Genomic DNA, 576,716 nt, shown 5'->3' with positions numbered 1-576,716 from the left:
AAAAACCTAACCTAGACACCTCCTTTCTTCCGTTTCTGAGGTAGAGCTTGCTGCAAGAAAAAAAAAATTAAAATGTTGAAGTAAATGTTAAATTGATTTCTTTTCACTTTATTTAGTTGAAAATAATCTGTTCAGAAAACAATCTGATCTGCTAGTCAAGCGATGGATGTATTGACTGGTGTAAGCAAAATTTCCCATCAATCTGAGGAACACAAGAGCAATGAGTCTCCCCTTGTCCCACTTTTTGCTGCCATTTGCCATTGCATGTTCAACCTGCCATCGTCTGAAGGCAGAAACAAACACACTAAGCTTGCCTGGACTGCAGAAAGGTGCCAACTCAGAACTCCCTTATCTACCAGCAAAGATGCATGTCTGTCACTATGACAGACACATCTTTAAGTCAGGTCTGGGTAAGTCAGTCACTTTTCAGGGACAAGACGTGTCTTTGTTAATGGCTTTCTACTGATAACCTCACTGGTGTATGTTTTCCTAAAGCAGATAAAGAAAAAACACACAACGTTTCCAACTGAGAATAACCTCATCCTTTCCTGTTAAAATAGCTGCAAAAGGGACCCAACAAGGTCACATAGTCCAACCCCACAACCCCCAGCCCAGGCAGGAACAACTAAATTTAAACCATCTATCACAGGAACTGCTTACTATACTTTTCTTGTCTGGTCACACATTCTTCTCAACAAACCTTAACCTTTCTCTTTCAGTTAAAAGAGGATGGATGATATTGTTCTTGCTCAGTAGACTTCCTGCTGTTTCTCTCAATGTGTTGTTTTTGCTGGATATTTTTCAAAGTCAAATGCCCTTCCCAGGAATCTGGGCACCTTGTTGGATCTTAAACTACTTTTGTAGTTCACTATTGACTAATGTGTGTAGACTAGGATTAATGCTATTTTTGTAAGAAAAGCAAATGTTTGCAGGAAAAGAATGAGAATGAATATATATTATTGTGGACATTGAGATAGACATTGTGGAGACTGTATGTTTTCTGTTTCTTATCTGATAATTTCCTTGATTTCCTGGGACAGATTCTCAGCTTAAATAAACAATTTCCAGTGGACTGACCCATGTGCATTTGTGCTAAGCAATAAAATGTGTCTCAGCCTCAACAACACACAGTGTACTTGGGCAGCCTGAAATGAGAATTCACAGTATTTTTCTGTGGCTCCAGCTGCACTGTACTTTAAGGTGCCTACCAAGAAAAATATAAACCTCTGGGAAAACACAGATTTGCTTGCAATACAAACTACTGAGAAAACAGAAAAAAAAATGGCTTTTTTGATTTTTGGAGGGTTTTTTGTGGTTTTGTTGGGGGTTTTTTTTGTTGTCTTTTTTTTTTAATAGAGATTTTTCTTGTAAGGTGCTGTGCTTCAGAGATATATTTTGTCCACAATGCTACGCTCTGATGGAACACAGGAAAGCACAGACCACAAAAAATCGGCTTTGATAAATGCATGTAGCATTAACACAGTTATCCCATAATTATGTCACTGCCATTCTATGCTGCAAAGGTTGCAGGGTTGTGGAAAGTCCTGGAACAGTAAGAGAATAAATATAAAATCACCATTTTCTCATATTTCAAGTGATGCAGAAGGAGGTAACAGTCTATCCATTTTCACTGTACATTTTTTTAGTTTACATGAGCTCAGGAAAAAGAAGGAAGTCTCCTGCCTGTTTTCTCCTCACATGTATTAAACTAATTATTCTGCTTTAACAAGGGGAACTTTGTTCTCATAATTTCCAAGTTTCATTCCAACCCCTGCAGCTAATCATGACCATGGGCGCTGATAATGAGTAGTAAATTGTTATAGTCCTTAGAGCCTGATAGGTACATTCCAGTCTGCATCATGTAGCCCTGCTGCTCTATACATTATTGTTCACAGATGGTAGCTGTCAAACTCTGTCAACTTCATATACACATTCAGAGAGTTACATCCGCATTCCTGAAATTTATGACTGCACAGCCCTCACCTTCTAAGGCCTTTAATTCAATAACATGTCACGTCCCTTCAGTCTCACCCTGCTTTAAAATACTTTCACCCACTTACAGGCCTTCAATTTAGGAAAAAAAAAAAAACCCAAAACACGAACCCTACTGAGTTATTACAATGTAAATATTTTAATAGAATGAGGTGGTAGTTGGGAGGAGGACAGGGAGAAGCCTATCTGAGTTTAAACAGCTCCATTATTACATGAAGATTGATGATCAGGAGCTAATGGAGCATTTTCTTTAAAAGTTTATTTAACTACAGGGAAGTGGATATAGATATGTGTATCTATTGACTGCCACATCACTGAGTCTTTGGATAACAGTACATAATATAAAGAGCTATTTGCCAGGGTTTCATTGTCTGAATGATATTGTTTAGATTAACTTTACCTAAATTTAAACCCCAAAAAGCAAAATAAAACCAGGTATGAATAATTTCCATTTCATTTTAAAAGCACTTCTTTTTACTTTAATGAATGTTGCATTTTGAAGATGGATGTCTGAGGATTCTGTCACTAACAATAATACAGAAAAATGAGAAATTCCTTCATTTGCCCAGACAGAGATAATGAAGTGCAAATTAGTAAACAGGGCAACTAAAATAAATAAATGGAAAGATTTTATTTATTTTTTTTTCTGACTAGCAATTCAATATAACTAGCAACTCAGAGACACTTGTTGAATGTACCCCACCTTCTTCATCAAGCTCCTCTAGCCAAGCTCCTGTCAGCTTAGGGAAGAAAATATATGAAAACAACTTTCCAGAGCTTTTGCACTTTGCAACTGGCCTTGTCTCAAATTCATCTAGACCATCTTCCAGAAAGGACTCAAGGAAAGGAAGTTGCAGCAGTGGTCTGTGAACTGACAGCATCTCAGGGCTAGGCACAGATCAGCCAGAGCTCTGAGCTGGATCTGCCCTTGCATTTCCCATCTCTGAGCTACTCAAAAAGGCAGCAAGTCTTTAAAACTGAGGGAAGTCGGATTTTATTAGGATGTTAACATGGCAAATATCAGAAACTAAAATGTAACTAATACGTAGCTCACTCTGTTGCACTATGTCGTGAAGTAAAGGCTTAGGGTTTTTTTTAATTTCACCTTTTCCACAAATGAAGGACATGAGCATCACCCTGCTGACACTCATGTGAGTGTTTCACATGTGGCAGGAGTGCATCATGCCCTGTGAACAGCACACAGGTTCACCATTAGCTCAACAGCCACTTTGGCTGTGTAAGAATTTAGGGTAATCTCATGCTGTGAACAAACCAAACTGAGTTTTCCTCCTACCTGTCTTTCAGGCTAAAGGAAGTGATTTTTTTTTTTTCCCATGAATAATGCAGTAGGATGTATGTGGTCTTGTAGAAACTCTTCAAATACACCCCCACACTCTCAGTAAGAGAACTATGAGTAATCTGATAGGAGTTATTCTGAAATTCAGTTGCAATGCTTGTGTCTCCCTTCCCTCAACCTCTTTTAAAAGAACCCTCAGAGTCTCGCCAGCCTCCCTGGTGGGAACTGGTGCCACCATAAATGGCATGTAGCACACATGCTATGTCACATTTATGGTCATCCCCTCAAGTGCTGATTTCACTCTGAGCCCATTGTTGCAGCAGTGATGTATATGCCACATGAAAGGTCTGTAAGGCTATAATTTATCCAGAGCTGCATATTCTGAGATCACAGCCATGGTGACCTTGAGACCATGTCACAGTGGGACTCCTTTATAGGTTCCCCCACCCAAAAGGGCATCCTGCCAAGGTGGAGACACAGCCTGGGTCAGAGGATGGCTCTTGCAAAATCTTGTAAATAGCATTCTGAAAACTATAAGCTCACCTTGGGTGAAAGGGTAATAATTAAATAATTGCAAAACACATCAAATGATACTTCTGGACTAACAACAAAGCTAAAAATGGAGGGAGATTTAACTCAGGCTGTGATTTTAAATCTTAAAGATCAGGGTATCTAGGAATATAAGCAAAACAAAACATGTCCCCCACCTACCCCCCTCTCTCCCCCCCCCTCCAAGAAAAAAGGCAAAAATGCATCCATACCATTAGTAAAACATTACAAGGTGAGGCATGTTTGGGTGATCTTTGATTTCTGAGGTTCTAGTCTGATTGCCTTGCTGCCATAACTGGGTAACTTTATCACAGATAAATAGACCCAAAATTCCAAAACTACTCAAATATCTCAGTAAAAGTGGCTCCAAAAGGGACTGCATTATCACAGGTCTGGACTTGAGTCAGAGAAACCTCTGTAGTCAGAAAAGCTCTTCAAGTTGCTGAGAGATGTGATCTATTCACAGCAACACTGTCCCAGTGGTCTGTTGTTTGGAGAGCTGAAGCAGAAGGATATTTGAAAGCTTTTCAGTAAGAGCTTATCTGGTTTTCAGATATCAGAAAGGGAAAAAAGCAATTTATATAGGCTGTGATTTTATAAAGGCTCTTATGCATAGGTTTTTGCCATGACAATATATCTCACTCTGTTCTGCATATTTTCTAGCACTGCAGGGCGTAGAAGAAATGGGCATTATAGGCACAAAACCTGCTAACAGAGCCACACCATGCAAAAGCTGTAGAATCGGTCACCCAGTCTCATTCTAGTCCTCAGTCTCTTCTGATTTCTTGGTAATTCATCTAGAAGTACATGGGATATTGGGGGAAAATAACCTCAAGGATTAATCTGGTCTTCCTTGTAATATCTATCTTGATCAGCCAATTGTATAAATGAAGGGAGCCATGGGTACCAATTACCCTTTTAGGTGCTAGTCTATCACCTGTAACTTTTGATGAAGATCCAGGATATAACAGGGAGTGTGAAGAGCAGCAGGCCATAAAATAGTGATTCAGACCCTCTGAATCCTATTGCCAAACTATTGGTCTGTATGATTCTACAGTGACCTGTATTTGGGTAGGAAAATATTTTTCTCCTCCTATTAGTATGTTTTATTTCAATAGCTTACCGAAATGCAGACTGCCTGAGCATGACAACTGTGTGCAGCATTCAGCAAAATGAGGTTTGGATCCTAATTGATCATTTAAGTATTAATGTATGACAAATAATTTCAACCCATACTCAGAAGAAAGTGCTAGAAAAAAACACATGACTTTTGGAAGAATGGTTGTAATTGTTATTTACATTTAATAAAGGGGAAAGTATTCATTTGGTCATATCTATGAGAAGAAAGGCACGTGTTATAGAGAAAAAATCTAGTAATTCTAGGATTGCTTGGGCTTAGATTTGCAAACCTTTTCCATTGTTACAGGATCTGAACCAAATCCAAGTGTTCGAAAGCCACTGAAATTTGCTCTTTTCAAAATACAAATTTAATCCTCTCTAACTCTATGCACTGCTTGTTGCAAACAAAAAGTCAGCTTTTTTTCCTGTTTATATATCAGTTACAGCTTAACTGAGGATACAGTGGAACCACTGTACTGGCGACTTGCTGCTGATCTACAGCACATTCCTTCAGGTGCCAATTGGAGCAGCCTTATCAGGAAGATTTGTGCAGGTGCAGCAGGGAGTGTGCTGGTCTGGCAGCAGGCTAGAAAGCATTTTTCTGCTGAAACATCAGGGCCTAATTACACAGCATTGTTCATTGGAGAACACATACAACACAGAGGATTTCTGATATAAGTCCACAAATAATAGCAAAAATCACTCTCTAGTATTAAAGAATCTAGAAGTGATTTTGCAATACATGATTTTGCTTCACCTTGACAATAGATTTAAACAGAAACATTTTTTTTTAGTATTAAACAGAAACATTTATTTGTTGAATGAATCTATGTGAAAAATACACAATTAAATCAGTAAATAATAAAATCATTTACAACTGGCTTGTAAATAGCACACTAGGTACATGGGGTTTTTTTAATTTATATGGGTCCATATTACTCTGCTTATTTTCCAAGTGTTTTGTACCTTGAGCAGCTGGATTGTGATTTCCCAGGCTCACCTGGCAGAAAGGAGAGATGATGGTGGGTAGCAAGATGAAGACATGTCAGAGGCACAAAACTAACCTTTTGCAGGGAAAATAATTTAATCCAACCTGCTGTTCACCTTGCCTTCTCTGCTGCAGGCTTGCTGGAGAAAATATAGATGGAGGTGAAGTATCGTGTTAAAAGACCAGGGCTGGGGGAGAAAACCCAGAGACAACTCTGAGCAAGGAGATGTGGGGGCAATAGGAGGGTGCTTGCCAGCTAAGGAGAAGCTATACACAGAATTTGTTTCATGTGAGGAGGTGCAGGAAACTTGTTTCCTTTACATGAACAATGTTTTAGGTCTGAACTAGAGCAATTACATCAGCAGCAGTTGCCAAAACCACTCCCTCTTCTAGGTAAGTGTCCTGGTTTCAGCTGAGATATAGTTCATTTTCTTCTCAGTAGCTGGTACAAGGCTGTGTTTTGAATTCAGTACGAGAATAATCTTGATGACATGCTGATATTTTGTTGCTTAGTAGTGTATATTCCAGTTCAAGGACTTTCCATTTTCCCATGCTTTGCCGACAAGCCGGTGGACAAGAAGCTGTGATGGAGCTGACCCAAACTGGCCAAAGGGATGTTCTACACCATAAAATGTTGTGCTCAGTATGTAAACTGGTATGTGAGAAGCAATATGCCTTGTTTAATCGTGCTGTAGGAAAGCATCACAGGTGGAAGAAAACTGTATGAAATCCATTACGTCAAGACGTGGAAACTGTTGAAGGACAAGGTAAGTTAGTTTGCAGTCAGACCCTTCCAGCTGGGTTCAGACATTGCTGAACAAGAAAAATGGCCAATACTTCACCTCTATACTGATTCATGGATGGTGGCAGATGCCCTGTGAGGGTGGTTGCAGCAATGGAAGCAGAATAATTGGCAGTGCAGAGGTAAAGCCACCTGGGCTACTGTATTGTGGCCCAGATGGACAACTTGGTTGTGAAGGAACAGCACGTAGATAGATGTGCCTGTACCCAAGGGTCACTGATGAGCAGCAGAATAACCAACAGGTGGATCGGGTTGCTAGGACTGAATTGGCTCAGGTGGATTTGCAATGGCAACATAAGAGTGAATGGTTTCTAGCTCAGTGGGACCGTGACATCATGGGCCATCAAGAGACGCAACATATAGATGGTTTCATGACCAATGGGTGCACTTGACCAAGAACACAATCACACAGATTATCTATGGACATGAAACATGCACTCCAATTAAGAAAACCAAGTTATTAAAGTTTCTCTGGTAAGGAGGATGATGGCTGAAATATAAATATGGGGAGGCCTGGCAGATTGACTAAATCACACTCCCACAAACCTACCAAGGCAAGCACCATGTGCTTGCAATGGTGGAAAAAGCCACTGGATGGCTGGAACTATATCCCATGTCCCATGCTACTGCTTGGAATACTCTCCTGGGTCTTGAAAGGCAAGTCTTAAGGAGACATGATATCAAAGAGAGAATTGTCAGGCACTGGAACTCAACATTACAGACACTTGGGCCACAGAGTGCAGCATTGAGTGGGTATATCACATTCCCTGCCACGAACCGGCCTCTAGGAAGACTGAAGAATACAATGGACTGTTAAACACTGCACTGAGAGCTGTGGGTGGTGGGACCTTCAGACACTGGGATACACATTTAGCAAAGGCCACCTCCTTAGTCAACACTAGGGCATCTGCCAGTCAGGCCAGCCCTGCTTAAACAAGGCTATTATGTACTGTAGAAGGGGGTAGAATTCCTGCAGTGTACATTAAAAATATGCTGGGGAAAACAGTCTGGCTTATTTCTTCCTTAGGCAAAGGCAAACCTGTCCATGAGATTATTTCTGTTCAAGGACCCATGTGCACTTGGTGGGTAATGCAAGAGGATGGAACAGTCCAGTACGTGCCTCAAGGAGGATTTGATTCTGGGCAATAATGATCAGTGAATTAAAATGTATGATATTTGCTGCGTAGTGTGGCATATTATAATCTCCATAGTGGATTTATGCCCATCACTTCATTCGGTGTCTGTATCCATCACTCCAGATTTGAGGGTAAGAACCTGACTTCCTTTTGATCATCATGTTAATAAAGACTGAACTTTAGTAAAACTGAGTAAGTGCAGCAGTGACAGAATCAGAACTGGCTTTAACATGCAAGAGTCCAAAACGACACATCACAGACTCCTGTGACGGAAGGAGCTTCAGGTCACAAACTAAATGGACTCAACAGAGTTTTAAAGACATTGTCAACAAACTAAGGGAGTGATAGTTGCACATGCATCTATCAAAAGACAGGATAGTTAGTGGTGCATTGGAAAGCGTGGGACCTAGCATGATGTATATTATATGGAATAAGGGGTGGACACCATCCTGGTTTCGTCTGGGATCGAGTTCATTTTCTTCTTAGCAACAGGTACAGGGCGGTGTTTTGGATTCAGTATGAGAGTCATGTTAATAACACACTGATATTTTGGTTGCTACTGAACAGTGCTTACTCTAAGTCAAGAACTTCCCAGTTTCCCATTTCTGCCAGTGAGCAGGTGCACAAGAAGCCAGAGGAAGCATGCCCAGGACATCTGACCTGAACTAGCCAAAGTGATATTCCATAGCACAGAATGTTCAGTATGCAAACTGCCTGGAGCTGGCTGGGGAGAAACTGGCTGGGAGCTGCTGGTCACTGCTCAGGGATAGGCCGGGCATCTCAAGGGGTGAGAAATTGTACTGTGCATCAGTTGTTTCATCTGGGGTTTATTCCTTTCTCCCTCTCTCTCTGATTTTTGTATTATTAGAATTTTTTGTTTCAATTATTTAAATGTTCTTAACCGACAAAGTTTACTGGAGATGGGGGGAGGTGAATTAGGGTCTGTGTGGTATTTAGTTGCCAGCTGAGGTTAAGCGATGACAGTAAAACAAAGAAACATTGATAACAGATTTATGGAATTTGATTAACAGCAAGTACTTCAGAACATTTTTGACCACTCTGATCTTGATGACACTATTTATATGAAGGTAATTCTATAAGAAATTAATTACTCTTTAACAGTTGAGTAAGGTGGTCCAGATGTACTGTGGGATATATTACACTGAAGCTTTGCTCTGTGATAGAAGGGATTTAGTCATTCAGCACTGTAAAAAAAAAAAAAAAAAAAAAAAAAAAAATTAGATGAAAAATGTGAAAGATGGGACTATTTCCTTCCTCTTCATCCCAGTCATCCTGTGTCACCAGATGAGAAAGCTTACATTGTACTAGTTCTAGGAACAAAAGGAAAGGTTCTTTTCCCTAGTGCTGACAGTCTGATTCCATTCACAAGCACTGCCAATTTAAATTAGGAACATAGAAAAAGTACAAGAATTTCAGGCAGTCAGACTGAATTGGCAGGATTCTTGAAAAAGGGCCTCTGGTACCCTGAATTTGTATGCAGCTGTAGGAGCTGCTAAACCAGAGCAGTTGATCAGCAGCAACAAAAAATATGGGCCAGCCATATTTCACTCAGTTAAGGAGTTCATTAAGATTTTTGTCCTCCATCTAGGTGTTCTAGTAGTAAATGCACCCAGGTGTTCTTTTCTAAATAGAATCATAATTTGAATATTGCCAAGCCAACAGGATAGTTACCAGAAAGGTCACAAGCATTCTTAAAAATAGCACAATTTTACCTATTTTCTAGCAGCAAAATGCCTTGAAGGTATGATTTTATGACACTTTACATGCAGTTATTTTTGTATCTTGGTGTTTCAATATCAGCTGAAAATTATCTTAAGTGTTACAGTATGGTGGTGGTGAGTTCCCTCCCCTTGTGCTGGAACAGAAGCAGAGTTGTGTTTACTCACTAAATGTTGTATATGTAGAAAAGAGTAAGTTACATGGTAGGCTAGTGTGATGGATTATACTTGAATAATTTTGAAACCTCTTCAAAATTTATTCTGAGAACAAAATGTACCTGCATGCTTGTTCCCAGTATACTGAGAGATTAGATGAGTACAAAACTGTGCACCAGCTGCCTGTCTCAACAAGAATAGAGTCACCAGGTTCTGGCAAAAACCTGTAGTTATTCTATAGTGAGATTACTAATACTAGCAACTATTTAGGAAATATCTCAGCTGCCAGGGTTCTTTGAGTTACAAAATAAAGGCAAAGAGGAAAAAGTTGGTATTTTTTTCTCCAATCCAATCTTGTAGAAGTAGAAAGTCTGAAAAACACGCTGAATCATAGGCCACCTACCATTTCTGCTTTAGTGTGCAATATACCACCGAGAAGGAAATAAAATTACCTCACTTGCTACCATGTTAAATAAATTAGAGATCTGCATGACCTATTGTCTCCAAACCTAGGCAGTGCTAAAAGCAGGAACTTCCAGCATTTTTTCCTACCCTGGTTTTATGCACAGTGCTCTTTCTAGACCTCTGCCTATTTCCAGTTACTCCTGCTCATACATTTAATAAAGTATATTTGTTGAAATACATTTATTAGAATGTGTGGTCAATTAAATAATTCCATGTCTTACAATAAACATACAGTACAATCTGAAGTTGGCAAGTAATTGTTGACAGCTTCTATACTTTTCTAAACTGAAAAAAGTATGAGTATTTTCAGTTTTAGAGCATTCATTATTTACGCATTGAGTCAAGGCTGTAGAATTTTAGTATCAATGCATAGGAGGAAATCTCTGAGTTTTACATCAAAGTTCACTGAACAGAAAAAGTCCTCTCTGAAGCAACAAATGTCAGGCCACCTTTACTGAGATAAGCAAAAGTATTGATGTGTGGAATAATCCAATGAGACTTGCATCTGAAACCAAAAGTAGAAGGTTTTAAGAAAATGTAGTTTATACGAATCTGAGATGTAACAACCATAAACAGGATTTTTCCATGTCATAAATTCTAATGCAGTAAGAAATGCCTGCCTGCATTTGTCTGGACCAGAATACACAGGATGCATACGCGTTTTCTTCAATTCAAGTGCATTCAGCCAACATTCTCATCCTCTTTGCATAATCTGAAGGATTTTGGATACAACTGTAACATTATGAGAAAGCATGAAGAAAAGTAAGGAAGATGCAGTCAACTAACCCTCAACTCAGAAGAATAGCTAGGACAACAAGTAGCCAGGGCTGTCCAGGGCTTAGCACATTATTCCATAAGTATGTTCTTCAGGGGTTTTTGGGTTTTTTTTCATTCCTTTGATTGTGTCTCAGCAATTGTAACTACTTAGTAAAAGGAAGTGAAATAGGAAATACGCTTTTCAATTGTCTGAGAGAACAGGAATAAATACATAGATATGTAAATATTCCCCTTTCTGTTTGACAGTCTTCAATCTTGATGAACAGATTAACCTTCTTGCAGATTTAGTCAAAGAAAACCTAAAGCAGCATTCGTACATTTGCTCAGTAGCCAGAATTAAGACAAATGTACAGATTAAAAACTACATTGTATCTTTCCCTCTTCTTTATTTTCCCCAAATCTCTCATAAAATCCCTGTTGTACAAAGCATACAAATAAAAGCTTATAAAGCAACAGAGTATGGTTTCATGTCATTTAGCCTATAACTAGGCTGTAAACCAACTCAGTAGCCCTTGACTATTCTCAGGCAAATGTGGCTATTTTTCTTCCATTAGTCTTCACTTTTCCAATGAGTAACAAAACAGAGTTGTCACTCCATTTAGAACATAGCATTTATCTAATAGACCAGGTTTCTTGGTGAACTGCACAGCCTCAAGCACACAGTCACCCAGGGTAGTGGTCAGGGTGAATGGGCTCATTTAGACCCACATCATATACACAGACTATTACTAATCTCTTTTGTTTTGCTTCACTACTTCAATGTGATATATCACAAATGTAGTTAGGTGAGTGATGCCTAAACTGACATTTATATTCCAAAAAGCCTGTAGATTGAATAGGAGCAAGCCAAAGTTAATTGAGATTTCTTATACTTATGAGAAGTTAAGAACAAAGTACTCTCAAGTGACTTACCATTCCAACCAGGGTTTCTTCAAAACAAGCTTTTAGCATAAAGCAACGGCCACAACTTAATTATAACAAATAGCTAAATGTAAAAATTATAGTGCTTATAAATATGTGACATTTGATATTCCTTTAGTTGAAAATACAAACTCTGCTTTGATTTTGCATTGAACCAGATCAGTTTTTAAAGAATGCCTTGTGTTTGCCTAGTTATCTGAAGAACGAGATTGATGAAACTCCAACCCTAATTCTAAGATAGCATCTGATTCCTTCAGAAGTTCTGGAAGTGTAGACAGCTCACTGAAAACATCATGCTAAACTATCAAATGTAAACGAGCTTACTGGTTAAGGAAAACAGGAGTAAACACTCAGAAATCAGTCTACACTGAATACCATCAATTAACATTGAACCTGAAAGAGGCAAATTAGAAATCTTGCACAGGGCAAACATAAAATCACAACCCCATAACACAAGACTGTATAGACTAAAACCTAATCCTTAAGAATGGCTACAGAGGACAAAGGCCTATAGAAGTGACAGGACTTACAAGACACGACTTATTGTTTCTCACAAGAAATGGACACTTGTCAAGTTTAATATCATGAGGAGAAAGTACTTCTGTATAGCCTTCAAATTTAGCTTTGTCTTTTAATAAAAGAAACATTTCCTGGCTAGATGTGGGTTAAATATGACCATATGTGTATAAATACATACATGTTTGTTCCAAAATCCACACCAACTCACTTCCCCATCTAGGCAGTGGCAAGCACCTGACTGCCACTTGTGACTACTTTATATCCTTGCTTGTGCATTCTAGGAAAGCACTGGCAATAACAGGATGCACGATTACTTCACCTTAAGACCCTACCATTAAGAAAAATGCTTTTAATATTAAGACATAAGCTACCAAAAAGCATATACAAGCTTTCAATTGTTAAACAATAATGATCTTACTCTTCAAGGACCTTCCTACTGATAGTGCTTCACATGGAAAATTGCAACACTTTCCTTGTTAATTAAAAATAGGCAAGGAATGGGAGTCTAACTTGCTCTTCTGCAGTTTGAGACAATCCTTTTCTAGAGAACATGCAAACACAATCTAATAAATCAGGAGTTAGCTGGTTGATCTTTTTTTGCATAACAAAATATTTCAGAATACTCAGATACCAAGAATAAAAGACTAAGGGAGGCTTTTTAAATGGATTTGTAAGCTTAACTTACCAAGCCTGGACATGGCAAGAGAATGTTTCTGTGTGACAGTACAAAAATGTTTACATTCATGAAACAAAGTCTTCATACAGAAAGCACCTTAACAAGAAACCTTCAGAACACAAACTTTTGGTAGAATATTAATATTTTATTTAAATTAATACTCATAATTTATTTCAATTAATCAATAAATATCGTAAAATTACAGCAGTGGTTGTTAGGAAACATGTTTCAACAAATGGTGAGATGCCTGTTTCAGCATGACCATCCAAGACATAATTTTAGCCATTGCTTGTCTTAATTCTACTTCCAAGACAGTCTTAGAGGTGACAAGTGGAATCATCTTGTACCAAGTCAGAAATCATCCACTCAGGAAATCACAGACTGATGTTTAATGGCAGTTCCTGATGTTGTTTTCATCCCTGTAAAAGAAGTTCTATTTTACTTGCAGTTATCATCATGCACATGCAGAACAGGCAACTGCTCTAAGGTTGAGTTGAGCTACATGAATCTTCTACATGACACTAACCCTTAGACCAGAGCCAAATTACTTACTTTGTGCAGGATGGTATTTTCTTTTCCCCATACCATTAGTATGGATTCCATTCCAGAGGACCAGCCATTTAGAAAAAGCAGATCCAGTAACTATCATTGGCTTTTCTCTAATTTTTTTTTTATTTTTTTTTTATTTTTGGCTAAATATATATAAAGTTTTAACAGTTACCACACAAGTTTTTCACCAAAGCTATTTTGCTTTGTTTTCCAGCAAGGAGAAAATTAAACTCCTTCAGGAATAGAAGGCTGCATCCACTATCACCTGATAATCCTTCTCACAATTACATACCTGGAGACCAAACAATGTACAAGAAACTCTTCACTCCAAACATCACATAGGTTCACAAAGCAGAAAGATTTGAGAAACTATTCAGGTATCATAAAATGACAGTTCAAAATCTTCCTACAAGCCATTAATAAAGTTGATTCAGCAGCTTCCAGAAGTTCAGCAGGTATATGAATGTGTTCCTCCTAAGCATGATCCAAAGAAGAGTTTCAACCTCACCTCTGGGTTTGCAAGAGAACTTTTATACCCCTCTGTATTGGCCACTTAAGACACTGCCAGACTTAAGAGGGCAAAGCATAAAAGGGGACTAGATTTTAGTATATTATATTGTTTTCTTATCAACTAAGATGATCTGTACTTACTATTTGCTCAAAAGATACTACAATTTGCTTGAAATTTGTAAATTATTAAATAGCAATATTTAAAACCATCAGCAGTTGTCATTAGATGAAAGCACTTACCTTCCAGTAGAAGGCATTATTTATTCCAAAGAAGTCCTGAGCATTGCTTCACATTTAGGTGTGAACACCCATGTCTAAAATATTTCAAGCATGAGGTTCCTATGTGAGGCCTCTAAACAACACACAAAAAATTGTAAAATTATAATTAGGAATGTTTAACTGGAAACCTTCTCAAAGCCATATTCTACAGCGTTGCTACTAGGTTGTTAAACATATTTAAAGTAATTTCCCATGAAGTTGCAGAAGTAATTTACAAGTTTATTATCAAATCAAAACCTAGAGCCAAAGCTAATTAGTGGATTAATCTGTTGAAAAGGCACATTTATTAGCCCATCTTAAACTATGTTTTAAAATATACTTTTAATCATGAATTATGAAAAGCTTATTAAGCTTAAATTCTTTTGAATTATGACACTACCGAGCTAAGCTATAAACTTGTAGATTTGACTGAATCTTTGCCGAGCAATTCATTGCTACTTTGTGTCTACTTACAGATAGACATAGAGATAGCTATATAGATAGATACACACACCTTGTTACAAATTATACAGAATCAACCAAGAGACATCAAAAGACACTGTTACAGGTGGACTAGAAGACTGCAGGGAAAACCCAAGACATGAGTTTTTTCTTTTATTTTAGCCCAAGTCCCAACTGCCTACAGCCTAAACTTCACCAGTATAACTGCAATCTTCTTGATGTGGCCTATAAAAAAACTAGATTAATGCAGTAATTCAGATTTAAAGTCTGTGCAGCTTTATAGCTGCTATTTAAAGAACAGAAGAGTGTAAATGTAGACAGTCACTCTGGCTCTGATACACAGGGCAGGACCCCCATATATCTGTCTTTAAAAAGTCTCAGGATTCAAAGCCCTCCACTTCTGAAGCCCGAAGGGTCTTCTTACCAGCCCCAGGCTGTAAGAGGAGTGCTGAGCTCGGTGCGCCCCTCAGCCACAGGCGTCCAAAGGCCTGAGCACAGACGGCCGGCGCTGCCCCGGCCCGGGCCTGCCGCGCCCGGCCTCCGCCCCATCGGGAGCGTTTGGAGGACTCGCGGATCCCTCGGGAAACACTGCGGAGGGAGAGAGGCATTAGCAAGGCAGCCAGGGGACCGTGCGGGGGGCAAGGTAAATGGAGGAACAGGCCGTTTGTGCCTCACGACAGGATGCAGGGCGGAGGGGAGGGCTCCGCACTGGGTTTTAGTGAGGGAGAGCTGCTCTATCCCCCTGTGTTGACTCCCCGAAGCACCGTCAAGCTCCGAGAGGGCAAGATGTGAAGGGAAAGCGACATAGGTTCCACCCCCCAACACCAGGCCCACAGGCCGTCCGCGCGGAGAGCGGCCTGGGAGCGGCCGCAGCCACCTTACCGCGCCCACAGCCGGAGGACAGAGAGGCAGGGCGGCCCCTCGCTGGGCATTAAATAGCGCCCCGCGCTCCCGCGAGACCCACGCGGCCCCAGCCGCCGCTGCCCATTGGCGAGACCAGCGCGCGTGACCCGGCGCGCGGCGGGGCGGGGCGGGGCGGGCTGGGCTGAGGGCCCTGGGGCTGCTCCAGAGCCCGGCCACGGCCGGCTCCCAGGGGCCCGCCCGCTTGCTCAGCTCTGCTTCCTGCCGTGACCCTCTTGGGTCAGATCAAGGCTTTCGTGGGGATGTGCTCGTCCATTCCTGCCCAGGCCGAGTTCTGGGAGGTGTTTAACACCGGGAAACAAAAGTGTCTTCTGTGCGAAGTAGCAGCTGTGTAGCGGTTTTGAGGCACTAAATACCGCTGATCTCTGTCTTAACTCCTGTCTAAGCCCTGCTTAGGAGGCTTAGGAGCTGTCTGTGGGGATGGTGAGGTAAATGCCTCGCTAATGCCGTGACGGCAGCACATGCAGCTCTGCGGGGCCGCGTGCTGGGGCGGCACCAGGCCCGTCCTGCCAGCCGGGCTCGGCGCGGGGGCACAGCACTGCTGCACAGCACTGCTGCTGCTCTGCCCCGGATAAAATGGGCTGCCTCTCTGAGAGGTTTTGGAGCGAGTATGAGTCGCATAAACAGGGAATTAGTAGTTTGTAACACAGATTTTGTATGTTTCCCAGCAAAGCTGGGCAGTAGGAATCACAACGTATCACAGAATACACTGAGTTGGAAGGGACCCGTCAGGATCTTCGAGTCCAACCCTTGGCCCTGCACAGGACACCCCAAGAACCACACCCTGTGCCTGAGAGCATTGTTCAAACTGAGCTGAAGTCCATGCTTCTCAAATAGGTGTGTGTATTGCTGGTAATTCATACCTTCCTGTCTCAGAGAGAAACAATATGTCTTGGTTTATGGTTATCACCAGCACAGTGCTTGTAAAGTGTGTGGAAAGAAAATATCGAGTTGGTCCTCTATCCCTAGTCTGAACCCTGCATTCAAATTACTCTCAACGGAGCTGAACCAATCTAATGCAGCCTGAAACAAATAGTTACATAGTTGCAATCAAGGGATGACTCTAGAAATTGTTTCCTACCACATCTAGTTACTTCTTGTGTCTAATTCTTGACACTCAAAACATTGTTGCAGATTAACCCTCTGCCCTACTGTCCGTACATCAAGATTCAAAACCTCTCTTACGATTTTAAGTAAATCAATCTCTGGAGATAAATGTGTGAGACATGTAGTTTTAAGTCAGATACATTTGTGAGACATGTAGTTGAAAGTTATTTCAAGTGGGCTCCTTTGCAATGACTATTTTCTACAGACACCTAAGTCAGATCAGTCCTTTTCTGTAATGTAGTCAAAAAGATGAAGTGGCATTCAATTTTTAAATTTTTAGCACTTGTGTCAATGGGATTTATGTCAAGTTTGGTTTCTTCTTTTCCAGTGCAGAATTGAATAAATTGGCACTTCTGTTACACAAAAAACCAGCCCACCACAGCAAACAAGCGATCAGTATCCATCCCAGGTGAGCATTTTAATCATTCACATAATCCTACACCTTTTTCTTGCCCCTCACAAGCTTTCTTCTGTTTTCCCCATACAAAGTTTGCATTGTTTGCCTTCTCTCTGGCTCCATGAAATTAACTTATGTGTCTGATAGTGGCACAACTTCAAGAGAAGGAATGCAGAGTCTACCTGACCTGTCTGTCCTTTTCCAAACCCTCCCTATAGAATAAAATAACTATCCTTTAATAAGTTACTGAAAGGGTCAGATGTGGATATTAGCCTCTACTTGAAGGTTAGTTCTCCCATTTCCTGGAAAAAAGCTGTAACCACTAACTTGCTACCTCCAAGGCTGCAGGCAGATCTGCTGTTTCCATGTGTGTGGGATGTAACTTTTATCTGAATGAACTTCTCAGCTGAGCACTGAGTCTGCCCACAGCCTGGGTACTTTGGGGACTTGAGGGAAAGATCATAATATTGGTGGACCTGTGTACAGATAAAATTTGAGATTATCCAGGATCACTAACTGGGAGAAACACAGGCCTGGTCACGAGCAGAATTTATAGGAAGTCCATTAATTGTGAAGGTCTTGGTTATTTTGTAAATAGTGTTGAGCTTTTTAAGGAGTTGGATGAGCTGAACAAACTTGCTCAAATCTTGAAGAGTGGTGCTCTAATTAGCCAAGTCTCTCTTTGTCAGATGCAAGAATTAAGTCTCAAAGTCACTGCTTTGATTCTTCTCACAGAATAAAGACTCTTGAAAACAACTTATTTTACAACATCATGAGTTTACGATAATGTGCAATTGTCATAAACATTTCACTTCAATTTTACTGTCTTTTTCCACACTGATATGAAGGAAAATCAATCAAGTAAAACCTCATTGTAACCATCAGTGTTTGTGGGTGGATTACAGTACTCAGTGGCATTAAATAATTGTCAGGTTTGGAATCTTAGAATGTAACAGCCTTTTATTAGTGTGTGTGTGTGTGTGTGTTTGTGTATGTGTAATTTGGTTAAAACTTTGAGATGGTAATATAATAAAAGTGTAATTTAATTAATTTATGCACAATTTAATAAAATGTAAAGGTTATTTTAAATACATGCTGAAAATAGACTAAATGCCACTTACAGCTTCTCTGTCTTGGGTTTTCTATCCTCAGGATGTTTGTGAGTTAAAATTGGAGCCTGTAAAATAGAATAAAAACAATAAACAAAATGTTTGGAGAAGAGGAAGGCAAGCCAGAATCTTTATTTCCTTTCTAGAGGCACAAATAGCAATATATTTCTGTTAGAAACTTCAGTTTTCTGTTATTTCCCCTCAGCGAGTCTCCTTTTGTTTGATAAATTACTTCCATGGTTAAAATTTTGGTTATCTCTTTCCAGCCAATATGTATGATTAGAATTTAAATAGTATTTTTCCACCTGAAAGCACATTTTGTATGGGTAAGAAAAATGCCAGTAAAGAAGTGAGTGATCTCACTTGCTGAATAATATACCTGATGAAGAGGCCAATCTTCCAGATTCTTCCTTCTGGAAAGGTGGGAATATTTCTACTTGAGTAGTGAGTGTTGGGAAGGTTAGTATTATTTACACTGATGAAGCAATACACTAAAGTTCTTTAATTGTCACTGTTCCAAGCTCTTAATACAGTGTGTTTGAAACTCAAGCAGAAGGAAAAGGACAGGAGTAAGGTATTATGAGATAATCACAGCTCTAGACCATTATCAACGTTGGACTGACCACAGAGGCTTTAACAGCCTCTTCACAGAATAGAATTCAATGGCTTTCACTAGAGAACTGTAAGACCCCTTGTATCTATTTAGTCAGCTTTTGGTACATCGACATCAATGTATTTGCATCTTATTCTGCTGTCTTTGAGCTTTCAAATCTGATGTCTGGCCAAAAAATGGTGATGCCAGATGCTGTAAATGTGTTTTGGTTTTTTTTGTAAAGTAGCAACTTCTGAGAAAAATGAAGAGATGGTATTCTTGCCAGCTAGTAAAATGCTTAAACTAGCAAAAATTAGGCAAGATTTGGGGCCTCATTTAATGCAGTTTCATTTTTCATGCTTTATCTTTAGAATCCTGACAAGTCATACTGTCACCAAAATATCAAGTTTTACGGTATTTTGAATCAAGAGAAATAATTTTCAGATAGTTTGAAAATGTTGGTTAGGGGTTGCTTTGAAGATAACAGTTTTAAAGAAGAACAGTAATTCCAAAGTTGGGTTGATTTTTTGATTTTAGACTCTCCACACTTTCTATGGATTTCCATTAATTTTTCGTGGACTACAACTCGCTCTTACCATTAGAATTTCAGGTACAGATGGAGTGGTTTCCACAGACCTGCTATGAGCCATGTCCCATAGATTCAATCCGTAGGCTGCAAGCTGGCATTTGGCATTGTACTAAAGCCACCAGTCTGTTCTGAAATGAGGCCAAGCTTCATGGAAAATCCTGATTTCTCATTCTTGCATCTACACATTTGTCATTTTGTTTAAGGTATTTTGCTATTTTTTGGTAGAACGTTGTCTTGGTTTGGATAGACAGGTATTTGCCAAGGAAGATTGGAATCTCTTTTGGAATGTAAGCCTTTTCCTCTCCCTTTTTAAATTACTATAAATTTGCAATTAAAAGGCTGTCAGGCAAAGATTTTGGGAATAGGTATAGCAGTTCTTTACTAAGGATATTAAAAAAACAAATGTTGTAGTACAAAAGAATAAGCAAACAAACAAACAAGGAATCCCAGAAAACTCTGACAGAGTTAAAAATACAACCTGATGCCCTGTTGGTCAGGGCATTGGAAACAGTCCAAAGTCAGCCCTCCTGGAGTGGCAGATGTGTCCTGTTGGAAGCAGAGATGATCCTGTGGAGCCAAAGGGTCCAGAGATGGGTCTGGTCTTCCTTTGGGAGTCCTGTGGGAACACTGGAGTGCCTGGTGACACTTGTGGATCCTTTTTATCTATTGGAAATGGTTTGGCTCCTTCTCCCTGGGTGGAGCATCTCACAATAGGATGATGAAATGTGTCATGCCATTGGTGAGCTTTGAGGGTCCATTAACAGAAGTTATACTCATGGGGGTAGTGGAAGAGTGAACAGAGATAAAAAACAATACCCCACCTGGTTTTTAACAGCTGGCTTGTTATCAGAGAAGGAAGTTACCCCTCTCTTGTGGAGTTACAACAGGTAAAGAAAAAACCTCCCCAGCTGAGCTTTGGCCATCTCTTTGTTTTGGTCAAGTACTCTTTAAGTATCCAACACTCAGTCTCCTTGGTAATTTATGGGGAAAAAAATCTTTAAAGTAAAAAAGGAGCAAACCTAACTCCCAACAAACATAATTTAATAGTAGATACAAAACATATTTTAAAAATTGTAAAATTCTAAACCTACATTGTCAGCACTGCAAGTATTTCAAATATCTGAATTCTCTTACAATTCTTATATATTTTCCATGCTGCCAGAAAACTTTAATATTGTTTAATTCCCTTTTCCATTAAAATAGCCTTTTAATTGGTTGGAAATAGATCCTAAATTTGATATATTCCAAACATTTGTTCAGCAAAATGATGATTACCCACTTCTGGACCCAAGTTTATTACAAGAAAAACATGAATGAACACTATGTGGAATTTTCCAGGATTTCTGGAGAGGAAATGCAATATCCTCTTTGTAGCACAGAATGAGCAGATATTCTAGTCTCAGATTTGCTACCAACTTTCCTTTGTAACTTTGGACAAGTCACTAAATTCCTGATGGCAATTTTCTTGCTTTGTAAAAGAAGCTAATATTAACTTGCCACCCAATAATTTGACAACTCTAGTAAATGCTTACAAAATAATCTGAAAAAGTCAGATGGAAAATGTTATGGAAGACCATGCCTCTGTTAGCCAAGAAGGATATTTACAATAGGTCCATATTTTATGTAGTGAAATAGAAATGTTGAAGTATAAACCCAGATGAGACCAAGAAGGATCTAAAATTAAATGCAGGAGGTATTTTTTGACCTTTCAACTGAAATTATATAAGCACTCTTAGGTTATAAATAGTCCTTTGTTTTCCTTCTCTTTGTCTAACACTCAGAAGAAACACAGGGTTGGTTGTTTGTTGTAAGGAGATACGGCAATGCTTTAGAGTGGAAACAATTCTGCACTGTTCTTTATTTATACAATTCCTATAAAGTTTTTAACTAGTATTTGTTGCATTGCTTAGCACTTTTTTATGTTCAAACAGTTACAGAAATAAAGTTTCTATTCCTGAAAATGTCAACACCAGAAGAAAACAAAAACAGACACCAGTCCATTTCCAGCATGAAAATTTCTTTCTTCTTTCCTGTTTTGATATGTCTGAAGAGCAGAAAAGACAGTGCTAGACTATTGTCAAACTGACACATAAACACTTGTATATTATTCCCTATTTTTATTATTAATCTTCGGAAACAAGACATGAAGCCTTTCAATGAAAGTATTTATATTAGCATTAAGGAATATGATACTGAATTCCTCACAGAATGATATACGTGCATGTTTACAAATATTCCCTTGAACAGCCAATAAGTGTTTAATCAGTAGCTATTTAATTTTGTGTCAAAAAAAAAAAAATGTTTAATGAACAGAAACAACTGAATCTTACCCTGAAGTCAAGTATTTGGCATTTGAGAAAAACAGAATTATGAAAATACAACTTTTGTTTGTTTGTTTTGTTTTTTTTTTTCATACTTTCTATGATATCTCTGAGGTTTGTATTATGGAAATAATATTATTGACATTAAAATATATGTGAGGCAAATGGCTTTATTACATACTGCATTTTGTTTCATTCAAACTTTTAATCACCTTTCAAACCTTTTTTTTTTTTTTTGCGCCATAGCTTTTCACTGATAGCAAGTATAAGTCTCCACAGTAAATTGCAATAAGCAGGCTGCAGCAAAGAATACATGATTAGGCTTGTGTAATAACAGGCATCAGAGTTTAAAAACCAGGTACAGTGCAGTACTGTCCAGTCTCTGCAGGCTACTTAGAAATGCACTAGAAACTAATAAAACCTTGATTGCTTCAGTCCTGACACACTGGTTTAAATCCCATTTTCCCTGGTTATGTTGAGAAAACCTGCCATATTATGTGTAATCCAGTCCTTTGAGTTTAAGCAAATTAAACACTTGGGATCAAATTCACACATAATGTAAGACCATGAACTTAATAGAATTATATCAAAGATTTTTTTTTTCTCAGTGATGTTATTTGATGGCTCTTTTGCATAGTGATTTATGGATTTATGAAGCAGTTTAGTGGCCCTGAGAGCTTCACTCCATTATGTCCAAAAATCTTTCTCCATCCTGTATTTTGAATGTCTGCAATGATTTAATATAACTAATCCGACTTATGGAGGAAAGTTCTGTCTCTGTGACAACTCGATTTTGAGCTCCTTTGCTGAAGCTGTCAACAAGATACTAACAAATGCCAAATTTGATACCATTTTGTAAAGTGGGCACTTGTCCACAGTAGGCTGGATTAAGGCCACTTACCTAACCCTAAGTATTCTCAGGGCAGGAATTTATCTTTAGATGTTACTGCTGATACCAGATTTTTACTAGTAATCATAGATCTTCTTTTGAAATGATAATTACAAAAAATAACAGAAAGTTTCCTGTAAATAAAGCCTGTGGATGCTCTATAGGCATCAATTATTTTATTCTAGCATCATGAAATGAAAGGCGTAGCCAAGCATGAGCATGTCACACTTCAGGTGCTGTTAGGAGCAGAGGTGTCTGTAGAAATGTTAATAGTTCTCCATTTGAATAATTTCCTCAGCATAGCACAGGGACAATAAAGAGGCCTTAAGCTCCTCCTGAGAAAAAGCAACACCCTCTAAGGAAAGGGGAATTCCAAGCTGAGGATTGCCCTAGCTGAACTCTGTTCTTGCTTCTTTCAGAGATTTGCTACTGTGACCTCAAGTTAGCTCTTTAACAGCCTTATGCCTATTGCCACGTGAATAAATTTAATATACTCACACTGCTCTACCTTGAAGAAAGGCATGGAGCTCAACTTGCTTGTGTTTTAAGAGAAACCGAGATTATTACAATAACCGTGTTGTATAAATGCCACGTCTTGTGAATTTGTGAGTGAGCACTTGCACACGTGGTGTGGACACAGTCCCAAAACAGCATTTGTGAAGATAAATGTTATCTGCATGAATGCCAATACAAAGCACCAACTGTGGGCGGTAAATCACATTCCAGCCCACTGTTCTGGATTTCACAAGTGCCTGGGCTCCTGTGTACCTCCATTTAGGTGGGGCGAGCATGTCCCAAAGCACAGTGCCGCTGTCACTGCCACAGATCTCCACGTCCTCCTGCCCGCACTCTGCCTTCCTGTCCGTCACCCCGCTGCCTGCCGGTATGGCTGTGTGCGCCCTGAGGCCGGGTTTCTCAGCCCCGTGGCCATTCCAGGCTCGGCGACTAAAGCACCATGGACCCTCTGGGAGGTCCCGTCCCGAGGGGCAGCGGGCGCGGCCCCCCCGCGCCCCCTCGGCCCCGCAGCGCATTGGCTGCAGCGGCGGCCGCCCCGCCGGGCCCGCTGGGGTGCCCCGCGCCGGGCACTGCCCCTGACCTTCCCTTCCCTTCCCTTCCCCGGCGCTGTCAGAGCGGATCAGCGGGCGCGGCTCTGCGATGGAGCGGCGAGCGGCAACGGCAGCCGCCGGGAGAGGAGGAAGAGGAGGAGGAGGCAGGGAGAGATTAGCGCGGTGCCGGCTGGCGCAGAGGCGCGGCTGAGCGCTCCAGCGGGAGCCGGAGCCCTGCGGACCGTGCCAGAGGCACAGGCGGAAGGAGCGGAGATGCGGCCGCTCTCCCCGCGCTGCTGAAGCTCCCGGCCGCTCGCTCGGAGGAGGGAGGCCGGGAAGGTCCGTCCTTCTCGCTGCTCCGCGGGCGCAAAGGGTGCCTGTGTAGTCCCCTCCTCTTGCTTTTATCCCAGCCCCGGAGCAGGAGCCGCCGCCGCCCCCTATCCCTTCCTGCGCTCTTCCCACCATGAGCGGGGCTGTTTTCACCTTATAAAGATGGCGGTGTGGGATCGCTGCAACCTTTAGACTAATGACTGTCAGAAACATCGCCTCCATCTGTAATATGGTGAGTGCCGGCGGGGGGCGGGCGGCAGAGCAGCCCCTGCGGGGGCCGGCTGGGGGGGCTGCCCCGAGGGCGCCACTGCGTCCCTTGCCCGGCGGCGGGGGAGCCGGGCAGACCGCGCCGGGTGCTGCCTGGGATGGAGTTGGCCGACCGAGAGTGACGATGTCCCGAGGAGTTTTCCTGGAGCAGCCGGGGCGTGGGCCGGGGAGGGACGGAGATGCAGAACCGGTGCGAGGCCCCCCGGAGCGGGTCTGACCTCGGCCGAGGCGCGTTGCGGACGGAGCCGTGGTCCGCCCTTCCTCCGCCTGCCCTTCCTCCTGCCCTAATAATACTGCGAAAGGACCAAAGTTGGGTTCTGAATCCACATGAAATCAGTGATCCTATTTAACCCTCTCAGGCAGGCACCCTGTGGTCTCCTAGGGCCAGAGGCTCCCCAGATTATACAGAAAAGGAGGATGTTTCGATGCCTAATAACAGTCTATTGGATCCCGATGCTAGTTGCCTGTTCTAGGAAGTCTTGGCTTTGGAGCTAACAGGTTTAACTTGCACTGCATGCTGCTCGAAGAGGACTGGTGTTTGTAAAGTACTCTTGAATCACTTAGATTTCTCTAAACCAGACTAGACAATTAGGAAGGAATAAAGAAACATCTATATTTTTGTTTGTTATGTTCAATTTGCTACTTTTCACCCCATGGAACAGTTGAAACAATGCTTTCTGCATTGTGTTTGGGTTTAATTTTAATTCTAACAAACTTCAAGCACCTAATTTGGTTTAGGTTTTTGAAACTTCTTGGCAGAAGGAGGAAACACTCAAAGTTTTTTAAAGACTTTTTGATATAGTTAGACAGTAGCAAACTTGCCAAAGAAATGGTTGCATGCTAAGCATCCCAATGCAAACAGAAGAGAATCCTATTTTTTTTTTTCCTTCTGTATTTTTCACCCTTATTTCCAGGTTCTTCAAGAGCAGCTACACACAGTTGCCAGCTTCCCTCCATGTGGTACCCCAGCATGCCTTGTGCTGCTGATGCCACGCATAACATTCATCTGCCTTGGAGAATGGAGCCTGTCTCTAGGGTAAGGCAATGGGCTCAGCCCCAGAGGCCTGGCTCCTGCAGGGTCTGAGTGAGGGCGTGCAGGTTGCAAGCCTGCTCCCCTTCCACATGTCCACACTTCCACTTAAGTGGGATTGCTCTTTTGTTGCAAAGGAGGTGCCTGGGAAATCCTGTGCATAGTTTTGATATGAACCTCAGTCCTCCTTTTGAAATGCCTGCTCTGAACTGCAGAGAGGGTGAATTGGTTCTGGGGTTAAAAGAATTAATACAAAATCCAGATTTGAGGTATAATAACCTGGATGCTTAACTTTTCTTCACCAACAGTAACTAGTTTTCTGAAATTTTCATTATTCTTAATGATCTCCCGGCCAGCGAGCCAAAAATGCTGCAAAGAGAGGCTCAGGAAGTGGTACAGGACTGAGGAGAAAACCTAGGTGCACTTACCTTCTCTCTGAGGCAGGCTCCAATTCTTACTGCTGATTAATGGTGCATGTGATACCTTGCAAACTGTATAAAAGAGCACCACATGAAGGGAAGCTGGAGACTCATAAGTGGATGTAAGACCTTGGTATAACATACTAGGAACTCTGATTTTTTCATGTGCTTCAGACAGATGCACTTGTATGCAGCCCACTTCTTCCAAAGACTGAACAGATTCACAGCAGAACTGATGAGGTTGTAATGGTGTGCTGCTCAGCTGTCGTTGCCAGTATATCCTGCAAAAGTAGCATCTGAGAGATGGAGAGACTGGAGGGAAGAAGAGCCCCAAGCAGAAAAGGCATACAAGCATTCATACTTCAAGGCAATTCTAGCTCATGGTACTGTGACAGAAGGTGCAGTTGATTTAATGTTATTGATGTTTCAAGGCTACATATTGCATGGAGTCTGTGTACTTAGCTTTTAGAGATGCTATGTTGTGTTGGTCACATTTAGTTTTCTCTGGATAACCCTCATGAACTGGAAGTTCTTTTAGGCAAAAACAACGGAGTTTTCAGACAGCTACAAGAATTTGAGGCTGTAAGAGAAATACAAATTCTTGCAAGTATTGGCAACATTGCATTATGGCTCCTCCAAAAATGTGTCCACTCTGATGAGGTGATGGACTTGAACTCAGTGGTCTGTAGAAGGAGCTATGACAGCCTTCCAGAAGGCTAGAGGTATAAAATGAAGCCTTTTGCCTTTATAAAACCTAAATATTTGCAGTGCTAGTTTGATTTAGGACATCTGTAGAACTCTATCTAGAAAGATGCTAAGATGCTGATCTCCAGACCTTGTTCTTGAAGTGCTTGAAAACTGAACTACTGACAATTTGTGAACTAAGAAAAAACTGTGCAGTTCTTAGGTAATATAATGTTTTTCTATATAATGCTGCATAACAGTAGGTTTATAAGATTTTTAACCTGGTTTAACTCAGTAATTAAAAACAAAAAAGGTGTTCTGGTCTTTATTTTTTCCTATTCCACTTGAGATTGTTCACAGAGGGTTTTTGGTTTTTGAACCACCCTCCCCACTCCCCCAAAAAATCCAAACAATGATGTCTGGTTGATTTTCAGGGGTGGCAGGGGGAGTAGGGGAAGAGAGACAGAGGGAGCAATTGGTCCTGAAATACTTGTCCCTCCCTGAATGCAACTTAGATTATGTTTTCAATGGTAGTCCTTTCTTGACAAAGTTTTTTGTGTGTGTTTTTCCAATGTTTGCTTCTCATGTCCTGGAGGGAAAAAAAAAAAAAAAAAGACTGAAATTTAGCTGAATTAATTTAAAAACCTGGCTAGCCATCATTTTTGGCTGTATGTTTGCTATTAAGTTGACTGCCTGATATTTGGTATCTTGGATTGTAATTTTGATCTCCTAAAGATGGTAGAGATTGTTAGTCTTTTCAAGAAGGATCAAAACAAGTGTAGTGAAGCAAGAAAGACAGGGACAGTATTTAACTCACTTGCAAATGATACTTAGTGCTATATATTCACTGGATAAGCTCTCACATGCTGAGACAGACACAGTAGGAGCTAGCCAGTAAGAGAAAAATATTTGGCGGGGGAAGTTTCCACCTGGCACATTTACTACAAGTAAATATTTAAATGCACAACTTTCTAGAATTAAACAAAATTCCTCTATTGTCTTTTACCAATTTTGTCTCCTAAGTTATAATAATAGCAATAGTTCTAGTTATTATTCACTGATTTGCTTATTTAGAACTTAGAGCTAAAACTTGTTCTGAATGGTGGAGGGGATGAAGGCAATTGTGCCTGAAGGAATCGGTGAGATTCTTATGTGGGCATGATGGCCATGTTCACTGAGAAGGGAGGTCTAGTCCCTAGGATGTTCAACTTACCTGCCCTTCAGCCCCTGTAAAAGCTCATTCACTCTGTCTGCACATCATGTTCACCACTGAGGGATGTATACAATAGCCAGTTTTCATCTTTTATGTAGGGCAGGTACAGTAGACGTGAAGAAGCATAGATTGAAGAAGAAGCATAGATTGAAGAAGAAGCATTGAAAAAACTCTATTTGAGGGAATACCAACAGCCAGTGCCTCATAACACTTGTAGACTGCAGGTACCAACTAGGGATGTGATGTAGCCCCTACAATGGTGTAATTCTCTCTAGTTATTGTTTCTGTGAAATAACCCAATGACTCAAGTACCAAATGCTGGTTCAAAGGTAGACAGGCATGCTGGCATTTCATGCTTACGGAAATCCTCTGCAGTATGTTTCTCTGTTGGTGAGCCTTGGGTTCTGAGTTAAGCTCATGCTGCAGCTGTGGCCTAGGGATATTACAATTATGTGCAGTGAAGGACATCTAACCATTTCAGAATGTATTGACATACATTTATACTGATCTGGCTAACAAGCTCTATGGACCATATTTCTCTCTTTTTATAATTATTTTGAGAACAGGAATTAATTCCCCCCCTTTCATAATTTTGTAATAATATTTCAAATATTCCAATTAGAACTTCATAGTGTTCTGACAATTAATAAACAGAATAATCTAAACACATTCAGATTTCTGATACAAGGTATCATCTTAGATATCTCACAGTTACTCTTGGTAGTTGTTGTATAGATATCCTTTGGAAAAAAAGTTGCAGTTCCTTGGATTAATTTTGGAGTTTCATAATACTCTTTTGTCTCATAGTTATGAGTTTCAGAAAAATAACTGGTTTTCTGCATGAAAATGTTCACACAATTCATCAGGAATTATGTGAACACCTGTGAATTTCATTTAAAAATAAACTAACAAGCAAACGAAGAGTTTCTAACCATCCTACAAACTGCTTGTACAGAAAAAACATACAAGTCTTTGAGTCTCTACATTCAGGAAACAGATAAGAATAAATGTTGAAATTTGTTTGTTTATTTAATGGCATGATTTTAGAGACTCATTGCAGGATTTGTTTGTATATAGGACATTGGCAGAATGAAGACTTAAACTACAAACAGATTTGGAAAATACAAAAAAAAACCCTACAATTTTAATGCTGTGAAAATACTAAAATCCTGTTTCATACAGGAATAATAAGAATATTATTCGGTTACAGAACCAGTCACTATGATTTTCAACTGGATTTATTAAATTGGACAACCTGTAGTGTATATATCTTCATATCTTATATAGATATATTCCCATAAATACATATAAAGACAAAGTTATACATACCAGACAATAAAAACAGTTATCTGAAGGCATATTTAGATTGATAAAGGAAAATAATTTTTTACATCTGATAAGATTAGAGAGTTCAAGCAATGCAGTTTTAGAAGCATAGTTTCAAGAATGTAAACTTCCAATAACATATAAAATATAGAAACAAAAATATGGAAAGTCTGGAGAATATGAAGTCCAATCATTGAAATAACTTTCTGAAGTAATGAGAAACTTGAGACTATGGCTGGCAAGTGAGTACTGGACTAACAGACAGAAAGATGGTTTTTTATTGGATAGAGGAGCATATGCAGAATGAGAAACATCCTAATATATCATTCCCAAAGTATAACCTTGAGTAATGGCTGAGGCTTGTCTTGCATCAATACTTTTTAATGGCTCAGGTGGTTTTTATGTACTTACTAACTGTTTAGAAAGCAAGCACAAAAGGACAATTCATGAATACAATGTGTAGTGTGCAGTGTGTTTCTTTTAGATGTAGTCTTTGCCTTCATGTTGCTGAATTAAGAGTAAACCAGGAGTTATGCCAAACACCCCAATAAAGGAACTCTTAGGTATAGCTCAGCTAAGTGAATCTGAACTGTGGAAGAGATGACATTAAAAGCAGACTCTGGACCCCAATAAACTGTGTGTGGTGGGCAAGCGCCACACAGGAGGTGAGGTTCTGATGGATTTGAAGAGCCAAAGTCTGTGGAGTCTAAGTCCTGGCCAGTCAGAGAAGCAGTCAGCCAGTTCTCTTCTGTTGACCTTTCTTTAGCCTCAGAAACTGTTCTTGGTTGGCTGTTTTGTAGATACACTTACATACATTTACATACATTATGTACTTAACGCTTCAGGATATCAGTGCTTCTGGGGAAGAAGCATCTCCACTGTCAGGAATCCACTGTAAGCATGTTCTTGGGTATGCTCAGCCCTTGCAGAAAAAACTGTTGTGCTGAGGGTTTCAAACCAGCCGTTACTGGATATTGCGTGTTTCAGTTATTTAATTTGATTTTTTGATTTCAAAATTAATGGCCTTGTAACAGCTGCGTATAAAATATCCTAGGACAATAAAGTCTCCAGCTGTCCACTGGAGTGGAGACTGTATTTATGGGAACATATATATATATAAGATATGAAGAAATATACACTACAGGTTGTCCAAATTAATAAATCCAGTTGAAAATTATAAACCTGTGTTATTTCTGATGTAGATCAGCCAAAGTTGGAGATTTCCAATGATAGGAACTACATCATATTTCCTAATGTCTTACTGGAATCTAAGTTACAGTAATTTGGATTTGGTACTTCTCATCCTGTCCATTGCTGAGACCAAGAACAAACTAGTTCCTTTCTGTAAGAAACTGTAGAGTTGAAAATATTGTCATGCTCTTTCCTGCATTATGCCGCCTTTTCTGTCTTATGCAGCACGACCCCATTCAACCCTTTTTTATAGGCCTGTTTTCTCTAGAGTTGAGTCTTCCATTTTGACTGGCTTCTTTTGGATTCTTTCCAGTTACCTTTATCTTCCTTGAGACCAGGCACCCAAACCTGCATGTAAGATGTGTTACCACTGACAAATTAAACAGGAAAGTTACTTTAAGATCTTTGGAGACTACCACCAGCAAGAGTTCATTATGTTGTCAACATTTGTTGTTGTGGCTTTGGGTATTTTTTTTAAAATAACACTGCAAATTTATGGCTTATTGATCGTACACTACACTGAGATTTCCTTTTTTTTTTTTTTTTTCTGAAACACAAGTACTTTAGTCAGCAGTTTCCCATTTTGTACAGGGTGATTCTTCTCTTCAAGTGCAGAATCTTGCACTTGCCTCAGCTTCTTAGAGGATTTTTCTAGAAGAAAAATACTGCCAAAAAATAATTTTTAAGTCTAAACTTGTCCTGCAACATAGCTGCAGCCCTCACTACTCACCTTGTATGGTGATTTAAGGAACATATTCCTACTTCTAGCTCCAGGTTATCAGAGTATTCCAGTTGGTGCAGCTGTGATGAAGTTTAGAAGGTGCCTTGCTTTTAAAATGCTCTGAGGCACCACACATACAGTCTAGGTGGTCTAGACAAAAATGTTACTGAAGAAGTTAATAGTTTGTAAGCAAATCTTAGTTATGTTTTGACTCATGAGACCATTTTGATGCTATGTGTTCTGAAGAAGGAAACTGGCCAAAACCAATGGTTTTGCTCCTTCTTCCAGCAAAAACCTGGGTGCCACTAATCCAAGAACAATTATGCTGGGGATACAGACAGACTCACAAGAGAATATAGAGAATATAAAGAATATAGAGAACATAGAGAATGTTGAGTTGCAGTTCAGTAAAAGCTGTCTTATCCTGAAAAGTTTAAAGGTCAATTTTTAAAAGAAATATTTATGAATATAAACACTGGACTGGCAGCACTTCACTAGAACCTCACTTGCAGTACTTGGTTGCTTTGTGCTTTGAGAAAACCAAGTTTATCAGCTATGTAAGACTGAGTACCTTAAAAACTTTGTCCAAGGTTTTAAGTGGTTCAGGATTTCAGGTCTTGCAATTTTTATCCGTTTCTTGGAATCCACACAGTAAAGGGCTGAAGTTATTTGTGGTATATGCTATACTTAGATCTGTAAATAGAGATAGTTTAGTGTACCCAGCAAGAAAAAAGGTTAGGCCTCTCTTTTCAAGCTCTTATAATTTGCCTTAATGATCAGAAGACTCTTTGGAAGAAACACACAAAATTAATTTATTTAGATACATTTTGATAAATCATCTTTCCTAAAAAAAATTGAATACACAGTGGTTTTTCAGTCAAGGTTCTTTTGCTGTTTACTATCATCCCCTGTGTGTTTTCATAGAATCGTTTCTTTCCTCTTCTTCCTGTGGCAAAAAAAAAAAAAAAAAAAAAAAAAAAAAAAAAAAAAAAAAAAAAAAAAAAAAAAAAAAAAAGCAGCTTTGCTGGAGGAACAAAAAGCATTTCTTCACAGAATGAAGAGAGAGCTAATGTGGTAAAATCTTCTGGAACTTACCATTTAAAAAATTACAGAAATGTTCCGGGTTTGGCATTTAATATCTATGAGTTTTTAAGAAGGCTGCTTTGGCTATTTCAGTTACTCACCATATCTCTCTGAAAGTTGAGATTGTTCCTGAGGATAGCCAAAGTCCAACACTGGGGACAGGTGATGCATCTTTTGAAAGCAGCTGCATGTATGCTGCATGCTGGGGTATTGCTAGCAATCCTTTTACTCTTGATTCTTTGTGTTGCTTCTGGGAGCTAATTTTGGGTTTCATTTACAGTTGCCTCCTCTCTTTTGAGTTATCCATCACTGCCATTTGTTGGCCAGGAGGCCTCCCCCATCTTTCTTTGTCTTCTTTTTTCCTTCTCTTCCATGCGCGGTGCCTTCCAAAATCCTTAAACTCAGGCTGCCTAACCCTGAAGCCATTTCTATTTTTACTCTAATTTCTCCTCTACCAGCCCAAACATCACCGTTAGTTTGTCTTAAGTCTTCAGTTTCTCCCTTCAGGAAACTATTGTGTTGCTCTCACTTCCCCTGAACACTAAGAAAAAAGAAATCTAGTCTATAAATGTATATGATCCAAAACCCTTTGTCATGGACTGGCCATCTTCCTTCATTGATTTTTTGCTTTTTGTGTATTTGTTAAGTTTCTGTTTTAATTGTTCAGTTTTTATGTGTTTTTCCCTTATATTTTTTAGATTTTCTTGTGAACAAGATATTTCTTCTTATTTCTTTTTTTGTCTTTGTACAAATGTATTTTTCTTATGAAAGAAAGTTTAATTAATTGTATGTTTTTCATACTGTGTTTCTGTTTATTTAATGATACCCACTTGATAGGTGGCTTATGAAAAGTCCTAATTTCTTTACCGTATTCATTTACTCTAAATTAAACACATGCATATTTCTAGAAAGTTAGTGCCATTTTTATAGCTCTGTCATGGTACAAAGTAAGTCTGATTTGCTGTCTTCTGTTGACACTATCCTTCATATTAGCTCTTGTCCATTTCTCATTCTCCATAGAATAATTATATTTACATTACTTTGCTACATGTGATTTAATGAACTAGTCTGATGTCTTCTTTTTTCTATTGAAGTTGGTTTGGTTTTTTTAAGTATATGCTAAAGTATAAAGGAAAAGCAGGGTTTTTTTTACCTAATCTATTTCATGTAATGCAAAGCAAAAATGAAACTTAGCAACATTATCAGAAATTTCAACTGAAAGGAAAAACAGCAGTCTTATTCTTTGGATGGTCTAGGGCAAAATAACAAGAGGAAAAAATATAGGTCATATGGACCAACTGTTTTTGAAGCCATGCTGTGGCGAAGCTTTTGGCCTGAATTGACCTGTGCTTGGCTATGTCTCCAGCTGTATGTCTTTGCCATTTTACAAGGGCTGAATACTAATTGTTGAATTAAGTGGTAAAACTGAGAAACCAAAGTTCCAACACCACAGAATACATAGCAGGAGTTTCCACATTGACCTAGTTCTCACTCTCATAAGGTCCGGATCTCCCAGTCACTCCACTGCATTTCCCTCACTTGTGTATTCTTTTAAGAAGGAGCCAGTCTCCTTTACTGTGGTATGACACTATTTAATACTCCCAAATCCCACTTCTTTGGCTTATGCAGCCACTTTTCATTTCAAGCTCTGTAGCTACACTGCTACTCCTGCATATTTTTATGGAACTACAGTAGATTCAGCTGTGGTAGGATATTTCTCCTAGCTGAAGCATTTATAAAACCATGGAGAGTGGTTGCATTAAAATGTCTGAGCAGGTTTTCACTGTAGAAGTAATCAAAATGACTTGCTGGGAGTGAGAACAAACACAAACATGCTGAAAACAATGTCAAATAGTCATGGATGACGTTTGCTGTAGATTAACATCAGTAGACTAGCTAATATGTTTTCCATTTGATACGGTTGATTTAAACTGTATTCTGAACCATCTTTAACACATCTCTAATAATATATCTTTTCCAGTTTAAACATGGATTGGGTGTACAGTTTCTGGTATACTTACTTGGAAAATTTTCCTTCTTCCGTCCTCATGTCAACTGCTTATTGAGGAGACTTCTTACGCAAAACAAGTAATTTATATGCAATGTGATATGGTTTGAGTTTTACTAAGTAGCCTGTCTACATTTTTTCTCCATATAAGGAATATATTCTTCTTTGAACCATTAGGTCTGTGTGCTTCTTACCCATGTTCCTAGCCTTCTTTTTCAATGGATTTGACAGTATCTTTTTGGAGACCTCAAAATAAATCAGACTGAAATTGCCTTTGATACAAGAAGGCCCTACTCCTAATGAAGTCCAAGCAGGTTATGTCAGTTTACTCAAAGATTGAATTTAGCCTCACTGTTTTGTTGTGTCACTGGCACACTGTACTTTATATTATATTGCAACAGCCAAAGCCTGGATTTGGAGAGGTAAAATGCTCCATGATGAGATGTTACTAAGCACGTGTTTTTTTCAACAGTTGATACTCTGGAAATTTACATGTAATGTAGAGTTTTTATATGAAGATTGGTTAGTATACATCATGAATTTGTATGGTTTTCTGTGATAATTTTGTTTGGTAAATCCTGATTTTTGCTCTTTCTCACAAAATTTACAAGAAAATTTAAATACAAGAAAGGGTTCGTCCAACCATCTGGCATCCTCTGAAGTAAGAAACCCTGGCCCTGAAGGAAAGGCAAATGAGTAATGTAGGAGCAACTGGGTAGCAGAGCACTTGCATCATAGTTGTCTAACAGAATACACTAACCTGTAGTTGATAAAAGAGTAGGAGGTTACTTTTTAGAGGTAGTATTTTCCATGAACCATAAGGGGAGAATTTATTTCAGTGTGGATTTCAGTGTTTCCTACAAAACTGGAAACACACCTATTTCATTTTTATTATAAGGAACTTGATTTAATGTTAAAAGTGTATTCAAAGAAAGCATTTGCTTTGCTCTGAATGCTGTATAATGAGTATTAATATGAAGATGTTTTTCCTCGGAAGTTGTATTAATTTTCTGTAGTCATGTTTCCCTTGTATCAGACAAGGTTTTGAGAGTAGCAGTGGCTGTTTGCTTCACTGCTAATATCAGATAGGCAAATATTTATCAGTTTCTTCCCTTTTGGAATGCTTTGATGAATATGTGCATCTTTGGCAAGGCTGACTTTCCAAGCAATGAAACTAATCTTCATATGAGACTTACATAATTATCACACTGTCATCTCTGTTGAATGGTAGCCAATAATTGCTTTGTATCAATCAATTTTTTTTCCAAGTTTCTCACCAAGGCTTAGCAGAGTCTGGTGAGAACGTGTATCCGATATGAAGCTTTTCATGAAAACTTGTGCTTTTAAAGTCCTTCAGTCACAAAGGGATTTTCAGGGAAGAAACATACACTTGGTCTGAGCAATGAACCTTTGTGTATGTGAGAGAAAGGGAGAAAATGGAAAAAGATCTGAGAAGGGGATGTGAAATATGAAATCTTTGGAGCTTTTCTAGAACCTGCCAACTTAAAGCAGGTGTTTTACTTTCAAGGCTTGCAAATTCTCAAAGAGCACCTGTGCTGAGTTTCACACTGCAAATTCTGTTGACTAAATCTTCTTTTAATGAATTGACATGAAATAATAATCCAGTTTGGCAAGCAGTGGTGATAGTAGGTGCAGTGAGGAAACCAAAATCAGGCCTTGGGGAGAAGATGGGGAAGGGACATGAGAATTCTAAATCTGATTACCAGTTACTTTGAAAATTTTAGTTGATGAAGTCTGAGAAAATGTCTACCTTGACTTCACCAAGGCTTATCACTGTCTCTCACAATGTCCTCATAGGCAAATTCAGGAAATGTGGACTGGATGAGTGGACAGTGAGGTGGATTGAGAACTGGCTGATCCCAGAGAGTTGCTATCAGTGACATGGGATCTATTTGGAGGCCCGACACTAGTGGCGTACCCCACAATTCAATATTGGGAATTGTTTAACTTATTAATTAATGACTTGGATGAAGGGGCAGAGACATCCACAGCAAGTTTGCTGATGACACAAAGCAGGAGGAGCAGCCAATAGCCCAGAGTGCTGTGCAGCCCTTCAGAAGGGCATTGACAGGCTGGAGAGATGGGCAAAAAAGAAATTCAATGAAGGCAAGTGCAGGGTCCTGCACCTGGAGAGGAGTAACCTCATGCACCAGCACAGGCTGGGGACTGACCTGCTGGAAAGCACCTCTGTGGAAAAGGACCTCGGGGTTCTGGTTAACAAACTGCCCATGTGGGTGAGAAGGCCAGTGGTGCCCTGAGGTGCATCAGGAAGGGCATTGCCAGCAGGTTGAGGGGGGTGATCCTGCCCCTCTGCTCAGCCCTGGTGAGGCCGCATCAGGAGTGCTGTGTCCAGCTCTGGGCTCCACAGGATGAGAGAGACATGGAGCTCCTGGAGCAGGTCCAGTGGAGAGCAACAAAGACGAGTAAGGGATTGGGGCATCTCTCTTGTGAGGAAAGGCTGAGGGAGCTGGGCCTGTTCAGCCTGGAGAAGAGGCAGTTGAGAGGGAACTCATCAACATCTATAAGTATCTGAAGTGAGGGTGTCAGAGGGTGGAGCCAAGCTTATAATGTGTATAGGAGAGATGACATTTGCTTTGGCAGCAATCTACCTTACTTGCTTAGTAATTTGAACTTGTTCAAAAATGGGTATTTTATTATAGCAAAACAACAGGCAACATACCAAATAAATGGTTGTACTTACAGACCATCAATTACCTAAACAACTTTGGTGTTGAAGATACAGCTGAACATAACCTGCCATGCTAGGGAGGTGACTAAGAGATCTGATGCTTGGATTTATGTGCTCTTTAATGTTATATAGGACAGAACAACAGCTATATTACACTTAGTTTTAGCGTCTGTGATCTTATTAGAACTGTGTGCCAATCTGAAGCCCAAGTATTGTTAACAGGCTGATGATTGAGAGGGATTCAGAGGAATTTCAGTAATGCTTAGAAAACCTGCCTTCCATCTAGGAACAGGTTTTTAGGATTGTACTTAAGGTCAACTACTGTCTTTATGAGCCAAGAGGGTAATGAGATCCAGATGACCATGTACAGAGTAAAAATAGGGGGGAGGTGAGTGTGGGAAAGACCACTGTTGTGACCTGTTCACTTCTAGTCATTTATTACTAGAGGGTCCATGCCAGGCCAGCTCCACTATCCAGATTTGCAAATATTTTTAGTGGCTCATGAGACTGTTGTGCTTGCCTATCAGTAAGACAGCTTGGCTAATCATAGCTAAAAGGAAAGAATTATTTTTTATCTTGATACTGTCCATAATTTTACTTTAGAATCTTAATATTCTAAAGAATTTCTTTCTTTTTAATTGTTTTTGTTTTGTTTGGGTTTTGACTTTTTGTTTGCTTGTTTGTTTTTGTATAGGGCACCAATGCCTCTGCTCTGGAAAAAGACATTGGCCCAGAGCAGTTTCCAATCAATGAACACTACTTTGGATTGGTCAATGTAAGTACTATTTTGATGTTACTTGAAATTTGCTCTGTTCCTTGGTTTTATTTTGTTTTCTCTTTTCCCTACTCTTACCAATCTTCAATCTTATTCTAATGCAGGATTGTCTTTTTTTTTTAAGTGCTGCTCATGTTGCAATTTTAGGCAAAGTGAGTTGCAAAACTGTATCAGATGTTTGAAGATGGCTTCATACGCCCCCAGAGAGAACAGTTCTGTGAATATTTCCAGGGGTTAGAACATACACTTAAATAAAATTAAAAGTCTATTTTAACTGTGAAATAGGAGGGAGGAAGTGATGAAAGTATGTACAAGTTTAGGTACAGCATTCTGCATTGGCGACTCTTAGGAGGAGCTTTTTTTATTTGACCAAGGAGAAAATGAGCAAGAAGAGTGTTTAATCAGTTGCTTGTTCCCATAGAAATGATATAGATATAGCAATTTTTTCCATTGAAAACATTAGTCATTCTGCTACTGAGCAGTAAGAGAGAGTCCAGATATAGAAATAAATTTAATGAAATCCACTACAATAAATATTTTCCTTATAAGTGGAAACCTCTCCTTTACACCCTAGTTAATTTAGAACACCACAGTTTTTTCCATGAAGTGCCATGATGAGTGTGGAAATATATTTCTACTGCAACTGCATGGCAAAATGGCTGGTTTGTGACGGGAGTCAGAATTTGAATGAACAGCTAGTTTTGTTGTGATGCACAGGGATTAAGCTTGTTTTTAATTTTGCATGGCAGTTTGGGAACACCTGCTACTGTAACTCCGTGCTGCAGGCATTGTATTTTTGCCGGCCGTTTCGGGAAAATGTATTATCATACAAGGCCCAACAGAAAAAGAAGGAAAACCTCTTGACTTGCCTGGCAGATCTTTTCCACAGTATTGCTACTCAGAAGAAAAAAGTTGGAGTTATTCCACCAAAGAAGTTCATATCACGGTTACGAAAAGAGAATGGTAAGTGTAAAACTGAAGTCCTCTAAGGTATTCATGCATTGATCAAAAAAGTATAAATAAATATTGAGCAAGGTGATCATATTAATCAGAAATACAGGTTAGATTTTAAATTGTTTTTAATATTTTGTGGGGTCTATTATTATTTTAGTATCTGTGTATACAATATTATGTTTGAAATAACCATACCAGATTTCATAGGCTCCCAGAGGTGTGTGAATTAGTGATGTTTTTACACCATGGTGGGGCAGACCTTACCACAGAGTGAGCTAGGGCCGGGAACAGGGTGACATTGCTGTAATTTTCCAATTGTTTTCTTGTGGAGTATGGCAGAATGAAACATTGAGGGGAGCTGGCAGTATAGAAACTGTGTGACATAGGAAAGCTGCAAGGCACCACCACCTCCAGAACACCTTGGAGGATAAGCGACTGGGTACGTGTGGGGCAGTCAATTGACTACATGTCAGCTGCTGCTGTGGTTCTTGGAGTGGTGGACACAGTCTTAACTTTGTAAAGCATCAGGCCCTTTTTGGCCATTAAGTTGCCAACAGGATATACCTGATCTTGAGTAGTTCTGTCTAAGGGATATGAAGAACATCTTGAGATAGAGAAGCGTGTCACAGCTCCATTTTGGCCTGGATTCATATTGCTGTGGATGGTATGTTTAGAAACAAAGAGGGCTTTGAATGAAGAGACAAAGTATGAGTCAAACACCTGGAAGAAATTGCTTCCTGGTGACAGGATATAAATGGGCAGACTTTTCATTTCAGAGCACACATTTGAAATCATGAAAAAGTTAACTCTTCTAGTCATCTAGTGATAAATGCCCCCACACTGCTGGGGATCACTTGTAAAAACTGGATCTTATGTTTTCAGCTTTTTTAAATTAGGGCCAGAGTCAGTGTGTATTACCCTGCTTATATGTCCAGAGACGCTACAAAGCCAAGGATTCTGTACAATATTTTATGAGGAAATCCATATGAACTTTTTCAGGAGCTGGTAACACACATTCTTTTTTCTTTGACATGGTGGCCAAATTAAGCCTTTACTGGTGAAGTCTGTACTAAATCTTCACTGGGATATTTTCCCCTCTTCTTGCAAGCATGTTGTATTGAACAGGACAAGTCTTTTCTCATCAGACTTGTGTGTGAAAAATGAGATTTGTTAGGTGATTTGTTATTACTACATGAAGTGAGTTAACCTTGACTGGCTGCCAGGTGCCCACCAAACCTGTCTCTCACTCCTCGTCTCAGCAGGACAGGGGGGAAAAGATAGGAGGAAAAAAACTCATGAGTTGAGATCAAAATTGTGGGGAAAAAAAAATACATGCAGAAACAAAGGAAAACCAAAGGAGATTTATTCTCTACTTCCCATCAACAGATGACTTTCAGTTACTACCTAGGACATAGGGCCTTGGCATGTGTAGAAGTTTGTTTGGAAGAGATGTATCTTAATAATGAAAACCCACCCATCTTTCTCTTAGATTTTAGTGATGAAGCATAAAATATGACTTGGCCAGTTTGGGTCAGCTGCCTCACCTCACCTTCCCAACCTTTTTCACACCCAGCCTACCAGCCTTTGGGCAGGATGAGGGTTGGAGGCACAGCCTTGATGCTGTGTGAGTGCTGCTCAGCTACAGCTGAAACACTGCTACATCATCACCACCATTTTAGCCACAGCTACAAAGCACAGCCCCCTGTGGGCTACTGTGAGGAAAGGTAACGCTACCCCGGACGCAGTACACAAGTATGTGTCAGCATCCAGTGGCTTCAGTTTTTCCAGCCATGTGACTGACTGTCAAAACTCTGTGATGTTCCTAAGTGTCTGAGGGGCTTGGAATATGTGGATGGAAGTCAGTGCTGACTAAAGTTAGGCAGTGTCTACTGTAAGGAAATAATTTAGGATGAGTCACACTCTTGCTTTCTTCATTGACTGTAATGAGAGCCTACACAACCAACTCCAATGAGTGTAACTTTCTAGACAGCTAAAGTTAGGTGAGGTGAAACTTTCCCCCAAAGTGGCTTTACTGAAGCCAGGGTGACTGGCTGCAGAACTGTTCTTTGGGATGATTCCAAATACTTTACTGATCAAGGGCCAGTAGAAGTATTTGGAAAAAAAAAATTCTTTCTTGGAGGGAAGGATATTCCGCTGTATAAATCTTGACTCTTTTCTTCACAGATCTCTTTGACAACTACATGCAGCAGGATGCACATGAGTTTTTAAATTACCTGCTGAACACCATTGCAGACATTTTGCAGGAGGAGAAGAAACAGGAAAAGCAAAATGGGAAACTGAAAAATGGCAACATGAATGAAGCTGAAGAGAACAATAAACAAGAACTCACCTGGGTGCATGAGATTTTTCAGGGAACACTGACTAACGAAACTAGATGTTTGAACTGTGAAACCGTAAGCATTGGAGTAGATTTTTTTTGGTTGTTGCCAATTAATAGATAGATACATTTTGTATATATAAATATATGAATCTTTTCAGACATCTGAGAATTGTGGATATTCCTGTAGAATTTACTTCTTGAAGTGAGTATATTCTTTTCTAAAAATATATTTTTCTAAGCATTACTTGGCCAATCTCTGCCAGGTTTTGCTATCCTAATACATATCTCTACAGTTAAAATCCTTGCTAGTGAATACCTTTCCCTTATCATCGATATTGTGAGAGAAGGTATTCACATCATATTCCTATAATAAATGAAATGTTAAGATGAATTTATGTAAATTCTATCTTAAGAGTCTGACAGATAGACAGAGGGTTCATTATTAACAAAATGTTTTCTTTTATCTCCCTAATATTTTCTAGAGGATGATGTCAGTTTGAAATCTCTTATGTTTGAGCTATAACTAAAAATTAATTTTAGTTGGGAAACCTGATTGCAAGTCTCCTATTGATTACTGTCCTTTTCAAAGACATGCTCCCATTGAAAGAGAGAAGAAATAATTTTTTTAAATTGTCCCTGTGAGGTTACATGAAAGAGTAACACAAACAGGAAAAAAATCTCCTTTGTGGAGAACAGTGACACTGATCTTCCACAAAGGTTGGAATTAATATCACCTAATCTTTGCTTGGTAAAGCAAAGTTGATAGACATTGAGGATGAACTAGTTTTCTTAGCTGCAGGTGATGGAGATTGTGCAGGAAACTCTCTCCATCTGCCTCTAGGCTGTTTCATGAAACAAAGTTTTTAGCAGTATCTGATGTTTTGTTCCATACAGCTTGTCCTGTCTCCATGGTGTTACTAAGCTGTTGCAATTGTTGGTGCAGCAATGCTGAGAACTGGGCCAACAAACTGATCTGGCCTAAGAATGATGTACTTTTATTCAGATCAGTGCTGCTACTATGGGCTTCCACAAAGAAAACACAACTTTAGCTTAGCTGCATTAGGATGAGAGAAGGTGCCCAGAAGAGATATCTTCAGATAGCAAACTGAGCTTTAGACAACTGAAGTTTGGTGAGATTTGGTGAGATAAACTCTACCCAGGTCCTACCAAATGTGTAAAAGACATTGTCTGATATTTCTAATCATAAAGAATAGCTCCCTATTCCAAGAGAATATACATGGCTTTTCCAGGGACTTGGTCAGAGGAGGATGGTGAGGAGAAGAGACACAGTGATAGTCAACATGAAAAAAGATGTTGGAGCGGAGCAAGTTTGGAACAAGCTTGTATAAGTGAACACATGAGAGAGATACTGAAAAATAATAATTTAATCTATTTCAGTTATAAAATCTCGGGTAATAGCAAGTTAAAATAAGTGAAAGGTTAGAAATGTCTTTTAGCTGACAATCCTCTCTAAATAGTTGTGGCTTAATTCTAAATCAATATCTAGTGTTTACTCAGAGAAACTATGGTGAAGTGAGGATGTGTCCTTGGGTACCAGCATAATTGCAAAATTCCCTACTTGTAATTCAAAGTAATGAAGCTTTATGGAAAATGTATCTTGTCTGTAGCTTCCTCTGAATACAGAAATACTGTATCTTACTCAGGATATATTTCCAGTTTATTTTCCTTGGATTAATGTAACTTGAAATCTTAGGAAAATAGTAAAACAGATTAAAAGTCATTTCTTTGCTAAAATATTCATAAGTAGTACATGAAGAATCATTCAGATTTCAGCAGTTCTTATTCTCACAAAGACTGCAGTTTGAATCTGGTTTTCCAGCTCCTTTTAGTTGTTCTTGCTCTAAGTAGCTCATCTTCCCTTACAGTAAATATTTGGTGTGCAGAAATCAATAACAGAATTCCTAGCTTCTTTGAGGCATTCAGATGAAGCACGATACTCACCAAGGACTTTTTCAAGTGTTTAAGTTCTCATGATACTCACTGTGTCTTAGAACTCTAGTTCCAGCTGTAAAGACACAATGTTCTCTGAAGCTTTGTTGCTTTATCTTTCAAATTTTAGCTGTATATTTATACTGCAGTCTATTGCTGACAGTTTTGTGGTTTCCCATCCTCTCTGGGTCAAATCATGTCTCAGGGAGGATTTTTGTTTGAAGAACTGCTGTTCATTTCAGTTGAGTGTGCATTATGCCTCTGAACATCTTTGATAATATCAGAATTAATCCAGCCAAAGGTGTTTTCTGCATTCAGGTCTGATATGGCCTACATTCACCAAGCTTATAGGATCCCTGACATAGCACAAATATGAGCTCAAGGTGGTACATAACTATCACATCCACAGAATTGCAAAAATCTGAGCATGAGGGCCTTCTACCAGAACCATGAATTCATCTCCTCACAGAAGTTCTCATTTTGGACCACACTATTCTCCCATTTGATTTAGTTATTCTAAGGAAATGCAATCATAGGAGGCAAAATATGGGGTGTTTATGCAAGATTTTATTTAAAAATTGTTATGAATATGACTGAATTCATATGCAGTAAGTAATTCTGCAGTCTTTTGATTCAGCTGAAGTATTACAAGAATTAGCCATTTGGATGATTTTTTTGTTAATATTAGTTCACCTCTGAGATTAAACACTCTTAGTGAAAAATAATTTTCAATGCAAAAATCAGGATCTGTCATTCTGAAAATACTTGGACTTAAATTTTTAAAATAAAAACTCTTCATTATAATTTTTCTCTTCTTGTTCTGTCTAAAAAAAAAGATTGGCAATACCAAAATGATTTTGCAAAATATTATCACTGAGGCATTTTTACCTTTAATCTTTTAAATGTTTTAATCAAAATATTGACCAGGAACAATATCCAATGGGGAAATGTAGCTGTGTCAAGCAGAAGTATAAACCCACCCTTTTCAATACTCACTAGAGAGAAAGGATAACATGGTTAAGCATGACTTTTGTGACAAAAAACATATTTGGAAATTATCTTCATTGCATCCTTAATAATGGAAATAATTATGTAAGAATAAAATGGGAATGTATATTGTAATATATTATACAGAGGATGAACAAATTTCTGATTGAAAAAAAAGGTGGACTGTTACATAACAAGGAAACATACATATTGCACCAATCCCAGATAATATAGGGGAGGATGGTTCACAGTAAGTTGTCATTAATTGCCCATGGTTGGTGGGACTGGATAAGTAGAATAGGCAGAAGTTAACTTACATTAAATTTGTAGAATTAATAATAAATATCACATTGAACATTAGTCACACTGAACTAAAAAAAATTTAAAAGCATTGAAATTAATAACTTTTATGTAAGAGCAATTTCTACAGTAATAAATGTCTAGCATTTGCTAAAAATATAAGCAGCATTTAGATTTTTGGCATCTCTGTTTTACATATATGTTTTGTGCAACAGGTTAGTAGCAAAGATGAAGATTTTCTTGACCTTTCTGTTGATGTGGAGCAGAACACGTCGATTACACACTGTCTAAGGTAAATGAATGCATCTTTTTGCCAGACAGTTCTAAATGCTAGATTTTTCAGGTCCTGTCGGTATAGAAAAGTAGAAAAACATTTAAATTTGAATTTACCCTAAGCGTGAGAAAAAGACTTCAAACTGGATATTTCCTCCAATGACAAAATATACATTATTATCCTTTGTTTTACTCACTTTCTCATTCAATGTATGTATTTGAAAGAGAAAAGAAATCAACTTTCAGGGAAAATAATTGATTGCATCATTGTCTGGAAGAATTGCTGCAGAATAATAATTGGCTTAAAAGAGATTTAAATGTGCTTATCTTTAAGCTTCTACACAAGTGCTTTGTTGATTAGGATTTATATGCATATTAAAAGTTAAGTGTGTGTTTTGCAGAATGAATCCTAGAATCCATGGAGGGCAAAATACTTCAAAAGTCTATTTTTATTATCAGAAATTTCTTACTCATCTCACTCTAAAATGAGGTGAAGTCTTTTATTCTAAATTTCTGTTCTGCTCCTAGTATATTCTTACCTTAAAAACTGTAGACATCAAAAAAAGTTTCAGTCTTACATGGGTGATTATTCCGAGAGATTTAAACTGTCCAGAGTTTTGACATTAATACAATAAACCACTACCTATATTTAAGACCAATTTGTTGCTGCTCTAAGGTAATGATTATCAATTGGTCAAACTCCAAAATTGCCATCAAGATTGAAATTGCATTTATTAGTTATTCTGGAATGCCTAAGAGGGATTTCCCGTTGTGTCATCCCAAGGTGAGAGTTACAGAAAAAGAAAGAATATGACGTACTATTTCCTGAATCAGAGAGCGGTGACTTCTCTGTGAATACAACAATTGTACTAAGTAACTTCTGTTATTATTTAAAGGGTCTTTTTCCTTCTCAGCTTCTGTTCAGTCTCCTGCAGGATACTGTAGCAGTCCTTAGCTCAAGTAGTCCACACTGCATTAATTAGCCTCCCTGTAATAAGTGAACAAACGGAATAGAAGCTTTGGAAAGCAGTGCATTCTCTTTTTCTCCTGTAGTCTCTTTGCCTCTTCATAGTAACCAGTAATTGAATTGTAACTACAGGCTTTTGTTTGCACATTTTTGAGTTCTTCACTGTAGCCACTACCCTGAACTTGCCAGTATTACTTACCTTTCGCTATGGTGTTCAAAGTCAATTTGAAATCCCACTGAGCTGCAAGGATGCTGCAGTGCCTTTTGAGGTCCTTGCTAATCTGAGTTATTTGGTTCTGTGGTACTGGAGACTGATCTCTGACATTTTCTTACAGCTGAGTGTGGTGAATGTATTAGAAACCGCTGCTGTATAGAAGTTACCATCTGCCCTTCATCTTTCTCCAGTTCTTTATTTACATTCTTGATCTTTTATCTTCTTGGAAATGTTCTGTTGAGAATAGCCATTTTATGGAAAGGCAGAGAAAGTACTTCAGTAAAAATACCAATAGCATTCCTTCTACTAAGCAGACAATGGCTTTGGCTTCTGCATCTACAATTCTGTAGATACAGAAGAACTGTATTTGCACAACTGCAACCAACAGTGGATGGTGGAGTTGAAAATGGCTCCAAAGAGGTCAGCCCCTACCTTCATGTCAGGGACGATGCTTATCCAATCTGTTCCAGATGATGTTTTTAGCAGTATTATCTTGATTGTCCATCCCAATCCTTCCTGTTCTTTACTACTACTAAGTTTTTCCTGCTGTGTATAGGAATCTTTAATGTTTCAGTTCAAGCCTTTTTCTACTTGCCCTGTGTACTCTAGGGTACCAAGGGTTGCCCCCATTCCCCTTAACAGTAACCTTTTACATACAAAAAGAATGTAATCACTTTTTATTCAATTTAAACAGCCTAAGGTCATTCAACTTCTCCTTCTCAGGCTATCTTCTCTGGATCTCTACACATGTTCATTACTCTTCAGCCTTCTCTCTAATTAGACCTCTCTCTTTAACTCTATCTTTCTTGAAGTGCTGCTGTCTAGACCTGGGCATAATATTCCAACAGAGATCTATACAATCCTGAGAAGAATGGATGCCCTAAGTCTCTTTATGCATTCCAGTGTAGTGCCTTTACTCCAACAACATGACATGCATTTTGAAGTTTACCCATTGCTCCTTTTGGAGGAATGGAAAGCAAAATCACAATTTTTCTTTTCTTGGGGTGAGAGGTACAGGCCACTATATACAGACTGAACAGGAGGCAAGTTATCACCTTCCACCTATTCTGATTGTGTTTTATGTTAGCAGCATTTCTACCTCTGTTTAGAAAACATATATTCAGTTAGAATATAGATTTCCTTTCATTGCTGTGTAGTATTATGTATTATTACACAAAAGGTAAGCACTTTTGTGGTTTATTTCGATAGGAACATCCAGGTTATTACTGTTTTTGGAATCTTTACTGTTTCCTTTCTTTTAACAACTGCCTTGCTGTCTCTTAATAGCTTTAGAGGCTGCTGCATTTAAAAAGTAAAATACAGAAAAGCTGTGCAAGACAACATTAAAGTATAATGAATCTCTTTACCACTACAGATGGTCCTTGTGTGCACAAGATGTCCAAAGAACAGAAAGAATATAAGCCTCTGGCACAGTCTAAACCCACAGGATAGACAGTTGAGCCTGAAGCAATGAAAGTCCAACAAATATAGTATATATCCATTGTTTTTATTTCCACTTGGAGTTGCAAAGTTTACCAGTCAGTTCAATCCTGACTTGTGCAATAACTTATATTACATTAATAATTCTCTCATTTCTTAAAACTCAAAATTAATATTATTTATGCATACAAACAATAGAAAGCATCTTTCACACTGTAGCAGAGAGGCTGTAGTAGCACAAGGTCAATGATAAATTAGTACATCTTGAACAGGTGTATTTAAAAATTTCTTTTTCTTGCTAAAATAACATATAAGCAGAATGCAGATTTGACTATTAATGGAATAGGAGTGAGTTAGACATATCTTGAAACTAGTTCTGCAGGTCTAGGGAAGAGTTCTGCAAGGCTGTGGCTCTTGCACATGCAGACTTGGTGAACTCCAGTCAGTGATCTGTTGTTTTTAACTGTTCAGCATCTGTTAGAAGTGTTGTGCTGAAAATTCTTGATTGCTGAAAGAGTTACTGAAGTTGCAATTATTTCAATGCCTAACCATTTTTTCAGTGAAAGATTTTTTCCTAATACTACTAATAATAAATACCATAATGCTACTGATAAATAAATAAATAGTACTACTATTAATAAATAATACTAATAATACTCAGAATACTAGTACATTTCAAAAGGAATTCAGAAACTCTTTGAGTTTAATTAACTTTCATGGGAGACTTGGCATAGAATAAACCAATATCTATCGAATTTCTACCACCTGCACATGTTTTTTCATGTTAGAAAAACATTATTTCCTTGCTTCACTTTGAGATGGGAAGAAAACTAATAAAATCCCCAAATTTGTTTGCTTTTTCTTAAAGTTGAGACTGTAGGCTTTGAAAATAAACATCAGACTCTTTCACTAACAGCCAACCTAAAACTTTCACAGACGCATTCTACTGTGTCCTATGTTCCCTGCACATATAACTCATCTTTAATATTTTCTAAAGTTTTAGCTCTTCACTTACAATGCCCTGAAAGGTTACTGTGTTTTTCAGAGGAATTGGCTGAATTCACTTAATTTTGAGTTTAAATTCAAATGTGAAATCAGATATTGAGATCAGTGTTTACCACTGAAGCAAATCCTTCCCAGTGATAATGCTTTTTTTTCTCTTAGATAAAAAATAATACTTATGATCAAAGTTTAACTGTAACTTATCTTTCAGAAGACACATTTTTCCCTAAATTTCAGCACTTTCTCTCAGTGTTAAGACCTTATAAAGAAAATAAATCAGTAAAAGTATTCTTGGTTATTAAAAATTTTACACAGTCTTATGAAGTACTTCTTTGTCATGCTCTGTCAACCTTAAACTTTTATGAAGTTATGTAATTAACTTCTAATATCTATGTCCTAGCAAACTATATAGTCTTTATCTCTCCCATCTACCCCTGTAGTGATAATGTCAGGAAGAAATAATTATCCAGAATCCTCCCTTTGCCTTCTAAGACAATTCTGGTGCTGCCTTCTGTGAGAGCAGGGTGAAGTTGCAGACAGTGTGGATTCAGCCTTCATGAATGTGAGTTGCAGTGGTAGAGGGGAATTTATTTGCGTCTGAATGGGTCTGAATTTGCCTGGAGTTCAGAAGCCTGTCAGGTACAAGGTAGGGGCACTCAATAAGACAGTTCTGGAATTCTGATATATCTATTTATGGCCCAAATTCACATTTTAAACTCATGTGTTTAAAATGGAAGATAGATGCTTATATCTCCATTCACAGTTCTCAAAACACCTGCTCAGCTGCAATGTAACACAAGAGGTGTCAAAAATAATTATTGTTATTTTTTTTACAGTTAAGTGGTGTTAGGTACCTAAAATTCTGCTCCAAGGTGTATCAGCACAGTGACTTCCAGCAGAACTTTTCTGTGAACTGAGAGATGCTATCAAATCAGCCTTCCACTGCCTTTGTCACTTCAAAAGCTCCAGCTCCAGAAATATCTCCCAGGTGTATTTACTTGATCAGGATTCACAAAATTTTCTATACCAGCTGCCTCTTTCCTTTTTTAGAAAATGAAAAAGTATTATCTAAAAACTTCTGGATGACTGTTCAAATGGTTAGAGGATGCAGGAAACTAAGTTCAATTTATTTCTTCTTTGCAAGAGGATTCAAACCTCTCTTCTGGAGGAACACCATAAAATGTGAGATATTTGGGGATGGCAGAAGTGCACCTAAAGTTGCTTCATTCTACAAACAATTTAAAAAGAAACAGAATGGATTGAGTGATTATACCCAAATTTGGGCAGCCCCTTTATGTGAGAGACCAGATATAGGTCCCATTTTGAGACACCTGACCTTTCATTTGTATCATATAGAGGGCCTCAGCTCCTGATATAACTTGTCATAGCAGCCAGATACCCTAATTCCATTTGCAAACCCCAATACAGCCACTTCAGATGCTTTAGAAAAACTGGAATAGGTGAAGATTTCACCCTATGTGTCTTTTGGGTTCCAGTCCATCAGCCCAAGTGGGGCAAATGTATTCAAATCCTTAAAGAATTGATGATTGTATTTATTTACAGAGACTTCAGTAACACAGAGACACTATGCAGTGAACAGAAATACTACTGTGAAACTTGCTGCAGCAAACAAGAGGCACAGAAGAGGTAAGCTAAGAGTAGGCTGTTTAGTCTGGCAGACTTACTCCTTGATATTTATTTTGTTTAAATACTTAGAAACCTTACATCCTGAATGCATTCTCTGTGTGGACTAGAGAACCTGCAGGCAGATTTAAAGGTTTGTGTCTTAGTCTAGAAACTACTTCTAGTTGACTATTGTTACTTAGGAAGTGCTTTTACAATGTAGACGTTTGCTTATTAAGGGAAGAGAGAATAGTTTTGAACTGGTCAGGTGTTTATCATATGCCTTGTTAATGGTTTCACAGGATGAGAGTAAAAAAACTGCCAATGATTCTTGCCTTACACCTCAAGAGATTCAAGTACATGGAGCAATTGCACAGGTACACAAAGCTGTCTTACCGGGTGGTGTTTCCTCTGGAGTTACGTCTCTTCAATACATCTGGCGATGCCGTCAACTTGGATCGGATGTACGACTTGGTAGCTGTTGTTGTTCACTGTGGAAGGTAATGTACTTTCATGTGTATCACAAGCTATTGCCAGCTGTTTGCCAAGGGCAGAGTTATCCCTGACGATGTGGGGAGAAAGGGAGGCAGGGCTTAAAGCCTGCTGCTGCACAGGCTTTCACGAGTCTTGGGCTAACTATTTCGCCAACCTCACTCATAGTAAATCAGTATGTGTTTAAGAAATAATGTCTCAGGGTCTCCAAAAGTCATAAGTTTGGTTTAAATTGATGAAACGACCTCCTTCCTCATAAGACCCCTTAAAAAAGTTGGGAGCCAGGACTCTGTGAGGGCCAAAGGCTGTCATCATGTAGGCCCCACAACAGATCGTGTTGGTCAATTCCCTCTCACTCCCCCCCCCCCCCCCCTTAGTTCTGAAAGTTTTAAAAGTATTTGATGCCTACCATGAGCAACTTGTTAAGTGTTCTGTAGGATAATTCGCTAAATGGTCCTGGTGCAGATGAAAACAACACCCTTGGCTTTCAGTTGATTAGCTTTGCAACAAGTTAAAATAAAAAGGTGAAAGGGCTAAATGTCTAGTGTACCACCACAGGTGGAATTACATGACATTTAGTTTTTCATAACATTTAGTTTTAATTCTGCATTCCTAAAAAAAATGTGAACTTATCAAAATGTACTCAGTAGTACATTCTAATACTTTGAGGTTTTCTTTTTCTTCTAGTGGACCGAATCGGGGGCATTACATTACTATTGTGAAAAGCCATGGATTTTGGCTCTTGTTCGATGATGACATTGTAGAGGTCAGTATGCTAGAGGTCATGGGCACAACTTTTGTATTGATTTTTGCTTCCCTACTTGAGATTAAAATTCTGATCCAGAACTGGGTAGAGATTACCAGTCTGCAAAGCCACAGTTTGGTTGTAATGTTTATTCCAGCTATGTTAGGAAGAAAGGTTGTAAACAAAGTTATGAATCCTGTAGTTTGTGCTCTGTCAGTATTAGAGGGATATTTATTTCATAGCAACATCAAATGTTCTTAATACCAGACTTTAAGAGTTTAATTTTGAATGTTTTCTATATCTAATAAAATCAATTTAATTCACTGAAACCTTATCACTTGGTAAAATTGAACTAGGTAAAGCTGGCATGGCTTTAGAATTTTCAGTTTTGAATTGGGAATTTACAAGAAAGTCTGAATTATGTTGTTGATCTGGGATTGCTTGAATGTAGATTAGAGTAGATTCTGTCCCACAGCTGTTGCAGATTCTGTCTAAGCATTCTGAAATTCATTCTTATGCAAACCCTTTATGTCATTGTGGCACACTGGCAAAACTGAGGTTTCGAGTCTGATTTCCCAAGAGGTGAGGAAAGTAAGCATTGGGATGCTGGATGGGGCAAGTCTTGAGGAAGGTTTCTGAAAACTTGAGAAAGATGGGATCACATGCTCACATTTCTGTGTTTTAACAGTGTTCCTTACTGCATTCCAGGGAGTCTCTCTGTTATTGGAAAAAGCCTAATTCAGTTAGGTTCAGTGACAGAAACACACCTATGAGTGAGATCAGCAAGACTCAGCCCCTAATCTTTTACCCTTTCTCTGCATACATTGCAGACAGAATTTGCTAATTGCTACCTCTAAACAAATTACTGAATGTCCTTTCTGTTCATGCAGTAATTTAATCTGTTTTTGGTATTTATCTAACAGCATATTGAAAAAATATTTATTTTGCAGAAAATAGATGCTCAAGCTATTGAAGAATTCTATGGGCTGACCTCTGATATATCAAAAAATTCAGAGTCTGGCTATATTTTATTCTATCAGTCAAGAGAGTGACTTGGCAAACTGTGATAATTGCGACAAGGATGCTGCATGCAAAAGAAGGTGATGGCTCCCCTGAACTGGCTTTTACACAGACCACATCTCGGATGGTTGAACAACAATAGACTGTCTCCTATTCAATGGTCTGTGTGATGTTGATCTAGCCGTCCGTTTTTCACATTCAGAACTTTGGTTTGGGGGGCGGGGGCTGGTTTGTAGTTTTTAAGTCTGATTGAAGAGCTAATTGAAGTCAGATTTTAGTGAAATTTATATGTTCTAACATTTACAGATAATAGGATCTGGATGTCAATTGTTAAACCCTATCCAGCTAGAGTAGTATTTTATATGAAAGTGCTCATTACATTTAGGGCAAAAATATTTAAAACTTTCTAGATGGTTTTGGAGTGTGTTGATTTACAAAGCATTCCTTTAAATACATCCTGACATATACTTACCCCTTTTAAATCTAAGGAAAAAAACCAATTTCATGATGGTTTGAATTGTGGTTGTTTAGGGGATTTTTTTACATGTTACTCTGATGCAGAAAAGATATTTTTCCAAAATCATTTCAATTTTGGTTGTTCAAAACTTTCAGTGTGTAACCACAGACCTAAAATTCACATAAGGAGATTTAAATTACACTGGAACTAAGTAATTCTGTATGTTCAGTCACTTTGTCATGAGATAGTACAGATGAGGTGAGATTTCAGAACTTACAGAGCACTGGAATAAAGAGAGTAAGATCACACATATGATGCAGAGATAAATTGCTTTTATAAAGATTGATTTTTTTGTTAAAATGATATCATATATTGTTTACTTTGATTGAGTTTGCAGAGATTGCAACACTGCTCACATGTAACATATCCATCAGGACTGAAATTATCCAGTCCATTTAAATAAGCATTGCTTGTACATAAAACACAGCTTGATCCTGAAATTTTCTGAATATCTGTAGGTCCCATTTTTGTTTCCCAAGATGGAGTCTATTTCTGAGAAACATAATACATAGCAACCACTAGTGTACATACTGTCATGTATATATCATCCTTAACAGTTTGGTCATATTTGACAGAGTTGTGTCACCACAGGAACAGATAGAGATCTGGAGTGCTTAATTTCAAAATTAGTGCAAAAGGCTCCGTTTGTGATTTTCCTGCGTGAATTTGGCTGGCACTTGTCATGCACTGGCTAATAAAATCTCTTGAGTTCACCTGAATACCTGAATTTGGCAAAGAATAAATGTAGAAGAAAGTATCAATAGGGTTTGAGAAGGGATTGATAGTGGCTTGAGTTAGGGGTAATGCTGGGTAAATACCTTGTTCAGTTTGACGCTCTCACTCCATTATACAATTCTTGAACTTCTGTATCCAAAGTCCTATTCCAATGACATCAACAGCCAAAACACTCTTTTTGTCTTCATGGGGACTGATGGTTGGTTCTAGTATTTATTAGGAAATATTCTCATCTCACAAAATATATTTCTACCTGTTACATTTTAGTCACTCATTATGTATTTATCAGACAATGTTGGTTTTTGTCCTTTTGTTTAAAAAGCCTGCCTGACACTTTATGGCCAACCCTCCATTTCAAAAAATGGCTTTTGAAGTGCAGCTACATCTCATATTTTATTCTTCTATAGAAAAGATAATAATGTTTTTCATTGTACTCTACTGTGAACATGAATATCTTTTGTGAAATATTGGTGAAAATGAAGTAGCTTTTACTGTAACATCATCCAAAGTTCAACTGGATCTATCAATGGCCATTTTGTAAACTAAGGCAATGTAGCACTTTACACTGAATGAGAAACAGAAGCAGACTTTTCAGCTAAGCTTATTTGTGATTTATCATGATATTATACTGATGCAAGAAAACAGACATAGAATGTAACCTTAGAGGACTTGAGTGAATGATAGTAATGTCTACAGAGATCACTCACATGAGTGAAGGCTTGCAAGACAAGCATAATTAGGATGCAGCTCTTATTCTTTTATTGATGTTAGAATGAAATGTTCTGTCTCTAATACAGAAGATAGACATCTTACGGCTGACTTCAACTCCCAGTGAGACTCAGGAGCTTTTCCACTGGAAAGCTAAACCTGCAAATGCCTCTTTAATTGATTTATTTATAAACATTCAGAATTCCTGTATAAAAATATAAAAATTACTAGCCTTTTAAAATGGATAAGGTTTCTCCACTGTGAATGAAATCACTTTCTAGATCAGCATTAATCAGTGCTGGTCCAAAAATCTGTATTTTGCAGTTTACTACTGAACATCCTTACAGCATTCTTTAGTTTTAAAAGATTCAGCAAAACAGATATTCTTAAGGTATCATTTGAATCTTCAGGGCTCATGTTTATATGAAAAGTAATTTTTCATAAAATAATTTTTAAATCAGTTCTATTTTAGGAAACCTTTTCCTTATTTCAATAGACTTATGTGAAAATTGCTTTTTAAAATGTTAATAGTTTGAATTAATATTTAAATGCTAAACTAAAGGATAATACTCTCTGGTTTTCTCCCTGCAAGACAGCTTTAGATTGTAAAACATACAGATCGTTGCAGTAAATTATTGAGAGTAAAATTACTAGAATAAACTGTTTCATAAAGTATGAAAAAGCATTTTTTATTCATGCTAGCCCATGAAAAATCACAGCACTAGTATCACACCAGTCCAGCATCAGGAGTCTGACATCAGCTCTGAAACACTGTAGAATACACACTTCATATTAACACTAGATAAACTAGGGAGCATTATCTTTTGATTAACAAAGTTGCAGTCACAATTCTGTAGTTTGGATCCAGTCTCGAGTGTGCTGAATGACTTCAGTCCAAAAGCTGCCTGTCACAGCAGTGTCAATGGTGCCAGTCTAGGCAGAGGAGCTCTTCTTTGTCAAATAAGGCACATTCACTCAACTTTTGCAGGATTGAGATCCCCACAGGAACAATCATATAGTGAAAAGTATTTTAGTTGATTAAATAATGTATAATCCCTTTTCTCTTATGCTTATGCATAGACTTCCAGTCCCTTGTGAAAGAATGGAAAAATGCCTAAGACCATAAAAGCTTTTCAACTAGCAGCTAGAAAACAAAATGCTGGCGCAGGTCTCTAATACTACTCTGTGCTTCCCTAAAATGACTATATTATATGGTGTAAGTTCTAGGTATAATAGGTCTAACAACATCTGAAGTTTTCCAATTGTTTCCCATGCTGTTGCTGAGATGCATTGTTCATTTATAAGTACTATTACTATGTTCTTTACTTAGAAAGAAAAAAAAAAAAAAGTCTTGTGCTGTGTTTTCACACCACTACAGTGCTGATGAATCAATTACCTTGGAGGATGAGCTCAGAACTCAGATTTTATATTTCCAAGAACAGGCTGTCGGGATTTTCTGGAATTTCTAATCTGGGGACATAGCAGCGGAAGGCAGAAGAGTGGAGTGATGGAAAAGCCATACCAATGAAATAGAACACCTTTTGGAAATTAGGTCCCAAAATTACTCCTGTTCAATTCTATTTTAACAATTTAGTTGCCCCAGAGTACTAGATTATGTATGAAAAGTCTGGCTCCTGTAGCAGCTGGAGTAAAGAAAACAAATCAGTAGGAGTTTCCTTCATATCAAGTTTAATAAAAATATTAAAGACCTAGCAAAATTAAACTGAAATTCACCTTACACCATGGGTCCTAAAGTGCTACCACAACCTGTCTTTTATCTTCAGATGTTACATTTCAGTCACTCATCTGTTCAACATTGTGCAGTTGGCACCTGCACTGACAGCTTGTAGCTGCCAGTGATTTGATGCCTCTCAACAGCAGACCTTTCTTGTTTTACGTCTTTTTTTGCTGCACAAGGCTGATAGTTGTGAGCAGTGTCTTACAGCTAAATGAATACTAGAAATTTTAATAAGTTTTAGCTGTGTATCTGTTCTTTGCTAGTATCTTTTAGAAAGGTTTGTTTTAATTTATTTTTTTTTGTTGGTCTGTTACTCTATTTGTATAGTAACTAATGTGGTTAATACTATTTGTTTTGCTTTAATTTTTATGTATTTTGTTGGTGGTTTTTTATGTAATCAACCCAAGCACTTTAGCAACAATGTCAATTTTGTGAAATTTCAATCAGCTTAATATTTTTTTCTTTGTCTTACTGCTTTTGCAGTTGTTTGTTTGTGATCCAACATCTTTAGTTACAACTCACTTTCCATTTTTAGGCTTGTAGTTCTAGCTAGGATGTAAAATTGGAAGGCCTGAGCATTTTGGTACAGATTTATTCATGTATAAAAAGGATAGAGCACTTACTATGTGTCTGCCACACACATCAGTGTGTACCTGACAAGCTGCACTCTCTGGACATTTCACAACCTCTTATGTTCTCTGCCAGCTAACCCATCTGAGGGTGACTGTAATACTTCCATCTGTGACACAAGTATGACTACAATTCAGAAAAGTTCCAGTTCTTACAGGAGAATTCTCTTTTACCGGACACAGAATCAGCTGTCAAGCAGCTGATTATACAGGTATTGCTCTCTCTGCCATTTTATCAGAGCTCTGTTCAGTCTCAACTGTGAATAATCTGATGAGCCACAATCACTCTTGGCTACTGTGTGTGTGCTGGCAAGGAGAGAAAACTTATGCATCTTTCTTTTCTTCACTTGGGCCAATATAAAGCAAAAAGATAATGAAGTAAGATAAGTGCTTGTGTAAAATGATTTTTTTTAAAGGACAGCATCTGTGGTGTCTGTCCCTTTCAGAAAGTCCCTGACTTTCTGTGTTGTTAATGCAAGGGTTATTCCTAGTGCTTTAGATATTGTATTTTCTTTGATCAAGAAAAGACCAGAACATTTTCCTGTTGCATCTGTTCTGATACTTAGGTGTTTCTTCTCCATTTGACATGGCCCTTACTATGTAAATAGCCCTTGGCAAGCCTTGATAGACACCCATTTTATTTCTTTCCAATTAATATGCATTACTTCAAAGAGATTGCTTGAACCTGTCTACAAGATTTATTCAGATAACACAGTTCTATTTCATACAGGGTCAAATAACACCTATCAGGAGGTATGTGCCCACCTGATGGGACCATCTGGCTAAACCTACACCATTTTACATACTAATGATTCTTAACCCTCTAGGAGGTTTGTTTGCTGTCTTTGCCTGACTGATTTAATATGAAACTGCAAATAACTCCCTTTATTCATGGTCTCAGAGTTGCTATAACTCTTTAATAATTTCTGTTTCATTTGGTTATCAAGACTGGGACTATTGTACTATATAAAATAAATTAACTTGTGTGTGCCATTCACAGCGGTCAATTTAACAGCCTAATGCTTCTGATGAAGGCTGTTGCAGTGGCAACTTCACTGTATGTAAGACTATGAAAGAGTAAGTAACTTTTCTGTGATAGCTCAGTAAGTCGATAGTAGAGGCTGGACTGACATGCAGCTTCCTAACCTCCATCTTTTAGGTAATCCTGACCCTTCTCATAGAGTTCCAAAGTGGCAGGACTAAGTCCTTTGTGAAGACATCTTGCAGTTTGCATTGCTTGCTGCAGTAGGTAATTAATGAGTATTTGCAACCCTGCTGTCCCCACTCCCCAAAATCTCATTAATAGGTATACATTCCTTGAAGAGGCTGAGCTTATACCTCAGCTTTGTATTTGAAATGGTGTTCATGTTTGAAATGTCCCACACCAGACTCTGGCTATACACTAAATTGTTTCCTAGTCCTCTCTCAACTCTCATTCTAACAGCAAGAGCAACATCAGGGCAGCCATATTACAGGTGCCGTGCTTTTCATGGAGACAATTTTCTAGTCTCAGTGGCTTTCATTGAAAAAGACCTAATACAAGCTCCATAACTTACCATGATGATTTAGGAGTAAAGCCACCACATCCTGTATGAATATGAATGTAGGGTAGGAGGAAGAAGAAAGAGAAAAGGATGAAATATGAAAAGGGTTGGTTTTTCTCAGAGGCTTTGAATAAATGTATCTGTAAATATATAGTCTCTCTCTCTACCTTGTCAATGCAATCATAATAAAACTACTTAAATTTTGTGCTAGTTTTTTAAATGGAATAAGAGGTAGCAAAATTATGAGGCACACAATTGGGGACACATACAAATACTGGATTTCTAGTATAGCGTACAATACTCAGTGTATGTGTACAGATGAATATCTGCTCTTTTTAATCATCCTGTACATGTAATTGAACCCTGCACCACCTGCAGAACTGTAAGATAAAAATCATGTTGGTTATTAAGGTTGTAACATAAGAAAACAGTATTTTCTCCTGTTAACATGTTTATATTTTACATAAAATAAACTCCCTAGCTGATCTTGCTTCCATTCAATTTGCTTTGGCTTCAGCTGGAGCCATACTAAGACTGGATATTGATGTTGGTTGTTACACAACATCTGAATGTCAGATGCCTATGTTCTTACAGATGAGAAGGCTACTGGTGTTTGGTTTTTATTTAATTTAATGTGATCATCACATTTTAAGTGACTTCAGAGAATATTTCACCATGCGGGCTGACTACCTCTGAAGTGTTTTAAGAGAACAAATTTTGCAAGTAGTTTGAGTTGTCTTGGTAGAATATACATACAATTGCATGACTGAGCTGTAGCCAGTTAAAGCACACCACTGACCTTGTCAATGTTCCTGAGCTTCAATGTTTCAGCTAAAACTGAAGAGAATAAAAATAAACCAAAATTGAACTACCTTTTACATCAGGGAACAATGAGCCCTTTTAGCTTGGGATTTTACCTGTGACTAATGGAGTGGGAAAGGATTTTGCTAATGAGGTCTAAAATTTTGCCAAGAGTTGAAAGATTCCTGTTCTCTGCTGGTTTTCCTTTAGTTGTTCATTAACAAACACAATTTACATTCTCAAAAGTGAGGTAAATACAAGGCTGGAGTTTCTTGCTCCTGTCTAAATGGATTATCTTTATTCCTTCAGAATCATTTAGAGAACTGAAATCAAACATTGCTGTCAAACTGCATTTTATATTTATAGCTATTACACTGTAAGATTTATGGCACATCAGACTACCAAAAGACTGGGTTGAGAAACACTTCATATCTTACTGTACATATTTCTTCTCAAATGAAAAATATTTGAACTACCTTCAAATTTATCCCTGGGTTATTAGGACATAAGCATTTGACTGCAGGATGGAGACAGAAATTTAAAACACAGGAGATGACTGAAATAAATAATCACAAATCCATTCTTTTAAAACATTTTGAAGAAATAGAATTTATGGTGTACAAATAAAGAAACTTAGAAAAAGTTGCCAGTGGCAGATTCATAAGCACTGTACATGGGCTCCACTAGAATTTCTCTCACTTCAGAAATGCACTCTCCTAGAAGCTGTATAATGTTTACCTGTATCTCTGTTCTTTTTTCTTTTGTATGAATTAGGTTAATCATTTTACATTAGACTGGGTTAAGTTCTGTGCACCAGAGAACCAGAGAAATGCTAAAAATATAATTTAATCTGAATTGAAAAGTAAGATATGGTAGGAGAAAATTGTAAGGTTACCTATTTAAATGTACTCACCAGACTTCAAACAATACTTATTAGACATGACTAAATACATGACATGGAAAACCACATTCCACATTTCTGAAGATATCAATTTCCTTGAACACTTGTGTGCAACTTAAAAACCTAGTAAAATTCTAGTAAAGCAGAAAAATAGGGCAACCATTTTCAATACATGTACATACACACACACACACATATATATGGCAACAGAACATTTTAATTATCTGTTCTGAAAAAAACTTCCTCTTACTAATTTTTTCACAAATACTTTGAGATCGCTCCATCACCTTGTTGAATTTCACTCATCTTCACTGCACAATGCAGAGTTTAACCAGTCACAAACACTGCACCTGGTGCTAATAGTCCATTTCATCTCACCATGAATACAGCAGAGGAGTCAGCACCCTGAAGTTTGCAGATTGTCCCAGGATGCATGGAGAGACCCAACAGGATCAAATAAAAGTCAAGAGGTGGATGCTGATAAAGGCTTTTTTCCAAATCACTGCAAGGATAAAATAAAGAGATCAATGCTGAATGAAATTTGAAATAAGACAGAGTGAAACATCCTTTGAATTTCATCTGACACATATATGAGAAAAAATATTCAAGTCATGTACAGAGCAGAACCAAATGTGTCGAAACAGAAGATACAGATGTCACCCGATGTTGCAAACCAGACATCACAAATGCTTAGAGAGCGAATTTTACCGTCAATCACTTCACTATAGCTGTAAAGAAGCTCCAGGTAGGTTTACAGCTTTACAGTGGGATTAGTAATAAGAAAATCTGAAATAAAGTTTCTTAGAGCATCCTCATAAAAATTCTGGTGTGCAGAGCTGTGTTTTCTGTGCAGCTGTAAGACCTGGTAATGTGTGGAACACAGTGAACACTGAAGAACTACTACTACTACTACTGCTGAAGGTGTGATTATCTCTGCTCTTTGAAAGCAAGTTTCAGGAGCACAAATAAAATCTTAGATTTTATTCATTCACTAATCATGTAGTTCTCACTGTCATTTATGAAGCATTTTTCATCCTCAAGTTTGTTCAGCTGATAATTAAATAACTTTCCAACTCTTAATTTGGTGAAAATGGTGAAAAGAAATTGGGTAATATGTGCCAAAATCCATATATATTTTAGATAACTTCAACTTGAGCTGAATCTGGCCACCACTCAGCTAAAACAGTTGAACTGTAAGAACATTTTCACCAGCTCCTCAGTAGCTACCTTGATGACCTCTTCACTCCTGGTGATGCCTGGATAGGCTACGTAGAACTAGAGCTTAGACAAATTTAAAGGATAAGGTAGGTATTTACTAAAAGGCCTTCACAAGGTATACCTTGGCAGTGCAGGGGTCTCACAGAGACTAACCCAAGATGGACAACAATCATGAGTTTTTCAGACAGATGCAAGTTTGGTCTATTTGAATATCAGACATTAATTATCCAATTACAGCTTCAGGTAATGTAATCACATTCTCCCAGCTTGCTCCCCCCAATTCACTTTTTGTTTACATTTTTCAGGGCCTGAGCCAGTAAGGTGTCCTTGAGTTTAAGGCCTATTGTTTTGTCTGAATAAAACGGGAGAACAGTAGTTGACAGGCTATGGAGTTTTAGAGTTATCCACCAAAGCAGTACTGATCTGAAGAACATAAAAGCTAAAACTTAAGGCATCACTGGATGCTGTTCAAAGTGCAGACCTTGTAGCAAGCCCACTGTTTCAGTATAACTTGATGCTTTGCTGTCTCTGATCCAGTTCATCTTGCCTAGAATGGACAGGGACAGCCAAGGTTACGCAGGAAGTTTGTCATTACAGCACTTTACTTTCCAAGGAATGGATTGGTTTTCTTTTGCTCCTTAGTAATTGTTAATTGTTACACACTGGCAGAAAATACTAGGTAAAGTAAGGATAATGTCATTTATTTATGGTTTATTTATCTTTCTTCATTCTGGATACACATTTTCAGGTGAGTGAACAAAAGTATTCTGAGGTGAAGCCACACACTGTTTTAATTCTGCAAGATGGGTAGTTCAGAAAGAGACCAGTGATGAAAATTAGCAAACATGAAACCACTACACTAAGACAGCAGCATGACACTCTCTTGCCCATCAGAATATGGCCTTGAGGACAAGGCCAAAAGGTAAACAGAATTCTTCCTCCTAACCTTTAAAACTATGATATTTTTAAATACTCAAGCACAGGTTACTAATTCTACTGTTGACATTTATAGGATATTTCTGGGCATACTGCATCACTATCCTGTCATGTTGTTTCAACCGACATTGAATCGACCAAACTTTTGTATTAGCATGCTTCAGTTCAATATTTATATTAAATTTTATTTTTACCATGACTTAAAGAACATGGTTCGTGTTAACAAAAAGCCTTGTTTTATGGCAATGTTATACATTCATACTTATTTATTCCCAAATGCAAAGGATGAGGAAAGACAATCAGTTGATCCTAAAATTAGTGGTACTGAAGAGCACAGACTGTGCCCAGCCAGTGTTTGGTGTGGTAACGGCTGTGCATAAAGGCTCACTGTTTAGTGTCTCTGTTTAGTTGTCATGACACTTGGAAAAGTAATGTACCTGGAGAATGTTTCCTTAATATAAAATCTCTTGCTCTCACTCTTGTGCATCAAATCCCCACCTCCAGATACTGAGCTGAAAACAAACCTCTGCATTCACCATGCTCTAAATACAGTTGAACTTTATTTATTCAAAGGTATTTTACTCAAAATCCCTGTAATATGATAATTAGTCATATCTCTCAGGTGAATTTTCTTTTCATGAAACTGTGCTAAATTTTAATTCATTATACCATTTCTTAATGAAAAAAACCCAAGGTGCAGATCCTCCTCCAGTGGCAGTCCTCTTGTGACATTTTGTATCCTTAACATTGGAGTGTTGCTATTGGGTTCTTTCCTATTGGCCATTATGTATGGGCTTTTTCATTTTTCTTATTACTCCTGTGAATTTGGACAGTACCATCCAGTATTCCAGCTCTCTTTGAATGGAGGAGTATTTATCTTCTCCTTCTCCAAGGGATTGCGATGTCAGTCCACTAACTTCAGTGAATTTTGCAACCATTTACTAGCCCATATTACTGGGTACATTCATGGGACTCATCCTTCAGGAGAGTATGTTCAGGAAAGCAGCAAGGGCTGTAGATTGGATAAGCAAGTCTGAGCTTTCCATTCTTATCCCTGTCAAGAACTCATTGTATTACATGGGACAAAGAATGCAACCTCTCTTGTCCTCTATTTCTCAATTAGAAAATTAGTAAGCCAATATTTATATATATATCAGTGAACCACGGTGCTTAGATTAGAAAAGCAGAAGCTGCAACCTAAATTACTGTTATATGCACAATAATTAAGTTATCACTTTTTTTTGCCTTTTCAGGTGGTCATCAGTTAATAATTGCAGCACTCCTTTCAAGGAGGGAGATTTGTAGACATTAAGAGTAGTGAACTGCTATTTGACAGAAGATCTTTGCAAAAACAACATACAAATGCCCAGAGGTGGCAGGAATTATTTCAGTGATACAAATGAGCTCCAGGTTTGTCTTAAAAGGTCAGAACTATTGGATTTTATTTCCTAGCAACGTACCACCTCACAAGCCCAACCAAAGTCAGTGCAAAAAAATCAGATCCGGCTCACTGTCTCTCCTCATGACTATATCTAGTGATTTCAAAGGAAGGGGAGAAAACTCTACTGCAGACAGCTTATGAAATAAATGGCTCATTAAAGATCGCTTCCTTAGAAAGTAATGAAAGTTTACAAGGGAAAGAAACTTTCTATCCAAGCTTACTCAGTTTATGGTTGCTTTTTTTACAGATAAGAATTAAGCTAATGGGTTATGCACTGTGTATTGCCTCATTCTTCATGTATTTGCTTAGCTAATTTCCCCCTAAAATATTTTGTTATCCATAATAATTTTCCATGTATGCCTTAGATAATAAGATGCTATCATGTTATTTACAGCATTGCTTATTATATCTTGGGCCCTAGGAATGATTACATGGATACATGAATATTGACAAAACTGACCTAACAAGCATAAGATAATACAAAAAAAACCCTAGCCAACCAAAAAAGCCAACAAACAAAAACAAAAAAAGAGAAGCAGCCCTTTAATGGCTTTATAAAATTAAATAGCAAAAAGGATTTTTATGGAAATTTTTTTTCAGAACTTTGTCTTGAATTATTTTACTCTTGGATTTTGTACTCTTCATTTTAATCTTATTTTTCATATCTGCAAAGCAGAGAACTCAGCTAAGTTATGGCAACGTTCTGGGAAGGAAGTTGTTAATGTCCATGAAGAGGAGTAAGAAATGCTGTGTTCCATTTATAAAGGGCAATTCCCCTCCCACATGGACATTTGGAGCTCATATGGATCAAGTTTCCAAATAACCCACGTTTTGAGTCTGGAACAAACAATATGCAATATACAGAAGTGAACTATCCTCAGCTGTCACTGTGATAGGCTAGTGGTTTAAAAAACTGCTGCGCATTTCCAATGTCCATTTTTATAACTAGTTATCAAACAAAGAAAAGGCAAAAGCTTATAAGATCTCTTTTAGAGGAATATTTTCATTTACCTGAATGTTAATTTTAAAATGCTCTCCAGCTATTGCAGAATAATTTGCTTTTGCTTCCTCCCCACACCCAGCACACAACCAGGAAGGGGCTCTACAAAACTTTCTCAGCTTCTTTGAGCAAGTGAGCCAAACTGTGTCTCTGGGTGGCTTTTCTGCTTAACTGAAAGAGACTTCACACAACAAATAAGTGAAGTCAAGGACTTTACACCACAAGGTCACAGTCCCTTGGTTTCAGCCACATCAGCTATGTGAAACAAAAACATTTTGTTCTACTTAGTCCTATCATTTGGGGACATTTACCAAGTGTTGCCTTTACTTTTCAGTTTCTCCTTAACCTTCTACTAATCACCTCAGCATTCCCAAATTTTGGGAAATCCAAAGATCTGTCCAATCCAGACCTGAAACCAGTTCCAAGTTTTATTTCATGTGAAAACGTAAGTAATACTTGTTTCTAGAAACGGCACACCCAACTCACCTCACTGTTAGGACTCTTCTGGGTTTTACAAGCCGCGTGGTTCAAAACCATTTACATAGGTGAAGGGTGGATAGCTTGTGCTCACTTTCCTGCTGGGTGATACAACAGATTAGATAACTAACATAAGTGTGTCACATCGGGATTTTTTCTAAACAGTTAAAACATCACCTCCTTTTACTTGCTTCTTGGTCAAAGGCAATTTCACACACAAAGAGCATTGTGTGCTCAGGTTGGAAATCTGTTAGAGACAGTGATGGGAGAGGAGATGGATGATTGCCCCAGGCATGAGCTTCAGGGCATGGGCATCCTTATCCTCCGTGGTGTCCTGCAATGCTAATGAGAACACCAAATATCATCCCACTGTTACTTTGTAAAAAATATTATCCTTAACACCGTGTGTTCCCACCCAATTGTTTTGCAACAGAAACTTCTCTTCCCGTTGCTGTTTCCTCTGGACCGTAGGACAGATATTAATTCAAATACAGAAGTTGCAGTAGTAGAAAACTGTGATTTTATTTCTCAAATAATATTTATTTCCTTAGCAGAAGGTGCATTCTGACACTGAAATCATTCACACCGGAACTGTAGTTTCCTCCTGTGAAAAAACACTGCTTTCCTTTTTCCCAAATCCTACCTGCCATCCTTCCATAATTGGAATTTAATAAAAAGCCTAACAAAGCAAAACCTCTGTATCTCAAGAAAAACCCCAACTGCCAGTAGACAAAGTGGCCCCAGGCACTGATGAACGTGGTTTGATGAAAGATGAGTTCAAAACAAAGGTCTTTATCCAAATAAACCCCAACTAGCATGAATTATCATCATTACATATGTGCAATATTTGATACACATGAACAGATGGAAAAGAAATCCTGCCTTTTGCATGCTTCAACTCAGTGTGCTTTGGGGCATTCACTAAAGTCAATTGGAGCAGTTTTTATTGTGTTGTGTTGGAAAGCTGTCTAGGACAGCCAGTAACCAGGTTAATTAACTGAATCTGTTAATTGAAAGTGCATAATGATTCTCTCAACTAAGTGCATGTTACTTTGCTTGCAAATATAGTGTGAAGATCTTGGACCTCGGCAGCCCATGATGAATTTCCTGCTGTTTTAAGCTCTCTGACAGTTTTGCCTGTGCTTTCTAGGACAATTTCCAAAAAAACTGAGTCAGAAAAAACAAAAAAGAGCTGGGTTTCTGGACAAGTCATCAGCTCTAGGAGAGTGGTTCATCATGGAACAGCAGGGTTTGGAGGCCAGTATTTTTTTTCTCTCTTTTAGTACCTGGCTGTAAACTGACAACTTGTACAAGAACAACTTGTAAACAAGGAGCTTGAATAAAAATATCTTCTAGGCTGTTTGATCAGGAGCCTGTGTGACAGAGGGTTCTCTCTGGTGTTAGGAGCAAAGAGAATTCAAAAAAGGCATGTGCTAAACCTTAAAAAAAATTCAAAAATATTCTCATGCTACATTCATTTCTTTTGATTCTTTGCTGCCTGAATCATTGATTGGTATGTATTTTGACTCTGTGGAAGTAAATTTCCAGTCTCTGATATCAGAGAAAACAAGTTAAATTGAAAACTACATCTACTCTTAAATTATTTTATGATTCTTTTCACATAAATCACTTGCATTTAGGCTGCCTAAAATCTCTCCTACAAAGACCTTTTTTTATGATTTTCTATAGCAACACATCAAGAAGCAAAAGTTTTAGTTTACCATGTACCTAAGTTATAAACCCACATTTTACAGGTTCTGACATAATATGTAGTCACTATTTACTCTAATTAACTCTTTTTTTTCCCCCTTCAAAAAGGCTGCTGTACCTTTTGGAACAGGAGAGGGAGCAAGTCTGTAAAGCCCTTTACATGTGTTCACCCAGGTAAAGTCCTTGAGTGGACTAGGACAACACGCCAGTTACGTGTGGGCAATAAAGCCCAGAGCTCCTAATTCCTACATTTTCCTAGGCTCCTCAGGGTGCCCTTGGCACCTATCCACATCCCAGATAATTTGACCTTTATCCCATGCCCACTGGCCTGTACAACCCTGAGATATTTACCTAGGTTGATTGTTTCACCAGTAAATTATCTGCTTTTATTCCAGTAAAGAGCAGGTAGTCAGCTGGTTCTGAAAAGGGCTGGAGTTCCACCAATTAACACCACTAACAGCACCAAAGTGACTAATGGGAAGCACATCAGTGGGAAGACAAATATGATAATAAGTATAAATGATTTTACAAGCCAAAATGAGAATATCCCTTCACTAATTCTTTCAACTTTCAGCTATTTTGGTATTAACATAGAATAATGTAGCATACTTCAACTATTTTGTGGATATTCAAAATATTCTGTTCCAATTTTTGGCTTGAAAATAGGCAGAGGATATAATTGCCACTTATATGGCTTGCTTCTGCTCCTTCTGAAATCCAAAGGGACATCTTTCCTTTGAGTGCAATATATTTTTGAATTAAGGCTGCATTAATAAAGCTGAGGATCTAGACCTGGTTAGTGCTGGAGATGGGAAAACAAGAAATGCTCATTTGGTCTTACACATCCATTTATTTCAATGCAAATGATGCTAAATTTAAGGTACTAGCCAAAAGTAGCTCTACTCAAACACGATGTTTCAATATAGCTGTTTATCTAAATCTGAGAATGTTATGACTGATTAATAAGTATTTAGTTTAAAAAAAATCAAGATGTTCAGATTCTAGATTTCTTTACTAACCATAGATCTAATGAAGATTTTAGCAGCAGTTTAAAGTTAAGAAAAATATTTATTGCTCCTCATGGCCCTTCTGTAAGTTCAAATTCAGTCTTTGCTCACTGCTGATCTTCATGAATTAAATTGCTCATAATTCCCCATTCATTCAAGTGGAACCTTATAATCTAATGGAAGCCATTAAATTAAACAGTCCAGTCCCATTGTACTTAAACTGGCAGACTCATGATAAAGGAAATACGTCAAACCAAATAATGAGATGAAACAATCAGACAGCTATAAGATTGTATGTAGATTGCACTGTTTGAAGCCTATTTAAAAAGGCAGGACAATTTATGTCCCTCATATTCCATTATAAACCTCTAAATTCAGAAGTGTCTGACCCTGAATACCTATTTGAAAATAGGCATTTCATCAGTGCTATCTAGTTATTAGAGTAAAGAAGAAGGCACTTAAAAACCTGAGATTTTCCCCCAGTATTAACATGTGTTGAGTCCAGATTTTTTAGTCTTGTGTCTTCTGCTCTAGGGCTTCCCAGCAGCTTGCTGACTCTGGCATGCATCCCCAAGAGCAGTCATCTTTGACAAAAAGCATGTAGGAATCTAAGGAGACAAGTTCTCTGCAGTGTAGGTCTACTGAGAGCTGTGAAAACTTACTGATTCTCACTACATGGAAATCACTCTCCATCCTTAATTGTTGCTGTCTTTCCTCAACCAAATGGTTCTGATTTCATATATGTAGCCTTGGAGCCATGGGGGAGCTGCTGTATGAAACTCTTAGCCCTAAAATTTTTGATACATAATACCATGGCAAATTCATCAATCCCCTTCCTATATAGTTTGCTATAAAAGTGGATTATATAATTGCCAGGAAGAGAGAGACTACCCAAGGATCTAAACTACACTTTTGCAACCAAGCCTGTAGCTGCAGCTCCTGTAGTTTCCTCACAGGAACTCATACAAAATGAAACAACATTCTGTCTTTCTTCATGATTAGATAAAGCAAAGAGTATCTGTGCTGTGTATCTAGTGCTGGTAGTTGTTTTTTCTATTTGTAACAGAGCATGAGATTGTGTTCCAAAATGCTGCTTGGGGCAGAGTCACAGCTTCTCTTCATTAAAGCATGCCTGAAACTCCCACATCAGCAGGTTTCTGCATAGACACTTCTGATTCATATGGCACTACAGTCTAGTTGTAATTGGCATATGCACCTATAAAGGGAAAACTATGACCACATCCATCTAGAAATAAGCCCTGACTTTTTAAAATATTACACTGAATCATTAGGAGACGCTATGCTATCTTTCTCAGTCTTCACATGCCAGGGGAAAAAACCACCTGAATGGCTCATCTCTCAGAATAATATGATCCATAAGGACATGGCCTTTGGTTTGCAAATGCAGACAAAATGCTGACACAAGTGTAAAGGAAACAATTTCCCCAGTGGGAAGCATGTCGGTGCCATCCAGAGTGCTTCTGTGATCCGCATAGTGGCTGCAGCCTGCATCAGACCAAGCAACTATTCTTCTCCACTTGAAAACAGGACAAAAGTTAGATGGCAAAAAAAGTCATACAGCTCCCCACTCCAAGAAAATTCAGTCATATGTGTTTATTCAGGCCTACATGTTTAGCAGTAAGAAAATCAGGGCTGCAAAAAAATAAATTGCCTTTAAAAGAAGTTAAAGATGTAGTACTAATATAACTAAAGCTATCAGCTGTAATGAATCATTGGACCTCTTAGTTATTTGACTGACTTCATCCATTTTATCTTGAAATGTTTTTATAAAATGCATACTGATCAATTTAATCAGGACACGACATTAACAGATAGAATAAATTTGTGCCAGTGTGTGAGTGACAGTAATATATTTCTGTCAATAATAGTGAAGAATAATATTAAAGGATGCAGAAGAACAAAGTGCACCTTTCTTAAGACATAATCCAAGATGTAAGCATTGAGAAATGGTTTGATGTCATATTGGGAGGTAAACACTGCACTGACAATATCAGCATCAAGAAAGTGCACAATGAAATACAGAGATGAGAGTAATTTTGAGACTAAGAAGGAATATGTCTCTGATAATCTTTCTTTGTCTCTTCCTTTTGTCCTCCATGTTACTCAGAAACAGTTTTTGTTATTCAAGATCAGAGTCAGGCTCCTGCTACAAAAACAGTACTTGTTTCTTTCAAATCTCAAACATTAGAAATATTTTTCTGATTTAGGGTGCTTTATACCTTCTGGATAATCACTGATGATGATTTCAGTCTTGATTATTTTCTCCCTCAAGTGGCAAAGAGTAAAAGTAGACATGGAGATGCCATATCAGGGTGACCCACACTTGCTCCTGGACACCAGCCTCCTCCATGGAGTAATCAAGCAGCACCAGCTGGCGTTACTGGTATAGACAAAGGGGCTTGTGGGATACTGGATTTTTAAAAATATTATCTTTTATTAACTGAATCATCTGCAAAGGTTTGTGGATATTTATACACCCAGAGAGATGGGACAGGAGACTGGAACCATCTAACTACCAGTAAATTCAACTTCACATTCAAACCATGCCTGTCAGCAAGAAACTCTTGTTTAGAAGCACATTTACACAGACTACTACTATTGGATATTGTTCTTACAGGATTAGTCATTAATTCAGCAGTAGTAATGGGCAACACTGTCTTTTTCTACACCTCTGCAGAAGATGTGAGTGGATAGAGCCAACGAGAACTATGTGAAATTGAAAAATACCTGGAGAAACAAGGTGACTCATGGGCAACATAGGTGAAAAGCTTTTAAGATATGTGAAAAAGAAGGTCAGTTGTGTATAATGCCAACAAACTGAGTCATATACAGCATTTTATAAACCAACACTTCACACATATAAACCTCTGCATAAATGGTAACTGGCTCATCTTCATAACTCTCTAGCAAGTTTCTATCTTCCTTTGTAAGATAGAAACTTGAAACAAGTAGATGAATTGTCCAGTATGATAGATCAGTGGTATAACCAGGACCAGAATGCAACAATTCCTACTTCCCTCTTTAAAACAAAACAGAGCACACAATTGGCTGGGCTTTCCATCTTTGCCAAATTTCAGAAAAGTCCATCTGAACCCTATCCATGAGGACCACATTGCACTCAGTGGAATTTGTTTTGCCCACAAAAATGATCACCTCTGGATATCAGTATGTATTTGTCTTATATAGGACCATAAAATATTTTTTGATTATTTGTTTCATTTATTTTTGAACTTCTGTTTTGTTTAAAGATCTTTACCGATCTACCACAGTGACATTGTTGGTCTGCTTTCCCTTCTTGCAAATGACCAGTTCTCTCATGTACAGATATTTTGCAAGTACAACTCTTTAGCTGTTTCTAGGAGGTATTCACTGCAGTATCTCTTAAAAATAGGTTTGTTTTATTAGGAACTCAAAGTGTCACATTTCCATACCACTGCAATTACCAGGTAACAGTGTTTTTACTTTTAAAATACCATTTCCAAGTATATCATCTCACTCCGTGACTTGTAATTCTTCTGGATAAACATGTTTGAGATCTGTGATGGTCTCCCTGGTGATGGTTGCCATAGTGCTTCACAGTATTTTATTTCTGCTCATTCCTCAAAAGCAGGACTGTGGTTCTCTGTGGGAGGCCCAGAGTTATGCTAGTCTTGGATTTTAATGTCTTCACTATTCTGCCCCCACTAGGGAATAAACTATTCACACGTACCACTGTCATCTTTACCCTAAACCACCAATTCTGTTCAAAATGCATGTCACAAATCATTCTCCTCCTTTTGTTTGCATCTAATTACACTTTATTTCCTTGCTTGCTACTTAGCTTTCATCTCAAGCAGAGATTATTCTCTATTTAAAATTTTGGACTACATTTTATAATATCATAAACAATACACCAAGTTTTAAGAATTTCAGTTATGTTTAAATATACTTTAAAATAATTTAAAATAGTAAATAGTGGAACTAGTGTGATGCTAATGACTTCAAATGCTCTGCTGCCCACAGGAGCAAATACACCTGCCTTGGGCCAGTTCAGCCTTACTCATATTGATAAATACTTTACCCAAAACCTTTTTTTTTTTTTTTTTTTTTTTTTTTTGGGGGGGGGGGGGAGGGAGAAGGGAAAGCTGGTGCATTTGCAGAAGTAGATAATTTCCTCTGCCTTTGCTTTATGTTAAAAGGCACTTTCAGCAGTTTCTTGTCTAATCAAGTCAAAGCTGAAGGATCATCTCATAAAATAGGCACAGAATTTGGTTCACTGCAGTTTTGAAGTCAGATGTTCAGACTGGGATTTCTAAAGGGCATATATATATAACTTTTACCACAATAAAGCCTCTCCTCATGGTAGATAGAGCAGTCTTACATTAGTAAGCAAGCAACACATATTATTATATGAAGTAGTAGCTATTGTCTCTTTTCTGCATGATTTGCATCTTCTTAGTGATTAAAAGAACAGAGAAGAATAGATGAACTCTCTTAAAGCCCAATTTAATTTTTGAGATTTGACCTGAGGACATTTTGGCACAAAATATGCAAGAAAAGTGCCAGATGCAATTGAAGGTTATCAAAAAGGAAAAAGCTCTCAGAGACGCATGGGCACAAGGCAGTGGCCTTCTAAACTGCCACCCAACTGTTCAGCCAACTGGCATTATAACACCACTAAGCAACTACTTGTGGCCCTAGACACAGTCCCAAGAAAAACAGGTTTCATGAGTAACAATGCTTGACCACACAGGATCTTGCATTATAGATTCATCCTTCTCCAGGACCTGCAGCATGGTGTGGCAGGATGGAGATGATGGAAAGGCCACAGTGACATCCACCTAATTAGAACTGCCTGCAAAATGGCTTTCTCCAGCCTATGAAAATTTTAATTCGAGGCATTGTCTTGTTGCTCAACAAACAACCTTTGAAGATTTTCTAGCTTGTGATGCAGTCAGAAAAGCACAAAATGTGTTTTTGGGAAGACTAAGAACCTATCTTACCTCTAGTGTCCATACTAACGTACTGCTCACCTCCCTGGACTTGCTCAACCACAGCAGTGGACAAAGAGTCCAATCTTTGCCCATTCCTGTTTCTTGGTGATAGATGGGCCTGTCTACCTGAATGGAAACTGACTGCACAAACTGCAGCAATTTTAAATTCGGGTCTTCTTTATCCAGTGCAATACTTCTCCTTTCTGAACATCAACAAAGCCGTGTGTGCTGAATAATAAAAGGAGAAAAACGTCACCTGTATGGAGTGGATGTAAGGGATGGCATGTCCTGTTAGGCTGTTAGAGTTGACCAGAGGTAGTTATTGATAAAAAGCTGCTCCAGGTCCTGTTCTGCTTCATGGCCAGAATCACAGACTCGCAAGTTCCAACTGTGAACACCTGATTGTCACTTATAATTGGATAAAAATTGTACCAGTCACCAAGCATATCGTGTTAGTCAATGCAAACCTGTCTACATGGCACATAGCTGTGCCTAAGATACAAAGCAGTTGAATTGAAAGTTCCATCAGGGTACTGTTCAGCCTGGAATAATACACCTTGTTCAGTAACAGGACAAACTGGGACAGCTGTACATAGCCCTGGTGTGCAACAGAAACATTCCCTAGTGCTTCACCAGGGCAGAATTTAAACTAAAGGGAAAACACAGTACAGGTAAGTCAATAATAAAACAATGTCATCTTTCCATAAGCTTGTCAGTCAATGTTCATCTATTCCAGGTAAAAATAGAAACCCTCCCATAATGGCCTAGATTTTCTGGTTCACATTTCTAGCTCAGTCTAAAATTGCATCATTCAATACTAATCTTTCCAGAGACTCTAAAGCCTGCCTTATAAACACATCATAGCAAATTTACTGTTGGATCAACTGTATTATGTGTGTCTCTTAGAAACACCCAATAAAAATTATAAATACTTCAAAGAGGTTTTAAGTAGTGATGAAATTAATGGACCTGGGACATTGGAAAGAGCTAGATATGGTACAGGCAGGGAACAGCCAAGTTTCCTCACTTATTTATGTCTCTAAGGCCTGACCTGCAGCAGCCATTTTTTCTCAAGGGCTGCTTCCTTTCCTTTCACTATGGCAGATGTCTGCATGTGCCAGCAACTGTCCCCAAAATGTCATTCCCAAAACACCTGCCATCACAAAGGATGAGGGAGGTGGCAAGGCCTGGATAAATGAAATATATACTTACGTGCATATACATACCTACCTATGCACACATACTGGGGTAGCCTCAGAGTTTTAATAGCTGAGAGAGAAAGAAGCTTGATGAAACAGGCACAGACAGTGGAAAGACCAAGTGGCAAAATGAAGTGTGTGGTATGAAGCCAGGGCAAATGGCAGCTAGGAGCAAAAAGAAATGGGACATCTGTGGCCTCTCAAGAGGACAGACACAGTCAGATGCTTGATGGAATAAATGAAATGGTCAGTGGTAGCAGATGGCAATACCAACTGCAAGGCATAACAGCACTTAACCTGTGGTGCCAACTGGGAATTGCTGAAGAAAAGAACATACAAGTGGCACATTGCTCAGGTGGAGCTGCTCTCCAAGGGATCAGCAGGGGAGTGAAAACAAGGTTGGTTAGCCTTGCCTCAAAATCAGAGAAACAGCAAACAAACAGGCTAAAAATTTTAGCTGTTACAGGCAAGCAAGGGAGAATGAAGAGTTCTTCGCAAAAAATCTCCTCTTCTTGGTATCCCATTCCTCTTGCTCATGTTAATGCAGTTGAACATTCTTTGAATTCAAAATAATTTCCTTCATCCAGCTTTCCTCTCTCCCTGACCTTGTTCTTAGCCTGGTTGAAATAAGGATTTAAATTTATTAAAAACGCACTTGTCTGAGTCAAAGCACTTTTATACACTGCATTAAGAAGAAATACAACACATTGTACTAGTATCAAGTTTAAGAGATTTTGCCTTTACAACTATGCAGATTTTCCCTGTTGAGAAGACCAATTTTCTGTGATTACAGGGATATCTTCAGTGCAGAATTGTCTTCACATTTCTTTCATTCCTCCTTTAGGAAAAGACCTTGATCTTCCTGACTGTCCTTTTATTTCAGTGAATAATTTTTTAATGCAAACAACACTTGATTGATTTTCAAACTATTTACATTCTTCCCTTTCAAACCTTTTGTCCCTGTTCAATAAGATTTCTACATACTCACAATTCCTGGGATATTTCCTCTGTATCTGCCTGTTCCAGACTGAATTTGATTTGGGAGGTTTTATGAACTTCTACACATATTCCTAGCAATACTGGCTTCACTGTCTCTGCTTACTGATCTTATCACAAGCCATTTACCGTTTCCATTTTATCCTTCAATTAGAGCCTTCTTCAAACCCATTCTTTCACATTCCTTCTCTAGGTTGTATAAAAGAGAGGTCTTTAATCTCCCCTTTCCTCTAATTGAAGCTGTCCTTCCCAGCATGTTTTTCACTGCAATGCTCTGGTTTTCATTAAGCAATGACAGCAATACTCCAGTTGCTGTCGCTTTCTCTTTAATGTGGTTTTGCAAGAAAAATAACAACTTCTTGTCTTTTTACAGAACATGGAAAGAAAATTTTAATTTAAAAGCCTCATAAAATAAAGCATTGCAGTAGTGATGCCACTTGAGAGCTAGGATAAGGAAAAATAATCTTCTAAGTCCCAAACAGGCAATGTATTAGCATGACTTGCTGCTTGATTAGGCACTGAAACATCAATACCTTCCACTGTAAATGGAATAACAACAGGTCAACCCTGCTAGGCAAAAAGCATGAAAAGGAGTTGGGCATAAAATGAAGAAAGGTTCCTTGAGGCATATAATTGTTGTGTCCAGGGGCACAGTGCATTTAGTCACAAAATCCTGGTCTGGATCTGCATAGATGGAGGAGCTGAGGCAGTCAAGTCCTACCAATAACCCAGTGTAAACTGAGGGGACATGTTAATCATTTAGACTTTCTTCTCCACTGGAAATCCACTGACTAGCAGCCACAGACATCTGATCAGATTAAAATAAGACAAGTAGTGACTGTTTCCATAAGCAGGAGATCTTAGCCTACAGCAATCAACAGAGCTCTGCTATTATCCACCAGCCACAAAGCTAACAGTTTCTCACACAGCTCTCATAAGCAGTGAGCAAGAAAATAGAGCAAGTTCCCAGCTTGACTTGTCCCAAATGTGCAAGATTGCCAGTGCTTTTGTGCTGTGCCCTGCCTTAGGATCACACTTGCAGACTGCTAGGTTTGCTCTGAGGCAAGTGATGAAAATGAAAAGGCATACTTGATATATGCTGTAAATCACATACAGCTGTTGGAGTAGGATAATACCTGCTTTTCTCATAGCTTGTTTTTAGTTAAAAAGGAAAAAAAAGCAATTATTGTTTCTGAGTGGGAAGGAAGAAGAAAGCAAACTGAGGAATGAAAAGCAATTAAAAGCTTCTCAAGAAATTTTCTGCTGTTTTTTCTTGCCTTCTTCCAGGATGAGATTTCAAAGCCAGAGCTTAAAGATCAGTTTGAATTGGAAGCAGAGTGTGTGTCTATGTTCAGTTTAATCAAGCTCAGGGTTACAGTCAGATGTGATATAAAACCAGCTGTCTCTTACTGGTATAAATCAAAGCAACTACAAAAGCTTCAGGGTATCTGTGAGGTGTTTCCCAGCCCAACACAGGTGAGAACAGGGTATTACTGACTACTGATGCACATAATGGAAACCAGATTACAGGTCCTTCAGATAACAAGGGCTTTCAGGCATGTAAGGGATTAACCATCTTACCAGGTATTATTTCTATTACAAATTTTCTTTGCAGGTTTATAAATACATAGACTTTTTCAGTTTTTAAAATGTGATGTATGGAGTAACTTCCATACCTGACAACCAAAAAGCAGTCTGCCAGCTCCAATGGCCAGTGAGAACCCAATTCTCCACAAAGGCGCTTCTCAGTGTATGGGCTCAAACAATCTGGGATAACTCCACCTGGGAGTGGGAACCCAGACTGGCTCCCAAATACCACACATCATGGATTCAGGTTGTCTCTACTTTGGGTGTGTCAGTGGCTCTGACCAAAATAAGGCCAGTGTTGTACTGTGTTCAGACATCTATAGTGGCTGCTAAAATCCAGATGAGCCAGAGGCCCTACATCTCAGCATTATTCATTACCAAAATTACCAGGTCTGGACCTACTTCTGTCATGGCCAGTTCAGGAGCCTGCTGACCATGGCATCCTTCCTTGTGACCTTCTCCTCTTCAGTTCCTCCTAATGTGCACTGCAGTGAATAACAGTACATCTAATGAGACATCAGCCCAGGATTTTAGAAGGAATAAAGCTGATTGAAAATCAGAATTTCTTTATTATAAGTGTTGGAGAGTATGAAAGTTTAACAGGAAAGTTTTACAGAAATGAATGCTTAGCAGAAGGCTCTTAAGAAATGAAAGCTAGTTTTGATATAGAAGAATAAAAGAAGCTTCAAGCTAGAAACTGCTGAAGTAACAGTTACTGGATAACCTAAGAAAGCAAAAGTTAAGTTGAACTGAAAGGAGGTTTTCCAGCTAGAGCAAAGGTATGTTTGACCACAAACAAAGAAAAGATGTTTTTATCAAGTAAAGATGCTTCCCAAGAAAAGCAGGGGATGCAATAGGTAAACAGACATGCTGATATAGCACGTAGAGAAAAGATTTAGGAATTTTCCACTGGAAGAAAACAAAAGAACAACTTTAAGCTTAAACTGTAACATACTAACTTTTGGGTAGTACTAACTGATTGGGTAGTTAGTAGTACTAACTATTGTATGGTAATGATAATAGCTAGGATAGGTTAGAAGGTATGGTAAAGGTATTGTGTATGATGTTGATGGGTTATGTATTAAGAGGCTCTGTAAAGAAAAATATATAATACATTGTAACCAAAACTAAAGTGGCTTCAGGTGTTGTCCATAAGCTGATGCTGACAGCGATAGGCTTGGCTCTGTTACCCACAACCCATGATCACTGTGACTTCAATTGATGAAACAAACAGCACCTTTAAAGAGCCGCCTGCAGTCCCGTGTGTCTCGTTCAGGCTCTTACAATAAGGAGGTTCTGATATTGCATGTTAATTCTTGCTGTCAGTCGAAGTTTGAAACAAAGCATGTTTGTCGTATATGGAAACTGTTTTGAGGATTTTCTTTTGGAATGTGTATATTTTTTAATATTGTTTATATTTATCTCATTATTTCTCTGAATGATATCCTTCTACCTCGACTTTAAAAGATTAAAACTTTTAAAGATTTAGAAAATAAAACTATTAGAAGTGTAATTTCTAAATGGTAAACACAAAAGTTACATTTGGGAAATTGAGAAAAGTCCACCAATATTGGAATATCTCACTGACTTATTTTGAAGTGAAATTTCATATAATGGGCATTAAAAAAACAAACAAAAAAACAAAACCCCAAACCTACCAGAAACCCTAATTATGAAGCAGATTTTTCTGACTGCTAAATGCAGTGGCAGAAATTTTTTGTTCCACTTCAGAAAGGGCGCTGATGATTTGTTTCTGTGCAAAGATCCCCTTGAAACGTGTTTTGGAGCCAGGGACATTAACAGAAAAGGCTTTTACAGAAAGAGTGCTGATCTGAGCAGGATTTCAAGATCCTGAGCTTGCTGCTCCAGTTCTTGATTCAGCTTTTTCTGAAGGATACTTTTTTTCACATTTGGCAAGCAGCTCATTCCTGGGTTTTTTCATGGTCATGTCCATTGACCTCTCTGAAAGAAAACTATGTACAGCAAGGCCCTCGGTTCCTTTCTTTAAAAGAAATGACCACTAGAGGAAGTCTCAAATGCAGTATTGATTTCTAAATTTTTGTAAATAAAGCTCTTCACTGTTCACTGTGCATTGTCAAATAACAGGTTTAAGTCATGCTGGATGGTAAGTGCTGCACAAGGATTAATTCAGTTACAAAACCAGATCATTCTGGTTTGTGTCTGGAAACTTCTCAAAGAAAAGACAGATCATTTTGCCTCTTGTTCCCAGTCACTGCTACTTTATCACTATGTATCCAGATCACTATTTTAGACACTAAAGAATTTTGTGGACTTTAAAAGTAGCTTTGTAATTCACTGCAATTAAAAAAAAAAAAGTGGTAAAAAATCTAGTTTCTTGTAAGTTTTTGCTATGATTTAATCTAAATATATTCATAAGCATTTTTCTTGATTGTTATAATTTAAGAGTATTATAAACTGTGGAATGATGAAATTTAAATAAATCAGCCTGCATTAGTCTTTTTCTAGCCTTTAAGAACAGATCAGATTTCAAATACCTAAATAATTAAGCCAATGGCAGTTTTACTAAGGAACTTCAGCTTTGACTGTTTCATTCTTAAGCCTTAAATTTTGCTCAAGCCTAAGTAGCAATTCCATGTTCATGAAAAAGTGCCACAATATGCTCTCTCCTGCTTAGTGAAACCTGTATAAACTGCTGCACTTTCTAATCATAGCAAAGAATTCCTGAGACTGAGATGTGACTCTCTTCCATTCTCTGCCCATAAGCAATGCACTGCATTAGAAACCTTTTCCTGAGACAGTCTGTTGTTTTCTGCCATCACTGGTAGCTGGCTGTGCAGTCTTCATGTAGGTATTGGCTTTACCTTCCATTTTCTACTGGAGTCATTTTACTTCCCAGCCTGGGCTACACTAGACAGATGGTAGCCAGGGAAAAAAAGCCTCTTACTAGGTTTCTGCAAATATGAAAATTAAATAAGAACATAATGAATAATGAAAATTTTAGCTGGAGTCAATGAGCAAACGAGGCAGTTCAGGAAGCAGGCAGAGAGCAATGGGGGCTGTTAACAGCTTAGCAGTGGTTGTTTCCTCTGCATTGACCAAGAAAATGTCCTTTCCAGGAAGCAACTGAAACAGCAATGCAGCTCGGGTGGGAGGTGTTCACTGAGAAGAGTCCAAACCAGACTCTGTGATTTCACTTGAGCTTCTGTACCAAAGGGCAATCAAGTGATAGTTAATTGGAAGTGTAGATTGGTGCATGCCACATACGGCACGTTACAGGACCCTGGCATAATTTCAGTGCTAAGCCACAGTTCACGTGCTGTGACATTTTTATTTTCAGATGCCTAAATTTGGACTTCAATCACGCCTTAGTTTTTCAGCTGTCATCAACAGTTTGTTGCATTACAAAGTGCCTGTGACTGATGGCAGGATAAGGCCAGAGTGTATCAAGTTTCTTTTATTTGCAGGGATGCACTTTCTGATGCAAGTGGCCTCAAGCACCACTTTTAGTCTTATCATGAACTATCCTTTTATTCAGTGTTGCATAGCATGCTTTTGTTTTCTTGAGACAGTGGTTAGAGATGATTTACAGCATTCAGTGTCATCATGATTTTCCATTTTGTCCCAGTGCTTTGATGTTAGAGTCCTAAACTTTGTTCATGAGGGAAAAAAAAACAAACAAAAGACCCAACAAAAACACAAGAGTATAAAAGTATACAAGTATAAAAGAGTATAATTGTATCCAGCTCATATGGTTGGATCCTACTCCTTGTGATGGTTGCTTGACTGCACAAAAATATACTCCAGGCTTTGGTGAACAAACATACCACACCTAACATAGCTTTAATAAGAACTCCTTCTTCCTTTCACTTTGTTTTCCTTGCAGAACACTGAAACCATCTTCCTTTGTAGTTCAGAAACTGCAGTCCACAGCTGAGCTCTCATGAAAAGCTTCAGATGCCTGGTCAGGGCTATGTGAAGAGTTTCATAATCAGGAAACCCAAATGGTAGGGTCATGAGGTGCACTGCACAAAGCTGTTGTATATAATACACACTATATATTCCTGCTTCATTACTTCTCTTACAGCCAAAGATGTCAAATACTAGGCCTGTTTTTAAACATTCATCTGTCTCCATATGAAAAATGCATCTTCCACATCACATTACAAATTCCCAAATAACTTTATATACATCTTTGTTCTTACTGTATCATGTGTTTGATTTTGAACTGAGACACCCACCCTGTCAAGCTATTTTTTGGGCTATATGTGCTGACATGTGCTGAAGTGAGAAGCATCCTCTGTTTATTCAGTCTTACCCAGATCATTACACCTCACTTGTAGCAAGTCATAACACACAAGCTGAAACATGAAAATGTTGCAACAGGGGTGCCATGGTTTGGTATCACCTTCAAATCCACTTTTAGCTATTTCTCATCTTCTCTTTGCTACTCAGAGTAACAATTTCAGGGCTATGCTTGATTCTTGACAATTTCGTCCGAGTTTTGGTTTCTCCCAGTTTCATGAATTTATCATATCTCCTGTGCTTACCATTGCTTTTCCACACAAGAACCTTAACATCATTTCTACATTTTTACTGAAATTTTCTCTTTTGAGAACTCTTGAACTGGTTCAACTTTGAGAGTTGAACTCTTTCTCTGAAATGAGATCACAAAAGTAACACCTGATTTTCAAAAACAGCTGGATACAAGAAACACTCAAATTAAAAAGAAATACTTAAATTAAAAAGAAAAATCTATCTAGCAAAATAAAACATTACCGTCACAAAATGGAATGGAGGAAGTAATCACAGTGTCTATATAATGGATAGTAATACACAAGAAACAGACACCACTTTACTATTAAAGTAGTCTGATGTTATTTTCAGAGTTCTAGAACAAATTTTCATTATTTAGGTGGAGAAGTGTGGGGATTTACGAGAGTGAGACAGACTTAAGCAGCATATCTAGTCTAGTGACTAGGATGGCTTGGCGAGGACAAACAGAACTTTGAGTTTATGAGAAGATGGGATTAGAAATTTGCTTATAGAAGAATTAATCAACCTTCTATGATGAAGATGTTGAAAAATGTATGAGCTGTTTGTATGATCTTTTAATTTTATTATTGTAGTAGAAATTATTAACTTTACTAAAATGGTATATAAATTTTTGGAAAACTTGAGTAAAATCGAATTTTGATCATAGTTAGTTTTTTTGTCTCTCCTTCAATCGCTGATAGAGAAGGATGGTTAACATGTAGGATACGTTTTTCTTCAGGAAACATGTACTACCTGAAAATAGAAACACAAGATCCAAGATGATTTTCCCTCTAATTTTATCATACTCATATCAAAATCAAGAATAACCCAGGTAACACAACATCCACACATAGAAAGGCTGGATTTTAGCTAATTGTGTTTATACTACTACTAATTGACAGGATGATAGTGAACTGGGGAATCTGGCATAAACTGTTTTAATATCCCATTTATACTCTTTTCTCTGACAATGAACAAGAAAAAAGAAATACAGAAGCATACACCATAAAAACACGCTAAGAAAATTTGTTCAGGAAGGTTGGTTTATTTGTGATAGGATAATTTTATTAAGGACAATTAAATTTTAATGCCTGTTTAAGTCAAATAATATGGTTAACCAACTCTCATCAGAATGAGTGATAGCCAATGCCAAAGTATCATTTATCACCACATTTTCACTTGCAAGGAGCCAGAGAAACTGGGTATCTAATCCTTAAATTAAATAGCTCTTTAGAAGGTAATCTCTGATTAGGTAAACTCTGCATGTGTTTATTTTTGCTCTCAAAGTGAGTCTGCTGGTTTTAACAGGACTGTTCACATACATCAAGTTGGTCTCGCTTTGCAAGAACGAGTGCTATCCCCACTTCTCTGCATCAGATCAAAGACAGACTTCTGCAGCAGACAAATGTGACAAACCAGCCACAAATGTGGCAAACCAGCCATTATGCCTTCTTACCATCACGGCACAAATTTAGTTGTACTTCCTCAAGCATGATTGTCCAGTGCCAACCTTTCCTTGATATATCCCCTGGAAAGAAGAAGGAAGAGGAAGAACGGAGACACAGCCAGGATACAAAGAGCTTGAGAGACATGATTTGGCCATTTGTGCTGTGGGTGGGGTTTTGCTGGGTAGGAGAACCCCTTCTCCTAGTGGGCAATAGGACTTTCCTACTCCACTACTGCTGCACATATCTTGGCCCATCTTCCAAGGCAGTCTGGGTTCAGTCCCATGGGGCTGAGGTGGTTTTGCTGCAGCTCCCACCCTTCTGATGCCAAAGACAGCTGGCTACCTGCACCTCCAGTGTCTCCATATCAAAGTGGGTCTCATTGACCTAAAACCTGCAGTACAGGGCAACCAGGTCTTTTGGCCAGCAGAAGACAAAGTTCCAGATGTGTCAGTGTTGTTATGCATGTCCATATTATCAATCTGTGCATCCCTGTCAATTTGGACATGTGCTGGACCTGGATTAACTGTTTCTGTGTGGCACAGCAGCAGCTTTGCTGTGTCCTAGTTCTGGAGCAGCTGTGCATGCATGGTCTGGTTACCAGACATATTAATCATATCTGGAGGCAGCCATAGTATTTGCTTTTTAAATAAGACAGCTGATCACAGATGGATTATCTTTATCCTTGCACATAATAGCATGACCTTTCTGGACTGCTATCTAAATATTTAGTCCTTTTTTTTTTTTGGCACACAGTCATTTCCTGTGCTTCAAACAAAGAGATCATTAAACACAAACACATTTGAGATGAATGCTCAAGTAAGAGTAAACCCATCATTCTCTTCAGTGAACAAACACAGTGGAAACCTGACAAGAGCAAAAACTGTTGTAGCCTGAAATACATTCATTACTGACTGAACATATGCTGCAATTGTTACTACAATTGATCACTGCCTGGTGGCAAAGCAAGATCCATGACTAAGCAGTGTTAGTAATCTCATAAGGCCCATCTCTTTTCACAGTCACAGTCTTCTTACAGCTGTCAAAATTTCAAGCTCTCACACCATATAGGTTTGAAAACTTCCAGTGTGCTAGGGAAGTTAAAATGCTGGAGATATTTGCAGGCCTTCTCAGGTCATACAAGCCCATTCTGACCAGTGGGTGTTTCTTCCACAGTCCTGTTTGATAACAGCATTATTAAATGTAGAATAGCAAATGCACAGCAGTAATGAACAATCCATTCTGGCATTGATGAAAAGCACCATTTCAAGAATATTCTTGCAAAGGTACCTTAGGTCCAGATCTCTTTGGACCGAACAGATGTTAAAAGATTTTGTTGGTTCTGCAGCTGTGAACCCCTTGCAAATGCATAGTTTAATAAGAAACTTTTCCATTTCAATCTCAGACAGATGGTATGCTGAAAGGGACTGGGTCTGTCTAGCCTAATGACACAAACAAAATGCTAATTATTTTCTTCTGTGCTTTTCCACTGTTTCAGTGCATTTGAAGCTGATACTGTATTTGCTGGTTCTCTTTAGTGTATATGAAATCCCTCAGAAGTGCAGGGTAATTCAGGGTACATCTGGCAGTGTCAAAAAACTAAGACACATTGAGAAACTCGAAATAAAAGAAGTGTTATAGTGGTGTGTTTTGAGGTTTGGCCAGTTTTTTGTATGTATTTGTTTGTTTTATGTTTTTAATAATGGTTTTCCCCATACATGCCATAATGGTTTACCCCAGTTTTCATTATTAATCCATCATCATTTATGTGACACCTGGATCCTGTCTATCACTTCAAGGCCTCACCTTTTGTCTAGAAAGTTCTTGTGAAGGCTTCAGGTAGTTGGTAAGGTCTAGGTTCCCCATCCCCCTTTATTCCCTACTTGTTCTATGGTTTGTCACTTAGGTTCAGGGTCACTCCCTTCCCATTCTGGATTAGTTCCAAGCTGTAACCTCCCCATTCCCCTACCCCCAGACTGAAGGGGAGAACCAGCAGGTTTGGCAGGCTTTTGGTAGCTGGTTCCTGGGTGGAAGGAAGTGGTGTGAATCTAATAAAACGCAGTTGAAGCTTCCCACTGGAGTTGCATTCCTTTATTTCTCACACTGCTCACACTGCTGCTGAGGCAAGGATCCACAGGACCAGAACTGTACTCTGGAATACAGAACCGCACCTTCTTGCAGCGCCGGTGCTTGGGCTAGCCAGGGAGTGCAGGCAAAGGCCCTGAGAGAAGCACTGCACCCCTCAAAGTGTTCCATTCCTTTTGATGAAAGTTTAGCAGGTGAAAAAACCCAGACATTTTCAGAGAAAAAGGGATACTGCTTTTCAATCTGTTCTTTAACAAGCAAAGACTGAAAAATTGTTTGCTTTCACAAAGGTCGTTGTTCAGATCATGAAGCAGGGCACTAGTAGAATAACTTCAAGAGTAAAGAGAAGCTAAAGTCAGATTTCTCAGAGAAGGAAAAGCAAAGAAAAACCTGGAGTCTGGAAAACTTTAGGCAAAACCAGATACAAAAACAAAAACAACAACAGAAAAATCTTATGATGTAGAGCAATGCAACGAAGATAGAAATACTTCTGTTAATAATGGCTTATAACTAAGTGAAGACAGGATGATACAATAAACATTGTACAGTTCACTCTTAGAGTGGTAATAGTGTGATCAGTTATCTTGAAATTTCTTCCATTTCATGAAACTTTGAATTGCGTCTGAAGATTTAATAAGACTTGTATGTTAACAAGAAAGCAACATTCCAGTTCCAGTATCAAGAGAAGGAGATTTGTTTCCTAGAGGTGTACTGGACAAGTCAAGAACATGTAAAAGATAACAAGTGAGGAGGAGACTGTGTCTCCACAGCAGTTAGAGAGTGAGGACAGGAGCAGCCTTGTGCTGACTCCTTAGGCATGTGGCAAACACAGAGCCAGACTGAAGATGAGAGTGCATTTGGGGAAGGGGGGAGGTTTGCAGACATGTGAGTGTAGCTGTGGATATGGGGGAAAGGTGAGAAAGCTGCAAAGATCAAGATGAAGAGGGCAGAAATGAAATTCTAAATAAGAAAGGAACGTGGTTCACCTTGAGGTGAATATACTGACAAAAGATATTTCTTTGCCCCTACGTGACCTTTGTAACTTATCCCTAACCTGTGTCTAGAATCTTGTCATACCTTTGAAAATGTCAATTCAGGAGGTCTTAAGTGTGGCCCTTTTTAAAAGTATCTGTTTCCAGTGGTAGATTTTGTATAATTGAAGGGTTTTTTTCCCTTGAATAAATGCATTGGTGCTATATATCTTTCTGTTTATCATCCACAGGTTTACATATGTGAGAAACCACAGACATCTTCCTTTGGGAGGGAAAATCAGTCAAGTTTCTATTAGCTGGAGTTAAAAAAAGAAAAAAAGAAGCAGTTCACCAATGATTAGGCAGAAACCTGATTTGATTTCAACTTAAAGCACACACAGGCAGATGACTCTTCAAACTGAATTGTACAGAAGGGCTCCTGCTCTCACAGAAATCACTCTGTAGAGCAGGGAGAACAGCTTGTGAAGGCTCATGGGCCATTACTGTCCCATGGTTGTGCCATGGACCTGTGGTGTCTTGTAAAGCAGCCCCAAGAACTGGTAATTCATCACACTGAATTCCAGGTTGCTTGCAGGATCTGGCAGCCACTACCCCTGCTGTGTCCTCTTTTTCTTCTAAGGCTACTCAGCCACACACATTCAGTGTCAAAGCTCTGTGAGGATGGATGCTACAGCCCTTTAAAGAAAAACGCAAGACAAGTTGGCAAGGTGCATCTCACCACAGGTAAGGGCAGTATGCTAAGCAGTGGATACATTCTGCTTCCTCACGGATATGCTGGAACAGTCACAGAGCTCTCTCCAAAGTGATTCCTACTGTCAGACCATGTAGATCAAAAAGTAGGTAACTTTTAATGACCAAATATTATACCCTCTGCCATCACCTTCATACCCTTCTGTCACCTTTCTTCTCCTACACTGGCTCTTAAAATTGCATTGCCAGGTGAAGTTACCTTTAGGTTAGAAGTGACAATGAAGTTAGAACCATGAGTGTCATTCATATGTGAGTAATACTGCCCACCTATTTGAAATAAATCATAAAACTACATTTATTCAGACAAATGTTTCTTTTAAAAATGCAACATACCAACTTTTCTCACATTAGAAAAGCTCTCATCTCATTGTTTCTGTTTCTTGTATAATTTGTCATCCTTTTTTGCTTTCAGCATATAACAGCACACTTCCTGGTACAGCATCATTTTGCATACAAATGTTCTATGTCAACATCCCCTGAAAGCAGGATTTTTTAATTTCAGCATGAATGTTACTTCAATGTTATCACAATGTCACTTCAACTGACTGCTGAAGATACAGCAAAAAATTATAATACCATGCAATTTAGCACTGTTTTCTTATTTAAACTACCATCCTATTGCAATCACAAAATGAAAATGGCCTAAATAATAACAGAATAAAGAAAAATGAACAATTTCTGAAGTAGAATAGTTTATCGGGACATTAATTTAGAGCAGATGTTAAATGTGAAAATAATATGTAGAAAAACTATGAAAGTTGGGTTTTTTCAGAGCCTTGCAAAACCTTAGGAGGGAGGGAACAGCTTTCAAACACAGACAGTGGGATGTGTAGTAATGCACCCCACACACTCAGCAGGTGTTTCCATATCAGGCAAGTTTAAGGCTCAGCCCTTAAGGTAAAGAACCCAGAAAGTTCCATGCCCTTCTGACAAGGACTGGCTCAGTGCCAAGAGAGAAGCATCTATTGGTTCTTCAAACCCTGTATTCCTCCCTATTGGCTGCTACCCAGGTTATCCCTCCTAAAACATTCAGTATTTAAGAAAGAGGAAAAAAGAAAGTAAAGGCTTTTCGAGGTGTCTTAGCAGGGTGTCCGAGGTTTTCTCAGACACCTGTGCACGGCTTTATTATTTGTTTTCAGCAATATTTTGGTTACTTTGTTATTTTTTCATTATTAAACCTTTTGATTTACAAGGCATCTTCGAGGAGCAGTCTCACTAATTATTATAGCCATTTTTCTGAAAGGCTGGACCCTCAGAGTGTGGTGGAGTTAAACCCACGGGGATGTGCAAAAAGGAATAGTTTTTCTTGAATTAATATTTATTGATAAATATTTCTATAAGATTATGAAATCAGACAAAACACAATGCAGAGAGTTTTCATCAGTATTAGAGTGGTGCAAATCTTTCTAGGAAAGTAGAATGCCATTTGAATATGGTATCATTACTTTATATGTGGAGTATGGGCTTAATATTAACTAATTTATCGAAACTAATTTAACTGGAGCCAAACTAGAGCAACACTCATACCGCAGCATTTTCCAAAGGTAGAAGACAACATTACCGATTTAAAGACAGCGCTGACAGTCACAAAACCTGGCTGCAGCCCTCAGCTTTGCCATTGAAATCAGTCATGGCCACAAGAAAGTTATTTAACTCCTTTATGCTGGAATTCATTCCACTAGCTGGCAGGGCACTGTTGGCCTCCCTTCCAGAGTTCTTGGTGACTTGGTACTAGACAAAAGAGGTCTTGCATTAAAGTATTTTGCTTGATGCACTCAGATTCTACTGAAAATTGTTATAATTTTTTTGTTTGCTTCATCCAGGTTTGTTCATAACTCTCTGTATCATAAATTATTAATTCTCTTCTCCTTTCTTCTCTTTAAGCTAGTACGAAACTAATTTTAATGACATTGCCTTCAGTGGAAATAGGGTTAGAAACTTACGTGAAAATTGTTAGTAGTATTGTGGAAATGTTGGAAACTGCCATGAAAGGACAAAAGAAGCAGAAAATGTTACTCATTTTAAGAGTCATACAATTTGTAAGCTGTGTAGTTAGTTCCAATAGCAAGGAGATTCTTTAACAGACCTAATGGAAGCTGTCAAATTCTATGTTAAAATATTTAATGTAATTTAACTGCCTAAGAGTATCCCATATCAGGTTGTCTGGATTTCAAGGCATATGAAATCTGATCAGACATGGACTGCATATAACAGCAGGCACCTAATAGAGCAGTCAATATGTGACACAGATGTCAGCCTTCTCTCGAGGGATCTCTCTTCAGGAATAATTAGCTGGTGATGTTACTGGTCAGAAAGAAGAGAAACTTTAAGTGATTTCAGGCTTTCTGATAAATGAAGAGCTTGAATTTAACAGGGACTATTCATGTTGTGTTGTAACCATTACTTTGGGCTCAACCTTTAAATAGCAAGTTACTTGAGCTGAGAAGTCTGGGGGGTTGCTTTACAACACAGGGAACAAATCTTCAAGTGATATAAACTGCTGCTACTGTAGGAAGATGGTAATTTATGGTATCTGAAGGTTTGTAGAACAGTTAAGATAATTTCAGATAATATTCTATAATTTTCAGGGACTCCAAAGGCTGGAAATTTTGACAATACCATTTTAAATGAGTGTGTGGGTTTACAAGCCTTTTTTTGCCCTGTCTCTTGCTCTCAAGAGTGTTTAACAAGTTTAATATCATGATGTACCACTTGAAAAATAAATATAAAACTAATCACACCTGCCTGCAGCACTAGGCAGCCACATCTCTCCTATTTCACCATTTCCCCCCTGAAATTTACACAGAAACATAGAAAGACTAATTTATTATTTTTTATTAGGAAGACCTAGTGTAATTATTGAAGCAATAAATTCTCCCCTTGCAAAAATCACCAGAATTTTAGACTTGGATGCATTAAGCAGTAAAAGAAAACTCATCTTGCATCATGCTGAAACTCTAATAGAAATCAAACTATCACTGACTTCAGCTTCATTGATTTTTGCTTTGTTATCAAAGGAGTCAATATTGATAGCACATTTATGATTAATAGAGAAATGGTTTGGTGGAGAATATTGGTAGGGATAGAGTTGTCACAAAGAGGAACTTTCCTAAAGGCAGACAATAAAAAACCTATAGCCATTACAGTTCCATTTATTCCTTTTTCTTTAAAGGGTTTATTGTGTTTATCTGCAATGTTGTGTCTGATTCCTCAGGTATAAAAGTTGCTGACAGTAATGTGTACAAATCTTAAAAAATACACATACATTAAAGGCACTGAGCTTCAGTTATTGCTTTTTGAAAGCTTCCTCTGCACTTGTGCACTAATCTAGTTGTAGAAAGAAGTCTTCTCATAAATGAGAACAACTTCATTGCTTTTACAAACTAGATCAGCATTTCAAAAACAATCAGTGCTCTAGATCGCAAAGAAAGTAACAATGTACTGCTCTAGAGGAGTGATAGTAGCATCACTGAGAAGAGACATGTAAAATTCTCTGCTGGGCTGAATCAATGAACCCAGGCTTCTTTATGAAATGTAAACTTATTTTCTATTTATCACAGTACTGCCTCTTCTGCACTGGCAAAATGAAAAACAAGGTAAGTGGCCAAATTAAAGTGCAGGTAGCCTTGGACTCCACAAGTCCATTTCTTCCCCTTCTGTACCATCATATTATCTGTACCATAATACTTTTGCTTATTTATTTTGCAAACACTTTTAAGAGGAACATGCCTGGCAGTGGTCCACACCTGTTGTACAAGCTTCTGGATGTATCTGATTACGGGCTCATTTCTTGCATATGGCAGGTTAAACCAAGCATCTACACAGCCCAAAACACAGCCCTAAGCACATCTGCATAGGGGTGAGTGCACTCACAAACCCACTGATGGTGGTTTTAGTATATCAGGCTAGTGGCTTTTCTTGAATTTCTTTGTAATCCTTTTCTTGTAATTCTTTGTAATGTTTGAGAATCATTACAAAGGCTTCTTGGCAAATGCAAAAATTTTGGAAGTCTGATCCAGACTCTGATCTGCCCTCTCACCCCATCACAATTATAAGTAAAACAGAAACAAACAGTGACAGTATTTCATAGAGTAAAACTTAAAATAGCTCTGGAAGACAGTGAAATGGATAAAAATGCAATTTAATATTTTGGCTTGCTACTTTCATCTTATTGCTGTTTACTTTCAGCATTCAACACAAAGCACAACACTGTGATGCTATCCAGTAAAAATAATTCAAGAACCATCTGGACACAATCCTGTGCAATGTGTTCTAGGAGGACCCTCCTTGAGCAGGGAGGTGATCCAATGTAATCCTTTTCAACCTTGCCCATCCTGTGATTCTCTGAAAGGAGAGAAAAAGCTTGCAGACACCTGTGTATGAAGCTGTTAGAACCAAAACAGAAAGATCATTTACCATGTAGTTTTAGATAGGATAAGAAAACAGTGGTGTATCATTATAGGAAGATCTGCTGACTGTAATTGGACAGCAAGTAACTTCCAAGGAATATATACTTCAAGGACTTTGAGGGCATGTACAATGCTATGTGAAGATCTAAAAGCCCTTTTTTCCTGTGTTTTAATTAGGACAGTTGCTTTGCACTTTACAGTTAATTGCAAATCACCATCGTGTGTCAGTTTTCTCTACTGCATAAGTGCAATATGCTAGGCAAAGGTTTTCCACATTAGAGACAGGAGTGCAAAACAGTTCATGTGTTGCTGGCTATGTGGTTATAACCATAACCCACTTTGCTGCCTGAGTAGTTATTTGTGTGTGGCACATTTTGATACTTGGGTAGAAATTGTATTAGAACTACAGCCAAGAAAATTAAGTTAAAATAGCTGCAGGATGCTTATGAACATAACACTTTTCAGGTAAGCTTTTGTGAGGAAAAGACCACACACACAGAGGAGCCCTTTGAAGTATAACAGGTTTCCATTTTTCTCCTGATATAAAAGAAAAAAAGGCTGCTCTTTAAGTCCTCAGACACTTCTCAGCTAAGCCAGTTATTATTAGTACAAGCTCTCATTTGGGTCACTGCAGCCACTGCAGCCACTGATACTTAGTAGACTGTTGTCTTGATGATTTTTGTGCTTTGCTCATAAGTGTAACTCCTAGAGCTGCTACATGTTGATCTGACTCAAATCTATCCCAAACTGAGGCCATTTCCCCTGATGCATAGGCTGATAAAGGCAAACATGCGATGCTTCTAAGGGAGACAAAATCTAGTCAGGTGGTTTGTGGTTTTTTTGTTTGTTTGTTTGTTTTGTTTTGTTTTGTTTTGTTTTGTTTTGTTTTGTTTTGTTTTCCCCTCAACAGCTCCCTACAGTAATTTTGCTAAAATTCCTACGTTGACCTAGGTGCAAAAAGAGTGGTGGACTTGATCTAAAGGCAGAACATACCACCTGGGAAACCTGAGCTAAGATGTGGGTATTTTACACAGAGCCTGTGGCCAAGGCCAGGGAGCTTCAGAAAACTAGAAACAGCTTGAAATCATTATCATCATTGCTTCCTTCTACCGGGAAGGGAAGGGAAGGGAAGGGAAGGGAAGGGAAGGGAAGGGAAGGGAAGGGAAGGGAAGGGAAAAGAAATCATGGCAAAAATATCTGATTTGGCTGTTTGACAGCTAAAATCTACAAGGCTGGATGGAAAATTGCACGCAGTAACAGCAGCACATTCTCTGCAGCAAGTTGCAAGGCTCCTGTGTCAGAGCTGAAGTCTCTGCTTACAAAACACCATCATGATCAGCTGAAGCACATCAGCTAAAATCCAACATCTCATGTAAAAGTAAGGTTATGTTTTCTCTGGAGGAACCTGAGTTAATGTGCTTCAAAGAAGATACAGCTTTGGAACAGCAGTATTGTATTCCTACCTTCCCTAAACATAAACTTCCTTCCAGCGAGAAGCTGGAACTGCAGTAATAAAGGTTGGTTCTGCTTCCTCTCGTGCTCTCAGAACACAGGCACACATTTTCCTGAACCACCATCCTTGTGCATTTGCACATAATTATACACTGTTGTACTCAGCCTTTTTGAAAAGTGCAGATTTCCATGCAGACTTGAGGAAAGACAGCCAAAATTCAAATATGGAAGTGGAAGTTGAGGAGAAATAACCACAAATATTTCTCAGTTCAAGCACTGTTGTCTTCCTAGCATTATTTCAGTTTTTCAAAGTAGTTGCCTTTGAACAAAAGCATCCATATCCCATCTGGCCAGTATCTGCAGTTACTGTGCATTATTAAACATTTATGGAGGAGCAGCTTCCAAGAAGACTGAGTTGAACACAGGAGGAGCATTTTCATCTAAGGTTACCTCAGAGTGCAGATGTCATTCAGCTTGATCCTTGTCTTGGAAGCTAATGTAAAAACTGGGAACAGATCTTTCTGTATGTATTTATCTGTGGCTGCAGCATTTATAATTCACAGAAAAACATCATAACTTAGTCTTGACTGACTTTTTAAAAGTATACAAGGATTTTAAGTGCATGCTGCCACCTTACACAAGTTAATGAAAGCCAAAGCTTCAAAAAGTCCAAACCCATCTCATTCTTCAGTTGAGAGGCCAAGACTAGGTTGTTTAATACTCACCCCAATTCATTTTTCATGGGTGTCTTGCTCCCCTCTTCATCTAAAGCCCAGAGACTTACCTCTGGATAGGGTCTGAATCCCCTGTGGGTGGAGCGGTGGGGGTTATAAACACTATCTTTAGCATGGTAAGCCTGGTCTTCACAGCACTTCTCATAGCCAGAGTCAGATGGGCACCTCTGCAGGGCCATCCAGTACAGATACCTTTGGATTCTCCTGGCTGCCTTCTGGTGGAGCTTGTTTCCATCCCTTTGCTGAAGAGGGAGCTTAGAAAGATGCACTTCCTTAAGCTGCCATTTCCCCACGATGGAAGGTTTTAGCACTCCCAGAGAACAATTCAGAAACAGAGAACAATTTGAGGTTTTAGGGAATTACCATTCTTTTCTAAATTGTTTGTACTTGCTGTTTCCAAGCTCAGTGGAAGCAGCAGATCCTCTCAGAGAAAGACTGTTAGTTTTGGTCACCTGAAAGTGAGAGAAGGACAATTTTAGCCCCAAGTACAACTTTCACCAGTATGCTGCTCCTAATTCAGAAAACAAACACTAGACTTAAATGGAAGAACAGCTTTGAACATATATCTCTGCTGGCTGAACCCAGCAGGCATAACAAGTACTGGCTCCCCTTCCTTGCTTCACAAGGCAGTAGAGCCTTTCAAGAAGCTTCCACGCTGTAGCTAGTTAGTAGTAACTGAAATAGTTGCTTGAAGTCAGGAGGCTGTGATATTCAAGCTAAAAATCTCTATTGCAAAAATCTCCCCCAGATCCTTGTGCCTTACTTCATACTCATTGCTGTATCACACCATTCCTTTATGCTGTTTGCTGCAGGTGACGTGGTATTTTTTTAAAGGCAGGCCAAAGTAAGAGCTATCAGTGCAATCCGCATAACAGTTGTTCCCCGTACCCCGCACTGCTATGCAAATACTCCCAGTTTTGAACTGCTGTGTGTTCCTGAGAGGCTGCCAACAAAGTTTAGCTGTCTCTTATAAGCTCCTGAATTCTATAATAAAACAGCAAGAGCAAAATGTACTCTGGAAGATGGCCTAATGCAAAACTGTGGCACTGTATTTAAATCATAATGTTACTGCCTTTTGGAACCTTTTCCACACTTTAATGTGCATGTCAGCTGGGATAAAAATATTGAGCAACAAGCTTTGAACTATTTTGGTGCTTTGTTAGTGTTTGAACAATCCTGCCACACCAATTTATCTCCATTTTATAATAATCGGTGATTTGGAACAAATTATAGCATAAACACAGCATAAACAGAGCATGTCAGAACCAAACAAGTTCTTTTCAAGATACTCTAAATGAAAACATATTTAAGACTATTGTAGTTTCTTTTAGAACAATCACCATGGAAACTACATAAAACTCACTTAAAATATCCATGCTTTCTTAAATGCTTTGTGTTGCCTAAATGATACATGAATTGAGCATAATTGGTTTGGTATTTCAATGGTCATTCACAGAACAACATGTCCTTTGGAACATGCTATAACTGAGTTAATTGCTGCATTTAGCAAATGTGAGATGTAAGATTATACCAGCTTTGTTTCAAAAAGAGAATGGAGCAAAACTTTTAACACACTAAATAATGGTCTGGATTACATATATCTTAATTCACTGCAAAGTTTTAAAATTCCAGCCGAGAAAAACTTAGTCAGATTCACTCCAACAGAAAACTCAGCTAAAATAAATGCAGTTACAATCAAAAATAATTGTTACACTAGCTTCAGGGCTATGACATATATTTAAGGACATTGTTAGAGGTGTAGCCACATTCATAGATCTCAGCATATATGATGACCCCTTCCCAGGTTCCTGAGCACAGCATTGAAGTGCTTACTGGAACCTGACACATGAACTCTTTTCCAATATACTCTATGGGAGATGAGTGGCAAGGGACAGACTCTATGCATACACAATTCAGTCAGCTTGTTCTTAAACCTGACAGATTCCAGGCACAAGTGCTGTATATTTTTGTACACACACTCGTTCACACACAGAGGAGCCATTAATGATCCCTTAACCATGGATTACTGGTTATACTCAGTAGCCTTATTATTGCTCAGGTTCAATGAGCCTTCTGGTCATTCTAACTAAGCTGGAGGTTGGTTTGAACAAGGGCTGCTAAGGGGGTCCTCAGGCCTGATGCCAAGCTCCATGTTTTCCTCATCTATGTCCCCGACAGCTGTGACTTTGCATTTCACAGGCTCCTCACATCATCTAACAGTGGCCACAGGAGACGACCTAAGAATCCTCATTTTCTCTGCCTGCATCAGTCTGTGGTCAGACCCATGCCACAGGCTTCCAGAGCCCCCTTCAGAGCTCATGCCCTCCAGCAGGTCCTGCAGGTGCCAATTCTTGCTCCTGGCTGCCAGCTGTGCCTTCATCTCTCAGTTCAGTGAGAAAGAGTGAGGCTGCAGCAAAGCAGAGAAATCCCAGGCATAAACAAGTGAGGTATGACCTGAGGCCTGGCTGTGACCGCTGAAAGACATCTAAAGCTGCATGTGGATGCCACCACAGGCAGACTGCAGCAGTAAGTGAAGAATCCTAATGTGAGCCTCATGACAAAGTTATGCATCCATAAAAAGAAGTGGCATCACATGTAAGTGAGAGGTTCATTTCCTCTATTTCTTTAACCATTACATGCCTGGTTTGCTTATCATTAAGTCATGGGACAGCAGTGACTTTCATAGTGCAGTTTGGGAGTCACACCAACAGAAGCAAAGGCAGATTTTTTTAAAAACTGTCTTTGAAGTAAAAATTGTACCATCAGCCCAAAGGGAATGCATAGTGATAGAACACAGAGACTTGAAAACAAAAATAAAAAATACATATAAATGCATTTTGGCTGACTAAATTTATTAAAATGCTTGAAATTTAAATTTGAATGCATAACCATCTGCCTCAAGATAAGCTTGATATAAGCTCTTATTCCAATTTACATATATCTTACTTTGCAAAATGCCACCTGAAACTCATGCTAAGTAGTGCACAGAGGAAGTAATGCATTTATCTTCCTAGCATTTGATTTTCATTTTGATAAAAGACCTAAAGAAAGTACTTCAGGCAATCCTAGTCAACATACCACATATTTCTAAGTTAATTGCCTTGGATCAGTTTTTCCCTAGGAGTAGAAAAGGTCAAATTATGTAGTAGAATTACACTCTCTAGTGGTGAAATCCTGGCCCTCATTTCACTTTTTTTCTGTAGCTCCATCTCATCCTCTTTGTGCTTCTTGCTCTTTCAGAAGATTAACAAATAATTCACCTCATACATCTTATAAAAATTACCAAGAGTTATTTTTATTGGCAAGGGCACAGTTACCAGCTCTTCTCAGTCTAAAAATTAAAGGGAAAAAATTGGGATTTCAGCAAAGAAAGGTTCAGAAGATATTGCTTCACTATATGCAATAGCTGGAGTAGCTGAAGGAGATGAATAAACACCATCTTTGTGCATAGACACATACATTTTATAAATAAACATTTATTTTCTGTATGTATGGCCAGGCGAACTTTAATGTAATGAAGTACAGTGGGCCGGGAGGTCAGAGTGGGGATTTTGCAGTTTAGACTTTTGAGATTGTCTGTATGTGATCAAATGACCACTCTCTTATCTTGTGAGGTATTGCAAACCAGCATACAGAAAGATCTGTTCCCAGTTTTTATGTGTAATTGAAAAGCTGACCCCAGAATGTAAGGCCAGAGTATCACAACTTCATCTTGTTTCAATATGTCCCAGTTCTGTAGTACATTTGGGTCAAGATCCAAATTTTGATGCCAGATTCCATTTCTGTTACAGGATAAATCAAAATCCAGGCTAAAGTAAACAACTCTGGGGGAGAGGGAAGGGAAATTATGAATTAATATCTTAATTTTGTAACTAAGATTAAAGCCAAATCTTTATTGTCTGAGACTGTGAAGTGCAGAGTAATAAATCCTTGCTGTGAAACCCATCATTTTGTTGTCATGAAATCGATACATTGGCTCTCATTTTACTTCTGACCCTGCCACTTAACCTCTCCTTGTGTCTTTCCTGGTGTTTTATTTTATGTCATGAGATACCATCCTTCTCATTTTAAATCTGGTCCAACATTTTAGATGCCTCAAGGGGAAAACATTCATGTCTCCTCCTGAAAGAGCATGGGTATAATTGTTGTTTTTGATGGATTACAGCAGGATCAAGAAATTTCCACATTTTGCTTTTGCTTCTTGAGGAAAATAAATGAGGTCAAAACATGTCCTTGCTGGTGTTGCATTTGAAAACAAGAGGAAGATTTGTCATGTCAAGTGCAGCTTGAATACAGAACAGAGCCTTTGAACCAACTTGTTCTAAGCCACCTACTACATAATCACTACAAAGTGGTCATTTACAGCACTGTTTGTGCAGAAGGGTGTACTCAGGATGGAATGACTGGATAACTAGGAGACCATATGCTGCTCTGACTATGTCAATAGTGCTTTTCTTACCAATTTTTGAAACCTGCCGTCAGCACTATCTTTCACTGTCCTAAAATATTGGAAATGTTACAGATGTTCCCATGTCCACTTCATCACTGGTAGGAATCAAAAAGAGCATACCATTGGGTGGTCAATCTCTCTTGTTCAAAATGCAGCCATTCTTTTTACCCCTACTATTTGCATGATGAAACAGAGTAGGCTACAATAAGATCAGGAAGAACATCTTTATTGTGAGGGTGGTGAGAGGTTGCACAGAGAAGTTGTGGATGCCCCATCCTTTGAAGCATTCAAGGGGTTTTGAGTAATCTGGTCTCATGAAAGGTGTCCCTGCCTGTGGCAGGGGGGGTTGGAACTAGGTGATCTTCCAATCCAACCATTCTATGATTCTATAACCCAGATGCTGTGCAGATTTCTTCTCTGAGAGCTGGTGTGCAAACCTTGAGGTCAGTGTCAGCCCTCACAGCACTCCCCCAGCTGTGCCACCTCCCTCCCACCACTGCTCCACCAGCTCCCCAGAGGCAGATGGCAGCAGGGCAGTGGATGCAGGTTTTGCTCAGAAATTTGAATTACAGCACTCAGGTCACTGTTTCAGGCACTGAACATTGCCCTAGTTCTAAGAGCAGCCTCCTGCAGTGGCTTTGAGCTGAGGGCAGTCAGTCAGTCAGCCTGTGCATTCTGCCCTTGCAGACTGCAGGGTGCCAGCACACTGGTGTGATGGATGGAAGGGCTGCAAGAGTGAGAGGGAAAACTGCAAGAAAGGAGGTGGGATGTATCTCCCAAAATATCAGAATAAGATACTCTCAGCTTGAGACTACTCAAGAACATGGTAAATAAACATGAATAACAAACCTCTTTGCATTCCTACTGGAAAACAAGTTTTGAACCTGTCTCTCTAAAGGGGAAAAGCTAACGAGCTCCCATGCTTCCTGTGCTTTCCTGGTTGGAATTATGACAATATTTATACCTGCTGTTAAGTGTGCAACAATTATTTCCAGATGTACATAAATGTGGGTTATTCTTTGCACATTAATCTTTCACACAGCCTACATGATAGTAGTGCTCAGATGTTTACTCAGCATTCAAATAAAACATAAAGGGGTTAAAAAAACCTATGTGGTTTGTTAAGCTTTCTCAAAAGCAGCTGATGGCATCTGCCTAAGACTGTCACTTCATTTTTATTAGTGAAATTCTGAGGATTTATCTAACCATCCTGCTTTTTTCCAAGGTCTATGTTTTTGTCCAGCTAACTCAGTTCCTGATGCCCCTATAAAATTATGTGAAAATGAGAAGTAAATTTTGATGCTCATGGTTCTACTGGAGTGTTTTATTATACTGTAGACAATATAAAGGGCTCTGGGAGAATCTCCACATTTTCTTCCTGAAGTGAGCCTGAAGATTATGAATAGATGAGTCTCTTCTCACTCAATGGTGGTGTTAAATCGCAGTAAATATAAAAATCTTGGTTCACTTTTGCAAAATATGAGAAGAGTGCAAAGGACATCAGTGCATCAACCCTGATGACTGAGTTGCAAAAGGCAGAGGCTGAGTTGTACATCACCCAGCCAACAAAAGCTGCCCCTGAAACACACACTGCCCTCGTGTTTTGAGGGGAGTTGGAAGTTCCTCATTTACTAGGTCAATTGTCCCTCCTCATCCACTTGCAAAAAGATGCTGCCTCTCATGCCTCCATGCACACATTTTCTTGTCATGGGAGATTTCATCAAGAGCAGCTATACCACTGGGAATGTTCTGATCACTGCTTTGCAAATGTATGGAAATGTGAGTCATTTAGCAAGAGGACAGAAAAAAAACCCCAAAAACATCAGAGATGGAGTAATCTCCAGCCATGCATGTGTCTGCAGAATGTGTTTAGTCTTTTGGCATCTGGATTTAGGAGGAAGGTGATTAATGGGGTTGTAAGGTGCTCCCCTGCAGGTATAACCCTGGCTTTGCACTGGTCTTCAACACCTGGCAATAAATGATGGCTTTTAAACACTAGATGTGCTAGTTGTTTGCTCAGCAATTCATGATCTGCTGTCATTTAAGTTATACTTGGTGTTTATTTTTCAGATGAACCTGACCTTTACAACCAGAGCTGGATTTTAATTTCCTCTTCATCTCTGGGGAAGTCTGATAGATTAAGATTTTAGTCCCAGCTGTAACCAAGGTGTCATGGCCAAGTATGATATTTACATGAAGGCCTGTGTTCAAACAGTAAAATATTCTTCTCAAGAGTCTTCAGATTTAGTGTGGCTCAGTCTATGTCCGTAACACACAGTAGATCAAGAGCATACATTATCTGATTCAAGGTTCCTTACAAAATACAGATTGATTCTGGGTGAATTTGGCTCATGTGACTAATCAGGCAGGTGTCCATGAGTTTATTCATATACAGATCATCCCTGTTCATTAACGTCAGCAAACTCTAACTAATGCTTAGCTGAGTTTATCTTTAAGGATCCAGCTCCAACAAAGAAATGTCAGCACTAACCTATCACTCAACAAATTGCTTTATCATATTTGAATAGCACAGTTGGCATAAATAATGAAGAGGGAAAGGACACTTGATTTTTTGCATCTTTCATTAAATTATATATCAAGCATTTTATTGAACAGTCTAATATTTATTAATCAAACAACAGCTTTGTTTACCAGAGAATGTTTTGGCACATGCTTTTTTTATAGAACAGTCACTAGATACCACTACTTTTTGTTCCTTCCCACTCCCTACAGTGTAAAGTTTGGCAGCCAAAAGTTCAGGCAGTTCCTCAATGAACTGTAAGAAAGAATACATAGATTATGCAACCTTTGTTATTCGAATATTCCTAAGCTGGGGAAGAGTTACCTTTCTATTTCTCTTATGAGTACACTCCATTTCCCTAAGCATTTCTCTGGGATAAAATAAAAAAAAAACAAAACAAAACAAAACAAAACAAAACAAAAAAAAAAAAAAAAAAAAAAAAAAAAAAAAAAAAAAAAACAACAACAACAACAACAACAACAAAAAAAAAACCCAACCAAAACAAAAAGCCAAAAACGCACAAAAACAAGTGCTGCTTTTTTCTTTCATGAACAACATCCTTCAGGGCCACTGGGAGGGGTCTGAGATGCAAAAGCTGCTCAAGTCTCTCCAGGTTGCCCTGTGAAACTCTCCAGTGTCATTTTCCCAGCTGCAGCACTATCACCTCTAGCAAGATGAACCCCTTGGAATTACATAGTCACAGATAAGCTATTTTTCCCTTCCTTCTTTCACCAGTTTTGTTAATCAAGATCAACACTTCAAAGCAATTAATTTTAACTTGTTTCTTGTTTGATTCATACTTCACTTTTTCTATTAGTACAGTTTTAGCTCTTGTGAGTTTTCCTCAGCTACTAAATACGCAAAATGGAAATCCATGGTAAGATTTTCCTCTATCTGCAAAATCTTCAGCATGTCTTCGAAAATCTCCTATACTCTTTTGCTGTATTATAATTGGCCCAGTTCCATAAATATGTTTGGTGTTCTTATAAACACTGGAAAACTGAGTTTAATGGGATGTCTCAGAACTTTCTAGGCAGCAAAGATTTCAAAGATAATGCAACCATTATTATTATCTCATACTGAATAATCAGAGAGGTAAAAAGTCAAACTGTCATGTAGGTAAAATGTGGCACAGAGTCTCAATCTGTCACAGACTCCACAAAAACTGTAGATCAATCCATATTGTTTTTCTTTTCTTTCCAGACCACCCACTTGCTTTTTGTACTGGATTTTGGTTATTTTTGTTATCAACACTAAAATATTATAGACTACCTAAAGAAAGAAAATACTACCTTTAAAAAAAAAGTCAACATTTATAAAGGGTCATATTTTTCTCCTTATGAAGAGAAAGATTTCTTCCCATGTTTGTACAATTATATTTCTCTGCAGCACATAAAGTGACTTTAGGGACTGACTAAAGAAATTTGGGACTGGATAAAAATAAACTTTGATGGGTTTTGCTGCAACCAGCTACTAAGTGGTTTGGGTTCTGTGGGGTGTTTTTTCTTCCTCCTGTCAGCTTCTAATCTACATCATGAATGTGAAACATATGAGTAAATACTCCAAAACTTCCACTGTGCTCTTTGATATTTGCAGCTCAGGAGACTGTTCAACTCAGCATCTTGGAGGTGGTCTCTTATCCAAGGTGAGGGTAAGAAACACCCTCCACTTAGAAGGAAAAATGATGGATTAACATTATGGGGGAAGGCTCCCATCTTCCTTGTATTCCTTTTAAACTCAATTTATATAGCATTTGGTTCAAGGCAGTACATCTCTGATCACAGCATTCCTGCTATGCAGCTGAGGATTATATGGGGCAAGGCAGAGAAGATAAAGTCTTCTTGGGAATTATTCTTCACATTATTATCTCATCACCAAGTTAAGGTATGATTTTTTTTTTCTCAGTAGGAGGCTGTGGTACAGCTGTAAGAAAATACTCAGAGAACTGAATTTGCACTTGCTCTTATTTATGACTGACCTCCATTCCCTGAACTTTGTCTTCAAATAATTAAATCAAACATCATTGCCAGGAGGCCAAAGCCAGTATTTTTTTTGCATGCTAATCTTCATTGAGGACCACAACAGGCTTATGGGCTTAATTTGTCCAGATTAATGGGGAAGACTTCCAGTTGACTGAAGCTCCCCTTAAGTCATTAGAGCAATGTCAATTTATCCTGGAGAAGGATTTGTCCTTAAATGTATGATGGATGGGTCTCTTACTACAATTGTGTTGTCTTTCCATTCTTAATTAGAAGCAAGTAATTAAAGAGAAGTGATCCGAATCACTTGGTTAGGAGACGTGAAAGCAAAAAGAATTGGAAAGTAAAATATTCTGCCATGAAGGGTACAGCAACACTATAATAATTTAAGGCTTTTCCCAGGATTATGGTCAGCTGCTTTCCCAAATGCCTCCCTTGTCCACTCCAGGTGAGCTGTGCAGGGGTTCAGTTGATATGATATGGGTATCTGCCTACTAAGAATCAAGGTAAAACCACAAGTTCCTTTTTCACTGGCTAATTGGTTTTAAAGATAGAGCCCTAATCGAATCGTAATGATATTTAGTTATAAGCCATTTGGGACGATATTTGAACCAGCAATCTCATGGTACAAATAACATTCAACATCCCGTGTTCTCCCATAATTGGCCAGGAAGACTGAAGGAACCTGCTTCCCACAGACATGTAATCATATCCAGGAAACACACAGCCCAGAGCAAACAGCTCTATGTTTTGCCACACTTGTCATCTGACACACAGTTTCCGCTAGCCAAGATGAGCTGGTCAAGCCAGAATGCCAAAGGGAGCTCTTTGCATTTGCTCACACTGCTAAATGTGCTGTCTGCTGCATTTCTCTGGTTAATCCTTTTTGTTCCAGCTGGGGAAGCAGCATAGTTGTTCTGGTTTCTAAGTTCCATATGATCCCACTACCAGTTAGGTAAGTAAACGTCTCCAGGATGCCACTGCTGGCATTATGAAAAGCCCCATGAGTGAGGAAGCAGCTCTTAGAGCTCTTTAGAGCTATTAAGGCATGAAACTTCAAAGCGGGCATAGCAAACACAGGATTTTCCACAGACCTCATAGGAGCTTTAGGAAACCAAGTTGCCTGTGCAGTCTATAGGCACAGAGTTATCACTAAATTCCTTGTGCTGCCTTAGCCTTCACAGGCGGCAATTCAGTGGCTTATTGCTATGAAACTACTGAGTGACTGCAAGGAATGCAGCAACAAAATGTAGCAGAAGATTGGGCAAACAACCACTTAGTAAAGGTGCTGATAAATGCTTTCTGCAGAGTCTGAAATCTTTGTTAACTATTCTTTGCAAGACTGACTTAACCTGCCAATTTATTTTAATAGCATTGTGTAAACAAAGGCAAAAATCCCTCTCAGTCCTATATTTCAGTTTCTAACTTCCACTCTCTTTTCCCTATCACAGTCTTCTGTAACTTTACAGTAGCTCCTCAGTGTCTTGATGGTTGGAGTGGTTTACCCCTGCACATGGGATGGGCAGGCTGTTTTTCTGCCAGGTTACACAATTCTCCAAGTTCCACTAGCAGCTGTGAACCAGGTTCTCAGGTCTCACTGACCAGTGGAGCTCCACTTAGGCAACTGAGCTCCTCCTTGGTACCCCACAGCAAGAACTGTGATGGTGCTGCACAGGTGGTCAGACTAATCTCTCCCCTTCTCTGTGGAGGCACCACAGGGCAGCTGTGCCCATGATGTCCCCCAACAGTTCCCCCAACACCACCCTCCCTGGCCTGGGAAGCTGCTGTGCCCCATGGTGAGAGCCTGTCTCTGAGGGAGCTGCACTGATCACTCCTGCAGCCCCCCTGACAACAAATGCATGTTCTTAAGGCCCTGAAATATGAGCAGAAAGGAGGAGTCTCTGTCACTTACAAATTGTGAAGAGTGACTCAGAAAAGAGAGAAATATATCAATTTTTACCAATAGCTCTTTTGGCTGAGCTTCTCCAGCTCTGAGATGAAGAGAAATGGGATCTAGCCTACCACAATATTTTGCTGTGCTTGATTAAATGCCACCACAGAAATAGGTATAAGAAAGAAACAAAAAGCATTCTAGAGAATTGCTTAATGCGTAAACTGTTGATATATAGATTTGGGGTCTCATCAATCAAATTACCTTCCATTTGATTCTTTGATACCATTTTCCTTCACTTACATAGTTTCTATGCAAATTCTGTCTGAGATAAAAATAGATGGTAATTGAATTAGAAAAACGAAGACATATCATCATTGGTTTTATATCTTCTGGGCTAAAATCTTTAGATCTACTTAGGATAAAGCTTCTTTTAGTTTCAAAGGTCATCTTCAAAAAGACACACAATAATATATTACGGGCAAAATCCTAAGAATAGGAGTCCACAGCCTCCCTGGAATTTTAATTGTTAATTGAGTAATGGTTCAGACTGCAAGTCTCCAGGAGACAATGTTATATAAGTGGAATTTGGCTCACTGATCTGTATTGAAACCTTCTGTATACTTTATTGAAGTATATGAACATTTATAGCCAAAGAATTCCAACATTAGCCCAGTTACCTCCAAGCTGATACTTTCTTAGGTAACAGGAATAAAAGTAGAAATCTGATAGAAGAAACAAATTACAATAAAAATAATTAAACAGCAGACTGCAGAGGCAGAGTTTTCTGAACTGCAAGGTAAGTGGGTCACCATCCAACCTGAACCTGGGAGTCAGGGACACGAGTGATGGCCAGTCTTGTGGTAACAGCCACAACTCACACATTGTTGAAAATAACTGCAAATACTACCACTAAAGACTGACATAAGCCTTCAGCAAATACAAAGAGAAATAATGAAGAGAGGTAGCAAAGGGAACATGGCCCCGTGCACAGCCTAAAATTGAAAGAATTGCTAAATTCATTCTTTTGGTGAGCTTATACATTGAGGAGGATGTGGGAATACAAGAGGGAGCACAGAAAATGTTTTTAACTTATCCAGCTTTTCAAAGACACATGACACACCATAAAAAAGATTTATGGTCATCTAGGGAGAAACAGAGTACAGGTTTATTCATGCTGGAAAAAAATAAAGTTTGAGAATTAAGGTTAGATATATATGACTATTTATACTTGGAAACAGCCTGTAAGGGGAAGAAGGAGCTTATTACCAAACGCACAAATCAGATTCCCAAACACAGGTAGCAAGTAGTATCTTGAGATGCCCCAGGGCATTCAGCCAGGTCTCCAGATGGCATGGAGGACTCTGATGTCCTGCAGCCACAGCAATCAGAGATCAGCCAGGACTCTGCCTGTCCCAGATTTCCAAGGACACATCCTATGGGACCTTACCTTAACAAGGTTCAATGTGAGATCAGACACTGCTCTGGAGGAGTAGGACAATCTGCTCTGGGGAGAAAACCCCAGTGGACAGAAGTGAACACTGGATGGTCAGTGCACTCACCCAGCCTCTCTCCTATGTGGCCAGGACTCTCTCTGTTATAGATCCCCTCTCTGTACCCAGCTTGGGCATACCCACAATATTCCTCTCATACCCAGTGCCATACTCTAACAGCAGTCAAAATCAGACCTCAAAGTTTAGGGCCTCACTAATCTCCTGGGGGCTCAGGAAGGTGATTTTGTGGTGCACAATGACAGATCCACTTGATAAAGAGACCCAGATGTGGACCAGGATCCCACCACAACAGACATGGTACAGCACAGGCTGAAATGCTGTGAACACAGCTCAGTGTGTCTGACTTTCTCCCCTCACTCCAAGGGCTGTGAGTAAGCACCACTGGCTGGTAAAACCTGCTGTATGTCCTAGTTATCTGTTCAGAGTGCAGTCCTGTTAGATTTGGGATCAAAAATGAATTTTCTTCAGCTTATACTAGAAGGATCAGAGATCTCATCTGCTTTCACCTTCAGGCATATGATTTCATCTATAATGTCTTAAAAGTTTCAGTCTAAAGTCTTCAGACTAAAATGAAAACAAATAGGTGAAATTTTTAAAGTTCCTTATATAAAGGGACTATAAATAAACTGTTAAACTACTCTTCCTTTTTCACTTCTATGGAATCAGTAAATTCATGGAGCATACATTGAGATCTTCAATCTTCAATTGAGATTGAAGAAAGGCAGGAGAGGCAAAATGCAATTCAAAGTCTAAAACTGCAAAGAGAGTAATGTCAGCCATGTGTGCACCCAGGATTCAAAGCAAATTAATAAATACTTCTGAATTTTCAGCAGAGAGGATACTGGGTGTGAAAAGGACAGATTAACAACTGTTAATTTGAGGCACTACTTACCTTAGTAAGTAGTATAGATATTTTCACATAGTCCAGTGGAATTTATCTCTACACTCAAAAAGGAATTCACTTGGTGCACAAGGACTACCTGCAGATGGGAAATCAAGATTTCATCAGCCCAAGTACCAAGTTTTGAAGTTCATATCTGAAAGGAGAACTTTCTTTCACGCATTCAGATATGCATAAACATGGAGAAAACATCTTGCATCATGACCATCTGGGATTTTAAAATAATTATTTCCATCTCTCTGTGGTTTTCTATGTCAACCACCAACCACCAACTGCTTAATTCAATACCACTGATATCAGTAGAAATCTAGACCACAAAGAGTAGGCATACTCTGGATTCCTCTTTTTTCCTTGTTTTCGTTTGGCCCCATAGCACTCTTGGCACAAAAGGAAAGATCTGTTAATCTTATTGCAGTATTGCTAAAGAAGCCCAGTCATGAATTAGGATCTCATTGCACCAAGCTCTATATAAACACAGAATGAAATGTTGATACCTAAATTAGGCTTTTGGTTGGAAGCTATTTACAATCTTGACTGTAAAAGGATTAGCTTCACTCAAATGGCATGGAACAGTGAGAGGTATATCTGTGCAATTGTCTCATTGTTACAGCATCAAGCACATTTGATTTGAAAAGGCCTGTGAATGCATGCCACAATCTGGGCATTACACAGGCTTATAATGCATACAGGCCATGGGACAAATCCCTCAGCATGCCTGAGGCATGTGATTTTCTTATGGCCAAATCCTGTTTGCATAATTTCCTTCTTTTATTGTTGGATTAGAATTTCTGCTCTTCAGAAAAATAGATTTTTATGCCTCCTTTTTGAATTCTTTTGCGTACGAATTACCTGGTATGTTCCCCACAGCTCACTGCTGCACTGGAATGCCACGTAGGAGCCAAACAGCTTTGTTTAAATGTTTTGTGAATTGCCCCAGTGTTTTATTTCCCCAAAACACAGTCTTGCATCCCAAAGAGCACACTGATCCTCAGCTCTGAGGACTTTTTGGTAGAATGAAGAAGAATGCAATACATATTCCCAGAAGTAGGGAAGAAAGAGAAAATTCAATATCTAATACCTAATCTTTAGAATTTTCAAAATATTTATAAAAAATGCAATGGGAACATGCAATGGGAATTGCCTATGTTTTAATGCATGAAAAGTATGTTGTCCTAGTACCTTTCTCTTTCTAGTTTCTGGCTTCTTTGAGATGCTAACAGAACAACAGACAGATGGCAAACCTTGCAATCCCATTTTGTGTCAGTGGAATTTAGGGCACACTGCAGTAATTAAACAATCCAGTTGAGGGGATATCCAAAAACCACAGCCTCAATGCTGAACTTTGCGCTGTTGACTGTAAAACAGACAAAGCCTTGCTTGTAACCTCAGCTCTGAGCCCCTTGATTCAAATCTGCTCATCTAAGAGGAGAGGAAAGGAAAGAGGGAAAGAGAACTCATTATAGGAGGCTCTAGTACTATAATAACTATAATAAATACAAGAATTTCTGAGTGTCATGAAACTCCATTTCAAATCCATGCAGCTGAAACAATAGGAGTTTGCCAAAACCAGGCATGTATCATCATTCCCCAAAGAGCACAGAGCAGGCATGGGTCTCCCAAGGAAAACTTATGGTCCTACTTCTAAACAGTTTCAGGTGTGCATGATAAGAGTCAGAAATACCAGAGAAAGAAGGCAGGAAAGACACACCAGATACAAACAGATGCAATGTGTTATCTAGTATAAATGCTGACAGAAGTCTTTAGGATTAAGAGCTAGCTGTGATTGATTTGTGAATGTCAGTGTATTTCTACAGTCAGGTTTTTTAGATGCTGCTCGTGAAATAGCTTCAGGCTGTTCTGTAGCACCAAAGAAATGTGATGAAAAATTACACAACCCAGTACTGAATCAGTACTGTAGACACACAGGAACTCTGACAATTTCCTGTTCCCATAGAAGAAATAAAGAGGGAAGACAGAAAAAATTGTGCCCTGGTAAGATGGTGACTGCCAGATCACCCAGACAAAGCCTTTGCTGAAGTTGATTTCCATGGCTAAGGGGAACAGTTTTAATCTCATGTTTTTAGAAAAATGGGGCTGGACCTGCAGGTAAACATTTTGTCTAGATCTTTAATGTCCTCAGGCTGTTAAAATAAAAACCTGAATTAGAAACATTTGTGTTGCAAAGGCAATAAATCATGAACAAGTGCGTAGACAGAAGTGGGCACGCAGGAATGACCTGGGAGAATGTTGGAAAGGTACAAGAGGCCCATATTAGTGTCTGCTGGGACAAAGAAAAGTAGCATAGAAAAGGATAGATCCACAGTTCACTCCCAAGACACGGCTGACCAGATGAGTTTCTATCACTCTTTGAACTCTTTGACCAGGAACTTTTTTCCTTAAAGAAATATTTCCCTATTTGATCTGTCCCATACTCAGTTCATAAATTCTGCATCAATGAAAGTGTCTAGATCCCACATTGTCTCCTTCCTGCCAAGACTTATGGGACTTGTGTTATTGGTTAGGTACTTGGGTCAAAAAAGAATTTTATAATACTGAGGTTCTGGGAATGCTTTTCAAACACTGTATACCTACCCCATGTGCCAGACTGTCATACTAATTGCCCATCCTGTGCCATTTACATATGTGTGCTTAGGCTTCAAATCCCCTTTACCTGCTAAAATAAATAAATACATTAAATAATTTCCTCTGTAAAGTTTTCTTCAAGCATTTTCTTTGCTTTTTAACAAAATCAGGCTGAAATGTATCATAAAGGTATTAAGCCAGATGCAAAATGCATTGAACTTGAAATAAGAGTTTGTGATGACACCTGCATCTGTAAAACATTTAGTAGAATTGAGTTTTTTTCCAAATGAATTCTCCAGGCCATTTCTATTGAGGTTAATTTCCAATGTACCCAAGAGCACTGTAACTAGACATCATTAACAAAATAAATCTAGGAGAGGCCATTCATTTGTCTTAACTAAATAGTTATAAGAAGAATGTGTATCTCTAACAAATGTTTGGAAATGTCTCCTCTCATGGTGGTAACAGATTGCAGAAAAACACAACACTTGGGCAGTTTTATTGTAGAAATCAACTTAACCTGCTAGGAGACATTATAGCTTTGGGAAAAAACCCACTGATTGGGCTGGTGAGATTAGGAAATTGGAAGAGACTTCTAGCCTTGCTTAGAATGGGGGATTAGCAGTGAATTACAATCTGATTTACAGAGTTGTTTGTTCATACTTACAAGATTCACTGAGCATTTCTGAAAGCAGCCCTGCACAGAGCAGCAGGAGCAAAGAAGAAGAGGTTTACTAAGTAAATGTCAGTTGTAGAAAATGTCAAATTGAAAGAAAGTTTAAAAATGTTCCCCCAAATTATTTGATCAAGCCCACATAGTGTGTGAGTGAGCAAAGGATCAAAACTAAAACTCATGGCCACAACTCCCCAATGCCATCATGTCCAGTGGACTCAGCCTGAAACTTCTGGAAGAAACTTAGCTTAGCTCAAGAATTTGGCTATTGAAATGCTCCTCGTTCCTGAAGCAGGAAGGAGGCGAGTCCAATCCTGAATTCACTTTGGAGTGAGGTCCTTTGCAGGAAATCAATCACTGGGAAATTCCAGGTGGGGAGAAGGATTTTTCGTGCTGAGGAGTGTAAGTCTATGTGGATGCCTGGGTGATGTGTTCTGGAAATTTGCCATGCAGCAGACTCCCGCCCTAGGTAAGAAGACAAATTTCAGCAAGTAATCCATAATACATGCCATGAACAATGAGAGATAGAAACATTTTGTAAGCAATTAATTTTATGGGATGATGATACAGTGTTATGCCTAAAGGCAAAGGTACCCAGCACTTCTTCCAGCTCACTAAGAAGCTGAATGTAGGAGCTTTCACTATGCAGCTACTACTCCAGGGAGGAAACAGGATGAAAACAATCAAGGAAAATACCAACCCAGAAATATGTCACTTTGGAAAATATATTCTGTGGTATTTTTCATGGATTTCTACAAAATATTAGAGTAGGTCAAATTCCATGAAACTTCACTGAAGGCCAGATTTCTGATCTGTAGCAGGATGGGGACAAAGAATGAAATTTTGATCTTTAGGCAATGTGTATGTGTTTTGTTCACCAGATATTTAATTTAACCCACAAACTTTTTTTCCAAATTTATGAGGAGCATTCACTTTCCACTGTCAAAAATAAGGGAATAGAAATTTCAGTATTACCTGTTTTACGTTAGAAACTTTAACTGTTAGAACTATTCTCATTTAAAAGTACATTTAATTTCAACTGTATATTTTAGATCCTAAAAGTCTTCAGAAAATCACAACCAAATTGAATAATGTAAAGTGGAATGTGCTTCCATGATGTGGAGTTTTGGTCAACAAACACTATATTGGGGTTTCTTCTTAGATGATGGAGTGCTTCCAAAATCCACTTGAAAAGTTCTCAGTTGACAGCATCGTTGAACTAAAAAAATCAGCATATAGGGCATTTCTTAGTAAAAATTTGTGAAGAAGAGCCCCTAGAGAGAATAACAGGCTGCTCTGCATATCAGAGCACTGTTTGTCACACAGAGTTTCATTATTTTTGCCTCCTGAAGATGTATTTGTCTGTGATTTTTGTATGGTGTTCATTACTGTAAAATATAAGCAACGACAGCACGTTTATGGAAAGATTGCCATTACTTTGACTTCAACATGGAGACTGCCCTGAATTTTAGGCTCAAATCTTGCTCCTTTTGAATTGAAAAAAAAAATAGAATTCATTTAGGCTAAACCAACCCTCTTTTATATTGCTCTCGATTATAAAAGCACTGAATATAATTAATTTTTTCAGGCAATTTAATTTAACATTGGAATATGGAATTAATATGGAAAATGGTCCAAATGGAAGATGTTTAAGCAAAACAAAAATAGAAGTGTTGAGAGTACATTACATAGAAACATAAGAATAGGTTAACTGCATGAATCTGGAGGTCTGTCTCATTTGCTGTATAATATGAAGATGTGGCCTGCCATGCTGAGTTCTCTCATCACTTTGCCAGCCAGTGACAGCAAGGAAGAAATGCCAGGGTTTGGCCCTGTGCTTGGCAGAGGTGCACACTTCTTGACAGCAGATGTAAAAAGTAAAACAGGTACTATAGCACACTTGTGATTACTCAGTAGGAACAATGTTACATAGATTAATGAGAATCTGAACTAGTATGAACTTCTTGAAGTTTCAGTGAAACTAAACCAGACAGCTTCACACTGACACATGCTTACATGGCAGTGCTCTGTCTCAGTTTACAACACTGAAAAGAAATTAAAACCACAACAACATCTAAATGCTATCCTGTTCTGAAACATATTTTTATCAAAATACAAGGTGCCTCCAGATTGTTCTTTATATTCTGTCTCCTATTTCCCAGCATGCATGGTTCCCAAATCCATCCAAACCACTTGCCATGTTTTTTAACATCTCTGTCCCTACACCGGAGAAACAGATTTTTGAAGGCTGTGAGCTCAACTGCTCTTTTCACTGAGTAGGAGGAAAAGTCCACCATTATTCTGTTGATGTAAGGAGTTTATCTAACATGCAGATTGTGCTGAATTTTGCAAATGTTTGTTCATCATGAAAATAAATCATTTGTTCAGAGAAGCTTAATGATGCGAAGGGCTTTAGGCCACTCACTTCTCAGTTAATGACACCATTACTGAAGACAACATACGAGCTGGAGATGGTTCTGTGCAGGGCTGGGAGTTGGGCTTGGTGATCTTTGAGGATCCCTCCAACTCTGCTTTATTCTGTGATTCTGCAAAGCTGGATATCCTTGCTGTTGTGCTAGGGGCAGGCAAGCAGAGGAACCACTTGCTCATTTGTACCTGCCTAAAGTCATATACACTATGTTTACATGTTACCTACATGGGGATTTACAGGTAGGGATGAAGACCAACTGTGGCAGCAGTTTCAGTTCCTGCATTTGCAGGCAGCTATTCCCACCTCCAGGGAACCTGGCTGCCACGTTTGTTCCTGCTGTCACCTGAGAAGACACCTGCAGCTGGGTTTCAACTCTGTACCAAAACCGTCTGGTTTGGGTACATATTTGCAGAAGAGTGATGGGAAAATTGCATTACTGCAGAGTTTTTTACCTAAACGCTATCTAAGAAAGCAAAAAAAAGTGCATTTCTATGAGCATGCAGTGGAAAAAATAGCATTTGTTAAAAATCACATAGTAGCAACAACTCTTTTGCTTTGTCCTTCATTTTCCAAAATACACCTCTCTTTAGAGATTTGCAGAGTATGGGGGAAAGAAATGCAGCCCAGCAGCTCTCATCATTATATAAGAAATTATTTATTCGTAGTTAAAGTAAGTGCTACATTTTGCTGCGTGGTGAAAGCTAAGCATAGCTAATTTCAGATTTTTATCGCTTTCCAACACGAGCATGATAAAATGCCATATGGCGCTCTTGTAACTGGGCAAAGTCTCCAAAATCAGCACCATTCCCTTTGTAACCCACTTGGTGTGTGCAGGGCCACATCCCGGCTCTGTGGAGCAGTATCGCCCAGCCCCGAGCGAGGGCTCGGCCCAGGAGCCGCAGGCAGCCTTTGCAGGCACCCTGTTCGGAGAGCAAATGTCAGAGAATGGAATTCGACCCAGTTTATGAAACGATCTTCTCTGCCCGTTGCTGCCCTCTGCTGTCGCACGCCGAGGTGGCTCGGGGAGCGCTGCGGGGCCGCAGCAGGGCTGGTCACTGCCGGCACCAAGGTCTGCCCGGGGGAAAACCCACAGCCGGAGGGCAAACCAACCGCAGGGCTTGCAACCCGGATCCCTGTGAAACAACTCTGAGCTTTCCCCTGTGTGGGGATCTGTCGCTCTGAATTTTCTTGCCTGTGAAATTTTGTGCCTTTGCAGCAGCTTTCTCACGTTGCTTCACGGAAACAGTATTGTTTTCTTACAATTTATCTATGTGTTTACATATTTCTTCTCCTAGAAGGAGGAATGTGATTGATGGTCAAGTCCACCAATGATGTTCGTAAGGTGGTGACCCTTTTGGCCAATCTTTGGCCTTCTGTACAAAATGTATATAAGAATGAAGTCAGACATTAAATTAGAATCTTTGCTGCTTGACCTGCTGCTGCCTGTGTGTCTTTTGCGTGTCCAACATAGCAACAGGTATCTACTCATGCTTTGTTGGTGTGGGACAGCAGGGTGATGTTGGTCCTGTGCAGGGATCTGGAAAGGGAGGACACACAGCAGCCAAGGGACCTGTAGGGTCTTGGCTTTTCATATAAAAACCTATGTCACAATTGCAATGGTTTCAAGTGTTTTTAGTGTAGCATATAAGTGAATCCAAGAAGTTCAGTCCACAACACTTTTATCTTTAGCAATAGTAGTGTGTGTGTGTCTTGGGTCAGCCACCTCTTTCTAAAAATGTACTCCTGCAGTAACAAACCTCTAGCCAGAGCAGAGCGGAGACTTCAGTGATACTTCTCAAACACTTTTCCAAATGTCTGAATGTACTGAGAGACTATCAGTCTGAACACCTGTGGACCCAACGTGAGCTCTCTTTCTCCTCTGGCCAGTCCATGACGTTGCTTTAGAGTCGCATCACCAAGGTGCACCCAGTGGACACTGAGATGCAGAAGAGAACCACTTCAGGGCAACCATAACCCCAGAATACTGCTGGTTCATTCCCTCACATTTGCTTCAGGTGCCACTTGTTCTTCACACTTCTTTAACAAGGACTTGCGTGAAGATCTGGGTGACTCCACAACAAGATTTGTGTTTCTTTAAATGCTCATTTTGATACCTGATACATGGATTACAAAGCACTGTTGAGCCAGCCTGTCCTGCAGAAGATACAGGTAGCACTGAAAATCTTGGTGAAATTGCAGCTCTAAATGTAACATTATTTTCATCTGTAACTTGATTGTGTGAAGGTTTTTCTAGATAAAAAAACACGTTAGTGGTGGATTGCAACTAGAGCTACAGCATGATCAGGTGGACAGATTCCCTGGCAGACTTCCCACTGCTGTTACTCTATTATATATGCTACCTCATTGATATTTCTAACTGTGAAAATGGCATTGGCAAATAAGTATTTTACAGCACCACCTGCAGATCACCACACACTGAAACACTCTCAAACACAGATGATGAGTCTCTAACTCTTATGCAATAATCTAGAAAACTGTCTCTTTTTTCTTCTTTTTCTTTTTTTTTCTTTTTTTTTTTTTTTTTCAAAACTCACTAGGCCTGATATAATTCTGTAAAGTGGTTTAGGGCACGGAAATACTTATTTTATAACACTGAAGAGTGTTGACAGCTTGTTCTTTGTCAGTTTGTTCTCAGGCATTCCTCAGAAAAGGTGGGAGTTTTACAAGGAGGAAAGAATACCTGCAAGAAGGCCACTCCTTTCCTGGAGTGTTAGTTGAATGCCAATAAACTACTCTTTCAGCCCCAACCCTTGGTTTTAAAGGCACGACAGAAAATTTGGTGCAGCCTTCAAGGCACTGGAGCACTCCTGTCAAAATTCCACTCACGTTTTTTTCCTGCAGATGTCACAGCCATGGCAATGGGAGAGAGAGAGATTGGGTGGTGAGGGGTGTGATTTGTCACCTGGACTGTAAGCTTAGAGAAGAAAACTTGAAAATCAAAGGTGCTTGTACCATCATGAAATGCCTGATGAAGGAAGATGGGGGAAACAAAGAGAGAAAGGTGGGTTTAAACTGAAATTCAAGAAGACTGGTGAAGAAGCTTCATGGAAGAGAAAGAAGCATGTTCTCTGAGGGCATACTTGCCTTCAGATCCTGGGAAGCTACCTCAGTTTCTCCAATATCTCTATTTCTGTGATGAAAGTAGCTACTATTTACATATCTGGCAAGAGCAATGTTCCAGCCCACATATCATTTTTTGCTTGTAATGTAAAAAGGGATTTTCTGAAAGAAAAACAAAACAAAAACAAAAACACTTTAAAATGTTCAAGAAACACCTCAGAAACTGAGAAAAGCATCCAGTTTTCACCCAAGACATTGACTAGCATGCAATGAAGGGGGCATATGACATACACTCAGGCCACCTTAATCAAAGGAAATATTGAGCCATGTCTTATTGGTTCATTTGCCAGCAGTGAATGAGGCAAGGTTGTTAGGGGAAAGGAAAAATTACACCTTATATCATAATATTTATAATACCTAAGATAATTTAATTGCTATTACATATTTAATCTGGCATTTCCTCACTTTTGAAGGTAGAATTTTGCAGCCTGAGTTATGCTCCTTTCATGTATCTCATTTAGTAAGTAATAAATATACAGGAGAAGATTTTAATTTGAGCCCTTGGCATTTCAGGTCTGAAAGGAAGGGAAGTGGATGAGATTTCCTCTAAAGCTTTGATATTCTGAAGTCAAATGAGCAAAATAAAGCCAGTAAATGTAAATGTAGATGTAGATACAGACAGGCCCTCCTTTGGAGCTTAGGCACTTTTAAAAGCCTGAACAATGGTTAGCACAAAGTAGCCCTGGCCTTTAAGCGATGCTACAATACAAATACATCATAAATTTTTGAATTAAAAATACTACCTTGACATGTTACTTTCCATTAGAGTTTGTTTTATGTGCAGTCTCATTCCTCAGTCTGGGTTTCCTATTGCTTCTGGAGTGTGTTGTTGTGCTTGTCTATCCCAGGCAAGAGGGACTCTGTATGAAAATATGCAACAAAAAATATCGAAAAGAGAGCACTGGGCACAGTGCGACTGACACTTGCACTTGAATCATTGAGAACACTAGCCAGCCAGTTCTTCCCATCAGTGAGGGTAAGTTGCCTTGCAGAATTTACTGTCAGCCAGGTCTTCTTGGCATGTGCATCTCTATGAAACAAGAATGAGGTCAGCCAAGGTATCTATTTACAGCATTACTAGAAAGGTAATAAAACAGAATAAGGATGACATAGGGAGTAATTTATTTTAACAAGTAAATTTTTTAAACACACATGGAAGGGCATTTCAGCTTGAATTTCTAATATCATGTTATTTTGGACTGTTTTATGACCACCATATTCATTCTATTGCTTAAAGGGTTTTGGCTCAGAAAGCAATTTGGTTTTAGTATTGCTATTTATACATATAAACCTGCAATGCATAATTCATGCTAAAAGCAAAAAAGACTGCTTTCACACAGATTCAAGACTAATGTATTTCATATCATGTTGCTAAATTAAAAGGTAAGAAGAGATTTTGCGGTGGAAAGAAATGAGGAGGGACATGGGTTCCTCTTTTTCTCATGTTATGAAACAGATAAAATTCACACCATTTAAGAAGTAAGAAATCATCAAGGCAAACATGAAACTGTCTTGCAACATGCTGGGACTTGTCTGGAAGAGTTACTAGATTACAAATACTAAAGGCTTCACTGATTCCATTGTTTGCTTGTTTTTATTGAAATGACACAAAATTGAAAAGCTGATGCATAAATACATAATCGTATTATGCCACTGTAATGATGAAAATCTAGTGAGAAAATGGGGGAGATTTTTTTTATTTTTTTTTTCTATAAGGAACATAGAAAGGTATTTTTATTTTTTCCCAAGCCCCCCCAGCTGAAGTAGATCAATTTATTTTCAGACTGTGGACAAATAAATATACTTTTCTTAGCCCACTACTCAGTTAAGAAAATTTGTCCATGTGACTTATGCTCTTCTCTTCAAGTTTTGGTAAACTGGCAATAAAGCTTGAAATGCCTGTTGTAGAAAGTGATGATCACTGGTAGCATCAGTGTTGCCACATGCAGTGCCTGAGCATGATCTTGGACAGCAAGGAGGGAGTCAAACTCTTGGCCAGAAATCTACAGCTTGAGTGGTGAATGCAGGCCAAGGCTGTAAAACGCATTTTTTTCATGGTGCTGTATCATGCTTCAGACGTGCCTCCCCAGGATGCTTCCAGCAGCCAGCACATGCCTGGGAATCACAACTGGGTTGGTATAGCTCCAAATGTGCCAAGCCCACGCCTGTGAGAACTTTGGGCTTGGTGCAAACACGGAGGACATGAGGCAGGCACTGTGCTGCCTGGTTACTTCACTTTAAATGCTACTGCATACTGAAAAAACACCTCTTAAGGCAGTATGTCTTTCAACATAGGATGCAAAAGTTCTGTTTATGGGCAGATTTCCATTATCACTCTCCTTTTTATTTAAATGCCCCATGTCCCAAATTCTCCTTTGGGGTATGATCTTCTATATGTTTGGTCCCAGTTCAGGGATGAACTGTGCACGGTATGTGGAAATTGTTGGAAAACTCCCTTCAGCTATTTTTGAGGTATAGCAGTGTAAAACAGTGCCCTCCACACCTCCCATGCTCATATACACTTTTTTCAATTTAATTCCATTTCTCTCTCCTCAGTTGCTGAGCGTCTATGACAAAAAAAAGAAAAAACAAAACATCAGAAAAATAGTTTCTCACCAACTCCCCTGAGGGCTTCTCATAGCAAAGCCAAGCTAAGATAATGGGGAATGCAATGGAACAGATCTTACATCAGTTGTCTTTAATAAAATCTGAAGATTACACACGATGGAAAAAAAAAAGTGAACATAACACAGTTCTTTAATTTTTATTGTTAAACTTGTGTGAATGTTTTTCTGTTTAAGAAACAGCATTTTTAATTGTACTCTGCCAGCTTATTTTGATTTTGCTATGATTGATAAAAAGGAAGAATTCCAGAAATGTTTTTTTTCCTTAACTAGTATTTAACTGAGACAGAAAGCAAGCCTTTGTTCCACATCTTTTTCTTTGTTTCTCTGTTTACCAGTAAAGCTTATCTTTAATCTTCAACAGCTTTGGAATGATGGGGAGAAGTTACTTTGATGGCATCTTAAAATAAAGCACACCTGTGAAAGCAGATCACTGGTCCAAAATAAGCTTGTTGATCTCACATACATTAGTGCAGAATTGTAATTCCTCTAGACTCACACCAGTGTTTCAGAGATCAGCACCTGGCCTAAAAGACTTAAGCACTACATTTTTGGAGCTTGATGTTGATGCTGGCTACAGTTTGGTTTAATTTAATGAAAAAAAGATACTGTTTTGACAGCTGGAGAATCAACTCCAGACAAAGCATACATGACATTGTGATTGCACTACATTATATAGTGGAAATCAGTTGCAATGCTGTTCTGGAGGTGAAAATCCACTTCATACAGTTTTGGCTCCAAGACACAGCCTTCCACTTTATCTCAAAATTGCACAGAGCCTACAAAAATGCCAACATCCTTCAATGTCACCCAGATGAGCAATTTAAGAGGAAAGCTAATCCTAAAACCACAGCAGAGCAATCCAAGATGGAGAAAGCCAGACAAGGCTCAAGGATGACTGGAAAGCACTTGCCCTATGGGTGTTATTTGGAAACATGGTTCCCCGAGTATTGACTGCCTAATTCCACCACGGGGATCAGATAGGATGAAACAGTTTTATCAACTGAAAAATTAACTGCTGTCTAATAAGGAAGAACAGGGTCAATAGCCATTCATCTTCATTCCCCTTCTGTACCATTCACACTCATTAGTTAGCTTCTAAATCTTCCTCCCCTTTCAAATTTGTTTACAGCAGCAGAGATCCAGTAAAACACCAGAGCAGGCATACTAAAAACAGGCTTGCCAAAAGCACTCTCATGCTAATAACACACATACTTTCAGTCACGTATTTTTATTCTCAAGGGCTTAATTCTTGGTTGTTGTTGGGGTTTTTTTGGGGTTTTTTTTTTGTTTTTTGTTTTTTTTTTTTTTGGTTGGTTGTTTTGTTGTTGCTGTTGTTGTTTTTTGTTTTGGGAGGTGTTTTGGTAGGTTTTTTGGGGGGTTGGGGTGGGGGGGCATTTGTCTAAAAAAACAGTGAAAATGTTGAAGGTGTATTGGGTCTCACATATGGTGAAAGACCTGGATTCTGTAATGTCATTTATCAAAGCTGAAACCTCACAGATGGTATACTTTCTTCTCCTGTATCCATTTGTTTTCAGTGTTTCATTGCTCAAAATAAAAGTGGAAGAAATCCTTACTTTGCACTAGATATGGCAGAACATATTATGGTTCTGTGCCTGGATACCCCTCCTATTTTCCACAAAGAGATTTCTCAAGGGTAATTTTGTGGTCTTTTCTAAATGGCCATGGACAGCTGGAAAATATAGCCAAAACCTTAAACCACCTTCACTGATCTTCAACCACAGATACTGTTGCCATCTATCCATCAAATCCACACATGCCCATAAATTGTTCGGATCTAACTCAGAACCAAACCAGCGGTTTTTTCTGCACACTGTTCAGATGCAGTCTGAAACTGATGGTAGAAAAGAGCTACAGGAATTGATGATGTGGTTTAAATCCTGCCATGAGGACTGTTCTGTGCCTTCAGATTGACAGGGAAGAGCTGGTTTGAGATACTCTGAGCTGCCTGTTCCTGCCAGCAATGTGTGTGCCTGCCTGGTGGGACATCTCACACTGCAGCTGGAGGAGCATTACAGAGTAGCACACAAACTCACAGAAGCCAGTGGGGTTGCTCAGAGGCAGCCATGGGGATACTGAGAGTGTGGGAGATGAGGAGGCAAGGCCAGAACAGAAGTGAAGGATGGTGTTGCCAAAGAAGCAGTGTAAGAGGCAGTAACTGGACCTGGAAGGCAACAAAATAGGAAGTAAGGAAGTAAGAGGGAAGGCAAGACAAGGCAGCAGCAGGAAAGTCAGTCTGCAAAAGCTGTCAGCAGCTGCCTTATTTGTTTGATTTTCTGGCCAAAGTCTCTGCCTATACCAGTCATTCCTATACCAGTCATTCCTATACCAGGCCCTACCCATGGCTGCTAATGCGCAATGATTGAAAATACATTAATTCTTGATGTCTAAGACACCAGTAATAGGGATTCAGCATGTGAGAGAGTTGCTATTAAAAACATGCACCATTTTCCCAGCATAATCCTCTCTAGGATTGGATTCCAGAGCTGAAATCTCATTCTGCTGTTGTATAACTTGTCATCTATTCCCAGAAAAAAATTATTTCCTTACATAAGTATTTTGAGACCAAGATAGAAATCTGTTAACTTTTTCTTCAACCCCTCAGTATAAGGAAAATTTTACAAACTGAATCATTCTTGTATTTTACTTCCAAGAAACTTCCAATTTGACAATGTTCATTTTGAAAAGTGTAGACTCCAGAAGAAATTGAATTTTCTAAACCAGAAAAATCATAAAACAAGCTGTGCCCTAAAACACCCTGAGTTTGGCCCAATACCCAGCAGACTGTACTTGACAGTCTTTAAAGCTCAGCAGACAAACCAGTGGCTGACCAGCTTTCACTTCAGCAACATACCTGATGTGGATTTGAGGTCGAACCAGAAAACTCCAGAAGAAGTTCTAAACAGCAATTCTATGATTCCATAATTAACTGGATAAACTTCAGGAGTCACCTAGAAAAAGTAGTACTGATGAGAAATAATATATTACACCAAGATACTATTTTCTCAGACAACTCATAGTTAGGCAAATAAAGACAAGTGACATTTAAATTTGCAATGAATGAAAAAGAAGTATGGCAATACTTAAAAGCATGAAGTGCATGTCTTCAAACTTCTAAGTCAGAACAGTTTTGAGAAAAAGCATCAAGTTTATAACTAGATGAAGCACAGAGACCGTAACCAGAAGAAGATGAAAGAACTTTTGTTCTCTCTGGTACAGCCCTAAGGGCTGTGCTTTCGATGTTTCTCAATGATGCTGAGAAAGTCTGATTTCCCATCAACAGTTTCATAAACCCTTGGGGTAAAACCTCTCAAAATCAGGGTGCATGTAACCTATATAATGGTCAGTTGTAAGAAGCAGTTAAGTTCATTTTGGGAGCAGATAGATGGAAGTACCACAGATTTCCTTCCAACCACCAGAACACGTCCTTGTCCAAAAAAAGAGCACCTGCAAGACACATGGGTGGAAGAGTTTTACTGGACATTGTTTTGTGATCAGTTGGGTGTCTCTGAGAGAGAGACAAAAAAGATCAAAGGGAGAGACAGATGGTGGCAAGGAAAAAGCTGACAACACAGACATAACAAGGGCCAGGAATATGCCTCTGAGAAAAGCTAAGACAAAAAGGAAAAAAGAGCTTTTAGAGTATTTAATGGAAAATAGACTTGAGCTGTAAACACAGGCCATGCCTTTTCTGCAATTCTTGCTGTGTTAAGAAAAAAGAAGGCTTTGTACTTTCTTTGCAATTAAATGGGATTGCATCAGAGAAACTTCATTTCAGAAAACATAAATTTCTCCTGGCTGGAACCTCCTATGACCCAGGGGTTGTATTTAAATTTTTTACCCAGCTCCCATAAGTTTACACACAGTCACCTTGGAAAGCAATGTTATTACTCTCTTTACCCCTAGAACAGCATACCCAGCTCAGCAGTCAGTCAATGATGTTTCTAACATGCCCACTGCTGTTACACGGAAAGAGCTGCAATTCGAGGGGGTTTCAGACAAGCTCAGGAAATGGTCACATAATGGGACCGGAGTCAATAGTGCAGAGTGGAGTGCTGGTGGGCTTGTTTTTCAGGGGCTTCTTTCTCATCTTATACTTGCCTTGTTTTTGTCAAAATGGGTCCTGAGAAAACGCTGGCACTGTTAGACCTGGAAAAGGACTGAGATCGCTTGCCCTGATACTGACAGTCCGATTTTTCAAAATGCAAGTGAGAAATGTCTTCCCATTCAGGAAATTGACTAAACAGAGGACATTGTCTATTTCTTCATTTATATTCCCTTCTAATCTACTAAATGTTCATGGAATACATTTAGTAAGAAGAGAATTTTGAGTAATTTGTAGATGGTGACACATACTATCATAGAATAACTGAATAGTTAGGATTGGAAAAGACATTTAAGATCATTAATTCCAACCATCAACCCAGCACCATAATGTTTTAATGTGTTTGATGTGTTTACCATTAAACCACGTCCTCAAGTGCTATATCTACACATCATTTAAATACCTCCAGGGGTGATGACTCCACCACTTCCCTGGACAACGGCAAGCCTCTTCCAATGCTTGACAACCCTTTCAGTGGAGGAATTTTTCCTGATATCCAACAAAAATCTGGCACAAGGTTTCCTCTCATCCTGTCACTTGTTAACCAGGAGAAAAGACCAAGTCCCACCCAGCTGGAACCTCCTTTCAGGCAGTTGTAGGAAGTGGTAAGGTCTTCCCTGAGTCTTCTTTTCTCCAGGCAAAACAACCCCTCACATCTTCATTGCCCTTCTGTGGACTCACTGCAGCACCTCAATGTCTTTCCTTCTGTGAGGGACCCAGAACTGGACACAGCACTCCAGACGTGGCCTCACCAGTGCTGAGCACAGGGGTACAATCACTGCCCTGGTCCTGCTGGCCACACCATTGCTGATACAGGCCAGGATGCCATTGGCCTTCTTGGCCACCTGGGCACAGCTGGCTCATGTTTAGCCACTGTCACCAACATCCTCAGGTTCTTTTCTGCTGGGCAACTTTCCAGACACTCCCTCAAGATTGTAGTGCAGCAGGAGTTGTTATGACCAATGTGCAGGACTCAGTAAATCCTATACACAAACATGTCTTTGGTGTACCTACACTGTGCAGAAAAGATGGCATGCTAGTGAGAAGAGCAGGTTGTTTTCCTCTTGCAGCTCAACATAACTCGCGCTTGCCTTGTTTCCTGCATAATGCTCAAAACCTGCTTTGAAAACAGTATCCCTCATTGCCGTAGCAGAGCTTCACAGTGAACTTCCTGCACAGTATCACTTCAAAGTGAGAGGGCTTGGCCATACCCTTTCCTATTGAAAACTAGTGAGTCCCAGGAAGAGTAAGGCCAAATGTTACCATGTTGGACAAGATTTTAAATTCCCAAAGACAGATTTTTTTTGTGTACTACTTTGTGTTTGGAGCATGACTTCCCTGACTTCAGCTGCAGCTGAGAAAGTTCAGCACGCCTACAACTCCTGCACTAAGAATAAAAGCAATGTGAAGTTATTGACAGCTTCTGAAAAGATTGGCTCGAGTGACTCAGATATCACCACATGGGAGCTGTTTGACAGAAAAAGGGAGAGTATCCAATTCTCCAGGGTAGAACATCACCCCCTTGCCATATGTTCTCTTGCTAAATTCTGTCTCATCCTCTATACTTTTTCCCATTTCTGGGACCAATAAAATGGGAACAGGTCTTATGGTGTCTTTAACCATGTTCAGTTCCTGGAACTCTCTGTCCTGATTATAGAATCAACCTTGTCATGAAAGACAACTTGGATAAACAAAAGCACCAAAGTTTTCATCCTCGATAATACTTAAATCAATTGGCATGTATTTTGTTTGTTTCTCAAAAACTGGAACAAATCCCCATATTTGACATTGTAGAAACCATGCCCAGGTGCAATAGTGGGTTTTGTAGGTGTGTGCAATCTCACATTGTTAGGTTCTCACTACCTCCCTCAGAAAACACCTGGAGCTCAAAAAGTATGTTGTTTATACTTTTTAGTGTACAAGGCTTTTGTTTAAATTACACTGAAGGTTTTAAACAAAGCCCTTAATTCCCACATGTATGTGTAAGCTCCTCAAATTGCAGAACATGCCAAATAAATCTAGAAATTCCTGACAATACAGTGACTGGGGCAGCAACCACAAAAACCCAGCACCTCTGAACATTGAGCATATCTGATACAGCAAAGGCATTTAGACCTGTATCTGCAATCTGCAATGGAAAAGAGGTAGAATCAATACAAACTGAGGAACCATTCCACTAAATAAGTGTTGATTTTCTTTTTTGTTGACATGGACATCTTCTGCTTTAACTCTGAAGATGCTAAATGCTCATGCAAACCTATATCTGCAACTCTGTTTGTTATTTGGGCCCTTGGGTCTCAAAATGTTTTACCTGAGGCCCAAAGTCAGGCAAGTTTTATCCTCATTTTATTCAGCCACATATTCTGAGTCACTGTTTTTACCTTCTTTCTATCAAATCAAATAAGTATGAGATATCACTGATTCCAAGTGATATGGAACCAAACCAAATTATTTTGGGGCCCATGGCATTAATCAAAGCTGTGCTTGTGGCTGGAGACAACAGCAGAGCTGGACACATGCCATTTGGGCCAGGAAGTCTTGTTGGCATCAATGGTCATTCCACTTCCCTGCAACAACATGGATCTCACAGTCTTTCTCCAGCTGAGGACTTAGCTCTGAGTCACTCTTCTCTCTTAACAAAGCAGTTTCAGGGCTGTAAATAACCCCTGCCCTTCCTGCTCTGGTCTGCCTTGTTGCACCCCTGTCCTTCCTTTGTGCATTTGCAAACAAGCAGCAGACACAGATTACAATTGCCCTATAGTATTTCTGTACCTTCAGAGTTATTTATTTGACACAGGCCTGAAACAAAGCATATTAACCAGATCATGGGGCACAGCAGTGATTTAGGTCAATCTCTCTACTCCAAAACACCACACAGAGCAAAATGTGTATTTTTACGTTTCAGAAGTGCTGGAGCTATGGAGCTCTTCCCCAGACACATCAGGTATGCCAGTGTGCTTCTAGCCTTACCCTCTGAGTTATTCCTGCTGCTCTCAGGACCTTCAGGACACTTGAAGCTCTGCACTGGGAGGGAGGCTGCTTGAATTGTTCTCTCTGCATTTAATTTTTACAAGAAATTTAGGGTTGGGGCCAGTAATATCATTGGAACCAGCTGAAGATTTCACGTAAAAATGAAATTAGACTATTATTAGAGTACCACACACTTGCCCAGTGGTGCTTTTCCATTTTCCTTGAAACAAAAGAAGAAAACACTGCACTCACATCAGATAGAAAGCTAAACAAGTCTAGCAGTGCAGCAGAATGCTGCTTCAAACAAACTGCATGGGGTATTTTATGTCATTATGTAGTGCCCTGACTGCCTAATCAGTTACACTTGCACCCTTTGCAGTGTTCCCTAAAGAGGTCATTGTGCTGTCCTCTGCCTTGTCAATAGGAAATCTTTCCTGAGAGAGCATCACTGTGAGAGACTGAGGGGCTCTCCTCTCATCACAGCCAGAGCTAGAGAGGTAAGAGCCCAGGGCTACATTGAAAGGCTGGTGTGTGTCATATCTGCTGGCTGGGCTATGCTCACTTCAAATAGCCTAGATTTTGTTTTAATTTAGGTCCACTGGTCTGACTTTGAGGAAAAAAGTTAAATAGTGTCATTCTAGGAATACCACAAATATCTAAAGAAATAAGTTGGGAAGGAGGATTCTGATTTGTCAAGAACTTGCTTTTTAGGGTAAATAAAATTTGCAGAATTCTCATTGTGTCACCATATGCTTATTTCTCCAAAGTCATCACTTGGGGCATTTGTTTTAGGAAGGGTTTGCTTTCAGATGACACATGACAGGGTCAGGTTTTGAGGAAGAGCTATAAAAATCAAAGGGTTTTGCAGGTGTTTGGTTCTGCTTTCCAGCTAGCTCTTTCACCAAACTCACATTTAAGGTACAGTTTGGTACCTTTCCGATCTTGTGGGTCTTGGCCTCGGGCAGAACCATGGTGATGGTGAGGAAGAAAGGAGGACTTCGCGTGGGTTTAAACTGGGTTTTATTTTACCCAGAGGGTGGTCCACATAGAAGTGAGTTTTTTCCCTCTGGGTCTCATCTTAAGTACAGGGGGTGTGGAAAGGGGCAAGGCACAATCTAGAACCAATCCCAGAGGGAGGGGGAGTGACCCACAACAAGAGGACGAACCCATACATGAAAAGGGAGGGGAAGGCATGGACTCTGCCAATCACCCTGGGCCCCCACTAGAACTTTCTAGCCATCTGGGCAGGGTTGCAGAGTGATGACAGGACCCATAACCAAGTTTTCAACTATTTCCTCAAATAAAAAAATACACCAGATATGGCCTTATTTTCCTCAGGAAGGCTATAGGTTTATAAGCCTAAAGAGAAAATGCAGATACATGAGGAAAGGACTGAAATTAACTTCAAAGATTCCCATCTGTGTCTCACAAATGCAAAAATGAAATGGAAATGGAAAGATATTTGTCAAATTCAATACGCTTCAAATACCTGTATATTTTTTCTACATAGGAATGCAAATTTGTATAATCAAAGTTCTTCCATAATTTCAGGACAGAATTTCTGCAGAACTTGAGAGACAACTTGAGGACAGAAAAGTATATAGCAAGAAAATATAGATATATAGCCAAACAAAATGACTGATACTGTTTCACCTCAACAAAGACTCTTTAGTCAATGATTAAGGGACACTACAAATAATGTGCCAAGGAGAATTGAGGAAGGGTAGGTACATGGGTATACTTAAGTGTGATTTGGGCACAAAAAATTAGACTGATCTGAACCCCAGTTCAAAGTGAACAAGAAACAGTTAAAAATAATTTGCCAAATTGTTCTTCAAAGAAAATCCAAATAATACATTAACATTGATAGAATAAAATGTCTAATGATGACAGAGACTTTATGATGACAGGCATCCTGATAAATGGTATGAGGAGGAAGAACAGAGGAATATTTTTTAAATCTACCATCAGTGAAAGTAGGGAGGATTTATTTCCCTCATAAAGACGTGACAAATATACAAATATGCCTGTAGATTTATGTTCCCTAATCTCCTAATCAAGAAAAGACTGAGAGCACAATATTCAAGAATATAAAAGCACAGTTTCAGCTGCACACATAGGTGCTGAAAATACAGGCATCATCCCACAGAGCAGCTGTTAGATCAGCAATGCTCACAGAAGTGAGTTCAGGACACACAGGAGTTGAGCCACAAAGCAAAACTCACTGTAATATAAGTGCTTTCAAAATGTTAATCAAACTGATTACAGTTATCTTAGACCATATAAAAGGAAAGCTAAAAATGAGGAAACTAAAGGAGGTCAGAACCAAGAAAAGTTTGAACTGTCTGGGAAGCATCAGCAGTAGACATTATGCTCACATTCAAGAAGTAAGGGCAGAAATAAAAACACATGCACAATTAATCTCAGTCCTAATGAAATTATTTGCAGTTTTTATAATCACCACAGTAAGCAAGTATACAATACACAGTTACACCTCAGATTTGAAATAATTTTTCTCTTTCCAAAATCCATATACATTTATGGGTTATTACACTGCTCAGTGTACAGAGCAGGGTGGCTAATTACTATCAGAAAATGATGAGCCACAACCTGCCACAGGACTGTACTCCTGGTGCTCTTGTTCCCACTGTCCCAGTGCTGCAGATTCCCACAGACAGGGATAGGGAAGAGCCTTGCATGCCTCAGGAACGATTTCAGTGACATGGTCTTTGAAGAGTGACAAATCAACTGCATCTTTGAAGAACAGCAACAAGCTCTTCCAGAGGATCTGGGCAGTATCTCAGGAGAATGGGTTTCTTCAGGGGAACAAAGGGTGGTTTGATCATGTTAGAAAATAGGACATCCTTGAGGACAGTGCTTGCCATCTGCTGACAGAAGGAATAAAAGTTCTGGATCAAAGACTAAAAGCTACCAGTCTCCAAAAATATAAAGCAGAGCCAGCTCAAGCCTCAGAATCAAATAGCAGATAACAAGGTTGTGGGGTCTTCAAAATTGGTTCAAACAGCACAATTTATGGAGATTGACTCACTTTAGAGGTTTCAAGTTCTGTGTGCATGTCTGATCACCACACAAAACCTTATTTTGTTCTGTTTTGATTGACACATCAAATGATAGAAAACAAAGAAAGAAAATATGGAAAACAAGATGTAAACATCATAGATCTGTTTTCTGAAAATGTATCACTCGTCCTTGCTGATTTTGGAAAGCTATGAGTATGATCATCTGCTATTACCTTCACTAATTTGTACTGCATCAGCTCTCCTAATGCTTGTATTTCAAACTGGTCAGCCAACACGCATGTTCTTTCACAATGTATTGAAAAAAAATAGGCAAAAACCTCCCTTCTGTTTTTCGGTTTGGTTTTTGTTTTTGTTTTTTAATTAAGTGTGCCCTGCCCTTTTCATCAGTGTTGTCTTTCAAATGTGCATGTCAAACGAGCTTCAAAGTCAGCACAGGCCAAGTGTAAAAAGTGTGACTAGAATTGTTCCCAGAGAGGAGCTGCAGACCAGATGTGCATCACACCCCCCATCCAAAACCCACCCTACAGCAGAGGCACTGACTGTTGCTTCACACCATTGCACTTCCCAGCTTGTTGCTCCAAAACAGCAATGCCACTCTAACTCTTGTAAAATAAAGCATCAGTTACATTAACGCTTTAAAGGAAAGACAAAACAGATTTGTTGCAGCCTTTGGCGAGGAGTCCAATGTAACAAGTGATGTTTCACTGCTGACAAAGCTAGTGCCAACTGTTTGGGATGTATTTAAGGAATAATAAAAATTTGAGACTTTCGTCCTCAGCTCAAGCTCTTTTTTAAATAAGGTGTCACACCCCTTCCCTTCTCACACAGATTTTTCTCATTAAAAATCCTTGCTTTTCACTGATTGGAAAAAAAACACAAATCTGCTCCTGTAGGGGACGACTGCTGGATTTCAGTAGCAGAAGAGTAGGGGATGGCAAAAAAAGTAGTAGTGACTGCCATTGTGCATATCACACATGTTGATAAGGCTGTGGGGCCCACCATGAAAATAAAGCAGGGCCTGAAGGAAGTTTTACAGTCAGTGGTTTGGCAATTGTAGTGGAGAAACAATGAATAAATCCATGGGAGGGGAGAAGTCTGTGGTAGTTCTCAATCTGTTTATAATATGGGTCTTATTTATAGCATGCACCAAGAGGTCCCTCTGCCTTGCATAATTACGCTGGCAAAAATTTCCAGTGTAGATGCTGTTTTATCACAGCACTAGTGCTCAGATGCGCATGGCATCCCACCAGAAACTGTGAGAAGGCATAAGAGCTGTTATAGCTGCATCCATATAAACTGCTTTATCTGCATGCCACTGAAACAATTCCATGTAAAGGGTTCTGAAAGCCTTGTTTTACTCAGGGTCAAGGGAAATGTAAGATGGAGGTACAGGAAGACAAATGGGGTGGAGTCTCATGTGCAGGTGGGAGACATACTGAAGTACTCGTGTGAACATTTTGGCACTGCCTCCATCTGGAATTACACAGGTGATTGTGGTTCTTGCTTCACCCAAGACCAAGGGGCTATAAAATGTGGTTGCTCTCAGCAGCTGGATGGTCACTGACCTGGATGCTCACTGGGTGGATCTCCTCTGTGCTCTCACACCACTCATTCTCTGTCCCAAAAAAGGAGGCTAGAAGATTTGCCAAGCTCTGTTCTCAATTGCTATTGAGGCCAGGAAAGCAGACAAGCTCTAAAGAGGAGCCGGGCAGAAAGAGGTCACACAGACAAGGAAACCAAAGCCTTTTTGTTTCCATTGCTTTGTATGGTGGGTGAGATGCATACAGTCCTCACCTCACTAGCAGCTCTAGGAGCTATGCATTGTCACAAAAATTTTTGGGAATGAAAGGGTGAAAAATTCACGTTTCAGATGAATCATCCATAAGGAAAAAAAAGAGGTAAAAACCCTCAAAACAAAAGAAACCTCTCAACAGAGTAAAGCGAGTGACTTGAACCAGAACAGACTTCCCATTGTCTTTTCTAAAGAAATTTCCTCTCTTTATCTAACACATACTAGCTTTGGATATCTGAACTAATTCTAGTCAAGGGCAGAATACAGCCAAATGCCATATCTTGGCAGCAGCTCCTTCTGGACAATAGTGAGACATTTTATTGCATTCAAATATTGTTGTACATATCAGCACCTGCTGCATGTGCATATTTTAAGGTTTATGGTTTTATTGCTTTATTGTGGATTTCCTGCTCTTTCTTTATTGAAAGCAGATAGCTGTGATTTTTCACACCTGTTTTAAAAATATGTGCAATGGTTGTCACATTTTAGCACTTCAGATGCAAGAATTTCAACTTCCTGTCTGAAAATCATCCTGCAGATTTTATCACCCTGCAATCCCATTTATAAGTTTAAAACACAAGTATTCATCAGCCCAGAGTGGCTGGCAGTTTTTCCTTACAGAGGTTTGAAAAGCCATTCTTTGGAGATTTTTGTTTTGAGAAACTATGGTGCATTTAACCTGTTATTTTTCTTTACATATCTCAGTGCTTTCAACAAGAGACTTAAGGAACCCAGGTTTGATACCACTGAGGAGAAACATTACTCTAGAATTAATCAGGATCTGCCATTTTGTCAAAAAGATATGTTGTGATGTATTCCTATTTTAAGTTAAACTGACATTGGATTAGCAAAATCTAATATTTTAAAATACTAAACTGCTAGCTATTTCCTCCACAGCTTTGGCTTCTGTTTAATACAAGGAGTTAAGGAGATCCATATTCTTGCTAAAATAAGTGCCAAAAATCTGTTTTTCTGAAGTGGATCATTGGGCTGTTGACATGTTGCCTGTACCCATGGCAAAAACTACTATCCAGCTTTAGATATGTTAAAGATAATACATGAACCTTTGGCATTAAAAGTAAAATGACCTCATGCGATTTAATACCAAAGTGCTAATATCAAAATACCAAGCAAATCTTTACTAATACTGCAAAATTATCTTCAGATAAAACAAACCCACATTCTGTTGATTTCAAAGAAACGTTTTAAAGAAAACGAAGCTCTGTAGCGGAAGGCTAAGAAAAATCCTATCCTACTTTGTCATAGCTTCTTTTTAAATCAAAATCAGCCATAGCATAATAAAATCCAATAAATTTTAATGACACCTTTATAGACACTCCTCACCACTTGTTTCTATCAATGAACACAGCCCTTTGAACAAAACCTCTAACTTCAAGCATAAGGTATTATGCCAATGGTATGAACCAGCATTTATGGGCTCTCTTGTTTGAGTGTGCAGATATCTAGGTTATAGTTTCTGTCACAGACTGAAAATATCATCCCAGTGTAGTTCTGAACTGAGTTAGAGCTGCTCTCAGTCTTCCCACCAGCAGCAACCTGATAGAAAAATAGTAGATGGAAAAGCCCATGATTAAAAAAAGTAAGCACAGCTTTGCTGTTGCTTGTCGAGCTGAGAAGGCCTTGGAGAGATTGGGATAGAAATTCAAACACACTAACTTATGAATGTTTTCTGATTCCATTCAGGGTTGCACAGAAAAGAGGAAAAGCAGTGAGAAGTGAGGAAGCCAAGCATAGCTGTCCTATATTTCCTGATGGCCCAAAGCAGTTGCTGCTATACTGACTGACTGACCGTGAAAGCACAGCCACGTCCCACCCTCATTCTCCAGCACCAGAGAGTGCAGGAGAAAAGAAAGGATCGAATCATGCTGTCACAAAGCCTTCTCACAAGCACTCTGACTGTTGTTGGTCTGACCTGCTTTGCCAAAGTGGAAATTTAGGTTATTACAAGTTCCATGCAACCTGCAGGCAGGAAGAGTGCACACTCATAAAGTGACCTCCTGTCCATTGGGGTGCTCTCTGAGATAGGACTGCAATCCAAGGAACACTTCTCTTTTTCTCTTTCCTTTTTTTTTCATGACTCTAATTAGGGACTCAGGTCTATACTGTGAGTGCAAACATTAAAGACCACAAGAAACTGAACAGCTAAAAGTCCTACACTTAAAAAGGAACAGTACTGGCTGGCCCAAGCAGTCACTTAAAAATACAAGACAGGAAAGACATAGCATTTGAGTAGACTGCCATGAATGGCTCTATTTAATGCAGGGAAAAAATGAAAAATAAAGGTTTTTAAAATAGCCAGGTCAGATATTCCATGACAGAAAGGATCCCACAGCATCCTGCCAAGATGTCCTATGCCAAGTGCCAGAGCAGGGCTGGTGCTGCCCCTCCATCCTCTACTGCTGAAGCTCAGCACCATGTCTGGGAAAGTACAATGTGTGCTATGGGACTAAAGGACTCTACTGCCAGGCAGAGTGCAAGAGGAACCCATAGTGCTCCTAAGGAAAAGAGTAAGTTTCTGTCTATAGACCCAGAAACTGGATCAGTCTACCCAAATCCAGTGCCTATTCTCAGGAAAAAACAGCTCCATTTCCGCTGATTTTACAACCTGCCCATTCTTCCACATGCACTCAAAAAAGAGAAAACTTGTGGGTGAATGGATGTGGTTTTGTTTCCTAAGCTGGCCTTTGTCTCTTTAATTCCCTTATTTCCTTTTCAGAAAGAACATTTTCCCTGCGTTACTTAAGACTGGAAAGCATAGAAGAATCTTCATTTCAAACAATACTTTTGGCTACAATACATGTATTTTGTAATTACATTTGTTTTAAATACTGCCCAGCTAATCTGGTTATATCCTGGGGCCATTTTCCTTGGTTATAGCTCTGAAACAAATTATGATTTATTTTCTGGTTGTTACTTAAGTGCCTATAGATGTGATCGTGGAAGGAGCCTCATTTGTCTTTATTCAGGTCATTCAGTAATCAGGCAAAAGAAACTAATCAAAGTGACTAAATGATGTCAGCTAACTACAATATTATTTTCCAAAAACTTTTAAGCAGTGCTCTGCAGCTGTATGTAAGTAACCGTTCTACTGGGAATTGATGTCTTCTAGGGTTTTGTGTTTTGGAGGAACATGTGTTCAGGGACCTCACCAGCTGCCTATGGAAACGACTTTGCTCTTAAAGCAAAAACATATGTCAGGCCAAGGTAAGGGAAGCATTTGAAAAAAAGAAAAATGTCTTTAAAAGTGATGCTGAAAACTGTCAGCCAGCCAGCCATGCACCACAGGAAGTGGTAGCGGATTAGAGTCCCCCCAGAGCTACAGGAAGGCAGGGCTCTCTGCAAAGGGATTAACTTCCATTCCTAACCTGTGAAGGCAGGAGACAAGAAAATAGAGCTACAATTAGCAGTTTGGCAGAGGCTCTGTTTTGACTGAACATGGCCCCACAGAGTTGTAAGCAACGTGCCAGTTCAGTTTTCCCACAGCCAGCTTCCATCGGTGCCATTGATGTCAGCACTTCCCGCCTGGGTCTGCTCCTGCTCTCCAGCAGCCAGCCACTGCTTCTCCCACAGGGCCCCACCAGCCCCGAGGGAAGCCTTGCCAAACCAGCAGAGCATTGCCCAGAGCTGGCAGTGTGGGCTTCTAGTAGCCAAGGGAAAGCTGACAGACAGACATTAAGAGCTATAAGACGATGGCAAAGCAGAACAGAAAAGCCTGGAGGTGTATTTCCAAAGACCAAGGTCTAGGGATTGCTAGAACAGCCCCATGAAACACAACACTGAGCAACAAGTTGGAACTTTTAGCACCTACACAAAATAAACACAGCAGTGTGCAGGTGTCCTGATTAAATGCGGGGGTGGGTGAAGAGGTGTCTTGTCTCTGCCTCAGCCAGCCCTGACACCTCGACAGTAAAGGGCATGGCTCGGTAGCAGGATGAACCTCACCCATCCCTGTGAGTTCTTGTTTGCCCGAAGGAGTGAAGCAACGACAGTAGGAAAAAAGAGGAGGCTGTTCAGGGTTAACTGCTGGCTTTATTCATCAGGGTATCTGCCCCAGCAGACACTCCTCAGCAGAAGCAGCAGGGAAGAAAGGCGAGGGAAAAAAGCGGGAAACCCCCCAATGTAACACCTTTTATTGGGGGGAGGAACTCAGGGATGGGTTTCACTGGGGACAAATCAGGGACCAAGGGGGTATGACTCTCCAGGTAAATGACACACATTGTAACAAACCAATAGCTTGGGTGGGGAGACAGCTGAAGTCTTGTCCAATCACTTGGGGTCCTTACTGGAACTTTCCAGACTTTTGGGAGAGACCCCAAAGTGACAGACAAGGCCTGGGGGCTGGATAACTTATGACTGACACATAACTGGGGTTGGGGTAAAACCAAAAAGGGTGGAACATGGGTGACATGGGGCAAACCATTACAACTTATAAAAAAGAATATAAAACAAGGAACAAATACATACATAAAACTGATAAAACCAAAACCACACCACAACAGGTGGGAGGAGAATCCATGTTGCTATAAATTCACAAAAGTATTTGCAAAGCATGTGCATTGTCTTGCCCATTCTCCCTCTTGCAATGTGTGGCTGTGTAAACAATACACATATAGATCCCATACACCCTACTTGTTAATCTTGGTCTTTGGTGATGCTGGATATTGTCAGAGGTTAATTATAAGCCAAGTTAGTAATGCATGAATGTAATCTCACACTTCCAAAAGGGGCCAAAAAAAGAAAGATAGTTATGTTTGTGTTGTGGTTTGAAAGCAAAATGAGTGAGAGGCTCCAAGACAGAAATACAATTTAATAAGAAGAAAGGTAAAAAGGTAAAAAAAAAAAATAAATAAATGCAATAACACAAAGGAACACTGACAGAGTCAGAACACAACCTGAGCAGGGTGGTGGGAGCAGTCCAGATGAGGTGCTCTTCCTGAAGCAGTGATCCTGTAGAAAGGTCTGGTAGCCCTGGTCCTCTGGGAATCCAGTAGGTAAGGGCTGCTTGTCCTGTCCCAAATCCCAGCTTATATCCAGGTGAGAATGCTTGGCTCCTCCCCCTGGGCAGAGCATCTCACAATGGGATGATGGGTGTGAAGTGGGTCCTTGATGGCCCATTAAACAGAGATAACTCCTGGAGGGAGTTACCTGTGAGTCATGGGCAAGGTGTTGATGGACCATTAGCAGAAGACAGTCCAAAGGAAGGAGACTTGGGAACACTAGAACACTGCCCCACCTGGTTTAACAGTTCATGAAGATGATGATAGAATAAATACTTCGTGTACATCCTACACTGCAACCCAGGACAGTTTGACATATAAGTGACATATGTGTCAATGATAGAAACAGTAATAAAAAAACTTGGCTACTGTATCTTCAGGAATACTGATGGACTACCAGTAGTAGGAAAATAAAAATAATAAATAACAAAAACAACAGTACAGTATCCTCAAGATAATGCTTTTCAAGCTGACATCAAACAGGAACATGAACTTTTGGAAAGAATATAAATTAGTACAGTTTGCTCTCCTGAAAAAATGTATCTCCACAGTAGTACAAGTAGACATCTCCCACAGACACACACCCTTGCACCTGACTTGAAGATCCAGTACCTCAGCACCCTCCCTTCTCCAACATTTCCTCCTAATCCCCATGTCCAGCTAGACCCTTTCTCACCCTACATCCGAGCAAGTCAGCCTCCCCATCTGATTTCAGTCCTTCTGTCTATATCATAGTTCTTCTTCAAGCCTGCCTGGGGGCAAAGGACAGAGAACTCACAAGAAAGACAGGTAGAGACCACGCTGACCATGTAGAGACCAAGAAGTGAGAAATGGGCATCACAAAATCCTTCTGGCAGCATGCCTGAAGCCTGAGCCTGAAGCATGCAATGCCAGGTCTGTCCAGCACAGGAAGATGCAGATGTTCCAACACACCACAAAGATTTTCATTGCTAAATTCTTCTGAGTATGAATAAATCGCAATTTGTCAACTGTTTATGACTTGGCAAAGCATGACTGGGTTTTCCCTAAAGGATTGAAAAACACATCTCTGACAGAAAGGCAGCTCTAGTGCCAAACCAAGAGCCTCTACTGCAGAGCTCCAAGGCACTTGAACTTCCTAAGAAAAAGGTTACTTAACCTTTTTTAGCTTTTGAAACCAGTGCATTGTTTACCCTTTGCCTTTGTTCTTATAAACAGCAGGACTGCTTTGACTGATGTTTTCAGAAACAAAAACCTGCCCAAGGCATGGAAAAATCTCTTACATGTTGTGGTACACAAAAGCCAGAGCTTTACTGTGGGAAATAACATGCAGCTTGGGTAACAGGGCTGCCATCCCACCTAAAATGACAATTAAATAGCCGGTGTTACAGTGGCAGGGCAGCTGTACCTCTCCCTGCCATGGGCTGCTGCTCCTCTTGCACCCAGGCCCACAGGCTTCCCTGCCCATCTGAGCTGTGACCTGTGCATGCAGGGTTGTTTGTCCAGGCCCCCATCAGCACAGTGACTGGGACATGTGCATTTAGCAGGCATTGGTTTGGGAGGCCACTGTCACCCACTGCAGAGCAGCAGATGCTGGTGACGTCAGGACTTGTCCAACAGCTTTCCAGCAATCTAGTATTTCAAGCCAGCAGCATGAAGCCAGGAAGGAGCTCATGTATCACCAAGGTCCTTGCACTTCCCCTCAGAAGACACTGAACACCACAAGCAATGCTTCCCAACACCACTCATAGAATAAATAGCTACACTTCTTTCTTCCCCCAGACCTCTACAGACTCTCAGGGCCATAATATACCTCATAATGTATTCCCACAAAGCCTGCAATAATTCAGTTGTCATAATACACCCAGGATGCAGGCCAAAAAAAGCAGATTTGTGTTTCATCTTACATTCTGATCTCTTAAGTTATGATAAAAGAAAACAAATTGAAATGCAAGGCACTTTTTCTTGGACCCCGTTTGCGGTTTATTATTACAATGAGCTAAACAGGCCTAGCAGAAACATTTGATCTATATAGATCAATCTTTCATGTGAGCCAAAAGACCACTTCCACCACTTAAAAGGATGAACAAAGATCAGGAGAGTTCCAAGGGGTGGCAGAGGGAAGGTACAGACCTCAAATGATTTGCAAAACCCTTTACAGGAGCAATTGAAAAATCCAAGAACAGTGTCCTCTCTGTTTCCACAAAGGACACAGTTCAGTAAATTAATTTTCCTTTTCCAAGAAGTAATCAGATCTTAGGTTAAAGTTACATGAATTAGTATAAAAAACAGATCACCCTATGGAAAAGGTTGTCTTCCATACCAAACAGAAATGCACTTGTGAAAACATATGGCGGGAACAAGTTGGCATATTGGTTTATGTTTACTTATCCTGGCAAAGAAGGGAAGAAGCAAATTATTTATAGTACTTTGTTCTTCATTATAGTGTTTTGCTTTGCATCCCAGATAATCATTATGTATTTTACTTGCTAGCAATTTGCTGAATTCCAACATGTAGCCACCTTTCTTTGTACCAGCCTTTCCATTATTGTTGCTTTCCTGGATTCAGGTACATTCTTTACCCACACCTTCTGGTTTTCCCTTCTGTTTTCTTTCTTTTTTTAAGTAGGTCTCCTGCACCTATTTTTTCGTGCTTGTAGTAAGTAGCAAATGAGTGTTATTGAATAACATACCAGCAAGTGCTGACAAGATGTTCTAGCCTGTTATCAAGGAGTGTCTTCTGAACTTGCTGAAGGAGTTGCATTTACATTTCTGTTCACACAGGTAGTTCCATTCCTAATCTCAATGCATGGAACAGCCAAATGAACTAAGCCTGAATGCACTGGCAACCAATGGAGGCAGCTGCAAAGAGAAACATATGTCAAGGCTGACAAAAAGCCATGCACAGCATTTGTAAAAGTATGACAGGAAGGCAACAAACCTTATCCACCTCAGCTGGAAGGAAATTTTTCATTCATTCTCCTGGCAGGCTAGAAAAGTTGACTAAGAGAGCTGCTTCCAGCCACAGCATCTGAGAGCACCCATGAAGTCACAATCACATAGAGGTATCCAAGAAAATGTCAGGGCAGCCACTTCAGGGAATCTGATAAACATGGTCACTTCTTTGGTTTGTTCCTGTTCCCCAGCCTACATGTTTGTCTTCTCTCTTTCATCTTCAGCCACAGTGTTTTTTTCTTTTTTCCTCGTCAAAAGAGTGAAGGATTTGTTGTCTAGATAGGGATTCAGGTTACAGCTGGGATAGTTACACCAAGTCCTCTTAGCATGTGCAGGATGCATGAGTTCATTAGATGTCTTCACTTCTCCTAGGTTTCCATCATTCACAAAAATCCTGCAGCTATAGAATTGTAAGGTCTGAGGAAATAGTATTTTGAACATTGTAAGAAATTATTGACTCAATTTCATGCCAACATGCAAAGACCTTGCAGGGGAAAACTTTGCAATTTCATCACCACTGGTCTCCTTGAAATAGCTGACATAATTAAATCCTATAGCTACACGGTTCAATGAATGTTCTGCATAATGGAATTTATAACAAGTATAACTATTACAAGATCTAATTAAATTTCATATGTTGAACAAAGCTTGTGAATAAATTTTATGTATCTGCCAAAATACATTTATCTGAGATGCTCTTCTATACACAGAAACATAAAGGTGAAATTTAGAATTTTGACTTGGGTACAAAATAAGCATAGAAAGAAAGTGGCATTCACTTGGTTACTCTTCTTTTACTCAGTTACTCAGTTACTCTTCTTTTTGCAGTCATAGCAGATTTTGTTTTTCTCTACAATCTCCAGGGACTGTCTAGAATTCTAGCACAGGAACAGCTACTGGCAGCATTATTTTCCTGGACTCATTTTGTATGCTTTTGTAATTCTGCCATCCCTTTAATTAGCATCTTCAGAGGAAATTAGGGCATGGATCTCACAATTTTGCACTAGTTTTCCATTTTTCATAATTAATTTACAAGACTAACAGTACTAAGGAATCTGTATTCAATCACTGGCTATTGTGCATCACAACATCAGAAGATACAGAAGAGTAAGTTTAGTGCTAAACAAGACATGCATGATCTCTGGGCAGCACATCATGTTATATTCTATTTATTATGAGTATAGCTAAGAAGCTATTTATTGCCCCAGAGGAAAATTTTAGGGTAGAATCCACTAGAAGCCAGCTCCCATAAAAGAATTCAGGGGTAGCCTTGCAACTACCAAACCTCAGACTCTTCCTATACATGATGGAGGAGATTAACAACCATTTCTGGCTTTAGATTTAGGCATGTTTGTTTTTCCCAAAACCTCCTCCTGAAAATCGTTACAGAATGTTGTGATTAACTTCCACCTATGTGAGTTTGGCTTCTTTGAGTTGGTTTAGAAAAAGATGCACAATATGTGCCTCTCGTCTTGAAAGAGATCACCTTTTTACTGACATCTTTTAACAAGAGGTGCTTACTCAATGCATTCACATTCTATTCAGGTGACTTAAAGATTCAAACTACACTTTTCTTCCTCCCTTCTGCTCTTAGACAAAAATTCATGACAAGAATCCAATTTCTAACTCAGGAACTGGAGTACATTCCTTCTAGATATCCTCAACAGACCTTCTTAATGCATAAAATTATCACACAAAAGCTTCCTCTGTGTTTCCTCTTTTTTTCCCATGGATTTTAATACAAGGGAACAGTTCATTTCTACTTTAGTCAGGTCACTTTTGCACAGTTAAGAGCTAACTAGGAGAAACAACAGGTTTTATGTACAAATAAAAAGTATGCACGTGGATGCGTGTGTCTATATACAAGTATGTGTCCACTCATAATCCAGAAATGCAACACTTAACTTCTACAAGATGGTTTTCAAATCGAGACCTCGCATAACCATTTGCCAATTGAATCTAGATACTAATAATAGTCCATACAAATTAAAAACTCCTAAGAAGAAACATCTGTTTTAGTGCAAAGGAACTCCAAATGCAACAGTTTATTTCCTACCCAGAACACTGCTGCTGGTTAGGATTTAATGGGTATAGTGGCACAAAAGAAGAAAATCTTTGTTTCCCACAGCATCATGGAATATTAAAAATCTTCAGATGAAAATCGGAGCTCTTAGGAATAGAAGCAATTCCACTCTGTCACAGAAGCTACAGCTACACAGGTTTTGAAGCTTTCTCATTTAGACCACCTAGAACATCTCCCTGTGTATTCACCATATAATTCATTTGTGGTTCTCAAAGGAAGGTTTTCGTGTTGCAGGTTTTGGGCAAAACTCAAAATGTAGAAGGTCTGAATGTGCAAATGGTGAGATGTATTTCTGAGCACTCCAATTAGATGCTTAGATGCTAAAATTTGATTGTATATCCTATCCCCAAATTCCTCTGTGTAAAACTGCATTTCTAAATATATTGTTGCAAAGCTAGTGCAGGTTTCTCCTTAAGAAAGTCTATTCAACAGTGGGAAAGAACCTTCTAGCAAATGTTACAACAGAGGAGCCACAATGACAGTTTTATTAAAATTATATTAAGAAAATAATATTGTAGGCAAGACATAACAGAAGAGAAATTTACGAGTCAAGCAGTCACTGTAAATCATCAGTGAGGTTTTTTTTTTTTCCATACAGCAACATCAGGCAGAAAAACTGAGCCTGTCTGGAGATCACAAGAGTCAGAAGACTGCAGTTTCTATATTAAAATATTATCACATACAATTACTAATCACGGTATATATTCTAGACTGAAAACTCACTGCACCCAAAATTTACTTACAATCTGAGAGCTTTCTATAACAGCCCTAGGCTTAGCAATGTACCATCTATACCTCAACCAATTCCTTTTCTTCAGCCAACAGTGGCATGCACAACAGGTGACTCCAGTCTCACTTGGGTGTGATGCCCAAGCTGATAACGTCTTTCCCTGCTGTGCAATAAATGAGGTAATTGTCTGGCTGCTGCTTCTAGTGATACAGAAGCTGCGCACTGCAAACACAGGTGGAATAGGAAATGCAAATACATGTGGAATAGGAAAACGATTCCCTGCTCTTTCTGGGCAAGAGACAAAGGGTAGCAGAGAACATGAGGGGGGAAAAAAAACCCCAAAACAAAAAACAACCCTCAAAGGGAGGGGCCGAAACTTAAAAACAATTCTTCTACCCTAAAATGCAACTACAAATGTCAGTGTATGAGATAATACCTGAGTGTAAATACCACACAGTGCCTCATACACAGAGTTTTCAGGGAGGAATAAATGTCAGACTGTCCTAAGGTTGGCTGAGCCTTGACCTCAGCTTTGCACTGATGAAAAGAAAGCCCAAGAAAAAGCCTCCTGGGGAATTAACTCCAATAGGTTTCAATGCAGTTCATATTTTGTGTGTGGCTACCTGAGTTTCAGACCCAGTGAGAATCCTTAGGTTATATTTTTGAGGTGCTATTTGTTCTTCTGTGCTAAACTACATCCAGTCAATTGCTGTTTTCAGGGTCCTAGGGAAAAGAAGGGTCCCTGAAGAGGTGTCTGAGATGCTCCTGCTGGTTGGCAGCTGCAGTGAGGAAGGTGCAAGACAGCATCCTCTGCCTTCACACTTCTCCTCAGCACTGGTTACTCTATTTTTTCATTTAGATAGAAGATCAACACTGAGTAAACTGGATGTCTCAGACTCTTTCTATTTGGCCTAATATCCTTCTAGTTTTCCTGGCAATGTTCCCTCAAAGGTTATAGTCTTTTCCTTAAACACTGAACACTGTGTCTGTCTAGTAAACATCAAGAGCTCAGAAATATGGAAATGCCTCACAAATCTTAATGTTTGACAAGCTGTATTGGTTTTTCACTTGGAACATGCTTTTTCTCCCCAAGAGAATTACACACATTAGAATATAAAATCAATACACCGAGTGTGAGCTTCTGTGCTGTTTTCAAAGTGGATTTTAGCCATTAAAGTGTTTAGATACATATGCATTTATGTGCAAAACAATGACTTGTCTATTCACATTACAGACAACTCACAAATTGAATTTTGACCACTCATTTATGTATTGAATTGCAGCTGGATGTACAAATCAAACTTTGCAGCTGCATCAGTAAAGCAGCAGAACAGTAGCCATAAAGGGCAAACTGTCCACTTAAGGCTGAACTCTGTTGGGGAGCTAGGCACACAGTCTAAGGTGAATTTGCATATACTTCATCACAGTTCTGTAGGAGGCTTCAGGCATTATTCTTCAAAATAAATACTTTCAATTTGCATTGATTTTATCTAGGGAACTAAGAATTAAGTATATTCCTATATAGAGAAACATCACATTTGATGCTTACTGAACATGCACAACAGCTTTTATTTCTGCTGAATCAGGACCAACCCACTCACCTTCCACCACATCTCTGCTAGAGTTGCCTAAAACTCAGAGACCAGCTTTATACAAATAATAGAAAACCGCAGCACTCTAGATGAAAATGTTTTGCTGACGAGACTAAAAGCAGTTCTATTTTCCAGGGTGGTATAACTCTTGACAAAAAGTTTATTTCCAGTTTTCTCTGGGGGAAATGAGAGGAGAATGTGACCCAACAGCATATTTACTATTTCATGCAAACAAAAATAAATTCAAATGTCTAATTGTTTTCCTTGGGACCCTTCCAAAGTGTTATGCAAGTGCTTAAACAGCCAAGAAAACCCCTCAGTTAGATCTTCTACTCCAGCTGAACCATGTAGTTTTTCTGACATCTAGTGGCAAGTAACTGTGGAGTTTTTTCTTCTCAATGGAAAGTTTATAATGAATTTACTTCCTCCTGGGAATTTTTGGCAGAACAAAGCCTTCAAAAAGAAAATTGTATAGGAAAACCCTAGTCAGACACCACGTCCTCCCTTGGAGAACACATTTGCTACAATGTGTACTGAAGACCCATGAGGCAAAGCATCAAATCCAGAAGATACTAGAATTCATTCTGCAAGCCTTATGAATGCTTTCTTTCCAGAGCTAAGCTCTAACATGGCTTGTGGGCTTCTCCCCCCATCTTTAAGAAATGCTGAAGCTAGTCTCTGCAAACATCTCACTTAAAAAGCTGTGCTATTGGTTTGGAGAACTTTTCCTCAGCTGTTGTTGGATGCTTAGAGAAAGACATAAATCTTTCACAGAACTGGCTGCACGTGAATTCTAAGTCTTTCAAATAATGTGCAATTGTTGCAAAGAAGCTGAGTGGATTTTCCTTTCTTCTGGAAGCACATCTTAAGGCCGTAACCAATCACCTTAAAATAGTATAGTAATTACTCCTTGGGTTCCTAAAGCTCAGCAACTGTCCAGACATTTTAAAAAATGAACTATTGAAATGTAACCCTCTAGAAGTTCTTGGATTAATTCCCTGTATCAACAAAAGTTGCATGGGGAATGTGAAAATGACCACAAAGATGTTCTTCATCTTTAAGATTTAGCATCCTCTATTCCACACATTTCTCATGGTTTGAACTCAGTGACTTCACTGGGACTTTGTATATATGAGTAAGTAAAGCTGCACTACAGAAACAGACCTGCAAAGCAAAATGGTTTGTCCCAAGGACATGACATTCATACAATCCCCAGTTCATCAGGGACCACCTCACAGAAGGTCTAGCAGTCCAGCTGCACGGACAGGAAAGCCACCAGTGGCTGCAGCACAAGAAGTGTTCCCCTCATGCACACTTTTCCAATCCTTCTCCCCAAAGGGATGCAGTTTGCATACTCTGAGGCTAAAATGGTAATGTAGACGTATTTTACTCTAGCTTCTTCATGCATGAGCACTTTTCTTCCCTGAACATCACTCATCTCCTTATAACATGCCAGAAGGGTGAACCACCTGTGTTCCTCCTGTGCATTTCCTGTCTCTGGTCACACATAGCACTAGCAGCTGCTTGATCTTCTGCCTCTGTATTGACCTGCTCTGTAAAATGCCTTAAATTCTGTGTATTAAAAAAAAATTAGACTGAAGACATAGCTCTTCAACAGAAACAACAGGAAAAGTTATTTCTTCCATCAGAAAAAACACCCCAAAACCACTGTGGATAAAGAAAGACTGAAAGGCAAGTGACTGTGAGACTGAACATTCCCAGAAAGATGGCCCTCATTATGCACATGACTGCCAAGCAGTAAGATAAATGGTGACTTTGAATTCCCTGAGCAAAACTATAGGCTAGTTTTACACATACTTGAGCCTTACTGTGCCTCTGTCCTATACCCTTCAATGACACTGGCAGGCACGTACCTCTGCCTTTCTAGTTGCCATTCCTCTCTCCCTGACCTTTTCTACCAGCTTCACTGTGAGCTTCCTTTAAAAAACAAAACAGAGAAGCAATCTGCTTCTCTATTACTCAGCAGTAATTAGTCAAAACTAAGTGGTTTTAGGCAGAATTAAAATAGATTCTGGGTCTCTTAAGCAGTCCCCCTGTAGTCAACTGAATTGTTAATGCCAAATATTTACAATATGTAAAAATAAAGTTTTATCTTTTAAATAAACTCCCTAATTTCTTCCATTTTTGATGCTGGCTGCTAATTTTGCACATAATCAACATAGTTTAATTTTTTTCTTTGTCTCAACACACAAATACATGACAAATGAATATCAGAGTTCTTTTTCCTCTAAAAAATATTCTGTTTGCATCATAATTCTTTTATCATCTGGAAGAACCTTCCATTCATATGCAACTATGGAATGCCTGACAGACCAACTACAGTATTAGAAATATTTTTCAGAGGAGGAATGCTGATGTGAGGCTTGCAACAGGACAGAGCACCAAGAATCACCTTCTTTCTAAAGAGGTGATGATTTAAAGGTACCATTTTGGCAGATGCAAAGCACAGGAGAGTTTTCACCAGCATCCCATCCTCCAACAGAACGTACAGATGGTGCATAGGGAATTAAAAGCTTAAGAATTCAGACAGTGTTGTGCACATTAAATACAAAACATACAGTACTTCATAGTGAGAAGGAGAAGAAATATCCCTTCCAAAAGAGACCTGTCATCTTGACAAAGATGTATTGCCTGTATTGCATGAACGTCTGCAACACCACTTAAATACAGAATGTGTAATGAGTCCTGCAGTTATACTGAAGGGTTTTTTTGCTGAAGTTATCCTGGGTTTTTTTTCATACAAGGCCCAATTCTGCTTGTAACAGCACAAGGCAGGTGTGCCTCAACTGAAGTCCTTGGCAGTAAAGTGACATTTCCAAAATCAAAGCTGCAATACTTTTCTTGAAAATAATAAAAAAGTGTTAACTGCCAAACCTGCAGGTCCTCCAGTTCAACTTCCTTTCAGTGAGAATCACAGTTATCAGTTGGGCTTGAACATCTTCATGGACCCTTCTCCAGTCAGTGTCGCTGTCCCTGATCTTAGCTACAGTAAACTAATTTATGCCCCAAGCTGTGACTGAAGTACCTTACATACAAACAGGAAAATGGGAGCTACCTTCTCCCCATTTTCAAGACCATATTGGCTATTGCTGTGGTCTTCCATGTCTGTACTAGTATTATATCCAACCCAGTCATTTGTAAATGGAATAACAAATGAACAGCACAGCCTGGAAGTGGTAACATGAGAGAAACATTAAGCATTTTTATCCATACAAAGAGAACAGGGATGAAAAAGGACACTGTTTCGTACTAAACTATGTATCCAAGGGTACAGGGCAATATTCTTTCAAGTGTTGGGTACGCTTAGCTTATTTGGCTGAACAGGATCTAAATGTGTTCGGGTTTCACACATGGCCCTTCCCTAAAGTATCAGCTCACTCTCTGCAAGAGAAAGCACGTTTAAAGCCCACCTTACTACTAAAAGCACAGTGCCAAGAAATATGCCTTCCATTAACTTTGGGTCTGTGAAATGACACCTATTTGAAATGGACAGGAAATTTAAACACTTTTTCCAATAATTTTTTTTTTCTTTAGTATCCTTCTGAGAACAATTTAACCTCAGATGCTGGAAAATCCATGCTTTATTACAAACTGGGAATTTTCTTTTCATTATAAGTTGGTTTTGCACACACTAACTGAGATTTCATGATTCCCAGCATAGCAATTGGGTTAAGAAAGCACCTGCACTGCAAGATCTCCAAATCTGACCAGAGCAAGGTTCGCTTAATTTTTAGGTATTGACAATGATTTGAAGCACAAACTGTGCAATAATCAATTCCATTTAGTTCTGATCTTACTTTTAAGGAACAAGATATTATTTAAAAGTTCATATTTACACCATCTCTGAATGGTGTAAATGCCATCTGGGAGTTAGGAGTCAAAAGTATTATATGGACAGATATAAACTCAACCACTCATGCCTTTTAAGAAACTCCTGTAAACACTGGCCAAAAAAACAAACTGACCTCAGTGGCAATATAAGATAATTTAAATAATGTTATAAACTTATTTATAAATTTATAATTTTTGCCAATATCTTGCAATATGACACCACTTGCAGTGTGTCTGGGACAGTATATCCAATTTTAATATAAATAAGATAAACTCCTTTAACCTCATTTACAGGTTGTTGTCTGCTTACACTGGGACTAAATTTCCCCTGTGAATTCCTGTTTATTTCTAGGAAATGTGTGTACATGCCATGTCTGTTCAAAATAAGTGGTTTGCTGGAGCATTTTACATCTACCTGAGCAGCTTATTTCCCATCTCCATTAGAGTAGGGAAGCAGATTCACACACAAGGACATATAATTTGCATTTGCTCCTCTTTGCTCATCTGTAGCAAGAACAAAACCTGCTACCACCTAAGTTTAAGAAATAGTTATGCTGAAAAGAGGTCTATGGGCCATTCCCGGGAAACTGTTGACTGTTACAGTGACCATACACCCAGTGTGACTCACAATAAAGGGCAAGACACATTTTCCAGCAGAAAAGTGCTACTAAGACCCACATTGTTGCGCAACACTTTTAACCTTGAAGGCATCTTAGACAATAGCACAAAGATTGTTTTCTATTCTCAGTCTTGTTTTCAGTCAGTCATATCCCCTGGTAAATAATCACTGGTTTTACCTTCCAAAATTACAGAGATGAATGTTAGCATGGGCTCTGGATAACATATTACCAAATGCTGTTCAAGACTAGGAGAATTACCTGTTGGAAATTATCTGGAAGGGTCTTAATGAATACCACAAGGTTTCTGCTAAACAGACATTCTTAGCCAGTCTAGAGAGATTCTACCTCGGATCACAATTAATTGCTTGGATTTCATAAGGTGCACCAGATGTCAGGGTCAGCAAGTCCTCTTGCTGTTTCAGGAACGCTGCCAAAAATATTGGCTGGCTCTGTTCCAGGAGACTGACTTCATGCAGCAGCAGGATAGCAGTCACTGGTCGTCCTATAAAGGTTTCATTTCAATCCTGATTTCTAAATGGCAAGACCTTTAGATAAACAGGAAACTCAAAAATTTTTTATGCCTAGAGGAACACACACCTACCCAAATTATTTCAAGCATGGCAAAGAATATTTAAGATCCATCATCTAAGGGTTGGCATAAACACTGACCATGAAGAAAAGCAGACAGGAAAGCAAGGAAGATGTTTTATTTATTCATACTCAGACATGCATTAGTGCTGTTGACTGTCTTTTGTCTGCCTGGAGAGTTGATTTTGGCAATTCGAATATAAAATATTGCAGCCTTTTAACTGTAAGCTCTCCTGCTGCCAGAGGTCAACTCTCATCAAGCTGGTAAGTCTCTGGGAGAGTCAGAGAAAGCTGCCCACCATTTCCATCTCAGCGAATGCTGGGGGTGGCCCAAAGCAGAGAAAGGCAGGAGGCCAGGTGATTTGTTATGACAACAGAAACCTGTGTTTCCTTTGCCTTTCTCACACAAGAATAAGGATTTTTTTTTTTTTTTTTTTTTAATATAGTTCAAAATTTAATGGTTTACATCCAAAACTGTTCCTTTTGTTAGTGAAGTGCAGGGGCGTGGTGCTTCTCTCGGGGTGTTGCCCGCACTCCCTGGCGAGCTCTGGCACCGGCGCTGCAAGCAGGTACAGTTCTGTATCCTGGAGTACAGTTCCCATCCTGTGAGTCCTTGTCTCAGCAGCAGCATGAACAATGCGAGAAATAAAGGGATCGAACTCCGGTAGGAAATTTCAACTGGGTTTTTATTAAATCCACACAACTTCCTTTCACCCAGGAGTCAGCCTGCCAAAGCCTGCAGAACTCGTGGGGTTTCACCTTAAATATCAGGGTGGGGGAGCAGGGAGGATACAACTTGGGATCAATCCAGAATGGGAAGGGAGTGACCCAGAACCTAAATGACAACCCGTAGAACAAATCAAGGAACAAAGGGGGAAGGGGAACCTAGACCTTGCCAATCACTCGAAGCCTTCACCAGAACTTTCTAGACAAGGGGGTTGAGGCCTCGGAGTGACAGACAGGATCCAGGTGTCACATAAGTGATGATTGATTAATAATGATAACCAGGGTAAACCATAATGGGGTAAAACATTGTGAAACAATATAAAACAAACAGATGCATACAAAAAACTGGCAAAACCCCAAAACACACCACTACAGTGAAGTTTCTGGAGACAGATACGGATGCTGTGGATCAGTCTTTCCTTGTACCAAATTAAAGCTGTTTGTAACAATGAGAATCAACTTGGTGTTGGATTTTTGAGGGCAAAAAGGGGTTAAAGAGGGTAAAAAAGACTGCATGATTAGGTTAGAGAAAAATGTAGTACCCACAAGCAGCAGCCAGGACAGGTGTAGGGAACTAAAACAGTTGAACAATTGTAACTATTGCATAGTGACAGCCTCTTACAGCATATGAAAGCCTATGAGGGAGAAATTCTGGAAGGGAAGGTTGCAGATGGCTGCTGATATGCCTGCTAAGTCTTTTTCTGGCAGTGGTCTAAAGCCAAGGAAACAGGTAACAAGAGACCATGTCCATTGTTACCATGTGCACAGAAAGCCGAGCTGTAGCTAGACAGCTCTGGTCAGCTGAGACAAACTGTTCCTCATAGACCTTCTGGTATTTTTTAGCCATCTATTCTCAGAGAGCTTGTCTTTAGTGCTTCAGCCTGAAGTTTCCCCTGGAGAGTTTCAACCATCTGTAAGTAAGTTTGTCATTGAGAATTTGCTGTAGGTAAAATAAAGGAGAGAAATGCTTGGAGAAAAGTAGAAATGCCCTCACTGGACAGCTTACTTTCACTGGAAAAGTCATCCATTGCCTCTAATGCTCATGAGTCATTTACTGAACTATATTATTTTTAGTTTGGGTGGTGGTTAAAGATAGGATTATAAATAAATGTGTGCCTAAGTGCTATTCCAACCACTTTTCCTTGACACTGTGAATTGATATTGCAGGCATCATTACATGGTTTGTACTCTAAGGGGTGGAGGGCTCTGTTAATAAAAGTATGCTTTATACACAGCCTTTATGTTAGTCTTCTTAGACTCAGTTATGATTGACCTTAAGCTAGGCAAATCTCTGGAAAGCATTCAAAAATATCTACTGCCTTTTCAGCTGAAACAGGAATCTTCTGTAATTTAGGTCTCAAGAAGGAAGAGACATGGGGAATTGAGTATGTCATTCTATAGTTACCCAGGCATATCAAGCCTGTCTCAGTAAATTACAGCAGGCATCAGCTGATAGTTTAGTATGACGGGGGCATAAAAAAATTAAAGCCAGTAATCTACCCCTTTAGAAAGGAAAGGTAAGCAGCACTTAACAGTGTTAAGGATTGTACTACAATTTATGATTCAGGATCTTTACTCATTTCATAATGGTCTTACTGAAGGTTTTCAATGTGTTATTTTAGATTGGTGCTCAGAAAAATGAGAGCATGCATGCTCTACTGAGAGCAAAAATAATAGCAATGATGTTTCATCATCAGGTTAGTACAAATATTTGTAAATATTTTATGTTTAATTTCTAGCATCTTGGCTTTCCACTAATTCTTGTTGTTAGTGTTTTAGTTCATACTTGTTTGCTAATGAATGCTGTCATAGTGGCAAATAAAATAAAGATTAAAGAAGATTGTTGAGGTCATCTAAAGCATGGATATTTTTTTAAGGGAATTGACTGACATTTAGGATTGGGGAGAGCATGATCAATCAAATAGTTGACTGATTTAATCAAATTGATTGACAGACATTATTGTTTAACATTTGTCAGGAAAGATCATTGCATAGTTTGGACTAATGAGCTATTATACAGTCATGTTTTCATTCCTGTAAATAAGATTACAAATATAATTAATGCAAATATTTTTAGAGTTCTCTCAAATCTGCATCTCTGTAATGGTTGATTTTGACCGAAGCATTCAATTCATGGCAATGCTTTCATGCACCACCTTTGATACTTCATTCATACCACAAGCCCATGAATGACAGACCATAATTCTAGTCTAATTCATGCTCCTACATCAAGACAAAACCAACAGCATCTACACTCTTTCCCAACTTGGTGCAGATATCCTGTTTCTAAACTGATGATTTCAAGTAACACCAGTGTGTGTGTGTATAAATACTCTTGCTAAACCGTTCAGGAGGATGAAATCTCTCCTATAGGGCAAGATCAGCACTTGCATCTACAGCTTATCTGGCTATCTCCTGCTAGATTTCCCAATAACTTCAAACAGCATCCAGAGGCACTATTTTTTCTTCCTGTGGCAATCATCTTCAAGACAGCCTGCTGTCAAGACAGATACCAATAGCATTGGTAGAGCTGTAAGTATTTGAACAGTTATTACTTATGTTGATCATATTGAGTCTCTGGATAAAATAGCAACACAAAAAAATGCATATCTAATGAAATAATCTAGGTTATACATCTCAGGTTTAGAAATGCAACATTAACATTCTAAACTTGAGAAACACTTTACATGGGACACATTCAGATAACCATGGAGTCCTAGCCTTTAGAACTCAACTTTTTATAGGGCAGAAAAAGGTTTTTTTCCCAGACCTGCAGATCTTAAAGGCAGTAAGTTTTGTTCAAGCTTAAAATATTCTTAGGTTGGTAATTCTTTTAAAATAAACCAAGGTGTGATAGAAGGGGACTGCAGCGGAAATTTTAATGGACTCTTAACTAAGATGTCTGCTACAAAATGATTGACAGCATAGGGAGGAATACGAGGCAGCAGAATAGCCTCTCAGTGGCAACTAAGACTGAAGTCATAGATTTAAAATCTGATGGAACACTGTCATCTAGTGGCAGCTTGAAATGAGTACAGACTGAGCTTGTTTTTGTTGCACAGCCTTCATTTGAAGAGGCTTATTTTAATAATCAATTAATTTACTTCAAATTACTTAGAACTAAGCCCAAGGTATGGATTTTTCACATCAATAAAAAGGAAGATTGCCACCACACATCCCACTAGTTAATCCAGAAATGTTACCACAATTTACATTGGAAACAATGCCTTAATATTTTGGTTCTGCGGATTGTCACAGGCTCCTGCAGCTACCCAGACAAAAGCTCCTACTGTGCACAGGTAAGAAGTTATTAGAAATTTAACAAAATGACAAAATCCCATGCTATGCAAAGGTTGTGTCTTACTTAGCAAACTGCTGAGCAGACATTTCTCTTATCAATTCAACCAGTAATCATGACTAGTAGAACTCATATAAATGCTTTTAATCACTAAAAACCAGCTCAGACATTCAGATTTTCTAGCAATAGGGAAAAACTATTGTTGGAAGTATTTCTGGTTTCTAATTTCACATAACTCTTTAATTTTCAGAGAATTCTTTGTCAGAAGAAAATCAGTAAGTCTCAGTTAAGATCTCAGCAGAGAAGTTTGTGACCAAATATATACCTGAATATCTGTTGCTGAGAGAAACCTTAGGGCTGTACAATGATCCACACCACAGTCTGAAATAACTATGTGTGAGCCTGAAAAAATCAGGTTTAGGTCCATAAGGGGGACAGAAGTTTATATGGGTTCTTACATATATGGTCTCATCTACCAGGAGTAAGTTCAGATCCAGAAAAGGCTCAGCTTATCTTAAATCCTTCTCTCAGGCTGTCTCTGTCCCTGGTGCACACCAGTCAAGGACCAACCAGCAGGCCATTTTGGAAACAAAGAGTTTACTCCCCCAGGGCCACTCTAAAGCAACCCTAGCAAGCTGAGGGACTGATTGATGCCTTTTATTACATTTACTGAAGAAACTTGGTACCTGATAACAACTAATAAGACAGGGCAAGAGTCAGCAGCTGCCACTGAAATATTCAGGGTGATGCGAGTGCTTCGAACACATCACAAGAGCAAAGCACACTGGCAGCTCTGACACAATACAAATGCAGGTAAATTCAACAGAAAAGAAAAGAAAAGAAAAGAAAAGAAAAGAAAAGAAAAGAAAAGAAAAGAAAAGAAAAGAAGGAAGGAAAAAAGAAAAAAGAAAAAAAAAGAAGAAAAGAAGAAAAAAAAAAAAAAAAAAAAAAAAAAAAAAAAAAAAAAAAAACCACAACTGAAGAGCTCCGTTGCATTCTCAGAACAGCATGGAAACAGGGAGAAGCAGAATAAACAGGGCCAGACTCTCAGTTGTGCTGAGCAGAGAGATGGAAGACCATGAAGATGGATAACTTCAAGCCAACTTATTCTGTAATGTAAAACCACTTGAAAACTTAAAGGATTAATACATTATTCCTGACATACTATTACCTGCAGATTTATGGTAACAGGCTTCAGTTCTAAACATTTGCAGTTCTCCCTGTAGTTTCAGTTCTAAAATTTATAGTTGCCACAAAAGAACAGATAGGAAAAACAATTTGATAGACTAGAAGAAGCATCAGTGTTAGATATTTATTGTGGTAGGAAGAAAGCCCATGCTCTTACTTACTTTCTATTCAGGCAAACTTTTTCTGCCTGGTGTTAGAGGGTTTGTGGGACAGACAGAAAGAAAATGAGATAAATTAGATTTACATTTGTTTTTCAGGTTTTTTGCCTTGATCAGGATTGTTTGCTGACAACTAAATCCCCTTTGGTAGAATTAGGTGGCTATCATTAATGGTCTAGACATGGCAGAGAGATGGGAGGAGGGAGACTTACGTAGTTTATCATTTGATGTAGCTGTCTGGCAGGATGACCTCATTTTTCACTGCCAAGAATAGCTTGAAGAATTTGTATTTAACTTTCTCTGCTAATGATGAAGCTGGTAAAGTTTCAAATTAAGGATAATTATACAGGCTACAGCTTAGTTCTTATACACAACATTTGATCAGGACTTTAAGACTGAGGGCAATTGGTTAATATTTACTATTTCCTCTTTGTTTTAGCACAGGATTAATTCTTCATCTTTGCAGTGAAGCTCTTGAAGCTGCCCATAAATTAAAATCATCAATCTAAAAGAAGCAGTAGCAACTGAACAACTACATCAAACTCAAATATAACTGACAAAATTAAATGCTAGGTGAATTGCTGCTGAACATAACAGTAGTACCCACCAATTTAAGCTTATGGGGAAGGATTCGGGACATTTAAATAACAATTATGATAGGATAGATTTTAGTTACTTCTGTCAACATCCTAATTTGAGAGACAATCTGATCTCTCTAAAAGTCCCTGAATGATTTGAGAGGTGACTAAATCCATTAGCTGTCTTACTTGGAGACATTTGCCTCTAGCCTGAAACTACTTGCAAACCTCCAAGGCAGACAGACCCCTGAGCAACACTTCACTGTGTCCTGGTGATCAGGGCAGCTAGGATGGGAGACAGACAATTCACTTTGGGGTTAGCTGAAGGGAGCAACCTGTGATGTGACCAGTAGAACAACATACTAGAGACAAAAAACAGCCTCACCACCACATGGACTGGCTCTCATCAGGACAGACATGTGCCATATTTCACAGTTCCCTACTGTAAACTGGGAGCTAGATCTCTTCCTCAGAAGAGCCAAGGCTCCTGTGGGAGGAGTCTCAAGTTCAAGTGTTCCAGGGGAGCAGAAGGCAGACATCTCTGCAGATCCACACAGGGAGGATCTGTGCAGACAGTGACGTGTCTGTGCAATGGCTTCCCCACAGCTAAGAGGAGGGGGCTGTCTGGTGTGTGTGCCCTCTTCAGTCCTAACTAAAGTTAATGAAGAAGTGCAAATGTCAAGGACTGAAGCCAGGCAGATCAGATTCCCTCCATTTCCTCTTTTATTTTTCTAAGCAGGCTATGAAATAAACAGTACCCTTTTTATTGTTATTTCAGCCCCACTGGCACTGGGTAGTCTGCAGGCAGTGAGGAGGAAGAGCAGAGGGAGGGGTGAAAGAAATCCCATAGGTAGAAAAAACTGGTCCTTTCCTTCAACGTTCTCATATCAGTCATCTCTGCTTATTGGCCTGACGCTTTTCTACATGTCTGACCAGCTAGAGAGCCAGGACTACATGTGAACATTTGAATGAAGGCCTTGAGAAAGTAGATAGAGAGGAAGGAACATGATCTGAATGTTTCATATTGCCTTACTTTTAACCCTTGAATCTTGAGCACGATGGCAGAAGAGAACAGCTCCCTGCAGGTAAGTGAAGTTAGAAAGTCAGAATAGCGGAAAAGAAATAAATCAAAGATGCAGAAAGTGGAGCAGAAAATTCAGATTCCTGTCCCCAGACAGATGAAGAGGGAAAAAAAGTATTCAACAGCTATATGTCTTTCCCATAGTGATGAGGACATTACTAAGTCACAACAGCATCAGGTGAAAAGAACACTGCCATGGACAATGGTAAGCACTAAAGCTGTCTAAAAGCATGGCATGGAAACACTCAGGAGTGTTTCAACAGTGATCTCAGCCCACTGACAGCATCAGGAACTGTCAACAAGGACAGGTTGTCAGATCCTGTTACTTGTCCAAAATGTGTAAGGTCACTACACATACAATTGCTATTTCTGAAGACAAATCAGTTAATGGTAGAGCAGCATTTGATAGAGAATATGCAGGAGATTAATAATAATTAGGAGAACCTATCCTGCCTAGACAAGAGCAATGGGCTATTAAAACTCAAGAATTTGTTCACAGACATATCCCAAAGAGTGATAAAGCATCAGGTAACTTAAGGAAGGCATTTAAAATAGTTAAACTGGCTGGAGCTTGGGAGCATGTGTGTGTGCATGCACTTTGTTATCTTTTTTAATTAACTCTTCAAATGAAGGAAAAACAAGTTACAAAGACAAACTTGGGATACACAGAAGAAAACCACATGAAGGAGACTTCATATGTAGAGACACAGGGGACTGTTCTGCAAGCAATTTTTTCTTACCTATGGCAAGCAAATGTAGTGAATGAGAATGAGATTTTGCATGTCCATAGTATTAATATTGGTACAATCAAGAAAAAAAAATAGTTTATAAAACTTGGGAAAGCATCCATTGTACATCTGGTGACAGCCTAAAGGACAGTGTGAATGGTAAGGAAGTGACACAGCCCTCATAGATGTGTTAGGCTACCAAGACTATTTTTGTAGAAATTACAAGCACGAAGAAAAATATAGAGTCTAAAAGTCAAGTCAGCATGGACAGTGCAGAAGTTCATGGTTTAGGTTAGTGACATTGAACTGCGGTCAAAACAAGCGTCACAAGACATGAAAAAAATAGTCACACTCTCAAAAGCTGCTTAAGGTTTTCTATCCTATGTTACTTCCTAAGTTAATGAAGGCAGGTTAATTCAGAAGTTAAGTGAGTTGCCACTATGACATCAGGTGCTTTTATATGTCTTGTTTCCCAGCATTTTGCTACATGACCATCTGGGCAGAGAGATTTCATGCAGCCTCCAAGCATCTTTATCAGACTAGTAATATGCCTAGATTCAGAAACATCAACACTTTATGATGGTTTTGGCTTTAATTTTGAATAGGGTATGATGCATGTATGGAGTCCACAATACCAAATTAAATATTATAAAATACTATTAATTAAATGTTAACACTATATTAAATATTAATGCTATATTAAATATTAAATACTATTTACTAGTACAATACTAGTTGGACTCATGCATGAAGGCATCAGTATCTGTTGGGACTGTAAACAAACACTGCAACCCAAACAAGTCATCTCAATTCTTGCCCCTTTCCCTTTTTTCAGGAAACCTTGCAATGAGGTAGCTGAGTAAGAGTGGTATGTCAGATACCAAAGCCAAGGTAAGCTGTATTAATAAAGCTGACACTACATTGAGGTTATCTTCCTTCTTGACTGTATTATAACTCATGACAAACAACATGATTACTGTCATTGCAGTACTGCATTACTTTAACAGCAGCTTCTGCCTTTCAGAAAACTGAAGCTTTTTCTTCTCTAAGTCAAGGTCTTATTTGATTTTTCTTGCACATTTAAACCATTTAAGACATATGAATTTCTTTGATCAAATAGAGCTCTTCACATCAAAGGGAAAAAACACAATCCCTTCTGCCAAGACTATACTCTAGTTGCTCCCACTCATTGTAGTTATTTGTCTCCAGTTGAAGGGGATTATATAGAGAGAGATAGTCTGTAAGAATATTCTCATGGCTCTTTAACTTTACCAGCACTGATTTCCTGATTTAGGAGCACTGATTAGGGACTAGGTAGCTGGGCTTTCAACTTGTCACCTCAGACAGCACTGCCATCATCCCAAGAAAAATACCACACCTGAAGGACTTAAATCCATCATGCAAAGATCTGGCGACATATCCAGATGCCATTGACTTGGAGGTCATAAATATAAAACACAAGCTGACCATATGACCATGGCGTAACTCAAGTTGGAAGGACCCACAGGAGGTCTCTAGCCCAGCCTCCTGCTCAAGCAGAGCCAGCTGTGGGTTTAGAGCAGACAGCTCAGATCTTGATCCTGTTGCGCTTTCAGAAATCCTGTGATGGAGTCTACCCACTCCAACCCTTTACTGTTTCCATGGGATGTCTTGAATCCATTCAGCTAATCTACCCACAGGCATTGTGGGTGTGCAAATGGCTCCCTCTGAAACTCCCTCTCCTCAAGGCTGAACAGGCTCGTCTGCCAGCCTCTTTTCACAGAGCAAGTGCCCCCGTATGACCAGTTTGGTCGCTCTCCCTTTGACTTGTTCCAGCTTACAATGATTTTTTCTATATTGGCTGAGGGGCTGAAAGGAGAAACAAACCTAGATGTAGTACCCAGATTTGGTCAATCAAGTGCTGAACAGGGGGAATGATCACCTTCCTGGATTAGGCTACACTCCTGTTGATGCAGCCCAGGATGCTGATGCCCCTCTCTGCTGTGGGAACACACTCCCAGCTTGCTCCTCAGCCAGTCAATACCCAGCTTTCAAAAGTTTAGTCTTTTGACTAAAGGTCAAGGTTTTGGGGTTGGCGTTTTTTTGCCATTAAATTTATTATGGCTCAGCCTTTGCTTGACTTGACTATCTGAACATCTTAAAACACAAAAAACAAATCAAGAACTAAATCCAAACAAAACAAAACAAAAAACCAAACAGCAAAGCCTAGTAATTATCCTGTTTGGTTAGTCAGTACTGCTGTTTGCATAAGAAAAAGTTTTATATGTAGTCTTTTTTCTGAAAAATAACCATTTATGCAAAAATTCCAATTACTGTAGATTCAAAACAGAGGATGGACTTAAGTGGAAATTCTCCTGCTTCAGGCAGACATCCAGCTGTCCCTAGTATGAAGTGCTTTAGTATGAAGTGCTTCCTCACCTTCATCCTAAGTGGAAACCAAAGCTGATCCAATATTCATTGCCTTGAGAACCAGCAAGGCAAGAGCGCAACATCTCCTTGATTTCATACCCCAAGAGACCACACATTTGGAGTGGCACAGGACTTTTCATTCTGCCTTTTTTCCACATTAAATGTACCCTATTGTACACAGTCATAAGTACTTCTCAACATATTGTCTTAAAGAACTACCAGCTGGTCTGTAGCATTTCAGCTGTGGGGATGGTCCATCCATGACCTCAAGCCGAGGAGGAGCCTTGGTAATCCATCCCTTCCTTACACACTGAGATACCATGCAAAACCCCTTGCTTTTTTGTATAGCCACAAATATGTCACTCTGGAGAAAAATCTTACATAAATTCCCTCTCTACACTTTGTATTAAAAGGGGTACTAAGGTCCTATTTGTGCCACTCTTCCAGTGGGAAGAAGCCTATTACCTGGTTCAGGCACGACACCTCAGTGCTGTTATTGCAAGGCCGTATAACTCACAAGTGAATAGTTTCTCCCCACCCTATCCTTAGTTAGGGGTGACAGGTATGTCATAGAAGACCCTAGATAGCTGAAATAATTTTGTATCTGACAAACTCCTGCTTCTGGAGTGTCTCATAGGGTGCAGGGGTCTGTCATAAAAGTACACCTGAACCAGTGCAGTTTCCAGCAGGATCTGGGCCTCTGCGTCTAAATGGCAGTGGGGACTGTGTTGGAAAACAGTCAGCTCACTCCAGGGAACTCTTCCTCCTACAGAACAAAGTGCATGATCCTTGACTGATGGTGCCATTTCACAGACAAGACTGTTAGTGATTCCTCATGCAGGGCAACCACATGTTAAGACTTTACAAGCTACATCTGAAATCCAGACAGGTTTGCAGGTAGGCTAGATATCATCAATAGAAGCAGGCTTTCAAATAACCTAAATCAATTATTAAATATCATTAAACAAGTAATTCACAAGGCACTGGATAGAAGATGCAGGCAGAAAGGAGTATCCTAATCCTCAGCAGGTCCTTTGTCATTTTTGATCTCTAGATACTGATCCAGCAGCATGAGATTCCGGCTCGCTATATTTAGATAGGGTTGGACTGGTTACATAGGATCACGACTAGGGTTGGAAGCTTCCAGGAATAATTTTCAAGTACAAAGGATATGTGCATTTAATCAATTCTCCACATCTGTTTCATAACATTGCATAATTTTTCTGTGCAGCTCCACAATTTCGTTTCTCCCCTTCATAGCAATTGATCAACCAAGACACTGTCAGTTTAATAACTTTGTTTTCTTCTTATCACACTCCACTTTTAGTGCTTTGTTTTGACTCCTGTGACTAAGCAAATTAATATTATGATTCTGTTTTGCCCCAGGAAAGTAACTGAGACCTGTAATTCCAGCTTTTGATGAGATTTGTACAAGATGTTTGCAGGAGTTTCCTAGAGAACTCTATCAGAATTAACTTTTCTATTAAGTTAGTTATGTTTCAGTTTATCATTCCAAAGACTCAAAATGAAAGTGCCCCTCATTTGTTTACAAAGGCTGCATCCTTTGATGAGAACCAGCAGCTCTTCAGAGATACCAGAGCCATGCTCTAGCCAGAAGCCACAGGGCAGGAGGGAATGGAACGGGGCTAAGCAGAAACCTCCCTTTTCCAAAGGAGGGAAAGCCGGGCAGACAGCTTGAAGAGAACCAGTCCCCAGGGAAGCAGAGCTCACTCACAGATGCTTGCAGCTTAGGAAATATTACCTTGTCTTTTGCAAAGCCAAGAATAATCCCAGAGTCTAACAAAGAAAGATGTAACAAAAGCCACGCTGTCAGAAGATCGACTATTTCATAGAATATAATAACTTCAGTATTATCAAGCAGTAACAAGTAGCTGAGAAGGCTGTTTCAGATTAAATTTGCATGTCATGCTTATTAACTTCATTAGTCACAAAATCTCCCTTGGATCTGCATGCAGTTTGACAGCCCATCTGAATGTCATCAGTTGAAGAGTCAGAGCCAGGCTTTCAAGACCCTGACAGATAATGACCACCCCTTCTTTCTGCCAGTGCCTGCTAACATTAAAGAGACAAAACACAAGATAAATTTTGGCTTGCCAAGTGAAGCCCCATGAGACATTTCCTGTCATCTCAAAGTATGACCTTTAGGAAGCAGAAGCAGCACAGTAGTCACAGACAAGCATTAAAGCAGGTCCAGTACATAGTCCAGCTGGATATCTCCGAAACAATATTTCATCCTAGGTATGCTTCAAATCCTCCTCTTTCTTCTGTCTTTATCACATCCTCTCTCCCCCATATCCCCAAAATGAACAGCTCTAAGCATAACACCTCTGCAGGTTTGCAATCTAAAGTGCAACATACTGCTTGGGATATAGTATCAAAAGTGTTCTTGTACACTTTTACGTTATTTATCTGAGGATTGCTAAAGAACATGTGTGAATAAAATAACCCGATGGCATTTCAGTCAAGTTAAACAATGAAAATTTAAAAAGAAACAAACAAGCCTGGTTCATATATTGTATAATTCAGCTTCAGAACTTGTGGCCAAGCAATTAGCAAGATTCAAGAAGCTGGATATTTACATTAAGAGCTAGAACATCCTTTAGTTACTTATGTATTTAGAGCCATTAAACATTTTACACTATTGCATTCTTCATTTCAAGATTTAAGCTAAATCTAAAAACCAAAATGGGATTAAATAATGCACATCGGCTCTTCAAACAGTTTTCAGTAAATCATTTGTATTGGCTTGATCTAGGGATGAAATATTAAATATTATGGACTTTTGATATCATTAGTTTAGACTTCAGGAATTGCCCTGATTTTCTGTATATCAAAACATATGCACAATGTGAAGGTAGAGATATTAATTTTTATTACAATTTTACGTATATGAAAATAATTTTCTGAAGTGAAAGAACTTTCAGCTTCATGCAAATAAGGAGCAGGACAGAGCATGGAAGACTTTGTTATCAAACCTCTAAACTAACCATTTCTTAAAAGCAATTCAAAACCACAGTGCTGTGAGGCACTTTCATACAGAAAATGGCTGACACAACCAATGGTCTATTCCCAGTGTGGTTTATGCTCTGTGTGTGCTGAAGTCAGACTACTGCAGCTGTCCCTAAACAGGACTGCATTTCAATATGCTTTGCTACCTACAGAATAAACTATCCATCTTATTTCTTAAGCTCTCTCATAATTTTTCTTCCTGTTACCTTCTAATATCAAATTAAAATGCAGCATCATTGCTAACTGTTCCATGTTATGACAACATTTCTGCCTATCTTGTCCTTTCAAAGGGGACAATATTCAGAAAATGCTCTGTGAATGTGTTTCAAGTATCACTCCTCTTAAGGCTTTCCAAGTTACCTGCAAGACATCATGTGAATCTTTCCTACCTGCACATTGGAAGAGCGGCAGCAAAACTTTGTGGCAGCCCGCCAGAGTAGTGTTCAGGCTTTTTCAGCTCAACAAACATAGTTGGCTTGGTCAACCCTGCCCTAAGCAACTCACCCAAAGTATTTGATTCTCGTCTCTCTGATGAGATGAATCTGGATCTCAGTTCAGCAGGTCACTCTACACCAGTACTGGACTAAAGCTGTGGCACAATGTAATGGGCACATCTGCTATTCAGGATCAAATGGTGTTCAGGTGCCGTTAGAGGTGACTGTGGAACAGCCCCTAGCCAAAATAAATCTGCAGAGGTTTATTTCTCTGAGGAGTTATGCAGACTTGATTCACTAGAGTTACAGTTCAAGTTCAAAACCTCAGGTGTGTGAGAAATTCTGAACCCTACTTAAAGAAGAATGCTGAGTGCTACTAGATAAACCATAACGTTTTGCCTAGCAGCAGCTAGAAATATTCCTGCCTCCAGTTGTCTGCAACACTAAGAATGAGAACTAAAGGAGCAGTACATCCTAAAGGACATGATGATCACAACATACTATTGTTATTGACAAGAATAAACACACAGCTCATAAAAAGGAACAAGGAGAGTGGTAGATTTATCAGTGCTTTGAAAACACCTTCAAAAATGGATGACAGCTGGCTAACTGAACATTGGTTTGTGGTTCATTCAGCAATCATAAATCATATCTTTTCTTCACCTTTTACGACTTCTAAAGAGCCACAGCTGGCTTCTGAAGGCTTCAAATTGATCCACTCCCCGAGATTTAAAGGCATTCAAAGTTAAGGTGTATGGACTCAAAGCTTTGATTTCATCTGGCTCAGATCAGGTGTCTTTATACTGGTTTAATTTGTATGTGAGTTCCTAAGGGAAATAAGGCCCTTTATATTTCTTATTTCACTGAAAACTGCATGCCAGATGCTATGGAAATCCAAATTATCTGTGCCAAAAAATAGGAAAGAAAATGGAATAATAATAATAAGTATTATTAATATAACAGGAGTTTCAATAGTATCCTGGACATTTTTTCTCTTTGGTGATTTAAAAAAATTAGGTATGTACACTCAGTTTCATAATAACTAATCACTTTTCACTGATTTAAAACTTTCTTCAAGAGCTAAAGTTTGGCAAGGGCCCAAGCCAGATTGATACACACCATACATAAGTTTCCAGGACACCGTCAGGAGGATCAAAGAACCTGTGTCAGATTTTGTCAGCTGGTTCCATATTTCCATTTTGACTTGTAACCGACACTGTATTTAGTGCAGCAGTACTCCCAGGTCTCCTGAGCAAGTCGCACCATCCAGTTCATAGTCTAAGGGCTCACAAATCCTAAGCAAACAAGGCACTATCAGGCTGCCTTGCCTTGTCTGAGAATGCAAAGAGGCAGAGAAGTCTCACCTTGTCATGTTGGAGACATGGCAGTGGGACTGAGTGCACCCCCAGCAAGTTTGCTGATGACACCAAGCTATGTGGTGTGGTCATCATGCTGGAGGAAAACAGGTGCCATGCAGAAAACCTTGACAGGCTTAAGAGGTGAGCTGGTGCAAACCTCATGAACATCACCAAGTAAAAAGTCCTACAACTGGGTCAGGGCAAACAAAACACAGACTGTGTGTAGAATGGATTGAGATCACTCCAGAGAAGAAAGACTTGTGGACGTTCATGGATAAGAAGTTTGACATGACCCAGCAATGTGCACTTGAAGCCCACAAAGCCTGTGCTGCACCCAAAGCAGCATGGCCAGCAGGTCTCCCTCTCTGCTATGGTAAAACCCCATCTGGAATAGTGCACCCATCTTTGGGGCCTCCAAAATAAGAAAATAAGAAGGACGTAAATCTGCTGGAGTGTGTCCAGAGAAGGACCACAAAGGTATCAGAGGACTGGAGCACTGCTCCTATGAAGACAGGATGAGAGAGCTGGGGCTGTTCAGCCTGAAGAAGGGACTACAAGGAGGCCCTATACACCTTCCAGTGCCTAAAGGGGACTTATAAGGAAGTCAGAGAGGGACGCTTTACAAGTTGTGCTAATAGGACAACAGGGGATGGCTTTAAACCACAAGCAAATATGTCTAGGTGGGATATTAAGAAGAATTTCTTTACTGTGACGGTGGTGAGGCATGGGCACAGGTTTCCCAGAGAAGCCGGGCATGCCCCATTCCTGGAAATGTTTATGGCCAGGTTGAATGAGGCTCTGAGTAACCTGGTCTAGTGGAAGATGGCCATGCCCTTGGAAGTGGGGTTGGAACTAGGTGACCTTTAAGGTCCCTTCCAATTTTCCTAATTAACAACTGTGGTGATCATTCATTTTTTTTTACTCTCTAAAGTGCTATTTCACTTGTAGCACAAGAGAAAGCCAGTATCAATTCTTTCATATCACTGATCTGAGCAGGACAGAATGACCGTACCTCTTTGCCTTTTGATTCTACCACGTCTGTACGCACTGGAGATATGAACAGAGCTTCACAGCATGTCACCCCTAACACTTCTTAATACTCTACTCACCAGCAACACCCTTAGTAATTAATCTCTTTAGCTTTTCTCCAAGCACTTCCTACAGCACAGGATATTAATAGCTGAACTGTCATAACTCCTCAGATACTTAAATCCATGACCAAAACTGGGAGTGTCCTTCTGTCCCACAACAGGAAGCCACCAAGTCCTCACCTTTTAGGCCACTCAACTGCTCTCCACCTCAGGCTAATCACTCTTTTTCTCTCTTAGAAATTGGTTTAAGCACCATACTTACTCATAATAAAGCAAGCCTCTTCTCACATTATTGATGCTCACTTGCATACCTAATCCCATTCCAGAACACTCTTTTCCTCTAGGAGATGGAAGCCTTACTCAAACACACAGAACTTTATCCTACAGTGTCCTTTCCCGTGTACCCTTGCTATTAGCTGCTTTCTATAGCTCCATTTTACTTTAATAAGATCATTCTGGTGCATGTCTGTGGTGGATTAAGGGAGTACCCAACATGCTCAGCTGCTTGGTGAGTCAAAATCCTCATCCTTGCAATGCTGCTAACTGCTAGAAAAAGTCAAGTGAAGGAGGCTAGCTGATAACAGACATTTGGATGTGGGATGTCTCCTTCGTTCATCTGTTCGCTCAACCTGAAAACCAGGTGTAGGGACTTTGTCCCAGAACTACCACAGCTGTCTCTCATCATTACATTTTTTTACCATAATTTCAGAAAAAAAAAGCTTTCAAAAATTGTCAATGCAAGGGTGACTATGCCTGTGTATGAACAGTAGTTCACTAGTTTACCTCAGCAGTGACAAGTAAATGATGGACAACTGTGATGCTCATGCTGAAGGTAAAGGACTGCCATAGTAACTGTGGCACACTAAGTAAAACCATCTGTGTCTGGAACACCAAATAGGAAAAAATCTCAGTTCTGTGGTGCCATTACCTTTAAAAGACAAAACAAGAGCTTGTTTTGTACCTTATGAGCAGTCTTGTAGCAAAAGGAATGAGATTTCTGGTTTGTTGGAAATTAAAAATATCTTTTAAATTTTCCTCCCTGGAAGACCTTGAATTTGTTAATTCTTGCATAAAGGAGAGGTTTCAGAAAGTACAAAAGTGTTCTTGCTGACCTTTTTGAAATCACAGTGATCCAGGATTCACCTTGAGTCCCTGAGACTTTTCTCAGCCCCCTGGGAGATCCTCCCCAGGAATCCTCTCCTGGAGTGGTGAGCTCAAAAACCCATTTTTGTTCTGGAAATTTCAGCCTCTTTTTGGAGAGCTGAGGTCACCTCTTCAGAGCCATGCTCTCCTGCAGGCTCCTTCTACAAGTCACATTAATTGCTCAAAAAATCAACATCCTCCTACACATTTATTTGAGTTCTAGCACTGTAGTTAAGAAAACCTGTTAAGGAGTTATGAGCTGTAACTATATGTATTCTTCTCTCTCTAGCACGCAACATTATAAATATATAGAAGTTTCATGTCTTACCCAAGTCTTTTAGCTGGCTAAATTCCATGTCCACAGAACATGTTTCTTCTTTAGTCTGTGACTCTTTCAGTGTGTAGCTTTGGCTCTTGTACTCTTTGTTCACATTGGCTGACAAGCTCCAAATTGACCAGAGCCAACGTGATCGTATTTTGCTAAAAAAGCTTCCTGTCCATGGCAGCCAGGATGCTGATCACTTCATCAGTTCATCTGGGTAAGCCAGAGGTGTCACAACTGCACTTCTCATCTAGCCAACTATTCCTACACAAATAAATGGTTTTGTTGTGCCTGGAAGTATTTTATCTGGTCTTTTTGGGAGACCTCCAAAACCCAAAGCTCCTTCAGTCCTGTGAAGGCCCACTCTTCAGTACTAGCCTTAACTACTTTTGCAAAGTTTCAGATCATTCACATGCTATTTCCATCCTTTAGATCTTCACTGGTTGTTGCGAGGAGTCCAATCTTTTGTCCCACCTCATCTGAACAGGAATATCCCAGAAATATCCTAGTTCAGTTTCCTTGTCAAATATCTCCTCTTCCTCCACCAGTTTATTTAATTGCCCCTTTCTCCTCTGCTGGCCAAAAGAAATACAGTACCACCTGTCCCGGGGGTACACCCTTTTAGACAGACCTCTCCCACACTGGTGGGGCCTCCTAGAACCCCTCTGAGTCTGTCAGCCTTCAAGGACATCCATATGAGAAGAGTCTGAGGCAGATAACCCTGAGAAGGACAGCCTGTGTGGTGATCTGGCCTTCAAAGGCAATAAGGATCAAAAGGTGATGGTACAGTGTCCCAGCCCCGAGGTGTTCTGCAGAATTCACAGCATAACAAAATTAGCACCAGTCCCCTGGGGATCACCACACTATTTGTTGAGTCTCTATCATCATAACATGTACATTTGTGGCTGTGATGGTGCACCTCACAAAGGCAAAAGCAAAGAAAAAAAACCTGCCAGGTTCCCCTCTTAGCCTCCACATGCAGCAGCTTCCTCATTACCCAGATCCACCATTGCCAAGGGATTTCCTTGGGAGATAACCCTCCAGGAAAGGCAGACAATATCATAGATATTTCCTCATCCATCTGCTAAAAGTAAATCCATCTTCTGGAACAACTTAGGAGCCAGTGAGCTCGGGCAGCAAGATGCCCAGCTTGCCCATCTGGCTGCTTGGCAAAGACATGGGAATTGTCAGCTCGGTAGCTGGCAATCCCACTGCACTCACAAGCTGCTGAGTGTGCTGACCCCATGCCAGGCACACTGCTCTGCAGACACCCCTGAGGGTGCCCAATCCCATTTTCCTTTGAGGCAGTGGCCATCTTGACTCCCTTCTGCAACAGGAGGGGCATCCTGGGTATTGAGATATTCCATCTGCTCCTCTGCCCACTCCCCAGGCACATGTAGGAGGGAATGGCCAGCTTATTGCTCTCCTCCATGGGGAAGCATTGAAGAATGCCAGCTTTGCTGCCCAACAGAGACCGTCCATTCTGACCTGATAGTATCCAGGTGGGCTTACAGGTAGACACAGGCAGTTTCTGTATGCAGCCTGAGGCCCATGAGCAGACTACAAGTGCTGTGTGTCCAAGCAAAAGGGTTCATCCTGGGAAAGGATGTTAGTACAAGCTTGAGAACAAAAGCTGGTCATAGAACTCTGACTTTGCCTCTATTCTGCTTGGATGGTCAAAGGGCAGGGCTCCAGTGATCCCTCTAAAACATCACCTACAAAATTCTTGCCATGTGTCATGCCTGCCATGCTGGCAAGGGGACATGACAGGGCTGGCCACAGCATCATCCCCATACACAGCAGTGACAGCCTGGGACATGCTCAGGAAGGTAACCTAAACAGCAAACACCAGGCATGGCCTCTAAGATTCCTGCCCTGGTGCTCTCACCAACACTGGGACACTGGTGAAACTGCACCTCATGGAAATACAGGCACAACTCAGGGCTGAGCTAAAATAATACTTGGATGTAGTGCTGGTGCCTGAAATATTTTAGTTTTCTGAAATTCTTTTTCCAAAGAATTTTCTGTAAACAAGAGATATGTTTTTGTAACTGTAAACTCTGTTTACATTCTTTCCCTAGGAGGGACTTCTTAATGTCCCTCTAGTCTGACCAATGTGATTGAAGTGCCTATGTTTCACCAATCAAATTGGTCTGTGTAGAATAGTATATAAAGAAGACACATCACAAAAATAAAAGTAATTTTCAGCCTTCTGAAGTTGAAGTCTTTGTGTCATTGTAGTGTACAACAGGGTCACTAGATTTAAGCCTAAGTTTGTATCAATTAAGTCTCCACACACATTTTTTAAATTATAAAATGTACATTTTTCTGTAAGCTAAAAGCAAGTTTTATTTTATTTTTAGAAAGTGAAAGTGTTGGGATAGTTTTTGCTACATTCATTTTGACCAGAAAATAGGCTGCCATAAGTTACTCAGAAGGAACATGTTTTAGTAAAGGGAACATATGCGCCTAGAAAATAAAAAGGCATAGATAAAAGTTTCATGATCTCATTTCGACCATCTTATGTGAGTTACTGCCCTGGAAAGCAGAAAGTCTTTGCTACTGAATTTAGGTGGAAAACACAATTTGCCAAAAAATCCTATTGAAAGATGAAATAAAATTCCTTAAGCTAAAATAAGTCAGATGTTAGAGAATCTGTATCCATTACTTATTTTGGCAAAAATCATATAGCTGACTAAAGCTTTTAAACAAACACTGAAGAAAACAGAGTATATCTTTATAATACTCCCTTTCATGAAAAAAAAAAAAAAAAAAAAGGAGATTTGTTCCTATCTGGATCCCCAAATAAAGCATTTGCCATTGTTTAGCAAACACTTTTTCAGCTGCATTTGAAGAGTTAGACATATCCAAGGCATTTATCCCAGAATCACACAATCACAGGATGAGCTGAGTTGGAAGGCACCCTCAAGGTTCATCAAGTCCAACTGCTGGCCCTGCACAAGACATCCCCGGGAGTTGGACCATGTGTCTGAGAGCATTGTCCAAACGCTCCTTGAGCTCAGTCAGGCTTGGTGCTGTGACCACTCACCTGGGGATCCTGTTGAGATATACTTGTCCAAATTTGCCTCTGAAATATCTCCCCCCTCCCTAAGTCTCATAATGAGAACTGCAATTTGCCCTACATGTCCTCCACATTTTCTCATGGAACTAGCAGAGGTTAGTTTGGTTGTAAGCTCCCAGAATGTATTCCCTGCACTGAGACACTGGCGGTTGCCCCAGCACACAAAGAGAAAAGCATTGTAGGCTCTAGTTCTTGGGAACAGGAGATTAAGTCCATTGCCAGATCAGCAAATTCAGAGAGTAGAACAGGTCAGAGCAGGCAGGTCCTTGATGGACATCAGAGTATAAGAGGGGCCTGTTTAGATGGTTAAGACCACTCATGAGATGGGACTGATATCCTATTTTTTCCAAAGTGATTTAACCAAAACCAAATAAAATCAGGAATATCTCCTCCTCTCAATCTCAGACATTCTACAGGAGAAAAAAGTTGTCAAACATTAGTTATTTTATTTCAGTCACTTATGACTCTTGATTTACCTCACTGCCTGAATCATTTCTGATGACTATAATGGGCCTTATGATAGAGAAAGAAAAAAAAATAAAATTACAGTTAGGAAAACACTATATTCTCATTTAATTTCAGGTTTTAAGATTGGTGAAGAAATTTTTGTTTCCACACTGTGATGATCATTTAAAATAATCAATCCAACAAACAATGAGAAATCAAAATGCCATTGAGGAAGAATCTCTCCTGCTTCGGGAGCCACTGTGATCTCTCAGTGATATCATTAACTTACCTCATTCTCTATTCTGCATGCAGCATGAGCATGACAAATATCAGCCTCATCAAAATTTTAAACAGCAAAGAACCGTAGCATTGCCTACATCATATTGTACTGCTAAAATTAAACCTAAGCTACAGATTGCTAACTTTTCTGGGTAAAGATTTTCCTATTTAACCTCTTCATTTCATCAAAGAGGTCATTTATGTCTTCCTGGTGTCTCCACTTCAAGACTGGAAAATAATTAACTCTGATTCCCATCACTGCATTTTCTTCACACTCTGTGAATGGAGATTCCTGAGGGCTGCCCACAAGCTGATGTGTCTGTTCACAGTGGAGGCTCTCCTGAAGTTAGCAGGGCATTTCTGGCCATGCTCATCTTCTGCACAGAATACTTCCATAATGATGTCCTGTCTCCCCTCAGTCAGAGTCTCACACCTCATTTTCAGATGTTCACCCTTCCAGCCCAAGACCAAACCCTCTCTGGAGAGACCACACCGACACAGCAGAATTTCCTCCACTTACCATGCCAGGCACAGCTGGTAGACCCAAACTTGTCTACTAACTTCCAGCTGGGGATGTGATTAAAGCCAGATACCCTGCCAAGCACGTTGTTTACCTTGAACTGCACTAACTTGCTTCCTGTCCACTTTCCTCTGTCTTCTTTCCAGAGAGCAGCAGGAGCCTCCCAGGGGCTTTCTCAGGAGGGATTTGCTGGTAAGGCACAGCTCCCACAGATCTCTCAGCTACACAAGGCTGAAAACCCTATTGTTTCCTCCCGTTCTTCATGATGGGGAATAGAGTACAGCCTGGGAGCTGACAAGGTGTTTCTGGGCTTCAGCTTTCCAGCAATTCACTTTTATTCAGGGGTTGTGGTAGTAAAGACTACTGTATTTTGCTTTATTTTCTTGATATTTTTATTGGATTTTGTGCTATCCAAAGAATCAATGATCTGATTCTTGAAAGGCAGTGAACTCCCATGGCACTTGTGCTGCATATACCACAGAAAATGTAGAAAATTAAGTTTGTGGTGAATTTTACTTTCAAACATTTTTCAGTCTAAAACTATAAGTAATAACTACTTCTGGAGTCCTCTAGCATCCATGTGGCCATCCATGAACTGCTACTTGCACCTGGAACATATGAAAATCTGATTTCAAAAGGAGTTACTACTCATGCATGGACTAGGTTGCTGGTAACAGACTGGCCAATGGATTGCTTCCAGTTCACACTTCAGCTAAAAATAAAAAATGTCTGGAAGAAAATTTTCCTCCACTTGCTGTAGATTGCTAAGTAGATGTGCTGAAGAATTATGCCTTTCTCTACAAGACTCACCTGAGACTAGGTGGAACATATTTTAAGACTTGAGAATGACACCAAAGCTCTAAATATCTTATTATTCTTTAGTTTGTTGTAGGATCTTAACTTAAGGCCACTTAACTACATCACTCCCTCCTATTCCAGGACACCTCTCCCCAGGTGAGACAAGGCCACAGCCTTTGAGTGTTAAGTAGAGAGATAATCAATGTAGAATTAGAAGAAGAAACAAGAAACTTCTGAGTGTGAAGTTTACTTATCTTTATAAAAAATGCCTTACATAAACCAGATCTATGCTCAGAGCTGCGTCTCAATTCGTAGTAAGCCCTTAGGAAAGCATATGTGCAGCTAATGGAAAACAAATGTCTATTTTGGCAGGGCCTGCAGCTAATGTCAGTTTTTTTCCCCTTTGCTAAAGAAATAAAAAAATCATCACAATGATACAGGCTGACTGAAATATTTTGGTTTTCTCTTAACCGTTTGAGTGCTTCTCTGATACATAACATATGTGACAGACCTTATCTCTGTGGTTCATGAAGAGGAAAAAAATGCTGAAGAAATCATGTTCATTTTCATTAAAACACATAATGTCCTCAGGAAGGAAGTTCAGAGTTGAAAACATAGATATGCTTCATGGCTTGATAGCTTTCAGTAAGGACTGTTTTAATTACAGTGTAACATCTAGACTTTGTTTTGCTGGAGTCTGGCCAGAAACAGACCAAGAACACCACAATCTTTAAACTGTTTTCTAAAGAAAACCAAAGCCTAGAGAGGGCAGAATTATTATCTGTGGCTAATACCTCAAAGCAAATTAACATAAAGTATAGTTATTGTTCATTTCTGGGGCAAGAGCAATACTGTCAACACAAGCATAGAAACCACCAGAAAACAATTCATCATCAGGATTACGGTCACTAGCTCATAGAAACCATACCAAGCCACAACCCTGAATACAAGTAAAAGTCTGACTTTAACTCAGTAACGACATGAATTGAGGGGCACCAAACAGCCTGTTGGATGTTGGCTCATACCATGGTTGAGAAATCAGTAATATGGAAGTACCAAGGCTGGCAGGAAATTCTGTGAATTTTACCTTTCTTGGGCCTGAAGGATCTGATTTCCCAAAGCTTTGTCTCTTCTGGGACAGCAGATCCCAAATTCTGCAAGGCTGTATGGGAGAAGAATCACTCCTCTGCCATGCTCCCTTAAGCAGCTGCTGGAAACATGGTTACTAGGAGGCCAGACTGGTTTTGGTTTCATCAAGCTATTGCTGTCTTCCCTTCTTCCCCAGGCATGTAGTTGAGGAGGCTCACACGCTGAACCCAGGTGCAGCACCTTGTCCTAAGGTTTCCTAAATCTCATGAGGTTTCCATGCACCCACTTCTTGAGCCTGTCCAAAATAACACAGGCAGAGTCACAGAGCGACACTGGGAGAAAGCCACCAGAGATTTTTCTGGGAGAGATGTTAGAAAATGTGCCTTGTGATTGTACGAAAATAAACAGTCATCTGTTTTTTGACTACTTTCATGTTAAAGCAAATAAGCTTCTTTGGCCCTTTAAAAAGAAAGGGATTTCACCAGAGAAAGCAGTAAGGCAAGTAGGCATTTCTCTCACGTTTGAGGAGAAATTCAAACCACTGGCATGACCTAACTTTTGAAGAACAGACTTTTCAGGAAACAAAAGAGGGTAGGAGCTTTTAAACTGATCTGGAAGTTGCTAACATGAGTGTTGCTGGAGTGGCCTCAGGCAGCCATTTCTCTGCCTACAAGGAGTAATCTTCCACAAAATAATAGCTCACAGCCAGCAATAGCCAAATGAATCTTCTTGTTATCTCTCTGTCCACTCAGACATTATCTCTTTGTTCTGATTTTTCATCTTTGTGCTTCAGCCCAAACGCCTTTGTGCATCAGAGTTTCCTGACTCCAGTGACTAAGGCTTTTGCTTAGCCTTTACTGCAAGGTCTAACACTCTGGTCTTCAGACTCAGTGGGCACCATGTCCCTGCAGTGCCCCTGAGTCTCTGGTGGTCTCCCTGTTTCTCTCTTCACAAATTTAACCTCAGAATGACAGTCTGCTGGGCTTCTCTGTATATATGCCAGCAAAGACCTACCAATAAAATGATGGATGTAATTGGCATTAGATCCACAAAAAACCCAATGTTGAGACTTCAGTCAAAAGTCACCACCTGGGCTGAAAATTGGACCCATACAGAACTTCGCTATGACAGGAATTTCACAACCTTTTTGTAGCCCAAACAGGTTCAGGAAGTAGAGTTCAGATTGCTTCAGTTCAAATAAGGAAAACAATTGCTGTTTAGGAGGACAAGTTGCTAAGAAGCCTATTTCTCTCAGTTATCAAGCCACATAAATCATTGAGAAGACGAACAAAAAGGTGTCTGTATCTTGAAGATGGTAACTCTGAAAAACATAAAACAATTAAGAATATTCTAGGCTAGGAACTCCTTGCATTTATTTAGATTCAGTTTGGTTCAGTATAGTGTGGAGTGGATCTTAAATTAATGCCTTCAACACAGCTTGAAGTTACATTTTGTTTAGGAACTGTCCTTATCTCAGAAATTATCAATCATAGAGCATCAGTCCAAAACAGACTGATGCAGAGAGAAGAGGCTCTAGAAACAACTATCTCATAATTTGATAATTGCAAAGGACAAAGTCATCTTACAAGCCATTAAAGACTGTTGGGAGACTTTGGCCATCATTTAGCAAAAGAAAAAGACATTGGAGACCATCTAGATATGGCCATAGAGGAGTTATCAAGGTCACCATGAAGGAATATCATATTCCACACACACACAGATATTACCCTTGCGTGCTAGAGTGGACTCACTGATTTCTCTGTGCTGGATTTTAAAAACAAGCAACGACAAATGAAACCAGAAGATGGGGGAAAGCCTACAGCACAGAGTCTGAGTCAACAGAAAAGCCTGTGGTTGCAACAGCTTGTAGAACACAGATGATCTTGGAATAGCTGGCAGACCTATCCAATCATCTTGGCTAAATGTAAATTCCAACATGTTGCATGCTAAAAAAAAAAAACCCAAACCAACAGAGAAGCATTATCAGCAAGGATGGAATTTTCATCAACAAAAGCAAAATAAGACTGTGCAAAACCAGCCAAATTTCCAGCTTTATAGATGTACAGAGTTTTGTAGGGTTCTGCATGACAGAAAGTACATTTGAAGGTACTACAGGATCCTGGAAAAACTCCACATACCTAGTGGAAATGGGAGAATATTTCTCTGATCACCTGAATGCAATGAGAATTTTCTGGAATTTTAAGAATCCTTTGTGACCCCTTTTGTCTTGGTTTTCTTGTATCTCGAAATTCCTAATACTGGACAGAGATGCTACTGCACATGGTTTGGGCACGGCATTACGACACAAGTACACAAAAAATATCCCATGAAATAATGCTGGCCTGGTACAATATAACTTAAGACCTCATAGATAAACAATTATATCACCCATGAGAAGTATCTAAATATAAATTATCCTTGGCACAGCTCTGGTGTTTTTTAGCAATCACAGCTACTTCAGAAACAAAGCTTCAAACACACAAATTGGGAAATAGAGACCCTGTCAGCAGCCAAAATTCTCATTAATAGATGCTGTGCCTACCCCAGAGTCTTCCATGCATTCTCTCTTGGACCATACATATGCATTGCATTAAATACAACTGTAGTGATGCAGAAAATCTCACTGTTTCTTTCTCCTCTAATCATTTTTTCCTCAGAAACCTACTAATGTCCCCATAATCCAATGGGAAGTCATTAGAATTCAAATCAGAGTTTTAACTTCCTGTAATATGGTTTCTCAGGGATTTAGCTGTCCAACCAACATCCCTGTACAGCTGGCTTGCAATGGATTTGGAAAGTGGTAAAAGCAGGACCTCTCCTAGCTCAGCAAGGACCAAGATTGGATCACCTGAATGATTTTATTTCCTGGAACCTGATAGAGTATGTTAGGAAACAGCAGTCTTCTTAGGAGCTCATGCTCTCCAGTTACCATCTTCCTGGGCTTCTATGAGTCTTCCTAAAGTACCTGGCAAGTGAGTGCTTCCAGATGTTCTGCAGACTTCAAGGCTGTGAGCAGTGTAACCCCAGCATGAAGCGTGGGAGCACAAGGCAAAGTTGCACCCAGCCATGACTGACAGGACTGCTAAGACACCCCCTGAGTAGCAACTCTGATTACACCAGACCACTTGTTCTGCTGACATCAGCCAAGTTTTTCTGTATCAACCCAGATTTTTTGCAAACACTGCCCTTGGGCTGGTACATCTCCTTCCATGTCCAAGTGCAAGCAGGTAAAGGGGGATCAGAACTTTTGCTCAGAGAAGAGTAATACTGGGAAAGAATAGGTGTTAAATTTTCTGACTAGGCAAGCAAATCTATTTTTCTCAAAGATAAGACATGGGATCTTTTTTTATGCGGGAAAAAAATCTGCATTCCTCTTCATTCTTTTAATCTTGGAAATTTTTATGACACAATCACTTTTTCATGTTGCTAAAACCAAAAGGTCTTTGTTCTTTCATTCCCCTATCAAAGATAGGATAGAATATATAAAAATATCTTTCTATCTTGTCTTCTGTCTGCCACCTCTTTCCCTGCCCCTGTGTCTGTGGCCATGTGGACTCCTACTAATCCAGCCTTTTGCACAGAGGTGAAGAGATCATTCATAACTGTGCATTTAGAGCAGCTCTCTCAGAAATTTTCCAGCAAGCCATTCACTATAGTCCTCTGAAAAAGATGTATGAAATAATCTCTCCATGTTAGTATTACATTATTTATGCTTCATTCCAGCCATCTCCTTATTTCCTGTGGACAACATTTTGATTTATTCATTATGTCAGCCAGCCTCCTCTGACTGTGTTTTCAGTAAAAAATTGAAAGGAAAATTTGGCCACCTACTGCCCAGATGTGCAGTGGCTCCAGCTCTATAACATCTGTGTAAACATCAGCAATAAATTCTAATTTAGAGATTAAATATGGAGACTTTTCCTTTTACCTCACATTCAGGCCCCTTGCATTGAAATCTTTTAAAGGCATCTCTGGCATTTTTTGTTGTGAAAGCATTTTTGATGCTATTCATGAAGGAAGTATGTCCCCAGAAAACTATCCACCATTGGGAGACATCAAGTCATAGGACAACCCTGGTGTCAAGGTTGTGATGTTCTCACCAGAGAATATGCGAAGGAAGAGCAGAGCTCTGAACTGTGCAGGTGGTAGACAGGAATGCCAAGGTTTGGTTGAGCTGTGAAGGGATCACTGCTGTTGTATAAATGAGGGTTTTATAAGAGGAGTTGTCCTAGGATGTTTAAATATTATCAAGTTAAGCACACTATTTAACTAATGGTACTTACTTATGGTAGGAAGAAAAACAAATAGAAAAAAAAAAAAAAATACCAGCAACTTGCTGCTTATCAACACAGTGATTAATTCCCTGAAATCAGTGATCTGTTTGAGTATCTTATAGGAGTCAAAACAAGGCTTGTACTTAGCAAAACACTACTGCAATGGCATAGAGGAAGGACACCAGTGGAGCATAGCTGCCTTGAGAAGTGCATCATCTGGAAAGCTCCTTTTCACATGAGACAGGTTCAGTTCATTACCCTAATGACATTTTTTTGTTCTACTCAGATTGTACAAAACACGCCACTGTACTTGGGTCCACAACTTGCTGGGAGATAAGAAGGGCTGTCAGAACAAAAGGGATCAGCATTTGTATGGGGCAGCCAGCAGGGCTGGATGAGGACAGAACAGCCCGGTTCACAATGACACCAGCATTTTCTTAATTGTAGAGTACTGCAGTGGTGAATTTTGACCTGCAGGACTCTGAAAGGGAAGGGCCCTCTGTTATCTTCCACATTACTCACTTTTGACTAGGTTTACAACTGTTGGCAAAGGGGGCTTTGGGTAGGGGCTGCACTGGTGTTCCTGATGCTTCAGTGCTTGATTTCTCAAACATGAAAATACTTTAAATACATTTTAATATAAGAACTGGAGCAGTTTCTCATTAAAACCCACTTAAATTGGTCTCTTTAATGATGAGTTTAATCCTTGAATTATTAATACCCACCAGTGAAAGACAGGAGACTGATGTTATTTCCCTGAGTTAGTAATGTTGCTGGAAGAAGAAAGCACTACAATAACAGACAACAGAAAGACAAAGGGCTGTAGACTTAGCTTGTGTGGCTGGTTTTTCAGTTCAGCAACAGCTGATTTCAATCACTTCTAAACAAACTTCTGAAGTATTTTGTTCAACCAGCTAATGCTTCTATAAATATCTTCTGTTTAACTATGCACAAATCAACTCCCAGCTTGAAAAGCTAACCAGGATTTGTTGATGGTCTCCTTCATCTGTCTATGACAAATACTTATCAATAAGAGACAAACTGTTGCTTTGGAGTTCACACAGCTGAATCCTGCTATGTGTTCTCTGTAGCTACAGAATAAATAACCACCGTGTCCTATTTATCTTGCAACCCCGGAAAGCTCCTGCAGCCTTGCAATTAAACTTCCTGCCTTGTTAGGGGTTACTTTCTGAGTCTTGGTCAAAACCCAAGAGTGCCCCAAACATCATCTTAATGAGAAGAGTCTTTGGCCTTCCTTCACTCTAGAGTCTAAGATCTCAGGCAATGCATGGTCTCCTTGGGCCAGAGTGTGTCTTTGGCCACCAGACTGTCCTGCAGAAGGAGCTGCTGACCATCTGCATCCTATCAAAATCCATTGGAACTTGCACAAGATAATGTCCTTCTGAGTTAACTTCACCTTTGTGGAGCTGTCCAGAGAGCTTCTGGGCTAAAGCACAGGCAGGCTTTCTGGAAGCATTGGACATTATTTGTCCCTTAGATGTTTTCTGCCTGTCTGTGTGTCCATCCCACATGTCACCCCAGCACCAGGTGAGCTGTGGACAGGAGTTTCCCCTAAAAGCACACAACAGGCAAGCCAAAGAAGACAGGGAGCCAGGACTCAGCTGGCTGATGCAAGGAAGGGCTAAGTGGCAAACAGCAATGATTGAGGGTCTTTCATTTTTCACAGCCTCAAACCTGCTGCTTGTACCATCCTCAGAGGAAGATTCCCACTGGGAAAGGGAAGATGGTATAACACAGGCAATATCGTCCTGCAACCCCTTTACATTTTGCCTTGGCTCCCTCTCCCCTCCTGTGCCAACAGGCATGAGAACATAGGTTAGGTTTTCTGACTCAAACACACATTCCTTGACATGTTTTGTTGTAAGCAGGACCTTTAAAACTGTTTTCATAAAAGCTGATTGGCTGTGAGAGTCATTATATGTTATATTTGAGTGAAAGCCATGTCTTCCTTTGGTAAACAAAAATCTTCTTAAATATCCTGATGGGAACTACTCTAAGGAGGCTGATGCATTGCACATACCAGCCAAGGCAGAGAGAGCCTGAACAAGCCCAGCTCTGAACAAATGACTTCTTTCAAATTTTTCGCTAGGAACTGTGGGTGTGCCATAGAACGTGGCTCCTGACAAAGACATTTATCATTTGAAAAAAACCCCAAAACACTACTGGGGCTTAGGTATGAGACAAAATGAAAGAATTTATATTTCTGTCTTTTATAAATTCAAAATACATGGTGTTTTGAAAGTGCCATATCAAAATTTAAAGGAATTGTTGAAATCTCGATTTATGCTACTCTTAAACCCAGCTCTGGAACATCTGCTTGTCAATGAGTGTATCATTATGAGCAGATGCTGTCTTCAAAGACTCAGACAACACAAGGGGAGGAGACTTTTTTTCTCTCTCTCCTGTGTATATGTATGTACACTCATATACAACAATCCAGAGAAATTGCACTTGAAGAAAAATACGGAGCTATGCCACAGCACCCTGGCATAAAAACCATATATATGTCTACACCCATACATTACACATGAGTACTGTGGCGCAGATCCATAATTTTATCACTATGCAATTCCCCTTGATTATACTGACAGCCTTAATAAGTTCCAAGGAATTTGGCTTCCATTATATCCTGCAGCTGAAAAAGCTTGGCAAGCAATAACTTAGCAGTAAACTTCAATTTTCCCCTAACTTAAAAAAAAAAAAAAAAAAAAAAAGAAAACTTTGGCATAATATCCAGGTGTAAAAATAAGAGCATAGCAGTAGTGAAACCATTTTGTTCTTATCTGGTGGCAATCAGAGAGGTAGCAAAAATACAGTCTGTGTCTACCACTGTTCTCCTCCTTTTAAAGACATGTAAGGCAATCCTCCAAGTAAGATAATAAAAGAAAATACACCTGAACCTCCTCCTTTTTAAGCAGGAACTTGAAAGCTCCTGTGTACATCTATTACTAGAATTTTGCTAATATTATCATTATCACAGTTATCTGGGGAATGCAGTGATTACCAAGCAGCAAGGAACACATCTGGAGTATGTCTACATAAAGGGTCCAAAAAACACATACCTTGATGCTCTGTGCCCAGAAGAAATCCTTCTCTGTTACTGTTCATTAACCAACCTTTTATGAAAGGCACAGTCAGAGGGTTCACATATGAGGTCCTCACCAGGCTGTGATTTGTGGATGACATCTAGCACTCCAGTGGTATTTACATCACCACAAGTAATCAGGGGCTATGGAAAAGACTGCCAGTACCACGTGCAAGAAAACTGGGTTTGGAGTTTGATATTGTGACTCAGATTTGGTACACTGGGAATGTAAAAGACTATTTACACAAGCAGGAAAAAAACTACCCAGACAGGATCTCAAAATCACCTACAAATGAGACAAAGAAATAACTGCTGTTGCTGGCAAGGGGCAAACTGACTCACACTTCATTCATGTGGCTGCACTCTTTTCTGCAGGATCTGGGTTTCCCATGAGAAATAACTGACTAAGGGAACAGCTAAAAACAGCTCAGGAGGTTCTGGTTTTATGAATTTGATCTTGTGAATTACTATGCCTCTGCCCTTCACTAATGAACCTGATCTCTCCAAATGACATAGATCAGCTTTTTTGAATGTTACCTGATTTAATATTATTACTATGGTTTCCACTATGCTGCCACAAAACAAGCCATTCAATTTTAGAAAAAAGCCACTTCTTCAATTGTACACAGAACTTTAATACTCACCATTAATAAAAGTGCACAAGCAAAATTTATTTATCATTGAAAGGCAATCTAAAGATTGACTCAATTATTTTATGTATGAAACTACCTAGAATGCACCATTTTGTTTCCCCTTTACAGAACAAAAGGGCACAAGTCAGTGGGGTCCTCTGTGAAGCCAGGTGCATGCACATGTGGAATATCCTCCTTTGCACTCACTTTTATGGTTAGCCTACCAAACTTCCCTTTTTCAACCTTCCTGGAAAACGGCTATTCTCTTCATATAGGTTTTTTGACTACAGGCTTTTTCCATTCCATGAGTCTGCATGATACAAAATCTGGTGTTCAGATGTAGAAATGTCTTCTGCTCTGTGAACTGCCCTGGCCTCTAGAGCAACAGGAAGACACCATAAGCCAAGCTGAAAATCAGTCCCTGGTGACACTCTTCAAATGTTGACCAACTTTATGCATAATACAGGATTACAGCTTTAATAATCATTTCCTAGGAAAGTGTCTGCATTTGTGTTGGTTTAGCACAGATGGTCTTCCACTTGGCAGACAAAATTTGGTGAACGTGAAACCACCACAGCATTTTATTCCAATCCAGTGCAACAGGCATTATTAAAGCCCTTAAAAGCCTTTGTATTAATAGAGTAACATTATTTCTTCTGTCTGAGTACTTTTTTCTGTCCACAGTGAAAAGTAGTCTTGCTAAAAAGCCAACCAGATGGTTCCAGTGGCTTCACCTTCTACATAAAGAGGTCAAAAACACTCTACCAAATTCTAATGTTTTTCAATCAACTATTAGTATCACTTTGCCTGTTTATAACAGCAACATAGATAAATTCCTGTTTCCAAGAGTCACCATGACACCTATAAAACTGGACAGGCTGAAAGATCAAAACAAAAGCCTAAAAAAAGACACAGTATAAATTGCCTATCCAAAAATACTTTAAAGGTGGTTGCATAAAATGTCAACACATCCACATTTTTAGAAAATGATGAAAAGGTAAGTATCCAAAAGAATTTGATTTATACTGACTGCATGGCTGTTCTTGTGCCAAAACTGGATAGTACTCATAAAAACAAGAATAAAAAGGTCCTCCACACTTTTAAAGCTAAATAATGTTTTATCTATAGTCATCCACCCTTCCAAAAGCAAGTTATACTGCAATTCATTGAGAGACATTAAACCTAGAAAAGCTAATAGCTACAACATATTCTAGAAAATCAGCGATAATGCTCTGCAGAGAGCAGTGAAAAATAATGTCATCAAATCAAATACATGGTCCATGCAGTTAATACATTTGTTTGTGTGCTGGGTTTGTACAAAGTAAAGAGCACAAACAAAAAAGAATAAAGCAAACAACAACAAAACCCACCAAAAATCACAATTAAACAGACCCTGAATCAAAATTGCAGATGTGAATGCTCTGAGTGTCCATGAAAAAAACCAAACTGTCCAATCAATGCAGATGAAATAAAATGTCAGTGTTTACTCAGTGAAAGTCACTAGAAGAAACAACAAACCAAAATGAATTTGGTATCACTTTGACATCCTCCCAAATCACTCTAAGGCTATCAAACATGACCACGTAGGATTTGGTGTAACTCCACGTCTTGGTCTTGTTACAACTTTTTGTGGGAGATGCTTTCCTGGATTGTCTGCCAGACGGACCTCAAATAACACTGAATCCCCACAGCACAAATTGATGTGTTCTGCACAGTGGTAATGGACACAAGTATGTTTATTTGACTAGAAATAAAAAACTATTAGTCTGCTGGAGCTCAGGCTTGTTTTGAAAGAATCATTTCCTTCCAAATGACTGGGTGACAAGAGAGAGGAGATGTCAAAAACCCCATGTCAATAGTCCATTTGGACAGGAACGGTGCTCGAAGGAATCTCAGCCCATGGGCTGAAATCTCTCCTCTAGGCATACTGCAAAAGGTAATTTGGAACTTTTAGACAAAAGCATTTGTCATCACCCTGAAATAACTAAGGCAATACAGCAAGAGCTAAACTGTGGCTTCAGCATAGAATAGCTGGAAAGGAAACCAGGTGGACCATACTATACACACTGTGGCTAATGCTGGCTGTCTGCTACCAGATAAGATTTTCAGTCACGCAATAGTTCAACAGAGAAACTGGAAACACTGAAACCTAAATTAGACAGGAAATCTCATAGTCTAAAGCTTCCTGATGTCTCTCCAGCTTCAGAGAAACTTAAGGTCCCTGTTAGAAGGGGAAGGTTAAACAGACACCTCCTGAATGAGCACAGGATTTTACCATTCCTCCATCTTGGCCCAGTCCTAGATATTTCCTTCTACTTCCTCCTCGTTTTGGGCAGAATGCCTTCTGCTTGTAGTACCTCACCATCTGGTCCAGCCCAAAGGTACATCCCTGCTTTATCAGTTCAGCACCTCTTTTCACAATTTCACTTGAAAATACACATGCCAGATAAGGAGAAATTTCTTCCAGATGTCAGGAATTGAACATGAACTTATACAGAGAAAGGTGATATTATGTGATGAGAACAGTATGGGATAATTAGAAATAGAAAAAAGTCTTCTTTTAGAGATTAGTGTTGAGCTGTCTGTCAAAACATTTTAAGTATTTAATATCTCCACAGAATTCCCCACTCTAACTATGCCATCCAGAATCCCTCTAAACAAAGACTTGGGAACATTTCAAAATATGGTCTATGTATTGAAGAAAAAAATCTAAAAAGATGATAAAGACGAATCTCCCTTAAATCCAGCCTGGTCCGAGGATTTGTCTTACCCACCTCCAAGGGAGTGCCTTCCATGCCCACAGCTCCCCTAAGGGAACTGGGTGCACCCCACCATGAGATATCAACTCCACATTCCCACTTGTGAGGACAGAAGTTAAGAGATACCCTTTGAGTTGTAGCCACATACTCCAAGTTACACAAGTGGGGCATTTTCTAGGTGTAAGACATGTTTTCTCAGCTCCTCACTGTGGAGGCCCCTGCCTCCGAAGAGGACATTGAAAGGGTCATGCACCCTGCACTCCCTTGGAGAGCAGACAGTGCATGAGCACCCCCCAGCTGTGGATTGGCTACCCCAGTTCTGTTCCCTGGTTGGTCAGTTCTGTATCCTTCCCTTGATTGGTCCAAGTTTCGATCCCCTAATTTGTTTATTAATGTTCTCCCTGATTGGTCCCTTTCCTCAGTTTCTAACCTCATTGGTTGCTGGTAAAACCCCACCCCCTTTGGTAGGTGCATAAAACCCTCACAGCCGAGCCTTTCGGGGTCTTTGGTTCGTCGGCGGAGCTAAAATAAAGAAGCCTCCCGGAGACCATCCCTGACTCCTGCGTTTCCTTCTGCGCCACTTGGGATCACCCCCTTGGGAAGAGCAGCCTCCAACAGCTAGAGCCTTGTCCAGACTGATAGTCTTGGACTTCACGAAAGAGCTGAAATCCACCGAGGTGCCCTGCGCCACCTGGACTGAGGCTGCCTTACTCAAGGCAACTCGCTAGGGAAGGTCGCTACCCTCAGAAGAGCCAGCCGGAGGCAGAGGCGGGTGGCGACACCTCACCACTACAACTTTCCTTGTACAATGGAAACAAAACAAATGCAACCCTTGTTCCAAAATCCAAGTGTGGTACACTTGGATTGAATGCTTGCTGCCATAGTAGTGGTTTATGACTTACTACATTTAGCCTGGTTCTTTGTAGCTGCATTAATATATATTACTTTACTTCACATGAGACAAAGTCTGGTTTTGATTAGACTGGTAGAGAGCTGTCAGAAAGTCAGACTCGAGCAAATAAGCCCCTGTAGGTTCTCTTGGAAAAGCCCATAAAATGTCTGCTGTTCATTTAAATTAGGCTCCGAAAGAAACAAAAACCTGAAGGCTGCCAGTGTTTATACACCCATTAAAGATTTTTTTTTTTTTTTCTTGTGAGGCAGAGGAGGATGGGAGAGGAGTTATGCCGGGAATAAGCCTAGTTAGAGACCAGCCATGGGCCCAGACTCACAACCCTCATTCCTGCACACAAAGCAAAGGAAAACAGGCTTATGCAGGCAACCCTGAGCTGTAGTATAAATCCCTCCCATGAATTTACGCTCAGCAGTGGAGGAGCAGTACTACTACTTTGCAGACATTTCTGAAACCACTAGGTTGTGGCAGTGGCTAAAGCGAGCTCTGAGAATATTTTCCTACACATGGCTTGCTTAATCACAGTTTTTCTACACATCTCTGAGCCTCGGTTGAGGAAATCTGCCTGGCCCACAACCCAGATGGCAAGGCAAGATTTCCTATGGCACTTGAGCTCCTCCATGTCTAGCTCAGGCCTTCCCATGGGGCTGCCTTCCCAGAATGTAGTACTTGTCTACACTTAAATGCCCCTATGCATAGCAACATTTTTCCCTGCTTAGAACAGATTGTTGCAATGTGCATTTTGGATTTTCTAAAGTTTTGTATGATTTTTATTATTGAGTTTCTGTAAAAGTTCATCCACCCCCACTTCCCTTCCCCTAATCCCTGTCGTTAACCCCCTCAATAGGCCTCTCCCTCCCCATTGTACCCCCTCAATAGCCCTCCCAGTCTATTGTATCCCCCGTTGTACCTTATCAATGGACACACACTGGTACTTGATGGCTGTGGCAGAGCCAGGTGGTTCAGCCAAGGCTTCAGGTATCCCCCCCACCCCTTTTGCCCCGAAATGGACACGTCAATGCCCCCTGTACCTAAGTCACTCCCCCTCATTTCCATCAGTAACGCCCCTGTTCTTAAGGGCAGGGGAGAGCCAAAATCCTCGCTCACACTCTCAAGCTCTCTGACACCAGGGCCTTTGCCCTAAATAAACACCTTCTTAATTACCACCAAGTGTGAGCCGCTCCATTCTTCCAAGCAAGGTCACATCTCTGTCTGAAATCTGGACCCAAAGGAATAACTCATTTATATGGTATCTGAAGAGCAGAGCTAGCCGGCAGACCAGCTCGGAAGTACCATACAGATATGTCAACCAGCCTCTTTATCTTGTATTGTACTTTTATTTTCCTAAGTGCTCACTGGTTTCTGTTTCCATGCTTTAGCTACCACGGGTGAGGCCAACTGAAATGATGACATTGCTCTGTCATCTTCAACTCTCACTCTGTGCTGTCTGAAATCCTCCTTACAGTTGGGTTGACTTTGGAGGCATCATTTGAGAGCCTGTCTCTGCTGTTTCTGAGCCAAGCAGGCTGGCCACTCCCTGCCCCTCTCCCTTTCATATGTGCACATGTGGATCCTCAGCTCTCCCACAGCCCTGACTCACACATTCTCCATATGAAGATTATAGGCTCAAAACTTCATTTCTTTGCTCTGTCTCATCTGGGTCCCACAGGCACGTCTCTTCCCCATGTGCAGATCAATGGCTGTCCTCCACAGCCTTCCTCCAGGCACTTGCCTGCACATTTTTTTGCCTAGCACCATCCCTCAGGTTTTGGGGTCACATCTCCTATGCTGGGCTGCCATAAATCCAGTATTGCCTCCCAAGACCTCTGGTTGCATTTTTTTTTCTGGGGGATTCCCCTGACCACTGCACACATGTGCACACACTGATTTTGTCTGCTGTTCCTGCTCAGCACTTTCTCAACGTGTTTTTGGCTTCCCAGGCTGGGATAGGGGACAGGAACAACCTCTGAGGTCCCTGAGGGTGCAGAGCCTCCCCCAGGACCTCCACCAGCTGCTAGTCCTGACCTCTTCAGTGGTTAAATGAGCCCTCTGCCTGTATAAGTGTACTGGCCTTGAGGCTACCACCCTAGGGGGCAAAGAGGACAGATTTCCTCAGGATTTTGATAACTGCTAATTATGTAACAGTTTGAGAAATAAGTAGATCTAAGCACAACTTGGAGGCCCTGCACACCTGTCTTTGACCATTCTAGATCAGCATTTTAGTCCCTAGCAGGGAAACTTGTACCTTGGACTACAGCAGAAGAGAAATTCTCTTTCCTTTCTGTTTTTCTGTCTGGTCATCCACTCAAATGCTTACAGAGATGTTGTAGCTGCTGCATCTAAGTGACCAGAACAAGGTCCCTTGCTGCCCACTGCAGGGTCCTGTGGACAGTTTGTGAGTCTCTCAGTACTGAAACTTTCTACTGATTGCTCTTATTGCTGTAAGCAGGAAGCTGGGAAGGCACTGGTTGGCTCAGCAGGGCAAGTGACAGCTGCCACCCTCCATTCAATCCAAACCTCTCCTTCCTACCACATCAGGGTCAGGCTGCATTTGGCTGAACACACACATGCTAATCGTAGAAAGCAGTTAATAGGCACAAAGCGTTATCTTTATTTTTTCTGGTGTCGGCATTTGATTAATCATTCCCAAAGACTGAGGCTCTTCAGACTTTCATTTTAATTAGGAGGAACAGTTGCCAAAAGCAATTTCTCTCAGGCAACTTTCACCATTTGTTGAAGTATTCATTTATCTGATATAATTCCAAGGCTGGGGAAAATAAAAAAATATAAAATAATAATAAAATATAAAATATAAATAAAATATAAAAATATAAATAATAATATTTTTTTAAAAAAATAAGCCAAACCGAAAACAACAGCAACAAAAACCACCCTATAAGTACAGCCAATCTATCCAAATTTTGAGAAGCCTCCTAGACAGCAGCTAGGGTGGGAGAGCTGACCTTGTGAAATATCTCCTCTCCTTGGCCCAGCCAAATCTCCCAAGTAGCTTTGTACCCTGTGCACACTCCATGCTTTAGGGAGATAAGCAGGAAGCTACATTTAAGCCTATTCAAAAATAAGGAAAAAGCATACAATTACCTTCAAGAACATTTAAAGGCCCACATAGGGGTGAAAAAAACACTCTTAATGTAAGAAGTAACCTGTGGTAGTCCATGGACCATCCACATGCAACAATTCCCGTACAGAATGCATAGCCCCTACACTTCCTCAGTGACCTGTGCCTCACCTTTGTGAAGTCCCCCTAAGAGATTTCCTTAGGTCAGGGTGAGCCAAAGTGCTTTGACTCCATATGCAGCCCCTAGGCTGCCTCAGTTTGCAGGTACTCTCCTTTGAGAGTTTTCTTTGCGGCTCAAGGTAAGAAAAAATACTTCAACCCATGAGCATTTGCAGTTCTGTTAATGTTTCATACTCCATTGGTTATTCCCCTTGCTCCTGGTTTTTACCCCTCCTGATTGGTTCTTTTTGGAGCCTTCCTCTGATTGGTCCCTTTCCCAATTCCTTTCCCCGTTGGCCAAGTTGTGAAACCCTGCCCCTAGCTACCCTATATAATCCATCTCCCCCAGAAGCGTTTGTATCTTTCCCCTCTGGACTCAATGGAATAAAGAAGCTCTCTTGGAGATCAGAAAAGACCCTGTCGCCCAGGGTGGCAAACGCGGCTCTGCTGCTCAGGCAGCCACACAAAAAGAGCAAATCACTGCACTTGATAGTGCACCTAAAAGCTGAGCACTTTGCACCTAAAAGTGCACAAAGAGCTACATCACTCTCCACCTGAGAGTGCCTGCGCCCCTGTCAATCTAGGTGTCTTTTTAAAGACTGTTCTAGCAAGGAAGGTCGTGGCACCTTCATCACCCAACCAGATTATGACAGAAATCTGTCTTATGGTCATATTCCCTTGATCCTTACTCTCTGCCTTTATTACCCATAGGAATTTGTGCATGGAAACACTCATCCAGATGCCTGGGTTGTTTTTATTGATATGAGATGATGGAGCTGTTCTAAGCACACAATACTCTGGCACAGAGAGTAATTGATGACAGCAGCAGGAGGGTGGATAGGTCCTGAGCCAACTCATGGGACTAGGGGAGCATGTTGCACCAAGCACTGATAATGGTAAGGCTGCATCTGCTTTGCAGACAGATCATTTGTGAGATCCAGCCCTGTGGCACAGAAGGTAAGAAACTGTTCCTGACCCAGAGAAAAGCTTTTAGTTTGAAAGCTGCACAGTAGATGAACAGTGAAGGAGGAACCATGAAAACAATAACCACATCCTGTGGGTGCACAGAGACTTAGATACATTAACAGGGTATTTCAGTGAAAGAGGCAATCCTGTACATGTTGACTGCTTGCCTGTTACAGGTTGCATGATTCAAACAAAAAGGAATGGCACCAAATAGCCTGAGGAAAGCACCATTCAACCAAGGAATCAGACTTGAAAGCTCTGGATGACCCACAACTTACAGATAAACAGCACAAATCCAGAATCATGGCAGAAAATATTTTTATAAGTGCATTTTATCTGTGATAAGTGTCATACATATATTGTAGAGATGTGTATGAAGGCCCTTGGCAAATTTAAGAGATAGGCAAATACAACTAAGAAAAAAAGCATGCCTCAAGAAATGAGATCCATGTCATCAGTAAATCAAAAGGCTAGATGGCTTACAAAATATTTCACTGTTATTTAAAGCTCTTGCTCCAAACAATCAGGTTCATAACTTCTGGTTTTTTATGAGGAATTTCTAGTATTTCATTCTGTTAATACTGAAAGAGACCTGTTCACTGAATGGTCTCCTATATTTCAACAAGTTTATAGCCATACTCATCACATTTATTTCTTCTCTTGCAAAGTGCACATAAATAGAGTTAAGTAAGATATTTTTCTTTGCATTGTCAAGTTTCCAGATAGCTACTTTGAAACTTTGTGAGGCTGGTCACCAAAATCTGTTCAGGCACTTTAATGTAATAAGTTTTAGCAACAGAGGAACACATGATGATGCACTATGGCATTCACAGACACCATTGTCATGGTCTGTGTGCAAATGGATGTCCAAAGTTCAGCATTTCTAAAACAACCATGTCATTCATATGAAAAGGATTTAGACATCAAGAGTCCATCAAAAAATGTGTGGATGAATTAGGTTCTAGGGGAAAAAAGACTCACCAATTTGAAGCAACTAAGAATAATGAAGCTTATTGACTGATCACAGATATTAAGCCACTTCCCACAGACACACTACAATGGTACAATGAAGCTGATAAGTGTATGATATAAAGATCTTGTCAGGCCTTATCCTGAATATTGGGCACCATTTCTAGCCATTTGTACTCAAGATGGATTGAAACAGAAATATACCCGGAGCCACTCAAAAGGATAATCAAGGCAATGAAAAAATTCTCTTCAGAGGAGATGGAAAGATTTGGTGGTTTTAGTTCAGAGAAACTAAAACTAGGAGAAAAGATGATTGCTATCATCAGCAGGGCAAATACCAGAGGCGGGGAACAAGGACTTCTGAAGATAATCACACTGGCAGAAGAACAAAGAGGTATAGCCTGGAAATGAATAAATTTGGGCTGGATTCAGAAGAAAACTTCCAAGCATTAGAGAAATTACATTCTGGAACAACACTGCAGTTGAAGATAGGGCATGGTGCTAAACAAACTTTCTTTTAAAACAGCAATTAATAATTTGAAGAACATAATTATCCAAATCAGTTGCTGTGACAGCAGTGTTCCCTCCAGCTGTATCCTGAGGATTCAGCAGGTGTAACTGACTCTGTCTTTGGTTAGAAAATGAACAGAGCTGCAGCTAAAAGCAGGGAGTATGTTCCTGATTCAAATACTTCGCAGATTTCGTTTGAAAAACATCTATTTCAGTCATAGACAAAGTGAATAGTGAAGCAGCTTGCCAGTCAGCCATTGCAGCTGACTAACCACACAGAAGATAACAATTTTGCAAGCTGCCATTCTCTTGAACTAGGTAAGAACTAGAAGTAATTTTAAAATTACAAATGCTAAGAGTAGTTAATTTTCAATCTGAATTTCAGTTTGGTATTTGTTTTTATATATGTTCTTTGAGAAGATTGGTCAGAATACAACCAGATAAATACAATTCACTTTGGAAAGACTCATTAATTTAATTTTGAAAAATTGACCTCTCAATAGGAAAAAAACCTAAACAGTTTCTCCAGTAATGTATTGATGGTGATGTTCATCTTACATGTATCAGGGTTTTCATACTCTTGTCAGGAGCAAACTTCAATAGTTCAATCAGCAAGCTAATTCTCCATTTGACATATGTTGATCCTGCTCTGATCTATGACTATTATGCATTAACTGGCAAATCTCACTATGGCAATAGCTTTAACTGCAGTTGAAATGAAAACCTGATCTTTCTGTTCTTGAGGCAATAGTGCCATCTCGTGGGAAATATTCATCTTTGTGTCCTATGCTAGGCAAAGGAGCCCAGAGCCTGTCTTAGACAATTCCTCAGGAAAATGAGATGTAATTTTTTTTTTCCTCAAGTTTGCTCCCTCAGGTTAACGCATAATCTTCCATCTAAAATCCCCACTAGCCCTTTCTAGTCACTATGGTACGGTTTCATAAGGTTTTTGCTCTACTCCAAGGCATTCTACAAAACACAGCCCCTCTTTGGGTACATGCCAAGGGAGCACAAATCCTGCATCCTGCCAGGAGGGTCCCATGGGCAGGAGGGAGTGCACCCAGCCCATCTGCAAGCAGTGCTACTCTGCATTGTCCAGCAAGACCAGCCTCACCAAGTCCATGCTGAGAGTCCTCAGCTCTGCTGCACGTTACACACACATACACATGCAATTGCCAGTCACATCTTAACCCACTTCTCCTGTCAACATTTCAGATCATTTTATCTGATTTTTTGCCTCTTCTCCTTTTAATGGCTTTTTCCATTTTTAATGGCTTTTTTCCATTTTTTCCCTTTGCAGAAACCAGCAGTTTCTGCAGAGTCAAAAAAAAAACAAACAAACAAACAAAAAAAAAAAAAAAAAAAAAACACATTTCACAAGCCAGAGAGCACCAGATACATTTTTACATTTAAAATGCACTCCTCTGTCCTGCAGAGTGAAAACAATGAGGATGCATCTGGTTTTTCCGCAAGCGGTGGGTCTTCGTTAATTCAATTTTTAATAATGGGGATTATGTTTCCTTTTTTCCAGTCAATGTGAACTTCATGGGACTGCCATGATTTCTCAAATATGATGCATAGGGGCTTAGTTACTCATAAGATGTCATGGACTTGTGTACATTCAGGCTCCTTAGATGTTCTCAAACTCATTCTCTTCCTACAGCAGACATTCTTCTTTCTTCAAATCCTTGATTTCACCTTCTTCAATTTTGGCAATATGGCTGGAGCACTTGCTGGTGAAGAAAGGCAAAAAAGTCATTGAATACCTCAATCTTCTCCATTGCCCGAGTAACTGGGTCCCCTGTGTTCCTGACAGGACCCACACTTTTCCCTAGTTTTTATTTTATTGCTGATGTACCTGAAGGGGCTTTTCTTATTAACCATTATGCCCTTGGCCAGATTTACTTCTGCTGGTGCTTCTGCTTTCCTGAACAGATCCTTGGTTTTTGGGACAATTTCTCTGCATTTATCCCAGGCTACTTTTTCTTGTTTCCACCCTCTGTAAGCTACTTGTTTAAGTTTGTCCAGGAGCTCCTTGGTCATCTGTGCAGGTCTCCTGGCATTCTTCCCTGATTTCATCTTTGTAGAAATACATTGCTTTTGACCCTGGAGAAACAACCCTTGGATATCATGCAGCTCTTCTTGGACCCTTCTATCCTCCAGGGCTCGATCCCACAGCACTCTATCAAGGAGATCCTTGAAGAGACCAAAGTCTTTCCTGAAGCAGAGTAACAGGCTTGCTTCACACTCTTCTCATTGATTCAAGGATCTCAGACTACACCATTTCATGGTGAGTGCAGCTCAGGCTGCCCTTGAGCTTCACATTCCCCACCAGCTGCTCCTTGTTGGTGAGAATGAAGTCCAGCATACACCTCCTCTCCTTAGCTCCTCTGTCACTTGAGAAGGAAGTTATCATCAATGCATTTCTGGAACCTCCTGAACTGCCTGTGTCCTGCTGTGTTGTCCCTTCAACAGGTGTAAGGGTGGTTGAAGTCCCTCATGAGGACCAGGGCTTGTGAACATGAGGCTGCTCCTACTTGTCTGTAGTGGGCCTCACAGAGTCGGTCTTTCTGGCCAGGTGGCCTGTAGCAGTTCCTCACTAATAATGACACCTGTTCCTGCCCTCCCTTTAATCCTTACCCATAAGCTCTCAGTCAGCTCCTCATCCATGCACTCCAGCTGGTCAACAGAGAGGGTGACACCATTTGTCTCCCCTGCCTTTCCCTCATGAAGTGTCTTTGCCCTTCCATTCCAGCACTCCAGACAGAGGAGCCATCCCACCACCTCTCAGGATGCCAATAAGGTCTTAGCCTTGCAGGCTTCCACATGTCTCTAGTTTCTCCTGTTTAGTTCCTTCCCATCCTACCTGATATTCTTGGAATAGAGGATTTAAGCTGGGCTCCTGGTGAAGCTGATTTTCTGCCTGGAGTGGCTGGAATTCTTTGGTGCTGTTCCTTCAGGTGTTCTCCACTGACCTGCACACCCTCTCCAGGCTCTGGCTGTCTCTTTCTGGCTTGGAGAGCCAACTGGTATGAGTGGGATGGCACGTCATACCACATCTTATCACTGTTAAATCTCTTCAGGTGTCTCAAATTTTTACACTTAAAGTGCAATAAATGCCCACACTAACTAGACAGGATTTTTTCAACTGTATTTACAACAGTTACTGATCTATCAATATGGTATGAAAGCCTATTAAGTGTGACACCAAAGAGGCCTCAATCAAATCTTTTAAGCCTACAAATACTCACTGGCACACTTTCAAAATACTTCTAATCTCAAACTACAATTTTTTATTACAATAATTTCTAAGTAAGAATGTATTTAAACAGGGACTATTACTGCCTTGCTAAAGGACACGTGTGCATTCATACATAAATGTCAATAAAGCCCAGAGGATTGCTGTAGTATTGGCAGTTTATGACTGTTCTGTGCAACTTCTACACTGTAGTTAGAAAATTCAGTTGATCACAAGGATATATTTAAAAGGCTGCTGTGTGAGACTGGCACATCCTATGATTATAGCTATTTTCTAAAATTGTAAATAAGCACCAGTTAATTACATTGTTTTCAAGTAACAGCTAACCTTAACATTCTGCAACATTCGCCATTAAGGTCCTATTAAGCATCCTATCAAGATAAATTGCATCATTTGGAATCTGTGGAAGGCAAACGTTCTAGATGCAGTAATTCTATCTCCACCTGCAAGATTACATCATGGGTTCCTGAGAGCTTTGCAAATTTTGCCAAATGATCCTGTACTGCATGAACTTTTTTCTTTTCTTTATATCAAAATAGTTTAGTTTCTAAAATTATAAATAAGCCTTCTATAATTCTAAAAAACACACTGAACACAAACTCTGTTTGACAATTGTCATGCACATTATTGAGAGATTTGAGGTTTTTCTGAAAAGAAAAGGCAGCAGCAAAGTTGTTGAATCCAGAGGCACTGCACCGTAGGAAGATGTTAGCGGCCTATGGAAGAAAAAGATACATTTCAGTGCAGCTATATTTTCTAAATCTCTAAATTGGGTTGGCTTCAAGATAGGCACATATTCGTACTGCCTGAAATCCCTCACTTCACTGTCACCACTTAGCCATCTCCTTGGAATTTGAAAGGCAGGAAGCCAGCAGCTGTGCAGCAGCAAACTGTCTCTTGTGTAGGGAAGGAAGCAAGTTTTACTACTACAGCACTGGCCACAGTGAAAACAACCACCAGAGAGAAACCATGACAGTGGTCCAAGTAGAGTGAAAAAACAAATCCTTCTCCAGGTCAGAAATCTTAGCCTTTTTCTACATATAAAAAAAGGCTACCCAATTTAAAACTAAGACTTGGGCAAGTATTTTAGAATCAAAGACGTTCAACATGTTATTTTGTTCCTTTGTTCAATCATTCAAGGGCTTAATGTGAATATCATGAGTCCCTAGGAACCAAGTTACCAACTTACGCAAAGGTTTGAACCGCGCTGTTGAAAGACTGCGGCTTCTAGTCATCTGCAAGATGAAGAGAAAAGGAAAATCAGCTGTGCTAAAGAACTGTACCCAAGAAAACCATCTGGGGACCCATCAACATTCAGAAAATCTGCACATATCTATCAGTGCAGCTCTACTGTTACAAAGTTCAACAACTTTCTAGGGTTTTTTTCACAGCCTGCACACACACAAAAAAGTGGGCCCTACCCAAAGCCTCTCACATTTCCAATATTCACATTTTAAGTTGAGGGCACCTATCTCCATTTAATAAGACGGGAAAAGAATTAGAAAAATATACACATTTTTTACAGAAATAATTAAAAATGTTGTGTAACCATACCATATGCAGAACTTGCTAAAGCTTCATATAGCTTAGTTGTACCACCTTCCCTTCCTGCTCACCCTACACTTATTTTCCACTCCTTTGATGCATTTAGAAAATTAGGAGTAAATTTAGGTTCCTAATTCTAGGAGGTAGGACCTATGTGTTGTATATGTACTCCAAAATGACTGAAATACTTCTAGATGATCCAATTATTTATTCAGAAGGGTACTAAAACAAGGGGAGTAGGCAGAAACCATTCCAAGATACACAGTTGATACTTTTGAGAATTTAACTATGATCTGCTTCTCATACAGTATCTCTACTGATCATTATACCAGGCAATAACTATCTGTCAGTTCAGCTTCACCTCATTCAAGACCATCGAGCAAAGGCATTTATTCCCAGTGTTAAAATGAATATGTGGCATACCAGCATTTTTAACAGGTTGCCTACATTCCTAGTAAAAATACTTGATGCTGTTAACACTACAAACATTCAGCTGAGGCTTACTTGACCAGGCACAAGACGACGGCCACAACTGCAGCTTCTGCTTCTAAGTTTGCTTCTGCGATAACACTACAAGAGAAGAGTTTGAAAAACCTCTTCTGAGAGAGAAGGCTTAATAAAGACAGACTCTGCAAGCAGACTTGCCATGCTGGAGACAAGGTTTGAGGACAGAGAGGAAACACAGTAAGTTTTCTCCTTAGAACAGGCTCTGACAGCAACCATACATCTGCATAATTAATACACATGGGAAAATGGAACTATTCATCCTATGTACAGGATAAGGCACTAAAACCTAATTGATATTTGATATACTACTCCACCCATATAGGGAACAGTTAAAACCTTATATTTTTAAATTTTAAAAACAGTGTTGAAATCCACCGACTTCCCTTAACGTATTCCTTTAACAAAATACATACCTGAACCATTTTTCTAGTGACTACTTCTCCCTTCACAAGTACGGTACCGTTTTCCATCAGAGCAGGCCAGACGTGATAGGCCACAAAGGGAGCTGTGAAATCTGAGTCACAACTACGATAGTACCTGTTGAAACAAACAGTACAACATATGTCTGCATACAAGTGCCAAAAGACAAGTACGTTTCAAATCATCAGTGCTGATAAAAAGCAGCTACAGTGCTAGTGTCTTTTCACATCACAAAAATACGTATTCTTTATGTGATCCTGTAAAAGAAATGGACTTGGAAGACAGACTTAGCAGAACATACTATTTACTTATACTGACAGACATTCTAATAAAGCCATCTCACACTTCAGAAGGCCACTAGACCTTACTTTTTGCATAAGCCTCACACAAACCAGGGCCTCTCTGTCCACTGACAGATTACACCTTCTGAGCAGCAATTTGGCAGACAGAGTCATCCCCTCTTCCTGTAATACCTTGCTAAAACAAGCCCCCTATAAAGGACATTGCAGAAATATTCAACTATAAAGTTACTTCCTAGTATCTTATGAGACATGAGGCAACTTGATTAGCAAGATCCTCATATATTGATAATGAAACGGTGACATTTTAGCTATGAAAAATTAATTCAAAGGTATATATAGTACCTTTCTAAGTCTGGAATATTGGCTAAATAACACATCTGGCTTTATGGATTCAAACTCAGAACAAATATCAAATAGCAATTTTAAAAAAAAGTTAAAAGCCGTGCATCTATACTTTAGTAATGTATTACAATAGCAAGTTATATAAAACAATGTTGTACCCTGAGGCATGAAGCAAGGCATAGGGTACAATGATGTTTAGCTGGCCCTTTATAGAATGCTATCACACAATAAACAGAGATATTTTAATTTCTACAAGTTTTGCTCCATCTCTGTGTGCCATATATACATGCTGTACATGTAAACATACACATATGCCACATTTATCTAGATAGACAGAAAGATGGGAGTATGTGTCTCCCACAGCAGCACACAAAAACATAGTAGATGTGTTTTTTTAAGGCCATACACACCAAATAGGTGGAGAAGGCATCCCAAGACTAGACCACAGTGTTGGTGCTTTTTAATCAGGCCAATAGCTTTGAGTGTCAAAAGCTAACTTTCCCATATTTGGATAGGATCTTTGAGTAGTCCTGTATGACTTTGCACTCTCCTATCAAGAGTCTACTTTCATCTTCTCTTTTTCTCTCCTTGACTTCTCAAGCTCTTCACCACCTGGGTCCCATTCTATTCTAAATTGTATTACTGGAAACCTCCTTAGTGATGTAAGGTTTTTTGCTTTTGAGAGCCATTTTTTATGACGTATCAATCCCATGAATTTTCTAGACAATATGGAAGCACCCTGTTCTCTGCCTGCTAAAAAAGCAGCTTGACCCAACAGAAAAAACAAAACAAAACAAAACAAACCTATGCCATGGTGTGAATTTTTTTAAAACAAAATTCACATTTTTAAAAGGCAGATTTGGTTTTGCTCAGCTCTAAACCAGAAGAGGTGGGACCATATTAATACTTGTATGTTATACAGCAGCCGCAGCCTGGAGGTTGCGGCAAACATGTTGATCCCAGTAACATCAACTGCCGGATCTCAGTAAATATGACTTTTACAGAACAGGCCAGTAAGGAGGAACAAAGATGCAAACATCTTTAAAAAGGCAGATAGAGACTAAACAGGGAAATCTGATGATCATTATCTTCTTAAATGATAAATTAAATATGCTCTTGAGACTGAAGTTTATCCAGAAAATTGCTCTGCTGTTCACTAAAAAAATTGTTAACACTTGTGTACATGCTGGCATTTATACACTATCCTAAACCTTAAAGATATACCAAATTCACTACAGGCCAGGGGTTTTTGCCCAAATTAATGTTTAGAAATCTTAAATTTTTATATTAATTAGGAAACAAGTAGGCTACACAACATTTAATGGTAAGAGTCTGACTGAATATAAAGATTTCTTACATTCTCCTATTGAAAAGTTCTCCATCAAAACCGAAGGCAACGTCAAGAGGAGGACAGAGTGTCTGCATCTGAAAACCCAAACAGCACAATGCTCGAACGAAACAGCTGATCACACTGAAATCAACGTTTTCTGGACACGGAAGCTTTGGGTTCACGTTCATGCAGCAAATAACTTCCTGAAAATAAAAATACAGGAGTAATTTGCACTCACTAACAATTTTATTCACAAGCAAGTATAGAAATCACCCCTAAGTATGTCTCTCAGCTTTCTACATTTAAAAATCAGTACAAAAAGCTCATGTTGCCCTAGATTATTCCAGAAAACAATAACTTCAGAAAGAATGTGCTGCTACAAACAAACGAGCTTTTACTAAGTCACACATACACTAGTCCTAGCAATGTTGTTCTGGAAAGTAAACTGCTACAAGACAAAGTCTATACAGTAACTTTTTTCTCCTTCAGTTTCTATATGCTGAATTTACTAGCTCCTGAAAGAGATCACCACATCACTTTCCCACCACTGCCCTTGACTTACCTGGACACTGCAACAAACATCATACAGCTCCTTGTGGCAAGCTATATAATTCAGGGCAGAAATTTCAAGTGCTGCAGGTCCCCCACAGTGATCTATAGCCAAAGCCTCTTTTACAGGTATTTTGATCTTCCAGAAGGCTTTCTTTGCTGCACGGAAAGATTCCTGCAAATATAAAGAACATCTAGTTAAACACAGGAGGCCTAGATTAATTTTTATCAGTTATCTGCGAAAATTAATTTAACCCACTATCATCATAATAAGGAGGAATATAATAAACTGCTGTAAAGGAGAAAGTTAACTCATTGGGAATGAATTCTTTGATTGAGTGCAATTTATTTGCAGAAGGTACGATTGAAAAGCTTCCCACCTAACTTTCTATATTTGCACAGGATTCCATCACACACCCATGATCAATGCAATCACATTCAAAGATATCATGAGTAACAGCATTTTATGTCCCACAGCCCTACATGTAAGACAGGAACACCTCATTTTTTGGGAAAAGAGGATGAATTGGAGCGTATAAACTGAATGACTGTTGAAAGAAAAAATCTTCAATAAGTTAAATGTGCTTGGGATCACACACATTAAGATATGCTGCCTCTCTAACACATGTGTTACATCATTTTTATAGAAAAGAAGATTAAATACAGAAAAAATGAAAACAATTTTCTTCAAACTGAGTTCATGGTAAATGTGGGGTATCTAGGTGGTTTCAAGGGACCCAATTAAACTAAAACAGCACATAGCTACAAGCATAAGGAAAGCATGATATGGGAAGATTTTTAGCTTTGTAGTGTTGTAGTATTTAATGCAGCATTCCCAAAAGAATTTTTCTAAGGCAATGTTGATCACTGCAGGCAGCATCTACTTTTCAGACCAAATTGGTCTTCTTTTAGCACCTGTATGATAAATCACTGACCCTGTTCCAATCTCGGAACAGGTCAGGTAGGACACTACATTGAGAGTTCAAAGTAGAAGTGTGAGGGGAAGAAAGAAAAATCAAAATAAAAAAAAGGAAGAAAGCTTTTCCGCTCTGGGCTTGACAGAAATGCTAATTTACCCGCCATTTAACCCAATGCAGACATAGTGTTTTACAATACACCCTCCAGCCTGTAAAATAAGAAATACTATTTCTTCCTCACCAGAGCTGCAACATATATTATCCTCTGCACCATCTCTATGTCACAGATATATTTCTTCAACAAGACCTCTGCATCCAGGCGATCTTTAGCATAAATGAAGTTAAAGCGAGCTATGAGGCAGGCACGACGAGAAGCATTGGCCCGCCTGCACTGGGCAGGTGAACAGATCTTGACAGGAAGACTGCAGGGACTGCAGGGTTTGCAAGGATTGCAGGGATCACAGGGATCACAAGGATTGCAGGGATCACAGGGAATGCAGGGATTGCAGGGATCACAGGGGTCACAGGGAAGGCAGGGTTTGCAAGGATTGCAGGGATCACAGGGATCGCAAGGAATGCAGGGTTTGCAGGGATTGCAGGGACTGCAGGGATTGCAGGGGTTGCAGGGATCACAGGGGTCGCAGGGAATGCAGGGTTTGCAGGGGTCGCAGGGAATGCAGGGTTTGCAGGGATTGCAGGGATCACAGGGATCACAGGGGTCGCAGGGAATGCAGGGTTTGCAGGGTTTGCAGGGATTGCAAGGATCACAGGGGTCGCAGGGAATGCAGGGTTTGCAGGGACTGCAGGGACTGCAGGGATCGCAGGGGTCACAGGGGTCGCAGGGAATGCAGGGTTTGCAGGGTTTGCAGGGACTGCAGGGACTGCAGGGATCGCAGGGGTCACAGGGGTCACAGGGAATGCAGGGTTTGCAAGGACTGCAGGGATCACAGGGATCACAGGGGTCGCAGGGAATGCAGGGTTTGCAGGGTTTGCAGGGATTGCAAGGATCACAGGGGTCGCAGGGAATGCAGGGTTTGCAGGGACTGCAGGGACTGCAGGGATCACAGGGGTCACAGGGGTCACAAGGAATGCAGGGTTTGCAGGGACTGCAGGGGTTGCAGGGATCACAGGGGTCACAGGGAATGCAGGGACTGCAGGGATTGCAGGGGTCACAGGGGTCACAGAGAAGGCAGGGTTTGCAGGGTTTGCAGGGCTTGCAGGGGCTGCAGGGATTGCAGGGATCACAGGGGTCGCAGGGAAGGCAGGGTTTGCAGGGTTTGCAGGGACTGCAGGGATCGCAGGGGTCGCAGGGAATGCAGGGTTTGCAGGGACTGCAGGGATTGCAGGGATCACAGGGGTCGCAGGGAATGCAGGGTTTGCAGGGTTTGCAGGGACTGCAGGGATCACAGGGGTCGCAGGGAATGCAGGGTTTGCAGGGTTTGCAGGGACTGCAGGGATCACAGGGGTCACAGGGAATGCAGGGTTTGCAGGGACTGCAGGGATTGCAAGGATCACAGGGATCACAGGGAATGCAGGGTTTGCAGGGATCACAGGGGTCGCAGGGCCTGCAGGGCCTGCAGGGCTTGCAGGACTTGCTCACACAGCACCGCCGAGGAGAGCAGCTCCGTGCAAGCCTACAACACACATGCATAGAAGTTTCTTGTCAGTTTACCATCCTCAGATGTTTTTCCCTAAGGCAGATTATTTTGTCAATTTAATTTTTACAAGAGTAGGGTGGGATTTTAAGCCAACATAATTAAAGAAGCTGCAGCTGGTTAGTCTAATATGAAGACATTCTCATCAATATGTTTTATGGGCTTTATTTAAGAATAAACAAATAATCTTTATTTAAGAATAAATGGTAAAAGTAAAGTAATTCCTAAAGCATGTGTAGCCAAGCAATTTGTTCCTAGGAAACACACTTTTAACGAGTAATATTTTGCAGATTTGCTCCTCTTTCAGTACCACGGAAGAGTACTGTGAAGCAAACAAGTGAAAACTGAACACTGTACAATTACAGGGCAGAACTCATCGACTAAAAAATTCTCTTTTTATTCCATACAGTTGCTCTCTATGTACTTTGTAAAACTGCATTATTTGCTGTTTTGTCTAAAACTTAACATAGTTGCTTTAAAATAAAATATTTGGGCACCAGAAGAAATCATCCAAACAGTTTTTGTTCCCTCATAACAAAGTAAAAAGCTTAGCTTTTGTTTATACTTCAATTTCAAATGAGAAGGAAATTCATGCCACCTAACATGACTGATTTCTATGATTCAGGGACTTCTCTGAGTAAGGCCTCTACCTGCACTGGTGAGCAGACCTTTGGCAATCCAGGAGAGAAATCTCATCCTGCAACAGTTGAAGCTGCTGCTCGTAGTCATTCAGTCGCTTTAACTTCTTCAAGGTTTTGCAGTCTTGAAAACGGGAAGCCTTCAGACTTAATCACACAGAACAGTCAGTCACAAGGTATCCTATCAATGTAAACTATCTATCAATTAATCCTTATCATCATACAACAGGAGCAGATTAAAGAGGAAAATTATTGAGCAAGCTCCTTATGCTAGCTGAATAATTTCAGCATGCTTTCCTTATCCTGAAATACAGGAAAAATCAAGAGTTTAAAAACAAATTAAACAAAGCAGACCCTTGATCTTACTTCAAATTGCATAAGTGTATTGTGGCAGGAGGATGGATACAGCACTCCATGCTATAGGAAAAATCACTGGTTAACATTTGGTGTCCTTACACTAGCTCAATGATCAGGTCTAAAAGACTAATTTCTTTCTCATATTTAAGATGTTAACTAAACCAGCTCAGTTTTCTTTCCTACAGATTAAGAACCTAGGTATTTTCTTCTGTCAGGTTCTTGGGCTCTTTTCTTTGCTGTAATGTATTACTCAGTCAAAGGATATCACAGCTATTATTCAAGCAATACCAAAGCTAACAATTCCTCTCCTGCTGTCCCCAAAAGGAGTGTTTCTTAAAGTTTGGCAGACAACCAGTGAAGCAAGTTTATCTTTTGTCCTTTACTCTTACTTCATATTAAAAACTATCCCAACATCTCTGTTTTCCCGCCAAACACCGGTATTACTGTTGCTTTCCTCTTACCAAAAGTGGAAGGAAAAAATTAAAAAATATGTTTTCTATTTATTTTGAAGGTATTCACTCTGTCCTTTCTTCTCTTTACTGGAGGACCCTGGTGAGATTTTTGAGGATCTGAACCAACAAAAGCTCTAACACTTATCAATTGACAAGATTCTTGTTCCACCTTTTTAAGGAGCAGGCTGACTGAGATGACCACAGGTAATAAGGCCAGCAACATCTGCTAAGAGAAAAGACTGCCCAGTTCCATCCTTAGTCAGCTCCTTCAGGAAAGACTTCTAGCAGGAATAGTAGGGCTAAAGAGGACTAAAGAATTCTACTAGAAAGGACAACTGGGAAAGAAAAGTAGATTTGGGAAGATGAGTTCTAGAAATAGGCACAGGGAAAATCCAAACTGATATTCTTGGAATCACTTAATAAGGGCGTGAACTTATATCACTTAATGTACTGACCCAAGACTTGTGAATAATCATTGTTCTCATGCTAATAGGATGCATGATAATGTGTCTGCCACTTGGAGCTACCTCTTAAATGGCCCTGGAACTGGTAATAACTGCACGAATTTGTATCTGAAGCAATTTAGTTATTTTTATATTATAGTGCTCCACAAAATATGTTTTATGCAACTAAGCAAAAGCTGTTCGGGTCTAGTCACTTATTTGGAAATCCAACCCTCTGCCTCCATCTTATGACAGTGGCTTTTATCTTCTCGGATATTTACATACCAATTACATTGCATAATTAATTGTGACATGTTGTGTAGGTCCTTCAATAAATGTTACACTATAGTTACTCAACTGATTTTTTTATTTAGGGTTTATTCAGCATGCAACATTTCATAGACTGTAGCTCCACATGGGATTGTCATGGACTATACAAAACCTTTTTATGTAGAATACTGGAATGTTTTTCAACACCTCTGCCAGAAGCAAAACCTACCAAGTCAATTTAGGAATGTGGGTGTGACAGTATCATTTGTACCCCTCATTGGATACATACACATGATCTAGAGCTTAGATGCATTTTGAAACTCTGGTTTTAGGCCAGGAATGAAACATTTTATAAATCTCCATCAATATTTAGATGTCAAGAGAAAAACATGGCTTGCCGAAAAACAAAAAGCAAACAGAAAGAACTGCAGTTGATTTCCCTACTCTTTTTCCATCTCGCAGAGCTCTACACGAGTTTCAGCTAGTTTTTCTTCCAGGTCTCGCAGTCGACATTTCGGTTTGCAGGCCAAATCTTTCAGCTGTAGCTCTCCCCGAGCTGGATCCTACCAGGAAATGAAGTCACACTGCTTGAATGTTCTACCTTATAGATTCTCTCAGCAAAATACTATAGCATTATGGGCAGATGTATTTCTAAATATTTCATCAACGACCATTTCTAAAGAAACTGAGAACAAAAACAATTGCATTCTCTCTGAGACATAAGAAATACTTTTCAAGCACAACAAACAAAGACTCAGTTATATAAAGAAATATATTCACTTATTTTATACCTCATGGTAGAAATTATGGAAGGTCTGCATATGCAGATTTACTGCCTGAGTCATCAGAACAAAGCACTTTGCAGATGTGTTGCACAGTTGGTTTTTTCCAGTTAGTCAACTTCTGATTGACTACATCACCAACTCAAATAAACTTTTTGAGAATTCATGTACACGAAACAACAGAAAAAGTTATTGGAACACAGGAGGCAAGTATTATCATTCCAGAAAGCACACTACTTACTATACATGCAGCTGCCTTTTACAACCCATAGAATGGCCTACTAGAACTGGAATTAAATAAGTAACTGAGCAACAGGGTTTTCTTTAAATTTTGAATGTCACATGCAATGACAAATCTGTAACTGGTATGCCTGGTGTACTGTCATTTAATTACATTGTTATTTTGTGTTTTGGGGGCGTTTTGGCAGAACCCTTCTACTGCATTATACTAGACTCTGACTCTTAAAGGATATCACTTTTTATTCATCCTATTTTAATTGTGAAAGGTTTTGACAGAGCAGGTGTAAAAATGAGAAACCAAAGAACCTGGAGACATCACTCTCAAATCTCAGGATCTTGAAGATCCTCCCCTAGCCTGAATTAGCCAACTCTCTTATTTTTTTCAAAGCAGAAAGCCACAACAGATCTGTCTTTTCTGCCAAACTGTTAGTATTACAACCCCTTCAGTAAACACCAAATACATACAAACTCCAAATATCATGGCAGGAGCATGATGGTATCACAACACACATGAACACTTCTCTTTTTTTAACACTTCAGGAAATAATATAGTGTTAAGATAATCTTAGAGGTTTTGTTTTTTTTTTTAAATAAAAGGAGCTCACAAATTAATGCATAGAGTTTATGCACACCTTCAGTTTACACATGTATTTCCACAGTGTTATTTTTTCTAAAAGAGATATGGCACAAATATCTCATAAACATTTTAAAAATGGCATTTTTATGATGTCTCTGCAAATGTAAATGTAAATGTAAATATCAAATCTTTACCTAGGAGAGGAAAGCAGTATAATAACACAGACTTCTTCTTATACAAAGCAAATTCCTCCACAAGCAACTAAGGATATATTTCATTAAGTAAAATCTGAGAGAGAGGCTAATATTAACAGAAAGTCATTAAAGATCTTCTGCTGGTATCAATTCATGTAGTTCTATTCCCTTAAAATAAGTTTCTTACACACCTGACCTCCTGAAGCAGAACAGCACACTTTTGGCAGGAGGCAGCTTTTTACTGCTGGACAGTCTTCTAAAAAAAACACATACATTAAGAAATGGTGAGAACACTTACAGAAAGAGCCAGAGTTGGAAAAAATGCCGTATGTGAAACATGTTCGTAATTAGACAAGGCACTGATTTACCTTCTTGAGATGTTTCATTCAGAATTGAGAAGAGCTGCTTTTGAATCGCAGTGCTCAGCTCTAATAATTCACAGCATCGGGTCAGATTTTCACCACTGGAATTCAACTGTAAATGAATGTGCATTACTACATCTGTGTGGGCTTTCTTACTTAAAGCTACAATCACGACGTTTTCCCCCCTGTAATTACATCTTTCCAACCTTTCCCTACTGAATGCATTAGAATACTCATTTTTCAAGGGTCACATTTTTAATAGGCAAATGAACAATGCATCAGGACTTCTATCACTCAGTTAATTCACTACTTGAGAAAACATACTCCTTTTCAATTATAAAGATGCTGCAATCACAAGTATCTCTAAAAGAAGAATCATAGAAATTATGAATCTGGGTTAAAATCTTTCAACAGTTATTAAAATAATAATCTAGCAGATTGTTGGATTAAAAGAAAAAAACCAAAATCTGGTTTTCCATATTAGCTGAAATAACACATACAAGGAAAAGGCTCTTATCTTGCTTTGTCAGCAGTCACACGAAGTCTCCACGCAATTTCACCTGATTTTTAAGAGTTACAAACTGAAACATATACTACTGAAGGAGCAAAACCCAGAACTACGCCTAGGAAACAACAAAACTACATCACGTTCAGCAAATGCAGTTTTGAAAATTTTGCAATTTAAACTACACCTGCCAGAAGAATACACACTTTTTTACTTCCTTCCTTAAACTTTACCTGTAACCTGTGTATCACCTTCCACATAGATCACTCTCTAGGTCTTCAGGTTTTAATGACTCCGTATGGTTTTTACAAGCTTCCAAAAGAGCTGAAATTCCCATCCATGTGCCCATCAGCTTGTGTTTTGATTGCTGCAATATGCTTTCCTCGGGCCTTGGGGAGCACAGTCAACCTGCTCACCTTCACAAGAACACAGCTACAAAAGTGCATTTTTCCAGCTCATTACAGCAACATAACACAGTGTTTCCATCTGCCAGCTCCTCTTTTCCTGCAACAGCAGCCTGAAACTGTTCATCTTCATTTTCCAAGACCTGAAAGACTATTCCCAACCAACTCATGATGGAGAGGTCAGCCCCCACTGCTGCTCAGCCCTCCTAAGGTCTACCTCACCATCCATTTGCAAGATTTTGAAATGCACGGCACTGATCCTTCTTTGTGGCAGCTTTACCAGCTACTCTCAAACTCCCTAAAATTGTCCTTTGTCATGAATCCTGCAGAGAGTTGCACTGGCTATGTAACTGTAACTCCTATCCAACCATAAAGTAAAAGAAAATAGCTGATTTTCCCTGGAAACGCTGCATCTCTTTCCTCACCAAGCACAGCACAGCAGGTGGCTACAGGCTCCTGACCTGAGCACAAGCCCCATCTACATCCTGAAGGTACAGAGACCTGGGGATGCAGGAGTGAAAACTGTCACGATTTTCCACTGAGCAAAGTCACACCTGACAGGTTTCATGTTTCTCCGCCTCATCTTTCCCTAATTTCACACCTTCTCTACTTCTTCCACTGTTTCACCTCCTCAGTTTCCTGTCACTCCCTGGATTCCACTACATTCCCTCTGCAGCCGAAACTCTTCCCTCAGTCCCGTTCTGACCCCTCGGCGGCCTTGCAGCAGCCTCTCCCCCTCCCAGAAGGGCTGGGGTGCTGGATAACCCGTTCTCCCCTCAGCACCTCTTTCCCCCCGTTCTCCTGCCCGTTTCTGGCCCACAGCCGGTTCCTCCTGAGCACAACCCGCTCCGGGTCCTTTTCACCTGCCGCTCTTTTACTCCAACGCTCTCTCCTGTTTAGAGCCAGTGTGCCTCAAACCTCACTTTTAACCTCCGGCCCTTGTTTTCAGGGAGGCTTGCCATGGGCAAAGAGGCAAGAAGCCGGGGCTGGCACTCGGGGGTGTGTGAGGGGCGCCAACCGCAGGGGCGCGGGACGGGCCCCAAACCGGCCGCTGCAACGCCCGCCGCCGGCCGCCCCGGCCCGGGAGCGCCGGCACCCACCTCGTAGTCCTGATGCCAGTTCTCCAGCTTCTCCTGCAGCTCCCGGGCGCTCCCCGCGCCCACCAAACTCTTTAAGTCTCTGGCCATGGCAGGATGTTAGCTCGCTCTTGGGGGTGTTGCGTTGACTCGATGTCGCTCCGGGAGCGCTCCTCGAGCGGCGCGGGTGTAACAGCGATGGTACAGCCGGCCCGGTGCCCCTGCCCCGGGCCCGTACAGCCGCGATGGTGATGCGACGGCCGGCGGCGGCGGCGGTGCCGCGGTAACGGACAGGGGCAGCGAGGAGCGGGTACGGCCCGCGGCGGCCAGGTGGTGCTGCCGGGTAACGGCAGCGGGCGCGGGGACCCGCCGCGCGGAGCGGCACCAGGGGGCGCCCGCGGGCCCCGCGCGGCGGCGGCGGCGGGGCAAGATGGCGGCGGCCGGCCCCGAGCAGGTCCGCACGCGGCGGGACACGGGCACGGGCACGGGAGGGCGGCGGCGCCGTCCCCGCCGGGGTCAGGGGGGTCCGGGCCCGCGGTGAGCGGGCGGTGCGGCCGGAGGATGCTGCTCGCGGAGGAGCGCTCGGGCGGGGCAGCATTTTCCCGCGGTGGGCGAGGCCGGTGTGGTGCCGGAGCGGTCCGGCCGGGGAGGGGAGAGAGGGAGCTCGGGCGGCGCTGCCCGCCCCGTGCCCGGCGGTGTCCGGGCGGGACCCGCTCGGCCGGGCCGGGGAGAGGCGGCCCGAGGCTGCTGTCCGGGCGGGGCGGGGCGGCCCGCAGCGGCGCCGTGCTGCCCGAGGCGTGGGTGTGCCACAGACGGCAGTGGTGCGTGCCCGGCAGTGAGGCGCCCGGCACTGCACTGAGGCGCGGGGCTCTGGCCGGGGCGGGAGGCGGCGGGTGCCCCGGGGCCCGCAGCTCGTGTGTGCTCTGCAGGGCCACACGGGGCCCGGACATCTCCGTAAACTTGTCAGGTCAAGCACCTTTCTCAGTACTATCTCCTAACTCTTCAGCAGCAGAAGAAAACACGGTGTTGCTACTTCAGCGTAGACATGTGCAAGTGCAGTTACTTAAGTGTAGCTTTAGGATTCAAGTGAACAAACTTAATTCCGTCCAAAAGATCAAGCTTCTTCTTTGAACATGTGAATCCCTAAATAACAAACCGTTCCGTTTTGGACAGCTACAAAAATACATTAAAGATTTATTTTCACTACGAATATGTACAAGAGTTTCCTCTATTAATTTGTTACATTGACAGGAAATCCCTTACAATGTCATAGCTTCAGATTATTACACGAAAGCCACTCTGGCCACGTTCCCCATGCCAGGTGTGAAGCCTCACAGTATCTTTCTCGATGCTGCATGCAAGCAACAGGAGTTGAATGCAAACCCTGTACTGTCAAACTAATTTAAAAACTGTATCCACCATGCTCTTCTTGAATAGTCACTGAGAGTCTATCACATATGAGCATGGAGGGAACTAAAATCCTGTGTACTGGCAGATGACGTGCAGGATTATGTCCTGTATCATCTCTGAGAGGTAAAAACTTGATGAATTTCTTGGTAGCTGGTTTTAGGTTTTTAACTGTAACAATGTAATTAATAATTCCCATCTGCCATGATAAATATTAAAGTCATATATTGTCTGAAAGTATCTAGATTTTAAATTTAGTCATTATGTTAGCAGAGGTTGCTGTGGTTCTAAGTGCGTATTCTGACAGCAGGGTGGCAGACCGAAAAATTATTCTCAACATAATATCCAGCATATTCCACCAGTCAGTTTACATTGTTTGCATACATATGTGTGTGTCATTGTAGCTAATTTACGTGCCTTTTAAAGCTAACCCGTGCCCTGTGTTACAGCAAAGCTCTAACGGCCCGGTGAAGAAGTCTATGCGAGAGAAGGCTGTGGAACGCAGGAACGTTAATAAGGAGCACAACAGCAACTTCAAAGCAGGATATATTCCAATTGATGAAGACCGTCTCCATAAGACAGGGTTACGTGGCAGGAAAGGCAACTTGGCCATATGTGTGATTGTTGTTCTTTTTATTTTGGCTGTCATCAATCTGATTGTGAGTATAATAGCTATGGCGTAAGTAACATTAGGTCGTGTTTCATTCTGACAGTTCACTAAAAAAATAAAACTTCCAGGATAGCCAAGGACTTATAATGTACTGAAGGAGATACCCACTTTTCTCCTTTCTTTTTAGTTCTTTTGTAGTCTGAGCAAGATTAGATGGAAGAATGGTGTAAATTTCAGGCATGGTTATTTCGGTTATCATGGTCACCCCATGAGAAGTGTTACTAGTACATATGAATTCAGGATATATGGCATATAAAATATGGTTATATTTTACATTACAGAGCTGTATGTGAACCTTCAGAATTAACTAGGTACTGCACTTTAAAACTCCATTGTTCTAATAACCACATTTTTATTGCTTGGTCAATGAGAAATAATAAATTATTTTTTGTAATTGCACATCCATCTCTGAGGATGCATTCTTGCAGTTCAGCGTTAAGTATATACCAAGCTGAACTGTTCAGGAAATCTGTTTAGTCAGTGGTTACCCTTAAACAAAAGAAAGATGTAACTGTGGATGCAATTGAACATTTTATATATATAGAAATAATTTTAGCTACTGTTTCTAATACGTCTAAAAATAATTTTAAATGCTTTTCATAATTAAATGAATGTGTTATGATGTTTTCAATAGGAACAGACTACAGTAAACTCATACTTAAACCTCACTTAAACATTGACATTAATAATTGTTCAAATAAAACATCTAATTAATACAATAATTGTGGTAGGAAGATCCAAACAATCAACATGATGATTGAAAATGTGTTTCTCTTTCAGATTACCCTGGTTATCTGGGCAGTGATAAGAATTGGTCCCAATGGTTGTGACAGTATGGAATTCCATGAGAGTGGCTTACTGCGGTTTAAGCAAGTGTCTGACATGGGTGTTATACATCCCTTATATAAAAGCACTGTAGGAGGGAGACGGAATGAAGACTTGGTGATCACTGGGAATAATCAGCCTGTAAGTTATAACATGAATTGAAAGTTTGTGAGCAACACTAGAGAATTACACTCACATTGCTAATTTGAAACATCATTAAGTTCATGACTTTGTTTCTGAAGATTGTATTTCAGCAAGGAACAACCAAGCTTAGCGTGGAAAAAGACAAAACTTCTATTACCAGCGATATTGGCATGGAATTTGTTGACCCACGAACACAAAATACTTTGTTCAGCACCGACTATGAAACCCATGAATTTCATCTGCCAAATGGAGTTAAAATATTGAATGTACAAAAGGCCTCTACAGAGAGGGTATGTCTCTTATCTTTTGTAAGTAACAAGAATACAGCCCATTGTTTGTTTGTGTAAAAGTAGAGTTGGGTTAGTGGTTTTATAGAGGGTTGAGTGTGCCTTTGGAAGCACTGAGCAGTCGTGTTGCAGAAAAACCACTCACAACTATGAATACATAGGAGGAACAGGTTAAGTGAAAATGAGGGGTAAATTTACATCATCTGTCTTAACAGGAAGCCTGTATTTGGTACAAGTGTTAGCTGTGTATCTCATAAAATTGTCATATAAATTGTTTCTTTTATACAAGAAAAATTAATTTCACATACCTTCCAAAATTCACTAATCTTGTTTTGAAACTGAACGTGGGAAATAACAAATATGCAGAAGCTAATAGCAGAAGGGCAAAAAGTACATTCAAGGTTTTTATTAAATTGCACAGCACTACTCTTGGTAATTAAAGTTACTCAGACAAATGCAAGTGGCACATTTTCATTAAGATGTAATACAGCTTTTTTGGTTATGTTCTTAGATTACAAGCAATGCAACCAGCGATCTAAACATAAAGGTTGATGGTCGTGCCATTGTCCGGGGAAATGAAGGTGTTTTCATCACAGGCAAGACAATTGAGTTTCGAATGGGTGGAAACATGGAACTTAAAGCAGTAAGTATTTCAAATTAAAGCAATTCTTCTTACAGCTTAGTTTCAAATCTAGGCTGATAGTAAACTGATGTAGCTTTTTGTCATTTCAAATTTTATAAAATTACTCATGCACAGAAGTCATTTGGATTTAAATAGATGGTTTATTACTTTGCAGTTAAGTAGTGGTTGAATAGTTCCAGGTAATAGTGATTTACCACTATTAAGACACCAAAAACCTACAATGCAGTTAAAGCTAATATATTGGCCTCTGTACTGGCATGAATACCAAAGGAAGTTAATCTCCTCTGAAAGCTTAACCAGGGTTGGCAATGTTTGCCAGAAGAGCAGAGCATATAGTTTGGAGCATTCTTTGCTGCTGCTCTAAGATTCACTGGCATTTCTTTAAGATTTTTGGAGATTAAGATGGTAGTATATATAGAACGATGGAAAAAAAGGATAAAAATAAAGGTATATGCACTTTCAAATGTGAATGAATTTCGTGCATGAATTCAAACACTGTTTCCTGTTTCGTGTCCATATTTTATATTTACTGCATTTGCTAATAAGAATGTAAAGTGGAAAGTCACCCTACTGCTGTCTTTCTCAATATCAATACACGTACATTGCTGTATATAGTCAAGAAATCCACAGGCATTGCTGTAATTGTTATTAAAAAATTAAACATTTGCATACATACCTTTTTTATTACTGTTGATTCTACAACCATCCTAGACGTGTTATTTATCCATTAAACCAGCTTGTCCTTCTCAAAAACAATATGCCTTATTTACATTAGAAGTTGTAATTCTACAACTTCTTTTTTTTTTTCCTGTCTCCTTACTAGGAAAACAGCATCATCCTGAACGGAACTGTGATGGTCAGCCCGTCACGACTGCCAAGTTCTTCTCACGGGGAACAGTTCAATAACGGCAACTGGCTGCGCTTCAAGCTGTGCATGTGTGCGGACGGGACGCTGTTCAAGGTTCAGGTGACAGGGCACAACATGGGCTGCCAAACCTCTGTCAATCCCTGTGGAGCCACGCACTGAAAGAAACTGCTGCAGGGACAGGTCTCCTCCGTGTTTACACATATTTGTATGAAGTAATTGCATGCCTTCAAGGGTTTCTTTTTTTGCAGCAGTTTATGCTAACATTTCTTACACTGTATTTTTAAGGAAAGGCTGTTACAGTCAGCAGTATTAGGTCATCATCCTGTTAGCTGCAGTACTGGCACTGAATCTATAAGCTTTCAGTGTACGTGCATACTGAAGTACCTTCTCGAATTGGGATCAGTAGAATATATGTAAAGAACATGATCTTGCAACACCTCTACTGCCTACAGTAGTCTCTTGAGGAGGTTTTTGTCCTGTCTCAAGACCTTGAAGACTGCTGAGAATATAACCACAGTCTGAAGTACTTCAACACGAATGTCAACTTTTTGTTGAAAATAGATTTTCCTAGGATGGCTGAAGTGGCAGACTTTTCTCTGCTTTCTTGTTGATACATTGATTTACCCCAAACTTAGGTGGTTTACCAGATGTGTACTGAGGGGTAATGCCAGATTCACTTAAAAATATCACATTATTTCTGCCATGTATTCTCATGTTATTAAAAAAACTGTGCTATCATAAATAATATTTGCAAAGTAATACTGAGTATGGAAATGTAACTTGAATTTTGAAGTAGTCTTGCAGTTATTGAAGTGTTGCTTGAACTTCCATTCTGTCTGTGCAGTTAATGCATTCTGCAGTTGTTTAATTTATGTGAAATACTTACAAAATGTGTTTATATTAGAAGTACATTTTTAAAGATGTACTTACAACTTGCTTACTACCCAAAAATAGTGTTTTCCGAGGTGCTCTAATGTGAACAGTGTCTGAGTCCATTACTCGATAGGTAATAATCTAAGCTTAACTGTTGCAGCAGTGTCTGAGGTCAGTTCTCTCCTTCCCCATAATTTTCAGTACTGATGCATTACCGAAACATCGGAATTAAATTCTGAAGTTAAACTGCAGTTTTGTAATTCTAAACGTGATGGGAGGACATCAGACTAAACACGTGTATCAGAATTTGTCAACAGTGAAACTATGGTGAACTGGGGCCTGCTGCAGCCTTCCAGTGGCATTTGCAGCAGTGATGTGTTTTGAGCTAAAAATAAACCAGCTATTTATAAGATTCTTTCTTTCCCCACCCCATGTATTTCTTCAGTTTAAAATAGCTTGGTTTAGCAGTAGCGTCAAGTAATCTTAATATTGGAGGTCTCAAAAAACTGTTTGTAACAGCTTTTTGACAAGATTTTTGATAAGCACACCCTTCTTTACCTTCAAGTTGCATAAGTTTTACACATTAACTTCAGAACTGATTATTTGTTACATAAAGGTAAACCATCTACCCTTGTTTTACAGTGCTTAAAGTACATAGGATTCCATAAAATACAAATCAGCTCCTGCTGTAACAAGAAATTCAACTCTAAGGCCCCAATTTCTGAACTTCATGGAAGGCAGTAAACGCTCATACAGAACGTGTATGGGTGGAAGTGGTTGCTGGAGGGATATTCATAAGTCAAGCATTACAGCACACGGGGGAGGTCAGAGGAGTTGTATTTCTCTCACTGCTCAAAGGCAGATTTTGATGCTCAGTAGTTGTTGGGGGTTTGGGGCTGGTCAGCAGTGGAGCCGTTCTGACAAAATCAGAATAAGCAGAATATAATGTAGCAAAAACCACTGAGTTCTCACACTAAAGATTACGGGGAAGTACTAACATTTTGCATACTGTTTTTATGGACCTCAGACTTTTATCAGAGATAATAGTTACTAAACACTTTAACACACATTTCGCTGCTTTACACCCATCTTTGCTGCTAAGCGGTAACTCAATTTCTGTTACAGTTAAAAGGAGGAAATAAACTAACATTTTTCAAATTGTCACTCCTGCTAATGGCAGCTTGTCACTTTCTGTATACAAATGGAAACACAAAATATAAAGAGCAGTATCCTCAAAGCTGACATACATCTTGAAAATGCCTTGGTCAACTAGATTACACACGTATTAAAGCTCTTCTCTGATTAATACTGACATGTCTATATGCTAGTATTGGATTCCCATAATTATCAAGAGTTCTTTTTAAAATACTGTGTGCAATGTACAGCTGAAAGATTTTGTCACAAAGGTACTCTTAAATCATGATCTGCAGAATTGTTTTTGAAGTGTGGATTTTTTTTGTCAAAATGTAGCAAAACCAGTCATAAAAATACCAAATGAAATAAATTATCAAATTTGCTAGCCACTCTGTATTGTTAATATATTTTATATTTATATTACACAGTTTGAGAAACGTTGGCACCACACATGCCTTCTGCTGAGCATTTATTTATCTTCTAACTGCCTAAGGTACATTTTTCTGTATGTATTAAAAGCATAGAGTAGAACACTGTTTATTTCAGTCCCACAGATGCACTTAAGATTTTTTGTGTATAAAGTGCATTCTACATGCCTGTGTAAAATGCTATACTGGGTACGCTGAAACAACTTGCATGTGAAGAGTTCTCACCATCTCTAAGTGTGGTGGTTGTTCCAATGGGTGAAAGGCTGTAGAATTTCAAACGTTTGTTTTGAAATAAAACAATAAATTTTATGATGCAGCTGCTGTTCAGAAGTGTTTATTTTAAGAATATGAAGAATGTGTAAGAAACTGGAAGTATAAAAATTGTTCCACACCCATTTGTCAGAGATTGTATGTGGTGGACTTTGCTTAGTGTAATTGTGTGCAGTACCTGAAGCAGAGTTCAAAAGTCTCCACTGTTGTTAGATCTCAAGCTCCCAAGAAGCTGTGTTTCTCGACAAAAGGCTGGAAAAGAAAAAAAGGTTCTAATTGTTTTTTGGGATAGATGGAGGGAGGGGGAGGTTACCAGTTTATTAATGTACTTTTTGAAAATAAGACTCCATTCTGTTTAATGCAGAACGTTCGTAATGCTGTGGTTATTTGGTGTTGATTTTTTAAAATGTTTTTTTAAATGTCAAACTACATTTACTTTCTGTTCTTGTTGTGCTGAATTTAACCATAATTCTACATTTGAGATTTAGATACTATGGATAACCTTCACTTGCATGTCATAGCTGTGGTCCTTTACTTTAACCTTCCTGGATCAGTGGGAACCAAGTCACAGCGTATTCTTCCTGCTACACATCACCGTTCAGAGTGCCAGTGGGATGGGCAGTTCTTACTGAATTGCTCTTTTACCAGAATATCTACTATTCCAGAAGATATATCAAAAACAGCAGTAACAGCTGATTTGAGTTACAATAATATTAGAACTTTTGTGTGCTCTGATGGAAGAAATGAAGAGTGGATGCTAAAACACCTGAACCTCAGTAACAACCTGCTTTCTGAACTCACTTTAACTACTTGTACAAATTTACCCATTTTAGAAACTCTAAACCTCAATGGTAATGCCATCCACACCCTCACACTGGATATGCCTACACCTGCACACAGGTCTAAAAAGTACAGCACTGTTGATCGTCTCCTGCCTGCTTTGAAAGTATTGTCAGTTGAAAGAAATAATCTTAATACAGTTCCAAGAGGTAAGCATTTCAAAAATCTTTAAGGACTTGACTCCCAAGGGGTAGGTTGGTTTTTGATATAACTTATATACCTTACTGAATCTAGAGTGTGACTTTCCCAATTTATTATGCTTAAGGTGAGGGAAAGTTTCACTGGCAAATATAGAGGTAGAAGTAAATCAGTTGTTTGTTTACTTTATTAGGTTTTTTAATAGTCTTAGCAACTGTACTGTGTTAATAGTAGTCAAATATAACCGGAGCAGTATTCTTGCTTGTTGTATAGAAAGGAGAATAAGGATCTTTGGAAAAACATCAGCCTCTACATTCCAGTTGTGAACCTTAAAGGTCAAAAAAATTACAGACTATGAATTTCATACTACCCTTCAGAAGGAAATCAACACTATTAAATAAAACTTCCTGCAGTTTCAGTATTTCAGAGACAGGAAAATATATTTTGTTCATTCCAAACAATTTTGCTCAGTACCTTTAATACTCAATCACAGTGACACCTTGGTGTAACAGGAGAGGACTGTAAGGTTTCAAGAGATTTTGAGAAAGGCTTTGCTGGTCACTGAACTATGCTGGGAGCTTAGCCTTTATGCAGGGATGATTCATAGTGGCCAAATGGTTTAAATGAAGCAGAAGCTACCAGATGTCCTATACAATATGTTGAATTTATTGATGTCTGATAACACCATCAGATTCATTAGAGTTTGAAAATACAGGACAAGTGATGACAAAAATACCACTTACCCCACAAAGTCACGCAAAGATGATAATATATTTTCCCCTACACAGGGTCATAAAAGTTCTGTTCTCCTTTTATGCTGTTAAATAATTCTCTGGCACAAAGAAAACCCATATCACTTAATGATTTTGTAGTGTTTGTACAGACAAGGTATCTATATAGACAGTATAAAAACCTTACATTATAAAATACATTGATGAAGATTTGATTTGGTTTTATAGATAAATATGACTGCCCATTAACAGATGCCTTAGAAGGTCAGTCAGATGAATCCTCTTCTATAAGAGACTCAAATTTTTTAAGTTCAAATTGCTGTGCATGGTACCACCATACTTTAAGTTATACTTTAATCCTATATTCATTTAAATACATGTTCAAAACATTATTGTCCAGAATACTTCACTAAAATTCTGAGGTTTAAGCTCTGGAAAGAAAACACAAACAGCAGTTTTACAGCAGAGGTTTCCCACAGAGAAACCCTTCTCCCAGCTCCCCAGGAGTGAGGCTGCTGCCATACCAGTGTGTATTTTTGGCACAAGTTTAAATTCAGGGAAGTAGCCACAGTACAATTCCTCACACAGGTGCAGTGATGAATTTATGAACTTACAGAACTTCTGTATGCCTTTCCTATCACCCACCTCTAGTTTTATACCAGGAATGAATCATTCCCTCTGCTTTTCACAATAAACCCGAAGATCAATTACTCTGCAAACAGAGCTGCTGGCTGAGAAAAGCTATTTCTGGTAAACAAGGTGACACCAAGGGCAAAATTGTTAAGAAGTAGCAGCTTCTCAACAATGCTGTATGATCAAAAATCACTTTGGAGTGACACTGTGGTGCTGAACACTCATCATCAGTGGGGATGCTGAGTGTTCAAATGTCTGCCTCTCCCTTGGGCCTTGCAGGCTGGAGCTTCAGGGCTGTCTTCACAGCACCTCAAAAAAATGAGGTGTCTCCAGCTATCAAGTGTTCTGATGTAACGTGGATGTTATTGTAACTAGGATACACTGAAGATGATAGTGCCATGCTTCATAATTCACAGGCAGACGGGCACAAGCAACAACATGGTTTTGTTTTCATTTCTTTTACATCCTAAGAATATAGTTCAAATAATTCCACAGATGAAAAACTCCCATGAAGGCGTGCATGCAAATGGATAGGAGATACTGTATCACCTTTTTCATCTTTATCTTTTACTTACAATTAACATATTTAGATCTTGTCAACTCAATATATTTTACCCTTTTCACATTCCTTTCCTACCTCTAGTTCTCCAGAGAAGCTTGCTCAAAGTACAGAGATCAAAATAATTTTGATAGCAGAAATAAATGCTAGTACTTTTATGAAAGTGTCAGTTTTTAAGACATTCATTAACGGAATATTTTAATGTGCCAGCTGTTGATTCTATGCAGCTTTTAGAATGGGGCAACCACTGATCAGGAAAGGCATAACACAAAGGCTGCAGCTACTCATTGCAATAGTGGAATGGAAGGAATTTTGTTGCAAAGCATTTTATAAAGACACTGGATGCAGTTGGGAAAACAAGATTATAAAATGTAAAATAGGGGGTTTTTTTCTTCCTAGGACTAGGACTCCTGCAGTCTTTACAAACTGTCCATATGTCATCCAATGCCATACAACATATTGACCCAAAGGATTTTCAAAACTGTTCACAGCTGAAGGACATTGACCTGCGAAACAACAAGATAACTAAAATTCATCCAGATGCCTTCAGAGATATCAACAAATTACAGGTTGTAAAGCAATACAACTGTTAGAATATTTTATTTTAATCATTAAAGATATTATTTACCAACTATTAAGCATGATTATATGGTTCTTATTATAATACTAGTGTATAAATAAAAAAACTAGAGCAAATGGTGAAAATAATTTTTTTATATTTGCTTTTTACATGTAGGAAAACACATGCTAAAATGTACAAGATACAACCATAAATTCACAATTTCTCTATGCCACAAACCAATCTATAACTGCCTTAAACACATACATGTCCCCTTCTACCCCCATCCCTTCCATGGCAAGAGCCCTGCAGCTCCCTATTCACACAAAGGTAAGTCTACAATGGGAGAATTCTAAACACCACAATTTAAACTTTTCATCTACATTAAAAAGCTTAGATCAACTTTACTGAAATCCTAAACAGATGTATTGTTCACAGAATTACAGAAGTGCTTGTACACTAAAACACTGTTTTAAGATGTTGCAGTAAGAATTCCATTGTAAGCCTTATCAAATTAATTCTGAATTATCTCCAAATAGGTTTTGGATCTCCGTGGAAATGCTCTGACAATCCCTCTACCAGAGATACTACTCAGTTTGAACTTTTTTCAACTTGAAGTGTATTTGTCAAAGAATGCCTGGATATTTAACTGCAGGCTAAATGCTTTTAAACATTTATTTCATTTTGTCTTTGACTCCACAAGGAAAAAATGGAGCCTTTCATACAGTAAGTCTGCCAACAACTCCCAGAAACCTCTGCTGTATCTTTCAAGTTTCCATTTAAACTGCAGGGACGAAGTTTTGATCAAAAGGGCCACAGTCCCAAAAGGGAACACATCAGTGCTGACCTGTAACTTGGACAACATAAGAGGTATGTATATCAGGAACTCCATCCAAATGCTGCTAAAATCCAAATGAATGCAGAATGATCAAATAAATCTGGTTTTTAAAAGTATGTTTCTAAAGACACTGTTTAAAAATTACTGAGTAAGAGTTTAACATGCAAAAATATTTCATTAGAAAGTAGTATTCTGCTTAGAATATTTTAAAGTTAGGTTTCCTGACTCTTGATCTCCTTCCTTACATTAAAGGAGGAAGTGATGCCAATTAATATACAAGTAAGTTTCAGTAAGTAATGCATTGCAAACATATTGGTTCATTTTGGACTGAACAAAGGGCCAAATAATGGGATGGCACTTCTGAAGCATGTAGAAAACCAAGAAGGATGCAAGAGTTTTCAGTATTCAGCTACAGCAAAATAAAATGAAAGTTTATTTGCAGAGAAAAAAAGATTTCTATTTCTTCTAAAAACATACAGCTACCGTAGCACACACTTCACTTACATTTAAAATTAATAGAGATCATTGAGGGTATAAGTAACAAAACCTATAGAGCCAAGACTTACCACACAGATTGAAAACTAAGACCAAACTTAGACCAGAAGGTGTATTTGTCACGAGCCATAAGGCAAAATGGTTTAACTTTAAAGGGCTAATAGCACTTGGAAGTGGTAAGGCTTTCCCCTGGGAATACTTCATCCCCAAAAGAAAATATCAGAAATGCCACCTGCTTTGTCTGTTTACAAAAAGAGTCACAAAAACCTGGATAGACATCAGCACACTGGACTGCAGCAAAACTTAGCTGGGAACAAAAGCTGTTCCAAAGACAAAGCCAAAAATACAAATTGTAAAGTCTGCAATTAAGACCCCGTATGTAGTGTGTTTTTAGATGGCAGGCAGTGGGCACAGGCCCGCGATATGGTTTAACAGGCTTTGTACCCTGTCAAATTATTCGGGATGGATAAAAGGAAAATGGGGTTTATAATAAACTGTTAAAATTATGAGAGATAGTCCAGTGTACGTTCTTAAAAACATCACTGGACCCTGCAAACCAAGTATACTATGCTTTTAACAAAGACTGAGTTTGTATTTTCTTTCATTTCAGGCAATGGAATCTCTTGGTGGACACCTAAGGGCAGAATTTCAAAAAATCAGAGTCTTCCTCATATGACATTGGATAAAATGAATAATTTAGTGATACACAATGCTGAGAAAACTGCTGAAGGATTATATTTGTGTCTTTTCAATACAACAAAAGAGAAGTATCTCATTTACAGTATAGAGGTGAACGAAGAAGTTTCAGCATTGTTGGTTAGAAAAGCCAGGGACACTAACACTGGTTTTAGGCAGAACGAAACACAGCCAAACTTTGCACTGGCTGTCTCCCTCTCTGTGGTCATTACATTTCTTTGTGCTTTTTGTCTGGGTGCTTTTGCTAGACCCTACCTGGAAAGACTTTGGAGACTCATGCGCAGGAACAAAAATTCAGGTTCAGAACAGACATATTCTAATCAAGCTTTTTCAGATGAAACCTTGAGCAGAGAGCCTTCTGCAAGCAAGCCAACAAATACACAGCATAATACATTGTTTTGTGATGAGCATTCTTTAAGAAACACACAGATTTTTCCTACAGAAACTTCTACTGTGTATCAAAATTTTTCTGGCAACGGTGTACATTCACCAAATCCCAAAGCAGAGTACCAGAAACCAAGCAATACTGAGATCAACATGAAGAAAATACCAGTGTTTCCAAAAGTCCAAACTAGTATAGACAATAATGAAAGTACAGATATTTATGATACTGGACTATTTTTTTTAAGGACAGATTACCGGAACAGCAATGCACAAACCCCAAACAGGAAAGTAAGAAACAACTCTGGTCTGCTGCAGTCTGAGATCACAAAAGCTACACCAAGTGCTCCAGAAAGAAAAGGTATTGTTTCACATAATGAACCCAGGCATACTAGAAAATTTAGGCAGGGAATGCAAAGCCGTGAAGAACAACTTGGTCTAAATGGCAACAAAAGTATACCTAGTGATATTGTACATTTTATTTCACCCAGTAGCTCCAGAAGAGATGCAGATATTGAGAATTTAAGCATCTATGAAATAATAGAAAACTCTCCCCTTACAAAGCATGACTGTAAAACGATATATTCAGATGAAAAAAATGCTTCAGCTGATGTATTTGGTGACAGCTCTTCAGCTGAAGGGATTCCATTCACAATGAGTGACTGTAGTTCTTTAGCAGACTTTGAACTGGAACAGCCTGATGTTAGTGACAACCTGCCAGTCTATCAGTCATCACTAGATGAAACGAATACAGACAGTGGAACTGAGAAGTTCGCAACACCGCCAGAGTCTCCAACCATTACTGCTGAACTTCAGCAGATTTGGAAAAATCAAGAAGAGAACAGTTCCTATTTTGAAACCACTATTAATTATGGATCAGACACCACCATGTATGAAACAGCATCCCCTCATTCTGATAAATGCAGTGGTCACATAAGTGTGTCAGATCCAGATACAGTTAGTACTTCAAGTCAAGAAATTCCAGATACATTTGATTATTTTACTAATGCAGAGTCAACAGCACAAAACTCTGTATCTGATTCTCTCTACTGTCAAAGTACAGATTTTGGTAACACGGTACTTAAGTTAAAACATTTTCCCACATATGACACAGAGAAAACTTCTGAAGAGGATGGACTGCAGCTGTCTCTGCTTCTCAGAGAACCACAGCATTCCCTCAGCTTCAGTCACACAGAACAGAAAGAAAATGCACCAGCAGGAAGTACAGAAGAAAATGCACCAGCAGGAAGTACAGATGAGGACATAGCCAGGAAGTCTCCTGAAAAGAATGATGGTGAAGCCGACATTACATTAAGAAGAAACATGAGTACATCTGAGGACAGTGGCTTTATTTTTGCTCCTATTGATACTGGCTTGAATGAAGTTGTAAAAGAACCATCACCGCTACATTCCAGCAAAGAATCATCTCTTCAATTGCTACCTGAACACACATTTGAAAAACATTTCATGTTTGTTACAAAGCAAGATGACTTGCTACCACAGGTGAAGCAGGCTTGTGCAGATAAAATGCAAGGAGGTTCTGATGAGAAAAATTCTGATGGATTCACAGAATTACAGGATACCAGCAACTGCAGTCTGCCTGATGAAATGCAGACTTGTAATCCTACAGCAGATCTGCTTCATCTTCGTAATTCTTCAGAATTCACAACAGATGATCACTTCCAACTGGATCAGAGTGATGAAGAGGATACATATTCCTTCTCAATCCCACAAGGTTTCTTCAATGAAAGTACACCATACAGTTCATGTTCCTTCCCACAAAAGCCTACAGGAAATACAATCTCTGAAAGCACTGATTCCAGCAAGATGAAGGATCATAATACTTTGACAGAACTGGAGAACCATTCTGATACAACTGTAGAACACATCCAAAATTCCAGTGAAAATCTCAACCAAAGAAGTCAGACAGATTCAGGACAGGAACAGTTTTTTGTTAAGAAGAAAAGAGCATTTGATGGATTTGCTAATATTTTGCAAAGCAGAAGAACAAACTTCAATAGTTGAAACACAAAATGGTAATACTAAGCTCCCACAGTGTTTATGTCATTACAGCAGGTGCAAACATTATTTTGTTTTAAAGTGAAATTACTTCTGTTTAGAAGGGTACTCGTAAAAAACCCAATAACAGACTTTACAAAAAGCTACTCTAGAATATTAATAAAGCTGTTGCTGAATTATATTTACTTTCTCATTATTGGTAGTTGATACTAATATATCACTTCCCTTGGAATTTTCTTCAGATACTCACTCTTTTGTCCTTTTGTCTAAAATAAATGCAAATGGAAATATACATTATATACTATTGTGTTTTCTTATGGGACTCAACCTATACAGTGAAATGGTACATACTACTGTCTCCTGATTTTTGAGACAGATTTGTGGATTGTCTCTGAATTCCCAGTGTTGCAAAGATAAATAAAGTCCAATAAGTATTCAATTACATTTCAAAAATTTCTTTTTAATCTGGCAGAAGAGAGAAAACCACCTTTCTCAAAGAAACAGAATAGAATTCAATTCTTGCAGAAACATCAATTATAGAAATGTAGCTATAATGAGACATCACCCAAAGTTTGCAGATGTGGTGACATAGGCAGGGTAATTTTAAAAAAAGGACAAAGGATCCTACACCCACTTGAGAATTTCACTTAAGAGAGGAAAATCAAGAGCAGTTCAAAACTGCTATTTTAGAACATCAGTAGCCAAAAGATAGCAAATGTAAGGTAAAATTATCTCTGTATATAGCCCAAGGCCCTTTCAACAGACTCAGTACCACTGATGCAGTCCTTGAAGGGAAATGTCATCATGAAAGGGAGCAGACTCAGCTCTAGGAAAATGCAGGAAGCTGGCTACAACTCTGGGAAAACTCTCACAAAGACACAATTAACTCCTAAAACTCCAAACAAAAGGAACACATTTCAATTCCATCACAAGACGAGCAAGTCCAATGGCACACTACATCACTGAAACTACCTTTAAAGGAAAAACTAAGAACAAAGAGCCATTGCCAGCTTTCATTAAAGCTCATTATACACACAAATTCTTTGTGGTCAAAACAACTTTAAAAACGCAATGCCTGAAAAAAGCACTGACTTACTATTTTGGTATCTATGGGTCTTCAAACACCATTAACAGTTTTCCAAGGCCTGTCACCTTTTGGCTGTTGCAGCTGCTAACATGTTAAGAAATCTAACTATACAAGTAAGGCAATTTTGTGAATCACAGGGGAAAAAAATCCACTCTAGTGCTCTATTGATATCTCATATACTGAAATGTTTTGTCATTTCCTTGTGCAACAGTCCAACAGGATTTCAAAATATATACTGGAATATTATTTTCTCATCTTTTTCTGACCATGAGAATGCTTCAGAGGTGAGGCAGACAGTACACCACTTGTGAGAAGCTGCAAGATTTCTAAGATTCCCTTTATTCCATAAAGTTTACTTTGTCAGACAAAATAAACTCACTCCTTTATAGTCGGATTTTAACATGTGGCAAAGTATTCATTCGTACCTGTGCCTTATCTTGCCACTGTCCTTTGCTACTCAACTCTCCATTCTTACCACCACATCTTCATTCAAATCCAAACACTCAGCTGCTTCTCCTTCATATTAGTTCATTCGCAACTGCTCTTTAATACAAAACCTTTGTATTTTTTGTGACTTCCACACAGTATTCATCATACTCTGCTCCTCCCTACCCACCCCATGTTAGCATGCCCTTCTATATACAATTAGTTACACAGTCTCACACAGACGGACCCCAAGACTGTATCCTCAGTTTTCTTTCTTTACATTTCATCCACTTATCTTGTTCACACTGAAAACTGGTTTAGCTTATTTGGCCACTGAGAATTTTCTAGGACACCTATACTAGTAGGAATCCCACGATCCCACTGCTGCTACTATCCCAGTTGACTGTGGGTAAAAAGTCACAAATAAGCTCAATTAAAAAAGGTGCCTGAATGTACGCTGTATGGATTTGTAAATGAAGCATGAGGAATCAGCCAAGAGGATGTTGGCAATAGTCTGAACACACCCTTCTCACAGGGCAATGGCCTGCCGAGCTCCACAATCAACAGGACACAGAATCCCTCATATGGTGAATCAGGACAGGAAAAAATGCAGAAAAGCATATCAAGAACTTCAAATACAGTAATCAGAATGAAGTAAAAATCTCATTTTCAAACACATAATAGTTTGATAATCATCAAGTTACTTGCTGTAGGTACAAAGCATTTCAATCTTTCCTGAATATGCTGATAATTGGGCTGGAAAATAACCTTAAAATAAAAGGAGAAGACATGTACATTTAACCTACACATAAACCAACAAAATAAACTTTTTTGAATAGTAGCAGTAATTTTTTTCATGGTACTGTGACTCACCCGCTCAGAAAAACAGAGATAAGCAACAGCCTTCATCAGAAACAAACGCAATGAAAAACTTCTTCAGGATCAGTTCTGCATTACAATATTCTAATTGCAATGTATATACATTCATTTGAAGTAATTTTAAGCCAAGGTTGGAAGCAGTATCTGGAGGTCACCTAGTCCAATGATCCGGATCAAGCGGAGCCACCTAGAGCCAGTTGCTCAGGACCATGTTCAGGTGGCTTTTGAGTATCTCTAAGGATAGACTCTGTAAAAATGCATGGCAATCCTCACAGAAAAAGAGAGCAGTTCCTGATGTTCAGATGGAGCCTCCTATGTTTAGTTTATGCCCATTTGCCTCTGGTCCTGTCACTGGGCACTGGCTAAAGAGTCTTTGTTTTCTTCACACCCTCCCTTCAGATAGGTAAATACTTTAGTAAGACTTTCCACAGCACCACCTCTTCTCCAGGCTTAACAGCTCTAAGCCTGTCCTCATAGGAGAGAAGTTCCCATCCCTTCATTATCTTCATGGCCCTTTACTGGACCCTCCTCCAGAATGTCACAGTGTCTCTGGTACTGGGGAGCCCAGAACTGGACACAGTACTCAGGTGTGGCCTCCCCAGTGCTGTGTAGGAGGGAATAATCATCACTCAGCCTGTTGGCAATACTTTGTCTGAGGCAGTCCAGGAACCTTCTTCACAGCAAGGACTTGTTGCTGGCTCAGCTCTGACTTGGTGTCCACCAGGACCCCCAGTCCCTTTTCTGCCAAGCTGCTTTCCAGCTGGGTGACCCTCGGTGGACGCTAGTGCAGGGGGTTGTTTCTCCCCAGCTGCAGGACTTGGCACTTCTCCTGGACGAAACTCATGTAGTTCAAGTCAGGCCATTTCTCAAGCATGCTGAGGTCCCACTGGAAGGCAGTATGATCCTCCAGCTTACCATCCTTTACTTCCAGCTCTGTCATATCAGCAAACCTGCTGAGGAGACACTGTGCCCCATCCCCCAGCTTGGTAATAAAGCTGTTGAACAGGACTGGACCTAGCTCTAACCCTGGGGGTAGAGCACTAGTTACTGGTCTCCAATGAGACTTTGCTCTGCAGACCACCAGTCTCTGGGCCCTACGATTTTCAGTTTTCAGTCCACTTATCTGCTCATCCAGTCCATATATCAACAGCTTTTCTAGGAGGACCTTGTGGGCCAAAAGGCTGGACCAAGATGAGTGGGTAACAATTATGCTTCTGTAAAATTTTGACTTGAGACATTTCTGCTCAAATTGACTTATTGTCGAAAACTTTTGTATTACAGTACTGTTTTACACTGACACACTGCATTTGAACCATAACCTTTTTGAAACACGTACCTGTTCCCAACAGTGTTAAATACTCATTTGCTCTACTATTAGAAACAAGGGGGACAAGATCCGACGCACAAATTCTCTCCTAATATTTGATAAAGGCTGCCTGCTGATATATGTTCAGATATGAGAACTTCTGAAGTATGAATCACAGAAAAATCTGAAGTCAGATTCTGAAACCAACACAAATACTGTTTATTTGTGGGATGCCATTTTACAACAACACCATGAAAAGATCTAAAAAACCAAAAATCAACTGGATTAACTCATGTTAGGTGGCATAATAGTATTTTCATCATATTGTGAGCCACAGAAATTTAGCACACCGTAGTTATGTAATATCCAAATAACTAAAACATAAAGCATTCACAGTTACAGGTTAACTGCTGTTCCTGCAACAGCAGTGTCAATAGGTGCTACTTTGACACACATACACATGCACACACAGTGGGGGAGTGGGCAAGGATTTAAAAAATAAAAGCTAACAAAAAAGTGCAGAATTTTGGTCTCATTTACAGAAAACAAACTATTCAGTTTGTGGATGGATTCTACATACTTTAGAACAATATGAAAAGACAAAATATAAGGCCTAGAAAGAGGTATGTTAGCAGCTATAAATAAAACCAGGGCACAAGTTAACCTTTAAAGCTGCCTACATAAATTCCAAGAGTATAAAAAATTTTGTTGGATTTGTGACTAAGGGTTAACAGACATCTGGGAAAACCTTAACACAGTTGAAATCCATTTCTTGTCCTATAAAATAGTAACTTGGGAACATTATTGAAGCAGCAATAAGCTGTAACTAATTCCGACTGTGTAAGCATATTTCTGATAAAATAAAACACGCATGTTTCTGGTAAAATGAGAGAAGTCTCTACAGAATTAGAAATGGCTACACAAAGATAACCCAAGTATTTATTGTAGCTTAAAGACAACCTTGAAGAGTTTTTAACTGAAAACTCAAGTACATAAAGTATTTCAGTAATTTCTATGTTCTTCAGTTGCTTTCCTTGGAAAAGATAAAAAGTGAAGAAACAACAGTAGCAGAGAATTATATTCATACTTTAAATACTTAGTATCAGTTTGCTTTAGAAGGAAATTTAATTCATGGACTACTAATGGCTACTAATATTAATGGAATCATTTAAGTTGAAAAGATCCTTAAGATTACTGAGTCCGAAGAGCTCCAAATGTTTGTCAACTATCCAAGAATACCAGCTGCTATAGCCTCTGGACACTGTTTTCCTTTCACTAACTATCTTTTCAATTTACATCTCCCAAACACCAAAAATGAACTGTAGAATGATCATTAAGTTTCTGCTAAAAGTTCAGTAACAGTACACCAGAAACATTAGCACAAGACCCATGACACTTTTTCAGGAATGACCTCTCAGTGTCTTGTCCCAGAAAACAACATATTTTGTACATTACTTTTCATAAGGGTTGGGGCGGGGAAGCCTACAATCAAACAAAAAAAAAATCTACATCAGCTATTTCATAGCATAATAAACATAAAAAGCAAATGCTACACTTGTACTAAATACAAGATTAACTGACTAGGTTAGCTAAGTTTCCACAACTATTAAAAGTTTCTCCAACATACAGGAGCAGGCAATGTTAGGATCTGCTTATCAGCATATATAGCAAAACCAGCAGGATGGATAGCACAGGGAAGCTCATCAAACCACACAGGTCCAATTTAGTCCATTTGTTCACTATAAATGTCAGTGAAGCTATCTACTAGCTGTAATTGAATCTGTGGTTTACTTTATGAAGATGCATGTTTATAAACCTGCTGATGGCTACGGATTCATACTGTTTTAAATGGAAGAAAAAAATTGCAGCATCTGATTCATTTCCAAAGACATTCTTCCTTTCCATCACTCCCAATTACTTTTGCCCAAATTAAAAAAAAAAGAAGTTTGTTTGCTTACACAACACAAGTACCTTCTGAGGTTTCTTTCCCTGTTTCTTTGCTTTTAATTAATATTTGTATTCTGATAAACATTTGCAAAACTGCCAACACCTGGCTGAACCAATTTTTATCAACCCTGTTATATATATGAAAGTTATACCTGTACCAGTAAGAGATTAAAAGTGTCTTTGGCTTTTGCTTCCATTATTGGAAGCTCAGTTATTTGTGACCTACAAAACCTTTTATATAAACTTTTATTTGTTCCAGAATTCACACCAATTTGTACTAACAGTTTCCTAGAGTCAACAGCTAGCTTAATGTTTTAAGAACAATTACACCTATCTCACTTAAAACCTTGGCAATCACAGTATGGCCTAATGTTAAAAGTTATATTGCTTTTAAGTTCACTCTTTGAAGAACTAAACCAGCAGCTCCACCAGTATTTCATTTCAGTAATACTATTGTAATATACACATTTACATCAGAAGTCTTAATAAAAAGTGTGTTTTCTTAAGAGGCTTATTGTAAACATTAAATACGACACTCCACTCAATTTCTTGTGCAAACTGGCATCAAACATGGAATTAAGGTTATGTGCATCAGTACATGAGAAAGCACTGTGTATGTTTTACCACTACTAACTTTAAAATGTGCTATTTAGTGTTACAGAAATCCAAAAGTAGCTATTTCACAGGAAAGGTAGTATTTTCTTCTTAGTATCATGAAATTCTAGGTTTTGTATACGCATGTATATTGTATATTTACGTATATACAAATATACACAAACAGACACACAGTTTGTCTTTGGCAGCTGAGCTTGAAAAACAAAAATCAAGAACATCAACAAACAGATCTGAATATAACTGACCACCTGTAGCACCACAATTACAACCTCCTGGCCCAGGGCAACAGACTAATGTGGTTTTGCTAAACTAGGCTTAGTCCTGAAAAAAGTCAAGTCAATGACAGTTGTTCCTGGCTTGATGGCAAGGATAGAACCTTCAACACAAAAAAAATTCACTTTCAACATAAAACGCTTTCCTCCTGTTCCTCTGGATCTCATTCTAGGGAAATAACAAAACTGCCAATATCTTACAAAATATTTCTACAGAAAATTTTTTGTTCCAAAACACCCACTGGCCCTTTGTTGTTAAATGCTCCATGAATCAGTAACATTTTAATAAATCCTTAGGGATCAAAGTTTAATAGCACCGGATACTTTAAGGACCTATTTATAAATATAAACACTAACACTACTTAATAAAGAAGGGTAAGGCAAAGACAACATCACAAAATTACAGAACTTAAACATTATTCCATTCACTCATTTTTCCCCAAAATAATCACTAGAACCATCCCATACAAATAAACAGATGAGGGAAACAGGCAGTGGTACCTGCTAAAAAGTACTGTCATTTAATGCTGGTGTCTTACATGTCCATTGCCTGCAACAGACATTCTGCCAGGAAACTTTAATCCCCAACAGGAAAGAAAACGTTGTATTTTGACTATTCAGCATCATATTTTTTCAGATATCATATATGTAAGTACTTAGAAACACAAAGCTGGAGGCCCTTGGAAAGACTAGTGTTACAAACAAAAAAATCCCCAAAACCTTTATTATGTCTGTTCTAGAGGTTAGCATACTTAATTCCCCAAACCGCAAATTTCAGCTAGAATTTTCAATGTCATTGGGTCACTAGATCACAACATAGACCAAACACTGTCGGTACACCAAAAATTAAAAGGAGTATGCCAAAGGCAATTTACAAAAGTCTAAAACCCATTTTTAAAAGGTATTTTAATTTGTTCATTTGTACCTGTAATGACTACTGCAGTTTTAACATTAGAAAGTCAGTACTTTTTTCATCAAATGGAAATCATCTGTGGCATGTACAACTATTACAGTGTTTAAATATTTATATGTATATATATTTTTTAAGACACCAATGTTTCATTCCTATAAAGCCTTAGGTCAGGTTTGGCGAATTCTGGTGAAGGAAATCACAGCATGTCTTCTCAGAAACTGGCATCTCAAATAGTAACATTGAAACTGTAAATAGTTCTTCACATAACTATGTCCAGAAAGTCTGAAATGCTACATTTGAGACCAAAAGAAAAACAAAATAAAGTTTCAATAGACATGTAAGTGATGATTAGAAATATGCCACGAAATTATTTTTACAATACATTTCTGCAGAAATAATTCCTAGGTGAAGCCTTTTTTTATACACATATACAAAATTTAGACAGCAATATACACATAATCACAGTGAAGACTCTGGCAAGTTCACCAATTTGTAGTGTAAATACAAAATGCAAAGCAGCCTTCAAAGAGAACAATGCTAAACAGCAAGCATAGCTAGCTTGTTAAATAGCAAACATCAAAAGTTCCCTGCCAAAGGGATGCAGTGCAAGAAAAGCAGCATGCACTTTGATACAAATAGCAGTTTATGGCTAATGGTTGACATAACTGTGGTAACAGTGACTCTCAAGTGGCTGTGCATAGTTAAACTCCTATGTCATCTGTTTTCCTTTATACCATTCCACAAACTCATCCAACAACACTGGCCCTGTAGAGAGATCAAATAACTGTATTTTACAAAATTTTGTAAAACGACACTGAATGATTAAGCTCAGAGAAATAAATTATTTTAGAACATCAGCATATGGTAGTACTTACAGGCTCCATCTTCATCATAGTTACTGAGGTCAAGGTTAATCGTTCGGCTGAATTCAAGAACGTTACACCATTGTCCTTATTGATAACTTTGTATTTTGATTGCTGCTTGAGGCAAGAAACAGAAATTACTGAAATGTATTTTCAACTGTCTCAAACTCAGATTTTCTTACAGAAAATTTAAACTTTGTGATGCATTGTTGTTTTAATCTGTACATGCCCTCTGAAACTAAAAAGGATTAACCCAGCAAGTATTTAAACTAGTGTTGAATCATGCTTCTGATTAAGACATCTTTTACAGGGCAAACATACAGCAATAAAATTAAGTCCACAAGCAAATAAGTAACATTCTATAGTTTGTTCTGCATTACACAAATCCTAACAGCAGAGGAATTTGGGAAAAAGGAAGAAAAAAAGATAACCAGTTGCATGTGCTACTTTGGTGGTTACTATTTCCTAAATCAGAACACAGCATTCTTAGCTGCTCATTCTACCTTGAGTTAAAAGTATCAGAGAAAATGGGCTAAAAATCCCCATCATTCTGTTTCCAATTCCATACCTCTAGAAACTGATGAAATACTGGAAAAAGGGACCATGCTTTTCCTAAAAGAAGGCCCAACATACACTTGGCAGTATTGATATCTAGGCTGCGCTGGTCCTTTTCCTGCATGAAAAGGTCAAAAAGGAAAACAGAACATGAACTGCAGACTTTTTCATTTCCCTCATAGCTCACCCAATGGACAAAATAAATGAACAAATAAATAATATATAGCAGTATCTAACAGTGTTTTTTAATAAAACACAACTTGCCAGTAACATTTCCTTCCCTACAGGTAACGGCTTGTTATCAAGAGATGTTGCTTTCTATAGGTGTTCCCAATAAAACATCACCATTATGGCAGATGAGGCATAAGGTCATTTCTGCCTTCTGACCTCCCTAGCACGCAGTGCCATCAGATCCCCAGCCATGTTTGCACGTATCCTCTGCACAGGCACACCTCTCAGAACAGCAGTGCTACACCCACTCCCTGCTCTAGCGTTACAACTACCTGGATTGTCAATAGAAACTCAGAGCTACTTTACACCTCCCTCACTATGTGAGAGTGAGCCAAGAGAGAGAGAATCTTTGTTCTGTTGCTCTGATTACACGAAATTCAGATTAAATTATCAAATGAGCAGACAGAACGTAATACACTAGCACACTGAGGCTCCTCTCTGGACTGTCTGGTTTAAGTTCAATGTAGCAGGAGTATATTTAAGCTTAAGGGCCGACGGGTTTTTTTCTGCTAAGTAAAAGCAGCAGCATCTGTACTCAGCAGGTTTGTTAATCAGTGGCAACTATTTAGTAACATAACCTCTGCACATCTCAGAGTAACACGTTATGTGTATGATTCCATTTGATTCATCTACATTTGTTATCACAAAGTTAAACCAATTTTGCTGACAGATGAGACATAAACCCCCACACTCTTATGCCTTGGTTAGAGCACTGAGCTACAAATTCACAAGTTAATGAAATCACAAAAAATACATTTCAATATTAGCTAATACAGACCTTGTTCTCTATATGTATTCATGACAGTGGATTGCGAACTCTAAATTAAGAAAAGACAGGGTATCACAGAATCATGGAATGGGTAAGTGGAAGGGACCACAATGAGTCATGAGGTCCTAGCAGGGTCACCCTAGAGCACATGGCACAGGATTGCACCCAAGTGGTTCTTAAGCATCTCCTGTGAGGGAGACTCCACAACCTCTCTGGGTATTCTGTTCCAGTGGTCACCTGCACAGCAAAGAAGTTCTTTTCCATATTCAGGTGGACTTCCTGTGCATCACTTTCTGCTCACTGCCTCTTGTCCTACTGTGGCACCACTGAGAAGATCCTGGATCCTTTCTCTGACACCTTCCCTGCTCCTTTAACCAATTTCATTGCCCTCCACTGAACTTCTCCCAGGAGCTCCATACCCCTCTTGTCCTGTGGAGCCCAGAGCTGGACACAGCACTCCTGATGTGGCCTCACCAGGGCTGAGTCAAGGGGCAGGATCACCTCCCTCAACCTGCTGGCAATGCTTTTCCTAATGCACCCCACAATACCACTGGCATTCCGGGCCACAAGAGCACACTGCTGACTAATGGAGAGCTTGTTGTTCACCAGGACATATCCCACATAGGGATATTCTGATGCAAGGAGTGTCTAACAGATCACTGCAAGACAGCTAGCAGCCCACAACAAAGGGAATTGAGCCCTATGTCTCACCTGTAGAAATGCAGTCCTGTGCATTACAGAATACAGATCTTTATTAAAAACTAAGCTCAAAAAATAACTGCATTGTCTTTATCACACAGGAAGGATGTGAGAGAGCAAGATCCCAGTTCTCAGTCAGCAACTGAATGCCCTAGTCACAAGGTTATGTTAATCTCATTCTAAACACTCCTCAATTCTAAAATGGTGTAGACAGAATTTAATGTAGATTTGTTTTGAAAGCAAAGTGGGGAGACCAGCAATTCTGAAAACATGAGAAAATGTTTTGCATTCTGAGCACTAAATCCAAGAGGGATTTAGAGAAAAAAAGTAAATGCCATAATGAACAAAGCTTTTCAATTAGTAACAAAGATGAAAAAGAAACATGCAAAGGCATTTTTGTATTGGTATGATATAAATCTTTCACTTATTTCCAAACTCAAAAAGTTCTAAAAACTAATTCTCTTTCCAAAGCCCATCTACACTTCTGTCACAAATAGCTCTAAGCAGAAATAATGCTGCTGTCAGAATACATTTTATTTTACTTAGTGTTTATACTCTAAATTCTTCCCACACACTCAAGTATTAAAATGAAATCAGGCTCTATTGCCTTTACTTTGGCCACACTGGTTTTTCATGCCTTATATTGTTACATTTCTACATTCTCTCTCTGACTACTGATCAGAACAAATTGTTAAATTGTTCAGATAAGCCCTTTCTACCCACCTCCAGCCACCTAATGGCACATCTGCCATGACAGATGATCCAACTGCATTCTTAGACATATATTTTAGACACTTACATTCCTTGAACACAGTTGAAAGAATTTATTAACAAACTCTGTTTTATCTGAGTAATCATTTTACACTAATGATAGGCAGCCTTCCTGAGATTTTTTCCTCCTAATATTTCACATTAAATATCTATTTAAGCCATGTAATACATGCATCTGTATGTTCTCAAACTTGGCAATAACAAGGGCAAACATGGATTGAGGAATGTACTTGTGCTTAATATCAACATATGGTGTTTTAAATTATTTCCTCAAATCTCTGCTGACTTAAATCGTGCATGACACATGAAACCTTGATGACACATTTTTATTCACAAATTAACTTCAAATGCCAAATCAACAGACTCTTTCAAAAAAATTTCTCTTAGAACTCAGGAAGCTTAGACAACTGGTTTTTTGCCATGGAGCACTTCCCTGAAAGAATTATCTTTAAGACAGAAATTATACAATCTCCAAAATGTGAAACTATCAGCTTTTTTCTATCAATCATTTCAATGATCATGAAAAAAAAATTGCGCCCAGTTTAATCTGGCTCTACAAATATATCTGCCTTTGTTCTTTTCTATTCTTACTGGATGCCGTTCTGTAGACTTTCCCCAAGTCTGTAGTATGCAAAGTTCAATAATCATATTAGCCAAACATTCCCTAGTTTATATGCCAATGACTTGAAATTCTATAATCTGCAGGGGCTTTTGGTTGCAAATGAAGTCACAGCACCTGTGTCTCAATGTTTAGATTCTTTTTTGAGACCACTGTTTGTCGCATCATTTTGGTACCTCTCGAAAAGAACACACACACTATCCACCTTTTAAGTATCTGCACTTACTTTTGATAGGTCAACAGCTGGCACAGGTTTGCTCTCTATCCCAAATACTTCAACAGTATCTTGAACTTTTTAGGCAATGCCTTTGCATTTTACATTGAGCAAAACTGGCAGAATAAAGCTTCATACAGCAAAGAAGGTTGATACAGCTTTTCTTTTCCTCTCATCCTAATTAATCCCATGCATTTTTTTATATTCAGCTGCCAAGTTTCCTTGTTTAAAAGTGAACCACAAGAAATCTGAATGCTGAGATGAAGAAAGCACCGAGGCACCAAAAATCTGAGTTGCTAATGACAGACTATCAGAACTGCTATCCATTCAATTTCTTCTTAATTTTCTCATTTTCTCAGGCTACTCTTTTTGGTGCAAATTTTCTTAGTCTTTTTAGTTCTTTTGCACTGAAATCTGAGGTTCAGTTTTACCTTCTTATGTTAAATCTTCTGTACATTCTATCACATCAGTAAAATGGATGTCCAAATTCTATTTCAAAATGTTATTGCAAAAAAAAAAAAAAAAAAAAAAAAAAAAAAAAAATCTCTTATTACTCCCTCCAAGTATGAACAGTCTTATGTATATAGGTTCCATTCACCAAAGTATGTTTTATAACAGGAAGACTGATATCAGGGTATTCTTTAATAAATACTGAAAACATCATTAAAGCCATTCCAACAATCTTCTGAATCAGTATTTATATCATGTCCAGCTTTTATCATGTTACCCATTTCTACCACCTATTGAAAAGCGTGAAGTGTCTTCCTGTTTTAAATATGTTTATGCTCACAAAATTCAGAGTAAGAAAAGCCTCAGTAATTACAAAGTTAGGGGAACTCAGTGGTAAAGCTCCAACATACAACAGAATAGGGCCTAAATGATTTCCCTGAAGTTATAAAATAGCTTGAGGCAGAGACAAAACAAAACATGTCAATAAACCACTAAGCATTACATATCCTATATACTTTTCCAGTTTTGATATCTTGCATATACTGTTTTAGAACACAAATGGTTCAATCTGTTAGAAGTAATCTTGAGTGGTACCCTCAGAAAAACAAACTTAGAAGTATACGGTCTTTCAATTATTATTTATGACAGTGAAGTTTGTAATTTCAAATGCACAGTACTTACCCGTGCAAAGTCAAAGGCATATCTATAAATAAGTTTAAAATTGGTAGGCTCATTTAATAAAGATCTCAAGTAATCCAGAGAATTTCTCAATTTTTCTGTAGTATCACACCTACAAAAGAAGCACCAAATAAGGTTAGAGTCTGAATTCTTACTGAGATGTCTGATGTTCTAGGAAACAATCTCTAACATGTATCCCCATTAACCTGTTCAAAACTCCGTACAGAGGCATGTTTTTGATTTTGAGTATGTCTGCATAAAATGTGTTATCAAACCCATAATGTGAAACAAATTTAAATAAAGTAGCAAGGTCTTACATTGGGACTGACTGGCTTTGTAAAAATGCACTCTCCAGCAGACAAAACTATGAGCTTGTCCATGCATGGCAAACAAACAGCAAATCAAAGCAGTGAAAAATAATTTTAATGTCTTGCTGAACCTATAGAACTTCCTACACAGTTTTAGTAATTCTCTTCTGGAAGGTAAGTTAAAACAGTTCTTTCTTTCTTTCTCCATCTCTCTATGGGGAACATGACTATTAAGCTTTATTTATGTTAATTTTGCCATAAAATTAAGCTCTTAACTGGAGAAAGCAACTCTTAGAAAGAACAATGCCAAGTTACAGAAAGGGTTTGTATTATTTAGCGTTTTAAATCACTAACAACACACCAAAATCTAAAAGATAAGCGCGATCCAGCAACAAAGATACGTGTCCTTGAGAACAGAAAGTGTCAAACCTCATGACATTTCTCTTTTATTGAGACTTCAGACTTTTTAATCCAACTGTATTTAAATGTGCAATGTCAGGTTTCAAGTGGTTGCAAAGTGACCATACCATCATAAATCAGGCCAAAAACTTGTGACTTCTACTCCATGGCAGAGCTCTTTGCTTTAGGTGCTATGAGTCAAAAAAGTACAGTGTGTTTTTTCTGAAAAACTGTGTTTACTCTAACAAACTTAAGAGAATTTTCAAGGCTCTTACTGCAGTGATGTCATTCCTTTTAGCCATTCTTGTAATGTAAAGTAGCCCATGTTTTGTGCATCCAACTTCCATGCTAGCACAAGCATAACTACCTGTTTTAAAGAGAAAAAAAAATAGAGACTGAGAATTTAACTAAGAGATCCATGTGTTTTACAAATAACCACTGTTCAGCAGGCTACAAATGCTTTTACTTGTGCGAGTGTAAAGTTCAGACCTGAAAATAGGCTATATTATTTTAGAAGTTAAAAAATCCTCGTAATTGAGAAACCTGTACACAGTCCAAAGAAAGAGAAGGTAACAGTGCAAATATACCGAGTGAGCATCTACCCCAGTTATAAGTCATCTCATGAGCAGTACAATGGGGTGAGGATTAGTTGGTACAAAAGCTATAACTATAAAATTTCACTATCAGTTTGACAAGTTATACCTGACTTGTTAAACCCTCATCTCAATGAACATCAGTTGCAATCCACAAAATTCAATTATTTGAAAGATAATAATGATCCCACAATTCAAGCAGATAACTAAATCTAAATGAACTAATATTAATACACATCAAAACATTGGCTGATACATAAATACTTCAGTTTTACGCAAAAGAAACAGTCTTTTTCACATCTCACAGAGAAGACCATAGCAAAAAATGAATTTAGATAAAGCAGTATCGTAAGATTATTATTATCTTATTCATCAACCTAAGAAACCACTTTTGACAAATATATGAAAGAAAAACTTGCAGGATAACTGACCCTGACAACTCGGAGAAAAAAAAACAATCAAGACACTTAAATTTGCAACTCAGCCATTAACTAGCTAAGGTTAGTGCAGCTCTGTATAACTTTTAATGCAAAATCAGAATACCTGCTTATACATCCAAATGTCTGTAAATCACAACATTTATTATTCTCCTAAACTCTGAAATTAGCAAATTATATCTCATTTTCCAGTACACCTTTCAAAGCCACAATTCTCATTTACTTATATGATGCTCCATGAATTCTGCAAAAGACAGGACTTCCAAACGTGTTTAAAGAAAAAAACTTAAGCACTAGGAAAGAGCCTGTAAAATGCACAACTGTTTTTTAGATTTATTTATACATATAAATATACACGCCTCACATATAGACTATATATCTGTAAATATATCTATATTCCTTATTTGTTTCTTGAAATGATATAATGGTTGTACCACTACTGCCCATAATATTTGAAATCTCTTTGTCCTAGATAACCCAAAGGAAACTCTACTTGTCTGTGAGTTGACTGGAGAACTGAAGGTTGGTGGTGTTCAAGTGAAAGAGAAGGGGTAGCAGTGAAGACAAATTGAGGTTTTACAGGCTGACAGTCTGAGGTTTAAAATAATGGCAAGTTGTTCCCAAATGTGTTTCAAAACCTCCCTGGTTATTTCTTGAATTTTTTTGAACTCTCAAGAATTTTTTAATTCTTGGTGGAAAAGCAAAAACTGTAAGATTAACTCATGTACATCACAGCAGATGAGGCATTTTTAAAATGGTTTCTGAACTTACATTTTCTGGTTCAACTCCAATGTCTTCACAAAATTTCTCCATACCTTCTGGCCCTACAATGTCATCCGTGCCTGCAAACAAAATGTATTTTACTTATCTCTAAAAACTAAAATAGCCTGTCCTCTACAGCACGAAACAAGTACAATCACACAGTGCAACCTAACTTTCATACAGTTTGTTCTGACATTAAATAAATATTTTAACACTTACTATGAGCAATCCAGAACACATTTAAATCTTGTATCTCACCTTTGAAAACAGAGAAACTGTAAAACAACTTTTCATCCTTGCCAATCTTTCTGCTTGTTTACTGAGATAATCTTGGAAGTGTAAATTAGCAAGAGTTTTAATAATGCACTTAAGACTAACAGAACACCCACATATTATTACCACACTTAAATGAGTGGACAATGGCTAGTGAAACTCATTCCCTGAGATGGAATATCTACTATTATCACAAGATCAAATCACATAAAAACATGATGTACAGCTCTACAGGATACATGACATTATCATTTCCAGAATCTCATTCCTCATTGTCTCATACACTATCTTTATATAATGTTATCTTGCTTTTCATATTGGCTACACCATGGCCACACATGATCTGACTAATAGTAACTACAACAGAAAGGAAATAATGAATTACAATTATTTCTTTGCCCACTTAAATGGAAAAAAAGATTCAAAATATAAATGCTATTAAAATGCAGTATTAATAAAACATAGTCTTAAATTGAATATCTGTAACTTCTATAATACTCCTGAAGAAATTATACAGGCATTAAAAATTGTACTGTGCTATTCTATTTTTAAATACACTAAGTACTTGAACTATTTTGTTAGAATTATTTGACTCATCTTTAAAAGGGCTCATTTGAAAAAAATACAGGCTTAAATGCCTACTTTTCTCCAATATAAAGATCACATGTTTAAGAAAAACAGGATTTATAAAGGGAAGATCAATATGTATTTTATTATTAGGTGATCAATTCTAAAAATAACAAGGTTTAATTCTGTCTTTTCCCATCTTCTCATAACAGCCTCTCCATTTCAGAGTGTACAGAACAGCCTTTAAAAAGACTCATTCTGTAATGCAAAAAGCACACCAAGGGAGGGAAAAAACCCCAAATGCAGTGTCAACTGTCTGCATACATAAAGAAGACTTATGAAGCAAGAACACAAGAGATTATTCCTTGAAAATTCAATCTTTAGAATGTTACTCAATACTGTAAACAGAATCGTACTCTCCACTTTTCTGTGTTTTATCTTGGTGTGTGCATCCAGTGGAAACCCCAAAGTTCTTTCACAAACAGCCTTCCTTTCATCCTTTCTTTCCATGAAAGTCTTGACAAAAATGAGTCATGCCTGTTGCTAGAGTAAAAAAATAAATCAAGCTGGTCAGAAAGGCAGACAATCTAACACGTTAGATTTGGCTTGAATTTGTCTGAACCTCCTCTCACAGACTGCCACAGACAAGTGAGATCTCAAAGTATTTAATTTCATTTATATAATTTTATTAGGAGAAAAAAATGGTTTATTACATCAAATTAAGTCACTCTTCATTATGTTTAAAACGTAGACAAAACAGAACAAGCTGTTAGACTTATTATCCAAGACAGCACCAGTAAACTGCAAGATGACATTAAACATCTATTTCATTTCTTTTTGGTCTTTACAGTCATGAGATCATTTTCCCCCATTCATCAAATTCTTCCTTCCAGAAAACACGTGCAGGAAAATAAATACAATAACCAACTTCACTAACAAAGGATCATCCTCTGTGACCACAGACCATAATTAACACTCCTAGAAGTACTGGCTGAAGAAAGTTCTCATACACAAGGGCAAAAATAAATGATACAGGCTATCTTCCTTATACCTTGTGATGGCAAACTATCTGCTAAAACTACTATGGGATATTTGAATTCGTTCACTTCTTTGTTTGAAATGCTAAGCACCAGATTCAGCAGGAACAAAAGTAGTGTTACTACCTCCCTCCCCCTGTGGGTTTTTTTAATTAAAGACACACAGCTTCTGAGGCTAATTCTGTACTATGCAGCACTAACATGGCAGATGACAGAGAGGTAACATTTTCAACAGAAGTACAACTTTAAATGTAGATTTGAATAGTAAAGTATACATGTTCCAAAACATTTCACATTACACACCTTCTGTATTCTTTTTATAGGATGTAGACAAAGACAAAACTGAACCTTGAACTCTTCAACCTCACATAACACAGGACAAAGTTTCTCTATTACAAAAAATCCTTTATATTCAGTCTTTTGAAAGTTCAGTTAATGCCATTTCATATTCCAATATAAATTAAGTTCTTATCGTTTGGAAATTTGCATTTCACACTTACCTGCATATTCATAGAACCATTCTAAGCATCTCTTACTTGAAAAGACTTCTTCTTCCTCTGCTTTTATTCTAGTTGAATCGTATTTTCTATACATACTTAGAAAAAAGAAAAACAAGTAATTAATTCATCAATATTTTTTAAAAGCAATCTTTTAGTCAACAGCCACTCATAGCAGAAACATTATTCCTTTCAGTTTACTCAACATTCTGTCCTCATATCCAGTCATTTTGAACACTGCTTAAGAACCACTGAAGCTAAATATTTTGTTTGCTCATGTTGTCATACTTCCACTTCATTACCCATGTAAATGACCTTCCCCTAAAACTAATACAGTTGGTTCAAATTCAACCCCAAACTGTTCTGTGCAAGCTCACAGTAAAGCCCTGCCTTACCCCATCAGTTACCAGAGACAACTGAGGCATGTTACTGGGCTGCAATTCAGCTGTGGGTCTAAGGCCAGAATAATTCCATGTCACAGTAAACACAGGTCCTACCTCTAGGTGCACCCCTACTTTGTGCACTTTGAATTATTAACTAAAGAAAACTGCAAATACTCTTTTTGCCACCTTGAAAAGATTACAGAAAAGGCATAAAGGCCAAAAGAGACAAGACCTACACTTATATTATTCTAAAGCCAGTAAGTTGGTAACACAAAAGAAGCACAGAAAAAAGATTAGAAGTCCTCATTGACATAACTCAAGAAACATTATTCATCATGGAGTAAAGAACCATCTGAAAAGCTGGCCCCCTTCCACGGAGACTACCAGCAGGGTAACGCTCTTCTCCTTCAACAAGAAGTATAAGGAACTTTAACTACTCTATGCAAACAAATTCAGTATCTGAAACACCTAAAGCACAGAAAACATGACGGAATTTAAGGAGTTACACATCCGGTTAGACGTTCTGGAACAGGGACAAATATCATTTGTGCCTGCTAGAGAAAAGAGACTCAGCAGTTCAAGTAGTCATCCACTGCTGCATATGCATTCTCTGATCTATTTCCACCACTGTTCAGTAGCTTGGGCTCATAAAGGCTGAAAAGAGCAACAAATAAATGGTTTAGTCTAGAGGAGGTAGCCAAGAACAGCTCTGTAAGCGTTCCAAGCATGCAGAGCTTCCTCTCACAATGTCAAATCCTGCTGGGGGAAGACAATGAAGCAGCTAACTGGTTCAAGGAGAATTTTGAAACCATTTGAATAATGAAATTGACTTGGAGTTGATTTCATCACTGTTTCGTCCTTCTAGAAAGACATGTAAAAGACACCTAGATTTATGAGCTTAGAGTACACTGATCCCACAATCCTCCACCTAACTCGATTATCAGCTGTGAGGAACTGTAGCTAGAAATTAATGGCACACAGATCATTCCAACAGGAATTCAAATAAATATTTCATGTTTACAGTCACGGATCTTTTAAAGCAGCTAACCTTTAGAAAAGTAATACTAGTCAGAACAAAATGATAAATTGCTAATTGGAAGACAAATACAAATGAGTCTCTTAAGTAATTTCTTACGAAAAATTGACACTCCTGAAACACACTGATCTGCAACGAACTAGAACACTGCATAGAAATGTCAGCCATATGTGTTCCAAACACATTCATATATCCACAATTTTAGGTTTGGGGTTTTTTTTCATTTTGAAAACACTCTTTTCCTATTTGAATTACCTATTTTGCATAAGCTTTACTGCAGTTGCAAAAGAAAAGGCCAACAGCATTCCTCAGTAAGTAAAGAGCTAATCCAGAAGGTATAAGTCTAGTTGGAATAAATTTTTTTTTAATATGTCTGATAACATTTTTATACTTGCAGAATGAACTGTGACTATGAAAGACTATCCAGTATGTTTTAGGTTATTCTGAATTTAGAGCAATCAAGACAAAGAAAGGAGGCATTCTGCCACTTTGGCAAAAGTTTTAATTATTCAGTATCCCCTTTTTTTTGTCACAGAAAAACGTGACAAACACCAAGTAGAATACCAAGCTGGAAAGTGTAGCAGGAGCTAGTCAACATCTTTATTCTATTCTCTCTATTCAAGAAGTCTGCTGCAACTGAGGATATGGCAAAGCTAATGAGGTTCACAAAGAAAGATATTTATCACAAGACTCAATGCTTTTCCTTAGAAAGGGATGATAACCAATTGCCTTGCCCTGCTTGGTCATGTAAATCATCAACACATTAAGCTGCCAGTATGCGAACAGTGCATTTAAGAAGGAATTCTCAAGAAACAGACTTATTGACAGAGCTGCAAGTCATTCAGGTATTTCAGAAAAAAAGTTTCCTGCATCTACAAATGGCAGAGCTAAATACTGCAGCCTGAAACAAGGTATCAGTGCCAGCAGTATGTGTAATAGGAATGGTGAACAAGAACAAAAAAAACCAGCCATTTTTGTATATTATCTGCATCTGAACATAGCAGAACAACTCCAGACAACTGATATGAGATTGAAAGTCACTTATGTTTAAGACTAAGGTCACAGTTTAGGAACTGCAGGAAGTAACAATACTAAATATTAAGTCCATGTGCCCCATATACAGCCAAGGTAACTCCAATGAAAATCCTCTCACCTCAAATTTATGATTGTTCAAAAAGCTCAATACCTGACCACCGGAGTTTGAATTTTGAGAAACCAGAACTGATTACAGATATTCCAGCATGCGCCAGTTCACAAATTCAGAAAATTAAGTCAAAAGGGATATAATCTTGAACTATCCCACTCTCTGCTACAAGCTAATTAGACATGCACTAACAGTGCAGGTGACACAGTATCATGTTTATAATGAAAACAGACTATACACAGCCAGAATTAGGGATCTTATGTATAAAGACAAACACTTTTCCCTCCCTGCTAACTCCAAACATTAAATGAGTTTTTCACCCTAGCCTAGCGAAGCCAGCTATTTCTACTAGCAAGAGACTCCTAATCTCTGAAGTGCCTAATGAAACAAGATGAATGGGGAGATGCAAACAAGTAAGTGGACAAGTACCTGAAATTACTCAGCCTAGGACAACTTGGTTCAATCTGGTGGCACAGAGTAAAAGTATTTTCAAGAAATACATCCACTGAACTATGATTAACATGGATCTGATTATCTCAAGAACCGTATTTGCAGAGGAGAAAAACACAAACTTCCAGACACATCTGGCATCCATTTTATATCCTGCAGTATTCCTCATCTCTGTGGAATTTCTCAGTATATACTGCAAGAGGATGTGCCTTGTCCTTGCTCTAATGACAGCATCTCTTGCTATGCAGAAAAATACACTGCCAGAGTGCACAGGGTAGGTATCTGAATACTTTGGGAGTACCAAACATCTATGGAACAGATCTGAGTTTCAAACAGCAAGGCCCCAATGGCTCACAGCTTCCTCAAGATGACTAGCACCAGTACTTTCAAACAGATGCACAACCATTATGCCAATCAAGTCCTGCTTGGTAATTTGCTTCTATATACTGATGGTCTGTAAGAGGAAACTGCAGTGTCTGTCACACCCCAGATGTGAAAGAACACACTGCTCAAGAGAAGAAAAAAAAAATTGGGGGGGAGGAGGAGGAGAAGAAGGGGCAAGTAAAAAACTCAAAAAGATGCCTTCCATGAACGAAGAGCAAATGAATATACCTGATATTTTTGGTACCAGAATTTGCATACTGCCAAGGAATGTTGGTACTGAAACAGGATTGCTAAAGGGCATTTTCTCCATCATCAGTTAAAAAGGTGCATGCACAATTTTATCCCAGAGTGTCTGTGATACCTGTCACTACCAGACAATACCAAACTCAGAATCTTTGCTTTTAGAATTACCCTTCAATTTCTGAATCATGACATGATATCCATCAGGAACAGCAAGAAAAAAAAATGTATTACTTACAGGCATAAGTATGTTTATGCCTCTCAGATGAAACACATGAAGGTATAATAAACTCAAAAAAATCTTGACTTGAAAAACAGTATTCTTTTAGTTTAGCATGACACTGCCAAGACAGTGACAGCAATATACAAGTTATTTGTAACAAATAGCCCTGTAAGGAGCATTTGGGGGGGGGGTTAATTATCTCTTTCCAAGGGTCATTTCATCAGCTAGAGACAAGAAAGAATGTGGGACAGGGCAGGGCAAAAGCAACATAAGATAACCTGTCTAAATTTTGTAAAAGTGGTTTCAGTTACTTAACCACATCAAAATGTAATAATTTTCTCAGAGATGCTTGCACCTTCATCATGACCTAATAGCTGACTCATAATATCCGTGTTTAAACTTATATTTGAAATACTCATGTGAGCTAGGGAATTGTAATATACCAGCAAAAAAGGTAAGACAATGTAAATATAACTGGAAGTGCTACAGGCAAGTATCAACAAAAAAAAGAAAAATCCAAAATGGAGTTGTCTAGGCATGTCATGCTTCTCTGAATACATGGTCATCTACATCTTTTCCAGATTATTTTCTTCTCTTCCTAACTGATTTGGTGGAAAGCAGAAGCATGAAAATGCCATCCAGCTATTATGGGGTGACTAGGCAAGTTATTGTAAGAGTCGATGGCTGCTGCCAGCAAAAAGAACAAGGTAAGGGCAATTTTCTTCAACACGCTGCAGTCTTTAAAGCTGGGTTATCTACTGCTCTGAGCATGTTTCACTTTACTGGAGTTGGTTAAAGCTCCACCAACAGCCCCTCCCACTGCATCAACTCTGTAATTCCAGAACTGTTCCAGAACTGTAGTTCCAGCAACTGTGTAGTTCCAGAATACTCAAACCACAATCCGTGAAAATACGGAGCTTAGGTCACACAAAACATTCTCTTCATGGTGGAAGCTGGTAATAATCCACTGAAGAGGAAAAAGAAAGAGACAAGGGGGGAAAAGCTACATTTTACTATGGTAAGTCAAAAGTTAATCTCTCATGAAGATTTACAGTCTGGTTATTTCAGATGGTTGGTGCTTACTCAATGAAGACATCAAGAAATTCACCAACAGAAGTTTTGTTTCTAAGCAACCAGAACTTAGTCAAAATCTTTACTGAATTTTGTTTGAGTTTTGAACTGAGTAACCAATTACTTCCAGATTATTTATATTTCAAAACACATCGATTTCTGATTGAAGAAGATGCCCCATACTACTTCCATTAATATGAATTAATTTAAATTTTTGGCTTTTTTCACCCAAATTTTCATCAATGCAGCACAATAAAAGTGTTTTAATAAAGCCTTATCTATTCACTCACAATTATGATTCTAGTAACAGTTTCAAAAAACTGTAGTAGAAACATAAGGGTGGGAGAAGAGATGCTTTGTAATTTGCAAGACATGACAAAAACCATTTAAAGCAACCCTCTGACTGCTAAGTTTTATGAATGACTTTGCCTTATGTCTCCCTGTTTAAAGACTCACAATCATTTCTAAACTATTAAATGTTTGGAACTTTATCACACTTACTTAATGAGCACATGTAACAACACACATGCTGATAGTCACATGTCCAGTTTAAGTGAAGTGCATTGAAAAGCTATAAAAAAAGGAAAAATTATACTTGTGTGTACCTGAAAATCCCTACTTCAAGGCAAAAGATTTACATATCGATGACAGCTGAGAACACAGGCACTCTGCATGGGACACGACCAAACCAGTTAGTAAGCAACATCATCACAAAAACCAAACCAACTCTCAACACCAAAGGTTTAGAAAACTTTGAAAGTTAGCACATCCCACATTAATGACACTGTTTTCAAAAATTACATTTTTCCAAAATAGAGTATGGAGTTTACTATTCAATAAAGAAAATCTATTTTTCATGTTAGTAGCCTTTTTGTGGTTCCTACACACATAAGGGTATACTGATTGAAAACATTTATCCAATTGTTTGAAAACATAAATTTCAGGGAAGCAGATAAGTATTCCTCGTTTTCATCCTCCTAAGGTAACAATACCCATTACTACAAGACTTTTGCCCTCAGTGTCATTCCAGAATAAGGAGTAGAATTATTTTTTTAAATGAGACTGTCAAAATACAAGACATTATATTATACGGCTCATTTTTCCTTATTTGGCTAGATATTGTGTAACAGAGAAGCAGCATAAGACAATTACCCAGTGAGGATTACCATTTTACCTAGCAGGTATCTTTACATGAATCTTGCTTTACCTTTCTGAAGATGCTTAACACAGTGATGGAAGAACAACATACAGAAAATGTAATTTTAACTCCAATTTTAGAATACTCTATACTGTGACAGTTTTAAGTACAATAAAGTCAAGACTGTGATATTGAGATGAAAATACAAACTCTTCAAGTTTGTCTTGAAAATACAAGTCTTCAAGTCATTGTGTTCAGGTTAGTCCATGCTTAACTGTTTACTCCCAACAGCCATTCTCTGCAGCAAGATAAATCTGTTATCTGTAAAACACTGAGGGGTTTTTTATCATACATCATCTGATACAAAAATTCCCTCCCGCTCAAACACTGCATTCATGCATGGTTCATGATGATGCTATGAAGACTAATTAAAAGAATTCAAGTTCTTATTATGTAAGGGTGGAATACTAATGAAAATGTTTGGAGTCTTCCATAATCAGTCTATGCACTAGATCAGCATTTCCAAATAATTTTACCACAACTAGATTTGTTCCTATAAACGTTTTTCCTCAACTGCCAGTGCATTCCGCTAATGCTTCTGAGATGAAGCTGTATTCCTAACAGCCTGGAATTAAGGTTATAAGACATAGTTTCTTTAAGTGATAAACAATCTTCTCTTTCAGCATAGAGACCTGCTGAAAGAAACTTTATGGAAGAAAGCATATCTAAAAATATTACTATCAGATTTGAAGAGATTATAGGAATTAATCAAAAATAGTGAAGACTGAAAATATCACCCAACAAAACACTCAATTACAGATTTAAAATTTTTTTAATTGACAAACCAGGTGAAATCATCAACATTCAGTCTCAGCTGCAGTAACACCATTAATGATGATATCCCTTGAAAATCTTTGGACTACTACCCAATATTTTCATACTGAGAACAGGAGACTTGCAATTACTGAATTTGTTAATGTTGACCCTCTAAGTATGCCACTGTAACTGAGAAACATACAAAAATTTCTGTCATTCCATGAAGTATTTGAGGTGACAAATCACTTCTGTTAGGAAATACAGTCTCTTTTGGAGAGGAGTGTGTATGTTTCCAGACACTGACTGCCCTGCCTTTCTTCATTTCATACAGAATCCACACAGACTAATGTCCTGTGAAGGCTTATCCTGAGTTACTAGAATGCAGCTTCTAGGAAGTCTCTCTCTAAACCAGAAGCTGAGAATTGGGCCAAGGAGCCCCTTATTCTATAAACTGGCATTCCACTATCCATACTGTTTTTACACAGTGTCAGCAGAACTGGCTTTACAAACTATGCATATGCTACAGGACACTGCTGTAGAGTTTCCTGATTTCAAACTGATTTCTGCTCGACCAACTGAGATGTCTGATCCAAAAACCAAACTTGATGGGTATGAACTCCACCCGACAAAACAAGCATGGAAGTAGGAGACAGCTTTTTGACTAACCTGTTCACAGAATATTACAGGGGTAAAAATCCTTCCTTGGAAGAAAATACAACTTCAAGACTGGGCTGAATACCCAGCACATAATTTCATATTGCCAGTCATGCTGAAATAAAAAACTGTTTTCTTGAAGACCAAAACAAAAGAAACACTCTAGGAAGCAGAGAAAGCTCAAAAAACCTTCACAGGAAGTCAGAGGATATTACCCCATGGTTCATGACTACCAGATCTGGTTTCTCCTCCAATTCTAAAAGCAGGCCGAGGTCTTCCTTTCAATAAAGAATTACAAGGCAGTCAAATGAAGACTAGATCCATTAGTTATAAACTGAGAGGCAGATATAAAATATCCTCCAAATTATATTTTCAACAAGCTCTTAAAACAACTATCTAGTATTCACAGAGCAAAAAATCAGGTCTTTATAATTTTCTTATGTAATTACACAAATCAATATTTCTTACTTACAGGCAAGCTTACTTTTTAGGGGGTTGCTTTTTTCTATCATCAGTGTCTTGGCTAAGGCAGGTAGAGTTCAGTTTTATGAACCTCTCTGTATTCTAGAAATGGTCTGTCCTCATATTGCTTCCACATTGTATGCCTATCTCTGAGTAAGCTGTAATGTCCTCTATCAACTATTTAGCTTTTATATTTCATTATTTCTGAAAAGCAACAAAAAAAATTAAGAATGCGAACTGCATTTTGTTCTAGTTAGTGTTACAAAGCAATGAAAGAGATTTCAACTCTCTCTTTCTTCTGCCCCAACAGATCATTTAATAAATTCCAGTGCAGTTACAGTTGTGCAACCCTATTAAACACAATGGAGTTATAGGGGCATGATCAGAGGCTTAATTTGGCTACCAGTATTTTTCATAACAAGGAGAGTACCCAGCCTGATTTCAGGCTGACAGTTAGGAGAAAAATGCCTCTTTTAACCTCCCTGAAGGTACTTGCTATGGAAGCATGTGTTTTCTGAGACACCACTTATACATTGATATAACAGAGCTCAAATTCTACTGATTGATGCAGTGCCAAGCAAACTTTCTAGTTGTATAAGCCACTTTTCAACATCAGAACAGTCCTGCCTCTATCATGCAGGAGTGTACGGTTCTATACTGCCTCAAGTTCTGAATTTAGCCCACATAAAAGTGATTCTTGTACACAAGAGCACATTCAATGGCTTCTAAATGACTCAACACACTACACATACTGGAAATCCAACACTTGCAGAGGTCTCAGCTACCCAATACCTATGCCAAAAGAACACACTGTTCATGCACACTCTGTAACTTACTTGGCTTCTGTTGTCCAGTGAGAAGCGCCTCAATAACCACTGAACCACTGGCTATCACCTTACCTGGGCAACTTCCCCTTATATGTTCAGTATCAAATCACAACATAACAGAGAGAGAGACTAGCAGGATATCAATAACTGAGTGGACTATAACTACATTCACTTTTTTGACAGGTTAGAGATTGATAATAACCAATCCAGATCTTATGCATGTATATGGGAAATTACTACTGTATCTCTTAGAAGTTGTTTTTGAACAAACAAGTATGTATTTTGACAGCTGACAACTAGAGCAAGTAGAAGTCCCCTACATGTTTCTTGTACATCTAGAGAAAGGTGAGATGCAAACTGAACCTACATATACTTATCAATATCCCACAGTTCAATCACCAGCTATGGTTCCACACTGAGAAACCAAGCAAATTTCAATATAATTTCCATTAGTATTTAAACACATGATACATCAGCTATTCAACTTTATATATTCCACCACTCTTATCTCATGGTAAGATGACATACCCATCATGTCTACTTTTCTTAGCAGATAAATCATCTCCTGCTGCAGGTCTCCTCTTTTTCCTTGGAGGCATCACTTTACTAAAGCAGTCTGATGAACTGCAAGACCGAAGACTTCCTACAGAGGGAATTAAAAACACCAGCACAAAGAAATGAAACTTGCAGACCAGTTAAACTGTGTCCACTAATAGGCACATTACAAAGGGAAGGGAAGGAAGTTAGGGGATTTAAAAGCTATAAAAGAAATTGTCTCCTTTCAATAGCAAAATCCATCTCACTTTTACATGGTATTCTATGACCAGATTTCCATTAAGGTAAAAAGTACTATACCAAAATGTACAGTAGCACTAGCATTACTTCAGTCTAACAGCAATCAAGAACTGACACTATCCTGAAGAAGTATTTAAGTCCTCAAAAGGTCATCCTTATTTTTAGTCACTTATTCAAATCTTGACTTCTAAGAGTTGATAATTGCTTTTTGAAATACAGATGTGAGCGAACACCTACCTCTAGAAATTAGAAACCTTTGCTTTTAAGCCCCAATTTTTTGTGATACAGAGAGCAAGAGGTAGGAAAGGTTTTGTTTGTTCTTTGGAGAGAGGTTTTTTTCCTGGTTTTTTGGGAGTTGGGTTTTTTTGTTGTTTTGCAGGGACAGGAAGAGACATTCAGCAACCACCAGGGAAAAAAATAAGTGGCTTGCTGTATTATTTGGACTGAATGGTTCTCAAAAAATGAGAGTCCCCAAGCAGGAAATAGCCAATTCAAGACACTGATGCCAACAAGTTAGCAGTCTTTCCATCCCCTTCTCTCAGCTACATGCTCCTATGTCTCTGGTAACTCTTCAGTGTGCCAATCCAGCTCACCAAACCTGTAGATAATTAACCAAAGAAAAAAAGAGTAACAACTTTCTGTACATCAGCACAAGAAAGAGCACAGGACCAGCCCTTTTGAGCACAGCAAGTCATTAAATTGCTTTTGCTGTCTCATGAAAACAATAGGCTAACACTCCAGGCAAAATTTTGTCCTAGTTTCATATGCTGAAGACCACACTGACACCTAAGAAAGGTGTGTGTAAGAGCAGCTCAAAGAGCTCTCACAGCTCTAAGTGTTACACAGAGAATTTGAAAAGAAAAGGAAGAGAGAAGCGAGGTATAAAAATCCAGACATAAAGCGATACCAAAGAAATTTGCAAGAAAACATTAAGAACTCCAGTATTCCTAAGCCACCTTCTCTTTGCTACAACAGCATCCAAGTTTAGCTATGCTCAATTAAGACACCCACAAAATCTTTTCTCTTACATCACAGCACAGAAGCAAGCAATAAAATTTTGACTGCTTTTTGACACCAAGGGAAAAGACTGAAATCAGAGGCCCAATTCCCAACAAATACTGACAGCAATCTTTTGCTTACCTATTCTTCGAATCTTTGAAAGGCTCTCTCCTGTTATAGGAAACACATGTAAGGAACCTTACAGCCTCACAGGCTTTGCTACACGTACGTTACTTCAAACATGCATGGAAACTCTTATGCATAAGAAAGTACGTATTTCTCCAGTATTATGTAAGATGCTCAACCCAATTTTGACATCAAGATGAACTAATCTGGTTTCAACTAATAACGTTTTTGTATTAAGCATGCCTTCTTTGGTCTTATCTTTATAGTCATTTCTATCTCTTAAAAAGAAAATTAATCTATCTAGTTCAAGAAATACTCTCCAATTCAAAAAATTCTTCCTATATATTCTTTTTTTTTTATATCCCTAAAGCTCCCTCCCTATCATTACCTCAGGAAAGTATAGTCATACACTGTCTTTTTGAAAGAGAATTAAGAGCATTGTAAATTCAAATTACAATTTGACTAGTCATCAAAAAAACTTGCAAGTATTATACTCCATAAACTATTACCAGAAAAAAAACCCATAATGGCTGTGTCAAAAGAACATACTCCTAGAAGCACTGTCCAGAATTCATTACAAAAGGAAATTAATGACAATAGTATTTCTTTTCTTCTCAACAATATCAGATATATTTGAAAGAGATAAGCCAGAGACCATAAAAAAACTCACAGTACACCCAGTGCATTTTACAAATTAAACAAGCTAAGGAACCTGGCCTGCCGAATGTCATTTGGTCCATCTGATTATGCCTGCATGTTAGTGCTACTGAAAAACTGTATTCTCATAAGTTATTGAACCTGTGATACTTGATCTTTTTTATCAAATTTCTAAAGACTCTGCCAGCAAGTATTTTTGAAAGCCTACACAGACTTAAACACTTAAGATGACAGCAGAACTTAACAGATGGCTAGAAAGAGCCAACAGACTTAAGACACACACTGAACTTAAAAAATGAAAATGTGATAGTGAACAGGTCTTTTTGAAAAATATGCATTTACTTGACTATATATAACCTGTAGCTATCTCATTCCTTTGAGAGCAAATGGATTGTTTTTAAGTGCCTTTCTTTTAAAAGAGTAAAAATCCATTTGAGATGGCCACAAACATTGGATGCCGGTAAATGCAAAAAAAAAACATACATCCCCTTCACCCCACACAAATATGCACAGTTTACTAGTCAGTTGACTGTGAACAGAAATATGCAAGGCCTCTATGAAAAAAGAAGCATAGCAGAAGATAAAAATAAAATAAATAGAAATAAAATAAAACACTTATAGAACAGAGAAACCATTTTGTCAGACCTGCAACCCCACATAAACCAAAGAATTTAACTCGAGAATGTCTGCTTGGACTCTTCACCTCCTTAAACTACAGGATATTTTATAGAAGACTGGTGAACTTGTTTGAAAGGCTTAAACTGACCACAGAATTCCCTACAACCCAATTTCTCCAATGACTCCTATGAAAAACTTTTACCCTTTTTGGTTTGAATGTATCTAGTTGCAGCTCTCAAACTGACAGAAAAGAGAAGAAAAGAGACAGCTCAGAAATTGGCAGGTGGCTATTAAATGCACACATACACTGCCCTCACACACTGACAGCACACAGACATGAGATGGACAAACATTGTAAATGCTTCCAGAGACTTTACATCTTAATAATTGAGGTTTGGAGCAAGTATTCACTAGGCTTCAGCTGTTGAATAATCTCTAAACTACTAAAAAACACAGTTTAAGGATTTTACTTTCAAAGCATATCTTTTGCTACTAAAAATGGTGTATTAAATTTGAAGGGCAGTTATAATTTCTCTGTAATAGCAGAATAATATTTCTTTCATTTTCATATAAAGCTAAAAATTATCAGTTTGGGTTTTTTTAGTTTGCACTCCTGCAATTTCTTAATTTACAATACAGCTCACTAAGTAGCAATATTAACCATTCCTACACAGAGCTTTCTAATTCTAAATGTAATTTCTAGGTCTAGCAGTGCACAACGAATTTCACCTCCCAAAGGTCTGACCATCTGCAAACAAACACGCAGCTAGCTCTGACTACATGTAAATTTGATAGAATTTTACTTACCAAGTGCAGCTTCACTGATGTGATTATCTTCAAAATTTCTCACTCCTAGGCCTCAACTCAAGACTTGCAGAACCCTCCTAGTTCTCACTATTTTTTTGACACTGGAAGCTAGCATTTGCAAGGTAGAGCCTCCAAATGGCTGCTGAATAGACCACCGTCAGCCAAAAGCTTGCCAAGTTTAAATGCTGTTTGCCAAATAACCTATTCAATACTTCCAATTTTGCAGGAGACAAAGCTTCCAAAGGAAAGTATCAATTCAAGAGCTAAAATTCACCCTAGGAAATTTAAAATAATATACAAAATAAAACCCACAAGGGAGGGACAGTCCTAGTATAGCAACAAAACCAGAATAAACAAAAAGGTCAATAAAGAACTCTACAAGCTGTGTCCCTACAGAAATGATTTACAGGCATGGAATTTTCATCTTCTCTAGACAAAGCCTGTGAGGAATCCTGCTCTTCTGATGCTTCGGTAGAAGGATGGTTCAAAGGAAAAATAATTAGAAATTGTGCAATTGGGAAGATATAGCTGCTTACTTAATAACGCAACAAAACGACCACAAGTACAGTTAATCATCAATTTTCAGACACAAGATGAGAAAACTAAGATACTCATCAAAATATTAAACAACTTGCAACCCTGTCGCAAAAGGAAAAATCATCTTCTCTGTCTTGAATTCCAAGGGGTTTCTTCTCTAATATAACAAAAGAAAAGAAACAGCAGAGGCAAAAGCAATTTCTCCCCCTCCAAAGTTTCAAGAACAGCAGTGAAGCCTTCTTTTCGTTGAAGATAATTCCTCACTGTTTTAAACAAGCCAGGTGAAAACAGAAAGCACACTTTTTTTAAAGACTTTTTAGTCTGGATAAGTAAGTCATAGTTTAATTACCATATCATGACTTTAAGCTATTAAAAAGCTGCTGGATTTGTAGTTATGACATAAAAACAACTATTATTTCAAATGTGAGTTTTCCAAGTTAATGCATACAAATACTAAAAGAAAAAGAAATTATTTACAGAATCTGAACGCCTGCTGTTCTTACACCTCCAAAGAGGTGAAAAGGCAAAGGCCCATTTGAAGTCTATCTTATTTTTCAGATAGATATGCATACAGAATGAACAGCACATGAGACTAATTATTACAGAGAACTGGAATTTTGAAACAAGATCCATCTTAGCCCTCAAATCACTAAAGAAATTTTAAAGTTGTCACTTCCCTGCAGCTCTTTGATGTTTGAAGGCCTGGTTTCAGAAAGGAGATCTGGCTAACACTTAGAAAAGATACAATTTGCTTCAAGTAATTTAAATGTCAAATACATTTTTGTTAGCTTAGAAACAAATGCTTTGAAGTAAATGTAATATGCATTTAAAAGTTAATATTATTATTATTAAAAAATATTAACCTAAGATTTTTTAAATAGCTTTTAGAAATCTCAACCAAATTTAGATATGCATGTATTAAGTCATCCACCAAAAAAAGTCCACAAAAGTAATGTCAATAACCAGAAAATGAACGGCATCTTTAAGAATAAGGCCTGGGCCAGAAGACTTGGTGTTAAAATAATGTCAGAACTACAAAAAAAACTTGATATGGTTTGGGCAACACTCAAACCTTTTGCACCAATTCTTAATCTCAATTTCAAATGACTTCTAGGCACAGAATCTTAAATTCACAGCACCTATGCAGTCCTATAAATTGTGCAACAAAATTAATAGGTCTTGACAACTTCTCACTGGGAAACGGAAGTTCCAAAAGTTCAGGCACATCGAAATCAAACAATTTGCAAAAGTAACTCTTTATAAATTTACATGAATCTCTCCAAGTAAATGTTTCAAAAGTGTTAAGTCCCATACAACACAGAAACAGGAGACCTCACTGTACTACATTCACGATGGCCAAAACAGCTCCTTGCACGTGTATTTGTCCTCATGAGTCAAATCAAACACACATTTCAACTGAATATGCCTGGAACTTAAGCAAACATTTGGGCTTCGTCTCTTCCTACAAGGAGACATAAAATATGGCAGAAGAATAAAAAATACTGGAAATAATACCCAAAGATAAGAAGGGAACTTGGCATTATTAACCTCAACTTTGGTTCTCATTTCATATTTGTTTCTGGCTTGAAAGGTTCTTTTACAACTATTGCAAAAAATTACTCTTATTGGGATTTTGTGCCCCAACTCATTCAACAGGCACATTTAAACTTTTGAAACAGCTTAATTCAAACAACACAATTCAGGCAATAGGATACCATCAGTCAATGTAAAACTGTTTATCAAAGCCAGTAACATGCTCAAGCACTTTCTAACAGAGGTAATGAGAGCGCCAAGACTAATTTCTTATACTTTATGACAGAAGTGCTAGGCATGAGGTAAGATAAATTCCAAATACCTCAAGTACATCAAGACTTACTGATTAGTGACAGAAGGGGACTACCTCAATGCTTCACAACAGGTCTCGGTGATCAAGAGTAAATAAAGATCGTAGAACACACTTTCATATATGAAATCAGTATGTAGCTGTTTATTTTAGAGCACCTGGGTCAGATAGGAGAAAATTCCAAGTCTCTGCCATGAGATGGAAGAGGGTATCAGTTCTAAAATATGGACATTAAAATCTCTGTCTTGAACTATCTGCCACAACTTCTTTTTCAGAGGCTTTTCCTTTACATGATGAGCTGATTTCAAGTACCAAATCACTAACTACACTGAAGAAAAGTATTTCAGAGAAGTTGTTTGTGGCTGAGTAACAGTTCAAGCACAAAACAAAGTCACCTGCAGAGGAGGGTGCATAATCCCTAAGTGAGCTCTGTCCAATCCCAAGCAATGCAGCCCTGTGTATCTTTTCTCATTGCTCTAGGCTATGAGTGTGCTAGATTTCTAAGTGTGTGCCAGAAATCTCCAGGAGGAGCTGACAGCTCTCTCCACTATCCTAAATGCTCCGGGTAACATCAGCAAATACAGCCATCACCTCAGGATAACGAAAAAGCTTTGAGTCGGATGATGGGACAGACATGGCCAGTGTTAAAGAATAGTTCTGCTGAGTGAGTGATCAGGGCTTGAAGCCAGTAACTCATTTCCCTCCCTCCTCAGGTACATGCCTGAAACACAGAAAAAAAAAAATAAATCAAGGAAACTGCCAGCTCACAAGTAAAAACTGCAAGAGGAGGAAACAACTCTTGCAAAAACATCAAGTCGCAAAGCTCAAATGCTGACAAATCAAGAATGGTAGGAAGCTGGTACCAGGCACCTGAAAAGAAGACCTCAAAAATGATGACATTTCATCAAACAAAACACAGGTATGGGCTTATAAATAGATAGTACTCAGGCACTGACTGAAAATCTGCACAAGAAACAAGAAATCTGCATCAGAATCAGTCAAGAAAAAAGCTGGTTGTTTGAAGCACAGCATTTAAACTTGGTCACAAGAATCACAACAGCCAGAAGAGGTCTTGCTTCTGCTCTGCTCTCAATAATGCTCTTTTGAAGAGTCCAAACACCCTAAGAACATGGATATTCTGTGGTCCAGTAGGCTGAGTCCCAGGAGTGAGAGAAATTTTTCATTACATCTTCAAAACTAAGAGATACTAAAATTACAGATACTGCTGAAACCTCTTCAAGTCCCTCATAATTCAATAAATTAAAAGCACAAACACCTATTTTGAAAAAAAACTAAGAAACCCTAGCACTTGCTTCCTAAAACTCCTTTAGCCCTCTAAAACTTAATTTTCAGTTATGTCAGAGAGACTTGTTTAATAACATGTGCTTAAATTGCTTCAATCTATTTTTACTCCATCCTATTAAATACCTGTCTGGTGATCGTCTTGACCAACGTCCTCTGTCAGATTCTGCAAGAAACAGGAATGATGCAGTTAAACAAGATGGTGATATTCATTTTGCACCATTTTTAACTTTTACTTGACATTAATATTCAACCTCAGTACTTAAGGATCATCTACCTAAGACTGTAGTCTTTGTGTTTTCACTCACATTTACCTAAAAAGCTACCCTTGCAAATTTATCTAAAAAGTTCAAGTAAAGTGAATTTGATAAATACTTTTCAATTTTTTTCAATCAAAAATGTATCAAATTATTTCAAGAGTGGAAATAACCACCCATTAGATCAGGAATTGGCATTATTGTATTGAACAATTCCACCAATAAATGCGGCATTAGAAAGACTGAATTTACCATTTAGCACAGAAGTGACTTTGTTTAAGGATAAACACAGGTATGTATTCCAAAGGAAACTGATTTAAAAACAACTGAAACCTTGAGAACAAGTTACCCTTCTGCAGGCAGGGCCTTTTCCACTAAATTTGCAGTGTACACACAGAAAGCTGTATCATTTCCAGTTATGCTTGCAATAAAACAAATGTAAATATGCAACACGTAAGCGGGGAGAGCCTTCAAAAAAACCTTGTTTCACTTTTTGCATGGGTGTAAGAGGACAGCTTGCTCATTGAATATGTTTTCCAGAAGAACTGTAGGAAACTGGATAACTATGATTACCATCACTCAATGTATCCAAGAAAGCTTCTTGTACAGAAGCAGTATCTATATCCAGTGTTCAAACAAAGCTCAAACTCCACTCTGATCTCCAGAGTATAATGTTTCACCTTTTATTAATATTGTATCTCTTCACCAATTCAAACCCAACAGCCTTTCATACAAGGCAGTTATAATTTCTAGAAGTGTAATCACTTTATGATTCCAATCATGAAATATTCTGGACCAAAGCCCTAGCTGTTCTGCTAAGACAAAATGGCAAGTCATTACCAGCCTATTGAGGGTGTGGTAAATCTTGTGAATATTTGCCAGTGTTGATAGATGAGAATTCAGTTGAAAATCTAGAGGGAGGAAAAAAAATAGTTTTAAACTTCTGGTTTCCAGATGCAGCAGTCACAATTGTTCTATGTTATGGCTATTTAATAAAACCATCACAGAACTATAAAATAAAAGTCATCTCAACACTTTTTCAGCACTGACATCTTCAACACTTGAATAGAATAACTGAAACCTGCAAAAAGATACCCTACATATGCATTTTTCTTAAGGCATGGATGACCCTCAGCAGAACAGAAGTATAGCTAACCATAGCTGAATTAAAAAAAAAACAAAAAAAAAAACAAAAACAAAAAAAAAAAAAAAAACCCACAACAACCCACAACTTTTTTCCTTTCCATTGGGAACCATTGTAACTTTCATGTTACCCAGCCCTTCTGTTTCATTTATTCCAAAATCAAGTTAAGTACCATGTAACAGTCTAACATCATTAATATAAATCTTAGTTTTTAAAAATTCTAATTTTATTAATACACATGTACTTGCCTTTATACTAATTCCCTTGCAAAAGTAAGTGACTAGAATACACTTGCATAGTTGAAACATGGGGTTTTAATAATAAACCAAAGGTCACAATGCAGCAGATGTTAAGACAAGAGCCAAAAAACATGATAATAAAATATTCTGGCACTTCTTGGAAGAAGCCATAGCATAGATGTTAATTTTGCTTCCATGCTCCAAATATAAAACACTTGAGTTTGTTCAGTTGCTAAAGAGCAATAAATTAATTTTTCTCTGTTCTTTTGAATTGCCTATTTTTGCTAGGAATGTGGCAAGAACAAAACTGGAAAGTAAGTAATTTACAAAAGAACAGCTGAGATCTAGCCAGACAGCAGGCAAACTAAGAAGAATCTCAGAAGCTGAATACAAACCAGCCAAGAGGGCTTAAAGACAGCCAACTACTAGAGTATCTCCATTTAAACTAAAAATAAATTAGCTACCCCACTAGAACTCATGTGCCAAAACACCCTAGAGAAATGTACCGTATGATAAGCAAAGTATTCCAAGCAAACTTGTTCTATATGTGAAAAGCTTCTGAACGTGCCTAGTGTCACTACCAGCTAATGCACTAAGGCATTTCTAATACCAGACATTTAATTTGGCTTTGCCCAGCAACTGATGCAAGATGCAAGTAAGGTCAGAAAACATAATTCCCTTATTTCCATCCAGAGCCTTTCAAAGGAATGCTCTCAAGATACATTTAAGATGACCCAGATAAACAAGAATCATCATTAAACATCCAACTGCCAAGTCAGTGGAACTGAAGAAACTGCCTGCTCTAAGTGTAGTTGTTACACACATCACTGGGGAATTCTCATCACAGTGAATTAAAAAAAAAAAAGAAAATCAAAAAGATACTTTTAGGAATCATACATTTCATTCATTATGTTAGCCAGAGTATCATTTAATTAATTGCTATCTATTTCTTAACATGTTGTCCCCAGTCCACCACAGCAATATAATTGCTTTAAGTCAGAAGTACCAGAGACGGAATTTCCAACTTTAGCTGATCTTATATATACAAAGTCAAAGACAATCCAGATCTTCTTACCAAGCTACAATAGGAAGGTCTTGAACCTTGAACAGGATGCTAGAGTTTTTCCTGCATTAAGTGCTCAATAAATATGCATTTTTGCTAGTCAAACAATACTAAGCAGAACCATTCTGCAAGCAAGAAAAAAATAATCCTGACTTTCTTAGTCAACCCTCAATTTAAGTAAAGCAGTAAGAAATAAAAAAAGGAAAGGGGGACAAACAGGGATGAGAACAACAGGGAACACATTCTGAGGAAGCCATTCTGAGGAAGGCAAGATTAAAAGATAAGATTTGATTTGTTAACTGGCAGATCAGACTAAACCTTCTAGAACATGAATTTTATAGTTTCCCTTGCTGCGTAGCCTAAAATCTACAAAGAACATGAGTCATTAGAGAAACCAGCTATATCTGGAGGTAAGAAGCTGAGAGCACTAAGCAAATATTTATTTATTCTAATCTAATATTAACTTTAGATAGCACTCTTAAAAATGGTTGAAAATATATTCCAAAATTAGGATTATAGATAGAGGTATCACCTTTGAAACAAAACATTCCTAGACACTTCAAAACATAGTTCATGCCTATATGTTTTACATCTCCATTGGAAATATCCATACAGTTTTAAGCTGCTGCTTCAGAAATAGGTCACATAAATTATGATGGACTTAGCAGGGTTATACAATATATTTTCTAGTTCTTACACAAGAAATATTACACCATGCACCATATGAATATGGAGGACCAGAGTCCAAAGTTTTCTTTCTTTCACAGGGGAAGCTTGCACAGTGCAGGAATATTATCTAAAACTGAAAACAGGTTTCTTTTACAGTTATAAAAGCAAATGCAAGCAGCACCCATTAAATTAGGGAAGTTAAATTACAGCTCAGGTTATTCTCTAAATTGGTCAGTAGGTCAGTGTTTGATTTATATTTCAAGAATGATACATGAAGTAGCCTATGCCACTGTGAAAAAGCCTATTTTGAAAAAAACACAGGTCTTAAGAAGCAAAATCCAAAAAATAACACCTCCTATGCTCAAATAACACAATCTGGGAAATTAGCAAAAATAGCAATGATCAACAGTGGTCAAGATGGCAAGCAACTGGACAGTTGGCAGCAACTGTATTCTTCAGAAGCACACTCTCTCCCCTCCACCTCCAAACTTTCCACACATGCTGATGCAGCCTCCAAAGCTGTGCCTGCAGATCCCCTTGGTCAGCCCACTACATTTGGAATCTTATCCACAAAATAAATAAACAAACCCTGCCAGCCCAGTGCTCTGAATCAGATTACCAACGAGCTGCAGTATCAGCTGAGTTAGAGGAAGAAACAGGAAGGGTCTTCTGAAGTGGGAGCACAATAGACCCTTGTGGCAGCAGCAATGTGTCAGGTTAATCCATCTGTCCACCCCAGCACCACTATGAGAGGAGCAGTACACATGAAGATACACACTCAACAGCTGGTTGTATGAGCTTTACATGAATAATGCCACCATGTGTGAAGCTATTTTTCACTTGAAGACAAGAGTTTCAAAGCACATGAATTGGCCTGGGGGTTTTTTCCCCCCCACAGAAACTGTATGCAGCTCTAGGGACCACAGCAGACAAAAGACATGGAGCTGTCGGAGCAAGGTCATGAACACAACTGGAGGAATGGAACACCTCTCCTACGAAGAAAGGCTGAGAGCTAGAGCTGCTCTGTGGGGAGAACAGAAGACTTCAGGGAGATCTTACAGCACTTAAGTGCACTTAGAGTACTTTAAGGGGGCTTTCAAGAAAGCTGGAGAGGGACTTTCCAGAAGTGTACGTAGTGACAGGACAAGGAGGAATGGCTTCAAACTGAGAGTAGGTTTAGATTAGATATTAGTAAGAAATTCTTTACTGTGAAGGTGGTAAACGTTGGCACAGGTTGCCCAAAGAAGCTGTGAATGCCACAAGCCTGAAGTGTGAAGCTGGATGAGGCTCTGAGCAACCTGGTCTTGGTGGAAGTATCCAGGCCCACGGCAGGGGCATTGGAACTCGATTATCTTTCAGGTCCCTTCCAATTCAAGCCATTCTAAGATTCTGACATACCACACAGTTCATTAATCCTAAATCAGAAGAAGGAAACCTGCTTTCTTTGTAAATAGTGAGAGATGATATGTGGAAAGTCTGCTATGACTTCAGGGGTGTATGTAAACAAGCATACATATTTTATTGATTAAATTATTTTTCATGCAGAAGGTAGCTGATCTTCAGTGAGGTGTAAAGCAAAGAAAATTCCAAATAGTATTAAATACTTTGCAGTAATTCAGAATGTAATGGCTAAAAACATTCTGAGTAAAATAACTGCAAATCCAGAACCCAGAAAGGAAAGAAATGACAGAGCTAACCTAGTTTCATGGAATTTTAGCCTTGTCTACAGTTTGTCATTAACACTATGTTAAGTGTTAAAGGCTAAAGTTAAGTGTTAAAGTGTTAGTTACAATCATATACAAATTAAAATTAAAAAGAAAACATTTTAAAAATATTTTTTAGAATATTATTGCTTAAGGTTTAAGCTATAGACCTGAAACCTTTTACCTCTCTGTAAAAGAAACAAGAGCTAGCTGGGCTTGCTTCCATAACAAACTAGAGAAAAAACACTCTACACTCTCTCATTAATGCACACATCAAATACAATAAAGAAAACCAGAAAATTCAATGTATCTTAAATAAAAGCAAATTATACAGGTAAACTGAACTCAAATATTCTACTTTCCCATCTGAAATGACAAAACTTTAAAAGTAAAATCCCAGTATTTGTAAGAAGGAGCAATGTGTTGCTCAACTATTAAAAAAAACAAACTAAGTACCTGCCCAAACAAAATCTTTAACTTCCTGCTGTGGAAATTTAAAGTTTGGGCAAGACACAGCTCTAGAGTGCAGTACAATCTATTAAAAACCTAGTAAAAAATTAACAATAGTAGTAAACAAGAGATCAGTTGACTCAAAATTTCCTTTAAAAGCATCCAATTGTTTTAAGCAAATAGAAAATCTATACAAAATCCCACTTCAACAGTATGTCTAAAAATAGTTATCCTTAATAGATATGTCATATATACAAAATTTAAATATAGAAACAGCAGTAGTAATAACGTAGTAATTTTTATTACTGCTAAGATATGCCTGTAAACTTCTCAGAAAAAAATTAAAAGAAAACACACATCAGGCAAACTCATGCCTAAAAATTAAAATAGCATGCTTAGGCTTTTATTTAATTACTTTCCTTGCTTTCAACTAACAGAACTAGGAAAAAACTCGTAGTCGTACCGGCAGTAATAGTTCAAAGTTCTGTTGCCTTACTTAGCTTTAAATAAACTTTACTTATTAAAAAAAGAATCATTTAATCTTCTGTGAAATATACCATTTTATATTCTGTAGTCTACTTAAAGAATTATCCTAACAGCAATACAATTTATATTGATGAATGATGACTTGATTAATGAACTTAAAGTTCAGATCTGAAGCCTACATTTGGTGAAAGCCCTCAACACTCAAGTTCAGGTAGCAAAATTTTTGTATTCATTACTAAATTCAGAAGACAGAAGAAAAGCATACATCAGTCTTATTTACAAAAACTTAACAACACACCTGAAGACTGAGAATCCCAAAGTGCACCACAGAGAAGACAGGAGCTGACTCTGCATTCCTGTCTAAGGCAGGATTAAGAATCTATTTCCAATTCGTCTGTAGCTGTACCCCTGAAGGCAGTGACATCCTACACCAGGGCCAAAGAATCCTTTCTCCCAGTCCACCATGTGACAACAAGCCTTGGGTCAAGGGAGGCAGAGAACAGGCTTGAAAAGCAGGGTCTCCCTGGATTTGGTCTAGTCAAATAAAGGGCATGATTCAGAAAGTAAGGAAAACAGAAGTGAATTCCAGCTTGGAAAGTAAGGACATGCAATTAGATGGGATGATTCAACCTATCTTGAGGAGCATCAGGACCTAGCCATTGAAGCTAAAGACACGATACTGCAGAATGTTCCTCCTGCCCGCCTGCACCCAGAACTGAACCAAGCTCGGAGCTACTGCTGACGCCAGCGGTATCCAAAACCCACAGCTGCAAATTTGTGCACATTTTCCAAACACAACAGCCTAAAAATCTTCTGAAGCAAAACACAGACTGACTTAAGCTAATAAATAAAAAACCCTACAGAAAACCCAAACCCAAGCAACAAAATATGGTAGGAGTTCCTACACACACTCTAAAATCATTTAAAAGTAAACATTCACATTCAGCTCTTAACATTTGGTGTTACCACTCAGAACAACTACTGCAACAAAATATTTTAAGATCACCGTGTGCTACATGGATAGGAAAAAGCATAATTCTTTTTTGCCCCCATAGGAACAAATCTTTATTCTACCTATGTGTTTTTGGAGGACTCTAATCTGAAGGCTTGTTTACAAAAAGAGCTACAGCAGTTTAAAGTTAATTGAGAATTTTAGAGCAATTTAAACAGTGCAAAATTTGTGTAACTGCTAGTTTAGTTTGAATACATTTCCATTTACCTTAAACTGATGGAACAAAAAAGAACCAGGCTAATTCTCCTGTACTAACATATAGAACAAAATACTCTTTACAACTGGCTCATGGCAGGATTTGGGTTTGCATGGGAGGGGGTGACTTTGGTTGGATGTTTTGTGCTGTATATAGCAAAAGTCTAACACTAAGTGGGTTACTGGTGCAAAACATCTGCTTCTGTTGATGAAAAGTGTTCATCCAGTCTAACACTTATTCCACCATCAGATTAATTCAAACAAGTGTCAGCGAGCTAGTTTTGCATCACTGGCTGCCATGACCTGAGAGTTGTTTGCAAGCATTACTCTTCATGCTAGGTGTCATCTGGCATCCTATAAAGGGCATAAAGCTAATACCAACATTGTATCTTGTGCTCTAGCTAATTCAGCAGAAATGCAACCCTGTCAAGCACTACTAGGATATCCAGCACCATGCACATGTGGTATGCATCACGATGGAGCTGCAACAGCCAGGAACAGCTATGCCAGTCAAAATCATTACTGTCCCAGCTGCTTGCTTCTCCCTCCCTGCCAAAATTTACTGACCCCATGGCTCTGCCAGCAGCACAGGCCACAGGCACATTCCCTAACCCACTTCAGGCAAGAAATCAACCTGTCAGTTTAGACAGCTTAAGTAAGTGGCAAGAACTCACCCAGATACATTTGACTTGAGTGGGCTAGCGAGTGCTCCTCCAAACCACTGTACCAACAGAACGAGGGAAGCACTAACCTACAGCAGACCCAGTCCCAGAGTTTACACAGACACACATCTGCATCAAGTGTGTCAATTCCCCAAGATAACCTAAAGCCTTGCAGCACTAACCATATAGATATATAAATCTATATACACACAACTTTATATGTATACACACACGCCCCCCACTGAATGAACTGGTAGTTGTTTCTATCTCTTTATGAGCCAAAAGTAAAAATACTGTTTAATGTCAGGCTGTAATTCTGAATAAACTATTTAATTGGCAAGTACAACAAAAATGTTGGCACATTTAAATTAAGGTGCCAAGCTTCAGGCCCCTGTTAGTAGTCTTATTTACTGTAGAAGAAATAATCACACTATTAAATGCTCTAATATTTAAATTGGATACAAGAGTTGAACACTTTCACAGGATGTACTGTATCTCCTAGTGCTATGCTTTTTGGCAAGCACAAGACAGACAAACTAAGCAAATTATCTTCTTTTGCTTGAAGACACAAACAAAACTAGGAACCAATGCTTTGAAAAAGACCAAAGTCTTTGCTTTCAATACTTGCAAAGAAAGTGTGGGAGGAGGGGAATTAAAGAAAACACAAGATTAATAATTCACTAACAGCACAAAAAGTACTCAGACAAAAATAAATTTAAATTAAGTGCTGCAATTACACAAATAAGAGCTCACCCTGATACAACAGAATTAAGAGAAGCAGTAAAAAAATCCTGCCTAAAAAATTACCTGCCTAATTCAATGGTCTTGTACAGAGAAGGCTTTTCCAATTATAGCTACAGGAGCTAGAAGAAACTTTTAAGCAAACACCTTCAACAGAAAAAAGGAAAGTTGGTTTCCTCACGTAACATGAAAGGTGTGTATTCAGAAAGTAAAACTGAGCCAAAATGTATTAATGAAGTTTATATCATAAGAATAAATAAGGATCTAAGAAGGATCAAAAGGTGGTTCAAAATAAACTTGCAGTCAAGAGGCTATCATAAGACAGCTTCTGTATGGGCAAAGCTATCCTATGAACACTTCCTGCTTCGAGCATTTAGATCAATGAAAAAACCCAACCACTATGAAGCTACAGATAATTAAATTAGCTAATTTAGTAAAATATATCTATTTAAAATAATACATATACAAGCAAAGAAAAAAAAAATGAGGTGTAAGATTTGATCACTCCAGAGCACATTTTTAATGAAAAGCCAGTAACAGCTGAAGGCTGAGGAAGAATACTCTTCCTATTTTCTGCAAACAAGTTAAAATTAAAAACAATTTAAAATCACTGTGTAGCCTAAACATCCTACATGAGGGAGCCCTGGAATATCTTAACTGTAACTCACACGTGTATATAATGAGGACCTGCATTTTCTTTGGACAGGGCACATGACAAAAGACACTGAACAGAAGGCATTTTCTAGAATAATCACCCTTCCATTTCTAATATGAGGCAATTATTTCTGCTTCAATGGCAGCCTTCAGCACCAACACATAATGATCCCTAAATATAAAGGTAAAATAAACCAGAAACACTAAAAAAAAAATATAACCTTATGAGTTAGAGCCTTTACCAGGCTGCCCCTGTACAACATCTGATTTTAGAGAGACACAGAAGGATTCGGGAAAATCCAGGCATTATGCAGCATTTCTTTCCACCGCTGCTTTCAGGACTTCGTCCAAAAGTCGGACCAGCCTTCATTAACGCATGATCAAAGCTTCAATTTTCATTATCTTTCCCACAAGCAAGTTCTACAGTAACAAATCATCTCAGAGCACACTCGTTTCGCAGTGCGAGCACGTTGCGGGGCTCTCAGAGGGACGCGCTGTGGCAGGGGAGCTCTGTGCTCGGGACGGCAGCCTGGCCTCTGCAGGGCCCGGTGCAGAACCCCGGCCACCCCCGGCCCCGCACACGTGTGACCCCTGCACCCGTCTGCAGCGGGCGGTCCGCGCTGCTCGGAACGCGCAGCCGGGACATCTACTGCGGAGACAAAGACCTCGCTCCGCTCCTCCAGAACAGAAGGCGCGATCCCCCCGCGCTCCCCAGGGCGGGCGGGGACGGCGGGTCCGGCCGGGGCTCCGCGGGGCGGGGGCAGCGCGGCCGCGCCGCCGCACGGCCCACTGGGAGTTGTAGTCCGCCACGCCGCCTCCTGCCGCCTCCTTACGCGCGGCCGCCATCGCAGGGACTCCACCTCCCACCATGCGCCGCGGCCCCAGTCCCCCGCACAAGCAGCCTGGCTCTCCCGCACCGGCCCGGTGGAACCCGCTGAATTCACCCTCGCCCGTCCTCCCCCTACATACGCAGCTCCGCAGCCCGCGCTGCCCTCGGCAGTCCCGGCTCTCTCACGGCCGGGCACGAGGGCCGGCCGCAGTCTCACCCGCTCGCCAGCTGGGTCCGGCAAACTGCGTCACACCCTCCGAGCGCCCCCGGCCCTCTCCGGAGCGGCTGCCCCCGCCCGCCCCCGCCCCCCCGGGGGAGGGCGCCGAGAGCTGGGGGCGCCCCCTGTCCCCGCGGGGGCCCCACCGCCGGGCCCGCACACACCGCCCCGCTCCGCTCCGCGGCGGCCCCGCACCCGCGGGCCCGAACCCTTCCCCGGCATCGCGAGTCCCCGTGGCGCCTTCGGCCAAGCCTCACGGGGCAGGGGCAAGAGAAGCCGCCCCCCGCCGGGCGGTTCTTTCGGCCAGGCAGCGGGGCGGGCGGCGGGCCCGGCCACGGCGCTACTCACTGACAGCGGCAGCATCCGAGTGCATTTTCGTGCAGCGCTGCACACGCTGCCGGCCCGGCACGGTTCCTGCCCTGCTCCCAATCCAGAGCCTGGGCACGAACACCCCCGCCCCGCCCACTGCCCGCGCCCATTGGTCCGAGCTGCTGGGGGACGCGGCGAGACCCGCCCTCTTATTGGGTGAGGCTACTGCCACTCTCCCACCCCCTGCCCCTCACCCTGTCCCCCGTCTCCCATTGGGCAGAACACCGAGCCGGCCACGCCCCCCTCCGCTCTGACTGGGCTCTGGCGCTGCCAGTTTTTCCCGGCCTTTAAAGCGCGTGCAAAGAACACCACTTTGTGTCACCCGCGGCGCTGATTGGCCATGGGGAGCAATGGCCGCGCCCATGCACTGAGGCGATTGGCTGAGCAGGGGAAGGGGGCGTGGCCTCGGGCTGCCCCGCCGTGCCGGAGCCGCGGGCAGTGGCCGGGGCGGGGCGGAGGGGCCGGACTGCGGCACTTCGGTGTTCCGTGATCCGCACGCGGGGTGCCCCAATCTCCGGCTAGTCTACAATTATTCTTCCTTCCTTATTTCTTCCGTCTCCCTCTTCCAAAGGAGAACAAACGGCAAGCTGCCCAGGCCAGCCGAACGCAGCCAGGTCACTCAGTGTTACAGCAGGGCGGGATGGGCGGTGGGGAACAGGCCCGGAGCGCTCCTCGCGGGACGGTGACAGCGGCCCGTGCCCCTGGGTGTCGTTCTCCATCCTAGAAATCCAGCGCGTGGAGCCGCCGTCCTGTCCCTGTCCCTGTCCCTGTCCGTGCACAGAGGCCGCCGTCCCTGAGGCGGGAGTCGGGCACCCTGCAGGCCATTGCTGCTCGGCGGGCCAGCTCCGCATCCCGCCCCGGGCCGGGGATAAACCCCACCCCTGGCACCGCTCCCTGCTGAACACATGCGAGAGACTGCGAGAGCAGTGTCTGTGCACAGGGGAGGATTATAAAGACTGAGTAATGAAAAAAACCCCTTCCGCTAAAAGGTTAAGTTAGAGAAAGCCAAGGGTTATGAAACTGAAGTAGTCCCATATTTAAGGTAATTGTCCCTTTGGACATACAATCCTGAATTAACTGATCACAGGCCTGTTTATGTTTCTTTGGGGTTTATTGTAAGCTTTGCCTTACTCGGTGAGTCAGAATGTGCAAGTACAGATGGTTTATTTTGCCTGTGTTTTCCATTTCCTGTTTTACAGACAAGACGATGGAGTCCACAAGAAAATGAATCTGCTTTTCAAGCCATGTACTACAACCCACGTCAGAGGCTGCATTGAATGAAAGCTTGCATTATTTGAAGTACTTATTTACTCACTAACTCGTTGAAATGATTTCTGTAGAACTTCCTGCCTCTGTCTCAGGATATTTTCACCATCTTTTCTTTAGCTCAGTTGGTTGCTGTTAATAACACTAAGGTTGGAGTTCGGTCCCTGTATGTACCATTTACTTGAGACCTGGACTCAATGATTCTTGTGAGTTCCTTCCAAATCAGAACATTCTGTTATTCCATGAAACTTCTGCAAAACAAAAAAATTATAAAGTAATGCAAACTAGGTTTCACTTCTTTGGTAGTTCTATAACCTCCCACATGCCAGACATTCACATCAGTGAATGTCATCCCAAGTTCTTATACCCAATAGGGGCACCATTGAGTAGCAGTTCATCTGATCTAATTCTGGTTTAAGAGGAACGATTCCTTTAGGGGTGTCTGTTTGTTCACTTGACCATAAAAAGCATGCAGGCTGCTAGTTCAGAATAAAAATGTGTTCGAAAAGAGAACTTCCTCCGTGCTTTACAAAGTTGTAAATTGATACAGATATAAAGGAAGGTGGCACAGAGAAACACATTTTGGTTGTATCTGAAAATAGAAAGTTTGTACTTTCCCCCCCATTTATATTAGTCTAAAATGAAAGCTAATACTTGGCCTTAAAAATATTTCCTTAGACTATAGCTTCTGTAACTACTTCCATTCTAAATTGTAAAGCAAATAGGTTTGACAAGCAAAACTTCAATGTATTTTTGAATGCACAAATATAATCCCTGACCCTTAAAAAGGAGATCTGCAAAGAAACCCATAGGGAAACATAAAAGAAACTGTTTTCTTAGCTTCTGTCTGCTAAATTCATGCATCAGCCAGAAAAGCCCTGCCCCAGGAGAACAAGGCCCATTAAAACATGCACTTTCATTCCAACCTCAAGAAGTTAAAATAATCCCCTCTGTTACCACAAGCTGTAAACCACTATGGAGGTCTCCAAGCCAACAGATGCTACAGTCAGGCCTATATTTTCCTTCCAAAGCCTGAGTTTATAAAATGCAGAAATGCTTCGTTTTACATAGAGCAGATCAATCAGGTCATGGCTGATCATCATTGTAGTGGGTCACTTGGCAAGGTTCTGATAGCAGGACTACAGGAGTGGCTTCTGTGAGAAGCTGCTAGAAACTTCCCCTGTGTCTGACAGAGCCAAGACCAGACAGCTCCAAGACAGGCAAATCAGTGATGGGGATAATGCCTCCATGGTAACATATTTAAGAAGGAAAAAAAAAGTGAATGCACAGATGTAACTGTGGCCAGGGTGAGAGAAACAGCTCTGCAGACACCAGGGTCAGTAAAGGAAGAAGAGGAGGTGCTCCAGGTGGCAGGACTGATATTCCCCTGCAGAGCTCCACAGGGCTGCAGCAATCCCTCCACAGCCTGTGGAGGACCCCACACTGCAGCAGGTGGATGCCCAAAAGAAAGGTGTGGCCCCATGGGAAGCCCACACTGGAGCAGGGTCCTGACAGGACTTGTGGCCCTGAGAGAGACCCATGCTGGAGCAGCTTGTTCCTGAAGGACTGCACCCTGTGGAAGAGTGGACCATGCTGGAGCAGTTCATGAAGAACTGCAGCTCATGGGAAGAACTCAGGTGGGAGTAGTTTGGGTAGGACTGTCTCCCATGGGAGGGACCCCACAATGGAGCAGCTGAAGGACTCCTCTCCCTGAGGAGGAAGCAGAAACATATGACGAACTGACCATAACACCCATTCCCCATCTCCCTGAGCCACTGTGTGAGAGGAGTAGAAAACTGGGAATAAAGTTAAGCCCTGAAAGAAGGAAGGGCAAGGGAAAGGTGCTCCTAAGATTTGTTTTACTTCTCATTGTCTTGCTCTGATTTTGATTGGAAATAAATTCAATTAATTTCCTCAAGTCAAGTCTGTTTTGCCCATGACACTAACTGGTGAGTGATCTCTCCCTGTTCTTATCTCAACCCATAAGTCTTTCATTATATTCTCTCTCCCCTGTCGAGTTGCACAGGGGAGTGATAGTGGCTTTGGTGGGCATCTGGCATCTAGCCAGGGTGGAACCACCACACAACAGAGACAATTTAAGCTGATGGTGTTCCACCATTAGTGTCTTAATACTAACACTCCTGGCATTCTTTCTTTTGTGCCAGTACAACCACTTGGACAGCTAAATAACAAGGTAGGTCAAAGAGCAAGACTGTCATCAATGATCCCAAAAAGCAAAAAATCCCAAAACAAAACAAACCCCTCAACACTTCTTTTAACTTTGTTTATTTGTTTGTTTTCCCAGCCAGCTGAATATCCAGATCTGGCTTACTACACATATATGCAAGTGCTCCCATCAATGACACAGGAGAGGAATAACAAAGCATGGAAATGGAGAGTGGCAGTAAATGCATTTGACAGTTTACACAGTGTTAGATCAAACTTGAAACTGCAGACTTTTTTTTCTTTTTTTTCTGAAGAAAGACTGCCATTGTTTATTCTTTTAATGTTTGCATTGTTTTTTTTAATTGATAGCTAAAGTGGCAACCACATAAAACTTATTTGTAGACTGTGAAAAATACTGGATAACACAAGAAAGGGAAGCCATTTACTTGGTTGTATCTTCTTCACTATCAGAAACAGTGCAGATGCATCTTTGGGAAAAAATTTCCAAAAGAAACTCTATTTCCAGAGGATATCAGACTCCAGATTGCTAAAGCCATTGTATCTTTTGAATACTTTTATTCATCTTGCTTTGCTTAGAAACAAGCTTTAAAGTTAATTTTAGGCACCAGAATCACTAGCCATGATGTGTTTTAAAAGTCAGAGGAGGAAGAGAATTGTATTGAAAAGAAAAACATTACAAAGAAGAATTTGCTGAACATTAAGAAAGCAGATAAAGCAGCAACAAAGCACAGTGCAGGGTATTGTAAGAAAATGAACAAAGTGCCTACAAGAAGCCCAGCAATCACAGTTCTAAATAATTTGCAGATATGAAGAGGTAACTGATATCCAAGTCAACACAGCTTCGTGTAATGCTTCTGAAAAGATTTTTCACCCTCAGAGTTAAAATGAAAATACCTAACACCTGTGAGTTATTCCTGCTTGGTATCAGCAAACTGTACTAAGAAAAAGTTAGGGCAAAAGAGGACCTCAAGTGGCAGAAAGCAGCAGCTGCAGATTATACAAACTGTTTCAAAGCACTACTCATTAAACAGTTCAGCTCATTTTAATCTCCCGGTCCCATGGACCCATACTATGTTCCCTGTTGAAGTGAAAAGATCTGCTCTCTAACACTTGCTCCACGGCTATATTACTTTGGTCCAAAGGTCCTTCTGTAACATCCTGCAAACAAATGTCATTTTACATAATGAGAAAAATCGTGTTTCAGGGCTGTTGATATTTAAAAGCTTACATTCCAGTTATAGGGGTTTTTTCAGCTTCAGTTTAAAAATTTCCATTCTCTTCATTCATCATGAGGCAAATCTAAGCAGCTAAGCTTGAGAGCAGCTAAGAATTTCTTCCTGAACCCTGGGGGTGCATCAAAACGGCCAGCACCTCTCTCTCTCTCTTTGACAAAGCTCCCTCACTGTCAGCAGAGGACCATGAACATTCTCGTGTTCTGTTTGAATGAGACAGGTGGGAACTGGTTACCTGTAAACTTAAGCTGCAACAACTTGTTTCGATAACATCAACTCTGGTTCAAAACCAAAGGGTGTGTCCAACTTTTGCTCAGCTTGTAGCTGCAACACTGTTTTCGAAAATGGGAAATATCAATTTCAGGTTTTCTCAGCCCAAGAGGTTTAAACTGCAGCTCCCAGGTTTTGGAGTGCTCTGTAACAACACTGAAGTCACTGTGCCTGAGTCAAGGCAGGAATATATATGTAAGAGGAAACTGGAGTCTCCACCCTGCTGAAGAATCCAGTACAATTACTCTCAGAAGTTGCTCTCAGCTTTGTTACCTGGAGTTCTCTTTTATTCCAAGATACACACTTGGTAGCCCCCTGATGTACTGCTGTCTCTTCCTGTACATTCCTATAAATTTCAACTGACCTTCACAGAATTCCAGATGATGGGATTTGGAGCACAACAGAATACATATTATTTAGAAGTCAGATATACGTAATTTAAACCTTTTACCACTAGCAAAAGTTCAAACCTTTAATAAGTAGTGCTTATTTTATACTTTTTTTCTTTGTATTCTATTTCTGAATGCATAAAGATATCCACAAACTTTTCTTTCATAACATGCTTACTTATGAAAGCTGAGATGAAAAGAGTATGGTTAGAAAACTAAAAGGTTAGTCACACACCCCTGCAGCAGGACCTGTTCTAGCACATTTCTGTCATAGTTTGAAACAGTGATTGTGACTTAGATATATAATGCACATTTTTCTAAACCATTGAGAAACAAAGGATTAGATCAGTATGGAGATGTGAAGACAAATAAAGTTTAGCTTTAGTTTCCTAATTCTAACCACAGTAGTAGAAGTATACAAACAGTTTACTTTTGTATAACTACTTCGAAGAAGAGAATATTCAAACTTTAGATTTTATCACTACATGTGGTCAACATGAACCTTCCTGATGGGGTAAGCAAGTCTAAACAGAGACTCAGAGACTCAGAGGCTGTGAAGATCACATATAGATATGATTTATAATCTGATCTGTTATGAAGTCATGTTACGTTGTCTGGCTTCTTGAAAAAATAACCTCATCCTGTTTTTTAGTTGTTAAAAAATTAGGACTTTTCAAGCTTTTTGTACTTATACTTATCATTTCTTGCATTTCCCATCAATAAACTGCTCACCAAGGTATTGTAATAGAGTCAGCCGGTGGAGAATGTTAAGTAATGTGGCAAGATAATGTTATGTGTTCTACAGATTGAAAAGGCAAACCTGTGGCTGGATGTACATCAGAGCTAGCATGAGAGCATGCTGAAAATAAATGAGGATACTCAGAGCACTGTGCAACGCTGGTGCCAGTACCAGCTGCTTTTGCAAGCTGAGAGAAAGATGAGACAAGGGCTACTGGTGTTTGCAGAGGAAAACTGCTTAAAGTGCAAGAAAATCGTTTGTATCACTCCACAACCTTACTTATCCTGTCTTGCTAGAGACTCACACAAAGAACAAGTTCAGAGGGCTTGTAAAGACACACAAAGCACACAAAGGTGAGAAATTAGTTCAACAATGGTTGGTTAATTGTCAGTTACATCTGAGATGATGAATAGATAACCACTGAGACTTTTACATGCCTTTCAGATATCCTCTGTCCACAAAGACCAGTGATCAGTTTCACTCTCAGAAACACAGCTCTAAAAACAAGGGAGCAAAATGATAGGTGACCAGAATAAAGCAACAAGTGTGGTGCTGGCAGCAATTACCTGACTCCATAGAACAAGAAACTCTGGGTAAACATGCATACTGTATTTGCTTATATAGAGAAACAATAAAATTGAGTACACTCAAGCTGTTCTTAAAAGTATATGGTGAAGAATTAGAGGGAAAAAAATCCACCCTCTTTCCTGCAATATATCCTATTCCTTTCAGTTATGGTATGATTTGATTCTACTGGAAAGACACACAGTATTAAATACCAACATCACAAATGTGGTTTCCAAGCGGAATGCATCACTTACATGATCTAACATGTTTCTCGCAAGCAGGAAATGTCCTTTGGACAACACTGAAGATGTCCTCATTGTTGAAGGGAAGCTCTGCACCTATACTGAAGGATCAGGAGCTAAATATAAAAGACATTGCCAAGAGACCCCGAGAAATACAACAATTTACATTGTGTCACATATGCATTGCATAACAGCCAATTCACTGCCTAGGTCAAAAAATTAACACCTCTATTTAGTCCTACTGAAGTGTAGGGCTAGCAAAGAAACAAAGCATTTTTTTTCCTTTTTTTTTTTTTTTTTTTTCTTTATTATGGTTCCTTTTAAATAAAAGTTACAACCAACTTTTGTCCCTTCTCAGAAACCTTGTTATGTTGAGCATGATTGTTTTTAATTCTTCATCAGTGTGTTCATGTAGGTGTCTCATAGCCATCATTATTCAGAGGTACTCTACTCTTCCCATAGTAAAAGCATTGAAGTGTCTAATGTCCAGTCAATAAAATGAAGTCTATAAAAGTAACCTATTTTTCTGCAGTATTATGAACATCAATTATCTGCAAATTACTGTAAAACTCATATAAGAATAAAATGTAGAATAGCAGCGGATGTAAATGTTTGGGTCAAAAACGCGCACACTTCAAACACATACTCACTATACATCTCCCGATTAAAAATACACTAGTTCCATTCCTATTTTGAAAAACCTAAGGCCAAGTTTTTTATTGCAATAGCAGCAATAGCACTCTGAAACTTCATGATACATGATAACTCCACAAAAGCTGAAGGAGTTGTTGCCAAAGCAAGTTCCCACCTTTGCTTTGTTGCATACAAAGCAGGTATCTGGCCAAGGTAGACACCAGTTTACCAAGATTCATGCATCTTCCCTCCCTCACAGTGATAGCAGCTCATTAAAGAAGAAAGTCACCAATTATTACATAGACATTCACAGTGTTGTGCAGCATGGGAGTTGCTCATCCTTAAGCATTGTAGTCTTTTTGGCTGCCAATTCAGTTTCAAGCAACAAACCTTTCTTGTTGGTCTCAATAATTTTTATTTTCTTCCTCTAATTTGTCCGTTTAAAATATTTAGGAGTGCTCATATGAAAGTGATGAATAGGCACATAATTATGTCCATCTTTATAAGATCCAAACCTAAGAAAAATATTCAAGAGAGCAATACTGTTACAACATTATTTAACCCATGCAATTAAATCATACCATTACTACCCTACTTCTGAATTTTCTAGGCAATTTATTTCAGGAATAGGCCCCAACTCTATTAAATCTAAATCAGGTTCTATGTACCCTTTCCTACTAAAGGTCTCTGAGTGTAGTGGAGACAATTAATTACATTGATTCTGCTGATGCTATAGGCAGTCTATAATTGGAGCTCTAGCTGAAAAAGTTGAGTATTGTATTTATCTACTTAAATTCTAAGCTAAGTTTTTAGTCCTGATTTCAATGGGGATACAATTTAAACACCCATAGTATCAAAACAGTCAACCCTGTCATTAATATTGTACATCTTGCTTTTGAAAATTATGGTGAAAATTGTGATTTTTCATGCCAAATTTAAATATGAAACTTTTGACAACTGACTATTATGGTAGACAGACTTGCAAAAGTAAAATGGAGTACTTATTCAAAATATCAGTGCTAAGTAATATTTAAGAACAGTGCCATTGTATTTCTAAAGGAGTAAAGTTAATCAGAAAAAGCTAAATTTATTCTAATAGGTAAACATTTTCTGATTATAGGCAGACAAAAAAAATAGGATAAGATTCTGTGCTGAAGTCAACTGAGAAAAATCTAAATATAAATGCAACTGTAGGCAAGTTCCATCATGTGGAAAAGGGCAAACTCCTGCTTAGACAAGAAGCCAGTGGCTGAGTGGCACACAAAAAGCGAGTAAGCTCAACTGTTAAATGTATGTGAGAAATATATTCTGCATTATGCATGTTAGGAGTAGTAAACCTGGCATTACTGGGAATTATCTCTCTGTGGTAACATCTATCACAAACTTCATGATTCTTTCACTGATATTAATACTAGAATAAGTATTTTTCCATATATCTCTTCCTTATGAAATACCAGTGGAAAAATGACATCAATTTAGAAATAGATAACTCTTTTACCTTAACCTAATGCCTTTTTTTATTTTTTCTTCTTGACACATGCAACATACTGCCTTGGTATTCTCTTTAATGTTTGCTCCAATTATATAGTATGCTTTAAAATGCTTATGCAAAAAGTATTTAATGTACATATTGTATTTGATATTCTTAAGTAACAGTATATTAAGAGCCCAGTCTCTGAAGTGCTGAGAAACATCATCAAATGAGTCACCACACCACTTGGCAAATATACCTATCAAACAATCTCAGAAATTGCCTGGGTGAAATGAGCATTACTTGCAATTTATGCTGTGACACAACAACCTGATTTTCCCAGGGTACATGCCAAATCAATTGAAAAAATGGAATTATAAATCAGAAGTTTTTGACTCCTATTCTTCTGCTCAGTTGGGCACTGATCAGTACCTCTCACTTTAGAAATAATTCTGTTCCTAGACTTCTCTTTTACAAGATGCCAGGTACATCATCCCCTTAATTTCCTATGAGACACACTGACCTGGGATTGAAATGGATGTCCTCAGGAACTTGGCTGGGATCAGTGACAATTCTGTCATTGTCAACATAGCTATCCACGTCATCTGGGATTCTAAATTTGGCCATCTGGACTTCTGAATCACTTAAACCAGCATGAGATATGCGGGCATAACCCAGCCTATCAAATATGAGAAGAGTCAGTTTGAAAAAAATAACTCAAGACAATTTCACCACATTCTTAATGAGTGTATCTTTTTTTTTTTCCAAGAGTTACGCTTTACCTTATCAACACAATTTTCCATTTCTGTGAATCTCACCTTCAAAAAACTGAAAGTACTCCATAAACAGGATCATAGCACCATATCACAAGCATAAAAACTGAAAAACTGTAAGTGTTTGACAGTAAAAATAAGTTCTGTATCTAAAAACCTTTTTTAAAAATTACAGCTTTAGAATATGAGTGCAGGTATAAGATCACCATATTTTCACTGAAAAGATTTCAATATCCAGGAAAGAATCTCAAGCATCAATTGAATGAATAATGAGAAAAATTCAAATTGCAAATAGAGTTTTATAGTTGCCTTTTTTTCTTTTTTTACTCCATACTGTTAAGATAGCTAACAAGTTTACAATTTGTGAACACTGCAGAATTTGCATAGTTTATTCAAAATAAGCTGAATTCCATTCTGGTACAAACATCATCAAGAGAATGATTTACAAGCAATTTGGTATTAAAAGATATGGAGTGCATAGGTCCTGTGCCTCAATATTGGCTTACACAGTTCAAGTTTCCACTAAATCCAGCATAAAGTTTGGCTGGACTAAATCAGCATTTTGCTTCAACAAACCCTCAGTCATGGTTCAAAATTTGTATCTTCTGTGTTACATACAAATTAGGTCTTAGCATTCACCTTTTAGAATGAAGTTGCAAAGCCAGAGCTTTGGGAAAATGTAGTTTTATGCTACCAAAGCAGAGTAGGTCTGAAGGCTTTTGACACATAATGATGAAACCTGTAATAGTGTCTTTGCAAATTATATTCAGAGATACACCAGTTTGTGTGATCCTAAGATCAATGTTTCACATAATTTTATGATAGCTCCAAGTGCCCATAATAATTGTTTAGGGATGTAAGACTCTTCCACAATCAATCACAAAAGATTATTAAACTGATAACCATAAAGATACTTAAACCTACAAATAGGTGATTCACTTTAACATACCTTATTACTCCACGATACATAATATAGCTACACCATCTGTCCCGATCTGTACTGTCAATATCCTAGAAGCAAAATACGGTAAATGTTCATCTGGGTAAGCTTTAAATCAGTAACAGGACCAATGTGTAAACTCACTGCAGAAAAATATTTTGCCTAAAACATTGTAATAAGGTAGAAAGATAAAAGCTCACTGTTAGACATGGACAAGTTAGACAACCTTTTGATATCTCTTAACACAGAGCTCATTTTTAAAACAAAACAAACACAGAATTAGAGGCTGTCTGGAGGTGACCTACTCCTAACCCTGGTCAAAGTCACTTCAGACAGGTTGCTCAGGGCCTTATGCAGCTAAATTTTGAATATCTCCAAGGATGAATGTTTCACAACTTCACCAGACCCCTGTTCAAATTCTTGACAATCCTGTGACCTTTTATTTCTTCTATCTGATATTTCCTTTGGGGTAGCTGCTATCCATTGCCTCTTTTCTTTCACTGTGACTCCACCTCCTCTGCAAGATATCATGAGGTAGCTAAAGATTGTGCTTGAAAATGGGCATGCATTTTCTTTTCTGTCTATATTTAAGTTACCAATTTGAAATATTAAGCTGAGTGTTTCCAATATTTTCTCTAAAGAAGTAGTATTTTTATATTACCTGCATATTTCCATTTTTTATTAATTCAGTATAGTCTCTGGATCCAGGAGCTGAAGTGATATATCCTAGAAATACAACTTGCTTAGAGCTAGTCTTCAATAGTTTTGAAACAGCTATTGCTTGGAGTTTTCTGTCCAAGTCCTCTCTGAAAGAAATGGAAAAGACTTTAAGATATACATATTTTAGCCCACAATCTTTGTGAGCTAATGACATAGTAAACCACAAATCAATCTGGTACCATTTTTGTTGCTCAGTATTAGAGAGTATGAAAGTTCACAGGAAGCTCATTGATTCAAAATTATCACTACATTTAGTAAAAGCCACATGGTCATGGTAGATGTAATCCACATTCTCTTTCTATCCCTTACAGGAACAACATTTTCTATTACTGTTTTGTTTTTAATACTGATACCATCACTAGGAAATGTGAATGTTAGTGCTTTGTTTATCTAAGTCTTTGCTTGCACTTAATTTAACTGTGCTAACACGATGTGGTGCATAACAAAGAACTTACATGCTAGAAAAAAAATTTTTATGGATAGACCATGGTAAATAAAGTCTTAAAGTCTGGGTCCAATAATTTATGAAATGTAATTAGAGCTACATCATCCCATTAGTATTACTTAATTACATCTGGCATGTATTTCACGTCATTTTAACAAGATTTACACAAGAGTTTCAACATGATCAAAAGCAATAGCATAAGTGAAGCCTGGTAAAATACGTCATCGGATCCCATTCCCTGTCTTTGGATTTGTCATAAAATAATGCAAAAGCAGTTCTCTTTCTATGATTCTTCATGTTATTGACCTTAAACAGTTGTGTAAATCATGTTGTCTTCCAGATTTTGTTAGTATGGACTAAATAACATTGACAGAGAGAGCTGATTTTGGAACCTGTAAATCCAAAAGAAGACAACAATTTAAGTCCAGCTATGCTTTCTAAAGAGTGGTACTTCTGACTGAAGAAACTGTATTAGGGAGAAGGAGCACACAGACAGGAGATTAAAAAAATCCCCAAACACTTAAGTAGAAGTCTGACCTAGGTATATGTGAAGTTGCCTGGTCAGCTAGCTGCTCTTTCCAGAATGCACCTCTCCAGAAGATGGGATCTTTTGAATGCATAGACGTGGTTATAGTCCCACATTTTAAAAACCATATTTAAAGGCAACCCTAGTTATCCAGTATCCTACAGTCTATGTCAACCTAAGCAGCAGAAGAAAAAATGTTAAAAATGAGCAGTTATGTATCGTATTTAGTAACAAATTCATTCCCCTCTAAAACACAATTTAATTTGCACTCATTTCCCATGCGTCTCCTCATATTTTTTCCTTTATCTTTATCTCATTTCTTTGCGAGGGAATAATACAGTGTTATTTTCTTCTACTGTGACAAACAGTTTCTCAGACAGGCAAGTCTAATCATTGGTGTGAGGCACAGAATTAAATTCCTTTCTAGAGTTAAAAAATGGGGAGTGATTTCTGACAACTATATTTGTTTAATAAATGGGAAATCTATAAACAATGTGCAGGTTTGGTGCAGTTTCTACTCAGGAGAAGGAAATGGGATACAGAAAATTCCTATGGCTTTCTGAGCAGCTTCTTTGTGCTATAATATTCTGCACCCTATCCATAAATTTGCCTCTCCATGAATTGTAACAATTTTTTTTAAAATTCCAAATCTTACTACATAGCCACAAACACACTAGATATCCCATCAAATATAACAGAAATTACAGCTATGTGGAACAGTCACAAAACCAGCTGTTATTCATATTCATTACACACAAGTAATCAAAACATTGTTTTCAAGAACTGACATATATACCTTATTCTTTTCCATCACTTATTTGATTTATTGGTATAATATTGCTTTTTCAAATTCGGAGTTCAGACTTCCACTTGCATACTCTCAGAAGGACACTGATGGATATTTTTGCTGCTGTTTCAACACTGTCTTTTCTTGGAGGTTTCAGATTTGTTACTTTAAAAAACTCACATTTTTCGATTAATGCCATCTATCTCTAACTGTAGCTATCTGCACTCATTGTGGAATACGATACATCTATTCCACATGCAAAAAGTCAGAAGGATGCTATCCTGCACTGAGATGCATCTGTAGCCCTATCATTTGTTGTGACTTTGGAGAACTGAATCTTTAAGTCTCTAGTAATTCAGATGATAGGTTCAGCTAAGTTTTGCATGACAGATTTGCACTACTTTTAAAAATGCTTCAAAATTTTAAACCAATAGTTTAACCAATTTTAAACTGTCATAGTATTTCTTCAAATGTGCCCTCCTAGAGCCATTATTACAGCAGCAGATTTTAAAGGGTACAAAAGAAATCCCAGAAGTTTGCAAATTACATTACATGACTTTGTACACTCTCTGTAAAAATAAGTAAAATACACACTCTTCATTTCCGAAGTGAGCGACAACAAAATCAACCAGCTTCCCTGTGAAGTTGACAGTCAGGGAGATGGCAGGTGCAATCTCTCCCTCTGGAGATGGAAGGAGATGGTGGGTCGATTTTACAATTGGATACCTGGATAGTGCCATAATCCTACATGAGGAGAGGCAAAAAGTTACATTTTGTGGTTCACAAGCATCACAAACATCAAAGTGAACTAAGCAGAAAATGTGAGCAGAAAACTAACAGTCACTGAAAAAACCTATAAGACCAGAATACAAACAATCTCTAATGGATTTTTCTGAATATAGAAAGTTTCCCTCTAAAATGCTGCTTACCTACATGTCTAAAAACGTATTATCAGTTCCTACACTAAGAAATATCATTCCGTAAACATGAATTCTTTCACTGAGCTTTTAATGATCTGTATTTCAGACAAAACAGAATTTTATACTACCAGAAATTAAAAGGTAATTTATTAAAAGTAGAAGTAGGTAGAGAAATACATCTTTAAAATGGGAGGTTTCTCTTTTTTCAGCTTCTGTTGGGACATTTTGCATCAGGTTTTTCAATGTATTTCATTAATAAAATCTCAAAGAATGACTCCTCTGCCCCATTCTGACTCAAATAGACAGGGTCTGGAAGAAGAAAGTTACTAAATGCCCCTCACATATGGCAAAAATTAAATAGCCATTGCAACATCAGTAGGAAGTTTCATCTGCCATAGAGATGTGTATATCCCCCTGAAAAAAAAAGGCCACATTATACGTCAGTATTTTTGCAGAGGTCAAAGATATTTAAAGATATGCAACTGGTAGGGGGTCAAGCATTAAGGTAAAATTAGACAGAAAATATCTGGTCAAACAGACATGCACCTTTCTGTTCCCATTTCCCATTATACAGCCCAAGCTAGATTTAATTAATTCAAAATTACTTATACCTCCTGATGGACTACATTTTCCAACCATTATCACGTTTGTAAGTCTAAAATATAAAATTCTCAGAGCCCAAAACAAAATAATGTGAAAAGGGCATCAGATACAGTACTTCGAATGCTAAACTCCCAAATCTGTACATTAAAGGGCAGGATGCCATTCTCTGCATCTCTGCAAAACTGAAGTAGCTCACAGGGGCAGGCACCAAAATCTGATCACGTTTAACAATGAGAAAACTCCATCCACATTGCATGGTAATGCTAATGGATCAAAGCCTGTTCCTAAAGGACAAGCTTCAACAAGTGATTATAGTGATTACTACTCCAACTATTCTTTGCTTCTGTATTAGTACAGTTTGTATCGGGCAATATATTTACATCTATTTACTGTAACTGTGCATGTAAAGATGACTCACCCCCAAGTGTGATCTCTTGTGCTTGGACCAAAATCTGTATAAAATCCCAGTCTTTCTCCTAGCCACATGGTTGGATCATGGTTTCCAATGAATGGTTTAGAGGCATCACTCTCTATAATAGTGATAAAATCTGCTTCTAAGATGGGAGGGAAAAAAAAGAAAATATTTTCACAATTATAACTTCTACCTATAAATGGGACTTATAAATAACTACATAATGTCATTATTTCCCTTTTCATTACAAGAGGATGGACACAAACCCTTCAGGGCTCAGTCAAGGCAAGTCAATGTTGGCAACAAAGTCATGCCCAAACTTTTGGCTACCGCAGGCCACACAAATTCTGATGAACTTAGTGTCTGCTTGCCATCTTAAACTGTCAGTCCCCTGTCTACCTGATCTCATGGATATTTCAGGAAAAAAGTAATACCTACAAGCACTACTGGCCAATTCCTTTCAATGCCCTCTGCAACAGCACTCATCATGAGTCCAAATTCTTCACTTCCTATAGCAAATTGTCCAACCACAATCCTGCCCTTGAGCAACAGTGTAGACACTCCTCTTTACAGTAAAATCATGATGACCAAGCTGCAACAGCTACTTTTCTTGTATACATTGCTCTGGTTCAGTGATGGAAACAGACTTGTCTGTTTCTTCTCTGTATTAATTGCTTAGGGCATTTGAATTTCACACCCTTTAGGAATTGCATAATGCTTCACATCTAAAAAAAACCCACAGAGAAGTTATAAAAAATTGTATTTTATCTTAAAGTATATTATATTTACCTTTGTAAATACCACTGTATTTTATCTAAAAGGATATTATTTCATTTATGCAAAGAATTTCTCTACAGACAAGTGATTCATCAGCAATGTGAGAAGAAAAATCCAAATAAGAAATAAAATGTTTCCTCTGACCAGAAACCTCTTAAAAACATATTAAACAAATTATGACCTCTGCAAATGGATTTTTGACTGAAGTGATTGTATTGGAACAGTTCACAAATTGAGGAGAAAACCACTAAACACATGTTCTTGTGTTAATGCAAAAAAATGGCCTCAGTTACCAAGCAGTGTTTTCACTGTCTCCCTAATATAAATGAAGTAGGGTAAAAAAGTTACCTGTATGATTAAGCAAATTAGCTGATCCTTCCAAATTAGACCATCCTTCATTGTCATATCCAAATCTAAAAGGCCAGATCATAGCAGAGAAATCTCTTTTTGGAAGCTCAAAAAATAAATGGGAAAAAATAAAATGAAATTTGAATTTTATATATTATAGCTTTCCAGTAAACAACACCAGACACATGGTGCCATAAAAAACATACAAGAGATGGTTTAACCAATAGATTTTCCTAGTAAAGCTGTCAGAATTACAAAATACTAGATCTGCTATTAACAAGGGAATAAAAGTCACCATACTTAAAATGAATTTGTACAAGTAACAGTAAAGAAATGAAGAGGTACGAGACAATGCATTTTTTCATCTCACTAAGAGGAACTTAGTAAGTTGACCACTTTTTGCCACACAATAAGGTACGACAAACCTGAATTAATTGAAAAAAGAAGGCAAACTGTATAAATCTGTGCATTTGTGAATCTAACATTGAACTCCATGAGTGTTAACCATCTTGTTATTTAATACCTTTGCAATACCTATTTTCTTGCAAGATAGAAAACTGGAATCTCCAAAATTTTATCCAATTTCCATACCTAATCTAAGTCTAATCTATGTCAACCAACTTTTCAGAGAGCTTCAGTTCAGAGTTATGATATAATACAGAACCACAGAATTCCTTCACCTGGAAGAAACCTCAGGAAGTTATCTGTTCAAACTCCCCCTTACATGAGATCAGGCTACTAACAGCATTGTCCAGTTTGAATATAGTTCAAATAAACTAATTTATAAAAGTATCTTCAAATTGAACATATGAGACAAGAATCGCTCAAATTTTCAAAATATTTTTCCTTCACAGCATCACTATAAATCTCCAAAGGCCCAGACATTTCAATTTGACATGAATTTACAAATTAAACTTTTGCATCTTCATTTATGCATTATCACACACACATTTTACTATATATTTGAAAGTTACCACTCTCACAAACACCCTACTCACCCCTTGGCCCAACTTCCTCTGGTAAGTTTTATAACGTAAACCCAATCCAAGCAAACCAACACCAACAAACAGCCACAATACTTGAAAGAGAAAAACACAGAAAAAATGTTTTTAATTCAAGAAAAAATAATGTTATTATTGCTGTTAAACAGGACACTGTTTTTCACAGTGCTATTCAGAATGAGAAATGTGTTTAAATGACAACACCAGATCAAGGCAGCATCTATGCATGCACAATATGTATTTTTGTGCAAATACACTCTCCAAAACACAACATGCTAAGTATATAAAATGTACCAAAACTCCTTGGAATAGTTATGTAGAAATTACACCTACTGAAGAATTCATTATAGGACATGAGTAAGAGCATCATGTAAACCTTTCAGTGTTTTCCTCTCTGTGTGCAAGTATACATTTGTAGTACACAGTTTTTTTCTTGTATTAACAGTACAAGTCTGGGCATGATGAGGAAGTACAAGAGGTACTGTTGCAACATAACGAGATCAGCTGAACAAGGGCTATACTTTGTGACAGGTAGTCTTTTGAAATATTAATTTACTTTTGTGAAATGTTTCTTAGCAGTAATATTCAAAACACTTGCAATGGTGCTCATGTTGTCTCTGACACGCAAACTCTTACAGGCCACATTCTTTTGGCCCCTGAGTATATACTGGGTAAAGACCTCCATAAAGATTCCAGAAGTAGCCCTGAAAAACTGTGAAGCACTATTGTCTCCTTTTGCCAAATGCAGAAAAATGTACACAAATGGCAAGCGATTTGATCCAAAGTCACAGAAGGAAAGATGCAGGAATTGGAATCTTCAACATCCTGATCTCTGTAGGGTTACCATGCCCTCATACCTAGCATTTTGCTCCTCTACCAAACTTCATGCTATAGACGGATGCTTTTCTTTAGAAAGAGTAAGCTGATAATGAAAACAAATCAGGGTCTCAAATGATTGTAGAGAAATAGTTGAAAATATTTGCACAGTTTAAAAACTAAAAAGTGATAAAACCTAAAACATTTGATTTTCATTTCTCTTCAAAACTTAAGGCAAAAATCAGACCCCATACTTACAATCTGAAAATCTGGGATCCCTGGGCATAGCTGAGAGGCAGCAGATGACAATGGTTTCCTGAAGACAGATGTGGTCTGAACACACAGCCAGGCCCACACCTTTGCTGTGATGCCAGCCACAGCAGTCCCTGCAGGAGAGCCTCCTCCTGCAGAGACTGTCACATTGCACAGCAGCTCTGGGCCAGCTGAGTGCCACCACACTGCCAGGCAGCTCACACAGCCCTCATGGTGCTGTCACACTCAACTGCCTCAAAATCACCGTACCCAATGCCTGGGAAATCATTCCTATCTCTTGTACACACAGGGTACAAAAGATCCAGAGAGGCCTCCTCCTCAACCACTAAAATGAAACCACAAATGATGCTGAATCCATTTTCACATTTTGTTTTTTGCTCAGTTTCTTGCCTCTGTTTAACACATTCCATTAGGAATAGCCTCTGTCAGTCGTAATCACAGTGAGCCAGCTCTCCTAGTAGTATATGTCAACATTACCCTGGAACCACAGAAATACCAACTACCAGTCCATCTCTAAAACTAGTACAAAAAAACATTTCTAAAACATATGAGGAAATACTCCACAGTGTTATTTTTTTTCCTCAGACAGTATTCCTAGAGTCATGGAGAAAAGGAACTAAAAGTATACTTACGTAGTTTAATACAGTTTTTACTCCTTTTGAAGAATGGTTTTTGATTGCTTTTCACTTCAAAGACAGAGCTAAGGTCTTTCTTGGGTCCTGTTAGAAAGTCTACGCCAATACATAACATTATAAAACCTGTAAAAATATAATTAGTTAGTTCTTTCATAGACTTTTAATATATTAAATATTGTTCACAAACATATATTTTATAAACTCTCAGCTGTTGAGTCACAACCCAATGGTTGTTGGGTTGTTACGGTTCCAACAGCAAAAATGATTCAAAGCAAAATGTAGATAAATGCTATACCTAATGAAGCAATGCAGGAACTATGAGATCTATTGACAGTACTCTCAAGTAAAGACTGATTTGCAGTACAGTTCCAGAGTATTAGGTCAAAAAGGCTAACACATGGCAGATAAATCATGCTAAAATCCTTCCAAGCTCTGCATGATGGCTACAACTCTTAGCTGGGCCCACTGTTTTCAAAGCTTACTGAAATTAACCTGGACAAGAACAATTGAGTTACACCTACACATTAAAAAACCTTAAAATAACAGCTTGATGAAAAAAGCATATCGATGATTGCACATATCTATTATCTTTGACAATGAAGTGCTCTGTCACCAAGATACAAGTAACACATTTTTCATATAGGAACTACAAAAGCAATTGCTCAACGCTTTGTTATAAAACAATGTAAGCAGACTGCAGCAGGTTGGAAGGTCAATTTAACATGGCAGCAACCTGTTTTCTGGAACTCCAGAGCCAACAGAAATAGTTCTGCTTTTTAAGGACAGAACACTAAACACACCTACAGATACATTTTAAAAGCTAGTAAGCAACTTCAGCCACTAACTGTTGCTATGCGTGGGGATGGTATCTTTTCAATAAAGCTCAGACTAATAGCACAAGGTCTTTTCCAATCCCTAATGAGATAAAGAATCCAATTACTTTCAAAGAAAGCATAGGAGGATAATGAACTGGATAAGAGCTCTGCTGGAGAAGATATATGCCCTTAATATCTTCGTGGCACAGTTAATTAATTAGAGAAGCCGTAATTTACTTCAGAGTAATAGCTAACAACTACTCAGTATTTTTTTACTTCCCTTGCTTGTTACGTTAGTCATAGTGAAAGTTTACAAACCAGGAGACTGCACATTGTGTGTGCACAACAAAGGGGTGCACACAAAACCTTTCTCAAAGGGTGACTGACTCACAGCCATTAAAGTTGAAGATCAGGAATCTGACCCCTCAGCATTATACCACATCACAATGAAACAGCACAGAAGTTTTGAATATAATGATCTTACTTTCATTGTCACTTTTCCTGGTGCAGTTCCCTACCCAAACTGCAGCAAGAGAAAGGCAGGATATTGGACAGGAGAAGAAAGCAAGAAATAACACTTGCACCTGGAAGAAACCAGAAGAAAACAAGCAGTTTCCCAGAAAGCCAAGCTGTGAGGGTAAAAGCACAGCAACAAATACAAAGTGTCATGAGATAATCTTTGATAAGCTATGGGACGGCATCAAAAAAGACAGAAACTGGATTCTCAGATGGAATATAAACTCATGTAGTGCCATCAACTGAGATGTGTTCCATTTACAGTTTTCTTTACCACAGAGAAAATTAGGGCCATTTCTCTGTTACTACCCAGTGGTCATGCCAGGTAAATTAATCACCAGTGTGCATTTCAAGGAAAGTAACAGAGAGGAATTTTGAATAAAAGTATTTCTTTTGTGAAAGCATTACTCAAAAAAGCATTTCACACTCATTTACCACATGCTTTCTTCATATAGCTTAAAAAAACTTAATTTAATTAGCTAAGAGAACTGTTTCTAAAGACTCCTCAGAGTGCTTTCAGAACAAAGAAAATAATGCAATAATGGAATGAAATTCTCCTCAGAACATAAAGAACTCAGATCCCTCATATGAATGCCGTAATTTAAGAAACATACATGGAGAGTAAGAAACTGGAGTGACACAGACTGGTTGCAAAGACATTTATGAAATCTGAAGCCTCTGGAGCAATAAGTTAAGCACAGGGTTCATTAATCCTTTCCAGATAAAATATATATATTTTTAAAAAAAAAAAAAAATGCCCCACACAATTGGCCCAAGACAATGTTCGGCATTGTTTAAATATAGTTAGTGAAATATGGCATTGAAACATGTTAGTACCTATTGCGAAAATATTTCTGGAGACAAAACCAGGAAGGGTTGGTTTCCTTTCCACCTCTCCACCCTCATCAAATGATCATTCTGCTAAAGCTTTATATTTGCCCAACTCAGTTCTTCCTTATTTGCAAATACTTGACAACTTCTTTTCTGCCTGTCCTGTTCACATGTTTCTGACGCTTCAGGCTCATCTGAATTCCCCCAAACATGCCGGTGTGTCCACAAAACATAAAGTAGAGCCACGTGGGAAAGAAGCTCATGTCTCCAATGCAGACTAGCTAGATCAGCAGGATGCTGCACTTTGCTCTGCAGAGCAGGGCTAAAAAATGCACTGAATTACATTACAGTTCCAGTAGCTACCCTGTTACCTGAGGTACTGCTACCTTAGGTAGCCAGCATTCACACCCTGGATTGCAGCCATATTTTCAGGCTGACTGATTAACAGATCTCTTCCTCCACTGCGTACTCTAGTTATCAGACATTTTTCCACTTTGTCATTTTCCTTTAACTGAATTCCATTTTCTGTCCATATTTTAGACTATTTCTAACAGTAAAGAAACAAGTGGATTATTTTCTTGCATGTCTCATTAATTTTTGCACTGCAACTCTTACACAGTAAGTAAGTAAACAATAACTGAGCATTTGAAAAGGCTCTTTGTACACTAGATACATTTCACATATCTGTCTGAGGCTAAAGCAAGCATATTTGTATTTGTTCATTATCACAAACATACCTAGAAGAAGATGGGAGCTTTCTCTAATGTAAACTCCTCCAGGTACAAATTTATAAGCTGTACACCATACACAAAAGAATAATTCAAGAACGTAGGCAAACATGGCTGTACTCATGGCTTTCCCAGGATGCAGACAGCTAACAAAACGTCCAGCTAGTTGAGGCCACACACACATAGTAAAGATACCAAGAATGTTGCCTGCAACAGCAGCACTCCAGGTATGTAAATAAAGGAGACCAGCTGAAGATGCCAAACCTGTGAAGGGATAGAAAAGAATAGAGTAAGTCTCAGTCAGGTATATTATGCACCCATTCATTTTCATATTCCAGCTAGCAAAAAAAACAGTCTGGGAAATATAACTGTGCTTTCCAGCCAAGAAAACTGCATCACTAGAAGAACAGTTACTCACAGTAGCCAAAGACAGTCTTTTATCTTTCCCAATATCTCATTCATTTAAACATTGCCTATTCAGCTGAATAAGAGGGCAGAAAAACATCATCAAGAGCCAAAACGGAACAGTTTTTCTTACAGTGTTCTTCAGCACAACAGAGGAATGATGCAGTTCTTAAGAGAGTAACAGGTCTGTCAGTTATTAATCTCTTTTACCATAATACAGAAGGAATCGAATAGATTAATATGAAGAGAAAACATACCTTTTCCTGATTTTCCCCAGTAGATAACCATAGAACGGGCAAGAAAGCAACTATTGTATCTTTTACTAACTACAAGATTCTTGACTTACCATGCTATCTCTGATTTGGGGTTTGACCCTAAGCAGAACATTAACAAACACAAAACCTCTGTATAACTTAATTTTAAAACATTATTGTAGGTATGAATATTTACTGTCACGCCATGAAAGCAAATGTATAGAAACAGTTTCAATATTTAACTCACATACATCAAGGTTCTGAGCATTTTAGAATACAATGCTTTAATCAACTAAAGAACCTTTCTGTGCTTTTCTTAAATAAGCAATGTGTGTACAACAAAGATCAAAGGTTTGTGCTTACATTACAATCTGAACACACGTCTCTTAACACTAAAACCTGCCTGTTCATACTATTTTACTGCCTGCAGAACTTAGCAAATAAAGATACAGGAGGTAAGCTTTTCTCTAGGTAGACTGCTTGTCAAATTGCAAGTTATTTTGCCTCCTGTGGAATTGAGAGGCTTATGTCACCTCAGCCACATAACCCTAGATGTGGCCTTATCATGGAATCACTAAGGTTGGAATAGACCTCTAAGATCATCAAGTCCAACTGTTCCACAATGGAGATGGTCAGAACCAAGATGCTGGTCAAGGGAACAGAACCTTAACAGGGCAGATTCTGAAGACAATAACACTGCTCTGCAATGGCCTGGAGATTTGTAGTGTCACCCTCAGTGCACTACAGTCACTGGCAGAGAAAAGTGTGGCTTTGCTTAGCCACGCTTTTTTGAGACGTGGTGTCAGGTCAGAGAACTTGAGTAAAGGGAATATGATAACAGCCAAAAATTCTGCTCAGGATTTGCACCTACCTATGAGAAACAAAGCAAAACTGATGACGGAAGACCAGCTCCAAAATGAAAGCATCAGTCCATGAGCAAGGCCCAACAGAACTGTACCTCTAATACAACAATAAGGAAAAAGAAAACGTGCATTAATATGATTTTAAAACCACCTGACATTGAAAAAGAAACTTCTAAATATACAGACAAGGCTCCTTGGTAATATATCATAATTCTTTTACTTTAAACAAAGCTAAATTTTGCTCACACCTGGCTACATTATCTTTCCTTTTATTGGATGTAAAAAACATCCAATTGAAAATAATGGCAATTTACTGTAATGTATAAGTGAGCTGTGCTCAGCAGCAAAAGCAGTCCACTGAAATCTTGGTACAAAAGGCAAAAACAACTCAGAGAAAACAAGAGGGCAGAATGCACCTCAAACAGAAGTATTTTCTTCATGTCAAATAAGGAATCCTACAGTATCTAACAATCACTCTTGAGTGCTACAGTACAGTACCTTGCTCTCAGTCTTGGGGAGCTCTTTTGTATACCAATTCCAAATTATAAACTCTATCACCTGCCATCACATATAGTCGACTCAGAATAACTAATTTGGACTCTTTCTAGATTTTGGAACCCGAATGAACCACACACAGCATTAAGACTGCATTCTTACTAATCAACACCTACTGAAGTATATATTTTAATATTGCACACAGTTTACTTTATTTATATTTTGTGCATGCATCTCTGACCATCTCTTTGAAGCCAACTGCTAGACAAAGTTACTGCATATTATAGATGCACTGCAATCATAAGTCCTTGAACCTCAGTCCTAATCTAAAAATCGTTTTGAAATGTGTCAAACCAAGATTTTACTGCTGGCATAAAACTAATTCTGTCAGAAAAATTTTAAGGTCTGGACAAAATGCTCAGAGATATCTCAAAGGGAGAATGAATCCTCTGTGTGAAGTACCTTGTACCCACTTTTTTCTGTCTAAATTCTTATACCACCATCAGGTTAAGTTTTAATTTGTCACCCACTACAACACGGGATCTTGATTACAATTTTGTAATGGTAATTATGCACTTACCCATATGGGTTAGGATCTGGACCTGTATGGGGATGTCCACTTACTGCCCACCTAGATATTAATGAAACCTCTCCAAATATCCACAGAGTGAGGAACATGAGGCTGCCAAAAGCAGTCCCTGATAAAAACCAATGAGGATGCAAAGCAGTCTCTTTAACCACATTACCAGTTTTGTTTGTTTCTTGTTTCCTCTTATCTCCACCTAGAATAATAATAGAAATACAGCTGAACTGTCAAATCCTATTAGCAAGAGTAACTGAGAAAAAGAAATAGCCAAAATCACAAATTTAGTATAATAAGTAACATGCACAAAAGCTAATTTATCTGATTAGGATTGTTGTTTGCATCATCAGAAATTGATAATGCAAAAAAAAAAAAAAAAAAAACCAACTTAAAAATCTTTACTAACAACCCTAGGTCTGTCAAGAAAATACACTCACCATAAATGTTCAAAATGCCAACCTGCCCATCAGATTATTTTCCATAATACTGGAACTTAAATATTTAAATTGGCTTTGAAAATGAGCAGAAAAGTCATTAGAATTTGTTCAGAGGCTTCTGTTCTCTGAAACTCCAAACTCTGATAAGAACAAAACTTGATACTTCCAAATAAGCCAGAAATAAACTCCCTTGCTTCTCCTTTTTTTTTTTTTTTCCATGCACTTTGGAACCTCTCTCATCTAAGGAGAAAGCAGCACCCTTAATTGCATAGACATATCATTTTGTCATCCACAAACAAGACAGATTTCCTTACTAATCTCCTGCAGCAGATTCCCTTTCTAAATTCTGATGAAAGCTCAGGCTTTAGATCATGTAATGCAAGCTTACAGACAATATGCATGATGCTAATTTATACCCACTTACACACAGATAAGGTTTTATCTTTCAATTAATTCATTAAGGTCATACTGAGAAGGAAGGAGATTCTGAGAATTTAACATGAGCTGCCTTAACTAACCAACCCAACCTCGCTGTCTTCCTTGGCAATATCATCTCTACAGTTTAACCTATGCCAGCCCCCACTATTGTGTACTCTGTGCAAACACTCTAAGAATTTGGGCAAAGTTTAACCAGGACTTGTCCAGTTGTCCAGTTTAACTTGTCCAGTCCTCTAATTCTTTCTGTCTATTTTCACATATCAGCTGTTCCCCAACTTTGTCCTGTCTCCCCTTCTCCATAAAAAGATATGCGCTGCCAGAGAAACTCAAAGTGGAAACTGAATTAACATAATAACAAAAACACCGCAAATGTTTCATGCTGGAGAGACAATAATCCATTCTGGTTTTATTGGTGTATCTTATGCCTTTGTCTTACTGTCATATGGTTGCCACTGGAATAAGGAAAAAGGTGCAGTTTGTTGGGGGTTAGGTTTGTTCCTTTTTTACTTTAAAGAATTTTTTCCCCATAAATTACCAAGGAGACTGAGTGTTGGATACTTAAAGAGTACTTGACCAAAACAAAGAGATGGCCAAAGCTCGGTTGGGGAGATTTTTTTTTATCTGTTGTAACTCCAGAAGGGAGGGGGTAACTTCCTTCTCTGATAACAAGCCAGCTGTTAAAACCAGATGGAGTAGTGTTTAGTATCTCTGTTCACTCTTCCACTACCCCCATGGGAATATCTTCTGTTAATGGACCATTAAAGCTCACCAATGGCATGACACATTTCATCATCCTATTGTGAGATGCTCCACCCAGGGAGAAAGAGACAAACCATTTCCAATAGATAAAAAGGAGCCACAAGTGTCACCAGGCACTCCGGTGTTCCCACAGGACTCCCAAAGGATGACCAGACCCATCTCTGGACCCTTTGGCTCCACAGGATCATCTCTGCTTCCAACAGGACACATCTGCCACTCCAGGAGGGCTGACTTTGGACTGTTTCCAACACCCTGACCAACAGGATGTCAGATTGTATTTCTGACTCTGTCAGGGTTTTCTAGGATTTCTTGTTTGTTTGTTTGCCTATTCCTTTGTACCACAACATTTGTATTTTTAATATCCCTAGTAAAGAACTGCTATACTATTCCCAAAATCTTTTCCTGACAGCCTTTTAATTGCAAACGTATAATAATTTGAACAGGGGGAGGCGAGGGCTTACATTCCAAGGGAGACTCCAGTCTTCCTTGGCAGATACCTGTCTATCCAAACCAAGACACAGTTCCAGCCCAACTTACTACAACTTGTATGAATTGTGACACCAGTTCTGCCATATTGTGGGCAGATGGAAGTACCCCATGACTTCTAAAGCCTGCAATGCTCATGCAGAAGATCTAAAACCAGACTGTGTTGGGGAAAAAAATTAAAGGACCAAAATCCAATGACACGTAGCTTAGGTTCTTTAGGTATACTTTAGGTTCTTTTCATAACCACCATCTTTGCTGTAATATGCTTACTTGAACGAATTTGTTCCACTGCTGCTACAAAACCAGTTGTCAATATGACAGTATTGGCAACTTGTGAGCTCCAGACTGGATTAAGTGATGTGTACAGGATACGAAGAACAAGGAGCATTATCTTGCCTAGCATGAAGCCCCATATTCTGATGAACCTGTAAGAATCAGTTTTTGAAATAGTGAGGTGTTTGGGAGATAAAAACAAAAAACAAACAAACAAAAAACCCCCAGCTTTTAATATAAAGAAACATCAGTTAAAATCCATCAGTATAAGAAAATACCTTTGTAAACTGTTTCCTGACCACCATGTTACTGTTTGAACCAGCAATGAAGAAGAAACACCAGCAGCCAAGATGAGTAGTCTAATTGTAGCATTTGGCGCATGGTATGATCCTAAGCTTCCTACAAACAAATACACACACAGAGGTTACTTTAATGATCAGTAGAGACTGGCTAATAAGGATTTCCTGTGCATTAGTACAACATTGCCTGTAATTTGAATGGCTATACCACTTATCTGAAAACATGACACTACACATTTTTAAACAAACCAAAGAAATGTAGGTATGCATAGAAACTGGGTATACATGACTTCATAGAAGTTACAATTTTCAAGGAAAAAAAAATTATATGAAGCAATTATCCAACAATCCAAGTGATTAATTTTATTTAAGTACTTATAGTGATTGATTCCATAGAGAGGATATATGGATTAGATCTCTAAGCATACAGATATTCCTCAACCATGCACTTAGATAACTCAAAAGCCATAAAGTTTTATGTACTGTGACTGCTCCTTTCTAAAAAGGATATGGCTTTTGCTTCGGTACACTTATAAAAGTAAGTACACTATGGCAAAAGCCATGTTCATTATTAGATAGGAGCAGTCACCACACATAGCACAGGGATTAGTAATCAACTGCCCCAGTAGGGGTGAACAAGGCTTTCTCTGGCTCAGTATCTGGTCTCAGAAGTGGTTACTACCAGCCTGCACCATTTTATTACTGAAAACTACCACTTTCCCAGGCAGTGAAAGAGAGCACGTGTACATATCTTTACCATTTCCCAGGGCACAGTGACCCCACATTACCAACAGTTTTAAACTCCACTAACAGGTTTCCAGTTCAAGTGAATATGGACCAGATATATTCTCATAACTTCAGTAGTGTGGCAAAGTCTGGCCCAGGACCAGTGACAAACGGCAGGAGAAGCAGCAACACGGTTATGATACCAGCCATTTGCTAAGGGAGTATGAGTCAAACTTGGAGAGATGTTAAGCAAGTTATGTCAGAAATGAAGCTGCAGATTCTGGCAATGCAAGCTAGGAAACCTCCAACTGTTTACCTGCTCATTCTGCTCAGACTAAAGGATACAAAACTTAGAGTTAAGACGATAAACAAGATCAATGTGCAGTGAAGGTGTACTTACATGGACTTCAACAGAGGTTCCATGTACAGTACACACAGATTTCTGTCACTAAATTGTGCTGGCAATCCATAAATCTGCCTCTTCAAATATTTCATCATGTGCGCTCCCTTGATTAAAGGTAGCATGGGTTTGCCAAGTTAGAGCGGACACACCTTTTGTTGCTGGGCAAGTACACCCAAGACTTAAATATATCTATCCAAATATCCAAATTTAATGTACGTTGTCTGAAGACACAGATGCAAATAGATATTACCACAAGGTACTTTGTTGTTGTTTATTTGGTTTTGAATAGAACACAAAATCAAGTAGTTTGGAAGGATACAGAAATTAGAAGTTACAGGGAAAATAATGCTTCCTGAAAAGGCAGAGAGAAACAGGACAGAAAAAAAAAAATCATCCCCATAAATATTCTGGTCTTAGCTAAGCAGGAAGAATTTTCCTTTTTTTTGGTCATGAAATTGAAGACTGAGTAGAATGGGGTGGAGCATGCCTGGGGTAGATTGTTCAGCCTGACAGTTCAACAATCCCAGAGGAAGGCCATGGCCTTTTTGAGAAGGAAAAAAGATCAAAAAGAGAATGAATAAAATTGTCTCAGTATGAAGGAGGAAAAAGGCACAAAGAACTGAGAAAAAGGAGAATCAGCAGCACAGTATGATGGGACAGAACTAAAATAAAAGACCATCATAGGCCCATCACTGCTCTTTATTTAGCAGAAGAAAAATTACACACTTCTAAGTGATTTCCATCTCTTTTGGTAAAGTGAACTAGTAAACACAGCAAGGTGATCTGAAGGACTAATCCTAAATAAACATGGCAAATTTTGTGTTACTGTCGCATCCAAAGGAAGGTAAGGTGCAATTTTAAATGCTTACACTCACTCCTAGTTTCTAAACTAGAAGATCTTGCAGAAAGCAATACACTAGGGACTGCTGCAAGAAGTTGAAGATCCTGCTCACTGAGAAACTTATTACAAAACAACAAGAAAAGTAGGAGAAGAGCAGGAAAAGATAATAACATGGTAAGACTATTCTTCATTAAAATCAATGACACCAATGACACTTCTCAGTTCTAATATTTTTCTAGAGACAAAGAACAAGAATACTTTTTTTACAAATTACACAGGCAAAGTAAATAAGATTATCTTACTCTGTCTTTTAACAGTAAAAGAGGAAAACTATAAGGAAAGTTATTATCTCTCTATCTTATATTGACAAATGAGGAGCTAGGATCTGCTGCTTCTGAAACATATCACTCAGCAGCATTTTCACCTCTACACAGAAGATGGAGACCCTTGTCTCCTCTAAATTCATCTGGTGTGGCAAACTCTTTAGTATTAACTTGCTTCTGAATGTGGCTGTAACTGCCAAATTTTCTCCAAAAAACTTTTCAAAATCAACAAGAGCTAAGATTTGCGCCAGTTAGCTGAAGACTAAAGTGAGAATCCCAACAAGTCTTGGTTTAAGAAGGAGCCTGTGGAATAGGAAATGAGGCATCTATTTCCTGAGTTTAAGATCAAATTTTCGTCCTGTGCAACTGACCATATAAGGGTTATTTCATATTTAGGATGAACCTATAACCCCTTTATAGGCATGTAGATAGATTTAATTTTAAAAATACATTCTTAGAAGAAAAAACTGCCTTAGAAACTAAAAAAGAATGTTTCACTCATAGAGGACTACTTTTATAATAGCCCAAGCTGTTCTGTAATGTCTCATCCTTACCCATTGTCACAATACAAAAAACACCTGCTCTGCTGATATTTGAGCGATACTGAAAACACCTTTCCTATTTGGCATCACTCTTACTAAACTAGAAGTTCCTAGAAATAAAAATTAAATTATATTTTTCTGTGTTTATGCAATACAATGGCTGCAAACAATATTTCTCTGTCTATACCTAAAAGCTTGAGAGAGAAAAAAAGAAACCAACAAAACGCGAGAAACCAACAAAGAGCGAGAACTTCTTATTCCTGTCTCTTTCTATAATTGTCTGAATTTTAAGCCAATTTGGAATGTTTGTTCTTACACATTGATACCAAAACAGAATCTAAAACTCACTGCAGTGCGTACTTACCAACCATAGCCAACCTCAGAAAGGCTAGGACATACTCTTTGTTAGCCAACCTCCAAAAAGGGCCAATGGTCAAGAATATTGGGGAAAAGAAGGCAACAGCAAAAACTTCTAGGCCTGTGAGTGCCAGTGTCTGAAGTGGGAAGTAGTAGATCATTGGTGGCAGTGCATGGTAAAGAGACCAAGAAATGTAACCTAAAACAAGAACAAACAAGAAGAAGAAAACCCCATTATGTATTTTCAACAACAACATTTCCTGGAGATTACTTTAAAAGCACCACTTAATACTTTTGCATATAGACTATCAAATGTATTTGAAAGCAGTTCAAGCAAAAACAGATACCTTCTGTGAAGAAATTCGTTTGTTATTTCAGGTTAAAGAAACACATTTGCCAAGGAATTAAAATGATGAGAACAAAACAGCTCTTCCCCCACTCAGTCAGCAGTTCCTACTTTGAACCTCAGTGAAGTGCTCAACCTCGAAAAGGATTAGTGTCCAGAGGGCTGTCTAAATAAGCAATCCACCCGCATTCTCGGGGCTCCTCAGAGGCAGACTGGCGGCTAAAGGAATTATTCTAGTAAATTGGTGTGCTGTTCTCCCCTGGAGACACCTTATCCCGGCACAGCAGCACTGCGCTCTGAGTTTCCATGCTGTGCAGGAGATGCACAGAGCGGCCGATAACGCGAGCGCCGGGTCTGACCAACTATCCTGCCCTGAGCAGGAGAGCACAGCTCCGGCTCTGCAGCACTGCCCGGACACCTGCCGGGAGCAGCAATGAATTCTAGGCTGATCCAGGAGACAAAAGGCATTCCGGCACTAGACGCAAAAAAGAACCCAAGAAGAGCACTCGGATGTGAGCACTATTTACCCATTCCAGAGGGGAGCTGTTCACACGCCTGCCCGTCCGGGACACCCCGCGACACCTGCCGGGGCTGCCCTGCTCCCCCCGGTCCCGGCTGAGCCCCCGGTGCCCCTCACCGCCACCCCCCGGCCCCGGCTGAGCCCCCGGTGCCCCTCACCGCCACCCCCCGGTCCCGGCTGAGCCCCCGGTGCCCCTCACCGCCACCCCCCGGCCCCGGCTGAGCCCCCGGTGCCCCTCACCGCCACCCCCCGGCCCCGCCGGGCGGCACCGCCTCCACCTACCCAGGAGAGTCTCCGAGAGAACGGCCCTCCACAAGGGAAACATCTCCCCGGGCCCGGCGGGAGCTGTGTCCCTCTCCCCGGGAGCCGAGCCCCGAGTGCCCGGGATCGCCCGTCCCGCCCGAGGAGCCGCGTCCCGCTGCGGGGCGGGGGGGGCAGCCCGCACGGCCGGACCGCGCTCCCCGCGCTCTGCACGGCCCGGCCCGGCCCGACACTCGGGTGTCGGCAAAGGAGCGTTTGGCCCCCGGGCAGCCACGCCAGCAAGGAAAATAAATGCAAAAGGTTGTCACAGCACAAGCTGGAGGGAAAAGAGGAGCCAACCCACTTGGCAGCTTGTACACGGCTGAGACTAGGCGGGGTTCGGGGGTGTCCCAATTAGTACTGGGCTCACCTGTGTGAAATGCGCGGTGTTTTATAGCAGAGTGAGCACTTCTGATAAGCAATGCTGTCTACAGAAAGCACCAAAAGAAGCATTTCCTTTGCTGAGATTCCTGAGTAACTATGTTTGTTAATTTTAGAAGAAATCATGAATTAAATCGACCCAGCCGTGATCACAGCTGCCAAGTTCTGGCAAAAAGATTACATAAGCAAAATCTTAATTTTAGATTTTTTTTTTTATGAGTAGGAAAAGTAAAATTGTAAATATAAGCTAAGAACGAAGAAGTCCTTTTGCTGTTGGAATATATCATCATCTTAAGTTTTATTAATCTTCATACAGCATCCTACAGAACTGCCATCTGTATCTTCTCATTTGTGTCAAAACTACTTCTCCATTCCAAATAAACCTTATGCTGTATGAAACTCTGAAATCCATAGGAGTAAACTATAAATACCTAACATCTATATAACCTATTATCAGCAATGAAGTCTGGTCTAGACATTTGAGAGGACATGGTACTAAACTAGATTTTGCCCTAAAGTCTCAAAGAGAAGTGATTCATTTATCCTTCAGTATGATGGGGTTTGCTATTACAAAAACTCTGTTGAATTTTGTCTGCTATTTGAAAATGTGTTTTAAATTTTTGAAATGTGTTTTAAATGTCCACAAAATAATTAAAATATTTTGATGAAAAAGTTGACATCACCAGGGAAGGAAGAATGAGACTCATAGATTTAATGAGCTTCCTTGTTTTCTCCAAGTTCCATGTCATTAAAGGCATCTTTCTTTTTCTTCATTAAAGAAAAGTCTTACCAGAATAATCACTAAGCTCACTTATCACTGGATATCAGGGTTATGTAAGTGATGACATAATTTCATCTTGCTGTGATGTGATGCAAATGGAAGATGAGATCTTTGGCCAGAATAAACCCAGAACACGGCTGCTTTTGGAGCTGCGTATCAGGAGTGTGAGGCTCGCAGCCAATAAATATTTGAAAAAATTTTCCAACACTTTTTGTAATTATAGTATCTTGCTTTATGGTTCAGAGGTGGAGTTCCAGTAAAACTAGACATGACTGGAATTGTGAACCTGATATACTTGTGTGGCTTCCACTAAAGTCATAATACAGTGAAAATAATGCAAATCCTGACAAATTTAGCAATTGTATTCTGGGAACTCTCTCTGAGATTCTTAGTAACTACTAAGTTTGGCTTCACATGTCACAAAGTTACATCCTAATGCTCTCCATAAGGCTGATATATGTATGAGCATCAGAGCAAAAGAGGGAAGAGTTTTCAGGTGTAATGTCTTAAATACAAAGGTCTATGCTTGCAAGGTGCTTAGTTGCACATATATGTGTACCAATGTCTTTCACTGTATTTTTTTTTTATTCCTGGAGTGCATACTTGACAAAAAAATAAACCAAAAACATTTGATCTTTATAGGAATACAATGATGTCAAACAAGTAAAGTCAAGAAAACACTACAGTAGGAGCTTCCACTCACAAAACAAGAAGCATTTTCATTCTAGAATAGCATTTAAGACACTCTTACCCTAAGACAGACATAAAAAATTATCTGTATTTAACAGCCTCATAATTGGTTGACAGGGGTAAACTTTTCTAAAGCTAGTGACTGTAAAAAACAATGCTTTATTTGGGTTCAAACTGTAACACAGGTGTGCTTTGAAACCCAAGTAAACAAACAGCATTTAAAAGAACTATCAGGCCCCTGTGAGAAGTTGTCCTTGCATATTGCCTGAGATGCCTGAATGGGAATAAGAAAGTGCCAGAAGAAATCGGGAAAAAAAGGCATGAAAGTATGAGCATAGATTAGTATTAAAACTGCAGCTCTGGAGAAAAGTAGGAGTGGATGGGTTTGCAGTTAGGCACCTGTCACAGCCTCAGGGGAAGCAAGAACACATGCAGCTCTCCGCAAGCACTTTACTGGGTTCTTCACACCGAAAAGAGGAAATCCTATATCCTGAAAATTCCATAATTACCAACTATTTATTTGCTTCTAAAAGATAGCCCAGACCAAGTATAAAATAGAAGTGCATCCAAGAATCAGCCAAGACATAGAAAACTTACATGATTCCTTGCAAGTAGTGAGGACAGATTAGTGTTTTACTCAGAAGTATGTTGACTGTTTCCTGCTGTGAGTTTTCATGTCTTTTCGTTTGCCTTAAACTCCTACTTCCATCAGCATGAGAACAATGCCCTGTCATGTAATTCTTACTTCATTTTCCATGCTCTGTTATAGTTACAAAACAAGGGAGTGGAGCTTTGTTTCTCAGGTAATTTTTAAGCAATTACAAGGGTTTGATTTTGTAACAGACAAATAAACCATGTTTATTCTAAGTGGTAATAGTCCCTCCTTCTGGCACACACCGCATACACATGTGGAGTATTTCTGTTAAATATGCACACCAGGAAGGCTTTGCTTTGGTGAGTGTGGTGAACCTCAGGGCCCTGGCAACCCTTCAGTGTTTTCTAAGAGGTTCTTCAGTCAAACAGCCAGACCATGTAAACTTTCCCTGAGTTTGTGAAATCTCAGTCCTTGATCTCCGTCTACTCTGACAACAGATAATTCCTCAGCCAAATATTCAATTCCATATTGATTGTTTTATTTTTGGTGTCACTCAGGGTTGTTTTTTTTCTGTGGTTTGGTTTTTTGTTTTGTGGGGTTTTTTTGGGATTTGTTTTTTTTTTTTTCCTCCTTTGATTCTGACTATTACTTTCTCTCCATTTTTATAAATCTGAAGAACTTCCAGATAAATCTTGGAAAGAAAGAGTGTTTGAAGAACATATTCAATTGTGATTATCAACTTTACATTTGATGTTACAACTAAAAAGAAGCTGATTGATTTTTAATAGGCACTTTTGCACAGAAAGGTGCGAGAATCCAAACAGTCCTATCTCTGTCTATCCCCAGGCACACATACGCCCCATGAGAAAATTGTCATTCCAGTGCTCTTTCATTTTATGTCCAGTTTTAGCTGGATCAGTTAAGAAGTTATTGGTTATCAGGTATTCACTCCCCATGGGATTATCTTGTGTATTGTATTTTTCAGAATAGCATGTAGTTATTAAATAGTTTTCATGTATTTTTTTCAATAATACCTTTTAGATCCCAGGAGGTATTAGATACACTTTCAAGACTTGTTTTTGGACAACACCCTTGCCCAGCCTCCATGTGAAAAGCACATTTTGCAGCAGCAAAGTTTGATCCTGCTTTAGCAGGCAAGAGTGGAAGACTAGTCTGGTGAAAGGGGCTTCAAGCAGCCAAGACTCATGGCTGAAAGCTTTTTTTTGGACTTAAGAAAAATTAACTACTATTTATGTTTCTTATGAAATTGAGATGCCAAGGTCATGCAAAAAGGGGAAGTTTAATGGTGATCTCACAGGCTATTCATTTTATGATAAGCACTGAAATGTCATATCACCATTTAGGATACTCTACTGAAAACTATTGTCTTGCTGTAAAAAAAATAAAGCAAAACAAAATAGTTTCAGAAACTGAGACCTTTTTTATTTAAAAAAATGCAAAATAAGACTCATGTTTATATTTTCTGTTTTAGAAAACTCATTCTTAAAGAAAGGCATTGCATTTATCATTTCAGAGAAAGTGGAACTTTTTTTTTAAATATTCCTAGGACAAGCCCTTCCACACCCAACTGACATTTTCAGGATAACTTTTCCTTGTAAAATTATTTTTGCTTGATGAAAGTACCTTTCTTATTTGTTTAATTCTTGTTAATACTAAAATTTATTTATTTACTTACATAAACATCATAGCATTAAAATCAAAGTAGATAAGCAATGCTTTTCATTCCAAAATGGTCAAAGTAGAATCTGTTGTTTCTTTTTTAAAGAACAAGATTTCATTTCCCAAAAAAAATATTTTCAATGCGTAGGACAGACCCCAGATATTGTAGGCTGGGCTCCTCACTATAAGAAAGACAAGGAGCCACTGCAGAGGTGCAGTGGAGGCCACACAGGTGATGAGAGGTCTGGAGCATCTCTTGAGGAGAGACTGCAGGAGCTGGGCCTGTTTAATCTAGAGAAGATTGGGAGGGGGTCTCATGAGTGCATATAAATATCTCAAAGGCGGGTGTCAGGGGATGGTGCCAGACCCTTGGTGGTGGTGCACAGTGACAGGACGAGCAGTAACGGCCATAAATAAAACACAAGAAGTTCAACCTCAACTTGAGGAAAATATTTCCATTGAGGGTGGCAGAGCACTGGAGAGGCTGCCCGAGGAGGGCACGGAGTCCAGACATTCCAAATCACATGGACGAGTTTCTCTCGGCAGGAGGGCTGGACCAGCCGGCCTTCAGAGAGCCCTTCCAACCCCAATGATGCCGTGACTCTGTTACCTTCATTAACACATACCCTTGCTAAAAAGCCTTCTGTATTTCAGTGGGGAAATTCGAGAACGGAATTTTCTTGGCGTGCTCGCTGTTCTTGTAGCGCATCAGCGCACCGGGAGGCGAGGAGCGCTCCTGCCATCCTTGTACGGGCCCGGGGCCGGGGCGTGAGGGGAGCCGGGAACTGGGAACTGCGGGCCCTGCGCCCCCCGGCCGCCAGGTGGCGATGGAGCCCCAGGTGGCCATGGAGCCCGGGGGGTGGAGATGGAGATGGAGCCCGGGCCGGGGGGTGGCGATGGAGCCCGGGGCCGGGGGGCGGCGATGGAGCCCGGGGCCGGGGGGCGGCGATGGAGCCCGGCAGCACGGACAGACGGACGGACGGACGGACGGACGGACGGACGTGCCGCCCCCGCCCAGCGCGGCTGGGCCCGGCAGACAGGCACGGCCTGCGGGCGCTCCCCGCCCAGTCACGGCCCCTGGTCGGGCCGGCCCACGCGTGGCTTCCGGGGCGGCCGGGTCGGGTCAGCCCAGCCCGTTCCGTTCCCCCGGCGGCGCAGGGAAGGTAAGCCGGCTGTGGGCCGTGGGTGTCAGACGCCTCCCCGCCAAGGGCCCCGCGGGGCCGGGTCTCCCCGGTGTGACGGCGGGGAAGGCGGGGCCGGGCCGGCACGGGCAGGAGGCCGGGGGGTGTGTGCGCCACAGCCACAGCCCGGCCGGCCCTCACTGCGGGGAGCGCGGGAGGGGCCGCAGCCTGCCCGGAGCAGGGCCAGGAGCCGCTGGAGGGTCTGGCGTACAGGTTCTGTTAAGAGTGGCAGAGGGAGCTGGGGGTGTTTAGCCTGGAGAAAAGGATGCTCGGGGAGACTTTATTGCTCTCTGCAGCCGCCTGGAAGGAAGTCGGGGTGGGGATTGGTCTCCCAGACGATGATGTCAGGACAGGAGGACATCAGCTCAAGCTGTGCCCGGGGAGGTTCAGGCTCAACATCAGGAAGAATCTCTTCACCAAAGGCTGATTGGACATTGGAGTGCACTGCCCGGAGGGAGGCGGTGGAGCGGACTGACACTCGTGTCATGGTTCGGGTGACGAGGTTCTGTACGGCCACGGGTCGGACTCGGTGATCTTAGAGCCTTTTCCAGCCTCATTGGTGCTGTCATTCCGTGCAGGAAATACCCTGTGCTGGCCGGGCGTGCCCTGCCCTGGGTGGGGGCACCGAGCAGCTGCTGCAGGTCTGAGCAGGTTGTTGGTAGGGACCTTTGCATTGACTGCCTGGTGCAGCTACTCTGTACACTCACCTTTGAAACAGGAGCCTGAGCTTAAAACAGAGAGCAGGTTCAGATAGATGTGAAGCATCGTGTTGAGTCTTGTCGTCTTCCACCTTCCTCACAATGGTCCTTGAAGTGCCTCTCTGAAATCTTTGATGAGTGGTGCCTGCCCTGGGCATGGCAGCCCACCCTGTGCACCAGTTAATACATGAAATTTTGGCTCGCCCTTTCTTCCCTAGTAATCCTAGAGATTATGGAGTCACCGTTCCTATTCAGAAGGAGGCTGTTTTATTGAAAACACAGTGTATGAAGTTGACAACTGTCATATTTGAAAAACTTACCTATCTTCTTGCATACTACTTCTTCATCATTGCATTAGAGGTATTCAAACCATGAGATTTTTTCAGGAGCCTAGTATTAGTGTTTTCTTCTGTAAATGAATAAATTATCCAAAACATTTCTTGTAGAAGATCAATGAGTTTTTAAAATAATTTTAATAATTTTAATAATTTAATAATTTAATAATTTTAATAATTTTAAATATTTGATCCTTGCAAACCACATTGATTAAACCTTGTATTATATAGGTATTTCATTTAAACAGAATAATATAATGGGGGAATTCTTCCTGAAATTTACACTTAATTGTTACACTAAGAATGACATGTAAGGCTGAGAAAACAGCTATGGGTATTACAGAAAATTACAAAAAAGCTAATTCCAGTAAGCTAATGGAAATAAAGTTATTTTTGGGGTGACAGTTATCTTTACAAGACACAGGGCCTTAAAATATTGGAACACTTTTACATTCCTCAGATAGGAGATAGCATGTCTGCTAGGTATGAATATTAATAATTAAGTTACATAATATTTTGATGATGTCAGCCCTGTCTCTTTGTTTCATTTTTGCCAGTGTAGCTTTCAGCTTTCATCCCATGTGGGAGATGTACCATGAGGCTGCTTAAAGTGCTTAATATTTTGGGTTTCTTCATTATGTTGAAGCAGTAGCATAGCTGAATAACTTATAATTCAGGAGAAACATGTACTTAGGACAATATAGGAGGCCAATGGCAAACGACAAATCTTTATAACCTTAATTTGTACCCATTCTTTTCCCTTCATTTTATTTTTTTATTTTCCTCCTATGACTCAGCTGTTTTATCATCATGAACAAGACAAGCACTTTAAATCTGTTGCAGCAGTTAGAAACTGTTTCCAGTGATTATTTTTATGGAGCTGTCTGCACAAGTAGGCTTTATGAGTAGATAAGAATAAGAAAGCAGATAAAAATAAGAAAATTTGTTTCATTTTTGATTGACACAAACCTCTTTAAAGTTTTATGCATCTTTCTCATATTCTATGTCCTTTTTTTGCATTAAGTGACAAGAGACTGATGAAAATTAAATTGCTGTTAGATTGAGGATGGTGGTGTAAAGCTGTGAGCTTTCTTCATATGGGAATGAAATCTTATGATTTCCATGAGGATTAATTTGGCAAGCTTTGGTCCATTTCCCTGCACTTCTTGTCATCCCATTCACTTTTACTGTTTTCACTTGGTTTCAGAATTTTTCCTGGTTTTTTTAACATTTAATTTCTTTAGTTTCTTCTCCTCTCTCTTTGGTTATCTTCTTCCCTGATTTCAGGGTTTTAATTGGAATAACTTTGGCAAATTTTGGTCCTTTTTACTGCCCCTCATTTCATCTCAGTCCATTTGGTTGTACTTGCTCCATTTCCAGTTTGGTTTTTTTTTAACTGCATTTTATTTGATCATATCTTCTTTCCATCCAGAGGGTTTGTTAGACTTTGTTCTCTGGTTTCAAGATTTTATTCCCTTTCCCGAAGGGTTTTCAAACTTACATTTTTTCAGAGACAGCATGATCATTGCCTTTTTTTGCGGGTGTCTGAGAATACAGAGCAGATTGGTGTGAGTGCAGTGCTTTATTTAATTTTTTTTACTAAAGGGAGAAGAGGTTGTGTTGCTTCTATTACTTAGAATATATGCTGTCTGAATATCTACTGTATGTGAAGCAGACGTTGCTTGAACTTCATAGCTATGTAACTGACCCCAAAATAAGTGCAGGAAGTGGTTTATACAGTAATATTATGAAATGCCAAAAAAAGTTTAGATCAATAAATTGTTGGATATATTTTCTATTTAACTCTGCCCTTCACAGTCACTTCAGCCTTGCTCAGTGCCACCATTCTCAGATGGTACTTTTGGAAAAGCAGAAGTGCCCTCTATGTTAATAAAGTGCCAGACCATGCAGCGAAGTGCTAGGTAAAAATAGCAATTTAGATGTTTGAATTACTCTAGAAATAAATGAGTTTCCTTCTTGCTTTTCCCTAGCAGTGGAGCTCTCAAGCATGGAAGACTGCAACTCTAAAACTCTTTGGAATCTGTTTGTCCTTTTGTGTTATTTTTTAGAAGATGTTTGTAACTGAATTGGGTTTTTGGAGATACAGATGTGGTTTGTGATGATTGGTGGGTCCCATGGAATCCAGGCTTCAGATGGTGGCAGTGAGGGTAGAAGTAGTGCAATAGTTCTGGACAGCACACTAAAGAGGCAGTTTCTTGGACCTGCAATACATTAAAAAATTAGAAAGGTTTTCAATTACTTGCTCATATCTATTTTCCTTTCTTTATGACTGAGCATACTGTACTAGGTTGTGATTCAGCATTTAATTGTAGTTAGTGACTTACCTGTTTAAGGAACACACAACTCTGTTGCTGATAAGTGATAAACTGTGCTGTAAACTGTGTATCAGTTGGGCTGGACACTACTTTCAACCTGGTCATATTCCTTTCTAGGTGAACATTGGGCTTAGGAGTATGAATAAGATACCTTGACTTTTTACCTTTGTACCCAGCAGAAAGATACATAGCCAAGCACAAAGCGCACAGCTTCTGCTGAGCAAGAGCAGGAGGAGACTACAAGGAAAGAGACAATGTCTTCTGAAACAGCCCAAGAGGAAAATCAGACACCTCCAATTAAGCAACCTGGATGGGTAAGCTGGGTTTCCTCTTTATATTTGCTGTTGCTAATGAATAACTGGGATTTTGTCTCAGTTGTTCTTACTGAAGAGAGAAATAGGTGTCTGTAATTGAAGAGAGAAATAGGTGTCTGTTAGCTTAAGTATATAGATGAAGAGAGGAAAGGACGGTGTGTTATTTTTCCTGGTTCACTGTGCTCAGAGGGCTAGGAGTTGTGAATCTTAAGGCTCTGATTTATGTCCTGAGTTACAAGCTGGCATAGCCGTGGTGTCTGAGTACAAGTCCAGTACAACCTGTCCCCATCAAGTCCTGCACATGTTCAGAAGGGGAGAAGGGAACAGTACGGCACAAGAATCTGGTCTGCAGCTCTACAGAAGATGAACATTCTCCTCTGATAGAGAAGTTTAGGAATTTATGTGGTATGACTTTTTGCTAACCAGTCACTACCAGAGGGCAGCAGTATTGGGCTGATCTGAAAAAAAGGGGCACAAGTGACAGGCAGGGTGGCAGAGGCTGGGGCCTCATGTACAGGGAGCACAGTACCACAAAAAGAGGAGAGCACATCCAGTGATGTTAACCAGGGCTAGCCTACAGTCAGTTCAGTGATTCCCAGGCAAGTCTGATGCTAAGCCAGGCAATCAGCTTAGCAAGGCAAGGTAAGGATCTCCATGGTATATCTGCAACAGTTAAGGCAAGGGCCTAAGCTTATATACAGCTCCTGAGCTGAAGGGCAGGAGCTTTTGCCCTGGGCAAAGCTTCTTGCTGCTTTCTCCGAGCTTTTCTGTTTTTACAGCAGCCTAACTGGGTGTTACACAACTGTGCCATGATAGAGCTGGCTCTGAGCCCAAGCAACTAAAGACATGGCAGGGTGTGTATGGAGGCAGAAAGGTTGCAAAGCCTGTTGGTGCACTTGGGGCTCTGACATGCATTTCCTTATCTTTCAGTCAGCCTGTTTGTGTTTTACTGTATTTGCTGTAACCTTGCCCAGAAACCAGTTTGATGTGGTTCTCTATGGTCTGGAGTGGAGCCAATTCTGTATTGTTCACCCAAGCAGCACCACCATTAACTTCTGTGGGAGCAGTGCTTGAAGAAGGGTTGAGATAATTACCTATAATGTGAAATGTGATTAATTACCTATAATGTGAAATATGGGGCTATGGGCAATAAATGCATTTCCTTCTTATGGCTATAAAATCATGGATCAGTCAGGCATAAAAGGAGATAGAATCCTGTAATAGATGAATGTACTATTTTTTCCAAGGCATTGCTTGTTCTATGATACCTGTTTTTTCTTTCAAGAATACGTATGTTTGGATGTTGTGTTTTTACAGAAAAATGTTAAAAATTCAATTAATTTTAAATTAATGACAACTCCTTTCCCTTGGCTTTTCTTGCTGAGCACAATGTCATGGTATGGAATTGGAATATCCCTTGGATCAGTTGGGATCAGCTGTCTCAGCTGTGTTCCCTACCAAATTCTTCTACACCCTTAGCTGATTTGCTGGTGGGGCAGCCTGAGAAACAGTAAAGGCCTTGACTCTGTGTAAGATCTACTCAGCAGTAATTAAATATCCCCCTATTGTGAAGACTGGTTTGGTCATAAATCCCATACCAGCACCATATCAGTTACTGTGGAGAAAATAAACTCGTGTCCAGTCGAAACCAGTACACCCATTTATCTCAGATGTCTGATAACAACACTTCAAATGCTAACACTGAGTCTTTTCTTAAAGAAAGAAAAAGAATCTTATGATTACATGTCAATACCCTGGGTAGTGGAATGCAAGGGAGAATGCTGTCACTTTCTCCTCACAATTGCAATGGGTGAAAAAAGAGCTGCCTTAAAGACGTGTGTTGGAGGCCTGATTTGTATCAGGGTGAAGCCAGTATGGTTGAGTTCAGTTAATGCCACGGATATATTTAAATTGCTCAGAGAGAAAGTTCTACTAGTGGGGAGTTTGGCAGAGTTTATGTTGACCCTCTATCTAAATACTTGCAAAATCTGCTCTTATTGAACTTCAATTGACTTCTTGATTTTGGAAAACTGCCACTCTGCCTTTATTTCCTGTCATTTCTTTCTGGGAGACATAATGTAGCTCATGAGAATGAGATGACTTACAGACATAAAGCAGTATGTTTCTGGGGTAAGCAGCAGCTGAGCAATTTTAGGAAAGTAAAAACCAACAAGATGGGTGGTTTAAACTTAAAATCTATGTAGTTCTTTCCATTTCTGTATTGGGGTATCAAGATTTCATCACACTGCTAACAAAAGAATTAGGAGTTTTGCTTGGAAGTTTTTTGTATTTTATTTGGGGTTTTTAAAATAATTTTTCTTCTTTAATTGTTTTCTTTTTTTTTTTTTTCTTCCTGTGGGATTAAATTCAGTAAACTAATCCAGGTTTCTGCTTTCAGCCAATGTTATTTTGTCCCATCTCCCAAATTCAAGACAGAGAGATTGCAAGGATCCGTAGAGAATGCAAACAGGAAAGTTTCTGGTACAGAGGTGAGTGATCCAAAGTCATTATTACCAGACTTACCACACTGAATAACTTCTTGATGTATGTATGCAAAACTGTCTGCAAAATGCTTCTTTGTTGGAGCACTGTTGTGGCTTAATCCACTGTTGTGGGCCACGTTAAGTTAAGCTTTGTGTTCTTAAAGGTTTAATTGAATTATTTGCATAATTGTTGTAGGTGAAGGTGGTTGAATTGAGGTCTTGTTTAATATGAACTTTAGCAGCTGTAGAATTGGTTCTGTTCTTGAAGTCCATTATTACAACCACCTTAGGAATGTTTTACTGTTAGGTACTCATCCTTGTGTTTGAATGGAAGGCAGGCATGGCTGTGCGTCTTTGATTTGTGAAATTCTTCATCTAAAACACCAAGCACATCTGAAAGATCAGTGCTTGGTGTTTTAGTGCTTTTACGTAGTACCTCTCAGTTTGTATCTAAATTACATGTTTCCTTAATGGAGAAGATTGAAAAAGGTTTCAGCATTTTGTTGGAGCTGCTGTCATTACAAGTGTTGCAGTAGTTTGAGGAGATATTCAGATTGTGAAAACTGTTATTTTATATATATATATATATATATAGCACTAGCTCCAGATGTTATAGTATGGCTGGTGTCTGGCACTGTGTGAGAACGTCTTTGCTTTGAAGAGAACATAATCTGAATGAGCAGATGTAATAGGTGATTAAGACAGTAGACAAAGTTAATGCCTAGAAATAATGTGTTTAACATGAGAAACAGAAAACATTTAACATATAAGAGAGTATTTACCAAATACATAACAAATTTTGGCTGATACCAGCTATTCTCCTTTTCGTTTTCACAGCTCTTCCTTTATCTCTTGGGAGCATGCTTGTCACCCAGGGGCTAATCTCAAAAGGTAAAGATAAAAAAATACATCAATGAAGTGCTGTTTTACAAGATCAGTATTCTTCTCGCTCACTGCCATCATTGCCATGGTGATTTGATTATTATGTGTGCATTGCCACAGTCAACCTTTTGCAAGAACATGAACTGAAAAGAGAATTCTCAAATCTAAAGACTGGATTGAGTGGCTGGATTTTGTCACCACAATCACATGTATTTGAGCAGAGTCTTCACTTGGGGCACTTGTACAACCTGAGCAGGGGCATTAGAATTGGGTACTGAAGCTCTAACTGTTGATTTATTTGAAAATGCTGGCAATGTTTTTACAGTGACCATGTATCAATATGACTACAGCTTTGGTGCAAAGGGACAAGGAGTACTGCCAAAGTGAGGAGACAGACAGCTTTCTGTAGAGATAGCTCACAATCTGCAGGCTAACACAAAAGAAAATTGTATTCTGTTTATGTGGTGGATGAGCCTGGTTCTACACATGGCACCTTCAGTTTCCCTGCTGGGGGTTTTGATTATGTATAAGGTTGAGTTTGGTGTTTTGGGGAAAGAGTGAGAGGCATCTACCCTGAAGTCTGCTAAGCTGTATCACAAGAGGCTGATGTGGGTTCTCTATTCCATCCTTGACTTATGAGCTTGTAGGGAGACAGGAAGGGAAGGAGTAAGAGTGTGTCAGAGAAGGATTACACATTCAAAAAAGGGTGAGCAGTGATAGGAAGGGCACAGGGGCTGTCTCTGTAGGTAACATGGTACCAGGTGGCATTTCTCAGTTTCTGTTCATTGTACTTGGATGTTTCTGATCAGCTGGGAAATAACAAATGCCCTTAATAAATAATCATTACTGTGTGTCAGCAGTTGGAAGGGGGTGATTAGAAACAAACAACATTTTGTTCCTCCCTTCCCTCAAGACACCCAGTATAAAATTGCATAGATCACAGTGGGCAAAGGCCCTTGTGCTTAGCATAGGCTGAATACTTCTCTGTCTAAATACTTTCTTCTGATGGCTGCACACAGTACCCTGTCTCTAGAAGATGCTGGAGCTTCTAAGCCTCATTATTACTGTCTGAATGCATGTAACAGTGCAACCAGTGTTCACTTTCCTTTGCCACGGTAATCTTGCTGTGTGGAGCCCTCCTCCACAGCATGGCATTCCTCTGCCAGACACATAGTTCTCAGAGGAATACTGGTTTCATCTCCTGAGATTCACTGGGGGAATGTGGTGGAAAAGCTAAAGATAATATTTTGCTTTTCTTGTTTAGCACACTGTGTTCTCCTCTTAAAGGCCAAAATGTGTGATTTTTCCTCTCCAGAGGAGAAGGCTAGATACCAGTGATACAGTTTTAATCAATAGCCACAGAAAGCTACCAAAGAGCAGTTTCATCCTACTTACCACACCACAAGGAGCTGGATCCTGTGGAAGAGATTTAATTTTGCTATTTTATATGTAGGGTTGGTTTGTGCTGAAACATAAGCCACCCTCACTTCCTCTGCAGTGCTGTAGGTGTCACCACTGGCAGACATGCTGCTTTCATGTTGGTTTACACTCTGAACTCCTGCCTGAACTGCATTCTGCAAAGTCCAGATTCTTTTCTTCCTATAATTCTAGGACTGTCCCAAAACACATGCACTAAGAACTAGTGGAATAGAAAGTGCCCTGATGTACTGAAATCTGAGTTAGTGGACTTCATACCATCCTCATCTTAAGAAATGCAAAAGCTGTAGGAAAATTAGTGCCCTGGTTTTGAGTGCTGGTGAGTTCCTCAAGTGAATAAGCTTTCTGACTATTTCCTTTTATTGTAGGCATTTTCTCAGCAAGCCCAAGATTTGGTCCATACCCCAAGATGGCAAGTAAGTTGTACCCAATTCTAAAAGGAAAGAAAAGGTTCTTTACAGGCAATATGCAGACCTTAGATGCATCTCTCTGAATTTCTTTCCAAAATCTTCTTTTTTTGGAATTTATATGTTAACCCAGCAGATTAGAAAATCAGATTTCTGATGTGTTTAAAACAACTGTATGAAACAAGATTCTTCTAATATAAATATTTTCAGTAGCAACTTATATTCTGACCCTAGTGGGTGAAAGCCACAGTGCAACAGTATTGCAAGCTGATGTTCTAGCTTCTTAGAAGGCCAGAGAAGTTTGTGTAAAAAGTGTGATCATTAGAAGTAAACCATGGTATGCAATCAAAGGCAAGAACAATTAGTGCTGACATTGTGAATTAATTTTATTGTCTATAAGTTGTTCCTCTAAATATTATATTCTTTTCCTGTACACAGGAATATTATATCCTTTTTCTGTATCAATTATTTTGGACCAGTTACTCTCTCTCATGATAGTTAACTAGTTTTCAGTAGTTACTGAATTCACCCCTATAAACCCTGCATAACTTCACACGTGTTTGTGACGTTTTCTGAGAAGATGTGGTACACAATTTGTTATAAGATTAAAATGGAGCCAATAGCACACTCCTGATTTAAGCTGTTGTATTAACCATCTTTTGTTATCTGTCTCTGTAGTTGCTGGTATCTTGGGTTTCGCCATTGGAAAGATGTCATACATGGGAGAATGCCAAAAGAAGTTTGAGAAAAGTGGCATTACACCGTTTGGCCCAAAACGAAAAAGGTCTGTGCTTATTTAAATTGTTAAGCCTTGGTGAAAATAGTCAAAAAACATTAAAAATTATATGCAGCAAAACTGTGAATTTATATTCTTTGACTAGATCCTGAGGTACTAATCACAGTCTTGGGCTATATATTGCAGTATTAGAAACTACTACACATTCTTCAGAAAATACACATTAAAGTCATTGTAATACCTGTTACTAGGATATCCATGATTTAAATGAAATCATTCTACTCCTAGGTGTGATGTGACAACAGTTACTCATTTTCTTTTCATCTAGTATCATACTGCTAAGATTGTCCACGCTATCACTTTGATCCTTTGAGTCTTCCTTTGGAACATACCTCAGGCCAAATATGCCACAGATTTTTTTATAATGCTCTCATATTTTAACAACAATGTCAATCTCAACCCATATTCCAGCCTCCCTCTCCTCTATGGCTTTGCCCAACCTCATGCTGTCATACCAAACCATGAAGATCATGAACTGAGAGGGTGCTTTTCTACCTTGCACCTCTAACCATAAGATCTCAATGGTTGATTTCTGTCACCTGGTACCTCCATGTTTTAGTAATTCTTTTCTCAATATCACATAAAGTACTCCTTCACATCAATCAGACTGTGACTTCCTTCCCAGCTCCTCCTTCAGCTGCCTGTTATACTCTCCATTTTCAATACGGCTTTATACTCAATAAAGTATAAACCTTTCACTCACAAAACACATTTTCAAAAATCTTATCCAAAAAATCATTAACCTTTGTCTTGCTACATCATTCCCCCAGACCAGCATGAGCTTTTATGCCTATAAAAACACCTGACTGATAACGGGAAGCTTCTTTGTTGTCCATCTATTTCTCTACTTGTATTCTTCCCCCAAATAACAAAGTATATACTTGGTATTATGCAAATGTTATACACCTTACTCCTAGCTCCGTTTGCTTATAGGTACAATGGCAAGCACTGTCTTTTGCTGCTTAGAAAATCTTGTTACATTTTGACAATTGCTAGAAGGAGTACTTAATACTAATTAATGGACATTATTGGCTGAGGCATTTAGATGTCATATTTTATCATTTATATCCCATATTAAAAACATTTGGGAATATAGGCAAAAAATTACTTCTTCAAGGACTTTTGCCATCACGCTATATAGTTGTATTAGAAGAAATCCAGCTGAATTCTTCAATGTTTTATTTGCTTCCAATACTGTAGGCATTGTCATCATGTTTGCAAAGAATGTAAAGCAAAATTGGAATCGAATGAGAAAAAAGAAGGTTCAATTCCTTCAGCATCTTAGTCCCAGGTAGGCGACATTGTAATTTTTTTTTAAAATCTCGTGTTATTTTCCATGTTGAATGGTATTCTTCTTTTGAACAATATAGTTCAAAACAGATTTTCATAATGGATCAAAATTTAATCATTACTCAAGGAAATATTCTGTATCTGTAATTTCTGATTAATTTTGTTTCTTAAATTTTACATTACATACCTTTCATGCTAATTTTAAATCTTCCATCTCTGAGGATTTTTTTCTTTAGTTGTAGCTGAGTATTGCTGGTTGACCTAAGTGGAATTAAGTTGGATTGACTGCTTGTATTAAAACAAATACAACTTCTTTCAATTTCCAGCTTGTTTTACTTAAGAGTAAAATAATTATGGATTATTTTAGGTTTAGAAATGCATTGAAATATTGAGAACTAAAAGCAGACACAGCTGGGTGTGGGTTTTTTGGATTCAGTACTATAATTTGGCTAGAGCCTTAGCGGGGAAGCGTAGTGGTGGTGCAAGAGCAGTCAGCCGTGGTGGGGCAGGGGACATGGCTCATGTGGTGTTCTCACCCCAGAAAGGGGAAAGTTCCCTCTGTGAAAAAAGAGGGTTTACAGGGTAGAAGGTAGGGGAGTGTTTAAAGGGACTTGCAGTCTATAAAAAGTGGGCCAGCAGCTGGGTTTTTTAAGAATGCTTTGACACTTTCTGCTTGTGGTAAGCTGGCCTACATTTCTTACAGGCAGGAGGATGTGTGAAAGTGTTTGCAAATAGCTTGGCTGCCTGCAAGAGAGGAGAGCAGAGGGCCTGTTTGAAACCCTGCCACGACAGTATGTACAGCTAAGAACAGAAGTCTGATGCAGAAATTGTTGGATTGAGTCTAGTATATATTATATAGGAATTTAGACAAGCATATTGGTAATGGTCTCTTTCTTACTCTAAAGTGCATGCCCACAGACAGCCTATAAGGAGGAATATCCTATCAGAACCTGTTTACTTGCCCAGAAGAGAGATTTTGATGGACTTCTACCATGCAACAACACATGGTGGCAGTGAAAAGAGTTTTCAGAGTCCTTAAAGTCCTAGAATGAAGTCCTGATTTTAATCACCTTTGCCACTGGTTCAGCATTTTATATCAAGTGCTCAGCCACTAGCAGAAAATGCACTTTGGCTTAGGCTCACCTAATAGGGTTGTGCCAAAAGAAGCAGTGCTTCTCTTGTGCCAGCTATAGAGATGGTGAAGTAAGCTGGCCCTCCAGACCAGCTCTCTGCTCTAGTTTGGTATGAGGACACAGGTAAAAAATCCCCCAAAACTTTCTGAAGGGTTTCTTGCTAGTGCAGCATGAAGGAGGGAGTGAGCCAGACTTAGATAACTCTGAATAAATAACACTCTAAATCCATTAGTACCTATGAGTTTAACTAAACTCTTGCAGTACTGTGCTTATTAACTGCTTTTGAAGATTTCATCTTAAATAAATGCTTAGGTAGGTTCACTTATTTTAAATTAGGACCCCAAATCATATTTAACTGAGAATGGTCACTTACTAGCAATTACCTGTGTAGGGCAATCAAATATTTGTTGTGGAATTTACCTCTGCTGTTTGTCAGAGCTGCAGTTTGCTGAACTTTCAATCCAAACACATTTATTTTTCATCCTTCCTTTGTTAACTGACAATATTTTTTCTGGTGTGCAAGTACCAATTGGCTTTTAAATAAATTCCAGATTGTCTCAAATACAAAGGAGCCTTGCAGCTTTTTGAGGAGAAGAACACAGGATGCCACAGGCCCCTCTCCTTGTTTTTTTCCTGTAATGGGTCCCAAAAATTCTGTTGTGGAACCTGTTCCCTCCTCTAGCTCACGTGTTCATCAAAGACCTTGATTTGCTGCACATTTTACCAGCAGCTTAGGTCTTATTGTTTGGTTCCTAAAAGGGCTTGAAAGTTTAGTCAGAAACTTGGTTTGAAAACAAATGTAAGATATGTGTATTTCTTTCAAGTTTTAATTGCTGTAATGAAAAAGCCATTATATTTGGGCCAGTGTGGTATTTTGAATTTGCCAGAAATCAGTTTTGGACAGGTTTTAGAAACTTAGGAAAAGAAGTACTGTAAGCATTATGTTGTTTTCTGTATTGTTAAACATCTTCTATGTTTCAATAAAAATTCTTAATTTAGCATGCTGTGCTCTAAAAATGTGCAGGCCCCTGCTGAGCACATCTTGCTACTATCCATGTGAAGCATATGGTGCAAGTTCTGGCAGTACCTAGGAAGACCACCAAGATAAAATTGTATTCATGTTTAGGAGTCCAAAGGTAATGTCTTTTATCCTCAGGGACTCTGGAATGTTCTCAGAGAAGTCACCAAGAAGCTCCACGTTTTGCATTGAAAGCAAGGTGGCACTCACATAAATAACAGGTCCTTTTATTCTGTTTACAGATGTGGTGAACATGATGAAAACCTTATGGACCATCTTCTTTCAAGGCACTTTCCTGTAGACTAGAAATACTAGCTTTGTGGTATTATTTCTTAGATTTGGTATAAATTCACTTAATTGAAATAGTTGCATATTGTTACTTAGTTCTATTTGCACTAAATTCCAATTTTTTAAAATGCCATTTTTGAAATACACTCCTCTCTTTCCAGCATGTGTTGGTTTATTTTCTTCTCTTCAATCTAATTTAGCTCTTAGTGCTGAAAAATTACATTTGTCTAATGTATTTAGATGCTGGAAATACATTGTGTAACAGACATAAACTTTGTGTAGTTTATGTTGGAATGTTTGTCTATGTCAAATGGAAAGGGTGTGAAGTTGTTTAAATGGTTTAGTTGAGGTGTCAGGGCATGGGTTGGACTCGATGATCTTGAAGGTCTCTTCCAACCTAGTCCTTCTGTGAATGCTGAGAAATGGTTTGCACAGTGAAGCAGCTGTTCGGTCTCTGAGCTGACCCCTTGGTTATGGAGTACTTTAGGAGTGCCAAATTCAGGGTATTGTCAGACTGCAGTTACTGTGCTGAACCAACTTCCCATAAGCCAGTTTTACACAAAGGTCCGCTTTGCCAGGGATACCAAAAATGTGTGAAAAAGAACACACATCATTTTGGAACAGTTTGTAGTTGCACAAAATCTGAGGCCACCAGATGCTGAAAAAAACCCAAACCTAGATGGCATATACTCTCTACAAACAGCAGAACACACAATCTTCCATGAAACATCTCAGGAAATCAAAAGCAGGCACTTCCCCTAAGCAGTGATACCTTTCACATGGAAATAAATGCACAGCTACTGAAAAGTTTGGGCTTTGCTGTCAGTTGATGGAGACTGTCTTCAGTGGGCTTTTTCTGTTTGCCTTAATACTATGCCTATGGTTAGTGCCCCTCTTTTGAATTAGCTTCTGTAGGCATCTTTACCTGGACACAAAGAAATTCTGTAAGAAATACATATAGTGTGGAAAAGTAACTATTAATATAGTATATAGTATATAGTACAAAGAAATTCTGTTAGAAACATATATAGTGTGGAAAAGTAACTATTAATATAGTATAAGTATATAGTATAGAGTATAAGTAACTATTAATAATAGTAATGTAACTATTAATTGGTTAGTAAACACAAAAGATTCTGGATTTGACAAAGTGATTAGACGGAATATTCAATTCCCTGAAAAGCACTTGGATGGCCTTTCCTAGCCAAGCAGCCACCAGGCAGAAGGGGAAGGGTTAGACTGACTAGCCTCTATGTTCTTTTCTTTACTGTAAGATTTTATACTTTTCTACTTGGTGTTTAGCCTCTTGAATTCTTGAGCTGCTAAGAACCCCTGTCTTAACAGGGGCTTCAATTTTACACTTGTTACTTTTCTACAGTATTTTTCCACAGCGCTTTCAATTGGAGTCAGGGATACACAGCAGAGCTGTGTCACAGCTGCTGCTGTATACAGGCAGGTGAGCCTTGGAGAGCCTTCCACAGGGGCTTCAGGGAGAGGGAGTTACACAACCACAGAGAAGGTGACCTCCTTTGTGAAAATCATGTAATTGTCACGGGTGTACTGTGATAGCCACCAAAACTTGCATGGTGACATGTCTGAGCTACTTCCCCTTCATCTGTTATCTGCTGTCAAGATAACAGCCAGAAGCTGCACCAAGGTGAGTCGTGCCTGGGTTATCTGAGGGAAGCCATTGCACCCAGGTGACACCAAGGAAGGAGAGTGATGTGTGGGACAGAAGACCTTGCATTTCAGAGGACTCTCAGAGGTTGTTCTTGTGGTCAGTGTTACCGCTTGGGATTACAACTTAGCTCCTGAGCTTTGCTTTAAATGTAATTTTGGTTATTTTTTACTTTCAGTTATTCTTCTGTAATAAATATACCGAGGTATAAAATTTCTTGTCTCCTTTTTTTCTAACTTTGTTTCCATACTTTGCAAAAGGCTGTTTGGCTAATTGTGTGGATGTAAGTTTGTGAGTTACTGTGATACAGGTATGAAAAGAGGCAGTTTGTGAATCTAAGATGTATTAGCACTAAATTTATGCGTATCAAAGGAAAAATGAGCACAGCTAATGGGAAGACTGTTCTTTTGAAGGTCTTTAAAAACAGCTGTTTTGTAGTAATTATGTGCAGTTTAATGAGCTAATCTTTGCTGACCATTACTATTGTGCATTCCATACAAGCAGTTTAAAGAATTTACTTTTAATTGAAGCAGAAGTTGAATACAATGAATTTAGGGGTGACCTATCAAAAAAATAGGGCAAGATTTGAGGTAATCAGTTGCTTCTTTAATAAGAGGGGAAGAAGTCTCCAGGAGGAAAAACAGTTGACCTTACAAAGATAAAGTAAACTTTTCTTTGTGTTTTCTAACATGAATAGACTGGTATGTTCCCCTTTGGCAGAAGATGTTACAAAAAGACTAAAAAAATCCAATGAACTTACACAGCTTCCTGTGAGTCATTTGTATCTGGAAAGTTGAACTTGTTTGCTTCACTCAGAGACAAGGGAGTTGAACCATGTGCTCAGGCATATCACAGCTTAGGTAAAGTCTACATACTCGTTAAAATCAGGAAACAAATATCTCCTTCAACTGCAATACATACAGAGTGAATAGCTATATATAAGGCTCTCAGCATTTTATGAAATGGCTAGAAAAAGGGTGCAAGAGGAAAGCTGTAGTGACATTAACCTCAAACAACTGCAATAGACTGCTTATCTTTGTGGACTTTTGTATTAGCTGTTGGCATTCATTAAAAAATATCATATTCACTCCAAATTAAAAAAAAAAAGGTGTTTTAAAAGAGAAGGCAATTGGGGCTTGAAAACAGCACATTCCTATTTGAATCCTTAGTAGGTGGACTCTAGTCAAGCCAGCTGGTCTATAACTCTCTTCTAAAACTGGGAATGAAAGGGACATGAAAGCTCATTATCCTGGTTTTTATAAATCCCCATCAAAACCAAGATTTGGGGCTTATTTTATTGTATTTTTAGAGAAGAATGAGAGAAGGGGGCATGCTATGCAACAGCAGACAATAGGAGGGGAGAGCTCTGGAGTGACCTGGTAAGAAGAGAGCAGGTTCTGGAGCAGGATTTACAACAGGAGCATGCTAGACCAGGCCCCGTGGGAAATAAGTGGCAGCAACACTAACATGGGAGCAGCAGTCCCTTCCTCATGTCCATTTCTACCAGTGAAAGAGCTGCTGGTAATTTGTCCCACTTGCCCAACTTGTTTTTGGCATCACAGACAAAAAAAATCCATTTGAGAGGACAAGAAAAGGGACCCAACTTCTGACATCAGTATTGCAGTAGTTCCATATCCTTGAAATACTAAGCCACTTGTACATTGTATGGGTGTGGAGGTTTTTTTGTTTTGTTTCTTTGGATTTCTTTATTTTTCCTACTAAGTCCCTCAAAAAAATAAGGTTCTCCAGGAAATAAATGAAACTTCTCAAAGCTGTCTAAAATCCAGAATGCCTGAGAAGGCATTTGGGGACATGTTAGGAGGCATCTGTTCAACATTTTAACAGATAATCTGACAAAGGAAAACACAAGTGTTTCTTGATGACGAAATTACAGAGCTAGGAAAAAACATCTTCATATGACAGGCTGACTAATAACTTCATAGCCATGCAGAAAAATACTAACTGTATCATACAGTTGGTTTTAAATTACTCTGACTTTTTCAGTACACTACCTGGGAGTGATTTTTTGTAGTTGCAAGACATAGGATCAGTGGTCTATGACAGCCAAAAGGCAAATAGAACATTAGCAACTCCCAGGGAAAAAACAGATTAAGACTACAGACTATGTCATACCCTCGTTTTGAATATTATGATCTCAGAAATTGTACAACACAGAGACAGAAACAGGAGGAAGAAAAATTAAAGTAAAAAAGAATGATCAGAAATACAAAGTGGTTTCATCACAAGAGATTAAGTAACTTACATTCCAGGCTGAAAACATCTCAAGGTGAAGAATACTATGTCTGTAAAAGAGTGAAAAATGAATAGGGAGCAAGTAATTGCTGTTTTTGTAAAATCAAAACTCATCAGCACTCAGTAAAATCAGATTTAAACCAAACAGAAAAGAAGCTCTGCTTTACACAGCACAATTCCATCAGGGGCATTCTTGCCACAGGATACGGTAGAAGAAAACAACACAGCTTTAAGAGACATGATCTACACAGAGACTGGGCTGCAAAACATCTGCATTTGCATGATCCAAATGCAGCCTTTGTGTCAGGAAATTGATTGGTGAAGGACAGGAGTGGGCTCCAATGAAGATCTCCTTCTAGAAGAATCACTAGCCAGTGTGGGAGACAGTATGACCATCATGGTGATCCTTGATTCTTACAGCTACTGAAAAACCAAGTTAAGAGCCTCGCCAAATGAACTAAACCACAGGTAGGTCATTTCTAGAAATAGAGACTGAAACATCCTGTGCAGAAAGCACAAAATTCGCAACTCCTGAGAAAACACATGTTTAAATTATTTTTATTGCAGTATTGCGACTTCCTCTTCAGATGAAGGGTGAAAAAGAACTAAGGGTAATAACCGATGCTTTTTCCATTGTCTTTGCTATTCAGATTGTTTGAGAGCAATGGCACTTCAAATTCTTGAATAGAAACACCTATTTACCCAAACTTTGAAATGTTTCTTATCACCTGTGAGCATTTTGAGCTTTCTGCAGCCTGTGCTCAGGCACATCAGCAAGCTCAGGTATTTCAGAACAAGAGATCTTTAATACTTTCTCCCAGAGGAAGAACCTGTCCTTCACTCAGTCAGCTGGAGGCTCAGGTCTGCCAGGGCTGGGCTGGACATGTCACATCTGTAATACTTACAGGAAACCTTTCCCAGCAGCAAACGCTTGCCATTGAACTCCCATTCTCCTGCTTATCTCCACGGATCCAGCAGTGGCGTAGTGCTCTGAGCCGTGCCAGGCACGGAGCCTGCCCGTGTCTCAGGCTGCACAGCTGTGCCCGGCGGCCGCCGCAGGTCAGAGCAGCTCCAGCAGCCCGACTTCCTCCGTTCCTCCGCTCCGCAAAACTGGAGCCTCAGAGCGGGCCAACAGCTGCGCGTTTTCTGGCGTGTGGAGGAGCAGTGAGGAAAAATGCACGCGGTCTTATAGAAAATCTTCACGGGACCCTAAAAAACACACTTCACTCTTCTACGTGGACACACAGCCATATGCACTGACTGCACGGCACTGTACCAGCAGAAATGTTTTCTACCTACCATAGCTAAAAATATTTTGACACTGCTAATAACCCATCACTGATGTTTAGGCATCAGCAACTGCAACCAAATTCACCCTTACCTGTATCGGTTGCACTGTTTAAAATGCTAATTATCCTAATAAAGTTAAGATTATTAATTGTATTTAAAGTACAAAATTAAGCCAAACTTTTTTTTTTTTTTTGGCACTAGATTTATATAGAATTTAGCTTTATAATTAAAATAAAAATCTAATGCACTAGAAATGTGCTTCCTCTGTGGGTCAGTAGGAGTAGAAAAGAATGTGTATCATTCTGTAAGGAATGAATTGAAAATTTCCGGATTTAGAAGCTGTTCATGCAAGATCTCATATCCTGAAAATGGAGTCCTAAGCCATCAGTCAGCCACTGGAAAAACAGCAACATAATGGTTAAGTACCATGAATTTTAAATCCTTAATAATTTACTACAAGTTTTGGCAAAGGAAATCTAACTCTACATTTCTCTTTCACCTTAAGATTTTTTTTCTCCTTTCAAAGATAAGTGAAAATTCTATTTGATTGAATATCCATTGTATTAGATGATTGCACAATGTCTTTATCATATATCCTTTGCTTACTGCAGCATCACATTATGAAAGTAGCTCATACCAAGCTCTTGCTTTTTAGTTTTGAAAGTATAAACTCAAGGCATATGTGTGTCCAAGCCTGCACTGGCTGTGCTGAACTAGCACAAAACCAGGGCAAGGGTCTGAAACTGTAATGGCATGCAAATTGTCCCAGTTGTTGCCTTGAGATTAAAATCCAAGGATTTGTGGATTTCTACTAACAACTCAGTAAGAAACTAAATTGCAAAAAGTAAAAGGCTTTTTTAGACTCCCTGTTTCATGTAAGAGATTACAGAGAACTTATTCCAGTTGTGAGTCAGGAAGATTAGGCTGCAAGCAAAGACCTCTTATGGCAGGTTTGGTGTGTTTGTGGGAGCCAAGGAACTGAGCTGGGCAAGGTCCTCACTCAGGGCCACAAACCAGAGTCCCCCAGGAGAACAAACGGGTCTTTCAGCTTCCAGCAAACAGTGCACAAGTGAGGATTTCTTCTTGAATCTCAAGGAGGCAAGAAAGTTGTGGGTTCAATCTGGAATATTAATGATTTCCCCTGGTTTTTGCAAATCTGCTTGCTTACATTAAGCAAATCAAATCACTTTTCATTTACACTTTTCTCTTCCCTGTAGCTGTGTTCCAAACAACTTCAGTAGGGAAAAAGTGAATCAGTGTTTAGTGAATCAGTGGCTCAACATACACATTGACACAGCAAACTGAATGTGACCCAACTTTGACAAAACACCAGTTCCCAATACCCTACTGAATTAACAGCTATGATTGTGAACTCTACAGTATTTAATGTGTACTAAGGGTGTGAAATCAAAATAATTTTAAATTGATTAAAGCAAACCAAACTTGCTCAAGTACAAAAAAAAAAGTATGTCTTCTGAGAGTAACTAGATGCAACAGAATGAAAGCTTTATATTCAATTTAAAAATACTATCAACACACAGTGCTACCTCTCAGACATACCAACATTAATCGACATGCCTTTTATTTTCTCCTCTAAGAAAGGAAGAAAAATTATGATACAGTTTATATAAAACACTGTGTTTGTCCACCCAAAAATATGAATGTGAGGCAAGACATTTTAAGGAAGGCATCATCATAGGAATCTGCTCTATTATTATAATCTCAAATTTCTGCCTCTTGTTACTTGCATAACTCACAACTAAGAAACTCTGTGAATATTTTAACGATAAAGCTAAATCAGCTTTGGAATAGCACACTGCAAACCACAGCAATACAGTTCTGACAGACTGTGTTTTTAGAGTTCATTCATCACAGCCATGAGAAGCATTCTCTACAAGGTAAATTTCTGACAGAATTTCAAGATTATCCAATTAGCACATTAATTTTTTTAGAAGATCAGCTTTTCTGAAACAAACTTCCTGTTTTATTTCAAGTACTATTTGGCTCTTTAAGCATCCTCCTCTTTCCCTGCTTCTTCCTCCTCCTTTCAGCCATTTGCTCTGTACAACCCCCTCCCCCCAGCAGTTATCTTATTTATGCTGTTCTGCTGCAAGTCCACTAAATCAATAAAGTCTCTGAGAATTTTCAACCTGGTAGGGATGTTGTTTTTCAGCTCCAACAAGGATGTCAGGAATGCTTTTATGCTATCAACTTCATAATGGTTTTTGCTCCCTTATAGCCCAAACACAATGCTGGGAGATAAAATTGCAAAGGTGAGAACATGAAAAGCCCTAAGTCAAGGCAACATTTTCAGAGACAGAGCAGGTGATGCAAACATCGGGAAATACTCTTCAGTTTTGCCAATGTAGCTCTTCTCTTACAGGTAATAATAACAAAATATTCCATTGATCGGGATCTCTTCTCCATAGACATGGAAGTTTTGTCATGACTTGCAAAAATTGAGAAATGAGGTCAAATATACAGAGCCTAACATTAACAGCCAATATATCATTCAGGGTTTTACCAAAGTTTGTCAGGTTTAGCCTTTTGCACTTAAATGTAGTTATTTTAATACCTGCAGTTTCATTCAATTATTTTCTTCAAAAATAAATGACTGTAGAAACCTGCTGTGGGCAAGTCAGAGTATCTGACTACAGATAGTCAGATACTAAAATCTGACTATCTAAAAATACAGCTGGCACCATGAAACAGTTTTGAAAAAGTTATGGTTACTTCAGTGTTTGGCTCAGCTCTTCACTCCTTTTCCCCTCAACAGTTTAGTAGTATTCCTGACACTACAAACCAAGTATAAAAACAATTTCAAGTTCCCAGCATATCACTTTCAGACAAAACAAAGTGAGAGGTTGAGTTCTATAGGTAACTTTTAATGCAAATCTTGAAAATTTGAGAAGATTCTGATATTCTTCCCTTCTCAATACATGGGATTGCATTTATTTACATGTATTTTACCTTATGCTATATGTTCGTAATACCAGTTACCCTTCTCATTCTTAAACAAGAGAACAAATGGTTTGTAAGTCATGACACCTCACAGTAGCCTTGTTTTTCATTTATGCAAAATTAAAAAAAAATAAGCATAAATACATTCTTTAATCTTCTGGGAAGTCAGGATGCTCTCCTCATTTCTTAATAGTTGTGTCTGGTAGAGCACACCAAAGGTGCTGATACTCATGACTAATCTAGATGAAGTTCAAGTTAGCTGACAGGAGGTAATTTTCTTCAGTTCTTCATTTGACTCTTACTCATCCCAGGTATCTCCATATTTATTTACTTTAACTAAAAAAAAAAAAAAAAAAAGAAAAAAAGAAAAAACAAAAGTAGTCATGTGATAGATTAACTGCAGAAGTCATCATATACAGTGCCAAAAAGTATAATAAAGTGCACTGTCATCTGAAGTGATGCGTGGGGAGAGAGTCAGTCACAGCACAACAGACATGTAATTAAAGCTACTTTTGAATAAATGGGGAGAAGAGTTTGCTAATCATTTTACCTTAATGAATTAATATTCAATCAGGAGGCCTACTGTGCTAATTCCTGCTCTACAGAATTTGTAATTTGAAACAAATGTAACACGTGGATGAGACAAAAACAATTGGAGGAAACAGGCAAGGAATGTTACAATAAATAATGAGGCTACATAATCTGGTTACATGCACAGTTGGATGGATTTGGCATAGTTAAAAACACATTCAAAGACAAACAAACAGAAATCAGTAATCCCTACTAGGAAACTTCTCATCCATTATTATTTGGCAGTTTCCTTTAGCATAGGATTGAGTCAGAGAGGAAAAGAACCAGGGTAGTGGTCTAACAGCTTTGTTCAGAAGTGTGCCGCTGTGACCGAACAAGAACCAGAAAGTGAAAACAGGCTCACTTGAAAGTGAGCTGCAAAGTCCTCTGTAACTGACTGCCATCACTGAAAAGATTAAGGATGGATCCATTTGAGCCAGTAGGAATGCTGACACTAGACAGGCACCCCTTTAGAAAACCACTTGCAAGTTAATTATTAAGCTCACTGTTTATTACTAATTGTGCAGCAGAATAAGTGGAATAGAGCTAAATGCCTGGTCCTTGTCTCTGTGAACTACAGCAAACCGAGCATAATGCCCTGACAAATGTTTTTGGGGTGACTGATATTGCAGAGAGACACAATGAAAAGCTCTCTCAAAGTACAATTTGATTTCCATTTCTATTAACCATGGCAGCTGAAGAGGCTGCACTCATTTCCTGGAAAATGGGCCAGTCTAGATCACTATGCAGATGCATGTATTTGTGCTGCTGCAGGGAAGGGAAAAGGCACCAGCAGATGGAAGTTAGGGATTGCTTAAAGCTGGTTCAGACATGGTTTTGTTCCCCTTCTGTCCCTGCAAGGGAGGGCAGAAATCACTGTCTCCTATTTGCTAGGGACCCAGAGATAAGAGGATGAACCAAGGGGTAGTGACTCAAAGTATGAACAAGCACACAGCAAGTAACATGTCCAGTTTGACACAAGAAGCTAAATCGGATCTTAGCTCACAACATCAGTGTAATCCCTGATCTGCAGATTTAAATGCACTTGCATGTGTAAAACCATTCCTGAATTTTTGTATGCCCTCCTTACTCTTTTTCCTTAAAAATGCAGAGATACTTTAAAAGGTCTATTTACAAATCTCACACACTGCTCGGTTTTATTCTCAAAGTCCAAGTACAGCCTTCAAAATGAACACAGAAATATAGAAATAATGCAATATTTGATCAACATTTTATAGAGGTCTTTTATATACCTCAAGTAACTAAAAATAAAGTAACAAATGCACATTCTCATTTCACAGCCACATTTGCCATGGAATATGGCAAGGTTTTCAGAAGGCTGCTAAACACTTCTGTGTATGGTTCACAAGTGACATTTCTAGGCTTTCTATTTGTGGAGAAGTATCTTTAAAAAGAAGCATTGTGTAAATCCATAAAGTGTTAGCCGATGGAATTTCAAAGCAATCTGAAACCACAGCTTCAATAATTTTTTCATGTCTCATTTGGCACAGTCACATGATAAGAGAAAGCCTTTTATCCTTGAAATAACAGATAAAAATCATTACACAAAAATTGTTGATAATTTTTCTTTCAATACTGCAGATCTGTCCAAAGATAGATGATCTGCAGAAAGTAATTCACAAGCATCAAAGAGACTGACACTCTTAAACAAACTGTTCCAAAGCTTAGTGTTACTGCTTCAGAAATTTTTGCTTTAACACAGTCTTCTATACTTCCTACCACCCAGTATGCCTAATAGGAGACAACAGCTATTCCTAAAAGTCTTGTTGCAACACGTCCGACAAGACTGGGCAGTGCACAAAACCCCGAACGATTCAAGGTGACTAGTCCATCAGTGTGCTAAGTGGTAAAACATTCCTCTTGCTACAATTGTTTTCACAGATGCCACATTAAATTAAAAAAATCCTAGGGCAAGCAATTATGAATTGCTTCTGTGTCTCCTTTTCAAAAAACTGATTGAGTCAAAAAGTTGTCTGAATGGCGTCTTACTCTTCAGGACATTGCATTCTTATTTTGCTCGGTAAAGTTTTCTTTTTCACTGTGAAAACAAATCTCAATTTTGCTGCCAAATACCATTTCCTTCCTCTGGGTTTTAATGTAGAAAATGAACCTCTACAAACAATGCCTCTATAGAAATCCACTAATTCCACATGAAACTATTCATAAAAATAAATACCCTCCCCTTCAAACCATCAACCATGTGCTCTATTTTGAGAGAACAATGCTATCTAAAACACACACCCCTCTCCCACAGCTCTTTGGTATAGCTCTGAGCTCAGAGAATTCTTTGGTAAAAGAGGCTGCTCAATATACTCAATGAAGCCAAACTTACGAGCTTTTCAGTCTGGCACCAAGCAATATGGCTAGAGAAAAGGAATTACAAAATTTTCTACTGGAAGATCAAAATTTTTGAAAAAATAATTAATGTGAAAGAGGAAACTACAGGCCATATGTATCTCATATGAGATACCTGCAGATACTCTAAATTGCTTAAAGGGCATGCAGGATTAAGCTTTGTGTTTGCAACCATTTTTAACATTATGACAAATATCTGAATTTCGTTAAGTATTGCTGTAAATCAGCATATTACCTTCCTTAGCTGGTTTTTCCTGTGAAAACTTGCTTGGAGTTTCTGCCTTTGGTGGTTGCATTACATCATATGCCTGTCTGTGTTTATTCCTTAATTCCTCGTATGTGATGCCTTTTTTTTTCCGACTTTCTTCTGGAATTGGAGCAGGTTCTGAAAACAAACAGAAAAATACAGAATATGGCATAACAGCAAAACTTGGCTTCAACATGTTCTAGAATACCAGTTAATTACTGCTCAATCCCAAATTAAAAGGAGCATGACAGCTGCAATTCTAAATACAAGAGTTAATGTATATGGTCTTCAAGTAATTCCTTTTATCCTTTTAATTTTGTCAAACTGCTTTGAAACACTGGCTGTTAAATAATTTTCTTCATTTTACCATACGAAATTCTAACAACCAAGTGGTAGTTCATGGATGAAATACCTCTGGTCACTTTATCTAAAATTTATGCTAATTATACATTTAAGATACATATGATTTCTGAAGAGAAATCCAAGTGAAGCTCAAGGGTTTGCATTAAGGCTTTAATTTTTGCTTTCAAAGAATTAGGACAATATCTATCATATGATGCCTGATAAACATTTGATCCTTTTATCTATATTTATAATGCAGAATCTTGGTTATATAATAAAGGTTTTACCAACTATTGATATTTGTGATGAAATGCAATAACAATTTTCTTGACACATTTATATCTGATAATTTCATATAACTGTAACCAAGTTGCGTTGAGAGGGCTTTTTTAGTTAAATAAAACATTTTTCATAAGTAAGTTGAAAAAATCTAAACTAATTCAAAGTACAAAACCTTGCATTTGATAGTAACTTTCTCCTTTGTGTACCAGAGACATCTGAATTCAGAATCCTATGTTTCCCCTGCAATAGCTGGAGACAGTTCATACTGGAAGGAGGGGAACAGCTGCATGGTACTTGAAAACCATTTTAGTTCTCTGTGAGCAAATCAGACTGTTGGTGCATAGAACATATCTATTCAGTTCCCAGGAGACATAAATGTTTGTCACATTGTGAAAAAAAAAGTAAAAAGTTTAAGGTCATGGAGCTACAGCAGTATCCAGTTACAGCCCCACAGACAGTGGAACTGCAATCACCTTGGAAGGGCAGCAGGCAATTGGAAGGCTGGGGTTTATTCAGTACAGGGAAGGGATGGCATATTCCCCTCTCTGTCAGTCAAAGAGAACTTTCAGTCACACTGAGTTTTTTTCAGGTTTAGTTCCACAACACATTGCACCTTGTAAGTTAATTCAGGGTTTTTACTTGCAATTAAAGCAATTTTCAGCTAGAAAACCCTAAATCTAGTTTAGAGTTAGAACACAAAATAAAATTTATCTTCATCTTCTGTGTAAAAACAATTCTTGTAATTCTTTCAGCTCTTTCATTCAAAACCACTGCATTGTGCCATGTGTGTTTGCATAGGGTGAGGAATACATAGTTTAGTAAGAGCAGTATCTAAAAGAAAGGCAAGAGTCTCTGTAGTACAAACTGTTAAATACTAAGACTCACCTTGAACAGTGTAATCAGTAATTCCTGTAGGTGAAGATTCATTCAGAGAAGCACTGAATGGAACGGGTTCATAACTTGAGAGGGCTCTATCTGTTGAGCTGTAATCATCTGAATAGCTGGAAGAAGGTGGGAATCCAGCTCTTGGAGAAGATGACTCAGTAAATGACTGAGAAGGTGTGTCTGAAAATTCGGATTTACGACTGGAACGGCTGGAAAAGAATAGAACTAAACATTAAATACGAAAATACTGAAGTTAAAAATGGAACAATAAGAGTAACAATACTTTCAATTCAAGAAAATGTTCTTTCATTTTAAATAGTTTCATTTCAAAATGAATCATCATCTTAAAAAAAATTTGGGATGTTTTGGATGTTTTCTTTAAGCTACAAAAATTTCTTTAGTCCCTTCCCCAAAATTCTTCCCTTTCTCAGAGGATCTTAGCTCATACCTCCAGAACAGGAGAGAAAAGAAACAAAACATATTGCATTTTACAATAACTGAAGTTATAATCCTTCTTCCCAAGGAATCTTCAGACAAAAACACCCCACATCAGACACAAATAGTACATTGTGTGCCCACATAACCAGTGGTAGTATAAACTATAGTTAATTTTAAAAGCCTTTTAATAAGAATTTGATACTTAAAACCCCTTATCATTAGAAGGTGCTGTAATTGATCAGGAATGAACAGCAGAAGGAGAATGAACAGCAATCTTCGGAAAACTCAATTATGAAAATTATTCAAGCTGCCGAATTCTGCAAAAATATTAATGAATTTTCTCTTGAGAGAGAATGAAAGATAATATCATATCAAGAATATTTTGCAAATTGGTGCCTGATATTTAAATTATTCACTATATTCTTAGAAAGGACTTGCAAGCCACTATACAACATGTCTCTCTATCAGGAATGCCACCACTTTGTGCCACTATAACATTTCTAGATTATTTATTAACTTTTTACTTTTAATTTCTGCTTAGCTGTTCTTTTAGTTTCCTATGAAAAACATTTGCAATTAGTCTTTATTTAAATCTCATAATAAACATACAGAACAAAGCCACTTTATTGCCTCAATTATGTTTTTAAAATATATGCAAACACAGCTTTATAAAACTACCTAATTTTTTAGCTCCCTTGGAGTTTTTAACTGCAAATCAAATTACCAAAATACATTAATTAGTAGACATACTAATTATGGCATTCCATGCCCAGGAAAGTGTAATGATTTCTGTTGCTGGGTTAAAAGGGTATCATGTATAGATAATAATGCAATTGAAATGAATTTAAATTATTTATTCGACCAAGGAAAAGGAATTTATCACTTAGGAAATAAAACTTTACAGATACAAATTGGCTATTAACAGTTGAAGGAATTTATTGGTGTGGCAGATGATGGTATTTAAACAAGCTCTCATGTAAACAAAATTAATGAGCATGAGAATTTCATATTAGAAGTTGGAGAGGGGGTGAAGGGACAAGTCCAACTCTAATTCAGCTGATTCTATACAGTAAGTGTATGAAGTGGCAATGCCTGAAACTGTTTGATGTCATAAAACCATAAACATTTCAGAGTATCTTGCAGACAAAATAAAAACTGTCATAAATCTGAATGTATAGTGTAATTAAGAATTTAAGCAATTCCTTTATAAACATGTAACAAATATCAGCAAATACACAGAAGGACTACTACTCACTATCCAAACACTATTCTAGTTTTGAATCAAGAGTTTATGTGACATATTCTGAAAGCAGCTTGCAATTAAAAACCAGTTGAAGTAGAAAACATTCTGGAAGAAAACAGGAAATAGTTTTAAGAACCTGATGAGTTTCTCATATGTACAGCATAATGCCGTTACAGATGTAAAGGATTTAAACAAACAGCAGTAAGCTTGAGCACCATGCTTCTTCCTGCACTGATATTGTTTACTGAGCTCTTTCCTTTGATAAACACTGAAATCATTTCCACCCTTTTCCTACTTCAATCAAACTAAACTATGGGAAAAACTTCCAGAATGTAACACTATTTTATGTCAGTTAATTTAGTTTACTTCTAAAGTAAGGAGGCAACTTGTGCTGTCACATTTCTGTGAGTAAATTCCATGGGAAACACTCTTAATTGTAAAAGAAATACAGTTTGCTAAGTAAAATGATTATTTTCTTACTCCTCAAAGTGATTAGTTGTATGTAAAGAGTTCATAACACATATTTTAAAGCTTGCCAACTGATATGAATACAGATTCCTGCAACTGGTAGATTTGAGGTAATGAGGGAAGGTGTTTGGAAAGCTGCAAAAGTGGTATTGATCTGTTAGTGTTTAAAAAATCCTATTCAAAATATGTTTAAATTTAAAAGACACTTAAATGCTTACTTAGGTGAACTATGTCTCTGAGCTTGTCGTAGAACCTCTCCTATTGGGGAATCCTTCAGTTTCTTAAATTTCTCGCTACAGACTGGCAAGTAGGATATCTTTCCAGCCAGGTATCCACACATTCCAGCAACTTTTTAAAAAGAAAAAAAAGATGGGTTTACATGCTGTACTATAATAGCCAACATTGTTTTAAAATAATAATTTCAAATATATCATGTAGTATCTTGAATAAAAGAAAGAGAACCAATTTAGATCTAAACCAAAAACATGCAGTAATCACCTCTGCTTCTTCTGCAGACAAAGGGTACTAAAACCAAATGCAACAGCTGAATGGAGACATGAAGCAATGATTTAGACATGATGTGAGCATTAGATGATTTCAGCTAGTACTTGGTGAATGAAAGGTGACCAAAAAAAAAATTGCATTTTTTTTCCAAGATCCAGAAATCACAATTTACTATCAAAGATGACAAACCAATGAGAAATAAATACAGACAGTAAATTCTGCTACTTTAATCCATCAGAACAGTCAGATCCTGAAAAGGCTTTACTAGAGTATGAACAGAGGTCTAAATCAACTTAGCAGTAGGTTCAGTATCTTCTGTAAAGGATTCTGTGGTTTGGTTGCCAGAGGGCAAACAACTGAATTAGCTGAACCCTTATAATCACTAAGCAAACGGTTTCAATTTAGTGCATGAGCTACTTCCATCTGCTGTAAAGAACATAAGAATAAATTACCAAGAAAGCTCTTTCTGGGCTTAAAACTTATGATTTCCATCAACTGGCTCCTTCAAGTTTTATGAGTGGTGTATGAAGGATTCTGTGGGAATGAACCATTTTCTCGTTGACTTTGTAGAAGAAAATGACTAGACCCCTCTTTCATGTGCAATGAGCATTTCCTAAATATAAAGACTAAGAGTCTTGATTATCTTTAAGACAGGAAAGAGTTAATTATCAGTAACATTAATCCTCTGCAATTCTCAGCTGTAGATTACATTTCCTGGGAACCAATATAAAGGGGATTTTACCCTAGCCTGCTCTACTGTACTGAAATTGTTCTAATGTCTTATTTTCAAAAGAAGGGTAAAAGTCCTTTTCCAAGGGAATAGAGAAGAACAGCCACAACTAAGAGTGAAGCTTACAAATGAGGAATATAAGGGTTTAGCTGTTCAGCAGGTTAAAATAAACCAAACACCTCATATACAATAAATACCCGCAAAGAGAAAAATTACAAGCCCTTAGATTGGCCTAAGAAGAATTCAAACCAAATATTTAGCAAAATAAAGCTTAACAGAAAAGCTGATTACTCTTTTGCATAAATTACAAATTACATCTCTTTTTCTTGAGGCCCTCTAGTAAAGAAAAGGGGAAGTATCTCTTAGGAAGATGTTTCACTCAAAGCAATCATTGGCCAAAGTATTTGGTTTATTTCATTACTGAACTAACAGCCAGATGGTCCATGGTTTTGAATTTAGCACAGTAAATTAGGTATTGTTCTTTGCTTCTGCATTCACCGTGACAAGAAGCTGATTAGATACAGCCAGGTCCCACTGCAGACCAAGATGAAGTACCTACAGGTACAGGAATCTACCCTTTCTTTGCCAAAGACAGAGAGAGGACCAATAGCTCTCTGCTGTGTTGAAGGGGATGCTGTCAATGTAGTGAATCAGCCATGACTGACTAGAAGCCTCAGTAAATTGTCAAGAGTACCTAGAAAACTACTGAGAAAAGTACAGTAATTCCTACAGGCAGAAAATCCTGGCCAGCTCAGCTGCATCGTATTTTTTCCCCTGATTTCAATAAATTAGTTCTATTAAGTAAGAAGAATGCAGCCCTTATGTGTAGGAGTGATTGGGGAAATAGCAGTTCTATTATTTATTAGCAATGTTTGTGTTATACCATTGTTTGCTGTTCAAAGAAAGTAACCAGAATTAGCATAAACAACTGGAGCCCTAGTTTCTCACATTCATTTATCTGCTTAAACAACACTTCCTTGACCACAAATCATGGGGTTTACCCTCTTCCCACCGAAGTAAACTGGCTGTATCTACACAGATTGGCAAGATGGCAACTTCCTGTTTTACTGTCTCGTATTACATTGAAAAGGTTAATTTATTAAGTTAATAATTTATTTTTGATTATACTTAATCCAAAAATCATTCACATGAAATTGCTTTTTTCCTACAATTGTACATACATAATGTCCAGGAAAAAAAAAAGTAATTAAAATAGCCTGAATGGGACACATGAGATACATGAATAAAGACCTTCAAATTAGGAAGGGAGTGGTGGGTGTATTCTGGCAATCTAATTTAAAACACGGTTGCACTATTTACAACGTTTTTATCTTAAATGATTATGTTACATTTATCAAGCAATTTTATACAAACCTTATAAACAAAAGTTGTCCCAAATGTGCGGTACAAATTCAGACAATAAATAATCATAAAATGGCTTGGGTTGCAAAGGGAACTTAAAAGATCATCTAGTTTCAACCCTGCTGCCACGAACAGGGACCTCCCTCACTAAACCTGGTTGTTCAGGGCCTCATCCAACCTGGCCTTGAACATTTCCAGGAATGAAGCATCCACAACAACTTTGTCCAATGCCTCAGTAAAGGATGTCTTTCTAACATCTAATCTAAATCTCTCCTCTTTTAGTTTAAAACCATTGGTCACACTGGGCATTAGGAAAAGGTCCAGAAAAAGAACATACAGCATGAATACAAGCTGAATTTATATGTAGCTTTTACTTACATGCAACTTTAACAAAAGAGCCAAATCTTGAGGTATCTCTCAGAACACCTGAAAATGAGGATGAAATCAGACATTCAGATAAAGATATATGATATTATGTAAGATATATGTAATCAGATATTAAGAATTAAGTTGAAAAACCTCAACTGTAGCTATGTTTGTAGAAGCAGGTTACTCTTTTATGCTTCATGTTAAAGAAAAATTTTAAAAATCCCAGTATCTGAATTCCCCATAAAATGAAAAAAAAAAAATCTAGGAATTATCTCTTCAATAATATTTAATCATAGAGTTATTAACACACAGAGAACACATTCTTTTATAATCAGTGAGATACTGCACTTGTCACCCAACATAAAACACAAATGAGCTTGATTTCTAGTTCAGCTCTTTCTTTATGTTGAAAAACTGCAAATCAGGCAGCTGCAGAGTCTGAACTTCTTTTAGTCACAAGTACATTGGACATTTTACTATCATAATAACTTTCCTAACAGCAGAAAGATATTTCAACTGAGCAAATCGAAATGAAACTGAAGTATTTTTACACTTTACCTTTTCTAATTAGGAAACTAGTACCAAGCATGCTCACTGCAGCCAAAGGAAAAGCTGTGAAGAAGAAAAAAACTGCTTAAAATACAATTTTCAATATTTTCAACCACATTTAACACATATGCAATTAAATGAGTGTTGCTATGCCTTTTTAAGCTCATTTGTATAATATAAGGATATATATATATATAAAATAAACAAACTGTATAAAAATTATTAAACGTTGTCAATTTCAGTTTTTAAGACCTACTAAAAATTATGGGGTACTAATCAATGAGACATCCTGCCGGCATTATACTTCATGCTTCCTAAAATACAAAAGCAAGTGTCAGATGGAATAAACCTCTTTAGACAAGACTCCAGGTCTAGCTTCAACTGCTACAGCATCAAGGTGCAGAACATTAAGCTAGAGAGGCATACAGAGTTCCTCACAACAGGAGGAAGTTATATGGAGTCCAGTGCCTCTACAAATTGTTGATAACCAAAACTCCTGATGTTCTAACATAAGAACTTCAAAAAAAATTTAACTCTTACAGAGCTATAAATCAATTGATTGAAATTAGGCAATGTTTTATTTATCAGCAAATTAAAAAACGGCAGCTTTTTCTGTAGCTTACAGATCAAACTATACAACCTGGGGTTAGGGTCAGGAACACAGAGAAAACAACATTCTGGGAGACCATCACTGCCTGCCGCCACCAGCCTAACAGTTCACGTAAATTTTTATTATATTGAAAATCTTTATGTGGCAAGAAGCATTTTTGTAAGAGATTGCAAAAAACAAAATGAATGCTTCTTTCAAGCAATGATAATTATTTTATTGGGAAGATTGTGCAACTACTCATAAAGACCACCACCCCTGCACAAGATACAGGGACAATAAAGGAACAAGCATGACAGAAGGCTGAAGTTATTTACATTAAAGACTTAGGTATGCCATAATGAAATTTAATTTCATGCAAGTCTGAAAATGTAGATATTACAAAAAGGCTCAATGACTTCTAGGAGAAAAATTTTTGTAACAGCACTAGATGGTTGAAGTGTTTTGATGCACACAATTTGCTAATTAAGTTCATATTTGAAACAAATTATATTTTTGGAGAGCAAAGTATTAAAGAATACTTTTAAAATCAACAGCTAATTCCCTTACAAATTCTGACAGGTCTAAACCAGGTGAGGAGTCCAATCAGCATCTCAGGCTAAATGTGACTGCACGTCACTTTTAAGAAGCAATATTGGCTCCTTGGTTCAAAGCAAGATTACAGCAAAACTTCAGAAGCGAGAATAAAACCTTCAACCTATTAAACATTAAAAATCTAATGCTTTTAGAGATTCCAGACCTAGATTTTCCAAAATTTACTGTTCTAGATTTTCTGAGATATAAAATGGCAGCACAGATTTGAAACTAAATTGTAAAACAAAAACAAAAACAAAAAAAAAAAAAAAAAAAAAAAAAAAAACAAAAAAAAAAAAAAAACAAAAAAAAAAAAAAAAAACAAACAAAAAAAAACCCAACAAAACAAGGGGAGGGAGGATGTGTGAAGAAAAATATGTTCAAAAATTATTAGAGGATTGAAGTCTAACTCGTAGAAGTTTCAAATGATTTATAGACCTAACATAAACATTCCAGATATCACAACCAGGCTATTCTAGTATGTGAGCATATAAGTGACCTGGAATGGTCAAATAAAATAAAATAAAATAAATTTAAAAATAGCTGAATGCAAATTGGATTCATACCTAAAAATTAATATGAATTATTCAAATGTAAGGAAAAAAAAACCCAACAAAACAAACTTAATAAATCAGAAAACATCAATGCTATGGGCAGAGTACTTTTTCTGTTTTAGGAACAAAATAAATCTAGGGAAAATAATGGAAGGCTGATATATCAACAACAGGCAAGGATGGTAATATAATGTAGCCAAGTCAAAATTGTTTCATGGGGAAAAGGTTCTATCAGTATGATTTGATTTTGTTAGCAAGAGTAGAAGCGCAAAGGATAAAGTGTGAGTTTTTATGAGTGCAAGAATTTATACGAGAATGTAATTACAAACTAGTAACTCCGGTAAAGCATATATCAAACTGAATTGTGAAATGACGAGTGGCAGAAGCTGTCAAGAGAAACTATGTCAAAACACAGATGGTTTGTAAGAATGAGTAAAAATTGCTACAGCTTGAAATTTGAATAAACAAACCGAAAATAAACTAATTTATAGTAACTTCAGTGAACAACAGAAGCTGACACAATATAAAGTGAGGATTTCAGGGCAGTCACACAAGAAGCCTCTTGCAAAGGGGAGTTCAAGCAATACATATTTAATACAGTGAATACAACAGTTCAGTGTGTGTATGCAGAGCAGGGAAACAAAGACAGGACACCGAGAAAACGGTGATGGACTTTAGGCTCTCCCAGCAAGATAACAGCACAGTACACAACTCCTGAAAAAAAAATCTGTTACTGTTGTAGCTCCCAAAAGAGAAATGACTCAAAAAACTAACTTAGGGATTTCAAATAATACCTACATGCTGTTTCTTCAGTGATGCACAGGGCAATGAGCTACATTGCCAAACAGCAGAACAGCTCAGGGACAAATAACTCTCTTTGTCTTCCAGAAGAGAGATTATCAATAAACCATAACCAATCACCACTGTACCATCAATGGACCTGCCTCTTTCACTTAAAAAAATTATACAGAAAATGGCTACATTTTAGCAAATACGCTGAAGATTTCTGAGTATTTGTGTAAAAGTGGATGAGGAGAGTGCCAAACCAATGGAAAAAGACAAAACAGAACTTTGAATCATTAACTCAAAATCACAATGTTTTAGGAGCTGTCCCTGAAAGTACTGGCTTCCATGAGAAATCAGAGCCCCAGTGTGCTAAAATTAGCAAATCAGCTGCTAAATTCTTCATCTGTCCTGGTTTTTGCCAAGCCACCTATCAGCATCAGGAATCATCTACTAGTGTGTGATAAAACAGCAGGTAACAACCACATCAGAAGGCTTGCTTAAACCTCCTGACCAGGTGTACAAAAATCAAGCAGGCCTTGAACCTTAGGGTTACAGAAACCATGCACAGACACGGCAATTTTCTCCAAAAGTTGAACAGAGTGACTACTTATTTATTTTTCTCTTCATCACTCTCTATAAAGATGAAAAGAAATGGTTATAAGTTAAATTATTTTATTCTTGCATGTTAAAAATAACAATAAAAATTGAAAATAAAAATGGAGAAATAACACAAAAAAGAAAATCCATTAATATGAGACTCATTAATTAGATCTATTTTCAGAGTTTTAATAAGCACATTAACTTAAAATACAAAGAGATCTTTTTATAAGGCATTAAACTTAGAAATTATGTTGCACCTTTTACGAAACTGCTGCAACCTCTTAGTAAATACTACAGGGATCAGCATTTGCTGGGACACAATTCTGGTACCTGTGAAGCTTGTCAATGCACTGTTGTGCTGTTTTGACCCAGGCCCCCGGCAATGCCTCAGGTAACAGCAAAAGCTAAGGGTGGAAGGAACACAGCCAAGTTTACCAACAAAGTGAACTTACCTCTATACCGGAAACTCTCTTCAGCACATTCCTTGAGGAGTCTTCTTTCCTCCTCTGTCGGAACATAAGGCCTAGGCACTTCCCTCTTTCATTAGGGAAATAAATTAGAAAAGAATGGGCAAAAGAACAGTTTGGGGGCATCTTTCAATGAGAAAACTTAACGTCTAGCTTTCACACCTTGTAGTTTCTCTACTTCCACCCAGCTACACTTAAGAAACCAGTGCCTTTTGTCCATAAATGTCACATGAAATATATAATTTTTAAAAATCCAGTGCTTCTAAAAATTATATGAGAGAGCAGGAAATACTTTATGCATAGTCAGATCCTAACTCAGCTCAGCCCTTTTTTACTTCAGAAAAACCTGCTTTGGTCCCTCCAGCCAGCCTCCCAAATAGCTGACATCTGACAGATCATTAAGTGCCTTTTTGAAGTATTTTTCAGGGTTTCAAAGACAACGGGGTGTGTTGCTGTTTCATAGGGATGTAATTCAGCACGCTGCACACCGGCCGGCCCGGGGAACCACAGCTGTGAGAAGGCCACCGGCACCAGGGGAACGGACAATCACAGGGTTGGAAAAGACTTCTGAGGTCATCTAGGGCTGAACACCACTTTGTAACCAGACTGTGGCACTAACTGCCATGTCCAGTCTTTAATCCTTAAACACCGCTAGGGACAGTGACTCCAGAACCTCCCTGAGCAGTCCATTCCAATATCTAACGACCCTTCCTGTGAAGAAGTTCCGTCTCATGTCTAATCTAAACCGTCCCTGGCCCAACTGAACACTCTGCTCTCCTGCCCTATGGCTGGTTGCCTGGGAGAAGAGGCCGATCCCCACCTGCTGACAACCTGCTTTAGGGAGTTGTAGACAGTGACAAAGGTCTCCCTGAGCCTCCTTTTCTTCGGGATAAACAACCCCAGCTTCCACGGCACTCCTCATAGGACTTGTACTCCAGACCCCTCACGAATTTCGTGCCCTTCTCTGGACTTGCTCCAGTATTCCAGTGCCCTTCCTGAACTGAGGAGCTCAAACCTGAAGGCAATACTTGAGGTGTGGCCTCACCAGTGCCGAGTAGAGAGGGATGCTGCCTTCCCTGGTCCTGCAGGCCACACTATTGCTGATACGCCAGGATGCCACTGGTACCTGAGTACATCGTTGGCTCACGGTCAGACACAAACACCTCCTTACTCCCTGCCAGGCCCCCCGCCCGGCCCCGGGAGGCCTCAAGGGCACCGGCCCCGCGGGAAACTCAGGGCAGGGGCGGCCGAGTGGCTGACAGGAATCCCTTTTCCCTGGTCCGAGCCCGCCGCCTCGCTCCCGCCTGGCCGCCCCCAGCCCCGCCGGTTTCCCCGCGGCAGCGACACCGAGCCAGCGCAGTTACCTCGGCCGCGTCGCCGCCGGGCCCGGAGCCCTGCCCGGCCTCCATGGCCGCCGTGACCCGGAACTGCGCGCGGCCCGCACTGCAGTGCGCATGCGCGCAGGCGGCGCTCCGGCGGGGGGGGGGACGGGCCCGTGCCCTGAGACAGGCTGGGGAAAGCTCTGCTCTGTCCTGCCCGCGGGGGACGGGCCCGTGCCCTGAGACAGGCTGGGGAAAGCTCTGCTCTGTCCTGCCCGCGGGGGACGGGCCCGTGCCCTGAGACAGGCTGGGGAAAAGCTCTGCTCTGTCCTGCCCGCGCTCCTGAGACAGGCTGGGAAAGCTCTGCTCTGTCCTGCCCGCGGCGGACGGGCCCGTGCCCTGAGACAGGCTGGGGAAAAGCTCTGCTCTGTCCCTGCCCGCGGGGGGGAAGGCTCTGCTCTGTCCTGCCCGCGGGTGACGGGCCCGTGCCCTGAGACAGGCTGGGGAAAGCTCTGCTCTGTCCCTGCCCGCGGGGGACGGGCCCTGCTCCTGAAACAGGCTGGGAAAGCTCTGCTCTGTCCTGCCCGCGGGTGACGGGCCCGTGCCCTGGGACAGGCTGGGGAAAGCTGTGCTCTGTCCCTTTCCCCCGGGGGGACGGGCCCTGCTCCTGAAACAGGCTGGGAAAGCTCTGCTCTGTCCCTTCCCCCGGGGGGGAAAAGCTCTGCTCTGTCCCTGCCTCCAGCTGTAGGTACGTTGCCCACAGCTTTGGTACCGCTCGCTGAACATGCGTGGCCGGAATTTCCTAAAAGGAAAGGATCTCTGTTGCCAAAAAAAAAAAAAAAAAGCTTTTCTGAATCGAGACTGAGCAAGGGTCTGGTGAGCAGCTCTTGAGCTCGAAAGTGGTATTGATTTGGTGGTGGGATTGTGTTGGAATGCAAGACTAGGAAATGGCGTGCTTGATTTTAGCGAATGCCGTGCAAATGGCAGGTTTAGCGGGTGCTTGCAGTTTATGAGAAATAAGGAAAAGTTGAGGAAAAAATAAAAATGTGTTTTTGATAGTGCAACGTATGCCTTGGCATTTTCTTGTGAATAGGCAGTACTGTGGCTCGAGTTCACCAAACGCTGATATGTCCATACTCGTGTGTGGAATGTACCACTCCCTTTAAGCCATTGTTTTGGCTCAAATCGCTGCTTTCTGATGGCTGTATAAAAAAGAGTCCATGCCCGAAGATAGGAGAAGGAAGACTTTTGAGATTGAAGTTCTGAAATTGGTAGAGAACTATAAGAGGAACACTGAACATGTGAAGGGCCTAGGGCAAATGGACTAATGAAAGTTGTAGAGGAGATTGGATTCTTGAAACAAGATGGGTGGATAGAACCAGAAACTATGTATAGTGGGGTTCTTTTATTCATACTTTCATCATACAATAAATACATTTCTAATTTACATGAGATTGGAAGTAATTTGTGTTATCAGGCAGTCTTTATCTCTACTTGTCCCCTGGGCCCATGCTAATGAAACATTCTCCAGTACATGACCGTCCGTGATGCACATTATTAGTCAGAAGGCAAAACATTTAGGCCTCATCAGCTCAAAACAGTTTTGGTTTTGGGGCTATAGTACATTTATTAAGACAACTTATTTCATGCTTTTTTTTCCATTTATCTTTCAGTACATTCTAGGCAAAGAATACAATGTAGGGTAGGACACGAATTTGTAGGGTAGGACATGAATTGCACCTCCCCTAAACATGGAGCTTCAGTGGGGAGGAAGTGGCAGTCTCCTTCATTGTAGAAAATAATGACTCTGTGCTGCTATTTTGCTTCTCTATTGTAAAATTAATAGTTATCCATTCACTTTTCCCACTTCACTGTCTTCAAGTCTCTTAGACTTCTAATGGGAAAAAAAAGTAATTAAAATCATAGAGCAAACTGATGAGTTTACCATCCATCAAAAAATCTTACCTAGTACAGCCTGCTTGTGAGATACTTAAAGGTTTCACCTGGCTACATACATCTATGTATGGCTTTGTTGGCTTAGAACTTCAGTTGAAGGGCCATTTGCAGCATAAATGGTAGAACATATCTACATCCTTGGCAATTAATTCTCTGTACTCAAGACCTGGTTTTGGAGTTCATTCATTGAAAGAAGTGTTAACAAGGACACCTTTTCTGACCCTCTGGCCTATTTTTACAACTTCTTTCATGCAACTATGAGAACTTCAGTTTACAATCGGTGATGGCATCACCAAGTCCTTCTGGTAAACATAAAATGTTGTTCTCTTGCAAGACTTAAGGCTAGATATTTAATCCCTTTCTTAAATACTATTTTCTCTACTTTCTGCTTTAACAGGTGCCATTATGCAACATGCCATTTTTTGTTTATAAATCTATGCACTAGAATAGTTCTTAAGAGAACTCTCAGGGATCTTGGACTGTTTGTTTTAACAACAGGGACATTGGTGGTTTGACACTTCAGCAGCTGTTTTATAATTGCTGTTCTGTGTCATTTTAGACACAAAAACGACAGATTATTTGTAATAGCATAAAGTTATATATATTTGGGCCACTTTAGGAGTCAAATTATTTTTAGAAGCATTACAAATCATGTATCTATGTCTCTAAACTTTTTATCTTTTATGACTTAATATCATGTAAGAATGAAGAACATATTTGAGATTCAAAATACTGTAATACTTGATAACTTGATAGTTGTACTTGTAACTTCATAATTAACCTTTAGAAATGGGAAGTTATTTCTTGTGAAGGAGATGCCTCGAAGGAAAAATGAAAACCTTCAAATGATGAGATTCTCTTAAAACGCACTACTTATGTTAACAAGTTGGAAGGTGTGAAAGTCACATGGTTTCTAATTGCAGTACTTTGCAAAACGAAGTGGTGAATATTCAGAACTCTTGAAGGTGGAGCTCAAAGAATTATTAGGGTGAGCTCTCTGCAGTCTGTCAAGTGGTTTAAAAGTTTTATCTTTCTGATAAATTCTTTCATCCCCTTGTTAACAGTCAGTGACAGGTTTTATACAACTCACTGCAAAACGAAGAGGTGACCTAAAAAATAAGTTAAGTTTTACAATACTGTATAAGACATAACTAAAACCGTTAGACATATGGAAGAGTTGGAGTACACGCTGATCTGGTAAGGAAAGTCTCTAAAATAAGTACTGGAAGTGCATGTGCTCAAGTACATAGAACAACGTGAATGGTGATTTTTTTTTCTGTTGTTTTTTGCTTGGTGGTCTGGACAATACAGTAAAATGCAACAGCTGAGAGGTTCTGGTGGCTGCCAAGAGTTAACAGGACTGTATTTAGAAAAATCTCTTCCTAATGAGGAAATAACAGTGCCTCATACAGAAAAAAAAAAAAAAAAAAAAAAAAAAAAAAAAAAAAAAAAAAAAAAAAGTATTGTTGTAACTACTACAGCTGGTGGCAAACAAAGAATCAGTTATTTGCCTGAAGCATTATGGCACATCAGCAAGAACCAAGAGTGGGTGTCTTTGAGGAGCTGATAGTCAAAGCCTCAGTCAGTAAGGACTTTACCCGCATAGATAATGATTGCTATGAATATTAACTGGTACTATAATGTATTTAGAAAATTGCTTTAAAATGGAAGTAATCCTCAGACCTATTTGTAAAGCTGGCAGGTAAAGGAGCATTTGGGTTTTGAAAGTGATTGTACATCCTATAAAACTCAGGTGCTCAGGGTTAAATACCAGTGGTCTGATTTTCAGTTGTGGCAAGGTTCTGGTGCTCTTGCCTCAGTTACATGCATTTATTGGGAAGATCACTGAGCCCCTAACTCACGATAACCTCAAAATCTGAAGCAACTTGTGACATATTTTGCTTCAATCGTCTGAAATTATGCATAACACCAGTAGCAAGGAATCCTGTTTTTCTTGTTAGGTGCTCTATCACCCGTGTTTACTGTAAGAATTTTGTGCAGCGCTTTTTACTGTATTTTAATGGTTGTTGCAACTGTAAAAAGTGCTGCACAAAATTCTTAAATCTACAGGGAAGAGTTAACCTCAGCTACCAGGGTACCTTTATTTTTTCCTCTCCTGCTTTCTTTTCCTAGTGGTTTCTGCAAGTTGATGTACATCATCTGTCTTAAGGGTCCATGCAGAACATGGACATAAGTAGTTGAGCATGGAGGGGCTTTTACTCCAAATAAACTATAACTGTACAAAGCGTGGTACAGAACTTTGAACTTCTAATACAAATTGTTACAACTGTTGTGCTGGTGCATTTGTTCTTTGTACTTATCATTCAGTTCTGGTTTTGTTGGAAATGCTTATTATAATACAGTACTTGCATGACAGGCTTATGTTTAACAGTGGGAAAATGTTGACTTCGGGATTCTTTCTAATACTGTTTTGCAAATCTTCTGTTATTTTATCACACTTTGCATGTATTTCTTTCTCTTTCCCCCTCCCGCCCTGTTTTTTTTTTTCAAAGCCTGGAAGCTTTGAGGCACTTTAACAGAAAATATAGTTACTTTCTAACCAGTTAGACTGTTAATGTTGGTACTGTTTCTATTAACATTGGCTCACAGATCTTTGCGTTGTTTAGAAATACATTGTTGCTTCCAACCACCAGACCTGTTGTATTAGTGAAATCCTGGCCAGTCGCAGTAGCAGCCCAGTGTTCTGAGGATGTGATGATGTGAATTATCTTACTCTGCCTCGCTGCCAGTGCATTGCGATAAACCTTGGCGCCTGTGGGAACTACATGAAATCAAAGCGAGTATCCAATGGCCAGAGCAGTCCAAGTGCTTTATGTGCCGTGCAGGGGTGGCGGCAGCCCAGCTTGCCCTGCCCCGCCCTGCCCTGCCCCGCCCTGCCCCGCAGGCTTCCCGGGAGCCGGGCTGCTCATGCGGGGGAAGCCCGGCGGCTCGCGTAGGTACAACAACGCCAGTAATTCCTGGCAAAAAGACGGTATCTCAGCATTTGTGCAGCTGGCCGAGACACAAATATTTGCCCTTATTCGCCTGGGAGAAGGGCGGCTTTTCCGACCGCTTCCTACGGGCGAAGGGAGGGCCCTGACACGGCGCGCGGGGCCTCTGCGGGGCCCATCGCCTCAACAGCCGGGACGCTTCCCTGGTCCTGGTGTGTCCCAGCCACGCTGCTGCGTGCCCAGAGAGCCGTTTGATTCCTGGCTACCTTGATGATACCAGCGTTCTTAATGGTGGAGATCGGTCCTCCTCTCTCCGGGGGCGCGGAGGTTTCCCGGGGCCGCGCTCCCCGCCGGGCTGGCCGGGCTCCCCCCTGTCCTCTCCGCCGGGGGCCGGGGCGCTGCCCGAACGGGAGCCGGGCCGCCCGAGGGGAGCGGCGCCCGGAGAGCCCCGGGGGCGGGACCGCCCGCCGCCCCGGCCTATCACAGCCACGGGAAGCGGGCGGGCACCGCCAATCGGGGGCTCGGCTCGCCCCTTTCTGCCTCGCGATTGGCCAAATTATGGAGGGGCGGTGCCCGGAGGGCGGGCCGGACGATCGGGAGCCAACGGGGAGGGGGCGCGGGGGCGGGGCCGTGTGAGTGCTGCGCGCCTGCCCCAGTGAGCGGCGGGGCGGGGCGGGCCAATGGGGCGGCGGGGGGGGCGGGAGCGCCGCGCCGGGACGTCGGGCTGCCGGGGGGGAGAGGCGGCGGCGGGACAGAGCTGGCGGGAGATGCCGCGGGGGCGCGTCGCTCACCGGCTGCCACCAGGGTCGCTCTGAAGTGCGGGGGGGACCACAGCCGCGCTGAGGAAGGCGGCGGCGCCCGGGGCTGCGGCAGCTTCCACCGGCGGGAGAGGTGAGGCGGCGGCGGAGCCGGGATCCGGTCGCGGCTGAGCGGAGGGAGAGGGGGCGCCTTGCCCCGATGGGAGCGGAGCCCGCGGTGTGCTGCGCGGCCCCTGGCACTGGCCCGGCCCTGGCCCTGGCCGCTTTGTTGACGGCGGGGCGGGGAGGGGAGGGGAGGCAGCGTGTGGCCGGGGGCCCTGCCGCCGCCGCCGCGGGGGCACGGGTAGGGCGGAGACGGGGCAGGGGCCGGCGGTGCTGCCCGCGCTCGGCGCCGCCCGGCCGGCTCCCGCCTGGGCTCCGGCCCTCCTGCCCTGGCGGCCGTAGTCTCCCCCGTCCTCCCCGCGGCCCGCCCGCCGTCTCCTTCCGCCCCTTCCTGCCCGGCCGCGGCCCCACCCGGGCATGCTCAGCCTTCTCAGCCGGCGGCCCCGGAGCCCCGGGTGGGAGCGCCGCTCGCACAGCCCCGCGGGCCCACCGTAAAGCGGCGGCCGCCGGGCTCGTCCCGCCCCACGCCCGCAGCCGCCCGGCCGCCCCCCGGAGAGCGGGGCCGCGCAGCCACCGCGGCGGGGATGGCGGGGCCGGGAGCGGGCCGGGAATGGCGGGACGAGCGGGGAGGGTGGCACGGAGCCGGGCTTTGTTCCCGGCCCCGCCCCGCCCGCCCGGGGTGTCCGGCGGGGACACGCGCGGCCCGGCTCCCGGCGGGCGGGGAGGGCGCTGCGGGCGGGCAGTGAGGGCACTGAGGGCCGCCCCCGGCCCAAACCCGGGACTCGAAGCGGAGACGTGCGCGCCCTGGGCTGAGCGTGCCCCGCCGCGCTGAGGAGCCGCTCCCAGGGGCTGCCAGCACCGAGTTTGGCTCCCGCAGTTTGTGCAGCCTCAGACAGGCCTGCTTGGGTGCCTGTAAGTATTGGAGGGGTTTAATTAGTTTCCTCCTCTCCACTTTCGTATGTATGTTTCTAGTATTTTGGTAATGTGGTAATTTTTGTTGTGCAGTTTATTTTGTGTCTTGACCAGAAATCTCTGCCTGACGATGGGGGTAGCTCCAGCTAAGACATCCTAAGGAATCAGACGGAAAACATAAAAAAACCCTGAAAACCCAACAAATCTCAAATACTTTGGTGGTCACTCATAGTGAGGGAGTTGCAAAAGCAATTTGCTAGCACGATCTTGAAGAATAGTAAGACAATCTGGAGACGAGGCAGCAAGAGTGTAACCTGCACTTCCTTCAGATTTACAAATCTCAGATGGACGCTGGGGAAGAAAGATACCAAACCAGAAAACGAGTTCTTTACTCCTTTGTGCACTGCCCATCTCCCTGCCGCAGACTTCATGGAGTATATAGTGTACTTTGAGAAAGGTGATTTGCTACTTGAGGGTTGAGCAAAGAGTGAAATTAACTGTAATTTCTCCAGAAGTATTTCCTCACCGTGTCATTTCCTCTGTCGGCTGTTTCGGTCGCTTTGCTTCTGTGTTGCTGTCATGCTGAGGATGTGTGCCGAATGCTTCAGAATCTTTGTGGAAGATCGTTGACCAAGTGCTGCAAAACCACACTGATTCTTATCTTGTGACATTATCTCAGGCAGGAAACAAACCCCTCCGTAAAAATTGTGTTGCAGGTTTAGTAAGTCACGTATTTAAAGATGAGAACAACGTTTTCAGTTTCAAAGGCTTCCTTTATCTGTGGTTTGTAGAGGTCCTTAGTGTGGTACTTGATGGTGGTTGTTGCCAGTAGACAGCAACTTCCTTGGGCAAATTGCTGCTGTGAATGACTCCTTATTTATATTCCGAAATTGATTTGGTTAAAGTCTGTGCTGACTTCTCTGGAAATGGTTTCCTTGGAGCAGAGTGGTGGTATGTTGCTTTGGGATGTTGTAGAATGTTGTTGCTGAGCTTCATTTCAAAAGACAAATTGTTTAGTTCTTCTGTGGGGTTAATTAAGGTAAAGTTGGAAAACTCAACTAATTCTGTTTCTATTTGACTGGCCTAAACGAACCAAAGCATGGTGATAGCTGGTTTTCATGTAATAGCATAATACTTTTAAGAAAGGAAGTTGTAGGTTGTAGAGATTAAGGCAAAAAGTAGAACTGATTATTTTTCATGTTACTGTATCAACACTTTGCAGAGTTGTCCTGCTAGGCTTCAACAGCTCAAGAGTGGTCCTCGTATGTTTATTTCACTCTGAACGCTTGTCTTTCTAATTTGGGGTGATAAAATTAATTGGTATGCTGAAAGTTTTTGCTAATACAGTTGAGATCATGCTGTCTGTATTTACTTTTTCTAAGAACTTAAGAAGATTATAATTCCCTTCAGTGGCTCTGCATCAAGGAAAACAACTTGGAAAACAGTGTGTTCCACATAGGGCAGGAATTGCCTATTTTATATCTGGTTTTGTATTTCAGGGGGTTTTGTCTTCATCATCTTGCCGGGTGAAGACTATTTCATTATTGCGTAAAGGACCAAAGGACAAGTTTAATTTTTTTTGTCTGAGTTCCTTAAGAGACACGAAGGCGAACTTTTCGCTTCAGTGGACTTGGATAATACAGAACATGGGTGTATAATGTGCTCCTTCTAGCTTAGAGTGCCATGAGTTTTAGCAGGTTTTGCCTGCGTTTAAGCCTCAGTTTAAAAGAAACTGTATGTGTTGTGCAGATAATGTCAGAGGAAGGAGCTATATGCACATGTGAGTTGTGTGAGTTATTGTGAGAAAAATGAGGATAATATTTCAGAGTTTGTGACCCTGTACCTGTAGTTATTGGCCTGCCTTCCCAGGAGAAAATGCAATGTACTTTATCCGTCAGTGGGAGGGCAGCTGGCCTAGCACACGGCCTGGCTGTGGTTTGCTACTTTGTGCAGCTTTTGCATGCTTGCACCCAAACAACTTCGAACCTTTACAACTTTTGTGTCTGTAATAATCCTCCCAGGAATCACAGTGTGCTGGAGAAGTGTTGCAATGTTAGGAGGTTTTAGAATTCAGTGTTATTCTTGTCTGGTCTTGCTCTAAATTGTGATGAACTCCAGTAATAGGTGTTAGCCAGACTGACTCAGCTAGGATTGCTTTTGCCTTTCTATACTGACTAAAAGAGCAGTTCTTTCTGGTATTTAGCTTGCTTATCCTCAGTGCTCTACAGTTAATTGTCTGAGTATCTGTGTACTGCCATATAGCTCTGTCTCTTCTAAGACTTGCGTGGTCCCTCCTTTCCTTCCTTCCCCTCCCCCAAATCTATTATAATCCTAATTCCCTCTGACATGAATGTCTCCCAGGAAGGATGACAGAATACAGTCTCCAACAGCAAGTGTCCAATACTATTGCTGGAAGATATCAAAAAGGAAAAAAAGTCCCCTTGAGCTAGTTGAACAACAGTGTTTGTTCTGGACATGGCTTCAGTTTTGAGGGATTTTTGTATTTATCCCGAGTTTTTCCTAATGATTTATGTTTGCATGCAAAAATAGAAGAGGAACAAGTATTAAAAACAAAACCAAACTTCTAAAGTTGAGTTTGAGGTTCTCTGAAAATGTCTAAATATTTGATGTGGTAGAAGGACCTGGTGCCCTGATGCTGTTGCTGTAAGCTTTGGGGTTTTATTGTTTGGTACTTTACATGAGTATTCTAGCCCTTGTCACCAGAAGCAACATGAATTGTTTTTTGTGGTTAGTGACAATAGTCAAAGCTGAGCTGCATGGAGTTTGTAGACCTTGGTACAGGAGGACCTTTCTTCCATCGTTCCAGCTGCTGCTTTGGCAGCTGGTCCATACAGGTGTAAGAGAAGTTTACTTTTCAAGAGCTGGGGCTGGCCTAGCCTGAAATTGCTACAGTCAAGAGTGGCTATTAGTAGGCTTGGGACTATTGACATGGCACTTGAGTGCTGCAGGTGGTCACTTTGGAATTAGTGTGATGACCTATTTTTTCTTACTCCCTGTATTCCAGAAAATGGGAGAAGACTACCGGCTTGGACCTTTTTCTCTCCTCTTTTCTTAGATTTTTTAAAAAATGAAGTTATATGAGATGGTCATGATAATAAAATAAGCTTTGTGTGTTTTTTCAGCTAAATATTGGAAGGCTGCTTCAAAACTAAATAACTGATACTTGGGAAATATTTGCAATTGTATGCTAAAGCTGTTTGTCAGTGGCAGTGCCAACATTATTTTTTGTCTTCGTTAGCAATTTTTTCCTTTAATGTTTGTTTCCCCTTATCTTGAGTGTGTTTCTAGAGAGTAATATTATAATTTTGCTAAACCAGATAAACCAGACTCTCTCTTGTTCGGGTGAGATTTCTTGTTCACCTTATCATACTAAAATGCTATAATTGCCTTCTTCACGTATTAATTAGTCTTTTCAGCATGCATTGGACAGAATTCTATAAAATATTCCAGGGAAGGTTCCAGTGGGACTTTTTATAAAGGTTTTTTAATATCCTGATGGGTGTATCTTGCTGGTAAACCTTAGGGATCCTGTTTTCCTTCCGTAGTCCTCTCAAGGTTTCTCTTTGTCTTCATAAACTGCAATTTATAAGAAAAAAATGTTATTTCTCAGCTATGTTACATTAAGGGGGAAAAGAAGCTGTAGGTTAAATGCAGCTTTATTAAGTATCACTTTTGCCAACCGTCCTTGGGCCTCCTATAGTTTGGGTCCCAGTGGGCATGATGTTAATCATACTTGTGCAGAGAGTATTCAAGGAGCTCAAAGATCCCCAGCAGCATGCAGGTAAGCAAGGGAGAAGAGCATAAAATAAACCAATGTTTGCTAAAATTATCCTCCTGAGGTTATGGCTAAGACCTGCCTTGCAATGTGCAATCCCATTTGCTTAGCCTTTCACAGACTTCCTGCTGTTGAACTTTCACTGCTGGTTTTTTGTAGTAGTATCAAACACAATAATTGTGTAGGTTTTGCCAGCCCTGTGCAGTTAAGTTTGTTTGTTTGGAGTAACCTAATATAATGTTGGATATGTTTACAGAATGAGAGCTGGAGAGAGTATAAAAACTACAAATAGAGATAGTTTTATTGTACTTGATCTAGAAGATAAGGCTCTAGTAATTCAGTGTGGGAGACGGTTAAGAGATTAATTAATTTTTTAAAAAGTGAAGGAATATCTATACCATAAGCCTTGGAAATGTTCTGATAAAATGAGACCGCAGGAATTAGCATTTAAAGTTGATATTGCAGAGAGTGACTTTATTTCTCCACTGGTGTTGTCCAGCTTTGCAAAATAAATATCTTTTATAAATGCCATGTCCTAGAGAGGACTTGGAACTAACAGTAGACCTGCACAAAGGCTGATTCTCTTTAGAGGCATTAGCATGGAAGATAGCTGAAATGTTCCTAGTAATTTTTATCTGTCTTTCATGAGAATAGTCCTTATCAACACCACTTCTCCTCTTGTGCTAAATCAGAAAGAGCTGCCGGGGTTGTGCTCATGGCAGCTGGACATTTTGACATTGACAGAATTTTCATGATTTTTAATTGAACTAATCTAATCTGCCAGTAATGCTGATTATGTAAAAAAAAAAAAAAAATTGCTGTAAACAAAAATACTAAGATTTCTACCTCTGCAGACATCATCCAAAAGCAATGCCATCCAAAAAGCTGAAGAATTAGTGTCCTGTTCACTGTGGCTGCTGACTGACCTGTTTATGCCCTGGGATATGGTGATTAGTAGTCACTGATCCCATGGTGGCTGTTGGTGTGACTTGGGGGGCTCCTGAGTACCCCACATCAGCTCATAAAGAGAAAGGAGTTGCACATGAGTGCTCTTATTCTTTGCAGGAGCTGTAGGTCTCCCTGACATCTTCACTTGGATATGGCAAACCTGGCACTCTGTTTCTTGACACAGAAATCATGGACATCTTACCCCATTCCCTCTGGTTCTTCAGTTTAGGCCTTCCACTGCCACCCTATTTGAAATTACTTTGGTGGTAGATGTTGCATATAAAATTGGGAATCAGAGATGTCTTTTCAGATGGAGTTAATACATGTGTTTGTGTATATATATCCGTATCTATTTACGTGCACCTACTTGCAGAATTGATAGGTGAATTAGCTGGGGAGGGTGAGAGTGGTAGATAGCAGTGTGGAAACAGAAAGCTGGGTAAACAGAAGTACAGAATAAATAGAACAAGCTTTTGGTGCAGGAAACTGAGAATTTTTACCTCCACATTTCTTTAACACTTTTGTATAGTTTTGGGCCTTTGCTGTATTAGAGGAAAAATGAACCTTATTTAAAAGCATTTATGAACACTTTTCTTCCTGGTAAATCATTATCAGGATATGATATTATAGTCTGTAATTCAAAATCTGTAAAGAAACCGTCAGGCACAGATTGTACTTGTATTTTTGTGGTACTGAGGTAAATTGTGTGCAACTGATTTGACCCGGTTTGAAGCCCAGCCTTGTATCTCCTGGGAGGGTATCTAAAGAAGGTGTTGCATAGTGTAATCCGTGTTATGCCATAGTGAAAGTTGTTGTTCTCTTGTCTCGCCTTTTTAAGAATAAATAGTTCCATTTTCAAGTATGTCCTAGTCTCCATAAATTGAAAGTAGCTTTTATTGCGTGTTCCCATCAAACCATATCCAGTATATAAAACTCTTCCATATAGCTTATGTAGTTTAAAGGCATAAAATCTTTGTGACTCTAGCTCAGTGATACCGATGTTCCAAGTTTAAGAACTGACATATGTTAGGGACACAAGACATTCTGAATTTTGCAGGTGGCTGTTTGAAAATTACTATGTAATTATTATGGGAAGACTAGAATGCAGAGGAGAGAGAAATCACTAGGGCTTTCATAACATGCCTAGAAACAAGAATAATAATTCAGCTACTTAAATGTTTGTTACTATTATACTGGAGAATGCAGACTGGCCTAATTTGAGCTTTTTTTAAAGTGAAAAAGCAAGTTCATATCTCTGTGTAAATACAGACTCTATGACCTCTACAGTTTAAGAAAAAAGAATGAGTTGAGATGGTCTGCAAGAGAAACAAAGTCCCCATTCTGATCATTGTAGTTCAAAAGTGCTTAGCACTACTGCTTTTTATGCAGTATTTGTATTTTATTTCCAGAGGCCAGAGGTAATTGCCCTGGGTTGGGATGTATCAATCGAAGTGTTTTTCTGCAACTGCTTGAGTAGCTAAGAAATCTGCTAACTGATGTTATACTTGCTATATTATACATTATTGATGTTCTACCTCATCGTTGTCTGGTCAGCATAATGGAAGAACTACTGGTGTTTTGTATATAGCACCTGAGTTTAACCTCTATTGAAGACGCTTTGAGGGGAGGAAGTGGGAAAGCAGCTTACTGTTTTGTTCAAGGAAGTGAAGTGTGAGACTTTTTTTAGTGTGGGTGAGGCAGTAGGGAGATGTTATTTATTTATTTAATTCATACGGACCTTGAGTGTGCATAAAGTTCATGTTGGTTCCTCCTAATGTTATATCATAACTAAGAAAAATTGCCACATTTTTCTTGGTATAGATACAGTAGTGGTCAGTGTTTTATAGTTTTTGGCACTTTTTAAAAAAGAAAATGTATTTTGAGCCTCAGCAGTCAAGGGAAGACATGCTCTACATAAGATGTTGATTTTTGTAGCTGGTTGTGTGGATTGTGGAGTGGAAAAAAAACTTTTCCAGTAAGGAGATGATTGGTGAAATTGGGAGAATATTGCATGACTACTCTGTTCTTGATGGCATTTACTAACACTCAGTTCATCATGTACCATTTTTAGTTTGTGGTGTTGATTATTGTTATACACTATTAATATACTTAAAATTTTTACACAAAGCAAAAGAACAAAGTTGTTACTAAAAATCTTCTGTTGATACACACAGTGCCGAGCTTAAGTAAGGAAATAAGGGTATAAGGAGCCTGGGAAAATTCATCCCCCCTTTTTATTCTTACAGCACCCAGTTTTATGAGGTAATTAGCTTAAAAGTGGCTTCCATAATATTCAGGTGTTCTCAAGCTCTTCTTTTTGCTATTTCTGATGTCAGTCACCAGTGTCACTTCCTTGGGAGGACAGCAAGCCACAAGCTCGGTATAGTCTAGTAGTGCGTGCTGTTGCTGAGGAAAAGGTTGGGAGAACAAGGGGACTGGTCAGCCACTGGAAATCTTTCAGCCTTCTGGTACCATTTCCCCATGCTGTAGTGGAAAAAATGTGTAATTGGCCAGTAACAGGGAAGTCTTGTATATAGTCAATATGTTGTATAATAAGTCTAGTTTATAGTTAATAATGTTGTTTTCTTCCTTCTACCTCCTGTGTGAGGGGTGATCTAAGTTGACAAGAGCGCTCACAAGGGGTGGTGTGTTACCTTAGGAGTGCTCGTGACAGCAGGTTATTTAGTCTAGAAAATGCTGAAGTTATGGGTCAGCCACAGGTTTGGGTAACTGTAGTGCCATTGTGTGAATGTTTGTCCCTAAACTTCAACCTTCTTGTAATTTTTCAGATGATGTCATAAAAACTGATACAATTCATCTCTGCCTGTATTCTACCTGTTTAAAAGCAAACAGTGTATTGAAGCCTGGTTAGGGTTTGTAGCATGGAAACACCACTTCCGGCAGATGGCTAAAACTATTAGTGTTTCTTTCTTTTGAAGTATCATCTTATTAAATCTTTTGGGCTAGTAATTAGAAAGAAGGCTCTAATTTAGTGTGTTGTATGTATCTTCTTAAATGAAGGTGCTGATACTTTGATTTCCAGCAATGTTAGTTTTAATCCCTATCCCTAAAGTTTTTGGAAGTGTTCTGCTATACTACCTGTCTTATGATTAGCAATGTGTGCTGAATTGGAGCATCTCAATTGCTGCTCAAAAGCTGAAGTTGAGTTCTGTCTTGCATAGTAGCCAATATTAGAGCAGCTACTCTGTGAATGTAATGCAGCAGCTTGAAAATAGTGCTCTGTGAACACCTCCCACCCCCAGAAAAAAGTTTATGTAATTAGAAGTTACATGTGCTGTTACTTGATCATATTTGAGGTTGGCTGGATTTTTAGTTGTGTTTTCCAATTCAGGTTGTTAAAGGAGTTCTGAATTCTTTTAGATATGAAAACTTAGAGGTAGCATCAGTTTTCTTTATACTATTTTTTGAACCTTATGATAACAAACCTCTTGTATTTTCAACTTTATTATGGTTCTTTATTTTCATGTTGTGCTTCTTAACTTTTCGTAAGTCTTCCATAGGGGTGAACCCCAAACACTAAAACTGCACCTGTGTGATACCTTTGACTTCAAATCTGATAAAGTATAGTTACATTTTAACTTGTCAGCTGCCTCTAGGAAATGAAGCCCAATGAACCAGCAATATGCTGTAGCTACTGTAAGCTTCACTGGCATCTGTTGGAGACTTTTGACCTTTTTGCTACCTTTACTGATATTTTATTTTTCCTGTAGTTGGAGTTAGTCTGATCAGATTGATTCTGTAGAATACCTTAGGTTGTATTCAAATAACTTGTAGTTCTTGAAGTTCTGGGCAGCAGCTACAATATAAAACTCATTATTGCTTAGTGTGTACAAAAAAATCTTGAGTACATTGCATGGGTTTTAATGGGCTTCCCACCCTCTGACCTCTTTCCAAACAGTCTGCTAGCTGAACTGACAGTACCTTCCTAAAGCCTGGACAGTTAAGCCAGGTTTTTTTAACTTTTATTTCCTTCCTTAAGCAGCTGGGCTATTGGGTGGTGCTGTGGTGGCAGGGGGAGATTGAATTTGGTGTGGTAAAGAAGGAAGGTGTGTTTGTATGTCTTTGCTCTGAAGGCAGCAAGCAGGGAAGCCTCTAAACAGAATGGATTATGTACCTATGAAGGTATGTTTTGCTTGAGGCAGTGAGCTAAAATGTCAGCATATGCCAGGGTAATTTCTGTCTGGATATTCTGTCAATTTTATGGAGGGTAATAAAGCATGAGTTTGATTGTGTTGAAGTGCTGTTCCCAGTCATTGTATTTGAGGAGGAGTTAAAGGACAGCTGACCTGCTCTCTTTCAAGCTGGGGTGAATGTAAGGTTTGGCATGAACTGATTTAAACTATTACTTACCTTTAATTAAAAAAAAAAAAAAAAAAAAAAAAAAAAAAAAAAAGGCAAAAATAAGAGAAAAAAGAGAATGGTGCACTTTATTGCTGTAGGTAGGATGAAAGGTGATACATTTCTGCTGTGCAGAAAACAAGGTTAACTTACCCTAATTGTCTGAAGAGGTAAAACTGATGTGTATCTGATGCACTGCACTGTCAAATGCACAGACTGGGGAAAACAGTTGACATTTTTAGTAAGGAGTTGTAAAATGCACAGTCAGAATTTTGTCTCTCCTTAAATGCTTCGCTTTGTAACTGGTCAAGTTTTAAAAACACTTGACTTGTTTTTCCAAGGAATTACGAGATACATTCCCAATTTATATATAAAGATCAGGTTGCCTCCTATTTGCAGAAGTTTATCTAATTTTCTTGCTTGTCTCACAGTCCCACTTTTAAGCTCTCTTTTACATCTTAAAACCTTCAGGATGTGGCTTTTTACTTTTAGATTGCACTTATGTGGGTCTCTCTTTTGTATTTTTGGAAACGCTAATTAAGAAGTGGAACAAATTGTACATAAAAGAATTGATGATGATTGAATAATTCAGACATCCTTAAAGGAAATGACTACATTTTTGCTGCATCAGAGCATTGAATATCATGTTGGATGTACATGGTTTTTTACAAAATTTTCCTGGAAAATCTTCAAGCTATGGAATTTTTAAATTCCTGGATTTTTTTTCAAGCTATGAATTTTTAAAAGAAGAAAAATTTTCCCCATATAAACTAGATGTTCCAGAGTGGTGGACTGCTACTGCATGATGAGACTTGAGTTGTTAAAAGCAGTTGAAAGTGCTTGATCTGCCTTCAGGGTAAAATTAAAAATATGAAAGTGCTTTCTTTTACTGTAGTTTGGCACTATAGAACAGAAAGAAACTGCTGCTTAGGCAAGTTGTGGCAAGTATGTCAGCTGCATACAAACTTCTATTGTGAAGGAGTCTCCAGAAGTTCTCAAGGCTTTGTTAGGAAGACCCAGCTGAAGTATTGTTTTGTTTCTTTTTCTGACCACATCCTCCTGCTATCTGAGTGGATTTAAAAAGAAACCAAAAAATAAGAAAATAAGTAAATAAAAGGACTAATATGAAAAAATTGATTCAGAATTACTTGCGTTTTAGAGTGGTTATATATGATTAATAAAATATGTTTGTAACTAAAGTGCAATTAAAACCCTTCATAAGGAATGGATGCATGGAGAATATGCTGAGCGTGGGAAACCAGATGTTATTTTGGTGTCAGTTTTAATTTTTCTCTTTTGTGGGGAAAAAAATCATTAAGAATAATTAGCTTCTGAGCAGAACAGCAATTTTGAAGACAAATGTAACAAATAGATTTTTATAGTTCTTAACTTTTTAGTGATAAATTCAGGATTCTAAAGTATTGGAAAATTGTTGACATCTCTGTGAAGTGTCTAAGGTTTAATGTTTTTCTCATTTCTTTTTCAGAGTTCTGTACTTCATTTGTCTGTACTGTGTTCGGAGATCTTTCTCCAGTTTTTGGCCGCATACCAGGCGACTCAAAGCTGTTTACATCTTTGTCTGCTCTTACATCTCGAAGCACAACATTGGACTTGGGGGAAAATGTCTTGATGGATCCATCCTAAGCGTGATAGCTCTCATCAGTGGTTAACAATGGCTTCTAAGTGGTAAGGTCTTTCTCGTGGCAGTGTCATAAATAGATTTTCATTTATCTTTTTCTGGTTTGTTTGTCTATATTGTACTGTTAACACACCTTGAGCTGCTACTTCAGGTATTAGTTGTCTGACTAGAAGACTGTCTGTACTGTGTTAAATCCAGCAAGAACATTTGTTTTAATACAGTGTAGTAACTGATCATGGCCAAAGGTGAATGTCTCTAAGGAAGAGGTCAAGAACAGGACAAATAGCCTCCCAGTCACGTGCATCTTGGGGACTTCCGAAGCCAGATGTGGTTTCTGTGCGTTTAGTAATTCTCAAATGAGTACATTTAGTGTTTCTTTTGTGTGGTTTCTGTATGTTCCACAGTTCTCTCAAGTTCTCTCTCACGAAGGTCAGTGCTCGGTGCCAATGGGAGTTGGTGGGAGCAGAGCCCTCTCTCCTTTGGGATGTGCGGGGGCGTCTGCGCTCTGCCCCCCTGTGGCCGCAACTGGGCATTGCAGTTCACTGGCAAGGGCAGTCGTGGAATTGTGGAACGCTTTGGGTTGGAAGGGATCTCTAGTTCCTTAGTCAGTATTCTCATTCCTAAGTCGGTGCCATATATGGATGCTCTTTTCTTTGCTGCTTTGCATGTAAAGATTTTACCAGTAGGAAATAGATATGCATTGATGTCAAGTACAGGGCAGCTATTGTCACTAAAGCACTTCTGAGCTGAAATGAGTATGGATAGATCCAACCAACATCTAAACTGTCCTTCAAGAATAATACAACACACTGCTTTTCTGTAGTCAAGTAGTAAAACTGATAGACCATGCTTTCTTTTGGCCTTTGAGAACAGAGGGTGCATTGGTGTGATAGGATGAAAACACTGAAGTGCTGTTGTTGATATGCTATTTGCTATTCAAAATACTACTCACTTTCCTTTATTTTGTATCGTTCTATATATTCTGTGCAGAAGAAGTGTACAAAAAATAGAATTTGAATGCATGATAATATCTGCCTTTGGGACATCTCCAGTATATCATGTACCCGTGTTTGCTTCTGTTACTGTTTTTCATTTCTAGTTCTGTTAACATGCTGACATGCTTAACTGTCCTTTGTTAGAATTTTATACTGTAATTATTTTTGTACTGATGTATTCTTTCTCTCAAAGTATAGTAAGTTTGTTGCTGCAGAAGTTTACCTTGAACAACATATCTTGCTATTGCACAAGGAAGGCAAGTACATCTTTGAACATTAGAATAGGAGCTCCAAATCAATCTTTTAAATGAAACAGAAAAATGGAGGCAGAGGGTTTGAGAGCATTAGTATGATTTTTTACTGTAAGTTTTTCTTCTGTGCCCACTTATCCTGCTTAGGACAATTTTAGTTTTATCTAATTTTAAAAGTTTTTAGTGATTATCTATGTTTCTACATGTCTGTATGTTTATACAGAAAATGTGCTTCAATTACAAACTTCAAATGTTCAAGTTTGAATTGTGTAGGTTTTTTTTATTGGGAACAAGGCTGTCTAGTACTGATTTAGTTTTTGGAATACTTCTCAGTAATTACTGTGTTTTTTATACTTGCTGCAAGATGTTTAAAGAGCAGCCAGATTTTTAACAAATCAAATGTTCTTAGCACTGGGTCCACAGCTTTTGTATCTGTTGTCTTCTGTATTAAAAGCCTACTGTGTTTTGTCTAGACAATAAACATGTTGCATTTGGGGTTTTTTTTTTTGTTTTCACTTTAGTGAGAAGTGGCCTTTCAGGGTCTATTTTCCTGTTGGAGAATGTAGGGAGAGTTTTATTGCTTGCCTTAAAAATGTGTGATAAGGAAAAATAATATAAATGGAAAAATGTGCCAGTTGCCATTCTTCTTTGGCGTTGCTAATTTACTCTGTGGAATCAGTTTCCTGATCAACCTTGTTGCTCAGGGCTTTGTCCAGTCAGGTCTTGAAAAACTCATATGACTTCTTTGCAAAATTGTCTGGAGCACCAGTTAGGCTGAAAAGCCTATTTCTCTTAAAGCAATTCCTGAACAGTATTCAAAATAATTAATGTGCCTGTTAATATTTGACAAGCATTTTTGCAAGTGTAGCACGTAAGTTTGGTTAATTTCTTTTCCAGTATAATTGATAAGGACCATCATGAGGAGAGAAGCGTAGTGTTTTTTTAATTTTTTTTTAAATTTTTTTAAAGTTCTTTTTCATCCTTTTTTCTTCTCCGTAAATAATCATTTAGGATCAAAGCAGCACTTTTTACTCACTTGTTACTCTGCTCAGCAGTTTCTTTAGTTCTGTCAATATAAATTTTTAAGTGGATATTGGAAAAGTAAACAGAAAATTTGAGTTGTTTTTTATCACAATGTTTCTATTAAGATATAGCTCAGTGGACCTCACTGACTTCTGATAAGCCTTTTTGTGGGCTTTCCCCCTTGCCTCCTGCTTCATTTGAACTCTTCTTCTCACTCTGCCTGACTTGAGAGGAATGTTTCTGCTGAAGAGCCTTGCAGACCATACCTAATTGTAGTGACAAATGACTTGCAGAATGCCTCACCCTCAATGCCTCGTGTTGTTCAAATAATGTGGAACATCTGAGGCACATCTACCAAACAGAAGACAAATGCTAATAGGGATACAGAAGAGCTGCTTAATCTGTGAAGTGGGAAAGTGTCTGTCAGACTAGAGGGGAAAAAAACACTGTTGAACCTGTCTTGTAGTTGTAGGACTTACTTTCCCTAGGATTCTGGGGACTTTGTGCTCGTTTGTTTGTTTGGGTTTCCTTTTTAAGCAGCATTCAACATTCATGAATTTTCTGTTTTCAACATTTTGTAAGGTTTTTTCTTTTTGAACTTATTTTCTGGCATGAAGAACAGCAATGTATCTTGATAAGGAATGATAAAATTTAGTTTGATTGATTTTTTTTTTTTTTTCCCTTGACTGTATTTTTAAAACGTTATCTGCATGTATATTGAGCATAATATATAAGACACTACCTTTAGGTGTTTTTTAACACCTAAAATGAAATACATTTGGCCTTCAAAGGGGCTAGAGCTGTGGTGAATTTCTATTAGCAGTCTCATTATGCATCAGCAAGAAGATGATGGTGAAGAACTGTGTATGCTAACTAATTTTGCTCTTGCTTAAAATTGCACTATTACAGTCCTTTTTTAATATGTATATATACACACACATATATATATCTAACTGCATCCATATGTATTTTCAACCCATATTGTTAATGCTTTTTTTGGTCAGACAGCTGTTGTATATTGGTTGTGAAGATGCTCCTGTTCTCCATTTGTAGCCAGCAACTGTTGGTTTGAAAGCAATTCTCTTGGAGAGGTGCTTAATTTAAAAGTAACTTCTACATTAAGGTGTAGGGTAACTGTACAAGTTACAGTACAGACTCCATGTTACAGTTTGAATCTCTGATGTATAATAAAATGGAAACCAGAAATCTTTAGGGGAAATTGCTTATTCCTTGGTTAGTAGCTAATGAAAACACTGTATGCCTTTAAACAAAACAAGTATGTCAAAGATAAGACAATGATTTTTTTTTATTTTTATTCAGAGGTTTGGCTAAAGTACAAGTGATGCAGCTACTTCTGTATCTCCTACATAGCTGCAGAGCTTTCCTCTGGAAACTTTGACTTGCTTTCTCTTGTGCCCCTGCTCATCAGGGCTTTATACAGGGCAATTTCCGTGTTCAGTGCGCCATTGGTCATGAAGGTCTTGTCTCTGCTGTGCTTAGCTCCTCCTTAGTAATGCTCTGGCTCAGAAATGCATAATGAAGTGCAGCAAGCCTCACTTCTGATGCAGAACTGTTCCTTTGATTTGAGCCATTCCTTAAAGAATATAAGGATTCAGTCTAAAACATACAGCAGAGTTAAGGAATAACAGGGTTGTGTGAGGAAAGGAGCCTTTTCCCTTTCAGGTGTACTTAGTTCCTATTCTCGATTTTAACCACATTTCATTGGCTCTTCTGTGTGAGTGATGAAAGTTAATCCTAGCATGAACAAAATTACAGTCATCACACCTCTTTTACATTTCCTTAAGAAGGAAGTAATTCCAGTTTGTGACAATTTTTGGAAAATAACCTCCTGTCTTTCACTATTACTAGTCTTTTATTATTAAAAATCACAAGTGAAGAACACACTCAGTTATTCTTTAGTCTTTCTATTCTTATCAGATGACTGGAGCATCACTTTTTTTTTTCATTAAATAAAGGAATTCTTCCCTTCCTTGGTGATAGTGTTCAGCCAGCTCCTTCAATTTCAGTTTCCTCTCCTCTTCAAATGCAAGTGATTTTTTTCCCTTCTAACAGGAACAGGCTTAACCTCTCCTCCAGATAGGTAATACAGCAATTCTCTTCCATAATAAGGAATACTTTCATAAATCTTTTACAGTATGTGCTTATCTCATGTGTTTCTTCTGGTATTAGAAATTAGAATACTCTTTTTAATCTGATGATGCGTACAGATGCACCTTAGTGTGTGGTGCTTGGGTAGAACTATTAATATGTGGCAGTGCCTTTTGAGCTTTGCTATTGTGCCTCCAGGTGATTGTCAGAATGCCGGAACAGCCGGGCTGGTGTGTAGGAACAGTAACTTTGCCTTGATTGCTGTCTTTTAAGTGAAGTCTGTTCACTGACCTTCTGAAGCTGCAAAGTCAGTGTGCTCTGTATTGCTTCTGGGTTTTTTATTTTATTTTTTATGCTGATCTTGTTTACCACTCCTCAGTTTTATAAGTTTTACTGTGATAATACGACTGTATTTAGCAAGCAAACCTGGATGGTTGTGCAGAACTACGTAAATGTTCCAGACAGGGTAGAAATCGATGTTTTTCCTTGAGTGGCTCAACAGTTTTTTTGTTTAGTTCCTTCATCTTTCTGTGTGTTTGTTTACTTAGCAACTTTGATATACTGAGAATTAGTTATTCTAGCAGTGCATTTAGCAACTGTGTTTGCTAAATCACAAATAATGCTAATAATCAAAAATTGTTTGGTTTCAAACTTAGGGGTTTTTTCTCCCCTTCTTACTAGAAACATTTTTGAACTGGAAGGGCCAAAGACATTTGTATTGCACAAGAACTGGACTGCTGCTGCTTTACAATGAAGGAATTCTTTCATTTATGATTTAAATAGGAATACTACTTTTTAAAAATTTAAACTTAATATTTTCAATTGAGGAATCTTGTAATGCTTTAGAGATTATTATTTCTGTCTTTGACAAAAAAAAGAATGGGAAAAGTTTGAAGTTGTGTCCCAACATATATGTGGGCAAACAGGCAGTATCTAACTTTTTAAAAAAATAGTCTGTTAGGAAGATAGATAAAATAGTTTTAACTACCTCTAGCTAAGAGTAATGTTCTGAAGTCTCACAGACAGCACTTCTCTGTGAGAAGTAATTTGTTCATCAACTTGATTTAGCTACTGTTGCACAAATGGTTTAAAAATACCAAACTTAAGAAAATGAAGTATTATTTATTCTGGGAAAAATTTTAATATAAGTCCATAAATCTTGATTTCTGTCAGGACATCCTTCTTTTGACATGGTGGATTTGTTATGAGAAAGAGATGACATTACAAAGTTCTATATAGGAGGACTGTATCTTATGTGAGATTTATAAATCCATTGCTCCTCAGCTAGTATAAATCCTGTAATATAAATGTTCTTCACAATATATGTAGTGAAATATATATGGTGTTTCATAGTTTTAGTAGTATGGTCTGTATAACAGAGCCTAAATTAGTAGAGACTTGAGCATGTCAATCCACATGAATGGACTTGTGAATGCAGCCACCCAGGTGGGTTGAGTTTTCTTTCCAGTAGGTTGAATAATAGTTTCTACTTTCTCTTTTGCCATGTAGTTAAACTTTCTGTGCCCATGTTTCAAGAAACCAGTTAATTTTGGAGAAGGACTAAAATAGATGGGACAGATGAATGCTATATACACCAAGACAGAACCTGTATTTAATGTAGGCATTGAGAGATTTTTCATTGCTATTGCAAATGGAGCTTATCCTATGAATTCACTAAGCATGTTTTGGTTTGCTTGTTTGTTTTGGTTTTTTGGGTTTTTTTAAGTAATAGAAGCTATGGAGAAAATCACAGTGAAAGAAAAGATAATGATAGTTCCCTCAGGTCAGCAGCATTTTAAACATGCCTGCCTTGTATAAAGTTTTAAGCCATAAATTACAGTTAGGTTAGGCTTGGTAAGGGAAGCAAGATAAGTGTGCTGTATGCAGTTTTGAAATTGGAATGAAGGTTATTTTGAACAGTGGAATTCCCTTGCCATTTGACTTTTATGCTTTCAACATAATTTTAAAAGTTGGCCATTCAAACATGAGGAAATTCTTTTACAGATGTATACTTTTACGTAGTGCTAGAGAAATTCTTAACAGAGACTGTGACAATGGCTGTAAAAATCATCAACTAAATAGCCCAAGTATTTGCTTAAGAAATATATGTTGACCCACTGTTCTTGAGTAATTCTGAAAATATATGTGTGCTTGGTTTCTGGTTATCACTTACTGTCTGTATTCTGGCTGTTCTATGCATTAACAATTGGCTACGCTTGTTTTTCTGTAAAGCACTTTAAAAGCTTTTGGTAAAAGTTTTCAGGTCTCAATTCCCTAGAGATCTAATTTCACAGGACTATTGCCATTGTTGTTCTGGCAATGAACGTTTGATTTTAAAATGTTGCTTATTTTAATGTCCTTTATATAAAGATATCAATATCAAGATTGTCATCATTCACTTCGATTATTTTATAAGAAAAAAATTCTGGCCACTTCTACTCTTATGGGATTGTGTAATGATGTCTTCTCTTGGTGTTTCTACTTGCATGGGAATGGGTATGGTTCAGGCTATGTACTGCTGCAGGTTCTTATTTAAAGTAAAATCTGCCAGTGAGAGAAATTCATAGGTTTGGTAGATCTTGTGCGATGTATCAGTACTTGGAACAAGTGAGAGTTTAGCAACAGGAAGCCCAGATCCTTATCCTGTCTGAGAATTGTAGAAGCTGTGGGGTAGACAATGCCTTCATCTTCTCAGGAACTCCTAATGAGTTCAGGAAAGCATTGTATTCTTGCATGTGACCTCAAGATAAGAACAGTTAAAAGTAAATACATAAATGGTAAAAATTTGGGAGCTTTTCTATTAAACAGAATAATATGGTATTCAGTCAGTGAACATAACAGTTTTATGTTCAACTGCTGATGAATATATTTTGACAGGTATTTCTATTTCTTTTCATTGCGAGATAATCAAAGCCAGACTCTGAAGAACACTCTCCCTCCCCTCCCCCCCGAAATCATTCTCAGAAATTTGCAACCTTCCAAAGAAAAAAGCCCTACAACTTGCTCCAAAAGGATCTCCAGCCCCCATATAAAGCAAATACAGCCTAAGTGATTGAAAGAAAAGTGAAACTTTACCAGAAACTGACTCTTGTTTCTTTCATTTCTCAGGAAATAGCTAGACGTGTCTAAGAAAAGCATGGAGATAATTGAAACTATTTACATTTTTACAGTAAAAAAAGCAGTAAACCAAAACTGTAGAAAGATTAAAGTATTTTGTAGGCAAAATAATAGCTACAACAAGTTTGCACTGATATAGAGAGTTTATTGCAAAATTGTACATTGATTGAACCCAACACCTTGGTTGGGTTTTTTCTGAGAAATGACATTATTTGAATGGAACCAAGGAAACCGTTAAAGCCAAGTAGTTTAAGAATTATCTGTAAAGTTAAATGTAAGCTATATGAAGGATGGCCTCTTAAATATATTTTTTAAGTTCGAAATAGACATGGAAAGTTGATTCCTTTAAATATGCCAAAAGATGACTCCACAATATGACAAATACACTGTTTTCTCCCTATGTGTGTGTTTTTCTAGGCTATGTTCTTTGTTCAAAGCTATGTGACAGTTGTAGTTCTAAAGCAAAATGGCTTGCCATTTAAAACAAATGCAGTATATACAGAGGAAGAAACAGGGTTTGTCTTCCCTACCCATGCAGGCTTCTGTATGAATATGAGTGCCATACTATTTGCCTAGCAGGAATAACATGGATGTCCAGTACCTCTCATGAGTTTAATGCAGATGTGTTCATTTATACCTGCAGGCTGGGCTACTCAGTTTTTAACTCTACTGCTTTATTCTGCTTTCAGTTGTGTGTCTTGTATCTTAACTTTTTTTTTGTGAGAGTAGATTGTTGTCATTGGGTAAGGCAAACTATTCCAAATAGTCTTGCAAATTTGTCTTCTCTTCTAAGCATCAAGAAGAAACTTCCTGTACTTGGGTTTTTCTCCTAAACATTTGGGTATTCTTGTAGTTATTATGTTTTCTTAGCAGATTTGCTTCCCATGAAGTAGTGATGTCAGGTTGAAATGAGGAAGTTGGTGAAAACTCATGTTTATTTGGTGCACATCAATTCTCTGTTCAATAGGTTTTATATGCTACGTTCAGTATGGGATGTTTAGTTAACACCCTTAATCTCAAGGAATATTCACATTTCTTGAAGAGCTGAAAACAGAGAGACCACTTTGCATCACTTGGCCCGCTCACTCCTGCAATAGGCAAAACTTGAACCCTTTCTTACACTGCTGGGTCTTTCCTGTTGAAACTCCTTTGGTAATGCTTCCAGTACCAGTGTCCCAGCAGGAAGGATAGTTTTGCTTTCTAGGTCTTTGTTTTGGTGTGGTGGGTTTTTTTGCAGGGGAATGTTGGTGGGATTTTTGGTGTTGAGTTTTGATGTTGTTGTTTTTTGTGGGTTTGGTGGGCTTTTTTGGTGTGTTGTTCTGTCCAGTTAATGTTGTCCTGTTGCTGAAAAGCTGTGGGAACGCACAGGGTCTGGGTGCCAGTGGATGTGCCCCCCTCATAGCAGGATTTATCATAAGGGGAGATCATGGAATTGTTGGTATGTTGGAAAAGGCCTTTAGACCACCAAGGTTTGCAGTGTGAACTTGTGCTTTGCTGGCACAGGAATGCCTCCCGCTGTGTTCTTTGCCATGTGGTTGTGCCAATGGCCATGCTGCCAACGTGGCTATGGAGGAATGTGTTCCCCACTTACAGCTCGGTGTGCAGCTCCAGGCCCGAGGCCAGGGAACGTGAGCTGCTGACCCTTTGCACAGGGGCCTGTGGTGGCAGCCAGGGGACTGGAGCACTCAGGGACAGCTGCCGAGGACTCGGCTGGAGGACCCCAGACCTGCCTGCGCCTCGGCTGTGAGGGTGTAAATGCCCAGGGGTTCCTTTGCTCGGGGTCCCTCCTCGTAGGCAACAGCTCCAGCTGTTATTTTCTAATTTAATCATTGCACCACGATTAAAGATCTGAAACTGCTGTGGGAACCCTGGGATAGAGCCTGCAGGGGACCCTCGTCTGGCCGTGAGTGTGGGGTTGCAGCCGTGAGGGTGCCTTGGTCCCAGCTCGGGGGCGCCAGAGCGGCCCCCGGACGGGTGGACGGGGAGTTGGCTTAACACGGCTGCGTTTTAGAACACATGTTCCCACCGTGCTAAGCAAGCTCTCCTGAACTTATTGCCTTCTGCGGGGGCCCGTGCAATCGGCGCAGCTCTCCTCTCTCCTGTGCCGGGGCGGTCTGTGCGGCACCGACAGGTGGAAACCCGCCCGCGGCGGGGCCGGGCCGGGCCGGGCGGGGAGGGCGCAGTGCGGACTCGGGCCGCGGGGGGGCGCTGCGGGCACAGGCCTGTGGGGGGCGCCCTGCGGGGAGCCCGGCGGCACCGCGCCTCCCTCCGGCGCGCCGGGGTCTCTCCTGCCGTCCTACGCCTGAAATAGAAAAGAAACCTTTGCCCCCTCTCCCCCAGCAGGTAGAGAGACTGGGCTGGCGGTTCTCGGGCACGGTGGGGTAATCCTAGAAACATTTTGTGTTAGGAAGCTGCAGGTTTGCAATGCACGCTTGCTGGGGAAGAGACCTGTCGAATGATGTGTTGTTTGTAGTGGGCTATAGGGCGTCCAGGCGGTCTTCCAAAATTGTACTTCCCAGTGTCTTGTCTGGTTTATAATTGTCTTTTGCTATTACTATTTCTAATTCTAGGAATTCTCTGCACATGTGAATTCAAGTCACTTGCAGGTAGTTCTCTCTCACATGGATCTTTTTTCATTGACCATGTTTTGTTTTTTCAGTATTTAGCATTCTTGGGATGTTTCTTTATCAGCAGGTTCACCTATTTCAGTGGAATTCCCATGTACATGGCTTTCTACGCCCCCGTGCCAAACAGCTTAGCTGTTTTGTGTTCTGAAAGGTCTGATCCAAGGAGACAATGCTCTGAGAAGTGCTGTTGTGCTCTGCTCATTTACTGGGTCTCCCACTATTATTCTTCTGCATGTTTCATGATCTATTTGTTACCTTTTCTGATGCACAGTTTTGCTAATGTGGATTCCTGCTACTGAGAGACATTGTCTTGTCCAGCTGGTGATAACAAAAATCAAGAACTGTGGCAGGGGAAGCCTGAATGACTTCAGCAGGCACTTCAGTGCAAAATCAGAGTCATCCTTTGAGTGTAACACAAGTGTAACACATGAAAAGATATCAAAGAACTTACTGTAATGCATATAGCAGTTCTAAGACCAAGTCCTCTATTTTTTAAGAGGTTCCAGAATAAGAAAGTGTTAAAATGTATTGAATAAGGCTTTTTATAATCTACTTTGGTTTTGTTTAAACATGAATTTAGATATAACAATTGTAAGACTTCTAATATGTTTTACACTGACAGATAAGCTGTAAACCTTGCTCAGGTTGTATAGAACCCACAATTGTACATTGTACTGTTTAAGAAGACGGTAAGAACAAATGTGAGGGGAGGAGTGTATGTGAAATGACATACCAAGGCAAAAACATGAACCTTGTATCCTGTGTTCATTTTTTATAAAATGCTGTTTTCATAAAATGTAATGAAGTATGGAAGTCCTGGAGTTAACCTCCATTCATCCATATACATATATAAATATACATGTATGTATCCTCAGTTCTCTTCTGTAGAAAACTTCTTGAGGTTCTTAAGAGTCAAGAGCCACCCTGAGGGAAAAATCAGTCAAAACTTTTTTGATGCATCTGTTTTGTATAAGTTTTATTAGTTTATTAGGTTTAATCTTGAAGTATAATCATGTGTATGGAGGGTGGTTTTTATTACTTGCTTGTGTTTTGTGTGTCTTATTACTTGAAAGGCTGTTGTTTTCTAATTTTAAAAAACTATAGTTTCAACACCTGATTGTTTTTTAAATTTATTACTAACTCAGGTATGCCACATGTTGTATTAAATGTCACACCTTGTGCACTTAATCTAAGTGGTGCACTAAGTACTTGCACTTCACCTGTTGACTCCACCCTGTGTCCACACACATAATAAAACCTTCTTAGTGTGGTTAAGAGCACTTTGATATCTAGTTTGAGCCTTTCAGAAGGTGTTTAAGATAGGTACAAAGTGAAACATCTGGTTACCCTGTCTGCAAAGTGCAGTTCAGCAGGTGGATGATTCAAAGCATTCTTAGTCTTAGGGAAGCATCTCTCTTGTTTCTCTCTTGTTCTCAAATATAAGGAACTGCAAAGTAGGTTTGTGGCAAGATTTCCAGGGCAAAAAAAGAAATTCTATAGAAAATAATGCTATTATGAATAAACGATGGCTTGAGCTTGTAATGACTCATGACCTGTTGTAATCACAAATTGTCTTTGTGGTATCTTTATTATTTGTTCCGAAAATGCATAAATCCACTTCTCTGTAATTCTTTTTGTATCGTGCAAACAATACTGTGAATGAAATCATAGGGAGAATTTTCTGCTTGATCGCCCTGCAGGAAGTGATATTCTTGCAATGTCTCATGATAAGGTCAGAATTTTGTATTCATTTATAAGGAAAAAAAAAGTGTAGGTGTTTTTATTCATTGACAAGGGGAATTTAGACTAACTTGGCTATCTGGGAATTTTAATTCAGGATTGGCTAGAAAAGACATTTTCAGTCTATATAGAACTTGAGAAATGTCTTAGGTGGCAACTTTGATGAACTCGTACCAACTTTTGCAAGTTGTGGCATTCTGAACCACAGATGTGGCAGCTGAGAAAGATTGGCAACTTAATCCAGTTGAGCAGCCCCTTGTGAGCATTTAACTGAAACTATGGGACCTAGAACATGTTATGCTGCATACCTTTCTTAGACTTTTTTTCTTTTTAAGAGCTAAACAAAATAATAAATAAATAAACAAAACCTCAGGCTAAACCAGGCATGTATGGAGAAGTAGCCCTAGGGATAAAGTGGATGTTTGGACAAGAGACATGTTATTTCTGTACTTGTAGTTTTCTGGAGGGTGGTGCGAATATTTTAAGTGGTAAAAATAGCACCAGAGTCCCTGCAAAACAGAACTTAATATATAAGTTAGTATTTTTGTAGTTAGTGGCTAAAACTATGTGAGAATGTGCATGGTGATGTTATACACCATCTTTAAAAACAAAGTGCCTAGACTTTCTGAATGATAAGTGTTATCTGTCAAATACAGATGAATGTTCTCTGTGCACTTCGTGAAAATGAAGAGCTATTGAACTCTGTCAGATACAAGTTTACAAATACGTTGTGAATTTTCTTAGCGCTTAAACTTTTTGCAGTGCTGAGTAGTGTCTCCTTGGCGTGCAGAGTTGAGCGTGCGTTGGTTAATATGTAGGCTTGGTGGTGTTTGGTTTTCTTATCAGTCCGCACAGTTAAATGTCTCTAGAATCTGCCTTGGAGCAGCTGGCTGGCAGCTGACGCTGCTGTTGGCACCACCCAGCTCTAACATGACATCACCAGGAGAAGTCCACCTCTGTACTCAAGGAAGTTGATGCGGGAGCCACGCTCTGTGAAGTAGAGCATAACTGCTGAGAACACAGAGGGCATGTAAAAATGGAATTCCTGAAAAAAATTGTTCCCACCGCTGCTTCTGGAGATGTTGTGGATGTTGGGAGTACAGCCCGGGAAAGCTCTCCAAGGCTGCTGAAGATGAGACGGGTCAGACTGTTTTCATTAGGACAGACAATAGATGAAGACGAGGAGACACATGTTTTACATCCTGACTACTGTATGTATCTATGTCATCAACCAGGTGAAAACTGATTGCTAAGTTCTTTCTTCAGATCGTGATTATTTTGTTAAATTGACAAATTTGATTATAAAAGGCCTTTTTATCAGAGTTCCTATGTTTATGGTGTCTTGAGCTTTAGATCTATTTTGTCACTGATTCATTAACATTTGTTAGTGACCTATGTGGAAGCAATTTTTCAGGATTTCTAATTTCAGGATTTTTTTCTTGTCTTTGTGTGCCTGTGTGACTTTTTTCCTCTTTCTGGGATAAGAATATGTTTAAGTTTAATATGTTTGTGTACTTAAAATTAGGCACTAAGTTGTCTAGACAGAAATGTGCTACATAGAGATCTGACTGCAGTGCAAGGTTTGAGTTTTGTGTCTTCTTTTCTTTCCTTGTTTTTCTGATCCCCTAAGTTTTCAAAGGCTTTCCTTTTACGAGTTTTTTCCTCAAAACAGTGTATGTTTCCCTTTTTTACTGTTTTGATGATTGCACATTTTTAGTAAACATAATATGTAAATAAGTCAAGTAAGAATATGGATATTGTATAGAGAATTTTTAACCTAAAGAATATGGGAAAGATTGCTTATATGATTTATTTAAAAAAACCCTTTTTGCTATGTGTATTAGTGGCTAAATATTACAGTGCATTGTGCTAATAGAAAGTAGAATTAGTTCATGTTCCTTTTTCAGATAGTACAGCTGGATGGTAATGGAAAATTCAGTTTTACTTTTTTTTGTTGTTGTTTTTTTGCCTTCAGCTAAAATAGTACAGTCTTGAGCCTTTATGGTCTTGGATTCTTTTGGCTGTCAGATGCAGTTTTTGCCCTTCTCTTTGTGGTTGGATATTTTCAAGAATTAGTATGGCTTTAAATTTTTTTTCCTTACCTGCATTTTTTTTTTTCCTGTCTGCCTACAGTGGTGGGTGATGGAGACATTCATCCATCTTACTGGGTGATGAACTTACAGCCTTAGGGATTTAAGCTGGTGGTGGCAGAAGAAAAGGATTTCCTTGGAAAGACTTCTCTTAGCCTTTCTGATTGTAACATGAACCGCTTTTCTCAGTGCATCAGGTTGAGTAAGATAGGCAGCTGAGAAGAGCAGGGACAGTTCTGTTCTGTTAAACAAGTTGTTCCTGTGCACAGCAAATTACAAGTTAATGTTCTAATGCTATGGGTTATTGAAGGCTGCCTACAGAATAAAGTCTATTATAGCTGCCTATATACTTGAAAACTGATCAGAAGCCTATGTTATCTGATGGTGAAGGTTTTTTAGCCTCATTTAACTTGGGATGCTGTACAACAGGCCTGGAGTTTGTAGTTGGATATCACTGTTAATTTAATATCTCCATAGGTATATCTCACCAATCCTGCTTTTATGCTATATTCTGATTTCTTTATAGCTCTCAATTTAAATAATATTTTTCCACATGTTATAATTTCAAAAGAAATAGAATTATCTTTGTATCAGGCTAAAAGAAAATGCTATAGCTGATTGAAGTTTGTAGACAAAACAGATATATTCATCTTTGTTCTGTTTTGTCAGTAATTCGAGCAAGTAAGGATAATAAGTATAGAATAAGGTAGTCTGACTGTTAAAGATGAGTTTTCCTCTCTTGATTAAATATGTGATTAAAAAATGGTGACTATTAGGAGTGGTTGTGGAAACCAGCAGTGCCTGACTAATATTGCTTAATAGTGTGATGTCATCATTTACGAAATGAAGACTTAGAGTCTGTTCTGGGATCATGCTTTTACAATAGCAGATAGTAGCTGAATCCTCTTTAAATTATCTGCTTATTTCTATTTTTGTATCTTGGTAATGGAATGAACTGCTCTGCTGGAACAGAGCAAAAGAACTACTGTGTTTACCAGTTGGGTATGCTGCAGAAGGCAGGTGCTGACCAAACAGGTAATAAAACAATAGAATTATTTGAAAAAACATTGTAAACATTTACTTGCTTATTGCTGGCAAATGTGGTGTTAATGCAGCACAGAATTTAATATAATGAAGCTGTTGAGGAATTCAATAGTTTTTTAAAGCTAAGGTGGTTTGTGCTATTAATATGTTTGAATCTGAGAGTGAGTAGTGTTTATTATTTTTTTTTTTTATTTTATTTTCTGTTCCTTATTGCTGCTATTTAATTTTTTTGTTTTGTTTCGGTGAGAATTTAGGTGAAGTACTGAGTCTGACAATTATTTTTAAGTATAACCATATTTTAAAAGTTCTCTAACAGACAGACCAAAAAACCTATTCCTGGCATTGAAATATTAAAATATTATTTTTGTAATACCACCTAGGTGGGTTTACATCTAGCTGAGCTAAATTTTTAGTGAGCAATTCAGGTGCTGAAATTTTTTGTTGTTATTTGTTAAAATATTTATCATATTGGCTTTCAAAATACTTACTCAGTATATACTTTGTTTTAGAGCTGAAAATAGGACCTTACAAATCTATGCTCTGTGATACATCTTTTAAAATATATAATTTCCATCAGAATGGTTTCAGGTGTATTTTAGAAATCTTTTTAGAACTGTCTTTTTAGATGTATAAGATTAGTACAATTGTAGAAGAAAACCACAATTGATTTGTTGAAGTATTTGTATGTGACTGCATCACAATGCTTTAAAGAGGTTATTAAAAGAACAGGCAGTTTTATAAAATTTGCTGCAGCATTTAAGAGTGGACATGTTCTCAGGTTTGGAAATTTGTTTCAAAAAAATCTATGATCCAAACGAAACCTGCAAAGTTGAGCATGGAAGATTCAGATTGTGGTGTTAGAGAAGGGAAACGCTGCAACTGCCCTGTGTGAACTGGCAAATGACAACTGTACCTGTAGTGCATGAAATGTGCCCTCCTGTTGCAGCTCTTTGCTTTTGTGGTGTTACAAGGCAGGGTAGCTAATACTGTGGAATTAAAAAAGGCTAGCTGTGTAAGTCAAATCTGCAAAAACTGCTAAGAGGTGATGTTAATTTTATCAGTGATATGAGTATTCTCACTGCTCACAGCCCCCATTTTATTTCTGTGTATGGAAAACCTCCTTCACTTCAATTGCTTCTGCTAGGAGAGTAAAAATATACCACCAGGAACCTTTGGAGGTAAAGCAATGGAGCTGTAGCTGGCTCAGGAGGTTAGCAGCAGGGGCTGGATACACATAGAGTACCTGTGAGCACTGCGTCCCTGTAATACCAGCAGCTCTGCAGGGCGTATTGAGCTCTCCCCATTGCATCTCCAGTCAGCCCTGTACAGCAAAGGATGACTTGAGACTTGGTGCTTATATGTGAAATAAAAGTCAGTTTCTGTACCCAAGTACAGAGTTTTGATGAGAAAAGACTGGGGGGGTTGGTGTGCAGCTCTGTACCCTGACTTCCCCTTACAGTCTCTGCTTGCTGCTTTTAAAGACTGCTCCATAATACTGTTTGGGATCCAGAATACTATTTACATAAAAATCTCTAACCTCTCTCCTTGTTTTCTTATCACTGTAGATAGCATTGTTTTGCTTGAGTAATGCCCCAGGAAATTGTTCTGTGTATATTTTCCATAAGAAATATTAAGTGAACCTCTCCTAAGGGCCTTTGGAATCTGTGTTTGTAGCTTTTTGCAACAGAAGGCAGGGAAAGGAGATTTTGGCTCAATTTTTGAGTGCAGTTTTACAAGCGGATCAGGCTGATCTAACAGTTTGCTGTCAATGAAAAGGGCAATCTCAGTCACAGCTGTGCAGCCTTCCCCATCTTCTCTTGGGTTCTGGTGTGGCTTGTCCCTGAGCAGATTAATTTCACAAAGCTAACATAAAATGTTCCAATGTATTTGGGGCACTCTTTGAAATGAATCAGCAAGGGGAGTCAACCTGCTGAAAGGGCCTTTTGGGTCGGTAGTGAGGACAGCATTAGATGTCTTACCATCACCAAAAGTAGCAGTCACCTTTTGGATATCCTCTGTTTTAATTGATTTGTGGAAAATGAACTCTTTAATATTTTAGATAAATGGAAAAACAAGCATCTCTCCAGAGTATTATTTTAAGTGCAGGGATGATATGTTTTATTATTACTGCTTATAAGTAGATAAAATGACAATTGAGTAAATGTTGAGTAAGGCATTAGCTTAAGATGGAGTCAATAAAGAACTGGAATAAGGTCCAGCAAATCTTTTAAAAATTAAGCTCAAGTGCAAAGAAGGGTACCCCTATGACTTTTTTTATTTTACCATTAATACAGAAAATCAACTTTAGATGTGTTTATTTGTCAGAGACATCTCAAATATAATTTTTACTTTATTTTTTTTGAAGATCTGATTTTTTTAAAATTGCCTACTTGACTATATACCTAATATACTTCTGCTGTAGTTTTTCTCAGGGTTTCATCTGAAGAATATGTGTGCAGAAATTTGCAATTAATATATTTTAGTTAAGTGGTGAAATAATTGTAGTTTAGTGCTTCATACAAGGTGTGTATCAGTACAAATCAAAGGTGGATCTAGAAGTATTTCTTCATACTTAATAGCTACTCATATTTATATGAGTACATTAATGTAAATGTGTGGAGTGTATGTGTATAGTAATACACATACAGAGGTAATACACTTGTTTGCCTCTGACACTTGCTGTTTGGACTTTGTTTTCTGTTCTTTTTACTTTCTATCCTACAGATTGTAAGGTGAAAAGTAAGAAGTAATAAAACCTCCAGTTTATTAAGGGAAAAATAAAAGGTGAAATTAGACAAAATTAACTGCGAATATTCTTTGAAATGTTATCTTTAGGCTAATTCTTTGAAATAATGCAGATAAAATTTAATGTGAGGATTGTAAATGAAGTAAACATCTCTTGACTTTCCCAATCTACGATTATTTTTGAGGTAGTTGTGAGAGGGACAAAATAAAACTTCTAACTTGAAAGAGAGGGGGAGAGACATGAACATGTGAGGAATATGAGAAAACTTAACATAGGCAGAAAACGAAGGAAGTTTTCAGAAGATTCTACAAAAGCTGATTGAGGAGAGTTGTTAAGTGCTGAAGTCAACAAGATGTGGAGAAACTTGTTGCAAAAATAATATCTGCTACTGTAAAACTGTAATAGAAGAACAAAAATATTCTTTTAAATTCCTTGTGTTTAAGGTGCCCACAGGCCTTGAATGTGACTTTTTGAGAGTATATAAAAGGCTGGATAGCATTTAAAATAAAAGTATTGGCTTATTTTTAAGGAGCTGTTTTCTTTGAAGTAAAAAACTGTTATCCTTTCAAACATTAAAATTGATCTATGGGCTAAAAAATCCCAACTAATATCTTCCTAATGTTCAAGCATGTATTTGAAAGGTCAATATAGTATTTACTAGCAGAATTAATTCAGCAACTGCATATGAAGATGCCATGCTCATGATATCAGCAACTCAGATTAAAGTTACAGAAAGATTAGAATTAGAACATTGTTAAATGGTTTTTCAATTATCACTTGAAAAAGAAGTCTGTTTCAAATGGAAAAGTTTTAGTTTGTAGGTGATCAGACTAGTCTTAGTTTCCTTTAGACAAGGTTTTTCTGTTTCTAATGAAAATGTGAATTTTGTGGAAGAGTCAGATATATTTTTTCAGTAATTGATATTTTTGATGAGTATTGGTAGTTTCTGTTGGCTGCATTTGTTAACTGTTTTATGTCTTGGTTTGTAAACTTCAGTGTTTATTGTTGCTTTTGCTCTAAGCTCTTCAATAACAGGATGATTCTTACCCTGTGAGTTCTAACTTTTTATGTGTTCCTGTATTATGTGAATCCTAACTGAGGGGGAAAAGAATTTCAGCTACTTCCTGTTAATCAAGGGCTACTTTGGAAAGCCTTTCCATTTTCAGTAAATGTGTCTCTAGATTACCACTGAATAGCCTTTAGTTGCTTTTCAAGTAAGACTATGTTCTCTCAGGTAGTAAATGCTGTTGAAGAGTAGCTGTGATTTGGGAAGCAGTGTTAGTGACACTGGTTGTTTTTTACTCAACATGCATCATCTTGCTCTCCAGCTCAGTTCTAAAAGGTCCCTTCAAGCAAAGACCTGCCCTCCCAGACAGGAGGGTTCTTGACTCATGCTTGTAAATTTTGGATGTTTGTGTTTATTTATAAAAGAAGGATTTTGTTATGAGAAATCCAAAAGCACTACTGTTTCGAAGAAATGAGTAAAACTTTCAGAAAGCCATGTCACTTTACCAGTGGGACCTTCTGAAGAGACTTAAGTTTCTGTCTGCTCTGACATGCTCTGGATGTTCAGGATTTGGTGTATCCTCACTTCATGGAGCTGTGCTGTATGCCTTAATAGGGAGATACTACATAAATAATAATAGTTCTTTACCTGATTAGTCCAATGAGATCTGTAGTGACAGGCATGTTGTGGACCCTGATTGCTTGGAATACTTTCAATGCTCATTGGCAAGACCAGTGTGGCAATATAAGCTTCATCACATCAATATGAGCTTCTAACATCAGGATGCTGTTGCACAGTCGTATTAGAGACTGATTCAAAACTGTCTGGTGTCACTTGGCAACTCTTAAAGATGCACTAGTGTGAGCTTTGTCTCAGTTACTTCTTTGAGAGGATGATTGCTGAAGGAAAGATGTTTTTAATTTCAAAGTATTTTCCTAACTTAAACCAGGAAAACCAGTAATACATATAAAGGAAACTCAAAACTTATATAAAAATATGGTCTTTATCTAGTATGTTGTTTTCAGTTTATTAGAGTTAGTTTGACTGGTTTTTTTCTCTGTTGATAGGGGTGTCCATAAATTTCTGTTTCAAGGAAAGGAGCCGTGCAGAGCAGAGTAGGTTAATTTGCCCAGATTGAGGAAGTTATACCATAGACATTTATAGGTACATTGTGTGTTTGGATAATTAACACGTTCATATCAGTTACTGGGAGAAATGAACAGTATGCAAATGCTTTATCAATAGATAATATGACTGACAAATAGAGAGAGCCGGTTGAATGAATAGAAGAAGCTAAAGCACACTGTCCATTTTATGTGACCATGGTTTTAGCACCTGATTTCAGTTGTTCATTTTTCAGTAATTAGTAGGGCTTGCAGTGGAGTGACACCATTGCTTTAGTTTGATGTGCTGGATGCAGGTTGCAGGTGCAGAGCTGCCTGCCATGGATCAGGTGGAGCGCTGGGCATTGCAGCTGCTGCCCCATGTGCAGCTGCTGGCAGAGGCTGGTATGTAGTCCACTAGCACTTTAAGGAACTCTGTTTTGTGGACTATTTACACAACAAACATGGCCTTGTGAAGTTTTAGTTTGTGTTAGGTTTAGTATCTAATTGTTGCATTTAGCTGCCCTTGGGTTTGTTACTACTTCTGGTTTTCTCCCTTTCTGATTTTTTTATTTCTTTTCTTGCTTTTCTTTAGTGCAACAGCATGCTTGCTCAAGATAAAGGTTCAGAAATGACACTCATGAATTATTTTATTTCTGATTTGCAAAACAATGTATATTTTACCTTTTAACTACCTTTTTAAATCATAAAAGCATCTCTGTATTTTACTTATGCTTCAGGTTCCTACAAGAATCTGTTGTTTCACAGAGATGGGAAAGCTGCAAAATTCAGCATTAAAAACACTTAATTGTTTAAATCCTGGTAACTAAAGCACTAGAAAAAGGCTACAGATAATTTAATGGCTTTGGAGTGAAGAAATATCCCAGTTTAGTTCAACTATGAAGAATGCCATGTTAATGTAATTATTTATTTCTGATATTGAGTGGTGTAATTCCTTATTCTCCTCCCTGTGTAACTGAAACATCAGGAAAGGCAATTTCAGGAGTTGAAACTTCAAGAGAAAATTGGCTGTCCATGCCTTGCCCCTTCTTGCTTTTCTTTTCCTGGGCTCTTAAATACAACTGTCCAAGTCTTTATACTGTGTGTGCAGAGCTGCCACCTACAGAGGATTTGAGCCACAGTGGAGTAAATTGATAGGATTATGATTGTGAGGAGGTTTTACAGACACCTGTAGTAGTTCCCTCTAGTCACTCTGCCATCCCCCATCCCTCTGCCTGCTGTTAAGTGCCCTGTGGCAGAGGTAGCTGAATGAGACATATGCAGGGCTCTACAGTGCTTTGAGGTATGAACAGGAATATGGACTGTGGGGACAGTGGCTCAGGAGCAAACACTCAGCTTTGCTTATGGCAGAGGGAGGAAGGCAGGGATTCACCTCCAGGCGCAGAGCAAGCACATGCACAAAGATCTTCAGCTGCTCTGTGAGTTTAGTGGTAATCTGCATCCAAGAATATTTTCTACCCAAGTGCTGTTGCACTCACGAGGCTTAACAGATTGTGGCTTCTGTGCTGAGTTTATCCCTGTAGTAACTTTTTTCTTTAACTTTTTCTTATTTAAAGTTTTCCCAGATGAATCATAAACTCTCAGTGGGTTTTTTTTTCTTCCCCCTCAATGTTCTCTATAGGGAAAGAGTAACTGATCCTTGAATAAATACAATGTTTCCGTAAAAGTGGCAGACACATCCACATCCAGCAGCTTGGGAGGAACAACAAAAATAGAAACGTAACTGGTTTGTAGCAGTTGTCTTGAGGCCTTGTAGGGTAACAGAGTTAAGCCTTTCCTTACTCTATCCATTTAAACACCCAGCAACTAAGCAGGGATTTTCTGTGTAGCTCTATAACTGTTTCCAGGTTCTGTTTAAAAAGCTGGCGAAGATGGAGGGCTGGTTCCCCAAACCCAGTGCACTGGTATGTTTGTGCTGAAGCACAGTGAGGAGGCTGACACGATACAGAATTGGATAGATTAGACCTTAAGGCAGTTATTTTGGGTTGTTTGACATAGAACCATCCTAATTGGGCTTTATATCTTTCAGTTTTATTTGCAGTCATTGAAGATTAAAATTTAGCATCTGAGAAGGGAGTAAATCACTGTATTTTCCAGAATTTTAATTACAGGGCTGCTTGTGACAATTGAGAAACTTGTATTTGTCAGACGTAGGTGATGTGGTAGCAGTTTTAGGCTTGTGTGTCACTTTACCTGTCTCATTTTGTCTCGGAGGGAGATTGGTTAAATATCATCTCAGAACTGCCTATTGCAGTTTTTGAAATGCTGAACCTTTTTATTACTGATTTGTTTCCTTGTAGTCTTATGATGTTTGCTGATCTGGAAAGCAGATTTTCAGGAAGGGCTGGATATCTATTTAGTATAAATTCTTACGAAATTCATAAGGCTGTTGTTAAACTACTTTGTAAGTTATTTAATTTTTAAGGGTTTAATTACTCTTGAAGGTTGTGGAGGATTCTTTCTCTTTTTTTTTTTTTTTTCATTTACAGCAGATTTACTATTCAATCTAGATATTGTTGACTTAATGAAAAGTTAAATATTAACTGTATCCTCTTTGATCTTACTCAAAGACCATGTTCTGCAAGAAGGCTGTGCATCTTCAGTGTCCTTCTAGAAGTAGCTGGAAAGTTCATAATTTACTTTAAATGGGAAATATTATTTGTAGTTTTTTGCGTGAGCGCATTTTCTGTTAGTCTTTATCATCCTGAAGATGAATGTAGTAGATCTGAAAACTGTAAAGAAACTTCCGGAAGCAAGAGTAGCTGCATGTTTTTTTGTAACTGAAGAGAATGTCTTTAGCTGTGGTTTTAAATTGAGTGTTAATGTCAGAATGCTTTGTTCAAATTAATCTATTTTTTAAATTTTTAAATTTTTTTAAATAGAGGGATAAATAGAAAAATCATACTCTGTTATCTTGGCCATCCCATTCCGAGAAAACAAGAGCTGCACTGGGGGTTTGAGGGAGGGAGGTAGTGTGTTATGAATATGCTCCTAGAGAAATGAAACTATTGTAGAACTGGGGAATAACCACTTCAAATGAAGGGGGGGAAAAAAGGAAATGAAGCTAAAAATCTGTAGTGCTCCCTGTGAAACACAAATTAATGATGTGTAAAGTGTTATTTCTTTGCCATTTAAAAACAAACTTTTTGAAGTTAAATATTGTTATTTTAAGATAAGTACAGCAATATCTTCAGTCATGAAACCCCTCTTACCTTTTCAGCCTGTAGAGGTGAAGAAAAAACAACATTGTGTGAATCATGCTAATTTTTCTTGGTCTTGAGTATCAGTGTTTGCCACAGGCCAGATCTCTGGCAGTTACTGCAGCAGCAGTATTATGCGTATGGCACTTCATGTACATTGCTCAGAATAGTTGCCAGCAACGTCTCTGGGCAACTCTAAGAAAATGGCATGATGTTACTTCAATTAAAGCAAAGCTGTGCAAATAGCCTTTGCATACCCATTTCTGGTAAATGTATTGATCCTACTGTGGATAATGATCCTTTTAGAAGTATTTTTATTAAATATCTAATTCTACAAATAAAGAAAAGTTCTATTATCTGTGTGATCTACAGTGCTAAAGTTTCTGTTCTCTTACATTGCTTGTGTTCTCTAGCTATTAAAACACGCAAGGGAAATCTTACCTGTCCTGTGACTGGGCTTACTGTACATGTATTGAAAATTCCATCTAAAAGGTATGTGTGGAAGTGCTGGATGGACTTTGCTTGTACAGGTGAAGTGTGCTATGGATGAATGGTACCACAAATGGACAGTCTAATGCTTCCTGGAGCAGCTGGGCTTACAGTGCATGAATCTTGTAATGTGTCACTCTATTTGCAGCCTGGAGTCTGCTTACTTAGGTCACTGAAGCAACCTGAGCCATTTGCTTCTGGCCATCCTCTTTACTAGGAGTTTCAGCTCCATATCTGAGCAGAAAGCATGGTGTGGATTGGGCACTTGGATGAATCATTTCAGTAGAGTACAAACAGCTTGCATCTCCAGATTGAGCACTTCTGCTTTACTGCACCTACAGTCCAATTCTTGTCTTGTTCTTTTGACAGCTTGCTGATAACCAGTGTGCTTATTCATACATACCTCGCTTTGACTCTTGAGAAAGTACCAAAAATAGACTTTATAGTAGTCTGCTTCCTTTAGAAGTGAACTTGATCCAGAATCAAAAGGTATATGAATACTGGGATCAGTATATAAATTGTGTATTTATTGGAATTGTGTAATGTTCAGCCTATTAATAAAAAGATGCATAGATCCTCAATTTCATATTTTTTTCCTACATGAACCAGCTTCAGATCAAAGCTATTTGCTTATACTTAAATGCAGGTCTAAAATAGTATTTATCTAAAATAGTAAGATTAATCTTATGGAAGACTTCTCGTATAAGTACTCAAAGGCATAGGTATTTTTAGTGGTCATACTTGTTGCTCTCAGTTTTAGACACAGTGTACTTTCCAGAAGATGCTTTCATTTTCCTCTCTGAAAATGAGGAACTGGAAAAAAATCCATGTTGTAAATGACATTTTCTAATACAGTTCTAGAAATACATGATGTTGATATCTTGTAACTCTGCATGATGAGTTTTGTTGGGCTCTTGTCAAAGAATTAGCCTTGTCTGTGCTTGTCTAAGATTCACAGGCTTGTAATCCATAATTTTTCTTTCCTGCTTTTACTGTTCTTGTTTTAATTAAAAAAAAAAGGTTACACTTTAAACTTTGTGGTTTATACTGAAATCTTCTGTTTATTCTAGTATTTGGTAGGTTGTTTCATTAACTCATTTCAAAGGAAAAGCCAAAACCCAAACAGTCCAAAATGGCAATCATTGTTATTTACACACCTTTGGTTATAAAGCAGTTAAATTGAGTAGTGAGGAAGAAGAATTTTTGGAAGGCTTGTGCACAGTTGTACAATAAGATAACTCTTACAGCACTGATGCTTCTAAGATACTGACAGACCCATTACTCCACTTGTTAAATGGACTTGTACTGATAATTTGTTTTTGCCTTTCTTTGGGGAAAAGGAGGATTGTGAAAGTACTTGTAAGCCATTTCTAAATCTAGTAAATTAGTGATGTCCATTTAATCAAAGTTGCTGTATCTGTGCATGTATGTGTGAGAGCATACATATTCGTGTAGTATTAGAAGAACATCTTTCTTTTCAAAATATTGTTGTTCCTAGTCTTCATTACATCTACTGAAATCCTTAGGAGCAGCTTATACTCTTGGTACTTACGGTTCTCATTTCTTAAAAATTGTTGGTGGGCCCCTATTTTTTTCTATTAATCATTTAAAATTAAAATTTCTAGTATTCTTGAGGAAACCCAATTGATTGTGATCATTAGTTGATACTATGAATAAATAAAAGTGCTACAAAATCTCAGATGCCGTGGTGAAAGGCCGTGTAACTTGCTTGGCCAAACACATCAATGTCACAAGTCAAATTTTGAAAAATATTTCCTAATAATCATTTAATTTTGAAACACTACTTTACAGAAATACTGACAACTTCTCTGTTTGTTGAAAGTTTTAACAGCCTACAGAAGGTGGAACATGGAGATTACTATTTTTATAGGGCTGTTTTAGTATATCTCCTGGAGTTTCTGGAATGATTGTTTTCTAGTAAGTTTTTGGCATTAATAACTTAAAGAATAAAAGCTGAGGGGGCAAAAGAGCAACTACAAAGAACCCAAAGTATACTTTAAAAAGGTCATTATTTTTGAGGTGCTGAGAGAGTTGGCTCATGATTTTGGAATGCACACTGTTAACAACTAATCCTTTGAAGAAGTCTCAGTAGCCCAGTGTTCAAGACAGTCAGAGACCAACCATAATTAGTACAGGCTTTCAAATTAGTGGTGAAATTCATCAGCCAGTTCCTAAATCTGACCTTTATATCCTGATCATAGCAAAATACAACCTCTGTTATGTCTTATTTTTAGTAAGAGGAAAAAGGAATGCTTGAATGTATTCATAAAAGGAGCAATGAAAAGGAATATGAGGTAATACTACCTGAAATAGGCTTATGAGAGAAAGTTTGATGCAGAGTCCCAAAGAGTTACTCTGGATGCATGTTCTGCTGTACCTTGTTTTGTCACAAGAGGACATGAAAAGAACCACACTCACCCGTCAGGATGTGAGATGAGAAAGAAGGGAAGTTTATTTGGGGATCTTGACTTATATACTCTTTGGGATTTGGTCAAGGACTGGGGGACCAGAGTAGCACCTCTGTGACCCCAGTGGTCAGTTTAGAAGTCCATTAATTTGTCCTTCTCCCTGGAAAAGAATGCATGTTTACAAAATATCAGTCTTTGTTTTTGTTACAAGCATAAAAAAACTCCAGTAGAAATAAGAAAAAATCAGAAGGCTGAAAAATCAAAGTACCACTGTTTGGGAAGAAAAAAAGTACTATTTTGATATAGGTGGCAATTTAGTATCTTATTATAGAAAATAATTTTTTGCATGGGGAAATTTGCATTTTTTTTTTAATCTACAAAAACTGAATTATATTACTGGTCTCTTTTAATAAAACTGTTCATTTCCTAAATGACAGCAGCTGGTTGCTAGAACCAGCCTAATGCAGTGACAGGTTTGTCACACTCTTTCTCTGGTGTCCTGCTGCTGCTGTGTCAGACCTGTCACTTAGAGCCACTTAGTTGTGCATCAACTGGTTTGTGTTACATCTCTCTTAGTGATAATTTTTTTGTCTTTTTAGGGTGGGGGATATAGATAAAAAAAGCCCCAAACAAATAAAACCAAAACCACAAATAAACCCCAAACCTGAAAAGTATTTGATGTACACTGTTCTTAAATCTTTCCTACAATTTTAGATAATTCTAATTTGTCTGAGAACACAGACATTATTTCCTCTTGATGGCTTGTTTACTTCTAGTACAGTATGGACAGCAGTTTTGAAACTGGATTTTTTAAAAATCACCTTAAACCAGATGTAGTTGATCAGTCTTCCTTGCATCCACATGATTTTTTGGTTCATCTGTACGGCGTGGGTCAAGTTATAATTTAAGTGGACACAATTAAACTGCTGTTGGCAGTCACTGCTACAATAATCTCAGCATCCAGTTCTCTCAATTTCTGTTACTTGACCCAGGGGTAGCGTTACACATGTAATTTGGTGGCAGTTAAGGAAACAAACTTTACTTTCTCCATGTCATTTCTTCTTGTCATTATGTAGAAATCTCCCTGAATTTTTTGAATTTTGTAGTAAAATCATGAGACACTTTCAGGTGTGTTTTTGATCTGTGTAAAGATGACAGCTGAAGCTGACAGAGCCACCAACTTTTGTAGTTGGACAATTGGTAGTATGGGCAAGGTGAAGGGGGTTTATCTGAAACTGCTTTACCTTGTGCTGGAATGGGCAAAGGCTATTGGTAAAGTATCTTGCTTTATCCCAAAAGAATAGTATTAAAACCTTACTGCTACCTAAGGCAGTGTTGGATTGCATCCCTAGGAACCCTGAACTGTAACTTCTAAGAGACTTTACATTGTGGCGTTTGAGATGATACTGGACAGAGTAAACTATCAGAAATACCAAAATTGTGTCAAGTCCTTTAGAAGACAGTAAGGAGAAAAAAAAAAAAAAAAAAAAAAAAAAAAAAAAAAAAAAAACAACTCTAAGCAAACAAACCCCAGCTCAAGTCCTTTAAAAGACTTTAAGGAAAAGAACCTACCACCACCCAAACTCCAAAGAGCTAGTAGAATCATAAGAGGATTTGGGTTGGAAGGGCCTTAAAGCTAGTCTAGCTCCAGCCTCTTGCAGTAACAGGAACACTTTCACTACACCGGGTTGCTCAGAGATTCATCCAGCCTGGCCTTGAGCACTTCTGGGGATGGGACATCCAGAACTGCCTCTGGCTGTCGGTGTTGGACCTGAAGTGGCTGTAGTTCTTTTGCAGGCATCCACCCTGGGAACACTTACGGCCTTCCTGCCCTCCACTGTGATTCTGTTTTTCACATTTGTGATTTTCCGTCCTCCGTACCGCCACCCCTCCTTTGATTTTGCTCCTCTTTTAGCGTAGACGGCTTGATTGGCTTTTGGCACTGTGCAGAGCAACGCTGGGCAGTCTTATTTTAATTCATCAAGATTTTAACAGATCAGGTGGAAGTTTATTTAAAACTCGGAAAAGCACAGACAGCCTTTTATAGCCTCTTTCGGTTGTAGCTGCAAGGAGTCGCCCGTTCGGCTGCCAGGGGCCGGGTAGCTCGGTGGCTGTGCCTGTCGCTGGGAGCATCCCTGGGGAGGAGGTGGGTCCAGCCCGGGGCGGGGCGGGCTCGGTCCCGGTCCCGGCAGGAGCCGCCCCCCGGGCTCTGCGTCACGGCGGCCCCGGCGCGGCCCTCCCGCGGTGCTGGCGGAGGCGGCGGCGCCCCGCTCCGCCCTGCCCGCACCATGCTCAGCCTGCAGGACTCCCTCTTCTTCGAGATCAGCATTAAGTCTCTGCTGAAATCCTGGAGCGGCAGTAGCAGTAAGTATGTCGCTGCACCGGGAACCACAGCAGTGTAGCAGATACCTTATAGCAGATACCTTATCCTTTTTTTTCTCCTCTTTCTCTCTCTCTTTTTTTTTTTTTTTTTTTTTTTTTTTTTTTTTTGCATACTGCCATGTGAAATTGCCCTTTAAAAACCAGGGGTTTAGTGGTCTTTTGTGCTGGTGCAACTTGGCATGGCCAGTCTGAGAGCTACCTGCTTCTTAGTTCTCATGTAAGATTTTTGTATGTATATATTTGTTTATTCTTTTAATTTTTTAGGCTGCAGTTGTTTTAGTCTAGTAAAGTTCTTTGCACCCTTTGCTGTCCAAGAGAGGTGACAAGTAGATGTTAATCTCTGCAGAGTTACCAGATGCTGATGTCTTAGTTCTGTCAAGCTCCAAATGCTCCTTTGGAGCAAATCAGTCACCCTTGGACAATGTACTTTACAGGAGGGCATTATTTTTGTGCCTGAAACCTATTATTAGGCCTACAAAAAATACTCACTTTGATCTTGTAAATGGCTCGGAATGAGAGTTTCTAGGGGAATGAGAGTTTCTAGGAGGATTCCTTGTCTGAATTGAACCAGTGAAGCAAGGATGCTGCTCTTGGTTCAGACAAGCCGTCTGTCCTCACGTCACCCCTTCACACATGCTTCAATGCAGGGTCTGAGGCCGGAGCTGCCTCACACTGTGTAGGGCTTTGCTGACATAAGCACAGCAACTTCATGACAGGGTGCCAGGAGGTGATAAAGATGACGTAACTGAACGTCAGCTGAGTGTTTCCTACATCTTAAGTTTCCTGTATATGTAAAAATGGAAGAAGTTAAGATCTGGAGGTAACTCGTATCTCACCTTCATGTTTCATTATTTGCTGCTGGAGATGTACTGGGATGCACAGTTTCTACTCACCATACACTTCATCAAAATAGCTCTATTAGGATTTTTAACCCAACACAATAGTATATATTCACCTATCTTGTTTGAAGGAATTAGTAGCAAGTCATTTGTTGTACAGAATATTAATCAATGCTAGGAGAATGTGCAGACACTTAGTTTGTCCTAATAGCTCATTTAGACTTGATTTGCTTTTTGTATTAACTGCTGTAATTCTTTTTTTAGACTGATAACTTCTAGACTATTGTCTTACAAATTAAAGCAACGTGTGTTTCAGAACAGATTTTCTTTATAGGTTTTGATTTTTAGTTTGTTTAACTTGTGTCTTGTAAATTAACACTATCTGTTCCAAATTATACCCTGTAATTGTACTTGGTAGTTATTAACATGCTTGCTGCAACAGAGATAACCAGAAGGATTTTTCTAGTATTTTATAGTAGAAGTTGAAGATGCCTTATGAAAATGATAAACATTCTTAATGTTGATTCATGTATATTGTTTCCAAACTAAAGTAAATCATAGGATACAATCAGTTACAATAAATTTAGTCTGCAACTAGATATAGGATTGTATAGATAAGGAGATAAATTGCAGCTTCTAGACTAGATAATTGTCAGCTGTGACAAGACAGAGTAATAATAACAAGATAGAGAGCAATAATAATAAAAAAGGGTGTCTGTGAAGAGATTGTATATGATGCTATGTTTTCTCCTTTATGTCCTCTGTTATGTAAGCACAACAGAGTAAGATCTTCCTGACTCCTCCATCAGGAAGTGGCACTTGGATCACCTACCACCAAACTGATTTTGTGTGTGCGCTGGTGACATAGCTGGGGTTTATTTAACTTTCTCCAGGATTGTCACTCCATTTGTGAGAATGGTTGTGATTCCAGCATAGCTGCACGTCTGCTCCCTGAGCGTGTGAGAGGCGCATTCTGATGGCACTGTGCGCTCCAGCCGGGAGCAGAGCCCTCCTGCAGCCTGCGCTGGCTCCAGGGATTGGAATTCACATGCATACCTTACTGAGTTGAGCTGAAGTGGGCAAGCCATTTGCTTTGTTCCTAAAACGTTTTCTAATCAAGTGATGGAGTATGTGCAGAGCAAGGAGTTACACAATATTTATGTTGAGGATGAGTTTGGAAATTCAGTAAATATCCACATGCTGAGAAATTACTTGAGAAAAGTTTTTGCTATGTTTTCATAAAATTTCTAGGTGCGGATGCTACTTTTTATGGCTTATATCATAACTTAAAATTTTTGTATGCTGAAGGATGCCAGAAAAGGAGTGGGTGTGCTTGCATGCATTTCCATGTACATAAAAATAAGCATCTGTTTAAGTGTGTAATAGAAAGGCAGCAAAGCTCCATGGATCTGGTTAAGGGGGTGCTTAGCTGGCATAATGTTGCAATGCTGGCTAAGGTTTTATTGTAGTTGATCTTTTTTCTTTCAGTAACAACAATGAAGTGACATTCATACGGCCTAGTTTCAGAATGCTGTCTCTGTGCCAACAATTTTAGGCATTACTTCTTTTTAAATGGAGTCAGGAATGTTCTTTTAATCCAGCAGTGAAGTGAGGATGTTCCTGCTTAAGAACTATTTGCTTACTGAAGTTGTGAATGTAATGGGGGCTTTATACTGGCTTGTCCTCAGGTTGCTTGACTCCATGGTATTGAAAGAATCTTAGTTGCGATGTATCTCAGTGCTCTTGGATTCTGTTGTTTAGTCCATTGCAGTTTCAATATGTGATCTGTCAAACAATTCTTCTGAGTTTCTAAATTGTAGGAAAAATTTTGATTTTGACTGTTATTTACATTGCTTGGTGTAAGAAAGCTCTTATATTTTTTCCACAAAATCCTTCATTTAAGGTTAAGGAGGTCAGGATGCCATGAGAATTGCTTTTAGTGATGCAGTACATGGGTTCAAAAACCAAATGTGGTGGTGCTTATAGTGAAAAGCATTAAGTAATAAATACCTTTCTGTAAGGTATTACACAAGTTTTAGTGAAAACTAGGTGTGTATTTCTGGGGCTTACAGTCTGGACAGAGAACAATGGCTTTCCAGTAAACACAAGTACAATCCATTTACTGCTTTATTAAAAGCACTTCTGCATTTCCAGTATATACTGTATTAATAGTCATGTCCTGTTTGGAAATAAAGAATTATTTCTGGAATTATTATATTTTTAATAGGATGTATTGTCTTTCTAAAACCTATTCCCCAGCTTTCTGTTGCTGTGCTGCAGTTGTGCTGTATCTATCAGTAAACAGAAGGGACTAAACAGAAGGGTACACTTGTCGTGTGAGTCCTTCTCTGTGAAGGAATCAGTGAATCAGTTTTGGGGGTGCTTCATGCAATTTTTCATACCACTTTGCTCAACTTGAATCAGAAGTTATTCATATATCTCAAGAACTTACGCTGGTTAAGAGAACAGGGCTGCAGTTTAACAATGCCACTGCCAAAGCTACATTGAGGTCTTTGCCCTTGGCCTCTTTTTGATAAAGGTTCGTGACAGTGATTTTCAAAGTTATTGAGACTTGTGAGCCGAGGAACAGCGTCCTGCCAGGAAAGCGAGCTGTATCTGCCTGTACAGCAGTTGATTTGGAAACTGTTATAAAATCAGAAAGAAATGGAGCAGCTTTAAAAGCAAGTGAATTATTGGAGTTATGGCTGCCAGGTGCTGACGAGCATGTGAAAACTGGGGAGCTGCCTGGCAGATACTTTTGAATCATTCTTTCTGTGAATGAAAAAAAGCACTTGGAGTTTGCTTTTTAAGATCACTTATCATCCCATAGGATTAGTTTGGTTGAGGATTACTTCATTCTTTACCAACCAGAAATGAGCTCTTGGCTCTCAAGAGAGGTTCTGCTCTGCTAATACAGTATTTAACAAAGTAGATGTAGTGGATTCATTTTTATCTTGTGACTTTTTGTTTGAGGACAGCAATGAAGCTGTAATTTAAATAAGAAAGGTCATGTTACAGTGCCATGATAGGAATGTATATGAAAAAGATCATAGGAAGAATTCTGGGAAAAAATGTTTTCTTGACAGTCTTATTCTTCAGGAGAAGATGGGTGAGTTGGAGTATTTGTGGAGGTGTGCATGGCTTTTTAGCAAAACCACAGATTTGCTGCTTCTGTGGCAATTTGCTAGTGGATTATACTTTTTAAAACTGATAAAAGCACCAGTTTTTAACATATTAGAAGTCAATGTTGTATGATGAATTTAAACTTGTTTTCCCATTAACGGTTAAACAGCAAAGAAAAATAAAACCTAAGGAAAAAATTGGTCTGAGATGTTACATGATTGCTTCTCCTTCCAGACTGTCCTTTGGGCTAAGAGTTATTAGTGGCACTGCAGTGCTCTAGAGAATTCTTGTACAGCTTTTATATTCCACTGGAAAAAATCAGTATTAATTCACAATGTAGAGAAATCCTGTTTTCATGAGACACTATTTTTGTGCCTTCTAAAACAACAATAGTAATTAAATAAGTACAATATTAAGTAGAGTGTTAACTTTATTTCTCTAGTGTTAAGCATCCCAAACAATAATAGGCTCAGTCTTTTTTGTAGGAAACTTCTTCTTTATTGTAACCTTGAGTTCAAAGGATCACCTCAGTTAGTAGTGTTGCCTTGTATGCTGTAACATGATAGGCTCTTTGTAGAGAATGTAATTTTTTTAAATGATTCCGAAATTGTTTTGACGTATTGAAAAGTGAATTTTTTAAAATGAAAGATGAATCCAAATGTGTTAAGTTTTGAAAAAGCTACTAAAGTCTGCTTTTTTGGAAAAAAAATTACAAAAACAAAACGTTACAAACCAAAACATTACAAAAGATGTTACATGTGAGGGTAATTTGTGTTGGTAAATATAAATACAGGTCCCTGTACTACTCAAGCAGCAATTTTTTTCCTGTAGAAGGGACATATGATGACCTTTCCACAGCCTTTAAGTTTTCATGGGAAAAACAAATTTCTCTCAGTATTTAATTGCCCAATACAGTATCAATGTATCAATGTATTAATGTATTGTGGATGTGACTTCCATATGTGGCTTTGTGTGTGAACTTCTGTGGCCTTTGATGATGGTCTCTTGTGCAGTATATCTTGAGTCAGTGCATTTCCTAATATATGGTGTTGGCATATATTCCATTAAATGAGGGGCTAGTAACGTTCTTTGTAATAAAATTTGCTATGTAAAGAGAAGATTGAGTGGAGTTTTTTTCCCCCCTCCCTTCTTTCTTTGTTTCTGGGTAAGTTTGGAATAACAAGATCTAGAAGTGGGTGTAGGCTGGAAGCAGATAACAGGGCTGTAACTATAACATCCAAGTTGAAGGCAAGTACCACCCTGAAGCTGAAGAATACCCAGCATACATAAGTGAACCATCTCAAGGGAAGGAAGGTGCATGTTGAGGCTCCTGTAACAGAATGCTGAGGATCAGCTGCCTGGCAGTGAGAGGCTGCCTGCCTCTCTTGGGCACGTGTGGATGTCTCAGCTCAGCTGGAGCCTTGAGTCTTGCTCTCCTGCCACTTGCATCAAAGCCTTTTTATATTTGCATGGTTTTCTTTATGACTGAAGATGTGTGTGGGGCTTATTTGGGTATTTTGAGGTTGGTCTGTCTTCCAGTATTGCTAAGCATTCATACATACATGTATACTTTTTGCCTGCCTTACTGATTTGATGTCAGCAGTCTGTTCTGTAATGCCTTCCATCTAAATTGGGCATTAGAGTGTTGTTGCTTATTAGGGAAGTGTATGTATCCAGATTTTTTTTTTTTGTAATTAGCTAAGGTTATATGTTTTGAGCTTTACTTTGGACTTCTCTGCATGTAAAGATGGAAAATATTTAACTATTATTTTAAACAAAAATTTTTAAAGATAATTTTGTATGAAGTTCTTTGTATTTTTTTTTTAATAAAACGCTTGTATTGTAGGAAGTACATTATATGTTGGATATATATTATTTATCTTCATCAGACATAGATAAGCTAGAATGGACTTCTCTTTGGGAAATTCTTTCTATGAACATGATAGACTTTCTGCTAAACCTATAACTAGATTCTGTAATGATTCAAATTGCAGAAGAGAATGCTGCTGAAAGGAGAAAGTGCACCAAATGCAAACCACTCTGTCAGCTACTCTTGCTGGAATAAACTGCATGCTCTGCATGGACTTCAGGAAAGCTCCAGATAAACCAATTGCAACAAGCCATATCAAATACCCTATTTCTGCTGACTTTTTTTTTTTCCACACTCTAGCTCTAGTGCTTTTGTATTTGAAGGGGAAAGGTTTAGACATTAGGGGTTTAATAGCATTTAGGAGATAACTGACACAATGACATTTATTTATTTGGAAAGGTGATTGCCAACTTTCGTTTGCTATATTATATCCGGTGTACATATAGAAGTTTTTGCTCTAGAGAAGCAAGTATTCTTCCTCATTCCTATACAAAGAGTAATGATGCTAGTCTAAGGGAGCTGTTAAATTCTGTTAGGTACAGTGCAAAATAAGGGGTCAGTTTAAAGAGGAAAAGGCCATTCTAAATCAGAAAGGACACTTGGAACCTAAAAGAAATGGAGCCATACTACTGGAAATAAGAATTAAGTTTTTGAACTCTTAACATTCCCAGTTGCCTGTGTGAATGTCACAAGCAAAGGTTTATATAAGTAGGTCTGGTGGAAACTACATTTTGTGAGAGATTTCAGGGGAGTTAAATGAAACATGATCTATGTAAGGGACTACCAAGCTGCAAAAACAGAAGAAAATATAATAATATAATAAAATATTGAGGCATAGAATTGCTTTAACTGCTTTGAATATTAGAATATTAATTATTGGAAAACTAAGGTACAGAAAGAAATAATTTTTTTTATCATTGAGTTTGCATTGATAATTCTCATTAGAGAAATCCAGGAGTCTCTTATGGACTTATCAAGAAGTATTTAAAATACAGTGATGGTCGAAAAGCTAGGTGTGGAAAATATTTCAATACAGTTACAGAATTACATGGTTTATGATTCTTTAATTAATTTTCATCAGAATTTAAACTTGATGCTCTAAGTAGGTATAGTTAGAAAAAACAAGAAAAGCAGGGTTGTGTAGGACAGATTTTACTCAGTTCAGAAAAAATGCAACCGATGAATTTATATGTATAAATATTTTGAATGCTTTCAAAGTAGTAGTGGAAAACAACAGGCATATGAAAAAAACATTTTCCTCATTCTTTGCCTTTTTTCATTCTTCTCTTAAGAATCAAGAATTTGAAAATCCAATGGAAAGAAAGAGTACTTTTTTTCAGATATATGTAGCCTCAGAAACAGACTTCTAAGAGTTTAAAAAACAACCTTTTCAATCTTCAAAAATATTTTTTTCATTTAAAACATAAATATTTATAGGTTTCTTGCTCAAGAATTCGTTTAAGTTCTAGAAGCAATTAATTTTCTAAAGAGATCTTGGGAAAGCACAGCATGGGAGGTATAAATAACTCCTGCGCTTCTGCCCATCAGGCACAGCTGGCATGTGATCTGGAGTTTTCTTTGCAGACAACTGCTACAGACAAGAATGGTGGTCTAGCAAGATGTATGAATGCCTTAAGCTCTTGCAAATCAATGGTACCTAATTAATGGATATTCGAAAGAATTGTTACATTCACAGGGCTATCAAAGTGGCATAAGTAGCTCTGGGCCTTGTTAGTTTTCTTCCTTTTGCTTCTTTTACTCATCCATCCCTGTTTGCTGCCTTTGTTCACACTGCTGAATTAGAACTGAAGATCTTCAGGTTAGGAACAGTGATGTTTGTGAGGGTGCCAGGGTCAGTGGTCAGTAACAACTCAGCAGCTCCTAATGCAGCCCATGTTGGGCTTAGAAAATCGTGTGTCTGACATCTCAGTGGAAACCTGCCTCCCTTTTCTCTCCAACATCTTGCTTTGTGCTGGCTGTCAGCAGGACATAGCAGCCAGGCCAAATATCACCAGATTTTTACTGTTCTTTCAGCTACAAATGAGGTCTTGTCCTGAAAAAAGAGAGGCTAGCAGCTGGCACTTCATTTTTATGACAGAAACGTGAAGGAAGCTAACCTAGGTGCACTGAGATTTGGCTGAAAAGTTCAAAGTTTTTTTGTTAACTGTTTGAATTCTCTGTCCAGAAACCCATGATAGACTAAGCTGGGGATATTAAGGTGGCATCATACATTTTTCTGCTTGTAGGAGTATTTTCATCTTTGAACCTCTCTCTTCAGAAAATAACTAGGTAGGGAAAAAAGAAAGAGGAATCCAAAACCGAGAAATAACCTAGCAGAAGTGCATGGATGATTTTGCAGTCTTTTTCTCTTAATTTTTTTCTTCTTATATAATGATTAAAAATCTTCTGAAAGAGTACTTCAAGATATAACTTTTCTTCCATAGGAAAAATAAAAAGTGCATCACTAATTCTGAAAGAACTACCTTAAGAAAACTATGGGCAAACCCTAAGTTTCACTAATATGGTGCAAAAGGTGACCAAAAGGAAAGTGATTTCACTTTTAGAAGTTTTCCTAGTGTCTATTACTGTGGTATTATTCAAAGGTTTATTTGATAATTTTTACTTATGTATTTATTTTAAATTTATAGTTCCTGCCTATCTTTTATTGCCACATTATCCCTAAAGACATTACTGTAACTGGAAAACTGGAGTGCTCATCTTGGAGAAGACAAGGAAAACAAGAACATAATGTGTTTAATCAAGCAGGGGAGACGATGACAGGACAGAGCCTGGGAGGTCCTCAGCATAGGTTCTATATTATTTGAAGCAAATCTGTAGGATTTCACTATCTAAAATGTGGTAAAGGATGTAAATTATACTACCACTGAGCACAAAAACCTTTTGAAGCATATTGAAGCTGAAGTTCAGCATCACTAAAAGTTAATCTTGCTGGCTAAACTGGTGTCTTGCTGCAGATGCAAATTTTTAAAATAAAAAAAAATAGTATGCAGTGCACTTCTTATTCTGAAGACCTGAAGTGAGGAAGTACTGTGTTTTTGATTAACTTTTATTTAGATACTGGCATTTTTTACCATATATTCTTGCACATTTGTAGTTTTTCTCAAGCTTTTGTGTCTCTTTTCTGCTTGTTTACTTCTGCTGAGACCATCTACCCAATAGTTCTGAGAAAAATGATGTTAAGTCCTTGGGGATTGTTTGCGGTTTTAAGACTGAGGTTACCAAGGCTGACTTCCAGAAACCAATTGTGAATATCAGATAGTTTTAGCTATTTGGGGACTGAGAGAGGTGACAGAGACCCGTGAAGTGCAGCTGTGCCATCCTAACATGATCAAAAGATCTCAGTGTTTTGTGGTGGTGTTAATATGTGACCACATAAATACCACATCCTAAGGGAAAAAGATGAGCAATGAGCTCTGGATGTGAAACTCACATTTCCAGGTCACTGGCCAAGAGTGCAGCTTGGCAGAGGCCAGAGCTTGTTACCGTTTCGTGGTTTGCATTTGGTCTCCTTCCAGGTGTCAGGGCTGGAGTGTTCCCTCTTTGGGGCCCTAACCCCCGACTGAGCTGTGCAGTCCCACTGTGGCCAAACTGCATCTCTGCTTTTCTTCCCCCCAGAAGCTGGTCAGTGCTTCATCTCATCTCTGTTTTATTACTGAAGAGTGATTAATGAGGTAATGTTTTATTAGAATAGATACAGAATTCGCTTGTGTGACCTCAATATAGTGAGGGAGCTCAAGCCAATCAAACTTCTTGATCAGAGAGTCTGAGATTTCCGGGGTTAAGTGGAAGTAACAGGGCAATGCATAATACCAGTTCTGTTAAAAGTATACCTGAGCAAGAACGAAGGAAGTATTTCTCCATGTTAAAAATAATGCTGCCAGTGTGTTTATATATTGCAACTTAGGAGATGGCAGCATTACTATCTGTCTGTCGTAATTCTGGTTGGAAACCTAAGTGACCTAATTTTTTTTTTGTTTTATCATGTAGCAGTAGTAAGGAGCCCTACAGATTATCAGACCATTATTTATTTTGTGATATCCTCTGCTAGGAAATGTTGTTGGAGAATTTTTAAAGCAGAAATGTAATAGTTTCTTATATCATTTTCCTTTATATTACTCATTCTTATATTTGTTGTGAACTGTGTAGTCTTCTAAATATCATGCCAGTACTGCTGTCATTATTGGCCAGCCATAGTTGGTGTCAGCACATGCAGTTAGATACATAGTTCCTTTTCAAGCCTCAAAACTTGGTAGTATTTGAATGACTGCAGATCTGAATGTAGCTATGACACAGTTGTCTCACCTCCTTACGGGCTGCTCTGTTTAAAATATGGATTTATATGTAAACATGTTTTTATCCCTGTCTATCAGCTTGTAGGCCAGCATATCTGTTACTTTGCTGATGAACTGTGGGTATTTTCCATATCTTCCTACACAAATACAAAACTTACTATTTAATTTTACCATGCAAAGGTGTAGGAAATGCTGTTGCAACAATGTATAAACCATGGAAGCAGATGGAAATGTGAGCCCTTGTAAGAGGGAAAGCAGATGTTATTTAAAATGTGAGCTGAGGGGAGCAAAGTGTATGTGTCTGAGAGGTCCACCCAGCAGCCGGGCACTAGGATGGGGATGCTCAAGGTGTCTGTCCAGCAAAAAGGCACCACAATGCTCGTGTCAAACTATTACATCTGTAATCTGTAGTCATGGTATGGGAGCCAAGAATGCCAGGTGTAGCATTCTCCACATGTCCTGGGCTCCTCTTCAGTTGGCAGCAGATTTTGGAGCAGTGTTTTTGGAGTTGTCGAGGTTAAGTGTGCCCATCCTGTCCCACTTCTGTGAGTCATTACATGATTCTTTGTCTCCAGATCTGGGTGTGTTGTGAAACTGCAGGTGGATACAGGGGGAACTCCATGCCCACTCAGCCAGGTGTTCTTGCAGGCCATGCTGAAAGCCCCATGTTCCCTGATGCCTCCATAGCCAGAACTTCCCATTCATACCAGTCTCGGCCTCTCAGTTACAGTTCTCTAATGCTTTTTAGAGCTTAAAAGAATGTATTGAAACCAGACAAAGGTTCCTACTGCAGAGAAAGCAAACTACTTTTTGAAGCAAGTTAGAATCAGATAAAAACTTAAAATGAAAGTTGAGGAAGGTAGGAGAAAAAAAGGTGGCTTTTTTTCCTTATGATACCAATACATGCAGCTGGAATCTTCTAAATGACCAATTTAGCCATGTATTTTGGAGTTCCATGGACAAGCATATGACAACCTATTTTTATTTCAGATGTGACTGGTCTCCTCCCATGAAACTGACAAAGAAGCTGTTAACTCTGAAACATTGGTGTGTTTATGGTGGCTAAGAATAGCTCTGCATGGCACTGAGTATTGTCTTCTTATAGAAGTCCAGTTTGAGGGCTGGCTGTGTGCATGCTGGGTGGGATTTTTTTTGCCAGGTTTGTGCTATGCCCTTGCGCTTCATCTGAGGACTTAAAGCCCTGAATCCCTAAGGAATTGCACAACTTGGGATTCTTCCTAATTTAGTTTACTTTTATTTGCAGTAAGCATAGATAAATTTAGTCAGAAAGTCTGATTAGAAATACAAGTGTCTCGTGCTTATTCCTAAAAAAAATTTGCTCACTAGGGTCTGACATGAACCTTTTGCTGTTAGACTTAAAAAGCACTGAGAAACCTCAAAAAACAATACCCACACTAACCCACACATGCAAAGCAAATTTGGATAAGTGTCCTAGTGAACAATCCTAAATTTTCTATATATTTGTTAACTTTCTTATTCATCAAACTTTTTTTCTGAAGAAAATAGATATCCCAGACTATCAATCAATTAAGCAGCTGACACTGCTGTTTTTCTGTAGAATTTGATGAATGGAAGGACTTGGCTCAGAAGAATACATTTGATAAACAGAAAAAACACAGACAACTAACTACACCTAATTTAAAAACAGAACTTACAACAGCATTATAAGATATGTGTATGCCTTCACAAGCAAGTTTATGCTGTAGTTGAAAAGTAGCCAGTCTCTCCTATGTACTAATAAATCTTTGGTAATATCTACTGGGAACTGAAACCCATTGGAGCTGAATTCTCAGAAGAGCTGATCCCCTCTTTTCATTCAGGGAAGTGATCAGATTTTTTTTTTTAGAGTTAAATTTAGATAGTTACCTGGATGGAAAAAAAAAAAAAAAAAAAAAAAAAAAAAAAAAAGGTGGTTTTTTTTTTTTTTTTTTTTTTTTTTTTTTTTTTTTTTTTTTTTAATTCCTCAGCAAAATTACTGTAAGAATATGCTTTTGAAAATGTTGGTTTCACTTTTTCTGTTTTTCTGCCTATGACATGTTTGTGTTAAATGTGGCAGATTGAGTTAGTCTAGTTTATTTTCCTTCTCAGCTCATATGTTCATATGGAGGATTACCAGGCAAAACTGACAGAATCGGAGCATGGAACAGTTGTTCTTTTCTGAAATTGATATTTAATGCATGAGACATTTTCTCTGCCTGATTTGTGTATGCTTGAGTGTATTCCAGTGCTCCATGGTATTTGTTTGTTTATTCTCTTCTTTGCTTTTTTAAATCCTTGTGTATATATACCTAACACTTCGACTTTCAAAACATACCTTGGTATCAGAAATACTATTGCAATATTTCTGAGCACTTCACTAGACAGTTATTTATGAAGATGTGAACTTGCTCTTGTAAGTGGACCCAGTCTGGGCTAATATATTGGTTTTGGGGTGGGTTTTGTTTGTTTTTTAATGATACATTATTTGAACTTCTTGGTTACTTTATAACTGATGATTCAGAGTCGTTTAGAGCGAAACTGCCAGCATTCATTTCTTTCTTGCATTTACTCAGGAAAGGTATCAATTTGACATTAATGAGGATAATTGAGGATAATGAGCATAATGAGAATAATGAGGAAAAGTATTTTCCTCTTTGAACTGGGAGCTGGAATTGCCCTCTTCTCACAAGGAAAGAATAAACAGGCAGCGAAGGGAGAGAAGGTTAAACAAACTACCTTGAGTTGTGCTCTGCAAGAGACCCCTTTGCAAAAGCTGCTGGCTTCTGACACAGTCTGTTTGGAAGTAAGATTAAGCATAAATTCATTGAGCATCTTGGCGCTGTTTTTTCTTCAAGTACAGTGGACCAATAGAGTTTTTTATGCCCTTAAGTCTGCAAACTGAGGATGTGAAGTTTTGTTTTTGCAGAGAGCTGTGGATTAGGAAAGATGAGATAAGGTATTTAAGTTTCTGTGTGCTGGTTATAAAGGCATGCCTGTGGTCACTTTGACCTTGTTACAGGATGCATTTTTTGTGTGTGGTGTTTACATATCTTCTAATGTATTGAAAGGAAATAGAACATCATCACAGGTGATACATTTGCAGTGACAACTGTTAGAGTGAAGTCTGTGCAACCTATATTTATGTGTATTCCTTTGCTGCTACATCCTTGCCTTAGTTTTAGATTTTAAATACTGCTTCTTAAAACTTTAGATTTAGTTTGTGTTTTTCTTTCTTTTCTTGTAGTTAGCATACCATAGAAATGAATTCTTTATTCAGAGTAGGTTCCCTCTCATCATTGCTGTGGAAATGTGTACTTCTTTAACTTACAAAACAATGTATAAGGAATCTGGAATAAACACTAGCAAGTAAATATTCTTTCCTTCTCTACCTACTCTTTCACTCCTCAGGTCTGACTAGTGTATCTTTCCACTGCTGCCTTTGCCTTCTTTCTTCTCCCTTTTTAGTATGATGTTACATAGATAAAATTTTATTGCTTTTGTTAGCTCATGCTTAACACAGGATTCAGGGCATCAGTGTGTTTCCAGCATGGTGCAGCCTTCAATTTGATAGCAAAAATGGGTTTCTCTCTTAGCAGTAAAGGTTCTGTTCTCTGCCTCACTTCCCTCACCCCGTGGGCTGGGCAGGACACCCTTTCTGTGCCAGTCAGAAAGGTCATGAGTGCATGCAAATTTACCAGTGTGCCCTTCCCTGTTGCTTGAGAAGTTGACCATCAGTATGTGGCTCTCAAATGGGAGTCCATCAGCCAGGAGAGGGAATGGTGAAAAACCAAACTGCCCTCAGCAAGCTTAAATTTGCTCTGTAGGAATTTGCATCCCCCTTGGAAACTTCTTCTAAATAATAAAAAACTCCAGGAGATAGAGCTGAAGGAGAAATAATGCTAATGAGTTATGGCCTCTCAGCCATTACATGAATGTACATACTATCTACAAGCGTGGTAACTGACTGGTATTGTGATGATCCTCAACTTACAGGCCCCCATGAAAAGCAGGGAATACTACTGGCTCAGACTTAGTGGGGGCTCTTTTACATTTTCTAAAGTGCAGGTGGATCAGAAGAACTGACAGAACAAGCCAATGTTATGCAATTCTGTCTTTGCTCTCCATATTCAGTGGGAAGTTGATGTCTTTGTTCCTGTTACAGAAATAAAGTTAAATAAAAAAACAAGCGTCAGATACTGCCCTTTAAAATTACTACTGTAAGCTTTTTTTTTTTTTTTTTTGGCAAGTTAATCATATTGGAATAGAATTGCTTCTGTGTTTGCATTGTTAATGAAAGTATAACTTGCAATGCTGTAGAAGCCTAATGCTGATGAGGATAGGAAGTACAGAAACAAGTTTACGGGGGGTTTTATGCTTTTGTGGTTATTCTTTTGAGGGAACACAAAATTTGTATATGAGAGAATGTTGATAGTTACGTATGCTCGTTTGTTTAAGTTCAGTGTTTTGAAGGAAGCTGAGACACCAGGATGGATACCTGCATTCTTCGCTTGTGCTGTGCAAAGTAGTTTGACAGTTTAGGGGTGTTAAGTCCTTACAAGGTCTACTGGGAAGGGAGACTGTAGGTACCAGATGTGTGCTTGGGGTGGTATTGTTTCTCTGAGAAGTTTGCAACTTTATGACAGAACTGTTTTCAAGCAGAAATTCATGTGTTAAAGTCTAACTTGCTTTATTATATATGCAGCTTAAAATTGAATTGAAGGCTACAGTTGTATAAAATGTCAGGACAGTAAGAGCATTTCTGGAAACCACTTTACTATAAGTAATTTAACTTACAGTCCTGAACCTTTACATTCCTGCCATTATCCTGCCTCCAAATGTGATGGATTATGTTTAGATTATGGACAGATGAGACTTATCCTTTGCATTCTTTGAAGCTGATCTTGCATGAGAGCAGCTTTTTGACAAAGCATGTTAAATAAATTAGTAATTTGGAAGTATGCTATTAATTAAATCTCGCTTCTTTCTAAGTAAAGGTTTCTGTGAAATTCAAAGTTTTTTTATAATTAAAGTATTTTATCTGAAGACATTTTCTATTCTGGCAGTTGTTCTAGAAAAGGAATTACATAAACTATATTTTTAATGATCTGACATTTTAATGGCCAGGATATCCTGATGGCATGCTGTAATCAAGAGTGACTGGGCAGGACTTGAGACAATTGAGTTCAAACTGATTTCCTCTTCCCCCTTCAGTTTTTGTGTTCTGTCACATTGTTTTCCACTGTGTATGGTTTGCTCTTTTGGCATCTTGTGCTATCAAAATAATTTTTTAATTTTTCTTTTTTTCCTGTCTGATAACGATCTACATGCATGGCCTACCATACAAGGCTCTGTAAAATGAGTCAAAAAATGAGTTTACTTCTTGCATACGCATGTAGAAATTTCAGCCAGTATTTCCCATCTATTCCTAGCTGTTGTGTTGTTGAGGATTTTTAAAAAAAAAGTATGTAAAATTTATCTTACATTCATATTCATGATTTTTTTAAAATTTATTATTTAATTTTGTATTTCTTGTTTGCCATGGTGCTTGTGCCATAAGTGGGACATTCTGTCCTGCTGTCAGGCACTACATTAGAATTACACAGCACGAGAGATCAGATGATCTTTAGCAGTATCTTTGGAGCTGTAACTTCTCGCAGCCTTTGATGCCGTCAATTCCAACATTCTCAGTGGACAGAGAGAGCCCAGTAACAACTAACAGTCTGTTTCTGACTACCACTCTGAGTATCCTCACACTATCCTGTATGTCAGGTCTGATCTCTTTTCAACCACTAAATTTATTAATAAAAGTATTTCTGTATTCTACTCCAGTAAATAAAAAATACTCATCCATCTGATTTAGGTGATTGTATGTTGTGTATGTGGCTGTTGTTTGTCCTGTTCAGTCACAGTTCTGTAGAGAAGCAGGTGCTCTTTGTACAGTATGAGGATAGAGGTTTAGAAAGAATGTTTAGTGGAGCTGCTACTTCTCACCTATGTATGAAGATAAGAGGAATGACTGCCACAGTCCATAAAGGCAAAGCCAGTAAGATTTACTTGGAGAAATTCATAGCCCAGTTTCTCTCTTCTCGTGTGTCTGAGTGTGTGCAAAATAAGTATTTAAAAATAATTTCCCTGATTTTACCTCTAATCCATTTTATCTTTTTATCTCCTCTAGAGTTTCAGGAAAAAAATCCTATACCTATTTCATTTTTGACTTTTCAAAGTAGAGAAGGGACTATAAGAGATGAAGTCCCATACAGGAATTGGAGTATTTGCTGGTTAGAATTTGCTCAGTCATTAAAGCAGCTAGACAAGAAGAATGCCTTGATCTCTTCATAATGCTTCCTCAAAAAGCATCTGAATATTAGTCCAAAAAAGGGGAAAAGGAGCAATGTGGCACAGAATATAGCAAAAGTTTCCAAAGGATTATGGTCATGGGGAGCTTAGAAGGGAAAAAGACCATTCAAGGACTTTTTTGTGTTTGATACATGAGGAATTAACTTCATATATCCCAGACAATGGTTATAGGTGTGGAAAAGATTCACAGGTGCTGGAGAAATTCTTTTCTAAACTGAAATATTTCTGGGTTTTTTTTGGGTTGTGTGGGTTTTTTTTAATTATTAAAATATCGTTTTTAGGTTTGATGCAATATTACTTCTCTTTTGCTTTTTTTTTTCTTGTGGGAGATTGGTTGTGCTTCTAGAAATCATGCCAAATGAAAATCTAAAAATAACTTTTCAAGAATGGAAGTGCCAGAGATATTAACAGCAGTGGAGAAGACTATTGAATCTCTGGAAGGATTAAATTACTTAGTTATAAGGCAAAGCTCAAAATTTGAGGATCATCTGTAGCAGCAAGTCTTCTAAGGGATTGTAATCTGGCCCAGATACCTAGAAAATCAGATATTGCCAGACAAGGTTTTATGCTGTAGAATTTCTGCTGTTTCTTTGTGTTGGCAAGAAGTAATGTTTATTACCGTTCTTGCCTGTGTTTTCAGAGGCTTTGAAAGCAGAAAACAAGCTTCATGTGAGTACCTGTAACAAGACAAATTTACAGCTGCTCTCTCAGTTGAGTTAACTTTCCCTAAAGAAAGGATGTTCATATTTGCTGGAGGTAAAAAAATAATCTTTACAATAAAACTTAGACGATTTCTATGATGATTTTGTTCTGTGGGGATGTTCTTAGTCCAAATGAAAGCTCAGCCGTCATACACCAGTTCCCACTCAAAAATACTTTTTGTATTCTCTCCCAGGCTATCCTTCACGTTACAGCCATATGGTTAATTAACTACTTGTTGAAATGAATTTATCTTCTGTTTATTGATGCAGCATTCATTTATGTTTCTTTGTCCCAGAGTTTGGCTGAAATTAAATACATCTGAAACTCTTCAGATAAGTTGTTAATAGGGAAGTGTTTCTGCTGCAGAAGTAAAATGTAGGTTCTGATTTAGACATGGAGGGGAAGTTATCAATACACATGGAACTTCCTCTCATTGAAAGGTTTGACTTGGCTTTACAAACTTTACACCAAACCATACCACTGAATGAAGCCACTTGGTAGCCAGTTTCTATTCACAGGTAGGGAATCCATTCATCTTATCATCGTGTGACATGTCCTAAATGCATGACAGAAGTACCAGCTGCTTATTTAATTATTTCCATAAAAGTCACTTAAAATGAGTAAAGAGTTGAGAGAGGTGAGGTAAGAATTTGCACTCTGGGCTTAGTCCATGTGAGCTGTTAATGGGATTATAGTTCTTCTTTGCCTGTTGTGTAATTTGACACATGTATGAAGCCAAAATCTTTGTTAAATATCTTCCAAAGAAAATTCACTGCCAACACAGAGAAAGAAGAGAATTCCATAACTGGTATTGCTGATTGAATTAATTGTGTAGTCTGTACTGAAAATAATACAAAATTTGTGCATCAAGAACTATGTATCAAGACTAAGGTATGAGAAATAGGGGAGAAAGAGCAGGTTTCTTTTCTTGATCATGTATATTCTAATATATTCAAATTGATTTCAGTTTCTACTGCTGTGTTTGTATTTGTAGTGCTACCAATCACTTCATGTGTATTATGTAAAGGAATATCTAGATACCATAATGTATGAAAATGTGTAGTGAGTGGCCCTTAAGAGATAGTTAATTTCACTGTCAAAGACTGTGAATTTTGTTCACATTATTTAGGTTATCTTGTAAAGTGACATTGCTCTGGTGTCAGGAGGCTGCTGTGCCTCTCCCTTGGCATTGAGTGTTTCATACCAGTATCAAGATTAATATTCATATTATGTATGGGGTTTTTAAGGGCCTCGTAAGAATGCCTTGACAAAAAGGGCATCTAGCAGAAACTCAATTTCTTGGTCCATCTAAACGTATTATTGAGAATAATTTACATCACTAAGAAAACCAGAATAGCATTTGTATGAAATGGGATGTGCTTAAAATGAGCATATATTTTATGAGTTAGCCATTTTTTTCTCTTTTATTGTATCTAGTAGCACAGTTTAAGATTAGTAACATCTTGCTGGTAAATAAGTGTTAATGAAATAAATGAGAAAATCTGGATAAATGCAGTATAATGCAGAAATGTCTGCTAATTCTGCAGACTGCTGAGTCCAGCAGTTGTGTGATGCTGGTGAACCAAGGAACCAGCCACGTGTGGCACAGTAGTGGCTGTGCATGACAGTAGCAGGGATTCAGTACAGCTGGAGCAAGTAAGGCAGGGATAAATCCAGCTTTCAGACAGGCTTCATGCACTGTCGATAGTGCTGCACAGTTTGAACAAAAGCCACTGAAGTAGATCTGGTGGTCTGCTGTGGCATCACATGCTTCAGCAACCCAGGTAAACCACATCCTCCCATCACTACTGTGAAAACAAATCAAAGAGATTTAAGTGAAGAATGTTTCTTTGTATTTGCTTATAGGTTGGAGGCTAAGATCTGGAATATGCACCTGTTATTAGAGCAGTAAGCATTAAATTTCATTTTGTTCATAAAGCTGTTCGCTGTTTCTTTCATTCAAGTCGTAAGACTTCCTTTTCCACTGGTAGGAGTAAGCAGACTTTGGAAACAGTAGAAACGTGATGATCAACAGCAATTTTAGAATAGTGAAATAATGATAAATTTATTGAAGAAGTTGCTCTGAAAAACAGGGTTCTGATCCGGGACATGGGAAACCTAGATTTAACATTTGGGCTCTGTTCATAATTTGTTGGGATGATTCTGGATAGATTGCCATCTTTTTTGAGCATTGACATCCTTTTTAGGAAAAAAAATATTATTTTGGTAAAATAACTAAAGATTTGTTGTTATGAAACACTCTAACAAATTATTATTTTGGTTAAACAACTAAAGATTTGTTGTTATGAAACACTCTAACAATCACTACAGACAAGTTTCCATGTATATTAATATCATTTCTGTGAGGCAGGATAAAATGTTCTAGATGTTATCAAAGTAGAAGGCAAGGAGCTTAATTAAAATTCCTTTAAGTAACCACACGTAATATTTTTAGTCTTTGGAAATCTTTGTATTGTCAGTTGGACATGCAAACCCTATTCTGCAACAAGTGTCACAGGAAATATAAAGTACCTGTGAAAGTACATGTGCTGCAAAAATTACAGTAAAAAGCTTAATTGCTAAATGTGAGCTATGTAAAATTATCTACTGCTTTAGCAATTAATTAAAAATAGCATCCAAGAATATAATCTGCTTGATGAAAACTGCAGAGGCCCCTTAAGACTGTGTTGAGCATGCTTATTTTATAGTTGGGTACCTCATTTTAAAAAGCTATAAAGTAATTCCAGATGTGTTTTCTGGTATCTGGAAAGAGGGGAGATACTTGATGGAAGTTTTAATTCAGTCCAACCATTCCAACTTCCTAAGACACAGCAGCATCTGAACCCAAATTTCAGTTAAAGCAAAAACTGTGAAAAGCTTGGGGAAAAAAGCATATATGAAGTGCCAATGCTTGGCTAAACGTAAAGTAGTACCCAAAAAAAGTCTGAAAGCTAAAAATCATGATTTTATATTAGCTGTGAAGTAAAATGGACTCATCAGCTGTCACTGGCTGGGGCGTGCTCGTTACCTTTCAGTACCTGCTTTGTATGTTTGAGCCCTGAATAGTCTCATTGGTAAGTAGGATGCTACTTTATATCCTCAAATACTTCATGCATTTGGGCTATGTGGAGAGAAACAGGATGATAAAATAGTAGCATTCTTTACTATCAACTTGGCTATTAAATAACCTTTCCTACTTCTAGACACTTGTGTTTAACATGAAACAACTTTGTTTCTCATTTAGCATACATTAGGGCGTGTTGCCTTTTGACCTAGGAGTGTGTTGTCTGTCTAATTATCCTTTGTATTGTTTTACTGTTCCTTGCAACTATCCAAACAATTTGGTGTGGCCCTAGCAACCAAACAATACTGTTTAACAAAGATTTCCTTACTGCTTTGCTCCCAGATTTCCCATGTAGCAGTAGCTCACATCAGAGCAAACAAACAGGATATTGTTTCGAGTGAATAAGGTTCTCTGTTTTCAAGCGATTTATGAAAGTAGTTTTTTAGTTTTGAACTGTTGCAAGTTGCATGGTTTCTGGTTCCAGATCTCAGCTGAAGTTCTGTAGAACACTTCATGTTTTTAAGCTTCCAAACGATTTTTGAGACTTACATTTTCTCTGGCAGCTAAGAGTAAAGGATGGCTTATGCTTTGATGGCAGGAAAAAACCCATTTAATCCTGTCCTGCAATGACTTTTATTTTTCCATTAGGCATATTTAAAATCCATATAGATCCTTCCTATGATGTTATTGATTGCAAATTCATGAGTAAATGAATCCTACTGAACATAATTATACCAGATAATAATGTTGTTTGACCTAGTTAAGAAATCTGAGAATAAATTTTGACTTTTCTTTTAAAAACTCTTACATATTTTCTTATTAAACAGTCAACCTCCCTCTCCATTTTCCCTCCTACATGTTTGTTTTCTGTGTGTATTTAACTAAATTACTGGGTTTACAAAGCCGATAAAACCATGAACATTGTCGTATCCAAGAGAAGAGTCATGATGCTAGTGTCAGCCATTAGTGGTGTCATGAATTAGAGTCCTCAGCAAGTTCATAGATGAAAGTAAATCCTAGTAATTTTTTCTGCCTTTTAACATACTCTTACATTGTAGCAAAACTAAGGTAATTGTAGTACTCTCATGGCAGTGTTTATAATTGCTTCAGTTGGACAGTTTTCCCTTGTTTTTTGGGAGGGTAAGTTCATTGCCACCTGGAGAGTTTGTGCATGTGAACAGATTAGTAACAGCATTCTTCTGTTTGCCTATCCCACGCTTGGTATTTCTGTTTGTTACCTGCCATAGCTAGGAAGAATATATTTATTCCTTCTTTTCACCTATTCTCAAACCTCTGTGCTCTTTTTCTTGACGCGTAATGCATCTCTCTCATTTTCTGGGCTGCCTTTGGAAACATTGGGGCTTAAGGATGGCAAGAGTACAGGTGCTGGGGAACATAGGCCATTGTAAAGACATGAAATATTTTTTGAAGTCCCTGTAATGTTTATGTTTCTGTACTGAAGGACGAGCCAATCATCAGATGTGGGTGAGAAAGAGTTTTGGGTTGTCATCTTCCTTTTGCAATCTGCACTTTGTTCTGTTTCTTAATGGTTTTCTGTACTTATATCTAGTGAGCTTCTACCATAGGGATCTAGATCATGGCAGTGTCTGTGATGTCCCATTGTCTCTGCTGTGTGGGACATGCCCTGTCTTTTAGGGCCTCTGTTACTGAGATCAAAGTGCTGGATTGAAGTGTTGGAGGATGTTTAGAAATGTTTTATGACGTGCAGTTTTATGTGTGCCAGTTGTTCTGGTGTTCCCCCTGCTTCCTGGGAATTCAGTTTTGTGACCTTGTGAGAGTCTTTCTCCAGCCTCAAGGAAAGGATACTGCAATTTATGTACAGGACAAGATATACATTACTCCAGCTTTAGCAAGTTTATACAATAGCATAGAGATTAAAAACAGGTCATGTGTAGTACTCACAACCTTATGCAAGGTAACCTTCCTTTTGGATTAGAAGCTAAGGTATTTGGAGGCATTCAGTTTTCACTCCTGCAGTTGCTCACTTCACTAATGCATATGATAAATGATAAATTGCAATGGAAGTTGTGCCAGTCTGTGTTATATTATGTGAAATGTAGCTTTCTGGATTGATAGAAGATATAATTAATGGCCAAGACTTAACTTGAGAAGATATGATGTACCGAAGGTTTGGTCTCCACGTTTGGTCTCATGTTTTTACATAAATGAGTTGAAAAAAAAAATTGAGTAAAAATTGTGGATAATATTTACATAATAGGGTTTGCACATGTAAAAACTGAGAACATATAAGAAAATTTTCAGGTTCAGTAAAATAAACCAAATGCGCCTCCTCACACTTTACCAGCAAAAAGCCTTAAAAAAGCTTACCTAAACAAATAATGAAATGTAACAAAATTAAACAAATGGCAACTAGGCTCCCTGCATGACTGTCTTAGGAAAATAAAATCTTAACATCAATAGATAAGAATTGTTAATATCAATTCCTAATATCAATTGAAAAATAACATCTTCAGTCACAGAATACGCTAGGGAAATATCAGACCTCCCTTGGTACATCTGGGTCATCATTAAGAGGTGTCAACGGTTATTTTGATATAGTGTGCAAGACAAGAATTGTAATTATTTACTCTGTTTTGTGTATTAAACTTCTGTGTGTGAGTTCTGAAACATAATTTTCAGTACTGCAGTTCACATTGCTGGCAGCTTTCACAATAAATAAATAAATGTTCTGGAGAAAAAGAAAATTAAAGGTGGCTAACTATATATAAAGTTTGTATATGACAATTTCAGTATAAAAGCAAATGCATTAATTCTTAAAAATGAGACTGATGTATACAGTGTTATTTGTATTGATTAATAAATATTTCTTAGAAGGAACAAATTTTTAACATGGGACTAGAAGATCGGACATAAAATAGAAACGCGAAGTTCATGGTTGATCTATAAAATGGAATCAAGCAGTGCTTCTCATAATATAGGGGGATAACCCTTGCCATTCAACCTTCTGATTTTTAGTCATACTTGAACTGAAGATACTGTATGTTAATCATGGTCATTGTAGAGCATTTTATCAGTAACAGAAGTGACCTACGCTGTAAATCCTTGTGCAACTCAAGAGTAGAAATTCCGACCTAACTAAAACAAATTCTTGTTGTATGTTATAGCTAGTTGTTTCCTTCTGTTTTAAAGAATTTACTGTAAGAAAATATGTGTGTGATGATTGGGAAAATACAAAGTGACTGGCACTGTGTTTAGAAGCTCTGCTTTATAGCTCTGTGTTTTTCTTGTTTTTTTACCTATAGCCTCCGCACCACCCAGCAGAGTAAATAAACGTAGAGTTCCTCCAAGTGTTGTTTCCACCTGGGAAAAGAGAGGCATCATCATGTCTAACATTACTATTGACCCAGATGTGAAACCGGGCGAATATGTCATCAAAAGCCTCTTTGCTGAATTTGCTGTTCAAGCTGAAAAGAAAATTGAACTTGTAATGGCTGAACCTTTGGTGAGTCCTTTTTTTTCATAATATCTCTCAAAACGGTCTTGTTTTTTTCTGAAATAGGCTGATTTCTTTTATGTATGGTTACTGGAAAAAAGTGGAAAAAAGCATTCCCAGATACTGTTGACTTTTCAAAGGGATTACTTCAGGAATAAATAGGCTTCTGCAAACAGGATTGCTGCCTGATTTGTTTTACTGACTTGTGTTAAAACTGTTACCTAGTAGTTACTGGAAACAGGACCTCTTAGTGTATCCCTAAGGTCTGTGGAGTTACAAAAGGAAATAGGAACAACAAAAAATGTTCCTTCATTAATACTGTGAAGTGTGTTTCCTGTCAGTGTTTCTTTGAATTAATACTTGGACAATATACTTTGAAGAAAAGATGCATTTGATTTGTTTTCCAAAGTAATGATACTAACACCTGGAATAATATAGTAGTCTGCATATATTGTAGATTAGGCAAAAAAGCAAAATTCCATTAGTGATCCACTTGAAATAAACCGATTTCTTTTCATTTGCAAATTTCTGAAAAAAAAAAAAGAAAACAAAAAAAATCCCCATAACCACAGCAAACAAAACAAACATTTTTAAAAACCTGGAAATTTGCTGTGCAGGTGAGTTGCTGTGGCTCATGTGGTGAGATGCTTTGGCACTGCTTGCAAAGTGTTCATGCAGAAAAGGCATATATCAGCTTTTAAGCCCCAGTTTTGAAACTTCAGGAAAAAGTTTTCTTAGGAAACAGTCCAAAAGAACACAAATTCAGGGCTAAAACTGTTTTGTGGATTCCAGAATCACCTTCAACTGCACCCATGTGATAAAATATCTACCACAGTAGAGAAAAGACTGAGGAAAATGAAACTTTTCTTTATACCTATTATATATGTATATATCTATATATATATATATACACATATATATACATATATCTGTGTGCACCAGGCAAGTTTACAACTTAAATATAACTTGTGTATTTGTTTTTAGACATCCAAAAAGTCATGTGTTTGGGAGGGGTTTATAAGAAATCACAAAAACTTCATAGCAAAAAGGGGCACATAAGTGATGAAAGATTCCTGGCTAAAAATGAGAGGAGAGCTGTAGTGACAGTGATACTGTACATGGGTGGAAAGACTGTGGTAGCTCCACTGTCCATCTGTGTGTCAAATGCTGCTCCTCCAGCCCCATTGCCATTCATCAGCTAAACAGACAGGGAGGGTAGTGCTTGGCCAGAGGGACAGATGGGCTGTGACTGAGATGAGCTGAAGAGGGCTTTTCCTGCAGACATGGCTAGTGTGGAGTCAAATCTAACCAGAATAACAGTAGCAAGATAAATATAATAGCCCTGGAGTTCACTTGTGCTGCCAAACTTGTCCCTAGACCAGATTAAATAAATCCTCTGTCATCAATCCCAGGTTTGGTGTCTCCTTGCCATGCTGTTGACTGTTAATTAAACAAATGTTTTTTAATCTGTTAATCATACAAAATTGAAACACGTCACTAGATTAAAAATTAGAAACCCCATGAAACTAATTAAATAATTCCCTTTTCACAGAAGAGTGATTTCCACCTTTGTTGCCTGGTGAGGTTTTATGGTGATTACATGAAGTCTGCCTTAGTCAAGATTTTTTTACTGATAAAAATCTGAACTCAGTATTTTGTGTTACTTTAGGATAAAGTAAGAAATTACAAATGTTACTAAAGTAGTCCTCTATAAAGGTTTTTAACAGTTTTGTCTGGGTTCATTTGCTAAATTCCTTTAAACAAAAGGTATTTTAATGGAATCAAATGTAATTTACATGTATAGCCAGCTTTCCTTATTTTATACTGGTGGGTGAGAAGGACTGCATAGAAAATCAGCACATTAGGAGAGGTGCCAAAAGCTGTGGAAAAGTGAAATATCCTGAGCCTTTATAACATAAAGAGGTAGAAGAGAATCCTTAAGTGTCCCACTGAAATGAAATACTAAAGTATTGAAGCAGTTTTATTTCTCTATGTAGAATTTAAACACTGAACATTCAGTTCTAGTGTATGAAATTTAAAAAGAAAGATTAAAAGGCTGGAAGAGCACCAGAAAAGCACTGATTGTGATTGGATAAAAGGCTTTAATGGAAAAGTGGAAAACCTTTTATTATTTTAGTGTGATTTGATTTTGTGGAATGACTTGGCTGCAAACAAAAGTGTGGAGAATATATATAGGCTTTAATAAAGATAGGCTGTTGGATGAAGCTATTTGCGAGAATTTAAAGCTAGACCAATCAAAATTAGGAGCCAGACACTTTTTAAAACTTGAATGTGCCTGTAGGGGAGCAAAAATTAATTAAACGATAAATTTTAAAAAAGTCACTGCAGATCAAGACAGCATCTGTGGATGAGGGGTAGTATCATTTCTGCTAGATGTGTGGATTACATTTAAAAGTAACTGACTTGTGATTTCAAAAATGACCTGAATGGTTTCTCTGGCTGTGAATTTTACCTACTTTCTTCTTACTAATTTAATTAAGAGTTCTCTGCTTGCAAAATTGTAATACCTCAGCATTTTCAAAGTTACAGACAGAGCTTATCAGCAAATGCTTAAAATAAATGATTAAATGAAAGCAGCAAGTGTAATGACAGGAAGGCAGATCATCCTTTTAGTGAATAAATTAAATAAAAGCACTTTTTTTTAAAAAACCAGTTATGCTAAATCTTTTGCACCAATATATAGTTTTAAAGGAAAGAAGAGCCCAATGATACTCCTCCTCAGCTGAGAAGGATGACACTGAGGAATGACATCAGGCTTCCCCAAATCTGACATAAACCATACCAGTTAAAAAGATTAGTGGTAAACTCAATTATTTTGTATTTTGTCAAGCTGCATGTAAATATGGGTGGTTAGAATTTAAGCAGAGAGTTTAACATGGTGCCACCAAGTTGATAAGCTGCTGGCCTGCTAAATTGTAATTGTCTCATGTTAAAGTCAAAACTAGCAAGAGTATTTAAGCCTGTTACTAACACAAGTGATTTTATTCTATTGTGGAAATACTAAACATGGCTCAGACTAGCACTGGACACTTTTGCAAGTCTTGCCTAGGTGCTTTCAAAAGTTTGTCTGAAGTAAAATTTAGCATAGTACTCTGCTTGCCCCTGGGGCAAGGATGCAGGCACTGCCCAGCCCTCCAGCTGCAGGAGGCAAAGCAACCTCCTGTGTCTGATTTCTTCCCTGCAGCTTGAAGGACAGCCAGAAGTTCTCTAGTTTGCTGTGCACACCTGAGCCACCCTGCTGAGGTGTGCTGGCCACCAGAGGATGGTGCCAGGGAATGCTGGAGAGGGGCCAACGGGTGGTACCTTTTTCCATGGGTGCAGTTGTTTGCACAGCACATGCACATCCTGATCCCTGCTGCCTGCCATATGTTGACATTTCTCCTTTACACAATGGATGCAAACTGCTCTTTGCTTAATGCAATAGGGTTTTGTTTTTTTCATTTCACTTGCAAAAGATAAATGTAGACCTATTATTTTCATCTCTCTCTGAACTTCAGGAAGACAGGAAAATAAATCTTAAATTATTAATTCAGTTAGAATTTCCAGACCTTTACTTTATACTGTTGAATCGTTTTTTTTTAAATCACGTGAGATGTCTAGAGCCATGACAAAGCAGAGGTAGAAGAAGACATTAAAAGAAAATAAATTTTAAAGCCATGTAAATAATTCAAAGACCTTAATAAACCTGTGATGGGGTTCAAGAGTATTATTTGGTTATGTCACCTTTGTTTGGTCAGTGTTACACTAACTCTTGTGTATTTACCTTTTAACAGTTAAGATCCTTAGTGCTGAAGAAACATAATAGAGAGGGTTATGAACTTGTAAGGTCTTCATTCTTTCTGACCTTAAAATCTTAAACATTGGATATACAGAAGTATCTAAATTAGTACCGATTATGAGAGTGCAGCTAAACTTTCAGAACTAGTTTGCTCTCTATAGACACGGTTTTCAACTTCCTTATCTAAAGACTTACAGATTATTTCACTTCTCTTTGATTTGTCATTCTTTACTTTAGCAGTTTTTGGATTTAGACACATGCAGTAGGTATAGTGAACCCAGGGTTTCTTCACCTGTATAATACTTTTGTAGTATTATGGTTGTTGGGACATTGTATCCTGAGGACTCTCGGGTTTGGTTTTCTCTCACCTGAGATTCAGGTGGTGGTTCGAGAGAGTCTTTTGCCCTCTGAAAGGCCTGAGCCAGGCGCAAGAATGAAACGGAGTCTTCAAGGTCTTGTTTTTCAAGGTTTCTCATGTGTTTATTAATTCTTATCCTACAAGTTTCTCTGTGCCCGGCCAAGATGTGAACAGCAGCTTGGACATGAAGCGACTCCCCCTGTGATGGGAGGTTGCTGTCTTCTTAGACAGAAAATTACGTGTCTCTTATTTACAGTTGTGTGCCAATGCCTATTACCTATAGTAAAAGAGTCACCTCTGAACTGACCCAATCTCCTTCAACTACTTTGTGCCCCTGTCACTACGGAAGATGGATGCCAAGGGAGAACAAGAAGAACCCAGGGCTCTGCCCTACATCCTCCATCTTGTCCCCTATTCACCTCCATTCTAAGAATCCCAAACTACAAAATTTTCCACCCAGTGATAAACTACACTACTGTCTGTCACACCTTCGTGACTTGTAATTCTTCTCTCAATGTTAGAAGCTTTTTTCCACGGACTGAAATCAAACACTGTGTCCTCCTGGGCTCTGTGCCAGGGTTTGCCACCCCCCTGGACTGGCTTCACACTCCCTGTCCAAGATTCAAACTCCCTTCCTTGGGTCCCAGGGCGTCCAAAGGAATACCCTGGACCCCAAAAAGGACACTTAAGGAACCTGACTTTTCCTATCTTCTTACAGGAAAGTCACTTTCCTGTCTTTTAGGGAAATAATTTTCTGTTTTTTCTCATTTAACTTAATTAGCAATGATACAATGTTTATATAGAGTGGAACATTTCTTGCATTTCTGCTTTATAGATAAGCTGGCAATTATTGTGCAATTTATCAGAAAGCGCAATATAGACAACGTGAATTCACCTAAAGCAGGCATTTCCATGTAGGAAAAAAAGGAGGGAGGAGTGCTAGCTAAAAGAAAATTCGGCTTTGCAAGTGTTCTCTGGAGCTTCTAGTATATGCTTCAAAATACCAATTCTCATAACAGTGTTTTGAATAGGCAGTGAAAGAACGTTAACTATTACAGTTGATAAAAAATAGAGCTTTTTCAGAATGCATTTTCCTGAAACCCCCTCCTTAAAATATTTTTTAATTTGGGCATACTGGAAGTAAACATAAATGGTAGTATTTTCCCAGATAATTAAGTGGATTTCTTTGGATTATGGAACGTGAAAATGACTTGTGAATTGGCATCTATATTATTTCAAATTATACTTTCAGAGTAGGCAAATGCTTTTAGTCTGGGCAGTGTTGAATTCAGGTTTTCAGAGACTGTAATAGTTGCTAGATATTGCATTTTTTTAAACACCAAATACAGCTGCACTTACAGCAGAAAATGCCAGAAATTGTGCTGTATTTTCAAGATTACAATTAGGGCAAGAACAAATAAGTTGCGAGTTCAAACCTGGATTTGGGACATGCAGTATGAATTATCTGTTGAGCATATAGTCTTGTCTCTTGCAGCCTTGCAAGTGTTAATCACCAAACAATGTTGACTTTCTCAGTTTTTGTCAACAGCCTGGGCTATTGTCACCTACTAAACTACTGAGCAGTTACTTTGTGCTGAGTTACAACCTGTTGCGAGCAGAACTGTCTATCAATATTGTTCACCACCTCCTTTTACATGCCAAACCAGGCCAGTTAACTACTTGACTTACCTTGCTCCATAAAACTTCCTTGTTTGCTAACTGCGCTCTAATGTGAGCTATTAATTCTTTAGGTACATTTTTTACTTTCCTTGTGAAAGATGACATTTTGGAGTCATTTATAATATTATCAAGTGAAGGGTAGTTTATTTTTTTTTTTTAAATAGCAGGAAGTGCTCATCAGATCTTTATATATGTTACTGCTTTGCAGTGTGCCCTTAAAACTGTTACTGTGACACTTGGGTTGCTGTAAATCACTGTCTCTCAGAGCCAGTCCACAGGACACAGTGCTCTTTCTTGTTTTTCTTTTTTCTTCCCTTTTCTTCTTTTCCTCTACTTTTTTTTTTTTCTTTTCTTTTCTTTTTTTCTTTTTTTTTTTTTACTTGCCAGTGTACCTGAGCAAGGTATAAAGCTTGTATTTCTTCTAAGTGTATAATTTTGTACTCTACGCAATGATTAGTGGGAATCACCATTTACTATTAGAGTTTGTGAATGTTTTGTTTCTGTAATACTTTAATCCTCACTAAATTATTTAGTCAGGAATATAATTTAATTTTGCTTTTAACAGAGCAGTATGTCACATGTTACTGGTAGCAATAAATATTGTAATAAGTAAAATTCTGGTAATATTGCATTTTTTTGTCCCTTATAGTTATTTCAAATTAAAGCAAGTGATTATTCACATTCTCCTTTTACTGGAGTAGGTCTTGTAACTATGTTTCATTGCAGTTCAGGGGAAGAGCAGATTGGAAATGCATTGAACACTTGTCTCTGCCTTTGCAAAGACGTTTTAAAAATCATTATTGTGACTTAGAATAATTGCCATATATGAACATGAATACACTTGTTAATTGAGATGGGAATGGCTTTCCCTCTAAGTTACACTTGACACCCACCACCAGCTGGTTCCCATTTGGCTTCCGATATCTTCTGTTTGTCAATCTTTAATGTTATTATTGTTTAGCTACTGAGTTAATTTTTGGGAGTATGCTTCATGTCTCCAGAAAGATTTCTGTCTGAAAAACAATGCAAATATTTACATTAAAAGTTATTTCTTTGTTCTGTAATATAACTAAGAAAGAAGGAATCTACCTTTGATAATAGTTAATTGCATTGCGAAATGTATATTTGTTTTTTTACAGGAAAAGCTCTTGTCCAGATCTCTTCAAAGAGGTGAAGATCTTCAGTTTGATCAGGTAGGAGACATATAATTGAAGGCAACTTTTATTGGATTAAGGTGGGCTTTATTTTTGCAGTATGACGATTCCACTGTTGTAAATACTGAGAACATCTGCATCTAAATCTGTGTCAGAAGATTTAGATTATGAATGTTACACTTTATTTTCCATTGTATAATATGACAGTAAGAAACTACTAGAATAGGTAATTATCTGAAGGTGGCAGTGAAAACTAGTGGAAGAAAGATGCTGAAATGCACTAGAGAACAGAAAGTCTTAGTATATTTCTACTGTCACTTATTGTTTGAGTGTTTGGGGTTCTGTTTTTATAAACAAATAGTGTTAATTTTATTTCAGTAACATGGCTTTTACTGAGGGCTTTTTGATTCTATGGCAGAAGGGATAGGGTAGATTCAAAAGTGTTATGAAAGTGCTACTTTGTCCTTTGCTGAAAATATAGATAGACTGCTAGGTAATTCCATTTCAGTTACTCTCAGTGAATTGTGTCTGGAATGACTCTCTGCTCAATTTATTCATATTTATTGTCTGTATTTCTAATTCTTCAGTAGTGTAGACATGTTTGTGTCTCATAACCACTTCCTTGAAATGGAGAGGCAGCGTTCAGAGGAAGCGCCATTAACTGCCTGTTCCTGTTCTTGACTGTTCCTGATTAGCATCTACTATATGAAGCTTAGTGTTCTGTCTACAGGAAGGTTCTAAGAACAGACTGAGTGAAGAGAAATAAGAAATAAAACACATAACTTTTAAAATTTGATAATATAGAAAGAAACTAGTTTTCCTGGAAACACAGTTCTTTCAAAAATGGTTTTGATTGTGTGTCTATATTTATGTGTGTGAATTCTTTTTTTTTTTTTTTTTTTTTTTTTGTTATTTGTAATCTACTTCGAAGTTGAGATCTGAACTTTAATGCAACTGAATAACTGCTTTAGACAGACCTGAATGGCTGAGATTATGAACTTTGTTAGGGAAATTTGCACATTGTTTGGCAAAAGGGATTAAGATTGTGTATCTCTGTTTGTTGCTTGATGCATAAAACCCTTATTAAGAACAATTCTCCAGCAGTGCAGAAGATTACAGATTAAAAAAAATCATCAGCAAAGTGTGGGAATGAGAAAGATCCAGAGATCACAGCCACAGCATCAGCAGAGTAGCTAGAGCTGTTGCTGGGCCAACCTTATTCATCCTTATTCATCATTTATGGAGTCAGGAATCTGTGTCTAAAAATTGGCTTTACCTGTACCAATAATGGGGTCTGAATTAGTAGGTGTTGTTCTTAGTAAATAAAGAGAGCAAGTGAATAAAGAGGGCTCTGGGACTAAGTTGGTATCTAATTAAGACTTGTTCTCTCACCTCAGTAAGTGATGGGAAGAGGGATGAAGGAGGAAGGCACGTAGTGTTGCCTGTCCCTCTAATGAAAAAGTAAAATAGCATTTAATGGGATTATACGTCATTTCTGTTGGAAACAACCAGACCAAGAGGACTGCTATTAGAACAAGTGTGAAAAATGAATAGCTTCTAATTTTCAAACTGCAGAAATCTTCTGTTGGTCATTTGATATATTAATTGGAACAATAATATAAATTCAGCTAAAAGAAGTAACATTCTGGAAAAGGAGATTTGTATGTTGGTACACTTGTGAACTGTTAAAAATTTTAGCATTTTAGTACCAGTGCTTTCCCTTTATCATTCCTAGCACATCAGGAAGCTACTGGACAGGAGGTTTTTTATAGAGCATATATTTCATTTCTTAAAATATTTTTGCTTGTACAGCTTGAAACTGAAATAGCTTATGTTTTTCCTTTTTTTGTTTGTTGTAAGAAACATACTTGGCAATTTCCTGCTCTTGTCCTAAGACACCAAAACTTTATAATCACACAGAAGCATGTATTGACTTTCTCAGTGACTGAAAGCAGATGTGTATGAGGTTCAGGCTTGGTCATGATTAGGCACAACTTGAGAATGTTTCAGGATCACCATTTTGGCCAAAGCTGGAATTTGTGCTCTAGCATCCTACCATAATTTTGCTTTTCTCTTTTTATCTCTCACTGTGGTGTTGGATATGTTATGTCAAACAATTAGCAATATGTTACAGCCTTTAAGACTGGAGCAGGATTTGCTGCTTCATTCTGAGGAACTGAAGTATACATCATGTCTGTTGCAGCCCTGTCCTCCTGGGTATTACAGGAGCACTCTTTGTCTGGACTGCTACTTTCAATCTAGGCATAAAGTAATGCTAAAATAAAAGCGTTTTCCTGTATAAGAAAGACATTTTTTATATTAAAAATTCTTTTTTTTTTTTTAATATAAGATGATTTCAAATTTAGTATCCAAACAGTATAAGAATTATTTTAAATGAAAAGTAGCTGATGCTCTGCTTAGATGCTATGCAGTATTAGCAAAGATATCATCTTCCTGGTAATTCCAGTGCCTTTTCATTAAAATACAAAGAAAGCAAAACTTGACAGGAAATAAATAATCATTATGTGAAACTGAGTTTTTATTTTTTAAGAGGAAAATGCTTCATTATACCAGTAGTTTCTGGGTTTTGCACTTTACAGTGACGTTTTTGAATGCGTGTGATACATGCTTGTTTCTGTGGAAACCACTGTAAATTGCCTAACTACTGGAACATTTATGAATGGTGGTAGTATTGATCAATTGTGTAAGCTTGCAGGAAAGTCTAAGGAAAAGGTTTAGTAAAGCTTAAAATGCAGTTTGCTTCTTTTTCTTCTGTAATAAAACCATCGGTTTGGAGCACTATTTCTTGTGACTTGAATAACTAACTGCTTAACAAGCTGAGTAATGTATTCAGAAGATTGAAAGGGGTCCTTCTGAGGTTTCCCTGTGGTTAACTTGTCTCCATCCCTTCCACCAACCTAAATACCCAAGATGCTTCAAAGGAGGAAAAAGAAATAATTGCAGTAATGTTATATCAGAACATGTATTGCCATAATATTATATTGTTATCTGGAATAGTGAATAATAGATAAGTTACAGCATGAGCATAGCTTCAATTAAAACATCTTTGAAAGATCCAAGAGGTAAGTAATACATATCATCAGTGACCAACATGGTAACTCTCCCATTCGAGCCTGTGTTTTGGGAATGGGCTTGCTCCCTGCTGCCTCCTGGAAGCAAGTTTATAATGGCATTATGCTGTCTTCAGTCATTCTACTTTCCAAGCTGGGATACTTATGAGTTCCCTTTAAAAGTTTTTAGTTAAAGGAAGCCTAGAGAATTTAAGTTTAATAACATCGTAAATTCTTCCTTCTAAAATCGTTTCTATTTCCGTATCTGTTGCACAGATGAATTTGCTACTCATATGGGTTTTCTGAAAGAAAGCAATAGACAGGGGAGTTACACTAAAAGTAAATATAGCTTGAGACCCAGACCAGTCAAATGTATTAAAGGCAATGTAGAATATCTAAAAGGCTCTTATTTTTGTTTATATAATAACCAAAGAAGCAAGTTTTTTAAAGTTCTATACTTCCTCAGTTTTGGAGGGTTGTCTCTTATCTGTCATTATCTGTCACCTGTGAAAGTGTGTATACTTCAGAGATACATATGGCAACATTCAGGTACATCCTAAAACCTCTGCTGTTTTCTCAGTGGTTTTATACACATTATATATGTATAAATTTGTCATTTTGTGACCCTTGTGAGCTTTGGCAGACTTTGCTGAATTTTTTTTTAATAATGGACTTAGTGTGTAATATTAAGAGTAACTGTTCTAAGTGAAAATGAATATTAAGTTGTACTTTATGAAGCTATGTGATATATGGGTTTTAATATTAAAAACCAATTTGAAAGAATGATTAAACTCTAGGATTTTCATTGCTATATCCAGCTAAAGGGCTTTTCTTACTCTTTCAGTTGATAAGCTCTATGAGCTCAGTAGCAGAGCACTGTCTCCCCTCCTTACTACGCACCTTGTTTGACTGGTACAGGCGACAAAATGGAACAGAAGATGAATCTTATGAATATAGACCTCGGTCAAGCACAAAATCAAAGGGGTAAGAATTTCCCTTGCAGTTGTCTGTGTGATTTTTTTGTGCTTTCTCATAAGAAAACATGTGCTTTGTACTTCTGTGACAAGTATGTTGTATTTGAATTTGTCCTTACCTAAATTTATGTAGAAAGAACACAGACTTCTTTGAGGTGGTGTATTTAACTTGACTTAATCATGTGTAGATGATACATATGAAGTAACTTAATGGTTTTGATATGGATATACAGAAAGAAAGTTGGATACTGGTAATTCTAAGCTAGTTGGTCCCTTTTTTGTTTTGATTATTGGCAGGTCCTTTCAGGAGGAGGGGGCAAGATGTCAGTGCTGTGCCAAACCCCCAGGTCTTTCCATCTGTCCATTTTATATACATCTGCAACAGTGATTACATGAAAAACAATGAAGTCATTGTCTCTGCAATATTTGTATTCAGTCTCATGTCTGATTCCTGTGTTCTTGATTTCTTATTTTAGGGATGACCAACAACGTGAAAGAGATTATCTACTTGAAAGGAGGGACTTAGCTGTAGATTTCATTTTTTGTTTAGTTTTAATAGAGGTTCTAAAACAGGTAAGATCTTTTGCTTTGGCAAATTAATTTTAATACTTTGATTTTAATATTGATTTTCATAGTCTCCTTTAAATTTTTATTTTAGAACATACCTATGATGAGCATATGTAAGGCTGTAATTATACTCCCAGTTACATAAAGCCTTTGGCCTCTTCTGCCTTTTCTTTACGTGCTTGCGTTATCTCAGCTCACGTGTGTTGGAAAGCTACTGGTGTACTGCAAAACACAGAACTATAAAAAATAACATTTCATTTATGTTCAGTATTTATGAACATTTATGTTCAGTACCCTTTGTCAGCTGAAATGTTTTTGAAATACAGGTTGAAATTAAAAATTAGAGAAGATATCTAACTTTGCTTAGAATTATCCTTGTTTAGCTAAGAATGCCAGTGCAGATTGTGTAAACGTTATATATTGCAGAATTAGCTTGATATATGCCAGCAAAAGATGTGTCCTTGGACACTGGTGAGAGAGATTTCTCCAAGGCATCTCACAGTACTGTTCATTTGCTTCATACATACATGTATGTATAGGTGCTACATACATGTAAGTGATATGTGCATTTCAGATACCTGTTCATCCAGTGCCAGATCCTTTAGTACATGAAGTTCTAAACTTGGCTTTTAAGCACTTTAAACATAAGGAAGGGTAAGTTTCACTTGTGTACTTTCAAATATTTTTATTACCAGCTAGTGCTTGCTTGTTGTGATTGCTCTCCTTTGCCTCATGTAGCATGTGGGTGATAATACCAGCGTGAATGAGCACTAGTCAATGCCTTTAAATTGAGAACATATCCTGAAAGAACACAGCTGTGTTCAATGTAACACTGAGGTTATTTTGCTTAGAATATACAGAATGATAATATATAGTATAAGAATATATATATATTTCTTATTGTGCCTTGCATCCTCAGGCACAGTAAGAAAAGTCCGAGTTTGGATAAATACAGTAAAATTTCTACCCAGAATATCTTCCTTTTGAAATAAGAAATGAAACTACATTACTTTAAATGTCATCCATGCATTTTATGTTTGAATTTAATTGTTTTTATGGTAATAATTTGCCTACTAGGGGACAGACTTTTTATTTGTAATTGAGAGCTTGCTTGGGGTTTAGAAGAACAAAGTTGTATTTAATGAGGCTTTTTCCCCTTTATTGTTTTTTTTTAATCTTTAGGTATTCAGGAACCAACACTGGGAATGTGCATATTATTGCAGACTTATATGCAGAAGTGACAGGGGTTCTTGCTCAATCAAAGTAAGTTCAGTCTCTGACTCTTTATGTTTAGGGACAAACCAATGTAGACTTAAAGACTATTTGATACAGCAGAATCTATTCATGTCCCCAGTAACTAATCCTGTAAGTGTCAAATGTAGTCAGGTGTAGTGTATTGTGTCTGTCTTATGTTCCATCTCAATAATATTGAGTAAATAAAGAAATAATCTTTAGTACAATGGCTTTGCAGTCAGCTTGTAGGAGCAGGGAAAGGAGACCCTGTGCCATTGTTTAGTTAACAGGTATATTCTAATGTACTGATCCTCGTAGGCACTCTGAGATGCCTAGATTTGAAATACCAGGGGTTATGTTGCTTGCATTTCTCATACAGTAGCTGCTGTTATTGTTACAGACTAAAGGAATTGGTTCAAAATTATAGGCCTCATACAAAAGTAACTAAGAATGCAAATAATTGCCATCTCTATCCCTTGTTCAGGTTTCAAGCTGTTAGGAAGAAGTTTGTCACTGAATTAAAGGAACTGCGACAAAAAGAACAGAGTCCTCATGTAGTACAGAGCATCATCAGTTTGATTATGGGAATGAAGTTTTTTCGAGTAAAGATGTATCCCGTGGAGGATTTTGAAGCATCATTTCAGTTCATGCAGGTAAGCAAATGCTACAGTAAACTGAAATGAATATGTTTGATTGAATGAGTTGATGAAATGAGTAAATTTGAAATGTTTAAGTCATGAAACTGTGATGATGCTGTAATCAGTCACTCCCTCTGCTTGTGTGTAATCTTTCATCCTTTTCTGTTTTTCCTAGTTTATCCTAAAAATCTTAGTTTTTCAGAGGTGTGATTTATTTGTTTCTCTGCAGTTTGTGACTACCTGGCATCAGGAGCAACCTTTCACAATTGTCTTAATAGTGTGGCAAACCTGTAATATATGAATTTAAGACAGAATTAAAATGGGGAGCCATCAAATAATTTTATGTCTTAATGAAAGCAGTGTATTAAAAATAATTACTTGATACATTATTTTTTAACAGATGGGATGTCAAGAAATACTTTTCTTTAAAAATACTTCACTGTGAATTATTTATTTTGTGTGGAATATTTAATTATCTTTAGTTTGCTTTGCATCAAAGTCCTTTGAAAATGAAAATTAGTATATAAAAATAAAATACAATTTTCCAATAATTTTAATAGAGGTAAGCATTAAATTTTTTTTAAGCTTCAAAACAATCTGAGAAGAAAATGTGAATATTTATATTCTTTTGTATTCTGACTACTCTTTATATTCTGAGTGAAAAATAAATAGCTATCTGGTATTACAAATGTTGTCTTTTCAATTCATTGAGGTGTATTGCTGGACAAACAGGTTTTAAAGTTTCTTATGTTTTGTGAAGTTGATACTGTTAAGGAATATAAGACTAACTCAAACACCTTAATATTTTAAATTAAAACGGGGAACTAATGTCAGACTGTTGGTGGGTTTTATGGGATAGTTATGTTTGTATTCTTTTTTCTAAATATTTTTCTAATGTTTTCTTACTAAGGAGTGTGCTCAGTACTTCCTGGAAGTAAAAGATAAAGATATAAAACATGCCCTTGCTGGTTTGTTTGTGGAAATTCTCATACCTGTGGCTGCTGTAAGTATTTGAATCCCCCCACCACACCCTTCCTCCTACTTTCAATTGGGCTGTCATTATTAAAATTTTTCAATTAATCCTCAAAGTATTGCTTTTTTATAGATTCAGAAAGACATATGGTGCCTAAGAAGGGCTTACAAGGAGGCTGAAGAGGGTCTTTTTACAAGGGCATGTAGTGATAGAACAAGGGGGAAGGGCTTTAAACTGAAGGGAGGGGGTGGGATTAGATCAGATTTTAGGAAGAAATTGTTTACTAGGAGGGTGGTGAGGCACTGGAACAGGTTCCCCAGAGAAGTTGTGGACACCTCATCCCTGGAAATGTTCAAGGCTAGGTTGCATGGGTTGCAAGAAGGACATGGACCTGATGGGAGTGAGTTCAGAGGAGAGCCACCAAGAGGGACAGAGCACCTCTCCTGTGAAGACAGACTGGGAGGATTGGAGGTGTTCAGCCTGAAGATTAGGAGACCCGGAAGACCTTAGAGCACCATCCAGTATCTAAAGAGCGCCAAAAAAAGAGCTGGATAGGGACTTTTTACCAGGGCATGTAATGACAAGACAAGGGGTAATGGTTTCAAATTGAAAGACAATAGTTTTAGATTAGATATTAGGAACAAATTCTTTACTGTGAGGGTGGTGAGACACTGTCACAGGTGGCCCAGAGAAGGTGTGGATGCTCCATCCCTGGAAGTGTTCAAGACCAGGTTGGATGGAGCTTTGAGCAACCTGATCTAGTGAAAGGTGTCCCTGCCTACAGAAGAGAGGGGAGTTAGATCTAGATTATCTTTAAGGTCACCTCCAACACAAACCATTCTGTGACTGTTACATAGGTTACAAGCACCTTCCCAGTCTTAAAGGGAAATAGGTTGGCTTGTGTGTTAGCTAGTTTCCAAAGTTTTTTGAGAACTTTTAAAAATTGTCTGTTTTCTAGACCCCTTTCTTACCCCTAAGCATTGTGTATTTTTATACGTGCTCTAAAAATTTGAAATTTCCTTGGTTTAATATTTGTTTCCTTTTTGAGTTGAGTTTTCTTTATTAGCTGAAACCTTTAAAGTTCTTTCTATAATGAGCTGAGATATGTAACATTTTTACAGTCTGATAAGGAGAGTGTTAACTCCTGTGCAGGAAGGAAAAATGTAGGTTTTGGCTAATTGCATAAAAATCATCTGTAGAGGTGAATGTCCTTTAGATTTAATCCTTCAAGTGGAAGAACAGTCAGTCATCGCCTATGTGTGTTTTAAATCTAAAAGTAGAAATTTGACACAGCAGCCATGAGCAAGGAAAAAACCTCATTATCATTACCTCATTACCCCAAGCTCAGTTAATTTCATCATTGATACTTTAATTAATACTTGCTGGGACTGTTGTCTAAAAAATTAGTTGTATTAGCATATCCCAGGCCACACTGAGTTTCACATGCAGTCCCAAAAAACGGCAGGTTGTTGCTACATAAATTGTAGGGACATTACATAGGGAAAATTGGGAAATGTAGATCTTGTTTTGTAGAATAGGATCTACAGAGAGTAGCACGCTGGGTGAATGTCCCATCTGAACAAGATCATAGAAATAAAAAGATAACTCTCCCTGAACTCTTCATCCTCTTTTAAATGGTTTACCTTGCCCTGGGCAAATGCCTCTTTCCCTTCTGTGGTCTTAGTCTTGTTTTTTTGAGGAGGTTTTTTGGTGGTATTTTTTTGGTTTGGATGGTTTGTTGTTGTTGTTTTTTTGTTTGTGTTTTTGTGAGTTTTGTTTGGTTTTGGTTTATTTTCTTGGTTTGGCTATTTTTGGTTAGTTGGTTAGGTTTGGTATTCTTAGGGGGTTTGTTGTTTTTTTTATTATTATTTTTAAATTGCAAAGGAGGTTTGTTGGTTTTTTATTATTATTTTTAAATTACAAAGGAGAAAATCTTTTTTCATAAGACGTAACTAGAAAGAGGCGCTTCTAGTAGTAACTGTTTATGGGAAGAAATTTTGATCTTAGCCAGGCATGCTTACACTCTTGTAGAGAAGAATAGAAGAATTTCTTTCCTATTAAAGAATGAACACATTTTGTCTTTTTGAATTCTGTAGTTGCTTGGCAGTTGGAGTGGGAGTGCCGAGTGAAACCACTTAGCATTTAGGTAAATGCAAACATTAGTTTGCAGAATCATAAACATGGTGAAAACTGCCCTTGAAATAATGAGGAAGAGGCAGCATTTGGGAGCTGGGACTACCAGCTGTCAAGGGCGGGGGCACAAACACCAGCTGTGCAGAGCCCTTGTGGTGGTTGGTGTGTGATCTCTTCTACAAGCACAGCCTGAATCAGCGCCTCAGACAGCTGGGGAGGGAGGCTTGATCTTTCCTTCTGACTCATTGAGTCTCTAATCATTTCATACAAATGGAGCTTCTGAAATAGAAACGGAGCTCACTCCCAGGCTGAGGTGCAGTTGAGCAGGTTAGTCATTCTCTTGGAATATGTGAGATGCAAGTTTGAATATTTTTGATGCGGCTGAAGGAATTGAATGTAGATTTTTCTGTATCTTGGATACAGAAAATTGCTCAAGTGAGGAAGCTGTTGGGTTTCAGCATTGAGACTTCTTTACTGTCATTCCCTTGCTTAGTCATTCAGGCATTTGAAGATACCTGACCTGATTTGGACCTTGCAGGTATGATGAATCACAGCATATTTTATAGTAGGGAGGTTAGGGCTGCTCTGAAAGCCTGAGGTTATATACCAAAGCAACAATACGGTGATGACAACAATTGACTGATTTCTCATGTGGAGCCAGCAGAGTACTAATCAACCTATAGCCTAAGAATAGCAAAAGATAAATAAATTGGTACATAGGAAGTGATTTAAATCCTAACTACTTTCTCAGTTCTTTATTCTTGGATCTGTACACATTACAGAAATACATGCTATTTTTATGTTTCTACATCATGAAGGTTTTAGAGTGTTCTTAGCAAGGTGGACATGATTTTTCTTTATATAGTGTTAGTAGATATGATGTTTATATAGTATTAATAACTATAAATAATAAAAATAACAAAATTATCTTACATTGTAAGGAAATTATATGTACAGAGGACCTCTTCAAAAAAATCCATTTCAATCTCCAGCACCCTACCCAAATAAAGCAGAAAGAGCTTAAAAACAGTAGGTTGAAAATAGTGTTTAAGTAGATCATCCTGAGGATCCAGAGAGAAGCCTAAGAGCCTTGGAGAGGTTTCAGTAAAGAAGGTGGTAGCTGCCTAAGTTGTGGAAGGAAACCTGTTCTGTGTGCAAGAACAGAGTGGATCAGAAGGGTGTAGGGCTCCATGTGTGTTTCATTCATTCTGAAAGCTGAGCAAAGACAACTTACATGATTGGTTGACCGGTAATCCTGTGGATTATTTTTTAACTTTCCAGTTTTCAGTATTAAAACAAAAAAAGACAACAGGAGCAGTTAAGAGGGGAACGGTGAAAGTTGCAGATAACTAATTTTTTACATAAATGTAAATACACATATGAAGAACTTCAATGTAGTTTTTATTTGTTAGTTGGTATCATATAGATTTTTTTTAGGTATAGAATAGAGACCACATTCTTAAACCAGTTTATTTTAGTGGGCTGTTTTGTTGGGGTGGAGCTTTTTGTATGTTTGCTTTAATTGTTAATTTTAACCATATAATTGTAGTGTATGGCATGATTTCTTATGCTTATGTTTATATTTCAGATAAATACACTCCCTAATGTGAAATTTGACTTCTGATTTATTTTGAATTCATAAACATCTTAATGTATATTTAAATTGTATTCTGTGTAAATTTTTAAGCCCACTAATTTGAGTCTTTTTTTTTAACAGGCTGTCAAAAATGAAGTGAATGTGCCATGTTTGAAAAATTTTGTGGAGATGCTTTATCAGACTACCTTTGAATTGAGTTCAAGAAAGAAGCACTCGCTGGTATTTTAAAGAAATATTTCAACTTCTCAATTTTGCTCATCTTAGGCTCTTAAGCTAGTACATTTTATGAGGAAAAGCTTATCAAGCCATATTAATTTAAATCTTAACATCTCAGTATAATTAAATTCCCACAGTGCATTTGTTTAATTTTGCTTTGTTTCTTTGTGAAGATATGTGCTCTTATCTCACATGTGAGATTGTCTTGAAATTAATGCTTCTTTTTGATTATTTTAGTGGGTTTTAGCAGTTATTTAACCTAATGTCTTTTTGCTAAAAACTTGTATTCAGAGCATCTGAATATATTTAAATTAGGGTTAATTAAAAGATGCAAATGTCAGACAAGACTTTTAAAAATAGCAGCTTCTTAATAGCCCTGCTCTGCCTGGTTCTCTTCTCTCTTCATACACCTTGTTTTTCTTTTTCCAATATTTTTTATCTCTTATTTTTGCAGTATGTGGTTATTTTTGATGACTATGGCAGCCATGTTTCAAGTTGATTCACTTCACTTTGCTGAAAATGTAGAACTAATTTTTGCATTTCAGTTGGCATATTCAGTAAATGCAAGTGAATTTTAAATTATTTATTCTCACTTTCATGTTATGGACAAACTTTACTTTCTAATATTCTGCACATATAAAGCATGTATCATTGTATTGGTTAAACTCCTTAGGTAAAAATAACATAAAGTGGTTGATATTAGTATTCAAAATGATTTTATTTATGAAGTTAGAAGTGTTGCATCAAGAGTGCTGGTTACCTAGTCATCCTTTAGTTTTGCTTTGTAACAAGAAAAGCTGCAGTCAGATTTGGTACTAAATCACCATCATGTGTTAAAGTATGTGGTACTTAATCGAGTCTTATCTTACTAATGCAAAGCTAAATCATACTCTGCATATTCACAGATTTCAATCAAACTATATTGTGGTTCATTCCTCACTAAAAGTAGATCTTGAGTAGTAGTAGCATTTCTGACAACTTAAAGTCTGTCTCAATTTTCACTGAGTTGATGATTTTCCTGAATATTCTTGGAGGCAGTTCACCTGCCCAGCATGTAGAACTACATGAATTGAGTCTTGTGGTTGCAGGGAAAGCATGAACATCGTGTGAAGAGTCAGACTGGATTCAGCCCTTGTTTGAGATCAGGCCTTGCTGGGGAATGAGCTTCACCTTGGTCCCACTGCCCCAGTCTGATACCTTGAGTTCTTCCAGCACCCAGGAGCTTACTCAGGGCATTGTGCCTGGCACGAGGGTCCCAGTGCAGGGGAGAGGTGCCATGCAGTGCCAAAACTGTGAGAGTGAGGGGCAACAACCAACTGTGTCTCAGTGTACAACAATTCTCAGTGTACAACAATTCTCAATGTACAACACTTAAGAAGTCTGCAAAGAGCAATTTGATCAATTCTTTTTCCCCCCTACTCATAGGCTTTGTATCCATTGATCACCTGCCTGTTGTGTGTCAGTCAGAAACAGTTTTTTTTAAATAACTGGCACGTTTTCCTGCAGAACTGTTTGTCACATCTAAAGGTAAGAATCCTTTTTAATTAAGGAACTGGTGCAAATCACTAGCATTTATTACAATATCTTCTCAGCATTGTTGTGCCAAATAAACAATGAATAATATTTGGCTGTTTAAAAGGACACTGAAATATTTTTCTAAAATGAAAATAAATATTTCGAGTCTCTGTATTAAACTTAGTAATAAGTTTTTGTGATGCTATGTCATATTGGAAATAAGTGATGTCCCCTTGGGGATTATAATTTTTATTGAGTAAAATCTGCAGAAGTGTCTGCTAATAAGGGCTATTCATGCCAGAGAAAATACAAACTTTAATTCTTTATGTGCAAATTATATGTGAGAAAATAAGTGACTTGGCTGTTCTTCTAAGAAGAATGTATAGGAAGTGCAAACCTTCTATCTCTTGTTCACTTATTGAAGGAATAAAAAATGAACTGTGAGACCAGAATAGATGTTATATCTACAGCCTGTGATACATATTCTAAAAAAACAATTACAGTGTCCCTTTAACTTGTGCCTTCTGTTGATATCATTGTAATCATCAATTGGTTGATAAAGACATCAAGATACTTACAAATCAGTCACTTTCTTGTAGTTATTGTACATATTCTTTCCTTGATTATGATTATCATAATTCATGATTTTGCTTAATGTGTTGATTCTGAAAATGTTAATAAATTCTTTGATCCTCCTTCACAATACTGATTCTGGTTAGCTGTGAGTGACAGTTATGAAGCTTATTGTAAAATACGTAAACCAACATGATGTCCAAAGGAAAATGGTTTAGCTGCTTGAATTGTTTTGAAGGGTCATTTTGTTCTTGCAACATCTTTCACACCTTTCTGTTGCTTGTTGGGTTCTGTATATTTTTCATCTAACATTATTGCAGTTCTTTTGCAATATTTGCCTTGATTTTTGTTTTGTGGTTTATTTTGCTTATGGAGACTGCTTGTGCTTTTGTTTTTAAAGCTTTTAAAAAACTCCTTACACTCTTGGAGTTGCCTTTTTCTGGCATAATGTCCATTGCTGGTAATGGATGTATTAAAATTATAAATGCCAGTGAGTTTAACTGGTAGTTGCTGAGCATGCATTTTATATTTTACTTAGATTTGTTAACCACTAACAGCTTAACACATTTACTGTAAGGCTCTATTCAGCAGAAATTCCACATATGAATTTCTGCAGTTCAGAATTTGCAGTGTTATGATGCTATACCATCAATGAGTTCTTTAGGATATTTTATGGCTTGGTTTAATTTGGCATACCAAATACTGTAAAGTTTTTTGGGTGCCTACCTTGTTCAGAAAGTTTGTTGAGCTTAATCTTCAAAAATACACCCCCACTATCCTCGTGTGTCTTATGAATTAATGTGTTCCTTTGTTTCTGAAGCTAATTAAATGCATGCACTCTGTAATAAGTAATCTCATTAATTTATAGATCTGAATTTCACAGCAGTTTAGTCTTTCAGATTATCCCCCCCTTTTTATTTCCTGATTTTCTAATGACTAAAATTATTTTATTTGGAGTTACTTAAATATGTAAAATAAGAAATTCCAAATTCATTGCCTCTAGTGTCTTTGTTATTAATAAAGTAATTTGGAGAGTTACTAGGAGATACTTAGAGCACTAATAGGATTCATCTACCCCTACTGTATTTGTTGAAATTAACAACTTAGAAGTTGAAATAATGGTAACACTTAGAGTCTGTCACAGGATATTCTGTGAAGAGCACAGGCATGCTAGGAAGTCACCAAGAGGTAATGTGGGTCATGGTTCATGGTGCTCTCTTTATTCCCTGGTGACTGCCCAGTGCAAGCTCTCAGCCACGAACACCATGTTGCAGTTTGGTGACTGGAATGAGCCATTTCCAGTTTGCCATGGTGTGAAAGCTCACACCTTTGCAGTGGCCTTACAGTCCCTGTTGCAGTTTGTTCATGCCCTGCCTTGTGTTCTGGCGCTACATTAAATTTGCTAATGCTCCTGAGACTGAATCCTCAGTCTGAATCCTCAACCTGGCAGTATTTATGGTCTTTGTAAATTCTCTGTGCCTTTAGTTATCCTCAAAGCAGGCTTAGTGTGTGGGGAGAACATCATAGCCTTGCTGAATGGAAGAAACCTAGTGGTCTGGACCAATGCAAATAGCACATCAGTGAATTCTAAGAGTCAGTGTAGACCAGGAGTGTACGAAAGGGTTGTTTTTCTTCTGGTATATGTATAGCTGGCTTTGTCCCACAAAGCTGTTGGGATGCTGTTTCAGCACTGAGCCCAGCAGTTTTTTTACACACTGTAGTGTAGGCAAAATTCTGAATTTGTTCAGCAATCAGTAACACTGCTCAGTATTGTTAAACACTTTGCTTACTTGTTTTGACTAGTATTTATACAGACTAATTCTAGCAAGTTTGTCAGAAAGTTCATAAATTCTTGGATGAATCTGAGTTGTGGTATCTTTGCTACCTCTTCTGGAGAGAGGAAGGAACTTTTTAAAAAGCTGCAGAAATGGGAGAGAACAGTGTCTGTCATTCTGCACCACTATTGGCTGGAAAAAGAGGGGGTTTTTTCTCACAGTTTATCTATAGTGTCTGTTGCCCCAAAACCTTGAAAGTTGAAGGAATGTTTTCTGCCACTATAGCAAACCCTTTATTTCTACTGAATAGAGTCCTTGCTAGACAGCTATCTGTTGGTTTTGAGCTTTTTTTCATCTAACATGCATGTGCCTTCCATTCTCATGTTTGTTATGTTTTGCTGTCTCACATTGCTTTATTTAGATGCCATCTAACAACAGTATCAGAAAACAAATAGAAACACTGCAGGTGAGTTAATATGTTGTTGTAACTCAGTGAAATGTTGCTTTGTCTCATGTAAATACTTTTGTTTCAGTTTTTCTATGTTATTTGTTGTATTTTGTGCTTTGCTTTCTTTGTAAAATTGCTGTTAGTACTGTTAAGAAGCAACAGGACTAAGAATAGCTAATGTTTCAAAGATATTTTTCTCTTGCCAGGGAGTAAAGGAGAAAGATCAGAAAATTGTCTAATAACAATTTTTCCTTGGGGGTGAAAACGTGGCTTTGTGAGATTGATTATTAATATCACAGCTGGTTTCCCTGAACAGCAGTGCATGTTTCCACTGGAAATAACTACCTATTCAGATGTATGGGTTTTCTGTTACTTCATTTCAAAAAGTGTCTTGCATGTGAGCAAACTGAAAACATTTTCACAATACAAAAAATGTGAAACTGATTTACTGTAACAACTTGCAGTGCACTAACTTGAAAGACTTTTACACTGTTGGTTTTGCAGGTTTTAAAAAGTAGAAATTGTTTTAGTTCAGAACAGAAGAAAAGTTTAACATCAGTATTAAAAAGTACTTTCTTCAGTAAGTGACTACATTTGACTAATGTGGAAAAAATGCTATTTTGTTTCTTGCCATCATTGAAATTTGTTTCATTGACTCATTTTAATGTGTCATGTAAAACCACCATAATTTGCTCTTATGTTTTTGGTTTTATAACAGATACTGTTCCTGACAACTTTTTTCATAGTCTGCCAATACCATAATTTATGTTAAAAGTTTTAGGATTTTAAATAAAGCTATGTTATAAAAACCTCATATAGAGTAGTTTAAAATCTGACAGACATCATCTAAAAAAAAGACTAAAATTCAGCAAGATTGTTGAATTACATAGCCATCTATTCCTTACTCTAGCTGCTCTAATGTCTAAGAGAAAATAAATGCTGATGTCTTAACACCAGGTGTACATGGAGTATGCTTTAAATCGGACCCCAAAACCAGTTTTATTTACTTAGTTCTTCATTATAGGAAGTGATAATGAAAATTTTCAATGCTTCAAATAATAAAAGTACCACAGGATTTATTTTGTAACTCTTTATAAAAGGTGAATGCCTCTTTATATGCTCCTTCTTTTTTCTTTATAACAAGCAAACTTTGTCATAACTACTCAGAAGTAGATCTATTGGATGATACACTTAACAGATGGAACATTGTTTACATAGTGTTAAAATATCTGCTACCTCTACCATTTTTTTATTAGATAATTAAAAGCCAACAGTCCTTTTTTTTTTTTTTTTTTTTTTTTTTTTTTTTTTTTTTACTTCTGGACCTGTAAATTAAGCTTCTCTATAGAATATCAGAAATTAGAAAATTGAAGCATTACTCAGTTCCAGATGCATTTCATACAGATATTTATAACAGATTTGATTTCATACAGACTTGTAACCAGTGGCTTCCCCAGCCTGCTTTGACAATCAGTAATTGTTGGCTTGTAAATTAAATTAAATACAATGAGTAATAATATTGTGGGGTTTTTGCTGTTCAAGCTGATTAGAATCGAAGCTATCACAGTCTCACCCTCTGGCACAGTTACATTTGCTTCTTCCTCACAGTGGCACTGCAGGTAAATTAACTGAACAGTGAGACATTTCTCAGTGTGAATAACCAGGGACAGGTGTAATTTCTCCTGGATAGATTTTGTCCAGATCACTTTCCTAAATTTACCCACTGCCTAGTTAACTGGTGCTAATTGTGAGGTGATGGCAGCACACATTGATGTGTAGAGGGAGGGTAGAACAGCATTATCACTGATGTAAACTGGGTTAAGGTATTCCCTCTAATATTCTGGTAGTCAGTCTTGTGTGTTACTTGTCTGTACTACTTTGAAATACCACTTCTGCCTCTGTGATTCTTTGATAGCCTTTCTTAAAATAAGATGCTGCCGAAACCAGTAGTCTGGACCCACCTGTGTTAAAGCCTCCAAAATTACTCTCCTTTGTGTAGTCTTTTACACAGACATGGACATGAAGCATTTTGATCAGCTTACAGGTGCAAGTTGGACTTTCTTACTGCTAGAATTTATGTATAGGGAGCATTGAGGTTGTGGGAGAGAGAGCCATGAATGAGACCATCTCTTTTTTAACAATACGGTTTTAGTTCCACTTGGACCCTTTGTGAATTTGCACTCCATTTGTCCTGGAAGGACAAACCATCTGCTATTCTGACTGACTGGTTTGTGGCACAAAATAGGAAATTAATTATGTTGAAGTCATCATATAGATATATTTTGAAACAGAAACTTCACTGGAGATGGGGAAGTTGTGGTTTCGGGATTCTTTGTTTTTGCTTTTTTTGTTGGTTTTGTTTGGGTTTGGTAGTTTCAATTGAGATAACATCTAAAAAGTTGACAACTGGGAATCATTTATGATACTCAGAAGGTTATACTTATGGCCAAGTCCAGGAATCTTGCTGGACACTTCTAGATTGTAAGTACTCCAAGAATTCCTATTTGGAAAGGAGGTTTCTGGAGCTGGCACAAAGAATGTTAGTTACTTACTGGTTTACACAGTTTAAGAGCTTGGACAGGCAAAGCTAAGCTCATAGTAGTGGCAGCTTTAAGACAAAAATCATTTTGCAGTCAGTCCTGCTGATAGATTTTATATTAATTCAAGAAATGGTAGCATAGTTGTTGCAATAAAAATTCATTGAAAGTGGGCAAGCACTAATACAGCCTGCAGGAAGTGTCTGTGTTGTGTAAAGCCACACTCAGAGATGCATCCTTGTGTGCCTGCCTTTTTGCATTTTCTTCTGCATCTCCTACTGTGTGCTGTCACAGACGGAGTGATGGAATGAGACCTTGTGCCTGATCCAAAGCAGCTACTCCAAAGTTTTAGACAAACTATAAATTAGTTTGCTATGAAGTAGATATTTGTTACCAATGGCTTTCTGAGAAAAGTTCTTGAAAGCAATATACTCTTGATGTGTTCATCTCAAGAGGAATATCTGCTTTTTAGTTACTGTTCTGCCCTCAGAGTTAGAGATATGTAAAATGAGCTGGAATTACTAGTTAAAATTTTAGGGAGTATTGGAAATATGCAATATGGGCTTGTTTTTATGAAAAAATAACAAAAACTTTTAGTCAGTATTAAACCCATCTGCTTTCATTGTTAAAAAATTATTTTCAAAAGTAAATAAACATTATAATAGAAATTTGTCAGTGTCTCACAGGCAACAATAACTGTATTTCTAAATTTATTTTACAGAATAAAGATCCCAAAATGTCCCGAGTTGCACTGGAATCTTTGTATAGGTTGTTGTGGGTTTATGTTATTAGAATTAAATGTGAAAGCAACACTGTAACTCAAAGGTAAGTTCATTATGGAAAATATTTGAAACTACTGATGATGGAGATTTTATTCCCACCTAGTGATATCAGAAGAGATCTTGAAGCTAGCTCAGGGATGGTTTAGTCAAGTAAACAGAGGACCAAAATTTTGTCTTAATAGAGAAAACCGAAAGGCCCTGAGTACTTTGAGGGAAAGAAGGAACAGAGTCTAGAATTGTCTTTGCAGGGATAGAAGAAGGCAGAGAGATAAGCAGGAATTTTCTTAAAATTAAAAGGCACTAATGGTGACAGAAAAATTGGCTATGAAGTGTCCATCACTAAGTATGGAATGGAAATGAAAAAGTTTTCTTTATAATTATGTATAATGAGAATTTGAAATAGTCATTCAGATTTTGCCCCTCCTCCTGACTATTATCAACTGGTTTAAAACAGGATATTTTTCAGTTTATAGAGGGACTCATGATCCTATTACCTGTGACAGCTGGGACTGTGCTTCCTGTACATGGTCCTACCTGTCATAGGCTTCTGTATTATTTCATAGTAGCCCCCCCCACACACAGACTTCCAGATTTGAACTGTAACACCTTTGTTGTTATAAGGAGCTATTTTTAAAAGACCTTTTAATTTCTTTCTGTTTCTAAATTCTTGTAGCCGTCTCATGAGCATTGTATCAGCACTTTTCCCAAAAGGATCACGTAGTGTGGTCCCACGAGACACACCTCTGAATATATTTGTGAAGATTATTCAGTTCATTGCTCAGGTAAGAATACATCTATACAGAGCTATAATAGGAGGATGAACATTATTTGGAAGAAATGTAAATTTAAGGTTTGTTTTTGAAATGTTTGCACTGAATTAGTGGTCTCGTATCTTGAGTAGAATTTCTCCAAATATGTGTAACAAATTAAAGAACTCATTCTCTTTCTAGTAGTGGTAAAACTATTTTTTATAAAAACTTCAAAAACTGCAGGGTATGAACATTATGATGATTAGTATTTACATTTGTATTGCACTGTTGGGGGCTCTGTGTGTGTATGTATATTTATATAGTAAACAAATATAATTACTGTTTCCATTACAATATTTTATAAGGGACAAAGCATTAGAACTGTAATATTTACTTATATTTAGCCTGGAGACTGATTTCTATAGACAGAAATAATATGCAATGAATGTGCTAGCATACAGTCAGCATTGCAATATGATTTATATTATTTTAAGTGCTTCTCTTGTCCTAATATCAAAATGCAAGATACAATCTCCCAAGATGAACTCTCATTTTTCTTTAACCTTATCAGTTAGAGACATCTTTTCCTGTCTTACAAATAGCTTGTCTGTGCTTCAGCTTCCAAAACTATTTGCTTTTGGTCATACAGAGATGAGGCAGGATACACAACTCATCACTGTTTATGTATTTTTGTATTTGTATCGTAATATTTTTTATTCCTTATAGCTTCTCTTTATCCCAATTTATTGTTATCCATAACAGCTCATCTTACTTGTAGAAATGTGTTTGATCTGAGGATTGAATTGAATCATGAATTGCCTGGGAATTTTTTAGGAGAAATGGTTCAACCATATCAGGAGATGAGCTGTTCTGAACTGTATTAGAATAAAAAAAAAAAACCAAGTCATAAGAATAAGGAGGAAAAAATAAATATTTTCTAAACGTTTTTTTAAATCTTTTAATACATGATACCCAGTAACAGTGCAAAGCCAAGAAATTATGCATATTAACAGAAAAGAGATGATCATACTAATCTATTTTCCTTTATAGGAACGTTTGGATTTTGCAATGAAAGAAATAATATTTGATCTTCTTAGTGTTGGAAAATCACCTAAAACCTTCACTATTAATCCAGAGGTAATAAGAGCTCCTTGCTTGCATGCATGAGAACAGGGCATTGGGGGATTTTTGGGAGGGAAGTGGTTAACTATGTTTGAGCCAGGTTAAAAGCAGATTAATGAGTGTCTGAAGGAGTGCTCTGCTAACACTACAGAAGTAATTGTTGTTGTGCACAGTTGCTGTTTGATTTTAAGTGAACAAACCAACAGCAGTTCTACAGTTAAGACTCATTTCAACAATAATTTCTGGAAGTATGTTTGTTTGTTACAGTGTAATGGTAAAGCATTTTTTTAGGAAAGTCATACCTAGCTCTTCAAGACCCAGTCTAACAGATGGCATGTTTAAGCAATGTCTGTCTTCAGTGTGTTGCTCTAGAGATTCGTATCATGTCCTTGAATGCTCAGTACTACAAAATATTCTGTATCTTGGTCTGGGCCAAGTCATTTCACTTGAATCAGAGTGTGGAGCAGCACAGAAAGCTAAAACTTTATTCTTGTTACTTTCATTACCCTAATATGTAACATTTAAATAAGGTCTGTCCTACTGGAACTGTATTGCTGTCTGTTTAAAAGAGAGGAAAAATGCAATTTGTATTTTGTCTCTGTGTTACTTCAATATTGTAATTTCTTCTGTTTTCTCTTTCCTTTCTTTGTCCCTTTTTTGTTCTTGAAGAGGATGAATATTGGCCTCAGAGTCTTCCTTGTTATAGCAGATAGCTTGCAGCAAAAAGATGGTGAACCACCAATGCCAACAACAGGAGTTGTTCTTCCTTCAGGAAATACTCTACGTGTGAAGAAAATTTTTCTTAATAAAACACTGACAGATGAGGAAGCAAAAGTTATAGGTATGTTGTATTCTTCTGTAAGTTGGCATTTCAATATGTATGTATATATTCCCAATTATTCTCAAACAGTACATTCATGTAACTTTATTTATGTATTTATTTTAATTGTTAGTAAGAATTGCTTTGATTTGTTAGAGGGCTGCTAGACAGTATTGACCCTCTGATGCCTCAGACTAAATATATGTCTTTTCTTGAAATGTTTTGCATTGCAAAATAAGCACAAAGAAGCCTGAGTGCAGTTAGTGTGGTAAATAGCATGGCAATTTTTTCCCCTTGATGTCACTATAAAATGTCCCAAATGTCTCACAGCTGAGCGGAGTAAGACAATCTTGATCCCTGTGCCCTGTTGATCCTCTGTGAACGAGGTAGTCATCTTCAAAGGACTGTTTCAACATGTTAAATTTAAACTAGAACTAAAAAGCTTGGAATTGAGAAAACAAAGAAGCAACTAATGCTTACTACATTACTTTTGTTTTTTCTGGAGGAAACGTCTACTTTTGTATAATATCTCATATTTATAGATATATATTTCATATATAAGTGTGGGGTTTTTGACACCTAAAGTATGTATTTCATGTCATCTGTGCAAAAAGAAATTTGTCCTAAGCTGAATAAATGGCAGATATTTTAATAAAAATATGAAACAAAGGTGATGGAACTCTTTGACTTTTCAGGAATGTCTATATACTATCCTCAAGTCAGAAAAGCACTGGATAGCATTCTTAGGCATTTGGACAAAGAAGTTGGAAGGCCCATGTGCATGACTAGTGTGCAGATGTCCAATAAAGAACCAGAAGACATGATTACGTATGTACTGAATTGCAGCATTTTTGCTGTCACAGTAGCGTCACATTGTTTTTGTGCTCTAATGTTGCAGATGCAATCATTAATGTGTTACAGTTGTGGGTTTTTTACTGTACTATTAAGTGAATGTTAATTTCATTAATTATTGATAAAAATGTTTGTTACCTCCTTAGTTGTAGCATGAAATTGAAAATACATTTCTAGTATACTGAAGTAGATTTTTCTGTTTCTTTATTGGGTATATCCTGTATTTGTAGGGGTGAGAGGAAACCTAAGATAGATTTGTTCAGAACTTGCATTGCTGCTATCCCAAGACTGATTCCAGATGGCATGAGTAGGACTGACCTCATTGAATTGCTTGCAAGGTAAGAGAAATGGAATTGTGCTCTTAGTAGATGTCCATTTTTAAATGCTGAGTGTGCACGATTGTCAGTGCACTCACTCACTGTCCAGTGTGAGTCACTGCATGCAGACTCTGTCCTGGCTGCTCCTGCCAACCTTCTGCAGTTGGTCAGGTTTTACTGGCCATAGTAGCAGGAGGTAAATTTATCCTGCAGACCTTGCACTTATTTTTAGAGGGAGTATTTTAAGAAGTGGGAATTTATTTCTGTTGCTTTGTTTTTTTGAGCTTGTTTTGTCTTTTGGTTACTGCTATACTTTTTTTTCCTTTCTTTTTCTTTCTGTTGTGAATAGTGTAAATTTTCATAAAGTCATTCTTGTTTGACATTCTCCCAGATGCCTGTCTCAAATTCTGGCAAACTTTATTATTTTTCTCTACTAATGCTGCTTTGTTTTTCCATTTTTCTGTTATCCAACACTACCCATATCCTTCCATCTCTTATCTCAGTTTAAATTGAATGTACCTTATCAGTACTGAGAAACAGTTGAGAAGATTTTTTTTTTTAATTTTTAATGTGAGAATAGTCTGGCACAGAAATACAGGACAGCTTTTAGCTTTGAAATTGTAAATTCATTTTCATATAATATGTTGAGTTACATGTATAAAAAGTTAGTAATAACATAAGAGAATAAGATTTTTTCCAGCACTCTTTCTTCAGTGTTTAAAATAATATAAAAGACATGAAAGTATTAAGTAATAATGTAATACTGGGATAGGTGTCTTCTACCATAGCAGGCTTAGACAGATTTTTAAGTATATGTGCAGAGGATTTTGTGGTGAATTTTTTTTCATATCCAAAGTAAATCTTCTTTAACTGCAAAATTAATGTGTTATTTTCAATTTCAATTTTGAAGAAAATAGCCTATATGTCACAGGGTTGTGGTGGTTGAGCTCTGAGGTGGTTGCTCAGATGCATGCAAAGATGTACATTTATTAAACACTTGCTCATCTCTCTTGAACACAGTTTATTTGTATTAAGTTTTGGGAAACCTTGCATTATTTTGCTGTAGAAGTGCCTTCTGTTACTAGCCAGTTGCAGGTTTATTCAGTGCAGAAAATTAATCTCTCTGCAACTGTTCTGCATTGTACAGTAAGGAAGGAAGACTAAAGACCAAATTTTAAATGATGAGGGCTGGTTAAGAGTATGTCTATCTAGGCTGATGATACCAATATTTTTTTATAAACAGGCTGACAATTCACATGGATGAAGAACTTCGTGCCTTGGCTTTCAATACACTCCAAGCATTAATGCTTGATTTTCCAGATTGGCGGGAAGATGTTCTTTCAGGATTTGTATATTTTATTGTGCGTGAAGTGACTGACATCCACCCAACGCTTCTTGACAATGCAGTAAAAATGTTAGTGCAGCTCATCAATCAGTGGAAACAAGCAGCCCAAATGCACAATAAAACCCAAGATTCTCAGGTATATCTATATAAGGTCCTTTGAAGTTAAAACAAACTTGGAATCTACATACGAACTTAGTAGTGGATTTTACTGGCTTTGTTCAGTAATAAAAATTCAGCTAAATTTCTTACAGTGCTTGATCTCGTATTTTAAATCAACATTTTTTATCAAAACATGATTAGTCTCAAATTATTAAGTATTACCTAAACACTAATTCATGACCACATTTTGCTTACGTTGTAGGTCATCATGTCCAACTGGAAATACGTTGGAGTTATTGAACAGTAGAACTAAACCCACCATTTTTTACTATCCAGTAGAGAGGGTTCAAATAATTTAGTATCATAATCTTTTACAAAAGAGTATTGCTTGAGGGTTTTTTTAATTTTGCTCTCATTGCATCATCTTGTGAGAAAGTGAAATAAAAATGTTCTTGTGCTATTTGTTTGGACTAAATTCAGAGGTAATAAAAAATGAAGTGAGTAATATGTTATTCTCATAATGCAAAATTTGACTAGCAGCCAAAAGTGTAGATATTTTATGATTAAACCTGCCATCACCAATAATGGAACTGTATCTTAGTTGTGTTCATTTTTTCTTCATTTGTTTAATTTCTATGATGTTTTTCTTAGCGTGGTGTATCCAATGGGGCTGCCCATACCCTTCCCCTGGAGAGGACCCTTTATTCCAGTGTATTTCATGTGGTGGAAGGCTTTGCTTTGGTCATCCTGTGCAGCACAAGGCCTGCCACCAGGCGATTAGCTGTCAGCGTTCTCAGAGAAATAAGGGCCTTGTTCACTGTTCTAGAAATTTCAAAGGTAAGAGTTGATGACCTGTTCCTAGGCTGCCTGGTGAAACTGCTTTTATTTTGACATTCTTTGAGCTGGATATGCTTTGTGTCTTGTAGAGTGATGATGAGTTGGCTATAGATGTAATGGACAGACTAAGTGCTACTATCCTGGAAAGTTTCATACATCTCACGGGGGCTGACCAGGTAGGACAGTTTTTATGTAAAGTTGTTTGTAAGATGAGGTAATTCTGCAAAGCTCTTTCAAATAAATAGTATATATTTCAAATGATAGTTTCACTGTGTTCATGCTAATTTTATCAGCAATTCATCACCACAAACAAAAAAGCAAAAATCTGAGGAATGTTGTGAGACTGACACCACCATTGTCAACTTTCTGACTGATAGTGTGTTGTTATCACCACCCTATAAACACTGAGAGCTATGTCTTTATCTGTTTTTTTTTCATCTTGCTCACAGACTGTAATTTCTTAAAAGCAAAGGGCACTGCTTTTTTCTGCAGTAATATAGTGTAATAACAGTCAATGTGCCCTTTATCCATGATGAAAGCTGTAATAACTGTCAGTGAATAACAACCGAATTCCATACTTATGTATTTATCATAAACTCCTAAGTATTAAGGAAACTTCTGATTTTAGGATTAGGAAAGAAGTTGGAATTCAGTAGTAAGGCTTTTAGAATACGAATCTTTTGGAAGAATTAAATCATTATGCATGAAAGGATCTATTTCCTAATACCAGTTTGTTCACAAACAACATGTTTCTATAGCTGTTCACATTAAGAACTTCTGCAAAAAGCCCTATAAATTACATTTTTATCTGTTCCAGTTATGATTTTGACATAGATACTTTATTAGATATATAAGAAAAGAGATTGTTGCCTAAAATACATGGATATTAAATATTGTCTCATTGTCTTTTCTATGCACACAGACTACTTTACTGTACTGTCCCAGTTCAATAGATTTACAAACTCTGGCTGACTGGAATTCCTCCCCAATCAGCCACCAGTTTGATGTGGTCAGTCCCTCACATATTTGGATATTTGCACATGTGACTCAAGGCCAAGATCCGTGGATTGTAAGCCTCTCAAGTTTCATGAAGCAGGAAAATCTTCCAAAACACTGCCCAACAGCTGTAAGCTATGCTTGGACGTTTGCTTATACAAGACTTCAACTGCTGTCTCCACAAGTGGATATCAAGTACGTTGATTTCTAAAGTAAATACAGGATATTATATTGAGTATTCTTTCAAGATTTATCATCCTTGTAGTGTAATTATTGTTTCAGTGAGGTAACATAAACTCTTGATATTGTCTGTGGATTTAAATCAGCTTCATGTAATGGAAATAAAGTAGATTTATCTGCATAAAATATCATCTGTGGTAAACATTAATTAATTAATGCCTTTGGCCATATTGTAGTTCAGCAGATTTGAATATAAAAGCATGCATTATTGAAGTACAAATCTACTCTGAATGACTTATTCAGAGTTTACTATGATAACAATTTACAAAGCAATGGCATATGCATAACTGAAAAATAAGTTTAGTAGAAAACTGAAGTAAAATGCGATAAGTTTTGTTTACTCTACTGAGTGCTTCTCTTTCTCTTTTTCAATAGCAGCCCTATCAATGCAAAGAAAGTAAATACTACTACAAGCAGTGACTCCTATATTGGGCTCTGGAGAAACTACCTGATTCTTTGCTGCAGTGCAGCATCTTCTTCAAACTCCTCCACTTCCACAGGCTCTGTGAGATGTTCCCCTCCTGAGACGCTGGCGTCTACCCCAGACAGTGGCTATAGCATTGATTCAAGAGTAGGTTCTGCTAATGCTTACTGTAAATAAGTCTACATCTTATTGGAAATAGAAACACCAGAAGTGTTATAATCTATCATGATAAGAAACTGGTATCATGTGTCTGAAAATATTTTTAGGACACATTCGTTTTTCATTTTTTAAAAATATTGTTTTATTTCGCTTTTCCCAGTCTGTGCTGCATATGCTGCAAATCTAGTCATGTAATGAAAACATTTACCCAATCCCAAAGTCTTATCTAGCAGTAATAAGGAAATACTTTGCTGTTAAAGGGATGGTTTTGCTGTCATTAGACTTCTGTAGTTCTGAGCAAATAGCATCTCACTCCAATAACTGAAACAGGCACCTATTCAGGCATGATATATCTTGTTATATTTTCCCAATCACAGATACTTTTCTGTCTGCCTTGCTTCATATCATTTGCAGATTATGATGTTTTCCCTCTTTGCTTCTTTTTGTTCATCTCCTTTTCGGCTTCCTGTAAAAAGTGCAGTAGACATGAAGATAATTCATGGACTATGCAGCAGATTTTTGGCAGAAGCAGGCTGTTCCACTTGCTTGTTACCAAAATACTTTCCCTAAGTCTGAGAAACTGTAGACTGAAAGCTTTGTTCTCTTGGAGAACTGCTTGGGAGTCTAAGGAGTTGGACACCAGAAATCTACTTCTTCCCTAAGGAGGGCAGATACATTAATGTGCAAAGCATCTGTATATCATGTTGTGTAATTCATTGTCATCTGACTATGAAAATTCAGTAATGCAAGAAATAGTTAATACTACTTTACTATTTCAGAAAATCTTTTCCTTGTCAAAGATAAATTTCACTTTTGTGATTTTGTGTCACTGATCCAGTGTGAGAAAACTGTGAAATTACAGCAGATGTTTTCATGTCACCACCTTGTGGTAACTCTTCATTATGTTTTATTCTGGTTTTCTTCTTAGATTATTGGCATTCCATCCCCTTCCTCCCTGTTTAAGCACACAGTTCCAATGATGCGCTCTGAGAGCATGGAAATTACAGAATCTCTTGTCCTGGGACTTGGCAGGACCAACCCAGGAGCTTTTAGGTAACTGTTGTGTTTCATCTGTTTCTATGCTGATTGGTTACAAAGCTAGGGAACTGAAACACTTTTTTTTTTTTCTTTTTTTTTTTTCTTTTTTTTTTTTCCTTCTTTTTTTTTCTGTTAAGAATGTTTAAAAAGCTGTGACAACTGATTCCGTTGTCTTTTCTAGTATTTAAAGGCATGATAGAGATGGTTAGACATTGTAAGAATTTTATGTATAGGTCATGCCTACATAAAGAAAAATAAGTTAATAGAAAGAATAAACAGCTTATTGGTATTAAAAGCTTTCCTTATCTAAAAGAACAGATTATATGAACTAATTACATTTGAAATGTTAATTAGAATCAAGTTTGTAGGAGGTGGTAAACTCTATTTTTTGGTATTGCCAATTGCTCTTTATAAGGTTGAATGAAGGGAGAGAATATCTGAGGGCAAGAAAACCTCCTGAGAAGGCCATCAGATGTTCTCTGACAGCAGCCAATCTCTTATTATGAGAGTCATAAAGTTGTAGAATGCATAGCAACCAACTCTGCTTCTGTAGAAGGAACCAGGGATTGCTAATACTGTTGGTTTTGGATGAGATGATTCTTCTCTCCAGTCACTTGTGTCCCATATTATCACAGATAAAAAGCAAATATTGAAACTAATGCAAGGTTCTCAGTTGCTGTATTCTGGTTTCTATCCCTTGATAATCTTTATTTTATATAATATCTGACTTCATTTGCTACCAGCAGTAAAGCAAGACTTTGTGCCAAGATCCCGAAGAGCTGCTTAACAGCTCTGAAGTCTAGAAAATGCAGCAATAATATTACCAGAAATCCTTGATTTCTGGATTAGAAACAATTCATCCATCAAGTTAAAAAAAAAAAAGATCTGATCCTCATCGGTTTTATAATTTCTGTATTCAGAATGTGGTTTTTTCTATGACTAGCTTTTTTCTCTGTCCAGTTCATGTACTCACACTAGATGCTAGCTGTAACCCACCCTTCACCATTGCTGCTCTGCACTAATTTGGTGTTCAGCTTTTGTGGCTTTAGGTGCTGTTCCTCCCCCACTTGTTATGTTTACTCAGGAACTTTTTCCATTATAGATTATATATATGTGCAATCCACGTACATTTTTTAATATTTTTGTTTTGTGTAACTGATAATATGAACCCTTCAAGGTATCTCTTGATCTCCATTGTAAGCTTGATCTTGATCTCCATCTCCATTTACTGTATTTTAGCAGAAAAAAGTTTCTTCCAAATTATTTTCTGTGTTTTCTATGTTTGAAAGAAAATATAGAACAATGTCTTAATGCTTACATTCTTAAGTTTCTTGTAAATGAGTACACCACAACAGTTTGTACAGCATTCTGATCACCTGGTCCAATTCTCTGAAGGGAGAAACTTTGCATGAGGTATCAGAGGAGTCAGTCATTTGCCACGAAAACCTGAAGGGGTTTATGCTTTTGATATATCTCAATTACAGCACCACAGGAAATAGAAGAATGTGTCCACTCCAACAAATCTGCGGGCAGTAGTTACTATGTTAAGAAACATGAAAGTAAACCCAATGTATTTTTACCTTAGTATTTTGTCTGCATACTTCCATACTACTGATCTTCTTTCCCTGCCTCCTTTTTGAAGTCATAGGAGAATCTTAGTTTGGCCGAAGGAACCGAGTAGTAACAAAGACTGTGGAGCTTCAGAATAAATGGGGAATGTAAGCACAGTATCAAAAGCTGTTTCAGTTTTCAAAGAGACTGCTCTGACTTATGTCAGTGTCTTGTTACTGGAGTTAAAGAAACAATATTATGCATCATAACAGCTGAAAGGGCATTGTAATGATAAGCTGCTAACATCGTCCCTCCCCGCCTGCAATGATACCTATTTGCACTATATGGCTTTGTTAAAACCCCTTAATATGAAAATAAATTAAAATCATCTGTGATAAAATAAGCAGAGAACTTGGAGAATGCAAATTTAGGGATAATTGTTTAGACACTTATTTAATAATCTGCTTTAATTTAATTAATTAAAATATCTTTCTAGGAATCATCTCTTTTAAAAGCTACAGGTAAAGAAGGAAAACCTGAGGGCGTTTTAACTTGTGTTGTAACATTAGTTCATGAGAAACATCTTTCAGTTGAGGTATTAATTTAATGTTTGCTTTTATCCTTTTAATTATTTTAATTCAGGGAACTAATAGAAGAATTACATCCTATAATTAAGGAAGCACTTGAAAGAAGGCCAGAGGTAATTAAATAATTTCCATTATACTCAGTACAGTTTTAACTGTCTATTCACAAAGAGAAAGTGTTAGTTATCTTCTTTAATTTGTGCATGTAAAAAGAGTAAATGTAACAGATGAAATGTTGCTTTTTAAAATAATTGTGAAGTATTTACATTAGAAGAGCTTCTTGTTTGAGTTCTCTGTTATTCCTGTATCAGAGATTTTGTTTCAAAGGATGAAAACATAATGTAACCTTTTCCACAGTCTTTTAATTTCTTTAACCTAATCATAGTTTTACACAGTTGTTACTTTGTTATATGATCAGTGACATTCCCACAATTAGTGGTACCTATGACATAGAATTGAGTTTTACTGTCCACCAACTTCGTTGGAGTGTGGTGGTGGTGGTTTTTAGTGAAAAAGGTTGTAAACTCACCTGACTGTTATAATGGAAATGATGGAAAAGAACAGCACTTCTGTTTCAAAATGTTACTGTACTGTAGTGTGTTGTGTCAGGCTTGCATACAAATTGTAGAATCATAGAATGTTTTGGGTTGTAAGGGGCCTTTAAAGGTCACCTAGTCCACTGACCCTGAAATGAGCAGGAACATCTTCAGCTGCAGTCAGGTGTCTCAGAGCCCCATCAGCCCTGACCTTGAATGTTTCCATTGATGGGGCATCATCTCTCACCTCTGTGGGAAACATGTTCCAGAGTTTCACCACCTTCATCACAGAAAGTGTCTTTTTCCATCTAGTCTAAATCTACCCACATTTAGTTTAAAACCATTGCGCCTTGTTGTATCACAACAGGCCCTGCTAAAATGTTTGTCCCCATTGTTATTTCAAGCCCCTTCTAAGCACTGAAAGGTCACAATGAAGTCTCAGTGGACCCTTCTCTTCTCCAGGCTGAATAGCCCTAGCTCTTGCAGCTTCTCCTCACAAGAGAGGTGCTCCAGCCCTCTGATCATTTTTGCAGCCCTCCTCTGGACCCACTCCAATATGCCCATATCCTTCCTGTGCTGGTGGACCCCAGAAGGCAGTACTCCAGGAGGGGTCTAATGAGAGTGGAGCAGAGACACAGAATCACCTGCCTCAAAATATGTGGGAAGACTGCCTTTTGCACTTCATTGTTTTATATGTTGTACTTAGTGACAAGAGACTGATAACAACTATGATCTGGATAATACATGTAATAGCAAACTTGGTATATCTCAGAGCTGCAACAGGGAAAACATTTGTTCATTATCTGGTTTATTAAACTTGTTAGCAGTTTTGGTAACTTATCTTAAAAAGTTGGCACCTCTGATAATGGATGCCAGTTGTAGTACAGATATAATAATGCTTTTATATTCTACCCTGGTTTTCTACTTAGTTTTTCCTCTGCTTCATTTAATTTTGTGTTTCCTCTGATGGACAGAACATGAAACGGCGCAGGCGTCGAGATATTTTACGAGTACAACTAGTACGAATATTTGAACTGTTGGCAGATGCTGGTGTCATTAGTCACAGGTAGGGGCAGCATGCATGAGAAGTTGTCAATCACTGATATACTTATGACAGTATAACAAGCATGCAAAATTCGTTAGTGAGTTTCAGTACACCACTAAATAAATAGACATGGGTTTATAAAACTCAGATTTTTGCTGGCTTTCTAATCCCTCTCGCTCCCATGTTCTTTGTCACTGTGTTCTGTGTTTTATTTAAAATGTTACTATTTCCCCAGGACATTATTTTGAACAGGCAGTATGTCACGGTCCCTCTTGTCTGTGTGTGTGCTCAAACATCGGACCAGTTGTGCAAATCATAACTATTCTGTGATAATTCAGGGACTTCTGCCTACCTTGGAGTGCTGGTGCTAGTCAGCACATCCTATGCAGAGAAGGCTACTGCTCATTAATGTTGGACTTTTGAAGGATGGAGAATGTTAACTTGGTTATTGAGATTTTTTTCCTCAGTTTACCCTACTTGTGTAGAGACACTTTGAAAGAAGCAGTTTTGGCATATGTTTTACAAAAGTCCCTAGGAATTATTTTCCTATGCATGAAGAATCATGTAAGAGCAACTAGGCTAGGAAATGGTTATCCCCCTCCTCCCACTCTGTTCAACAATGATGCTTAGACATCTCTTTGTCAGCCTTAACAGTATAACCCATGTGAAATTCTCAATCTTCAAGTAATTTCAGAATGCTACCTCAGAGGCATGGCTGAAATGTCTATCAGCATGCTGATATTTTACACTACTATTAAAATCATACTTTGCCTTATCTTTTAAGGTTCTCATCGGGGAGGGAGAAGGGACTTTGTGTTTGGGGATTTTAGTTATTATTTTTAACACTTGTCCCCGGTATAAGAACTGGTTCTGTGGAAGGATGAGTGACTTCAGATAATTAGGTTTGATTCTTAGTTTGCTTTCAATGGAGTTTTTTATTTTAATGCTGAAGTAGAAGCTGGATGAAGAAATTACTTTGAATTAAGCATTTGCAGGGTGTAGGGATTTTTAAAGATTAAAAAAATAAGGATATTTTTCAAACATCGTATGTAATTACCATGCTCTTTGATTTTCTAAATTTATTTTATTTGTTCAGTGCAAGTGGTGGCCTTGATAATGAAACACATTCCCTCAACAACACTTTACTTGAGTATGTTGATCTAACAAGACAACTCCTAGAAGCAGAAAATGAAAAGGATTCTGATACACTGAAAGATATCCGATGCCATTTTAGTGCCTTAGTGGCAAATATCATACAAAATGTTCCAGGTATGTAAAAATGTAACTTCTGATTACTGTATTTAATATGCAGTACATTTAAAAAGAAACAAAACCAACCAAACAGAAATGAAACAAAAACCCACTTTTTATCTGAGCTTTCAGAATACTTTTATTAAAATAATTTATGACATCAGTTTTGAGTATAACTTTAGCAGTATGAGCTTTAAGAGAGATTTTTTTGGTACTGTTTGGCAAAGTATTGTTAATTGTCTATGTATTCGAGTTCTGTGGACTAATAAGTAGCTTATTCTTGTACGCTACTGGCATTAAACAGGACTATAGTAAACCTACATCCAGGCATTATGGTGTTAAAATAATAGTGGGTTTTTACATGGATTTTTCTTTTTATATTCATAATTTGGGTCTGTTTGTGTTACATGCTTTATCTTAAAGAATTACAAGTGTGTAACTGTGGGCTTTTCTTACAGTACACCAGAGAAGAAGTGTCTTTCCACAGCAGAGTCTACGCCACAGTCTATTTATGCTGTTCAGTCATTGGGCAGGTCCTTTTAGTATCATGTTTACTCCCCTGGACAGATACAGTGATAGAAACATGCGAATAAACAGACACCAATACTGTGCATTAAAGGTATTTTAACACTTTGGAATTCTGTAAATAGATTGTTATGTCAACATGATGCAAATTCCACATTTTTTAGATGTGGTTTTCACCACTTTTTTTATCCATGTTCTAACGCCTTTTTATTCCTTCTGCTTACATGTGTACTTAAGACAGTTCAGCTTTTCCCATACTGTAACTATTGCACTTGCTATAGAAATTTCTTACAATTGTCACTGAATGTTCATTTCCTGTGACTTTAGTTCTCATTTACTTAAGTTACAGGCTTTCATCTAAATGTACATTAACAATGAAACTGGCGTATTCATTCTTCAATATGTCAGCATTTTAGCATAGACCCTTCCTTGTATTTGAAAGTTGAGAAAAATATGGTTTATTAATTCCTTGAATAAAATGTTAAACATTTTTTATTACCCTTGGCCTTCCTCTCTTAATATGTTAGAATTTAGTTACCTGATATTTTAATGGACTGAGTAAGAGCAACTTCCTATATCTGAGTTATTAAAGTGTGTTCTTCAATTGCTTTCCAAAGGCTATGTCTGCGGTACTTTGTTGTGGCCCTGTTGCAGACAACGTTGGGCTTTCATCTGATGGCTATTTATACAAATGGCTGGATAATATTTTGGATTCTCAAGATAAAAAGGTAACACAGGCAATGTCAATATCACTTTGCAACTATCAGTGCCTTCAAACATGTTTTAGTGAGTTTGCAGACAGATTTGCCTAAATGCTCTACTTAAGCTCAAAGCTGTTTTAGTAGCACAGGGTTTTGCACTGTCCTTCATGTGTATTCACCCTGGTGAGGAAGGTGATCCCTAATCACAGTCTAAGAACAGAGAAGCAGAATGGAAGAGGAAAGAACAAGGGGTGAAGAAGCATTGTATATTCTCTATAAACTGATCAACCATGCTAAATTGCAGTAATTAGTCAGGTGCTCCACAAATTTAAAGGAGAAGAGATTTTGAACATGAACTCTTGTAAGACTGTAGAGTTCCTTGGGGTTCTTTGGAGTTAGTAAGACCAAATTTTTCATCTAAATACTAAGACAAGCTTTAAAGGTAGGACCTCTATTGCCCCATAATGCTAGGACTACATAGAAATACAGTTCCTGTGGGCTACTTTGATTCCAGGGAAGGTGCAAGTCTCCATGCAGATCTATCCCTTGTATCCCACAGAAATTCCTGCATTTGTTTAAATGCTTCACGTATCTGATGCTTTCAGGGCAAGACGTAAAAATGGTAAATAGCTCAAACTAGCCTTGGAACTGAAGGGGAAAAAATGTCAGTAGAGCTCTAGTTATTTGTATCAATAATTTATGACCGTGTGCAAGTTGAACAGTAAACAGTGTGGTAGAATTATTTGTTGTTGCTTTAGGTTATGGTGTCATTAGTTTTGGATGGAACAGATTTTGTGTTCCAAATGGTTTCAGGTTTCTTAAATATTTATTTTCCTATTATGTGCCATTTTGTAAGTTGGTCTTTTTGTCTACATTTTAAAATATATATTTACTCTTCCCTAGGTTCACCAGCTAGGCTGCGAGGCAGTCATGCTGCTCTTGGAACTCAATCCTGACCAGAGTAACCTCATGTACTGGGCCGTTGACCGGTGTTACACAGGTTCCAAGCGGGTAGCAGCTGGCTGCTTCAAAGCCATAGCCAATGTGTTTCAAAACAGGTACTACAGCATTTTTCAAACCTTTAAAACTTCCATTTTCAGAGTGTGCTTTCATGTAGAACTCTGGTTTTTTGCTTCCATAGAGAGAAAAGATCACTGCTGTTTGTCTGTGTGTGTATGTGTTAGTAGAGAAACTTCTCAAAATGCTATTCTATCCTCTATCATATGCCTTGTAAATTAAACTTAATTAAATTGAAATCTTAGAAAAAAAATGTAATTTTACTTTTTTCATACTTGCCATTTTTCTCTTAGGGATTACCAGTGTGATACAGTGACCCTCCTGAATCTGATACTATTTAAAGCAGCTGATTCTACTAGGGCTATCTATGAAGTTGCTATGCAACTATTGCAGGTTTGTAAGCTAATTATGATTATTATTTATTTCTTTTAAAATAAGAATTGTCCTATATATTAAAAAAATATTTTTTTCAGTAATGAAATACAATGTTGTCTTTTTTCCTCTCTATTTTAGTATATAGTTAAACCAGATGCTTACTTGGCACTTCCCTTAAAGTATGTCTGTTTCCGTGCACTCAAGACCTGTGTTTTCCTAATACCTGCTTTTTCAAGAAACAATCTAAATCGGGTTGATTTGTCCCTGAAAGAGAGTGATATATAACTCCATTTGTCCAAAAGCACCTCAGAGAGAAGCAAATTGCTTCCAAAGTCTTCACTGTCTGCTGGGGTAGCAGTCAGTTTTCTGATTTTTGTACTATTACCAAATATTTTTTCATCTGTCCATGTGGAGAGATGACAGTAAAAATCTTGTTAGCCATTTAATTTACTTTTGTATATACCTATCTAAGGTCATTAAGAGGTAAGCTCAAGGCAGCATTAGTGTTTAAAAATCTGTGCTGATAGTAGCTCAGACCTTAAGTCTTTGAGTTTTATTCAAAGGTTTTTGTTGTCAGCTAAATTCAACAGTGAAGTCCTCACTGAAGTCACACCCTTCTTGATACATCATCCCCATCTTTCATCTCAAGTGGACACTACTTCTTAAGATCAGCCCAAATTGATTTTTAAAGTATCAGAGTGCTTTATCTCTACCACATCAAAGGTTGTACTGTTCCTATCCATGTCTCATAGATGAGCAAAAATTGATACTGTTTGGAAATGCAAATGTTAAATAGTATTTCGCATTTCATCATGGATAAATTTGTATTTAAGATGGTATTTTGTGAAAACAGATTTTGGATCTTTATTGCTGGAAACTCATCAAGTGGAATGTATCTTAGCTAGTCTTCAATTAATTTACCACAGTGTTAGCAAATGCTGTAGGTGTATGGAGATCTGCATAGATAAGAGATGTTAGTTAAGGGTAGATACATGAACTTAAGAAGTGATTTTTATATAAAAAATGTTTATATAAAAATTATATAAAATTATAATTATAAAAAATTATATTAAAAATTTTTTATATAAAAATGTTATTCTGAACATTCTTGTTGTAGATTTTGGAACCAAAGATGTTCCGTTATGCTCACAAACTGGAAGTTCAGCGCATGGATGGGGTTTTGGGACAGCCTTCTCCTTTACCACATTTGTATTCTATGTCGTATTATCAACTGTCAGAAGAATTAGCAAGGACTTATCCTGAGCTGACACTTGCTATCTTCTCAGGTATGATTTTAAAACAAAACAAAAAACTTCATCAGATCAAAAGCATTGGACAAAATGTGTCATTCTTATTTATCAATAATAGATTTATATGTAGTTCCCTAAAATCAGACATCATCATCATCATTCTGCCGAATAGAGACAAAAAAGCCTAAGTGACAGTTTTTGTTCACTTGTGTTTGAAATATATTCAAGGTGAAAGAACATGAATCAAAAATCCTTCTACTGATCTTCGAATAAACATGGAAAATCACTTTATAGAAATAATTTGCAATTGTTTTTTAAAATCATTCTTTCATTTTCTCTCTAATGTGTTATTTACTGTAGATTGATTAAATACATTATTCTGTAGCATTTTAAAATAGTTGCAGAATAATAACCTCTTACATAAATTTAAAAAAATAAAACCTACTGGGGACTAATCTAAGGAAGAAAAAATTTTAAGTGGTTTTTTTTTCCAAACTTGGTACATTTTTTTATACCATAGGTTTTTCAGTTCCCTTCTTTAATTAGAGGAATATATGTACACATGCACACACACACACACATGCATACACATATGCATACTAACGTGATTTCTTCAACATACTGTTTGTCAGCAGTGTCTTCAGTTAGCTCTGCTGAAGACTGTGAACTTTATTATTATGAAATGGCCCTAGCCAGCTAAACACAAAAATTACATCTGTGTCAGCATTACATTATATCAGTATGGTGTGCTGGGCTCATGGTTGTTGTTATCACCAAGCCAGTTCTCATTTACTGATTTGGAATTCATGTATGTATCTAATTTTGAATGGCAGAAGTAAGTCAGAGAATCCAAACAGCTCACCCAGCTGGGAGACAGGTGATGCTGCATTATCTGCTGCCATGGATGAACAATATTGAGCTGGTAGACTTGAAACCTTTGCCAACCATTCGTCGGCAAGATGAAGATGAAGAAGATTCTTTGAAAGACAGAGAAATGATGGTGAACAGTAGACGATGGCTACGAGGAGAAGGCTGGGGATCACCACAGGCTACAGCTATGGTTCTGAACAATCTGATGTACATGACTGCAAAGGTAAAATTAATTCCTTAGGTGCTTACCTTGTTTCAGTGAAATGTTTTGTTTAGGATGCAAGAAAACACTGTTCAGATACTATGTCACCAAGCTTTCAAGAGTTCCTGTTCATATTTGTGGAGGTGCTTTGTATATCCAAACTATACCCTATATTTTTGAGGCATTCCAAGAAATATGTACTATGTAACATAAATGTTACAGTAATTGTTATGTATAATAACAGAATATAATTAATGTTTTACAATATAGATGTTTAGCTGGATTGAGAATATGAAACTGCCTGTATACTTATGATCTCAAAGTGGAGTTTTGAAACCTGTCTTGCTACCAGATTGATTGACTCCTTCCTATCATAGCTACTTACAATAGTGAAGAAGTATTGCTCACATGCAATGCTCCTGACAGTTCTTGTTATATGAGAATCCTACTGATGAGAGATCATTTCTGAACTATCGGTTAAAAGCTCTTGTTGGTGTGTGGTCCATGGAGTTTTATTCAGTACTGTCAGCAACTGGCAGTCTGGGTCTCTGTTAAATTTCACAGAATTGTTAGAGTTGAAAGGGAACTCTGGAGACCATCAGGACCAACACCCCTGCCAAGGCAGGGTCACCCTGAGCATGTTACACAGGAACTTGTCTAGGTGGGTTTTTGGTCTCCAGAGAAGGAGGCTTCATGTTCTCCCTCAGCAGCCTGTTCCAGTTCTCTGCCACCCTCAATGGAAAGAAATTCTTCATGTTGAGGTGGAACTTCTTGTGCTTTAGTGTATACCCATTGCTCCTCATCCTGTTGCTGGGAACCACCAAAAACAGTCTGGCACCATCCTTCTGGCCTTTGAGATATTTATATGCATTAATGAGACACCCCCTGCCCACCCCCCCAGTCTTCTCTAAACTAAAAAGGCCCAGCTTCCTCAGTTAGTGTATTATATATCAATGAAATATATAATATGTGCACATATCTTTAGATACATTTTTATTCATTTATGTCTATAAAAGAAAATAGCTATTTCCAAAATGTATTTTTAAAAATACATGTGAAAGCATCATTCCGGAACATGAAAAATGCAACAGTTTCCTACAAGATTTATGACTTTTTTCTAGAACCTGTTTCACTTGATCAGTACAGATCACTTCTGAGTACAGCGTCTTCTGATGGAGTTTTCAGAACATACATTTATTTTGTTTTCTAGTATGGTGATGAAGTGGCTTGGTCAGAGATAGAAAATGTCTGGACTACTTTGGCAGACAGCTGGCCAAAAAATCTGAAAATCATTTTGCACTTCTTGATCAGTATTTGTGGAGTGAACAGTGAACCCAGCCTTTTGCCTTATGTGAGTATGTGACAGATCTCTCACTGGTGTTTATCAATATTTTAAAGCTGAGTAGTATGTCTAGCAGCAAAGATCACCAAACAAAAAAGTGAGGTAGGATTTACCGTATCAAAATCTCCATCCTGTATTTTATGTCTGCTAATACTATGAATTTTGTTACTTTGTTTGGACAGTTACTTTGTTCAGTTATTTTGTTTGGACATCTATGTCAAAATTATGTACTCAATTTGTCAATCAATTAAATCAATTAATTTGTAATTGATGGAATGGACTTGAAAAGGGAAATCAACAAGAAAGGATATCATACCTTAAAGACTGCTGAGGCTTCCTTAAGACAACTTATTGATTTGCTGAGGGTGATAAGTCTGAAACAGTCCACCAGCTGCCTTACCAGTTATGAGTTGTCAGAATTCAGGAAGGTCATATATGAAGTCCATAGACCATATTTAGTGATTAAATAATAAAAAATGTAAAAGAGTTACTAAAATTCCATATATGTCTTAGCATTTTGTTTTCCTTTGTCATAAAAAGCAGTATTAAAAGTTCAGTAGCTAAACTTGGATTAATTTTATTAAGAGTATCCACTGAACATTTTTTTTCTCATGCTATAATTAATTACATTCCTAAAAAGCAGACCGATAATAAAGGAAAATAAAGCACCAGTTCCTCATTCTTTCATGACCAAGTGTTATACCAGAAAAACCTCAACAAGCATCCCAAGCACCCTCAAAACCAATTTTATTTTATGTGAAAATGTATGTGAGAGCACTGCAGGATAACATGAAGAAAAATATGAAAATTGAAGGCAAATAAATAGTATAGAACAGAACTGTGATATACCAAAAAGAAATTATATCAGAATACATTCATTTCAGTATGGATATCAGGTGCTGCTAAAGCCTTTGTAAGAAAATCTTTTGCTTAAATAATTTTCAGAAGACAAACTTTATTGTCAGAAGACTGGAACTCAGAAGATTTACATTCTTATTCTTGTGATGTGTTTCCCATGCTTGCTGCCATTGACAGCTGGGAAAGCAACTTTGGTTGCTTTTAGACCTAGAGTAAGTTTCCTGTATCCTTGCTTGCAGTGCAGGTAGATACTGATTCTAACAAGTTGTGGTACTCAAACCTCTTTATATAAATATATATATATATATATTTATTTATGTATATATATGTGTATATATATATATATGGTTTTTTATGGCAGGTAAAGAAAGTCATTGTTTATTTGGGTAGAGACAAAACAATGCAACTACTAGAAGAGCTGGTGAGTGAACTTCAGCTTACAGATCCTGTCAGTTCAGGAGTCACCCACATGGATAATCCACCATATTACCGCATTACATCCAGTTACAAAATCCCATCTGTCACTTCAGGTAAGCATTTGCTGACTTAACTAACTTAAACTGTTATATTGTCAATTATAAACATGCTGCTATCAATCAGTTATGCTACTGAGTGCATTTGTAAATATTCAATAGGAGTGCAAGGTTCTGTTTCTAAAGATAAGGTTAAAAATTTGTTTTCAAGATCTGCAGTTTTTGATGTACCCGGAGTTCTTAATGAAGAACATCTGTAGGTTCACAAGAGACAGGTTTATCTTAATATATGCATCAGACTTTGTATTCAGACCTTCACTGTTTACCCTTACTAGACTTTTTTGTCTAGTCAGTAAAACCATGGGGAAAATGTATATAATTTTAAATCCATCTAAGTTGTTATATTTTAAGTTCTGTTACAGACATAAACTGCATCCATAGGAATTGTTTCAAGAGGATTTAAGTTCACTTACTTAGGAAAATTTATCTAGAAATTATTAACAATAGATCAATCATCAAAAAACCCCAAAGTGCCTCATGCTTCAGTCCAAGAACATGCAGAGAAATGTGGGAAAAGCAGTCTTGTTTTGGTGGAGTATCCATCTGTCAAATTGAGCTGCAAAAGACACGGGTGTGGGGAGGGTATCTAAGCAAGGCTTTAACTTTTGTGCTGCAAATCTGTCGATATTATGAATCAGCCTGTACCTATCACATGATGAAGTCTGGATAAGGTGAATGCATTGGTACTTGTTCTTGAAAGTGTTTAAAAAATACTAAAAAAAATCTGGGGCCCTTTCACTTAATGTAATTTAGAATAGCAAAGGCTGGAAGGGTACAACATTGCTTCCAATTGTGGCTGTCAGTTCAGTGTCATGCTTGCAAATTTCTCCTAAAAAGAAAATTGTTAAAAGCTTCACCACAGGCTGTTAGGTTTTAATCCTTAATCTATTTGTGGTTTAAATTAACTGGATAACGAAGTCCAACTATATTTTACAGATTACTATGAGGTTTATAATACAGGAGAAAAGGAAATAGGTATCTAGATACTGCTTTAAAACTTTGTACTTAATTTACATTGAAGAGTTAGAGATTCTTGGAATAGATTATTTTTATTTTTTCTGGTTAGTGAAATTATGGTAGCAGCTCACAATCCTTTATTACAGATGAAAATAGTTTGTATGGCTCAGTTTGTATTTGTGCCAATTGCTGTAGAATAAACCTGATTAGGGCTCTGGACAAGGACCAGTAAGTGTGATCATGTACTGCTTAAGACTACTTTTCCTTTTTATTTACTAACCTTTTTTCTTGTCCATAATTCACAGGTACCACTTCTAGTAGCAATACAATGGTGGCTCCCACAGATTGCAACCCTGACAGTAAACACATGAAAGACAGTATTGAAGAGAAGTAAGTATCTCCTCAAAGAGCAATTAGTATTTGAATTGCAGGAATTCCTGCAAGGTACTATAAATACTCCCATCTCAGCAGCTCCACGTATGTCTACATTGCAGGGATTACATTTCATGTAATGTCTTGCATGTCAACAGAACTGGAATACTATCTGGGATTAACAGCAACAGCCTCAATTGTAGTTAGAATTCCAGTCCAGGTCAGGCATTGTATTGCTACAGCTATATTGGTTTTGATGTCTAAAGTAGCTACTCTTACACAGTACTGTGTGTATTCACATAAGAGCAATTGTACTGTAAGGTGGGGTTGGTGAGACACTGGAACACATTGCCCAGAGAGGTGAATGCCCCGTCTCTGGAAGTGTTCAAGGCCAGGCTGGATAGGGCACTGAGCAACGTGGCCTGCCCATGGCAGGGGGGTTGGAACCAAATGATTTTTAAGGTGCTTTCCAGCCCAAGTCATTCTGTGATTTTATGACTTGAAAATTAGTTTATTACCTCACTGGAAATGAACAGTGCCTATGTGTTGCAAGCTAGTTTATCTTCCCTAACTGGGGTATTTGGATGCCTGTGTCAAGATACCGCAGCTAACTTTAAAACCAATTTCTCTCTCTCTAATTTTTGAGCTATTTAAACATAATCTTTTGGAGAAATTTGGCAGACACTGTTACTGAGGCTGGTGGAAAGCAAACAGTTGATACAGGCTTAGTCAGGCTGTGTACTTGGAGCTCAACAGTAACTGACTGTGAGCATGCTGTCATTCAGTGTTAATATGGATAGTTAACCTCTATTGTGTTAATATGGATAGCTAACCATAATTTCAAGTGAAAAGGGAGTGGAGACTCTGTAATTAACATGAGCAGAGGTATGTACATGTACTGTTACTGTAGAGTAACAACTGTGTTTTAAGTTTGCAAATGAGTTTCTGACGACTAGTTTGAGAGCTTTTAATAATTACAGTTCTGATATAATTTCCCAGTTGAAAACTTTCTTTCCTTCCCTAGGATAATTATGTCAATATAATAAGAATGGTAAATCTATTGGTAGAGGCAACCCAATACTTAAATTAAATTGGGGCGAGCTGTATGATAGTAAATCACAGAGAGCTGGAATGCAAGGTGTCATTCAGAATTCAGCCTAGCAAGGCACAGAGAAGTACTGGGCTGCTATGGGGGCTCAAGGTGAAGTTTGTAAAGTAATGAAGGCAATTTTAAAAGTCTCTGTGAGTTTTGGCATATACTGTATGGTTGTCTTAAACCTCCCCAGGGTATATGCTTCTTGATAAGATGTACCCTGTACACCTTGGACTTGCTAGAAGGAGAGAATTTTAGAAATATGCATAGAAACAGTTTGGGAATAATGCTTTTAGCACTCTCACTTCTCTGATTTTTTTATAATTTATCAGATTAGCAAAGTAGGATTTTGGATAATGTGTGTGTATACATGCATATATCTCTGCTAGATCACATATAGATTTTCTTATTTTGTTCAAGAGTGAGAAGAACTTATGTAAAATGGTAACAAATATTTTAATGTGCCTAAATGTTAGTGAAAATGATGGAACAGAAATACAATTTATAGTGGATAATCTCTTTGAATCCCCTAATCTGGTGTTGCTAGAGAAGGTATTATTTCTTAGATAGCTGAGGTGCTTTGGCATCATGTTGATTATCCTTGTAAGATGAATTGTTTTTTGTATAAGAGTTTTGCTGAGATACAGTTTTACTGAGAGACCTGATTCATGTTTGTCACAGAATGCTAGTCACTGATTCTGCTGTATTTGCACCTACAGCTACGCACACCTAGACATCTACAGTGGGTTGAACAGCAACTTAAACCGCCAGCACCACAGACTCGAGTCTCGCTACAGCAGCAGCTCTGGAGGATCATATGAAGAGGAAAAAAGTAATATTCTTTATTTTAAAGTATTTCTATGAATAGCACACAGAATTTTCACAAGTTAATACTTCTACTGTAGGTTGTGGAACATAAAGAAATTAGCATTGTCAGTGTTTTTTGCATACACCTATTAAAAATTAGGGGGGTTTTATCTTCCTCCATTTTATTACTGCTATTGAAATCTAGCATACATTTGACTGCTATAAAATATTCAAGGAAGATAATATGCTTTGTTCTTTTTGTTGTCCTCTGGAATGAGTTGTGAACATCTTCTTAAATGAAATGGTTTTACTCTGTTTCCTTTGACAGTTAGGCACAGGAAACAGAGATGAAGAGGATGAAAATAATATATAAAAAAAAGATGATGGAAAAGAAGTTAGGGGTTTTTTTTGATTGTTTGTTTTTGTTTGGGGTTTTTTTGTTTGTTTGTTTGTTTTTTTTTTTCAAAAAAAGAAAATTACAAGTAATTGTTCTTTTAAAGGATGGCATTTCTTGGCTTATTTAAAAAAAGGGTACTAAACTTTTTTTGAGACATAGCAAAGGAAAATATAGCAGGGAAAAAGGGTCTCTTTATATACATCTAATTTCCACGATTGTTTTGAAAATGTGTTTGGGGTTATTTTTTATGATCTATGTTTTGTTTTTCTGTGATGCAGAAGTATGGAAAGATACAAAAATTTCTGCTGAAACTCCATTATGCTTTTGGAAAGATTTCTGTAACAGAGGCTTTTTAACTGTGACTACTTTTGTACCAATGACTAAGATACAAATCACCATGGCAATGCTAGGGAAAGCCAAACAGGTCATGAAATCAGGCAGAAATGAGGACAGTGGTCAGACAGTAAATGATGTGTTAGATTAGTGGGTTCTGTGTGCTTGGTCAGAGAAGTTGTTTGACTGAAACTCTTGTTTCAGCTAACAGGTTGTTAGTAATTTAAATTACTTCGTATTCCACCCTGCATGGGATAATCAGATATATTTCAGTAGTTCTTATGGTCTCACAGACTTAGGTTTCACTCAATTTCTTATTGACCGTTGTTTTACTACTGGTTAAGTTTGGGTGTGTTACAGCAGACAGTACAACTCTGCCTTTTCTTTAATTTTCCTGTGTGACTGAACAACAGGAGGTAAACTTCTGCATTTTGAGCTTTAGCTGTCAGTATGGAACTTATCCTGTCCATGCTGTATTGAAGCAACAAGATTCCATTAGGATCTTCTGATGCACTCCTCAATGACTGATTCTTGGCACACTGTGAAGGTTAGAGTGAATATGTGGTTGTTATTGCCTCTGTCAAGGAGGTGAAACCTAATGCTCTCTACAGAGATTGTGGTAAGGGCTGGACATACTAATGCAGAATCTGCTAAATTTTGGGTCAGTAACACGTTAGTGTCTGGCTTCTGGTCAGCCAGAGTGTTTATTACTGCATGGATAGGCATTATCCAGAATCACAGGTGCAGTCAGTTTCAGATTTGCTTGCTGCTTGTGATAGCAACACTTGAGTATCCTGGACTAGATGGTATTTCACATGTGCCATCACTAAGAAGTTTGTCACTTCCAGGGGAGAAAGTAAGAACAAGCTGATATGTGTGTGAACATCTGAAACTTCTGCTGCTATACTTCCAAACAGAGCTGGTAGAATCACCGTAACATTGAACCGTTGAGGCAGTTTCCCTGTTTCTAGTCTTGACTAATAGTTCATAAAGTCCAAAACAACTTAAAAACCAGGAAAGTATTTTGAGTGTGTTAACACAATATACTCTCATACCAAACAGCTGATGTTTTTGTTGCACTTTTGAAGCTTAATAAAAAGACTAAATGTCTTTCTGTGCTTTCTTGGCAAATTTACTGTTTTTCTGAGCAGTATCTTTTATCAACCAATAGGATTGGGCTATGCTTTCGTAAAAGTGCAATTTCCAAGTTACCCAGGCCAGCATTATCTGGCACATAGCCCTGGTGGAGTTTTGATGTGAGAGCTATAAAGATGTGCTCTTGAGGAGTACTTCCTTAGCCTATAATGAAATGCTCTTCAACATGAGTTCAGTTAAATCTTAGGACTCAACCTTGATTAACTCCCTATCTGGTGCAAGATTTGAAATTCAAGGAAATTACATCAGATCACTTTGCCTTTTATCGTAGTTTTATGAACCCGTTCAAAAACATCTTACTATGTTATGTGTGTAAATTCTGTTGAATCATCCTTATACTAGAAGAAATAACAACCTTTTTTCTTTTAAAAAACTGTGTTCGGCTACTACTGTTTACAGCTGGCTCCCCTTCGTGTCTCCTAGATCTCAACTTTTCAAGAATTTAAAAATATTTCTTCAGAAGACTGTAACATACAGAAATATGCATTGCAGATATATTTCTGGTTTAATTTTCTGTTGTGTTAGGTGATTCAATGCCTCTCTATTCCAACTGGCGGTTGAAGGTGATGGAGCACAATCAAGGAGAGCCTCTCCCTTTCCCGCCTTCTGGAGGTTGCTGGTCACCACTAGTGGATTACTTGCCTGAAACTTCTCCTCCGGGCATGTCACTTCACAGGTAGCTGTTCTGGCAATGCCAATGACAGTTCATTAGGTTTTCATTTGAATTGCACAAATACAGTAATTTGAAGATAGCAGATTAAAGGGCAGCTGATAATTTTCAGTTTGTTTTCTATGGGTTTACTTGCAGGTCTAGCAATTTAAGATTAAGATTACTCAACCTTTAATCTGGAGGATTAAAGTGTTTCTATTTTTATTATGAAGTTCATCTTTTCCCTTATAACACAACTTTGTGAATGTTTATAAATTGAAGAATACAAGTTAGGAGCATATGAAGCTCTTTGCAGCTCTTCATGAAATTCCTGTTACATTCTTCTAACATACTATTTTTTTGTTTTGTTTTGTTTTAGATGCAATATAGCAGTGATTCTTTTGACTGATTTGATAGTTGACCACAGTGTAAAGGTGGAATGGGGAGGATACTTGCATCTTTTGCTTCATGCAATTTTTATAGGTAACTAACTTCTTACAGAAATACTTACAGTAACCTGAGAGATTCTCAGCTTTTCCTTTTGAGATTTAAATTATTTTTTCTGTTGTATTGAAATCCCATTAATTTGATAATATTTACAGTATTTTTAAAAATTCAATTAAATGTCTTTCAGCCTTATTAGTATAATTAAGATTTTTTAAAGTTGTTTTAAGGCACTTTCTTTTGGAGTCACTTCTACTTCTTGTAGAAGACACAGTAAAATTCAGTCTTTTTCTTTCTGTTTCTAAGTGTAATAATTTTCATACAGAGCACAGATTAAGTTCTTACTTAAGATTCTTCTTACTTGAAATTTCTTTGTACTTTCATCTTGCATGGGATTATCAGATATATTTTAGTCTGATCAACATAGAGTTTGTTAAACTATATGCTGTTATTTCTAGATTGATACACTGAAAAAATATTGTTTAGCGGATTCTATATCTGTTATTTGGTAAAGTATAACAGACCAATTTGAATACTGCTATTTTAAAAAGAATATAGTTCAGTATGCCCTTTGAATATCTTTGAAAGTCTTGCTGTTTTCCTTTTCTGTTAGGTTTTGACCACGGTCACCCTGAAGTCTATGAGCATTGTAAACGACTACTTTTGCATCTACTGATAGTGATGGGCTCTGGCAGTAATGTCCAGTCTGTTGCTTCTGTCCTACTCAGAAACAGAGAGTTCAATGAGTCCAGGGTGCTTACTGTCAAGCAAACTACCCATTTAGATTACACTTTCACAGGTATGCTTTTGATGCATTACGTGTTGCTTGTTAAAATGACATGGGGAGTTATCTCTTCTTACAGGCGTTATCAAGATTTCTGTTGTTAGTAATATTTTCCTGAGGCCTTGGCATTAAAATGTATTTCTTTGGATTTTAATGAAGTCAAAATGAGTAGAGTTCTCCTTAGCACTTTGTTCTCAGTCATCAAATTAGGGAGAACAGTTGAATGATGAATAGTAGTGGAAATCAAAGGGGGAGCTATATGTTTTCAATAATTATACTTTAATACAACAGTTTTTATGACACCTTTGAAAATAAAAACCAAGAAGATATATCTCTTACTTGTTTATAGCAAGTAAAAATTTCCAGGTTTTATCAGCTGTGATTGCATTCTTTATTGGCTATCAGAATATTTTTTGAGATACTCCTTTTTAATATTCACCTCAACTTTACAATTTTGTAATTATACAGAACCCTTTATGTTTTGTTTATCTCTTTATGAAGGTAATATTCTGATGGTGAGACTGTATTGTAGTTTCTGTTGAAATAGTTTGGGGTTTTTAAAAATTTATTATTTCATATTATTTCAGTAGGTGGCAGCATATTGCCATACAATTGTTTGCTCTCTTTTGTTCACATCAGCAATTGTTTTATTTCTTAGCAAAAGTAGTAATTTGATTTGTGAATTTGGTTTTTGTAGCAATGAGGAATTAAATTCTGCTGTGTATAGTGGAAGAATTATTTTATATGAATCTGTTCATCAGAACTTTATTGGTGCATCTACACAGTGGCATATAAAAACCATTCCCTTCCTGATTAAGATTAAGCTAACTTCAGAGCAGCTTTGTATATCCACGGGGGCTCTGCTTAGAGTCCATTCACTAGATAATACTTAGTGTTCACTGATTTCAACTACTGTCAGTTACACTATGACTGGGTTTAAAGAAAAAAAAATCTGCTCATTAGTAAAAAATAGTCTATATAATTTTTAAATTTAAGTTGAGTTGCCTGAGAAGCTGATGAGCTCTCATACTATTATTGCAAAATCAAGGATAGTACGGGGATTTTAAAAAAGGATCTAGCAGTTCCCAATTAAAGTTCATATAAGTCATGTGAAGAATTTGCATATATGAGACTTGTTGATTTCATTAAAATTATTGCATCCATGAACTCATTCTCTTTTAAGTATTCTCATTACATTTACTAAGTTATTGATCTTTCTAGATGGCTATTTTTTCTTGTTATATATTTAATTTAACTGTCAACTTAAAAGTGCATCTTCATCTTGTTTCAATTTCAGCAGGTGTTCATGATTTTATACCTGATTACCAGCCCTCCCCAATGACAGACTCAGGGCTTAGTTCAAGTTCTACCTCTTCTAGCATCAGTTTAGGAAATACAAGTGCTGCCATTTCTCAACTGCACACCACAATCCTCAATGAGGTTGACATTTCAGTAGAGCAGGATGAAAAAGTGAAAACTCTTATAGAATTTATTACCTCAAGGTAAGATTTTAGTTTTTATTTTTGTCAAGACATGTATTTTGTGGAGAAATGGCAAAGCTCTTACTATTTAGCATCATGTTGTCTAATTCTGTCTCTGTTTTATCACCCATAAGTCTTTTTACATGATACACATATGAAAAGCTCCAACTTTCCAACACTTTCAAAGAATTTTGACCTTTCAAGTCCTGACTGATTAAAAATATTTTTCTATGTTTTATTTTGAATTAGGGCAGGAATACATTGAGATGATTAGGGAAGCTGCAAGATTTGTGTGCCATTTAGGGATTACCTAGTAGTAGAGAGCTGACTATTCAAAAATGAGGAATTTGTTGCAAATGACATCGATAATATCATCCACATTTGTGCAGTTTGTATGATAGTCTATATTAAGCTTTCAGGATGGTGTAAATCTGAAATGCTACCTGTTTCTCCATGCTTTTGATATTTTTGCTTTACCTCAGCCTAAATTTATGATAGCATGGTGTATCGCTGGAAAGGAATTGGGAAGAAAGGAAGTTAGGAAGTGTGTAACAGTGGTAATTGTACTGGTTCTTTCTTACAGAACTATTGTACTATAACTATACCAGAGAACATCTCTTCCATCTTTTTACCCAGTTATTTAAATTGGAACTGATACATTGTTTTTCACTTTGTTTTAACTATTTGCATAATATATTGGCATTATGTATGTATTATTATGTATATATTATTACGTATAATATTGATCAGTTGTCAATTTTTTTCAATTCGTGTCTGCACTTCTAGATGGTTTCTTTTATGCGGTACATAGTAGATTCTTTTGCAATTAACCTTAAGGTTCAAATTTCATTTAAATAATATTGAGGACAAAGACTATGTTTTTTATATTCTGTTTACTCTATTTTTATATTTTTTAGGAAAAGAGGCCCACTTTGGAATCACGAAGATGTTTCAGCCAAGAACCCCAATATAAAGAGTGCTGAACAGTTAACTGTATTTTTAAAGCATGTGGTATCTATATTTAAACAGTCTAGCTCAGGTATGTTAGAAAAAAGACAATATGTGATCAAATGTGCAAGATTGCAAGCTAAATAAATACTTTCTAATGCATGAAAATGCATAGGTTATCTATAAAATTGCTCTAGGTAATTACTGATTCTAACTAATAAAGTTTTCATGTTTATTTTACACTTCAGTTCATGTTTCTGTTATGACAGATTTAAATATAATCTTTTAGGAGTGAGATAAAACATCTTATTAATTCTTGTGAACACTTACTATTCAAGTCATAAATGTTTTATTGTCTGCATGTCTCTCTAACATCAAGTATTTGGAATACATATTTATATTCCTGTAAACATTTTTGAGACTAATACTTCTTGACAGAAATGTAGAGGATGTGAGAATATTTTAAATTTAGGAATGATTTTGGCAATTTACTCTTCGGTAAATTCAGGTAGATTTGGTTTTTTATAAAATATTGATTATTTATTTACCTTAATAGGAGGATATCAATTGGAACATCGTCTCAGTGAAGTTGCTTTGCAAACTGCGCTTTCATGCTCCTCTCGCCATTATGCTGGGAGGTCCTTTCAGATTTTCAGGGCTCTGAAGCAGCCTCTCACTCCATCTACACTTTCCGATGTTCTCTCCAGACTAGTAGAAACTGTTGGAGATGCAGGAGAAGAAGCTCAGGTATTTGAAATTTTGCCCCCCTCTTTATTAGAAAGCTAAGTCTGCCTAAATGATGTGTGTGCATTATTAGATCAATGACAGGAAAATTTAAAAGCATTGTTTTATTCAGTTGCTTTTTATTTTTAAATATTTCAAATAGCAAAACAGTTTAAATTGTGACACTTTCTGAATTTCACTTAATTAACTGAGGAAGAGTTGTGCACATTCTCTTCTACAACAACAGGCTCTTTCAGAGAGTTTGATAGGTCTGTTTTCTGTAGACACAACTTCTTTCATTGTTAGACAATACTGAGATCAGCGAGATAAGAAATTATTTAGGTTTTCTTTTAAGAACTTCACTTGATAAACTGTTAACAATCATTCAACTTAGTGTCATTGTACATATTAAGAGTGTATCTAATCTTTTAATACTGCAAAATGAGTCTGAATTGCTTCATCCTTTAATCCATCCTTAAAAACAATGCAGATGAGAATTAATTCAGTAAATGCATATAAATAAATTGAAAATTTTCCTTGTATTGAAGCTATACTACTAGCTTGAGCTGTCTCATGAGGATTGTGTTCTAATTGAAGCATGAAATAATTTAGTTACTGATACTGATTTTATTTTTTTATATTACTACTAGTAGATTTTCTGTGATCTTCCTTGTGCATATTGCATAATTTATAATGTGGCTTTCCCCAGGGTTTCGTCATAGAGCTGCTTTTAACTTTGGAATCTGCTATTGATACATTGGCTGAAACCATGAAGCATTATGATCTGCTTTCTGCCCTTTCTCAGTGAGTTCTTTTATCAGTCAATCTTCATTATGCATTTTTTAACATTTAAGTTATTAAAATTTTGTATTATAAATGTAATGAAAGAATTTCTTGTCATCTTTGCAGAATAATTGTATCCATATAGCAAAATTGCTTGCTCTGGTATGTTTTTTTTCTGGAATCTAGATTTCCTGAAAAGGATATCTTATTGCCTTTCTGATTTACCCTCTTGGGTTTAATTTAATTTTGCAAAAAAAGGTGTTCAAGGAGTTCCTTATGGCTCAGTTCTGAAATATTGTCAGTTCTTCTTAAACTTCTTGAATTTAAAGACTCTGCAAATATTGGTCTGTCTTAGGCCTCAGGTTTGTTTTCCATGTGTAAGAAGTGTAACTGAACAGTCTTAGTCATTTCTGTGTCTCATTACAGTTTGAGTGGTTGCCATGATGACTTGTTATCAAACTGAAAAAAATCCCTAAATGTACCGTCATCTGTATTTGTTTGAGACTTCCTCACAAAGTGTTTGAAAATGCTGAGATTTCTAAGAATACATTCAATTTCTCAGTATCAGAATAGGAAGGTGTTGGGTTTCCTAGGTTAGGTACCTCAGACAAATACGTGGTAATAATTGTATTCATTCATTCATTCATTCATTCATCTACATTTATCACATCTTTAAATAAGTTGGGATGCTAGATCGTCACTTACACAAAATCTTTTACATGCTGTGGGCTAATTTTTCTGATTTTGCCATAATTTTTATGTTATTCTGGGATTGTAACAAATAGATTTGGTAGAAAAAATAACAGGATGCTATAATCTTATCTTTATGCCATAAGGATATTTTAATAATAGATACAGAAATCTTGTATTTACGTGTATTTTAATACTCCTAGGATGATTAACCAGAGTATTCACTGTATATGTATGTGATTAGTGTAACATCTTTTTTCTTTCTTCCCTTTTTCTAAACTATATGTTATTGGAGTATTTTGCAAGTAACAATATGTAATACTGATTTTTATTTTAGAACCTCATACCATGATTCTGTAATGGGAAACAAGTATGCAGCTAATAGGAAAAGCACTGGACAGATAAATCTAAGCACAAGTCCTATTAATAGTGGCAATTGTTTGGGATACTACAGCAATACAAGGAGTAATTCCTTGAGACTGAATTTAATCAGTGAGCGGAGAGGCGACCGGCGACGGAGCAACACACTGGATATAATGGATGGAAGGATAAATCATGGTGGAAGTTTGGCAAGGACTAGAAGCCTTTCCTCCCTGAGAGAGGGAGGGATGTATGATGTGCAGCCCACTACTGACCCTGTCAACTTGATGGCCACCATATTTTGGATTGCAACTTCATTGCTGGAGTCAGATTATGAGTACGAATATCTTCTGGCTCTCAAGCTACTCAACAAGCTTCTTATTCACATGCCTCTGGATAAATCAGAGAGTCGGGAAAAGATAGAAAAGGTGCAGAATAAACTGAAATGGAATAACTTTCCAGGTCTTCAGCAGCTTTTTCTGAAAGGCTTTACTTCAGCCTCTACCCAAGAAATGACAGTTCATCTCCTCAGTAAACTCATCACAATTTCCCGGCATGCTTTGGTGGATCCTTCTCAGTTAGCAGGTATTTTTAGTAAATATGTGATAAGTATATTTTTTTTCATCAAATGAAGTGGAGACAAAATCAGTAGTAATTGTGCATTTGCCTTGAAGAAACACTTCTGTTAAATGCTTTCTGCAGTTGTCCATATTACACTGATACATAGTGGGAATACATTACAGACTATGATTATCTCACAAGCAAGATTGCATGTAAACTTTATGCATTGACTGTTGTTTGCAAGTGAGTTTTAAGAGCTGTGTATTTTTTTTCATGATCTTGTGCTAACTAGCTCAATTAGCACTATTCAAACATTTTTAGAAACAGTGTGACATAGTGCCTAAAACTATCCAGTTTCATGCTTAATTGATCCAGTGATGATTTTATTTTCATCAGGCATTTTTATACCTAACACAGACAGATTCATACATACAGATTGTTCATACATGCATACTTAAGTAAATGTATGTGTATATATAATTTATATGTCTCTGTGAAAGTATGTGTCATGCTGTAAGAGTGTTAAATACCGGCTAACTACACATTAAATTAAGTCATATTAAAAACCTTAAGGGCTCATATAACTCTGTTTATGTATGTGTTTAGGATTTCCCCTAAACATCTTGTGCCTACTTCCTCATCTGATTCAACATTTTGATAACCCAACTCAGTTTTGTAAAGAAACAGCTGACAGGATAGCAAAGGTATGTAACATGATGCTTGGAGAAGTATCCAGGAGGATATATATACCAGCATTGTTTCTGTATTTTTGGGGAGGTCCCTTACATAATACTTCTGTGTGATTCTAATAGTAATGTACACGTAACTATAAGAGGTCATATTTTAAAGATGTGATCCAGTTTGATTTATATAGCTGGACCTTGTACCAACCCCTGAGTTTGTCAATTAAAAATACATTTAGCTTATTTTGTAAAATTTAGATTTCAAGAACAAATTTTCATAGTAATGATATCAGATATTTTTTCTTACTTGTCTGATTTTTCCATTTGTAATTTTGAATGTCAACCTAATCACATTTTAAGCATGCTTCCTAATTTTCTTATGAGAAGGAAGTGATTCTTACTGGTAGGCAGAGAAGAAAAGGTTGTATGTACTTTCTGTTACTTGTACATGGTGAAATACACCTTGAAATATTTCTGAACTGCAGTGGCTGTTAAAGCAGTACGTGGTGGATACCAGCTGTTGTTAGCCAGGATGGTGTTGCACTGGTCTGACAGTCTTTCCTTTAAGGAAGAATGTGGAAAGGGAAATAGGAAAGAGCTGTCTGGCACAGGAAATGCAGTTATACACCTCTGGCTGCCAGGGCTGTGAACCACTAAGCTGACTCAAAGAGTATGTGAGTGATGCAAATGCAGAAATTACTGCTGCCCTAAATAATTGTATTACTCGAGCAAGGGATATTGGTTGATCATACCAAATGTATGATTAGTAGATAAACTTGGAACATGGATGCCACAGTACCAAAATTCCACAAAAAGTGTAGGTCATATTTGTGTGATTGGTTTGATTTCACTAGAAAATAACTGTAGTGAAATCCTGGAAATGAAATCTGGGAGTGAAATCTGGGAGAAGTGCATAATGACTCATGAATGCTTGAATTAAAAAAAAAAAAATTCTAATATAGTTAAATATGGTTTTGCTTTTCAGGTTTGTGCAGAAGAGAAGTCACCAACTCTTGCCAATCTGGCCCACATGATGAGTTTATACAGTACACATAGTTATTCCAGAGACTGTTCTAACTGGATTAATGTAGTGTGTAGATACTTGCATGACTCTTTCTCAGATGCCACATTTAACCTCATAACTTACCTTGCAGAGGTAAGCTTTTACTGAAGTATCCTACGTTGACAATTCATTGCCAATTCCTAATTTCTCATGATTCTGAATATCAAGGGGGATAAATAATCTTTTCTAACAGGAAAGTGTTGCTTAAATGTTCTAGGACGTAGAAAAGGAATGACTGCTGCCATTTTGGAGTGCAGTAATTTATATATACCTTGAAATAATAATCCTTCTAGTGAAACATCTCATTTTGTGAGAGTGGTGTTTGGAAGTAGATATTTATATTCTGTACTACATGAATATACACTGTCTTGGCTTTAGCAAAACCAGCTTAATGCAAATTTTAAGATACCTTCTTTAGTCTGGTACACATCTTCATCACAACGTTAAAAATTAATTGCAAGGTTCAGTTGTAAGTAGTGCATAATGAAGAAAAAGAGAATTTAAATTATATAAATCAGTATATTATTCTGCTAGCCATTCATACATGAAAACTGTTAAGTAATTTGTATGAAAAGCTCGTAGAGGTTGTCCTTGAAGTGTATAATTTCAAACTGATGGAGACCTTTTAAAAAATTTGTTAGTTCTTACAAATGACTTCATACGTACCTCTTTTGTTTGTACAGCTGCATTTACGAACCTTCTTTAAGGTGTTGCTGTAATTGTTTTTCATACAGATTTAAGATTTTGAGTTAGTATAAAGACTTTCTTGTAGCAAAAAGTGTTTTACTATTAGATGCTTTCAATCTGTGCTAAAAATACGTCAAAATTCAGGGGAAATAATTAATTAGGACAAAAGCCAATGTGCTGTTGCATTAGTGTTTTTTAGTGCTAAAGCAAAAGTTTGAAAAACAGGAAGTGATACATTTAAGTTTCTTGAAGGGAAAAATAAATGTGTGTAGAAATTAGCTATTTTTTAATGTTTGCTTTCATTTTTTGCTACCATTAAAAGCCCTAATTAAATTTTGTATTTGTGAATCCTTTTTTTAGCTGTTAGAGAAAGGCTTATCCAGCATGCAACAGTCCTTGCTGCAGATCATTTACAGTCTTCTGAGTCATATTGACCTATCCACAGCTCCAGTGAAGCAGTTTAATTTGGAAATCATAAAGGTTATTGGTAAATATGTTCAGGTAGGTACTCTGAAAAACTGTAAAAGCCTGTCTGCTCATTATCCAAATAGTATCAAAATTACACTTCAATTTTTTGGGGGAATTTATTTCAGATATAAAAATAGTTTTTTGTAGTCAGATTCCAGAGGGGCTTTTTTCCCTTTGTACTTAATTCATTAGATGCTTGTGTATTTGTCCAGTGTGATTTGCATCTGGTGGAACAAGTTATCTGGGTGAATGTGCATCTATTTATGGATGTAGGCAACTCATATGTAGTTAGAGAAAATGATCCTTCAACTATTAAAATACAAGGAAATGTTTATTGCTAAGATGCACAAATGTTTTATTTATGTGTATATGTTTTAAAAAGAAAATTTTATGGTTTAATGAACATTGAAATCACTCTCAGTAATATATCTGTGAGGAACTTTAGGGTGCACCTTAACAAATTTGAGTATGTTTTTTATTAAAGAAAGTCCCCAAAGATGAACCACAGTGCTTTGCCCTAGGTAATTTAAGCCTTTGTACTCGAAACACAAATTTACTGAAAATCTATTTCACAGAAGAAAGTCTAGCATTTTACTGAAAGGTTTTATGAAAATGCCTGAAGCATAAAACCATTTCAGTGCACAACATTCTCTTCTTTTTTTCTGAATTCCATTATTGCTGAATGTATTTCAGTCAAATAGTTTAATCATAATTAACCAGGAAAAGTCATGCTCCCTGGATGTTTTGTTATTGATGGATATGTACTTTAGATATTGTGCTCCTGTCAGAGTGCATTAAGCAAAATGGAATGATTAGCATTAGCTGTAGTTTTTATGGCCTGGCAGCTTCTTGCTTCATCTCTAACCTCTCTCTGAGCTTTCTATGCAAGCCCACACTGCCATGGAATGCAATCTTAATTAGATGTAAGCTATCAAAAGATGCTACTAGTGAAAAAATATTCCAGAGAAGTCTTAACATATTTTTAATAAAATTAAATATGATACTATAAATGACAAAAGAAAAGATCATAAATTGTCATATCTTGTTTAAATGTGCTTCTACTAAGCTTTGGGTTTTTTTCAGTCCTCTGCAATGACAATGGCTGTAAATACATTTAAGTTGCTACAGGATAGTTCCAGTTTGAGACTTCTTTGTTTATGCTTATGATGCACAGAAATTGAGGAGATTATTGAAGACTCTTGTAATCTGCAAAGAAGCATAAAGCATATAGTACTTAAAGAATTGATTGGGGTGTTTTCTTTTTTTAATGCAAAAAAATAATATTTTGACAAACATGGCCTCCTAATTAAAAAAAAAGGCAGACATCTTGTTGATTTCAAAAATTGGAAGATTTAAGTTTCAGGCAGAATCCTTGCATTGCTGAGAGTGTAAATCTTAATCTTTACACAAGGCTGCTTTTTTTTATGTCTCTCCTGATTCTTTTCACCATGTGTGTAATTCAAACCACTGAATTGTTTGCATTGTCTTAATCATCTTTTTAAGGAAAGTCCACCTAACTCAGGCTTAGCCTCTTATATTCTCACAATTCTTCCATAGCTTTTTTAAGCACTCCACTGTTTTGATCTAAAAACTTTGTAAACATTTTCACTTCTTTGTTAAAATCTTTTGTATTTCCTCATGTATTTCAAGCAAGGAATAGTTGTATTTGTTTCAAATTCTATTACTCTCTCTATAACTGTAAAATAATTAAAGATAGCAAGAGGTGAAATAGTTTGAATATTATCAGTTACTGTAGTTAAGTGATAGTTAAATACTCAGTTTCTGTCACCTGAGTCACAAAGGGCAGATGCTTCAGACAATGGTAAAAAACATGGTGTAAATATAGGGATGGAGGGACGTGTTCCATGGTCTGCTTGTGGCTGGCCCAGTGACTGGAGCTACTGAGCCTGCTTGGCTGGACCTGACCATGCACCATGGCATGGCCTGATACCTTGCCACTACTTTCCTGGCACTTCAGGGTCTGAAGTTTCCACCTGTGCTAGCCCCTTCAGCCATGTGAGGTTTTGGGTTGGGGATTCTTACAAAATGCCACTGTACATAAAAATTGTTGTCTTGGTTGAAGGGATTATTGTGTGATTTGTGTATGTTCTCTTCAGAGTCCATATTGGAAGGAAGCCCTTAATATTTTGAAACTGGTGGTGTCTCGGTCAGCAAGCCTTGTTGTGCCTAATGATATTCCAAAGTCTTATGGAGGTGACATAGGTTCTCCGGAAATCTCTTTCACGAAAATTTTTAATAATGTCTCCAAGGAGCTACCTGGGAAGACCTTAGATTTTCATTTTGATATATCAGAGGTAATTATTGTGTTTAGATGACAATGCACTTACGACTTGCTGTTACAAACTCAGCTGTTACTTTCTGTTAGCCTTCTACATTTATATGTTTTTAAGTAAGTACAATTTTTAAGAGTGGCAGAGATTGACGTTTTATGTATTTGTAAATGAGAATCATACAGGAAGATAAATTTCAAATTCTTTTATGATGTTTGTTTGCCTTTTCCCCCTTTTGAATGGCTGGAGAGTTAATTACTAAAAGTCAGTAAGATTATTCTCAAGGGTATCTCAGCTGTGTCAGAGAGCAGACAATGCAGCTGACAGCTGCTTGCAGCTGAACATACCTGACTCTCAACAAGTGAAGGGCTATGCATTCAAGGGCTGAGAGGATTAAAACCCTGTACTGCAGTTTTGGCATGACTTTGGAAGGGGGAGGAAATTTAGAGGTGGGGATAGGATACAAAGTGTAGGAAATTGAATGTAAGAGGGATACAGTTGGAGAAAAACCTCCTGTGGTTAAGAATATCACCCCTACCACCAATGATACTCATTCTACATCTGAAAAGGGGAGCATGGCCAAGTGAGCAGTGTAACGTAGAGACATGAAAATTGTAGAAACTTTAGAAATGATTGGAAGTAAGAGGTTGAAGCTAACCCTAGATAATGATTGGAGATAGAGATGTCTTAGGAACATGACTTAAATTGCTAAGTGCATTCACTACTGAAGTTTCAGGGCATGTGGACAATTGAGAGACAAGATGAATTTCCATGGAGTTCATTGGATTAGCATTTGCTGTCAAAGGGTTGAATTTGATCATTGTTTTTTCAGAAGTGTGTCTGTGTTTGTGAAGTTGCTGGTCTGTGAAAACAGTTTGTTCACGTCAGGGAATTATTCTACAGAGAAGCTTTGCATCTTTTAAATTTAGAACACAACTGGTTTTAAGGTGTGTTTAAGAGTATAGTTGGATTGTCAGCATAAAATATGCATAATTCAAAGCCACACAAGTGGGCAGAATGGCAGCTTGCTGTGTAGGATACAAGTATTCAGCTTTGTATTTCCCAGTGTACCAGGGCTCAGTGGATTAGGTATGGGTTTTACAGAATGCTTACAAACAGACAAACCCTCCTACATTTCATATAATGCTAAATTCTGAAGTCAAATATGTAGTCTTCACTAATATAGATTTGAATTTTAAGGAAGTGTTTGTTGCCTTTGCTAGACACCAATTATTGGGAATAAATATGGTGATCAACACAGCGCAGCTGGTAGAAATGGAAAGCCAAAAGTCATTGCTGTGACCCGGAGCACTTCTTCAACTTCATCAGGCTCCAATTCAAATGCACTGGTTCCTGTCAGCTGGAAGAGACCACAGCCATCTCAGGTACATTGTGCCTCAAACACTTTATACATATATTAGAGACAGTGTTTGTGAATGTATTTAAAAAAACATATTGAAGTGGTATTTGAAGTCTGTGTTATGTCATAGCAAAACAGTAAATTAATATGGCATAAACTAAAAGCTGCTACTGGTGAAAAGTACAAAATTTTAAGATTCTTTTTAGAGGATGTCAATATGCAATATGACTAGTTGAAAATGCACGTTTTATATTTTTACTTGGACTTCCAGCAGCTGCCATGCTATGTTATTTTCTTTGGTATATTTTTCAGAGACGGACTAGGGAGAAGCTAATGAATGTGCTTTCTCTGTGTGGTCCAGATTCTGGTCTTCCCAAGAATCCTTCGGTAAGTGGTGATGGTGGTTTGTTTTGGTTTTTGAACTCAACTTAGCAGAATGCTATTGCATTTTTAGGTGTTGATGAAGTTATGAACAGTGGATTTGGACAAGCTGATTTTGGTTCAGCAGTTCACAAATCCAACTGAAGGATTAAAAAGAAGAATCAAAAGTAATGGATTACTATTATTCCTCAAGGACTCCAGCGGGCATGGTTGTCTTGGCTAGAAAAGAGAATTGAACTAGGTCTCCCCTGTTCTGACTAAATCTCTATCTAGTTCATTACAAAGGCTTTTGAGAGAAGGGGTAGCAGTAGCTGAGGACTGTGAGGATGTTGATGCTGTATTGAAAATATCATAGAATCCATTGAAAATAACCAGTGGATCCATATACCTTGAAACATGGTTATTTATAGGAACAATAGTCTTAACTGTTGAGTAAAAATAGGTTGATTGTGTTACTTCTGTATAAAGAACCCCACTGGCATACTATGCTTGATGGTGGTGATGACATTGACAGCTTTTAAAATAAAGTGGATAGCCTACCTTGGTTATCATCTAGAATACTTTTTTTTTTTTTTTTTTTTTTTTTTTTTTTTTTTTTTTTTTTTTTTTTTTTTTTTTTTTTTTTATTGTGGCATGGAATTTATTACCTGGGGAAAATATTGGTGGGAGAAGGATCTTGAATCTAGTGGAAGATAAATAAATAAAAATAGATGCCTGAAAGCTGAAACTGAAGAGATTAAAATACAGTGCATGGAAATAAACAGAATATTGTCATTTGTGAAGGTTATGAAGGCCACAGTAGCCCAATATTGGATCCCATTTAAAGGTGTACAGTCCTTCCACAAAAGTTTGTAGGTGAAAACAGTATGGTCTCTGTCATGTAGATAGTTATTATGATGGATTTTTTTTGTTCTTAAATTTGACTGATATTGTGGTTATGAAAATGAAGTTTGGATGATATATTTTTCTCTCTATTTATACCTTTGTGACTCTTAGCTACATTCAGGAGAGAATGATACTGCTAATTTAAAGATGTCGTTTAAATTTCAGCTAGTCTTGAAGCAAAGTGTTGTCAATATAGGGGTCATGCTGGCTGCCACTAATTCCATTAAATGGCAGAAGGCAGGATAGCTGACGTTTGGAACTTCTTACTTCTGTTTTTACCTATATATCTGCAGGTTGTGTTTTCTTCTAATGAAGACTTGGAAGTTGGAGATCAGCAAACTAGTCTAATTTCAGCAACAGAAGAAGTGATTCATGAGGAGGAAGTGGCTGTAGAAGACAATACCAGTGAACAACAATTTGGAGTTTTTAAAGACTTTGACTTTTTAGATGTTGAATTGGAAGATGCAGAGGTGAGACCTTGGGGTTTCTTCTGTGTATTTCCATTTGAGAGCATTTTAAAAATAAGGTTGTGTTGGTGCAATTCTAAGGAATTGGCAGCCCTACTAGCTAATCCAATTCAGAAGAATTTATGATGGAGCTTAGATGGAGAAACCTGGGCCTAAAACTTTGCAGGGTTAAGTTGTTGCAAATTGTTGGCTAGTTTTGGGGGAAAGAGTTGAGGTTTTTTGGAGGGATTTAAGTGAGGTTTTTATCTGAAAGTGAAGTGATATGACAGTGGAAGCCAATGTCAGCATGAACACCTGGGTACTGTGCAGGAGAAAACTTAATTATGGATCAGTGTGTTAAGAAAACAGCATAATCGTTGTTTCTGATACATTTCTGGATTTTGAGAACTTGATGAAAAGCTTTCAAAGTAACAAGCTGTATGATACACTATCTCATTATATAGGATTGACTTGCTCCCTATAATTGCTTGCTTTGACTTTTACATTATATCTGGCGTATTAGAGTTCTTATATTTCCTCTACTTCTCCTTCTGCCAAAAAGAGAGAGGGGAGGTAAAACAAAATTAAGTATTGAGAAATAGTGAAGATTCTGTTAACTGCTGTTACTTGTTTCAGATCAAGAAAAGGCTTCAGACCACAATTTGCTGAAGCTTAAAAGTATGACTATAAAAGGAACTGTGAAGGAAAAAGTCAAATGTTTTGTAGTTTCTTGCAGTGGTTTGGTTACAGTCTTTGCAAAATATTGAATTAGTAATGGAGATCCTTGCTGGTCATGAGTCCACAAACTAAGAATACCTATGTAAAGACTGATTCTTCTTCTCTTGCTTTATCTAGATGTCTTTACAGGGTTCCCCTCCAATTCTTAAGTTTTATCTCACTTTCCTCCTGCTTCCTGTATTATTGCTTCACTTCAGCCAGTATATTTGCACCTTCTAGGAAAAGTACAGGCTCATTATGGTCTACTGCATAGATGTAACCACACACTGCTCAGACACCATTTCCTGTATTGAATACAAGTAGTCAAACAGTTCAGAATTGAGGGTTAGTAGTATTAAAATATTATTTTAACATGACAGGACTTAGGATGGCAACAGCTGAAAACTTTGCCAAATGAAGTTAACTTTAACTTCATTTTCTGTGCTATTTTAATAGCAGATCATAATTTAGAATAGACAGTTTCTTTTTTATTACTTGCCTGAATGCAACATGCAGTGCTGTACAAGAGAAAAAAAATATTACCACAGATAGTACAGATTTAGGGTGTTACATATAAATTGTGCACGCGGTATAAGAGCTCTGGCTTATGTTTTCACCAAAAATATAGAATGTTCTTTTTTGCTAATAATTAATGAACTGGGACTTTTACATTAACATCTGAGTAATATCCAGATTAAACTTAAGTGCTTCAGCCCACAGTAGTAGTACTTTGTTGTACTTGAAATTACTTTGCTTTGCCATGACTTTTCATCCTCTTTTGAAGAAAAGAAATAACTAAGAAAGAGATTACAAAATGTTTAGTATGCATATTTAATGAGTCATGGTGATTTCTGAAGTAACCACAAGAGATTCTCTGTTAAGGCAGTTTTGGAGCCGTGTTTGGGGCTAGATGTGGTGTTTTAGTAACTGCAGGAACTTCACCACGTTTTCCATATCACTTAGATGAATTGTTGAACGTTGATGAAGTGCTTGATAAAACGAAAGATCTTTATTGTACTTGTGAATTAAAGTAACAGTGTTTTTAAGATATGGATGTCATATAGTATGATGGATATTTAAAACTCAAATATGTCAGCTTGAAAATGCTCAAAGAAAATGGATCCAGCTATTGGTATTCAGGGTGCACTTCATAAAGTTGACACAAATTGCTGGTGAAACAGTTAGTGACAACATCATATTTTTCACAACCTGTATATAATTATTGTTGATAGTGTTTTGTCACTTGGATGTGGTCAGTATAGATTCATGTGTGTTAGTTAAAGAACTTCATCCATGTTTGTTGGAACAGTTGCTTTACATGTTACGCTAGAGAAAATGTATCATGAGCATGCTGATTTTAGTGTTTTGTCGTCAGTTTGTTTATTTTTTTATCTCATTAGAAAGAGACATTATTTTAAATACTAGCTTTTTGACTAAAGCTTCTTTCCAGAGCTTGAATCAGTCTTTTACTGTTGGCAAATCCTATGTAATAAAACATTTTTCCCTGGTTCTAGAGTATCTTTAAGTGTTTGTCCTCGTTCTTTCTAATTATATGTGTTTTCCTTTTTGCTAACCAGGAGCTGCAGGTAAGTTGCAGCCTGGTGCCCTGGCTTGTTCATCTGTTGTTGTCTGTGATGTGTTTGTACTTTCTAGTCAGATTATAAAATCAATACTGATATAGTTCTAGATTACATATTGAGTTACTTTCCAAGAAGATATTCAAAAGATTTCTACTTCCTTTGCCATTTATTTTATTTACAAGCATTTAACAAGGTACTTAAAATTTTAATAAAACTAAAGGGCTGATTGAAACTCTGTTCATGACGCATTCAGTACTCAAGTACTCATATTTTCTCTGTCTTATTTGTGTATTAACTTAATTATGTTGAAACTTGTACATACCATATGTGTGCAAACTTTTTTATTACAGGGTGAAAGCATGGACAACTTCAACTGGGGTGTTCGCAGGCGCTCTCTTGACAGCATTGACAAAGGAGACACACCATCCCTTCAGGAGTGTCAGTACTCTGGTAGCACACCCAGCTTGAACTTGACCAACCAGGAGGATACTGATGAGTCTTCAGAAGAAGAAGCAGCACTGACTGCTAGTCAGATACTGTCTCGTTCACAGATGGTAGGTTATTTTTCTGTGGAAGAAATCTGAGAACTTAAGCTTTCCCTAGCACATTTAATGGATAAGCGTGGCTCATGCTTTCAGCCTAAGTCGCATAGTAAGGAGCTAAGTTAATGTGGCTAAGCTTCTTTTTAATAAGAGCATCAATGAAGGAAAATTTACTTTGTCACATTGGCCGTACATAATTTATAATTTTAGATTTATAATTTTATTACAATATTAAATTTTATGTCTTTACACTTACTATATTTTTTAAAATATAAACACAAAATTGCATCAGTTATTTATAACCTGTGTATCTTTGTAAATTTCTAGATTAAAAAAAACCACCCCAAATTGCAAAACAAGATCGAGAGTATTAAGTGGTCATATGGGGGTCTTAAGTTGTGTTTAAGCACAGAAATTGCTGATTTAATTATGGATTTTGGAGCCTGTGTACATATAACTTAGGAGAATCAAGAAAGCTGGTCATTCAGAAGTATCTCTGTATTACATAAATGAAATTAAGAAAAAGTTGACTTGATGAGGAGCAGCTTGATGCATATGTTGCTTTTCAGACTTTAGGCAAAGCTTGTATTTATGTTGCTCCCAACATAATGCTCTGCTTTTCAATGGTTTCAGTCTAACAAAAAGAACTTCTAAAACAAGAAAGAAAATAATTTTCCTTGAAGGAAAAACTTCTTTTTAAAGTGAAATATTGCAGAAATGCATGTGATGCTTGCAATAGTTCTAGTGTAAAGCTGTGAAATTCAAATAGTTAACAATACTTAAACAGCCTATTTCAAAACTAATGCATTCTTTACCTGCAGTTTGTGTTTCCTTTGAAGATTTTTGTTTCTTTCTTTTCTGTCTTAGTTAATCAGTGATTCTGCCATAGATGAAACAGTGTCAGATCATGCTGGTTTATCACTTCAGTCTCAAGATTCCACTAGCAGTGTGGGAATAGAAGAGGTGCTTCAAATCAGAACTGAGACCCCAAGTTTGGAAGCTTCTTCTCTAGATAACTCTAGCAACCAGCTGCCTGAGGTGGGGAGAAATGTGGGCTGGTGCATGGCTGATTTGGGCTCCTTCTAGTTTTAGTAGCAACTTTGGCTTTCTTTTCAACTGAATTTTCGTCTGTTACACTGATTAGTTGATTTGCTTTTAATATTTCTAACCTGTTGGCATGTTCTTACAAAATGTTCCTTCAGCATGGAGACTACTTGGATGGACTGAGGGAACTTACCACAGGTTAAAAATATTCTTGAAGGGCTGATCATGATCATTTCATGGTGCAGAATGAAACAGGCTAATATTCAAAATGCTTTTACTTGATATGGTTGAAATCCTTCTTGAGCGACATTTTCTTTCAAATACTTTTTTATTTCCTTCCCCTGTCCCCACCTTTTTGTTTTTTTGCTTTCTTTGGGTTGTGATTGGTGCTATATGGGAATAAAACCTCAGGCCAGCTGTGTTAGCAGTTGGTTCCATTAAATAATCCTTTAGAAAGGACTACAGATGCTAGTGGTATACTTTTTTGGAAAGGCCCCTGTGGACTGAGATTTCAAGCTAATGGCCGCCTGCAAATCTGTGAGTACTTCAGTTTATTGTGTTTTCAAATGTTTGAATAATTTAAAAGTTAAAAAGACACCCCTAATTTAAAACAAACTCTCATCTGCTACAATTTTTCTCCAAGTGGCTTGGTTTAGGTGGACTTTTTGTCCCTTAATTTGAAATTGTTTATGCTACTGGCAATCTTATTTTTAGTTGCCTAATGTTAGCTAATCCCATCTTAAAGTATACATGCAGCTTTATTGAGTATTCCAGAAAATCAAGCCATTCCTCTGTGCATTTGACTAACCAGTGAGTGCACTGTTGACACTTAAAAGTGAGTCTTCAGCTAGCCTGGTTTATATAATCTACTGACTAGTTAAGTGACTGGGCTAGTTCAAGTTTCTGAAGGCTCTAGTTCACCTGTTTGCTACCAGAAAAATTGCTCTTCCTAACAGGCAGACCACAGATATAGTTAATATTTAATGAAGAAAACTGTAAGAACAAAAGAGTACAATAAAGGGAGAGTGGCTGATTTCCTGTGACAAAATCCTCACCTTTTAAAGGTGTAATATTGTGACCCTTATCAAGTGCTTTCTCCCACATTTTTGTATTTTCATATTATGATTATCCATGTGTTTTCTTAAAAAAATGTTTCATTATACTGCTGTAGACAAGTTGTCTCAGCTGTTGCAGAACACCTGTGCTTAGACTGTCAAACAAATTGTCACTTCTTGTGCTCATCTACAACATGCTTTTTTCCTCAAATAGAATTTTGTTTGAGGAAGAACTCTTAATCTGGGTGACCTTTTTTGCATACAAGATAGATGCTTTATGTTAAGATTTCTGAAGCAAGAAGTGGCATGTAGGCTGGAATTTTATAGAATGAAATTCACCACAATAAAACTTTTGCCTTCTCCATTGTTGGCACGTGGTACATCCTCAGCTGTAACTATTTTTTACATTTTCATAGTTCTTTCTGAGACTGCCCTTAGAATTCATTGTTCTTCTGCAGTTCCCTTTTTGAAATCACTATACTGCTATAATATAGGTGAAAATATTCACACAAAAAAGCACCATTGTAGTTTTAAAATATTGAGAACATTTGAACTGGGCTATAAAATAATTCCACGACTAGGCAGCATTCAGAGCAAATTGCCACATATATGAAAAAAAATACTGCAAGTGCATATAAATGCATTTACTAGATACGATGTGTTTCAGGTTTATTTTGTGCTTGTTAGAATATGAGATTTGGACAAATGCATAGGTTTCTTCAAGCACAATTCAAACACTCAAAAGTTATTACTCTACAAGACTTAGCTATCTGGTTGGATTTCATTGCTCAAAAACTGAGCTGGCTTTATGCCTCTTACCAGAATGAGCTTGAAAATGTGCACACTAACTATTGACTCATCTCAAAATATTTATGAAGCCAGTAAAACTGATTTTGTTGCGAATATTTACACTGTACAACTTGTAGCATAGGACAGTGGTTTTTTCCCTGTGCTCCTGTACTTAATATATATATATATAAAACTCTTTCAGTACAAGCATTTCATTGTATGCCAACTGTCAGTTATCAAAATTTTTTTAATATAATAAGTATATATCAAAGTTTACCTAAGACAATGTAGGAAAAATTGAAACCATTTTTCATAAACATTACTGTGCTGGTTAGATGAGTTGAGCTCCTTGTTTGTCTTGTAGAGGTGCTGTATTTAAATTAATAGTTTACTTAAATGTATTTGGCTGATTCCCAGAAAATGCAAAAAACGATATATATTTCACATTCCAGTTAAGAATTTACTTATCTGAGAAGAATAATTTTGTTCAAAAATAAGTTCTACAAGCTTATGTATATGAAAGTTTCTGACTAAAATTATTCTCTATTTTGCTCACTTGCATTGTAGAATTGTGAAGGAGTGGTTTACTAGAATTAATTTTCCTAAGGTTCTGTGGCATTGGTAACCATATAACTATATAAATCAGCTTTTTAAGATGCTTTAAGAGTATTCATACTGGTAGTAACGTCCAATGACAGACTAAGAACTAAATCAGAAGTCATGGCACTATGAAGACTTAAACATTTATTAACTAATAATAAGCATATTTTCAAAAAGTGTATCTCTCATATGTACCTTTACCAGTCATAATCAGTGCAACTCTGTATCCTGTGTTAACATCTATAACAGAAATGGACCATTGGTTCAATCCAGATTATTTTGTTGAGGTTTGGTGAAAATGTCCTGCATTCTCATGTACCTCAGAAGATTGGTAGGACAAAATTTCTCCTCTGTGAATAAAGTTCCAGATTTTACTTTAACAAAACAGGCATAAAGAGTGAAGTCACTAGCTGTGTCAAATGGCAGCAGTGTCACATTGAGAAATACCATAGAAATACCATTGGTAAGGATCACTGTGAAACAAAATGGTGTGGTTCTGTTTAAAGCTGAATTGTCTTTTCTAATTTGTGTACAGTTATTTAATCTGTCAGAGGATCTGTTTCAACTGATGAAAACCATGAAATGATGTGTATACTTAGAGACTGTCCAAAGGTTCCTTGACCAGTTTTGGATATGCCAGCAGGGGAAGACCAGCATCCTAAGAATGAAAATATGTGATAATTTGTGCTGTTAGGAAATAGCAGTGTTATTTTTATTCCACAGAGAAATCCAATATAAAGGTTTCAAATTAATTCATCATAAATTAACTGAATCTTAATATGTCTGTTCAATATAGTGATGTTAATGAATATAATAATGCTTATGGAGGAAGGGAGAAAGGGTCATTCTAATATTACCTACTTGAGTTTAATTATTCTCTCTGTAATTGTCTGTTAATGAAAGCCTATGTTTAGAGATCCAGGGTAAAACCCTTAAAGATGCCCATATTAGCAGTAATGGCAAAATAATAAAAACAGTGGAATGTCCCTTTTCCACTGTTTATCTATTACACTGTTGCTAAGTAGTTATGCTTTAGAAATGTATTAAAATGGAGAGCGGGAAGAACAAGAAATATTCTGGTACTTCTCTAGATTCCAAAGGCAAGCATGAGGCAGTCATTTTGATCTTTACCTAGAAAAGTAAAATATTAAAGTCTTGGGTTTGTTTGATCTCATTAAGTTTGAAGCTGTTTGCATATTTTTCTATCAGTATTCTCTAACAGATTCAATTAAATGCATTTGAGAAATTGTATTTGCTCTAAATAAGTCACATTCTAGGATATTTATGTTTGCCAAAAGTTAGGAACATTATAAATAGGCTGCCTGTCATTGCTCAAATAAAACTGTGTGAGCCAAAGACTTGAATAGTTAAAGTAAATATTTGTAAATAATCTTTTATAACTGTTATTTTACCATAATAAAAACTGCTAAGAATACGTAGGTCCTGACAGTAATATTAATGAAAGGCTGTGTGATTCACAGGAAGGCAGTTCAGCAGTAAGGGATGAACAGGTTAGCACTGCTAGTGAAGACACTGGGTCGTACCTACTACATGAGCAGCAAGATTGTCTGGTCTGTCACGAATCTCTGGAGTTGGAAGAGACCCCAGAACTGGTAGAGGCAGCAGCTCCTGAAAGCTATTCTGAATCTGTCTGTGAAGAGGATGTCACTCTTGCTTTGAAAGAGCTAGATGAGAGATGTGAAGAAGAAGAAGCTGACTTCTCTGGTTTATCTAGGTAAGATTAATACTGGTTATAAGTAACAGAAGTTACATGTTATCAGTGCATTATCAAACAGGCTTTTCTATGGTACAGAAATTTCCATTAATCCCATCATACAGAAATATTAAAACGATGGTTTGCATATCTGAAATAATGTTTGATCAGCTTTGCCTGTTATAGCAACTAAACTCAATACTTTTTTCAGCAATTGTTTCTGGTACAAGGAAAAGAGTTGTGCAGGAAAATATGAATTGAATAAAAGAAATTGGCAGTTTTCTTCACCATCAGTACCACAGAAATGTGAAAAATCAGCTGCAAACAGTATAACAGAAAAGCTTTTGAACTGCTCTGACTTACAGCAGCACCCAAAGACATGAAAAACACAGGGAAAAATGTTAATTTTTTTTTAATCAAAGCTCCTGTAGAAGTCAGGTCAGTTTGTCTTTGAATTTGCTCAAGGGTTATTTTCATTATTGAGGCTCGTAAGTCTCCTGTATATTTCTAAGAGATCTTAAACTAAAGTAACATTTTTTTCATTTTAATATGGAGAGCAAAAATAACTATTGAGAGAAAAAGTTAAAGTTAGTCCTAGCTGGTTGAGTCATATTTAAAGTGAAACTCTTAAGTCCCCTGGAAGTAACAGTCTAAGAAGGAAAGAAAAAGAACAAGAAACCCCAAACAAATATAACCCACAAATCAAACAAACAAAAAAAAAAAAATCCAAAATTTTCATTGGCTTGTTCATATTTAAAATTTGTTCAGAAGTTTACATTGAATAACAGAGAGACTTGAGATATATAGGAACATAAACCTGTTCTTTCAGAGAGATCTCTTGAGGCTTTTTCAGAAAAGAACGCAACAGGAGATATAAAGGAAGTTGTTCGAGAAGGTTTTACTGGGAGAGGCAGAGAAGCTTGACTCTTGTGATTCCCACACGTGACCTGCACTATGCCTTGTGAGAATTCAAGGCTGGTACCAGTTAAGAGCAGTTTAGTTCCTCATTTGCAACTGAACAATCTCTCAAGGTTTTATTTTATTTACACTAAGAAAGCAAATGAAAACCCATAGCTCTAGTCTAAAGAGTGACAGAGGTGATAGGGTTGGTATGCTAGTTAGGAAATATCTGAAAATCCTTTTTGAAACTTTGCTTACAGATGATAATCAAAAGGGATTTGTCTTAGCTTTTGAGCTTTGTTCTATTAAAATGAAGGTATCTAAAACCAGCACCCATAATTCCTGTTTAAGACACATTTAATTTATGTTTAAGATGTACTTAATGCTGCTGTGGATGAGGCAGTTGTCATAGAGAAGAACTGTATGTGATTTAAAAGATTATTTTAATAAACTGTCTGTATACTTGGAATCCTCCTACACATATTTGTGCTGCCTACATACAGTTATACAAGAAGAAATGTCAAAAGGTATCATCCTTTGTAATACAGAATATTTTAAGTTAATCATTATTTTAATGATTGGAAGTAGTAGCATTGACTAATTTATAGTTTGATATTTTTATTGGATGTTTGGTGCCTAATGGAAAGTATGACAGCAGACTGCTCTGTTAACAAAGGCCCGTTAAACTGATTGCCCATAAAAATGAAAGTGTTTTGATCTATCTCTATTTGCTTATGTTACTTAAGACAGTTATAAAGCACTATTACATTGCTAAATGCGCTCTTGTGCTTCCCTTAAGGAAGGCTAAAACTTATTACAGATATTGGTGGACCATCTGTTCAGATCAATAAAAATTTGAAGAACAGGCTGTTACTTCAGTTATCAGGGGCAAGAAAAAAATCCTGTTTCTAAGTGGTATCTGTATATATAGTGCTGTATATACCTAGCTCTTTGTCTGTAGTTCTGTGTAGAACTGACATGCAGCAGTAAATTTTGGAGAGTATAAGGAATTTTTAATATATTGCACTAGCAAAAGTTTTTGATTGTTCACTCTTTTCTTGGTTCATAGTTACCTTAGTTGATCTGTTATTTATTTTACAAAATGCTATTCTGAATTCAAAATTCTTTTTTTTTTCCTTCTTGCCAAAATGAAGGTGTTTTTATCCTAAAACATTTGCTGAGGAGGTAATTTCTGTCATTTATTATTTGTAGCCAAGATGAAGATGAACAGGATGGTTTCCCAGAAGTGCAAACTTCCCCTCCTCCTTCTCCATTTCTTTCTGCCATATTGGCAGCTTTCCAGCCAGTGGCATACGATGACGAAGAGCAAGCCTGGCGCTGCCACGTCAATCAAATGCTGTCAGATACAGATGGATCTTGTGCTGTCTATACATTTCATGTCTTCTCAAGATTGTTTCAGGTCAGTGAATTCTCTGTGTGATTGCTCATCTGAAATCCTTCCCTCCTACTTCTAATACTATTCTTCCCCTTGAAACTGCAAAAGCCACAAGATTAGGGTAGCAAGAAGCTTTAGAAAGCAAATCAAAAGCAGGCCAGAAAAACATATTGCTAAAGGAATGTTACATTTTCATACACTGTTTTCCTTAGGATATCTGCTGTGTTGATTGCCTAAGAGTGAACTTGCTCAGAAAATAAATTGAAATTAAGAAAAGCTGAAAAAAAACCTCACTTCAGTGTTTCTTGTAAGCTCTTAGTTCAGGTCATGTCCCTTCTTTTATATTCTGAACATCACTCAGGTTCTGTGATGATTACAGAATTAATTTCTTTCTCTTGGGTTTTTTGTGGGGTTGTTTTTTGTTTGTTTTTGTTTGGTTGGTTGGTTGTTTTTTTGGTTTTTTTTTTTTTTTGTGGGAGTCATTATTTTGGGATCACAGCATGACAAACATTAATGAATTTATCTTGTACCTGGCTTTTGAGAAAAGAGTTTCTTTCTGCAGAGAAGTAATTGAAACACCAGGAGATCCACTGGAGCTGGATGTTTCAAATGCCTCTCTTGAACTATATTTACTTCATAGATCTGCTGTCCAACACAAAATGCCTATGACTTAATTTTTCTAGCTCTCTCCTCCGTATATGTAGGGGATGAGTTTTTTACATTTTAAGAGTAATGCTTCTTTTCAAATTCCTCTGGGGCAAAATGAGTATAATTAATTCATTTTATGTATAGGCAACATGCCAAATGTGCCAAGAGACTATTCAAGACAAGACCTTATGGCTCCAGTCCTTTCTTGTATCTCTAATATTAATTTTACTTGCTGTTGAGCATATCATAATAAATTTCACTGTGAAAGACCCACACTAGCACATATTTTGTCCCATGTGTATGGGCAGTAACTTAGATGCGAAGAATTCATACTCTGCCTTTCCCATGGAATAATTTGTTTGCATATCTATACCCATTTTCCATTTTATGTTGAACCAATTTCATGGCCACAGTGTCATGAAATTTCTGTTTTTGTCTTTATGCTTCATCTAGACATCAGGGATTTGGTTTCGCTCTGTTATACCAAAGCTTTGCTGCAGTCGGTTTTCACACATTCATTCATTTCCTGAAAGTGGTAAAATGAGGGTAAAAAGGGGGAGCTAGGAAGAAGGATGAAACTTGGCTTAACACTTGGAAAGTTGGATATTCTGCACAATAGCAAGACAGGGTTCAAAGCATGGTAAAAAATATTCCTGAGGTGTTGTTACTGGGTACAGAAGAGGGTTAAAATGATCAAATGATACTCAGGAGGCCTTGTTTGACTGGATCTTTCCATTTTGCCTTCTGGCTCCTTCTTCCTGTGTTTAACTTTCCAGGTATCTGTATAATCTTTAATAGTTTTATTCTACATGTAATTTCCAGGATTAATGAAATAATACATAGCAGAGTGCAGTGTTACATTAGGCTAAGCTGTCTGCATAATCAAACATGATAAACTCAAGACTGATTTTTGAAGAAGGTGGAAATCCTGCAGGTGGCAGTTTTGGACAGAAATCGTGCTATGCAGGTCACACGCTGACTCATAAAACCCTAATTTTCTGCAACCCAAACACATGAAAATAAATTGAACTATCTGTACTGCATAATGGCAGTAGTATTCATCCACCTATACTGAGGATAGAGGCCTAGATGTGAAAAGAGTAATTGTCTTTATAGATACTGGCTGGTTTTATTGATTTATTGCATTTTCTAGAGCTAAATTCACATAAATATGCAGAGAAAATAACATATTAGTTTCTCATTTAATGAAAAAATATAGTGTGATGGAAATTTGCTCTGAAATTCTTATCTAAAAACCCAGAAGAGTAGTAAAACACAATGTAAAGTAAATGTTTTTCTGATTTGACTTCTAGACTATTCAAAGAAAGTTCGTATCTATAACAAATGATTCAGTCAGCTTTCTTGGTGAAAGTCTGCAGCGCATTGGAACAAAGTTCAGAAGTTCTCTGGAAGTGATGATGTTATGTTCAGAATGTCCCACAGTCTTTGTGGATGCGGAAACGGTAAGAATCTCAAACTTGCACAATGAGAATCTCAAACGTGCATGTTGGAATATCTGCCTGCTTAAACATTTCACGTAACATACAAAATGGTGTTTTAATATGTGGAAAAAAAAGAAATCAGAAATCTGAAGGGATCAGATCAGAATCTTTGAAATCAGAAGGGAATTAAAATCTTAAATGGCCACTGTGTATCATAAACATTGGAAACCAAAATGAGAAATGCATTTTCTCAAAAAATAGGCTCCAGCTGTAACAGTGAACAGTAAGGAAACTTACCGATAGTAGATATCACTTCAATTCCCTTACTTCTCTTTACCTTTCCTGCTTGTTCGTATTTATTCTATGTACTCTGCACAGGTAAGAAAAAGGAAGACTACTTTACAACTTTGCCTTTTTATATTATATTGTTTTATGTATGTATTTAGTGATGCATGAAAAGAACATTCTCACTACAAACATACAATGAGAAGACTTTGAATTATTTGTTGCCTTGCAAGTTGGAATTCTGCTTATAATAGATACTAATCCAAGAAGTCAGCTCAATGTTCAACAGCAGTCAAAAAAAAACAAACCCTGTGCTAGAATTATCAAGCAAAACAGGAAAGCATCACTGAGTTAATATACATATTCCCAGTATACCTACATTCTGAATTTTGAGGGCAGTTTTGATCCCCTGCTCTCAGAGCAAAGGTAGTAGCACTGGAAAAGATTAAAGAAAGATCACAAGGATGATGAAATATGTACATGTAAGGTATGAGTATGTAGGCTAGGATTTTTAGCCCTTTAGAGGATAAATCTGTCTACAGATGTCTTATCATGGATAAGTGATTAAGACTTTTTTTGTCTTAATTCATGTTAAGGGTGATCAAATTAAGCTAGTAGTGCCTTACAAAATGTACAGGACCAAGGTCCTTCATGTGATATATAATCAAACTGTGGAATGTGGTCACTTTTTATGGTGTCCATTCATGTTTTCAAAAAGCCACTATGGAAATTCATGGAAGCCCTGGACAGATCCTTTAAATATGCAGAACAATGTGTTGTCAGAGGCTAGGAAAGGACTCTGGGGCAGGTGGATCACCACATTTGCCCTTCTTCAAACAACTGCCATTAGACATTGTCAGCTGCAGGGCTGTGGTAGATGGATCTTTTGGCTTGACACCCAGTGTGAGACACTTCTCCTGACCTGCTTTTTTCCCCTGGTACTAAGGGGAAACTCTTAAGCTCTCACTTAAGAATATGAGAACCAAAAAAGCATGATAGATAGTGCATTTCAAGGGCACCACCTGTAATGCCTGTAATGTTTTTTGTTTCTACTTTAAAGCAGTAGAAATTTATTAAAAAAAATAATTCTTTAAGATAAGAAGCCACAAGAAAAGTTACACTAGTGTCTAACTAAAACACCATGTGTATTTTAAAATAAAAAAGCAAATCTATATAAACATAAATATAAAAAGGATATTAATAAATATAGTACACAAATACTTGCATGTATACATGGACATACACACTAGTGTTATTATATTGACAAATATTCTAGAAATAAATCTTTCCTAATAATTAAAATTAAATGAACCTGTTTTGCAAATGAATTCTCACTGATAAAGTACAGAGTTTTTAATGTGTGCAAGGACTGACCAGTGTGAGGGAGGAAACATCATGTTAGAGATGTTTATTACTGGAAGTGTCAGGAGAAGGACTAATAAAAAAACCTAAGTGAAAATAAAACTACAGGGAAAAAAGGTGTGGAAGAAAGCTGAAGTAGCAGTCCCTGAGGGGAAAAGAGATTCTAAAACCATGTTAAAAGAGGCAGTCATTAATAGTAGAAAATTCTTCAAATATCCAGTGGTTCCTGCTTTGACAAAGTCCTGTTTCCAGCCTTTTCTGGTGGCATAGTTTTTATATAGAGAAGGGCAAGTAACCCTCCTTAGGTTGCTACAGGAGCAATCCAGCAATCCTTTCCTTCCATCTACAGGCTGTTCTATTTACACTAGTGGGATGTGTGCGTATCAAATATTATTCTTCATAATAAAAGATCTAAAAATTGCTTTGAAATTTCTCTTTCACACGTTAACTAGGTACTAGGTCTTATTTTGGAATCAAAACTGTTGTTCACTGATTGAAATGGTAGAGCTACATGTGTTAACTTACTCAAAGGTGTCACAAATGACGTGCCCAGCTAATTCTAATTTGTTTGTTTTTCCAAATGTGAATATGGGATTCTGTATTATGTAATTTAGATATTAGACTGTATGGATTATAGTCAGATGTTACATGACTACAAAGTTTGATTGCTTTTACTTCCAGCTACTTTCTTGTGGCCTGCTAGAAACATTGAAGTTCAGTGTTCTAGAGCTCCAAGAACACTTGGATACCTATAATGTCAAAAGAGAGGCAGCAGAACAGGTGAGTCTCTTATATCTCAAAACAAAAATATTAGAACCTACTCATCAAGAAAATGTTGCAGGTCCTTATGTCTCATCACAGGCATTAAAGGTAAACTTTGGGAAAACACTTCAGAAATAAAATCCTGGGTTTTTTTACTACTATTCTATGTGTATAATCTGAACCTGAGGGGGGTTTTCTTATGTGTAATTCATTTTTGTTGCACATATTTCTGAAATTGATTTTTAATATATAACACTGCACGAATCCACTAACAGTGGGGAAAGCACATTACTAATCTAAAAGTCTTCTTTTAAAAATATTCAAGTATTTCTAAAATGAATATCAATAAATAATGGGTTTTTTAAGTTATATTCTGCTCATTTTATTAAACTAGCAATTCACCTCCAGATTAAGACATTTACAGATAACTGTCTTTATGGAATTCCAAGTGTGTTAACACCCATAGTATTCAAGGATTAGGTCAATATATTAAAAGGAATCAAGAAAGCAATGCATTTTTATCCTAATACAGATACTGACTTGTTTAGCTGAATAGTTCTTTAGACTTCGTTTTGGTGACTGAATCTCCACTGACAGTAATGGCAGCTATACAGCTGTGTCACACAGAGCTGTAAATTTAGGGCTCATCTTACAGCTCGATCTCATTGAGGATGATGTTTATGTGTTGTTTAGAATAATGCAGTTTAGTTTGCAAGGTATATGTTAGTGATTATATCCTTTTTCCAAAGAAATGCAGTTTAGAAGTTGAAAATTTCTGTACCAAGGGCCTCTGTATTTGGTTTTGTGAACCTGTGTGTGAAGTTCAGAAAGTGAGCTACTAACATCAGAAAACTAACACAGGAAAGATTTGTATTTTAAGAGCCAAAAGAAAACACAGATCAATTTTTCAAATAGAGGGAGAAAGAGACTATATGGGGTTTTCGTTGTAGAGATGATTCCTAGGAAAATGGAACATACTGAATTTGACTGATCTCAGCCGCCTGTGAGGCCATGACAATGGCAGTATAGGCAAGTCTGAGTGACACAAAACAGAACCAGAATTCAGGGCATGATGCCTTGGCAGGCTGTATTTTGCAGCATAAGTGGCTCCATATTTCTTGATCATGCTGAGTTTATTAGGAAATTATGGCCTTTGCCTTGCAAAGATTGCTGACAGCTCATCTGTTGAATAGACCAGACATGCACTTTTTTGTGGAAAGGATCTCAAAAGAAATGTGGTTTCCTTGAAACCAATGCTGAAGTATGCCCCACAGCACTGTTAATGTAGATAAACTCTTGGCAGGATCCAGACCAGTATTTCTGCTGGAGAGTTGCTGCATTTGTTTGCCCTGCTCTGTGGTAATAGCAATTTATTTGATCTAATATAATGAGCTACATTTTGCCATGTAGGCTTAATCAGAAACAAAGTGCTTATCTAATGATTATTTTACTTGATGTAATATTTAATGTCTGGCAATCTCCAATGCATAATGCTATCAGCACTCCTATGAGAGCATAATGTATTTCATTCCTCCTTTTAGAGAGAGCCCTGAGGCACAGAGGGTGTAACTGATTTGCCCCATGGTCAGACAGGAAGATTTGTGACAGGGTAAAAAGGGACTCGTGTGTGTACAATTAGAATGATGACTGTCCAAACATGGAGGAATTTTATATCAATTCCCCATTTAGCCTAGTTTATCATATCAATAACCAGTGGTACTGGTTTGTTGATTTTTCAAAGTATAACGAATTAAAATTACATCCCTTTCAGATGGCCATGAATTCACTAAAGGTATTATTATCTAATTTTGCACTGCCACATTTCATATTGACATAAATCCATGCTGGATATTAAGAACTTCTTTGTATTTTATTTTACTAGGTAAACAAATACAAGTATCACTTTGATGGCCTCTGTCATTATATCATAGTGAAGGAATTGTTTTTTCTGTCAAAAATGCAGTTCAGTAACATGTTTCTGTGGTCAGCCTGTCTTCTGCCACAGATTTGTGAGTGACTGGAGCAGGAAGAAGGTTCACAGGGTTAAAGGAATTACTCTGAAACAACTGAGAGCATTTTGTCAGGGTTTTAATTTTATTTAAAAATTTATAAATAAAAATAAGCAGTACTGAGAAAGAAGAAACTTTTAGCTTTGACCAGTCATCTCTGACTCTTGGTAGCACATCATTTAGACAATTTAGTGCATTATTTAAGCGGTTATTGAGCAGGTTAATTTAGAAGTAGTGACTATCTCAATTGATTTTCCTAAAACATTTTAGAAGTATTTCTTTAGCTGTTAGCCCTCTTTTTCTAAGGTATATTTTATATTAAATGTAAACTAAGAATCTTCTAAGCTACGTCTTAGATATATGTTTTATTGTTTTCTTACTGTGTCCTCTTAAACAGAGTATAGGGAATGATAGAAAGAACAAGTCTTCCTCAAGTAAGATCTGAATTTCTGTTGTTACACACAGCTGTGCTATGTATCCTATTAAATATGAGAGTATTAAGGCAAAATGCTTAATCGAGTCATTGAAGACCATTGGTTTTTTTCATAGAAACACACAGAAAAATGACCAAATTAAATGGTTGGGCTATTGTATGATAAAGTAAATAAAAATTAACAGATATTTAAATAAATTTAATTTGCATGTTCATCTAGTTCAACCACTGGAAGAATCTGTATGTTAATTTCTTTAATGAAAAATTGTTGTTTAAACTGTATCCTAATAGATGATGTTTGTCACTCTCAGTGCTGTGTGGTGAACAGTCATTCACATGAATAAAATTGAAAAGTAAAAGGCTTGGGCTACAGTTGCTTGGAACTCTTACCTATGCACCAAGATAAGACAGAAATGTACCTATAGTATAGGCTGTTTAGCATGTCTGTTTAATCCAGCAAACCAACCTGTGCTATGACCAAGACCGATGCCAGACTTCACTGTGTTGTGTTTTCATCAACACTTTGTAGGAGATACATGGAGAAAACATGAATTGATACAAAGTAAACACTTAAATAAGATTATTCTGTCACACTATTCCCAAAGAAAAAAAAATAGATCTTTCTACCATGCTGAACAGATATTCTGTAAAAATTCTGCATAAATTAATTTTGTCACCTTTTTGAAGCAATTGTTCTATTTTCTTGCAAGGGGACTGCTTGGACTTCATTAGGGATAAAGATACTGAATCACATAAATGTAATAGAAAATAAAAGCTTATACAAACAGTATTCTAGACACACCCTTTATTCAGACTGGTTCTAAGATTTTAAAAAATATCTTAAAAGGGCAGTGTGTGAAAAGAAATACTAGCTTCCCAATTGCTGATGCTGTCTGTTGCAGTGCAAACCTATTCCGTGGTTCCTGATGGAGGTTGTCTGATAAAAAGAAAAATGAGATTTGCTGTGGATGTTGGTATCCATGTCACTAATTGAAACTGACACTTCGATGTTCAGAGAATTCCATTTCTCCTCTTGATGAGCACACAGGCCTAGTTAATTCACTAAGTAACCTTTATTAAATTGAGCAGATGGGAAATCACATTTTTCTTTTTCTTGCATCAGACAAAGGTTAGAAAAAGGTCACCAAGATTCCCCCTGAGATTCAAGATACCAAATACACACAGTATGCAAAATGATTCTTCCGTGAATATATAGAGCCTAGTCTTCATTTCAGATGAAAGTATGCATTTTATCTCAACATGATGCATTCCCATTTCAGTAATACCCATGCTTGCAGTTGTATGCACTGTAGCAATCAGGTTGTATTGTCCAAAAACCCCATATTTGATTCTATAAATGCTTTATAGTAACAAGATATTCATGTGAATGCCAATACACGTGGAGGTTCTTTTTTGAGAAATTTGCATGGTTGGTTTAAGGTAGAAAAAGAGACTGCCCACTGAAATGAATGAACTTGTTGTCTGCTATAGGAACTGGAGTTAAATGCAGCCCTGAGTGGAACCTGGAGGTTTACATTGTGTAATGCAAGAATACTCCCATCTCCTTGGCTTGTATGAAATGGAGGTGATACTAAATTCCCACTGGAGAATTTGGGGGTTTTTATTCTATCCTGTAAACCTGCACTTACATCTACTTACACAGGAGAGCTCTATTTCCTTCTGTTTCTCAAATAGTCCCAAGAAATATAACAGGCTTATTCTCTAATGTGAATTAGTGCTATACTTTAAAGGCTGATAAATCACATTGGTGTAAACCTTGTGCAGAAAGTAGAGAGATGTTTCTGCTTCCACCCTCTCATATATTTTCCTGTAACAGTATCAAGTCAATCATGGCTTAATAGTAATGCTGAAGTGTATGAAGGCTACAGGAAATAAAAGCTACAAAATGATATATCAGAGTGGGTATCATCACTGCAAACAACATTGGTAAACAATTGATTTCATACCACAATTTCTTACGTTATCCAAGAATGCACAAGACAAAGTGTCTTAAGCAGTTTTAGCACAGTCTTCAATTTGCTATTTCAGAAGATGTTCAGTCTTGTCTATATTTATTTTGCAGTGGCTAGAAGACTGCAAAAGGACATTTGGTACTGATGATGGCATTCATGGGACTAACACAGATGCCCAGGTAGGTGTATGTCATATGTGAGTCTCAGGATATGAGATTAAAAATCATCTTTATTGCACAAAAGTTCCAATATTTGTAGAGAGATTACAAATGAATGAGAAGCTTTTCATTTCAGTTATCATCCTATCTTCTGGAAACTCAGAGTCTCATTAACTGGCAATAAAAATGGGTCTTCTTAATAAAAGCTGGCAATCTGTCTTGGGTTCTAGACTTAATAACACTGAGTAGATAAGCAGACTAGATACCATCTGTGTACCAGCAAGTCTGCTTTTCTGCTGCTCTTTCTAGAATGAAAAAAGATTAAAATTCTGGTTATATGCTCAGATACACTGTCTACTCAAAAACTTCTGTTGAATTTAATATATTTAGTACTATAGAACTACATAAGATCTTTCTGGAGCCAATATTTGGGTGAGAAGTAATAGGGAGTAACATAGCAGTGCATCAAAAAGCTCATTAAACACTTCTGTCAGAATATCATCTAACAATAGGTTAAGTAACCATTAATATTAGTTGAATATTTTGTATGTATTTACATGGCACTCATCTATGTTTAATATTACTAATTGCTATAATAGGTGATTTTCCCAAAATGGGCTAGGACTGGGGTTTTTTAAAATAGAATAGCTGCATAATATTGATACTGTAAAACAAGCAAATTCAAAACCCAGCATTAGTAGCCACGAGGGATCTGCCATCTGAAGTACTGTGGTAAGGACAGTGAAAGATGTAAGCAAGAACTGCAGGCAGCAGATGAACTTAGCTTTTCACAATCACAGTTTGACAAAAATCTCAAATCAAAGCTGAAAAATTAGGAATTTTATTTCTTTTATTGAGTTGAACTATTCGTTGATGCACTTGGTCATGTTTCTGCTGCTGATGACGTAGTCTTCAGCAACAGAAATGTTTACAGTATCTTTGGACTATTTCTTCTTTTACGCAGTTTTCTTTTGCTGTTCTTCATATATATACACCTATATGTTTGGAGGTTTTAATTCAATCACAAAATGTACCTGAATTTTTAGAGTAGTGACAAATGTGGTAATATAATGTTAATTTTTATACTGCATTGAAGTTGCACATTTTAAAAAAAATCAACTGAATAAGCTTAGGTAATACAAAACTAGCAAAATAATTTGCTACTATTTGCAAAGACTTCTGTCTTGCCTATGAACATATACTTTAGTGTATTTTACACTAAGGATACATCTTTGTATACCGACTGGTATATCTTTAGAAATAGATAACATTTGCTATTACAATACAGTAAATACTGTATATATATTAATTAAAAAGCAGCATTTATGTATTTCAGTCCATACTTATAATTTTGTTTACATACACCAAGAATTTGTTCTAACATTTAGTTGTTAGAACAGAACCATTCTCACCATGAAGGTAAATGTCACTGTTCCTACTGTGTAGCTGGGGAAACTAAGAAATGGAAGACAAGCAACATGCAGGCTTTCTAATAGCTTATACAGAGAGAATCCTTGCCTTCCCTGGAAGGCAGTTTGGACTGTTCTTACCTGTTTCTGCAGGGTTTGAAGACAGCCTCTGAAAAGGAGTTTGAAACCAATTAAACTGATTATTATTTGTGAGGACTTGTTTTGATTTTGGTTTTTAATCCTAGCCTGCAAGGGTGGCATGCTGGTAATTCTTTTAAAGTCCTTGTAAATGGAGTGTGGGGCTGCTAAGGCTAAGCAGTCAACCAGTTAAGGCTAAAAATGTGTAAGTGTTGTCTTGCTCAGGAAAACAGATATATTTCATTTACTAACGCAAATAAGATTTTCTTACTAATTTTTAGCACTGTGGTCCATACAGCTAAGGAATAGCGAGATTAATTCTGTTCTGGCTTGTGCACTGCCAGCAGATTTGCAAGTAAATCTAATTATTCAGTTCTTGCTATTAGTACACGTAAGCCTGAAAGAAGGCATCTGGACTCTGGTTAGAATGTTTCTACAGGACAGGCAGGTACAAAAATCAGATTCATTCTCAAGTAAGCACGTATGTGAAAGACACTGAAGCAGTACAAAGCCATTTTTAAAGGAAAATCTCTCCTGAATTTTTAGAAGGTAGCTATCAAGGTGTGTTTGGGGCAAAGGGATTAATTACGGCTTACCGTAATAATGATACTTGACTTTAAGAACACTGGAACTTAATGACTAAAATTATTAAATAGTTAACCCTGCCATTTCTGAAAATCTGATTCTCTGTGCTTCATTGAAATGAGTCATCAAAGTCATGTTAACCTCTGCATTTCTGAAGATCTTATGTCTTCAGTGCTCCGTGCATCAGAAATAATACTAATTGTTCTGACTATATAATAGCACAGATTGCAGAACAAAATCATGCAGTGTACAGAAATATGCAATGTTTATAACCTGGGAAGCACATAGTATATAACTTACCATAACATCATGTATAACTATGTGCTTAGCAAAGCTCAGCTGCTTCTGTCTTTTGGGAGTCAGACATCCACTGCATCTTCGTATGTTTTGCTCTCAGGCAAGTGGTGTGATTCCAGTGGGGCTGTCCTGTGCAGGGCCAGGAGCTGGACTTCAGTGATCCTTGTGGGTCCCTTCCAGCTCAGGATATTCTGATTCTGTGATTCGGTTTGCTGTGACCACTGTCCATGCCTAAGTGCCATTAATATGCTCAGTGCTGTACAAAGCACAAGAGGTTGATGAACTTCATCTCCCTAGTGTGACACCTATTTTCTGACTGCCTCTCTCCCTATCCCTCTTCCCCAAACATTTTTTCTGAAATGGCTTGTAAAAACCAAGTGCAATTACATTACAGAAATCTCTCAGAGGTGTTGACAACTGAGTTTAACAAAGTCAGGAATTTTAAATCTGATTCAGAATCCAAATTAACTTTGCATCTCAAAGTTTAAAATGCATTATTTTTGCTTAAACTATTGTGATACAGAACAAGTTTGCACAGGCTTTATACAGATATTCAGATTTAAGTGTCCTTGATTTTGATTACCTTAAATTTGTGCACCTTTCAGATTACACAATGTATAAGGACCAGACAGAGTTGTAAGAGTGTTATTCATGCTGTGGGACAACAAAGCCAATACTTTTTATCTTTAGTTATAGCAGCAAGTAATTTTATGTCAAATTCAGCCTCTTAATTTTTTGTATTCAGGATGTATTTGGAGCATGTTGCTTGTATTTCTTCCTCCATTTTACCTGGGACATCTTTTACCCTAATTAAAATTATTTCCTGCACTAATTCTTGCTCTTTTTTCTTTCTTTGTATTTTTGTGACCTGCTCATCTTCTTGCTTAGCAAATGGAAATTCTAGCAGTAAGTGACAGTTCTTGATTTATCAAATACTTAACTATGCCAGTCACCAAACTGGTCTCTATCTGTCTTGTCCATTTGTGAAATAATGATGTCTTGTCCTAGACTATTACAGAAATGCTGTGTGCTTCAATTTTGCATCATCTAACTCATTAGACTGTTGGTCCTTTGTAGATAATAGGATCCTGTAGTTAGTAGAATGTTATAAAGGTTATTCCATTAGCACTAGCTTTTATGTCTGTATGTGAAGCAGTTTTAACACTGTCTGCACTTTCGACTAGTGTTTTAAAGACATAAAAATGGAAGCAAGATAGTGTGTAAATTAATACTGCTATTTCATTTCCTTAAGAATATATCATGTGTTGTTTTCTAAAGCAAAATAAGGGCTACCTTTTATAAAGAAAACATCATTCTTGCCTCCAGGACTGGAATTACTCTTGTCCTATTCTGTCAGGCAGTGTAAGCTATGGGCCAGGTTATATACTGTGCTTCCAATATAAATATTAATGGTTATGAAGGATCTTATACTTACAGAGTACAACTGCTTCTTTTGGATATTAGACCTTAAATTTAAAACAGTAAAATATCAACAATAAAAGTATGTGATCTATGAAACTTTTGTTTTTAAGACATGAAATCTTGACATGTTCCAGACATTTCAAAATGCCTTTTGAATCACTTCACATCCCACTCCACCCCACTTCTTGGAAATGTAACTTATTAAAAAGTGAACTTTAAATCTCTGTGAGAGGCTAATTGTAAATCTAGAACTGAATGAAGCTTTCACCTGCTTTTCATTAGCTTATTGTATGTTAGCTTCTAAATATTTTTGCCATTTCTTTAGTAGCCAAATTAACTACTTCTAATTTTGCACACTTACTGAGGTTGTGATTTATTGTCTCTTGTACTGAATAGTAGGAGGCTTTCACTTCTAAATATAACAGTGTTGTTTACATTTGTAGGAGCTGGAGTTGTGTCGGAGGCTATACAAGTTGCATTTCCAGTTGCTACTTCTGTTCCAAGCCTATTGCAAACTCATCAGTCAAGTAAAAACAATCAAAAAAGAAGCAGAGGTAATGAAAACCATGCTGTTCAGCTAGTAGTTGTTGACATTTTAAAAGCATACAATTTAAAACACATTTTGATAACATTTTCATCAGTGGGACATCCTTTTAGAAACCGGAGGAGGGTTCCAACTGTTTTATAGCCAATTAATAAAATATTTAAGTAGAGCTTACAAGAATTTTCTGAGATGTTCAATTATCTGCGTTGATTTTTGTACAGCTTGGAAGCTCTTTATAAAAAGACAGTAATGTAGGGAGTCCAATGATGAGGATTTTAAGTATTTCAGTAGCACTCCTGGTGTATTCTAATCAAGCTACAATCAAGACACATCAACTCCACTCAGCAGAGCTCAGTGATGAAGCCCCTTTCCATCGCCCTGGTGTTTCCTATAGCAAACACCATCACTTTCTACCAACTGATTCATTTAACTGTGTCACTTCAGCCATCGTTCAATTGCTCTGCAACCTTAGTCCCCATCCTAAGCACTGTTACTAGTGCATTCTAGACCTCTGACACCTGTTTTTTGGTTGTAGTAACTGCAGAAGTAAAAGGTGTTTTTCAGCTGTGGACATGTGGTACATATGTGATGTTAAACTTCATCAGGGAAAGCCCAAATAATTGACGCACTTGAGCCGTTAAATTAACTGTATACTTAATCAACTGCAGAAAATATTTGGGTGTTCTTTTCTATTTCTCATTATTGCATAGAGGAGAAAAAAAATAAAACCTGATCTTCTGAAAATTATTTTGGCTTGAAATACATTTAAACTAGAAAAAATAACTTATACTTCTTTCAGGTAATAAACATGTCTGAAGAACTTGCTCTTTTGGAGAGCTGCCTGAAAGAGGCCGAGGCGGTGTCTGACAGTGGTATAGAAGAAACTGAAATTGCAGAGGCTTCCCAAGCTAGCACAGAAACAGCTATTCACTCCCTCATTGAATCCCTGAGAAACAAGGAGTTTGTATCAGCTGTGGCACAGGTCAAGGCTTTCAGGTAAGTTTTTAAGGATTGCTTTCAGATCTTGAGTTTCTTAATAGACCTTTTTAAATTAAAAGCAGGGATAGGCACTATTCCTTTTTTTTTTTTTTTTTTTTTTTTTTTAAGTTCTTCCTGGATGTCCTTGTTGAAAAGGACAAACACTGTTGCTTCATTACAGGTTTTGGGGTGGGTTTTTTAGTAATTTAAGAGAAGTAAAAAGCAATTTTAGTAGTACTTGTTCTTTAGAATTTATCTCTGAGAAATTATACTGTTAATTACTGGGACTCAATGGAAGAAATATTCCTCAAGCATTTTTCTATGTCTTTTGTTCAAATATCTGCTTAAAAAATAAAAATATTTAAATTTTTGACTTTTGAATCCAAATTGCATGTTATTTTCCCTTGCATTTTCCTGTCTTCTATTCAAATGTCGGTTTAATTTTTCTTAATGTTTAAATCCAACCTGTGTGTTTACAGATCTATTTGGCCCCACGACATCTTCGGCAGTTCTGAAGATGACCCAGTTCAAACACTGCTGCACATCTATTTCCGTCATCAGACACTTGGCCAGACTGGCAGCTTTGCAGTAGTAGGCTCCAACCAAGATATGTCTGGGGCCAGCTCTAAGCTGATGGAACTTAATCTAGAAATCCGAGAGTCTCTCCGCATGGTGCAATCCTGTCAGCTTCTAGGGAAGATCAAAACAGGAATAAATCTTGTGACCACTGGATTCTGAACAGCTGTCATTTAGAAAAGAACTGATGATGAAGACACTTCAGACTATTATTGAGCACCTTTCACAAAAAATAAAAAAACAAACCTCCAGCAATCCTGACAACCAACACACTTTTATCACAGCAAGAAACTGTTTCATCAGAAGTAAAACCCTGAAAATTGAAGTTAACATCCTACTTGACTGCTCTTTCTACACAGCAGCCTGTGTGGCAGTAGTATTTTTTTATTAAATTTATGTATAAAAACTACATGAAAGGAAAAGGGCTTAAACACAATGCACACATATGCATTATTTTCTGTTGTAACATAACTATAAATGATGTTTGCAGCAACAGCCTCTACAGGTTGGATCAATATCGCAGGTGGGATGAGGCTAAAATCAAGGCTGGTTTATTTTGGCTGAAGACCTGCAAGGCTTCCTGGCTTTCCAGCAGTAGTAGATAAAACCATCAACTAATCCCTAATGAGACATTTTGCAATGCCATGAAGAATGTGCAGTCAAACATGAGTAGAATGACACATGACTGCAAAAAACATTGACTTCTCAGTGTTTTATTTGCTTTTGTTGTCTGTAATAAGGAAATAATGTGTGTGAGTTAGAATGTATGGCTATGTGACAGTTGTTTTTTGAAGGTATGGATGATTGTTAAATAAGGTCTCAGAGCATGCTTAAAAGAGCTGCAAGACTATTTTTGAAGAAATTTTATTTTATTAGATCTAATCCTCATAGTGTGTAAATGTTAGGACATTTAATAATATTTTAAACTGGGATTTCCCAGTGTTTCTAAAAGAAATAATATATCTGTTAACTTTATTGGAATGCTGCTCAGTTCTCTGATCAGTGCTTATGTTACAAATATTGATAACAACTAACCAAAAAGTAGCTGCCTGCAGAGACTTTAAAATGTATATTAAAGATATATGCTGCCCATCAGCAATTCTCATTAGAAGTTAACTTATTTTATTCTGTATATATTCTAGAAACTGTATAGTGCAAACTCAGTATTTTTCGTGTAAATTTGTGCAATGCACTGTTAAAACAGTAGGTGTATAAAGCTATGAGGAGAAGGGGGCATTCCCTCTTGGTAGTCACATGCAGTACTTGCAGTCTGAGTAGCCTGCAGGGTTTAAAGAGTTTGAATGCATGTATATGCATCTTCATGACTCAACTGAAGCCTAAGGAATTGGGACTATAGAAAAAAAAAAAGACAGAAAAAAACCTGACTACCAAAACATGCAAACAGGCAATATACTCAATAGTTCAAAGTCTGTAGCATAAAACAAACTGGATTCTGTTGAAACCAATAGCATTTTGTAGGAAAAAAAAAAAAAAAAAAAAAAAAAAAAAAAAAAAAAAAACCACCAGAAAAAATATTGTAGTCCCACAATTCCTGTGATTTGAAAGGAACACCCAGTATTTTTCTATACATCTCTTACCCACTGTGATTTTTTTAACGGGCTCTAATTCCAGAGTTTAGAATGTAGAATTGAAATTCTTAGCTCTGCCTTTTTGGGGAAATTAGGCCCCACTAGAAATGCAATTATGCTGAAATGCATTAATTGAAGGCACTGTGCACGCTGTTGGACTGCTGACAGTAGTTACATTATCCTAACAAATTCTGTAACTGGTCAAGGCACATTCATATTCACTGTATTTTTTCCCTGTCCCTGATAAAATTGAATTATTTTGATGGTTTTGTGGTACTGTAGATGGTGTTCTTAATTATTTAAGTAGTATTTACAGGGGAGAGGTAGTTTTATTTAGGGGCGCATTACACTTTTATTTACATCATCTTTTACCAGCTTTTTTTGTAAAAATAAAAGACATTGTATCTCTCACTTTGTGTATTTTTACAAGCTAGAGTTTAAATACTTTAGCTAAACAGACTAAACACTGACAACAGAGGCCTGGCTGCCCTGAGGTAATTTTTTTCCTTTTATGCCCTGTCATTGCAACAGCATTTTTCTAGGCATATTCTGAAGCTGATTAATGGATTTCTCATGAAACTCAAACCTGAATTCATATATGTAATGCATAATGTTATACATCTTCCTCCATTTATAAGGGCTAGTGGAACCTGCCCTATGGAGCAGAATCATGTTAGCTGACTGTCTTTTGATATTGCTTTCATTTCATTAAGCTTTTCAAAAATTACTCAACTACTGCATGAGCTGCTACCCTGCATTACCCGGTGCTGGTCTGTGCCAAATCCAAAGCTATGAAAAAGCTGTCTAGAAACAAGCAAAATATCAGACATCTGTAAGATGCAGCAAATGCAGCACTGACTGAGCTAAGAATCTCCTTATGAAAAAAGTGTACAGAGCAAGTTCAGGATAGCTTTGAAGAACCAGCACCATGAAGGCTGTTCCTTCCACAGTATGTCAGGAGTAGCTTTCCTTCTTCCTGCTAACCAGGGCCCACAATCAGTGTGTGATGTCACAGATATGACATGGCAGTAAAGCTGAAAAGCAACTAGCAAGTACAGAATTGTACTTTGGCATCAAGCAATAAAAGCATTGAACATATTGATGTAATGCTTCACACTGCTATAATAATGAATGCAGCAAGAATAAATAGCTGAAGAGTGCTGCGGGGTTAAGGAAAGCTTGTTTAATGTGGCTGCCCAGTGCCTTGTGCTCCAAGCCACAGAGCCTTGCAGTAGCTGATGAAAGCAGGAGTTGTCTCCTTGCTGCTACCTGCCACATGGAGCTTTCGTCAGCTGCTGGTGAAGCACAACACCCAGGTCACATCAGCTAAGCCTGTTCTACATCTTATTATGTAGAACCAGCTACTGTTTTAACTGTAGTTAATGGGAATGACAGCCCTTAAGTCGTACTACATTTCACTTTGAGCTAGTACTGGTAATCATGTAAGAATAATTCACACCAAGTAATTCTCAAAGCAATGTTTTATGAGGATGCCTGTATAAATAGGAAGCATTCAGCTGCTCATATTGTCATGACTTCATACTGACATGGCACAGAGCTTCAGTTCTCTGACTCATTACCAAGGTGCACAGACTCATCACAGTTAGTTTCTCACTGCATGCATCAGGAACAGACTACAGCCACTAGAATGGGGAAGGCAAACAGAAAAACATTGAAGAACATCCTTGGAGGGGAATATACTCAGAAATAAAGACATACTACATCACAGCTGCAACTGCAAACTGAGGCAGTAGGGCCAAGTGGCTTCAGAGAAGGCCCCAGGTGCATTCCTGAAGCTGGAGGCTTGCCACTGCTGATCACAGTAACTACTGGTGAGTACAGGGCATGTGCATCTACAACAGAGCACTGCCCAGCTGCAGGGGTACTTTTCAAATTGAATAGGCCAAGGATGGAATTTGCTGTGAAAGTCTGAGTCTGGTTAAGCAAGGGATATTTCCTTTTACTGTGGTACATGGAAAAACACTTCAGGTAGAGGCATGTAATAGAACTGTGCTCTGCTCTAGAGGGAGTAGGTCTGCTTGTTCCCAGAATGCTTCACACTGCTATAATAATGAATGCAGCAAGAATAAATAAAATTACTTGGCAATAAATTGACATTGAAGCATTAAGCCCACTGCAGCAGGTTCAAGGGGCACATTGAAATAAGGCAGGAATTTACAGCAAGATGAGTTAAGCATATAGAATTAACACTTACTGCCCCTCAAATAAGACACATTGATACAAAGGATATTGTTTGCCTACCCTGTCACACACTAGCATCCACTTAAAGAAACAAAACCACCTGGCAGTGAAGCTGTTCTACAGCATGGGCTCAGGCTGGTTCTCCCTTTAGCCTTTAATAGACTGGTCTCTTAAGTAGGCTGGGTACAGATGTATATAAGTTTGCTATGGCAAATACAAAGATCACTCTTCTCAAAGAGAAACTACCTCAAGAGTAGCCTTCTGCAAAAGGCTTGGTGTCTGCTCAATTTAAGAATTAACAGTGTCAGTAGCATTCTTGGAAAAGTAGGTTTTCATTTGTGTTTATCCAGCTCCCCAGCTAAAAGGCAGACTGGGGCAGTGGTGTGGGTGAATCTGCTCATATGGTGATGCTGTAAGTTAGTCACAGAGTAGCTTGTAACACTTGGCTGAAGCATGGTGTTCTTATAGAAGATACCACCATCACCCGCAAGTAACCAGTGCTGGTTCTGCCATTTCTACCAGACACTACAGGTACAATTCCTCCTGCAAACCCAACCCCAGAGGAGTGTGGGAGTTCAATCCTTCTGATGGCAGGCATATAAACTAACTAAATCAAACTCTTCAAGTATAATCCACTCAGTGCACAGCTCTTGCACTTCACCTGCAGATTGAAAGGGAAGCCAAGCAGATGCAGTATTATTGTACCTTGCTCCTCTGAAGTGTCTCTTCCCTCCATAACCTTGTGCAAGTAAGATGAGCAACATTTACCAAGAGACCATCACCATAACATCAGTGACTCTGTTTCTCAGCAAATTTTGTGAGAACCATCCCTGTAAAGCTTTCTTTGGCTTTTGCCTACAGACAACACCAACTTAGCCAAATGCAGGCCAGCTGTACCAGAAGTGATTCAGTACTTACACAGCATTTCTCAATCATTTTCTAGTGATGAAAATCAGGTGCAGGGTACTTTGTACATCAAATAGAGGTGTGCAAAATAAGTGAATACTACTGGTGTTTTGTTCATGAAGGATGGTCTACTACCTACTGTATATGTCAATTTGATGTTAACTTCAAGCATTTGATTAGTTCAAGAGCAGGAGCAGTAACAGAAACCCTTTTTACCTGAGAGTCTACCAAGTCCTGAGTCAGTTGCTTCCAAGACCATCACCGATTTCACATCACAATACACCTCTAGGCTTGTCACCTACACAAGTTACAGAATTTACAATATGCACCCTTCTGAGCTGGGCACAAACCCACCTGATCATTTGAGTGTGCTTTGCAATGCTTTTATTTTCATGCATTCCTAGCTACTTCTCACCAAATACCTTCAACAACACCAACAAAAACAACAACAAAAAAAATCTGCTCTACTTGCAGTTTTCTTGAAGAGCCCTAAACAAAAATAAAAAAAACCCCATCCCATTCAGATGATGTATTTGAAGCTGAACGTGCTATCGCAGGAGAGGCGTTTCCCCTTGCATCTCCCGCAGAGGTCCTGGCGGTGGGGCCTCTTGGGATCCACGTGGCGCATCTTCACGGGGCAGGTGCAGCGCGTCTGTTTGCAGCTCTGGGGGAGAAGGCGGCGGTGGGCGGGGGCGGCCGGGCCGGGGGCGGCCGGGCTCGGGGCAGGCTCGGGTCCCTTACCTGGCAGGTGATGTCCTCCACGCGGTACGGGTTGTAGGACTTCTGGCAGGTCCGGCAGAACTGGCGGAAATAGACCTGCGGGGAAGGCCGGGGTCAGCGGGAGGGCGGCGGCGAGGAGCCCGAGCCGGGAACCCGAGCCGGCCCTACCTTGTTGGTGCCCTGGACGCACCAGACGTAGGCGCTTTCCCAGCGGATGTTGCAGGCCTTGCAGTGGTAGTACCCGTACTTCTGCTCCAGGAACTGCCGGGAACAACGTTATCCGACGGTGCGGGCGCCTCCCGGCCCGGCCCGTCCCCGCTCCGCTCCCCCGGGCCGGGACTCACCTGGAAGCGCAGGCGGGTCTTGCCCGCCGACGGCTGCGGCTCCTGGGCTGGGGCGGGCGGCTCTGCGGGCTGGGCTGGGGCCGGCGGCTGCCGCTCCTGGGCTGGGGCGGGCGGCTCTGCGGGCTGGGCTGGGGGCTCTGCCTTGGCTGCCTCTGCCGTCCCTGCCGCCTCCTCCAGGCTGGGCTCCGCCGCCGGCTCCGGCTCCGGGGGGGCGGCCGGGCGCTGCTCCAGCGGCTCGGCGCCGCCCTCGGGGGGCTTCTCCCAGCTCTCCCGCACGGCCGCCTCCGCCGCCCGCCGCTCCTCCTCGACGGCGGCCGCCTTGTCCTGCTGCTGCTGCTGCTGCGGCCGCCGCTCCGGGCCCGGGCCCGGCTCCTCCAGGAGGGCGGTGAGTCTGCGGGACGCCACGGGCGAGTAGACGGCGATGGTGCGGGGGAAGCGCACGGCGCGGGCGCTGGTGGTGGCGGGGCTGCCCAGCTCCTGCTCCTGGCCCTGGCCCGGCTGGCGGGCGGGCGCGGCGGGGCGGCGGCGCAGCAGCGTGCGGGGCCCCAGCGAGCACTGCACCGAGGCGTCCTGCCGCGGGTTCACCTGCACGCCCACCTCCTTGGTGTTGGCCTTGCGGAGCCGCGGCGTCAGGTTGGGGTTGACCTGGGAGAGGATGGCCTTGAGCTGCGCCCGCTGGTAGTTGTCGAAGTAGTCGGCGGCCGCCTCCCCGTAGCCCGAGCAGTAGCCGCTGCCCCGCGGCCGCCAGCCGCCCCCCGGCCCCGCCTTGCCCTTGGGCGGGGGGTAGCGGTACGAGTAGGGGGGGTAGGCGGTGTACAGGTAGCTCGCCATCGCCTCCTCGGCCATCACACCGGACCCGGGGCAGCCCCCGGGCCGTGCCCTTAAATACCCCCGGGGGGGGGCCGGGCTGCCCCTGACACCGCCGGCCCTGCGGCCCTTCCATCCCCACCTGGAGCCGGCCCTGGGCCATCCCCACCCCCACAGCTCCCCAGCTGAACCAGCGGGGCTCTTAATTGCCTCCGAGGGAGTAAACAGCGCATAACACGGGTTTGGTTCGGCTTAGCCATGTATTTGTGGTGAGAACAATGAGAGAACGATGCTTTTACGGCAGGTGGGAGGCACAGAGACACACACGCGACGTGTTTTTTTCTGTCATCTGAACTGACACTCAGTTGGTGTAGACTTTAGAACACTGTTTCTTCCTTCTATCCATTCCTACTGCACTCAGCCAGGCAGCAGTGTCCTTGCATGAAGTTTTACAGTTACTGGTTTTACAATTACTGGTTTGTGTTGCAGTGATGCCTTTTTTTTTTCTTTTTTTTTTTTTCTTTTTTTTTTTTTCCCACGTTTACTTTTGAGGAAGTAGAACTGTCATGGTAATAAACACGTATCACCTTCTACAATGGGAGCAGCTGGAGAAACGCTAGAGGCTGGGCAGCTCCACTGGCACAGCAGCGAGCACAGCCCCTGCCTGGCTGCAAGCACGACACACATTCATGTGGGGGGAGTCACCTCTTTGTCCTGCCTAAAGCGCCGTCTGAGTCGGCTCCATCTGAATGGAATTGTGCTCCTCTGTGCTCACTGTGCCATATGAAGTATCAACTACCTCCTCTTCCTTCAGTTTCTTGTAGGAAATATCTGTGTCTTCCTCTTCACCAAGAGTATCTTGCTTGTAGCTGTCTCTTCCATACATCTTGTATGCCAGCACAAACAGCCCCGCTTCTGCTGACTGGAAAAGCGCGTAAAGCAAGGGAAACATGTACATGCTCCCTATGAGCTCCGGGGAGAAGGTGAGCTTTAGGATGGCGGTGCAGAGCTGGACGTTTTGGCACCCTGTTTCCAAAGATACCGTTCTCCTGCAGTGCGGGGGCATTTTAAAGAGCGTGGCTAAGCCGTATCCCAGGGCATACCCTGCCAGAGGCATCAGCACTGCAATGGCATAGACAGAGGCAGGAATCTGTGCCAACAGGTCTGGGCCCAGCATGGTCCCAGTCAGGATGAACAGGACCACCAGAGTCACCAGGAGGGACCACAGGGAAACCTGGCAACAGATACAGACATTGATAAACATGAGGGCTATTATTTTGAAAGGATAAGCACAGCAGGTAGAGGCTTCCTGAAGAGTCTAAACGTCAAAACGTGGTTGCACTGCCCTTCCCAGGTTTGCTCCTGGCCTGGGATCATATCCCAGGAAAGGAACGGATGAAGTCACCATCCATCATTTTGGTTTGGGATTACTTGCTGGGAAACAAGAGTCAGGACTTGTGCCTCACTCTTCCCTTCTCAAATAAGCTAATTTAGTTGGATGTTTTAAGGAAGTGTGGCCGTGCCTGCAGGTTGGCTTTGCCTGACCTGGGTGCAGCAAGACGGTGAGAAAGCAGGATGTCATGGAATGCATCTGCTGCAGGATCCGGGATGCCCACAGGGTGCCATAGGGGTAACCCGCCCCTTCCCTCGCTTTCTCTGTCCCACCGTTTGATTTCAGGACTGTAAGCCTCTGTATCCCACCCAGGTAGTTGCCTATGCCCGTGTGAGACTCGCACCGGTTTGGAGGGACAGGAGGCTCCCTGCCGTGGGCTCCCCGTCCCCGGTGCCGCCCGGGCACCCCCCGCGCTGGGCCTACCTTGACCATGATGTCGGCGGCGCGGGGGTGGCGGTAGCGGATGAGCACCCCCAGGCCGATGGGCAGCAGGGTGCTCCCCAGCGTCAGGCTCACCGCGCCCAGGGGCAGCAGCTGCACCACGGCCGTGTTGATCCAGTGCCGGCTGTAGATCCAGAGGCACAGGGGCATCAGGAAGAGGGCCAGCAGCGTGGAGGAGGCCGTCATGATAATGCTGCGCCGGGGGAACCAAAGAAATGCTCCATCACCGCGCCCCGGCCGGGGACAGCCCGGGAAGCCCCGGCCCCCCTGGGAGCGGGTTCTGCAGCCGCCGGCACTTCCCACGGCAAAGAGCCCCTCGCCCCCCTCCTCCCCTTTCCATCCTCCACCCCCTCCCTGCTCCGGTCAGGACGCGGGCAAGGTTTTTAGGTAAGGGAGCAGGAGGCGTGTGTCGGGGCTCCTGTAAGATCCTCCACGGGAGAGGCAGGAGAGCAACGCCGGCGATTCGCAGCGCGCCGTGCCCGTCCGTCCGTCTGTCTGTCCCGGCTCCCCCGGCGGCGTGTGCCCAGCGATCCCCCCGCCCCCCGGGGCTGCAGCGGCTCCCGGCCGGCCGGGACAGGGGCACCTACCTCAGGTTCATATCCCCGTCGACGAGCACCGACATGAGGTTGGAGAGGTTTCCCCCGGGGCAGCAGCCGCACAGCAGCACGGCCACGGCCGCCACCTCGTCCAGGGCGAAGATGAGGGCGAGAAGGAAGGCCAGCAGCGGCATGGCCACGAACTGTCCCAGCAGCGCCAGCAGCAGCCCCACGGGCCGGCGGAGCTGCGGGCCCAGCTGGCCCAGCTCCACGGCGCAGCCCAGCCCCAGCATGGTCACGCAGAGCCCCAGCCCCACCAGCACGCTCAGGCCCTGGCTGAGGGAGCGGTCCGCGAAGGTCCCGCCGTCGGGGCCGCCCCCCGCCGCCACCGGGGGCCGCGCCGAGCTGGCCATGGGCTCTCCGAGCCCCGGGAGCCGCCGGCTCCCCGCCGAGCCCCCGGGGGAGCAGAGGGCGAGCGGCGGGGCGGCCTCAGCCCGGGATACCGGGAGGGCTGGTCCCGGCGGGCGGCGGGGCCCGCATCCCTCCCCGGCCCCGCCGGGATCCCCGCGCTGCTGATCCCCGCGGTCGCCGCTGGCCCGTTTGCCGCGGCCCCGGAGCCGCGCGGGGCCACCCCCGGCGTGGGCGGTGTCTGTGCCGCCCCGACGGTCACCGCCCGCCGCCAGCGCCGCCCGGCCCCGGCACAGGGAAGCGCAGGCGGCGCCCAGCTCCCTCCTCCGCATCCTCCTCTCCGCTGCGACCCCCGGCAGCCCCTCTGGAGCCCGCAGGGCCCGACCTTTCCAGCGGAGGAGCTGAGGTATCGCAGGATTTACTTTGGCATTCCAAAAAGGTCAATTAGCGCCGCGATGTGGGTGGGCAGCACTGGGCCCCTCTGCTGAGATATCGCCACGCTTATTCCCCCTCCGGGCAAGTCGCTATCGATATGAGGGGTTTGGAATGTGTGAGGAAGGATGGAAAGCCCTTTTATGAGGTCGAGGAGGCATCACTTTCTGCTGGTGGGGATGCAGAAACTTGTCAGGAGAGGTGATAGCTTTTGAAGGGCCGTCAGTACCCGTGAAGGAAACAGGCAAGCTCACAGGCACACAGATATCCAAACCAGGGTAAGGAATGTAGTCCGTCACCCAAAAATCGTTTCCAAAGGCAATTAAACAGTTTTCAGTCATAAAATTGTGCTTATAAAATTTACTTTTCATTTAATAATTGTGTGTCACCCTATTCCTTTAAAAGTAAAGTGCTGTATAGAATGTCCAGCTAGACTCACAAGGGCAGGAGTTCTTGCAAGAGGAGGGCAGTGACTGAGCCCAGGAGATGTGTCTGTGACTCTCACCCTTAGCACTATTTGCCTTGTCTTACGAGTGTAACTCTTTCCTTCCTTCCTTCACCCACAGGGTTTAGAGGGGTCACACTTCCCATTACCACTCTTGGGTGAGGGTACCTGATTCAGGACAGAGCATCCCCAAGGGCTTCCCCTTGCCTTCTGCACTTTGTGTGTGGCTCTACTTCTGCACGGAGCATTTTGGGTCAGCTGAAGGGGGACACACCGGGCTTAAGGACAGAGCCTATGGGAGCTCCCTGACTGCCTGCTTGCCTTAAGCTGCATCAAACTGCAAGTTTGGGTAAAATTTTAGGCTGTCCTGGGACTCAAGTAGAAATTATTGGTGGCTTGAAAGAAAAACACATGGTTTGCTTATTAAATCTTGGGGTCTTTCTTGGGGCACAAGTGACAGAAGAAGTGCAAGTAGTACCTGGTGACAAAATCCTGGGAAACAAAACTTCGACAAAATGATGCCAAGTTCAGTACTGTTCTGCCTGTGTTTGCTTCCTTGTCATTAGCCTAAAGAGAGCTCAAGGGAAGATGAGTCATCAGAGCTGAACAACCAAATAGGATCCGGATTGCTTCAGTTCATTCATATTTTGGGGCTTTAGAGGAGGGGAGCTCAAGATCTGGTTGGCTTTTTGAGTCAAGAGCATTCTCTGGATTTAATTTTCTGGTTTGCATACGCAGAAACGGGCTTGCAGTGTATTTATTGTACTTCATAAAGTCTTACCATTGTTATATCTTATTCCATCTGTCATGTAGCCAGTACTTTGCTTTGCAACATGCAGGTCATTTTCTTATCATACCCTCCCTGGTTTGTAAGAAGTGCCCGGGTGGTTCCTGTGGTGTGGCCAGCCAGGGATCACTGTGGGCAGACCCAGGATGGATCCACTGTGTGAGCACAAGGCTGCTGCTCATTGAGCAGGTGGGAAGGGCACAGCCAGGCCTCCTGCTTTATCTCTGACTGTCACTCCCCAGACTCCCCACTGCAGCAGGGCTGGTCACAGGAAGATATTTTCATATCACAATGTATGTGGCACCTACGGGGCAGGCAGTTACAGGAGGAGTCCAGTATCCCTGGAAGCAGATGCAGGCTCTTTCAGAGCCCACCCAGTCAGCATAAACTTCAGTTTCAAGGGACGCTGAACTATAGTGGGAAAATATCATGAATGCATTGCAACAAATCAAGACCTCTTGAGGTGTTTGTTATAATTTATCAGCTAAAATTAAACTCTTGGTTTAAACATGAGCAGTGAAGGCGCCTTCAGGGAAAGCCATGTCTGAACACAGCTGATGTGCTTTGCTAATTTGTCCATCCACAAAGTACCTCCACTCCAGGTGGGCACCTGGCATATTTTCACATGCAGCATTTAGAATGAAAAAACATTGTACCTGCTGCTGAGCATGGTTCTTGTCTCTAACTTGCTGCGGGCTTTCCTGATATGTCATCCTGAAAGCACAGTCTGGAGTCTGGAGTGATGCTGAGTAGTTTTGCAACATCTGGCTGTGAGGCAGCCTGCTCACACATAGTGAACACCTCAATGTATCTAAATCCGTGGATAATTCCTTTCTGCTTTCCTTTGTGGAGGGCAGGAGAAAGGATACTGCCTACCCTGCTATTACTGCAAGCCACAAATTGAATGTTTGAGTATAAAAAGACTTGGCAAGTAAATCTGATCATACATCATTCTCAATTATTCCTTGTTAGTCCTTCTGTTGAAAAATGGGTGAAAGGATAAGAGTTAGCAAGAACAAAGACAAGGGAGGGAAAGGACCGCTGAAATATGAACTTGTTGTAGTTTGTAACTTTTATTAAAAACATTGTCTTACAATAATCTTAGAAGAGGGTTGATTTCCACAGAGGAGCACTCGTGCTATAAGCCAGTCTGGAGAGACAGAAGTCTCTCAAAACCTAGGAATTTTGTTTGCTCCTTTATAAAAGGATTTTTTTACCTTCCCTTTATTCTACTAGAATCAAAGGTGAAAAATAGAGGATAAACTTGTAAGGAGTTCTGATAGTACTGTAAGGAATGAGCAAAGCAGCCTTGCCGTTTACTCAGTTAGTGACTGCTTCAGCACACTGCGTGATGTTTCAATCACTTGTTTCTCCTGACAGAGATTAAAAGCATCTGGCACAGCCCAGGACTGCTGCAAAATTGCAATCATTGTGTCCATGCTTCATCTTGGTGACCCCCAAGGGAAGTCGCTGTGGGTGTTGTTCACTGAGCTGAATTTGGGGCAGCAAGAGGAGGTTTGGTGTGTGCCTGTCACTATCCAGGCCCTCAAGCAAGAAGGGTTGGTTTGCAAATCCCAAGTGAGTTAAGGATGAGCCAGAGTCTCGAATTTGGAAGCCTAAATCCCAAACGTGTTGCACTTCAGGTGTGCGCATGTTGTAGTTACGAGCACTCCGTAAAAGCAGCAATGGGGCTGGGTAAGAAAGCAAAGGGTGGTCACCCCCTCTTTTCCCACTCTTCCCATTTCAGCTCAATATCCATTGCAGCTCCCCGCCCCTCCCGCCTTGGCTCTCGCCTGCTGTGCCTGGTCTGCGGGAAGTGGCGTCACCCTCCCATGTCACACTCTGCCTCTCTGCATGTCCGTGCCGCCTGATTTGTTGAGCTGTGCCGGCTGTTTGCGGAGGAAGAGAGGCCACTGAAGGATAGTCCTGGAGGATGGAAAGCTTTCAGTCAGCACCTTAAGGCAGTGGTGCTGCTAAAGACGCTGGGACAAAATACTGCTGTGAAAGTGATGTTCAGGTGAGACCTAGCAGGAGTAGCTTCTGATTTCCAGGGGCTGTACAATCCCTTCGTTTCTACCTTACTTGCTATGCACCTAAGCTATGGATAGAAATAAAATTAAGTTAAAGATTTAATAGGGAAATAATAATTTACCATGGGAAAAAGAAAAGTCTTTGCTGTTGCCTTGAATTAAAATATTCCTTTATCACGTATTGTGTGATCCCCTATGTGCAGTTTAGGGTAGTTTTATAGTAAACTCCATGAAATGCATAAGCTCGATTTAATTTATAATGTAGATCCAGAGCACTTATTTTTGTGGCTTAGGAGACTTAGGAATTGGAGCCTAATTGTGCAGAGATATTGGTGCTTTTGCTTGTTCTTCCATGGTTATCTTTGTGCTAGGAAGGATGTGTTGCCTGGTCCTTTGCTGAACTAGGACCTGTCTCCCACTCCGTCTCTCAAGAGTGGCAGCACACAGGGGACTTTGCACCTTTTGTCACTCCCACTCATAGCCCACCCTCATGGAACCAGCATCTGTAAGATCTTAGCCAGACAATTGACTTTTTCCTTTTTAAAAATTTTATGTTGTTTGGGGGCTTGGTCACTAAACAGGTGAGAAAATACATTTTGGAAATAAGATGAAGCATTTAGATCTGTGCAATTAAATTTTTGCTAAGAAACCTCCCCAGCCAGACACAGGCAGAAACTGCTTTGGTGAGGATGTGGTGATTGATGGACGTTGCTCCTGCCCCAAGCTGCTTGTGTTTCACACAAAGGCAGAGTGTAGTTGTACCATGTAGGTGGAGAAAACACAAGACTCATGAGTTTCCTGCTAGTTCATTGCTCCTGCAGCTGTCTGCAGTGCAGAAGCACTAGGACAGGCCTGCATTTCCTGCCTCCCAGGCATTTCTGCTACTGTTCAACATGATGCCTGGCCCCATTGCAGCACTGTTATGTCTCATCCTGAGCTTATCTTAAACTCTCCTCTGCCCTGTCCTTAGCAAGATGCTGCTGCTCAATCCTGCTTGGCAAATCTCCACAATAATCAGCATCTTTTATTCCATGGACAGCATCCTCAACCAGTTGTCTGAACCCAGGGTCTGAATTTCAGGGTGCAGAAAATTACATAAATGTCCCTTCCTCTCTTCTTCAGCAGCAGTCATTGCTGTGTCCCTGTTGTCTGCTCTTACAGATGAGATTCCATCAAATCATCCTTGCCTTCACCCTGGCTGAAGTGGCAAAGGCATCCAGGCACCCTCCTCTGCTGTGCTGCGTCTGCCTCTCCTCTTCTCTGCTGTCTTTGTGATTTCTCTGTTCATGGCATTGCTGTCCCCTTTTTCTTATGAGTTCCTCTTCCTAATGATGCCCGTTTCAGTCCAGTCCTGCTCTGTATTTATGCCTGCCTTGGGAGTAGTGCTCTCTCCCAAGCAACTTAGTCTTGGGTTTGGTTTCACACCCGAGATGATGCCCTGGACTCCAACAACTTAGAGCCTCTAAAATTTTATTAAATTGAAGTGGTGGAAGGGAAACAAGCAAAAGCCTCACTGGGCAGTCTCCTTTGTCCCCCCTGTGTGTTCAGTCTGTGAGTGTGTGGGAACAGATCCTTTTGCTGAAGCTCTGGGTTAGAGTCAAGGGCAGAAATTATTAAGATAAAATCCTCCTGTTGCACTTGGTGTTCTCCCATGTTTATTTTTAAGATGTCTGAAGACTATTAATCAACAAGTGAGTGCATGATGCCTCAGGTCTCAATGTTCCAATAATTTGTAATTAGAACTAAGTGTATAAGGCTGCGTGATCTGCCTTCTAAATGAAGAGGCCTTTTGCCAACTATCCCATTAGAAAAGGTCTTCTGGTCCGTGAAAAGAGGTGAAATCAGAATCATCGAAGAATAATTTTGTAAATTGACTGCTGACAGTGAGTTGTTGAGGCAGTTGTCTCCCTACAACTGTAAAATAATTACTAGCAGCAAGTTTTTCTTAAGGCAAATAAATGCCTTTGTGTAAGATACCTTTACCCAGATTCAAATAAGAAAGGATTCTGCCTCATTCACTGTTCCCTTTTGTTGTCATTTGATCTTTTTGTGTAGTTGGAATATTATCAGAGTTAAGATGAAAAGTTATAATAAATGACCTGATGACTAATGCCTGCATTGGTCCAGAAGAGCCAAAATTAGCATCCTGCCCCATCAGACAGGGACAAGGAGGCGAGATGAAGATGACTCTGAAAGCACTGGATTCAGAGGTAAAATCAGTGGTATTTTGCACTGCAGGCATGGGCATCGCTCTGCACAGGTTCTCACAGGCAGGTAGTCATAGGGCTTTAGAAACAGGCACGTCTTGGATGTCACAGCCCTGACTGACCTTGCCAAGAGTGTCACAAACAGCCTGTTCAGCATCACTGATGGTGTGGGGGACCACACTGTGGTGTGGGGGCCTTGATGGCTGTGAAGGATGGCAGTGCCATCAAGGCCAGAAAGCACAGTGATGATGGGATGTGCACAGCCTGGTAAATGGTGGGGCTTCAGGATGGAGGTGCAGTTGCAGGTCCAGGTCCAGCTGGATTTACTTGACTTCCACCATCCACTGAGTGTCCCAGCCCTTTCTTAATTTGCTGTGTAGGAACCTGGGGTTAGGGGCATAAATCAAGAGAGGTAATATGGGGGAGGTAGATCACACAAATGAGGTTTTGTGCCAATACAATCTATAATTTGGGTTTTGCAAAAAAAAAAACCAGCTCAGAGTAAACACCAAGATATTGTCCCACAGATTAATTTAGTTGTCAAAAAATGCATAAATAAGTAAATTTAATTCCATCTACAGAAGCAGTTACTTCATAGAATATTTATTTAATTGAAGAAAGACACCCAAAAGAAAATTTCCATCACTCACTCGCCAAAGCTTTCTCCATATTAAAAGGAATGCTAATGGTGAGCTCCATGGGAATGATAAGATTTAATAGCATCAATATTCTGTGTCTCAGGTTACACGCAAAAATTATCTTTGCATTCAGTTTCCAGTCATTTGTATCATAGCATCAAAGGTGCCTGGATGTGGACTAAAGCTGTTTCGTGTTAGAAACTGCATAACCATTGAATAAAAATGCTTCTTGTCCTGCTGCCAAATTTTTACTAAATATTAAAAATGAGTATCAGTAATGCTGATCAGCAAATAAGCAAGCCCAGGTGCACCATTACCTAAATTAACTCTCGAGCTGTCTAGAAGAAAATCTCAGGGAAATGGGGAGAAATAAATCTCAAATATAATAGGCATCTCTTAATACTTGCCTTAGCTAATGTTGTACATTAATCCTATGAAAATAGCCTTGCCACACTGTTATGTCCACTTTTAAAACTGTGATGAAACAGAACATTTTTTAATAAACCATGGTATCAGTAGACTCTGTATGTCACTGCAGCTGACGAAGGTGGACTCTGGGCTTTGTATATTTTGTTGATTTTCCAGAGATATGAAAGCGTGAATGTCTTCATCAACAAGATCTTTTATTTCCTTTCTGTGGTGCCTAAGCAGAAATGCTGGGTATGAAGCCAGGGAAATATGTTTTGTGGTCCTGCCTGGGGTGTCCATTCTACCTCTAGCTGAGAGCAATCTCTTATTATAAACTCCCAACTCCCCAGAAACACAGTGGGTTTGAGCTGCTGTAAGAGAGATTCGAATTAGGAACTGATGGGGCAAGCAAAAGCAGCGGCGCTGAAGGACAGCAGCGATCTCCCGGGAAGGGTCCGGCAAAGAGCTGCTTTGAGACCCTCCCAGGCTCCTCCCGCCCCTCTCGCTGCCTGTCCGGTCCCTGGTGCAAAGGCCCTTTATCCAGCGGTGCCCCCTGCGGTACCGATAAACCCTCCCGTCTCCCTGGGCGTCACCAGGAGCTGCTGCAGCGCCTCGGGGATGGCGCTCCGGGCCCAGCTGGAGACAGGGGCGCTGCACGGCACACAGGTGAATTCGTGTCCGCAACTGCTTGCTAATTTTGTTAAGCCGGCAGCGTCTTGCATCCTGCCTGCCCGAGAACGAGCCTTGGGCAGAGCCATTTCGGATTGGATAGTCAGAGGAGGGAATAAAAAGCAGTCAGCCCCTTGTTTCAGGGTGAAAGAATTAAAGAAAAGCAAAAGATTGGAATAAACATACACAAAAGGGCTACTATAAGAGCTCCTTTCCTCTGCTCAGTCCATTATAAGAAAGCAAAATATTATAGATATTAGTATTTTTAAGATATTAAAATATATCAAACTATTAAAATAATATAAATAAAAATATAACATTTATTTAATACACACCGCTTAAAGCATATAATTTCTAAATAAAATATTTGAAATGTATGTTTTACCCATATATATATATATATATATATATATATACATATACATGAGTAGTCTAAATGCTGCGGGAGTTTCAGCAGGAGATTCTTTCTGCTGAAATCAAAGCAGACCAAAGGAGTAGCTGCCCACAGACATCTGTAAGGTATCAGTGCTCAGTGTTCCCACCCAGCTGTGAATGGTACCGTGCAATAACCCCCGGCCTGTAAGGCAAAGTCCACCCAAACAAACCCTGCCCAAAGCCCTCCAGGCAAGGGAGCCCTGTGCAGGATGGGAGCTGGAGATGGACAGGAGATACACAGTGTCACCACTTGCCATGAAAATACAGAAACTCATTATTGCAAAACAAGTTGCTTCAAGCTAACACCTAGAAGTCTAAACAAATCCAGGTTCCAAATGCAAGGTGCTAATGCAAAACCAACTAGGGAAGGGACCTTCCTCATCCCCAAAGAGTTTATTATCAAGTGCAAAGATGCAGGGTCATTACATTGTCATGCTCATGTACAGATGGAGAAGTTATACATGGGAGCGATTAACTTGCTGAAGATCACTCTGGAAACAGTGGCAAAGCTGCACACTGGTGACAAGTGCACTGAGTTCCAGCTGGTACCATACTCCTGAGGAGGCAGAATGTACAGTGGTATCCCTCATAACAAAAAAAAAAATCTGTTTCTCTACCACTGGCAAATATCCACAAATCATTTTTCACTTGGAGCTTCTTGAAGTGTTTGAGTGGTATTGCTGAGACTCTTAGGACCTGCTGTAAGCAGTGAGCAATCACCTCCAGTCTCTACAGAATCATCAATTCTGCTCCCAAAGACTCAGAAGGGAGGATGACTGCTGGGTTCCTCCAGCAAGCAGCAATTCATTGTAAGGGCTTCTTTAAACCCTTTGATTCAGTAGAAAAGGCAGGGTGTCCAAGCATATTTTCCCTTTAAGTGGAGAGGCTGTCTCATAGCTCGTGGCTGCTCCCTGTTCCTGCAGCATGCTGGCACTCACCATGAGCATCCCAGGCCTTTTGACATTCAAGGCATTCTTTGGCAACGATCATAGCCTTTATTAGATAATGAAAGATACGATCTGAGAACTCAGAGGGAGATTTTAGAAAGGCCTTAAGTAACCAAAAATTTAATTTTGAGGGCATTACAAACATTGGCCAACCAGGGTAGGAAGCACTAATATACCAGTGCAAATTTCACTGTTGCGTGTGCAAAAATGCATATAACAGCTGAGCTCTTCCCAGGAGATTTCTTGGATCAGATGCCCAAATCTGGAAGCCCTGAGAAGCCAGGCTCTGCTGAAAAGGAGACTGACCCATGCTCCCTGTTGCATGGGTCAGTTGAGTAGTGACAGCATCAGTTTGCAGTCACTGCTGTTGCCCCAAAGCAGAAGCTGTCCTGGGGCAACACAGACTCCCAACCCCTCCAGTAATTTCATAGCTATGCCAGTGGGAACTGGTGGCTCATCACTGCGCTTGGGGTGCTCAGAGGAGCTGCTCTGGGGGTAGGCTCTACTTGAGTGCTGTGCTAACTGCCATGGCAAGAAGAGGAGGGGTGTGTGTCTTGTGTAATCCATGCCATCTCTGAGAAGCTCAATACAAGCCTTTTTGCTCTCCACACTATTGAGATGTTGCTGTGTGACCACACAGCACCACACATTTAGCTGGAAAAACCCAGACCAGTAGGAAAATATTTCTGAAATCCTAAATAGTTTAAGGAGGTTTAAATCTATGTGACACTGAGTAAAAAGTCAAATGGGGATGTTTCAGTCTCCTCAAGAGGTGATTTTTATGGCCTGCTGTGTGGCTTCATCTTCCCTCAGACTTTCCTGGCATAAATGCAGCTGTTAATTACATTCAGGACCTTACGGACAATTCAGTGAAAACTCAGGACAATGTGGTGAATTGAAGCTGAACTAGACCAAACGCGTGATGAAAAAGCACAGTGAAAGCAAGATCACCCTCTAGTGTCTGAAAAGTCCCTGGGTAGGAAGCAAAGAGCAAGAAGAAAACTCTGCAGTATTTAATAGAGTACTAAAAGGCAAAAAAGACAGAAAAATAGAAGGGCTAAAAGGAGTGCATAAATGGGTTATAAATGTAACTTACTAGTTGTTTTGAATTTTGAAAGGTTTCTGGTAGGCAGATTTCAGTGACTTGTTTTGGTAATTAATGTCATTTAATTATCTTCATAATAAGAAGGTTGCAGAAAATGGGAGCACACAGATAGAATCTGCTAATGAAAACAGTTGAGAGACTTGAGGGTGGAGGACAGCACAGAAAATGGCCTGGGCGAGGAGTGGGGGAGAGGTGCTGAATCAAGGCCCAGAAGAGGGTACATGATTGGAGCTCCTTAACAAGAAACACCGAATTTTGTACTTCAGTTCTGCCATTGAGGCACTTGGGCTGGGGAAAGGAGTCTTAAACTGATGTTGTACCTTTTTTAAAGGTGGGGAAATAGGGTAAAAATCAGTAGAGTCTACTACACAGTAGCAATTCTTGAGCAGTAAGTTGTGAGGCGGCTTTGTAAATGCAATTTTCCATTTCTTCCACTGACAATGGACCACTTGGCAGGAGAGCTGGCACTGGTGGCTGGGTGCAGGGACCTGCAGAGAATTGTATTTCACTCCCTTGGGCAAATTTTCACATGGGGATATATTGTAAAGGTGAGAAGTCCACCACATATTAATTAAATCCCTGTGTTCTGCTCTGGTAAAGGCAGCCTGAATTTGCCAGACTTTATCAGAGCCTTGTGTTGCCAAAAGCTGCATTATTGCTGAGGAAGGCTGAGCTGGGCTTGGGTGACCTGGTGGTCCATGATTTTAAGCAAGTCCCTTTAATATTTCTCCAGTGTGTTTGTGTATGTGGACAGCACCATTCATGCTGAGCCTGTGTGAATGGCAGCATCAATAGTCACTAAATCTTTGTTGATGTTCTCATAAAGGGAAAATAAAAATCCCTTGGCTCTGACATTTACAGTAGGTATTATCTGCTCTCTGACATTTGGGCTCGTAAACCGAGGTCAACCCAATTCTTAGCTTACCCTGCTGTATCTGACCAGATATGAACTGACTGGCTGCTCCTTTCTCTAAATGGCAGCCACCTGCCCCTTGCTCCAGCATGTGAGTCAGGGAGCCTGGGAGTCATCTCAGTGACCATGAACTGAGTCTCAAGAAAATAAACGAGCATCCTCAGGAGTGTATGGCAGAGCAGGGAACCAACTGAGGGTCTTCTATAGCCCGCTCTTGCACCATAACAAATTATTTCTTTGAGCCCACAGGAATTCAGGAGGTCTGTGTGCACTGAATGAACAGTGCTGGCCCAGCAGCAGCTGTGCCTGGTGTTATCAGTGGCTGCTATGGCCGGGCAGCTGCACCCTCCTCAAGGAGTTTTGGGTGGCAGCCGTGACCCTGCTGCTGGTGCTGCGTGTGCAGGCAGGGACATCCCGTGCCTCAGGAGCTGCTGGTTCCTGCCAGCAAGGCTGGCTCTGGATGGAGGGGGTTGCTCTGGGCTGCTTTCCTGAGGCTGTGTGGTGGTGGTATCACACTGCTGTCTCTGACATGTAGGCAATGGTTTCATAGGGATGAGAATCAGGACAAGGTTTTCATGACTCCTTTGAAGACGGATCACTTGAAGCGGCATTAACAGCAGTTTTCTGTGTCTGCATTAGCCTGGTGGTGAACAGATGAACAGAACAATATAACCCTGCCCCGGGCTCAGTAGTTGGGTGAGTAGATGTAGGGGTAAATGGATCACTGTGGAGATGAGAAGTACGAGGCTAATACCGGAGCTGAGGGAGAGCATGAAAACCAGAGGATTTGCCTAATTTCCCTCTCTTTTCTTTTTCTTTGAGAGGGGACGCAAAATGGTTGCAAGTGCTTCAATGAAGCTTTTATTTTTAAAGGAGGAGTGACAAAGATATAATTATGGGGGCACAAGATACTCTGTCCTGCTGCTCATCATTAAGACAAACACCTTTGAACAAGAACACTTATGCTGCCTTTAATTTGGCATGTGTCGGGTTCAGTCAGCCAGCAGCACATTTGGCCTGACCCTCTGCCCTGAACAGGAACCAAACTCACTGTAACCCAGACTTTGGTCCAGCATTACTTTCTCCTGGCAGCATTTTGGCAGTCAGAATGCAGCACAGAGACCAGCAGCAGCTGTAAAATTCACAGGGTAGTGTAAACCCCGCTGAGTGAAAGGCAGGTAAGGATCAGTCGAATAACTAAGCTTTTGCAATGGGTTGTGCAGCTTTGTTTGCAGTTGGGGATTGGTCCCTTCTCTCAGTCAGTGACAAGAGGACATAGCCCCGGGCTGTGCTAGGGGAGGTTTCGGTTGGACATAGAATTTTCCTCACAGAAAGGGTGATTAGACATTGGAATGCACTGCCCAGGGAGGTGGTGGAGTCACCATCCCTGAAGGTGTTGAAGGAAAGACTGAAAGACTTTGTTGGTTGGATTTGATTATTTCAGAGGTCTTTACCAACCATGAAATTCTGTCTACTTATGCTGCTGATGACAGAAGCTCAGGTTACAATGTAACATCTTACAACATAAGTATCTTCTTTTGTTTAGTCTGGTGAAAGATACAGTCCACTTTTTTCCCCGAGAGTATTAGCACACTGCATAGAGATCTCTGGCATTCAAGTTTTCAAATCTGGTGGTTGGTTTTTTTTTTTTTTTTTTTTTTAAATTCCATTTCTAACAGCGAATGATGCACCAAGTTAAGAAATCACTTTGCTGGTAAGAAAATGGTGGCATTTTTGCTATCTATTCCTTTAAATCCTTTAAATAAATGCTGAAGAGCTACAAATCAGCTTAATCACTACAGTTATGTTTTGTGTCCTTTTAAGTGCTTAACGTGGGTCCAACAGAATTTACCAGTTAGTGCAAAGAGGACAATGACACACAGCACAATTCTATGTGCTGAGAACAGTTGTAAAAAAATCTTGTGGAGATTGAGTCTGGTGAAATATGCTCCTTTCAGTTAACTCTTAGAGCCAAAGACATCTTCACTGAGCAGTTGTGTGTAGAACGTGGATGTTCCTGAAAGCAGCTAAGTCCCACCCAGGCTCACCTTCCTGAAGCAGGACAAGTACAGCCAGGCCGCCTGTAGGTGTCAGACTCGGACTGTACAGCAACATAAATGCCAGTCAGGGGCAGGTGGGGCTTCTGGTTTGTTCCTTGAATCAAAGCAACCTCACATGTTGCCTGTTTTACTTAAAAAGTAAACATTAAAACTGAAGTTTGTTCTGTTCCAAGCAAAAGAGGGAGAACCACAGACAATACTTCTGACGTGGTAATTTCCCATAGCTGTTTTAATACAAATACTTCTGAGAAAGAAAAACGTAAGTTGTTAAATTATTAAATTGTGCACTCTGCAGCCATCTCAAGACCAGCAGCATAAGCATTCCCAGCCTTCTGCCCCTTACACGTTCACCACTTTCCTTCTTCACCACTGCAGTCAGGCTTCTAGAAGGGAACACACATGAAAGGTGAGGACCCAAAGGAGCGGTCACACCCCCTCTCAGAATGAGTACTGAGAAAAATACTATTTCTAATCTTCAGTCTTGCAATCCAGTGATGATACTAATTATAATCAAGAGTTTAATATAGAAGAGTTTGTTACAGAAACCTACTAAAAGAGAAGGGCAAAAGGCTTTTAATTACCAGATTTTGACACTGCTGTGTTTATCCTGAAGGAGTGGGGCAAATAGTATTTGACTGCATGACTAAAAAGTGACAATACCTTTTAGAAGCAGCAGGTCTGAAGCCAGTTCTACACAAATACATCAACTAAATAGGAGGAAACATTTTACCCTACTGGCTTAATTACAAATAGAGGACTGTGCTGGGATAAACAAGTTTTTAAAGTTTTACAGCTTAAATTTTGTTAAATTTAATATTAAGTGGCTACCAAATAGAATTAAACCTGCCCTTATTAATGTCAGGATAAGGCAAAGATGGCATTCACATTACTATTGCATCCATTGCTTTGTAGAAAAATGCAGATTACAGAAAGATACCAAGTTCAAAACTAAATTCTTGTTTGTATGTGAGCCAAAGATGGAGGCATTCATGTAGAAGATAGATAAAATGTGTAGTTATCAGTTCCAGGAGGGCTTAGTAGGTACACTTTTACATTGCACAGTTTTCTGCATAAATTCTAGAATTTTCAAAATTAAAATTTTGTTTAATGTGGTGGTCTGAAGTGAACATAAGTCCTGAAAAAATTGAAAGGCAGGCTTGTATACTTCAAACTGCCCATACAAATCACTCTGCATGAAAATTTAGAATAGAGTTTTTCATGTAAGGCTGAACTAGGCAGGGTCCTTCCAGAGCAGAGGCACAAGTCCACCTCTGTCTGTCAATGTAATCACAGATTTCACCCAAATACAGTGTTGTATTCAGCTCATGAATTACAGTGGACAAAAACCAATACTCATAACCTCTAGAAAAGTGAATGTAGTTCCTGAAAAACAACCCACCAACCAGAAAAAAGCCATTAAATAATAACCTCTGAATTTCTAAAAGCTTTTAAAAACACTGTTGTAAAAATAATGATCCAGGAAATATTTTTGTGGTAAGAATATTTTATATATTTTTTACACTTTTAACACTTACAAAAACATTCAAACACAAAAAAAATTTAAATAACTTTGGGAGCAGAATAAATCCTTCTGCCTACACACATACATCAATTCCAAGCTGTTGGCACAAAAAGTAATCCACATTCATAAAACCCTTACTACTATATCAAACATAAGTTAAGTAAATCATAGGCACTATTTTATCAAATCCGTATTTCCACAATTCTGCAGTAAATCTCTAAACACAGAGCCCCATGATTTCCTGATATCAATGAACTGGTAATGCACAAAGGCTTTCTAGCAAACAGTCAGTCTGTCTTCTCAGGAAGTCATTTGCTGTATTTCGGGGGGAATAGCAGAGAAAAAAATCCCTATAAAACTCAAGCTGAATTTACCCAAGCGATGAATTACTTAACTTAAGGAAACGTACACAAGTTTGATGCAGCCATGGTAAAACCCCCAATACCATCATCTAAACTGACTTTCAAAATTTATAAGTCAAGTGAAGTTTGATAAAATCCATCAGTTTAAATTCCCCTTTCTTCAGTGAAGACTGCAGCATTGATTTGTAAAATGCTGAAATATTAAAATTCAGGTTTTACTGAAAATATGCACATTTGATCTAGTCCTGTCTTCTGCTGAACAGTGATGCGAGATACTGACATCCATTTCCTGTACCTGCAGGTGACTCGAGGCTAGATTAGTAGTATGTACTGTTCTGTACTGGTAAAAGGTGGTTCCTGCTGAAACCTGATAATTACAGTATGTCTGACACCCCAGCTTTGAAGTCTTAGCCCAGATGTTGTTCTGGGGTGTGAAATCACCCATCAACCCAGAGCTTGCTTGAGTAGTTTAAGTTGCAAGTTAGTCTCCACTCCTTCCTATTTGGTTTCTTCCAAGTCAAGTAGTATTGCATGGCTTTTCATCCAGGAATATGTTAATGTTGGCCTAAAATTCAAGTGCTAGAATTTCAGGATTAGTTATCCTCTTAGTGGTGGGAGGCAAAATACACCAGCAGTCCCAAACTCAGATACTAATGGGGTTGAAGGCCATCTACCATCCAATCCGACTTGTAGTGTTTGTCAGTCATTGCACAAAGGATATACCATTCACATTCTCTTACTTCATCAACTGTACATCCAAAATACTGAAGAACCTTCAAACAAAATCCCTTCCACTTAACTAGTCCCACCCAATACAATTGTAGCTACAGATTTTTGCATGATGTCTTCCAAAACAGAAAACTATGTTTCAATGCTAAATATATCAGTTGTTCTGAGCAAAATGTGTTAGAGTAAGTCAGAGCCACCAGAGGAGTTTAATAGCTTGTAAACAGACATAGCAAGTTTCATACTCTGTTACCAGTAATGTAAGATACACATATGTAAGGCAAAGTACATATTTAAACACACTTACATGGGCAATATCTTCTGTAAAAATATTTACAATTTAAAATAAATCAATTTAAGAAATGGATGAAAGTAAAAAAATAGGATACAGAAAACTCCCTCATACCATGGAACATCACCTAAATGAATATCATTTGGCATCAAAAGTCAACTCATTTCCTTAAAATTTGTATGTTACAAGTGCATAGTTGTGTTTCCTTCTCCTTAACTATCAGCATTTACAGTTGCTGCAGGCTGCAAGTATGGTGGTATGGTATTAGAACAAATCAAAATTATCGCTTGCTCTTTCTTTTGCAAGGAAACCTGCTATTAAAAAAGTTTTCCCCAAATAGCAAGCCATGTGTTAAAAATGTGGCTACAATAGTGAAGGCCATGTTTCCTGAGCCAGGAATTTAAGATTAGAAAGATTGTACAACTGATACTAAGCCCTTTTGGCAATCAAACATAGGAGTAGGTAAAGCCAATAAATCAACATAGGAAAGATGCAATCTATACTATTGCATTGTGTGTGTCTGCTACATTCAAACCTTTTAATGTGATAAAAGTCATGGCTACGACCTCCTGTTCTGCCTAATCCTCAGTAACTGCTGATTCCTCCTGCAGTTCTGAAGGATGGATCCAGTCCCAGTTGGGATCTCACATTGTTAAAAGCAACATTTCCCTAGCACTGTAGCAGTCTGCAATCAGAACATTAGCTCTGATTCATGCAGCCTTGTTTCAATAGTACATATTCACCAATCTTTCTGCTGAGTTAAAACAGGCTGAAAATGAAGTTTTGGATAATGTATGTTGATAGTTATCATTGCTGTTTTTCAAGATGGGCATTTCTTTGGCATTCATTCATTTTGCCCCAGCATTGGCCACTCTCATAAATGCTCATATTGATAACATTTTTAGCAAGCAATAAAAAGCCCCCAGAACTGATAGCAATTTAATGTAGAAGTGATTGTATGACCACCAAACATCTGATGTTAGATGTCATTAAAGTGCTGCTTTATAATAATCTCTGTCAGTTTGTGCTAGTTAGAGACAGAGAGGTTTGGAATTTTTACAAATTCCAAGAGTCACATCTGAACAGTTTGTTTAATCATGCTGTCTTTTAGCCTGGTGAGGAAGTATCCATGAGCACTGGAACTCTGCATTAAGCTGTGCAGATCAGTAGCAGCCATCTTTCCAACTCTCATCTTTAACGTTGCCATATGTCTTGGGAGTGGGTAATGATCTAAAATGAAATGAGATGTTTTTCAGTTTCATATAACTACTGAAGTCTCTATCTACAATACATAAGAATTTAAACATTTTAAATTTAAACATTTTATAACTAACTGAAATATACACTTCATCCCTTTACTTCTCTGCAATACAGTTTACTAAAGATAAACCCTAGAGTATTTTCAGTTTCAGGTTGCATGTGTTGCATCTTGGTAAACTACCACACCAGGAAAAAGGCTAAATAAATAAACATACAGAAAACTTATTCCTATTATACTCTGTGAAAATGAGAACTTAATCTGCTTCCACCTAAAATCGGCCATTTTTTTTCACTGATGTATACAAACAGGCAAATCCTTGTTTAGAATATTGCATTTTGTTTACATCAAAATCTGACATTTGTAGAAACTTCATTATTGCACTATGTACAGAGTCAGCATTATAGAACCCTGGAATCGTTTAGGCTGAAAAAGACCTGTAAGAACATCAAGTCCAACCACTAACTCAGCACTGCCCAGTCCACCACCTGTTCCAATGTTTGACAACCCCATTTGGTGAAGAGATTTTTCCCCTAATAGCCAATCTAAACCTCCTCTGGCATATGCTGGGGCTGTTTCCCTTTGTCCTATTAATGCAAAAAAAAAAAAAAAAAAAAAAAGGAAAAAAAAAAGTAAATTTTAAAAAAAATTAGTAAGTGAAACACTTTTCTATAAGACAAGCTGTGATTTTGACTACCACACTTCACTACTATTAGCAAATTTCTGGCAAAACAACTGTTTTTATTAAACAGAGTTCCATACTGCTGACCAGTGCAGGCTCTAACCACAAAAGTCAGTGCTGTGACAGTCACTTGTCATTCCCCTGCCCAGCACTCACTGTACAACAGAACTTTTCCACCATGCTGTTTACCACCATTTTATCTTTTTTACAGTACTAGAGACAATTGTTTTTCCCTTCCATTTAAGGAGATTCTTAGTATTTCTCATGGATGACTGCTTCCTTATGTCAGTTTCTACTTGACACTTTCAGTGAAAACTGACTTTCACAGCTAATACTCAGTGTCTCTTGCAGTAGTTTTCAAAAAGACACTTAGATCAAGCAACTTCTATAGCTGGGTGCTAGCACAGTTATGTTGAAGGTAAAAATTCTGTTTCAGACTGTGGGTTAACTGCAGTGATTTTTATGTTAAGTTTAGCAAATACTATGGATGTCTCCCCTGTCTTGGTGTATCTTCCTTCTGGAACTTTCTAGCTGCCCAAGGAAAGAAACTACTCTCACCATGGTACTACTATTGCTTGAGTTATGGAGGCAAGTAGTGCTGACTTCAGAATGTGTCGCTCACACAAGTGAATTTTCTCATACCAGCTATATTTTGGTAACTTTTTACCACATGCAGACGAATTCTTGCTGTCTCCTCAGCCCAGACTAAGACTTTATTTACTTAGTTCAGTATCTTCCATTACTGATTTCACTTTCACTCATTCACCTTCACTCTCTCATTCAAGAACCTTTATCTCTCAGTTTGGATTCAAAACTATTTTGGAAATACTTCACATGGAAGTCTCCATTTCTGTTCCAAAGACCTTGAGATCAAAATAACAACTGCAAGAAGAAGCAGCACAAATACACAGTGTACAAAATTAATTTTGAAAACTTCAACCTAAGACTACCTGTCAGAGACTCACCTGCGAACAGGCTGTGCAAGTTTGCTACGAGGCACTGGGATGCCCCCTGTGGAAGGGGCACTGGGTCTGGGCAAACCACTCCTCATCCCTGCTGGTCTGGTAAGAGTAGTACTGTTAATACTGCTGGCAGGGCTTGGCAGGCCTGAGCTCTGGGCTGTGAGAGGCCCTGGGGAAGAACTACTGTGCGTCAGCTGTGTGGCTTCTGGAGAGGCAACCGAGCCGGGTCCGTGGCTACTGAACGCCTTCACCGGCTGTCGGAGAGCTAAGGGAGACGGTGCCGCAGGCGAGCGGAATTTACTCGAAGAAGGTACTGGAAAATACAGAAATTATTTTCAGCTTATGTTACAATATTACTAATATTAAAAACTGGAGATTACTTTATGTGATTATACAAACAATATGGAATGTATAATGGAATACAGCCAACCAAGCAGCAATGAGAAACAGGAATTCAGATGTCATCTTTGTCATGTGTTTTTGATATCGTAACTCTAATGCCCTCTTTGCTTACTGCAAATACTCATTTGGATTTGTAAGTAAACCTCATCAGGTATATCAGTTAAGTCAAAAGAAATAGAGAAGAAGGTATTTCTTAAGAAGAAATTTAACTGCTTCAAAAACATGTGAACTTAATTCCCATCCATGAAAGAACATGTTGAAGAATACAATATTCTAGTGTGACACAGGCTTTAAATAAACTCAAAGTGTGTATTAGCCTTCAATGATGAAATTTTGAATGTAGAGGATCTTGGTGTTTCTTTTATGCTGTTCTTTTCAACCAGTGAATTAGAATTCATCTAAAGATCTGGTTACATCCCACATTTTCTGGCAGATGGAAAAAAAAAAAAAAAGATGGGGTAAGCTGTCCTGGTTTCAGCTGGGATAGAGTTAATTTTCTTCCTACTAATTGGTATAATGCTGTAGATTGGATTAAGGATGACATCAGCCAGCCCCTAACACCAAAGAGGTTAAGGTGCTGCTATGAAACTTAAACCAGACAACTCTTAGCAATTTATAGCCTTCCTCTTCTTACCAACATTACCTAAATTATCAGTATAACTAATACCTGTTTAAAACTAATACCTGTTTTCTAGTACTTTGTACTTGAGTTAGTATGCAAGGTTTTGTTATCACGTCCTTTCTGGGATAGGATAATAAGACAGAATATTCAATAGTCCTTTGATAATGCCAAACCTTAAGCAAAATTCTTCAGAAGTATGAAAAATACTTACAAATGATGCATAATTTATCACTAAACAGAATACTTAAATTAACCCATAATCTTAGCAATGGAATGAAATTTCACAGCTTTCCAAACTGATTAGTGTGGGTCAGTAAGAGTCAACAAAGAATGATCAAATCATAACAAAAACGTTTACACTTAGCAAATTTGCATAAACTATTCTTTCCTCTACTAAATAAATGTTTTATACTGAGACCAAAGTGGCATCGTTTTTGACAGATGTTGTACATAAAGAAGCTGGTCCTTAACACTGCTTTTATCATCATTTTCAAGGTAGATCCAGTAAGAACACAAGGAGTGAGAAAGGAGACAAGTGACGCAGGAATGTAGCATCCTAAATGGGGTACAGAGGAACTGGTAATTTTGAGGTTGTATTTTGAAGCCATTTCTTATAGGGGATGTCTAGGAAGATTAATATGTACCTCATTACAGATGTGAATTGGATTTGATTCCCTTCTGGATTACCCAAGAGGGCCTTTCCCCTGACAGCAATATCAAACACAGCATGAAGCTGCTCATGGGAAAAGCTGACAAGAAAAGGTGACAGAGAGGTCAAAAACACATGACAGTTGCTAAGCGGCAGGGAGATTAAGTAAAAAACCTTAAAATAAAAACTGGCAACAAGCCAGAGTATGGATTAAGGAAAGCATTAACAACAGAATGACTGGACAAAAGAAGAGCATCCAAATGCTCCTAGGACTAAGATAGATTATATATGAAGTTTTTAAAATGTGACCTCGCCTGTTAACATTGATGCAATCAAATCTGCAGAATTTCCAAGTGACTCTACAGTGTAAATATTGGGAGCTTTTATCTCTGAACTCATTACAATGCTTGGAACACAAACACAGTACCATGTTAGCAGCTACCAACAGAGCAATGCCAGTGTATAAAAACTGAATACAGCTTTGGGCCTCTTAGGGGCACAACAGGGAAAAGGCTTTTAGGTAGGGAATATAAGCAGCAAAAAGTTGCAACAGAAGAAAGCTTGTCGCATTCCCAGCAGAAGTAAGGATCCAGTAAATCAGTCTTCTCCATCCTCTTTAACCTTCTGCTGACCATATTTTACCATGCTGCAAACTTGAGCTGTCAATTCATAAAACATTTCCTGTCAGCACAGCATTGCAGACATTGCTGAGAGCTGTATTCATTCTTGTACATAAAGGAATGAATTGTCTTTCAAAGCAGTCCACATGATGCAGTCTGGCAAACTGCCTAATAATTGTGTTCTATAGATAAAGAATTTGGTCTCAGAGCAGTTTTGGATATTCATTATAGTCAGGTGGCTTCTCTGTAAGACAGATCACAAAGAGTGAGGTACTGCCTCACATGATAACTGTGTATCCATGTATAGCATTTAGCTGATCCATGTTTAACAAAAACATGTAAACATGTAAGGGTAGTGCTTAATAACTTTACAGAACTCAATCTCCTTATAAAGTAAACTAGAAACAACTACAATTAAAACATCTGGCAACCAAAAAAAAATTTTAAATAAATTAAAAATAAAAAGGCATGGTGCAGTCATGACATTTAGATGTCCTACCCTCTCTGGATTCTGTCCTGGATTGTGGGCAGGGAGCACGAGATCTCCGTGTGGCAAAGTAGGATGCTGTGAAGCTGCAAATTTATTTGGCTTGCACTCCAAGGCCAGCTGCTGCACACCAACTTGAAAACAGATTAAATTCTAATGCAGTTGTTAAATCACAACCATCATGATGAGATGAATCAGCCCAACATGAAAGGACAGATGAAGTATAACTATAGGAATCAATAAACTGATCTGTCATCTCAGTACAGGAAAGATGTGGACCTGTTGGAGCAGGTACAGAGCATGGATGAGCATCTCTCCTATAAAGAAAGGTTGAGAAAGGTGGAGGTCTTCAGCCTGGAGAAGAGAAGGTGCTGGGGAGATGTTACCACAAAGTGGTAAAAAAAAGCCAGTATGTTTGTGTCAAGCTATGTAATGAACAGTATTTTAAGAAGGTAAAATCAATTGTTGCTCAGCTCAGTTCATTTCTCTGAAAGGAAAGTCTTGCTTCATTACTGCTAAATACTTCTATACTCATGAAGATCTTAGATCAGAAGAAGGAAAACCAACACATTAAGGGCTATAAAATAGCGAACAACTGAAAAACACAAAGTAACGGAAAGGATCTTCATTTGAAGTAAGGAATGACAACAGCCATAAACTGGAATATATAACTGGCAGTGCAGTGTGTCCTGTTCTTCTTTCTCTAAGGTTTAATACATTTTTACAAATAATATAAACTCAAAGAAAAGCTAATTTTATGTATATTCCTACAGGTTCTGACTAGGCCAATTGATCTAATAAGTGTTCCAGACATCCAGAGGAAGGCATGGCCAACTGGAAAGAAAGCAAGGACAGCTCTGCAGAGGAATAGCGATGGTGGTCTTATGCAAAGCAGAACATTGTGAGAACTTTATCTGGTATGAAGTATGAAAACTGTTAAGAGACTTCCTCTTAAGACAAGTGAATCTGTTTCACAGTCATCATACTTCACTAAAACTTTCTGCATGGCATGAAGATGACTCTAAGGAGTTGGCATTGTTAAACCCCCAAGAGGAATTCTGACATTCTGTCAGCCCCTCGTGTCTGCAATGACTCTCACAAGGCTTGAAGGATTCCAGCATCTATAAGCTTATGAAATAGTCCCAAGTGTAATATGATCTTTAAAATGAGATCTTCTTGACTGTAACAGACAATAGACCAACTATGCTTAAAACCAGAATCATTGTTTACCTTAACTGTGAAACTGAGGCAGTGTCACATACAAGGCTGCCAGAGCTCATTAAAATCAGACATAACTGTCTAATTGGATTAGAGAGTCAATACTTCATTTTATTAAAAAAAAAAAATTCAAGTTCAGCCATTAGCAAACTGGAATATTATATACAAAAGTCTCTAATTCCTTGAGTCAAAAAACCTTAATTCATCTATGTTGGCTGGTTTTGTGAGGAAAAGAGAAAGCACAAGTAAAAGCAAAGTAAGTTGATAGCCTACATTCATCCTTTCAAGGATAAATTTGTTAGCTTTTGCTCCCAGCATAAAGGATTGTATGAGTATTTTTACAATTTTTGTTTTAAAAACTGTATTTTGCAATTTAAAAAATTCCTATGCAAATATAGCCCCAGTCAATATGTATTTAGGAATCTACTTTTCTAATCCATATTTCCTGATTAATATTAGAAAGTCACCGTTCCTTAGGTTTCTATCTCAAAATTCAATCTCCTATATAACACAGAGTTTATTTTTAATATTTAGACCAAGAAGTTAACTTTCATACAGCAAAGACCAGTTGGTTAATCTCTACAGTAATTGCAAGAGCAAGTTTATTAATCTAGAACATGTGAGATTTAATGCAAGCGAACCATTATCTGAGATTTGCTGGATCTTGATAAGAGGTTGTAAGTTAATTACCTCCTTTTGTAGATGGAGTTTGAAGAAACTGTTTGGTTTTGAAGGCAGCACGAGGCAAATTTTTCTGCCTTTGCAGAGCTGTTGAAAGACAAGAAGTATTATATTTGTCTAAGAAGAAAAGAAAACTAAATTTAATGGGAATTTCAGAATTGTATCCACTTGTGAAGCATCAAGGAACAGTGTGAGCAAAACACTCAAAAAGCTGTTATGACTCTGGAAGTGATGGAGTTTTGTGAATGGTGCTTGCTTTTAATGGCAAAAGTTACAGAGGAGTGTGTCAGAAATTTTGCGGTGCAAAATGCGCAGATTTGGTAAGAGTGAAGCTTCTTGCAGGGCAAAAAGCCCAGTAATGCAAAACAAAAATTAAAACATCAAAGGGAGAACAAGCCACCTAGCAAACATGCTACAGCAATATGAGAGCAAGATTAGATACAAAGATGAAAATTAAACTGTCGTATTTGACCTAGCACGACTAAATTTTTCATTTTAAAAGTATTTAAAAAAAAAAAAAAGCTAACACTATACAAAAGCATTAATCTCCGTCTAATATGATCATCATATAAACAAATTGTATTCTTCAGTTATGGAGACTTAAGCCTTCTTGAGAGATGTCTTTTTTCTCCCCTCTTCAAAAGGTATGCAAGAGGACTTAAGCTTAAAATGAAGATTTAACACTAAGATTTATCAGCTGCCAGCATGTACACAGCATGATGGAAATTGGTTTTTATTACTCCTTTGCTCCCTTGTCCTGCCTTTTGTCTAGTAACATTCAAGGGCTGGTACTGCCTTGAAATGACCTCACTCTCTACTAGTTACCAAGAGAGAAGCCAATGTTCCAAGAGCTGCAGAATCTTGGCATGGAGAGAATTACCTATTGCCAGAAGGAATGCATTGACTCAGCCTAATTCTATTGCAGCACATTTAAGGGGGGGGGGGAGGAGGAAAGAAGTCAATGAAATAAAGCTTTGACTACACAGAGACTTCATAAAATAATAATGTATGAATAAACATCTCTGCTTATCTCAGTGTATGAACTTTTATACCAGCATAAAACTGATTGCACTAGCTTATTTCCATAGTGAGAAGGAAGAAAGATGGGGGAACAGCTGTGCAAAAAAGATCCTGACCCTAAGTAAGGAATAATCTCATCACCAGTTACTGAATATTGCTATAAAGAAGGTGGGGAGGGGAACAAACTGAATCCTACTATTAGTTAATCCTTTTGTTTGATAGCATGTAATGATTACTATCACCTTTCCTATGCTTCAGTCAGTGCAAAATACATAGTATTTTATGAACTATAAGAAATTCATCATGTGTTTTAACATCATGCTGAAATTATGACTAGGCAGTCTGTCCAATTTAGTCTTCATAACTAACTAAAACTGTCATGTTCAACAAACAGCAAAAAGGAATTAGATTGTTCATAAACACAGTAAAATTCTGCCTATGCTTACTACTAATAAAAAACTTATTCTTTCTACCAACTAGAATCTAATGGAAAATAGCCTGTGGCAATATGTAATTCTTACTCAACTGGCACATGATCTTCCTAGAAACCTTTTTTAAAGCATACATATGAACAGCCAATTAAGCACAGTAAGGTCTCTAAATATGAGTGCAATTTCTAGAAATTTACTGAGGCAGACCACTGGCCAGAATGCTTCAGTCCTCAAGTAGTCCAATTTATTATTTTTTACTAAATCACCGTTTTTGTTGTACCACACAAAATGAAGAAAATCTTCTTCCTTCATATTTTGAATTTGTTTTGTCCTAATCCACTCAGATTTCAATATGCTACTGCACATGGCACTTTCTTTCCCCATCATTATTCACACTTCTTGCAAGTCAGAGATGTGGGATGATATGGAAAGGATTTTAAATATGCATTTATCAAATTCCTTCCTTCTCAATGGAGACTCCAGGAAGCAGACACTCAATAGCAGAACATTTCTGTGCACTGAAACACTGAAAAGAGCTTAGGCAGTACAATTTGAGCAATGCTGAGCAAACATGCAGTTTGAGATAAGCACCCAGTGCATGTTTATCCACACCACTTTCTGCTCTTGAAGTGCTCCGTGTGCCGTGACGTTCTCTGTCACAACTGCTGTGTGTGGAACATGTGTAGTTACATTTACTTCTGATCAACTGAACTGGAGTACTTGGTTTCTTCAAATACTCTTCCTCCTTCCACTCTGCACACACCAAGCAGTTGGATTTTGGCAAGTCACTTTATGATAGTTTGAAGAATCTACAGCTTTTCAAGAAGGTTTTGTATTTAGCTCTTCTTAAAAGCATCCATGTGTTCATAGTGCTATTAAGTTCAAACAAATCACACAGAATCCAAAAGCAGGTAGCTCCTACGTGGGAGCTACCCTACAAAATTCTAGAGCTTTGTACAAGCTATGCGGTATAGGACCCAAATACAGAGATTTCCCATCACTAACACTTTAGACAATACCTATTCCTTGGGGAACACACATATTACTGTATCTATCAGTGTTTTAAGGTGAAATATTTACCAGCTTTCATATTAAAAAAAAGTACTTTCTGCAGAATGGCATGGAGAATCAGATGTAAATGAAGATTTAAACTGTTACAACTGCTATTTAATTCAGTCTCTTGAAAAAAAACAGTTTGGATTGTTCACCACATTGCAGCCAAATGTTAAAATACCACTGTTCTCATGTTTACAGTTGCACCTTTAAACACATCTGAACTTCTGAACGTGTCTTCCCTCCCTTCTGTAAGCAAGCAAATACAATTTGGCTACAAAACTCTAAGAGGAATTGTAATTTCAGAAATTTACTGGATTCCTAGCTCATTTTTGAGTGCCAGCAACCATAGCAAGTTCAGTACTGCAGCCACAGCAAATGTGCAAGTAAATTATGAACCGCAGATCTTTGACAAGGAGCAAAGTAGTGACCTGGGGTGGCAAGCCAGCATCCTCGCAAAGGTAAGCTCATGCAAAACTAGCAGGTGTATGAGAAGCTTTGAATCCCAAGACCCAGAAATCATTGCCAAGGGAAAACAAAAATTTGCTGCAATTGAACAGTGCTTTGTGCAAAGTGACAAAATATAAAACCAATAAAACAAAAAGTATACGATAAAAAGGACACAATTCTGGAAATCTTTATACAATGTACAGTTTGGCAGAAAATTTTTTAATCCAGACTAAGCAAAGATACTTACTCATTGACTTCACACACAAACCGTTTTACGATTGTCAATAGCAAGACTCTGACAAACATCTGTAAGAGCAGGGAAACTGTAAAAGCTAGAAATCTGGCCTTTATTAATGATATTTAACTTACATTTAAATGTAAGTTAGTCTAGAGTGGTTCACATTTGGGGAAATAGTCTATCAAAGAAAAGCAAATTTACCTAGTAATTCTTAATGCATCCACAAGTTGAAAAAAAGAAATATAAACACAATCACACCACTTTGGCTCCTGTAATGAAGTAATTGACTAAATATTGAATACTGAGACTTCTCTTGTCTCATCTTTTCAGAAAGTTTAACCATTAATAGACTTTTAATTGTGGGAAATAGCCTTCTAGCTAAGTTGCTCTCTATGCTCTTCTCTTCCCAATTCACTCAATTCTAAAGCACCAAATAAAATCTGTAGATATTTTTACTAAAATATTTTTTCATTCATTTCCTTTCAGTTCATTTTAATGATTCTTCCTATCACTGAAATAGCACAGCTGTAGACCAGCTGTCAACTGCTCTGAGTGCTTTAGACTTTGATAAACCTGCCTAACAGGTAACAGTTGTGCATTTGAACTACACAAATGCCCTTTCAGCTGTAAATCTCACTTTCTGAGTGTCTGCAAAAGGTGGAAGAAGAGGGCCAAGGTGAAAGGATGCTGCAGTAACTGATATGAACAATGGTAAAGTGACACTAACTTCTATCTACTACAGCATCACACACCTGGGGACTGACTGTCCACACAGTCCTTATGTCTGCTGTAAGTCTGTACAAAGACAGAAATCTTGGGAGTCTTTGGCATGGTCTCTATTCCCTATCCTGTATTTAAGTGTAGTTGGTAGCTTTAACACATTGTTTTGAAAGTTTTAAGATAACCAACTAGGTATGCCACTACGCCTTCCCTGTTCTATAGGTAAAATACCCCTAGTTACATTAATAAACAGTATTTTTACATTTCCTGTCAAATATTTAGATTACTGATGAACCTTTATCACAGAATTTTTATAGTTCAAAGCTCTACACATAAAAATATTCATAATGTGTTCTTCCCTTGAAAATGTCACACAAGGTTATTAAATTCAGAAACTTGTTTTAAAAGAAATGGTCAGGAAACATTTAAACAACAGGAACTGGCAATATTGACATTTAAAGAAACACTGAATATTTAATTTTCACTTGCTTTGGCTTCTTTAAGGTCATCATTTTCAAAAGACTTGTGAGAATAGCAGCATTCTCATATCAGCAGTTTACTTTTGGAGAAACTAGGAAAGAAGGAGTCTAGTAATGGGCTAATAGATTTTATGAGACACAGGTTCATCCAAACCCTTTTTAGGAAGTAACTGACACTTAAAGTAAACAAATTTGGCAATTGGATATATAATCCATGTGCCAAAAAAAAAAAAAAAAAAAAAAAAAAAAAAAGAAAGAAGGAAAGAAACTGCAGACATGGGAATGCCCAAATACTGTATTTCCATTCTTTATGTTACTTCTGCATATACTTCTAGGAAACTATGAATGACACCTTAATAAGAAATTGAACTTTTTTGATTATTTTGTGTACCATAAAAACAGATTCACAAAAGTCTGATCAAAAATCAAGATTAGCATCTCCAGTGTGGCATCCAATGTTTTGCTTTGCCCTGAGACTGGAAGACAGCCGAATACCATCACTTAATTCTGAAATTTACACTGAATTAGCACTAAAGATACTTACTGGCTGAGGCTTGAGGTTGAATGCGAGGTATTCCTCCATTTGGCACTTGGAAGTTTGAGTCACTTCTGCTGTTTTTCACAGACTCAGCTTGGATGTTAGATGTCCTGGACAAGTTTGGAAGACTACGCCTTAGTTTTTCTGTATGAAATGATACAAAGATAATACAACGTGTAGTCTGATGCCGGACAAAGGTCAGGTTGCGAACCCATGGATGAACCCCAAATATAAGTGACATAAAATGTTAGCCATATAAAACTACACTGCAATTTAAAAGTGTATTTTGTTGCATTACTTCTTCTCAAAACTATCACATACAAATATTTATGTATCTAAGAAAGTAAAAATGTACATTTTTCACCTATGGTGAAGAAAGTCAAGCATATTGTGTTTTGAAGTTGAAACATACCTGGATTGTGATTCTCTGGGTTTTATTGTACTATTATCAAAGCTGAACAGACAAACCTAATTGGCAGTTTTGCAGAGTTTTCAAATTATTTACCTAGAAAGTTATTTGTAACAAAATGCTTTCCTGAAGAGTACAAACAACATAGATGTTTGAATAAATTTTTGAGACTGCCTTGTCCCGTATCGGTCAATTATACAACAAACAACAGCCACCCACTTGGAAAGGACCTCTTCATATACAGCATTCAAAATTATTGAAACATCCAGTTATGCTTCATCTTTCACATATGACTTGACTTATCTATTCAGCTAATGCTGATACTTCAGGGGCCTTCTAATATTTGTACCACTGTTCACAGAATATGAATGGATGCCATTAAGTACTTCTCAAGTCTAATGACATTCTGTGTCTCTCCAACCCACGCAGAGCTGGGTTGATGACATACTTTGGATAGAAGACTGAAGGTGCCTTGACAGGATGAGTGGCCAACCTGATTCTGCAGAGGAATGCAGGGAAGAAGTAGGTTAACCATGCACAAGCACTAAATGTGAAAACAAAAACTAAGTCTTCATTGGCTGAATATTCCAACAAGTGTACTTTCTTAGCAGTTTGCATTGCTTTGCACTGCACTTGGTACATTGTTGAACCCTGTCAGCCAAATTCCCCTCCAACCATTCTAGACAAAAAAAAAACAACAACAAAAAACAAACCCACAAAAAACCAAACCAAAACAAACAAACAAAAAAACCCTAAACTGAAGAGAAAACCTGAACAACTTTTTTTGGCTGCTGCTGTATCAACTCTGAATATCCAAGCAAGACTCAACTCCACAAAAACCACTGCAAGATAATTCCTTGGAAGTATTTCAGAAACACAAGATCACACACTCTATTTTGATCCCTCTGGTAATGTGGGACACTAGCTTTTGGTACCATTCCTCTCATAGAGTATTTTTATTGCAGCTCATCTAGCATGCATTAAGACTTGTTTTAAGAAATAAATGGGAAAGGAATTCTTGATTAAGTCACAATATAATTGAGTAACTTTTGTGTTGCATATTTTCCTAGATACCTAAAATTTCCCCAAACCACTATTACTAGTAAGGGGAATTCTTAATGTCTAAATGTATGTTCTTTCTAAATTTAAAATCTTACTTGCTGGATAAAAACTACGTTTGTTGAAATGGGAATATGCTTGCAAAATTTCATCCCAGTAAAAGCAGTTTTTCCCAGACTGCTAACATGAAAAAACACATTTGAGAAGAAAAATTGTATCAGAATTATTTTGTTCTATGTTAATATAGTATAATTGCACTGAATTTACTGCTAACTTTATTTATTATACAGCAGTTTTCATAGCTTTGAGATATCTAAGACATCCAACAAATGCATGAGTTATAAACTAATTTTTTAAGACTATGTTCATGACTGAAAAGTTTGAGAGTCCTGTGCAACCCAAAGAAGGCATTCAGCTGCCTCACAGGCTACAGGCATGCATAAATTGCCATGTTACTCTTATCTGACCACAGTTACTTTCCTCCACATTCTGTTGTCATCTGCAAGACCTAACTCTACTAGTAAATGAGTTTCTCTGCTTTATTTTAGTGCATTTGCCTGCCAAATATAGACCTTGGTCACTATGAAACTAATTATACCCATTGACTGGATAACATCTAAAATAAATATAAGCTTATCAACTTATCAGACTGTAAGGGTGCCTCAAGCAGAACTTAAGCTTTGCTTGCTCTGCATTTTCTTCAGCAATTCAGAGATGAAACCATGATGTTACACAGGCACATAGACAAAACTCCTTTACAGAAACTACACAACTACTCATGTAATGAATTTCAAATTTCATGTTATGAATTTCATACCTTCACTTTTGACATTACTAGTTTGCAAGTCTGTAGGATGGCCTTGAAGTGAAAGACGAGGTTGCTGTAAACGGCTGATCATAGGCTGTGGTGACACTCGACTGTACTCTATGCTTCGAGCAGGTGATCGGGAGCGAGGTGAATTTCTTGGAGATTGTTTTGGTGAAGGCCAGGGAGAACTGCGAGGTGATGGTGAGAACCTGCTGACAGCAGGGTGCACTGTGTGATGTGTGCCATCCTCCTCATCTTCTAAGCTCTGTGCATCAAGCTCCTGGTCGCTGAACGTGCCTCGCCGGGTGGAATTGCAGGAGGAGCCAGAACTACGGCGAGAAGCTGAGGCTGCGTACTCTTGCCGCAGGCCTGGCAACAACAAGAACACTGTTTACTTTCTTCCCAGCCCACAACTGGTTTAAACTAGAGACAGTGCACACAGATATCTGCACAGGTCTCAAACTCAAATTTGGCTCACCTTAATTCCTGTTACTGGAGGCATTAAATGAATTCTGATTAATACCAAAAAGTTATCTGCCAGCTAATAATGACTTGAAATAAGTAGGTGAGCTCATTCCTTTTCCTAGTAAAGCAATCATCAGTACAGGTGTGTTGTGTATGTACTTGCTGATCTCCTCTCCCAGGCTGGAACTAGCAACACAGGCTACATCATAATTTTGGTATCAAGTAACATATTTTAAGAATTACAGCAGCCACAGTGAAATATCTCTTGCAATGTATTTAGTAAATCTAAAAAAGCAACACAATAAGCTACTCCTAGAGAAACTGGAGGTGTTAGATCAGTGGTCTCGCAAACCAATCCACTAACATACAGCAAGAAAATTCTGAACAACTAGTATTTTTAAAACAGCATTTATCTTGTCTTTATCTCATACTATTTTAAATTATAATTTAGTGTATATTTGTGTATATTTGTATTTGTTATATATTAGAATAATACATGTATATAACTTTTTAAAAGTACCTATACTGGGCATTTGGTTTGGGTTTGGTTTGTGTGTTTTTCACTGATAAGGATACACAATAAAATAGACTGGAGACCACCTAGTTACACAACCAAAATTATTATCATTTTCTGCAAATTCGGAGGGACAAAAAGACAGTTTTAGCTCAACTAAAGCTATAATGAAAGACAGACATATATATATATATAGGCACTTTTCTTAACTATTCTTTGCCATATTGACTTTACATTTTGGTGATTTAAATTATGGTTTAAGCAGTGATGTGAACAAGACTGGATTACATCAGGAAGGTACCAATCTCCTGAGAGGAGTGGTGGTAGGCAGTAGTCCATTCTAACAATCATCCTTTTAGCAAATACTACACCTTAAAAATTCATACTCTCCAGCATTGTTTTGTTCACTGTTCCTAAAGAAAACTTTTGCACAGCAACTTCCTTTCCTTAGCCTGGAGGCTGAAGTCCTTAACCAGCTTACTTAGGCAAACTACATTTGTACATCTCTAGTAGAATTTTTACCCCTTTCCCATGCTTACTAAACAAGTGCTACTGCAGTTATTCAATTTAAAAAATCATAATTAAAAAAAACAAAACAAAACAAAACAAAAAAAAAACCCTAAAAAAACCAGCTCCACTTTGATTTCAGGGAAAAAAACCCACTTACTTTCTTCCTGCATTCGTGCTAAAATCTGCACATCTGTAACATCATTTAACTTGTAATTAGACCCAATAGAGTCTTCGTCCATCTCCGATGCACTTAACTCACTGTCCAGAGAAGACTGTGGACTTAGTGGAGGATTTCTATCTCCTGAAATTTTAAGATGACCTATGGAAAGAAAATAAAGGAACAGGAACTGTTGTTACTAAAAAAAAAGGCAAGCTGCATTTCCTTTCCTAGTAAAAACCACTAGTTTTAAGAAATTGCTACTGAGACATTAATCTGACAGACCATTTGAAACATTTGATTATTTTATTGCAAACCTAGGCTAAAAATGCCAATAATAAACCAACAGTCTGACTTCAGAGTAGAGATATGCTCCAGGCATCAATTTTTCTCATGCAAAGAAAGTGTCTACAGTGCAAAATAAAAGTAGAAGACATTGCCAGAAGTTAACATTTACACTGATGGCTACAAAATCTCATGGAATGCTTAACTGGAATGCATGCTTCTTCCTTGTATTATATTGTTCACATCTCAGACATATTGATGGATACACTGCATACCAAATGTTTCAATTAGTAAACAATGGGAAAGCTGAAAAGACTTCAGAATTACCAGTCCCTAAGCTTGGAACACCTACTATGGAACTTACACTCCTGTCAATTACCGGATCAGTTCCAGAAGCCACTTTGAACTCCACAGAATGAACTCTGTGTGTTACGCTCTATAACTGCTAATCACATTTATCAGTGATTTTCAGGCACAAACATCCAAAGAAAACATTTTACATGTTTCTCATGCCAGAAAGCATTTTAAAAAGCCCTTCCGAAAAAGCTTAAATACTGTATGATGCATTGAAAATTTCTGGAGTCTTTCTTGCTCTAGGTTTGATGCAAACATGCTCTGAGCACGTTTGTGAAAGGAAGAGGAGGAAGAAAGGAAAAGACCAGACACACAGTGACTTACCTGAGGTACCAGGAGGTATGAGCTGTTTCACTAAAGCAGATTTCACTGGTGTTGAGGAGGGAGAGTTGAAGCCACTGCTGTAGGGGCTACCAGTATTTGGACTGTAGGAGCTCGCGTAACTGACCGCACTGAAAGGACTGCTGTACAAACTCTGTCTCTTGAGAGCTGCAGGAAAGAGGGGAAAAGTGATGAATTACACTGAATCAGTGAAAAACAAATATAATACTATATTATGTCTTCAGTGTGATTTAATTACTAAGCAGTTCAAGTAGAAAACTTCAGTCACCAGGAAGTTTTTCCACTGCATTCTTCACCCCTAGATATAACGTGAAAAGAGTGGGAGAAGAGGGCAAGACAAGATAGTGACAAGTGTTTTCCTTTTAGAAGTCAGACGTAAGATCACTACAGCTGATGTCTTTGAGATGGCCAGTGTAGGTGCTGGGAGGCAGGAATGCAGTAGTAGCTCAGTTATACAAACACATACCCTATACACAACTACATACAAACCAGAGCACACCATGTAGTCACTCTCAGAACTCTCAGACCTGTCTGAATCACACAATACTTCTACAGTAACCCCAAGACTGGCACTACACAACTAAGCAGTATCACCTACAAAATTTCCTTAAGCATATGCTAAAATGAAAAACCATCAAGTAAGGCAAATGCTTCTGTTTAGACTGTGGGTACCATAAACCTACCAGATTAAAGCAAATTGACTATTCCCTACTGTTAACCTTCTGTTCTAATGACTTCGGATTTTTTGACCATAGGCTTCAACCTCATACGCAATATAAGATCTAAATTGGGTACTTTCCTCTGCTATTTATTGTAAATGTTTCAATGTTGAAGGATTTTCAGATTAATTTAAACACTGGTGAACATTAAGATACTGAAATTCCACTGGTTGTCAGGTGTATTATTTGTTTAGTTACTTGACTGTTTTATTCAAAAGTTTACATTCTAAATACAACAGAAAGTGGAATTTCAACTACAGGGGTAGTGAGACCAAAAGGTATTTAGACACTTTTGCTACAAATCAGTTCCTTCACTGCTGGAAGTATATTTATGCAGAAATGTATATAAGAACAAATTAAATTGCAAAATGTTAAGATGAAAAAGCTAGAAATCCCGACTTGATGTTATGTAAATCCAGATTAGATTTAGTTGCAGCTCACCCAGCTGCTGAAAGTAAGCTATTAAAAAATATTGTGTGACATTTGTCTTAGTGAAAAGGGGCTTCAATGAATGCAGTAAAAATAAGGCTATTGATAGCAGTGGACAGAAAAAAAAATGGAATTGACCGAAATTTCCTTACTAAAAATCACTGTTGCTTTGACATTAGAAGCCAAAACAGACTACAGTTGCATGAAATGCTGCTTTCAGCCGCAAAGCCCAGCAAAGCTTCAGCTTCTCCATTTTGCTCTTGGTCACTACATCCTCAGTTGTCCAGTGCAAACACTGGTGGGGCTGTGCTATTATCTGACCTAAAGTACAATTAAGTTAAAAAATATCAGTAGTATTTTAACTGATTGCATGACTGAATCAGTTTTTAAGAGTACCCCCCAAAAATGTTGTCCAACCTAGCCAATGCAGAATGCAGCACAGAAGCAAATGCAGCAGAAATTAAAGCTGACTTTGCAGCAAATTCCTAAAATTGTATCTTGTATAAAGTTCCTTTCTAAACTAGTAACTATTACCAGTGTTTCAGTAGGAGTGAAAAGACAGTTATAGATGAATGGTAAAAGGTTTATATTCCAGCTTTCACTGCAAGTCTTAAACAATATGTGTTAATTTCAGCAATTTGTGAATTCACAAAATTCTAGCAAGTATTCATGAGGAATCTTCAGTTTATTTTGAGTGTCAGAAGGAAAACCTCCATTTTTTTTACGAAGCTCAGTAAACAAAACCAGTAATTACAAGTCACTCTGTTCTGGATGATTATGATGAGGCCTTGATCTCAACTTCTGGCATTCACAAAGTAGTAACCCCAAAGCATCTATTCCAATTGAATCTTTGTTCTCACACACACATACAAAAAATCTACTTTTCATCTCTTGCTGAAAATGTCATTAAAAATCCCTAAAATCTAAGTCTGCACAACAGTTCTTTCTTTTGTATTTATTACACCGACAAGTATTTCAAACTACTAACCACAAATTAGAAAACAATTCTACTACTGTATAGTCTTCAAAACAGGCTCTTTGTATACATCTATAATGATACAAAGTATTTGATCATACACAGATTTTTTTTGGCTGAAACTTAGCTATGTCAGTTTGCTACATGTAAAAAGTTTGCTCTGGTATGCTGTGAGATTTGATACACACAGTAGTTTTCATCCCAGCTAATGTGAACCTTCTTCAGCACATTTTCTCAGGGGAAAAAAAAATCTGGATTCAAAACCATCTTCTGGACCTTCCTAAAGGTTTTCCAACAGGGATTTCTGTAACTCAGGAAGACATTGCTAAATAGAGATACAGTCTTTATTAGGAGTGTCAGACAAAATTAGCAAGACAGATAATCGTTTTAGCATTAAAATGATCCTAATATTAGATTGAACACTAGCTTACAAAAGATTACACATTAGCTTTCAAAACATCAGAACAGAGGGTTGATAATCAACAAGTTTATTTTAATATAAATTTTCTTTTACAACATTCAGAACCAGTATGCAGCATCTAATTCCTTTTAGTTATGATTTTGCCAAGATGCTAATGAATTTCCCTTTTGCTGTAGAAAACAGGAAAATTTGAGTGCAGAATATGCCTAAAGTTCCCTCTAGTCTGAACATACTTCCAACACTGAGCATGACATGCACTGCAATTGTAAACGTGACTGCTGACAAGGCACTGTGCATCAGTAACTGCTAACAGCAGCATGGAGCTGAGAGCTCTTCTTCCCTACTTCACTGTCATGCAATGAAAAATATGATGGAAGAAGAAAATGTGAAATACAAGAGTGCATCTGAGACTGAAAAAGAGGGAAAAGATACTCAGATTAGAAAGACATGACAACAGGAACTAACAATGTAAAAAGAGTCAATGCAAAAGATGCATCAGCAAGGATTCAGGAAAGAAAACAGAAGTGTGAAAAGCCTTATCCATGGAGACTGGAACCAGAATCTATGAACTGAACCAGTAGCTAGTAACAGCTTAAGCGATGGGCCCATGAGGTACAAAATGCAAAATGCAAGTTACACAATATTCTTGAAGTTTGGAATAGGAAATATGTACAAAGTAACAAGTTACAAGAAGTTACTTGTCTTCTCCAGTGGAGCTTCCTGCTACTCTTATTCTGTAAAGGAGGGTGGTTGCTCTAAAAGACAATTTTCTGGTTTTTTGAAAATTCATTTTTACATGCAATCTGCTCCAACCAGTATGTGCTCATCTTTTCTACCATTAGAATTTCCACCAATGAATACAATAGATGAATTGTGCTATTCTTGTAAGTATCCCTGCCAGAACCAGATTTGCAGATCATGGGGAAAACAAAAAAAGAGGTGAAGTTACCTAAACACATCATTTGAATGATAAAACTTTCAAATATGTCCATTTCACAGAGCAGCAAGTTTCCTGCTATTCTGCTTCAGCTATGAATTTTTAAAGATACCCTATGGGTAATAGAATTTGTAGTAGTTCTGGAAGACTTCTACTCAGTTCTGAAAGAAGTTAAACCATAAACAGAATTATGTCAATCAACTGCTATCCATTAATAAATACTCAGTAGTATTCAGATTCTCAAACCTGTATCATTATTCATAAATCCCTGTGATGTGAGTGCTTTTTGTTGTTTTGAATCTCAGTCTTTGCCTGTGTCTAGCCATATGTCATGTTAACTGTTCAGGTAAATTTTTAATAGACATTTGTCCAGACAGCATAAAAAAAGCACAAGAAATAGGGAAAGATTGAGAGTGACATGTACCAAAGGCACTTTCACCACCATGCCCACAATTTTTATAATAATAAAGAATGGATTCAAATTTTATTAAGAAGAGTTTCAGTACAAGCCAGAACAAAGACTGAATTGCTCCAGCAAACAATACAAGGACAGGAATGAAGTTACAGTCAGATAAACTCAGCACAGAGTTTACGTATAACCACAGAAAGGAGGTGGCCATTGGAACCACCCCTCAAACAGTGTGTTCATACACTCTTAGCTCAAGTCCAACCATTCTGCTAATTCCTGAAGATAACAGTTTAACATGTAGCAATAGAAGACTACAAAAAGATGGAGCAGGAGGAGAATAGCTATTAATAGCAAGAAAGTAAGTTGTCTCAGCATAATTAAAAAAAATAGGCTCCAACAAAGAAACAAAATAAAGCAAGAAACCAGATGGACAGAGAATTCTGATCAGACCTTCGGCATTTTGCTGCTGGTTTGACATAAAGAAATCTGGTAACAGAAGGATGGAGAATGCAGACTTTCAATCTCACAGGGTCAAACACTCTCCAGGTTTTGAATATAACCAACTAATTAGTATTAAGGAAGGATCATAAACTCTGGATTTTTTTTTTAATCTGACTGTAACTAGATCTTGAATTACTGGGGATGGGAGGAACTCATTTTGATCTCCCCAAAGTAGTCAAAAACTTAAGCCTCCATTTCTTTAGATGAAATAAAATAGACAATCTAGCAGAAAACCAAGTTCCATGCTAACATACTGACAAGCACCTAACAATTATGATAATAACTTTTGAGTTAAAAACATTGTTTTTTCCTGGAAACATCAGACCAGACTAAGCAGGTATTATAAAACTCTGAAATCATGACTCATAATCTAGTGCCTTCTTTCATTCCATTCACATGATTCAGAAAACGAGTAGAATTAATGACTTTGTAAACCATAAGGAAAGCTTTAGACATAAGTAATTGACAGATGTCTTATCTCACAACCATTAGCTAATTTTGATGCTGTTTCAGAATACATACATACAAATCAGTGGTTTTAGTGTGCAGAAACTCACCTGACATTGTTTGTTCCAGCTTGTGGATCAGTGATTTTTTAGCACATTCAACATCAGGACTTGGGTAATCCAATACCTGTCTGCACCAAACTAATGGACTGACACTTTTCTGCACTGGATTCAGTTTCTTCTTTGGAGATGTATATAACCTGGGAAAGAGAAAAAAAAAATAAATTATGAGGACTGACAAAATGAGCATAAGATCAGACATGCAACAAAATACCAGAGTATGCTACTTCTGTCTTTATCCTATCTACACTATAGTACAATCCCAAAAGATGAAAAAAAGCACAGATTTGACTCTAAATTAACTGTTTTGGGTAGAGTATAACAGTGATAACATATGGCTACTGAAGGACTTCAGACACATTACGTGTATGGACAATTCCACTGACATATAACCATACAAATGAGGATTGATCTTTTCAGATTCACCTGAAAGAAATGATGGACTGTGCAATAGAGAACTCTTGTTTTCCTAAACAAAGGAAGCAATAAGCATTTTAGCAGCTAAGGAGCAGTGCTAAAGTACACAAAACTACTGTTTCCGTAGCCTTGAACAATAAACAATTTATTTTTATTTATTATTTCTATCCTAGTACCTGATCCTTTTGTTCTCTTTGAACACAGAACAAAGGGACTATCTCTGTCCTAAGGGGGTATACAGTCAAGCATTAGCAACAAGGAAAAAGAGATAATGCACATAGGAGAGGAGAGAGATACAATGAGATCATATTGTTCTGCCAAATGTACTGAAGCCTCTGTCTGTCAGCATCTCCATTCACTTATTTTAACATCAACATTCCAAGACTGAAGAAAGCAGTAGTCCAGTTTAAAGACTCTAGAAATTTAGCTGAAAACTTTTCCTCCCTCAACAGATTAAAGAAAAGGTCTTAACAAATCACACACTCAAAAGAGGGAACTTCAAGCCTTACTTTGGACTAGAACCAAACTCAGAAATGTGGTTCAGCAAAAGACAACAGTGAATTGCAAGACGTACAACTCTAACTAGAGATTATGTGTGCATAGAAACAGCTAAATGAGTATTTCTTCTACAGTAATGACAGACTTCATATTCCAAGTGAATGTGATTGTATGCCTCACTCAGGAACATCTGACAGTGTAATCAGACATGCTTCTGTACAAAATACACAGAAGAAGTTGTTCTCTTTATGCCAATGACATTAGCAACACAGAAGTTATTTCCCACAACTTTCTCTCTGCAAAATTATCTCATCTCCCCTCTGTAATTCTACAACTTGAACTCAGGTTGTGTTATAATAGCTTTTAGAGATTTTTTTGTAATTACTACCATTAAATTCACTTCTTACAAAGCTTCTCAAGAAACATGTTGATAAAACCACCACTCACCCAAAACACTGATCTTTGTTAAGAGCAAGCTTAACAAACAAAATGCTCTTCCCTCTAACACTGAAATTAGTAATATATGCTTGCAGATCCAGGCAAGAAAATATTTATTAGCTGCCAGGTTTTAAAATAAAAATGAAGCTGTTTGTCACTGCCAAACAGTCACTGCCACTTACTGTAGTTCAAGGGGTTTACGCTTCGGCCAATATCATGTTGTCTGTCATAACTGCTTTTGTAGAAATGCCTATAGTCTTCACAGGCACTCAGCCCAAAAGAAAAGCTAAAAGCTCTTCATGTATTTATAGCCCTGAAGATCCTTGAAAAGCACAAGAGTCACTCAAATTTTCACAGTTGCATAAACAATGACGCCACTTTCTCTAATTTCTATGACATCCCCATTCTGTTTAAAGTAGTGCTTAACATTTACTATCTAACACTTTGAATTTATGTCTTTTTAGTATTTGCCTGTACTCCTTTCTGTCCTAAGGTATGTTTATACAATACAAAGAAGTGTCAAAGGCAACAAGGCCAGCTTTTGCCCAGTACAGGGCAGACTCACTCCTAGATCTCTGGATAGTTGACACGTCTTGCTGTGTTTGAGAAGTTCCATGCACATTCAGAGTGTTTATAATAGCAGCCAGTATAAAGGGCAAGAAATTAAAGTGCATGTCCTCTTTGAGAAACACATTCAAGGGGTATCTTCAACAAATCTACAAGATTGTTCTAATCAAAACTCTACCTGGTATTTTAAGCTTCAACACATTCTTTTCAGGAATTCCCAAATGTTGCACTTGTTTCACAAGAAGTTTATTTACTAAAGCAATCCAGGCTCACACAGCTCCCTCTTTTGTACCTCTCTTTCTAACCAAATATATATTACATATTCCCCATCTCTTTCCAGTCAACTGTTTTCCTTCATCAACCTTTGTTTCATAACTTAGACTTCAAGGAAAGATAGAACTTAAGAACATACACGTTTCATGCAACTCCTCTACCTCACAACACACGCATGTACACTGATGCAGTGACAAGACAGCTCTTCCAGGGCAGTTTCTTGCACATCAGGCAATTATAAAATCTCATTATAAAGCAGTGATCTTAATATTCCACCTGACAAAGAGCAGCCAATCTCAAGTTTTGAGACTCAATTCTACTTGCTTTGCCTATCTTGGATTTTACAAAAACCAAAAGGACCAAGGAAAAGGCTAAGAATCAATGATGCCTCTAGTACCTCTTTCTCTCTTCCCAACATCAGAAAAAGAACAGATACATGGAGCATGTACAAGTAACTTCACACAGCTATGTGGTCTTTGTCAAACTGTTTGACCCAAAAGACACAGGTCCTTCTCAGTGAAGAACCTTCCAGAAGACACCCCGTTTATAACTGTTAATGCATTCCACAGCAATACAACAGCACTGATTGGGAGTACAGCAACTTCAAGACTGAAGATTACCAGAATAACTTCATACATCTTTAACCACTATAAATCAACTCTCTCAAAACAGGAACTTAAAAACAGTTGAGGAAGCCGACAACTTAGCTGCCACCCATACTACAAATGCTAACACACCAGAAACGTATATTCCAATCTCTCCACAACAGAGTAAATACTCTACAACTCAGTGACATAAGGTAAAGTAGTAGAAAATGGTATATTAAAAGGAGCTCAGGAACTTTGATCTACTTTGAAACAACACTAAGAAGACCAGACACTATGACTCTGCTGCAACCATTAGTGTTTCCTTCCTTTGGTTCTTACTAGTCAACCACACCACAGCAGCAACAACCTAAGGCTGAAAGCAGCCATGGGCTCTACTGATTAGTTCCAGGAAGCTGCAGCACAGAAAAGGGCAGAGCTTTTGCAGGAAGACTACAGTGACTACAAGCATATATGATACCAGCCAAATGGGGCAAGCTGCAGCACGTTGCACTGGGACATAACTGAGTCAGAAAAGGCTTTGAAGAAAGAGGACACATCACTGCAGTAGGAGTGGAATATAGTGTACAGATTACCTCACCTGAGGAACACCTCCTCCCAGTGCATTAAAATACAGGAGGCTAGTTACCACAGGCATGAAACAAGAAGCCAAGATTCTAACTGGGGAAAAAAAGGAAGTGCCTTTTTGTGTCAAAATCCTTCCACCGCTCGGTTTAACAGTGTGGGGAAAACATGCAGATGAACATGAAGTCAGAAATGTGAATTAGAAAGAAGATGGCAAGTGGAAGTTAGAGCTAGTTTATTTTAGCTACATTAGCTTTAAGCAAAAATGGGAAGGTACAATAAAGGAAATTAAATGGGAGCACACAAAACATGATGCATGCAAATGCAAGATGAAAAACATGAAGACACAATGAGGAGAAAAAGCTGAAATCCAAGGACAGATCAGTAAGAAATGCCCCTAAAATATGAAAAGGAAATTTCACAGTGAAAAGCTACTAAAAATACATAAATCAGGAGACGATAATACCAGACAGTCTTGGAAACAGATAATTTAGTATACAAAAGTGTCAATATAAACTATTTAAAGACAATTTAAAAGTTTTAGGAAACCCTATCTGAAATAGCTTAAACGCGTTAGAATTTTGACGGAGAATTTTGAATGGAGATGGTAAAGATCTGAAAAGCACCTCTGGTTGAAAGACAAATCAGTCAAAAAATTAAGTGACATCCCTGCACTTATGTGGCCCACAGATTTCCTTTCCTTCTCCCCACCCCACAAAATTCCTATGCTACAGATGAGATATACATTGCTTAGCCTGTAATTATTAGTTTTCAGCTCTACTTCACAGAATACTTCTAGTTCAGAGAGATGCACAAATTACAGCAAACTCCAGTCTATGAATATAAACTCTGGAGTATGAATATTACAAAAACACTTTACCTTCATATTCCAGTGGCACATCTCAGCTACATGATACGATTTTTAAGTAGAATTAAGAATAGCCAAGAGGTTGCAAACTGCAATTCAGAACACAACTATCTTTCTGTGCCCAGCAATTAAAGATAGTTTGCTGTGCCCCAACTAGTTGCTGGAAATTACCGCCATTATTCATTTCCTCATCCAAAAGAACATGTTCATGTCAGAAAAGGATGTTGTAGAATGGGAAATGGGCCATCAAAAACGCCATCATGTAGCTTCCCTAGAACTATCACACAAATTGTACAACTGTCCACTATTTGAGAAGCTTTTCATAAGGAATTTGTCAGAGCATATGTGCTCAAACATAGAATTGTTGCTATTTACATAGCAAAGAAGAGAGAGAAAATTGAAGAGAGAAAATTTAAGAAGTTCTGTGTCCTACTAAATGTGTTCCAAAATAAAATTCTGTTTAATGACTATGCTTGAGATCTCTACCAACAACTACAAGTAGTAGAAACATGAATCATGCCTAAACAAGGCATGACTATGTAGTAAATTTCAGGAATATCATTAGGATAGTAAAGGAAACCCCTATCAAAACTTTCATTATATCTAAATATCAAACACGTTTAAAAGCTATAATGATCACAAAAAAAAGTCAGAAATGGGAATAGTTCTTCCTCAGGATTCTCCCTCCAGTCCTCAAATATCTGTTTCACAACAAACATGGATGTCTCAAAGACAATAATCAAAGTGAGTATTATTAATGTTACCAGTTGTTTTTCATTAGAAAACTGGCAACTTCCATAACCCTTGCTTTTCCTATGATTCTTTTCATATTATCTTTTTAGTTTGTGAAGACATTATCTGAATTTGGTTAAACCCTAACAACTTTAAATCAAATTGACTTTTTATCTGCCACAAAATGAAAAGCAGCATTTTCTCCTTTACTTACACCATGGAACAGAAATTGATTAGATTCTGTCCAGCTTCCAAGGGGCCTAAACCACATTATTACAATGAAATCTAGCAGTTGAACAGGAAGTGTTACAAGGTAATTTCAGCAATGGGATTTCATTCAGGTGGAGCTCTACCCTAAAATAGTCATGGTATACTTTCCCAGCTCACTATGGCAAACCAGAATTGCAAAACAATTCCAGTGCTCAAGGGACATCAAGCAATATGAGATGGAAGACAATCATTACAGATGACAAGTGTGTATCTCAAACAGGCCCATAGCCAACTAACGATAATGGACGGCTAGAACGGAAACTTACACTCTTATAAACAGGTGCAAATTAGAAATAGCTGCTGAATGAGAGGGAGTATAACAGTAAAAGCATGTGCCTTCCATTTTAACTAGTCAGGATACACAACCAATCTGAGGACTTAGAAAACACTGAAACTATTACTTTTAGCTATTTAGTTAGTATTAAAAAACCCAAATAATTTCATTTTAAATACACAGTAACTGCCTTTTGTTTGTAAATGAGGTCAGTCAATTGTCAGCTATTTTAACCCTACCAAGGAGACTTTATGCTGACATGAAAATATGGGTGCTGGGCTAGTTTTTATAGCACTGTCATTTAAAAAGGACACAACTGTTCTGAACTTTGCTGAGAAATTACATGTACAAAATAGATACACAGCAAGGTCTATACTCTCTTATGCACATATTGCAAAGTACATTTTGAAGAAAAGCACTGCATGTTCTCCTCACATTTAAAAACAAAACTTCTCAGAAAGCTTAGATGAGTGACAGTGTAACAAGTTACCACAAAGGAAGTTACAGTGGGTACAGCACAGTAACTAATCTACAATAATTGTCCACGTGTGCACACTTATCCTGCAATAAACTCAAGACCAAATAATCTCTTTTTAAAAGCAGCATGACAAGCCACCCTGCACACTGTTATCCAGATGTCTCCAAGGTGCTGCAGATCCACACCCAACCTTACCCAGCAAGTCAGGTAAGGAGGTGCACAGCACTCCTCTGAAGATTTCTCCACTCTGGTCACCCCTTCTGCCCTTCTGTCTTTTCAATTCAACAGTAAGAAAAGACCCATTCAGATTGAATTTTGAAAAAAATTAAATTTGATGCAATCTAGTTCAAGAACAGCTGAACAGGAACACCCACAGAGTAGATTAGGAAAGTCACTGATAATGGAGGAAATAATGAGCAGGCCTAAAGCAAAGTCTCCATGGGTCTGTGCAGAGCTCAGTACAGTGTGCAAGTACAGATGTGCCCATCTGCAACCTTCAGGACCTTATGAGGAAGAAAGTTTCAGCATATTAAACAGCATTCAGAAGCACATGGACAAGAAACTCAATCTGAATTCTATGAATGTTTTTAATAATTTACCACATAATTTAAATATTGGCTCATGCAAAAATGTTTAAAACTTGAAGTGTATCTGGATTTAACTAAACACAGAGAAGAAAAACAATCAAGCAAAAATATAAACAGTCACGAAGTTCACTAATAGTGTAAGGATGCTTTAATAGCTAATGCTGCTATTAAACCAGCTGTGCCAAAGTTCCTTTGCTTGTTTGATAGTTGCACCTTCTCCTTTACTTTTTCACTTTACACTTCTCTTCTGTTTACCTATCTAAATGCATTCAAAGAATTAAAAGCTAAAAATGAGCTGATCAACTCTACAACGTAGATTTAAAGAAACTTGTCACATTCTAGTATCAATTTCAATCACAGTATCAAGTCTTCTGTCTTAAATTCACAGCCACTAATCTCATGTGAGCATTAAATGTAAAACAGTGTAATTTTAACAGTTAAGAAAACTATTTCTTTCTTTCTAAGAAAAATATTTCTTCTGCCATGACAAGGCTGCAGGCAATTGCATAATGGGGTATGAAAATGTCTGTATTTTACAAAACAGAAAAGGCCAGCGATAACCAGCACCCTTTATAACGTATTACTGCCCACAGCAAGGTCCTTTTGAAATCAAAAGTACAGACAAATCTTAACTTCTCTATTGAGAAGCAATAGACAAGCAAAACAGGCAAGATGAATCAATTTTTTATGAACAATGATTTAAATTTAGTTTGTTTCCACAAGAGTTTTGCTCAGCTATTAAGGGGCATTTGATTTTGATAGTGTATAATCCTAAATTTAAACAGGATTTTGGGTTAAGCCATAGTGATCCAAATCCATTTGAACCTCAAAGAGTTCATATGAAATTCTTCATCAAGTACATTCACCCTTTCAATTGAATAAATTATTTTATGAGTGACCTTGCATAAGCAAGGCCTTAGGAGCAGGATCTTTATGAAATGTTAAGGGAAATCCACATCAACCCCTCCCATCTTCATGGGCTTGTTTCTTTTAGATGGCTTGAAAATTTCAAATTTCATTAAGAGCAATAACCTCCATTACAACTGCTCTTTTTTTGTTTCATGCACTTGTGTCCCAGTCAGCGTACCATGCTTGAGATTAAAAATTAGTTGCTAAAACACTTCAGCATTATAGTTGCCAAAATATTAGTAAAGGAATGAAGATGTGCAGAAGACTGCCTGTTAGTTTTGCTATCTTTTGAGCACTAGAACTTGCACAGAAACATGTCGGTGCCACAATAAGTGGCAGCCAAACACCTGACACCAGCAAGGGCAGTGCTCAGTGAACCATGCAGCTGCCCTGTGAGTGCCCAGAACTGCGTCAACAAAAACACACAGCACTTATGCCACCCCTGTCACCATACACTCTGTCAGGACACTCCCTTTCACTTAAGAGACTCATTATGTTACTCATGATTTAAAATTAATATATAAAGCAGTAAGATCTATTGTCACTAGAAATCATGACATGTACAAATTTGGCTATCCCATTCCAAACTTGCTGTGCAAATTTACCATATTGTATTTCCATCAAGGGCTGTAAGCCCTTGTAGATCACAAGGCATACAGTGAGAAATAAGAGTAGCTGCCTTGCACAGACTCATCTTCTGGGAGATGATGCCTTGTGTTAATTTAGTGTTGGATGAGAATAAACTTATGCTCTCATACTTCTCCAGTGGATCAGGCCGAGTATCACGCAAATGACTTCTCCAAGGAAATGCACACATTGTCTCCTCCCTGAGCAACTAAAACATTGCTCATGCATGGAATCATTCCAGCATTTTTAAAGGCGTTTCTAACTCTGAAAGACATTTTTGTTTGTTTTGTAAATTTGTCTGCATGTTTGCTTCCAAAGGCCTTTGTAGATGGACCTACAACCAGTTCTGCCGCAAGACAGCGTGCCTGTGTTACACTTTTTGGCCCTGTAACGCTTTCCCTGCATTTCTCTGTTGACGTGTGTTACACGGTGCTCCTCCCCACTATTTCTCCTGCAGCTCTGAGGCTGCCCCTCAACAACTGTCACAGGAAACTCCAAAACGACAGCTGGAGACAGCGTGGCGCTGGAGAGAGCCAGTCTTCTTGGTTATCAGTGGAAGCTCATCCAGGTGCAATAATGACAAGCCGAACAGCCACCTGCAGCTGTTTCTGCTGGAGCAGCAGGGTAAGCAGTCCATTTATAACGAGGAACCACCTAAGGGAAACCGTGATCCTACATTATTAGCAATAAATTAGAACACCTAAGGGCAACAAGTTTATGGAAAAGTGTTACATTCGCTGTCTTTACGGCTGAAAGAGATCGAGGCAGAAAAGATGCCTGATGCATGTCTGAAATCTAACAGTATCTCTGGCTAATTCTGAATTGCCCTAGAAATTTCCCCCAAGTTTCCCAACGCCTGCCCCGCGCCTGCACTCCGACAGCACCGAGGGCCGGTCCTGGGGCAGCCCCGGGGTGTCCAGAGCCCGAGGTGACGCTCCCCGCGGCCCAACAGCAGCGCGGGGCCCCCGGCGGGCCCGAGGAGCTCCGTGCGCGGAAACACAAACACCGGCCCCGGCAGCTTCGGTACGTCCCGCAGAGCTCACTACGCCCTTCACCCAGTCCAGAGGGCGAGGCTGCCTCGCACACAAAGCCCCGAGAGCCGCTCCGACATCAGCGCACGCCTGGGGACAGCCCCTTCCCCCCAGCACGGCGGGGGAAGAGACGCGGAGCCCTGCCCGCCTCCTCCCCAGCCCGCCCCCGGCCGCCTCCTCACCAGCCGGTCTCGTCCTCATCGCAGCCGGCCAGCCGCTCCAGCTCCTCCGGCCTGAGCACCGCCGCCTCGTCCAGGAGGCCATTGCCGCCGCCGCCCCCGTCACCGCCGCCGGGCTCCTCGGGGAGGGAGCGCCGGGCGGAGGCCCTGGGGCTGCGACAGCGGCCGTCGGGCGACGGGGAGGCGGCGGGGGGCGGCGAGGAGGGCCCGGCGCTCGGCAGGCGCTTGGGGCTGACGGGGGCGGCGGGCAGGGCGCCGTGGCGGCTGCGAAGCTGCTCGTTCTGCTTCTCTAGCTTCTTCACCAGCTCCTGGAGCTTCCGCACCTCCGCGTCCGCGTTCACGCCCGAGCCCACATCCTCCATGGCGGCCGCCGGCAGAGCGGCGGCTGCGCGGGGAGAGGCGGCCGTGCCGCCCCGTCTACGCGGCCGGGCGGCCGGCGGCGGGGCAGGGCCGGGGCGGGGCGCAGGACGCACATCCGCCGCCGCCATGGCACCGCCCCGCCCGGCCGCCGGAACCGCCGCCCCCCGCGCCGCCTGCCCTCCGGCACGGCACGGGATGGCGTGGTACGGTACGGCACGGCACGGCACGGAATGGCCTGCGATGGCGTGGTACGGCCCGGCCTGCAGTGGCCGAGCGTGGCGGCGGCTGGCGGCCCCGGCAGTGGGCGGCTGTGACTCAGCCCCGCTTGGGGCCTTCCGAGGGCCACCTACGGTAACCTCTCTCCTGACGGAGCGGCCTGGCCCGGCCCGGCCTCCCGTTCTTGGCATCACAGGTCCCAGACAGGAGTCGTATGGGAAGCCCCGGAATACCTTCCAAAAACGTTCAAAACCTCTAAAGAATACAAGGTGTGCCCCTGGTCCAAGGCCTAGGTGACAGCCTTGGGCCTACTGTGTATGACAGACGTGTGAACTGAGTCTAGACTTCTGAGTCTACATTTTGTATAAGTATATGCATATTCTTTTAAAAGTTGTGGTGATTTTGCCATCCATAGCAAAACTTACACCTTTAGATTTAGAGAATTAGTGGGGCTTGAGGATTTGTCACAGAATCACAGAATGAGTAAGGTTGGAAGGGACCACAGTCTTTGATCTGGTCCAACCTCTGCTCAAGCAGGGTCATCCTGGAGCTCAGGGCACAGGATTGTGTTCACTGGGCAATGTGTTCTTCATATTCAGGTGGAACTTCCGTGCATTGCTTTCTGTCCATTGCCTCCTGTCCTATTTCTTGGGATGTTTTGTGTCTTGTGACAAATTGTCTCCAAATTTAATCGGCTGGCATTGTGGGGAAGCTGTGTCCCGCTTCCCCAAGCCACTGAGGCAGCGTCCTTATTTCCATCCCTTCACAATTTTTTCCTCTTCCCGAGTTCCATCTATTCAACAGCTTCATTTTGGAGCTTGCTTTAGCTGGGGAGAGGAAGAAAACCAGCAAGTGGGCCAGAGGATGACTGGAGTTTGCAGGGGATGACATTGCCGGGAGTGGTTACCAGGCTCAGGAAGAGAAGAAGGAAAGTAAGATTGGAGTGCTCAGACCTGTGGGATGTGCTGAGAAGTTGCAAAGTTTAGGGGCAGTAAACACCACACAATCTGGGTTGTGTTAAGTGTGGTGGATGGACTGCTGGCGTGTTGAGACTGCCAGGTGTGAGTTTACAGCATCCTTACAAGACTGGGTCACTTCCTTGCCTTATGCAACACTCTCCCCTTATACATTCAAAGATTACATTCTCTGTGTGTACAGCATTATTTGAGGGTTTATTCTGGGATGGTTTTGCCCTGTTACTGTTAGATTCTCACCAGAATCCAGGCCTTTGATCCATAAATGTAATTTATGTCATTGTTTTCCCAAAACAACAATCACCTGAAATGTTTATCAAAATACGTCAGGGCTGGTGTCTTTTAACAAAGCAATTTAAATTACTCTTATGGTAATGTCTTCATTATTGCAAGTGAAACAAACTTTTTATCAGCAGCAGATATTACCACAGATTTTGTATAATTCTCACAGCTGTAAAACTACTAAATGGTTTTGGCTCATGATCTGAGACCTTGGCACTCTGCTCACTGACACCATGTTAATGACTATCATAACTCCTTAGAGACTGGTCGGTAAATCAGTTTGTAAATCCAGCTTGTTCTTTTTGTCTGTATGATATGGTACAAAGTCATGTGCCTTAAGGAAATCCAGATATATTCTGTGAGGACAGTTACTTATCAAAAGAATTTATAGTCCTCCAAAAGACAAGGAAAACTACTATAAAAAGGTTTTTTACAATAAGGATTTTCCATGACGCTGACACTTACAGTGGCACTGCTGACAATTCAGTGGTTGGTGAGTCTTAACCTATGCAGGGAAGTTTGTTCCAAATTAGAACATTTATAGCAGGACTACACAATATAACGTCTTTATTCTTCTATAACTATTCTCAGGCCAAATATCAGTGGCACAAGAAACCCTCAGTCATTAGAATTAATCATGTTTTTCTGGTAGCAATAGGAGGAGTTTAATCCTTTTTATACTGCAACTGCTGGGATCAGGATGAGACTGGTGGCTGGAACTGGGAGTGTAACAGAGTGTGAAGAGGGGCTGTGACAAAGGGCTCTGCCAGGAGATGTAGACAGGCAGTGCAGAGGAGGACCAGGGCCACAAAGAGACCCCGGCTCCTGGGAGCTGCTGCCAAAACTGCAGCAGTTCCTGGTGATTGTATCATGTTTAAGGGCCTCCTCTGTTAGGTAATGCAGCAGCTCTGAGAGCTCTTCAATGGTTAGTGCACTGCCTGCATCCTGCCTCTCCTCTACTTCCTTCTCCCTTCCTCTTCCCCTAGTTTATTTTATGGCCTGTCTGTCCTCCAGATTTCCTACTCCAACTTTCTGTCCTCTGCTGACTCTGTTGCTTTGCTGCCAGCAGCTGTAGCAATTTTTTCTCTCCACAAGATACACTCCCTGCAGATATGTATGGACAAAGGGGGAGAAAAGTGAGAAAAAAAGTTTTAGAAAAAAGTTTCAGAACTGCTGAATCATCTGCTATTTTTACAAAGAGTAAGGGCAGTAGAAATTAACAAAGGGAGTCACTGCTTAATAGTCACCATAGTCAGTTCTTGTTCCTCAGATTCTAAGCTTGTACTGGCCAGATGTGAGACCGCACCCAAGCAGAGGCCCCTGGGTGATTATACATAAATAGTGCTACTTGATAGTAATGCCACAAAAATGAAACCTTTCCACTGTGTCAGAAGAGCAAGAGAACTTCCTCTGTATGTGAAATTAGATCTCTTGCAGAGTGTTTTGTGAACAGCTTTGATTGCACCCATGCCTTTTCACAGAAAGGGAGGTGAAAAGCAGCCTTTTCACAGCAATGTTTTCCAGATCTCAGGACATGATGGGTCCTTCTCTTGTCTGACTTGGGGGAGGTTCTAAACTCATGAGATGAGAGGAAATGAGGAGCAGTCTCTCCAAAGAAAAGGAAGTCTGAGCAAGGCTCTCATGTCATTCAAATAATTCAACACACATCCTTCTGACAAGTGGTTCCTAGAAAAGGGCCACCAGGAGTGTTGTTTTGCTGACCTTTGAGCTCTCTAGCATGGACAGCCCTGTGGTTAGTTTCTTGTGGCTGTGATTTGCTGAATTGTTGTCTTTACATCTGTCAAAACTGTTAGAATCTGACTTTGAAACCTTGATTTCACTTGTCATCTGGAAGACAATCCCTCAGGGGGAACAGTACATGAAGATGGGCAGATGCACGGTGGGAAGTTAACATTTGTTGTAAATATTTAACTTGACACCTGGAAAACCAGACTGGTTTTAAGCAGTTTTGTTTATTCCCCTCCTGCAGAAGGTTGTTGCCTGCCAGACTTCTCAAAGGAGGTGCTTAACAGGCCCACACATGTTTTTTTTTAGGCAGTGTTTAGCTAAACCTTTTACAAAATATATTCTTTATCATTAGGATATATGGCATGTGCAGGCATTGCATACAGACTGGAAGAAACATGTTCCTGTCATGTCTCTTTCAGAATTAAAGTCAGAACTCTTCATCTGGTTCTACTAAAAGAACCAACATTGTAACTTCAGTTATTTATGAAAGATACCTCTGAGTATATCAGACTTGTCAGTGGTGCGACAGCATTTAGCCCTTCAGATTGGAGTTCAGAAACTCAAAAATGCAGTCATTGTCTCTGCCCACATCTTCAGTACCCATCCCCTGAAAACTGTAAACAGCAGAGAGCTGTGCATAAATACACTTTAAAAGTCTGTATAATTTTTTTAAAAAGTGTTTTCTGCTGACAGTGTCATTGATGAGAGACCCACGATCAGTACATCGGTCTCATGAAGTTACAAGCCTGCCTGAAGGGCAGGGGAAATTCCAGCCAGATTCTGCTGTTGAAAGTACATCTATCTTTGTTATCATCAAGTAGAAAATGTAGCTCTTTAGCACAAATGTATATGCCTGTTCTTTTTCTGCACAGAAAAAAAAAAGATGCTCACATTTTGACTACAGCCCTCTTTAAACAGGTATTTTCTGTTCAGGAGCCAGAGCAATTCTAGGATAATGGACAATCAGATTCCTAAAGAGACTGATATTCATGGCATACCACATAGCTAGGTAATTTATGTACTTCACTCTTTTTAGTTTTTTGTAATTAGTGTACTGATGGTCCTTTTCAAATATTATCATCACAGTTAAGCATTGTAATAAATATTTCATATCACAAAATTTCAGAGTGCCTGAGGTTGGAAAGGACCTGGAGGTCATCTGGTTCAAGCCCCCTGCTCAAGCAAAGCCACCTGTTTGACCATGTCCAGATGGCTTTTCACTATCTCCAAGCATGGAGACTCCACAATCTTGCTGGGCATCCTGTGCCAGTGCACAGCCAGTGCTCAGAGTACAAAAAAAAGTTTCCTGATATTCAGGTGGAGCCTTCTGTGTTTCAGTTTATGCCCAATGCCTCTGGTCCTGTCACTGGAAATAGGCTGTCTCTGTCCTCCTGGCACATTCCCTTCAGGCATTTGTATGCACTAGTAAGAGCCATGCTCCCTATCTTTTCTTTTCTGCAGTAAGGTCTGAGCTCTCAGCCTTTCCTGATAGGAGGAAGGCTCCAGTCCCTGCATCTTTGTGGCCCTTTGCCAGACTCTCTCTGCAATGTCTGGTTCTCCTTGTACTGGGGAACCCAGAACTGGACACAGGACTCCGGATGTGGCCTCCTGAGTAAGGAGGGAATAATCATCACTCAGCCTGCTGGCAATGCTTTGTCTGAACCAGACCAGGAACAGCAAGGACTTGTTGCTGGCTTGTCTCCAAATTGGACCCCCAGTCCCTTTTCTGCCAAGCTGCTTTCCAAATAGGTGGCCCTCAGCAGATGCTGGTGGAGGGGGTTGTTCCTCTCCAGCTGCAGGACTTTGCACTTCTCCTGGATGAAGCTCACAAAATTCTCCAGCCGGCTGAGGACCCTCTGGATGGCAGCATGACTCTGGTGTATCAGCTGCTCCTCCCAGGGTGGTGTCATCAGCAAACCTGCTGAGGGTACACCCAGCCCCATCATCCAGGTCATTAATGAAGACATTGAACAGGACTGGCCTGTAGGGTACAATATTAGGCACTAACGCCCAGTTAGACTTTGTGCTATTGACCACTGCCTTTTTGGCCTGGGTCACTGATTCACTCTGGGTGATACATGGGAGAAACAACAAAAATATCTGCAAGTTCACAAACAAACAAACTTTTATTTGCAAACTTTAAAACATTAAGGTAGAGTAAGGACCTTGGCAAATTTTTAAACAACATCCAGGCAAAATAAAGCACTTCACAAACTTTAACTAAGCAGGCTTAAACTCTAGCCAAATTTAAATTATTCAGACACAACAAGGTACTTTCTAAGGAAATTGACTGGAATTTTTTAGTCTGGTTTTACAATATATTTTGAGATGAAGGGAAGGGAAGGAAAGAGAAAAGAGAAAGAAAGAAAGAAAGAAAGAAAGAAAGAAAGAAAGAAAGAAAGAAAGAAAGAAAGAAAGAAAGAAAGAAAGAAAGAAAGAAAGAAAGAAAGAAAGAAAGAAAGAAAGAAAGAAAGAAAGAAAGAAAGAAAGAAAAGAAAGAAAGGCAAATTCAGTTTTGTCATGGAGTTAGCTACCAGTATTTCATGTTTATCAATCACTTGGAGATAACTTAATTGCTCTTTAAAATCTGCTGAGCTCAACATATCTAAAATGCTGTGGTGACATTGAAATGTCTCAGAACATTGGGAAAGGATTTTCTCTTGTCAAGAAGATTCATGATTTATGTTCAGTTGCAAGTGCAGTGATTTTAATCACTTGGGTAACAGTGAGTGAAACCTTACATGTCTCCACCCATATGAAGCAACCTTCTGTTCTATCATTCAAAAAAAAGTTCCTAAATTTGCTGAGAACTCTCCCAACATGCCTGTATTAACAAGCCAATGCTGGAAGAAAAAAGACTTCATTGTATTCAAGAAGCTTTAAAATCAGTTTTCCTCTGCACTTTTTTTAGCATGAAAAACACCAAATCTTTAGAATGCAAAGTAATTGGAAGGTCAGCAACTTTCAAATGTGTTGAAAATTTGAAATGCTGGAAAAGCTAGTATGTTTTAAATGTCTTTTGGCTTAGATTTACAGAAAAAAAAATGTTTCTGAATAGGAGAAAGAGGGTATTCGCATTGCATAGACAAAACCTTGCAATTAAATTAGGTTTATGCTCGATTTATTAATGGCTTGTATTTAACAAGGCTCTGCTTCTGTCTGAAGACAGTATGCTAATGCTGACAAAAATAATTAAGACTTGCAATCAAGAAAGGAAGATATGTGACCATGAGTAACCAAAATACGGTATGCAAACGAAAGAATTACCAGAGAAGCCTGAGATATTACTTTGGTACTTGAGTCTGGAGAAAAAAAAGGGAATATGTTATTTGAGAAGTGGCATATCACTGTATAATGCAACTTTTGCTTTTTTTTTTTTTTTTTTTTTTTTTTTTTTTTTTTTTTTTTCTTTTCTTTTCTTTCCCTGTTCTCTTTTGAGCAATTTTGCAGTGTCGAAGGTATGCATCGCCATCTAGTGACACCACGTTGTGCCTGAGTCAGAATTAAGCACAGAACTGGAGCGCTCTCAGGGAGAAGATGGTGCACCAGGACTCTTGCTACCCTCTTTCAAAGGGCTTGAGGTCAAGAGCCCTCGGTCACGGCTTTGGTGGCTCAGGGCTCACTCCTGAGGAGGTGGCTCAGAGAGGGCACAAATGTGTGCAGAGAGTTTCTAGTGGGGCAGCTCTTGCCGTGCCTGTGCAGTGGGGAGGTAGCGCAGGTATGTGTGTGCTCTGGCCGCTGCACTGACATTTTCCTGCCCACATTTTAGGAGCACTTGGAGAGGACACCCTGCACATTCCATGAAGTAAATCCTATGTTGTAATCAGTCCCAACACTTACTGCTCTTCTTTTCTTCAAGACCAGTATTACTTAATGCAGCGTAATGATGTTTTCCTTTTGGATCCTTGTATGGTAAATTTTTTAATATATCAAATGAGTGCTGATTTTACCCAACAGTGGTAAAATAACAAATAGTCCATAGGACTAAAACATTCCCTCTGTGGTCTCCTGCTGCTCAAATAAATGAACCTCAGTGAGGAGCCAAGTTAGCCACTGTGCCCTCTGTCAGCAAGGACAAACAAGCAAAAGGAAAGGCCCTGCAGGGAAACTAAAAGAAAATTAAAATTAATTTATTTCCTGGAGCATGTTTCTCAGGGCCTACTTAAGTGCATACTTTTTTGCTGAAGTCCACAAGAAGAACCATCATTAGATTTTCCACTGCAAGAATATTATAGGGTTTGTGAATGAGAGGAAAATTGGGAAAATATTGTTCAGAAATGACAGTAGAATACAAGAGCAGGCTGTCCAGGAAGGGGGGCAGGAGACTCCCTGGAAAGCCTTGCAAGCAAATGCCACCTTTTCATAGTGGCTCTCAGCAAAGAAAAGGAAAATAGTCTGGTCTTGATATGACAGGGCACTCACTATAAGTCTGTAGGCTTGATACAGAGATTCAGCTGCCCAGTTGCAGGTGGATCTTGATAAACAACTTGATGTAAAAAAAATCAGGACAAATGTATTCCACTACTTCCCTACTGAATTTTTTGCTTCCCTTCTAATATTATCACAACATTCACCAAGCAAACTGGGATTTTTTTTTTCTTTTTCAGTAGTGACTACAACAGCAAGATCATCCTTCAAAGTATACAGTACAACTAATCTTATTTATTTTCATGTGGTTTTGCTTTATTTTACAGACATTTTAGAGACTATTAAGCATTAGAAAAAACAGCCTGATAAAATGGTCTCTATTCATGCTCCTGTTTTGTATTTCCTCTCTTTCCGTTATTATCTCCTTTAGATTTTAAGATCTTTGTTTGGAGCAGTTATCCAACTTTTCTTTTTTAAGTTCTTAATTTGTCCCTAGTACACCTAATAGAACTACTCAAGGGGAAGTCAAGCTATGCAGAATATAACTAGCTGAAATATTACTTTAAAAATATTGGTGCTACTCAGCTAATTTGAAGTATGAGCCAGAATGACCCAAAATGGCTCAGTCAGATAACTGTGGAAGGCAACTGGAGTTCCTTTAAGCTTAAGTGCTCCAGAAATTATCTTCAGCATGTATGCCAAAGGGAAAAAAACCTATGGAAATAGCTCCATTCACAATTATCTGGGAAACCCTGAACTTTATAAAGTAAAGAGTGAGTCTACAAGAAAGAGAAAATGAAAAAATGTCTTGCCAGACAAAAGGCATGTGAAAATGTCAAAAAGTCAGGCTTAAGTGGCTGCAAAAGAAATTTAAGCAAATAGTCAAAGGTACCTTGGCCATATAAACAAAAAAAAGGTGTGGATGCCTTATAAATAATGGATGTGGTTATAATTAAAGGTAATCAAGGTCCCACCCCAAACTACCTGATTATTTGGCTCAACATGAGTAATGATAATGTTGCAGTACAGAGAGCTAAACCCAAAGATGTTCATGAGAATGGGCATGGAAAGAGAAATTATTGTGTGCAAGGTGAAACTGGAGGACAAAGAGCTGTCACGGAGGCCCAGTAGCAGAGATAATAAATCCAGTAGTAAGGTTTTTACTAAAGCAGACAACAATACCATATGGTCAAAAGAATAAAAAGTGAAGTAGCAGTATTTAAGGAAAAAGATGATACACAAAAGTGCATTATGATGATTTCAGTTATCTACAAGGACTCGGCATTTTGTGAAAGAAACAGATACAAAAGCAGATAAAAATTGGAGACATAGTTACCAAAGACAGATTGTGACAAATCAACTCGGTATTTTTCTTTGCTAAGATACACAATGTTTTTAGAAAATTAATTTGCAGTAAAGGAAATCTATATAGATTTCAGTAAAGTGACTGACGGTGTTATATGGAAATCAGTGTGATGATGCAGGAAAATCAGAGGAAAGAAACCAGCCAAAGAGCAACAGCAATTACTGTACTTAGAGGAAACTGCTCTGGCTGTAGAGGATGATTAATATAACTGGATTAGGGTCTGACTGCATTTATAATTTCTGTTAATGGTTATGTCCAAAGAAAAGAATTAATTAATGAAATACACTTGTGACCAAAAGAAAATATCTGGACTGAACTACCATAAATCAAGGTCTCAGTTAGCAGATGTCTAAGGCAACAAAGGCAAGGCACTTAAAAGACTAGAAGGAATTTCTTCAGTAATTACAGTTTCATCAGCTGCAGAATAAAATTGAAAAGAAGAACCTGGCTCGAAATATTTATGCAACTGTTTAAGCTGAAACCTTATGGAGAATACTCACAACATATCACAGTGAAGAAAGATTAAAACACACTCAGAAAAGTCTAGGGGAGGGAACCTTAAAATGGCCAAGGAAATAGCGATACCTTCAGTATAGGTCAGGAGGTGTCTTTTTTGGCTCAACCAGATGAAACCAGATACGGTTTCAGAGAACAACAAAGGTAAACACTGGAGAGGAAGAACTATGCAAGTCAAAGAACAGTGCCTCACGAACATGTTTTACAGTTTCCTCCACATTCCAGTTGCAATTCTATACAGTCTGAACATTCCTAGTGTAAACAATACATTAACAGGCAATACATTGATGGTTTACTATAACAAAAAACTGATCTTAGACTCCCTATTTATTCCTATTATCAGTGGGAATTAAAAGCTTGTAGTATCAGGATCCCTCAAATCCCTTTGTAATTCAGGTAAGTTGCAAAATTATAAGATTCGGTGTCAGGTTTTGTTAATGCATGTATTAATTGCGAGTGTCAGTACACATACCATGGTGCAAGTGTTCACTGACATATTTTTCTGTGTTTATATATATATATATATATATACACACGTATTTGACTTCAACCAAAATGCTAAGTGGAGGTATCAGAATATGATAAGTAAAATAGCAATAGAACTATTCTAGCTTGTTGGCAGGTAGAATATAAAATTTTTAATAGTTTTAAACAATTATATTTCTCTCCCAAAATTAAAAAGGAGCAATATCTGAACATGTAGTTACCATCACAGAAAATCTGTTTACTGAGGGCTTGACAATAATAAGGGCAGCAGAACATGTACATTTTATTAGAAGTTACCTTTTGTATGTGTCCTTCTCTGTAAAAATCCCTGGCTCCTTGCAGTATTATACTTTGTACACATGCAGTTTAACTGATTTTATCATTTCATCTTGAAAAAATCTTTGGAGTGGGCTGTAACCTTCTAAAAGCCTTTGTTGCGTGGTGGAAAGGCTGAGTCACTTGTTGTGAGGGATTTATGGAGGATACAAAATCAAAAAAATATATGGGACAGATTCAGCCCAGGGATGGTTGAAGTCAGTGGTGCTCTAGGGCTAAATATGAGCCACATTTAGGCTTCCTCCAGGAGAAGGGAACTGTCTTAGGCTGAGGCATCTTGCCACCATCACAACCAAACCTGCACATTAGGGCACAGCAGGATGCTGGTGTCTGGTTCAATAAGACACATTTTGCACTCCTTTATTAACAGGTTTGAACCTGTTCCACTGCTGCACAATTCTTTAAGTACAGAAAGCCCTACATAAAATTTAAGCTATATTTAGACCTCAGAAGATGAGCCAAAAAGACAAAAGTCAACCCATAGTGGAAAGTTCAGAGTAGAGAGAAAATTCAAAGGCCTCTTATTTTTAACCGAGAATGTAGCAGTTTGTCTCAATTTCCCAGCTCAAACAATGTTGCAGGCTGGCAAAAGCGAGATATTTTCTATGGGCTCAGTTCCTGGTATTGTTTGCAAGCCAAATGTGAGGGTAGATAGTAATGCGTCAGCCCACTTGTAGTCATGGCACAGGCGTCTCCTACTGGTGACAGGCATGGGTATTAGAACAAAGAAACACATGAGGCAAGGGACTTGAAGACTTCTTCCTTTCTCATAAGCATTTTGGCAAGAAAATTTTGAGAAAAAATGTTAAGGTTTGCCCAAGGAATGTAATTTTTAAAAAAACAACAACAAAACACCAACAAACTTTTAGTGTTCTTGACAATTGGTTTTCTTCCTAAGAATTAACTGATAGCTAAATAGTTCTCTGAAAATATTGGATTTATGACAAAGTCCAATGAAGCATAGAGGGGTACTGATTTGGGATGACTAGGGTTATAGTCTGTTTATATTGCCATATTTCTGCAGTTCAGAGTGATGAACCATATTGCATTGTTTTAACTTTCATTAGATGTATAACAAATAGTGTGTGTGCAACCTTGCACATGTGTGTATTTCTGTGTTTATACATACACATATATATGCACATACACCTATTAAACACCATATTTGCAGACCACATTGGACTTGAAAAATTGTTAGAATGTTGGACTGGAGCTTCAGGAGGTTGCAAGGAAACAGCAATGAAGTATGAAGTGGAAATTCCCTCTTTATGTCACTTGAGGTTCCCTAACTCTCCCTATACTTCAATATTAAAGGCTTTTAGGAACAATGAAGGCAATTTTTTCAGCAAGACCATAGTTGTGGACATGACATTGCAAAGGATGCAACGTTTGTCTTTACTTAGCTTTGCTCACAGCAATGCACATTCACAGGGGTTGAATTAGGAAAATAAATAAATTTCTGTCCCTGCTTTATTTAATTGGTAAATTTAACTTGAACAGTGATCATCAGTTAAATGAAACTTTCCACATGAAGTTAGGATTTCTTTAATAACAAAAGAAATGCTACTTGCTGAAACTGTTTTGAAAGTTTGTAATATTATTGTCTGTCTGAAGGCTGGAAAATGGGTTTTAGAGTGAGTGTAGGATATCAAATTCAATCTAAAATAATAGTAAGGTCATTTATGTGATTATCACAGTAGATTTACTCCAAATTGTCATTTCTGGGATGCCAGCCTGATAAGGGCAGAAATTAAGGTCATGTGGCAAAACGCTTGGACTGAAGGCTGCTTCCATACTACTGATTGCATTTGTCCAAGTGGGCTTATATAGTCAACCAGATGTATTGTTTATTTCATTTTATAATTGTGTTAGGAAATCCCAAATACACTAAAGCTCCATAAGCAAAACCATAGTCTGACCTACATGTAAATTCAGAAAAATTCAACTAAGAACGTATCTACAATAATGTCACAATCAGAATCTGACGTTCTGGGGATTTGGCACAATAGCCTTCTAATCAATGTGGTTTGCTGCTTCTTACAATTAAATCAGTGTAACATGGTTATGTACACAGTGATAGAAACCTCTCAGAAATGGAGATTAAATATGCTTTTCTTTTGAGACAGCAAAGATATGCTTGCATTTTTGCTTTGCTTTCTAACCTTACTCAGTCTTACATGATACTTTATATACAAGCTAAAATTACACATTGACACCTACTTTTCCATAGTATATTCTAGTTAAACAGACCACATCTTGACACAGTTTCCTTTCAGCATTTTCTCTGTAAATTTGGTGTAACTCCACTAAAGTCAGATTTGAAATCCCAGTTTTGCTGAGCTCAGATTCTGTTCACTGAGCACCCATATTAATTGGTTAAATTTTGCTTTGCCACTTGTATATAAAGACTAAACTTGCTTTTGAACTCTAAGAGTTGGCTCTTCAAGCAGACTTACTGTTTCCTTAGCAGCAGCATGTGCTAAACCAAGTATGATGCCAATATCACAGTGTCTGAGGCTGCCCTGCAGCCCTAGCCAGAGTTTTTGCCTATAGCTCCTGGTAGCTGCACACTTCAGATAATCCACACTGACTACATTAACTAAAGATCTGAATCCTACTGTGGCCCTTCTTGGTTACCTCCTAAGGATCCTCTGAGAAGTATCAAGAGACTCAGAGAGCACAAGCTGAGCAATCCGACATACGAATCCACATTCTTGTCTTTTTAGATAGTTGTTTGTTGTACATGGGCTGGCAAGGAATTTCAGTGTGCTCCTTGGCAGTACTGTGCTGACCGTGGATGTCAGGTAAAATGTGCAAATAAATGAAGACTCTTTATGATCTCTCCCATGTTATATATTCATGTTATTTTCCTCTCATGTTATTACATTAGCACATCAAGCTTCCACTCAATCAGGCTTCACTGTGCTGAAGACAAGGCCCTGTTTATAATAACTAACTCCCTTGTTTGTGATAACTAACTCCCTTGCAAGTTGCACTGCAGCATTACACCATAGCACAGTGAAAGAGGAAAGAAAGGTTTGACAAATGTGTGTGGTTATACGATTTTATCAAACATTGTGGTCAAGCAGGCCCACCAGCTATTAAAGAAGTTTCGCAAACTTTTTTGCAAGTTTATGAGTCTGTTAGCTTTAGAGAAGTGTATGCATGGATTTTTAAAGGCTAATTTAACCGGATACACACTTCTTTTACTTTTTTTTTCATTAAATCAGTAACTGTATTAGTGTTCCTTGCAAAGTTTTTTGAGTTTTACTCCTGGTATATCAATAACCTCACTGTTTGATAAAACTATTTTCCCAGTTTCTTTTTCCTGCCTGGAGTTAGCATTCATTTATGACTCCTGCCTAGAGTGTGGATATGAAAATCTCAAAATGTAGGTGACACAGTTGCATGCCAAAGGAAAATCTGGCATCAACTGACAACAGTTCACACTGAAAGGATAAAAAGTCATCATGGTGGAACTCACCCTGCATCCACAAGAAGATTAATCCCAGCTAGATCAGCAAAGGTTATCACCACAGTAGGTCATGGCCTGCCCCTTCCCAGCTGTCCAGCAGTAGCAGCTACATCCTCCCACTTGGAAACACCGGCTTCCTAGTCCAGAAAGTTCCTAGAGGGGACTTTTCAGAGGAGATGGTCATCAAGGAACAGACAAGTGATACATATGGATAATTGCAGCTCCATAAATCTAGATTATAAGCACAGCTTGTGCACAGATCTTCCATGTTATGGGGCAATACTTCTAATGAAAACTGCTACAATATTCCAAAGCAGTGGGTAAAGTCCTAGATTCCCTGTATTCCAGTGTGCTTTCAAAGCTCCTTGGTATTTTGCCTGTACCTTCCTGCTGTGACTATGATATCATGTAAATCACAGAACCACAGAGTCATTTAGGTTGGAAAAGATCTCTGAGATCATAAAGTCCAATCTTTGACTGATCACCACCTTGTCAGTTAGACCATAGTATCAAGTGCCACAAATAGTAATTTCTTGAGCACCTCCAGGGATGGTGACTCCACCTCCTACCTGGACAACTGATTTCAATAACTGGCCATCCTTTCAGTGACAAAATTCTCATAATGTCCAGCCTGAACCTCTTCTGGCATAACTTGAAGGTATGTCTTCTGATCCTGCCAGTTGTTGCCTGGGAGAAAAGACCAATCCCTACCTGTCTACAGCCTCCTTCCAGGTAGTTGTAGAGTGCAATGAGGTACACCCTGATCCTCCTTTTCTCCAGGCTAAACACCCCCAGCTCCCTCAGCCACTCCTTACAGGACTTGTGCTCCAGACCCTTCACCATCATTGCTCTTCCCTGGACTCACTTCAGCACCTCAATGTTTTTATTGCAATGAGGGGCCCAAACTGGATACAGGATCTGAGGTGCAGCCTCACCAGTGCCCAGTAAAGGGGGACAATCCCTGCCCTGGTCCTGCTGGCCACACTATTGCTGACACAGGCCAGGATCCCATTGGCCTTCTTGGCCACCTGGCACAGCTGGCTCATGTTCAGCTGCTGTCACCTGCACCCCCAGGTCCTTTTCTGCTGGGCAGCTTTCCAGCCACTCTGCCCCCAGCCTGTAGCACTGCAGGGGGTGTTGTGACCCAAATGATGAATGCAACACTTGGCCTTGTTGAACCTCACACTGCTGGTCTTACCTTATCAATCCAGCCTCTCCAGATCCCTCTGCAGAGCTTTCCTGCCCTTCAGCAGATCAACTACTACATAGCCTGGTGTTGTCCACAAATTTACTGAGGTTGTACTTGATCCCCTCATCCAAACCACTGATAAAGATATGTAACAATACTGGGCTCAATACTGAGCCCCGGCAAATGCCACTAAAGACTGGCTACTAGCTGGATATGACACCATTCAATCTCTAGGTCCAGCTGTCCATACAGTTTTTGACTCAGTGAAGAGTGCATCTATCCAAGCCATAACTGCCTACTTTTCCTGGAGGATGCCGTGGGACACAGCATCAAAGGCTTTGCTGAAGTCCAGGTAGACTACATCCACAGCTTTTCTCATTCACCAGGTGGGTCACCTGGTCATAAAAGGGAGATCAGGTTGGTTGGGCAGGACCTGCCCTTCCTTAACCTGTGCTGGCTGGGTCTGATCCCCTGGTTGCCCTGTATGCGCCTTGTGATCTCACTCAGCATAATCTGTTCCATAACCCCATTGGGCAAGTACTTTTCCCTAGGCTGACTTTTGTCCATAACAGACACATTTTACCAGACATAACACAGTTGATAGTACCCTGCACCAATGTCTCAACCTGTTGCTACATGTTGATATGATGCTTTTGCTTCTTGACACAATGTATGTCTCCTCAAAACCCTGGCTCAGCCAGGATATATCCTCACATTTACTGGAAGAAAATGGAACCCAGTGGCTGGCACTGGACTAGCATACACCTTCAAGACAACAATACTTACTGCAAGAAAGAGTATTTTATGGTAGCTCTCTTACACTCCACTGTTTAGTTACTTCCAGTGGTACAATGGAATTATCACTCCCAAAATCTCTCAAAACTGGGCCAAAGCTATGGAGAAAGGAAAACCAGCACATTTGCTGATAGGGAAACCAGATAATGAAGAATGACTGCAATTTTTCTCTCATTCACAGGATTCCCTCTTAAGAGTGTTATCTCTGCCCACAGCAAGTGAGGGAAGAGAAAGAAACAAAGAAAATGCTCAGTGACTAAATTGACAGACTCCTCTGAGAAATGGAGGGACAAAGAGGACTTGACAGGCATGTAAAGGAAAAAGAGAAAGAGCCTCTGTGATCAAGGGATTGGCAGAGATGCCTCTCTGACTAAAAATATTACAGAGTGGTTTTTTTGAACACAAGATCTCACCCAAAAGAACAACACTGGCTTCAAAGAGAAAATGGGCATGAACCATGAGATTATGAAGCATCAATAGGTGAAAAACTGTTGGGAAAAGTGGTCTATTAAAATTGCCATACAGCTTGTGTATTTGTCTTTCTCTCTTTGGTACTTTACACTACATGTGAGCCTGAAATTTCATAAGCCTCAGTCTTTCCCAAAGTGGTGACTTCCTCCTCGAGAGTTTGCCACAAGCACTCTTCACCACTATTCTTTCCTTAGTATAAGAGCAAAGTGCTCAGAAGCAGTATCGTCCTGTAGTTGCTTTGATTTCACCATCCTGGTCATGTCCTTTGTCTGCCATTGCAGTAGAAGAACAGGTGAAGGGAACCAAGAACTGCAAACTCCATAAAGTTTGCAAGCAAATTTGTGATCCACATGTCCACCACAAATCAGTCACTTGACTGATCAACATCACAGTAGTTAATCCCCAATCAGTAGTTGTAAGAAGAACAACTTCAGCACGACAATGGTCACATGCTTTGAACCACAGAGATGTGCCTTGCTGTCCCTTTGCTTCTG

At 38.7% G+C, this 576,716-nt stretch overlaps 12 protein-coding genes and 2 long non-coding RNA genes across 30 annotated transcripts; 6 read left to right on the top strand and 8 right to left on the bottom strand.

Moving 5' to 3' along the window:
• Positions 1–13,271: 13,271 nt before the first annotated feature.
• Positions 13,272–15,827, bottom strand: LOC310910085. The gene is made up of 3 exons (XR_014590247.1): positions 15,340–15,827; positions 14,436–14,547; positions 13,272–13,555 (listed from the first exon to the last, which is right to left on the bottom strand). It is a non-coding gene; the product is annotated as an uncharacterized lncRNA (long non-coding RNA).
• An 8,213-nt stretch (positions 15,828–24,040) lies between these two features.
• USP46 (ubiquitin specific peptidase 46) lies at positions 24,041–57,800 on the top strand. Its single transcript, XM_083860858.1, has 9 exons — positions 24,041–24,448; positions 37,563–37,643; positions 38,393–38,606; positions 40,782–41,011; positions 44,391–44,467; positions 49,635–49,718; positions 49,997–50,194; positions 50,874–50,952; positions 51,882–57,800. Exons 1-9 carry the CDS (start codon positions 24,413–24,415, stop codon positions 51,981–51,983), a joined length of 1,101 nt encoding a protein of 366 aa, XP_083716984.1. The 5' UTR covers positions 24,041–24,412; the 3' UTR covers positions 51,984–57,800.
• Positions 57,801–189,305: 131,505 nt separating this feature from the next.
• SPATA18 (spermatogenesis associated 18) lies at positions 189,306–205,098 on the bottom strand (the record flags this gene model as incomplete). The annotated part of the gene is made up of 14 exons (XM_083861066.1): positions 204,799–205,098; positions 202,796–202,901; positions 202,619–202,683; positions 201,079–201,197; positions 199,125–199,259; positions 198,214–198,453; positions 197,061–197,619; positions 195,916–196,077; positions 195,381–195,556; positions 193,373–193,496; positions 192,957–193,022; positions 192,089–192,142; positions 189,507–189,844; positions 189,306–189,381 (listed from the first exon to the last, which is right to left on the bottom strand). The coding sequence occupies exons 1-14, from the start codon at positions 204,883–204,885 to the stop codon at positions 189,306–189,308; spliced, it is 2,307 nt and encodes a 768-aa protein (XP_083717192.1). The 5' UTR covers positions 204,886–205,098.
• Positions 205,099–205,181: 83 nt separating this feature from the next.
• Positions 205,182–212,367, top strand: SGCB (sarcoglycan beta). The gene is made up of 6 exons (XM_083861915.1): positions 205,182–205,228; positions 206,631–206,840; positions 207,632–207,817; positions 207,919–208,110; positions 208,619–208,750; positions 209,574–212,367. Exons 1-6 carry the CDS (start codon positions 205,205–205,207, stop codon positions 209,775–209,777), a joined length of 948 nt encoding a protein of 315 aa, XP_083718041.1. The 5' UTR covers positions 205,182–205,204; the 3' UTR covers positions 209,778–212,367.
• A 449-nt stretch (positions 212,368–212,816) lies between these two features.
• On the top strand, positions 212,817–220,327 carry LRRC66 (leucine rich repeat containing 66; the record flags this gene model as incomplete). Its single annotated transcript, XM_083860798.1, has 4 exons — positions 212,817–213,312; positions 215,624–215,793; positions 216,323–216,653; positions 217,727–220,327. The coding sequence occupies 4 exons, from the start codon at positions 212,817–212,819 to the stop codon at positions 220,216–220,218; spliced, it is 3,489 nt and encodes a 1,162-aa protein (XP_083716924.1). The 3' UTR covers positions 220,219–220,327.
• A 4,504-nt stretch (positions 220,328–224,831) lies between these two features.
• DCUN1D4 (defective in cullin neddylation 1 domain containing 4) lies at positions 224,832–265,668 on the bottom strand. The gene is given in 13 exon segments (XM_083860857.1): positions 224,832–228,422; positions 228,533–228,604; positions 228,607–228,634; positions 229,089–229,193; positions 233,510–233,618; positions 234,489–234,580; positions 236,015–236,085; positions 238,383–238,477; positions 247,736–247,850; positions 249,143–249,172; positions 255,018–255,057; positions 255,989–256,059; positions 265,561–265,668. Coding segments are annotated over 13 exon segments (909 nt in total). The 5' UTR covers positions 265,586–265,668; the 3' UTR covers positions 224,832–228,366.
• Positions 265,669–266,991: 1,323 nt separating this feature from the next.
• Positions 266,992–297,173, bottom strand: CWH43 (cell wall biogenesis 43 C-terminal homolog). Of its 2 annotated transcripts, none has more exons than XM_083862519.1 (17): positions 297,076–297,173; positions 295,935–296,126; positions 292,715–292,835; positions 292,434–292,588; positions 290,041–290,242; positions 288,974–289,062; positions 287,453–287,707; positions 284,551–284,676; positions 282,827–282,906; positions 281,829–281,934; positions 280,710–280,845; positions 279,363–279,512; positions 276,952–277,096; positions 276,300–276,361; positions 275,101–275,256; positions 272,486–273,621; positions 266,992–267,098 (listed from the first exon to the last, which is right to left on the bottom strand). In XM_083862519.1, exons 1-16 carry the CDS (start codon positions 297,116–297,118, stop codon positions 273,534–273,536), a joined length of 2,106 nt encoding a protein of 701 aa, XP_083718645.1. In that variant the 5' UTR covers positions 297,119–297,173; the 3' UTR covers positions 266,992–267,098; positions 272,486–273,533. The 2 variants fall into 2 exon arrangements, with proteins under 2 accessions (XP_083718645.1, XP_083718646.1); XM_083862520.1 differs by lacking the exon at positions 297,076–297,173 and adding an exon at positions 296,275–296,363.
• A 5,116-nt stretch (positions 297,174–302,289) lies between these two features.
• Positions 302,290–316,090, top strand: OCIAD2 (OCIA domain containing 2). Of its 2 annotated transcripts, none has more exons than XM_083861330.1 (8): positions 302,290–302,383; positions 305,947–306,084; positions 308,483–308,573; positions 309,405–309,458; positions 311,255–311,302; positions 311,972–312,077; positions 313,290–313,380; positions 315,773–316,090. In XM_083861330.1, exons 2-7 carry the CDS (start codon positions 306,025–306,027, stop codon positions 313,372–313,374), a joined length of 444 nt encoding a protein of 147 aa, XP_083717456.1. In that variant the 5' UTR covers positions 302,290–302,383; positions 305,947–306,024; the 3' UTR covers positions 313,375–313,380; positions 315,773–316,090. The 2 variants fall into 2 exon arrangements, with proteins under 2 accessions (XP_083717456.1, XP_083717457.1); XM_083861331.1 differs by having other exon boundaries at positions 302,296–302,383; positions 305,950–306,084.
• Positions 304,734–339,383, bottom strand: OCIAD1 (OCIA domain containing 1). 6 transcript variants are annotated; one of them, XM_083861324.1, is made up of 11 exons: positions 339,317–339,380; positions 338,998–339,078; positions 337,938–338,022; positions 334,375–334,428; positions 333,826–333,873; positions 331,070–331,199; positions 328,703–328,911; positions 327,182–327,331; positions 319,760–319,799; positions 313,567–313,640; positions 304,734–305,656 (listed from the first exon to the last, which is right to left on the bottom strand). In XM_083861324.1, exons 1-11 carry the CDS (start codon positions 339,359–339,361, stop codon positions 305,493–305,495), a joined length of 1,080 nt encoding a protein of 359 aa, XP_083717450.1. In that variant the 5' UTR covers positions 339,362–339,380; the 3' UTR covers positions 304,734–305,492. The 6 variants fall into 6 exon arrangements, with proteins under 6 accessions (XP_083717450.1, XP_083717451.1, XP_083717452.1 ...); XM_083861325.1 differs by lacking the exon at positions 338,998–339,078 and having other exon boundaries at positions 339,317–339,383; XM_083861327.1 differs by lacking the exon at positions 313,567–313,640 and having other exon boundaries at positions 305,517–305,656.
• A 17,180-nt stretch (positions 339,384–356,563) lies between these two features.
• FRYL (FRY like transcription coactivator) lies at positions 356,564–504,627 on the top strand. Of its 8 annotated transcripts, none has more exons than XM_083862234.1 (63): positions 356,564–356,739; positions 408,617–408,816; positions 415,784–415,837; positions 419,714–419,853; positions 420,320–420,416; positions 420,985–421,064; positions 421,593–421,673; positions 422,128–422,296; positions 423,192–423,284; positions 427,105–427,203; positions 428,626–428,727; positions 431,485–431,529; positions 434,770–434,873; positions 435,504–435,612; positions 436,630–436,716; positions 437,371–437,542; positions 438,217–438,349; positions 438,604–438,711; positions 439,934–440,171; positions 440,786–440,971; positions 441,061–441,147; positions 441,894–442,162; positions 442,583–442,778; positions 443,719–443,843; positions 446,022–446,079; positions 447,474–447,565; positions 448,641–448,813; positions 449,254–449,414; positions 449,938–450,048; positions 450,925–451,079; positions 451,332–451,431; positions 452,531–452,699; positions 453,497–453,756; positions 454,946–455,086; positions 456,297–456,465; positions 457,731–457,815; positions 459,610–459,722; positions 462,108–462,258; positions 462,611–462,714; positions 463,289–463,474; positions 464,757–464,961; positions 465,858–465,979; positions 466,445–466,635; positions 467,321–467,415; positions 468,422–469,029; positions 469,612–469,709; positions 470,674–470,844; positions 471,799–471,939; positions 474,024–474,221; positions 475,421–475,582; positions 475,870–475,944; positions 477,117–477,293; positions 479,917–480,120; positions 480,976–481,146; positions 485,078–485,331; positions 487,423–487,630; positions 489,568–489,717; positions 492,025–492,123; positions 496,631–496,699; positions 499,996–500,013; positions 500,973–501,083; positions 501,873–502,069; positions 502,531–504,627. In XM_083862234.1, exons 2-63 carry the CDS (start codon positions 408,697–408,699, stop codon positions 502,787–502,789), a joined length of 9,105 nt encoding a protein of 3,034 aa, XP_083718360.1. In that variant the 5' UTR covers positions 356,564–356,739; positions 408,617–408,696; the 3' UTR covers positions 502,790–504,627. The 8 variants fall into 8 exon arrangements, with proteins under 8 accessions (XP_083718360.1, XP_083718356.1, XP_083718355.1 ...); XM_083862230.1 differs by lacking the exon at positions 356,564–356,739 and adding an exon at positions 369,525–369,765 and having other exon boundaries at positions 464,760–464,961; XM_083862229.1 differs by lacking the exon at positions 356,564–356,739 and adding an exon at positions 369,525–369,765.
• A 2,946-nt stretch (positions 504,628–507,573) lies between these two features.
• ZAR1 (zygote arrest 1) lies at positions 507,574–509,249 on the bottom strand. Its single transcript, XM_083862370.1, has 4 exons — positions 508,389–509,249; positions 508,213–508,305; positions 508,066–508,140; positions 507,574–507,988 (listed from the first exon to the last, which is right to left on the bottom strand). Exons 1-4 carry the CDS (start codon positions 509,232–509,234, stop codon positions 507,845–507,847), a joined length of 1,158 nt encoding a protein of 385 aa, XP_083718496.1. The 5' UTR covers positions 509,235–509,249; the 3' UTR covers positions 507,574–507,844.
• Positions 509,250–509,420: 171 nt separating this feature from the next.
• Positions 509,421–512,104, bottom strand: SLC10A4 (solute carrier family 10 member 4). The gene is made up of 3 exons (XM_083862265.1): positions 511,617–512,104; positions 511,012–511,222; positions 509,421–510,429 (listed from the first exon to the last, which is right to left on the bottom strand). Exons 1-3 carry the CDS (start codon positions 511,976–511,978, stop codon positions 509,914–509,916), a joined length of 1,089 nt encoding a protein of 362 aa, XP_083718391.1. The 5' UTR covers positions 511,979–512,104; the 3' UTR covers positions 509,421–509,913.
• Positions 512,105–512,275: 171 nt separating this feature from the next.
• On the top strand, positions 512,276–517,801 carry LOC310909285. Its single transcript, XR_014590055.1, has 3 exons — positions 512,276–512,379; positions 515,385–515,654; positions 517,723–517,801. It is a non-coding gene; the product is annotated as an uncharacterized lncRNA (long non-coding RNA).
• A 9,690-nt stretch (positions 517,802–527,491) lies between these two features.
• SLAIN2 (SLAIN motif family member 2) lies at positions 527,492–560,019 on the bottom strand. 3 transcript variants are annotated; one of them, XM_083860944.1, is made up of 9 exons: positions 559,643–560,019; positions 550,314–550,462; positions 545,347–545,511; positions 544,384–544,545; positions 542,747–543,106; positions 540,468–540,605; positions 535,542–535,649; positions 530,857–531,166; positions 527,492–529,181 (listed from the first exon to the last, which is right to left on the bottom strand). In XM_083860944.1, exons 1-9 carry the CDS (start codon positions 559,999–560,001, stop codon positions 529,115–529,117), a joined length of 1,818 nt encoding a protein of 605 aa, XP_083717070.1. In that variant the 5' UTR covers positions 560,002–560,019; the 3' UTR covers positions 527,492–529,114. The 3 variants fall into 3 exon arrangements, with proteins under 3 accessions (XP_083717070.1, XP_083717068.1, XP_083717069.1); XM_083860942.1 differs by having other exon boundaries at positions 535,542–535,619; positions 559,643–560,017; XM_083860943.1 differs by lacking the exon at positions 535,542–535,649 and having other exon boundaries at positions 559,643–560,017.
• Positions 560,020–576,716: the final 16,697 nt, after the last annotated feature.

Source organism: Zosterops lateralis (genome assembly GCF_965231275.1).
Source record: "Zosterops lateralis genome assembly, chromosome: 5".
In the NCBI taxonomy this organism is placed as follows: Eukaryota; Metazoa; Chordata; class Aves; order Passeriformes; family Zosteropidae; genus Zosterops; species Zosterops lateralis.
The sequence above is the reverse complement of the archived record's forward strand: the minus strand, read 5'-3'. Positions and strand labels throughout refer to the sequence as shown.

Excerpts from the sequence above, each read along its gene's own strand:
- USP46 (XM_083860858.1), top strand. The coding sequence starts at position 24,413 with ATGACTGTCAGAAACATCGCCTCCATCTGTAATATG. Across the intron at positions 24,449-37,562 it reads TCGCCTCCATCTGTAATATG|GGCACCAATGCCTCTGCTCT; the intron begins GTGAGTGCCGGC and ends GTTTTTGTATAG. Across the intron at positions 50,953-51,881 it reads TCGATGATGACATTGTAGAG|AAAATAGATGCTCAAGCTAT; the intron begins GTCAGTATGCTA and ends TTTATTTTGCAG.
- SGCB (XM_083861915.1), top strand. The coding sequence starts at position 205,205 with ATGGCGGCGGCCGGCCCCGAGCAG. Across the intron at positions 207,818-207,918 it reads TCACTGGGAATAATCAGCCT|ATTGTATTTCAGCAAGGAAC; the intron begins GTAAGTTATAAC and ends TTGTTTCTGAAG. Across the intron at positions 208,111-208,618 it reads AAAAGGCCTCTACAGAGAGG|ATTACAAGCAATGCAACCAG; the intron begins GTATGTCTCTTA and ends TTATGTTCTTAG.
- CWH43 (XM_083862519.1), bottom strand. The coding sequence starts at position 297,118 with ATGTTTCCCTTGTGGAGGGCCGTTCTCTCGGAGACTCTCCTGG. Across the intron at positions 296,127-297,075 it reads TCTCTCGGAGACTCTCCTGG|GTTACATTTCTTGGTCTCTT; the intron begins GTAGGTGGAGGC and ends TTCTTGTTTTAG. Across the intron at positions 282,907-284,550 it reads TAAAAACTGTATTAAACTAC|TATTGTGGCTGTTTGTTGGT; the intron begins GTAAGTATACTT and ends TTCTCTTTCAAG.
- OCIAD2 (XM_083861330.1), top strand. The coding sequence starts at position 306,025 with ATGTCTTCTGAAACAGCCCAAGAGGAAAATCAGACACCTCCAATTAAG. Across the intron at positions 308,574-309,404 it reads GGAAAGTTTCTGGTACAGAG|CTCTTCCTTTATCTCTTGGG; the intron begins GTGAGTGATCCA and ends TCGTTTTCACAG. Across the intron at positions 309,459-311,254 it reads CCAGGGGCTAATCTCAAAAG|GCATTTTCTCAGCAAGCCCA; the intron begins GTAAAGATAAAA and ends CTTTTATTGTAG.
- OCIAD1 (XM_083861324.1), bottom strand. The coding sequence starts at position 339,361 with ATGGAGGCCGGGCAGGGCTCCGGGCCCGGCGGCGACGCGGCCGAG. Across the intron at positions 327,332-328,702 it reads TACTGATTACACTGTTCAAG|AACCTGCTCCAATTCCAGAA; the intron begins GTGAGTCTTAGT and ends GTTTGTTTTCAG. Across the intron at positions 305,657-313,566 it reads ATTTAAAATTAGCATGAAAG|GTCCAAGAAACTGCCTCTTT; the intron begins GTATGTAATGTA and ends AATGTATTGCAG.
- FRYL (XM_083862229.1), top strand. The coding sequence starts at position 369,591 with ATGGAATTCCTGAAAAAAATTGTTCCCACCGCTGCTTCTGGAGATGTT. Across the intron at positions 448,814-449,253 it reads TATCATACAAAATGTTCCAG|TACACCAGAGAAGAAGTGTC; the intron begins GTATGTAAAAAT and ends CTTTTCTTACAG. Across the intron at positions 469,030-469,611 it reads GGATCCTTCTCAGTTAGCAG|GATTTCCCCTAAACATCTTG; the intron begins GTATTTTTAGTA and ends GTATGTGTTTAG.
- ZAR1 (XM_083862370.1), bottom strand. The coding sequence starts at position 509,234 with ATGGCCGAGGAGGCGATGGCGAGCTACCTGTACACCGCCTACCCCCCC. Across the intron at positions 508,141-508,212 it reads GCGTCCAGGGCACCAACAAG|GTCTATTTCCGCCAGTTCTG; the intron begins GTAGGGCCGGCT and ends CCTTCCCCGCAG. Across the intron at positions 507,989-508,065 it reads TGGAGGACATCACCTGCCAG|AGCTGCAAACAGACGCGCTG; the intron begins GTAAGGGACCCG and ends CTTCTCCCCCAG.
- SLC10A4 (XM_083862265.1), bottom strand. The coding sequence starts at position 511,978 with ATGGCCAGCTCGGCGCGGCCCCCGGTGGCGGCGGGGGGCGGCCCCGAC. Across the intron at positions 511,223-511,616 it reads GACGGGGATATGAACCTGAG|CATTATCATGACGGCCTCCT; the intron begins GTAGGTGCCCCT and ends CCCCCGGCGCAG. Across the intron at positions 510,430-511,011 it reads CCGCCGACATCATGGTCAAG|GTTTCCCTGTGGTCCCTCCT; the intron begins GTAGGCCCAGCG and ends ATCTGTTGCCAG.
- SLAIN2 (XM_083860944.1), bottom strand. The coding sequence starts at position 560,001 with ATGGAGGATGTGGGCTCGGGCGTGAACGCGGACGCGGAGGTGCGGAAG. Across the intron at positions 550,463-559,642 it reads GATGAGGACGAGACCGGCTG|GTTATATACATCTCCAAAGA; the intron begins GTGAGGAGGCGG and ends TCTCTTTCCCAG. Across the intron at positions 531,167-535,541 it reads AACTCCATCTACAAAAGGAG|TACCTTCTTCGAGTAAATTC; the intron begins GTAATTAACTTA and ends TGTATTTTCCAG.